Below are 542,246 nucleotides of genomic sequence, written 5' to 3'. Positions count from 1 at the left end.
ACATTGCATGTTTGACACATACGGCATCTCATTAATCTCAAGCAAGTGCCAAACCTGTAGTATAAGTTTTCACAATGGGAGAATCAATCCCTTCATTCGCGTAGGTCTTCTTATACGAATGGATTCAGTCTTTTAGAAAAAAACAAATCAGCCATTGTCGTTAGTCAATAGCCATAAAAGCCTATTCTTGGGAAATACGCCTGTAGTAGGCAAGCAGGGCCCAAATATCGATGCGGTGGGGGAAGGTCAACTTTATCAACACATGGAAAAAGGGGAAAATCTAAAAATAACGTAAAAGAATCGCGTGAATCCCGAAATTTGAGGAAAAGGTGCATAGGGTTCCTTGACAAAAAAAACTACAACTTCATAGCCTATATTTTTTTTGACAAATTTTACCTCAGTAATTTTTATGTTGAAACTCTTATATCTAGTTTTTATATCTTTGCATAATTTTTGAGCAATCTGACAAATCTAGAAATTTTTTGACTAAAAAAAACTGCATCTTCATAGCGTCAGCCGGGTATCAAAAGGTTGTATCTCCATTGTAAAGTTCAAGAAGAGCAAACAAAAAACCTGACAATTTTTTATTTCCCCTCTTGTAACTGTAAAACGAAACCAGATTGATATGCATTGATTTTAAATGTAAGTATGTTTTTGTTTTATGGTTTTCGGGAGGGGGAAAATAAAAAGTCATGAAGTTTTATATTTGCTCATCTGAAAATTAACAATTATGGAGATACGACCTTTTGATACTGGACTGACGATAATTTATACAAGATTATGTAACATAGGCATCTGTTGACAAGAGATGGCATAACACACGTATTAGAAAATTTGGTAGGATGTCATATTTTTGTGGCTTCGCTGTCTGACTCTAATTGGTTCATTCTTTATTAGATTCCAAGGAAGAAAAGCCAAAAGCTTATTCCTGTGTGTCATATGTAATTACGAGACTCACGTTCTAATATTATGTCCCGAGACCACACTGGCTATACATGACGTTCAGTCAAGAATTTAAAAACGCACATGAAAAAATTACCAACAAGAACCCAAATACGATAAAGGCTGGATTTTTTTTTAATAATGACAAGAAAGACCAAGAATAAGATAAAAGTTTTGCCAAATCAACCGCTAATGTCTGCGGTGACATCTGTCATAAAGCGTGAGTAAATAAAGAGGATTGCAGCAATCTTAAAGCCGCAGCTCTTGGTGCTAAAATGAATTTCATGCTTATTCGTTACAAAGAGTATGATAAATATATGAATTATGATATTTATTTTGAATCGCTTAAAGTATAAAGTAAAGTATGAAGGGTTGGGGAAGGAGTCATCTTCCTAGGAATAATACTTAATATGATATAAAAATAAATTAAAACACTAAAGCTCAAAAGATGGTAAAGGTGCAATTAAATCTATAAATGAACATAGGTAATCCAATGTATGATAAGGATTGCCGCACTCTCAGTCTGCCGCCTCCCCCACACTGCTTACGCTGAAGTATAAATGATGCTTTCTCGAAAGTATTTGAGTCATCGAAATATTGCCAGAAGTTAATTGCAATTGTTCCATTTACCGATTGTCTTTTCAAACAACTGAACTGAAAATATTATTATTTGAAGCAAAACCAATTAAAAAGGCTCTCTCAAAACCAAATACAAGTGTCGGAGCACTGTGATACAAAAGGTGAACTTTTTGTCACATTGCTTTTGAATCTAGATTCAGTTTCTTTCTTTGAGCACTGAGAAGCCAAGTCAAAATGTAAGAGTCGAAGCTTAAGGGCATAAAACAGACGACAAACTAGGTCTGATTTAAACAACTTCAGTTGTGTTTACGTCACACTTAAGTGTCACACTTAAATATAAATTATGAATAAAACAATTTATCAGTAATGGCAAGGATAGAGTAGACATCATCTGTGTATGTGATGTCAACAGAATCCCTCGTTTGTCTGAAAGTTTTAATACTGGCAGGTCACACCATTAACTGGGAGAAACGTCGCAGGAACATAAGCCATCCTTTGCAAAAGATGCAAAAATGTGTTATATGTCCGAAAATTTTGACTCTGGCAACTCTATTCATTTTATTCAATTAGATTTCATTATTAGAATACCTTGTATTTTTGTCCGTTTGAAATTTTAGTGGTGGTCGTTGCTATTTATATAAAAAAGTTTTTTTTTTTTCAATGCAAAGCATGAAGCTATTTTAATCAAAGTTCTTAGTAGAGTTAGCAATCCAGCTACAGAGGAGACACCCTTATATGGGCATTAAATATTGCCTATACTCCCATAAGGACAGCCCTTTTATGTGGGCGCCATAGCTTGCCTATAGTCCAAAGGTCGCACCTGAGGTATGACCAAGTTAAATATCAAATAGACAGAAATTATAAAACAAGAACTTTGGGAAGATTTTATTTGCATAGATTTTATCTCCTTGCATAGAGTCAATTACCCCTAATGGAATTTTCTAGAATTCCTAGAAGGCTTATTGAAGTTTGTCCTCCTTCTTTCATTGGGAGATATTCTGGTAAAAAAAAATCCCTTGTAATATTTTTGAAATATGAGATGAAGATGATTTAGATATGTTAGTTGTGATTTTTCTTATAAGAAAAAGTAATATTTGTAGTGATTTTTTATTTTTTGTACTTCAAATTTTTTGGGAATTAGAAATTTTTGAACTTTTTCCCCATGTGCTGAAATGACATTACAAGAAACGATGTAGTAGATATAGTATACAAGAGTGTCAAATAGGCGAATAAGATTTTTACCGAAGTCTGAAAGAGATGATTCGAATTCTTTTTAAAGCTAAAGACATGATGAAGTGGGCCCTTATTTCTTGGCCTTTCAGAAGGAAGTGCAATGGGAGATTGGGGGCCAACCATCCTGTGCTTTCGCACACCCTTCCTGTTTACCTTCCCTAGATTTCTCCAGGTACCCATTTAGAGCTGGGTCGACTCTGGCTGAGCTTACAAAGTCACACCACTGATTCCTGTCCCAAACGAAATAATTGGGTAAACTAGGATTCGAACCTTCGCCCTCTCAGACAAAAGATCCTGAAACCGGCGCACGAATCCACTCAGTCAGGACGCTCAGTCCACTCAATTCAAATAAATATTATACATAATCTAATTTACATAATAATCAGCATAATCGAATAATGGTAAAAAATTTTACTTGACGATACCTATATTTTACCGAATCCCGAGACGGAGCATTGGTCGAAATTTTTGCAGCTTTTTTTTGCAACACATAAACCAGCTCTACAAAATCACGCAATTTGTCGAAATTCTCCCAGATTGTTTTCGTAACAACATTTTACTATTATAATTAATCGGAGTAGTAGTTATCATTCCTGAATCAACTACAAATAGGAATTTGTTCACAGGCCGGCTTTTTTTAAACACGTTTTATAATTTTTAGTTACTATGGGCCGTGGTTCGTTCTTCACTAGGTTGCAGCTACCGCAGCAACGACAACTAACCTTTACTAATTTATTAAACAAAAAAACTAGTTTTTTTCAACCAAACAGTTCGTAATAACGAACTGTGGTAAGGAGCGACCCGGCTCAATAGTAAACGAAACTCTATAAAACAGGATTTTGATACTAAAAGATACATCAAGAGAATAGGATTTTCATGCTGATTTTAAATATATAAGTTTCATCAAATTTAGTCTTTGTCATCAAAAGTTATGAGCCTGAGAAAGTTTGCCTTATTTTGGAAAATAGGGGGAAACAGCCCCTAAAAGTCATAGAATCTTAACGGAAATCACACCATCGCATTCAGGGTATTAGAGAACCCTATTGCGAAAATTTTAAGCTCCTATCTACAAAAATGTGGAATTTCGTATTTTTTGCCAGAAGACAGATCACGGGTGCGTGTTTATTTGTTGTTTTTTTTTCCAGGGGTCTCCGTATCAACCAAGTGGTCCTAGGATTTCGCAAGAGGGATCATTCTAACGGAAATGAAAAAATCTAGTGCCCTTTTTAAGTGACCGAAAAATTGAAGGGCACCTACACCCCCTCCCACTCTCATTTTTTTCCCAAAGTCAACAGATCAAAATTTTGAGATAGCCCTTTTGTTCAGCATAGTCATAAACCATAACAACAATGTCTTTGGGGATGGCTTACTCCCCACAGTCCCCGGGGGAGGAGCTATAAGTTCCAAACTTTGACCAGTGTTTACGTACAGTAATAGTTATTGGAAAGTGTACAGACGTTTTCAGGGGGATTTTTTGGTTTGGGGGGATTTGAGGGGAGGCGTCTATGTGGGAGGATCTTTCCTTGGAGGAATATGTCATGGGGGAAGAGAAATTCAATGAAAAGGGCACAGGATTTTCTAGCATTACTATAAAAAAAAATGAAAAATTAAACATGAAAAAGTTTTCTCGATTGAAAGTAAGGAGTAGCATTAAAACTTCAAACGAACAGAGATTATTACGCATATGAGGGTTTCTTCTCCTAAATACCTCACTCTTTATGCTAAAGTTTTTTTTAGTAATTTCAACTATTTATTCTACGGCCTTTCTGATTCAGGGGTCATTCTTAAAGAATTGGGACAAAACTTAAGCTTTAGTAGCGAGGTATTAACAAGGGGACAAACCCCTTTACATAATAAAAATATAAGAATATAGAAGTTTGTTACGTAAGTTAATTCTTAAGTTACGTACATTTTTTTACTAATAAAAACGTTTTTTTAAGAATTAGAAGTTCTAGTTGCCTTTTGAAGTAACTGACCAATTGGAGGGCAACTAGGCCTCCTTCCCCACCCCTTATTTCTCAAATTCGTCTGATCAAAACTAAGAGAAAGCCATTTAGCCAAGAAAAGAATTAATATGCAAATTTCATTTTAATAATTTATGTGCGGAGAGCCGAAATCAAACATGCATTCATTCAAAAACGTTCAGAAATCAAATAAAAAAACTAGTTTTTTTAACTGAAAGTAAGGAGCGACATTAAAACTTAAAACGAACAGAAATCATTCCGTGTATGAAAGGGGCTGTTCCCTTCTCAAAGCCCCGGTCTTTACGCTAAAGTTTTTTACTGTTTAATAAAGTAGAAAAGAGGCAAACTTTAGCGTAAAGAGCGGGGCGTTAAGAAGGGAACAACCCCTTTCATACACGGAGTAATTTCTGTTCGTTTTAAGTTTTAATGTCGCTCCTTACTTAAGTTAAAAAAAAAAAAAAATTATTTGGTTGAAAGTAAGGAGCAACATTAAAATTGGAACAAACAGACATTATTAAGTATATGGGGGGGTTCACCCCCTCGTCAATACCTCAGTCTTTACGCTAAAGTTTGATGTTGTTCCAATTCTTTAAGAATGACCCCTGAATCACAAAGACTGTTTAATTAGAACAAATAGCTCTTTTGAAAGTACTAAAAAATTTTAGCGTCAAGAGCGAGGTAGTGACTAGGGGGCAAAACTCTTCATATACGTCAGAATTTCTGTTCGTTTTAAGGTTTAATGTTGCTCCTTAATTTCAGTTGAAAAAATCAGCTGTTTTTTTTAATTTCTAATCGTGTTCTAAAAAATGCAGTAAATCCGGCGCCCCCTTCACGGAAAATTCTCATGAAAAATTCATCCATGGAAAGATCCTCCCACGTAATCCTCTCCCCCTGACCCTCCCACTAGAAAAATTCACCGGAAAATTCCGGGATGAATTCCAGAAACTCCAAGTTTCCGGTAACTTGGGGACCCCAGAGTCCCCAAGTTACCGGAAAATTCTGTATACTTCCCAATAACCAATACAATATTTAAACAATAGGCAAATTTCATAAATTGCACACCTTCCCCGGGGACTCTGGGGGATTAAGTCGTTCTCTCGACTAGGCTGAACAAAATAGCTATCTCAAAATTTTTATCCGGTAACTTTGGGAAAAATGAGCGTTGGAGGGGACTTAGTTGCCTTCCAATTTTTTGGTCACTTAAAAAGGGCACTAGAACTTTTAACTTTCGTCCGAAAGAGCCCTCTTGCAACAATATAGGATCACTGGATCGATCCGATCACCCCAAAGGAAAACAAGAGCTAAGAGCTCATACGGCACTTGTGACGAGGCAAGAAGAGCTAAGAGCCAAGAGATCATATGGTATCAGCTTTAGCAAAATTCTATGAATAAATAGATTGATTTAAAAGGAAAATAAAAGGCTTAATGCGGGTCAGGATTTAATATAAGAGCTCTGGGTCACGATGTCTTTCTAAATATCAATATTCATTAAGATCCGATCACCCACTCGTATGTTATAAATACCTATTTTTTTCTAATTTTTCCTCTCCTTTTACCCCCCCCCCCCAGATGGTCGAATGTGGGAAAACGACTTTATCAAGTCAATTTGTGCAGCTCCCTGACACGCCTACTGATTTTCATTGTCCTAGCACGTCCAGAAGCACCAAACTCGCCAAATCACTGAACCCCTCCCCCCAAACTCCCCCAAAGAGAGCGAATCCAGTACGGTTCCGTCAATCACGTATCAAGGAAATTTGCTTATTCTATCCACCAAGCTACATCCCGATTCCTGAACTCCAAGTGTTTTCCAATACTTCCCCCTCCAGTTCCCCCCAATGTCAAAAGATCTGGTCGGGATTTGAAATAAGAGCTCTGAGACATGAATTCCTTCTAAATATCAAATTTCGTTAAGATCCGATCACCTCTTCGTAAAATAAAAATACCCCAATTTTCACGTTTTCCAAGAATTCCGGTTTCCCCCTCCAACTCCCCCCAATGTCACATGATCTGGTCGGAATTTAACATAAGAGCTTTAAAGCGGAAGAACCTTCTAAATATAAAATTTCATTAAGATTTGGTCACCCTTTCGTAAGTTACAAATACATCAATTTTCTAAATTACCCCCCCCCCCAACTCCACCAAAGACAGCAGATCCGGTCCTATTATGTCAGTCACGTGTCTTAGACAGGTTTTTATTCTTCCCATCCAATTTCATCCTGGTCTCACCGCTTTAAGTATTTTCTAAGATTTCCGGTTCCCCTCAACTGCTCCCCCCCCAATTATTCTGGATCCGGTTGAGATTTAAAATAAGAGATCTGAGTCACGAAGTTCTTCTAAATATGAAGTTTCATGAAGATCCGATTACTCCTTCGTAAGTTAAAAATACGTCGTTTTTTCTAATTTTCAGAATTAACTCCCTCCCCCCCAAATAGAGCGGATCCATTCCAATTATGTAAATCACGTATCTAAGACTTCTGCTTATTTTTCCCACCAAGTTTCATCCCGATCCCTCCAATCTAAGCGTTTTCCATGATTTTAGGTTCCCCCACCCCAAACTCCCCCCAATGTCACCAGATCCGGTAGGGACTTAAAATAAGAGTTTTGAGACACGATATCCTTCTAAGTATCAAATTTCATTGAGATCCGATGACCCATTCGTAAGGTTAATAAATACCTCATTTTTTCTAATTTTTCAGAATTAACCCCCCCCCCCCCCCCCAAACTACCCCAGAGAGAGCGGATCCGTTCCGGTTATGTCAATCATGTATCTAGGACTTGTGCTTATTTTTCCCACCAAGTTTCATCCCGATCCCTCCACTCTAAGTGTTTTCCAAGTTTTAGGTTTCCCCCTCCCAACTCCCCCCAATGTCTCCAGATCTGTTCGAGATTTAAAATAAGAGCTCTGAGACACGATATCCTTCTAAATATCAAATTTCATTGAGATCCGATCACCCTTTCGTAAGTTAAAAATACCTCATTTTTTCTAATTTTTCAGAATTAACGGACCCCCCACTCCCCCCAGATGGTCAAATCGGGAAAACGACTGTTTCTAATTTAATCTGGTCCGGCCTCTGATAGGCCTCCCAAATTTCATCGTCCTAGTTTACCTGGAAGTGCCTGAAGTAGCAAAACCGGGACCGACAGACCGACAGAATTTGCGATTGCTTTATGTCACTTGGTTAATACCAAGTGCCATAAAAAAGAACAAATAAACACGCATCCATGATCTTTCTTCTGGCAAAAAATACAGAATTCCTCATTTTTACAGACAGGAGCTTGAAACTTCTATAGTAGGGTTCTCTGATACACTTAATCAGACGGATGTGATTTTTATTAAGAATTTGTGACTTTTAGGGGGTGTTTACCCCTTTTCGAAACTGGGGCCAATTTTCTCAGGCTTGTAACTTTTGATGAGTAGGACTAAACATGATGAAACTTATACATTAAAATCAGCGTAAAAATTCAAATCTTTGATGTATCTATTTGTATCAAAATTCCGTTTTTTAGAGTTTCGTGTCGCTCCTTACTCTTGAATCGTGTCGCTCCTTACTTACAGTTCGTTACCACGAACTGTTTCATATTAACTAGCCGTAAGCTAACTAGCAACAAACATTATTCCATTGAAGACAACTAGGTAAATAAAATCATTACTTGACTGTCCCGTTAAAATGTCCAGTAATTTTGTAAGTTGCAAAACCCTGTTTACTATTTAGCAATGAGACTCTTGTCTTTTCTATTACTTGAGATTAGTGAATTCAATTCAAATTAGTGATATTCCAATCCGGTCTTACCGCCACTTTAGTTTTCAACACCTATATAATATTCCAACAAAACCCTAGCGAACGTTTTAAAGTGATCTTTGGCAATTCTCTTTAAAAAAAAAAATAATTGAGATCTTAGATTCAATTCCGTGAATGCCTTAAAACAATTGCTCCCATCATTTGTTTTACCAACCTTTACCTTAAAAATATATGTTCCTGTGGTTCCTTCCTTTCAATTTTTTTTTTAAATAACATAAACACAATTGTTAATCAACAAATTCAAACATTTGTTTATACAAACTTAATTTATCAAAAGAAAAGAAATAAAAAAGTTATGTTATTGTCCCTACATGAGATGACTAGGCTTGCTTGTTAGCGCAAAGTTTATCAAATTTTGGTGTCAATGACACGCCCCGCTCCTTTTTCTACAACCAAACGAACACGGTATTTCAACTTCACTTCAGCTAGTGCACAAAATCCTATTTCGCAAAAATAAGACGTTGTGAACGGCAGACATAATTTTAAAGATTTATTTGACAAATACCCTATCTTTCATGGCAACAAATTTTTCTCAGTGGAATCAGACCACATAGTCATTTGCGGTTTTATTTTATATCTCTTATTCGCTTCTTGTTTTGCGGTTAATAAAACTTCGAAAAAGCATAGAAAACTCCCTTAGAATATCACGTCCTAAATTCTGAAATAAACAAAGATATTTTCGAAAAATTCCTAGCCAATATTAAAGCAAGATCACTAGGGACTCTTTTGGATGTCATTTTAATACCCAGTTTAATACCAGTTTAATACCCAGAGTTCTGAAGGGAAGCAACATTAAAACTTACAACGAACTGAAATTATTACGTGTGTGAAGCGGTTGCCCCCTCCTCAACACCTCGCTCTTTATGCTAGAGTTTTTTAGTACTTTTAAAAGAGCGTTTTATTGTTCTAATTAAAAGGCCCTTGTGTTTCAGAAATCATTCTTAAAGAATTCGGGCGAAATTCAAATTTTAGCATGAACAGCGAGGTGTTGAGGAGGCGTCGACCTCCCTTCTGAATGGGTAACCCCATTATACACGTCAAAATATCTGTTCGTTTTAAGTTTTAATGTTGCTCCTTACTTTCAGTTGAAAAACTGTTTTTTTGTTTGTTTTCTGATCGTTTTTTAATAATTCCAGGAAATGTGGCCCCAACTCCACCAGGTCTCCCCTCCTCACAGGGATACCCTCTAAACAATTCAATCCCAGTGAAAATTTATCCTGGACAATTAAACTTAACACCTCCACGCGTAAAATTGAGACGAAAAATAAGAAAGCAAGACATAAAAAGAATTTTGTACAAGAATTCGGGCGAATTCCTCTACTGTATAATTTCCTCTGACAAGTTCACTCCCAGCAAACCTCCCTCCCCATGAAAACTCTCCCGTTGAAAACCCTCATCAGAAAATTTGCCCCCCCTCCTTCCCACTCGAAAATGCATACATCCAAATAAAAAACATTATGCGTAAATAATGGGCAAATCTTATAACTTAAAGACCTTTCTCCTGGAGCTACGGGGGATGGGACCATGTTTTACCCAAATGCATAGTTATTGTGCCTTTCAACTATGATGAACAAAATGGCTATTTTAAAACTTTTATCGGGCGATTTTGGGAAAAAGGGTTGGGGCAGAGGCCTAGCTGCCCTCCAATTTTTTCGGTCACTTAAAAAGGGCAATAGAACTTTTAATTTTTGTTCACATGAGCCCTCTCTTGATATGCTGGGACCGCTGGATCGGTACGATCACACTTCAAAACAACAAAAAACAACAAAAAACCAACAAACACGCATCCGTGATCTTTCTTCTGGCAAAAAATACTAAATTCCGCATTTTTACTAGATAGGAGCGTGAAACCTGTGTGTGGTCCTTAGGGAGGAGGGTTGTTCTCTGATACGCTGAATCTGATGGTGTGGTTTTCATTAAAATTACTTGAGTTTTAGGGGACTTTCCCCCCTTTTTTTGAAAATACGGCAAATATTATCAGGTTCGCAACCTTTGATGAGTAGGCCTAATACTAAACTTAATGAAATTTATATATTTGAAATCAGCATAAAAATCCGAAATCAGCATTTTTATTATAAAAATATAACAATTTTTTATGGGAGTATTCTTAATCCCGGTAAACAATTCAGTCCTAATTCAAACCCGGTGACAATTTATCGCGGACAATTACCGGACAACTCCGCATGTAAAATTGAGCTGGAAAAGAGAAAGCAAGACATATCAAAAGAATTTCGTATAAGAATTCTGGAAAATTCCCCCAGTGTATAGTTTCCCCTGACAAGTTCACTCCCTGGATACTTCCCTCCCCAAGGAAAACTCCCCCGTGGAAAGAACCAACAAAATAGCCCCCCCCCCTTACCCAAAAATATGCTACAAATACTGTGCATAAAGAACGGACAAATCTTATAAAATCTTATAACTTAAAGACCTTTCCCCTGGGGATGTGGGGGGTTTGTTATACCCAAAGGCATATTTATTGGTCCTTTCAATGATGATGACCAAAATCTCAAAATTTTGATCGGACGATTTTGGAAAAAAGGGCAGGGAGGGGGCCTAGTTGGCCTCCGATTTTTTCTGTCACTTAAAAAGGGCACTAGAACTTTAATTTTCGGTCGAACTAGTCCTCTTCCTATATTATATGACCACTGGGTCGATACGATCACCCCTGGAAAAAAAAACAACAAATAAACACGCATCCATGATCTTTCTTCTGGGAAAAAAATAGAAAATTCTACATTTTTGCAGATGGGAGCTTGAAACCTATATAGTAGGGTTCTCTGATACGCTGAATCTGATATGTGATTTTCATTTTGATCAATTGAGTTTTAGGGGGCGTTTCCCCCTTTTTCGAAAATCTGGCGAAGTTTCTCAGGCTCGTAACCTTTCATGGGTAAGACTAAACATAATGAAATTTATATATTTGAAATCAGCATATAAATTCGACTCTTTGGATATTTTTACTGGTATCAAAATTCTGTTTTTTAGAGTTTCGGTTGCTATTGATCTGGAAAGCTCCTTTCTTACAGTTCGTTACCACGAACTGTTTGACTGCACTTCGCCACTTTGAACTTTCTGTTAACAATTATTGTTTCAAAAAGCTTTGTTAAAATTTGTCAACAATACTTCTGTCACCAAAATTCGTCCTGAGTCGAGTGATGTTGCTAAAAAAAAGGGGATTTGGTGCTAGACCCAGCCCTGTCCACAGGTATTCATTTCAGTAGGTGGGAGGGCCAAATGCTAGTCAACACAAAGGTAGGCAAATCACATGATCAGCTTCAGAGGTTGTGAATCAAGTACAAATCGATTTTTGGGAGGAGGTGGGGAGGGGTCTGATGGTCATCCATGCATGTTTGTCTCATTTCACTGTAATGTAACTCAATTTGAAAGAACAAAATCTCGAAAAACAACATGTCAATGGCGTGTAAGAAGAAAAAGAAGAACAATCATTTGAGGAAATGGACATTCAGACCTCGAATTTTAACTAGAGGGAATGAGCAGAAAAGGGTTAAATATATTTTATCTTAAATATACCTTAAAGTTTTGGCACTTTATGCCCTCGTGGGTTTACGATGTCTCTAAGGGGCACCCCCCCTGACCGAAAGCAGCTTTACCTCATAGTTTGTCAGGAACTTATTATAATTGTCAGTGTTAATAGGTATTATCATTTTTAGCCATCTTATAAAATTATTGCCAAGTCTGAGAAATTAACTTTTGTCACTTAACCTCGGGAATATTTTAATTTTTAATAATTGCATAGAAATCTAGCTGTTCCTTCGCTAGGGAACCGATTATGATTCACGTATGATAGCACCTGTTATGAGTGGGCTAGTGTCAAACCTTAGATTAGTCAGTGTTTTATGTTAATTAGTAGAGAAATATTGGGTACAAAAATGAAAGATTTTATATTTTTTGTGATATTATTCTGCCTTTGATATTTTGCTGTTTACGGAGAATAGAATCAAGCACATCTTCCGTCCGTATCACCATTTAACAAATTAGAACCCGACCAAGAAATCAGGACCACAATCTTACCTTCGTCATCTTTACAAAGGCTTGACGAGTCTCACCAACTTGATGCTGACGACACTGACAATGTTGATGATCACCTAAACAAGATTCTTAATGATGGTGTTATAGAAATTCAAGATCCTAATTATAATCCTCATTGCGATTATGAGCACAACGCCGTCCAGCAAGATTATGGAGACTATGGAAAAATGAGGAGAAACCATTGATCCCTTCTATCATCCCGTGATGGACATTACGGTAAAATAAGGAGACGGTCATTGCATTGGGTATAATGTTCATGATGACAGGTAGAATGTGAAGTATGACGAATATGGAATTCCGTTAAAAAAAGAAGAAGCTGTTAAAATGGTGTCGCAAGTTTGTCCAGAGCCTTATTCAGACTGAATCAAAAAGCTAAAGGCTCAGACTAAACAAATATCCGTACCTGCTGTTCAGCCCATCAAATCGACTTGATGACTTCTAAAATAGAAATATCAGGATAGTTGGTTGGTCGCTGCCCCACCAGCTTCAGAAATATGAAACTCAACTGGTGCTACATGTCCTGTGACCCAGAACATTCAAGGGGAAATTCAAGGAGAATTGGTACCTCCAGCACAAGAAACAAAAAATAAAACTCTTTTCAAAAACATTGACTACTATGTTTCCGATGACTATATAGTGGGGATGTTCGATTCATGTAAAGATGTAATAAACCCAAGTACAAGCAGTTTACATGATGTACACCCCCTGGGCTAATCTCAGCAACTCTTACAGGCTTATGAATGCTCTTGGAATGTCGGTGGATAACCCAGTCACTCCGGGATTCACACCTTTCGTATCTGGTATCATTCTTTTAAAGAGTCTGCTGCTGTACCAGAGAATATGAGAGCATTTATTCATTAATTAATACCATTTAGCCAAGCTATTAGATAAAGCAGTTCAATTTTTTCCTTTGTCGACTGCGAACTGTCATGTCCCGTTCTTCCACCACGACCCTCCACTCTCATTTCTTGGGCTATTGCAGGCTATAACGATGTCTACTCTCTGGTTGTCATGATTTCAATTTGTTTCTGCACTACTTTTACTGTGGTTAGTTATTACCTTCTTTATACAAGAAACAAGGATGTAACCGGACATAGTGGAGTGCCACAGCGCGACAGTGTCGGCCGACTTCCTGTAATTGGAACTTGACATTCTGGCGTGATGGATGATGAATCGAAGTCCTGGAATGGTCAAGCTGGTGTGATAGAGCTCCTCGAAAGGGTTAACCCTGTACTTGCTGCTCAATTGAGTTTCACTGATGACGATAGAATGGACAGTGGAGATAAACTGGGATCTGTTTTTGAAAGGCGTTTTCAATCTGCTTTTGGCAACGAGGGATGAGTTTGTGCCCAACATGCTTTGCTTGTTCTGTTTACCGGTGCATTATTTTCACTGGGTTTATTTTATGGCGAATCTGAATGTTATTGTCGATCCAGATGAGTTTTGGGCATTACTACAAAGCAGTTCTCGTCAGGAAAAAGATTATTTTGGCGAGAATTTTTGGCAAAGAATCACCTTTCTTTAGAATTGAACAGCTTAACGTCACTACTAATGATTTAAAACCATTCAATCGGGCCACAGACGATGGAAAAGTCAAATGGTATGGACGCACTTTCAGAAAAGAATTTTTTCTTGAGGTTCTTCGTTTACAAAAGCAAATTTAACAATTTATTGGCAACAATGGAACAAGGATTGAGGATATTTGCTTTAAACAAATGCCACCGAATTTTGATATATGTCCTGTACAAAGTCCTCTGAAACGGTTTCAAAGAAATAAGGAATTCACAGATATTAAGAACAACCTCAGTACTGGCTATGTTTCTGATTATGTGGATCATATAGAATATTGCGCTTCAAATGCCACATCCCCCTCTGATGTTAACTATGAGGTTAGTTTTTTAAATTAAAGGACAAACACGTAAAGGAGCAATCCTGGTCGTTTTCGATAAAGTGTCCCTGGTAAATCAAATATGTTCTAGATTTTTCAAAATATGTCCATTTTTGCCCCAGTGCATCCTCTTGTCTGAAAGTTGGAAAGTGCATCGAAAGAATTCGCTTTTTATGGTGATCACGGTAGCATTAATTAAATTTAAAACTTAATTAATTAAATTTGAAGCTACCTATCAAAACTTAGGAGCCTGGGAAGATTTCCCAGAGTTTCGAAAAAAAGCGAAAAACAACCTGGAAGGTGATAAAAATTAGACTATAAAATTCAACACACAAGATATCTGTATTGCAGGGTATTCTAGTCTCTATTTACGAAGAAGTGAAATTTTACATTTGTCCTGAGGAGAACGATCACGAATGCATGTTTATTTGCTTGTTATTTAGTTGTTTTCCTAGGGATCAATCGAGCCAGAGGTCCTACAAAATCGGGAGAAGGTCCATTCGAACGAAAATTAAAAGCCATTTTGCCCTAGGGATGTAAGTTTGCCAGTTATCTTGGTTTTTATGGCACTTGGTATTAACCAAGTGACATATAGCAATCGCAAATTCTGAAAAATTCTGAAAAATTAGAAAAGATGAGGTATTTTTAACTTACGAACGGGTGATCAGATCTCAATGAAATTTGATGTTTAGAAGGATATCGTGTCTTAGAGCTCTTATTTTAAATTCTGACAGGATCTGGTGACATTGGGGGGGGGAGTTGGGAGGGGAAATCCTGAAACTTGGAAAACACTTAGAGTGGAGGGATCGGGATGAAACTTGGTGGGAAAAATAAACACAAGTCCTAGATAGATGATTGACATAAACGGAACGGATCCACTCTCTTTGCGGTAGTTTGGGGGGGGGGGGGGGTATTTCTGAAAAATTAGAAAAAAAAAGGTATTTTTAACTTACGAACGGGTGATCGGATCTCAATGAAATTTGATATTTAGAAGGATATCGTGGCTCAGAGCTCTTATTTTAAACCCAACCGGATCTGGTGACATTGGGGGGGAGTTGGGAGGGGGAAACCTAAAACTAGGAAAACGCTTAGAGTGGAGGGATCGGGATGAAACTTGGTGGGAAAAATAACCACGGGTCCTAGATACATGATTGACATAACAGGAATGGATCCGCTCTCTTTGGGGTAGTTGGGAGAGGGGTTAATTCTGAAAAATTAGAAAAAATGAGGTATTTTTAACTTACGAACGGGTGATCGGATCTCAATGAAATTTGATATCTCGAAGGATATCGTGTCTCAGAACTCTTATCTTAAATCCTGACCGGATCTGGTGACATTGGGGGAAGTCTGGGGGGGGAGCCTAAAATCATGAAAAACGCTTAGATTGGAGGGATCAGGATGAAACTTGGAGGTAAAAATAAGTAAAAGTCTTACATACGTGATTTACATAATTGGAACGGATCCACTCTATTGGGGGGGGGGGTTAATTCTGGAAAATAAGAAAAAATGACGTATTTTTAACTTACGAAGGAGTGATCGGATCTTTATGAAACTTCATATTTAGAATGACCTCGTAACTCAGATCTCTTATTTTAAATCTCAACCGGATCAAGCGTAATTAGAGGGAGGCAGTTGGGGGGACCGGAAACCTTAGAAAATACTTAAAGCGATGAGATCAGGATGAAACTGGATGGGAAGAACAGAAACCTGTCTAAGATACGTGACTGACATAACAGGACCGGATCTGCTCTCTTTGGTGGAATTAGGAGGGGGGGGGGTAATTCTGAAAATTGAGGTATTTGTAACTTACGAAAGAGTGACCAGTTCTTAATGAAATTTGATATTTAGAAGGATCTTGTGTTTTAAAGTTCTAATTTTAAATTCCGACCGGATCCTGTGGCATTGGGGGGAGTTGGAGGGGGAAACCTGAATTCTCGGAAAACTTAAAATTGGGGTATTTTTATCTTACGAATAGATGATCAGATCTTAATGAAATTTGATTTTTAGAAGGAATTCATGTTTCAGAGCTATTATTTCAAATCCCGACCAGATCTTTTGACATTGGGGGGAGTTGGAGGGGGAAATCTTGGAAAAACACTTGGAGTGGAGGAATTGGGATGAAGCTTGGTGGATAGAATAAATAAATGTCCTTGATACGTGATTGACAGAATCGTACTGGATTCGCTCTCTTTGGGGGAGTTGGGGGGAGGGGTTCAGTGATTTGGCGAGTTTGGTGCTTCTGGACGTGCTAGGACGATGAAAATTGGTAGGCGTGTCAGGGAGCTGCACAATTTGACTTGATAAAGTCGTTTTCCCAGATACGACCATCTTGGGCTAAAGGGAGAGGAAAAATTAGAAAAATTAGGTATTTATAACTTACGAGTGGGTGATCGGATCTTAATGAATTTTGATATTTAGAAGGACATCGTGACTCAGAGCTCTTATTTTAAATCCTGACCGGCATTAAGCCTCTTAATTTCCTTTTTAAATCAATCTATTGATTCATAGAATTTTGTTAGAGCTCATACCATATGATCTCTTGGCTCTTAGCTCTTCTCGCCTCGTCACAAGTGCCATATGAGCTCTTAGCTCTTGTTGTTCTTCCTTGTACTGATTTTGCATCAATAGCTGGTTCGTAATGGCGATTTGAAAATAAGACAACAAAATCAGAAAACTTAGTGTTTAAACAAGGCCTATATCGAGGTATTAGGGAGAGAGTGAGGTTGGAATTCAACTAAGCTGAAATTCACCGTAAAAATAGATTAAATTTGGTTCTCTGATAAGAATTAAGTGAGAATTTTATTCTCACTGTAGCTAGATAAGAAGGGTACTGTCCTTGCCCGGGATTACATTTCTTATCATATTGTTAACAATTCAATTATTTTCTGCTATCGCGAAGGTCCACCCTTCTGAATTTTTTTTTTAGACATATGCCCTAAATATGCTGGAATTCGCTGCAGGGGTCGGCATATTCGTCAAATAGCATACACCAGTTAAAGACATTACAAAAATGAACACCTGAATATTTAGGGAGAAACCAGGCGCATGGACTTACTTCCCCAAAACAATTCTTCTTGCACTAACTGCTTGCAACAATTAAGAAAAAAAATTCGATGAAAATAAAATATTTTAAAACGAGACAGTAAGATGAACCTGATAATAGCGAAAGAAATGATAATTATTACGCAAAATGCGCTGCCCTCAAAACGAAAGAGGGAACTAAAAAAAAAAAAAAAAAAAAAAAAAAAAAAAAAAAAAAAAAAAAAAAAAAAAAATTGTGCAATTACTTAACTTTGCCGTCAAGACTAATCACAAGTGAGTCAACTTCTGCCAATTGCTAAGCCAACTGAACCAAATGAATCGAAATTATTTATACTTGCAATCCCGTCTTTCGAATTGCTGCCTTATTGGTAGGTTTCTGATTTAATATTCTTTTCCTTTGGCTGTCAGACGATTTTAAAGAATTATAAATTTACCGTCTTTAAAGAACTTGTCCGAAACTGAATTCGCCTGGTGTCTTCAATGAACCCCAAATCGTTCGTCTCTAGGATTTTGAGTAATATCGCAATGTCGAAAAGAAGACACGTATCTTTGCCTTATTAATTAAAAAGAAATTTCTTAATCAAAGTTGAAACTTAAAACGAACAAAAATCATGATTTGCATAGTACACAAAATATGTCTACAAAACTAGCATAATTAAATTGACTCGCAGCCTTTTCCAATATCTGTAGAATTCCAAACACTAGTGCTTTATCGAAGATTGGATACCGGATTAAAAAAAAGGATCTTCTTTTAGGATCAGAAAATTCTGGGAGTAGCCTATGATCTACGAGTCCCCCAATAGTCTTTCACCAACCATGATATTAATAACTTTTACTGTACAATTATAATTCTCTAAGAAATTAAAGCAAGCTCAGTTTTTAGTAGAGCAGTAGTTTTTAAAATTCTGCAGATATTCGAAGATATCAAGAGTCGATTTATTTAAGTTAATTTAGCAGATATACAGGCATCTTATGAAATCTACGAAGCAATAATTTTTTGTCTGTTTGAAGTTTCAACATATTTCTTTATACCGTAACAAAGATTTTGTTGTATTTTCTAAAGAAGTTATTATTTGTTTTAAAATTAGATATTAAATATAGATTTTCCCCCTTAAAATTTCCCTCAAGGTACGTGCAACATTGCCACACAACTATGGATTCCATGGGGTTTGTTGTATTTTAACCAGTATCTTTGAGAATTTGCAGATAAAAACTTCAATTGTTTTCACGAAAAACAACAATAAATAAATGACTTCTTCTTTAGTTTTTTTTCCTTCAAAATTGTTTTTCAAACGCATTAAGACTCTCTGTGAAGAGGGGTTAGCTTTTAAATGAGTCATTAAACCACACGAAAAGTGTGGTTCAATCCTGCTTTCTAGGGCCATAATGATATAAAGGTTGAAATGATCAGGGAGCGTTCTGCCGATAAGGATGGCAGACTGCCAAAGATTTTTCTTTTTGGCCAACCGTCTAGATCTAAATGGAAAGCAGGTCGTCCTCAGTTAGGGTGGGAGGATGTCGTAAGGAAATATTTAAAGGAAATAGGAACTTCCTGGGAGGGTGTGAAGAGGGGGGCTTTAAAAATATTGGGATGAAGGAGGAGCGTGCGTTGGGGTGTTGACCTCAGGTGCTTAGTGGTGCGGTGAGTTTTTAGTAGTAGTAGTAGTAGTGGCATTAAACATTTTTTTTTTGCAGTCGGGCGATAGCCTACTAGTCTTGGCAGAAAAAAATAATTAGAAATAAGAAGGAGATGAATGCAAACCATGCAAAAGATGATATCTCAATGTTTAAATGGGGGCTCAAACTTTGACCCTCTTTGGGAAAAAATCGATGGTTAGTGGCACAAAATAGTAGAAAATAGCTTTTCCTGTGGCACATTCTCTTTTGTTACTTAATAAGGTCATCATCTACTGAAGCTTGATCAGCAACCTTGGTGGTCACTGCAGAATTTACGTCATTATCAGTTGACGATTTATCTTGGTTGCAGCGATTGGTACAAGCTAGTAGAGAGCAAATAACAACCCATAGTAACCGAAAGTCTAAGAATCCATTCCAAAAAATACTGTTTAGTAAGAAACTTACCATCTAAAGCCAACCTCAAATGGTAAATCTAAAGCTGATAAGGCCTTTGTATCTCCAGGCCTATGCTCCCTGCCTATGTATCCAATCCTTCCTACCTGAATAAGTAAAATCTTGATATTTTCTAGCCCTGGGTTAGATGAGTTTCTGAAACTCCTAACAAGTCCAGTTCAAAACGTCTGAATTCGTCGTTTAAAATTTCAATACGATAGCTGGTTTTAATGTTATAACGTTGCAAGTCCCAATTTTTGTGCTATTTACACCCAGATGTGAATCTAGAGCAGAATCTGAGGGGAAGAACTTGACGAAGGCGCCAATATTTGACCAATTTGACAATCTTATTTTAAAAGAGGGTAAGAAAAAGAAAAAAGGAATGAAGGCACCAGCAAAATCCTTGGGGGTCCACCTGGATTTACCCCTGCTTACTCCATCAAAAATGTTATAACCTCAAGGAAAGCAATGGGTCACATCAGTGCAGGTCAAGGACTAATAGGCTACTTCTTCTCAATTCCACACCAATTGCTTGAACCGTCTTAGAACCGGACGACAAGAAGTCCTTGGAAACTCCATTTAAATGGGGCTTTGTGCCATCCCAGGATTCCCCAAATGGTGATGCTCTTTCATCACCACAAGTCAGTCTCCTAATATCAGCCTCAGACCCATTACTTCTGACTCATTGTGTGTTCATGCCTACATATATGATACTGCAGTGGGGAGGCAACCTATAGTAGATTAAATTTTAAAATAGTAGTTTTTTTTTTCAACTGAAAGTAAGAAGTAACATTGAAACTTAAGACAAACAGAAATTATTTAGTATATGAGGGGGTTTGCCCCCTCCTCGATACCTCACTCTTAACGCTAAAGTTTTTCAGTACTTAAAAAAGGTAACTTGTTCTAATTAAACGGTCCTTGTGTTTCAGGAGTCGTTCTGAAAGAATTGCGACAAAGAGTCAAACTTTAGCGCAAAGAGCAAGGTTTTCAGGTGGGAACAAACCCCCTCACATACGAAATAATTTCTGTTTGTTTAAGTTTTAATATTGCTCCTTACTTCCAGTTGAAAAACTTGTTTTTATATATTTTCTGATCGGTTTTCCAATAATACAGGGAAACTCGGCTCTCCCACCGTGAATAATTCAGCCCCCCCCCCAAAAAAAAAAAAAAATATCCACGGAGATAGCCTCCCAAGCAATATACCCACAAAAAATTCCTTCAGAGAAATTCTATTCTCGCTGGAAATTCTCTCCATAAAAATTTCTTACGGATTATTCCGCCTGAAAAATTATCCTCGTCATGCCTTCATTTGAAAAAGATTTCGATTCCTGATCGTTTTTCAAAGCATGCTAGAAATCTCCCCTCTGCTGAAATAACCGCCAGTACATAACCCTCCCTGTGGAAAGCAACTCCCGCAACAAATCTCCCCCTGAAAAAAGTCTGTATACTACTTAAAAACAAGAACTAAGAGCTCATATGGCACTTATGACGAGGTCGGAAGAGCCAAGAGCTAATATGGTATGAGCTCTAGCAAAATTCTAAGAATCAATAGAATGATTTACAATGAAAATCAGAGGCTTAATGCCGGTCGGGATTTAAAATAAGAGCTCTGAGTCACAAGGTCCTTTTAAATATCAAAATTCATTTAGATTCGATCACCCAGTCGTAAGTTAAAAACACCTCAATTTTTCGAATTTTTCCTCTCTCTTCAGCCCCCCAGATGGTCGAATCGGTGAAAACGACTTTATTAAGTCAATTTGTGCAGCTCCCTGACACGCCTACCAATTTTCATCGTCCTAGCACGTCCGGAAGCACCAAACTCGCCAAATCACTGAACCCTTCCCCCAACTCCCCCAAAGAGAGCAAATCCAGTACGCGAATCCATTTTCATTCAGATTCCTTGAATTTTTAGGGGTGTTTCCACCCTTTTTTGAAAATCAGACAAATTTTATCAGGTTCGTAGCTTATAGTGAGCCGTTTTTTCGAGTTTAAACTACTATTGAGCCGAGTTACTTCTTACTCCGGTCATTGGTTCAATAAGAATACCCCTGTGGGAAAAAACAAACAAACAAATAAACACACATCAATGATATTGGTTCGAAAAAAAAAATACCAGTTTTGGAGATGGGAGCTTGAAACCTCTACAATGAAGTTCTCGGATACGCTGAATCTGATGGTGGGATTTTCATTAAGATTCCATGAATTTTTAGGGGTATTTTTACCCTTTTTCGAAAATTGGGCAAATTGTACAGGCTCGTAATTTATAGTGCGCCGTTTTTTAGAGTTTAGGCTACTATTGAGCCGAGTTACTCCTTATGTACAGCTCTTTACCACGAAATGTTTGACAAATTAGCTAGGAAGAGATAGCTCAGTCCAAAAAAGCCCCCCAATCCAAAAAAGCCCCCCAAAACAAAAACAAAAAAAAATAGAAGAATCATCTATTGATCAAAATCCAATGCAAGACTGTATAGTTTACTCGGTTATAATTTCCCTGAGGTTTCTATTCCTCAATGTCATCCCGCAGCGTGGTTTGTAGGCCCGGTTCTTGTTAGGCAAACTCGTAAAAACCGTGCTCCGTGCATTTCCGTGCTTTTAACGTTTTATTAATCTGAAGCTTACAAGAGATAGTTAAACTTTTAAAGTATTTTAATTAGATTAGTTGAAATTTTAATTACCCATTTTAATTAGTTGAGATTGGTGGGATAGAATCCGATGGGTAGCCTATCCGATGTTGACTAAGCAAAACCCAAGAGGTATTCTAGTTTTCGAAGCATGAGAATTTAGAGGCTGTCCGAACATAGAGACAATCAACCATTATTAAGGGCAAAAATATATAACGCGAAAAATATAAGCAATCCCATCTGCTTATATTTATCAACTCTTCGTATGTTAATGTTGACCTAGTGCGTAGTCCCTTTGCATATATGAGTATATTCTACAAGTTATAAAACTGGTTTATGAGCTCACTACTATAAAGGAAATGTTTGAAAATAATGTCTCCTACACATAATACGGCATACCGCAAAAATACCATAGCTTGTAATTTTTGGGTAGAAATTGCCGTAAGCTGTTTCCCATTCTTTTGGACAATAACTCAATGGTGGTTACCGAAAAAACGTTCACACCCTAATAGGTGTTTCTGTGCATAGATAAAACAGAAGATATGTTGTAAGAATAAGGGCAGTGAGCTCTGGCGAAATTACCAGAAATACTGTACAAAACATTTTAACAGATTTGGATCTTCATAAGACCTATTAAAAAATCGACGATTTTATCATTATTGATTTTATTTATAGTGTTTGCAGCAATAGCTGCAATGTAGTAACGAGCGAAAAGCGGCCCATAGTAACCAAAAATTAAAAAAAAATTAAAACGAAGAAAAAATTGCCACTTGTGGCTGATTCAGGAACGGCGAGTACTATTTCAATTAATCTTAATAGCAAATTGTATTAGGAACACACGTTTATAGGAATATTGCATGCGAGCCCTCCCCCCTCTAAAAATTACTTCGGACTGAAGTTAAAAGTGAATCATTGGAATTAGTTTGGTCACTACCTTTCAATGAGTTTTTGTTTGCGCAACTCTCTTAGCTTAATTGCGTCTCTCACTCAAGGCGGGCGGGCCCCCTCTTAGACTTAGTTCTCTTGTTTGCCTGCAGATTCAGGTGACTTGTGGTTCAACCAATATCTAATTAATTTTTTGTTAGCACTATTGTCTGGGCTTATAAATAGGGTTGCTCGCCTGACACTCTAGGCGGACGGGCCCTATTAGGTTTTGGACACTTGTTTGCCTGCATTTCCAGGCAACTTAACAGTCATGTGCCAATTCCAAAACTTGTTCAACCGGCCTGAGAGTCTAAGCGGGCTTACCTCTCCAAATGCTAACATACAAGTATTTCTCCAACAAGAGAGACATATTAACTCCCACCGTTTACCCGTACCATTTACCCAAACACTTGGAAAACTATAGGTCTCCCCGTTCGCCATGAGTCCAGGGGAATTTTCCGCCATGCATCAATACTGAAATACGGAAGTCCGCCTGAGAATCTATGCGAGCCACCCAATTAGGCTTAGGTGACCTGTTCGTCCGTGAATCTTGGCAAATTCAGTTCTTCGTTTTAAATATCAGTACTATATCTTCTATTCTTCTAATTGCAAATGAAATGTTGCTGATTCTATAATCGGCCTGCAATCGCCATATGGACGACGTTGGTGATTTTTCCAAAACCACACTGCCTTTTCTAGGACGAAACAAATAAGAGTTCCAAAAAGGGACAGGTCCTTTTATTAGACAGTGAAAAACAAATACAAATTCAGCAGCTATAAATTCAGCAACATTTCATTTTTAATTAGAAAAAAGAAGATTGTACCACCATTATTAAAAATTCAACATAAATTTGAACAATATTAAAGAACTCAAGACAAGTGAGGAACCCAAACCAATGGACCAGAAACTCACTGTGACCCCCAAGTTATTATTTTGTTCAGTATAAATACAGTTTGTTTTAATTTTGATACTTTAGTAACTCTGTTAGTTACTAAATTTAGAGTTTTTGTATATATTTGTTTCACTGTCCAATAAAGGACCTATTCCTATTGGGAACTGTTAATTGTTTCGCCATAGAAAAGGCAGTGTGGTCTTGGAAAAAACACCGATTTAAAAAGATGTTTGGATTTTCTCATTGTAATTGATGAATAGTTGTTTACACAGTATTGGGCTTTGTATCCACCCTTGGAGATACAACAAGCACAATTAAATGTCAAAAAGCTCAAAGTTCCAACTATAACTGCATAAAATGAAAAGATATATCACATTTTGGAAGATTTAGATACTTCTCATTGTTGTACGCAAGTACACTGTACGCGGATTAAACAAGTTGATCGAGGGGGTTTATTTTAATAGGTAGGGCATATAAATACCAAGTTGAAAAAAGACGAACAACGCCGTTTGAATTACAATAGCTAGATTAACAATAGCTGGTACATCGGGACCATGCAAATATGCAGTTGAGGGACTCTGACGCGACTCAACTCCCCCGAAATCCTAAATTTCCATGAGTTTCTTGGCAACTCTTTTAAAATTGTCAAATAGTTTTTTTGGTACTTGTGTATTAAACAGACTACGCTCAAGAAGTGAAGTTATGTTAATCACAATGATATACACTTAAATAAGATTAAAATATAAAATTTTAGTAACAAAGTTATGGAAACTACAACAGAGAATCATGGAAACCACGCCACCCAGAACACATTATATTAGATATCTTACAAACTCTTTGTATTAAATATTTAATTAAAATATACCTGCATAGTAGTTTATGTCACTCAGGCTAAGCTGATTATCTCCGAGCGGACACAAAGAAACTGGTTTCAAACAGATCAAGAACAACAGTGTGGTCGGTATAATGCACAAGTACCTTTTTTATCATTTTTGGGTCCCACTCCTAAAAAATTCCTGGGCATGTTCCTGACTGGGACATTTTTTTTTTCTTGTAAGAAAATTTATTATAATAAAAGTATTGTAAGATCTTTGGGTCAGCAATAACGACTTTATAGGAGTATTTGGAAGAAATGCCTCACTTTCAAGATGAAAACGACTGCCAAGCCCCAGTATCCAGTGCTTCCACTTTTCGATTTCAGTTTTCCCTATTTTTCATACCAACTTTCCCTATAAGTCCTCGTGTTTAGGTCTGATTTCTCCCTATTTTTCTCCCTAGAAAAAAGGATATTTTGCCCTAGATTTCTACAGAATTTATATGAGATCTTTTTACTTCAGATAATGATAACATATAACATCTTTTACACTAACGAGAATACATACAAAATTTCAAACTGAGATCTTTTACTTCAGATAATGATAACATCTTTTCACTAAAGAGAATACATAAAAAAGATCAAACAAGTGTCATCTCCTGCACTTTATCGCACGTAGCGTTTGCCTTCGTCTTGAAGCCAGCGACAGCGCTTTCGGTATACTGACAGTTGATAAAGTTTTATCTTCGTTTTTTAACCAGTAATTGACTCGGATCAGTGAGACTAGGGTGACATTTTCGAGACTATTTCTCATGTCTTTTTTGATCAATTTCAGGAGGCTGAATAAACGTTCAGCTGCAACGTTGCTAAAAGGTAACGAGAATATCAGCGAAATGCACTTCCGCAGTTCCGGGTACTTGATTTCCCCACTACGAGTCATCAGACCAAGTATTTTCTTCCAGTATTGTTCAACTGACAGGTCTTCAGCTTGGGCATCTCCCAAATGAAGCTCAGTGACATCAGTCATTGCCTGTGACCTCCATTCTACGTCCATTTTCCGGAGGGGACACTTTTCTGTTAGAACAAGAAATCTCACAAATAGTGGCCTTAGACATCTTGAGTTCAAATTTCTTGCATTCCTTGGTTCAACTAAAGCCAAAATGTCATAAATTTCGTCTTCAAACTTGAACTGGTCTTTAATCTGCTTGATCAGGACTATATAGTAGTTTCGAAACGACTGGTAAAAGAGATCAATGTTATCACTTGGCTCTTGAGCATCTTCGAGTTCTTGCATGGAATCGGTTGCAGCTATTCCCACATATGTCTAGTTTAAAGGCAGGCACTCACTTGAAAGGTAAGGATCCAGGTCAGTAAACGAACCAACACTGCGAATATAGTCCTTTTTCATGAAGTTAGACGCAACATCATTCACAAGTTTGCTGACACTAAGCTTCAGGGAGTGAAGAAGTGGGATTTCGGATTGAAAAACTGTATTTAATTCGTTGGAGAGGCCAAGAGAGTAGTCCATGAATTCAAGGTATGGCTTTGTCAACTTGCTTTGTAATTTCGACAAGATAAGGTCATTTGTTGCAGTTGGGTCTTCAAACGTGGTTTCTACGAAATACTGAATAAGAGCAACCCGTTGCTCAATAAGCCTCTTCACACAGGCCTGAAGGGATAACCAACGGGTCTGTCCCGGAGCAAGAATTCGGTGTGCTTCGCATCGGAAGAACTCCTGAAATTCGGCGAACATCTCTCGCCTGGAAGCGCTTCTGGAAGAGTGGGCATAGATATTTCGTGCCAAGTCTTCGAGTGTCTTGGGAAGTGACAACCATGCATATGACGAGCATAAGTGAATAAGATGGCATGAGTATTTCACATTCAAGATGTGTGGCACCATGGCTTTCATAAGGGTTGAAGCAGATCTGTTGGCTCCAAAACATGACGCTAGTTGTATCTGCACAAAATCCAACAATATTTTGCCAGGGAATCGAGTTTTCTTCAATGACTTGCTTGATGCGGTTAGTCAGGCCCTCAGCCAATCTATCACTACACATAACCATATCCAATACTTCGACATGAAGTTTTAGATCTTTCTCGCTAAAAAATACAACCATGATAGCTAGCTGTTTATCAATAGTACGATCAGTGGTTTCGTCAATTATCACAGAGAAAAAAGTGGTTTTGAGCAACTCGACTAACTGGTTCTGTAGCACCAACAAAAAATTCTGTCGCAAAATATTTGAAGCTTTCTGTTTACCCTATGTGACCCCTGCCAGGGCCTGGTCTTTGGGACGTAATTTTCTGAGGAGAGGAGTCAAGCTGTCTGCAAGACGTAAGGGCAGATTATGTTCTGCCAAAAATATGCAGATCCGCTGTTCAATTTCTTTGGAATGAATGCCTACAGTCAGAAGTTTTTCAATGCTGCCAGACTTCGTCTCGATTTCACTGCTTGCTTTTATATGCTGCTTGGTCAGGGCATGCTTTGTCAACTCTGATTTCTCACAATACACATACTTCAAACAGAACTTACAGTATGGTACATAAGTCTTTTTCTTTGACTTGTTTGACACTCTTTTCTCTATCAAATTTTTACACATTGTTAACTGAAGCCACTTGTCAACAAACTTTTGCTCGTATGTTTTCTTTTGGGAATTCTGCCCTGAACCCTGCTTTTTTTTGGAGGAGTCACCTGAAGGTGAACTTCAGGAACATCATCATCTTCGTCATCCAGTCGTTTTTCAGGACTAGATACAATTTGAAGATTATCTTCTTCTGAGTCAGTACCCTGGCTTTCAGACTAACATTGCATGTCAATGATCTCTAGAAAAACTGTTTTATTGGTGATTAAAACTAGTCTATTTCTATAATTACTTGTACAAGGGTACACAATAACTAGATCATGCTAAACTATGCTCTTGGGCATTAAGGTGCATATCCTCAATAAACTTAAATTACCTCATGTATAATTTAAGCCTGCAGTATGGAGTACGGATGGACCGAAAATTTGCAATGGTTGCATTGCAAGAGTTTGCAAAAATCAAAACGAAGTATGCCTAGCTTGATAAAAGATAATTAATTATTTATTATGTTGTTTGTTGGTTGGTTTAGAAAATGGTTAACCTTTACTACTGCACGCCAGCAAAAACGTAGGTTTTTCCATCAGTGCAGTAGATGTAAATAGTAAAGAGTTAAATTGTCTTTATTAATAAAGTAAGTATCAAAGTAAAGTATCTTCAGATTTGGAACACCACTTTAAATGGAAAAAGAAATTTGTGACCCACTTCTTCACCAAAAGAGCTTTGCTTTGATGTCTTCTAACCTAGGAGGGACCAACCCAAGCAAAAACAACACAAAAGAAGTTTCTCTGTAAACCTAGCTTAACAAAATACTTTAATTTGCTACTTTCACATTGCTGCAGTCCAAGGCAAAACAGTAGATTTTACATGATTCCAAATGGCAAGTGGCAGGCAAGTGGACATGAACAAAAGATTAGACTAAATATTATTGTGTGAATCACCAGATTAAAAATAAGGGTACTCACAGCTAGTTTTAACAGAATGCAGGGTCCTTTATAGACAGTATGGATTGCAACTTTTCTGCAAAAAAGCCACAGTTTGCACCAACACCAGCATCTGTCCCTAAATTTTGACACAGAAGCCACAGTCTGCACATATTGTATAGGAGGGTGACCTTAGGTCAGTGTCTTTCAGGACTGTACTTGGTAGAAATAAGTCTTTCAACTTCCGTAAATGTCTTGTATACTTTCTTCTATGATCAGATTGTAGCTGGAGCCTTGTTTTTTTAGCTAAGCAATGGAGAGTGCCATTTTGTGTCAGGATGAAACATCAACGCCTGCCAATTATCAAGTCAAAAACTGTTCTTTCATGGTTTAAATCATATTTTCTTACTTCATAATTAAATTTAAGCCCTTCTGACCTGTTTAAAATTGATGTAGTCACAAAATCAATTAAAATATTCATTTTTTAAGTAGCAGAATTGCTTTTTCTTTTTTACTCCTAAAGAGGTCAGATGTGCGTTAACTGGACGGTACAATCATAGAAGGGAAGGTATAAAACTGAAAGAAAATTTTAGAATTTAAAAATTATAGTTTCTGACCTTTCACCCATCGACCTATGGTCACCTCCATGGGCAGCTGGTGCTGCCCAGGCTCCCGGCTAAGGCAGCTGGTGCTTTATTTGGATAGTCCCCTGTGGATTTGCAGATAGATGACCACGGGAAAAAGAGGTCACCAGCAGATTGCCAGCAGATGCTAAGCGCATAGGTTGCATGCTCCTATTCTACAATTGCTGCCTAACCAATACTCTTTATGTTGGGCAGTTTACACCCAATCAAAAGCATTGCTTAAAAATAAACTAAATACTAGGCTACCTAAACTAAATTACTAAATACCTAATGAATGAAAATCCAAGGGATTAAAGTCGTCCCTTCCTAATGAATGTCATTCCACGCTTTAGCTTTTTTTTTAACTTCGCGCTGATCTTTGCAATATGAGCCAGTGTTGCGACATAAGTATTTTCAAGAAGACTGAGCATAATCTGCAATCTATAAGAATTTGTCAGCCTTCGTTTGAAAAATTCGAATTTTCCCTGAAGATCCCTAAAAACCCTTACTTTACCCCAGATTTCCCTGAATCCCTAGATTCAAAATAAGTGTCCCTAAAAGAAGTGATTTTCCCCTAAAATAGGGTAATCTCCCGAGAAGTGGAAGCCCTGCCAGTATCTTCTATTACTCGGAAACTCGGTTAACATAACAGCGGTAGTATTACGAGAAGAATTTCAAAAATTTAGCTCAGTGCCAACACACATATTCTCTAAACAGAAAAGAAATCTTTCCGACATTCTCTTATTGCAGAAGCATAAACAAAAGATTTTTTTTATTTGTCAGGCTTGTCGTCAACGACAACAATTAATTTAAAAAAAAACAAAGTTTTTCCGAGAAAAGTAAAGAGCGATGTTGAAACTTAAAACGGACAAAAACTATTACTTCACGGCCTATTTAATATATATATATCAATAGAAATAGGACACATCAATCAACATATTATATTTCCCTGTTTCCCTATGATTTCAAACTTTCATGCGCTCTTTGAAAATATTCAAGTGGTTTGTCTACTAGATGGGTGTATTGTTTGCAAGTGATTTTTAAGTTCTGACGTTTTCAGGGCAGCGTTAGATAAACTTAAATGATAAATAGCACAAAGAGGTCTTGGGTCCAGTTCACTACCAGGTTCTTGAATAAATCCAAATTTCAGATTATCTGAAACTTGTTTTCTTGATACTTTGCGTATTTTTCTTTTCACCTCCTTTTTGAATGTTCTTTGTACTGTTGTCTGACGAGGACTGTGGATGCTATGGTTAGCCAAATTCACTGGTCATCTCCCTATTGCTACTATTTTCACCGGCGGATCCGCGGGGTCGGGGGGCCCCAAGATTTTTCTGGCACCCTCTTTCTGTTTTTTTCTTTCTTCGTCTTTTTTAGAATAAACTTGTCAATTTGATCAATTATTGGCACTTTTAACACATTGACACCCCCCACCAGATTTTGCTCTTTGGCGCCCTTGTCACATTGCATCCTCCCCCAGAATTTCGCTCTGAATCCGCCTCAGACTATTTTCATAACTTATTTTATCTTCACTTTTTACAAAATCTACAAAATATTCAGAAGTGTAAATATTATGGGTCCTTGCTGTTTCTCACTCAATAGTTTCAGAAATTCCATTGATTAAATAAATTTCAAATTAATAGCTTTGCGCTTCCTATTTTACAACTTTGAGAACGCTTGCTCACACAAGTATTAGTTACATTGTTTCAGATCGCATAAGTATTAGAGCTTATGCTGAGCCGTAGAAGATCAAATAAACTAAATTAATACTGGAGACTGGATTGAAAATTGAAACAGAGCGAAACTTCTCGCAGAAATTTGTTCGCAGAAATAGAAAGCCAAACAGAATTGCATCCTGTCATTGTAATAATTATAGTCCAAAACCCTTAACTGGAGGTTTGCAAGAAAACCTCCTGCATGTTCCTCCTCAAGGCCCCCTTAATAAGCTACGCAATAAAGTCCTACAAACACCAATATATTAAACGATATTATTAGAGGCATGGTTCTGTTGGTACATCGCTGGACTTCAAATTAGATTATTATGCGTTCGATTTCAGCTTAGATTTTTTTTTTTTTTTCAACCATGGTTTGTCCCTTCTTATGTCTACTTTTCAGTTAATCCACTATTTTTGCAAATGTGACGTAACTGTTTTTTAATTGATAAATCTTTGATAAACCTAATATAAACCTGATAATCCTAATAATAACTGACAAACCTAATAATCCCTTGATAAACCTGAATTTGATTAAATACTTTTTGGCGACATGCGTCATTAGTGAAATCTAACAGAGACCGCACAAAGTAACTGAAACCTTGATTCAAACTTATTTGCAAAAAGGAACAATCTTAATGATTAAAAAGTTATTAAATCTCAACTATTAAAAACCAATTAAAGAAAAAATAACTTTCGTCCAAACCCAAACCAGAGCAAATGGCCCCAATTACAAATTCACCACTACGTCTGGGAGGGGGGCGTGCACCCCCCCCCCCCCCGGTTCAGGATCTTTCTCTAAAATGATGATTTGTTATAGATACATCAGTTGTGGTGCAACATGTCACTCAGAAGTTCTTTGTAAACGTATGCAATAATTGTTACCTTGTTGAAGAAATTGGACCAACTATTCAATTGTACATTGCTCCTCACCAAACCTTTCTCTTTTGGACTACAATGGTATGCTCATTCAGCATACATACATCTACCATTCGTAGATATAGGACTGAAAACAACACTTTTGGTGCCACTTCTTAAGTGGAAAATCTTGGAAGTATAAAATGGTAAATTTTGTCCAAGCTCATTAAAAGTCGACGTTCTTTGGAGGGGGAAGGAATGGAGGTAGATAATTCAACAGACATTCAAAGATGAAAAAAACTAAACAGAAGGTAATTTTAACCCCCATTCAACTTAACCCCGTTTAACTCAACCCCATGTAACTCAACCCCTATTCACCTCACCCCCTTCCAACTCATTCAGCGTTTAAATCAACCGTCTTTTCGTTCAACCCGCATTTAAATCAACCCCTATTCAACTTAACCCCGTATAATTCAACCCCACGTAATTCAACCCCTATTCAACTCAACCCCCCATCCAACTCATCCAGCGTTTAAATCAACCGTCTTTTCATTCAACCCCCATTCAACTTAACCACGTTTAACTTAACCCCACGCAACCCAATCCCCCTATCCAACTCATCCAGTGTTTAAATCAACCTTCTTTTCATTTAACCCACATTTAAATCAACCCCATTCAACTTAACCGTGGTTAACTCAACCCCGGTTAACTCAACCCCAAGCAATTCAACCCCTATTCAACTTAACCCCGCCATCCAACTCATCCAGCGTTTAAATCAACCGTCTGTTCAACAAACCGCATTTAAATCAGCCCCCATTCAACTTAACCCCGTTTAACTCAACCCCACGCAACTCAACCCGTATTAAACCCAACCCCCATGCAACTCAACCTCTATGCAACTCATCCCCAATCCAAATAAAATACCAATTAAATTTGACCCCTATAATATTAGGCCAGGTCAGGCTGAGGGAGGGGGGTGAATTTGTTGTGGTTGACCATACCTAAAGGAAATATGCTAATAACATACTATTATTACCATTATATTTCTTGTTTGATGCTCTTTCCCAACACAGTGGTCGCTTTTCTGACAATGTACAATCCCTTCCCTTATGGTTCCAGATACAGTTCTATGATATATAAAAATACTAAATAATGAAACTTATACTCTATAATTGCAGCATGTTTCTATTCATCAGGTTACCATGTTTTCTTCCATAGTTTTCCGTATTTTTCAACCATTTCAAATAATATTTTTGTCCAAGAGTTGCATTGAAATCTCCTGGCGGAACGCTTTTCATCGGGTCATGAATGCGATAAAACCGGTAAACAAAGAAGACATGACGTATAAAGAAATTAAATAAAAAAAACAAGTTTTTTTAAATGAAAGTAAGGAGCGACATTAAAACTTAAAACGAACAGAAATTACTCCGTATATGAAAGGGGCTTTTCCTCCTCGACACCCCGCTCCTTACGCTAAAGTTTTTTATTGTTTTAAAAAGTAGAGTTGCGAGAAAGAATCAAACTTTAGCGCAAGGAGCGGGGTGTCGAGGAGGAAAAGCCCCTTTCATATACGGAGTAATTTCTGTTCGTTTTAAGTTTTAATGTCGCTCCTTACTTTCATTTAAAAAAACTTGTTTTTTTTTTTATTTAATTTCTGAAATTTTTGAATTAATGCATGTCTGATTTTGGCTCTCCGTACATAAACTATTAAAATGAAATTTGCATATTAATTCTTTTTTTGGCTAAATGGCTTTCTCTTAGTTTTGATCAGACTATTTTGAGAAATAAGGGGTGGGGAAGGAGGTCTTGTTGCCCTCCAATTTTTCGGTTACTTAAAAAGGCAACTAGATCTTTTATTTTTAACGAACGTTTTTATTAGTAAAAAAAAATACGTAACTTAAGAATTAACTTACGTAACAAACTTTTATATTCTTATATTTTTGATTATATATATGAGGGGGTTGGTCCCCTCGTTAATACCTCGCTCTTCACACTAAATCTTGTTTTATCCCAATTCTTTAAGAATGACCCCTGAATCAGAAAGGCCGTAGAATAAATAGTTGAAATTATTAAAAAAAATTTAGCATAAAGAGTGAAGTGTTTATCTCCTCCTAAATACCTCGCTCTTTATGCTAAAGTATTTTTAGAACACCTCATATGCGTAATAATCTCTGTTCCTTTTTAAGTTTTAATGCTTCTCCTTACTTTCAATTGAAAAAACTTTTTCATGTTTATATTTTCATTGTTTTTTTTATAGTAATGCTAGAAAGTCCTGCCCCCTTTTCATTGAATTTCTCTTCCCCCATGAAATATTCCTCCAAGGAAAGATCCTCCCATATAGCCCCCTCCCCTGAACCCCACACCCAAACCAAAAAAATCCCCCTGATAACGTCGGTACACTTCCCAGTAACCATTACTGTATGTAAACATTGGTCAAAGTTTGTAACTTGCAGCCCCTCCCCCAGGGACTGTGGGGGGTAAGTCATCCCCAAAGACATAGTTATTATGGTTTTCGACTATGCGGAACAAAATGGCTATCTCAAAATTTTGATCCGTTGACTTTGGGAAAAAAATGAGCGTGGGAGGGGGCCTAGGTGCCCTCCAATTTTTTTGGTCACTTAAAAAGGGCACTTGAACTTTTCATTTCCGTTAGAATGAGCCCTCTTGCAACACTCTAGGACCACTTGGTCGATACGATGACCCCTGGGAAAAAAAACAAACAAAAAAACAAATGAACATGCACCCGTGATTTGTCTTCTGGCAAAAAATACGAAATTCCACATTTTGGTAGATTGGACCTTGAAATTTTTTCTATAGGGTTCTCTGATACGCTGAATGCGATGGTGTAATTTTCGTTAAGATCCTGTGACTTTTAGGGGGTGTTACCCCCTATTTTCCAAAATAAGGCAAATTTTCTCAGGCTCGTAACTTTTGATGACAAAGACTAAATTTGATGAAACTTATATATTTGAAATCAGCATAAAAATCCGATTCTTTTGATATATCTTTTAGCATCGAAATTCCGTTTTTTAGAGTTTCGTTTACTATTGAGCCGGGTCGCTCCTTACTACAGTTCGTTACCACGAACTGTTTGATACAAAAGAACTGAGAAATACATTAAATAATTTCTTCAGCCACATTGGTTTGCCATAATATAAAGAAAGAGAACGATCGAAAGTGGGTTTTTAAGGCCAAACGAGGATACTGAAAAACACAAAAAGCGAATATTTCGAAAGTACAACCGCCTCTCTTCTTCAGCGCGAAGAAAATAGCATATTCAATGGTAATACCGAAGAAAAAACAAACAGAACAAACGTGGAGAGTCGATGTGAAAAAAAAATAAATTAAAAGACAAATAAAATTCAATAAACGCCAAAAATTATAAGAATTAAAACCAAATACCTAACAACCATAAAGCGAGGCATTCGCCAATATCCACGATTTACACAAAATTCAAAAGTATTAGGGCCATCAAAGTATACTAGCGAACAACTTTTGATCCTAGCTAGCTTCTTCGCCATTTTTATTGAATATACTATTTTATTCGCGTTGAAGAGGAGAGGCGGTTGTCCTCTCGAAATATTCACTTTTTGTTTTGTTTTTTCAGTATTCTCGTTTGGCCTTAAAAAACCTTATTTTTGGTCATTTTCTTTCTTTCTAGGAATATATTATTAGGGCTATATCTTGGATCGTCAGGTGGGAGTGGGGTACATTGTCAGAAAAGCGAACGTGATATTTGGAAAGTGCACAAAATGAGAATTTAATTTTAATATTTTATTTTATCAGTCTATTTCCTTCAGATGTGGCCAACCTCAGCGAATTTATCGAATGGGGTTGTTTGAATAGGGGGTTGAGTTGAATGAAGGCTGAGTTATGTGAGGTTGAATCAAAAGGGTTTCAGCTGTGTTTAGCTAAACAGGGGTTGAGTTACGCGCGCACTATTTTAAGATGCCTTTTTCCTTGAACGAAAAAGTTTCATGTACGTATCTTTATTCTGAATGAATTCAATGTAAAATAAGTTTCTAAAGTTAATGGTAAACATTAGACTTTTCAGGAACCTTATTTTTCCTAGACTTTTTTGTGTTACTTTGTTACGGAATCAAAGTTGATGGGCCTAAATGTATCTCTGATCAAGCGGATATATCCCTTTCTATCTTTATATGGTAGCGTTACTCGTAAAAACAGGCAGAATTATTTACACAGTTGTATAAATTCATCCGGCGAAATAAAAGCACACATATATTAGCAAAAGGCTGAGCAAGGAGAATCCGTATGTTCTGTTCAAGGGAGAGGGGGGATATATATCTTAATAAATTAAATTATTTTCCAACTTCATACATTTGCGTATTTATTATTCATACCTGTTGTCTGACAGGCTTAGCTGCTAAAGAAATATTCATCTGTCTATGCCAACTATCTTTGGTGTGTCCCTATTTTTGTAGGTCTAAACCTGAAGAACTCTCCAAAAATCACATATTTTCATGGTGCATGAAAAAGTAATCAAATTAGAATCTTCATTTTGACAGCCTTGTCAAATAAACATTTTCATCGGCGTTAAATTTCAACTGGTACTAGAGATTCTTGAGTCTCCGTTTGACATTCAGTTATAAGTGCGCTTCTTGTGGAATTAAATAAAAAAAACAAGTTTTTTTAACTGGAAGTAAGGAGCGACATTAAAACTTAAAACGCACAGAAATTACTTCGTATATGAAAGAGGCTGCTACCTCATCAACGCCCCGTTCTTTACGCTAAAGTTTGACTCTTTCTCTCAATTCTTCTTTTTAAAAAAGTAAAAAGTTTTAGCGTTAAGAGCGGGGCGTTAATGAGGTAGCAGCCTCTTTCATATACGAAGTAATTTCTGTGCGTTTTAAGTTTTAATGTCGCTCCTTACTTCCAGTTAAAAAAAACTTGTTTTTTTTATTTAATTTCTGAACGTTTTTGAATCAATGCATGTTTTGATTTTGGCTCTCCGCAGAGGAATAATCAAAACGAAATTTGCATTTTTTTTTTTTTTTTTGCTAAATAGCTTTCTCGTTATTTTGATCGAATGATTTTGAGAAAAAAAGAGCGGGGGACGAAGCCTAGTTGCCCTCCGATTTTTTGGTTAATTAAAAAAGCAACTAGAACTTTTAATTTTTTACGAATATTTTTACTGGTAAAAGATTTACGTAACTTATAAATTAGCTTACGTAAAGAACTTTTGTATTCTCATGTTTTTATTACATATATGAGGGGATTCGCCCCATCGTCAGTACCTCGCTCTTTACACTAAAGCTTAAATTTTATCCCAATTCATTAAGAATGACCCCTGAATCACAAAAGCCGTAGAATAAATAGTTGAAATTACTAAAAATACTTTAGCGTAAAGAGCGAGGTATTAGAAGGAGGTGAGCCCCTCAAATGGGTAATAATTTCTGTTTGTTTTAAGTTTTATTGCTGTTCCTTACTTCGAGCTGAAAAGGCTATTTCACATTTATTTTTTAATTGTTTTTTTTTAAATAATGCTAGTAAATCCTGCTCTCCCTTCATGGAAATTTTCTTCTCCCATGACAAATTCTCGATGGAAAGTTCCCCCAGCATATCCCTCTCTTCTCAACCCCTCCCCCCAACCAAAAAATCCTCCTGAAAACGCCTGTATACTTCCCAATAACCATTATTATATGTAAGCACAGGTCAAAGTTTGTAACTTGTTGGCCCTCCCACGGGGACTGTGGGGGAGTAATTCGTCCCCAAAGACATAGTTATAAGGTTTTTTAACTACACTGAATAAAATGGCTATCTCAGAATTTTGATCCGTTGACTTTGGGAAAATAATTAGCGTTGGAGGGGGCCTAGGTGCCCTCCAATTTTTTTGGTCACTTAAAAAGGGCCCTAGAACTTTTCATTTCCGTTATAATGAGCCCTCTTGCAACACTCTAGGACAACTGGGTCGATACGATCACCCCTGGGAAAAAAAAAAAAATATACACGCATCCGTGATCTGCCTTGTGGCAAAAAATGCAAAATTCCACATTTTTGTAGATAGGAGCTCGAAACTTCTCCAGGAGGGTTCTCTGATACGCTGAATCTGATGGTGTGATTTTCGTTAAGATTCCATGACTTTTAGGGGGTGTTTCCCCTATTTTCTAAAATAACGCAAATTTCCTCAGGCTCGTAACTTTTGATGGGTAAGACTAAACTTAATGAAACTTATATATTTAAAACCAGCATTAAAATGCGATTCTTTTGATGTAGCTATTGGTATCAAAATTCCATTTTTTAGAGTTTTGGTTACTATTTAGCCGGGTCGCTCCTTACTACAGTTCGTTACCACGAACTGTTTGATACAAGCAAAAGTTCTGATATATATATATATATATATTTATACATGAAATATATATTATATATTTCATATATAAATATAAATATATATTTATATTTATATGTATATATATATATATATAAATATATATATGTGTGTATATATATATATATATATATATATATATATATATATATATATATATATATATATATATATATATATATATATATATATATATATATATATATATATAATGGCAATACAATTCAAAAGGTGTTATGTTTTCAAGCATTGAACAAGCCCTCTTGTTTTTTATGCGCTTCGATGCAAAGATAGTAGGCAGCCCCTCAAAAGATTTGGAACTAATTCTGGATTCTGAGAATAATTTTTTGGCTTAATAGCTCACAGAGGGATACCAAAAATCTATATAAAATTATTTTCGCATATTTGTTTTTGGCAGTAAATCTTACCAGCATGTTGTTTCTATATAATACAATTTACAAGCCCTTTTTATTGAATAATTTCACTATTTATAAGATTTTTCATATAAAAGTAAATATTAACCTTAAAACTTAAAACAAACAGAAAATATCCCATACATGAAAAATATACAGCAGCCCCCAACCCCTTCCACTAAAGTTTGACAAGTGCTATGCTTGTCCTCTGGGCAAGGGTTGTGATTTTAAGATGTTCTAGGAGTTTCATTCCCAATCACAGACCTCTTGGAACAGCCGAAATACCTGATATATAGCAATTTGTCCATTGTAAACCAGAGACACAATCAAAATTTTCGAGATAACAGAATGAAATAATATTCTATTCTATAATATTCGTTAACTTATTCCATTTACATATTTTTTTAAGTTGAAATTGCTATTTGAAAATTATTTGTACAATAAAATGTATCTACTGAAAACACATTAGAACACAAATAGCCAGCTTATAACAGTGCGTGTTTTGTTTACCAACTGTATTTCGGAACGGTAAAACTACGATTTTCACTGCGTTAAGCAAATGCACCCAAATGAACAAATTTGTATCGGTAGTATAGTAATTAAAAGGTTAAACTTTAGCGTAAAACTAATTTTAGTCACATTAATCTCAAATCAGCTAGTTTAGAGCGAAAATCTTCTAATAAAAAGCTATTTAAGGTTGAAGCATTTTTGAAATTCTTATTTCTGACTTGCACTTTCCTACCACAAATTTTGTCTAAGCTCATTAAAGTCGACGCTCTTTGGAGGGGGAAGGAATGGAAGTAAATAATTCAACAGGCCTTCAGACCTTCGAAGATGAAAAATATAACAAAAACTAAACAGAAGGTAATTTTCAGCCAGTAAAAAAAAAAAACAACAATAAATCTAAGCAAATACTTCGGCAAAGATCTGCCAGGCCAGCCTTGGCGCTCAACAAAAAAAAAATTGAAAGAAGAAGTAAGTTATATATAAACAAAAATTAATCTATTGAACTAAACTATACAAATGCAAAGAATATCTTTTTTCCTTACATTCATTTTTTCGTCGAACTTCATGTAAAGAGCAATATTAATGTTTAAAACGAATAAAAATTATTCAGTATAGGAGGGGAATGCACCCTCTGGACATTCTTCTCTTCACGCTAAAGTTTTTTAATCAGCCTACAAAAAAACCTTCTGATTCTAATTAAACGGCCCTGATGTTTCAAGAGTTCTTCATAAAGAATTGTTCTTAAAAAATGTTCGGCAAAAGGTCAAACTTTAGTGCAAAAAAAGGGGTATTAACGAGAGGGAATCCCCCTTATGCGGGGTAATTTCTTTTCGTTTTAATTTATCATGTTGTTCCTTACTTTCAGCAGAAAAAAATTTCTTTTTATTTAATTTTTTATCGTTTTTTAAATAATCCCAGGAAATTCACCTCTTTCTCCATGGAAATTTAGCCTCCCATGAAAGATTCCTCAAGGAAAAGTTAATGCCTCTTAAAATCCTCCTCCTCGCTTGGTAATTATCCCACGGACAATTCCATCCTCTTGCGGACAATTCCGCCACGAAATTCTCATGCATATACCTGTTTTTATTCAGACCTTCTTGTTTAAAAAGGTCTTGTTTTTACTTAATTTCTGTATCATTTTGGAATCTCCCTATTTGTAAAAAGTTTTCCCAGAAATCTACCCTTCCCCCAATAGAAAGCTTTTCAGTAGTATCCCCATAGAAACTTTGAGCGGGGCCCTATCCCTTCTCATCCCGATACGGACACTTTTTTTTGAAACTTCTTCAAGACCCAGGTGTTACTAATTTTCTAGGAGACATATGTGTCTATTACAGCCTAGGGTCTATTACAGCCTAGGGAAAACTTTTCTCAACGAAGCATACGTTAACTTCTTAAAAAACCTAAGGATATAGGGAAAAACCTTCAGGATCCGCTAGTCAAGATGCAAATGTTACCTAATAGCATTTTCCTTAAAAAAAAACCTACGAGACCCCTACCGAATAAAGATTTCTTTGGTTGTTATGTAATAGGTTTTGGGATGTTGCATGATAGAACTTTTCAGAGTCAATTAGTCAGGCAGGGTAGTCCCTGTTGTAACTGAGAAGGAGATACTCGGTATTACGTAGCAACGGTGCACAGTGGGAGGTGATGCAATCTTGCGTGACTTGATAAATTTATTGGGGTTGAGGTAACCTTAAGTGACTTGGTAGATTTATTGGGAATGAGGTAATGGCAATGACGATGTACACACGGAATTTTATATACTTTAATACTTTAAGAGATTTCATTTAATTTCACTATGTTTTTCTTTATTTTCAGGAAAAACTTATTAACAAAAGATTTTTGTCCGCCTTAGGAATCAAAAGGCACTCCCTCTCAATGGAATGCAGCGCTAGCATGCTGGACCAAGAAAGTGTTTCTATTATTTTGATTCGGCTAATACATTCTACATGATAACCTATTGCACGCAAGGAGAATCCCCTATTTGTGCATACTAGAACGATTGAACGATTCGCATGTTTCCAGCCCTTTCCACATGAGAGCACAAGAACTCCAAAGCTATCGATTTTTGGTCTAATTGAACAAATCAGCATGTTGCATTACATAATAGAGCTCTAACATGGCCTAGAAAGGCTAAGTTACATAGCAGATGTTATTATAGCATCAGCTTTAGATATTTTATTACGTAAATAATTAAGTATCGTAGTTTTATCTTGAAACATGAAAACTAAAAGACATAGACCTTTTATTGTATATAGAACTTACATTAATAAAAACAAATTTTGCAAATAAAACACGACAAACGAAAAGAGAAAACGTGAAAAAGGTTTATAGTTATAAGCAAAAGGAAACAAGAATTAAAGAAAGGTGGGAACCATAGCAAACAATTTCAGGGGTGGGGGTTTGATATTAGAAGTAAATTTAAGCCCTACAGGGAGCTACTTCTGAGATCTTTTAATGAAAAAGTATCGTTTCTATTGCTCTATTAGACGCATCTGCAAGAAAAAAGAGATACATTTTTTTACACTCAGTTATTTCTGAGAGCTTTTAATGAAAATCCTACGTTTCTTTGAGCAAAGACAATGCATATTTCACACCACCATGACAACATGTGGATAGACCACCCTAGAAAATAATTCTTGAGGGAGAGGGTAGTTTTTAACGGTAAATTTAAATTTATATTTTAATTCTCATTTTAAAAGCTCCTATCCGCAAAAACAAATCAATTGACAATCTCAGAATTTTCATACAATAGATTTTTACACTTCTTTTGGCTAGAATTGTAGTTTTGCGCCACAAAGTGTTTGTAAACACCGCTTTGCTGTGGGACAGTCTTTTTGGCTACAATAAATGTCTGTTATCCATTTATTTTGTAGGGCTGTCCGCACCTTTAGAAACGAATGCCCCACCGTAGGGCATTACTGCATCTGAAACTGAATGCTCAACATCCCTTTAGTTTTTGTAGTCAATTGACTATCTCAGAATTTTCAAACAAGGCCAATCTATGTCGAATTTTTCGACGTGAAATTTATTTTATGTTAATTTTTCTTCTACATTAAACTTTATTTTTATTGTATTTTTCCATTATCTTCATGAAAATTGTTTTATGTTGATTTTTTTTCTCGTGAAACTTGATGCATGCTGATTGATTTGCAAATTCCAGCATATGTTTTTTTCGTGTAATATGTTGGATATGAATTATTTCTTCAAGTATATTAAAGTATCTTCATTTATGTCTTCGAAAAACTTGTTATATTTTTATTTTTTCTTCATGAAATTTATTGCAGGTCGATTGTTTCTCTTTGTGAAACTGTTACATTGATTTTTCTCCTCTTGAAACCGGTTTTATTCGTGGAACTTTTTGTGTGCTGATTATTGTTCGTGAGACTTAATTTATCTCGATACCTTTCTTCGGGAAACTTGTTGTATGATGATTTATTCTTTCCTGAAACTTTATTTATGATGATATTTTTCTTCGTGAAACTTGTTTTACGTTATTTTTTAACATGAAAAAGGACACACGCTGATTTTTGTAAGTGAAACTACTTACAGTTGGATTATTTGTTCAAGAAATTTAATCATCCCGACTTATATCTTAAAGAAACTTGTTATATTTTTACTTCTTCTTTAGAAAATTTTTTGCAAGTTGGTTTTTCTCTTCGTGAAACTTGCACATTGATTTTTCTCCTCGTGAAACCGGGTTTTTTCTTTGAACTTGTTGCGCGCTGACTTTGCCTCTGGAACCTATTGTGTGCTGTTTTTTGTCCGTGATAGTTAATTTATCTTGATATTTTTCTTCGTAAACTTGTTGTATTATATGTTATTATTTCGCGATTTTAATTTATCATGATATTTTTTTCCGTGAAACTTGTTGCATGTTGGTTTCTGCTACATGAAACATGATGCATGCTGACTTTTCTTCGTAGATCTTGTTGCATCTGGATTTTTAAACAGTTCATGGTAACTAACTGTAACTAAGGAGCGACCCAGATCAAAAGTAACCAAAACTCTAAAAGACAGAATTTTGATATCATTAGATACATCAAAAGAATCGTATTTTATGCTAATTTTACATTTAATACTTTCATCCATGCTAGATTTATCCATCAGAAGTTACGTGCCTGATAAAACGGGGGAAATAACCCCGAAAACTCATCTTAATGAAAATCAGACCAACAGATTCAGCGTATTATAGAAACCTGTAGTAGATGTTTCAAGCTGTTCTTTGCAAAAATGGGAAATTTTGTATTTTTTGCCAGAAGAAAGATCAAAGATGTGTGTTTATTTGTGTTTTCATTTTTTTCCCCGGGGTGATCTTATCGACCTGGTGGTCCTAGAATATCGCGTGAGGCCTCTTTTCAAATGGAATTTAAAAGTTCTAGTACTTTTTTTAAGAGACCAGAAAAATTGGGGGGCAACCAGGCCCCTCCCACACTCGTTTTTCCCAAAATAACCGGATCAAAATTTTGAGATAGCCATTTTGTTCAACAGAGTCAAAAATTTATTAACTATGTCTTTGAGGAAGAAATGATCCCCCAGAGTCCCCAGGGGAAGAGCGGCAAATCACAAACTTTGCCAATTGTTTACATATACTATTGGTTATTAGGAAGTATACAGACGTTTTCAGAAGAAAAATTTCTGGTGGGGTTGGTGGAGAGGTTGTTGGATTGGCTTAAGTGGGAGGATCTTTCAATCGAGGAATTTTTCATGTGGGACGAGAATTTCCATGAATGTTGGATTTCCAGGCATTATTTAAAAAAAACGATCAGAAATTAAATAAAAACAAGATTTTTCACCTGAAAGTACGCAGCAACATAAAATTTCCTCTGCACGTCGCTCTATGAGGGCATACCCCCTCATATTTCATATCTGAGGGAATTCGAGCACTCGTCAATATCTTGCTCTTTGCACTAAAGATCAAATTTTGTTAAATAATGGTCGACATAATTAATAATTTGTTTGTGTTATTTGTCAGCCAATCTTAGCATTTAACTTTATTTTAGCAGCTCCATAAATTTGATATTTATGTGATTATAAACCAAATTTATTTTATATCTTTGGCTTTTGGTTGTTATTAAATAAAAAAAAAACAGGTTTTTCCAACTAAGTGACTAACATCATTAAAACTTATAACGAAACTTAATTATTACGTATGAGGGGGCTAAAGATCTTTCATTCATTCATTCATTCATTTCATTCATTTGGGAATTGCTCAACTTTCGACTTTCATTTTCAATAAAAAAGTTTCGACCTCTTTGGCCGTTCTGTTACTATGCCTTACAAATTTAGTTCCACAAATATCACTAACAATAATTTCTCGAAGAAATAAATCAAGACAAATTAAGTTTCTTGAAGAAATAGACCACATGCAACAAGTTTCAGGAACAAAAATCAGCATGCATCATGTTTCACGAAGAAAAGCCAACATGCAAAAAGTTTCACAAAGAAAAATATCATGAAAATAAAGTTGGACGAAAGAATAAATCAACATACAACATGTTTCACGGCGAAAAATGTCCAGATAAATCATGTTTCACGAACAAAAATCAATAAGGAACAAGTTCCACGAACAAAACCGGTTTTACGAGGAGAAAAAATCAATGTACAAGTTTCATGAAGGGACAAGTCATTATGCAACAAGTTTCATGAAGAACAAATAAAAATAAAACAAATTTTTCGAAGACATAAATCAGGATAAATCACATTTTTTGAAGGAACAGTCCACATAGAACAAGTTTGACATATAGAAATCAGCGAGCCTCATGTTTCAGATATAAAAACCTAACAAGCAACAGGTTTAATAAAGAAAAATATCATGATAAATTAAGTTTCACGAAAGAATCAATAGAAGGACAACACGTTTCAAGAAGAAAAAAAAATCAAGCTAAATTAATTTTGAGAAATAATAATCAGCACGCAACAAGTTCCAAGAACAAAACCGACTTCACGAGGTCAAAAATCTATGTACAAGCTTCACGAATAGAAAAAATCAACACAAAACAAGTATCATGAAGAAGAAATAAAAATATAACAAGTTTCTAACAGACATGAATCAAGATACATTAAGTTCCTTGAACAAATAACCCACATACATTAGGTTTCATGAACAAAATCAGCATGCATCATGTTTCACATTTGAAAAACTAACAAGCAAAAAGTTTCACGAAGAAAAATATTACGATAAATAAAGTTTCACGAAAGAATACATCATCATACAACAAGTTTCACGAATAAATAAATCGATATAAATTAAGTTTCACGAACAATAATCAGCACAAAGCAAGTTCCACGAACTAAAACGATTTCGCGAAGACAAAACCAATGTACAAGTTTCACGAAGAGAAAAAATCAACACGCAATTAGTTTAATGAAGAAGAAATAAAAATAAAACAAGTTTCTCGAAGACATAATTCAAGATAATTATTCACGGGGTTCATTTTCACAAACAAAAATCAACCTGCATCATGTTTCATACAGAAAAAATCAATATGCTAGAAATTTCAATTAAAGCAGCATGCAAAAAGTTTCACGTAGCAAAAATCAACACAAAACAACTTTCCTGAAGATGAAATAAAAATACAACAAGTTTCATAAAGAAAAAATTTGGAACGAATAAGTTTCACAAAGAAAAAAAAAATCAAAATACATTAGCCTTGTTTGGGAATTCTGAAATAGTCAATTGATTCGAAAACTCCAGGCATCTTGAACCTCCATTTTCAGAGGTAGTAATGCCGTACATTGGGGCAATCGTTACTAAACGAAAAGGTAGCCCTAAGGAATAAACGATAAACATTTACTTTAGCCAAAAACACTGTCGCATAGCAAAGCGGCGTTTTAAGCTGTTTTGTGGTGCAAAAAAAAAACAATTCTAACCAAATAAAATCCCCAAAAAGCTATTGTGACAATTGTGAGATAGTTAATTGATTAAGAATTATCTAAAACCTATATGCATATCGACGCTCAATTTTCGGCGACAATAGTGCTGCACGGTAGCGCATTCGCTTCTAAAGGTGCAGGTAGTCTTGCAAAATGACGGTTAACATAGACGTTTATTTTAGCCAAAAAGACTATACCACTGCTAAGCGGCATTTTCAGCCATTTTGTGCATGCATAGTCTTGGATCAAAGAAACGTAGTATTTTCATTAAAAGCTCTCAGAAATAACCGAATGTAAAAAAAATGTATCTCTTTTTTCTTGCAGGCGAGTCTAATAGATCAATAGAATCGATGCATTTTCATTAAAAGCTCTCAGAAACAGTTCTTAGTATGGCTTAAATCTACCTCAAATATCAAACCCCCACCCCTGAAATTGCTTGCTAAGGTTCCACCTTTCTTTAATTTATGGCTCTTTTTGCTTATATTTTATCCTTCTTAACCTTTCTTCACGTTTTGTCTCTTCTTCTTTTGTGTTTTATTAGCATTTTCTGTGTTTTAATAATTCTTGAAAATTTGTTTTTATTACTATAAGTTAATGCAAAATAAAATGTCTGTGTCCTTTAGATTTCTTGTTTCAGGATAAAATTACGACACTTAATCATTTACGTAATGAAAAATCTAAGGTTGATGCTATGTAACATCTGCTATGTAAATTAACTTGTATAGTTCATATTAGACCACTAATTAATTATAACATGCGGATGTGTTCAACAGACCAGAAATCAAAAGCTTTTAAATGCTTGTGCTCCCATGTGGAAAGGGTTGGAAACATGCGAACTATTTTATCGTTCTAGTATGCGCGAACAGGAGATTCTCCTTAAGTACAAAAGGTTATCATGTAGAATGTAAACTTTAGAAATATTAGGAATCAAGATATTAGAAAAAGTTTCTTGTTCCAGCATGCTAGCGCTCCATTCCTTTGAGAGTGAATCCCTTTCGAGTCCTAATGTGGACAAAAATCTTTAGGTAATAAAAGTTCCCTGAAAAAAAAAAGAAGAAAAACGCATTAAAAGAAAATAAAGTCTCTTAAGGTATTATGTAACATCCCACGTGTACATCGTCATTACGTAAAATCCACGTGCGCGCTACCACTACCTCATTTCCAATTAATAAACCAAGTCATGTAAGGTTACCTCACCTCAAATGAAATCTATCAATTCACGAAAAACTGCGTCACATCCAACGTGTACACCGTTACTACATATCACCCACATGTGTGTGCTTCTCAGTTACAATCGGGACTTCCCCGCCTGACTAACGGACCCTAACAAATCCTATTATGTAACAACCCAAACCTATAACATAAGGGCCAAAAAAACCTTCATTTGGCGAGGATTTTGTAGTTTTTTTCAAAGAAAAAACTATTAGGTAGCGCTTGCATCTTGACTAGCGGATCCTGAAGGTTCTTCCCTACAACTTTAGGTTTTTATAAGAAATTAGCACATTCTTCGCTTAGAAAATATTTCCCTATGGTGTAACAGACACCTGCATCTCCTATAAAATTAAAAACACATGGGTCTTGAAGAAGCTTCTAAAATTGAGAGCCCGCGTCAGAATTCGAAGGGATAGGGCCCCGATCAAAGTCCTTAATGGTATACTACTCGTAAACTCCCCCCATAGAGAATTTCTCTAGGTGAAAATTCCCCCATGGAGAATTTTTCAGAGGAAAATTTCCCTCCACATAAAAGTCTCCCAGAGAATTCAAATTTAGCTGAAAATTTCCCCAGGATAATTCCTCCAGAAAATCTTGATATGTTAAACATAGTTGCCAACAAAAAAAACGAATAAAATTAATTGTGTAGATTAATTCTGGCATATCATCCCGTGTAGAGTTTCCCCTGGAGAGTCGACCCCCGAAACTCCCTCCCAATGGAAAACTCCCCCATAGAAAAGCTATATCTAGAAAACCCACTACCACCCATGAAAAATGTCTTTATACTTCCCAGTAACAAATACTGTATGTAAACAAAGGGCAAGTGTCATAACTCGCAGCCCGTCCCCTTAGTACTATTGGGGTCATGATGTCTCAAAATACGATATTGTTGGATATTTCAACTATACTAAACAAAAAGATATCTCAAAACATTGATCGGTCAACCTTGAAAGAAAGGGACATGGAAGGGGCTGTTGCCCCCGATTTTTCCGGTCACTGAAGAGAGGCAATAGAACTCTTAATTTCCGTTCAAATGAACCCTCTTTCGATCTTCTAGGACCATTGGTTCGATACGATCCCCCTGGGAAGATCAAAAGAAAAAAAACAAATTCGCATCCGTGATCTTTCTTGGTGATCCGAAGTTGGATTAACAATGAGTGCAGCCAAAAAGGAACATTGGAGGTGAAGGTGTTTGTCTAATGAAGAATGAACTGCTAAATATTGTTTTACTTATATTAGAGGCAAAGCACTCTGTTCGTTGTTCCGCGATTCTACAGATGTCTTTAAGAGCATGGATTGAAAAGACACCACCAAACGAAACTTGAATATTTATAATTTTAACCTTGACGAAAAAGAAAAGAGGGAAACCCAGGAATTAGTAAACAGTTTGAAGAAGCAGCAAACTTCTTTCACAAGCCTTATATACAAGATTAAATAATAAAAAACAAGTTTTTTTAAATGAAAGTATGGAGCGACATTAAAACTTAAAACGAACAGAAATTACTCCGTATATGAAAGGGGCTTTTCTTCCTCAACGCCTCCCTCTGTACGCTAAAGTTTGACTCTTTCTCTTAGCTCTACTTTTTTAAAAAGGAAAAACTTTAGCGTAAAGAGCGGGGCGTTGAGGAAGAAAAGCCCCTTTCATATACGGAGTAATTTCTGTTCGTTTTAAATTTTAATGTCGCTCCTTACTTTCATTTAAAAAAACTTGTTTTTTTATTTAATTTCTGGACGTTTTTTAATTCATGCATGTTTTGATCTTGGCTCTCCGCACATAAATAATTAAAACCAAATTTGCATATTAATTTTCTTTTTGGCTAAATGGCTTTAATCGGAAGATTTTGAGAAAAAAGGAGAGAGGGAGGAAGCCTAGCTGCTCTCTAATTTTTTGATTACTTGAAATGGCAACTAGAACTTTTAATTGTTTTACGAACATTTTCATTAGTAAAAAATATACGTAATTTACGAATTAACTTACGTAACGAACTTCTATATTCGTATATTTTTATTGCGTATATGCGGGAGTTCACCCCTCGTCGATACCTCGCTCTTTACACTAAAGCTTAAATTCTGTCCCAATTCCTTAAGAATGACCCTTGAGTCACAAAGGCCGTAGAATAAATAGTTGAAATTACTAAAAATACTTTCGCGTAAAGAGCGAGGTATTACGAGGAGGTAACCCCTCAAATGCGCAAAAATTTCTCCTCGTTTTAAGTTTTAATGCTGCTTCTCACTTTCAGTAGAAAAAACTTTTCATATTTATTTTTTCCTTGTTTTTTTAAATAATGCAAAAAAATCCTGCGCCCCCTTCATTGAAAGTCTCTTCCCCGATGAAAACTTTTTCCATGGAAAGATCCTCCCGTGTAACCCCCCCCCACCTCAACTCTCCCTCCCAAACCAAAAAAAAACCTGAAAACGTCCGTACACTTCCCAGTAACCATTACTATATGTAAACACAGGTCAAAGTTTGTAACTTGCAACCCCTCCCAGGGAGACTGCGGGGTAGTAAGTCGTCCCCAAAGAAATAGTTATTAGGTTTTTTGACTATGGTGAATAAAATGGCTATCTCAGAATTTTGATCCAGTGACTTTTGGGGAAAAACGCCTAGGTGCCCTCCAATTTCTTTGGTCACTTAAAAAGGGCACTGAAACTTTTAATTTCCGTTAGAATGAGCCCTCCCGAGACATTCTAGGACGACTGGGTCGATACGATCACCCCTGGGAAAAAAAACAACAAAAAAACAAAAAAAACAAATAAACACGCATGATTTGTTTTCTGGCAAAAAATGCGAAATTCCACATTTTTGTAGATAAATTTCACTTCTACAATAAGGTTCTCTGATACGCTGAATCTGATTGTGTGATTTTCGTTAAGATTGTATGACTTTTAGGGGGTGTTTCCCCCTATTTTCTAAAATGAAGCAAATTTTCTCAGGCTCGTAACTTTTGATAGGTCAGACTAATCTTGAGGAAAGTTATATATTTGAAATCAGCATTAAAATGCGATATTTTTGATGTAGCTATTGGTATCAAAATCCCATTTTTTAGAGTTTTGGTTACTATTGAGCCGGGTCGCTCCTTACTACAGTTCGTTACCACGAGCTGTTTGATACTGCATCTGAAGCCAGTTTCATAGGCTTCAGATCTTAAGTCTTTTACCACTATTTGGATCCATATAAATTTGTAAGCAAGCGTTTTCATGTACGAAAGACAAGTCTAAAAACCTGTCACTGTTGACTGATTGCAATTTGAATGCACTCATGAGAAGGACAACAAATTAGCTAGCGACTGTGAACAGCTACAAACTTCTCATTAAGCATAATTACGCTTTGCGGTTAGACTGTAAGTCAAATCAATCCTCTTTTCTTAAAATTAATAATAAAAAAAATTCTAAGGGAAGTAAAGAGCGAAGGAAACTGCTCACTCAGACCCCAGTTTGAATCCAAGACCCGAGTTTGCCTCACCCTTTTGTTGAAATTTAGTTCCTTCAAAAATGTTGTCAAAACTAAGATAAGCTTCCATAATTTAGAGAAACGGGTCAATTTTCTTTAGTAATTTTTTGCATTTATTGTACTATAAGGCTTATTTTTCAATCCTCATTGACATTTTCACTTGATCTGGGGAAGTTTGGTCCACCTTTGCCCCCACCCCGGGATATTGACGAAATTACGCCCCTATTTTTAGTGCTATATCACACTCACGGATGGTAGAATTGAAAAAAATCACGTAGATATGAGCAATAGCATTCAAATCATCCATTAAACGTCACTATACAACGTTCTGGTAGCCGAGTCGCCCCAGCCTTTTCACTTGAAACATGCCACTAAAAGTGCTGTTTTTAGTGCCATTTGGATCCTGCTGAGTGTGGAATTTAAAGGAAGGACGTATATATGAGCAAGATCTTTTATATGAGCTACTAAAAATGTGTCTAAGATACAGTCGATACCAATAGGCCCAATAACAACACGCTCATACCGATATTCGTAATATCGACACATCCGATACCGATACAGCGTACAGCCCTTTCCCCGGGAAAGCGATGGAGGGTCATATCATCACCAAAACCATAGATATTAGACCTTTGAACTATGTTGAACAAAATTGCTATCTCGAAGTTTTGATTGGATGACTTTGGGGAAGGGGCCTGTAGGGAGGGGGGCTAGTTGACCTCTAATCTGTTTGGTTACGTAAAGAGGGCACTAGTAAATTTAATTTTAGTTCGAATGAGCTATTACCCATCTCTCTATGATGTTCCGGTCGGTCCCTAGCACTGCTAAAAAAAACAAAAAAAAAATGGGAGACAGATCAGTACTACACATGCAAAAAAGGGATTTTCCTTGTTATTCAAGGAGGGGGGCTGTGATTTCCCTCTACACTGTTTTCAACCAGTCTGATTCCTATGGTGCACTTTTCTTTTTGATCTGACACCATTTTCGAGGGGTTTCAGGCTTTTTCTCAAAATCGCCATAAATTTCTTTTCGCAATAAACTTCCAAACAGTTCGTGGTAACGAACTGTAGTAAGGAGCGACCCGGCTCAATAGTAATCAAAACTCTAAAAAATGGAGTTTTGATACCAATAGCTACATCAAAAGAATCGCATTTTAATGCTGATTTTAAATATATAAGTTTCATCAAGTTTGGTCTTAACCATCAAAAGTTATGAGCCTGAGAAAATTTGCGTTATTTTAGAAAATAGGGGGAAACACCCCTAAAAGTCATAGAATCTTAACGAAAATCACACCATCAGATTCAGCGTATCAGAGAACCTAATGTAGAAGTTTCAAGCTCCTATCTACAAAAATGTGGAATTTTGTATTTTTTGCCAGAAGGCAGATCACGGATGCGTGTTTATTTGTTTGTTGTTTTTTTTTTTTTTTTTTCCCAGGGGTGATCGTATCGACCCAGTTGTCCTAAAATGTTGCGAGAGGGCTCATTCTAACGGAAATGAAAAGTTCTAGTACCCTTTTTAAGTGACCAAAAAAATTGGAGGGCACCTAGGCCCCCTCCCACGCTAATTATTTTCCCAAAATCAACGGATCAAAATTCTGAGATAGCCATTTTATTCAGCGTAGTCGAAAAACCTTATAACTGTGTCTTTGGGGACGACTTACTCCCCCACAGTCCCCGTGGGAGGGGCTACAAGTTACAAACTTTGACCAGTGCTTACATATAGTATTGGTTATTGGGAAGTGTGCAGGCGTTTTCAGTAGGTTTTTTGGTTGGGGGGAGGAGTTGAGAATAGGGGGATAGGCTGGGGGAGCTTACCATCGAGGAATTTGTCATGGTAGAAGAAAATTTCCATGAAGGGAGCGCAGGATTTACTAGCATTATTAAAAAAAAAAAGCAATGAAAAAATAAATATGAAAAAAAAAATTTTCAGCTGGAAGTAAATAGTAGCATTAAAACTTAAAACGAACAGAAATTATTACCCATATGAGGGGCTCACCTCCTCCTAATACCCCACTCTTTACGCTAAAGTATTTTTAGTAATTTCAACGGCTTTGGTGATTCAGGGGTCATTCTTAATGAATTGGGACAAAAATTAAGCTTTAGTGTAAAGAGCGAGGTACTGACGAGGGGGGAACCCCCTCATATATGTAATAAAAACATGAGAATACAAAACTTCTTTACGTAAGCTAATTTATAAGTTACGTATATCTTTTTCTAAAAAAAAGATTCGTAAAAAATTAAAAGTTCTAGTTGCCTTTATCTTAATTAACCAAAAAATCGGAGGGCAATTAGGCTTCCTCTCCCGCTCTTTTTTCTCAAAATCATTCGATCAAAATTATGAGAAAGCCATTTAGCAAAAAAAAAATATACAAATTTCGTTTTAATTATTCCTCTGCGGAGAGCCAAAATCAAAACATGCATTGATTGAAAAACGTTCAGAAATTAAATTAAAAAAAACAAGTTTAGCAAAATTAAAACTTAAAACGAACAGAAATTACTTCGTATATGAAAGGGGCTGCTTCCTCACCAACACCCCGCTCTTGACGCTAAAGTTTGACTCTTTCTCTCAACTCTTCTTTTTAAAACAGTAAAAAACTTTAGCGTAAAGAGCGGGGTGTTGGTGAGGAAGCAGCCCCTTTCATATACGAAGTAATTTCTGTTCGTTTTAAGTTTTAATTTTGCTCCTTACTTTCAGTTAAAAAAACTTGTTTTTTTTTATTTAATTACTTTTAGAACGAACCAAAATAATACTTACCATCCTTCGATTAGAGTCAGATGGCAATATTTTCACTAAGTAGCTTTTTCCTAAACGCGTTTTTTAACTTTTGGTTACTATGGGTTGTGGTTCACTCTTTACTAGGTTGCACCTATCGCAGCAACCATGATCTAGTAGGATAGCATAGTTAACAATATATATCCATTGTAAAATGTTATTATAAGCTTAAAACTAATTCCTTATTTTATCATTAAACTTACTTTCTTAATACCGTATAAATATTAAACTTCTAGTGGTACTTCCGTGTTATCCTGACGACACGCAAGAAGTGAAGTTAGGTAAATCACAATGAAATATACCAATATCTCGTGAAAATACAATACTTTATTTTTAAAAAAAATACAAAGAATTATGGAAAGCAGGCCGATCAGAACGCATTATATTAAGTAGATAACCTAACCAACTTCATATATTATATATTAGTTAAAATATACTTGCAAAGTAGTTTATCTCACTTAAGCTTATTATCTCTGAATTCAGACAGAGAAACCGGTATTACTCAGATCAAGAACTTGGGCGTGGTCGGGATAACACTAAGTACCTTATTTAGGGTTATACCTGGGTTCATCACAAGGACTGGGTGTGTTTTATCACAAACGCAAATATGGATTTTTGAAAAGAGCACAAAATAAGGAACCTAATGGCACTTATTTGCCTTTATTACCGTTTTTCCTTGTGTGAGATCTCTAACATAGACTGTAACGCACCAGGCCCGGATCAAATAGGTGCGGGTCCTGACGGAATTTTTTCTGCGGGGCCCTCTCTGTACATTAAATATTTAAATACAATCCAGATTTAGCAGCTTATATATATATATATATATATATATATATATATATATATATATATATATATATATATATATATATATATATATATATATATATATATATATATATATATATATATATATATATATATATATATATATATATATATATCAAATTTCACAATATTCAAATGTCAAATAATAAACACATTATTATATATCGTCCAGCAATGCGGGCTTAAAATAAATGCATTTTTACTTATTTGAATAATTCATAATTTTTCCACTATCGTCACAAGCAATTTGCTTGTATCTCGAACAATTTTTTTGTTCATTTCGATGGAAGCGCGGGGCCCTTTTTAATATGGGGCCCATTGGGTCCAATCGCCTTTTATACAATCCTGTACCGAGCTGATTCTTTATCTAGGAACATATGCAAGTAGATGTTCACAGGGGTCTTAAAAGTGCAGGGGGGGGGGATATCTTAAAAATACATTTGTTAGTATTTCATTTAGAAAAAATATTCACCTAGATTTAAAAAATTATGTCTCTTTGTATCTTCATTCGGTAAAATTATGACAGTTCATGTAACTGACCTACCAATAAAGTGGACATATCAGTGGACATGCCTGTTTTTATGTTCTTTACGAATACAATATAATCGCTTCTACCAAAAATTTAAATTTAAGCAGTTTTTGAGCTCTTCAAAATGACAAATTTTCAATTAAAGTATGAGTTATCCCTCACTTTCGACAAAATAATACTACATTTTTACAGCGCTCATAAACACTGTCTTTGGCTAAGTAGGAAAAAAACCTAAAAATTAATGAAATATGCTTACTATTTCAGCAACACTAGAGGAAATAAATATTACAACTAGTTGAATATATATGTAACTGAATTTAGTTGCACGCTTTTTCCAATCTGTGAACAGATACAATCTCTCAGTTTTGCGCTCCGTCCAAAACTTTGGAACTGAAACCCACGCGCAAAAAGAACTCCAGCGTGTGGTTTTCGATGACGTCCTCAATTACTTCATTAATCGCTTCTTTTTTATGGTTGACTCGGGGAAGCGACCGTATATTTGCGCAGTTTACAATTTTAGAATCCAGTTGTATTGCGCAACTCCTTGTTTTATATCCAGTTTCGAGTAACACGGCCAGTGTTGCCAGAAAATCCAGCCGGTGGGTAACAATCAAAGACTTAAAGTTGGCTAGTCTTCCGGCATGGGGTTTGAAACGTGGGAATTTACTGTGGTACACTGAGAATCGGGGTTGTCATCTTTTCTGTATAAATAATGTGTTTGGACTCGGTAAAAATCGTTTTGGTAATTGTGTATTATAAGGTCAATAATCGAGAATTTGATCTACAGATCAGTCAATAACCAGTTTATACCTGTCAGTTTTAGGGAATTAGCTTAAGCTCAGTTGAAATCTAAGTTGTATTTATGTTTTTATTAGATATTTACTTTATAGACATGGTATTTTGGTTGGGCTAGGCTATGTTAGGTATTTAATATAATGCGTTCTGTACCCCCCTGCCATTATTCATTGTTGTAGTTTTGGTCATTGTGTTACTAAAATATAGCATTTTCGTCATATTTTGGTGTATATCATTAGCAGAAACTTAACTTCACTTCTTGAGTGTGTAATAATTAAAAAAACAAGTTTTTTAACTGCAAGTAAGGAGCGATATTAAAACTTAAAACGAACAGAAATTATTCCGTATATGAAAGGGGTAGTCCCTTCCTCAACGCCCCGCTCTTTACGCTGAAATTTGACTCTGTCACAATTCTACTTTTTAGAACTATTAAAAAAAAACTAGCATAAAGAGCGAGGCGTTGAGGAGGGGATAAAAAACTGGGGGAAAAACAAACGGTAAAATTCTAGTTAATTAACTTCTTGCTATCTCGAAAAGGGTTTAAGTTAGGAAAATGAAACTATCACAGATGGATCTACAGGCTAAAGTATGTCCTGGGAAGGTGTTATGAAGTATCTACCTCCACTCCTTCTCCATCTAGAGGGCCCTGAATTTTGCATACATGACAGGTCTATTCCTATTGAAATTTTGACAAAACAACATTTTACCTTCATTTTCAGTTACTAGTTGCTTTTTCTCAGCCTTTAGTTCTGAAAATGCAATTCCTGTCATTTGAGTAGAATTTTGAGCCATATCAATGTTGTTTTTTATTTTTTTATTTTTTTCAAAATTTAGGAAATGTGTTAGCATATCTTTGAAATCTTATAAAATGGGATTGAGCAAAGTCATTAAGCTGAAAACAATTTCGTTGTACTTCAATTAAGCAGAAGATCTGTTTTGCAAGGTGTCACTTTTGTAACACACATATTTTTAAAGTTCATACAAGGTCAGTGCCCTCTGGAGGGAGAAGGAGTAGAGGTAGGTACTTCAAAATACATTCCCGGGACATACTTTAGCCTGTAGAATCATCCCTGAAAGTTTCATTTTTCCTAACCTAAACCCTTTCCGAGATTTTACCTTAACAACAACATTTTACCTTAATTTTCAGTTACTAGTTGCTTTTTCTCTGCCTTTAATTCTGAAAATGCAATTCCTGTTATTTGAGTAGAATTTTGAGCTATATCAATATTTTTTTTCAAAATTTAGGAATGTATTTGCATATCTATAAAACCTTATAAAATGGAATTAAGCAAAGTTATGAAGCTGAAAACAATTTTGTTGTACTTCAAGTAAGCAGAAGATCTATTTTGCAAGGTTTCACTTTTATAACATATTTTTAAAGGTCATCAAAGGTCAGGGCCCCCAGAGGGAGAAGGAGTGGAGGTAGTTGCTTCAAAACACCTTCCCGGGACATACTTCAGTCTGTAGATTCATCCCTGAAAGTTTCATCTTCCTAACCTAAACCTTTTCCGAGATAGCAAGAAGTCAATTAACTAGAATTTTACCAAACAAACAAACAAACAAATAAACAGGCATCCGTGATCTGTCTTCTGGAAAAAAAAAATACAATATTCCAAATTTTCTGAAATGTGACAAAATTTCTCAAGCTCGCAACTTTTGATGGGTAAGATTAAACTTGATGAAATTTATATATTTAAAACTAGCATTAAAATGCAATTATTTGATGTAACTATTGATATCAAAATTCTGTTTTTTAGAGTTTCGGTTACTATTGAGCCGGGTTGCTCCTTCCTACAGTTCGTTACCACGCACTGTTTGACCATATAATACACAAGTACCATTTTTTTGAGAAGTTGAAAACCTTAAAGAATCAAATATGAGTAAAATTTGTTGAAGTTAATTAATAGGTGACATAAAAACCGTTTTCCGGCTTTAAAATTCAGACAGATAAGCAATCGAACGAGGGCTCGACCTCATCAAGCTATCCAATCACGCAAGACAAACAGCACAGATTCAAGCAAAAATATATTCCATCGTAAACTCAAATAGTAAAATTACCTCAATTCTAAAGGGTTATTGCCGTATGATTACCATCAATCAGGGCTTATTGGAGAAATACACACTAACCTTTATAAGTTTCGGCTCTTTAAATTTCTGAATCAGGCATAGTGACGCGCCTATCATAAGTTGTTGAATATGGTATCCTTGTGATAGGCGAACCTTGTGATATACATGCATATTAATAAAATCATCAAATAATTTGAAGCAATATCTAGGGAAGCGCACAAATTTAGAAATCAAGTACACCAGGTGGTACGTAACAAGCATGGCGGAAGTATGCCAAACGAGGGGGAAATTGTGTTAAGCGTGGAAGAGCCGTGGGGTACCCTTAGTGTTTTAATATATATTCCATGTGGGTGAAAGAGCGGCCCATCCAGTAATATAGCGGGTATCGACTTATACGTCTTTGCTAAGTCTCCAATGCAAAATAAAGAAATTTTACTTGTTAAATGTGCGTTTCATTACTTAAACTTGCAGGTATAATCAGAAAAGGGGCGAATCTAAGATCCTAGATAAGATGTACTCAGTGCCGACTAATCAAATAAGAACGTCGAATTTTTCCAAGAAAAACTTGTCAATAATTATTTACTCCATCTTCCAGATGTGAAAAAGAAAACATGTTCTAATGATAAGCCTTATATAAATGATAAAATAAAAAGTTTAATCTGACAAAAATTAAGACTGTTGTGCCAGGGAAAAACTGAAAAAGCTAACCTACTAATTATATTTTTTGTGAAATTTATCTATTAAATGGATTTTATCCCTATTTGTTTCTTCATTTATCACCGTAATAGAGTAAATGAATTCTTGAAAGCGCAACCAAAGCAGTGGTATAACACAGTCAAGAAAATCAGTGGTAAAACAGTTAAAAGTGTTGACTTTAATCTTGATGTTTCTCCTGAAACTACATGAAATAAGGACCTTGCTGCTATTGTACAAATCGTCCCTCCACTCTCATGAAATATTCCCTGCGCCCCAACACCAGACCAGGATATCCCTGTAGTACAATCTGTTGATGTTGAGGTGAAAATACGTAAACTACAGATAACTTCAATACGCCATTGATATTATAATTGATTTAGTAAAAGCATTTCTTGATAAGTTATAAAAACCTTTATAGAATATTTTTAATGTAATAACAAGAAGTGACTCATTCTCCAAGTGCTGGAAAAAAAAAATATATTACACTCATACAGAAGAAAAGTGTTTGTTTGGATTTTTATCTAGTTCGACCAATTACCTTAATGCCAGTTTTCTCTAAGCTGTATGAGTGCTTTGCAGCAGATGTATGAGTGCTTTGTCAGACTCCTCGATGCTGCATACAGACTGCTCAACCAGCCAGATACGTGCTCAATCTCCTTTTGATTGATCTCCAAGAGGCTTTTGATCTGGTTAGTCATAAGGTTTAGTTGAAAAATTTCTAGATGATTTTAATGTACCTCATTTTCTAATGAATATTATTGCATATTTTATGGTAAATAGGAGTCAAGTTGTTAAGTACAAAAATGTTTATTCTAATTCACTCCCTATTTCTTATGGAATTCCGCAGGGTACTGCTTTTAGGTCCTTACTATTTTTGGCAATGATTAACAATCTTGCTAATGAATCAACCGGTCGATGAAAGATTGTGGATGACATGTCATTGGTCGAAAAGTGCAGAAGAGACACACAGAGCAGCGCAATAGAAATTCTCGAAGACGATGCAAGTGAAACAGTCCAGTTAAAAATGAAAGTGAATTCCCATAAATCTAATATTGTGACCTTAAGTTTTCTTAAATCAAAACCATCATTTACCACCCCAATACCTAATGGAATAGTTACTAAAAAAACTAAACTCTTAGTTGTCACATTGACTAGCGATTTGAAATGGGAAGCCCACATTTGCACTATTGTTAAACAGGCTAGTGCATCTCTGTCTCCCTGTGATCTATTTGCTAAATTTTCATGCCCAAAAGGACATATCCTTCGCCTTTTTATATCTTTTATCCGTTCACAACTTGAGTATGCTTGTCTAGTGTGGTATTTGTGCTTTGCGGTGGATCAGTCTGACAGACTAGAAATCATCTAAAAGAGAGCCCTGAGAATTATTTACATTCAGGGCAACCTTACATTCTCCTCCATAACGAATTTCGCCTCCCTACCTTGGCAGACCGACGTGTTACTCTTTATACTAATTTTTAAAATAATCTCCGACATAATCCACGCTTTGAATGTATGCTCCCAACCCCTTATTGCCCTCCAAAGTAATTGGAAAAAGTGAGGTATTTGTAACTTACGAACGGGTGATCAGAAATTTGATATTTAGATAGATCTTGTGCTTTAGAACCCTCATTTTAAATCCTGAACAGACCCGGTGACATTGGGGGGAGTTGGAGGGGGAAACCGGAAATCTTGGAAATCGGAAATCTTGGAAAATGCTTAGAGTGGAGAGATCGGGATGAAACTTGAAGGGATTAATAAGCACAAGTTGTAGATACGTGATTGACATAATTGGAACGGATCCGTTCTCTTTGGGGGAGCTGGGGGTTGCTAATTTGAAAAATTAGAAAAATTGAGGTATTTTTAACTTAAGAACGGGTGACCGGATCTTAGTAAAATTTGATATTTAGAAGGAAATCATGTCTCAGAGCTCTTATTTCAAATCCCAACCAGATCTGTTGACATTGGGGGGAGTTGGAGGGGAAACCGAAAATCTTGAAAAACGCTTATAAATGTCATAGGTACGTGATTGACGTAACCGGACTGGATCATCTCTCGTTCGGGGAGTTAGGGGGTGGGGTTCATTGCTTTGGCGAGTTTGGTGCTTCTGGACGTGCTAGGATGATGAAAATGAAAATTGGTAGGCGTGTCGGGGAGCTGCACAAATTGACTTGATAAAGTCGTTTTCCCCGATTCGACCATTTGGGGGGCTGAAGGGAGAGGAAAAATTCGAATAATTGAGGCATTTTTAACTTACGAGTGGGTGATCGAATCTTAATGAATTTTGATATTTAGAAGGACCTCGTGACTCAGAGCTCTTATTTTAAATCCTAACCGGCATTAAACCTCTGATTTTCCTTTTAAAGCAATCTATTGATTATTAGAATTTTGCTAGAGCTCATACCATATGAGCTCTTGGCTCTTCGACCTCGTCACAAGTGCTCTATGAGCTCTTAGCTTTTGTTAAAACTCATGTTGCCAAATTGTGAGAATAGTCAAATCATTCTACTTTTATAGTAATGTTTGTAGGTAGTTTTGGCAATCAATTAGACAACTATCAGCTGTGTGAATGGCCAACACATGCAACAGACAAGAATTCTATTGAGCCAACATCCTTTCAGAAAATAAGCATTGGCTAATTAACTTATATGTAAATTAAAGTTTGCTAAGTTGAGGTGGGGGCGGGTATTTGCCCTTGGATTCTGAAAAATATCTTTTTTGAAGTATTTTCATTGAAAATTGTCTTTTTTTTGTCATTTTCATTGACAAATTTAAAAAAGATAGACTTGCTTTCCCCTAAAGTTTGAAAAATGCATTTATACCCCCTTCCCTAAACTTTGGTGATAAAATAGGTGAATTACTTGGAAATTATAAAACAAAATATGGAATAGAATTGGAAAGAAGATTTAAGATTCCAAAGGGAGGCAGAGGCCTAAAACCTCCCCTGCATAAGTGTTCGCAGGGAGAGGCCGATTTCTCTCTTGGAAATTTGTAAAAAAAAAAAAATACACCCTTATTTCGTGTTCCCACCCATAAGAACTCTGCAAGGGGCACCAATTCACAGAAACTTAGGGAGGAGAGAAAGTTTTTTTTTTTTACAATGAAGACATAGAAACAGAGTATTTTTGAAAATCAAAATCATCATTTTTTGTTATTTGTTTAAACATTCTTTCAATGAAAATATGAAATGAAATTATTTTTCAAAATCTAGGTGTTAGTAATAAAATCTAGGGAACGGAGTAGGAGGGGGGGTCACAACAATACACAGCTATGAACATAAGCAGTGCAAACAGTTTTTAATTAAAACTTACAGGTCGAGGACCAAGACCCCCCCCCCTTCGACCAAAATCTTGATACCTGATATCAAAATCCTAATACTCTGAAAATTTTACATAGTACTCATATAACCTCCTCTTTTTGATTGAATCCTTCCCTAAACATTTCATTCTTCCAAATGATTTCAAATTTATGGCACTGTTACATGCCGGTGAACATTAAGTGTCCCAAATATGTATACTAACTAATTTATAAATATATAAACATTTAAAACCCAACAATTACTGAAGTATCATCATATTATGTGTTAAGTAAAGTGACCGAAAAAAGAGCTGAATGTGATATTGATAATTACTTTCAAACAGTTCGTGGTAACGAACTGTAGTAAGGAGCGACCCGGCTCAATAGTAACCAAAACTCTAAAAAATTGAATTTTGATATCAATAGCTACATCGAAAGAATCGCATTTTAATGCTGATTTTAAATATATAAGTTTCATCAAGTTTAGTCTTACCCATCGAAAGTTACGAGCCTGAGAAAATTTGCCTTATTTAGGAAAATAGGGGGAAACACCCCCTAAAAGTCGTAGGATCTTAACGAAAATGACACCATCAGATTCAGCGTATCAGAGAACCATACTGTAGAAGTTTCAAGCTCCTATCTACAAAAATGTGGAATTTTGTATTTTTTGCCAGAAGACAAATCACGGGTGCGTGTTTATTTGTTTGTTTTTTTTTCTTTTCCCCAGGGGTCATCGTATCGACCAAGTGGTCCTAGAATGTCGCAAGATGGCTCATTCTAACGGAAATGAAAAGTTCTAGTGCCCTTTTTAAGTGACCAAAAAAATTGGAGGGCATCTAGGCCCACTCCCACGCTCATTTTTGTCCCAAAGTCAACGGATCAAAATTTTGAGATAGCCATTATGTTCAGCATAGTCGAAAACCATAATAACTATGTCTTTGGGGATGATTTACTCCCCCGCAATCCCTGGGGGAGGGGCTGCAAGTTACAAACTTTGACCATTGTTTACATATAGTAATGGTTATTGGGAAGTGTACAAACGTTTTCAGGGGGATTTTATTTTGTTTGGGGGTGGGGTTTAGGAGAGGGGGCTATGTTGGAGGATCTTTCCTTGGAGGAATCTGTCATGGGGGAAGAAAAATTCAATGACAAGGGCGCAGGATTCTCTAGCATTACTATAAGAAAACAATGAAAAATAAACATGAAAACGTTTTTTCAAATGAAAGGAAGAAGTAGCATTGAAACTTAAAACAAACAGAGATTATTACGCATATGAGGGGTTCTAAAAATACTTTATCATAAAGAGCGAGGTATTTAGGAGGAGATAAATACCTTGCTCTTTATGCTAATTTATTTTTTTGTAATTTCAACTATTTATTCTACGGCCTTTCTGATTCAGGAGTCATTCTTAAAGAATTAGGACAAAACTTACGATTTAGTGTAAAGAGCGAGGTATTAACGAGGGTACAAATCCCCTCGTATACATAATAAAAATATAAGGTTATGAAAGTTTGTTACGTAAGTTTATTCTTAAGTTACGTATATTTTTTACTAATAAAAACGTTCGTTAAAAATTAAAAGTTCTAGTTGCCTTTTTAAGTAACCGAAAAATTGGAGGGCAACTAAGCCTCCTTCTCCACCCCTTATTTTTCAAAATCGTCTGATCAAAACTAATAGAAAGCCATTTAGCCAAAAAAAGAATTAATATACAAATTTCATTTTAATAATTATGTGCGGAGAGCCAAAAGTTTTAATGTATTAATTCAAAAACATTCGGAAATTAAATAAAAAAAACTAATTTTTTTAGCTGAAAGTAAGGAGCGACATTAAAACTTAAAACGAACAGAAATTACTCCGTATATGAAATGAGTTGTCCCCTCCGCAATCCCTCGCTCTTTACGCTAAAGTTTGACTCTTTGCCACAATTCTACTTTTTAAAACAATTTAAAGCTTTAGCGTAAAGAGCGAGGGATTGCGGAGGGGACAACTCATTTCATATACGGAGTAATTTCTGTTCGTTTTAAGTTTTAATGTCGCTCCTTACTTTCAGCTAAAAAAATCAGTTTTTTTTATTTAATTTTATATAGGATTCTGAATGAGTGGAAATAAGTCATGTTGTAGCTTTGCACTAATATTTTATTTCTGGACTGCACTGCATTCCATTTAGTATACAACAAGGCTGTATCTAGCAGGTGGGGGGTAGGGGTTTGAACCCTCCCCCCAAAAAACGTTTGTCAGACTTGTAAAAATGTAACAAAAATTAATATAAACAAACTTTTGATGTGTTTTTTTAAAGTTTTTGGAAGCAATCCTCTGAAAAATCCTTCTTAAATCCCCCCCCAAAAAAATTCTGGATACGACCCCGGTATATAATATGGTTTTTTGATTTTTGTAAGATTTTAATAAGAGAAAATTATGTAGAGGGATTGTGCAAATTTTTACGGGGATACGTAGGAGATTTCACTGAATTCCTCCGACAATTCGAGATAGGTGAAAACAGTGGTGATGACGCATGTCGGAACCGAGGAATCAGAGACGAGTATCTAGCGTTGCCTTATCCAAACCCAATGTTCACCCTCCATATTTTTGGCTTGTGACAACTCCATGTGGAATGGGTAGCTGAAACTTGGAAAGGGGTTCATACAATTGGAAATTTTAAGCTGTAGTGTTCCTACTGAGGGTCAATAGTTATTGGAGATTGATCCCCATCTCGCACCCTTATTTAGTATCCAGATAGTTGTCTTTCTCAGAATAGTAAAAAGGTAAAAAAAATATGCATCTGGTGATAGTATGGGCTCACAGCTGCTGTGGAAAGGGCAGTAGATTATACAAATGACAAATTATTCGCATTTGATTATTTATTTTTGTGATATGCCACATTTGTTATTTTGAATTTGTTGTTTTAGGTTGATATGATTGAATTTTTTTTAATGTATTAATTAATCCTAAATTTATATTAATTTATTATGGAAACAACAATATAATAGCAATAATAATAAGATATTTTATTGAGGAAGATGGGGTACGTTATCCAGGGAGTTTCGATTGGTTCGAAACTTCCAGGGATCGTTCCCTAAGTCAACAGGAAAGCACATTTTGCTCGGAGACGGAGTATTTTTGAGGGACTGAAAATGGGCCAAAAAATATTTGTACCTTGTCAGCTCCCGAAGCTAAGAGCAAGCATGGACCCAAGAGAGGGGCAAAGGGGGCTATCGTACCCCCCAAAAAAATTTTAAGACACCTTCCTAAAATTATAACATCGAGTACTAAAAATTTATATTCGAGAAATAAGAACTGAAAAATAGCCATCGTTTTCAAATTTTATCACACATAGTAAAATGATTCATACACAATCAGTGTTATGAACGCAAGACTAAAAAGTTTCTGTGAAGTGAGAAAAAAAAGTGAAGGAGAAATCATGAGCAAGGAGGTTGGACGGTGACAATGTTGTGGCTGGTGTTACCACCCCTAGTGATTCAACACTATCTTTAGTGATTTTTTATGTTGCCTAAACAAAAAATCACCAAATCAGCACATTAATCACTAGATTATAGAAGCAAATCACTGAATCAACCAACAAATCACCAAAAGCTAGTGATTTTTTTTTAACCACCGGCGGCCAACCCTAGTTGCGGTTCGTTATGAGAATGCAAAGGTTGATATCACTTATCAGTGCTCCCCGGAGACGGGGAAAACTTCAAACTGTCGATCGTTAGCTAATTGTTTGTGCATCTTGTTACACTTCACATCTGGCTTGTCATGGTAAGCAAGAAAGCTTGTCATGGTAGGTTGCATTTTATTTACATAATTAAAGAATGAAGCGCAGTTCTTTATATGTTTACTACTTGATTCAGAAGAAGGAATAGAAGATGGGTTTCATATCTACTCTGTAAAGCAGGAAGTTACTATTTATCTACAGTTTATTTCTCTTACTTGATAGTTTGTGCTATAATCTCTCAAATGATTTTTGAATTAAACGAGTTTAAACTGGGTTACCAAATTGTGGGTGGGGTTGACATCTGCTGAGTGAGTTGTATTGCAACAACATGTCCGCTCTACCGGCTATTTCTCAAAACTTTCGTCATAAAGAGTGTTTCAGGAATAATACTGGCCAAACCTACTCTGACCTTACAAGGTTTCTAACGATTTGGGGTGATTCTTCTGGCCTATAAACTATTTGTTGTGAATTTGAGAGGGAAAAAACGGAAAAATATTCTTTTCAGCTTTGCCAACGGGAGGACATACTACTGCTACTACTACTACTACTAATAACTCACTGCAGCACCAAGCCGTCTGAGGCGAACACAGCTACGCACGCTCCTCCTCCAACCTAATCCCGCTTTCTAGGGCTATAATGAAAGAAAGGTTGAGCTGGCTAGGCCACGTTCTACGAATGAAGGGTGACAGATTACCGGGAGGACCTAGATGTAATAATATTGAATTCAGCCATTTGATTGCAGTAAATAAGGAGCCGGAATAATAGGGAGCGGTAAATAGGGTGTGGGAAAAAAATATTGTTTTAAGTAGGGAGCACATTTTAAAAGTAACGGTGGCTAACATAAGCTACCGACGCCCAGGTGGGCCAACTTGACGCATCTATGCATGCGCCTACCACTATCTCCGTCTCTTTCCCCTTTTTTGGCTCTAATTGTTTTAAACAGCAGTTGTTAGATTCATTTAGCTGATCCTTGAGTATTATTAGGGATCATTGAGTATTAAAAGAGTTGTGAAATATAGTTTCAAAAAGAAATTTTACGCTTTATTTAACTGATTCATGCTGACATTAACAAGTTTGATCCCCTTTGCTAATAAATAATGAAGTTGACATTTTTTTTCGGCTTTAACCCCATAGCTCAAAACATAAATTCTGGCACAAAAAAGATATTCTTACTTTCTTCAACCCAAGTTTTTTTCCACCCCAGACTTTAAAAATGCTCTTATCAAGAAAGTGTCCAAACATAATTTTTAGATAAATCTCGTATACATTTTGATGAATTTCAATGGAGGGTGTAACATAAAGAAAGAAAACAATCAAAAATCAAGAGCTCCATAAGTCGTTTGAAGAGGCTCCATAAGTCGTTTGAGAGGCTCCATAAGTCGTTTAAGAGGCTCCATAAGTCGTCCCCCGGATCGATATGTGCGATTCCTGGGAGTTCTTTTGGATGAAAATTTATCATTTAAGTGGCATGTTCAAATAATAAGAGTGGAAATTTCCCGTGGACTTGGGATCATCCGAAAATTAAAGCGTTAATTTCCTTTCCCTATCCTCCGTCTTTTATACTTTTCTCCAATTTACCCTTATATATGTTACTGTTCGTCTGTGTGGATGTCCACATTTCCCTCGGTACTTGCTCCTATTCACAATCTTTATGAGAAAGCGGCAAGAATTCTCCAGTCGGCTACACACACTCCTCTTGACCTCCTCAGAATTAAAGATATTTATGTTTTATCTCTATCTTCGTTGGCATATCAATGCTTCCAGGGAGATCTCCCATGTTGTTTTTTGGGACTGCTTAAACTAGTAGGTGAAGTAAATTTGTATATGGTTCGTAACCGGGAGGATGTGATGATTCCAGCTAGTCCCTCGGTTCGTTCAGACTTCGGCCTGGCTGTGACTGTGGGACGTGCTTGGAACTTGGTTCCCGCTGAGATCCGGCAGTCACGAACACTTGGCTCCTTTAAGAGACAGATGAAAAGTTTCTTATTAAAGGCTTCTTATTAAATGTTTCTTATGGTTTATTTTATTTTTTTTCTTTTTTTGGGTTGTTGTTTTGTTGGTGTTGTATCCTCAATGACGCGAGAATTTTAATTTGTATTTTATTGTCGGGTGATGTGAGGGTCGCTGTTTCGTGGGGACTGCCGGTGAGTTGATTTCTTTTCCTTACGTATTTATATTTAGATGTGGTTAGTATGTTTATGACAAGTTTTATGATTCTTTGTTTATTGTATGCCGTTTCCCAAATAACGGGCCATTGAGCCCTTTGGGATATTGTTTTTGTTATTTTATGAAAATAAATAGAACTTGAACTTGAACTGAAAAAATAGGGTTTTTAAATACAAAATGAAAATATTGAAGAAAACACAGAAAGCGAATATTTTGAGAGAACAACCGCTTCTCTTCTTCAGCGCGAACAAAATAATATGATCAAGGAAAAAGCAAAAACCAAAAACCAAACGCGGAAAGTACAACAAAACCAATGAAAAAAACGCCAAAAAATGCAATAAAAGACCAAAAATTAAAAGAATTAAAATCAAATACCTAACAACAGTAGAGTGAGCTATTCCCCAATATCCACGATTTGCACAAAATCCAAACAAATATGAACTGCCATCGACGGATGCTAACGAACAACTGAAAAATGAAAGAAAATATTCATTCACTCAAACAAAGGAAGCAGCAAGTGAATAAATTGAAGAACTAGGCCACATGATTTCGGATTTTAGCCATTGCATTTCTTTTGGATAACCTTAAAGACCCAGGGGGTTGATGACGTATTTGATTGTGTGATTGTGGAAGTGGTTCAATGTTTATTTTATGGATTGCTAAAGTACCGGCTTCTCGGCTGAACGTTTTCTTATAACTTATATACTTAAGTACCTAGGACATGAGAACTTAAATGGATAGGAAAATTGGTTCTCCCAAAAATGAGGGCCTAAAAAAGGCCAAAATACTTTGTTTTTTGACTTGCTAGAAACCTTTAAGAATCGTTGCCTAAGGAATAATGGGGCTAAATATTTTATTGAAAGATAGGGGGTATTGAGGGGTCTAGAAAACGGGCGAAACATTGTATTCGATATAAACAATTACAGCAAAAATAAAAATAAATGAAACTAATATAAATGAATAATTGAATCCTAAAACAAACAGAAATTAAAATAAATATTCAAAACAAATTTCTAACGATCACAAATTGCCACATACCCCTGCGTGCACCACCATTTTCGGTTTTCATTGAATGGCTTTATGATATTCCTCTCAATCTCCAGGTGTTAAATCTTAATTTTAATCTGCATTAATTTCTCGATACTATAAAAAACCTCAATAATGAACAAAAATGGTGGCAGTTTATTCAAATTAGAAGTTATTTATGTAAAATTGCTTCAAAATTTGCGGTCATACTACTATTGAAACTCTGATATCAGGTAATATTAGATCAGCGTCCCTTTGCGATTTCCACTTTCACTCTACCCCAAAACCATTTAAATTCCTTTTCAGATAATTTGATTTGCTTGGAGCCATTTGGCAAATCATTCAAAATGAAAGGAGCATGTGGGCTGTAAAACCAGCGCAGCGGAAGGTTCCCGAAAGCGAGACCTATAGCCAAAAAAAGATTCTGCTGACAAGACTTAGAAATTTGTGAGAAATGGACAAATATACGCCAGAATCGTGTTGTTTCGTGTTTAGCCTGGAAATAGGGGCTACAATAATCGGAGTTATTACTTTGGTAAGTGTATATGATGAATCTTAGCTAAAAGTGAGGTGACCAAGAAATTTCTGATTATGATATTTAGTCCCCTACAATATTTACGCTTGTATGTATATCAGAAACTCGATTCTGTAGAATGTATTATATTGGGATTTTTAGACTTTCTAAACTTTGTACGTTGATTATAAGTAACTAATAATCATGCATTCATATAAGTCGAATACTTAGTGTTAATGGGTTCCTGTAAGGCAAAAAGGGAGCAAAAAAAGATGCATTTTCACCGCAAAATAACCGTTATTGTAAAGAGATTTCTTCTCAGTATGTAGAACACTTTCAGACCCTCCCGCTATGTTCGCGGGTTTAATAATAATGATACACGAGTCGGATTTTTCTTGGGGATGGGATGGAGGAGTAGAATTTGATGCACTTTGACGGAACAATGTTTAGTGTAAGCATAAAATAGCATCTCCCCACTTTGTATAAACGCATATTGATAATGAGTCTAGGCCCTCCCCCTCCCGAAGACTCACCCTGGAAAATACCTCCTTGCGGAAAATCCCCCCGCTGAAAATTCCCAACGGAATTTTCACTCTGCGGGAAACCACTGGGATAATTCTCCCCCCCCCCATATTCTCCCTGTATAATTTTGGACATTCAGTAGAAGGAAAAGTGAAAGTTCTACTTACCTGTTTAAGTCAGAGGCAATGCTATAGCGTTGCCGAAGACCCATAAGGGCTGAATATATTATTATTTATATATTTTTTTCCCAGAGGCACTTCATAGGAAGGAGTGGTGGTATAAACTTCAGGGAAGGGGTATTCGATTGCAAATTAGAATTTCTAGTGTCCTTTTTAAGAGTCAAAAGTGACTACAGGGCAACAAGCCACAACCCACACCATTTTCCGCCAAACGTATCCGACCAAAATTTTGAGATAGCCACTTTGTTCTAAATAGTACACAGGTCAAATAACATTGCCTCAGGTTATAGCCATGCCTCTGGGCTTGACAGATCCCGTTACAGTCCCTCAGGCAGGGGCTATAAGCTATGCAAGTCACCCATTGTTTGGAGGTACCATTTGGAGGTGGCTCATTCAATTGGAAATCGAAAGTTCCAGTGTCCTTTTTAAGATTTAAAAGTGGCTGGAGGGTAACCAGGTAAATACAGAATTAGCTCTAAAGAGAGGGAGGGGGAGGAGATGGGGGTAGAAATTGGTATTTACTCACTTTTGATTTCTGGGAATATTTATGGTCTATGCTGTTATTATGAAAGCAAAGAGTAACATTGTACCCCAAAATTAGTTTTATTTATTCCGTATAGGGGGGGAGGGCAGCGCTATTCATAAGGCTATCAGAATAATAATCATCTGGGGAAAGCAAACCTTTTTAATAATTAACAGAAGAGGGGGGTCTGAAACATCAAAATTAAACGAAAGTTATCATTATTAATTTATGTAATTAAAGAAATTTCTCTGAATAAATATTTCTGTGCAGGTATATCCTCCATGAATACCAGAACAGTAGCCAGGGGGCAATACCCATCATAACAAAAACTAGATATTTTAATTGTGTCATTGGTAGCGCAATACTGCGTTCCTAGTAGAGCACAAAATGGCTTCAATGTAGTATTTATTTGTTTTCTTTTTTTTTATTACTTCGTATTGAAGAAGTGGCTGAGCCGTTCAAAGGGGGGAGGGGTATCCAGAATATATCCACTGGGTACCGTAGCTGGATGGTAATTCAATTTGATTAAATTTTTCACTTTGATTCGACTTTTTTTGCCTACACTAGAGTTGGCACCATAAACCCTAGGAACGGCTCTGAGGAGTGGTTTTAGAAACTTCGAAGGGGTCTCATTCAATTAAAACTTGAGAGTGCCAGTGCCTTTCCTCTAAAAATATCATTTTTGTATTTTCATTGAAAAAAATGCCCCCATAGATATTGAAAAATGTATTTTACCCCACCCCTAAGGATTTTCATGAATTTGCACCACTATCTCTCCCCTTCTTCAACCCCAAAACACGTAAAATAGAGTTTTGAGACGGTGATTTTGTCCAGAACAGCCAAAAGATCGAATGAATATGCCTGCGATGACCCCACACAACCCATGGATTGGATGTATAGCGGTAAATTATACAGGCTGTCTGTTGCTTATATGAAGGTTTTATCGTTATAAAGGGGGATTTGTTTCATCTAGGGTGTCTAGAAAGGCAAATGGTAGTAAGGTGAAACTTTCATGGAATGTTGAGTGGGGGTGTTGAATTAAATCAATAGACACTAAGTCCAATTTTGGTTGTCCAGAGCGCGTATATGTAAAATCTCAGAAACAGCTAAGGGTATCAAATAAATTGTCTCAGAATTGACTTTGTTTAAACTTTTGGGTAATTTTGAGGATGGCGCTGAACTCGATGAAAGACACTTTGTGAATCCAAGTTGTCAAACAGCCGAATCTGGAAAATATCAGGTATTAATCTAAGGTATTAATCTTAATTAATCTAAGGTATTAAGTTGGAACTTTTAGGGAAAGGTGAGGGAGATGTTGAGCGAAACCAAAAAGCACTATATGCATTCATTTTGTCAAAAAGGCGCATCCGCAATGTCTCAGGAACAATGATTTTAAATTGAAACTGTCAGGAGAGGGGAGTGAGGGCAACTCTGAACAAATTCAACTGTCCCTATGTGCATCCAGGTTATAAGAAGGCCAGGTGACTTTATTTCTGGTCGTCTTTGGTTCAGTGCATCTCTTTACTTTTTTAAACTTTATTTTGGACTTTTTTGATCATAATGAATTCATATAGTATACCATTAAGGTAATACAAATTAATACAACATAAATTAATTTAATAAATATAATTATCACCATTTAAATCTTGTTGTGAACCACTCAATCATTCATTGCGGTAAGCATATGAATGGAATCTTTTATGTTACAATTTATTTCTCCAAATTTATTTTTCCTCGCGGCATCAACATAAGTCCAAAAATGTCCTCAAGAATGAAGAAAACTAGAGGTTAAATCATAATACCTCCCCCATCTGAACCATCTCTTAGAGATTTCGGTAGACCCAAAGGCACTTAAGAAATTTAGGTAAAATAACCTACCTTGTAATATTTCAGGCGGTTGCATCCGCGAGCATAATCCCCAGAAAGAATACAAATTTTGCATTTTTGTAGATTGCATTTTGTGATAGGGGCTTGAAACTTTAGAAGCAGAATTTTCTTATATGCTGAATTTGAAGTTCTAATTTTCATTATTCCCCTGATCGAATGTCTTTTCATGCTTTTTCGAAAACCATGCTAATTTTCTTGGGCTCGTAACTTTTAGTGGGTAATTTTAAACTTAATGAATTTCATTGATTTAAAATCACCATAAAAAGGATATACGTTTGATGTATGTATTGTCATCAAAACTCTTTTTAGAGTTTCGGTTACTATTAAAGTTTTACAACTTTTGTAAAGTTTTACAAAATTGAACACATAACTATCGCTCTCTTAGATCACTTGTGCACTACCAAGGTACTATCACAAAGGGTTTTTCGTTTGTTCTTTCAAAGCACAAATTCAAACACAATTTCTTTTCAAATTTCCTTTCACAATTAACATAATTTCCTTTCAAACACAATTTTTAGTCGAAAAAATCCGCTCCGAAGTTTCTGCGACCACCACTTCCATGCAAAGCGTTTGGAGAAAATAATAGAACATGGGCCGCATGGGCGGTACACGGTCCTTAACTAAAACAGTGTTGAAATGTTTCCTGCAATATAGTTCTCCTCTTGTACAATTTCACAACTAATTTTAACTTTTTTTCTGGCTTTCTGTTGATAATTGTGAGAAATATGCAGTTTTGTAGATTCGGATTATCTTACAAGGATTTTTATAGCATTCATCAACAAAGGTAGACTTTCACCCAAATTGATCAGTAAAAAAAGGAAGAAAAACAACGTTTACTTGTGTAAAAAAATAATACTACTGGAATTTTGATAACCTGAATTTCCATTTTTTCGGCTTGGCAGATTCATAGAAAACCTGTTGTAAAATTTGCACACATATACATGCACACACACATACACACACGTACATACACAAACACAAATATGTACACACACAAACAAATACACATATACACACACACACATACGCACACAGACACAGCCACACGCACACACACATACACGTACACACACAGACAGACACACATACGCACACACACACATGTAGACATGCACATATACACATACACATACACACATATAAACATACATACACATTTACACATACACATACATACATCAATATGACCAGAAGATTACATGTCTTCTTCATTAAAAAGACTTAAAAATATATCCATCATCTCTCCTGGGTCTTTTTGGTGATGTGGAATAATCTGTATTATTCTAAAATAATAAACATAGTTTTTAATGCTCATTTATGTTCCCTTACTGTCTATGTAGATGGAAAAAATAGAATGCATTGAAAGAAAACAATATTTATCGATATTTAGAAAAATGTATGTGGGCCCCACTTAAACATCCTCAGCAACCCCCAACTCATATTTTCCAGTTCTCCTTTCATTATCCATTACTCCCTGAAATTTTCACCTCGGAAGTCCTAGCCGTTCCCCGCATCTTGAATATCGGTTCAATTCTTGAAGATTTTCGAAAAATCCATAGTTAAGGTATACAGGCTTCGAAATAAGAGTTCCAGGCTAAGTTTTAAAAAAAACTTGTTATTATTATTTAAAACTGAGAAATTATTTAAAACTCTTTAGCGACACGGCAGGCTAATAATCGCAGACAATTTGCTGTCTTTTCCTCAAAAGTCATTAATTCCACTACAATCCCGTTTAACTCAACCCCATTGAAATCACCCAGGTTTAACTCAACTCTCATCAAACTCCAATCCTCGTGCAGCCCAGTCGCCGTTTAACTCAATCGTACACAAACCTGTGCATTTGCAAATACGAATCTATTCTGTATAATCCTATGTGTTAGGACTGAAGGTCTTAGCTGCTTGAGATTAATCTACAATTTTTTCAGAAATTTTGTTTCGAAAACTCAATACAAAAAAAATTAAGCCACACTTAGACACCCCCATATCCCCCCTCAACTAATATTTCCCACTTCTCCACAATCCTCTGAAAATTTCACCTCTAAAGTCCTAGCCGCTCTCCGCATCTTGAATCTCGGTTAAATGCTTGAAAATTTTCTAAAAATCTTTAAATTCTTCATCTACACTCAGTAGGGTTCTCATCGCAGACAATTTGCTGTCTTTTCCTCAAAAGTTATTAATTTCCGCTCGAATCCCATTTAACTCAGTTTCATTGAAATCACCCCAATTTAACTCAATTCTCATTAAACTCAACCTCGTGCAACTCAATCCCCGCTTAATTCGATCCTACACAGCCCAGTATATTGGCATATATGCACCTTTTATGAATAAGCCTATGTGTTAAGACTGACGGTCTTAACTGCTTGAGATTAATTTTACTTTTTTTCAGAAATTTTGCTTCGGAAAAAGAAACTGGATGAAAAAAATATGTAGCCACACTTAGATCCCCCCCCACATCCTCCCTCAGCTCATATTTCCCCCTTCTCCATAACTTTCGGAAAATTTCATCTCGAAAGTCCTAGCCATTCTCCGCGTCTTGAATCTTGGTTGATTTCTTGAAAATTTTCTAAAAATCTTTAGTTAAGCTGTTCAGGCTTCGAAATGAGAATCCCAAGCTATGTTTCAAACAGGGCCTGTGTTACAGCCTCTTGAACCCTTGAAAATTATCTAAAACCCTTTGGCTAGACTTGACACGTGGCAGGCTTCTAATTACAGACAATTTGCTGTCTTTTGCTCAAAAGCCATCCATTTCCACTCCAATCCCGTTATTGTACTTCTGAATTAGATAAAATGGATTCTATAATCTGATAATTCAGTAACCAGAAACCCACTGCATTTGCTATGTTCCCTTGGGGGAGGTACCAAATGACTGTGGCATGCAGCACTTAAATCTGAAAATCGCTTCCTCATTTTGAAAGCTGTTTCAAAACTGATACAGTTGCCTTATAAACAACCAGTATCTATCTGAAAAAAAAAATACATCACTGAACCAATTCCCAAAATTCTTGTTTTTCAACTTCTGTCTATCTAACATTTAACTAGGACAAGCCTCTGGCTTAACCTCTGGACTATAGGCAAGCTTTAGTGCCCAAATATGGATGTATCCTCTGTAGTATAGGGGAGATATGGTGCTCAAAGAAGGGTGTATCCTCTGTAGCTATTATAGCAATACTACTCACATCTAGGAGGTAATTTTACACCCTTCCCATTCGCACGCCTTTACTGCATGGTAAAGAAGCAAAATAACTATTCGTTACAGTAATATTGCAATTCTGTGGTATCACAACAAGATTGATATTAAAATAATATTACAATTCTAAGGAGTTTTTGGTTGATTTAGGGATTTTCTTCAGTAATCTAGCGATTTATGGGCAGATTTAGTGATATTTTTCAAGAATCTATTGTTTTTTTCACCTGGTAGCCATGGTAGCTTTTTCACCTGGTTACCTGATAGCTTTTTCATCTGGCAGCCTTGAATAGCCGTCTAAGAGATGACTCTAAATGTTTAGCCCACTCCTCCCCCTTGGAAAATAGGATTTTCTAAATTTGAGAAAAAATTTTCAGACATTTCTATTAACATATGCAAAACTCAATGTAAAAAAGTCAAAACAAAAATAATGCTTGAAAAAGCGACCGGTCGGTTATCATTCATACCAACCCTTCGTACCAATTCAAATAAAAACAAGGTTGTTGCAAAAATAGTGACAGAGAAGAAAAAATAATGACAAAGAAAAAAAAATATTTGTATGATCTAAAATCTGAGATCTGGCACCAGAATCTATAAATCAAAACCAAACTTAACTAGCCGATAAATACAAAGTATTGCTCTAAACGCCAAAAGAAGATATTTCGGTTCAAGTAAAAGGTTTTGAGTTCCAAAATAAGTCATCTTGAACAAATGCTGTTAAAAGACAGCATAATAAGGCTTTACTTGTGACGTGGAAAGAAGTAAGAAAATGGGGAAACTTTTGGAGATTTTGGTATTGAAAATAGGGATTCTTAGGGATTTTCCACCAGCCTTTTAGGGATTAAATAAAAAAAAACTAGTTTTTCCGACTGAAAGTAGGAGCGACATTAAAACTTAAAACGAACAGAAATTACTCCGTGTATGAAAGTGTCTGTTCCCTTCTCAACGCCCGCTTTTTACGCTAAAGTTTGACTCTTCTCTCAATTTTGCTTTGTAAAACAGTAAAAAACTTTTATATTCTTATGTTTTTATTATGTATATGAGGGGGTTTGTCCCCTCGTTAATACTTCGCTCTTTACACTAAAATAAAGCATAAATTTTGTCCCAATTCTTGAAGAATGGCCCCTGAATCAGAAAGGCCGTAGAATAAATAGTTGAAGTTGCTAAAAATACTTTAGTGTAAAGAGCGAGGTATTTAGGAGGAGAAGAACCCCTCATATGCGTAATTTCATATTTATTTTTTCATTTTTTTTATAATATTGCTAGAAAATCCTGCGCCCCCTTCATTGAATTTCTCTTCCCCCATGACACATTCCTTCAGGTAAAGATCCTCCCACATAGCCCCTCCACCAACACCCCCCCCCCCAACGATAAAAATATCCCTGGAAACGTCTGTACACTTCCCAATAACCATTACTGTATGTAAACACTGGTCAAAGTTTGTTACTTGCAGCCCCTCCCCTGGGGACTGTGGGAAGTATGTCATCCCCAAAGACATAGTAATTATGGTTTTCGACTATGCTGAACAAAATGGCAATCTCAGAATTTTGATCCGCTGACTATGGGAAAAAATGAGCGTGGGAGGGGGCCTAGGTGCCCTCCAATTTTTTAGTATCTTAAAAAGGGCACTAGAAATTTTCATTTCCGTTAGAATGAGCCCTCTTGCGACGTTAACTTGGTCGATACGATGACCCCTGGGAAAAAAAAAATAAAATAAAATAACGCACCAGTGATCGGTCTTCTGGCAAAAAATACGAAGTTCCACATTTTGAAAATAGGAGCTTGAAACTTTTATGATAGAAGTCTCTGATACGCTGAATGGGATGGTGTGATTTTCGTTAAGATTCTATGACTTTTAGATGGTGTTTCCCCCTATTTTCCAAAATAAGGCAAATTTTCGGCATAAAATAAAATTGATCCGGCATAAAAAAAAATCGGCATAAAAATTTGATCCTTTTCATGTATCTTTTAGTATCAAAATTCTGTTTTTTAAAGTTTCGTTTACTATTGAGCCGGGTCGCTCCTTACTACAGTTCATTACCACGAACTGTTAGATTTAAAAAAAATTCAAGTGGAAGCACTTGCATGTGTGTGTGTGTATTATCTTCACTTCAGTAGCATAAAACTTAAATACATAGGCTAATTAAATACATATTTAATTAAATACATTATTAAATACATTTATTTTTATTTCAGGCTCTTGGTGTTCTATTTGGAATTCTTCGTCTCGGTCTTGTACAGTCACTCACACCAGTTGGTAAGTGACAATTCTTCTGTATTATTGGTTCTTTAGCTATTCTTTTGATGTGGCTAATCGTGGATTCTTTTCTTAGCTAATCGTGGATGTGGATTCTTTGGAAAGTTACTTTGAAAACATCTCTAAATTATTTGAGATCTCCTTTTCTTTTTTATTTACAATCAGGCACATCTACTGGAGGTTGTTCTGAGGGGGCAACATTTTGGGGAAGGAGGGTACAAATTCAAAGTAAATAGAAGATTAACAGAGAAAACCAGAGATTACATGAAACAGTGTAATCTTATTGGAATTTCTGTAGCTCTAAAAATATTCTTTCAGAAATTAAACGAGTGAATTCAAATTATACTTTATAGTTTTTATTCAGTAACTATTTGTCTGGTTAATCAAGTCAATAGATTTTCACATGAGAGGGGAGATGGGTTTCAGTCATTTTTTTCTAAGTTTATGGAATGTTAAAAAAAAAAATGATAACTTAGAACACCAACTTAGATTTGATCGAACAGTACTTCTCACGAATTTTTTTCTGTCTTTTCTATAGATATATATATATATATATATATATATATATATATATATATATATATATATATATATATCATGAAAAGAGAAATCACCAATGCCACAGCACAAACACAAAAAAAAAAAAAAAAAAAAAAAAAAAAAAAAAAAAAAAAAAAAAAAAAAAAAGGAGACAGAAGGAGAAAAGGAAGACTGTTTTCCTAAATTAGTGGTTAATATAGACCAGCACTTGAATGAGGCCTTAACCCTACTCATCCATACAATCACATAGGTCAAACAGCATAGCCACACACAATCAACCATAAAGAATAATCCATGGACAGGCAGTCATGTCGTCAATAAGTATAAGTCGTCATTTACCAAACCATAGAAAAAATAATATAGACAAATAATTCAGAGGCAACACCCAACATAAGGGCTCATCAGGAGAATACACTGGCCTATATAGGGTTTCGCCACTCTAAATTCTCTACCCAGCACAGTGTTGTGGCTACCACAGAATATCCATGGCATCCCCGCGTCAGGTATCACCCCCAAAATACATGTCTATGAAAAAAACAGCAAATGTAAAACAACCAAGTAAAACCAAAACAAGCTTATCCTGTTAATATATCCCTCCCTTTAGCAACAATAGGTAAACTAAATATTATAAATTTTACCAAATCACAAATATTAACACATTGCAAAAAACCTGAATGAACTAAACAATTATATAATTCATCTTTACCATATATATATATATATATATATATATATATATATATATATATATATATATATATATATATATATATATATATATATATATATATATATATATATATATATATATTATTTTCTACTCTCCTCTAATTCTCAGTAAAGTAAACTTGCAATCACTTGGAATAATGCCAAAGACTTACTGTCTGACTTCCTTTCATGTCAAGAGTCCATTGACTTCATGTGTTTTTTTTTTTTTTTTTTTTTGAAAATTCTTCATGCTTACATTGTTTTAACCGTCATTATTCTGCTTCCTTATTAGTAAATCTAATGATCCTAAATGTCGATTCGTGTATGCATAAATCGAGGGGGTGTCCACTTTTCATTGGAGTTCATCTTGGAGTGCCATTTGTACCCCCAGTACACTTCAACAATAACGCACATTTTCTTAAAAAAGGCACTAAAACTTCTGACTTCCAATTAAATGAACTCCATCCGATCCTAAGTTTATTAAATAAAAAAACAAGTTTTTTAACTGAAAGCAAGGAGCGACATTAAAACTTAAAACGAACAGAAATTACTTCGTATATGAAAGGGGCTGCTTCCTCATCAACGCCCCGCTCTTTACGCTAAAGTTTGACTCTTTTTCTCAACTCTACTTTTTAAACAGTAAAAAAATTTAGCGTAATGAGCGAGGCGTTGATGAGGAAGCAGCCTCTTTCCTAAACGAAGCAATTTCTGTTCGTTTTAAGTTTTAATGTCGCTCCTTCTTTCAGTTAAAAAACCTGTTTTTTTAATTTAATTTCTGAACATTTTCTAATCAATGCATGTTTTGATTTCAGATGAATAATTAAAACGAAATTTGAATATTTATTTTTTTGGCTAAATGGCTTTCTCATAGTTTTGATCGAATAATTTTGAGAAAAAAGGAGGGGGAGGAGGCCTAATTGCCCTCCAATTTTTTTTGTTACTTAAAAAGGCAACTGGAACTTTTAATTTTTTACGAATGTTTTTATTAGTAATATATATACGTAACTTGCAATTTAGCTTGCGTGACGAACTTTTGTAGTCTCATGTTTTTATTACGTATATAAGGAGGTACACCCCCTCGTCAGTACCTCGCTCTTTACAATAAAGCTTAAATGTTGTCCCAACTCCTTAAGAATGACCCCTGAATCACAAAGGCCGTAGAATAAATAGTTGAAATTACTAAAAATACTTTAGCGTAAAGAGCGAGGTATTAGGAGGAGGTTATCCCATCATATACGTAATAATTTCTGTTCGTTTTAAGTTTTAACGCTGCTCCTTAGTTTCAGTTGAAAAAACCTTTTCACATTTATTTTTCCTTTTTTTTAAATAATGCTTGAAGATCCTGCGCTCCGTTCATGGAAATTTTCTTCCCTAATGACAAATTCCTCTATAGAAAAATTCCCCCAACATATCCCCCTCTTCTCAACCCTTCCCCTAATCAAAAAATCCCCCTGAAAACGTCTGGTACACTTCCCAATAACCATTACTATATGAAGCCTAAGCACTGGTCAAAGTTTGCAACTTGTAGCCCCTCCCACGGGGACTGTGGGGGAGTAAGTCGTCCCCAAAGACATAGTTATAAGGGTTTTAGACTACGCTGAATAAAATGACTATCTCAGAATTTTGATCTGGTGACTTTAGGAAAACATTAGCGTGGGAGGGGGCCTTTGTGCCCTCCAGTTTTCTCGTCACTTAAAAAAGGCACTTGAACTTTTCATTTCCATTAGAATGAGCCCTCTCGCAACATTCTAGGACCACTGGGTCGATACGATCACCCCTGGGGAAAAAAAACCAGAAAGAAACAAACAAACAAACATGCATCCATGATCTGACTTCTGGCAAAAAATACAAAATTCCACTTTTTGTAGATAGGACCTTGAAACTTCTACAATAGGGTTCACTGATACGCTGAATCTGATGGTGTGATTTTCGTTTAAATTCTATGACTTTTAGGGAGTGTTCTCCCCTATTTTCTAAAATAAGGCACAGTTTCTCAGGCTCGTAACTTTTGATGGGTAAGACTAAACTTGATGAAACTTATATATTAAAATCAGCATTAAAATGCAATTCTTTTTATGTAACTATTGATATAAAAATTCCATTTTTTAGAGTTTCGGTTACTTTTGAGCCGGGTCGCTCCTTACTACAGTTCGTTACCACGAACTGTTTGATATACGACCAGGTGTTCCATGAAAATTTGTTATGCCCCGGGTCATAACTTGCAACCCTTGCCCCTGGGATCCCAGAAGTTGTGTCCACCCTATAGACATTTTCATCCTGTATTTGGACATTAAGTAACAAAATGGCCATCTCACAATTTCAATTGAATGTGTTTCAGGAAAAGTGTATGTCAGAGAGGGGAAGGCTAGTTACTCTCAATCACGTGTGACTCTTAAAAGAAAACTAGAATTATACATTTCCAATCAAATGAGCCTCTTTTAAAGTTAACACGACTACCCTTTCCATAAAAACCTTATACGTCCTCCTTGACTCTTAGGCTACCCCAATGACTCTTGGGGATTGTGTCAACTCCAAAGGCCTTGTTGTATGATCTTTGGACTATTTTTGAGCAAATGCTATATGAAAATTTCTATCGGATGCATTTGGGGAAAATAAGACGTGGAGGGAGTGGGTTGCATCTCTCCGATCACTTTGACTCTCAAAAAAGGACATGGGAACTTCTGATTTCCAATCAAATGAGCCCCCTCCATAATTTTTGCGACCACTCTTTCCTTGAAAAACATTATATGCCCTTAGGGCATAACTTACAACCCTTGTGCCGATGACTTTTGGAGGGGAGGGGGTGTCATTCTCAAATGCATGATTTCCAAACCTTTCAACTACGCTGAACAAAGTGGCTATCTAAAAATTCTGATGGGATGTGTTTGGAAAAATGATGGAAGTGGGGGAAGGCTTGTTTCCTTCCAATCACTTATGACTATTAAAAAGGGCCATAGTCCTTTCAACTTCCAGTTGAATGAGCCCTTTCTGATGTCTCTATGACTAAAAATGACTATCTCAAAATTTCTATTGGATGCATTCGGGGAAATTATGGCAGTGGGGATGGCTGCTCTCCAATCATTTTCACTCCTAAAAGGGGCACTAGGACTTCTGATTTCCAATTCAATGAGCTCTCTCTGATGTTTATGCAACCACCTTTTGCATAAAAACCTTATACACCCTCGGGACATAACTTTCAAATCTTAAACTGAGGGCTGTGGGGGGGGGAGTTCATCCTCAAAGGCAAAATTTCTAGACCTTTCATCTACCTGCAAAAAAAGACTATCTAAAAATTTTGATTTGACGTGCTTGGAGAAATGGTGGACGTTGGGGGGTGCTTGTTGGCGTCCAATTACTTGCTATTAAAAAGGGCACAAGCCCTTTCAATTTCCCATCGAAGGAGCTTTTTTGGAAGTTTCTACGACTACAAATGGCCATCTCAAAATTTCTATCAGATGCATTTTGGAAAAATACAACGTGTGATGAAGGAGGAAATTCGCCCTCCGATCACATTGATTCTTAAAAAGGGCACTAGAACTTCTGATTACCAAGCCAATAAGCCCCCCTAAAGTTTGTACGATCATTCTTTCTATAGAACCTTAAGGACTGTGACCCTGAACCTTAAGGACTACCCTGAGGACTGTGGTGGAGGGGATTGTAATACACAAAGAAAAAATCATATAATAAACACTCGGGAAATGAAGTTTGATTAATGAAATCAAATCAAATTTTCTTATGAAATCAAACAAAATAAGATGAAAATATAATAGTTAAACAATTTTGGGATATATATTGGCACATTGGGGGAGAGAGCATAGCTTATGTTAAATACGTTTCTAACTTAACATAACCAAAGCACCAACTAAATACTTAAATAAATACAGCTACAATTTATTTTCAAACCAAGCATAAGCTAATTGTGTGGTCTAAAGAAGTGGTTTGACCACTTTCTTGTGTCACGTTCACATCATTCGCGATGGAAATTCTATAGTGTTAATGATATAACCGATAAATACAGGCAAAATTTTCGGACCATTTAACTTCGTTGAACAAAATGGTTATCTCAAAACCTTGATTGCATGTGTTTGGGGAAATGATGGACAAGAGAGAGGGGTTGGTTACCCCTCAATCACTTTCGACTAGTAAAAAGGGCCCTAACCCTTTTAATTTTCAATTGAATGAGCCCTTTTTGAAGTTTCTACGACAACTCTCTCTGTGCGTAGTGCCCTGGTCTAAAAAAACAATTTCAAAGGCAGCGCTATTGCGCTGCTCTGGTATTCTTCCATCTGGTTAAAACAAATCATGACAATACTTAATACCTAAAAAAAAAACTTAAGGGTAGACCCGCTCGTTTCTTGCGAACATTCAATCTGCTTGGGGAAAGGTCAATGACATAATCTCTGCGGTGCATCGGTGCCCCCTTCAAAGAGAGTGCATGGTGCAATTTCAGACAATAGTAGTCGTTGACTTGCTAAAGCCACTTGTAAATTTTGAATTGCCAGTAACTGAGATTTTCTATATTTAAGGACAATATTATAAATACTAAGTAAGCTTCAGTTTTCGTGCATAAACGAAAAGTAATGAAGATTGATAGGGGCCGTCATTTGAAAAGTTTGAATGCATGCGCCTTCAAAGGGGTGTTTTTCCTTTTGTATGCATAATCTATCTGTTTTACCAATGAAACATATTATTATTAAGTTAGATTATATATTTCAATTTTAACTATGTTTGTCTGTTTTCAGAAGAAGCTCAAATTCTGCATTTATTGTTTCTGAAAGCTCTTCTGAAAATAAAAATCTATCTTATCTAATGTATCCAAAGGAATATACAACCTAGGATTATTTTAGTTATTCACAATTTTTCTGGTAAAATCTGCTTAATTTTTCTTGCATAATTCAAATGTAGGAAGATTTACAGGGATTGTTACTTAGAATATTGCCCTCTCTACCACAACCAGCACACCTTAAATCTAAAACCGTGTAAAATCCCAGTCAAAAGTAAGGAATATATATAAAAACGATTCTCCATCCGTCCCTTTTTTTCTTGTTCAACAAAGTCGTCTTCGGCTGTTTTTTTCTCACCTGTTTGGAAGTTTTCATTGCTGTTTCTTCTTTTGTTTTCGTTCTTATGTCTTCACAATGTTGCCTGAGAGCCATTGTAAGTGTCAATTCCCCTAATGATTGGTCCGAAGAACCCGGGAGAGTTTTCATAATATGCACGGAATCTGGATACGCGAGACTCGAAATCATCACCCCACCCTTTTAAAATTTGATGGATCCCTACAAGGTCTAAACTGTGTAGAAATCATTATGCATATCCATGCCATTTGATATTTAGAAACTGAACTTTATCTACAGTTATCTAAGGTACTAATTGCAGGAGTGTTGATCCAGGGGGGGGGGGTATTTATACTTTTAGGTTTAAAAATAATATCGTTTATTGTTTATAGAGAGATTTTCATTGAAAATACTATTTTTTGAATTTATATTGAAAAAAATGTAAAAAATTACCCCCTCCCCTACATTTTCGTGAATTGATGCCACTGATTAATTGGTAATTAATTAATAGTGCCACTGGTTAAAAACTATAAAAAATTACCCCCTCCCCTACATTTTCGCAAATAGATTTAAAAAAAATACTAGCAACCCCCTCACCTACATTTTTGTAAATTGATGCCACTGATTAATTGGTTATATGAAAATAGAATTTTACCTCCTTTTAATATTTGTTGTTGACAATATAATTCCTTCAAAACAAAAGAGACTTGTTTTCGCCAGAAGTTGAACGAGTCCTAGAAATTGGCAACACACTCTGGTGTCTTTGGCAACGAAAAAACTATAAACTTTCTCTTGCCGGTTATTTTTTTTTTTTTTTTGCCTTAATAGTGCAGGAATGTAGACATAATTTGGGGGGAATCTTTTGGGGGGAAGAGGGCACAAATTGTAAAAATCAAAACGCGAATTGCAAATACAGTAAAAGGGTATGGCAAAAGGCAAAAGGGTATGAAATATTCAAGGATCGAAAACCGTAATTATTTTGAGATTTTAAAAATATACAGGTCGGCGTAGCCTCCTCACCCGTCTCTGTAAATTTCTACTTTATTTAGGAGGCCATGATGGTTGTCACGCTAATTGTAAATGCATTGCATCTTATTTTCTTTTTGCTTTCAGAATTTTTCAGGGAGGGCGAGAGGAGAATTTCTTTTTACCAAGTTTATAAAAGCTTTTTTTATTTAGAGTCTTCCGGTAGGGGGAAGGAATCAAAAATTTACTATGTCCTTCGTAATAATTATAATTTGTAAAAAACAGCTGGCTTGATACACACTCGAACTACGTTTGAATCACGCTTAGAGTACTCTTTGAAGATTAAACATTTCGCTGTTAAAATTTTAGCCGTTAAAATTTCTCTATGCCAATTTATTTGTTGCTCTCTAAAAATTTAGCGAATCTGTTCTCACTTTCTTGGCAAACAATATATGGTGGTAATTAAATATTCGTAACTTCCTAACGAAGAAAGCAAGGGGTACTGACTTTCAGAAATCACGTACACCAGGTGGCGCATACCAAGCACGGCAAGTGTCCTAAGCGTGACAGAACTGTGCCAAGCATTGCAGGGGCTATGACAGGCGTGAAAAAAACTGTGCCAAGCATTGCAGGGGCTATGACAGGCGTGAAAAAAACTGTGCCAAGCATTGCAGGGGCTATGACAGGCGTGAAAAAACTGTGCCAAGCATTGCAGGGGCTATGACGGGCATGACAGAACTGTGCCAAGCATTGCAGGGGCTATGATAGGCGTGACAGAACTTTGCAACACACACAGCACTCCAAGATGTACACCAGGCGATGCAAAGTGGGTGATTCCTCTGAAGAAAAAGCTTAAGAAAGTTCTTAGTAGAAGTAGTAGTAATAGTAGTAGTCTTAGTAGAGGTCTAGTCGTAGAAGTAGATGCTATAATAGTAGCAGTCGAATGGCCATGATTAAACTCCTCTCAGCTTACCATTGTCATAAAATTTAACAGATAAAGAATAGCTAGACAATGGCAGTTCAAAACTTTTAACTTGAAAAGAAATTTATCTCTTTAGAATTCATCCTGTTGCCATAGCAACAAGTTGCAGTACTTTTCTGTTTGTTTTTCTTATACTATAGCAGACTTATTGATTATTTCTATGTTGTTATGAAACATGTGTAAACAAACATAGTTAATTTCTTAAACCACATTGGCCTGCCATAACATATAGAAAGATAAGATCAAAAATGGAGTTTATAAAGGCTAAACGAAAATACTGAAAAGAGATGGTTGTTCTATCGAAGTATTCGTTTTCTGTGTTTTCTTGAGTATTTTCGTTTGGCCTTTAAAAGTCCCATTTTTGATCGTTTTCTATCTTTATATAACATAGTTAACTCATGAAAATGTACGCCCAAGTAAGGTTGTAACCCGGGTAAATGGTAAACACGGTAGATTTCAACCGGGTAAGACATCATGCAAGGGAAATTACACACAGACAGGGTTACCACCCAGGGAAAAAAATCTCTAGATTTTAGTAAGTAATTTTTTGGTTGATTTAGTCATTTTCTTCAGTGATTTGTCTACTGATATAGTGATTTTGAAATCACTAGGGGTGGAAACCATGCACACAGAGAACTGATCTTGCAAACTGCAAATATTCAAAAGTAGGTCCATCTAAACGACATCTGCGAAAATTTATCCTTCATCTTTCATTTTTTAAACTTTTTTTTTTCAGATGGAACTGAGTACACAATCGAAGTGATTCTTGTCCTTTTTGCAGTTGCTGCTGGCCTGTCTCTCATATTTGCTGTTAAAACCGTAAGGACTTTTTTTTAGTTCTGCGGGGTTTCCCACTTAAAAAATTGTTTACACCAGGTGGTGCACGCCACACATGTTAGAAGTGTGCCATAAATGGTATTTTATTCCAAAAGTCATGGGAGCTGACCCCTGGCTCTATACACTAGCTCTATACGGTGAGCCTATACTGGCTCACCCCACAATAAAGAAAAATTATTAACAATATTCTATTCCGAAAATCATGGGAATTCAATTTAATATTATAAGCTCTTTCTAAAACTGTTCAAGACACTTATATTCTTCACTACAAACAAAGTATGGCTACTGCCCGTTTCTCTCACGGTAAAAGTCGAAGGCCTAACAAATATTCTCTTTTGTACTTATTACAACATTGAAAATAAAGTGAAAATTGCTGTGAATCTAGACCTGAATTTACCATTAGGCTCATCAGACCTTGCGGCTTTCACTATTCCCGAAGCTTTGGGGTTTTCCGTGAAAATCGTGCAAAAACAGAGTGGCAAAAATACTTGGACCTTGAAGCGTCAAGGCTCTAAATCCAGCCCTGGGTGAAACAAAATCTTAAGGTGGTGAGCTTTCAGCAATTAATATAATTATATATCAAATATTCAGTTTGATTTTTATTAGTTCTTCCCAAAAATTTTAATTTATTTTGAAATAAAAAGTATGTTGAAATAGGGAATTTTGAAAAAATTGAAACTTTGGCAATCAAAAACGAACAGAAATTAATTAAAAAATAACTTTCCGAAAAAGAAACTTTCTAAAGAAAAGTAAAGATCATATTAAATTTAATATCAGACGATATCTGCATATCGTCTGATCTTAAATTCTGATCTTAAGATCAGAAGAAATGAAGCTTAAAACTAAGCATTTGAATTCACAATATAAAAGCTTCACACAAGAGGGTTTTACCCCTCCTTCTGAGATTCGACCAAAAATCTCTACAAATAAAATTTTGGGTTTTGCCTCTTTCTGTCACTGTAAAAGTCTAAAATCCACTACATCTTTGATGCTTTACTGAAATTAAATAAAAAAAACAACATTTTTTTTAAAATGAAAGTAAGGAGAAACATAAGGGGCTGCTTCCTCATCAACGCCACGCTCTTTACGCTAAAGTTTGACTATTTCTCTCAACTCTTCTTTTTAGAACAGTAAAAAACTTTAGCGTAAAGAGCGGGCCGTTGAGGAGGAAAAGCCCCTTTCATATACGGAGTAATTTCTGTTCGTTTTAAGTTTAAATGTTGCTCCTTGCTTTCATTTAAAAAAAACTTGTTTTTTTATTTAATTTCTGGACGTTTTTGAATTAATGCATGTTTTGATCTTGGCTCTCCGCACGTAAATAATTGAAACAAAATTGGCATATTAATTAATTGCAATTAATCGGAAGATTTTGAGAAAAAGGAGCGAGGGAGGAGGCCTAGTTGCCCTCCAATTTTTGATTACTTAAAAAAGCAACTAGAACTTTTAATTTTTTACAAACGTTTTCATTGGTAAAAAATTTACGTAAATTACGATTTAGTTTACGTAACGAACTTCTATATTCGTATGTTTTTATTGCGTGTATGAGGGGGTTCAGCCCTCGTTGATACCTCACTCTTTACCCTAAAGCTTAAATTTGTCCCAATTCCTTAAGAATGACCCTTGAATCACAAAGGTCGTAGAATAAATAGTTAAAATTACTAAAAATACTTTAGCGTAAAGAGTGAGATATAACGAGGAGGTAAACCCCTCATATGTGTAATAATTTTTGTTCGTTTTAAGTTTTCATGCTGCTCAAAAACTTTTATATTTATTTTTTCATTGTTTTTTTTTTCCAATAATGGTAGAAAACCCTGCGTCCCTTCATAGAAATTCTCTTCCCCCATGACAAGTTTCTCCATGGAAATATCCTCCCACGTAACCTCCCCCCTCAAATCTCCCCCTAAACAAAAAAAAATCCCCCTGAAAACGTCTGTACACTTCCCAGTAACCATTACTATATGTAAACATATTGCCGCCCCAGTCGTCCCTAAAGACATAGTTATTAGGTTTTTCGACTATGGTGAATAAAATGGCTATCTCAGAATTTTGATCCGGTGACTTTTGGGAAAAAATAAGCGTGGGAGGGGGCCTAGGTGCCCTTTTTTCGGTCACTTAAAAAGGGCACTAGAACTTTTACTTTCCGTTAAAACGAGCCCTCTCGCGACGTTCTAGAACCACTCAGTCGATACGATCACCCCTGAGGAAAAAAACAAACAAAAAAACAAATAAACACGCATCCGTGATCTGTCTTCTGACAAAAAATGCGAAATTCCACATTTTTGTAGATAGGAGCTTGAAACTTCTACAATTAGGTTCTCTGATACGCTGAATCTGATGGTGTGAATTTCGTTAAGGTTGTATGACTTTTAGGGGGTGTTTCCCCCTATTTTCTGAAATGAGGCAAATTTTCTCAGGCTCGTAACTTTTGATTGGTATAACTGATCTTGATGAAACTTATATATTTAAAATTAGCATTAAAATGCGATTTTTTTTATGTAACTATTGGTGTCAAAATTCCATTTTTTAGAGTTTTGGTTACTATTGAGTCGGGTCGCTCCTTACTACAGTTCGTTACCACGAACTGTTTGAAACAAATTATATTACAAATATTTTTTTTCGATGATTACAACATTGAAAATCAACATAAAAATCACAGTAAAATTAAATTTTGAACTGATAAGCTTCCTGCAATTTATATATACCAAATATTCAGTTTAATTTATTAGTTCTTTCCAAGACTGTTCAAGACGAATGAAGCTTCACTACAAGCAAGAGTTTGGATACTGCCCCGGTCCCTAATGGCCTACTGCACCTGCTAAAAGTCTAAAGCCTACTACGTCATTGGTGCTTCACCGAAAACGAATTATGTTACAAATATTTTCTTTTTCAGTTATTGTAGCATTGTAAATGAAAATAAAATTACAGTGGAATAAAATCTTCAACTGGCATTCTTTCAACAGTTAATAGCGTTATATATAAAAAATTCAGTTTGATTTTATTTATGCTTTCCAAAACTGCTCAAGACACATATGGTTTTTAGTAAAGCGAAAGTGAAGCAATGGGCTTAAGACTTTTACAGCAAGAGAAGGAGGCGAAGCCCAGACTCTTGTAGAGATTTTCGTTTGTTTCAAGCTTGATTTGCGTATTCAATTTAGGTTTCACTCGTTTTGAGATTTATTTACTCATTTATATTAGCACCTATTGTATGTTTCTTGGCTAGGATTTGTTATTTAATTTCTGTTCGTTTTGAGTTTCATTTATACTTCAATAGCAAAATATTTTTGTTCGTTACTAACTTTATTTGCATATACAACTTAAGCATTACTTTATATTAGTACGTGTTGTATTTTTTGCTAAGATTGTTTATTTAATTTTTTTTTTGTTTTGGGTTTCATTTATTCTTTCATCAATCAATCAATCATAAATCATTTTATTAATACTAAAACACTATTACAAACGTAAAAAAGTTATTCGATCCAAGAAGCTTTGCTTGTTATGGGCCATACCACGCAATAATAAAGTAGTAAAAGAACCATAAATAATACCCTAAAACAAACAATACATGTGAAATAAAGGTGAAGGAGAATAAGAACTAGCATATATAAAAAACTGTTAGTAGACTAATTATGATAATAGAAATAAATAGAAACCAAGAAGTAGAGAAATAGGAAAGACCAAGTTGACATTAGAACATCAGAGAAAAAAAAAGAGAAAAAAAGACAAATAAACAAGGACTTTAAAAGTTAAGAACATTCCTGAAAATAATTTTAAAAAGAATTGGAGAGATATATCAGTTGGAGAAGAATTACAAAAAGGAGAAACAATAGGAAAACAGAAAACAGGGAAAATAAAAACAAAGGAGAGGGAGAGAGATATTGCTAAACTGGAAAGACCCCACAAAAAACTACCTTTGCAGAAAGAAATAGAGGGACATACTCAGGGATTGAGTTCCATAATAGAATTGATTGATAAACAGGAGACCTCTGGGCTGCTGTAGATGATCGTTTGGGTAAAATAAATTTGTGAGAAGAACGACGCAAAAAAGAAGAGTACCTACCTGAGCCTGTCCATGAAAAAAATTGCTGCAGAGGCGGTGGAAGTGTACCTAGAAAAGCAGAATGCGCTAAATAAAGATTGCTTTAACCCACAATACGATCCAGCGGAGCTATTCCAGTATCATCATAAAAATCAGAGGAAGGGTAAAGCGGAGGGAGAAGAAAAGTAGACTTCACCACCCTCTTTTGAGCTCTTTGAAGTGAGCAGAGAAGAAATTTATTAGTACTATCCCAGACACAGCAGCATTAAGAAAGGTAAGGAAAAATAAAAGCATAATAAAGAGAAAGCACAACATCTGGAGGAAGAAATGTGCTAACCCGGTGCAATATTGAAGACTGGCGGAGGATGAGGGAACGAGTGTTAGTTTTATGCGGTTTAAAAGAAAGAAAACCGTCATGATACACACCAAGAAAATTCACCATAGTAGCTTGTGGTATAATATCGTTCCCATAAGTCAGGGTGATTGGCTCCTGGCCGTCTCTCATACGGTAAGAGCACTTGAAAATTGAGAATGGCACTCTTCCGGCTGCCATGCGAGCCATGCCATTTGACCAGCATCAATCCTTTACTTTATCAAGAAAATCTTGAGCTATGGAAGTGGCAGATGGCAGGTCCACTGCAGCAATGAAAAAGTTACTGTCATCAGCCAAAAGAACAGGGTGAACATGGGGATGAAGACCATCAACAGGATCATTAATGTAAATTACAAACAAAAGTAGTCCAAGCACAGAGCCCTGTGGGACAACTTTCAATATAATCAAACTTGAGGAAGAAGTACCATTAATCGAAACAAGCTGAGATCTCCCTGACAGATGAGACCTTAACCATTCTAGTGGGACTCCACGCACTCCAAATAAAGATAGTTTTGACACAAAAACAGATTGATCAACCATATCAAAGGCCTTTGAAAATTCAAGAAATAGACACAAAACACACAAGCCCTTGTCCAGGTTAATACGCACAAACTCTGTTGCTTCTGAAAGTGCATATAAGGTAGAGAAAGAGGGACAAAACCATACTGATGGTTAGTCATGAGAGAATTTCCTGCAGTCGTATTAGCACTAAATATAAATGAAGAGTGTCTACGACACACTACTTTTTCAACGACCTTAGAGATGACGAGAGAAGATAAATAGGTCTATAGTTTGAAATTAGCGATGAACCACCTTTTTTATGCAAAGGTACAACAGCAGCAACTTTAAATAAATGAGGAAAAACACCAGAAGAAAAAGAGAGGTTAGTTATGTGTGAGATGCGGTTAGAAACAAACTGACAAATTTTTTTAAGGATATTATTGCTCAAACCAAAACTATCAACTGAACGACTGCTTGGAAGTTGAAAAATAATACTAAAAATCTCAGTAGCACTACATAGACAAAGGAAAAAAAAGACTTTTCTGCCAAGGGAAAACAGCTTACTCTACTCTGGGGTGGAATGAGAACTGAAGGAAGTGTGGTGAAACACAAATTGAAGGCACTCGCTAAGGATCTTTTGTGCACGATGGATCAATCGTTTTTCCTATAAAGACATGCAAAGACAAGGAAAGACACCAGTTTTCCCTTAATAGTAATTTCTGGTCATTTCGAGTGAGTTATTGTAGGTTTCTATTTCTTCTGATCCTAAGTTTAACATGGCCTTTATTTTCCTTTCTGAAAGTCATTTTTAATTGATAATACAAATATCGGGAAATACGTGATGCTTATGATTTCTGTGTATGGTACTCTGGCTAATCATACGTACCATCACAATAAAAATTTGTTTTAAGATTAACGCAGCTTAAAACTAAGAATTGAAATTAATAATATAAAAGCTTAACACAATAGGTTCTCCCCTTACTTCTGCGATTCGACCAAGAAACTCCTCCGAAAATTTCACCTTTAATACACTATGTCGTGCTTTGAGCTTTTTCGAGCAAAAATTCTCCGAAGCTCCCTCCATAATTTGAATTACACCCACCCAAAGATGGCTAATATCTAAGCCTTCTGATTAGTTCCTTAGTTAGTAACACAAAACCACATTAGTTAATTTTTGACCGGAGGCGGCACATCTATCAAGAGACTGCTAAGTGAATTGTGGTCGGCATATAAGAGTGACAGCACAAATCTCACATCATTCAAACAGGATGATCAGACTTCGACAGCCAAAACCCATTTTTTTTTTTCAAGTTGCGCTAAGCACCTGCGTTGGGTTGAAGGCTTCTACTAGTATGACAAAATCTATATTTTGTCAAGAAAACAAATAACGTTTTATTGTACAATGAAGTTGTATGTAAAGACAATGTTTGCATATTTAAGCTATAAAAAAAATAGAATAAAGATTTTCCAAATATTTAGGAAAATGCGAAAAGAGAACAACGTATTCTTGTGCCGATGCCTTGACGGCTGTAGTGAGTGTAAAATTTTTCTGGAGAGAGCATAGCCTTAGCTAGTCATGACATCAGCCGTGCATTTGATTCACGCATACACGCTGCAATGTTATTAAAAGCTTCACAACGAGGTCTGAATCCCTGCATAGTTCGATCCCTATGTGATATGTACTCGAGGCTGTCCATTCACCTAAAGCTTCCTCCCGACAAAAATTTGCCTCCCCGGCCTCATGAAAAATTGATCCCCGTTTTGAAGGGTGCCCGCCAGGGAGCTGTCTCCTCCCCTCATTTGTTCAATAATTATGTTCTTCAAGCACAAGATAAATGCCCAACCTCATGCATTCTTTCCTCTATAGACACCTCCTTAGTATGCTACGCCAACGACGTCTTGAACTTAAGTAGAACATTGCTAAAAGCTTCTGACATTTTTAAAACGCTTAAAACCGAATATCTAAAACTTGGCCTCAGTTTTAACACTGAGAAAACCGAGATAGTTCTCTTCAATTGGCAAAAAACACCACACATGCCTTCACTGCTTTTTGGTGAAAATCTCGTGAATATTGCAGACCACATAAATTACCTCGGAGTCCCTATTGGCTCGTCTCTAAGGCATACACGTCTTCTATTGATCAAACACCTCAATCGACGAATCTCCGGCTCGTATGCTTCCATAGTCTCTGCTAAATTCCGTTTTAGCCGCCCCCTCCTTGCCAGCCTATATAACGTTACTGTTTTACCTCATATTCTGTACCTGGCTCCATTTTGGAAACTATTCTCGAAGGCTGAATTGTCTAAAATCCGTGCGCTTTTCTTCTGTTTTGCTAAATACCTCCTACGTTTTCCTCCCTGGTATAGAAACTCAATCCTCATTAAAAAGTATCACATAACCGACCCTCATGTTGCAGTTGAAAATGTAATCAAAAGACACAATATTAAAATAGTAGATCACGATTGGTATAATCTCCTTTTACAATAGATCTGTTTTCGTTTTATTCATTTTAGTGCTATTTTGTTTACCCTTTTATTAGTTGAGTCTCTTTCTAGTTATGTCTCCTCTGATATGTTCTTATATATTTTCTTATATTTATATGTTCGTGCTCCGTCTTTTTCATTTCGTATGATTGACGGGTTTTCAAATAAATAAATAAATAAAAAAAAGCCTATGAAGGCTCAAATAAGATACAGATAAAATAGATTGAGCCATGAAACAGAACGCGCGGTAGATTAAGAAGCTTTCACTAACAATGTAACATGACGCCTTCCGGATTAGCGTGCACGTTGAATATAGTGTCCCAACAATGGGCATGATGTAAATACATGACGGGGAATTTATCAAATAAAGCCTGTAGCTTCCTTACCAATCAATGGGTGCCATGCTTTACACGAATAGAGGTAAGTATTGGCGATGCCATATCCACAGAGCCTAAATCTCATGCTTAGAATTTTAACGAAACGCATTGAATTGCTCCCAAAAATCAGTTTATCAGCCCAATGTATTTACCCCAAGTTTATTCAAGTATGTGCCGCACAGAAAGGGTTGTAATTAGTATTTTCTGTCAGAATTCATTCCTTTTATCCTGCAAGTTTCATGCAATTTCGTCATGTCGTCATGCAATTTCGCGAATTTCGTAATTAGTATTTTATGTCAGAATTCATCCTTTTATCCTGCAAGTTTCATGCAATTTCGTCATATCGCCATGCAATTTTGTCATGCAATTTCAACAGCTGCATTGAAGTATTTCAAAAGGACCATTGAATAGCGACTCCAGTTCAAGAAATTAAATGACTTTTTATTCAATTCCATGTTTCTAGTTTTTTGCTTACATTTTAATAATTAAGATTAGCCAACTTAATCTGAAAATCTGTGGTTCTGCTGCTCCAGCTGAGGTTGAGATCTTTTGCGACAGAGATGCAGCTAAATAAAACTGGAATTGGGCTTGATTGGCGTGTAATAAAGGTTGAATTTTAGGATTAAACTTTAACTATCCATTAAAGTAGATGGCGTGAAGCTAAAATTGCTTGTTAAAAAAAATTATTGCAAAGGCCAAACTACTTCGTTTCTTCTAGCTTCTTGTTCTTCAGCATTGGATCCTTCGTCAACTGGTCGACCTTATTATTTTACAGTTGGCTGAAAGTGCCATCTCTGAGTCTAGAACGGTATTTCCGGTGTATATTTAATTTATCAATTCAACTTTAGCAACTAATTTTTGTTGTAAAATAGCTTCAGCTGTTAGATTGAGCTCTCAAAAATACTTCAAAGTCGATTACAACAGCAAGAAAGTAGTTGAGAATTTCTGTAGATATTTAAATTATTTTTGTATGAATAGTAGTGAAAAGTTAAAGGTTATTGATCAATGTGAGAAACCTCGCGTAAGTACTCTCAGAGCCATCGACCAACTCCAGCCAGACAGAAATTTATTTTGAAGAAAGAACCACTTTCCAGAAAATGCGACAAATTAATAAAAATCCGAAATAAAAAGAAGAAAGAGCAGGTGAATTATGTAACGAATGTAGATATTTTTGGTGAAATCATGGCTTCTTTGAGAGGTGGGTGAAGTCCCAAAGGCTACTGTAGGTACATGAGCAAGCAATATCTTGCAATTCGCATCTTCAAAGGGAAGGCTCGAAAAGCCTGATGATGGATGACTGCAATCCTCTAATTCTCAACCAATAACAAAGACCCTTTACGAAAAAACTAAAAAAAGGGACAAAAACACAACTAACAAATAATACCAAAATCTAACAAAAAAAGAATTAACTATCCTCTCCCAATAAATGTTCCCTAAAGTTTACTTTAAATGACCCAATGTGTTCAGCCTCCCGAATGCCATAAATGGAATAGCATTCCAAATAGCCGCAGCTAAATACCTAATTCCAAAACCAAAAAGTGTGGTGTCTCGGTACTCAACAACAAACTATCTGCCTCCCTAAGAAACTGTTGGACATAGATCATTCCAACATCGATAAGCAAAAACAGCAGCTTGATAATCGTGAATCTGACCAATATTAAACACTCGTAATTTCTTAAAACACGACGGGGTATCATTCATCTTTTCTATATAATTACCAAGAAGACGTACTGTTTTATTTCGAAAAATCTGCACTCTTTTAAAATATGCATAAAGATTACTACACCAAAGAATACAACCATAAAAAATATAAAGTGCAATAATAGTATGGTAGAGTAGAACTGATAATGGTAAAACATGCTTTAATCAGCCCAAATTCCCAGACCTCTAGCAATTATAGCTGCAACAAGATCACTATGGGGCCTCCATGATAAATTACAATCAAGCTGGAACCCCAAATAACGCACTTCATGCAACTATGCCAAAGCCCTACCATTGAAAAGTATCTCTTCATCAACACTTCGCTGCTTACCAACTCTTTTAAATATCATAATTTTTTTTTTAAACATTCACTGACAAAAGGTTCAAACTTGTAAATACAAAAAAAACTTAAAAACCCGATTTACTTTCAACAACAAATCATCAATGAATCGACTAGATGCAGTTACTTACTGAGATCCTCTTACGCCTGGGGGCGCATAGGGCAGCGACGGTTGACATGCAGCTTGACCGATCTTGTGCCAAAGACCAAAGTTCATTCAAAGTCGCTCGGAGACTCGTTGCCTCTTTCTCTAGGGATCTACCAAGTGTGCTGCGTTGTCTTCCACTCTTTCGAATGCCTGGTGGAGCCCAACACCATAAATCGTGTGGGAAGCGTCCTTCGCTCATACGTGTCACATGCTCCCAATACTTCCATCTTCTCATTCTGATCTCTTCGGTCGCCAGTGGTTGTTCGGTATCAGCTCTGATATAGCCCTAAGATACAGATCAAGCAGTTTCACTCAGGTAAGTAGAAACACATCGAATCAACATAAAAAAGGTACAGAAGTGGTTCCAAGGCAGACCCTTGGAGTGCATCACACTTCACTTGAAATGGAGAGGAAAAAACATCATTTAATACAGCTTGAAGACATCTGTCACTCATAAAACTATCAAACCCCTTCAAATAGTTACCACGAACTCAAAGGAATTGTACACGTGTTAGTAAAATTTTAAAATCCAGTGTATCAAACGCTTTTCTAAAATCAATAAAAATAGTCAAAGGGAATTTCACCCGGCACTAAGAATCCAACAGTGAGTATTTGCCTGGCTCAGATCACTTGTTGATGAAAATTTACCCACTATTTACTAATTCTCATTATTCAAAATTATTTCTCCTCCGCAGCTTGTTTTCTTTGAATCCTCTGATTCTAAAATTTCTCATTCTAGCAAAAGAAATTATTATGCTGGCCTTACTTTATTCTTCAAGTACTGGTGATTTTACTCATGATTTACCAGTTAATAGTAGCAGCCACAGAATTACAAGGTAGACCAATTGTACAGACAGCTCTTGCCAAAATTTCTGAAAACATTGGAAACATCACTGACATATTGCCAGCTGTACCAGCAGACCAAGATACCCCTTCGTCAGACGTGACACCAAAAGATGTAACCACGAAAAAGCCAATCACAAAACCACCAGGCGATTCAACCCTTCCTCCGAATCCGGTTCTGGAAGGAATTGAGGTAACTAATTTGTTTAATTGCTTTAAGGAACGATGGCTTAAAAGCATTTATGTAATCTTAAGGATTGTAGCTTTTGATGGATTATTTTTTGTTGCAGTCTTCATTATATCTTTAATGATCATACTTAACAATATCTACTTTTTCCATATTTAACAGTTCCATGTAAACGAGATGTTTCCAAAATATCAACTAGTCCTTATCCAGTTGAATCTGCAGGATTAATGCATCTGTTAGGCCTCTAACTGAAGAAATCAAGGCTGTATTCAGGAGGGGTGGTTTACCGGGTTTTTTGAATCCCCCCTCAAAAACTTTTTTCAAACCTGTAAAAAAATTAACAAATGTATAAACGCTTTTTCGATGCGTTTTGTAAAGATTTTTTTCGTACCCCCCTTCCTAAAAAATCCTGGATACGCCCTTTGAAAGAAGGATTGCTTTAAAGGAATAAACCCCACGGAGATGATATCAGACTGATGTCAAAAAGTTTGGCACAGACTAGTAGTGCCAAAACTATGCTTGTGAATCAGTTAAAATTCCTGGACAAGTTGTCGTTTCACGGTCGCTAGTTCTCTTTAAGATCGCTACAACACTAAAACACTGTACGTAAAACTGTAAAAATTAGATGCTTGTCTTCGAATATAGGGTAAAAGGGATAGCCTAGAGTTGTCTACCAAAATATAGATTAGTTAGACATTTGTTTTATAAAAAAAAATTGTTAACAATGACTACCAAGCTTTATTTCCATTGTGAGAACTTATGTTTGAGTGTGCGAACTTTTAGAAAGAGGGCGTTCGGATCCTAAACTGTGGTAGTTGACTTGAGTCCAGTCAAGTGGACTTTAGTTTTGACAAGGTCTGAAATTCGAAAGTTTACTTCGTTGTCAGTACGGCAAAACGTTAGAAAATTAACATTGACCCTTTTTTCGGAATTCTGAATGTAGACTAATCAAACAGTTCGTGGTAACGAACTGTAGTAAGGAGCGATCCGATTCAATAGTAACCAAAACTCTAAAAAATTGAATTTTGATATCAATAGCTACATCAAAAGAATCGCATTTTAATGCTGATTTTAAATATATAAGTTTCATCAAGTTTAGTCTTACCCATCAAAAGTTACGAGCCTGGGAAAATTTTCCTTATTTAGGAAAATAGGGGGAAACACCCCCTAAAAGTCGTAGGATCTTAACGAAAATGACACCATCAGATTCAGCGTATCAGAGAACCCTACTGTAGAAGTTTCAAGCTCCTATCTACAAAAATGTGGAATTTTGCATTTTTTGCCAGAAGACAAATCACGGGTGCGTGTTTATTTGTTGTTTTTTTTTTTTGTTTTTTTTTGTTTTTGTTTTTTCCCAGGGGTCATCGTATCGAACAAGTGGTCCTAGAATGTCGCAAGAGGGCTCATTCTAACGGAAATGAAAAGTTCTAGTGCCCTTTTAAAGTGACCAAAAAAATTGGAGGGCATCTAGGCCCCCTCCCACGCCCATTTTTTTCCCAAAGTCAACAGATCAAAATTTTGAGATAGCCATTTTGTTCAGCATAGTCGAAAATCATAATAACTATGTATTTGGGGGTGACTTACTCCCCCACAGTTCCTGGGGGAGGGGCTGCAAGTTAAAAACTTCAACCAGTTTTTACATATAATAATGGTTATTGGGAAGTGTACAGACGTTTTCAGGGGGATTTTTTTGGTTTTGGGGGTAGGGTTGAGGGAGGGGGCTATGTGGGAGGATCTTTCCTTGGAGAAATATGCCATGAGGAAAAAATTCAATGAAAAGGGCGCAGGATGAATCTGGTCACGTTAGAAAAAACGTCAAATTCAGAGCTTAATATACAATGCTGGGTGTTCGGAGCCTCTCTATTATGGAGTATAATTTGAAAATAACACAAAGTTTGACTCTTTGCCACAATTCTACTTTTTAAAACAATTAAAAACTTTAGCGTAAAGAGCGAGGGACTGCGGAGGGGACAACCCATGTCATATACGGAGTAATTTCTGTTCGTTTTAAGTTTTAATGTCGCTCCTTACTTTCAGTTAAAAAAACTAGTTTTTTTTATTTAATTAGTTTACAAGTACAGCCTGCGTCTGGCTCTAGGAGCGCTTTGACAGTTTACAGTCACTGCTTACTTGACAGTTTACACTGTTTGACAGTTTAAAGTTTGACAGTTCACATTGCTCACTTATGCTTCAGAATAAACCAAAAAGTTATCTTCAAGAGATTTATCATTATTGTCGTAACTATTACGTTGTAATTTTATTAAAATTTACAAAATTGTCAGAAGAACTCAAATGGAGACTCTGATTTTTGAGATCTGGAGACATTTCCTATCAAATTACCCCTTCTAAAGTTAAAACGAGTACCCCTTTCATAAAAACATTTTATGCCCTGTGGCATAACTTACAATCTTTGCCCCTAGACTCTGGGGGATTCTGTCAACCCCAAAGGCCTTACTATATGATATTTTTGGACAAAGGGCTATCTCAAAATTTCTATCAGATACATTTGCGAAAAATACGACGTGGGGGGGTGGCTGCCCTCCAATCACTTTGACTCATAAAAATGGCAATAGAACATCTGATTAGGTTCCAATCAAATGAGCAAATTACGGAGTTTTATGACCACCTTTTCCGTAAAAAGACTTATATGTCCTCGGGGCATAGCTTACAACCTTTGTGCTGAGGGCTGTGGGGGGGGGGGTTCTTTCATCATCAAAGACATAATTTCCAGGCATTTCCGCTACACTGAATAAAATCGCTATCCAAATGGCAATGTCAAAATTTCTCATCAGATGCATTTCGGGAAAACACGAGGTATGGGAGGGTTGTCCACCCTCTGATCACTCGGAATCTTAAAAAAGGGCACTAGAACTTCTGATTACCAATCCAATGAGGCCTCTTCGAAGTTTGTACGATCACCCTTTTTATATAAACCTTATATGACCCCAGGCATAATCTACAACCCTTGCCTTGAGGGCTGTTGGGGGGGGCGGGCTTTCATCCTCAAAGACATAATTTCCGGATCTTTCAACTTTGTTGAACAAAATGGTTATCTCAAAGTTTTGATTGAACGTGTTTGGGGAAATGGTGGGCGTGGGAGGGGAGTATGTTGCCCTCCAGTCACTTTCGACTGTTAGAAAGGGTACTAGCCCTTTTAATTTCCAATCGAATGAGTCCTTTTCGAAGCTTCTACGACAACAAATGGCTACCTCAATTTCCCGTTCTATCAATTTCTATCAGATGCATTTCGGGAAAATACGAGTTGTGGGGAGGAAGGTTATCCGCCCTCCGATCACTTTGAATCTCAAAAAGGGCGATATAAATTCTGACCACCAATGCAATTAGCCACTTCACAAGTTTCTACTACCACCCTTTCTGTAAAAATATTTTTTGCCCCAGGGCAAAACTTACAACCCATGCCTTGAGGACTCTGGGGGAGCAGCCAGATTTTTTAACTACGTTGAACAAAATGGATATCCACAAATTTTGATTGGATGTATTTTGGGAAATAATGAGCGGGGGGCAATTAGCTGCCCTCCAATCACTTTGGACTATTAAAAGCAGTACTAGCCCTTTAAATTTCCAATCGAATGAGCCCCATTTTTTAAGTTTCCACGACATTTCCTTCGATACAAAGTAACCTGGTCTAAGAAAAAAAAATCCCATTTTACTCAAATTGCTCTTTATTTAGGCAGCGCTTTTGCGCTGCCTATGATAGTTTTAGACCTGGGGATCAATTACAGTTGTCATTTAGCTTATTTAACGAATTCTCTTCCCTCATTCCCTCTGTCTCTGTTTTTCCTTTCTCCGTGTTTGTAAGTAAATGTTTTACACCTTATGTGTTTAAATGTTTCATATCAACTTTGATATCAAGATTTGGTAGCATAATCCCTCTCCTTAAAGGCCATGAAGCCTTTATCGAGTTTTCAGTTTGCCCTATTGAATATCTTCTGTTATTTTTTTAGTTGAAATATATCTTATCTTACTCCCAATCCTCTAGGATCACTAGTTCGGTGTGATTACCCCTGGGAAAACCAAACAAACAAATAAAAAGCATTCATTATCTTTCTTCTGGTAAAAATACAAAATTCCATTTGTATATAGGAGCTTGAACCTCTACAGTACAGTTTCCTGATATTCTGAATCTGAGGGTGTAATTTTCAGTAAAATTGCTCCTTACTTACAGTTCGCTACTACGAACTGTTTAATAAATACGAACGAACGTTAATTTTTTAATGCTCTAAATGCAAAAAAAGTTGCTTATCTGATAGATATAATTTTACAAAGGGGGGGGAGAAAATAGCTTAAAAATTGCGTGTTGAGTTCTAGATCCGCAAAATTTAACTTGTGGGTCCTTGCAACCAATTCGATGGCAAAACATCCTACTTTCCCCACCCCTACGTTCTAGTTTTGGCTCACTGTATCTAAGAGTAAGCGAGGTCCTTAGAATGTAAACCCAACCGTCGAAGGGGAGAAAAAAAATAACTGAATTTTGTCTTATTTTCTTTTTAGGATGACATTTTGGTTGATTTTTTGAAAGCCGACCCACCTGCAGGTTTCAAATCTGAGGAATCTACCAATTCTACAATGCAAAATCCTCTAGATAAGACTCACCTCAGTGACACTCGTCTTATATTCGAAGTTGTTCGAGATGCAGTTCTGGCTGGTATAGTACCCATAACTTATTTTTAATCAGTTTAATGATGAGACTAATTATTAAAATTGCAATATTGAAGCCAATATTTATTACCAGATATTACATATTGTAATAAATATAAATATTTATTACCAGGATAGATACCAGACAATATTGAAAAAACATTGGAAGCAGGTAAACAGCCATCAGGCATCAACAGCAATAATGGGGGTCGACCAGGTAGCAGAAAAGAGACCTAAATAGTTGATTTTTCTTGCTGCAAATACCTTAAGAAATCTCTCTAGGCAAAATGGGAGAAAAACTGCATTGAGCATACCAAAGCATATACTGTGTATAATCTACTATAAGTCAATGCATGTGGTTTGAGTTTTGCTTCATCGTTTATTCTAATTTCTGTTCGTTTCAAGTTTAGTTTCTTCGTTCATAGTAATTTCTACTCTTTCTTTTTTTACCTCAAATATGGGCATAGACTTGTCACTGATTGTGACTTTGCTGCTGACATGCCGCTAGATGCCACAAGTCACAGATACTCATAGCTCTGAAAAAACTTCTGAAAGAAGGTGCCAAGACCAGATTAACCATTAACTGGAAGAAGACGAACATCATGGTAGTGAAGCCGAAGTCTGATGCTGTCAATTCTATTTACTTGGTTGCCGGGAACTAAATCGAAGTGGTTGACCATTTCACTTATCTTGGTTCTATCACATCATCGGACGGCTGTATCGACCATGAAGCTGTTTCCCGCGTGGCTAAGGCTTCTGCCGTTTTTGGTAGACTGAGCCATGTTTGGAAGAAGTTAATGATCAAACGAGCATGAAATAAAGAAACTTGGAGCGTAAGTCAGTTCGATCCTGCTTTCCAGAGCTGAAACTTGGTCTGCGACTGCCGCTGCCCAAAGCCGTCTCGACACTCTTCAATCTAAGTAGCTTCGGACAATTGAGGGAATTCGAAGGGTAGAATTTCTCAGAAATGGCCGCCTACGAAGTATGACTTCCCAGTCGCCCTTGTTACACGAGATTGCCCAGTGGACACTTTGCTGGTTTGGACATGTTTTGTGACTGCCTTCCGGCCTTCTAACTCGGATTCGTTGCAACTTCGAACCAATTAGAAGCGGCTGGAAGCTTCTATACACCAAAATAAAATACTTTTACCATTGCATGATTGGTACATAAAATCAAAACGGGCTATTTAATTTCTGTTTCATTTTCTACAAACCTGTGTAGTTATTCAATTTAGAGTCAAGTCGCATTTATTTTCTTCCTTTCAATAAAATTTCCTTTCCCTTTACTTTTCCTGCCAAAACTTCCAACAAGTTATTCCATGTGTGAATATTTGAAGGGGTGTAAGGAACGCAGAATTTTGATGGAATTTTTGAAGGACCTTAGCCGAGTTTAATCTTACCCAGGGGTGTAATTTCGTCAAAATCGTGGGGGGGGGGGCAAAGTTGGAGCCAATATTCCCAAATCAAGTGAAAATGACAGTAAAAACTAAAAAATAAGCCATTTGGTACCATAAAGGTGCAATTTATTACTTTAAAAGTAGTATAAAGGTACTTTACAGTATTATTTAAAGGTAACTTATAGTAATATTAAGGTGAATATACTAAAAAACTGATCTGTATTATGTAGGTATATCCTAGTTTTGACAAGACTTTGGAAGAAACTAAATTTCAGCTGGGGAGGCAAACTGGATTCTAGGGGGGAGGGTCAAACCCAGGTCTGAGAGGGGTAGCTGTCCCCCTGCCCCATAGCAGGTTACGCCCTTTACCCCTTCAGGAAGTTGTTTTACTGAGATATTTTATCTTTTTACTGAGATCTTGATCTTTTAGTTCGGCAGAAAAGTAGAACACTAACTCAATCAAAGAATTGGATCTTAATTTATTCTTATTTTAAAATATTATAATATAATATTAATAACTTAATTTAATCTTTTCTTTCAGCTACCTGCCTCTACTGCCTTTTGGTGGTCTACAGTTTTTACCGGAAGCTTGACTATGTAGCCCCTGAACAGAAGCCAGACGTGTAATTTCTCCCTCTTTTTTTGTACATATGATTTTATTCTTTTTATAAGTTCTGAATTATAAAATAAATATTTCAATATTAGTTTATCGTGTTCGTGCCTGTATCCTGGTAGTTTTAAATGAAACTAAACTGAATACAAAGGTTTCGAGTCTGTTGCGTTACGTATGGATTTGGTCATGAATAAATGCTTAGTCCAAGTGCCAGTTCAAAATATAATCGAATATAATTTTACCAGCCTATTTTCTATCTTATACTGTAGGGTTTGAGAGGGGACCAGAGCAATACTGGTGCTTTCACTCCCCTACCTACGTAAAACAACTTATGCAAATAACGACTTATAGGCTATTTTCGTAAAGCCTAAAGAAATTGTTCTTCGAGAAACCTCACACTTGGAGTTCCTTGGAGTCTTTATTACTGAATTACCACCTCAGGTTGTCATACTCCGTGTTAGGCTAGGGAAAGGGTACCCCAAATGTATATCCGAACGCTTTGTGACTCCCCATAATTCCAAATAACTAAAACGTCATCCATACATCCGCCCCAAAATTTAGATGTTAAAAAATATGTTTCAATAGCTTAAGTTCTGCATACTTTATATAAATATTTGCTAACAGCGGACTTAAGGGCCCTCGCATTGCTAATCCTCTAATTTGAAGGTAAAAATTATCTCTGAACTTGAAATAATTAGTACACCTGCTAGTTATTTTAACTAAATTTAATATAGTTTGTATCTTAATTCCCGCAGATAATACTTCTATCTCATTTTTATGTTCATCAAGTTTTTTGGCTAAAACATAGACAGATTTATCGAAAGATGTATACGTATACATTGATTTTATATCAAAACTATAAAGTTGGATTCATTTGATATTTCAATATTTACAAGTTACCGTTTCTGGATATTTGGATCCATAGAAATAATAATGAACTAGCTTTTTTCAATTTACCGTAAACCGACTAACAACAATCGTTACTTGTCTTTCGCATCAAATCATCCGATCCAAGTAAAAAGGGTGGTAGTTATTTCTTTTTGTTGATTGGGTTAAAATTAGCATCACCAGGATACATGAGTAGTGAATTAATTTTTATTAAGAAGATTCTAATAGGAAATGGATATCCGAAAAAATGATTTCTCAAATAATTTAAAAAAGGAAAAAAAATTAATGGAACCTGTAATATTAGAAGAAGATGAATTAAGGAGAGAATTAAAAAAAAACACAATATAAAAACAGCATTTAAATCAGGACAAACTATAAGCTCTTTGCTAAATAATGGAAAAGACATAGCTCCAAGAAACATACAAAATGGGGTATAAAAAATTACATGCCCTTGTGGTAAATTTACATAGGTAGAACACAGCAGAATTTAGAAAATAGGCTACGGCAACGCAAAAATGTCATAGATTGCTCGCTAAAACATAATAAAAAATCTGAAACATCTGAATCAGCTATAGCAGAACACATGTATAATTTTCCTCATCACAGTATTTTATTTGATCAGATAAAAATTGTAGATATGTCTTTAGGACTTTTGCAAAGTTTCAGAGAAATTATAGAAATGAAAAAATTATCTATGGGGGTATTAGTATTAATAGAGATGAAGGGGATTTTAAGATAAATACAATTTATAATATTTTAATTAAGGACGAGGTAAAAACTTCAATGAGTAGTGATTTACATAATTGTCATGAAACAAGTGATAACCTTGCGAACAAAAGTCAGAATGAGGTCAATGCTGCGAAGAGTCAAGGGACTGCAGCTAAACTAGCAAACAAAATAAATCCATTTAATATTTAATTCATAGAATTGTTGATTAACCTGTAAGATTTATTTAGGGGTGATGGACCTGGGGTTTGGTGACCTTCTTTTACTTGTGCATATAAATATAGTCTTCATTTTCAATAGATTCTCATTTATACACTGATTGTTCAAATAGTTTCTAATTGATCAGATAGATTCTCATTTATACACTGATTGTACAGAGGAGAGTGACCCATGGTTTCACAATGGACATTTGGCTAACTTCACTCGAAAAGGTAATTGAAGACGTGCCTTAAGACCCTACTAGCTAAACTCTTTTGTAGTAAGAGTTTTATGGGCATTAATTCAGAAATAGTATTTTTTTTATAAATAAAAGAAGTGAAGAAATATTTTGAAAAGAGCAAAAACAAAGTTGCATCATGACTTAAGCTTAAGATGTAAAAAATTACTATAAACGTAACAAATTAAACCCCGTAACAAATAAAATTAAAATAAATAATTGCGTGAAATCAAATGTGGAATTCAAATGTTGCAGCAAGAAGATAAATGGTGCTGTATATAAAGCTGAGCTTGATGCCACACTTGACAAAATTAAGATCCCTTTCCAGCAGCTGCAACAATCGTCAGAACTCACCGAGTCGGAGAAAAAAAAATCTAATCAACATTTACTGTAGTGAACTCACACATGCAATGCGTTTTTCCGCTCATGTCCGTAAAGTTTGTCCGGGCTTAGAAATACCTCGGTGGTTGATAAATCCGGCTTTACAGCAAAGTTGAAAAACTTCAGTTTTGGCACCAAATATGGAATGATTGCGACTGGGCAAAATCTGGTGCCGTTAATGACACAAGGTAATATACCAAACGTAATTTTGCTAAAGTGTCTTGCCAATCCGAAAGCAGAAATTATTGACTGCAGGAGCGCGCGTCTCACAACTAACCCAAATCTAATTTGGAGACTCATCAAGGGAAAAAGTCAAAAGGTGTCGCTTCAGAGCTTCCATGTAAGAGTGACTGGATTAATTATTTCACCAGCGAGTTTTCTCCACCTGATCCAGTGTTAGAAACCCACTATGAATTTCTAATTGTGGATATGCTAGTGCAAAGGTCACCAGCCTTTAGACGTTCACGGACCACTAAATTTATCGTTTTTTTATTTTGTGGACCACTAAAATGGATTTGGAAAAGAAAGGTGATGTAAATACATCCATACTAACCAGAAAATACATAACCAGAAAAAAACAACATTTTTAGTGTAATGGTTGCTCTTGTATATTTGACATCACGATGTGGAGACTCAATTTCAATTATGTTACTGCAAGAAGAAGAGCTTCATTGACCTCAAGCCGAGAGTGGTTCCAAGCTTTAATTACTGTCATAGATGAATTTTTTTTCACATGAATATGCAGTTGAAAGTTGAATCAAAATTTTCATAGCTTTCTCACTCAGTAATGCGTATTCATTTTTGAAAGAGACCCAAAAATGAGCTATTGAAAAAGAGGACAGCATTTTAACTTGAGACTAGGATCACAAGAAGGACCAATGAGGCTTTTCGTTTCCTTTACGCTTAATCTGTCCCCTTTGATGATAGATACAAGTGAATCTATTATCCACATGTTTCAACGTCTGGGACCTTCTTTCCTTTGGTAATTAAATAAAAAAAACAAGATTTTTTAACTGAAAGTAAGGGGCGACATTAAAGCTTAAAACGAACAAAAATTACTTCGTATATGAAAGGGGCTGCTTCGTCATTAAACGAAATTGCGAAATCAAATAGTCTCTCTGGTAAAGAAAGCCAAAACTCGGTATGGTCGTGAAACCATGCCCTCCCAATTACTTACTTCAGACCCCAAAAAGTGGCACAACGCTGTGAAAAAGGTGGCCGGCCAAGCTTTTGACAGCAGTGTAAAGATCAGCAATGATGGCGTTGGTTAAAGTCTCCTCCTATAATAAAAGCAGGGCTACTGTATATACTTCTCAGGTGATCAATAGTCGTTTGGAGGTGGAAAACCAAGTCACCCCGATTTCTGGCACTTTCCGGGTAATATACTGAAGCGACTATAATACGAGAAAAGCGCCGGGGAAGAGATTTAGGTTTGCAAATAGCCCAGATTACTTCATGAGCTGGATCAAATAATTCCGGTAATAATTTGCAAGGGATGTCTTTCCGTATGTACAAGGCAACACCTCCACCTAGTCTATGCTCACCTCGATCAGCACGTGTGCTCAGGAAAATTTCGTAGCCTGCCATATGACCTGACAACCTATCAAGATTCCAAGTTTCTGTAACTGCGATAACTGGGATGCTATTTTGACGGACGATAACTTCAAATTCTTCCATTTTGTTACACAATGACTGGCAGTTTATAACGAGAAAATTCGGCATTCTATTTTTCGAATTAAAAGTCACTGACCTTAAAAGAGGGGGAGGCAGATCACTACTAGTCGAACATACCGGAGCTTGATTGAAGGGAATAAGAGATGGCATATTGGCATTTAGTGGCTACAAGTGACTGTGCCAACCGCGTTTGCCACAGTGGTATTTTCTTTCGATAATCGTCTATCTTTCCTCGTAATATAAACACGCCCTTAAATTGTCATTGCAAAGATATGTTTAGCTCATTTAGCACATATCTGCCACGTATGCCAGCTTGGCTACCGTGGCATCACCGCTCATCACCTGATACCCACTCATCACCTGAAAAAAGTCCTTGATACAAATACAGAAGAGAGAATAATGAGACTTTTTCCCCAAGACAGTGAATGAACAAAACTTATTTGAATATTTCGGTCCTATATCTAAGGGCCGTCTTTGGCAAAGAAAATAATAAACAATAACACACTTACAATAAAAGTTCTTGGTTAAAAATCCATTTTTTTTAAATAGCCTAGGCATCATTGCTTCTGAACGAAAAGTTCAGCCAAGACTGTGTGATAAAAGGTAATATTTTACAAGCTAAAAAGGTTCATTCATTTCACTAACTGCATTTATTAAAAACTGGAATAATTTATTATTGCCATGTTTGCCTTCTCTGCAGCTAATCTTGTAGTTCTTTTGGGATTGGGCTTCTTTTTATTGGTTCCTATTTTTGTTTTATTTTGAATTACATTATTTTCTATAACTAATTTTGTGTACATTGGGTTGAGTGTGTATTCACCAAGTCTTTATTTAAGGATATATAATTATTTAAGTTTCGTTTGATTTCAATTGCCTCGCGGACAGTTTGTTTGATTCCTAGGTCATCGCTAATTAGAATTGTTTCATCAAATAGAACATAATGGTTTGGATTTTCAAAAATATGATTTCTTAAAGCTGAATCGAAAGATATGGAGCTATTTTTAGATTATAATGCTCTTTCAATATTTTCTTGTGTTGCTGTAATCTTGTTCCTAAATTTTGGTGGGTTCGACCAATGTAATAATTTGCATAACTACATAGTATTTGGTACACCCCTCTTAGACGAGTAACTGGGGTTTTATCCTTACCAGAATTGAGAAGATTCATTACACTTAAATTACCTGTGAAGACAACACGCAAATTATTTTTTAAACACTTTTTTTCAGTGTGAAGGCTTTTTTTAAGGGCTGAAGACGACCCTTAGATATAGGGCCGAAATATTCAAATAGGTTTTGTTCATTCACTGTCTAGGAAAAAAAGTCTTCATTATTTTCTCTTCTGTATTTGTATTGTGGAAAGACATTGTGGTCTTCGTCATTATTTAAAAGTCCTTCAAAATTCTGAATATTTTGCCATTGAAACAAATTTCTTCGCGCTAGACGAACGGTTGTCTCAATATTTTACCCCTTTATAGTTATGTTACCTCAGAGTGAAGAAGAAGGTGAGTGTACTTGGTACCCATTTCTACGCAGAGCATTTCAAACATCCAAGAATTCATACCGTTATATATAATTTCAGTCACAGGTTTTAGTGCACTGGATAATACTTTGTTTATTCCTGGGACATTTTTTTTACCACAAGCTGTTCACGATGTACAATGCAATGGATAGACAAAATGTCTGGGTGACTAACCCTTGCAACAACTCCTGAGCAATTTCCAGTGATGTTTGTTGCACGGTCTGTATAAATACCAATACCTTTTTCCCCATAAATTTTTATTCTTCAAGAAATAGCTGTCAAGGGCTTTAAAATCTCAAAGCTAGTTACTCTGCCCTGCAAGTCCAGCGGGAAAAAAGGTTCTTCTTATATGTCTCCTTGAAATTCAACCCTTCAAGACAAAAGACAGTTTTTTGTTAATGACGTCTATAGACCCATCAAGTAGAACTGCATAAAATGGTACATTTTTTCCATTGTTATGACTTGATTTTCCATACCTCCAGCAATTTCTTCAATTCTGCTCCTGAAAGTGTTAGCAAACAAAGGAATCAACTTCAGTCTTTGGATAGCCTGTTTTCCCAAAACAGCTCCACAGCCTTGTAATATGCCAGGTTTGATTAAGTCTTTTCTAATTGTATATGGCTTTTTATTCTTTTCAGTTCAGAGTGCTATCAAGTAGGAAGCCATTAATGGGTACTTACCTTCAGTAACCATATTATTTTTTAAAGCCCCTATTTGCTTTTCCTACCTTCGTACGCTCTTTGAAAATATTCAAGTGGTTTGTCAAATAAATCAGGGTGTTTTAATTTCAAGTGAATCTTAAGTTTCGACGGCTTCACAGCACCATTTGAGCCCGTGGGGCTCAAGGACTAATGCGCTTTGCTCTATAGGTAATGTTACCTGTAAGTAAGGCCACTTTACGCATTTTTATTATCGTTGGAGTGAGATTTTAGAAAGCTGAAAAATAGATGCGCTTCTCTAATAATGACAAAGAAACAATATCCGATCATCAGAATCTTGCTATATGCAGTAATACGTACTTTAGAGCACTTGGAACGAAACTAAATATTTGCCCAGCAATTATTTCAGAATTCAGGAATACAGTTCATGTGGTCCGAAGCTTAATTGTAAGATTGCATATTGTGGTTTTCATTTGTCTTTTTCTAGTCATTCCGTTCAAATTACCCTGGATATCTATCGTTGTGATAGATTGTCTTAATGCTCTGTTGCACAAGGAAAAACATTTAAATTGTGTAGGATAGGAAAATTCCAGTACCTAATATATCAAAAGTCCTAAACTAGCCGGGCAAGTGTTTTTCCACTAGAAAATCACCACCTATCTTTGAACTCCAATTATACAGCCCTGTTTGTTTTTTTTGCTCCCCTTAGCTTGTATCCAGTTCCTGATTACTGTTTAAATTTCATTTCGTCTGTTACTCATTTCTTGTCAATATTGCTGAGGGGTCATATAAGTCATTGTTGCTTACACATATTAACCTTGTTGCTACTTATTTTTCTCTGGGTATACAATGTTTAATTTGGTATAAGCCTTGAGAAGGACCTATAGAGAAGAAAACATGTTACAAAAATAAGTGATTCTTTACAATTTGCATAATAGTTATAGCTGACACAGTTTACATACAGCCCTGCAATATTTTACCCCTAACCCTCCTTATATAAAAACATATATTTGAAATTACATTCTGCCAATTTATTTTGCAACAGGTACACAGGTACCATGTACCTATTATTCTGCACCAGTTTAACAGGTACCCATGTAAATGTTAATTGAATCAACTGAGACAAAACAAGAACTGGAAAAACAAGTGACCACAGTGATCATAGTGACCACAATATCAAACAGTTCGTGGTAACGAACTATAGTAAGGAGCGACCCGGCTCAATAGTAACCAAAACTCTACAAAATTGAATTTTGATATCAATAGCTACATCAAAAGAATCGCATTTTTATGCTGATTTTAAATATATAAGTTTCATCAAGTTTAGTCTTACCCATCAAAAGTTACGAGCCTGAGAAAATTTGCCTTATTTAGGAAAATAGGGGGAAACACCCCCTAAAAGTCGTAGGATCTTAACGACACCATCAGATTCAAAGTATCAGAGAACCCTACTGTAGAAGTTTCAAGCTCCTATCTACAAAAATGTGGAATTTTGTATTTTTTGCCAGAAGACAAATCACGGGTGCGTGTTTATTTGTTTTTTTTTTGTTTGTTTTTTTTTTCCAGGGGTGATCGTATCGACCAAGTGGTCCTAGAATGTCGCTAGAGGGCTCATTCTAACGGAAATGAAAAGTTCTAGTGCCCTTTTTAAGTGACCAAAAAAATTGGAGGGCATCTAGGCCCCCTCCCACGCTCATGTTTTTCCCAAAGTCAACGGATCAAAATTTTGAGATAGCCATTTTGTTCAACATAGTCGAAAACCATAATAACTATGTCTTTGGGGATGACTTACTCCCCCCACAATCCCTGGGGGAGGGGCTGCAAGTTACAAACTTTGACCAGTGTTTACATATAGTAATGGTTATTGGGAAGTGTACAGACGTTTTCAGGGGGATTTTATTTTGTTTGGGGGTTGGGCTGAGGAGAGGGGGCTATGCTGGAGGATCTTTCCTTGGAGGACTCTGTCATGGGGGAACAAAAATTCAATGACAGGGGCGCAGGATTCTCTAGCATTACCATAAGAAAACAATGAAAAATAAACATGAAAACGTTTTTTTCAAATGAAAGGAAGAAGAAGCATTGAAACTTAAAACGAACAGAGATTATTACGCATATGAGGGGTTCTAGAAATACTTTAGAATAAAGAGCGAGGTATTTAGGAGGAGATAAATACCTTGCTCTTTATGCTAAAGTATTTCTAAAACCCCTCATATGCGTAATAATCTCTGTTCGTTTTAAGTTTCAATGCTTCTTCTTCCTAAAAAAGTATATCCTTCCTAAAGTATTTTTAGTAATTTAAACTATTTATTCTACGGCCTTTCTGATTCAGGGGTCGTTCTTTAAGAATTAGGACAAAACTTACGATTTAGTGTAAAGAGCGAGGTATTAACGAGGGTACAAACCCCCTCGTATACATAATAAAAATATAAGGTTATGAAAGTTTGTTACGTAAGTTAATTCTTAAGTTACGTATATTTTTTACTAATAAAAACGTTCGTTAAAAATTAAAAGTTCTAGTTGCCTTTTTAAGTATCCGAAAAATTGGTGGGCAACTAGGCCTGCTTCTCCACCCCTTTTTTCTCAAAATCGTCTGATCAAAACTAAGAGAAAGCCATTTAGCCAAAAAAAGAATTAATATACAAATTTCATTTTAATAATTTATGTGCGGAGAGCCAAAACCAAACATGCATTAATTCAAAAACGTTCAGAAATTAAATAAAAAAAAATAATTTTTTTAGCTGAAAGTAAGGAGCGACATTAAAACTTAAAACGAACAGAAATTACTCCGTATATGAAATGAGTTGTCCCCTCCGCAATCCCTCGCTCTTTACGCTAAAGTTTGACTCTTTGCCACAATTCTACTTTTTAAAACAATTAAAAGCTTTAGCGTAAAGAACAAGGGATTGCGGAGGGGACAACTCATTTCATATACGGAGTAATTTCTGTTCGTTTTAAGTTTTAATGTCGCTCCTTACTTTCAGCTAAAAAAATTAGTTTTTTTTTATTTAATTGATTCAGAGCTCGTTGCCTGAAGACCTTGTTTTTGGATATTAACCTTTTAATAAAATAAGGTATTTATGATCAGATTATTTATTTACTTGCTACCGACATTTTTGCTACTTATTATAAATTCCCTCAGGATTTAGTGATTTATTAACTGCGGAGACTTGGACTAAGAGATTTAATTAACTTAGAGAATTAAACTCAACTGAACTTTTGGCAACCCAGGCTGAATTTGAATTGAAATTTGTGTAACATGTTGAAATCAAAGAACTATTGTCCCGAGCACCGATTGCTGGTAACCACAAATTTTGTCCAATGCGAGTTAGGATGTTGCCATTGGTACAACGCAGGCGTTAATAAATGTCGAGAGGACCATTCCGGCAATTGGATATGCATGAACTGTCTTGCAAGAAAAATTCCCGTGACAAGCATCTCAACCCCCAAAAACGCCTAGTGCGAAGAGACCAGTATGAGGAAGCCGAATCGGCATCTCTCCACCACCAACTACTACAGGACCTAAAACCAACTCTGAACTACAGAAAGGGGATAAGCCATTTTTGGTAAGTGTAGACATTCCCAACTATGAATCCAAAACGACCCGTCTAAGTGAGAAAATTAAAACCCTGAAAGCAACTTTATCGGCATGTCAAGCAGAAAATCTAGAAATCTGGACAATACACTCAACGTTTCTGTCAGAAATGGAGGAAAAAAAACAATCAAATTAAAGTGTTGACAGGTCATTTGGAGGTTGAAGACTTTCTTATAGCCCAGCTGAAACAAGAACTCTCGGTGGCTATCGAAACCCACTCTTGTGACCCTTCGCAAACCTCCCTTGAGCAAGTTACCTTGTCAACGCAAACGGACAAAGATATCACTGTTGCTAACCGAAATATACCCCCTTATAATGAAGTGCAAAACATAATATCTAGCCCAAGCGTAGCCCACGACTGTGCGATCTTATCAGACGAAATGAATTCTGGTGATACGTCATCAGCTAGCGCAAATGCACTCCCTCTAACGCTCATAGAGAAAAGTGACGTAAGAACGTACGATGGTAAAACGGACAGTACCACTCGTAAATACAACACACTTTGACGGTTCTTTGGACGAGGGTTTTGCAGACGGAAGAAAAAGTGTCGGTTTTTGCACATATATTTAAATTTAAATCAAAATGTTGCAACAATAATGATTGCAGGTTTGACCACGTATATTTGTGTAGCGCTTTAACTTGTACCGACAGAGAATGCATTTTCGCTCATGTCACTCCTGACTTTCGGAAAACAAATTCGCGTGTGCCAACAAGCACGCCATTATCGCTCCCTGATAGACACGCTTACCGGTGTCAGCGACAACCTTACGAATATCAGGTAAAAAATAGTTTCAAATCTCTGCCAAGCTTTCAATTACCAGAATTCAATTCCCAAAGCCCCCCTCCCTGAATACCCCTACTTTAGTATCCCCTTTCAGTTTCCCTCCACCTCCTGTAAGCACTTTTCCCCCACCTTTTCCCACCATGCCCTGGCATAACAATTTTCGAAATTTTCAGATAACAAGCCGAACGATCCACGCGTATTAGCACCATGAAGAGTTTCCAAAACTTCAAATAGTGTGACAAACGCTAATATATTTTCTGCTCCTTTGTCACTGCTTCAATGTGTCCGATATCTGATAACTGCTTCTGTGTCCGATATTCTGATAACTGTGTCCGATCACTGCTTCTGATAAAATGTGTGAACTTGAGGGTTATGTTCAAGCCACCAGAGTTACTATTACAGTCACAGAAGTACGTAATCAAAGTCCGGGAATTCTTAAAATGCATGGTTCCAAACAATTTATTAAAATAAGACATCAGAATCATCCGTTAGGTAAGAAAAGTGGCGGCGTAGCGTGTTTCATACGTGAGCAGTTGGCGCCGTAACTTCTACAGATTCCCCTTATTGATGATGATGACGAAATGATTTGGATTATAACTCGACCAAAAAGGCTTCCAAGATCTGTAACTGGTATTGTTATCAGAGTGCTTTATTGATCACCCAGTATGGCATCTTTCCAAAAAAGATCGTTGCTGAAAAGTTAGATTTGTTGATTTTATCATTTCTAAGTACCCAAATGTTGGAATTTGCGTTACTGGTGATAAGAACAATCTAAGAATTGAAAGCTTCCTCAGAAGTCAAGGACTCAAGCAGATAGTAAAGTTTCTAAAGGTAATACTAAACTCGACGTAATTTGCACAAATTTGTCAAAATATTATAATGAACCTTATGACCTACCTCCCCTTGGTGGTAGCTACCACTACATGATAAAGTGGGCTCCGCTACCTTCTTATAAAGTAAAATATGTAGTTGATAAAGTTTCCTACCGACCTCTTTCGGACAGGGGTCTATTAGAATTTGGATTACATCCCAGTCCTGGGAAGAGATTGCAATTTTAGAGTCCTCCGATGAAAAAGCTAAATTTCTGCAAGATGAATTAAGAAATAAATATGAAGAATACTTCCATGAGAAAACATCCAAGAGGCGCAACACAGATTGTCCATACATAACCCAAGAAAATAAAGATTTGATTCAGTATAAAATTCAAATAAGAAAGAAGGGAGAATAGGAAATGCTAATATGCTCCGTAACAAAGTACATAAATAGACAAGAAAAGCTGTAGCTGAGTATAACCAAAAAAATTGATAATCTTTTTGAATCAAAGCCTAGCATGTGGTACAAGGAAATAAAACAAATTTGTGGAAAATTCCTTAGTGGTTTTGATTTTTGCTCAGATTCTAATGATGAAAGTTGCTAACCAGTTAAATGGTCATTTGGCCAGAATAATCCAGTCTTTGCCGCCTCTAGATGTAAATAAAACGAACCAAGAGTTAAAAAAATTATGCATGATGACGTACCTTTACTTACTATTTCGAGGATCAAGTTTTTAGTAAAATAAGGAAACTTAAACGAACTGATACAACTCCAATAGATATTCCGATAGAACTTATAAGAGCATTTACTGACAAATCGACTAAGCCACTAACACAAATTTTTAATTGCATTCCAACTTCTTCAGTTTACCCACAGGTATGGAAAACGGGGTATGCTATTCTAGTCCCTAAAAAAGATACTGAACTTAATGTCGATGGTGTAAGATCGATCACTTTGACCCCCTTGTTAAGCAAAATGTACGAAAGCTTTGTAGCAAATTGGCTAAAAACTGAAATTGAGCCCCTCCTTGATCCTCATCAGTACGGTAACAGAAAGAATACATCAACGTCCCATTATCTAGTCAGTCTTTTACATTTTATTTTTAAGCATGCTGATGAGCCTGGTAAATGGCTAAACTTAATAACAGTTGTTTTTAAAAAGGGTTTCGACCTGATTGATCATAACAAATTAATTTCTAAGCTTTTAATTGATTTTACCTAACCCTGCTGCTGTGAAAATCATTCGGAGTTTTTTAATAAATAGGCTAATAAAAAGTTTTTGAATATAAGAAGTCTTTCTCTGAGCCTGAGCCAGTTTTTGTGGTTTACCTCGTTTATTTATCCTGGGTCCTATTTTTTTTCTAGTTATAGTGAATGAATGGCTGTGAAAACTGTTGGAAATATGTTGATGACGTTACCCTTGGAGAAATTTGTGGAACAAATGAATATAGCAAAGCTCAAATTTTAATTGATGACGTGAAAACTAAAGCTTCCGTTACAAATGACAGTAAATCTTCTATTTTAACTATTTCATTTTTAAATTCTTCTGTACCAAATTTCCTACCAACTATCTCTGGATTCTCTTAAGTCAGTAAGATTAAACTTTTGGAGTTATTATTACCAGTGATTTAAAATGGGAAGCAAACAAAACTACTACTACTATTAATAACTCACTGCAGCACCAAGCCGCCTGAGTCCAACACAGCTACGCATGCTCCTCCTCCAACCTAATCTATTTAAAGCCTCCCTCTTTACACCCTCCCAGGAATTTCCCATTTCCTTTCAATCTTTATTTATGACATCTTCCCAACCCAGACAAGGACGACCTGCTTTCCGTGTAGCCCCTGACGGTTGGCCAAAAAGGACAATATTCGGTAATCTGTTCTCCTTCATCCGTAGAACATGGCCTAGCCATCTCAACCTTTCTTTCATTATAGCCCCAGAAAGCGGGATTGAACCACACTTTTCGTACAACCTACTGTTTGAAATACGGTTAGTCAGCCGGGTACCCAGAACAATCCGTAGGCAATTTCTCTGGAAAACATATAGTAAATTTGCATCTGCTCTTCAGAGTGCCCATGCTTCAGAGCCATATTTGACCACTGTCATCACTGTAGCTTCCAATATTCTAATCTTGGTTTGTAGACTTATCTTTCTATTCTTCCAAACTTTTTTTAACTGTGAAAAAAACAACCTGAGCCTTAGCTATTCTACTTTTAACATCTTCACTGCTCCCACCATCTTTACTAATAATACTACCAAGGTAACTGAAGCTCCCAACCTGATCAATCTTTTCGTTACCTAATGTCACCTGTTCATCTTCACTTATTCCTAGCCTTAGTGACTTAGTCTTCTTAACATTAATTTTCAAGCCTATTTTAGCAGCCTGAACTCGTAAAACCTCTAAAAATTAATTCATTTTGCTCACACTTTCATCTAATATGCTTAAATCATCAGCATAATCTAAGTCCAGGAGCGTTCTTCCTCCCCATTTGATTCCATGGTCTCCAATTGCCTTTCCTGTGCTCCTTAAGACGAAGTCCATCAAAATGATCCATATAAAGGGGGATAGAGGTCTATTAAAAAGGGGTAATGCTACATTGCAGATGCTCAAGCTTATTTTGAAATATAGCGCCCCTCTAGTTCACCCCCTCCGAATATTTACATCTTTTATTCGCCCAATTCTGGAATATGTAGCTCCTGTATGGCATTTTGGACTGACGGCTGAGCAAAGCACCATCTTGAAAGAGTTCAGAAAAGAGTTCTAATGATAGTTTCAAAGCAGGCAGGAATATGAAGAGCTGCTGACAAAGTTTAAAATACAAACTCTGGAAAAAAGAAGCGAGAAACTCTGCATGGATTTTAGAAGAAAATCTCTGATCAACCCAATCTACAAAACCCTTTTCCCGTCTCAATCTACAACAAAACGATCCCCTCGCAGGGTTGCAGTACCTGTTGAGAGACTTCAGCCGGTACGCCTTGTCCACCAGCGGTTAGCGAAGAGTTTTATGCCTAGTTTTGTAAAAATGTATAACAAAAGTCAGGAGGATTGATTAGTGTTTTGTTTTCTTTGTTTTTTTTCTTTTTTTGCGTCGCTTATTGGTGTGACTATACCAAAGAAATTTGGCAGTACCATGAGAACTTTGGTGAAAATAAAAGTTTATCTACTTATCATTTAATCATTGTTAGGTGCATTAGAAAGGGTAACCACTGGTAAAGGATCCAAAGAAATATTTTAAGGTAATAAAAAAATGTTTATTGCCTAAAAAGCTGGCAAAACCAGAGAAAGGGATTCTCAATAATTTATTACATTAAAATCTCTACTTTAAACACATTTTTTTAAATGGAAAGTCAGTATGGCATGAAAAATTATTTAAATACTAATAATGCTTGGAGACCTTTGGCTGATTGTCTAAGTTTTTAAGAATCATTGAAGATAAAATGTTGTGTGCAAATCAATAGGACACAAAATGTTTTTAAACCCGATTAGAGGTATTCAGAATGATCAGAAGAAAAGCTTTTTCACCCTTTTTAGGGACTCTACTTCAGAGGGGCATGCTCCCCCAAATTATGCTCTACACAATAGGCTCTTTTGTCCCAAAGGATTAATAATACAAGTATCTAACAGACCAGGGGGGAGCCATTCAGGCCATTTTCTCCCCTTTTCTTTATTTATCTTTTATGTAAAAACTTACTAATTTTGACAATATATAGCCGTTTCCCCAGATACTGTTAGGGTAACTCATCCCCAGATGCATATTTATTGCAATTTATAGAGTTTTAAACAAAAAGGTTATCTCCAATTTCTATCCAATGTGATGGGTGGCTTAGGGAGTAAGCTCACCAAAAAAGGGCACAAGAGTAGCTTATTACCCTTCAATCACATTCAGTCCTTCAAAATTGCTCTGAAGTTTTCAATTTCCATTTGAATGAGCGACCCACAGAATTTCTGGGCCTCTTCTCCTCCTATACGAAGTGGCAAGAGGAGAATAAACAAGAAGATTAATGATATGTGGGAAGTGAGCAGGATTTTACCGCCTTACAGAAAATACCCCACTCCCCTCCCCATATCCCGCGGCCGTATCCAAGACTTTTGTTTGGGTGGTTATCTTTTTCGGGGGAGGGTAAAAAAAAACTTTGAAAAATGCACCAAAAATATGAAATTAATATTTAATTTCTTTTTATTTCCGGGAGTATTTCTGGTCTATGCTGTTATTCTAAAAGTAAAAAGTGACCTCTAACCCCAAGTTTAGAAGAATTTGTTCCATATAGGAATGATATTACCCTTTCCTCATCCCCACTTCTGCTTCATGGTCTTAGAAATTTCTGAGGATTCTCATTCAATCAGAAATTGAGAGTCCAATGATATCCGATTTGGAATTTGGAATTGCAGTTCAAAGCTTGCCAATAGTTTTCATGCTGCAACTATTTTTGAAGCATGCAATTTTTTTTATCTTTCATCTCAACAATTTAATATTTCCCTAAGACTTGTAATCAGCAAGCTATCTCTCCAATTCTGGAAGTAATTTTGTGAATCTTTTGACAGTTCAAGTTGAATAAAATTTTAATCTGGTACCACATGTAGTGGTCAAGTGATGATAAGTTGCAATCCAAGCGTTTTTCTCTTGAAACGGAAAATAAATTTTGATCTATGATTAAGTGAGCTTTCCTAATTTTTTCGTATCTCAGTTTTTTATTTGATGAGGTCGAAGACAGAAATACTGAATATGGACATGATTAATCTTTGCACAGTTTTTGCTTCTTTAATAGCTGTAAGCAAGATTAACAAAATAAAAAGCAGAATGCCGTAGAACACGATCATCAGAGAAATTTTAGGAGATAATGAGCTTTTGAAAAGGAGAGACCTTGAAGCTTTCAAGAGTATTGGGTGATGGCAGCTTCTTCCCTTGTTAACTGTTTGTTAACAGTAGTAAATATTGCCAAGCAGAAAGTTTCAAAACCTTTCTGATTATCTTTATTCTCGTTTTTGTTTGGTATTTGACAAACAAAGTGGTAAGTAAAACTGTACAAAGAGTTCAAATAATTGACTCAAGCTAAAAATGAATGTCTAGACAAGGGATAAGTTATTGAGAGGGATTGTTCTATCAATAAAAATAGCTTTTTGATTGATGTAATTTTTCTTTTGGATTTGTTGACTAGGTTTTTGCACTGTGTCCACATAATAGCAAACAAAGACAGGACTAATGCCAGGTTCACACGCATAGGATTTTGTAAAAATCTTATAGCAAAATCCTTAAAGGTTCCAAAGAAAAGTGTTCACACGCAAAGAAGCGTCTATATGTGTAGGGTAAGCATGTAATTAGCGCCGAAAATATTTCTGACGGTGTTCAAACATTTGGAAAGTTCAAACATAACTTTGGGTTCAAATCTGGAAGATTTAGCGAATGGGTAGCCTAATTCAATTTGTGTGGCCAGAACTATAATTGTAAGATTGCAAATTGTGGTTTTCATTTGTCTTTTTATAGTCATTCCATTCAGGTTACCTGGATGTTTTTCATTGTGATAGATTGTCGTAATGCTCTGCTGAAAATGAAAAATATTTGCATTGCATAAGACAGGAAATTTTCACCTTTTTTGCCCCCTTTAGCCTATATCCAGTTCCTGGTTGCCATTTAAATTTCATTTTGTCTGTTACTCATTTCATATCCATATTACTGAGGGGTCATAGCTTAGCACTAGAGAAGTCATTGTTAAATATTGTGTGCTTAAGTATATATAGCTTGTTGCTACTTATTTTTCTCTGAGTATACAATGTTTGATGGGGTATAAGCCAAAAGAAGGACCTGTAAGCCTATTGAAGAAATTATTGTAAAACAGGGATTCTTTATAATTTCCATAATAATTATAGCTAATACATTCTACATGCAGCCCTGCTTTACTTTACACTCAACCTTCTTAATATAGAAATATATTGCTGAAACATATTTTCCATTGATTCTTCCAATCAATCCCTCAATCCTAGTTCCTGTTAATTGAAGCAACTGTGAAAAAACAAGAACTGGAAAAACAAGTAACAGGTGGCAGAGTACCCTGGAAATATATAATTTGGGCTATATATTTGCAAAACAAACAGGTTGGGAATAATTTTTTTGTTCTTCAGATTTTTGACATAAAAATAAAGTGAACATATCACTTGATACCTTTTTTTATGTTTTTTACAAATATAATAACTGCTTCAACTGTAAATTCAAATTTAAATACTTTTTGACCCAACTTAAATAATTTTGGCACTGAGAAAACAGTAAATTATTTTGTCAAAAACAACCAAATATGCATACTTTAATTGAAAATTCAGGAAAAAAAAAAAAAGAAAGAAGAAAACAGATTAATATTGTAAAATTTATTTATCAACTTAATTGGGGATAATCAGTGCTTTTGGATTATATGACATTAAAAATAAATGGATTTATGATGAAACAGTAAGTTTAAGACCAATGTGTTAAGTCTTTTTTGTACCCAAAAACTAAAATATTTGGTCATTTTCAAAAGCTCAAAAGTGCTTAAATTTGAATTTGCATTAGAAGCAATTATTATATCCATAAAGAACATAAAAACTCACTTTATTTGTAAGTCAAAAATATGAACAACAGAAAATTTACCAATTATCAGTATAGAGCTGCATTATTTTTCCCCTGGATATGTAGACTAAGTGGAAGGTCACTTGTACCTGATACTGTTTCTACTGTTTTTAGTTGGATAGAAAAAAACAAAGAAAGTTTCCATTGAAAAGAAAAGAGCCCAAAAGTGAGATTGAATTGTTAAAGCTTGGATGTTTGCCCCTTCAGTCTGTTTAAAGAAAACGGATTCATAATTGAAGCTTTGTTCATTACAATCTTAAAGGTGACCTATGTTTGTGCCACTTCATTAAATGTTTGAAAAGGAATACTTTTATTTACTCATTTGTCTTGTCTGTTTTCTACAAGATTGTTTTTTAATCTTTAAATTGATATTCATTTCTTACAAATTAATTAGTCATACCAGAGTTCCATTTATGGGTTTTTGATCTACTTTGTAATCCCTGGTCTCAAAATTGCATATAAATTTGTTGAAGCTAGGAAGCATAGAATTACTGTCTGTTGAAAGAAAATGGATGGACAAAAGTAGGTTTTATTACACTAAAGCCCTAGAGTCACGACAATTAAACAAAACAATGAAGATTAACTTTAAAATACTTGACATCACATAATTATAACAGTCCCAAAGAAAATCAAATTGCTAAATTTTACTTCTGTGCTCAGTTGCCTACCTGAACAATTGTCCTAAATTTTTAAATCTTGCAAAACATTCACCCCCATTACATTCACCAGCCATCTCTCATGACCCACACTCTTGTCTATACATCAACAATTCAGGGAAAAGGAAGAACTGAAAAGGAAGTGCAATTGGAATCTAGGGTCTAGGCATCCTATGCTTTTGCACACCCTTCCAGCTTACTGTCCCCCGATTGCTCTAGGTACTCATTAAAATTTGGGCCAATTCCTGCTGAGCTTACAGAGTCATGTCACTGACCCCTGTCCCAAACCAAATATACTGGCAATGCCAGTAATTAAACCTCTGCTCCTTGGACAGAAGATTCTCGACCCCAATTGCCAACCACTTATCAAGGAGCACAGATATGACCAGAAAACGACAGTTACTTGTAAAAAAATATTACAAAAAAAATTAAGTCATGGTTGCCAGGATGCTTTGCTGCCGATTCTCTACTGTCATATAAATAATATATATTTTATTTAGACAAATTAACTTTAAGAGAGGTATCAACAAAACTCCATCAGGGATTATATTTACTTAAGATAGAACCAGCAGTATGAATGCTTAGCTTTGTGATATTCAAGTCTTAAAATAATAAAAAAAGAAAAATTATATGTTCAATTTATTTTCCACCAGCTCATTTGAGTAAAATCATTTGTGACAGCAATATGCCCATGGTTGGCTTAAAATCTCTCTAAAATGCTTTAAAACAGAAGGAACTTTAAAAACAAATATACTGATCAGAAAGAAGAATATTAACATAACTCTCTAAACTTGGCACTGTTTAAGACAATTTCTTAGCAAAGCAAATGCAAAACTTTAATGCTATCCTATCTCATCTAAAAAAAAAATTAAATGTATCAGATGTATCTTGATATAAGATACTTCAAAGACTTTTAATCAAATCTATGAATTAAAGGGCCAGGCATTCCTTCCCAATTTATACAACATGTAAAAGAACAACAATTCATACTTTTTTTTTACAAAAGAAGAACCTTGATTAAAAAAATATATATATCTTTAACAGTAAGCAAGTGACATTAATGAAATTAATCAAAACAAAAATTCATTGAGATTAAGTAATATTAGCCATATATTTAACTTTTAGCAAGGTAGCATAAAAGATTGTTTCTCAAGTTAGAAAAATCCAGTGTTATGGCTTAAAGTTCTACTCAATTAACAGGAATTGCAATTTCAGAACTAACGCCAGAGAAAAAGAAACTGAAAATTAAGGTAATATGTTGTTACCTTAAACCCCCAAGCTCTACAAAGGACTGGTAAGACCATGTTTGGAGGTGAGGACCATCCTGGCCACCCCTCAATTTAAAAAGGACAAGGTAGTGCTTGAGCAAATCCAATGAAGGGCCACTAAGCTGATTGCTGGTATGGAAAACAAGCCCTACAGTGAACAGCTGAGGGAACTAAACCTCCCCTCTTTAGTCTACAGGCAGAAATGTGGGGATATGATCCACGCACACAAACTCCTCTCTACCAATCAAGAAAATGAGCTCCTGGAGATTGACCCCTCCCACATAACACAAGGACACCCAAAACAAATCTGCAAACTTCATGCAAGGACTGGAGCAAGATGCAGCTTCTTCTTGAACCAGATTGTGAACCTCTGGAAAAACCTCAAGGAGAACATTGTTTCTGCTGAATCAACAGATGTATTCAAATGCCACCTGGATGCTGAGTGGAGTGACAAACCATAGAGATTTGACTGGGATGCACCATAATGGATGCAAGGTTATGCTGGGATGCATAACCTTGTCATTACGAATACGCTGTTCGCAAGGAAGGATATCCACAAATATACATGGTACAGCAATGACGGCCGTACCAAAAAAATGATCGACTATATCATTGTCTCACAGAGATGGAGATCCTCGATTAGTAACTGCAGGACGTACAGGTCAGCCGAGATTGGTAACACTGACCATCGCCTTGTTGTAGCTAATATGCGACTGAGGCTCCAAGCCCAGCGCTCGCAACCTAGACCGACCAAGATTGATGTCTCTCGTCTCTCCGATCAAGAGATACGGTCCAAGTATGCCATTGATGTCTCGAACCGCTTCGACGCACTCCTGCCATTTGAAAGTTCTGAGGACGCATGGATCTCGTTTAAGAAGAATGTCCTGGAGTCAGCGACCGCAAATATTGGAAGGGCGAAGCGTGGGTTCAGTTCGATACGCTTGACGTCATTGAGCAGAGACGCAAGGCAAGGCTTCTTGGCGACATGCCGACCTACAGGCGCCTCAATGGTGTCCGCAACAAGCTGATACAGCAAGACAAGAAACTGTTTGTGGAAAGGAAGGCAAACGAGCTGGAGGGCGCAGCCATGAAAGGGGACGTCGGGAGCCTCCACAAGCACCTCCGTGACCTCACAAGCGACAAAGCCCCCTCAGTTGCATCTGTTGTCTCTGCGGACGGCCAGCCACTTAGTGACGAGGCCGCTCAGGTCAGTCGATGGAAAGACCACTTCTCAAGTCTCCTCAATGCCAATGCTGTAGCACAGACTGACCAGGAACTCGCACGCCTAGCTGCCAGCACTCAGGAAGTGCCGTCAAATGAACCAGAGACTTCCTTCACAACAGCAGAAATCCACTCTGCTTTGAAACGTCTAAAGAATAACAAAGCAGCAGGCGTATGCGGAGTATCCGCTGAGCTCCTGAAGTATGCTGGACCGGCGATGTTACTTTGGCTGCAAATGCTGTTTTCCGTGGTGTGGCGCACAGAATGGGTCCCGAAGGACTGGCGACTTGGCATAATCCTGCCCCTTTGGAAGAGAAAGGGGAGCAAGAACATCTGCTCTAATTACAGAGGTATTACCCTTCTCTCAGTCCCTGGAAAGCTCTTTGCCATGACCCTGCTAGACAGATGCACGAGTATCCTCCGAAGAAAAAGGAGAGTTCAGCAGGCCGGATTTATGCCAGGGAGGTCCACTGTCGAACAAATCTTCACTATGCGCCAGTTAATTGAGAAAACTAGAGAATTCAGGAGGAACGCATACGTGGCCTTCGTAGACTTCAAAGCTGCTTTTGACTCCGTCGATCGCAACTCTGTTTGGCTAATACTTAGATCGACGGGTCTACCTGATAAATACTGCAAGCTTTTTGAAAAGCTGTACGAAGAGACCGAGAGTTGCGTCCAAGTCAACGGAAAACGGAGCACGACATTCAATATCAAAACTGGCGTTCGCCAAGGGTGTGCCGCCGCCCCGGAATTGTTCAATTGTGTGATAGACTATGTGATGACAAGAACTACAAATCGCCTGCCCTTTGGTCTGCAGTTTGGAGATCGCATTCTGACGGATGCGGACTTCGCAGACGATCTTGCTCTCGTTGCCGACTCAATCAACCAGCTGACCGACGCTCTGGAAGTCCTGAAGGAAGAGGCAGCAAAAGTGGGGCTGATAATCAACTGGCTCAAAACTAAGATTATGGCAATTGAACCCCCAGGTCCAGTCTCGCACCCTGATACCATAACTGTCTGCGGAACACTTGTTGAAGTCGTTAAAAACTTCACTTACCTCGGCTCTGTGCTGTCCAATGATGGCTCCGTAGACGAAGAGGTATGCAGCCGAATATCGAAAGCCTCTTCCGTCGTCGGTAGACTCAACAGTCTATGGAGAATGCCGCACATCTCAAGGCGTACAAAAATGCAAATCTATAACGCATCCGTAAGCTCCGTCCTGCTCTACGCGGCGGAAACCTGGCCCCTCAAATCAACCATCCTTAAAATGATAGACGTCTGTCAGACGAAACAGCTTCGCCGGATCGAGGGATTCCGGTGGGATGATTTTGTAAGCAACGCAAGGTTGCTTACTCTCACCTCCCAGGTGCCATTCTCCGTCCAGATAGCGCAGAGGTCTCTCAGATGGTTCGGACACCTCCTACGAATGCCGACATCAACGCCAGCCCGAATAGTGTACGACTTCGACCCAAAAGCCCATGGCTGGTCTCGCCCGAGGGGCAGACCTCAGACAAGGTGGAAAGACAGCCTCAACAAATTCTTGGTGATGGCCAACATTGCTGTCGACGAGGCGCCTCATTTAGCAGCAGACCGGTCCGCCTGGAGAAGTCAAGTTGCAAAGCTCTCTACGCCGCACCCCATGCGGCAGGAGCCTTAAGTCAAGTCAAAGTAAGTCACCATAATCTAATCAACCATGTATGCAACTGTCATCACAAGGAGTGATTAAACAGGATCAAAAGTCACTCCAAGCTGTGATTTAAGGTAATTTAAGGTTGTTTTTGCAAAATTTCAAAAGATAGAGACCTGTCATAAAGGCAAATTTTAGGACCCTCTATAGGGAGATGGAGTGGAGATAGTGGTAAAATTCTAGTTAATTGACTTCTTGCTATCTCGGAAAGGGTTTGGGTTAGGAAAATGAAACTTTCAGGGATGGGTCTATAGGCTAAAGTATGTTCCGGGAAGGTATTTTGAAGTACCTACCTCCACTCCTTCTCCCTCTAGAGGGCCCTGACCTTTAAAAATATGTGTGTTATAAAAGTGAAACCTTGCAAAATAGATCTTCTGATTAACTGATGCACAACAAAATTGGTTTCAGCTCCATAACTTTCCTCAATCCCATTTTATAAGGTTTTAAAGATATGCAAATACATTTCCTAAATTTTGAAAAAAAAACATTGTTATGGCTCAAAATTCTACTCAAATAGCAGGAATTGCATTTTCAGAACTAAAGGCAGAGAAAAAGCAACTAGTAACTGAAAATTAAGGTAAAATGTTGTTTTGTCAAAATTTCAATAGGTATAGACCTGTCATGTAGGCAAATTTTGGGGACCTCTAGAGGGAGAAGAAGTGGAGGTGGGTACTTTAAAATACCTTCCCGGAACATACTTTAGCCTGTAGACACATCCCTGAATGTTTCAGTTTCCTAACCTAAACCCTTTCCAAGATAACAAGAAGTCAATTAACTAGAATTTTACCAAGATAATTACTTTGCAATAACTTTCTGGGACATGCTTTAGCCTGTAGACACCTCCCTGATAGTTTCATTTTCTTAATGTTCCTTTTACCTTTTCCGTTCCTTTTACCAAAAGTTCCCTTTACCTCATTCTATTTTTTCAACTAAAAATATAATGTGGTTTAGAAACTGGGCCTGTTTGATATGGTAATATAAATCTTGTTTAATTTTTCTTTTTTTAGTTTGATATGGTAGTAATAAATCTCATTAATGTAACCTTCAAGCCCTGGGAATAAGAAAAGGATATAAACAGTAGCCTAGCCTGAGGAAAAAAAATTCAAGATTACATTTTAGAAACAGGATTATTTCTAATAATTGGATTCACAAATCTCAACTAGGCTATGTTCAAAGGTACAAAGAAGTTCCTAAACTGGAAGTTTACACCATGGCTCTTAACGCAATATGTCCAAACTCTAAAACAATGCCCTAACAGAAAAAATGTGAAGCATCCAACTAAACTAACCTTTTGATAGTTACTGAAGATTTACAACCTACCTACCTAAAGGTGATTTAAAACTATTTCTTCTTAAAAGGGCGTGTGCATTAGAAAAACCTTTAAGGATTTGTCTTATTTCCTGTAAGGATATCCTTAGCTGCGTCTTAATGGGGTGTATATTCAAATAATATATGCACACTATTTGAATAATATCATATATGGATGTATTATTATGCATTAATACGTATGGTCCTAGTTGAATTTCCAGATTTCAGGTCTAGTTTTCCAGGAGTTGTCCAAGTGTAGATACGCTCTTAGGACTATATATTTAGGGAATACATTTTAAACATCTGAAAATTTTGAATTTTAAAACGAAGTGCTGTTGTCAAATTTCATCTAAACCGCCTTTTGAATTGTAAAACAGGCAACAAAATAGGCCTTCAGAGCTGTAAACCATCCAAGTGAGAAGACTAATAAACAGCCTAGGACTTTTCTAAGGCCCTAACTAAGCTAGTAGATCTTGTGTTATCCTGGTAAAGGTAAGGGCTAGATTCCTTTTGTTGTTCTGGATTGAATAAGACTAAGTGGAATCTATTGCTAAAGTTCATAGATTAAAGCTAATATAAAAACACTGAGTCTGTGCAAAGATTTCAATTAATTAGCTCAAGCAAAACATGAAGGTCTAAATGAGGGTAGGCTATTGAGAAGGAAACATAAAAAATTCTTAATGCACATGTGGCTAACATATTTAGACTGCAGGTCCACTGTAATTTACCCCAAATCCCCCATATGTGCAAATATAAATCCAAAATTATATATTTTCTATAGGCTATATAATTTGGGTTAGTCTATAGGTTATATTTGCACATTAGGGAGGAGTAGGGTTCAATTATTTGGAAATTGTGAAGTTAGAAAACAATTTTTACTTCATAATATGCAGTATAATTGTAAGCCTACCTAATATATTAGGCATGCAGACCCACTTTACTCCCCCCCCCCAATTAGGTTAGGAAAATGAAAATTTCAGGGATGAATCTACAGACTAAAGTATGTCCCGGAAAGTATTTTGAAGCAACTACCTCCACTCCTTCTCCCTCTAGAGGGCCCTGACCTTTGATGATCTTTAAAAAATAGGCTATGTGTGTTATAAAAGTGAAACCTTGCAAAATAGATCTGCTTAATTGAAGTACAACAAAATTGTTTTCAGCTTAATAACTTTGCTCAATGCCATTTTATAAGGTTTTAAAGATATGCAAATACATTTCCTAAATTTTGAAAAAAAACATTGATATGGCTCAAAATTCTTCTCAAACAACAGGAATTGCATTTCCAGAGCTAAAGGCATAGAAAAAGCAACTAGTAACTGGAAATTAAGGTAAAATGTTGTTTTGTCAAAATTTCAATAGGTAGACTTGTCATGTAGGCAAATTTCAGGGCCCTCTAGAGGGAGTGGAAGTTAATTGACTTCTTGCTATCTTGGAAAGGGTTTAGGTTAGGAAAATGAAACTTTCAAGGATGGGTCTACAGGCTAAAGTATGTCCCAGGAAGGTATTTTAAAGTACCCACCTCCACTCCTTCTCCCTCTAGAGGGCCCTGAAATTTGCCTACATGACAGGTCTATACCTATTGAAATTTTGACAAAACAACATTTTGCCTTAATTTTCAGTTACCAGTTGCCTTGTCTCTGCCTTTAGTTCTGAAAAGGTAATTCCTGTTATTTGAGTAGAATTCTGAGTCATATCAATGTTTTTTTTCTAAATTTAGGAAATGTATTTGCATATCTTTAAACCCTTATAAATTGGGATTGAGCAAAGCTTTGAAGCTGAAAATAATTTTGTTGTACTTTATTCAAGCAGAAGATCTATTTTGCTAGGTTTCATTTTTATGACACACATATTTTTTAAGGTCATCAAAGGTCAGGACCCTCTAGAGGGGGAGGGAGTAGAGGTAGGTACTTCAAAATACCTTCCCAGGACATACTTCAGCCTTTAGACTCATCCCTGAAAGTTTCATTTTCCTAGCCTAATCTCTTTCTGAGATAGCCAAAAGTCAATCAATTAGTTTGAGTTCTAGATTCTGTTCTTTTTTTTCTTTTTTTTTTTTTAATACCAAAAAATCCATTTATTAATGAAAATATATTAAAGCTCTAGTTGAGTGACTTCTTGTTATCTAGGAAGGTAGTTAAGTTAGGTAAACAAAATTTTCAGGAATGAATCCTAGGTGTAAAATAGACCTAGCCTATATGCTGAGTAGGCATTGTCAAACAACTATTTTTAGTAGCCTAGATTTGAAACCTGATAGTTGAATAGATAATCCTCACAATGGTTTCACCATTGAATTGGCTTAAATTTTTGGTAAGATTCTAGTTTAGTTACTTTTTGCTATCTTAGAAATAGGTTAGGTTAGAAAATGAAATTTTCAGTAATGAATTCAGGGCCAAAAACATACTCAGGGAAGCCATTGCCAAGCTTCAATGTTAAACTTTTTCTGATTTCTAAGTCTTAGAAAGTTGCCTACTTGACCTTCATTTCCAGATTTTGATTTATTTTTCTCTGGCCTTATTCTTGAAAATGCAATCTCAGTTATTTGAGTATAATTTTATGCCATAACAATGTTTTTTCTAACTTTAGGTGGTGTGTTTGTGGATATTTGAATCTTCATAAGTTGTGAGTAAGCAAAGTTATGAAGCTGAAATCACTTTTCTTGTACTTCATCTAAGCATAAGATCTATTTTTCAAGGTTTAATTTTATAATGCAAAGATTTTTAAAGGTCAGTACCTTCTAGAGGCAGAAAGAGTAGAGGTATATACTTCAACATACCTTCTCAGGACATGCTAAGTCTATAGATCAATCCCTGTAAGTTTCGTTTTCCTAACCTAGCCCCTTTCCAGGAAAGGAAAAAGTAGCTAAACTAGAATTTTACCATAATTTTAAATATTATTATAGATTATAATGGAGCCCAATCATGAACATAAACTTTAACTTTTAGTATAAACTTGGAAAATACTGCTCCATCTTAGACATATGATCCAAGACATGAACAACATTCAAACATGAAATATCTTCTTTCTAATTATATTTGACTTGAACCAATAAATGCTAGGCTCTGTTTTCAACAGGAATCTTTGAGCATCAGCTTGGTCTATAGGAATCTGTCTGTTCCTAATCAAATTCATTCTCACCTGGTCATGACTGATCTAATGTTTAAACAGATCACACAGAAGATCTCTCTATTGATGTATGGTTGTTAACAAACCCAAGGCTTGTTAAAACATTCAATCTAATCATATAGTTAGCCTAACATACTGACAAAATTAAGCAAATCCAATGGTGAAACAGTGTGCTTTCTTGGCAATATATAGAGCTTATAGTTATTTAACTAATGAAGTGAGGATTAGATATGCAACCACTAGTTTTCAACCCTAGGCTACTGAAAAATGAAGCTTGGCTACACCTTCTCAGTGTATAGGCTAGGTCTATTTTACATCTAGGACTCATCACTCACCATGGACTCAGTATCAGAGCTGAACATTTTATTCACTGGTATACATACCACTTTCCCAAGCTTTACAAAAGATGAACTTGCTGCTTTTCTTGAAAAATCTAGACAGTGGGGTGAGTAACCACCAGTAGTGCCTTATGAAGTTTCTCATCAACTTCTCAAATTAAAACCCATGAGCTTGTCATATCCTGGGAAAATTGCCATGAGAAACTCCTCTAGCAAGTATCATTAATCTGTGTGTGACTCTCAAAAAATTTCCAAACACTTAAAAAAAGTTGTATATTAAAGTGATGCCTAAAAAATCATCTCCTAAGTTGTGCAATGATTTGAGACCAATTTTGCTAACTACAAATATGACAAAAGTTACAGAGACATTCATTTCAAGGCTATTTGGAACAACATAGAGCCCCAGTTAGATGCTAATCAATATAGACGCCTTTTTGCTCCAAGCCTCAGTGTGTGTTGTCAGGCTGTACAACAGTATTTTATCATGGATAGGCAAGGGCAAATCCTTCATAGATCTTGCCATTACTGACTATAGAAAAGCATTTGACTTCATCAGACATCTTGTTGTTCTTTATGTGAAAAGGGTGCCAAAACTGACATATTGCTTTTAGTTGCTGATTTCCTGTCTGACTGTGAACAGTGTGTCTTCAGGGGTGACATCCCCTCATTTAAACAACCCCTTGATCACAGGATAGAATTCATGAAAATTCATTATACATTAATCCTTTATCATTTATACTTATCTACAGAGACAAATAAGAAGCTAAAATGAATACATCATGTTTAGATGCATAACTACAAACACATATATTTGTGTATACCTCTTCTTCAAAGTTGACCACCACTGGAGAATCTCATTTAAGTCAATGGCATCAATGGGGTCTTTCTCATTCACCAACACCATGAGGGAATTTTGTTAAGAAACAACAATGGCAGTTCTCAGCAAATTTTTAACAAACTTGAGCTGACTAAATGTTCTTTTGGCAGTAGCAACTGCAACAGGTACTGTTGCAGCCAACTTTCAAAGGCAATTAGCATGCTTAAGTTGATGTTGCCTGTAATTTCCTTCATCTAGGACCTGAGAAGAGAGAACCAAATTTATTTAAAAAATTTCTGTCACAGTATGGATGCCAAATTTGAATTTTACATCAAAATAGCACTAATCTATATATATATATATATATATATATATATATATATATATATATATATATATATATATATATATATATATATATATATATATATATATATATATATATATATATATATATATATATCAAAAGGTTGTGACCTTCATGTCCAACAATATCCATTGTACAAGATACATAAATGTACAAATACATAAAAAAAAAGCAAGAAACAGTCAATACTTAAAATAAAAAGTCAAAAATAAGAAATTAATAGATAAGAATCAAATTAATGACTAGTTCTCCTGGTTATTATACAGTTCAACAAAACTCTTGCAATATCTTTCATGTTTAACAGGGATGGTAGTTAGTTTGGGGACTTTTTGGGATATTATATGTGATGGTCTGTTGTAAGTGAGAAGGTAGGGTTCAGGGATGACGGAATGTAATTGGGGAACAGACAGGGTCTTGGTACAAAAACAAAGGCAGAGGAGGTCTCTTCTCTTGGCCAAAATGGTGAGCTTGAACTTACCTAGAAAATAATGCTATGGAACCTTCCTTTCACCATATATGATTCTAAGTGCTCATTTTGGGTTATTTTCAATCATATAGATATGCTCTGAAGAAAGACCAAAATGCAACACTGGGCAAGTATACTTGAGTATTGGCTAAATAAAAGAACAGTAAAGCTGGAGAAGATCCTAAGGGGGAGGGGGGGCAAGAAAATTTTATCACAAGTTTTAAAAGGGAAACCAAAAGGTAAGCTCTTTGAGGATGTTTTTAACATGGGCTTCCCACTTCAAGTTAGCAGTAATTGTCATCCTAAATAGTTTAATGCATATGACAGAGATTTTGGAAGGAATAGGGTTTTTGAAAGAGGGGGATGATTTTTGAAAATTAACTGTCATAACTGAGGATTTATTAGCCTTAACTTTCATCTTTGACAAAGAAGCCTTCTATATGACATTGTCAAGTAATTTCCCTTTTTAATGTTCTAGCTGATGTGGAAGGATCTGGTGATTTCCTTGTGCTTTGTGCACTTGACATAGCTAGAGTATTTGATTCATTGCCCAGATCTTGTCAGAAGCTATAAAAAGAGGGGTTGATTCTTCTGTTATTAAATGTCTCTGTCCTATGAATATTCATCTTAAAACTAAAATAAAAGGGGGTTTGGATCTTTTCAATATATTTAAGGGTGTCAGACAGGGTAGTTTAACTTCCCCTGCTCTTTTTAATAACTCAGTTTCTGCTGCTCAGTGCTCTGTTGAGTGCACATGTATTTATGGTGGAATCAATGTCTCTTTATTTACCTACGCTGATGATATTTTGAATCTAAGTTGCACCTTTTCGGGAAGTATAAGAACTTCTTCTAAACTCCAGTATCAATATCAGCAAATCAGTCTGAATTTTAATGTTGATAATATGAAAAAAACTTCGTTTTCTTAAAGAGTTAAAGAGGCTGCGTCCCAAAGTCGAACCTTAAAACGTACAGGAATTAGAAGAGGCAGTTGGGGGGCTGCCACCCCCCAAACCCCCAGCTTTTAAAGACTCTTTTGTACAGGTTTTTTTTTGTGGGGGGACTTCATTGTTACTAATTACTAGTTTCGGCGCAATGGTTCTCCTGTCCTCTTGTGTTTAACATTTTTCGAAGTTATTCCATTATTCATTCATTTCAATTTTTTGTTAATTAAAAGAGGGCCTTTCCGAAGCCAAGAGCGGGGGGTTAGCAAAAAAACAAAAACCTGTACAAAAGAGTCTTTAAAAGCTGGGGGTTTGGGGGGTGGCAGCCCCCCAACTGCCTCTTCTAATTCCTGTACGTTTTAAGGTTCGACTTTGGGACGCAGCCTCTTTAACTCTTTAAGAAAACGAAGTTTTTTTCATATTATTTCTGTACGTTTTTCTACAATCCATGGTGGATGTAATTTAATAATTCCCGTACTCCTCGTACAGGAATTAGGAGAGGAACTTGGGTGGCTGCCCCCCCCCGCTTTTAAATCATTGTATAAAATAGAAAAAAAATAGATAGAATGACCAAAATGTTTCTTTTGCTCATAAGAAGCTAATATTCTGTTATCTCTCAAATGATAAGCTGTCCAGGTGTTATCAAAATTTTTAGGACTATAAGAAGACTATTAGGAGAGGCAAACCCCCCGCTTTTAAAGACTCTTTTGTACAGGTTTAATTTTTTTTCATATTAATTCTGTACGTTTTTCTACAATCCATGGTGGATGTAATTTAATAATTTCTGTACTCCTCGTACAGGAATTAGGAGAGGAACCCCCCCCCCCGCTTTCAAATCATTGTATAAAATAGAAAAAAAATAGATAGAATGACCGTAATGTTTCTTTTGCTCATAAGAAGCTAATATTCTGTTATCTCTCAAATGATAAGCTGTCCAGGTGTTATCAAAATTTTTTTGATGTTGTGAAAAAAAAACAGCCCGTAAGGGACTTGAACCCTTGACCCGAGGATTAAGAGTCCCACGCTCTACCGACCGAGCTAAACACTTACATGTGTGTAAATATAACTTCTCGATAACTTTTAAAAATTTCAAATTAACATGGGCTCTTATGGAGAGAAATGCGTTAATTAATTAGCTAATGCGTGGTTTCTGGAAAACAGGGAAGGAGTTATCGGATCGAGCTGAAATTTCGCGGATAAGCTCCTGGGCCGTAGGGGACCTTAACTTGTGAATTTCAGCCCGATCGGACAACGTTAAAAGGGGGGGGGGGGTTGGAGGGTCGAAACTTTCGGGGGGTTAAGATTTTCCTACGAAACTTTCCAGGAAAATTACTCAGAGAATTCTGCATCGAATGAGTCTTCGTACACCCAGATCCGATGTCGGATGTGACCTGTAGGCGTCTAGGAAAAAAAAGAACATGAATTTTAATTGGCTATGCGTGGTTTCTGGAAAACAGGGAAGGAGCTATTGGATCGAGCTGAAATTTCGCGGATAAGCTCCTGGGCCCTAGGGGACCTTAACTTGTGAATTTCAGCCCGATCGGACAACGTTAAAGGGGGGCTAGGGTTGATGGGTCGAAACTTTCGGCCAGATTTTCCCCATGAAGGAAAAGTTGGAGGGGGATGAAATTTTGCAGGTTTCTTAGTTAGAGCTCGGGCTACGAAATGCATTCCTCCCCATTCCTCTGCGACCACTGGAACCGAAGATCGCTTAACATTGTCGTGTGTCGCCTCTTTATAGAGGCACGAGTGTGCCTCCTTGATAAAACTGTAGCAATTGCTTCCAATCTTAAGGGTAACTCTGACATGCAGCTTGAACTTTCTGAAACATCTGTTCTGCTTTCTGATAGCCTTGTTTATCTTTGTATGCCCATTTGAAGAAGTATTAAAGACACCATTAGGCTTGTATTTGAAAACCTCACTAAAAAGATTCAAATTGCATATGCTTTGCTTACATCTAATATCACAAATCTTAGTCGGTTTCACCTTTCAAAACTTTACAATCGTCTAACTGTAACCCATCTTCTTGCTATGCTCCCTATTTGGAAATTTTTTCGTGTGAAATAAAAAAAAACAAATCTATTTTAAATTTGCCAAGTATCTGCTGGCTCTGCCTCCTTGGACCAGTAATTCTTCTCTGGTACAAAAATTTTAATTGATTCTGCCTGCAAACATTATTGATAAAAGAGTGGAAGATTTAAAATCCTCTGCTAGAAAAATCAACCACCAGTGGTTTTCTGTCTTCATGTAGTATGTAGTTATGGTTTTGTTTGTTGATTGTAATCTCTCTTTTCGTTGATTGTTTATTTTCTTTCTTTCTTTCTTTCTTTTTTGTACTCTGTCACTAGGGCTACAAACCCTCTTTTGTTTTGTTGACAGGTCAGAAATAAATTGAATTGAAAAATTGAGCTTTTAATATTTTGTTGACAAACCTGAAATGCAGAGAAGTCATCCACATACTTGGTCATACTTGGTTAAATCTGGTCGGGATTTAAAATAAGAGCTCTGAGACATAACGATGTGTAACTTTTACAGGAGGATCTTGACTCTCTAATTTATTGGTGCAAATCTAATTCCATGTTCATAAACCCTTCTAAGTGTGTTGTTCTACACTATGCTCGTAAACTCCCACCTGTGCATACTTAACAGCTGTCTGGCATACGAATCCCTTCTAACGAAATAGTATGTGACCTTGGCGTTTACTTTGATACCCAATTGAAATTTGATAAGCATGTTTCGGAAATTATAAAGATTGCAAACTATCGTTTATCGTCTATAAGGAGAAGCTTTAGTAGGTTTAACCTTCGTAATTTCTTACTACTATAGAAATCAATGGTCCACCCTCTTCTTGAGTATAATACTTCTGTTTTGTTTCCATTAAGTCTAATGGACGAGTTTAGGATAGAAAAGGTTCAGAGAAGGGCCACTAGATTGGTCCCATACCTTCAGCACCTTTCCTATCTGCAGAGACTTTCTAGGCTTCAACTCCCGTCGTTGAAGTTTCGTAGACGTTGCAATGACCTTGTAAATGTGTTTTGTATAATTAAAGGAGTGGATGATGTTGATCCAAATTTATTTTTTAAATTTAGCCATTATTACTCTACTCGTCAGCATGATTATAAATTATATCCCCCAAAACCACTGAGAAAAATTGGTCAATTATCTTTCGTTAGTAGAGTTGCCAGACCATGGAAAGGTTTGCCTTTGGAGGTTGTCAAGGCAGAGAGTGTTCAAACTTTTAAGAGTGCATTAGTAAATACGCCTTTTTATTTAGACGCTTTTGTTGTGTAGTTTCGTGTTATTTAGAAGTTTTTGCTGTTTAGTTTGTCATTGCCAATTTACTTTAGATTAGTATTATGATTTTGTGTTTTTGTGACAAGCATTGATGCTTACCGCTATTTGTAATAATAAATAAATAAATAATATGCTTCCAAACATCAAATTTCATTAAGATCTGATCACTTTTTATAAATTAAAAGTACCTACTTTTGTCTAATTTTTCCGATTTACCATCCTCCCACTTCCCCCCCCCCCAGATGATCAAATTGGGGCAACGACAATTTCTAATTTAATCTGGTCTGGTTCCTGATACGCCTGCCAAATTTCATCATCCTAGCTTACCTGGAAGTGCCTAAACTAACAAATCAGGACAGGTAGACAGATCAACTGACAGAATTTGCGATTGCTATATGTCACTTGGTAGATACTAAGGGCCATAAAATGTCTAGCATAAGTTCCTCAGACCTTAATTGCCTAGGGTTCAAGACATACTTGACCACTGTCATTATTATGGTTTCTACCATCCTATTCTTGCCCCTGAAAGACATTTTCAAAATATTGTTAACAGCAAAACTCCATGTGCCTTAACTATTCTACTCTTTATATATTCTTTCTAAGGTAAATGAAGCTATGGACTCACGTAACTTTTTTTGTCACCTAACATAGCCTCATTATCTTCATTTATTTCTATGTTCACTATCGAATTCTTTTTACCCAAACCTATCCTTGTAACCTTAACTTTCAAAATCTTCAGAATTCATTCATTTTGCAAAAAAAAAAAAAAAATATCTAGGACACTGAAATCACCTGCATAATCTAAGCCAAGAAAAGTCTTATCCTTCTCTTTTGTACTGTGGTATCTTACAGTCTTGTCTCTGTTCCTTAGGGCAAAGTTGACCAATGTAATCTATACAATGATAAGACACAGCCATGATTTACACCTGATTCCATGCCAATCCAAATACTAACCTTGCTTCCTATCTTAACCACATCAGTATTATTCTTAAACATATCTTTAATTGTTTTAATATAATTATCTAGATCTATACAATGATATTCACTGAAATTTTCTCTTTGGCTGCATGCAATTTATAACATTCAGGACTAAAGGAGTCTAATAGTTCAAAAACTTCTTATCTGTTAATTCTAAACCTGTAAAGACAACCACCCTTCCTTTCTCAAAGTCTTATAAGCGTCATTTTGCAATTTGCTTCCCACCAAAATCAACTTAACTCTTATCTACTCTCGTAAAAGAGTTTAACTAAAACTTTCCCAAAATCCTCGTTTAAAATATCAAGTTCATAATTGTCAGTATAGTGTCTCTAAATTTGCAATCGCCCTAACTTAAAAAAAAACTCATTTACCATACTATCTTTGCCATAAGCCTTGTTATTTTCTAATCTTTTTTGTACTAACCTTGACTCCTCCTTACCAAAGAATCTTCCTTTAACAATAATTTATTATGATTAAATATATTTTCAAAATATTCTGCCAATGTCTGTTTAAGAACATGTTCATTACTAATTAAGGCCCTGTTCCAATCTTTAGCTGGAAAAACTTTAAACTATGTAATTTAACAGTAAAGAGAATTATTAACAAGCAGGCAATGAGAGATAGCTTAGCTATTCATATACTTGTGATTATTAGAAAGCAGCCAAACTGAAATAAGCAAGAAGATAGGTACTGGCTAGAATTAGTACGCAGATCCAGGCCACTAGTGAAAAATTTCCCTGACTATTGGTTTTTGTGTCAAACTCCAGTTCAGTGCCAAACTCATTGGTTTTAAATAACCTAAAAATGTGCATTAAAAAAAAAATTTAGTAACTTCAAGAAATGAGCAATTTTTAAAAAAAATCTGCAAATTCATAGTTGAGACCCAATTAGTAATGCTAGTCAAACAGTTTGTGGTAACAAACTGTAAGTAAGGAGCAACTTGGCTCAATAGTGACCAAAACTCTAAAAAAGATAATTTTGATCAATAGATACATAAAAAGAATCAGCTTATTAAAATAGAAGAATAAAATCTTATTTTAAAATTTCTATCACAGTATGGTTGCCAAATTCGAATTTTACATCAAAAAAGCACTAGTAGGCATATATATATATATATATATATATATATATATATATATATATATATATATATATATATATATATATATATATATATATATATATATATCAAAAGAACTTGACCTTCATGTCAGACATAATTCATTGTACAAAGTACATAAGAAAAGAGTCAACGCTTAGTTAAAAAGTCCAAAATAAAATATAAATAGCTAACAATAAAATTAATGACTAGTTTTCCTGGTTATTATACATCTCAACAAAAATCTTGCATTATCTTTTATATTTAGTGGGAATGGGAGTCAGTATGAGGACTTTTTGGTGTTTTATACAGGGTGGTCTATTGCAGGTGGGATGGTAGGGTTTGGGGATGATGGAAAATAATTGGGGAACAGACAGGGTCTTCGTACCAAAACCAAGGCACAGGAGGTTCCTTCTCTTGGGCAACATGGTGAGCTTGAACTTACCTAGTAGACAATGGTATGGAACCTTCCCTTCACCATTTATGGTTCTAAGTGCATGTTTTTGGACATTTTTGGACAAAGAGCCATATTCCACACTGGACAAGCAAACTTGAGTATTAGCCAAATAAAAGAACAATAAAGTTGGAGACAGTCCTTAGGGGGGCAAGAAAATTTATCGAAAGTTTAGAAGGGAAAGCTTGTTTGAGGATCTTTTGAACTTGGGCATCCCACTTCAATTCAGAAGTAATTGTCACCTAAAGTAGTTTAATGCATGTGATAGAGATTTTGGGAGGAATGGGGTTTATAAAGGGGGGGGGGTGATTTAAAAATATTAACTGTCATAACTTACAATTCATTAGGGTTTACTTTCATCTTTGACAAAGAAGCCTCCTGTGTGACATTGTCAAGTAATGTCATAATTGAGCTTCTAATATTTTGTTGACAAACCTCAACTGCATACAGGTTGTCCATATACTTTTATTGCTCTCTGTGGTCAGTCATGAGGCTATTAAACATTACAAATAATAAAATGGGATCCATCTTTGTTTCCTGGCGGACCTGACAAAAGAAAGGAAGGGAATCAGAATGAATATTTTTACATTTAAGCACTTGAACAATTTTTTAAAAAGGAGACAACAATTTTAACTAGAAAGGGATTCATTTGAAACTTTTTCAGTAGTTTATTTACAAGGATATTGTGGTCAATTAGGTTGAATGCTTTCAAGAGATCAATTAATAAAAAATTCAACCAACTATTAGGGTTTTCAAGGTTTTAAGAATGGTGTCAAGAAGACTAACAAGGTAGTGTGAAGTAGATGTCTTCTTCAGTTTTCCAAGTTGTTGTAAGTCTATAAGTTCAAGGATCTCTGCCTTTAACCAATTAGCTAAGAAACCTTCATACATTTTTTGATAAAACTGGAGTTAAGTTGATTGGTCATACTCCAGTAAAATTGTTCAGGCCTCCCTTCTCTTAGATTGGATGTTCGCCATGCCTTTGACTCCCTGATCTACCCTCTTATGCTTTCAATGGCTGTTTAAAGAGGAGTAAATGTGGCTATAATTAGATCTCAAAGGGATATGTATGCTAAGCTACGAGTCCGTCTTAAAATTCCTCTTAAGCAAAATGAAATGGCAAGGCAACTGGATAGAACTATACCAGTTAAGAGAGGAGCCAGACAAGGTGCACCTTGCTATTTCAGTAATTATTTCCCCGAAACTCAGGACCGGTGTGAGATGTCTTGCGTTCTCTCTGGCCTCAATATCTCCTTAGTCACTTATGATGATGATATTTTTAACATTAGCCGAACTTTGGACAAAATCTGGTCTTGAATTTAACGCTGCAAGGTCTGACGTCATGCTTTTTAACTGAAAAGGCCCACTCTCTTATGAAGTTGTACTTGGGAATTCAAAGATCTGCCCTTCTGACCAAATTGTTTATCTTGCAATGGATTCCCATTGGAAACACCATTTCCCATACTCGTCATTTCCCATACACCATTTCCCTAACACAAGTCATCAAACGTCGCATATCGGCTGCCTATGCTTCCATATTCTCTGCTAAGCTTCATTTTAATCGCCGTCATCTTGCATCGCTGTACAACACTGTTGCTATCCCCACATGCTCTACATTGCACCCTTCTGGAAGATTCTTACAAGTGTTGATAAATTGAAAATCCGCTCCAATTTAATTTTTTTTTTCTCTATTTGATTTCATATATGCATGAACTGAAATTGATCTAAACACTGTTGTCAAGTCAAATTAGTAAAATCATAAAATCATATAGCAAAACTATAGGATAAAATTATATGGGTCCATACTAGTTGCAAGTCTGTCATCCCTCGCTCCAATTAAGCCGCCCGGAGCTTTAAGTCCTCGCTTAGAAGGAGGGCAAGGGCCCTCAACCAAATTTTTAAAGAATTCTGTTAGTCTGGACCACCCAAAAATGGCAACCCTTAATGATCAGCTCAGAAAGTTTGCCTCTTCGCGGCATAATACGATGTTACTTTTGTTTTTCAAGATTATTTGCTTTTCTGAAATGCGTATCGAAGAAGTGAATATAGTGAAAAATAAATTTCGCGACAGAAAACAAATAAAAACGTATTGACCCCAAAATTCTTTAGTCGAAAAATTGACGAAAAACACACTATCTTCTTGATTTTTTTACCCCCCCCCCTCCCCCGTAATTTTGCCCTCCAAATTTGTCAGTGTTCTGTTGCTGAAAATTGGAAAACTGGCTTTTAAGGAAGAGTTTTAGGAACAAAGAAAATTTTCATATTGTGGAATAAATTGTACACTTATTTCAAATGTGACTTTTGAGGTAGGGGGGGGGGGCTGCAAACCCAAATATCCATATTTTTAGCCATTGATGATCAGTCGTACTATTTTTGAATCAGATTCATTTTCGAGGGATTTCAGTCTCTTTTTTCATAAATCCTGAAAGCTTATTTTTGTATTTCCTAAACACTGTTTCGTTGGATGTGGCTAACAGTTACCACTCTTGAATTGGAATCTATTCTTAATAATATTGAATTTTACTCAGGAACAGGAGTTTGTTTAAGCAAATTTTTACTCTCGGTTATTATAGGTCGGGATTTGTCCTTTGTTAGGTAACCAGGATGTGTGAGGCTGTACTGAAGCAGTACAACCTTGTTATTTTTATTAATTTCCTATATGCTTCTTCATTCTTTCTTCAAATGAATGGTAAGAAAAAATAATAAAATATTAGGATTTTACCCTCCTCACCCACAGCCCAACTGGAGGACTTTCCTGGAGGAAGCATATAAGAAAAGAGTAGTGACTTGGACCTCTGCAGTCTCTGTGCCTCTGTTCTGAATGCCTTTAAATAGTCACTTTTTGTCACTATTTCTGAATGGGAAAGGCACTAAAGTCACTTTTCTTGTGCATCTCGTTGTGGCCGACCACTGTTCATGTTTGTTTTAATGTTGCTCCTTACTTTCAGTTGAAAACACTTTTTTTTATTTTAAATGTAAAGACTCATTACTCAGTTCATAAATGAAATCATTTTTGGTAAATTGTATTATTTTTTAGTTAAAGCATGGACAGTAGTAGTTCTACATCTACTGGTACAGGCTCAGATTTTGTCCAAAATGACGATAGAACAAAGAAAGGGGCTATGAAGATTGGAACAGGTGAGTATATGCTCTTCTGTTTATTAATGTTCCTCCAGAGTGACTAGGAACAGTCCTTTTGCAGTGGGGGGGGGGTAATTCTGTGCTTTTTTTCTTTTTTTTTCTCATATAATACCAAAAAAGCTATTTTTCAATAAAGCGAAAAAAAACTTTATTCAAAATCTAATGACGGAATTCCCCTACCCAAAAGATGAGCCTTCCCTTGTTTGATCTATGCGTAGGCATACTTATCCCTCTAAAATTTGGTTGCGCGTTGGTGAAGCTCTTTGACTCTTTAAGAGACCCAGAGGAGAGGGACATCTAAATAATCTTGGGGGAATAAGATATTACATCCCCCTCCTGACCCCTATTTGTGCTTATATTACTCGTGAAATTTTTTTTTCTGAGTTTCATCAGATAAGGTTTACTCTGAACTTCTGTGGAAAACAACCATAACAGTAAAAAATAATCTTTGAGACCACAATAGCTAATCATGTAAAACAGAAAACCACAAAGAAGAGAGGAACGAGGACAAAAACAGCCAGTGAAAAATAAAGGAAAAAAATATGCAAATACTTTGGTTGAGACCTCCGCTCAGCCATCCTCAGTGCAGAATAATAATAATGAAAAGAAAATGTAGATAAAAGTCCAAAGGACAATATAAAAACCACCCCTCAAAATAAACACTGAGAATAAAATAAGGATCCTTTCTAGGCAACGATGAAAGGGTAAGTGAACAAAAAATACTATGCTTAATGGTATTTCACAATTTATTTTATGTGAAGCATTCTTAAAGGCTAATCGCTTGCCTAGTAGGGTATCAAACAGTTCGTGGTAACGAACTGTAGTAAGGAGCGACCCGGCTCAATAGTAAACGAAACTATAAAAACGGAGCTTCGATGCTAAAAGATATATCAAAAGAATCGGATTTTTATGCTGATTTTAAATATATAAGTTTCATCAAATTTAATCTTTGTCATCAAAAGTTACGAGCCTGAGAAAATTTTCCTTATTTTGGAAAATAGGGGGAAACACCCCCTAAAAGTCATAGGATCTTAACGAAAATCACACCATCGCATTCAGCGTATCAGAGAACCCTATAGAAAGAATTTCAAGGTCCAATCTACAAAAATGTGGAATTTCGTAATTTTTGCCAGAAGACAGATCGCGGGTGCGTGTTTATTTTTTTATTATTTATTTATTTTTTTCCCAGGGGTCATCGTATCGACCAAGTGGTCCTAGAGTGTTGCAAGAGGGCTCATTCTAACGGAAATGAAAAGTTCTAGTGCCCTTTTTAAGTGACCAAAAAATTGGAGGGCACCTAGGCCCCCTCCCACGCTCATTTTTTTCCCAACGTCAACGGATCAAAATTTTGAGATAGCTATTTTGTTCCGCATAGTCGAAAACTGTAATAACTATGTCTTTGGGGATGACTTACTCCCCCACAAACCTTGGAAAGATCCAAGGATCTTTCCTTGGAGGAATATTTCATGGGGGAAGAGAAATTCAGTGAAAAGGGCGAAGGATTTTCTAGCATTACTATTAAAAAAAAACAATGAAAATATAAACATGAAAAAGTTTATTTTCTGATTCAGGGGTCATTCTTAAAGAATTGGGACAAAATTTAAGATTTAGTGTGAAGAGCGAGGTATTAACGAGGGGACAAACCCCCTCATATTCATAATAAAAATATAAGAATATAAAAGTTTGTTACGTAAGTTAATTCTTAAGTTCCGTATATTTTTTACTAATAAAAACGTTCGTTAAAAATTAAAAGTTCTAGTTGCCTTTTTAAGTAACCGAAAAATTGGAGGGCAATTAGGCCTCCTTCCCCACCCCTTATTTCTCAAAATCGTCTGATCAAAACTAAGAGAAAGCCTTTTAGCCAAAAAAAAAGAATTAATATGCAAATTTCATTTTAATAATTTATGTACGGAGAGCCAAAATAAAACATGCATTAATTCAAAAACGTTCAGAAATTAAATACAAAAACTAGTTTTTTTTAACTGAAAGTAAGGAGCGACATTAAAACTTAAAACGAACAGAAATTACTCCGTATATGAAATGGGTTGTCCCCTCCACAATCCCTCGCTCTTTACGCTAAAGTTTGACTCTTTGCCACAATTCTGCTTTTTAAAACAATTAAAAACTTTAGAGTAAAGAGCGAGGGATTGCGGAGGGGAAAACCCATTTCATATACGGCGTAATTTCTGTTCGTTTTAAGTTTTAATGTCGCTCCTTACTTTCAGTTAAAAAAAAAACTAGTTTTTTTTTATTTAATTATCTGAGACTCTATTGGATTGCGAAATATAATTACGTGGACGGATATAAAAACCATCGGAATTACTAAGTTTATTATAAATGGGGCTTAGAAAAGCCCTTCCAGTTGAGCCATCTATTGAGAAAAGCCCTCTATTGAGGGCAACCTTTAGGTGAGTGCGCTTTTAACTGCCTCCCTAAAAACTTGCATGAGACCTTTAACAGGGATAATGAGGAGGTATTATCAAACAAAGTTAAATGATGTGGGTTGTCGTAAACATGTTGAGCCAAGACAGAATCAAAATTCTCCGACCTTTGGCGTAGCCCTATGGCTTTATGCCAACATACCAAACAAGGTTTTATTTTCCTTTGGAAAAAGGAAAACCTTTGGAAACCTTTGTTTTATCCTTTGGACTTTTATCTGCATTTTTTGTTATTATTATTATTCTGCACTGAGGACGACTGAGTGGTAGGTCTCAACCTAAATATGTGCATATTTTGTTCTTCTGATTTTCACTGACTCTTATTATCCTCGTTCCCCTCTTCTTTGTAATTTTCTCTTGATAACAGTAAAAAACACACATGATAATTTGCAAAAACACATGATAAATGCAAAACCTCATAAATTTGCAAATGGTAATTTTACACCATGATGTACACTCGTGAGAAACAACAATCAAAAAGAAATTACCATTCCTCAAAGCACTCTATAAACTGAAATAAAATCAAATGAAATTCAGAAACAAAATAGGTTACTGTATCAAATCAGACAAAATGTAAGATAACTAAAATGGTCTGTGAAAATTGAGTTAAAGCGGTGTGAAACCAAGTGAAAATTGGACTAAAAAGAATAAGAATAATAGAATAAGATTTTAGGAAACTATCAGTGATATGTTGACAATTCAAACAATAGACATTGTTAATCTCTGCTTATAAATTATGCCTACCCCTTTTGTAATAATTCGATTCGGTATCTTTTTGGCCAATCTCGCCTGAAAGACAACCCCTTTTTGGAGAGGAAGGAATAGTTACCGGGTCCATGGGTCAAAAATGAAGCCAAAAAACTCATTTTTGTGTTTAGGGGGATATAGTGAAAACATAAGCGTCAAGCATTTCAGCTTCAAAAATAAATCTTAAGGGCTCATTGCAGCACTAAACTTCTTGAAGTCAACAGACCTACATATGCTATTTCTCAACCTCGAGCAAGACAAACCTGCCTGTAAATACCATATTAAAGTATTTTATGCCTTACCTCTCGACCAATTTATTCCGCTAGGAAATATTGAAATCCATCTTTTAGGTTTCATCCCGACTTTGTTTATTGTTCAAAATCAAAATAACAGGCAAGTCGAAGCCAATCAGTAAAATTCATTCTTATTTAAGAGTCTTGATGTGCAAGTAACAAAATTGTTGCCTTCGATTGTTATCAGTGGAGAGGCAGCCCATAGTAAATAACATAGATAGGAAAAGGCTATTCAACCCTAAAAATACCACCAAAGCAAACAAAACCCAGCAAAACAATCAAAGTCCTGTGCAGTGATATGTTGTTTACTGTGCTATCACTTTATCAAGGGGTATTATCCTCAATTCACTCCTCAGTGGTGTTTGCAGTCATGGTTTTGATTAGGAAAGATCATGAAATTTTCCCTCTGATGCCACTAGAAGGCTGAATGGGTGGGTTTTCCCTTCTGGGGATAGAGGTGGAGGAATTACTTTTATTTGATTTCATCTTACACTTACTTCCCTCAGAAAGACCAAACTACGGAAAGGGATAACACGTTCCTTCACACAGAAGGTATCTAACTGTGGACAGTACGGTTTGGCTGGCATCTAAGTTTCGAATAGGGTTTTGAATCTGAGTTTTGAATAAGTTTTAAATATAAATAGTAAGACAGGTAAAATAGTAAGTCTTAAGTAAAATTGGGGATAAGTTAGCTTGTCTTTAAATATTACCAATATTGTCATTCCGTTTTATGTCAAAGAAAAGTTAAGAGCTCACGGTGTGAAGAAGGCAATAATGAGGATAGACAGATAAAAAATGAGAATTTATATGTAAGTTAAAGGTGAGATGGACTTACTCTCATTTTCTACATTTTGACAGAAGTAACCATAGAAACCTAACCAAGAATGTCAAATGCAGCTTCTCTATATTTTACCTAACCAGCTTACCTAACCAGGAATGTCAAATGCAGCTTCTCTGTATTTTACCTAAGCAGCATACCTAACCAGGAATGTCAAATGCAGCTTCTCTATATTTTACCTCAGCAGCTTACCTAACCAGGAATGTCAAATGCAGCTTCTCTATATTTTACCTAAGCAGCTTACCTAACCAGGAATGTCAAATGCAGCTTCTCTATATTTTACCTAAGCAGCTTACCTAACCAGGAGTGTCAAATGCTGCTTCTTTATATTTTACCTAAGCAGCTTACCTAACCAGGAATGTCAAATGCGCCTTCTCTGTATTTTATCTAAGCAGCTCACCTAACCAGGAATGTCAAATGCAGCTTCTCTATATTTTACCTAAGCAGCTTACCTAACTAGGAATGTCAAATGCAGCTTTTTTACATTTTACCTAAGCAGCTTACCTAACCAGGAATGTCAAATGCAGCTTCTCTATATTTTACCTCAGCAGCTTACCTAACCAAGAATGTCAATTGCAGCTTCTCTGTATTTTATCTAAGCAGCTCACCTAACCAGGAATGTCAAATGCAGCTTCTCTATATTTTACCTAAGCAGTTTACCTAACCAAATATGTCAAATGCAGCTTCTCTATATTTTGCCTAAGCAGCTTACCTAACCAGGAAAGTCAAATGCGCCTTCTCTGTATTTTATCTAAGCAGCTCACCTAACCAGGAATGTCAAATGCAGCTTCTCTATATTTTACCTAAGCAGCTTACCCAACTAGGAATGTCAAATGCAGCTTTTTTACATTTTACCTAAGCAGCTTACCTAACCAGGAATGTCAAATGCAGCTTCTCTATATTTTACCTCAGCAGCTTATCTAATCAGGAATGTCAATTGCAGCTTCTCTGTATTTTATCTAAGCAGCTTACCTAACCAGGAATGTCAAATGCAGCTTCTCTCTATTTTACCTAAGCAGCTTACCTAACCAAAAATGTCAAATCCAGCTTCTCTATATTTTTCTTTTAGCCGTCTAGAATGCACATGCATCCTCTGTGTGTTTCTAGTAAGGTAGACGATAAGGATTTAAAAGAAATTTGAATTTCATCAAAAGGGGTATAGAGTGAAGCTTTGAATAGATTGGAGGCGAAGGAGGAGTATTCGGAGCTGTGTTGCCCTCAGGCAACTTAGTACTGCAGTAAGTTGTTAGTTGTAGTACCATAATATTTAGATAAAATACAGGTTTGGTTGTTGTTCATAGTGGTGCCCAGGGGCGGATACATGATTTTTTTTTTAGCGGGGGAAGGGGCAAAATATTTTGCTTCGATAAACTTGCGAACAAAGAAACACTAGCAATTTAAAGGGAATCTCAACGATTATACGCCGTAGCTAGGTTGTGGAGATGGTCGTAAATTTAATCTTAAAACTGCTGAGGGTTAAAGTTTTAATAAACCTGATGAAATTAAAATATTGTAAAATATTAATACAAAAATAGTAAGTTATAGACCCCCTCTCCGCCATAAAAAATGAAAAGCTGTTCACCCTCTACAGAAAACATGATATTTAATATGGCAATATGATATTATCCCCAAATCCATCACTACGGTAGGGGGGGGGGTGTCCCCCACCTGGATCCACCACTGTTGGTGCCAACCCCTTTTGCATTATGCTCCCCAAATCATGCAAGTAAGTCAATATTGTTTTCTATTTTGCCTCTCAGAGCAGCCTTTCTTGGGTGCTTCCATTCAGAGATTTGATTTTAGACCTAGTTGAAAGTATTATGTATCAGTACTTTTTAACATTATGTTTTTGTCTTCTTATTTATTCTTTAGTATGTTTATTTTAATTTTATAAAATTCTGCTATAAAAAGACACTTGGACAGATTTTACATAACAACTCTACAGCCAAGATTGATGAAATAGCCTATAAATTACCTTACCCTGTTCAAACTGCAGAAAAACAGAGTTTACTTGTAAAAATGTCACGTCCTTTACTTTAGTAAGATAGGATTTCGCCAGATTCTCCTCTTCCCCAATATTTGTTTTAATGCCTCTTTTGGGGTATTTGCATTGAAAAATGTTTCTTTTTGTTGTCTCTATTTAAAAATTGAAAAAAAAGGTATCCTTCGCCCTAGATTTTTAAAATATATTTCACTGAATTTTTGTGAATTCATGCCACTACCTAACCAAAACTTTGGTATCTAACAAAGTGACTGGCTTTGCAATCTTACTAAAGCAACATTACTAAAAACAATCTTTTACTCTTCTAAAAGAGTTCACTTGTACCCAAAGAGTGCAAAATGTAAACAATATAGCTGACCTTTTTTCTGTTGAGTTGTAAAATTCATATCAGTTGCTTGAGGAAATTAAATAAAAAAGCTATGGCAACAAAGATGAATGGTATTTTCTGAAAGTATTCAATGATAGTAGTGACAAATACAAATGGCTCTGTAATACTCTTGTTGAGAATTCGAAATAGCCAAATCATTGTAGTGTGAATTAGTATAAACAATGTTAAATCACTGCTAAAAGACCATTAAAGTGATCTTTAAACAAACATAAATTACCACAAATTAGATTGCCGCTGCCCATTAATCGTCCCGAAAGACTATAGTGTCATTTTTGCTTTACTGAAAACTAAAGAGATTACTTAAAATTTGTTAGATTTCATAAGGATCAATACAGCTGAACTTAAAACAAACATAAATTACCACAGATTAGAGTGCCGCAGCCCTTCGTTCGTCCCAAAAGACTAGCGCGTCATTTGTGCTTTACTGAAAACTAAAGAGATTACTTAAACTGATTAGATTTCACAAGGATCAATAAAGCTGAACTTAAAACAAACATAAATTACCACAGATTAGAGTGCCGCAGCCCTTCGTTCGTCCCAAAAGACTAGCGCGTCATTTGTGCTTTACTGAAAACTAAAGAGATTACTTAAACTGATTAGATTTCACAAGGATCAATACAGCTGAACTTAAAACAAACATAAATTACCACAGATTAGAGTGCCGCAGCCCTTCGTTCGTCCCAAAAGACTAGCGCGTCATTTGTGCTTTACTGAAAACTAAAGAGATTACTTAAACTGATTAGATTTCACAAGGATCAATAAAGCTGAACTTAAAAAAACATAAGTTGCCACAAAGTAGAATACCGCTGCCCATTGATCGTCCCAAAGACTAGAGTCTCATTTTTTGCTTTACTGAAAGCTAAAGAGATTACTTAAATTTATTAGATTTCACAAGAATCAATACGGCTGAACTTAAAACAAACATAATTTACCACAAATTAGATTGCCGCTGCCCATTAATCGTCCCGAAAGACTATAGTGTCATTTATGCTTTACTGAAAACTAAAGAAATTACTTGAGTTGAAATTTTGGCAGCCTTGTTTTTTTTATACATTTTAAAGTAATGATTTAAGAAAAATCAAGAAGTGACAATAATAATGTGTTTTTCAACCAGTAACCAAAGAAAAAGAGCTTACTTAAAAAAATTTGCAACTCAAAAACATTTTGTTCTTTTAACTGGCTTGAAATTACATGCAAAAAAAAAAAAAATCACGTTTTGTGCTCCTTTTGCCAGTTCAAAATTTGTCATAGCCACAATGGTTAATAAAGCTTATTTGTTTTCCCTTTCTAGATATACTAAGGAAAAAATATGATTGTCTAGAAAATGTGGCGATTAACGGTATAAACAAAAGCCAATAGAAGTAAAGTACACTTTTAACACTGAATTGTAGGCATCAATCTATCTTTTTGTAAACAGTTTTGTATTAAAAATGGTTATTTTGGCTGCTAATTTGTTGCCTAGTCTGAATACAAGGTCGGGTAAATTGCTCATTGATTGTTTTATTACACTGCGTTATCGTCTATTAAGTGGCTGTGTAATTTATTAAAGGCCGTGTTCCCTTAACAAAGGAAACCCAAGGGAAAAACAGGGATATTGCTGTGATTTATTTTCATTTGTAGCCCCAAGAAAGGGGAGGACAGCTAGGCAACGGCCCTATGACTGCGAAAAACTGAGTGACTTAGAAATTCCGTCACAGTTTGTGTTAAAACAGACCAACAGATTTGAAACCCAGGATCTGCTGCAAGATGAAATTCCATCGACAGCTTGGACTGCTATCAGAAAAGCGGACAATGATAGTGCCTACGGAACACTTGGTATTTAAAAGTCGTCAAAGGATGAATGGATCTCCGTCGGATCGTGGGATCTGATCGAGAAGAGGGCTGACAAGAAGAAATCTCTTCTCAACACTCTTTTCCCTGATGCGAAACAACCTCTTGAACTAGAGTATGTTATGCTTCATAGGGCTGTAAAGAAGAGCTTCCGTGCTGATAAACGTCGTAGCCTTGAACAGAAAGCCCAGAAGGCTGAAGAAGCTGCTAGACGGGGAGACTTTCGGTCAGTGTACCGCATAACCAATGAGATAGTTGGAAAACGTTCAAAGACAGATGGACCCGCTAAGGATGAGTTTAGACGACTTCTTGCTGACCCTGTTGAAGTGAACGAAATATGTGCGACCTATTTCGAAAATTTGTTAAATAGGCCACAACCTGCGGATTCTCCAGATATACCAGACACGCCATTTCTAAATCTAGCCGTCGATATTAAAGTACCCTCTGGTGGGGGGATACTAAAGGTGGCAAAGAAGCTGAAGCCTGAAAAGCCCCCTGGGTAAGACCGAATTGCAGCTAAAATGATTAAATGCTCAGTAGCTGCAAGCATAACTATATGGGCCACGTTTTCTTCATAATTTTGAGAGCAGAAGACATTCCTAAGGATTGGACAAAAAAAATACTCTCGTCAAAATATTCAAAAAGGCGACGCTACAAAGTGCGAAAACTGGAGAGGTATCAGCCTTGTATCTATACCTAGCAAACTATTGGTGACTATAGTCCTTAACAAAATCCAACGAGCGTTGAACGAACATCTCCGAGAGGAGCAGAATGGATTCCGGCCAAACCGATCATGCGCTGATCTTGTTTTACTGTTAGAATGCTCCTAGCTAGAAGAAGCGAATGAATGGTGCAATAAGGTTCACTTGGTCTTTATGGACTTCGAGAAAACTTTTGACTCGGTAGATCGCCAAACGCTTTGGAAGGTTCTCCAATACGGTATTCCTGATAAGCTCATTATATTGATTATTGAATACTGATACTGATTATTCCGAAATAAATCTTGAAAAAGCAGCAAATGTTACTTAACTTTTTTAATGCTAATTTTGGACAGTTTGAGTTGTTCCTTGGGCAGGATTCTCTAACATGTGACTAAGAGACGATAATTTTAAGTCATTTATAGCTTAGGATTTATGTTCATTTCATTGCAGGAACTAAAAAAGGCCGCAAACTTTCGGTACAGTTTGCTACAAACAAACCTTTATCTCCAGCGCAGAATTTAGTTTTACAAGCCGAAATAAATGGTAAGTTTTTGTTCTTTTTTATAAGTAGCTGCAAACGATTTTTACTCTTTTTGATTTTATAACTGAATTTACTGGTTTAGATAAGGAGTGGATCCAAGGGCTAAGTGGTGGGATGGGTTGAGTACGTCCCGGCCAAGATTTTTCTGGTGCCCTCATTTTTTTCTCCCTATTTTAACCTTTTATTAAAGAAACAAATTTGTCAATTTGGTCAATTTTAGGCGCCCTTGTCACACTGCCACCCCCCCCCAGATTTTGCTCTAGATCCATCTTTGTATTTCATAGATGTATTTAGATTCTATTTTTATTATAGAAAACACAGATAAAAGAATAATTAATAAAAAAAAAACGTGAATTGGCATCTAAAATATTTCGTTTCTTCCGAAAATGCGTCATATTGGTGCTGCCTTCTATATTTATTTTCAATGAAGTCTCTGTGCACCCTTTAATCAAGCGATTCTGACTGTATAACTATACCCAAATACTTGGTTCTGCAATTATTTGTGACGATTATCCTACAGACGTCAGAATATACAAGTATGATAATGTAGTAGGCATACAGGCAGTAATCGGGATTAATTAAAATTAGACACTATTCCAGAATGAGTACACAAGTGTAGTTTCTTAATGTCTCTGTCTATAAATGACTAACAGAGTAGAGGTAATATGCAGAAGCGAAATGTTTCTCCAAACATCACACCCATTTCATAGCGTGCAATTTGGAAAGTTTCACAAACTGTCAGAGCTGCAGTTTCAGTTGCTACTTGGTTTCCCATCGGATACATTTGTCATTGCGCATGCGCGAAGGTGGGTCATGAGGTTAATGTGGTTTTAGATGTGTTTCAAAAATTTCCAACGAAGAGTATAGGACTTTTCGGTACTCTATATTACCTCTACTGTGATATCAGAGCAGTTTGTGAAGTCTTTTTGCGACGGTAAACGTGCTTTTCCCTGAGCAAGACACATTTTTATTTCATTAAAGGAAATGGGACCTTTTTGGGCGAAAATTGTATTTTTATCTGCTTTGACAGTACTAAAATGTTTCTTCTATAGCAGCTCTAATGGTACGATGCGGAACTTACTTGTGACTTTTAATGCTAGTTATGAAATTTACCGTAATTTTAGCTAACTTGTTTGATATTTCTAGGTTGATTGAAGCTATTTAATTAAGGGTAAAAACTCATGAATGTTTTAAGACGTCCATAAATGATTCCAGTCAATGCGTTTTTTTTTAGTTATTTAACCCTCGGGACTGGTGATTATGTCCGGACCATGATTAATTTTGATTTGTTAATTTTACTTTTACTCCTCAAATGACCTTGTTACCGGTTATGTGATGTCACCCAAGGGAGCACAGAGAGTTTGTGATTGACCTGTATTTGTTTTAAAGAACCTTGTTTTATAATCTAGTCATTTAGTACCTGTTTGACTTGACACTATTGACAGTCTCTATGTTCATGCAATCTGTATAGGATACCACTTCTGTTAGTGGTGCTGGAATAACCCCTTTTGTGACAGATTTATTTACATGAACACATTGTCAATAAGCTGAGGAGTCCCTTCATATGTTTTTTACCACCACTTTGCACATCAGTACTATCCCCAAGATGGTTTTAATCGGACCCATAGCCATTACTCTTTTCTTCATTTAATGACTTAAGATGCCGAAGATTGTTTAACGGCGACCCCCTCGGGGTAAGAAGTAGGTGCATCTGACGCAAAAGGGACTGTTTTCTAAACGAAGTAGGTGTTAATTACATAATGTGGAGGGATTACTTTGGTTGTTATGTAATAGGATTTGGTTGTTACATCATAAAGAGAGTTTAAAAACCTACGAGACCCGCCAAATCAGGATTTCTTTGGATGTCACATCATAGGGTTTTGATGTTTTAAAAACCTACGAGACCCCATACAATCAGGATGTCTTTGCATGTTACATAATAGTTTCTCTGATTGCTTTAAAAACCTGTGAGGGCCAGAGAAAAACTGAAAGGGGCCCGCTAGTGGAAAACCTTCGAGACGCCAGACTCTATAAACCAATTCCAACGAAGGGCCCTTAGTGAATAATTCCACTGGGGCCCTAGCAACCAACGTCACCGGGGCCCCTAGTATCCAATTCCACCGGGAGAGGTGGCCTAGCGAGCGATTTCACCCAGCAGGTGCTTGTTACGTAATGCGTTTTGTTTACTTAGGGTTGTTATGTAACAGGAATTGATAGAGTCCGCTTGTCAAGCGGGGATCCTTGGTTGTAACTGAGGGGGACACCCATATGGGATGTTACTTAATTGCAGCGCATATGTGGGGTGCTATGTAATGACAATGCAAACGTGTGTTGTTACATAATAATCAGATATTTTCTTCGGAATTTCATTTTCTTTCAAGGCGTTTAATTTCAACGAACCTTTATAATAAAAAGATTTTTCTGCATTAGGATTCGAATATAAGACCAGAGTTGACCAGACCAGAGCCTTAACCAGCTGGACTAGAAAACTATTCAGAATATTTTGATTTGGTTAATACTTTCTATGTTATAACATATTGCACTGAGAATCTCCTGTTCCCGCTTACTAGAATGATTAACAGGATTACGTGTTCCCATATGGATGAACCAATTGACGTTCAGGGGGGTGGGGAAATATATTACTAGAAACTGCTTACATTTTTTAGAGGGTGCACTTGCATGCTAAGCAATGCTTTAGAGGGTGTTATCACATAATACTGGGGCTTGTTCATAACGCATTTTTAGTAATAGAGTGTTTTACTTTATTGGAACTTGAAAGTGCTTTCAGAGATGAATTGAAAGCGAGAGTATCATGGCTAGAATATGGCCCAACCTCATATATGATAGAATGTCTTTCTTTTCCTCTTCACTACGCAGAATTTAGAACTTATATTAGAGGCAGTCTTGAACGAGCATGCCTATGTACATAGACTAAAAGGTACTTAAATTGCATTAGTGAAATACATCGAAGTTTTATCCTAGAAAAGGAAATCTAAAGAATTAAGGTTTTTGTTGTGCATACACATTTTGTTAATAAAAGAAAATTTACAATCATTATTAAAACAGAGAAAGCAATTAAAACACAATAAACGAAAAAACGTGAAAAGAGCTTATAAAGGATAAAGTATAAGCAAAAAGAACTATGAATTAAAGGAAGGTGGGCGCCCTAGAGACTAATTTCAGAAGGGTGAGGGCTTGTTGTTCGAGATAAATTTTAATCCCTATTAAGAGTTATTTCTGAGAGGTCTTAATAAAAATGTCACGTTTCTGCTGCTTTATTAGACACGCCTGTAATAAAAGACTCATTTTTGCGTTTGTTTATTTCTGAGAGATTTTATTGAAAGCGATCGGTTTTTTCCAAAGTCTTGGTTTTGAGCCAAGACTATGCATATTTCACACCGCCGTGATAATGTGTGCCTAGCCCACCCGAGCAATCAATTCAAGAGGGGGGAGGGGTTGTTATTGGAAGAAAAGTTTTATTTACGCTTTAGCACGTTTTACAAAGCTCCTATAAGCAAAATTGAAGAATTTTGCATTTTCGCTAGAAAAAGATCATGATTGCGTGTATGCAGTGGGACAGTTTGGCTAAAATAAATGTCTATGTTAGCCGTTTATATTGAAGGACCAACTGCATCTTTTAAAATTAATTTGCTACCATACGGTATTACTGCCTCTGAAACTCGAGGCTCAAAATGTATATAATTTTTCAGTAATTACAAATCAATAGACTATCACAGAATTTTGACACAGTAGCGTTTTGAACTACTTTTGGCTAGAATAATTGTTTTGCACCACAAAATGCTTGAAACGCCGCTTTGCTTTAGGACAGTCTGTTTCGCTAAATAAATGTCTATGTTACCCGTTTATTTTGTAGGACTACCTGCGCCTTTTAAAAGCGAATGTGCCAATGTATAGCTTTACTGCCTCTAAAACTAGAGGCTAGATATGCGTACAGTTTTTCTATAATTCAAAATCAATTGACTATCACAGAATTTTCACACGATAGCAATTTGGACTTCTTTTGGCTACAATTGCTGTTTTGCATCACAAAATGGCTGAAAATACTGCTTTGCTGTGGGACAGTCTTTTATGGCTAAATAAACGTTTATTTTGGCCGTTTTTTGTAGGACTATTTGCACCTATTAAAAATGAATGTGCTACCGTACGGTATTACTGCCTCTGAAACTCGCGGCCCAATATGCGTGTAGATTTTCGGTAACTCTAGATCAATTAATTATTCACACAATAACATTTTGCCCTTCTTTTGGCTAGAATTGGTGTTTTGCACCACAAAAGGGCAGAAGACGCTGCTTTGCTGTGGGACAGTCTTTTTAGCTAAAATAAATATCCATTTTAACCGTTATTTTGTAGGAAAACCTGTGCCTTTAGAAACAAATGAGCCACCGCATGATATTACTGCCTCTGAAACTTGAGGCTCAATATGCGTGACGATTTCCGATAATTCTAAATTAATTGACAATCTCAGAATTTTCACACACTAGCTTTTTGGGCTTCTTTTGGCTCGAATTGATGTTTTGCACCACAAATTGGCTGAAAAGGCCGCCTTGCTGTGTGACAATCTTTTCGGCTAAAATAAATGTCTATTGTTAACCCTTATTTTGTAAGACTACCTGCACCCTTAGAATCGAATGCGCCACCGTACGGCATTTCTGCCTCTGAAACTCGAGGCTCAATGTGCGTATAGATTTTCGCGTATAGAGTTCCAAATCAATTGACTATTTCAAAATTTTGACACAATAGCTTGTTTGGACGTGTTTTGGCTAGAATTTTGTTTTGCACCACAAAATGGCTATATATATATATATATATATATATATATATATATATATATATATATATATATATATATATATATATATATATATATATATATATATATATATATATATATATGTATATATATATATATATATATATATAATAAATAAATGTCTATTAGCCGTTTATTTTGTAGGACTACCAGCATCTTTAGGAACAAATGCGCCATGATACCGCATTTCTGCTTCTGAAACTTGAGGCTCAATATACATATGTGTAGATTTATAGATCAATATGTATAGATTATTGACAATGCTAAACCAGTTGACTATTTCAGAATTTTGACAAAATAGCTTGTTTGGACTTCTTTAGGCTAGAATTTTTCTTTTGCTCCACAAAATGGCTGAAAATTCCACTTTCTGTGGGACAGTCTTTTTGGCGAACATAAATGTCTGTTAGCAGTTTATTTTCTAGGACTACTTGTACTTTTAGAAACAAATGCCCCTTCGCACGGTACTACTGCCTCTGAAACAGGAGGTTCAACATACATATAGGTTTTTGAATCAAATTTCAAACAAGGCCAATCTAAGTCGAATTTTTCTTCGTGAATCTTATTGTATGTTAATTTTTTCTTCATGAAACTTTTCGCAAGTTGACTTTTCGATTCTTGAACTTATATGCCTTTTTCTTACATGCTAGTAGGTTAGGTTAAGATTCATGGTGTACCATATAACTGAACCTACTAGCATGTAAGAAAAAGACATACAAGTTTTATGAAGAGAAAACTCTACTTGCAACAAGTTTCATGAAGTAGAAATAAAAAATAACAAGTTTTTTGAATACATAAATCAAGATACATTAAGTTTCTTGAAAAAATAGTCTACATGCAACAATTTTCACGAAGAAAATTCAGCATGCATCATGTTTCACGAAGAAAAACCTACATGTAACAAGTTTCACCAACAAAATCAATGTACAAGTTTCATGAAGAAGAAATAAAATACAACAAGTATCTCGAAAACATAAGTCAAGATACATTAAGTTTTATGAAGAAGAAATAATCCACATGCAACATTTTCACGAACAAAAATCAACATGCATCATGTTTCACAATGAAAAAAACAATATGCAACAAGTTTCCAATAAATCAGCATGCTACAAGTTTCACGAGGACATAGTAAATCAATAGTAAATCAGCTTGCAACAAGTTTCATGGACAAAAAAATAGCATGCAACATGTTTAACGAATAAAAATTTCAAGATAAAATAAATTTCATGAAAGAAAAAATCAACATAAAAGTTTCACAAAGGAAAACTAAAAATACAAGAAGTATCATGATAAGAAAATTAACAAGCAACAAGTTTCGCGAAGAAATAGTCAGCATACAACCTGTTTCATGCGCCAAAAATGAACATACAAATAGTTTAAGGAAGAGAAAAAATAAAGTAGAATAAGTTTTACGAAAAAAAATTAATATGCAACATGTTTCACGAAGAGAAATCAACATAAAGCAAATTTCATAAAGAAAAAAAAATAAAATACAATAAGATTCACGAAGAAAAAATTAACATACATTGGCCTTGTTAGAAAATTCTGAGATAGTCAATTGGTTCGAAAAACTAAATGCATATTGAGCCTCCTGTTTCATGCAGTAATGCCGCACGGCGGGACATTCGTTTCTAAAGGTGCAGATAGTCCAACAAAATGAACGATTAACATGGACATTTGTTTTAGCCAAGAGAAAGTTCTTAAGCCGAACTTGCCAGACATGACAATAAACAATCAAGAGAGATAAAACTCTACAAAAAAAAACTTCAAACGAGACGACGGCCAGTAGAATTAAAAGACTAAAACAACGCGGATATTTCGCCTGTATAAAACAAGGCGTCTTCAGCACAAGATAGAAAATTAAAAGAAAACTAATCTGAAAACAAATAAAAATAAAAACCACCACCAAATATAATAAATACAGTTGTCGCTACTTATCCACGTAGGGAAAAGCAGCTATGCGAGTTACTTCAGTGAGAATCAAAGAGCAACTGAGGAAAAATTTATGAAAATTGAAACTTAGTTAATTATTCTGTTGCGAAATAATCCTCTTGTAAGCTAACATTGAAGCAACTCTTTTTGGTCTAGTGGGTAATCTTGTCCCCTGGTGATTGTGTAAAATTTTATTTCCCCCATCGACTATTGGCTCATTTTTTAAAAGAATATCATAAATTGGGTCAATATTCAAATTCCCTGTGTCTCTATTTACTGAAATATTAGCAAATATATGTTTTTTAATTTCTATAGCCTCCCTCGCCCACTGAGAAAAACCTCTATCATTAGAAATAGCTGTAGCCTCATCAAATTGTATAACATGTTCAGGATAAAAGAATGTTTGTTCAGCTACAGCCGAAACAAAAGTTTCGGGAGGCTTTCTTAATTGTAGAGTTTTTTCTATTGAGTTGCGATGCTCAATAAATCTTTCAGTAAATTTTTGGTGAGTTACTTTACCAATATAAAACTTTCCACAGGAACAAGGAATTTTATATACCCCACTAACTAAATCTCAAAAGGGGTTAAATCCTTCCCAGAATTAAGAAAACTACCTAATGGTCTCACTGATTGGAAACAAGCATCAATGTTATGTTTACCCACAATTCTTTTAACCATCTCCCCCAAAGTAGGTACATAAGGTAAAGAAAAATGCTATTGTGTGAAAATTCTAAGATAGTCAATTGATTTAGAATTATCAAAAAACTGTACGCATATTGAGGCTCGAGTTTCAGAGGCAGTAATCCCGTTCGGCAACGCATTGGTTTCTAGAGATGTAGGTAGTCCTACAAACTAACGTTAAACACGGACATTTGTCTTTGGCAAAAAAGGCTGTCCCACAGCAAAGCAGAGTTTTCAGCCATTTTTTGGTGTAAAACAACAATTCTAGCCAAAAGAAGTCCATAAAAGCTACTGTGTGAAAACTCTGAGCCAGTCATTTGGTTTAGAACTGTCGATAGTCTATACACATATTGAGCCTCAAGTTTTAGAGGTAGTAATCCCCTAAGTTGGCGCATTCGTATCCAAAGTTGAAGATAATCCTACAAAATAACAGTTGACATAGACATTTATTTTAGCCAAAAAGACTGTCCCACAGCAAAACGGCGTTTTCAGTCATTTTGTGGTGCTAAACAACAATTCTAGCGAAAAGAAGTCCAAGAAGTGACCATGGTTTTCTTTGAGGTATAGTTTGATAATAAGTTATAATAAATATAAAGAAGACTTTCTAAGAGTTTTTGATAAGTGAATATTAAAGTTTTTTCAATCAATTATAAATTATAATTACTTGTTTTTTGCTTTTTTTGTTATGTATTTGCCCCTCTTGTCAGTTCTAAAGTTGTCTGATTTTTTGGTTTTTTTTTCTCTTTTTTATGGTTGTCGTTTGATTGTGAGGTTCAACTGGTAAGTACTATTAGTACTATTATTTTTTACTATTATTATTATTTTTTAATATGATTTTGACGAACATTGTTGTTTTCATTTATACTCCCGTTCCATCGGAGCTATGCTCTCTGCCGGGAGTAGGTCATACTTGTGTTGTAATTATTTTTAAAAATAAAAGAACCTGAACCTGAAGAACCTGTTGTGTGGAAATTCTGTGTAATACTAGTCAATTTATTTATAATTATTGAGTAACTGTACTCATACTGAGCCTCGAGTCTCAGATGCAATAATGTCGTACGGTAGCGCATTCATTTTTAAAAGGTGTAGGTAGTCCTACAAAATAACGGTTAACATAGTCATTTATTTTAGCCAAAAAAGACTGTCCCACAGCAAAACGGTGCTTACAGCCATTTTATGGTGCAAATCAATAATTCTAGCCAAAAAGGCTATTGTATGAAAATTCTGAGATAGTCAATTGATTTAGAATTATTGCAAATTATTACGCGTACTGAGCCTTGATTCTCAGGCAGTACGTTTGCGATTTTTGAAGAGGTAGCAGCCCTGCAAAATAACAGCTAGTCCTGCCAAATAAAGGGCTAACATAGATATTTATTTTAGCCAAAAGGACTGTCCCACAGCATACATGCATATGTGTTTTCTTCTAGCAAATAGCGCAAAATTCTTTTTTTGCTTATAGGAGCTTTGTAAAACGTGAACTAAAGTGTAAATAAAACTTTACTTCTAATAACAACCCCCCCCCCTCTGGAATATTGGGCTAGGGTGGGCTTGAAGATAGTCTTGACTCGAAAAACGTAGCATTTTCATTAAAACCTCTTAGAAATAACCGAATGCAGAAATGTTTCTTTTTTCTTGCAGGGGCGTCTAATTGAGCAATAGAAACGTGGTATTTTTATGAAAGACCTGTCAGAAATAACTCTTAATATGGATTAAGTTTATCTCTAATAACAAGCCCCTCCCCCTCTGTAATTGGTTTCTAGGGTTCCCACCTTTATTTAATTCATGGTTCTTTTGCTTGTATTTTATCCTTTATCAGCTTTCTTCGCGTTTTCTTTTTTCGTTGGTTATGTTTTAATTGCCTTTTCTTGTTTCAATAATGCTTGTAAATTTTTTATTAATAAAATTTTTATGCACAATAAAAGCCTTCATTCTTTAGATTTCTTGTTCCAGGATAAAACTTCAATACATTTCACTAATACAATTTAAGAATCTTATAGCCTATGTACATAGGTATGCTCGTTTAATATTTCCTCTAATATAAGTGCTAAATTCTGTTTAGTAAAGAGTAAAAGAAATACATATGAAGATTTACCTTATTTTAGTCATAATGATACTCTCGTTTTTATTTTACCTCTGGTAGCACATCCAAGTTCCACTAGAGTAAAAGACAATTACTGAAAAAATTTGTTATGAACAAGCCTCAATGTTATCTGATAACACCCTCTAAAGTATCATTTAAACTGCATGTGCATATGAAATGTAAGCAATTTCTAGTAATCGATTCCCCCCTTCCATGTCAATTATTGCATCCATATGGGAACACGGTATTCTTTTAATCAGTCTAGTCAATGGGAACAGGGGATTCTGCTTGCGTGCAATATATTGTAATGTAGAAAGTATTACCCGAATCAAAATATTATGAATAGTTTGCTGGTCCAGATGGTTAAGGGTCTGGTCTAGTCATTGGAGAAATCTAAGGTCTTACATTCGAATGCTAATGCAGACAAAAATCTTTGGGTTATAAAGGTTCCCTGAAAAAAAAAACGCTCACTTACATAAGTCCCATCCATTGGTAGTTGTCTCGGGGCCTCTCTCCTCACGAGTGAATATGTATGTCGCCTATGCTGCTCTCTGTTTTGTGCCATTCTGAGAAGACCCGGGACGTTTTAGTCGGAAAATTTCCAGCACTTTGGAGGGCGACCGCGAGGGCAAGAATCGTCGATGCAACCTTTGCAGGCAATTTTCAGTAGTTTGTCGTTGGACTTGCGCTGGACGTGGTCAAGCCACCTGAGTTGTTTTGTTGGACCCGTACCCTGTGCGGAATGGTAGTGTCGTACTGATGTCTTTTGAGTAGGGTGGCATTTGTGACTCGATCTATGTATGTTATACCGGCGATTTGACGCAGCAGCTTTGTTTCAAAAGTGGCAAGTTGCCTTTAGGCATCTACTTTGACTGCCCACGTTTCGCAGCCGTACATAGCTATAGGAATGATGAAGGAGCAGAATAGTTTACGGAGATTCGATTTTGCTTCCATATTGGCATTACAGCTTGAAGCAGGTGCTACCAAGAGCGAGGCGTCTTTTGGTGTCCACTGAGTGATTATTGTCGCTCGTGACATTGCTCCCCAGATATGTGAAGGTATCTATCCATTCTATTTCCGCTCCATTAAGAAAAAACGCATTGAAAGAAATGAAATCCCGAAGAAAAAAAAATCTGAAAAGTATTATGTAACAACCCACGTGTTCATTGTCACTACGTAACACCCAACGTGTGCGCTGCCGTTCCGTAACATTCCACGAGGACGTCCCCCTCAGTTACAACGGGGATTCCCCACTTAACTAGCGGACTCTAACAGGTCCTACTACATAATAATCATAGGTAAATAAACCCATTTCGTAATAAGCACCTACTGGGGGGAATTGCTCGTTAGGGCTCCCCCACCGATGGAATTGGATGCTATGGGCCCGGTGGGATTGGTTGCTCGGCTCCAGTGGGACTACTCGTTAGGGGCCTTTTGTTGGAACTGATTGCTAGGATTCGGCGTCTTGAAGATTCCCCACTGACAGGCCCCTGATGGTTTTTCCCTGGCCCTCACAGGTTTTTTAAGTAATCAGAGAAACTATTAAGTAACTTGAAAAGCAATCCTGATTTTGTGATGCTTCGTGGGTTTTTACAACACCCAAACCCTATGGTGTAACATCAATAGAAATCCTGATTTTTGCGGGGTCTCGCTGCTTTTCTAAAGACTCTCTATATCTATGGTGTAACAACCAAACCCTATTAGACAACAACCGAAGTAAATCGTCCCTATTACGCAATCATTAGTAAGTTTAATTAATAACATGTAAACAGTACGGGAACTACTGACTAGAGTGGAGTCTCAAGTTGGTCTTAAAAAAAGAACGTAGAAAGATCGTAACTCTCCTGCCGAATATTCCTAGCTGGAAGTAGTAATGAGAAATAAACACATTGATTTCAACATTCTATTGAAATTGATAAGAATATAGCTGCTTCTTTTATTAAATAGTGTCAAACATAGAACAACTATTTGAAGGCAGTTGGAGACTCCAAATAAAAAATATTCTGACCATGTCCACAGGACTTGAAGTATATTCGTTTTACTAACCTTCGCGCAAAGTTTGTCTATAGATAAGATTTTAGCTCCCAAGTTTTTGCGTATAATAAATTCAGTCGCTGATGTCTTTTTTTTCAAATTAAAATTATTACTTTTTCCAAGATGGTTCTGCAAAAGTTTTCAAGTCTCTAGCTAGATTATTTTGCTTAGTTTTTAGTGGGGACCCTAACTCACGATTAATTATAATTATCTTGTAACTGTACAATTAATATAATTAATATTAAATACTGTATAATTATAGTATTCGAAAAGAAAATTTGATACTTTCCTTAAGTAAAAGATGACGAAGGTTTATCGAAATTTTAAGGCGATTTGGAACAACAAAACGAAAACTGTATATATGTAGAAAATTATATAAATGATCAAGGTAGTGGTCAATGATGATAATTATGTAATTAAAGGAAGATTTGGATAAAAAAAGTTACCCGTGTAAATTTAGTAGGCCTATTAAAAATTTCTTTACAATCCATATGATTCGATGAGAAACGCAAACCACTACCGACTAAAAATTTTATGCGTCTATAAACTTAAAATTTGAAAAGATAATTGTGTAATAAAACAAGAAACACCGGAACCTACCTTGGACCCCATGCGATAGCTCTGTGGACCCCAAAGTATCTGGGAGCTACAGTTTTAAAACCTCTATACTAAAGCGTATGGATATATGTATATATATATATATATATATATATATATATATATATATATATATATATATACCAATTGATCCTCCTTTGTTTTATCTACAGTGTATATAAAAAGTTCATAATATTTGAATCTTTGGTTCATTGCTTGAGGAGTGTATTATATGTATATACCATTAGAGTAAAGGAGCAAATATCCTTCAGAGCCATTGATGGTACATAGGGCGTTGCCGATTGTCGACGCGCTTCAATTGCCGGTTTGAGAGAGAGAGACAGAGAGCAAGAGAGAGAGAGAAAGAAAGAAATAATTATTGTGTATATGAGGGGGCTTTCCCGTTCTCTATCATTCTCTTTTTACGCTAGAATCTTACTTTTTGTCACAATTCTTTAGTAACGACTGCTGAAACACAAAGCTCGTTGATTTCTAATAAGAAGCTTTATTAAAGCACTAAAAAACTTTAGTGTAGTTAGCGGAGGTCCTAGCAGGGGCCAGCCCTCCTGATATACGGAGTTATTGCTATTCGTCCTAATTTTTAATGATGCTCCTTACTTTCAGTCGAAAAAAATGTATATTTTTATTTAATATCCAAGGTAAACTGACAATCTAAACGAGAAAAACCTGCCACATTTTAAATGTGGTGCTAGCAAACGCAGTTGTCTATATTTGTAGTGAGGCTTTTTCCATAAGAAAGCCCAGAAAAGAATGCAATTTATAAGCCAAATTGATTCAAATTTTCCTTGCTAGACTGAATACTCTCTCTACGGTCAGACAAGGCTTGTGCAGAACAGAACTTTTGAGTTTTTGACTCGTGTTTCTTTAGCATTAATATTTCCGCATTGATAACTCGTTTTATTTCAGATCTACCAGAAAAAGTCAATGACATTGAAATGGCCCTTTCTAGCGAGGAGTCTACAATCTTCATTCATGTGCCAGAAGTAAGTTTTCTACATACAGTTAAAGCTCTCTACTTCTTACTGTCTTTTATTTCCTCTCCCATTCCCTATTTTTCATGTCTCTGCGCCTCTTTCTCAATAGTCCCCATTTTCTGCAGTATAGTGGTATTACTGAAGAATAGATTAATTCTATTTCATCTGTAAGTCTTTTAAGACAAGATCCCAGCAAACACTGTTTTCCAGCATTTATTTTATATCTATGAAGATTCTACCTCGCAGCAGTAAAAGTATAATTTTGAAAACATTCTTTGAAGAAGATTTTTATGAGATGAAAAGAGATTTATGTTGAAATGGGTTTTTTAAGCTCTATGGTAGCTCAAATTGTGTTTACTACTAAAAAATCATTGCTTCGCCAAGCTATGGTCGTTTAAATTAACAAAGTATTATCAAATCGTATTTGTCTTCATCAAGGCTACCATAATCTTACTAAGTATTACATAACTCTTGTATGATATTTTCAAAATCTTGTCTTATATTATGAAACATCGTGCACTACATTATCAAAATCTCGACTGGTATAAGAGAATCCTTTATGATAATATCAAAATCACATATGGTATTATCAAAATCATGCAAGTTATTAACAAAACCTTGCACTGTATTATCATTTAATATCACAAGTTATTAACAAAATATTACAAAATTGTTATTAACAAAATATCTGCTATTACCAAAATTTGATATAGTACTGTGAAATAGTGTGTACTCTTAACAAGATTGTCAAAATCCTATCTTATATTAGTAAATATCTTGCGCTACATTATAAAAATATCGACTGGTATAATGAGAGTTTTCTATAGTAATATCTAGACCTTAAATGGTATTCTCAAAATCTTGCAAGTTATTAACAAAATCTTGCATTGTATTATCAAGATCGTACCTGACATTAACAGAATATTTTCAACTTCAATCAAAATGTGTGCTATTACAGAAATCCAATATGGTGCTATCAAAATCATTTCCACTACTAACAAAATTTAGCATAGTACTATCAACATCATGTCTGTTATTATCAAGATTATCAAAATCTTGTCAAATAATATGAAAATTCGATACTTTCAATGAGTTTTACATTTAAAAGTCTAGATAGCGACCCGATTCACTACCTCAAGTGCAGCCATCTTTTTAGCTTTGGTTATAGATGGCAGCATAACTGCATTTTAAGATAGGATACATTGAGGTTAAACGAACCTAACTTGAATCCAGTTAACTCAATGTAATCTAGCTTTTATCAAACTTTTATTTCTTTGGTCATGGTTAAAAAGACTTGTTTCGTAAATGCAAAAAGTAGTAGTTCACTGATCCCAACAGAAGATGTTACACAACTAGTGTGTGAGTTCCTTCATGTCTCAAACGACATCCTATGGTTAAAATTTATATCTTAGAATTTATTCAAAATTTATTTCTTAAAATTTATATCTTATAAGTAACTTAAATCAGGAAACTAGTTCTCTCACAGGTCAAAATAAACCAGTTAAGCACTTTTGAGTCAGTTAAAAACGTTTGGGGTTGTATCATTTATCTAGTGCCGTCATAACATTTCTTATAACGTATTTGACTTCATTAAAACATGTTATGTTTTGTTAGAACGCTCCAAGAAGCTTAGGTTTCAGTTTTGAGAAAATATGTACCTTCATGTCTCAAACGGTTTATTACAGTTAAAAAATATATGTCAAGCAACCTAAATCAGGAAATTAGTTTTGTCAAAACTCAAAATAAGCCAGCTAAGATCATTTGAGACTATTAAAAACATTTGGACTTGTAACATTTCTCTCATAGGACTATCGTCATATTTCTCAACATTAATTCGACTTCACTAATTTTGTTAGAACATTTTAAGAAGCTTGGGTTTCAGTTTAGAGAACCAAAAATGTACCTTCATGTCTCAAACGGTGTCCTATAGTTAAAAACATATCTTAAGTAACTCAGACCAGTTAAGAACGTTTGAGCATGTATAGTTTCTTTCATAGGCCTGTCGTATCATCGCTTAAAATGTATACCACTTTATTAATTTTGTTAGAGCATAAAAAATGTACCTTCGTGTCTCAAGCGGCGTCCTATAGTTAAAAATATATCTTAAGTAATTAGGAACCGTTGACAACGTTTGAGCTTGTATCATTTCTCTCATAGGGCTGACATATCGTTGCTTAAAATACATGCTACTTTGTTAATGTTTCCTTTTGAATCAGTTAGACACTTCTGAACTAGAAACCAAAGAATTTATACAATCTAGAAGGCATACAAGTGTGATGTATGTCAAAAAAGGTTTAATTGGGTAAATGTTTGTTGTTGTATGTATACTCAGTAACATTTAAGACTTGAAAAAAAAAACAGAAAAAATCTCTAAGTAAGAAATAAATCCTGCCCCCTCCCAAAAAACTGTAAAGAGGGGACATTGGGGGCTCTGGAGGGACCTGGGGACACTCATTGGGCACTGGCATGCACTCTTATAACTTTAGTAAAGGGGGACAGTCATAGGAGCTCTTATTGAATAAATAGTACAATATATAGTACATTCATTAATATTTTGCATTAGGTGTATCTTGAATTCCCATTTAAAATTAATGCTTTTTTGCTTCGGAAATTATCTCTAAACCTCAATATTAATGTTTTATTTAACCCAGTTCTGTTGTCAAGAATAATTGCCCAGACTAACATTCCTTGTTAGCTGTCAAATTAAAACTCAAAATTTTAACCCCTCTGATGGAGTTGTTTGATAAGAGTTAAGCACTCAGAAGTAATCTTAAACAAGACTTATTTTGAAATTATTTGTTGAATAGTGAACTAAGAACATTGATTTATATATTTTGTACAATGAAAAGTTGGATTTTTGAACTCCTTAAAGAAGAAACTAAAGGTAAGGCTTGTAAATCTTTTAGATGATGAATTTCAGTAACTAAAAACGATTTCATAAATACATTATGATAATAGAAAAACTATGATAGTCCATTCTCTCCAGTAAACTTGAAATAAAATTCTAAAGTACTTAAATCTGAAGGCATATCTTGTCTTTGTTTATTCATTATAATTCAAGCACTGGAAGAATACTAATTTTAATGTCCCATCTTCAATGCCCTTTATACAAAAAATTGTGTCAACAGAATGTGTATTTCAAGATTCCTTGCATCTGTCCTCTTAAGTAGTACGACTGTACAAATTTTTTTCCTGTCTTAATATAGACAAAGTTTCTATCTTTTGGAATAAAGGCAATGCATACCGTTGTTAATATGCAAATGAAATGGTCCATCTGTAGTGTGCTAATGGGGCTTTGGGTTTATGCAATGAGGTTTAGGGTATGATATCTAGAGCCTCAGGCGTTCCTGTTGAAGTATAGGCAAATTTTATTCCTGTTGGATCGCCTAACCCCATACTACTATCGTTCGGCCACTAAACTACGTCTTGATATTGAAAATCTTCATTTTTTTTCCTGTGCATCTTTCGCTTTTCTTCAGCTCCATGGTGATATTCCTAGGCCTCTTAGATTTATGCCTTCTTTTGTATCTGATCGGTCAAATTATCAGCTCCGTTATCTAAATATTCAAATTCTGCATATATTAACAATTAAATTGGATTTTAATCCCTTTGCATATCAATTGACATGAAACACCCTTCCCGATTCGGGTCGAGAATGCCACTCGTTTCGTACCTTCACGAGACTTGTGAAATAAATGTCCCATATGATTAATTTTTCCTTGACGTTTAGGCCTATAGTGCTATCCATTTTTTTAATTATCATTATAGTTATTGGTGTTGTGATTAATAGCAGTTCGATAAAGCTTATGTAATGAAATCTATTTCCGTATGTTGATATTTTTTCATTTTTATGAAGCAAATGCTTTACATGTTAAGTGCTTAATGCTATAAGATCTGTTTCATAATCCCCCTCCTACCGGCCATGGAATCTTTGTGGGGATTTATTATCGTGTTGTTTTCTATCTATCTAAAATTTTGCACAAATGTTTAAACGAATTAGAAATTTCTATAGTAATGAAAGAAAATCTTGCACTGCACCCCTTTGACGAAGGAAGCCCAAAAATTTGAGGTGCTATGGATATTTGATTTCTTTTAAATACATTTTAAGTCTCTCAAATTGCTTCCTCATTTTTTCATTACATAAATAATGCCGAATTTGCAACTCGTCCTTAACCCAGTTTCATAAATCAGTGATAGGTCCAAACTTTGCTTGGCAGGATCAATAGCTTATTTTCGATGGAACAACCCCCCCCCCCCCCGGTAGGTATTTTGTTGTGCATATGGTTCTTAATTTACTATGAGTCTTTATTGTAGGGCAACTCCATTGATGTAGACGCTTCTTTAGTTGTCGAGCCAAGAAAATCGAAGCGCCGATTTGCTAAAGCTCCCATTGAGGCTAGCCCACCTAAGCCGCAATCATCAAATAGAGTGAGTCTTTTTCTCCAAACTACCATGTTTTTATATAAAAGGCAAACAAACAGCATCGGTCTTATCATGAAACAAATAAATTTAAAAACGGATAAAATGTGTAATTAACGGGTAAATTTTCCAATTAACATCAGAAATTCACCCTAGATCCAAATCCAAAATTTCTTTGCATTGGAAATGAACTCTACCTTCTCCTCCCTAATGTGCAAGTGCATACCTTTAGTAGTATATGTGCACTGAATTCTCCTGTCAAAAAAAATAGAAAATTGATTGAATATATATAACTCAGGGTACATATTTGCACATTAGAGGGTGGGGATAAAGCTAGTCTTCGACGAAAATGAATGTTATGTTTAAATTAAGGATGAAATTCTTATTCAAATGGTATGTCTGTCTCATTATGGCTATTTCATTAGTAAGTTAATCGGAAAACTTACAAGTTAGGGTTACGTTCTTCGTGTAAGTTTTTGGTGTGCCATTTTGTGTAGTGCTGTGGATTAAATTGTTAGTGCAAGATTAATAATTGCGATCATTCGATAGCAGAGATTGAGTTTTACCCATAATCCGAATTACATTTAGAAATGTGTTTTACATCTTTTTTAAATTTCAAAAAGTCGTCGATTGTTGACTGAAACCTTGTTGCACTTGTTGCATGCCAGTTTTTTTCTTCGTGAAACATGATGTATGCTTATTTTTGTTCCTGAAACTTATTGCATGTATATTATTTCTTCAAGAAATTTAATCTATTATGACTTATGTCTTCGAGAAACTATTTATATTTTCATTTCTTCTTTCTGAACTTTGCATGTTGATTTTTCTCTTAGTGAAACTTGTACGCCTTTTTGTTACATGCTACTAGGTTAGGTTAACCTAGTCTAGTAGCATGTAAATAGCTAGTAGCTTGAAGTAATAATCCACATGCAGCAAGTTTCAAGAAAAAAAAATCAACATGCATCATGTTTCACGAAAGAATAAATCAATGTACAACAAGTTTCACGAAGAAAAATATCAAGATAAATTAAGTTTCACTAACTAAAATCAGCACGTGACAAGTTCCTCGAACAAAAGCGGTTTCACGAGGAGAAAAATCAATGTACAAGTTTCGAGAAGAGAAAAAGGAACATGTAACAGGTTTCATGAACAAAAAATAAAAATATTGCAAGTTTTTTGACGGTATAAATCAAGATACATTAAGTTTTTTGAAGAAATAATCCATATGCAACAAGTTTCACTAAGAAAAATGAACATGCATCATTTTTCACGAATAAAAAACCAATATGCAATAAGTTTTACAAAGAAAAAATATCATGATAAATTAAGTATTACGAAAGAGTAAAACAACATACACAAGTTTTACGAACGAAAATCAGCAAGCAACAAGTTCCATGAGCAAAACCGGTTTCACGAGTAGAAAAATCAATGTACAAGTTTCACGAATAGCAAAATCAAAATGCAAGAAGTTTCACGAAGAAGAGATAAAAACATAACAAGTTTCTTGAAGACAAAAATTCAGATACATTAAGTTTCTTGAAGAAATAATCCACATGCAACAAGTTTTACAAACGGAAATCAGCATGCATCATGTTTCACGAAGAAAAAGAACAAACAGGCATCATTTTTCATGAATAAAAAAAAATTCAAGATACATTAAGTTTCACGAAAGAATAAATCAACATACAACAAGTTTTCACGAAGAAATATATCAAGATAAATTAAGTTTCTGAACAAAAATCGGCACGTGACAAGTTCTACGAACAAAATCGGTTTCACGAGGAGAAAAATCAATGTACAAGTTTCATGATTGGAGTCAATTGCTAGGAGTCATCAGAAGAAACGCAGTTGGGAATTTTACTTTAAGTTTAAATGGTCGTTTCTAGTGTAAGCGGCTATTTTTGTTGGAAAACGTCTGAAAATGCTTTAGGTGTGATAATGCACGCAAGAAGGTGCCATATGCTAATCAGCGAGTGCCACAGACTGGGAATTACCATGGGACATTGCAATCTAACAATGAAATTGCGAGTTTCCACTATTCAAATAAAAACAATGGTCATTTTAATATATCAATTAATTTTTGTAAAAAAAATGGGTGAAAATGCTTTAGGTGTGATAATGTGCCCCACGGTGGCATACCGTGGCACAATGACATGAAGAGACATCATGTATCATGTTGAGGATGACCTGCAAAATCATGTTTTAAATATATTTTTAACTAGAAAATACCTTGAAAATGTTTTAGGAATGATGGAGGGCTGCCAGTGGGACAGCATCAGTGTGACATAGTAGTTCAAATTGACCTGGTGTATCACGGAGGGTTGGTTGCGAAAACATGAACAAATAGATTTGATGTATGATTTTTAACAAGAAAAAATCTGGAAAAATGCCTTAGGAATCCCGAGGGGATGCTGCAGGGTGCCAGAGTGGCAGTCACAGTGTGGTACGGTGTCGTGAATTGAGATCGTGTGTCATGTTTAGGATGGCTTGCAAAAATAGGAATCAAAGGATTTAAAGCAGAATTGTCTTGGGAATCATGAGGGGGTGCCAGAGGACCAGTAATAGTGTGCGACGGTGGTGTGAAGTGACATAGTGTATCACGGAGGGATGGCTTGCGAAAATATGAACCAATGGATTTAATGCAAGATTTTCGACCAGAAAATATCTGGAAAATTTATTAGGAATGATAATGATAAGGGGTGATAGAGGGGGCCAGTAATTGTGTGGCACGGTGGCGTGAATTAACATGGCGTATCACGGATTGTTGGGTTGCGAAACATGAACCTTTGCATGTAATGCATGATTTTTAACAAGAAAATATCTGGAAAATGTCTTGGGAATGATGATGGGGTGCTAGAAGGTGCCAGAGGGGTAGTTATAGTGTGGTATGGTGATGGGGATCTATATGATGTATCACAGAGGATTGGGTTTCGAAATCACGAAGTATTGGATTTGAATCATATTTTTATCTTGAAAATATCAGTACAATGTCTTAGGAATGACATTATGTATCACTGGGATATCATGGGTCATCCACCTATTGTCACAACGGCGTGAATTACTTGGACTAACATGTTCTACTGCTTAAAGCTAAGGTGGGAGGTGTTAAAGAATTTTTTGCTGGGCGGGGGAGTGAAATCTAACACCCAGTCAAAGAAATGAGGCATTTTCGTTGAGATCTCTCAGAAATAACTCTGAATATGTTTAAATTTATGTCTAATAACAACCCTTCCCCTTGGAATTGCTTTCTAGGGTGGGCCAGCCACATATTGTCACGGTGGTGTGAATATGCATAGTCTTGGTTCAAAGAAACATGGTATTTTCAGTAAGACCTCTCAGAAATGACTCTTAATATGGGTCAAATTTATCTATAATAACAAGCCTCCCCCTCTGGAATTGATTGCTATGGGTTGGGCCAGCCACATATTGCCACGGTGGCGCCAACTATGCATAGCCTTGGCTCAAAGAAACGTGGCATTTTCATTAAAACCTCTCAGAACTAACCGAATGCAATAAGGTGTTTTTGTCTTGCGGTTGCTTTTAAGTGAGCAATAGAAATCATTCATTTTCATCAAGATCTCTCAAAAACACCTTGTAATTGTGTTTAAATTTATATCTAATAACAACCCTCCTCCTCTGGAATTGCTTGCTAGGGTGGGTCAGCCATGTTGACAACGTGGCTAGAATATTGATTGAATTCATGCTAGTCCTTAAAAAACTTGAGTTCAAGTTCAACTTTCTTACTGGTTTCGAAAAGATTTAACCCCTATTTTTGGTAGATGGCCTCATGAAAATAATTTAGATTCATACTTATAATTCAATAACTTAAAATAATCCAGACTCATTCTCATATTCTTCATGAACTGGTCCTAAATGTTAATCATTGCGAATTAATGGTGTTGCTAATAAAATTGTAGCTTGTGCAGAAAACATCCACCTGGTACTGCTTCTAACATCTACCACTGCTACTCTTCTGCTACTACTTACTACGGCTTCTTAGACTCATGCAATTCAGTAATATTAAGTAGAACAACGTTCAGAACTTATGGCTATGAACCTAGTAAAGAGCGGTTCACTATTAGGAACTACCTGGTTTAATGGTTACCAGCTCTTCGTTGGAATTGTGGTTGATAATAACTTGTTAATAAACCGTGAACGATGTACAGTAGTCGAGGAACTCACCTTCAGGAACGTCGCGTTCTGTCTACGGTTGTGCAGAGTAATTAATAAGCGATGATCAAATATCATTTTCTTTTTAACCTTTCTACAGATAATATTCTTGTGTGACCATTCTTTGACCTTAGTTGGTCTTCGCTTGTGCCAGAGATCAAATGGCTGTATGTTAACGGTTGCCTGGCGATTGCCATTTTTCCTACGTTGAGGAGTTTTGTGTAAATTTCAAGATTTCTTTCGAACATATTCCAAAGATTAAAGTTTGTATGTAGTATGGTATAGGGTTGTGATTGTAAGTATGATATAGGGTTTTGAGTACTATAAAATAAATTTGGAGCCATTTTGGCGCTAAAACATCATCTGGTGTCATTTTAGTTCTCTATGGGCCAAAATTGTTGTGTAGCTTCCATGATTTGATTGTCCTTAAGATCATATTCTATTTTGGTGATGTTTTCCTTCTAAAATCAAGAAAATTTTTGTAAGCTCATAACTTCTGATGAGTAGCTTTAAACTTGTTGAATATTAAATGTTTGCAGTTTCGATAAAACCCTGTTATTTGACGTGTTAATTTTGTATAAAAAAATTAATCTTTAGTGTTACTTTTTGAACGAGTCGCTCTTTACTTACAGTTTGTTAAAGTGAACTCTTAGATCAGTACAATTTATCATGTGAATTTGAATCAACACTACAATGGTGAATTGAACATGGAAGAGCACAGGGAAATGTGTAAACAAATTTGCATATGGAGGGGAGGGGGCATGGGCCTGGATCCTTCCTCCCCTGAGTAAGGACCTGTCACCCCGGCTCAATTGCCGAGACATTACGACATTCATTAAGAACGTTTCTTCTGTGTTCATATGTATATAGGGGTTTGAGCCGTGTATACTCCTATGGTAGTGAATATTGTTACTACATGATATATTACTTCTCAATTGTATTCTTTTTTATGGTCCTATTTTGTGCTTATTTTTTAGTTTGCTTATATAGGTACTCTTCATTCATCGTAGCTTTGTGCACATTTGGTAGAGTTACGGACCGGTCAGAATTCTGTCCAGTTGCTGCTGGTTCATGTCGTTTTTATTATGTTTTTAGGCCGCTATTTTACCAGATAATTCTGATGACTCAATTATTGTACCTAAAAGAAGAGGAAGAAGAAAGGCTGTTGCACCAGAATTCCCACCAGAAGGAACTGAAGCTTTGCAAAAGCTTTTGGAAGGAAATCGGAGAAATAAAAAGAAGCAGAAAGAGGAAAAAGATGGGCGTTCAGAAAACCAAAATGAACCTAGAGTGCCTGCTGAACAAGTAAGTTATTTGGTTGTTTTTGAATTGTATTGGGTTAAACTTTATTAAACAAAAAAAACAATACACAATTTAATCATTTGACAAGTAGTCGTCCAAGGATAAATTAAGCTCTGAGGACAAACAACTACAACAATCAATATCAATAAATCAACTGAATAATTAAAAAAAATATTTACATATTTCACATATTTCCAGTACGACGTGGGGTCCGGCAAGGTGCTGTCCTCTCCCCCTCTATTTTCAAACTTTGTATATTATCTGTCCTTTCCTCTATCCCACCTACTTGCATCCTTAACTCTGTAAATATTTCTTATCTTGCCTATTCGGATGATATTCTTTTGATCAGTATAAGTGTGAATATCTTTCATTTAATAGTAATATCACTACTCCTCTAATTTGTGGATCTTTTTCTATCCCGTCGGTTTCTTCATTTCGGTGGCTGGGAATTAACTTTAGTAAAACACTAAAATCCTTACGTACTCTCGCTATTGCTGATTGCAAGAAGAAAATCCAATTAAGTTACTCTAAAATTGTTGCTAACCGAGGTAAATACAATAGAAAGTCTCTTGCTAAATTATACTCGGTTTTTACAGGTCATTCGGTTTTGTTTCTTTCTGGTATTTACCTTATTTTTCATAAAAAAGATATCAGTTCAATTCGTTCTTATTATTTCCGGTTTTCCCGTTTTCTATTGTATCTGCCTCCATGGTATAGGAATAGGAGCCTCATATCTATTTATAGTTTCCCGGATATTGGGTTGAAGCTCACGGAGCTTGCTGGCAAAATACCCCAGTCTACTTATAATTATTTGCCCGCCCACAGAGGCCTTACTCGTTTGCTTTAGTTTCTTGTTTTTTCTGTTTTGTGTAGTGTTTGTTTATTTTCTTTTATTGATACTCCGCTTTGATTTTTTCTGGCGGGTCAAAAATAAATTATTATTATATAATAGTAACAAGTAAAATAAATATCAAAAATCAGACTATGGTTCTTCATCCTCCCCTCCCAATAAATGCTTCTTTAATCTTTTCTTAACTTCCTGTAGAAGTTCTACCACCTGATACTCATCGGAAGTACATTCCAAACACTCGATTCCAAATAGTGAATCGTAAATCCTGCCCGAGTACTCTGCCTACGCTATGTGTTCAAACCAATAATGTGTAAATTTTAGTTCATCTTGGAACTTTTCAGATATCCTTCAGCTTGATTTGTTCTTTTTGGGAATGCGCGTAACAGGGAGACATGCATTTCTCAGCTTTTTGTGTGTTCAATTTTCAAAGGTACAATTTATTGGAGCCATATTTAAGCAAAGCTCTGCAAGCTAAATACTTAATAATGTATCTGAGCAGAGATACCTTGTACGCAGGGAATGACTTCATTTAAGCAGTTTGAATGACAAAATAGATAACTCATTTTCACGGATCTCTTTTTGCTTAACCTACCTTGGGCCCTCCTTTGCCATGACTGGCACCCAATGCATCCTTGAAGAGCCGCCAGTCATCCCGGTTGTGTAGTACTGCTCCGACATCTTCCCATTTGGGTCGGCTCGTCGTGTTAATGTTGGACGGGTCCCATTGATAAATGGGACGTAAGGTGTACTATGGTCGACCGCTTCTTCGGATACTTTGAGTTTGCCATTCTGGGATCTGTCTAGGGACAGATTATACACGGATTATGTGCCCATGGTGGCACCACCTTTGCTGCTGACTGATGTCTGTAACCATGAGTTTGTCTGAGGTAGAACGGACAATCTGGTTTGTAATGTCATCTTTCAGTTGATATTCAGGATCCTTGGAATGTGGTTATTTTCAAGGGAAGAATCTGTCTTTCTTATTGCTATTAATTTCCTGCACTCACTGCTGCTGAAAAGTGCAGAAAAGGCATAGCCTCTATTTCAGCATCACAGAATACCCTTTGAATCGCCTCACTGGCTTTAGTCAGTTAAAAGTTCCCCTGACTTTTGTTATGAGCTGCACTTCCCGCTCGCTTGACCATGAAATTTTTATTGAGTTGTCGAAGTACCTGATCTCTACATCCTGCTCGACAGGTGAAGTTTATTCTTTCTGAGAATGAGGATACAGCGGAGATGCACATTTTTGACCTTTTATGTCTTTCATACTAAATATTGTCACATATTTTTGTAATTACCAGTTTCTTTCTCTTTACGCAATTTAATGTCTTTTCAATCTTTTTAAAGATATTTGATTATTGTGTCAAGTCCAAGTTGAATCAAGATGATTGCTACTAAGCTTCAAACTTTTGGTTTGCTTTTTTAATGTTTTTAAATTGTTGTAATCTCTTGTCAAAATACATAAAAATATTTTTGCAATTACCAGTTTTTTGCTCTTTAAGCAATTTAATGTAAACTTCCATGTATGAAAATCATTGCAATGACAACATCATTGCAATACTGATGTATTTTAAAATGACGTCATCAACATTTTTTTTTCAAAATCAAGGCTCTTAATGAATAAATACTAGAAGTAAATGTTACAGTGCGAAAGAACATGGCTTGAAGGCTTTTTTGCATGGTAAAGAATATGGTCAACTCGTCAGGAGAGAAAATGACATTAGTTGCTCTATTATATCCAGTGGAGAAGTAAAGAGGAAGTCTATTCTAGTGCCACCAGGCCGTATCCAGGGGGTTACCAGGTTCGACCTCCCCCCCCCCAAAGAAAACGCTTCTCCAACTTGCAAATTTGTCGAAAAAATGTCCTAATCTTTCTCTAGGCTGTTAGAGAAAGTTCATAGATGGGTAGTTTTTAGCACCCCCCCCCCCTTTTAAACTATTTTTTTTGGTAAAACCCTTTCCGAAGGAGAATCCTGGATACGGCCCTGAGTACCACCAGCAACAACTCTGGCTCAACCATATTAGAACTTTATAGCAAACAAAAACACAAAGAAATTGGCTTTGTATCCATTATAATAATATAAATTATCTAAAAACTATGCCAGTATAGACTTTCATAGCGGCCTCATTGGGTGAACATGACGGGTGACACAACAAGCATTGTATATCCAATTGTCATTCCAAATATGCTTTTCTATCTTTTTCATATTTTTTTTCTTATGTCGCCTATCTGAACGCCGCTTTAAGCATTATTCACATTGATAAGAGGAATAAGAAAAATGAAGCTTGGTTCTATTTTCTCGTATGCATCACGAATCCGAATGCTTAATTGATGGCGTCAAAGTGTCAAGAAAGATATGGAAGTCAAAATGAACAAAATATTAGCTTTACGTGGCTGTTTTATTATATTCGGATGTAATGAGGTAACATTGCTTATCTCACCAGTGTGAACCATGCATTACATTTACTTAAAAAACTAAAGTTCAATCTTCGTTCACAGATTTTGGCGCCAGGCTCTGGAATCTGGACCAATGAAGATCGGTCATTTTTGGACAGATTGACAGATCCGTCAACAGATGACTGGTCGTCATTGGTCTGGCATCCGGAATCCGGCTCCAGAATCTGGAAGACCAAACTTAAACCATAAAAACTTCGTCTAAACATTTGCCATAGCACTATGGAAAATAGCACAGTTTAATATCCCACTACTTCGAAAAAAAAAACGTCTGAAAAAAAGTCCTTATTTTAATGAGGAGTCATGACATCTTTATTACTTTTAGTAGATAAGGTTGTCAAACTTAGCATCTTCTAAGCGGTTTCTTATTGCAGTCAATCCATCTCCTGCAACAGAAAATAGGCGATCAATAGGTGCAGATGATGATAGAGGGGCGTTAAATTGCTTAAACAGTTTTCCAACTTTCGTGTAGTCTTCCAGAGAATCGAGGGTCTCTCTCTTGTCTTGAAGAAGTTCGAAGAATTCAGCTTTGAGACTAGTGTCTATATTTACTTCTTTATCACTGACACTATCATCACTTCCGTAAACGAAAATAGATCTTGTAGTGTCCCCTCTTCCATGCTTTCTTCATTTCCTTCATCATCCATTAGGAGTCTTTTCCTTTCAGAAACCTATTTTTCTGCTTCCTCCTTCTATTTGACAAATGCCTGATGCGCGTGAGGGTAGACATGCTACAAAAAAAAACAATTTTTTAAATACAAAAATGGAAGTCATTGCAGATGCATTGAAATAGCTTAGGCTTATGTTGGAATTCAAAGAATATGAAGATCAGAGGATTTAAGATGGTAATGAAAAAAAATTGGACCAAGTATGATTAGCCCTACAGTTTGCTCAAACAGTTAAAAATATGATGGTAGTAACTCATCTAAAGCCTCTTGCACGTATTCATATTTTCATCAAGCTATTGAAAGATTTGGCATGAGTTTTAGTTTTCATGATTTAGGTGCCTGGTAACTAAAATTTCAATTTAGTGCCTCGGGCCTAAGAGCAAAGAAAATTTTCTTAAACCTAAGGCCTAAGACGAGCGGCGTGAATACAGAAGAAGCCTGGTAGTGGGGGGGAGGGGCAAATTTTCAAAACTTTTGCAACGTGTAGTCAAAGCTGTCGCTATCCCCTTTCCTTTGGGAGAGGGCTGCAAGAATATGAGACAACATCAAAATCAGGCCAACTATATTATATTAAAAAAATTGTTTAAAGTGGTGAAAGTTATCTGTTAAGGGACGAGTGAACGGTTTGAAAACACTCTGAAATTATTGTAATATAAAAATATATTATTAAAAAATGTAACATTCTCGTTTATTCCTTTTAAACAATTATTTCAGAGAAGGTAAAACTCAAAGATAAACATTATGCAGGAAGAGAGGGGGGCAACTGCTTCCTTGCCCCACAGCAATTTCGTGCCTGCCTGAGAGAAACAAGAGAATGTTCTACATGTTGATATGAATCATAGCTCACAGTTTGTTTGGCAACATAACAGGCAGCTAACTGCAGTAATTTATTTATTCTTTTGTTTAAGATGGTAATTAGCTGAAAAATGATGGAACTAATATAAGTAACTATCTGCTTTGTCCCTAGTGTGATTGAGCTCCAAAGCCTCGCCAAGGCTCACCTCTTTCTGTCTAACTGTCAGCAACTGTGCTTCTGAAGTTTAAACGCAGTTGTGCATAATTACTGGACAGTTAAGGCTGTTGAAAGATCCTGGTAATTAGATAATAATTACCAAACAAAAACCTATTTTCGGACGACTGATGTGTCTTATAATTCGACCTTGAGATGCTTGAGAAAGTTTGTAGCGACCTTAAGAGATCCTTTGATAGTCTTGTTTGGGCAATTCTTACATGTTGCCAAGATCAAACCTTACTAATGTTCCAAATTGATGATCTTAAAAAACTTCCCATCAAGAATCGAGGGGATGTGTTGACCTTTCAGATTATCCATATTCAATTTTGCCCTGTGACTGTTGAGCCTGCAAAGTAAAAAAAAAATATTATTTTAAAAATTTAATTTACTTACTTGTAAATCTAGTCGAATACATTTGCCACCACTGACTGACTTTGAGAGTCATTATATTTAATATTTTGTTTAAAGGTGGAGCAGGACCACCCAAACTGGGTTGAGCTCAGCCTTTAAAGGCCTATTGCCTTTGCACCCCTAGAACTACAAACTTCAGAAGGAGCTTCTCTGCACCCTTACCCGCTGCAGTAATGTCAGTATGGACAGTTGGGGTCTGGTTGGGCTCCTTTTTAAGTTGTGCATTATTTTAGAAGATTGAGTTAAATTGAGTAAAAATTCCATATATAAGTGGACTTTCTAGGCTGATAAATAAAACTTCAATACAGTTAGGTCTCTTACATTTCATGTCATTCGGATCACACACGGTGTGTTTTTAGGTCTAATGCCATGTCCTACATCGAGCTAAAAACGGTTTATAAGCACAAATTTAGCATAGAATTCGAATATAAAAAGTATGCTTAAAAATTTCGGGAAAAGGAACTAAGAGAACAAACCTGAAAACAAGGAGGAAGGAAAATGTCGAACCAAGCAGCTCAAAAATAGCCTTACAGTCGTAAAAGTATCCTTATTTTTCTAAGGTGGCACTCAGACGGACACTTCAGTGACATACCAGTAGTATCCCTGTAGGCACTTTAAGGATGCCCATAGCCCCTACTTCTTACTCCATAGTCGCTACTTCTTCCTGATTTAAGATGACGAAGATTTTTAACGGCGATCCCCCAGGGTAAGATGCAGGTGCATGTTACGTAATAGGGAATATTTCCTAAGAGATGCAGGTGCTTATTGCGTAATAGGGGATACTTTCTAAGAGATGCTGGTGCTAATTACTTAAAACCTAATGATGTTGGGTAAAAACCTTCAGGGGCCGCCAACTCAGGATTTCTTTGATTGTTACATAATAGGGAATGTTTATCTGTGTTAACGATGACGCAATCTTGTGTGACATGATAGATTTATTTGGGGTGACGTAATCTCAAGTGACTCGGTAGATTTCTTGGGAATGACATAATGACAGCACACTCATGGGATGTTACGTAATGACGGTGCATATGTGGGTGCTACGTAATGGCGGAGGCAGACATGGGATGTTACGTTATGAAAACGCACACGTGGGGTGTTTTGTAATGACGACGCATGATGTTATGTAATGGTGGCGCGCACGTAAGATGTTATGTATTGGTAGTGCACATGTGAGTGTTATGTAATGACGGCGCACACATGAGTGTTACATAATACTTTTAGAGATTTTTTCTTCGGGATTTCTTTTTTCTTTCAAGGCCTTTTCATCTTTCAAAGTGTTTTTTTAGATTTCATTTTTTTTCAAGACGTTTTTCTTAGGGTATTTTTATAATCTAAAGCTTTTGTCTACATTAGGATTCGACAAAGATTTTCATCTGTTTAGAGGGTGCTGTGTGTCTGGGAATTGCCATGGGACATCGTAATTTAACTATTAAATGGCAAGTTTCCGCTCTTCAAATAAAACAATGGTCATTTTTAGTTTCTAAAGTCATCCTTTATGAGGAAAAGGGCATAAACACCTTTAGGTGTTATAATGTGAGCCAGAGGGTGTCACCGGTTTTGTAGATTGTAGCACGATGACCTCAATTGCTAGTAGTCATAAGAAAAACATTATTGGAGATTTTCTTTTTAGTTTAAACAATTGATATTAGTGTATGTGGCTATTTTTTGCTTGAAAATGTCTGAAGATACTTAAGGTGTGATAATGCGTTCCAGAGGATGCCACGATCCAGCCATTGGGTGCCACTCTGGCGGTAAGTGCCTTGTAGTATTACGATGTAATAATGAAAAGCTATATTCCATCAGTTCAAATAAATATTATCTATCGGGATATTCAAACGTCAGAAAACGCTCAAGTGATGATGGTGGGTAATAGATGGTGCCACTAGGCAGGTATATTTTGCGACGCTAGCGTGAATTGCTACGAGTCACCAGGAGAAACATTATTGGGAATTTTTCATTCAGTTTAAACGATCGATTCTAGTGTAAACAGATGTTTTTGCAGGAAAATGCCCGAAAAATGCCATGTGTGTAATAATGCTTGTCAGAGGCTGCCGTGTGTCGGCCATTGAGTGTCACAGCCCAGGAAGTGCCATGGAACGTCGCAACCTAACAATGAAACGTTAAGTCTCTGCAGTTCAAATAAAAAGAATGGTTATTTTTAGTTTATGAAGTTATTTTTACGGGAACAACACTTTGGTGTGATAGTATTCACCAGAGGATGTCATCGGGCCGTTAAGCTGTACCACGTTGGTGAGAATTACCAGGAGTCATGAGAAAAATGTTATTGGGGATTTTTCATTAAGTTTAGACGATCGATTCTAGTGTAAACGAATATTTTTGCAAGAAAATGCTTTAAAATGCCATATGTGTAATAATGCTTGCCAGAGCGTATTGTGTGTCGGCCATTGAGTGTCACATGGTGGGTATTGCCTTGGACTGACACGTTCTACAGCTTAAAGTTTAGCTGGGAGGTATCAAAAGAATTTTTCAGTGGAGGGGTACTGAAATATAACATATAGTCAAAGAAACGGGGTATCTTCATTAAAAGCTGACAAAAATAACCGAATGCAAAATTGTGTCTCTTCTTTCTTCCAGGTACGTCTAACAGAGCAATAGAAACGATGCATTATCATTAAGACATCTCAGAAACATTTCTTAATATGGCTTAAATTTACCTCTAATAAAAACTTTTCCCGTCCACCTGGAATTGCTTGCTTGGGTGGGCCAGCCAAATATTGTGACGGTGGCGTGAATATGCATAGTCTTGGCTCAAAGAAATGTGGCATTTTCATTAAAGCCTCTCAGAAATATCTCTTAATATGACTTAAGTTTACTTTTAATAAGAACCATCCAACCCCTGAAATTGTTTGATAGGACCACCGCCTTTCTTTAATTCACGCTTTTTTAACTTATATTTTATCCTATATCAGCTTTTTTGAGGTTTTATTTTTTCTTTTTGTTAAGTTTTATTGATTTTTTCTTTGTTTTAATAATGCGTGTAATTTCGTTCTCATTAAGTAACTTTTATGTACAATAAAAAGCCTTCATTCTTTACATTTCCTGTTCTAGGATAAAACTTGAATATTTAACCATCTATGACATTTAAGCATCTTGTGGCCTATGTACATAGGTATGCTCGTTCTAGATTGCCTCCAATATAAGTGCTAAATTCTGTGTAGTGAAGAGGAAAAAAAGACTTTCGATCATATGTGATGGTGTACCATATTTTAGCCAAAATGATGCTTTCGCTTTTGTTTTATCTCTGATAGCACATTCAAGTTCCAATACAGTAAAAGACTATTACAAAAAACGTGTTCTGAAAAAGCCCCAAAGTTATCTGATAATACCCTCTAACGCATTACTTAGCAAGCAGGTGCACTTCAAATGTAACCAATTTCTAGTAATTTGTTTTCTCCCCTCCATTTCAATTCTTGCAATCATAAGAAAACACGCGATACATTAAATCATTCTAGTGAACGGGACTGGGAATTTCTTTCTGCGTGAATAGGTTATAACGTAGAAAGTATTACCCGAATAATAATGTTAGAAAGGCTGTCATATTCCAACTGTCTAAAATCTTAATACGGACATAAATCTTTCGATTAAAAAGGTTCCTTGAGAAAATGAAAATGAAATCTAAAAAATCGCCTTGTAAGAAAAGAAAAATCCCGAAGAAACAAAAATCTTAAAGTATTATTTAACACCCATGTGTGTACCGTCATAACGTAGGACCCACATATGCGCCATCATTATGTAACATCCCACGTCTGCGCTGTTATTACGTATTATCGCACGTGTGCCCCTGTCATTATGTAACACCCATGTGTGCACAGTCATCATAACCAGTGCTTATGTTGAGTTTATGCAACACTTACGTGGTTATATTGGAAGGTACCTCTGGCTAAGAGGTCGAAAAAATTCCTTTTTTGACAAAATTTTTTTCTACTTTTCAATAATATGTAGTATTCAACAGAAAGCAGAGTTCTAGTAAACGGGCCTGGGAACTATCTGTGCGTCGAATAGGTTATAAAGTAGAAAGTACTAGCCAAATAATAATATTAGAAATGCTTTCATAGTCCAGCTGTCTAGAGCTCTATTCCATTAGATGAAAATCTCTTTCGAATCCTAATGCGGGCAAATATATTTAGATTATAAAGGCTCCCTGAGAAAAACGTCTTGAAAGAAAATGTATTCTAAAAAAATCGCCTTGAAAGGAAAAGAAATCCCGAAGAAAAATTCTTTTTAAAGTATTAAGTAACACCCACGTATGTGCCGTCATTGTTTAACATCCCACGTCTGCACTGTCATTATGTATTATCTTAGTGTGCTCCTGTTATTACGTAACACCCACATGTGCAACGTCATCATAACCAGTGCTTATGTTGAGTTTATGCAACACTTATGTTGTTACATTGGAAGGTAAGAATTTTAACTTTTGACATAAGGGAGCTTACGCTGAACCAATAAAGAAGCAGATTTTTGCAAAATATCCAAAACTTAAACATAGCCTATTCAGTCGTGGGTGAAAAACTGGCTCTATCTGAGCTCTCATGACCTTAGCATAAGAGATAAAATTGCGAATCAAGACATTTGAAGGAGCATAGCTGATGGCGTGGTTGCTTCCTTTCCACAGCATCTAATTCTATATTTTCCATTTAGCCAATTTGTGACCCCAGTTTTTATAAAAGTTTTAAGCCAAAACACTATGTGAGCGGCATCGGCTTCACATAAGAAGTGGCACCTTATGCGTCTCTTTTATTGCTGTTCTCTGGCTAAGAGGTCGAAAAAATCTCTTTTTTGACAACAAAGTTTTTTACTTTTCAATATTATGCAATATTCAAGAGTCCAACCTGGCAAAATAGGAAGTGCTCTGGATGGTGAACATGGGGTTAAAATCGATAGCTGAAAATGTTTCATAAGCGAATATGGGTTTGGATGCTAAAATCTGCTTGTTAGCCAACATGGGTTAGAGGGGGTCTCAAGATGCATGTATAGCCTATTACATACAATTCATATGGATACCTTTATGCATTGTTTATACAAGTGTAATGAGCAATGCTGGAGGAATGTGGTCTTATTAACCTGATTTCGCTAAAACTGTAATATATAAAGTTTAGAGTAAAGGTCAGAGTAGCTTCACCTAATGAAAACAAGTTATTTTTTATTTTATACTAGCTGTTGGGGTGGCGCTTCGCGCCACCCCAACACCTAGTTGGTGGGGGCGCTTCGCGCCCCCCCCCCCCCCAAGCCCCCCCGCGCGCGTAAGTCGTTACGCGCCATTGTAGTTGTGTCCCTATGTCCCACCTGTGAATATAGATATATATATATATATATATATATATATATATATATATATATATATATATATATATATATATATATATATATATATATATATATATATATGTTTTTAACTACGTAAAACTTGCGAATATACAACATTCTTTGCTGTCTCTTTGAGGGTCCCGGGCGTCATTGATATTCCTTGTGTCCCGGTCGTCATTCGTGTCCCGGTGTCCCAGTCTGTATATACATTCGTTTTTGAATTGGTCTTTTTTTTAGGTTTTAGTTTTCTGCCTTTTTTTAGTTTTTTTTTAGTTATACCTCATGATTCTAATGATTGCTCTTGAGCTTTGTTGGTGGTGATTGCTAATCGAACATTCTCTGTGTCCCCATCGTCATTTATATATCCTCCTGTGCCCACCGGCGTCCCCGTTGTAGTTGTGTCCCTGTGTCCCGGTCGTCATTTATATTCCCTGTGTCCCGGTCGTCATTTGTATTCCGGTGTCCCAGTCTGTATATACATTCGTTTTTGAAATGGTAAATGATGAAATAAATTTTTGTATTTTTCCCCTTTTTTTCTTTTTAGTTTTTTTTGGTTTTTACATTTTTTTTAGTTTTTTTAGTTTTTTTTCTTTTTTCTTTTTATTTTTTTTTTATTTTTATTTTTTTAGTTTTGTTTCTCTCCTTTATTTTTCTTTTTGTTTCCTTTTTTTAGTTTTTTTTAGTTTTTAGTTTTTTAGCTTTTTTATTTTTTTATTAGTTTTTAGTTTGTTTTTTTCTTTTTAGTTTTTTTGTAGTTTTTACCTTTTTTTAGTTTTTTTTTTTACTTATGTCCTGGTCGTCATTTATACTTCCTGTGTCCCGGTCGTCATTTGTGATGGTTTGTTGACGGTGTTTTGTTGATGGTGATTGCTAATTGAACATTCCTTGTGTCCCGGTCGCTTTCTCTTTGAGTGTCCCGGTCGTCATTTATATTCCCTATGTGCCGGTGTCCTGGTCGTCATTTGTGTCCCAATGTAATTTCGTAATTTCGTCAGTCGAAAACATGACGTCAGCCGACACAGAAACATGACGTCACCTGATCCACAGACAGACAGACAGACAACTTATTTTTATATATATATAGATTATTTAGTCAATTGGGCTGTAAAGGTGCACAGAACCTCGCTCTATTCTCTGTTGAAATTTTGTTAGCATGCTTGTTAACTTTTTTTATGGCACTTGGTATTAACCAAGTGACATATAGCAATCGCAAATTCTGTCGGTCCCGGTTTTGCTACTTTAGGCACTTCCAGGTAAGCTAGGACGATGAAATTTGGCAGGCGTATCAGGGACCGGACCAAATTAAATTATAAATAGTCTTTTTCCCGATTTGACCAACTGGGGGGAGTGGGGGGCCCGTTAATTCGGAATAAATAGAAAAAATGAAGTATTTTTAACTTAAGACGGGTTATCAGATCTTAATGAAATTAAATAAAAAAAAAACAAGTTTTTTTTAATGAAAGTAAGGAGCGACATTAAAACTTAAAACGAACAGAAATTACTCCGTATATGAAAGGGGCTTTTCCTCCTCAACACCCCGCTCCTTACGCTAAAGTTTTTTATTGTTTTAAAAAGTAGAGTTGCGAGAAAGAATTAAACTTTAGCGCATGGAGCGGGGTGTCGAGGAGGAAAAGCCCCTTTCATATACGGAGTAATTTCTGTTCGTTTTAAGTTTTAATGTCGCTCCTTACTTTCATTAAAAAAAACTTGTTTTTTTTATTTAATTTCTGAAAGTTTTTGAATTAATGCATGTCTGATTTTGGCTCTCCGTACATAAATTACTAAAATGAAATTAGCATATTAATTCTTTTTTTGGCTAAATGGCTTTCTCTTAGTTTTGATCAGACGATTTTGAGAAATAAGGGGTGGGGAAGGAGGTCTAGTTGCCCTCCAATTTTTCCGTTACTCAAAAAGGCAACTAGATCTTTTAATTTTTAACGAACGTTTTTACTATTTAAAAAAAAACGTAACTTAAGAATTAACTTACGTAACAAACGTACATAACTTACGTAACTTACGTTACGTTTTATCCCAATTCTTTAAGAATGACCCCTGAATCAGAAAGGCCGTAGAATAAATAGTTGAAATTATTAAAAAAAAATTTAGCATAAAGAGCGAAGTATTTATCTCCTCCTAAATACCTCGCTCTTTATGCTAAAGTATTTTTAGAACCCTCCATATCCGTAATAATCTCTGTTCGTTTTAAGTTTTAATGCTTCTCCTTACTTTCAATTGAAAAAACTTTTTCATGTTTATATTTTCATTGTTTTTTTTATAGTAATGCTAGAAAGTCTTGCGCCCTTTTCATTGAATTTCTCTTCCTCCATGAAATACTCCTCCAAGGAAAGATCCTCCCATATAGCCCCCTCCCCTGAACCCCACACCGAAACCAAAAAAATCCCCCTGATAACGTCGGTACACTTCCCAGTAACCATTACTGTATGTAAATATTGGTCAAAGTTTGTAACTTGCAGCCCCTCCCCCAGGGACTGTGGGGGGTAAGTCATCCCGAAAGACATAGTTATTATGGTTTTCGACTATGAAGAACAAAATGGCTGTCTCAAAATTTTGATCCGTTGACTTTGGGAAAAAAATGAGCGTGGGAGGGGGCCTAGGTGCCCTCCGATTTTTTTGGTCACTTAAAAAGGGCACTAGAACTTTTCATTTCCGTTAGAATGAGCCCTCTTGCAACACTCTAGGACCACTTGGTCGATACGATGACCCCTGGAAAAAAAAAAAAAAACAAAAAACAAATAAACACGCACCCGTGATTTGTCTTCTGGCAAAAAATACGAAATTCCACATTTTTGTAGATTGGACCTTGGAATTTTTTCTATAGGGTTCTCTGATACGCTGAATGCGATGGTGTAATTTTCGGGGGTGTTACCCCCTATTTTCCAAAATAAGGCAAATTTTCTCAGGCTCGTAACTTTTGATGACAAAGACTAAATTTGATGAAACTTATATATTTAAAAACAGCATAAAAATCTGATTCTTTTGACGTATTTTGTACTATCAAAGTTCCGTTTTTTAGAGTTTCGTTTACTATTGAGCTGGGTCGCTCCTTACTACAGTTCGTTACCACGAACTGTTTGATTTGATGTTCGGAAGGATATCGTGTCTCAGAGCTGTTATTTTAAATCCCGACCTGATCTGGTGACACTGGGGGGGGGAGGTTGGGAGGGGGAACATAAAATCTTGGAAAACACTTAGAGTGGAGGGATCGGGATGAAACTTGGTGGGGAAATAAGCACAAGTCCTAGATACATAATTGACATAACTGGAACGGATTCGCTCTCTTTGGGGTAGTTGGCTGGGGCGGGGGTTAATTCTGAAAAATTAGAAAAAATGAGGTATTTTTAACTTACGAACGGGTGGTCGGATCCTAATGAAATTTGATATTTAGAAGGATATCATGTCTCAAAGCTCTTATTTTAAATCTCGACCGGATCTGGTGACATTGGGGGGAGTTTGGGGTGGGGGAACCTAAAATCATGGAAAACGCTTAGATTGGATGGATCGAGATGAAACGTGGTGGGAAAAATAAGCAGAAGTCTTAGGTACGTGATTTACATAATTAGAACGGATCTGCTCTATTGGGGGGGGGGGGGTTAATTCTGAAAAATAGAAAAAATGACGTATTTTTAACTTACGAAGGAGTGATCGGATTCGTTACGTAAGTTAATTCGGAAGTTACGTTTATTTTTACTAATAAAAACATTCGTAAAAAATTAAGACTTCTAGTTGCCTTTTTAAATAACCAAAAGATTGGAGGGTAACTAAGCCTACTCCCCCGCTCCTTTGGACCTCGTAGCTCGGATATCTTATTTTAAATCTCAACCGGATCCAGCATCATTGGGGGGCAGTTGGGTGGGGGACCGGAAATTTTAGAAAATACTTAAAGCGGTGAGATCAGGATGAAACTGGATTAGAAGAATAAAAGCCTGTCTAAGATACGTGACTGACATAACCGGGCCGGATCTGCTCTTTTTGGTGGAGTTGGGGGGGGGGTAATTTGGAAAAATGAGGTATTTGTAACTTACGAAAGGGTGACCAGATCTTAATGAAATCTGATATTTAGAAGGATCCTGTGCTTTAAAGCTCTAATTTTAAATTCAGACGAGATCCTGTGACATTGGGGGGAGTTGGAGGGGGAAACCGGAAATCTTGGAAAACGTGACAATTGGGGTATTTTTATCTTACGAATAGGTCGCCGGATCTTAATGAAGTTTGATATTTAGAAGGAATTCATTTCTCAGAGCTCTTATTTCAAACCCCGACCAGATCTTTTGATATTTGGGGGAGTTTGAGGGGGAAATCTTTCAGTGGAGGAATCGGGAGGAAGCTATTTGGATAAAATAAGCAAATGTCCTTGATACGTGATTGACGTAAACGTACCAGATTCGCTCTCTTTGGGGAAGTTGGGGGAGGGGTTTAGTGATTTGGCGTGTTTGGTGCTTCTAGACGTGCTAGGACGATGAAAATTGGTAGGCGTGTCAGGGAGCTGCACAAATTGACTTGATAAAGTCGTTTTCCCAGATTCGACCATCTGGGGGGCTAAAGGGATAGGAAAAATTAGGTATTTATAACTTACGATTGGGTGATCGGATCTTAATGAATTTTGATATTTAGAAGGAAATCGTGACTCAGAGCTCTTATTTTAAATCCTGACTGGCATTAAGCCTCTGATTTTCTTTTTAAATCAATCTATTGATTCTTAAAATTTTGTTAGAGGTAGGTAGGTAGGTAGGTAGGTATTTAGGTAGGTATGCGTTTATTTCATCAAATAAAAATTACTAAAATTGCACTTACAATCAATAATATACTGCTCAATTTAGGGACCTAAAATGTCCCTGTTCAGCAGCAAACTACAACAAATAAATGATAACTATTCATTCAAAACCAAAGAAAAAAAAAAAAAAAAAAAAAAAAAAAAAAAAAAAAAAAAAAAGAAGACGAAACACTATACAATCTCCAAACAGCCATCTCTCATCATAAAAAAAGAAAAAAAAGGGATAAAAATTTAAACAATATAATTTATAATTTATTCAAAAAATAATTTTTTATTCTTACTTTAAATAACATAAGATTTTCAGAACACCTAACACTCTCTGGAATTGAGTTCCAAATAACAACACCTACATGTTTAATCATAAACCCAGATCGCGTTGTATGCCTGATTTCACTAGTCAGCTGATCAGAGCTCCTAGTAGAATAATCGTGGTAATTTGAATTATATCGATAAAAACTTCTAAAATATTGAGGAGACAATCCATTTAAAACCTGGTATACAAAAATTGAAATCTGTTGAGATTTGATAAAATCAATATTCAAGATATCTAAATCTCTAAAACTATCTCTAGTACTACCACACTCAAGATACTCACCCAAACTTCTAATTGCCTTATTCTGCATAATCTGGACCCTTTTTACATGACTAGAAAAATTGCTTGCATACAATGAACAACCATACACTAAATAAGGATGGACAATTGAATAATAAATTGCTTTCAGGACATGTAGAGGAAAAAAATCATGAAATCTTCTTAAAATACCAACTCCGCGAGCCAATTTTGAAGATAAAACTTTGCAATGATGAATCCAACTGAAATTTACATCAAAATAAAATCCTAGATATCTACATTGAAAAACCTGACTGATGGAAACACCTTGTAAAAGAATACTATGACAGTTATTTACAACTTTACCAATACGACTAAATATCATATAATTAGTCTTCTCAGTATTCACTGCAAGAAAACTATGCTTTGTGAACTGAGATAAATTCTCCAAAGCTACATTAGTTATCTCTATAAGATCTTCGACAGATTCCCCAATCACTGTAAGCGCTGTGTCATCTGCGAATGATGTAACTACGGCACCAGGAATGTAAAAACGCATTGTATCCACGTATATAAGAAACAGTAAAGGTCCTAATACCGAACCTTGGGGCACTCCACAATTCACATTGAAGGGTTTCCCTACCACATCATCTATCATAACTTTGATGGACCTACCATGCAAGTAAGACCTAAACCAATTCAAACACTTCTCACGGACTCCCAAACAAGCTAGCCTACTTAATAAAAGATTAAAATCAACGGTATCAAATGCTTTTTTAAAATCTATGAACACAGTAAGAGGGATAAGATTCCTTTCTAGGGCACTATTAACGCACTCCATTAGATGGTATGCCGCATGAACAGTTGAATGTTTAGTTCTGAAACCGAACTGTGACTCACTTAATATTCCGAGCTTGTCTAAATATTCATACAGCTGTCGATGTACTATTTTCTCGTATATCTTTGAGAATAGTGGTAACAAGCTTATAGGTCGATAGTTCGTCATATCTTGCTTATTGCCTGATTTGAACAGTGGTAGGACCTTTGCTTGCTTAAGCGCTTCAGGGAATTGGCCGACTTCAAGTGACAGGTTAACGAGGTAGAGAAGACATGGTAGTAGATACACTGAAACTACTTTGAATGCTTTCAGATTCAAACCGTCAATACCAGCAGCATTTGACTTTAAATTCTTCACAATTTTTGTTAATTCTTCAATTGACGCTTTTTCAAATTGAAATTTATGATGCTCACCTCGATTATCTTCAAAGAGCGTGTCACTTTTCGCTGGGTCTCCGTGAGAAGTGTCTTCCCTGATTCTACTTCCAATACCAGAGAAGAATTTACCAAACTCGTCAGCAATCTGCTGCTTATCAGTCAATGTAACACCCTCGACAGTGATAGCATTTATGAGGCCATAATGTTTACCTGTGCCTTTAATCACGCCGTTAATGGTCTGCCAAGTGCCCCGCATATCACCTTTTTGTTCATTAAATTTTTCGATGTAATATTTTTTTTTTTTTGAACGTCTTAACTTATTCACTAAATTTCGTTGACGAATATATTCATTTTTACTTTCTTCAGATGAGTCATTTAAACTTTTAAAGAAGCAAGCGTTACGAGCATTTATAGCTTCAACAACTTCATCATCAATCCAGGGTTTTCGGGGGATATCTCGTTCTTTTTTCCTAGTAAGTTTCAAGGGACAAGCAGACTCAAATATCGGAGTAATTATCCCAAGAAAGTTGTTGAGGGCACGCGAGGGATCCGGTTCTTCATACACTTTCTCCCACGATATTACACTTATTTGTTCACGGAACTCATGTAAATTTGCCGGCCGAAGATCTCTTATAAGTTTACGCCTAGACTTTTCGCAAGTCGGGATCCGTTGCTTTATCGTACATGAAACAGGAAGATGATCAGATCCCGGATGGATCATGATATCACAATAAGAATCAGGAACTAAATTTGAAGGGAGAAACACATTATCAATAAGAGTAGCAGAATGTTCAGTTATTCTAGAAGGAAGGCGATTCATTGGAAAATAACCATGCGATAACATCAAGTTAAAAAACTCAAAATTATAGCTATTCAAACATAACAAATCAAAATTAAAATCACCCATGATTATGCATTCATTTTTTACAGACAGAAGTTTACATAAATAATCATCAAATAAATCAAGGAACTCAACCGAGGGAGTGCTAGGTGGCTTATAAACCAAACAAATTACTATCTTTTTATTCTCAACAAATACAATTTCCACAGAAAAAATTTCCACCTTCCCTTCAATCCAAAGGCATAAGTCATCCCTTTCTTCAAATTTTATTCCATTTTTCAACAAAAAAGACAAACCTCCTTGTCTCATCCGATTTCTAACCTTCGAAATCATTTGGTAACCTGGAAAAATGTAAGACGAGAGACAGCTGTCCATAGATAAAAACGTTTCACAAATACCTAATACATCAATACTACTATTCATAGCAGACAAAAAATTTTCAATATCCTCAGACGATGACGTAACATGACAATTCCATTCAGACACACGAAAACTCTTATTTTCTTTCCGTATTGGAAATTCAAATGATACATACTGACTTTTTCTTACTGGCTCAGGGCATTTTACAACACTATCTTGAGCAATTTTACACTCTAAAATTTCATTAACATCTAAAGCATTATTTTCTAATTCATCCAACCGATCCTTCTGGTGTAACGGCAAAACTAATTATCAAGAAATAAGAACAATATAAACTGTACTGATTCCTATTGGAAAAAAAAAAAAAAAAAAAAAAAAAAAAAAATCTAAGCGACATCTTGCAACGACCATAGGCGACGGGGGAAAGCATCACTCGCAAGGCGTATATAAATTCGGCCTTGATCAGACCACACTTGTTTATTACCGTATTTTTCACGTGCTAGGTTCAGAATATCACGTCTCTGCTTTGTTAAATTTTCTGATACAAATACACCAGTGCGCACTAGTTTCGACTTAAGCTTAAAAACTTTTTGGGCAATTTCTTTCGACCTGAATTTTACCAGAACCGGAGCTATGGCATCTTGACGAGTTGTAGAACTGTTTATTTTAAATCTTCTCACTTCCACAATATCACCATCAGACACTTCAGATATTTCCATTTTATTGCGAATCACACCCCCGATTACAGACTTTAAGTCACTACTTGGAGGCTGTTTGATACCATTGAAAAGAAGACTATCTAGCCTTAAGTCCTGATCATACATATCTAATTTCTGCTCTGCATTCTTAACTCTCTCCTCAAGAAATATTATTTGATTTCTTAGGAATTTCAGCTCGTTACTGAGGGCTAAGAATTTCGGTTCAAACTCAACAATCAAAGCTGAATAAACTTCATTAACGATAGTTGAACTCTGAGCTTTTATAGCATGCAAAGTGTCACTGGATAGAGACTGCCTACCAGCAGCAGTGGCCACTAGTTTTTCATCCAGCTTTTCGTCTATTTTTTTAGCAAGATTTTCGATCACACTTTGGATTTCCTGTTCTGTCGCGGAAATGTGAGTAATAATAGCCGACGATCCCGCTATGGTTTTTTGCCCAGGAATTGAAATTTGGGTTTTTAGCTTCTCTTTGCAAAGTTCTATATAAATGTTCGGTTGATGAATAAAATCATCAAATGCTCCCTTTACACCCTTGCTAGTAGATTTCATAGCTTCAGCCTTATTTGCTTCAAACTGCATAAGCTGTGACTCGAGAACAAACTGGGTGTCACGGGACCCGTAGCAAAAAACCAGATACTTAAAGACTTTTGACTTTGAGTTCGTAGTCTTTGAATTCAAAACCTCAATAATACGAACTGGCCAATCGGGGAATCCTCGAAACTTTGCTAGAGCCAGATCATGAATACTAAATTTAGCCATTATCTGTAGCTCAAATTTATCAAAAGTAGTTTACAGACCTGCTAATTGATTTCTTCACCGTACTCTTAAAAAATATCCAAATATCTAAGCATCCAAAATACTCGTGCCAAAAATCACACGTCACTAATTATCAGGCAATCGTTGCGCAATGAAATAACTATCCAAAAAGTTGAAAACTGAAGAGCTCATACCATATGAGCTCTTGGATCTTAGCTCTTCTTGCCTCGTCACAAGTGCCATATGAGCTCTTAGCTCTTGTTTTTATTTGGTATTTTATTAGAAAGTCAACAGAGAAAATTCTCTGTTAACAGAGTAACAACAGATTATTAGTTTTTGGTAGTCAAAATTAACTCTCCATTGACAATTTTGTCAACAGGTGAGAATTACAGATAGAAAACCGAACTATTCTTCGTCAGTAGCTGTCGACAAAGAATGCTAATCGAACGAGGCTCAGATTCTGTCTGGTAGAAGCAGGATATAAACAAATCATTTCTAACTGTATCTCCTGGTTCTGTTGGTAGTGCCTCTGCACACTTTTGCATCTTTCACTATAGGGGAAACTAATCTGCATCTTTACCATATTTAGCTCATTTTGATTACTGGATTCATTCTCTCCGCTTTAAGTATTTTCTAAAATTTTCGGTCCCCCCCAACGGCCCAACGGCCCCCCCAATGACGCTGGATCCGATTGAGATTTAAAATAAGAGATCTCACAAGAACAACGTGAAAACAGGCTTTCGGCTGAAAGAGATAATGCCAAAAGAAAGCGTGCCAAGGAATCAGGTACAGTCCAGTCGATGATTATAGCTTGAGTAGATGTGTTGCGCCTCAGGAAAAGATAACCTTCCTCAACTGGCTGCACCACCAGAGCCATTGAAGACTTTGCTTACTGGAACTACGTCAGAATCTAAGCGTTTTTTTATTAAACATCAGAAAATATAACTCATGTTTCCAAATGACGTCGTTTGGTGCCCAAATCGAAAATCAAGATCAATACACCGGGACACAGGGAATAACAATGACGACCGGGACACTCAAAGAAACATTACAGACCGGGACACAAATGGCGACCGGGACATCGGGACACAGGGAATATAAATGACGACCAGGACACGGGGACACAACTACAACGGGGACGCCGGGGGGGCACAGGGGGGATATATAAATGACGACGGGGACACAGGGAATATTCGATTAGCAATCACCATCAACAAAGCTCAAGGGCAATCATTAGAAAAATGCGGTATAGATCTGAATACGGATTGTTTTTCCCATGGACAGTTATGTGTTGCGTGTTCAAGAGTCGGTAAACCTGACAATCTATTTATATGCACAGACAATAGGACAGCGAAGAATTTTGTATATTCGCAAGTTTTACGTGGTTTAAAACATATATATATATATATATATATATATATATATATATATATATATATATATATATATATATATATATATATATATATATATATATATATATATATTCACAGGTGGGACACAGGGACACAATGGTGCGTAACTAATATGGCGCGTAACGACACGCGCGGGGGGGGGGCTTAGGGGGGCGCGAAGCGCCGCACCAACAGCTAGTTCTACATAAAAATCCTGTTCTTCATTTATAGTAAACCCAACATTTTGAAACTTGTTCTAGACGATTTTAGAGAATTTCAAGACAAAAATGTACTTGGTACTTAAGTACCGATAAGTACACGAAAAATGTATTAAGTATGTGCTTAAAGTAGTCTTCAAAAAATGTTTTTAAGTATGTATTTAAGTACTTGGAACTGTACTTAAGTACGTGCATTTAAGTACCGACCCAACACTGGTTTTGGAAAATACATAATTTATTCATTTCTGTTATAACTTGCTAGTACTTGTTCCTGGCGATTTTACGCCTCAATTAGCACCTGAAATTCAGATGTTAGGTGGCAATTTGTTTAACTGCAATATCCCACGCTGAGGACGGCTGAGCTTGAAGAGTCGCACCATTGACTCTCACTCCAAGTCAAAGGGCTAGCAACTCAAGGACTTGAATCCCCACCCCATTGGACACGGGAGTTCTATTTTAAATCTGTTTTATAAATTCTAAGACAAAAATTAATGTTGTAATATAATTATTGAAATCAATTTTTTGCTTAACTCACTTAGTATCAAGGTTGGAATGCCAATAACTCCACTAGACATCCATCGTATCGAACTTAATAAGCCTACATTAAGGTGCTCTTGTCAGAGGGAGGGGCTTATTGTATTTCCGATACGTATACCTCATCGTGCTCCCTGTTGGAGAATGTGAAACCTTTTCGCCAATCTTCCCTTGTATGAAGCAAACAGTCTTTATTTTTTCGATATTTGGGAAACGATATTCAGACCTATGTATCGAAATACTTACATTTAATTTGCAATCGAACTGAATAAAAGCTATGACATAACGCCTGGAATGAATTTTCAAATAAGGAATTATCCTCGGCTTTGAATATATCCATTTTTAAGTGCCTGAAAATGCACTTTCATGTAGTGGCGAGATTTATGAGTACAGTGTTGTCAGTAACAGTTTTGACTGAGAAAAGACCAAACAATAATATTATTATAACATAACGCAATTTTAACCATTAATATAAGAAGGAAATATTTACCATACTTTTTGTATATTTTTAGGAGGTTGTGTTGCCAGACAATTCTGATGGTTCAATTATTGTTCCCAAAAGAAAAGGAAGAAGGAAAGTTGTTGCACCAGAATTCCCACCAGAAGGAATCGAAGCTTTGAAAAAACTTTTGGAGGAAAATCGGCGAAAAAAAATGAATCAGGAAAATGAAAAAGACGGGTGTTCAACGGGTAGAAATGAACCTAATGTGCCTCTTGAAAGAGTAAGCAATTCGGTTGTTCATATAAAAATGTGATAATTTGAGGGGGTTTTTTCCCTATTTTATTCAACTTTTCTATTCCTTCTGAGAATTACGAGAATGTCTTCAGAGTATTTCATCTGAGATTCATGCATCGTTTAGCTTTTTTCCTTTTTTTAGCATTTAGTTTTTAAAGGGATAACTTATTGAGTCAAGATTCAGGCAATCTTCGCAAGTCTAAAATTTAACAAAACCATATATGTAGTAAACTGCTTCTGAACTTTAGTGGTAGACACTAAAACTCAAGTTTGTTAACATTCAAGTTAATGACAAGTTTGTTATTCGGCTGTTTTAAATCAAAATACATTTATCTTATTTCTTTTTTAAAATTTTAGGATCTCCTTTAACTTCGTTTTAGAGTTACAATGGAGATATGCATTTTGAAGTTTTATAAAATTAAATCATTTCCAGAAAGAGTTGGAATGCCTTATTAATGGGAAGATGGTCTTGGTCCTTGTGATTTAGCTATAGATTTAGAAAGTCAGGTACAATATATTTAGAGACTTTTTTTGTCTTATCAATAAATTCAGCTTCCTCTGGGACTGATTGGCAATTCTGAAAGAGTGAAACAGTATAACCTGGCTAAATCTAATTTTGAAGAGGAAGTTTATTCAAATTTAATTTACCGGGGATAATTTTGTCGAAGAACACAACTAATGGCATATTGCCTTCCAATCCAGGGCAGGAAAAGGTATTCTATAGAAAAATTGTGATTCATGAGGGGCAGTGTGCTTGTCCCCTCTGTAAGGAGAAGGAATTTGTTAATATAATAATGCGCATAACAAATAAAATACACTTGGTTACCACGGAGAGACAGAGCTCGTGATTGTGGTGACCCCATCAATATTTACAACATAAATAATGTTAGTTTAAGATCCAATACTCAAGTCCACGGCCCACCACACAAAGCAGAACGACAAAATAAATACCACAATAACAAAACAATCAAACAAACGTGCACGGAAAATGACATCATGAGCAATCAGAGACGATGAATTAAAAAAAAAAAAAAAAAAAAAAAAAAAAAAATCCATAGAAAAAAAAAAGATTAAGACCCTTAATTAAGGAAGAAGGTTTAGACCCTTTTTTCCAGGAGTGGACGGTGCTTAATACTAACAAATATTTACATGGGGTTAATTTGCTGCTTCCTGACATTGTAGAAAGTAGAAATCCTACAACAATTGCTCAAGTGGGTGTGTATGTAGATAAATGCTGGGAAAAAAAGAAAAGGTTTATTCGATAAATTTTTTTTTTCTAGAATAGGTATATTTAGCTTTGTATTGGTTTTTGTGTGTTATTTATTTTTTCTTGTTAGTGATTTTCTTTTTTCTTTTTTTGTGTGTGTGTATGGCCCATGGACTTCTGAAATTCACTGATCTGTCTATATCTCTATAGATATGTTTCTTCAACAATTTTTTTTTGTAACTAGTCATTTTGTAAACTTTAAATAGTTTCTCGAGAACTTTTTGAGAACCTTGTTTTTGTTGTTGTTGTTGTTTTGAGAACTTATCAAGAGAGATTGGGACTTGTTCTTTCCCAGCTGAAACCATTCGTTTTTCTGGCACTTGATATTAACCAAGTGACATATAGCAATCGCAAATTCTGTCGGTCTGTCTGTCTGTCGGTCCCGGTTTTGCTACTTTAGGCACTTCCAGGTAAGCTAGGACGATGAAATTTGGCAGGCGTATCAGGGACCGGACCAGATTAAATTAGAAATAGTTGTTTTCCCGATTTGACCATCTGGGGGGAGTGTGGGGCCCGTTAATTCGGAAAAAATAGAAAAATTGAAGTATTTTTATCTTACGAACGGTTGATCAGATCTTGATGAAATTTGAAGTTTGGGAGGATATCCTGTCTCAGAGCTGTTATTTTAAATCCCGGCCAGATCTGGTGACATTGAGGGGGGGGAGTTGGGAGGGGCAAACCTAAAATCTTGGAAAACACTTAGAGTGGAGGAATCGGGATGAAACTTGGTGGTAAAAATAAGCACAAGCCCTAGATACATGATTGACATAACCGGAACGGATCCGCTCTCTTTGGGGTAGTTGGGTTGGGGGTAATACTGAAAAATTAGAAAAAATGAGGTATTTTTAACTTACGAACGGGTGATCGGATCTCAATGAAATTAGATATTTAGAAGGATATCGTGTCTCAAAGCTCTTATTTTAAATTCCGACCGGATCTGGTGACTTTGGGGTGGGGGACCCTAAAATCATGGAAAACGCTTAGATTGGAGGGATCGGGATGAAACTTGGTGGGAAAAATAAGCAGAAGTCTAAGATACGTGATTGATATAATTGGAACGGATCCGCTCTATTGGGGGGGGGGGTAATTCTGAAAAATTAGAAAAAATTACGTATTTATAACTTACGGAGGAGTCATTGGATCTTCATGAAACTTCATATTTAGAAGGACCTCTTAATTCAGATCTATTATTTTAAATCGTCATTGGGGGGGGGCAGTTGGGGGGATCGGAAATCTTAGAAAATAATTAAAGCGGAGAGATCAGGATGAAACTGGATGGGAAGAATAAAAACTTGTTTAAGATACGTGACTGACATAACCGGACCTGATCTGCTCTCTTTGGTGGAGCTGGGGGGGGGGGGGTAATTTTGAAAATTGAGGTATTTGTAAATTACGAAAGGGTGAAATTTAATCTTATTAATCTTAATGAAATTTGATATTTAGAAGGATCTTGTGCTTTAAAGCTCTAATTTTAAATTCTGACTAGATCCTGTGACATTGAGGGGAGTTGGAGGGAGAAACAGGAATTCTTGGAAAACGTGAAAACTGGGGTATTTTTATCTTACGAATAGGTGATAGGATCTTAATGAAATTTGATATTTAGAAGGAATTCATGTCTCAGAGCTCTTATTTCAAATCCCGACCAGATCTTTTGACATTGGGGGGAGTTGGAGGGGAAAATCTTGGAAAACACTTGGAGTGGAGGAATCGGGATGAAGCTTGGTGGATAGAATAAGCAAATGTCCTTAATACGTGATTGTCGTAACCGTACTGGATTTGCTCTCTTTAGGGGAGTTGGGGGGAGGGGTTCAGTGATTTGACGAGTTTGGTACTTCTGGACGTGCTAGGACGATGAAAATTGGTAGGCGTGTCAGGGAGCTACACAAATTGACTTGGTAAAGTCGTTTTCCCAGATTCGACCATCTGGGGGGCTATAGGGAGAGGAAAAATTAGAAAAAATTATGTATTTATAACTTACGAGTGGGTAATTGGATCTCAATGAATTTTGATTTTTAGAAGGACATCGTGACTCAGAGCTCTTATGTTAAATCCTGACCGGCATTAAGCCTCTGATTTTCCTTTTAAATCAATCTATTGATTCTTAGAATTTTGTTAGACCTCATACCATATGAGCTCTTGGCTCTTAGCTCTTCGTGCTTCGTCACAAGTGCCATATAAGCTCTTAGCTTTTGCTTTCTTTTTTGTTCGAATTTGGTTTGTTTGTTGAAGAAAGAAAAAAGAAAGTCAGAGTAATCGGAAAAGTGTATGTGTGCTTCCATTCTTATTATCTCTAGCAATTTATTTTCCTTATTTTCGCTTATTTTTGCATGCCTGTTCTCTTTTCTGTTTGTGTTTGTTGTAGGTGAATTTTGACAGTGTTTGAGTTTTTTGTCGGGGGGGGGATTATTGCATAAAAATAGCCTTGAAAAAAATGGCTTTTAGTTAAGCAGTATTATATAGAAAGCTTCCACCTTGCGTGAACTTTTTTTCTGAATATAGACCATTTTCTTGTAAATAAAAATAGTTCTTTTTTCTAAAAAAAAGAAAAGCATTATATTCCAAAAATTAGTAAATTTCATAAGCCATTATGTAAGTATTGGAGTTTTTACACACATCTTAAAATATTGGAAGGGCAGGGGGGCCTAAGAGCTTTTCTTTGCGTTCGTGCATCGCTTAAGTAATTATAGAACCTTTTTGAAAATATATTTGAAAAGTGTGTCAAAGGGATAAGGTATAGAAAAAGTGGCGTTTTGCTTCTTTTTTTTCTTTTTTTTTTCTTTTTTTTTGTGCGAAAAAAATTATTTTCATTCAATAAAGCTAATTTAGTTCTATTTAAATTAATTTTACTGTCAGCATGAGCTGGATTTTTTTTTTTTTTTTTATGAAAGCTGCCTTGCATCATAAAATTCCTTCCTTTTTTTCCTTCCTTTTGTTTAGTCCCCGAAGCCGCGCCGAAAACCGGTGACACGCCACCGACAATATTTTAGCGCGCCTTCGCCGATACGGTCGGTGGTGGCGCGCCGCCTGAAATTTCAAGCACCGAAATATTTATGAGATTATTGAGAGGCAAATATAACGCAAAATCTGCTATCTAACAGTAGCCTACATGCAAAAATTTTTGATCCTTTCAATATACTTTTGAATATACTCATCAACGATGGGCTTTAGATTTTCATTCACTTATTTCTGTCCTCTTCGTTCCACTAATATCTTCTAATTAAAATGTGTAACGACTAGCCATGATATTCCTCGGATACTTTATTTATAAATGTTTTACCATATGCAAAAATGTAGCTATTCTGCAAAGGTCTGAAAGTAAGGTGGACAAACTTTATAAGTAACAACCTCTCCCCCTCCCCAACCCAAAATGTTTTTATACGTATGTACATAGAAGTATGTACAAAGTGGAAGAACTGAACTCATAAACTAATTCTTTGTCTTCCTAACAACCTTCTCGAAAAAATTCAAATTTAAAATATAAATGAATTCCTAAAAATATTTTATGATTTAAATGATGTTCTTGATTCTGATGCTCAGGTTGCTGATGATCTGCCTCCTGTGTTATCGAGATATGAACAACGCAGGTCCCTAGAACGGAGTTTGCCCACAGGATTGAATGCAACATTTATTAAGATGCAAAGTATAATTCAATGCAAAGGCCCTCTGGCAACTGTTTTGTGTGAAAATGGGAAACCTGACCTTGTTCTAGATGATGAGGAATATGAACCAACCCGTGACCTTTTCTCTCTATTACAAAATTTTTCTACTATATTCTGCACTATTGAGGGCGAATTCTTTCCCACCCTAAATGTTATCCTGCTCTGTCGGGGCCTTCTAAAAGGTGACCTTGAAGACCAGTCTAATGATAGTAGATGTATTTTGCTTCTGAAAGAAAGTATGAAAAACAAGTTTGACTTTCGTTTCCCAAGGGATGATCTCATGGTGGAAGCTGCACTTCTGGGACTTATCGTCATCAATGGTCCTGAACATCTCCCATTTTTTTTTTTTTTTTATTGCCTTTGAAACATAATTTATGTATGAAATATAATGTGACGAAAGTTGCTAAAAAGCTGAATCTGAATGCTGTCCATGCAGCACATTGTTGCTGTCCAGTGTTGTCCATGCAGCACATTGTTGCTGTCCATTGCTGTACATGCAGCACATTGTTGCTGTCCATTGCTGTCCAACAGCTATGGACAGCTACAATTACCATGCAAATTGTATTAATTGTGTCATAATTCATATTTCCATCGTATTTTCTTGCCTTTGAAACATTCAAGATAAATGAAATTGATGAGCATCTGAACCTTCTTGATGGTTCACTGACAAGAAAGAGATTCTTGTTCAAAATGGTTATCTCTCTAGAGTTGGTGGCTGACATAAGGTATTTTATCACATCTCCTTTGAACCAACTTTGTCCAATCAACACTTCAGGACCCTTAACTACAACTTGTGGTGGCCATTTTAGTGCTGTAGAAATTCTTTTGTACGAAGAGGAGAGGGCCCTAGAAAGGCCTGAAGAGGTTTTAATTTTTGGCGCTGTCCGTGGACTAGCTACCCTAATCAGTTGTGTGAATATGGCTAGTGGGTTTTCTCAGAAGAGCATTAACTCTAAATCTCTTCAAGGTCATACATGAAAAAGAAAGAGACTGCTCTATCAAATAATGTGTCATAATGGCAATGCAGAAGAGGATGAGAATGATGACGTGATTTGGTGTCGAGTGGATTTATATCGGGGCTTGGCAGCCCATACCTGGAGATCAAAAGATCCAGTCCTAGCTGATGCAATCAATTCCGACCATTGCCTTCTTGGAATGATATTCTACTCAAATGCCATGGATTGCAGCTTTGGCAAGAAAAGTCTTATCGCTGTCGGCAACAAGTGCCGCAGCAGAAAGGGTTTTCAGCAGTGCAGGACTGATTGTTACTGCTACGCTCTATGCTCTATACTGCTCAGTTCTATTTTGACCCCACCCCATGTGAACAAGCTTATTTTTATATATGATGGCTACAAGCTTGTCAAAGCTTAAAGGAAATTGATAGAGTTTATTTTTAGCTAAGCGTTTTGAATTTTTTATTCTGCCTTCTTAAACTGCCAGAAAATTGACAAAATAGGGAATTCAAAATTTAATTCAAATCAAAATCTGAGATTTAAAGCCAGAATTCAAAATCTAGTAACAAATAATGCTTTTCTTTACAAAATGTTGCTTCTTTTATTCTTTTATCACCTGGGAACCGAATTTCCATAAAAAACAACATGGTAAGTCTTCTGAAAATTGGTTAGGTAAAAAAAAAAAAATCAGTATTAAATCCTATACGGTAAAATAAACCTTGGATCATTTCATATGTTTACCCACCTTGTTCAAGTGCGTCCACCGCAGTACCTTAATTGTTGAGTTGGGAAGGATAATAAATAAACTCTTTCGTTATCAAGGGAGTTGGTTGAAACGTTTAATTTTACAGCTTTTGTTATATTACTCTTAAGAGAGATGATACAATCTTGATGCAATAAGAAATAATAAGTTCTGCAGTGTAGAAGGTGAGGGGTTGAGCGGTAGGGTAGTCAAAGAAGTGAAATGCAAATTAAAAGACCAGGAAATTCACACATGAAGTTAGATATAAACATCAGATTCTATGGAGGTTTCATAAAGTAGCCATGGATTTATGGTGCAAGTAAATTTGTTTAATTCAAGCTCTAGATCTTAATTTACATTAAAGTTTGAATTACCTATTCTGTCAGATTAATGAAAATGTCAGGTAGTTTTAGGTTTTGTTGTCGATTTTGTGGTGCCGCCGTCGCTGAATTGTATTTTGGCGTGGCTTCTGGGTCTATCAACCAACAGATATTTGTACAAGAAGGAGTTTCTTTGCGATCCAAGACAAGATTATAGAAATTTCGAAATCAGCAGCTCCGAATTCTAATTACATTTCTAAAAAAGACAACTTAAAAAGCTAAAAGAAACTTTTTAGTAAAAAAAAAACATGTAGTTGTAAATACCAGTTTGACAAACCTGTCACGTCATATTTTTTGAATTAATGCTGCTAATCATTGCCAAAATAGTTCCCTGGCTCTCTTCAAAGGACAGCCCAATCTGGGTGGAGAGAGGGGTCACTCCCCAAGTGCTATGCCGATGCATAGCCTACTGAAAGAGTTAGGGCTTGATGGGCTAGGACTCACTCACTTATTTTTCTCAAAGGTTGGGTATTAGCTTACAATCACTCGTCCTCAGAACTAAACAGTTTAAAATTCAGAAAACATGCTAAAATACTTATTTACATGGAGGTATTTACATATTACATTACATATTTAATAATTGATTCGAATTTAGTTTTCAAAACTTTTTAAAAGTAGCCTAAAAAATTCTAAAAATATAACAAACGCCAATCAATTGATGGTTTGCCGTCGATAATTTTTCGCTTCTGTGCGCCAAAAAAATTTCGGCGTTGCCGATGGTGCGCCGTCGCCGGTGTATTAGTGTCCGCCGCCTTTGAGGTTTATTTCGGCGCGGCTTTGGGTTCTACTTTTATTACCGCTTGCCTAGAAAACAAGAGCTTTTACAGGATACATTTCATAACTGAAATTCATCTTTTTTGATAGGGTTAACTATATTACGATTATTGCGTCACAAAGGGATAATTTTTTTTCTAAAATATTGTTTAAATACGTTTAATCTATGTCAAGTCTGAGTATTATTAGAAAAGAAATTTGTTAATAACAAAATAACAAATCTAACCAAAGTGGGGGAATATCTGACTATAGAAATAGATAAATTTTACAATCTGAGTGTCAGTTGTATTAACTTTTTCAGAGTTGCAAAAAATGATTAGTTTAATTCCTTTATAATATTCTATCATCCTAAGGCAGATAGGAATAGAGTAAGGCTAATTCAGATAGTCCATCAGTTCTTTGAATCCTTGAAGGTAATTGGAGGCCAAAATACAATTCAAAAACCCATGACCAAGAATGTCCACTGGGCTTGTATGTGAGTGGGGGACGAAGATTTGACGCCTACTGGGATTCGATCGTTAATAGAAATAACTTCCGAATTTACAAATTAATATAAGAAATTGTAAATTTTCAAAACAAATTGAAAAACCTTAATTATTCAATTAATAAATTCAGTTATAAAAAATATTCAATTATTCAATAAACAATTTAAAGTGCCAAATTTTTCAATTATCTAAAAAGAAAAGTGTCATAGTTTACAGTCAATTAAGATCGATGTTTTAAAATCTGACATTCATTTTCTCAACTTGACTGTGGATAAAAAATGTTTTTAAGGCTAAAAAGTAAGGAGTTTAGTGAGAATATCACCAAAACCCTCACTATTTTCCTTCCCAGTTTTGCTTGTAGGATTAGGCTTCGGCTAGAGGGGCCTCAACTAAAAGAAAAGCTTAATCCAGTTATTGAAAAACCAACCGTGTTTTTGTGTCATTAACCACGATTTATGGGGTAGAGTGATTTTCTTGGTTAGGGATTGGCCCCCAAATTTGGGTACTTGACACCCTGCAGCTAAGGCTATAGTGAAAAGAACAGAAAAGCTAGGCAATCTTTTTTACTGTAGCAGAAGCACCTGGGTGCCCCAAAAAATTTAATTCTAAAATATATTTTTTTTTTCTTTTTCAGGAAGCTTCTCCAAATCAGCCACACATGGAAGCAGAAGAGATAAGGAACAGTTCAGAGATGGAACAACCCCAGAACCTTCTTTTAATGTCGCTAGCTCAACCAGAAAACACTGATACTGCCGTTACTATTCCGTTTATACCAATTGCACCAGAATGTTAGTTTCTACTTTATCTTCTTTCCTTCTATTTCTTTTGTCTATTCTCCATTTCCTATTCTCCTCCCTTCCCTCTCTCTCTTGTAATTTTTCTTGCTTGGCGTTCTTGGTAAATCAGACATGACAAGAGTTATTTGATCATCAGATCTTATAATAATAATTCACCGCAGCACCAAGCCGCCTGAGGCCAAAACAGCTACGCACGCTCCTCCTCCAACCCAATCTATTCAAGGCCTTCCTCTTTACACCCTCCCAGGAAGTTACCAAAGTTACCTTTGTTATATGTGTTGAAATTCACTAATTTTGCCAAAGTTACCTTTGTGATACGTGCAGAAACTCGCAAATTATCTCCAAAATGTCTAGCAGTAACAAGAGCTACTGCCGGAGTCTAACAACATTTAGCACAAATTAGTGCAGAAATTCGCCACTAAGTTGGTGAATAAATCAAATTAGATAAGATAGCACAATTGAGTCAGGGATTGCTTTTATGTGAATATATTAATCGAAGTTCAACGGTTTTTTATAATTAATATTTTTAATAATAATTTTTGATAATAATAATAATAAATTTTTAATAATAATTATTACGTTTTTATATTATTTATAAGCTATATTAAGCATTTAGTTTGTCCCAAAATCTTTTGATTTGTGCTTCTCTGCATACTTGTCGCTTATAATATTGCAATTTTGCTAATACAATTTTGAAATTTTCTTGGTTGGTGACCAAATAAAGTTCTATAATATTGTGATTAAAATTTCTCAAATCCTGGCGCAGATTTGTTTCTACTGAGCCTATGTCTGCTTATTTGCATCTATTATTATAGATTATAGATTATAGATTATTATTATTATTATAGATACATATATTACATCCATAATTGTTTACTTATGGATGGTTACCTAAGAAATAATGATGTTGCTACCTTTTTTAAATTTAATTGCCTTTTTTAAATTTTCCTTCGTTTTCTTTTTTTTTTTCAAAGTACTTTTTTTTTTTTTTTTTTTTTTAACCAAGTTCTGTCAACATGTCAATTCTGTCTTGTATATCTCTCGACTGGAAAGAATAATTTCCAAACGTTTCTTAGTTTTAGAAAAAGAGACCCTTTGAAGTGCCAATCTATAAATGAGTGTTGATAGTGAACTTTTCATTCATTTTACTGTTTTCTTTTTTTTATTGTTTATTGCTATGTTCTTACACAAAATGGTAAATCTCATCAATCAAAATGACGGAATGATTTCATCCAGTGTCTTTTGAATGAATGTGAAAATCTCTGGAGAAGTCCTGAAAGTGTCTTTTTTTTGCTTTGAATGCCTATAAAAAAAAAGAAAAAAAAAACAATGCCAGCAGTATATTTTCTCCTAAAAGGAAGAATTTATATACTTTAAACATAATTTTCCCGGTTAGAAAATACATTTTTATCTGATCCGAAACCAACCGAATATTTGCCCTCCAGCAAAAGCTTGGTCGATCAGGTGACATGAAACCCAGTTGACGATGACAAGTAACCTTTTTACTCTTTTTTTTCTTTATACATATATGCAATTTTAGATTCTTCGATTCCTGTCGATCCTTTGCACGAAACTCATCCATCAAAAAAATCGTCGAAAATACCAGTGGCAACAAAAAGATCGTCAAAAATGACGGCAGGTCAGGGGAAAACGCCAGTGAAAACCAAACGCCCAAAGAAGTCCCTACCCTACACGAAGAAAAGGAAAAACTCTAAGTCGCCAAATAAGCCAGCACCTAAGAATAATGACGTGGAAATGGCAGCACAATTTGCAGATGGCACTTCAGCTGGTCCAGTTAGTGTTATCGAAGACGATGACGGCACAAGAGACGGTAAGACTTCTAACAGAACTTAATAATCTAAATGTACTTTTTAAAGGGTCCAGCACTAAATGAGCTATGGTAATTGATGCTCTGCTTACTAATAGTCTAGTGTTCGATTCCAGATACCGCAAGGTCGGGTGACAAATTTTTTACCTATCCCTATAAAAGGGATAGCAACTAAAACGTCGATTTGACATCCTACCCGGCTTCGGTAGCTTTTGATGACCTTTATTTATTTATTCTATCCAGTATTAAGAAGCATATTCCCCCTTTACCCTCCTCCTGAAAAAGTTATCGAAGTATGTTCTTCAGAATTCGAGTAAAAACAAACTATAGATTTTTGACTACCAAAAATTTTTGAAACTTTAGGCAAATTAAAAAGCAGTTTTTCCCAAAAAACGTTACCAAAACAAGAGAAATTTTAATTTAGCTTAAAAACCGTTAAAACATGTTTCAGGCCTTTTGGTTCGTCACTGGGTCTTTTTCACTATTATTTGGGTTTCTAGGTCTTCCCCTTTGTAACGTTTTTTTCTTGAGGAAAAGTTAGAAAGTAATTATCAATATTTGGAAGAAAAAAAAATCTGATGGATGTAAGAGAATAAGAAAGAAAAACCAAGTCAAATGATAAAATGTACAAAAAATATTTATTAAAAGAAAATGAAAAGAAGAAGGAAGTACTACATTTGTTAAAATACCCGTACAGACATACACTCAGATTATCCACAAAGCAGCCTAGGGTGGGCAAGGTTATGATGAATAAGTCAAAATTTGGGACAAAAGAAATATAGATAGATAGATAAGTGTATTTCAAAAGCCCAAGGGCCATATGCACACAAAAATGTAAATAAATAACAAACAAGCAATGAAATTAAACAACAGCAAAACACTCGAAATATTGTGGTTGGGTTACTATTTTGCAGAATACCAGGAAGCAAAAAATGAATCCCATGTAAACATTTTTCTCGTAAATCAAAGAGCACTGGGCATTTCCGGAGAAAATGATCCAAGTCTTCGTCCTAATCTTTACAAAGGGGACAAACATACCGCCTATCAGGACCAACTATAATTTTTTTTTGTCGAACGTTTTATGGCTGTTCTGGATTAGAAGGGAGGCCAATTTCTCCCCCTCCCCCCATTGACACCTATTTGTTGAATAGACATGGTGTGAGATAATTAATGGGTACAGGAGACGGGTTTGTCTGTTCACCATACGATATGGTAAGTGCAAACTTATCCCGCATTCAATATAGTTTTATATTGAAGTTTTATATCCAATATAGTTCGCCCTAAGCTGAATCCAACGACGTATAATCATAGCCGGTAAATTAAATTTAAAATAAACTTCCTCTCCAGAACTAGGTTTTGCCTGATTATAATGTTGTAGAGTTGTAGAATCTAAAACCAGCCCTTGCCAATGCTGAATTTCCTGACTCTCTAATATAAATCGTACCTGGCTTTCTAAATATGTAGGTATATCACTAGAACAAAGACCATTATTCCATAAATAAGGCATTCCTACTTTTTCTAGTAATGATTTAATTTGTGATGGCCAAGTGGTTTTTAAACCACTTTTCAACATCCGATCATATGCCGCTCTTACTAGTTTATCTTCATTAATCTTAGTTAACTTAAACCAGAATCTAAGCACTAAAATATACCTACGTAGCTTTAAAGAAAACAGACCCATATCACCTTTCAGAATCTGTGAATGAGTTGTCTGATATAGACCAAACACTCTTTATAATACTGGAGCTGAAGGGACTCCAGTTGCTGCTGCACCGTTCCTCCACTCCATATCTCTGCTCCATATTCTACCACGGGTAAAATATTTGTATTAAATATTCTTTTATGCATTTTAGGTTTTTAATCTCCGTTATCGTCGGGTCTCTAAAAATTGCAGACATGGCCACTCTACCTCTCTTAATTATTTCATCAACATGACTCTTTAGGCTTGCATTTTCAGACAAGATAAAGCCTAAATATTTTATTCTTTTACTTATAATTAGTTCCTTATTATTAAATTTAAATCTATACTTTCCTTCACCACCTACACTCCTTTTTTTAAAAATAGCAACTTCGCTCTTTTCAGTATTCAGCCTTAATTTTTTTATCTGCAAAATCTGGGATCAACGCATCTGGCATCTCAGCCTCCATGCCGGTATAAGCATTAAAATCCCCCATCAACACGCGCTCCAGATGTCTATAACTTTCTTGTATTAACGATAATTCTTCTAAATTTCCCAAGTATTGTCTCGATTATACGAACTGCTCTGTGGAGTTATATACACTACACCCAAAATTAATTACTTCCCACATTTAAAACAAATATACAGCCAAAGCCAAGTTTTCAGATCTACTATTAATCCTCTAACAACCCTCAATAGCAGATGCTTTAACCAAAACCCAAATGCCACCATAATGTCTATTATCTCATGATATATTGCGCACGATCTGTTCTACCAAATACCCGGGGATAGGTGGTATAGGGGAATAATCATTCCATGTTTCAATAAGCGAAATCACACCAAACGCAGATAAATCGTCATAATATAGCGTCCAAAGCAAAGAACACTTCATTTAAAAAAAAATGCAATATGTTATCAATCAATGCTTTTCAGATATATACTACCAGCCTATACGGATTTCAATGCTTTGAATCTCCTACCCAAGCTTGGAAGGAGTCCTATTACCGCTATTCAATAATTGAGAGGGATTGCTTAAAACCAAATGTAGCTGGGAAATAAGGAAGGTTCACACTTGTGAATCCATTTGTAATGAAAATTAGATATATTGACTTCCACAAAATATTTTGAACTCCAGCTTGCTGTTTCTCGAAATCGGGTGACTTGTACACAGTACACAGTACATTACATTACAGCATAATGTACACAGTACATTACATTTCACAGTACACAGTACATTTCACAGTACACTTTGTTGCTGGACCAAGCTAGCAAAATTTTAATAATCCGTCAGTTTAGGCTGCCGCCTGATTTGGGCTCTTTAGAATTTTTATAGTTTGTTACAAATTGTTTTTTGCCCTTGTCCATCAGAAGAAAACCATGTCTGTGGAGAAAACCACCTGCGAGTGAATATAAGCTAGGCTTAAATAATTGATGACTTAATTAAGAACAATATTCGAGTTGTAATCTAACATATAATTGGCTCTGAACCAACCGTGTTGTGACGCTAAGCAACGGCTACATGAAGCTATCCTATCAACAGTAACTAGATTCCTTACACTACTACAATACAACAGTAACCAGTAAATCCCGTCACACCGATTTTTATCTTTTTAACTTGCTATGGAATTTCCCAGTTTAATGATTCTCATGATCTTTCACTCTGATAATTTCGATTTTGGCATTTTTTTGCCCAGTCTTTGTGTTTTTGTGTCTTTTTATGATTTTTTATTTGCCAGGTTTTTATTTATTAATTCCAAAATCCGAAACTAGCTCTTCAGGCCTTTGGATAGCAATTTTTTTGTGCTGCAAATCTTATCTGAATATCTTTTCCCACGAAGTTAGTATGTCTGCTCATACTTGTCTCATGGTTTGCGGATCAAATTGGAAATTTCAGTGTCAGTTTCAATGTGTGTCGGAGGCAAGGGGCCTCAAGTTTTGCATTAAGGGGTGAAGCAAGTTACTCACAAAAAAGCATCCATTGTGTGTATTCGAATTTGCGTGGTGGCGGTGCTTCTCTGTCTCTTCTGTGTCGTCCAACAAGCTTGGCTGAAAAGTCATTGACTATTTGGAATTATGATTTATGCCTACGGAGCCAGTGGTAGCCAGTGGTAGCAGATATGAGAGATCCCCCTCCCCCCCCCCAAAGAAATAAGTTTTATCCGCAAAAAAGTCTTACGCAACTTTTGAATGTTCTTTTTTAGCTTCAAAATTTAAATGTATCTAGCCCTGGTAGTAATACTAATAAACAAGAAAAAATTCACCCCAATGGGTAATTCCAACACTCTTCCCGCACCCCCAAACAAAGAGAATGCTCTATTTTGCGCAAAACCATGTATTCAACTTCAAGGATTCTCAACATAGCTGAATTTCAAATAAAAAGACATATCCAGTTTGAGTCACACCAGAAGAAACTTTTGAATGTTCTTTTTTAGCTTCAAAATATATATATATATATATATATATATATATATATATATATATATATATATATATATATATATATATATATATATCCCTGGTAGTAATTAAATAATAAAAAAAAACTAGTTTTTTTTTAACTAGAAGTTAGGAGCGACATTAAAACTTAAAACGAACAGAAATTACCCCGTATATGAAAGGGGCTGTTCCCTCTTAAACGCCTTGCTCTTTGCGCTAAAGTTTGACTCTTTCTCTCAACTCTACTTTTTAAAACAGTAAAAACTTTAGCTTAAAGAGCAGGGCGTTGAAGAGGGAGCAGCCCCTTTCACATACGGGGTAATTTCTGTTCGTTTTAAGTTTTAATGTCACTCCTTAGTTGGTGCGCTGGATTCGGGATCCCGTGTCTGAGAGGACGCGGGTTCGAATCCCGGTGTATCCAATTCTTCAGTTTGGGACGGGGGTCAGTGGCGTGATCCTGTAAGCTTAGCCAGAGTCGACCCAGCTCTAAATGGGTACCTGGAGAAATCTGGGGAAGGTAAACAGGAAGGGTGTGCGAAAGCACAGGTTGGCTGGCCCCCAACCCCCCATTGCACTTCCTGGCTGAAGGGCCAAGAAACGGAGATCAGCACCGCCGGTACGGACTGTAAAGTCTAAATGCCGCATCCTTTACCTTTATCTTAGTTTCAGTTAAAAAAGAAACTTGTTTTTTTTTTATTTAATTTCTGGACGTTTTTTAGTTAACCCATGTTTTGATTTCGGCTCTCCGCAGATGAATAATTAAAGCGAAATTTGCATATTTATTTATTTGGATAAATGGCTTCCCATAGTTTTGATCGAATGATGTTGAGAAAAAAGGAGGGGGAGGAGGCCCAGTTGCCCTCCAATTTTTTGGGTACATAAAAAAGGCAACTAGAACTTCTAGTTTTTTACGAACGTTTCCATTAGTAAAAGATATACGTAACTTACGAATTAGGTTACGTAACAAACTTCTATATTCGTATGTTTTATTACGTATATGAGAGGGTTCGCTCACTCGCCAATACCTCGCTCTTTACACTAAAGCTTAAATTTTTTTCCCTGAATCACAAAGGCCGTAGAATAAATAAATGAAATTACTAAAAATACTTTAGCGTAAAGAGTAAGGCATTAGGAGGAGGTGAACCCCTTATATGCGTAATATTTTCTGTTCGTTTTAAGTTTTAATGCTACTCCTTACTTCCAGTTGAAAAAAACTTTTTCATAGTTATTTTTTCATTGTTTTTTTAAATAATGCTAGAAAATGCTACGCCCCCTTTATGGAAATCTTCTTCCCCCATGACAAATTCCTCCATGGAAAATTTCCCCCACATAACTCCCTCTTCTCAACCCCCTTCCAACCAAAAACCCCCCTGAAAACGTCTGTACACTTCCCAATAACCATTACTATATGCAAACACTGGTCAAAATTTTTAACTTGCAGCCCCTCCCACGGGGACTGTGTGGGAGTAAGTCGTCCCCAAAGACATAGTTATAAGGTTTTTCGACTATGCTGCATAAAATGGCTATCTCAGAATTTTGATCTGATGACTTTGGGGAAAAAATGAGCGTGGGAGAGGGCCTAGGTACCTTCCAATTTTTTCGGTCACTGAAAAAGGGCACTAGAACTTTTCATTTCCGTTCGAATGAGCCCTCTCGCAAAATTCTAGGACCACTAGGTCGATACTATAACCCCTGAGAAAAAGAAAAAGAAAAAAAAACAAACAAATAAACACGCATCCGTGATTTGTCTTCTGGCAAAAAACACAAAATTCCACGTTTTTGTAGATAGGAGCTTGGAACATGTACAATAGGGTTCTCTGATACGCTGAATCTGTTGGTGTGATTTTCGTTAAGATTCTATGAGTTTTAGGTGGTGTTTCCCCTATTTTCTAAAATAGGGCAAATTTCCCCAGGCTCGTAACTTTTGATGGGTAAGACTAAACTTGATGAAACTTATATATTTAAAATCAGCATTAAAATGCGATTCTTTTGATGTAACTATTGGTATGAAAGTTCCTTTTTTTAGAGTTTTGGTTACTATTGAGCCGGGTCGCTCCTTACTACAGTTCGTTACCACGAACTGTTTGATACTAATAAACAAGTAAAAATTCACCCCAAGGGGTAATTCCACCACTCCTCCCGCACCCCCAAACAAAGAAGACAATACTCTATTTAGCGCAAAACCATGTATTCAACTTTAAGGATTCTCAACACTGCTGAGTTTCAAACGACAAGACATCGCCGGTTTGAGTCACACCACAGGCAACTTTTGAATGTTCTTTTTTAACTTCAAAGTTTAAATATATCTAGGTAATGAAGCAATATTTTATAAGGTTGTGCCTCTCTTACAAAAGTTGGAGATCTGTTTTTGTACTTAGAAAACTATGCGCTGAGTTACAATCAAGATTGTCAACTGAAATGAAGCGGATCATTGAAAATTTTAATGTGAGCGAAATAGCGACTAAAAACTACTTTTTTGCTTTTGAAGACCAATTTGAATTTCGGCTTTTATCAGTTTCTCATAATTTGTAGTCTATCTGTCTATCTTTCTATATAATTTACTGTCTATGTTTTTTTATCTGTCCCCTTTCGCTACTTTGTAGAACAATTTGAATTTTTGTTCTTACCAGTTTTTCGCAATCTGTACTTTTCTGAGGATTGCAATTGCTCTGTCTCTATGGATCTGCATTCCTAGGGATTGTATCACTCAAGCAAATTTGATTAATTTTTTCAATTCAATTTATTAATATAATACGCATAACAAATAAAATACACTGGGTCACCACGGAGAGACAGAGCTCATGATTGTGGTGACCCCATCAATATTTACAACATAAATAATATTAGTTGAAGATCCAATACTCAAGTCCAAGGCCCACCACACAAAGCAGAAAGAGAAAATAAAAATCACAATAACAAAACAATCAAACGAAAGTGCACGGAGAATGACATCATGAGCAATCAGAGACGATGAATTAAAAAAAAGAAAAAAAAGAAATAGATATAGCAAGAGGTTAGACGTGTCAAAGATAGAATTGCTAGTGCCATCTAGCTTTTTCTAAAGACTGCACAATCATGAATTGCTGGATCATTTCTAAGAATTGCTTGGTTGTTATAGTTAAAGCGGTTTCTAAACGAGAGAAATGGTTCATAGTTAAATTTATGAGGAGATATTGTAGAAATGCTTGCCGAATGAAAATTAGTGGATAAGTTTAACCTTATTTATATGCAATCTCAAATGTATGTGAACTTTGATTTTTTTTTTTTTTTTTTTTTTTTTTTTTTTTTTTTTTTTTTAGTAGTAGTAGTAGTACCTTCTTTTATATTTCATATTTCCTAAGGCTGGTTAATTGTTTTTCTTATGGAACTTGGTATTTACCAAGTGACATATAGCGATAGCAAATTCTGTCGGTCTGTCGGTCCCGGTTTTGCTAGTTTAGGCACTTCCAGATAAGCTAGAACGATGAAATTTGGCAGGCATATCAGGGACCAGACCACATTAATTTAGAAATAGTCATTTCCCGATTCCATCATCTGAGGGAAATGAGGGGGACGGTTAATTCGGAAAAATTAGAAAAAATGAGGTATTTTTAACTTACGAAAGGGTGATCGCATCTTAATGAAATTTGATATTTAGAAGAATATCGTGTCTCAGAGCTCTTATTTTAAATCCCGACCGGATCCGGTGACATTGGGTGGAGTGGAGGGATCGGGATGAAACTTGGTGGAAAAAATAAGCACAAGTCCTAGATACGCGATTGACATAACCAGAACGGATCCTTTCTCTTTGGGGGAGTTGGGTTGTAATTCAGAAAAATTAAAAAAATGAGGTATTTTTAACTTACGAATGGGTTATCAGATCTTAATGGAATTGGATATTTCGATGGATCTTGTACTTCAGGGCTCTTATTTTAAATCCCGACCAGATCCGGTGACATTTTGACAGTTGGAGGGGGAAACCGGAAATCTTGGAAAACATGAAAATTGAGTTATCTTTATCTTACGAATGGGTGATCGGATCTAAATGAAATTTTATATATAGAAAGATCTTTATGTCTCAGATGCTCCATTTTCAATTCGAATTGGATCCAGGGACATAGGGGGTTGGAGGGGGGAAACATAAATTTTGGAAACCAGAAATCTTGAAAAACGCTTTGAGTGGAGAGATTGGGATGAAGCTTGGTGAGAAGAATAAGACAAGTTCTGGATATGTGATTGACATAATTAGAACGGATCCGCTTTCTTTGGGGGAGTTGGGGGGTGTCAATTCTGAAAAATTACAAAATTGAAGTACTTTTAACTTAAGAACGGGTGACCGGATCTTAATGAAATGTGGTATTTAGAAGGAACTCATGTCTCAGAGCTCTTATTTTAAATCTCAACCAGATATGGTAACATTGGGGGGAGTTGGAGGGGGAAACCGGAAATATTGGAAAACGCTTAGATTGGAGAGATCGAGATGAAACTTGGTGGGTAGAATAAGCAAATTTCGTAGATACGGGATTGACATAACCGGACTGGATCCGCTCTCTTTGGGGGAGTTAGGGGGGTCCAGTTCTTTTGCAAGTTTGGTGCTTCTGGACGTGCTAGGACAATGAAAATTGGTAGGCGTGCCAGGGACCTGCACAAATTTACTTGATACAGTCGTTTTCCCCAATTTGACCATCTAGGGGGCTGAAAGGAGAGGAAAAATTAGAAAAATGAGGTGTTTTTAACTTACGAGTGGGTGATCGGATCTTAATGAATTTTGATATTTAGAAGGACCTCGTGTCTCAGAGCTATTATTTTAAATCCCGACCGGCATTAAGCCTCTGATTTTCCTTTTAAATCAGTCTATTAATTCATAGAATTTTGCTTGAGCTCATGCCATATGAGCTCTTGGCTCTTCCGACCTCATCACAAGTGCCATATGAGCTCTTAGCTCTTCTTTTTTTATATATAGTGTATACCACGTATAAAAAATTTTATATATAACATATAAAATTTGCTTTGGTCATTTTTGTGCTGTTTTTGTTTTCATTTCGTTCTATTTTGATTTGTGCTCCACATTTTTTGGCTTTTACCTTTTATGGGTAAAAAAAAAATTAATAAAAAAAGACAACAAACAAACAAACTGCTGTTTTAGGCAGACTGTGTCCGAAGCTTGTAAAGGTTTTTGTACTTCAGCTAGGGGGCCAGCATCGCCTTATCAGTGTATTTTCTGGTAGAAGTTGTTTGTATTTATTAGTTGATGTTTCATTTTACATATAATTTAAAAATATAAAATTTAATTCGCGGGAATAACGTGGGCTATATTATTATTGATGGTTTCCTGTCGTAGGAAAATGCTACTCGATTACTTACGCTATCGAGGGGCAGCTTTACTTTAAAACAGATTCATTGTAATGATATATGTTGGTAGTTAACTGTTAGCTCAATGTTCTTCAACTATCCTGTCATCACGGGCACCGCCAGGAGGGGGAGTCGACCTCCCCTTAGAAATAAGATTTTACTTGAAAATAATGAAAAATACCCCCATTTACATCCTGGGAAAAACAAAGCTTCTGCTGGTATTTACCCGTTCTCCTGAAAGTATTGCGTAAAAGCTGGTGCTCCAGGCCATTGTAGTATTATCTTTAGGTAACTTGGCACTGGAAAATCCTCAAGATGTCGTATATCTGAATCCCCCATATGGCATATTACATCTGAATCCCCATATGGCATATTATTCGACACAAAATGACCTTTGTCTTTCAAGTTTTTAAATAGTTCGTTTTCTCTTTCAGACGCTCCAGCAGTCTCCCAGACAGATGATGACGGTTCATCAATCTCTCAAGAATATGTTTCTATAGTAGAAGACCAACATCAAAGTAAGCTATTATCGAAACCAGGAGTCACTAGCAACACATCAGGGCTTTCACACATTGGAAGAAATGGTATGAAACGTCCTTCTAATTAGTAGGCTAAGAGACCCAAAAAGTAAGTCTGGGATGTATTATATGCCGGTATGAATATGATAGAGAGACAGATCGATATATTTGAAAGCTATCGTAGCATAGCTAAATTCAGTTTTTTTACACATTCTTACATTTAAACAAAAATCACACACATATGGCTCAGCATTGAAAATCGATTTGAAGAAAGGCACTAATGAGTTGGCATAACGATTACTTCGTACTTTAGGGGGTAGAAGTTTATTTTGTAACGGAGCTCGACTATTGGGAGGGGCTTATTCGGATAGTAGTGATCGGTGGCTCGTGTTGGTTAGGACGGATTTTCCAAAATGCAGAATCAGGTGTTAAACCCGGACTTTAAGTGGAGATAAATTCAGTTTCGCGAGGGCTTGATCATAGGGTATGTCGTAGTTTCGGAGTATAATCCTTGTTGCTCTTTTCTATACCAAGTAATATAATTATATACCAATATACCTTTATATAGTGACATGTATTATATACCAAGGAATACCAGGACACAAGGGTATATTAGTTGGGAGGTTAAGAGTTTATAGAGAAACTTCATAGGACACTTGCGAGGAGAATAACTCTGTGTGTAAAAGAGAACTTTGTACAGATTAATTTTTCAGAAGAAGAAGTTTTTGTTCCACCACCTGAACAATTAAAACAAACAAAGGTTCGGCGATATGTCTTTCATAATGACAAAAGACAAGCCGAGGCAGAAGAAGAAGTTTTTGTTCCACCACCTGAACAATTAAAAGAAACATGTCCGGCGATATGTCTTTCGTAATGACAAAAGACAAGTCAAAGCAAAAGTTAAAGGTCCAATAAAAAAAACGGAATTATACAAACGCGCTAATTCTAATTTAAGGTCCATTTGAACGTTCATTACATCAAGAAAAGGCTCAAATTGTCGGCGTTCTGTTCCTGAAAAGGAACAGAACTTGTTACATAGAGAAAGGGATTGCCCCCTCCTCAGTACCTCATTCTTTACGCTAAAGGTTGACTTTTTGTTGCAATTATTTAAGAATTACTCTTGGTACACAACGAACATATAAATAAAATATAATTTTTTTTACAAATTCAAAAAAAAAGTTTAGCGTCAAGAGTGAGGTACTGAGGAGGGGTCAACTCCCTCATATACGCAATAATTTATTTTCCTTATCCTTATTTATATCCTTATAATATCCTTATTTTCAGTTGAAAATTTTTTTTTTTTTTTTTTTTAATTTAATTTCTGATAGGTTTTAATTAATGCTGGGAAATTCAATCCCTTGGAAAATCCCCTTCCCTCACGAAAACTGCTCCATGGAAAGATCCTCCCACGTAAGCACCCCGACCAGAAAATCCCCCCCCCTCGAAAATATCTTCATACATCCGAATAGCCAATACAATATGTAAGCAATGGGCAACTTGCAGCCCTTCCCCTGGAGGCTGTGTTGCTTAACTCAACCTCAAAGACATAGTTTTTGGATCTTTCGACCATGGTGAGGAAAAGTTTGATTGGACAATTTTGGGTAAGAGAAGCGGGTGTCGGTGGCTGCCCTCCAATATTTTTGGTCACTTAAAAAGGGAACTATAACTGCGATTTCTAATGAATTGAGGCATCTCCCGACCTTCTATGACCACTGGTTCGACACAATCACCTCTGGAAAAAAAAATAGAAATAAACATCCGTTATCTTGCTTCTGGCAAAAAAAAAAAATCAAAATTCCACATTTTTGTATAAAAAAGCTTGAAACCTCGACAGTAAAGTTCTCGGATATTCTGAATCTCATGATGTGATTTTTATCAAGATCACTTGATTTCTTAGGGGTGTCCCCCCCTTTTTTTAAAATTAGGCAAATTTTCTCAGGCTCATAACTTTTGAAGGGTAGCATTAAACTTCATGAATTTTATATTTTGAATAAGCATCAAAATTTGATTCCTTTTATGTGTCTATTATTATCAAGACTCTGTTTCTTATAGTTTCGATTATTATTGAGTCACATCGCTCCTTACTTACAGTTCGTTAACATGAACTGTTTGAAAACCACTCTTCAAATTTTAATGAAGCATGTGAGGAAAAAAAACTTTTTTTACTGCATTTCTATTAGATAAAAAATAGCATTTTTAGTACTTGTCTAGTAGCACTCCCCAAGGGAGTAGGGGGGGGGGGAGGCTAGGGCTTTTGGGCCCTGTTCTACCTGAAATCTTGCGACTCTTTTAATTCGTCATGTAATATCTTGCATATAAGTATTAATTTTTTATCTATTCCTTTCTTACGTTGGCCTCATCCCTTTCCTCCTGAAACAAATTCTAGGACCCTTGCCTGGGCTCACCGGGTCAGGCTTTAGTGGGAGGGGACTACGACATTTTTAAGGGGAGGGTAAAATAAGAAGGGTGTTTTTGACATTCATTTTGTAAATTTTCTGGTGGAGGGGTCCTTCAAAGCCATGTCTGTCTGTGTGTTTCTGTGTAGATATATTTACCTTCTGTGTCATACTACTAAAATACATTGTAAATAGTCTAGTGTAGACGTAAATGGGTTAGGTTAGTAAACTAAAACTTTCAGGGGTGGGTCTAAAGGCTAAAGTATGTCCCGAGATGCTATTTTGAAGTACCCACCTCCACTCCTTCTCCCTCTAGAGGGCCCTGACCTTTGATGACCTTTAAAAATAGTGTGTTATAAAAGTGAAACCTTACACAGCTTTAATATCTAAGATGTAAAATTGTCTCTAGATATGAAGAGTCAGGTTTGTGTTTCAAAATGATTGCGTCCTAAGAATTGTCAAATTCTTATTTTACGCTTCTGAGGATTCCTCTGTTTCTAGGCATGATAAACTAATACTGTGCTTTTGCTTTTACTGATTAATAATAAGATATACAAGAAATAAAAGACCCTTTGTCGGAAACAAAATGAGAAAAAGGCCTACAAAATAAGCAGAACTACCAAAATATATAATATAATGGTTTTATAAGAAATATTAAATGCTTGTAAGGCGACCCCGTTGTAACAATTTAAGAAATTGGAAACTACTTGTTAGGTTCTCCAACATTAGAAAAAAATTATCTGTGTTCAATTTTTTTCTTGAATATCGAATAGTCGGGTCTCCATTATAGCAACCTTCAAAAAGTGGGTCGTCTCCGAAAGGGGTGAGGAGATTTCGTAAGGAAAGGTTTAAGAGTAATGGAAACTTCTTGGTACAGTTTAAAGAGGGAGGCTTTGAATAGATTGGTATGGAGAAGGAGTGTCCGTAGCTCTATTAATCTCAGGTGGCTTGGTGTTGTAATGAGTTGTTAGTAGTAGTAATAGTAGTAGCAGTAGATATATAGACGTATATATATATATATATATATATATATATATATATATATATATATATATATATATATATATATATATATATATATATATATATATATATATATATATATATATATATATATATATATATATATATATATATATATGTATATTAAGTTTTCTTATCAGGAACCGACATCTTTCAGTTCTAACGAACGATGGCCTAGTAGACTTATTTGTTCAGTCTGGGATAAAAATATATCTGAGTAATTTGAATAATAATAAAGAAAGAAACAACAATTATCTATATCTTTTTTTATATATTTTTAACGCAATACTACCGATGTAAGTATTCAGAAGCAATCTATTATGATTAATCTAACAGTTGGGAATAATTCTGTTTGTTTATTATTTCTAGAACCTTTTCTATTTTATCTTTTTTGAGTGAGTATCCTCGGAGTCTGTGTGAAGAAACTATAAAGTTTATTAAGTATTTTTTCAAATACGCTGTTTTTTGTTTACAATCTGTTTCTGGAATTGAGTCCCTGTTTAGAAGCTCTTTTACTGTCTGATTTGCTGTGAGCATATTTAGATGCTGATTCATACTTTCTATTTGTGCTGAATTTTCGAATTTGGTTAACATTTTAACTATGTTGTTCAGACCATCTTTAATGGCTGCGTCATTGAAAGTCAAATTAAATTTCAGTGCTGTCGACTTTTTAATGAGAAATTCTTGAATGAACCATAATGTCCCTGAATCATTAGAAATGAGTACGATTTCATTTTTTCTATAGTCTATCGTTACGAAATTTCCCGTTAGTACTGAAATGAAATGCAGCGTTGCCACTTCTTCTACAGGGACTTTTTCGGGCACTTCTAATGAAACATCTTTGAGCCAACTATGAGCTTCACATTGGGTGAAAAGACCACGAATTTCTAGGACACAAAAGGGCCGGTTCGTCATTGGCTCCTGGGTTCGTATGTGGAAGGGTAGTATAAACAGGGTGATTTCCGTTTTTATAGCGACTTTGGGTGATATACAACTTGGTACTATTAGAACCTTTATACTTCCTGTAATTCCCTCTGGGTACGACTGGAAAAATTCAGCATGAAAAGTGTGTGTTTCTGGATCGATCACATATTTTGAATTTGCTTCGTCATATTCATCATCACTTTGGTAGATTTTGATTGGGCTAAAAGTAAAGACTAGTCAAAACCATGACACAGTGAGAAAACGAAGGAGAACAAATAAAGAGACAAGGCACAAATATATTGAACGCATTAAGTAATACTGAAGAAAGCGTCCCTTTCTATTATAGTTTAGTTTTTTAAGAGTGGTCTTTCTATATTGTCGAGCGGACTTTTATCCATATACTTTTTCATTTGATGTCCGCACTGAGGACGGTTGAGCGGTGGTATTGGTCAAAATATTGGATTTTTCTCTCGTTTTTCAACTTGCTGTGATTTTACCTCGATTATTCTTAGTTCTTGTACGTTTTTCACGTTTTTTATGCTTATCTATTTCAAAATCACACCCTATCTGTGTCTAGAAAGCTTGATTCAGAATGGAATAATAGCTCAACCGTTGAGAAAAGTGATCTAAATAAAAAAAATGCTATAAGAACAAACTCTTGATTTACATCCCATGTTGCCTGCATGTACGGTAAGTGAAAAATAGCCTTACGTAAGTAGCCTTACGGTAAGTGAAAAATAGCGAAGCTATTAAGCTTTTTGGGCCAACATTCTCTCTCCATAATCACACTATTTTTTAAGTAATTGCACTCACTGATGTAATATGATAATAACAAAGAAAAAAAAAATACGATTTTGAAGTTTTGAAACCAGTGGCATAATTTGTAAAAATTCTGGGGGGGGGGGGGGTTGGAGCACGTTTTCCCAAATAGAGCAAAATTGACAGGGAAAACTGGAAATCGAGCCATATAGTACCCTATAGGCAAAGATATACTAATGAGACTGACCTGTTTCTGTGGATGCTTGAGTTATATAAGCTTTCCTTAATTAGGTAATATTTTTGAAGACACTACATTTCAGCTGGAGGGGGGGGGGTAAACTGGGTTCTGGGGGATGGAGTCTAGGAGGGGCAGTTGTACCCTTCCCCATGGCTAACTACGCCACTGTATGAAACGTCACTGTTTAGGCGATAAAATACAGAGTTAAAAATTGCATAAACAATATAAATTTTTATCTAAAGCTATTAATTGGATTTTACTCCTAGTAATTCTTGTCTTTGGAAATACCGTCCGTACATCACACAGTATACGGTACCCTTTTACACGATACTGAGCTGCTAGTGACTCAACCGCAAACTTCCTAGTAGGAATATCTCAGGAATCATTGATCAAAATCTGCATTATTTTATCAAAATTTCTGCTATCTGCCTAAAAAAAAACTTTTGCTTCTTGTTGTTTCCCGCTATACGGAGATCCAATATGTGCTATTGTATCAGGTGATACAGTATATTGCCATTGTATCATTTAAATGATAAAACACTCATTAAATTGCATTGACTCTAGGCATTTAAAAAATAAAAACAAAAAAAACAGTAGGGTTAAATCAATATGAAAAAAAGCAAACCAAGAATGTGGTTGATATTCTGGAACGACAATTACACTTCGTCTTTAACCAAAGCGTTCTTGAGTTGGGTGTTTTGAAGCGGTTGTGTTTCCAATTATTGTTTTCTATTAACTGGTTTTCCTCAATTCACCGACTTGTTTGTAATTTTGTCAAATAGATTTGATAAATTTGTGAGTCACTTTTCAACCACTTCCAAATGTTCACTTACTTATCTCCCTTGTTGAAATAAAACAACTAGCCTTAGATAAGTCAAATTTGGTCTAAGAGAAGACTAACAAGTCGAAAATAGTAAATCTAATTTTTTTTTTCTAACTCGTCTTCAAAGTGGACTAAACGGAATTTTTTTTTTCTCAAGAATCTATGAATGTAGGCTAAGTAAAAACGAAGGGCGCAAAACGGATTGGGATTTACATAACTTGAGTTCTGTTTTTATCTATGCGTTTATAACTCAGGTCAACTTGATATCTATGTTTTGTAAAGCTCAATATGTTTTGCGCCTTTTGTATTCACTTATAGGCCTATTCATTGATTCCCAAATAAAAAATTACTTGTACTTTCTGATCCATTTTCAAAACAATTTTTTGTAGTTTGTTTTTTTATATTTATTATGTTTCTTCAGGACTTCGCTCATCGTTGTATATTATGAATTTTATATCTAATAATCTGAAAATGTTTATTTTTGTAGCATAAATGTTTTTAGTTATATTTTTTGGCTTGAAAAGAGGTTAAGGTTTAGGTCCAAAATATTTTTAATTTTATTCTCTATCGGCCTAATTCTATTAGTTTCTTTTTACTCTTTCTCTTCGTTCTGTTGGATCAATTTGGTCTCAAAAAATATATTTGTCAAGCTTTGGGTGCTGGTAGTTACTGTGGCTTCAGTAACCATATCAATAAACAAATGAATAATATTTTTTATATGTCTTTAACATCTAGCAAATGTAGATAAATATATTTTATGGTTGGCCTAACCTCTATTTGGTATAAAAGATAATAGCTAAGAGAAATAACCAAAGATTTCCACACTTGTGTGGTCTGTCTCCTCTTTAACCTATTTCCTACATTTTGTATGAAGGATTTAACCTTATTGGATCGAGTTAATATGAATAACAATCATGTTCATTTTACTATTAAAATTGACTGGGCATTGACAGATATTCATAGGAAGGAGGTGAGTGACCTTCAATTTGGCACCCATGGTAATAAAAAAATCCTATAGGTTTCGAGTAAGAAGGTTAGGAGTAAGGTGTTACTTACGACAAAATTTTTCTATTAATTTACACCATAGATTAATGTTGATGCCCAAAGACGCAGAGCGAGAATACATGGGAACAAATCTAGTCCAAAACGTATATTTGACTCTGGGCCACCGCAGAATTTTTTCTTTATTGGGAAATCTAGCCCGTTTTCAGGGAAGAGATGGGAGGCTACGTTTGAACAAAGCTCTTTTGCCAGAAAAGTATCGTATGTTTACTAAACCGACCAAGGCCAAGTCTATCCCTCTTAACGGCCTTTGTGATGTGGTTAAATTGACTCTAGAAACTTTTGGTAGATTTTCCTGTTAAATACAGCTAAAGATTTGCAAATTGTATAGGTGGTATGCTATTAATTCATACTGATAGGTCAATATGAGCTATATAGCCTAGAAATTATTTCCAGTGCGAAATATGTTACTCGGATGCATCCTGATGTTTCCTAATCATCATGGACAATCACATGTTTTATTAATCGCTTTATTATTGTTATGGTAAGCTAGACCACGTTTTATTGATGAAGGGTGACAAAGTGCTGAAGTTGTGGTTTTCCCTATCTGTATGAGGTCAGACGAAAAGCAGATCGTCCCCAAAAGGGGGTGGGAATAGATCATAAAAAAGAATCTAAAGGAAATCGGCACTAAGTGGTTAACACCGTTTCTGTTTTTCGCTTAATCAGAAACGGTAAAAAAAAAAACAGTAATTAATGAACGGAATAGAAACAGAAACGGTGAAAGAAAACCGGAATTCCGTTTCTTTTTCTTTCTTTTTTTTATCGAAAAACAGAAACGGACTTTTTTTACGGCTGTTTTAACAGATATTTCCTCGTTTTCCGTTATTCAGGTTTATGAAAGTAAAATGAACATTGACAAACGTTGATTAATAAAACAGATCAAATAAAAAGACCGAATATTCCCCCAAAAAATACCAAAGAGACTCCAGTTTGCACCCCCCACCCAGCTGATATTTACTTTCTTCCTAAATCTTGTCAAAAGTTTAGTTTGTATTTATCTTTATAATGCTATAAAGTTGCTTTTTTAGTAATTTTATAGCACTAAATAGAACCTTTATGGTACCAAATGGCTCATTTTTTGTCTTTACTGTCATTTTCACTTGATTTGTGAAAATTGGCTCCAACTTTGCCCCCCTCCCCCCTAACGTGCAAATATATAGCCGAAATTTGTTTCTAAAGTATTATATTTTCATAATGCTTAGGTATATTTCATTAGGTTTAACCTAATTTCACTTCTTGAGTAAGATGAGCATAAGAAATAAGTACCTATATAGCACAATATAGCATAATATGTATACATGTATATACACATTGTATAGGCACAAATTGTATACATTATTTTGTAAGCATTAATTTAATTCTACAGGAACGCCGGTTGAAACAAGTGTGACGCATGGCAAAATACTTTGAAACATATAATTAGAGGGTGGGGATGGGGTAAAGTATAGAATGTATGTATAGTAGGTATATATATATATATATATATATATATATATATATATATATATATATATATATATATATATATATATATATTAAGTCGCAAGAATGCGATATGATTCTATTCGCAACCAAAACACAGAAAATGAAGAAAAAACAGAAACGGCAAATACGATAAGAAAAAAAAACGGAACAAAAATAAAAACGGTAATGAAAAAACAGCTACCTGTTTTGTATTTTTTCTGTTTTCTAAAAATAAAAACAAAACAGAAAATAGTGGAAAAAACATAACGATGCCAATCCCTATTCGGAACTTCATGAGAGGGGGGTAAAGAGTGAAGCTTTGAATAGATTGAGGCGGAAGAGGGTGTGCTCTGCTATGTGGACCTCAAGCGGTTTGGTGCTGCAGTGAATTGTTTGTACTAGTAGTACTAGATTCGTTCCCATAGCTGGAATGTTAACTATCATTTTCTTTATCAAGCATAGAGGTTTTATGGCCAAACGTTTGGTTATATAATATTCTTGCATGTCAAAAGGTGCTGTTTTTAACTCATATAAAGAAGATTGTGATATTTTTTGAATGTTACAAAATTGTCCATTTTTTGTGATATATTATGTCTGCTAAAGGGGGGATATTTCCCTGTCCTTTCCTCTCTGAGTGCTTACGCTTATTTGATTCAATCTGTGCCAAATACACATTATGCCATTATGAATTAAACGCCAGTTATTTAATTATGCTACTAATTATAATTGATTATAATTGTTACTAATTATTAATTATTTAATTATGTTAATTAATTATTAATTTTATTTAATTATTAATTATTCAATTAAATTATATCCAGTTATTAGTTATTTAATTATGAATTAAACGCCAGTAAAATATGTAAAAATATCATACAAAAGTTTTAGCAAAAACCTTAGCCAAATTGACTTTAATAATGATATATTTGCTTTGTTTAGTGTAGATAGCTTTTCAATTTGGAATAGGCTACAGCAAAATTGAACCTTTAGGCTAGGAATACTAAAGACTACTGACCTTTCAGAAACCAGAACGATACTTTCTACCATTAGGGTACCGCTTATTACTGTCTTTAGTCTTAAATATCCTTTATCCAGAATCGTGTTGCAATGAAAATCGGAATTATTTTCATTCTCGCCACTGAGTGTATCATTTTGTCCTGGTATATTGTTGCCTTCATCAGACGATTCCAGGTTTTCTAGGCGCAATCGCAGCTCAAGCTCTTCAATCTCAGATTTCAAAACTCCTAGTTTATTCCGTGCAGATTTTGTCCGAACCGTTGTTTGCTCCGCCATTTCAGCTTTATCACGCTGGCATAATCCGAATATACGACCTGACAGGGTTGCCACAACAATTTCGGGCAGATCTGCGCGTGATAAGATCCCACCTTGGATTGATTCAATTCTTTCCCCGCAGCTGATGTTATATAGCAGAGTCGGTGTTTCTGTCGTTGTCTTTTCAAAAGAAAGAATCTCGATAGTTCCGTCTTCCCGTCCAACTATAATTTCTGAATTGATGCTGTTAGTCAAATTGTAGCAGCTAATTGCAGATATTCCTGATTGACAGTTGTCTGTGATCCTGGAAATAGAAAAGAGATAATCTTAATCAAAATCCCACCGTCAGATTCAGCGTATCAGAGAACCCTACTGTGAAGGTTTTAAGCTCCTATCTGCAGAAATGTGGAATTTTGTAGATTTTTTTTTGTCAGAAGAAAAATCACGGATGCGTGTTTATTTTTTTTTTTTTTCCAAGAGGGCTCATTCCAATTGAATCTAAAAGTTATAGTCCCTTTTTAAGTGACCAAAAAATTGGAAGGCAACTAGGCCCCCTCCCACGCTCAGTTTTTTCTAAAGTCACCGGATCAAAATTTTTAGATTGCCATTTTATTCAACATAGTCGAAAAATCTAATAACTGTCTTTGAGGACGACTTAATTCCCCACGGTCCCCAGGGGAAGGGCTGCACGTTATGAATTTTGGCTATTGTTTACATATAGTCTTGGTTATTGGGAAGTATACAGACGTTTTCAGGGGGATTTTTTTCTGATGGGAGGGGGATCGGGGAAAGGGCTGTGTGGGAGGATATTTCCATGGAGCAGTTTTTTATGGAGGAAGAGAATTGCCATGTTTGGGGCGCGGGATTTCACAACATTATTTAAAAAACAATCAGAAATTGAATAAAAAAAAGTTTTTTTTCACTGAAAGTAAGGAGCAACATTAAAACATAGAACCAACAGAAACTATTACGTATATGAGGGGTTCGCCCCCTCGTCAATACCTCGCTGTTTACGCTAATATATTCTTAGTAATTGCAAAAGAGAACAAAATTCAAACTTAAGCGTAAAGAGTGAGGAATTGACGAGAGAGCGAACCCCTCATATTACGCATATGAGTGAGTTATCCCCCTCGTCAATACCTCGCTCTTTTTGTTATAGTTCGAATTTTGTTAAATATATCGATAAAAACAATAATTTATTTGTGTTATTTTGGGGCAATCTTAGCATTTAATATTATTCTAAGCAGCTTCATAACTATGATTTTTCTGTGATAATAAATCAAAAATATTGTATGTCTTCGGCTTGTGGTTGGTATGAAATAAAAAACAACAAGTTTTTTCCTACTGAAAATAAGGAACAACATTAAAACTTAATACGAAGAGAAATTATTATTTATATGAGAGGGTTGCCCCCTTCTCAGTATCTCACTCTTTACGCTAATGTTTGACTTTGTTCCAATTATTTAAGAATGACTACTGACACGCAAGAACGTTTCATATATCCCATATATGTAATAGCAACCAAAAGAAAAATATGAGAAAAATGCGATGGGTCCGGGAGGAAAAAATGGCCGTTGGGTGGGGGAATTTTCCGTAGAGGTGGAACCAGATTTCCCAGCATTAAAAAACGTCAGTTTTTTTCTTTTTCTTTTTTTTTTGTACAAAAGAAAGTGAAGAAGAACATAAAAACTTAAAATTAACATAAATTATTACGTAAATGAAGGGAATTTTCCCTTCCTCAACATTACGCTCTTCGCACTAATGTTTGGATTTTATGCCAATTTATTAATAGCGACTCCCAAAACACAAGGGTCACATAATTGAACATTAAAAATATTTTTTTAAGTACTAAATAGCGATTCAGCGTGGAGAATGAGGTGTTTAGGAGATATCATGTACCAGAAAGGGCTACAAGTTGTGGAACTTGTCCATATAGTTTACACGTAGTATTTATTATTGAAATGAATACAGACTTAAGAAAAACATGGTTTTTAATTTAATTTAAATAAAAAGATAAGTTTTTTAACTGAAAGTAAAGAGCGGCATTAAAACTTAAAACGAAAGGAAATATTCCGTATATGAAAAGGGCTGTCCCCTCCTCAACGCCCCGCTCTTTATGCTAAAGTTTGACTTTTTCTCCCAACTCTACTTTTTAAAACAAGGAAAAACTTTAGCGTGAGCGGTTGAGGAGGGAACAGCTCGATCTTTACGCTAAAGTTGTTTTTAGTACTTTCACAAGAGCTATTTATTCTAATTAAACCCTTTGTGATTCAGGGGTTATTCTTAAAGAATTGGAAATAAATTCGAACTTTAGCGCAAAGAGCGAGGTATTGATGAGGGGGCGTCTTCTTATATACGTAATAAAAATACACGAATATAATTGTTTGTTGCGTAAGTTACGTATATTTATTACTAATGAAAATATTTATAAATAAAATTAAATATCTAGTGCCTTTTTTAAAGTAACCGAAAAAAATTGGAGGCAACTAGCCCCCCTCTCCCATCCCTTTTTTCTCAAAATCGTCCGATCAAAATTTTGAGAAAGCTATTTAGCCAAAAAAAAGTAAAATTAATATGCAAAATTGTTGTTTTAATTATTCATGCACGGTGAGCCAAAATCCAAACCTGTATTAATTTAATAACGTTAAGAAATTAAATAAAAAAAGTTTTTTTTTTAACTGAAAATAGGGTGTGACATTGAAACTTAAAACGAACAGAAATTATTCCGTATATGAAATGGACTTTCCCATCCTCAACACCCCGCTCTTTACGCTAAAGTTTAACTCTTTTTCGTGACTCTAATTTTTAAAACAACAAAAAAATTTAGCGTAAAGAGTAAGGCGTTGAGGAGAGGATAGCCCCTTTCATATAAATTTCTGTTCTTTTTAAGTTTTAATGTCGCTCCTTACTTTCAATTAAAAAACTTTGTATTTAATTTCTAGATTAAAACGAAAAATTAAGCACTCGGCATAATTTGTTTAGCTGATATCCCACGGCCCTTTCTGAAATATGTGTGGACTACAATAGAGGGGTGTTAGCCCACCCCTCTTCCGCGCAAAAAGTTGAATTGGCCCTTAACTTCAGAAAGGCTAAAATACTGGATAAAACGTTTATTATGTCAAAGTTCAGTAATACCTTCTGGTCATTTTACTGACGACATGCATTTAAGGAACCCCCTTTCCATCGTTTTTAGAGTTTAGTGCTTGATCTCCAACAGACACAACTAGGAACTTGGCACAATGCAATTGACCAGATTCCGGAACCGCTCTTCCCTTCTTTCTCCAGCCTGTAAGTTGGGTCACAGCTGGACATGCTTAAGTATCAAACAGGACGTGGTAACGACCTGTAAGTAAGGAGCGACCCGGCTCAATAGTAACCGAAACTCTAAAAAACGGAATTTTGATGCCAATAGATACATCAAAAGAATCAGGTTTTTTATGCTGATTTCAAATATATAAGTTTCATCAAGTTTAGTCTTACCCATCAAAGTTACGAGCCTTAAAACATTTGTCTTATTTTTTAAAAAGTGGGAAACATCCCCTAAAAGCCATAGAATATCAATAAAAATCACATCATCATATTCAGCGTATCATAGAATCCTACTGTAGAGGTTTGGAATTTTGTATTTTTTTTGCCAGAAGAAAGATCGCGAATGCGTGTTTTATTTTTCCAGGGTGACGTATCGACCAAGTGGTCCTATATTTCTTGAGAGGGCTCATTCGAGAGCAAATTAAAAGTTCTAATGCCCTTTTTAAGTTACCGAAAAATTGGAGGGCAACTACGCCCCCTCTCACGCTCATTTTTTCCCAAAGTCACCGGATCAAAATTATGATATAGCCATTTTGTTTACCATAGTCGGAATATCTAATAATTATGTCTTTGAGGACGACTTAATCCCCCATAGTCCCCGGGGAAGGGCTGCAAGTTATAAACACGCAAGTTTACATATAGTATTGGTTATTGGGAAGTACACATACGTTTTCAGGGGGATGTTTTCTGGTGGGGGTGGGTTACGTGGGAGGATCCATGGAGGATTTTTTGGGGGGAAGAGAATTGCCATGAAGGAGTGCTGGACTTCACAGCATAACTTAAAAAATTAATCAGAAATTAAATAAAAAACAAGTTTTTTCAAATGAAAGTAAGGAGTAACATTGAAAATTAAAACGAGAGGGGGTTCGTCCCTTCGTCAATGCCTCGCTCTTGACGCTAAAGTGTTTTAAATAATTTGAAAATGGCCATGTATTCTGGTGAAACGGCCTTTGTGATTCAGGGGTCATTCTTAAAGAATTGGAACAAAACTCGAACTTTAGCGTAAAGAGTGAGGTATTTATGAGGGGATGAACCTCGCTCATATTACGTATGTGAGGAAATTCGCCCTCTCATCAATACCTTGCTCTTTACGCTAAAGTTCGAATTTTGTTAAATAATGGCCGGTATAAGAAATAATTTGTTTCTTTTTTTTCTTAAATCTTAGCATTTAATTTTACCTTAAGGAGCTTCATAGCTATGATTTTTATGTGATAATGAACCAGAGATATTGTATGTCTTCGGCATGTTGTTGTTGTTAAGTAAAAAAAAATAAACAAAACACGACAAGTTTTTTCCAACTGAAAGTAAGGAATAACATCAAAACTTAAAACGAACACAAATTGTTACGTATATCTTTTAAAGATCTTTTATATCATTCATTTCCGTCATTTGAGAATTGCCCAACTTGTGACTTTCATTTTCATAACAATAGTTTCGACCGCTCTGGCCTTTTTGTTACTATGCCTTGCAAAATTAGTTCCGCAAATATCGCTAATTTTTAATTATGTGGGAGAATCTTTCCATGGAGGGGGAGCTGGATTTCCCGACATTATTTAAAAATCGAACAGCAATTAAATAAAAAACAAGTTTTTTCAGTTGAAAGTAAGAAGCAACATTAAAACTTAAAACGGACAGAAAATATTACGTATATGAGATGGCTTACCTCTCCTCAACAGCTCGCTCTTACGCTAAAGTTTATTTTTTATTTTTTAAAAGAGGTTATTATTCTAATTAAACAGCATTTGTGATCCAGGAGTCATTCTTAAACAACTGGAATAAAAATCAAATTTAGGTTATTATAAGGTTATTATTAGTTAAAAAAAAGTAAAATTAATATTCAAATTTGGTTTTAATTATTCTTGTTCGATGAGTGTATTAATTACGTTCAGAAATTAAATAAAAAACAAGTTAACTGAAAATAAGGAGCGACAAACTTAAAACTGCATTATTCCGTATACAAAAAGGGCTGTCCCCTTCTCAACGCCCCGCTCTTTACGCTCTTTTTACGCTTCATATTCGGAATAATTTCTGTTCGTTTTATGTTTCTGCTCGTTTAAACTTTTAGTTAAAAAACTTGTTTTTTTATTTAATACATCAAGGGCCAAACCCTATATATGCGCAAAATTTCAGAAAATTCGAAAGAAAGAAAATAAGGAACATTGCCAATCAAAGGTATAATGAAACTTCAAATTAAAAGCTAAAAAAAAAATCAAAATTTACCAGAAATATATTTGCAGTCAAATAAGCTTCGTACCTTCTTACAAATTAAACAAAAAACAAGTTTTTCCAACCGAAAGTAAGGAGCAACATTAGATAAATTGATCCACACACAAGTTTTTCCAACTGAAAGTAAGGAGCAACATTAAAAATAGACGAATAGAAACTATTCCGATTACGGTTGCTCCCCCTTTCCCCAACCCCCGGTCTTTATGCTAAAGTCTTAAAGTTTTTCAAGGTAATTCTCATCAAGCAATCCGTGGTACGAACTGTAAGTAAGGAGCGACCATGCTCAATAGTAACTGAAACATCTAAAAAACGGACTTTTGATACCAATAGATACATCAAAAGAATCAGATTTTTATGAATCAGATTTCATATCAGATTCAGATAAGAATCTGATTTCAAGTATATAAGTTTCATCAAGTTTAGTTTTACCCATCAAAAGTTACGAACCTGAGAAAAAATGTCTTATTTTCGAAAAAAGGGAGAAACATCCCCTTAAAGCTATAGAACCTTAATGAAAATCACACCATCGAATTCAGTGTATTAGAGAACCCTACTGTACAAGTTTCTCCTATCTGCAACAATGTGGAATTTTTATATTTTTTCCCTGAAGGAAGATCACAGATGCATGTTTATTTGTTGTTGTTTTTCAAAGGGGCTAGGGGCGATCATATCAGCCCATTGGTCCTAAAACATCGTGAGAGGACTCATTCGAATGGAAACTAAAACTTCTAGTGCCCTTTTTATGTGACAACACGTTGGGGGGGGGGGGCAGCTAGGCCCCCTCCCACGCTCATTCTTTGCCAAAGTCACCTGATCAAAATTTTGAGACAGCCATTTTGTTCAAAATAATATAAAAATCTAATAACTATGTCTTTGAGCATGACTTAATCCCTCACAGTCCCCAGGGGAAGGGCTGCAAGTTATTAACTTTGCCCATTGTTTAGTCTACATGTAGTATTGATTACTGGGAAGTATAGGGGCGTTTTCATGGAGATTTTTTTCTGGTAGGGCTCAGGAGCTGGGGGTTACGTGGGAGGATCTTTCTATGGAAGGATTTTTCGTGGGGGACAGAAATTTTCCACGAAGCCTCATTTAAAAAACGATCAGAAATTAGATTTATAAAAAAAAACAAATTTTTCAACTGCAAGTATGGAGCAACATTAAAATTTAAAAATACAGAAATTATTACTCGTATGAGGGGGTTTGCCTCTTCGTCAATACCTCGCTCTTTACGCTAAAGTTTTTTTTTCAGTACTTTCAAAAGAGCTATCTATCCTAATTAAACGGCCATTGTGATTCAGGGATCATTCTTAATTTATTGGAACAAAATTCGAACTTTAGCGTAAAGATCGAAGCATTGACGTGAGGGCAACCCCCCTCCTTATACGTAATAATTTCTGTTCGTTTTAAATTTTAATGCTGCTCCTTACTGTAGGTGAAGAGGCACGTTTTTTTATTTAATTCAATTTCAACGATCCTTGTGTTTGATCTGTCTTTCTTAAAGAATTCTGATAAAAATTCAAAATTTAGCGTAAAGAGCAAGAATTCAGGAAATTTCTGACTCTATCTCAAATCATGCCAGGAGATATTCTTCCTCCTTCCCTAGGAAAACTCCCCCGGAAAATTTCCTCTCCACATAAAAATTCCTCGTGTAAAATCCCTTCGACAGCCCCCCCCCTTGCCGAAAAAAGCTATATTTCCCAATAACAAATACTATATGTCAAGGCTGTTTCGGGGGGTGAGTGTGGGGTTTGATCTCCGTAAAAAAGAAAAAATCCTGGATGTGCTCTTTGTATTTGTGAACGAAGGGCAAATTGTGCAACTTGCAGCCCTTTCTCCGGAGATTATGGGAGGTCTTATCGTCCCCAAAGGCATAGCTCTTGGACCTTTCAACTGTGCTAATTCAAATGGCTATCTCAAAATTTTGATCAAATTTCTTACAGAAAAGCGGGTGTGGGAGGCGGGCTACATGCCTTCCAGTCTTTTTGGTCACTTAAAAATGGCTTTTGATTTTTTGATTTCCATTCGAACGATCCCTCTTCCAATCTTCTGGGATCGTTGGTTCAATAGGAATTGCCCCTGGAAGAAACTCCTCTCCCTTAAAAAACACGCATCCATGATCTTTCTTTTGACAAGAAATCCGAAATTTTACATTTTCGTATAGGAGTTTGAAACCTCTACGGTAGGGTTTTCTGATATGTTTGATCTAACGTTGGGATTGTCGTTAAGATTCTCTGTTTTGTTTTTGTTTTTTTGTATGTTCTCCCCCTTTTTCAAAATTCAGATAACATTAAACTTAATGAATTTTATGTATTTGGAATCACCATAAAAATTGAATGCTTTTGATGTAATGATGTCAAAATTTTGTTTATTAGAGTTTCGTTTTCTATTGGGCCGGATCGCTCCTTACTTACAGTTCGTTACCACGAACTGTAATGTTCTTATTCGGTTGGTGGAAATAGCTAAATCTCAGCTATCGGGTCATGTCAAAATTGCCTTCTGACGTTGAAGTAAGAGCACAGAAAACGGTGTACAAATCCTGCAAAGAGAGCAAGAACCTTAATGCTTGAAAAGGAGTAATAATGCAAAAAGATGTTCACCTTGGGTCTAGGCACCAGGTTAAAGTGCCTCTTATCCTGCTAAACTGGAATAATCCCAATGTTCCATCTTTCATTCCACAGAGAACCTCCTCCCCTGTTTCTCCTCCGTCGTTGTTGAGTAGATGAAGCACACACGGCGCTGCAGGACATTCCAACTTATCTCTTATTTTTGAATCCTTAATTGAACATAGTGTCCTGTCTTGGCAAGCCAGAATGGATAGTAATGAAGGTAGCTTTGAAAGAGGAAGGATTAAGGCATCAATGATGGTGTCGCCAAGGACGACGTAGTTCATGTCTCGACAGTCGTGATAATGATTGTAGATATTTCCGCTACAGACGACTAGTTCTGCACCTGGAAATAATTTCTGGGGTGATGTAAACTATTAGGTATTGACTGGAGTTAAGTTATGCTTTGGAAGCCGGACTTCCGGCCGTCTGATGAAAAAAGGCGAATATTTGGTTCGTTTCATTTTCGGATCAAAGTAGATAATTCGTAGATTTTCAGAAACTCATATCCCAGGGGTAGGAAGCATGAAATTAGGTGATATAGAATTTGTTTACTAAGGCAGGAAAGATAGGGTACGTAGATAAGGAGTAGGGTTCATGATGAATAAGGAAGCTGCTAAGTCTTGTTTAGGCTGGGAAGGTATTAATAATAGAATACTAATTGCTCTTTTTATGACTAAAAAGTTCAGGGTATCAGTTATAGTAGTATATGTCCCTTTGAACCGACTGACGGAGATACTAGTGACTCAGATGAATTATACTTACAGTTACAGGAGCAAATAGACAGGGTTCCAGGTAGAAATTTTTTGGTTAACTCTTTCTCTCAACTCTTCTTTTTAAAACAGTAAAAAAACTTTAGCGTAAAGAGCGGGGCGTTGATGAGGAAGCAGCCCCTTTCATATACGAAGTAATTTCTGTTCGTTTTAAGTTTTAATGTTGCTCCTTACTTTCAGTTGAAAGAACTTGTTTTTTTTTATTTAATTTCTGAACGTTTTTGAATCAATGCATGTTTTGATTTTGGCTCTCCGCAGAGGAATAATTAAAACGAAATTTGCATATTTATTTTTTGGCTAAATGGCTTTCTCATAATTTTGATCGAATGATTTTGAGAAAAAAAGAGCGGGGGAGGAAGCCTAGTTGCCCTCCAATTTTTGGTTAATTAAAAAGGCAACTAGAACTTTTAATTTTTTACGAATCTTTTTATTAGTAAAAGATATACGTAACTTATAAATTAGCTTACGTAAAGAACTTTTTATTCTCATGTTTTTATTACATATATGAGAGGGTTCGCCCCCTCGTCATACCTCTCTCTTTACACTAAATCTTAAATTTGGTCCCAATTCATTAAGAATTACCCCTGAATCACAAAAGCCGTTGAATAAATAGTTGACATTACTAAAAAATACTTTAGCGTAAAGAGCGAGGTATTAGGAGGAGGTGAGCCCCTTATATGGGTAATAATTTCTGTTCGTTTTGAGTTTTAATCCTGCTCCTTACTTTCAGCTGAAAAAACTTTTTCATATTTATTTCTTCATTGTTTTTTTTTAAATAATGCTAGTAAATCCTGCGCTTCCTTCATGGAAATTTTCTTCCCCCATGACAAATTCCTCGGTGGAAAGCTCCCCCAGCATATCCCCCTATTCTCAACCCCTCCCCTAACCAAGAAATCCTCCTGAAAACGCCTGTACACTTCCCATTAACCATTACTATATGTAAGCACTGGTCAAAGTTTGTAGCTTGTAGCCCCTCCCACGGGGACTGTGGGAGAGTAAGTCGTCCCCAAAGACATAGTTATAAGGTTTTTTGACAACGCTGAATAAAATGGCTATCTCAGAACTTTGATCCGTTGACTTTGGGAAAATAATTAGCGTGGGAGGGGGCCTAGGTGCCCTCCAATTTTTTGGTCACTTAAAAAGGGCACTAGAACTTTTCATTTCCGTTAGAATGAGCCTTTTCGCAACATTCTAGGGCAACTGGGTCGATACGATCACCCCTGAGAAAAAACAAACAAATAAACACGCATCCATGATCTGCCTTCTGGCAAAAATACAACATTCCACATTTTTGTAAATATGAGCTTGAAACTTCTACAATAGGGTTCTCTGATACGCTGAATCTGTTGATGTGATTTTCGTTAAGATTCTATGACTTTTAGGGGGTGTTTTCCCCTATTTTCTAAAATAACGCAAATTTTCTCAGGCTCGTAACTTTTGATGGGTAAGACTGAACTTGATTAAACTTATATATTTAAAATCAGCATTAAAATGCGATTCTTTTTATGTAGCTATTGGTATCAAATTCCATTTTTTAGAGTTTTGGTTACTATTGAGCCGGGTCGCTCCTTACTACAGTCCGTTACCACGAACTGTTTGATATAAAAGTAAACCGAAGACTAGCAGGATCAATACAAGATACTAGGGTAGGCTATATAGGAATGTGGTTGTTGATGTTAAAAGTAAAGATCACCATTTAGTAGTGTCTATGGTTAATTTAAAGCTGAAACTTCGGAAGGGTAACTACCTCCCGGGAAGTTATGTTGTTGGTAGACTCCAGGATGAAAACTTGAGAAAAACTTTCCAGGAACAGTTAATACTAAACTTGAGAGTTTAAAATTTGACAATGTGGAAGATAGTTGGAAAAATTTTTGAAGTTGCTGACGGTGTCTTAGGGAAGAAAGTTAAGACTGCAGCTTAGAATATTAGTGAAAAAGCTTTATGTTTAATATAGAGCAGAATGAGTTTGTATAAGAATTATCTGAGGGATAGATCACATAAAAACAAGACGAATGTAAAGAAAGTGGGGAAAACATTAAAATATGAACTAAGGAGGTGTGAAGTGGAGGCCATGGATAAAATTGCCGATGATCTGTAAGATGCAGCTAGACGGCATAATAGTAAAATATTGTGCTGCCATGTTAATAAATTGAGAGAGGGTAGTCAATCCGGACTTGTACCAGTTAAAGATAGGAACGGGGCCACAATTAATGATTAGGAAAGAGTTAAAGAGAGGTGGGCAGAACATTTTGAGAATATTCTAAACCGAGATATATTTGCAGGAAAATATATAGAGGAAAATGAAAAAGTTCGTAATACCTTGGATATGAAGGAAGTTTTGTTTTGTGCGGAAGAATTAGTGACAGTACTAAAAGGATTATAAAATAATAAGGCTTCAGGTGCTGATAGTGTGGTAAATGAGTTTCGTAAATATGGTGGCTCTGAGGTTAGAAATAAGTTACTGAAGGCTATGAATATGATTTTTGAAAAAAGGGAAGTACCTAATGATTTCAGGAAAACCTTAATTAAACCACTGTATAAGGAAGGTGATAAGAGTGAGTGTCGTTATTATCGAGGCATTAGTCTGGTCTCTGTAGGGGGTAAATTCCTTGTTAATATATTACTTTTTAGACTGAGAGGTGCTACAGATGAAGTTTTAATAGAAAAACAGTGTGGTTTTAGAGAAGGTAGAGGATGTGTCGAACAAATTTTCACTCTTGGGTTAATAATTGAGAACTGCGTTAGTTGTCAAACACCCTTGGTCCTTAGGTTTATAGATTATGAGCAAGCGTTTGGTTCTGTTGATAGAAGAGCTTTAGCTAAGGTCTTATCCTTGAATGGTATACCAAACAAATACATTGAAGTGATTAGTGCTACGAGAATAACACTGCTGCGGTTAAGGTAGGAAATGAGGTTAGCAGCTGGTTTTGTATTAAATCGGGAGTTAAGCATGGTTTTATTCTATCCCCTTTATATGGATCACTTTGATGGACTTTCTCTTAAGGAGCACAGGAAAGCCAATTGGAGACCACGGAATCAAACTGGAAGGAAAAACTCTCCTGGACTTTGATTATGCTGTTGATATGTGCATCCTAGATGAAAGTTTGAGCAAAATGAATGAACTTTTAGAGGTTTTGTTGGTTCAGGGTGCGAAAATAGGTTTGAAAATTAATTTTAAAAAGACTAAGTCACTAAGGCTAGGAATAATTAAAGACGAAAAGGTTTTGAGCGTTTTTTAACAGTTAAAAAAAGTTTGGAAGAATAGGAAGATGAGTCTGCAAACCAAGATTAGAATTTTGGAAGGTACAGTGATAACAGTGGTCAAATATGGCTCTGAAGCATGGGAGCTCCGAAAAGCGGATGAAGATTTACTAGATGTTTTCCAGAGAAATTGCCTACGGATTGTTCTGGGTACCCGGCTGACCGACATTATTTCAAACAGTAGGCTCTACGAAAAATGTGGTTCAGTCCTGCTTTCCAGGGCTATAATGAAAGAACGGTTGAGATGGCTAGGGCATGTTCTGCAGACGAAGGATGAAAGATTGCCGAAGATTGTCCTTTTCGGCCAACCGTCTAGGGCTAAACGGAAAGCAGGTCATCCTCGTCTGGGGTGAGAGGATGTCATAAAGAAAAATTTAAAGGAAATGGAAACCTCATGGGAGGGTATAAAAAGGAAGGCTATGAATAGATTGGAATGGAAGAGGAGCGTGCTTAGCTGTGTTGGCCTCAGGCGGCTTGGTGCTGCTGTGAGTTGTTAGTAGTAGTAGTAGTAGTCAGCTTGACTTTTATTAGATAGCCCAATGACGCTGCCTTAAAAGAAGTACATACACATAAAAAATGTTCGAACTTGATACAATTTCCTAAAGAATTAAAGGAGGATTAAATCATCGCTGATAGTACCGCTAAGAACGACATAGTTCATATAGAATGCACTGTTTTATGGCACTTGGTATTAACCAAGTGACATATAGCGATCGCAAATTCAGTCGGTATGTCGACAGATAAGTTAGGACGATGAAATTTGGTAGGCGTATCAGGGAACAGACCAGATTAAATTATAAAAATTCGTTTCCCCGATTCGACCATTGGGGGGGGAGTGGGGGACGGTTAATTCGAAAAAATTAGAAAAAATAAGGTATTTTTAACTTGCGAATGGGTGATCAGATGTTAATGAAATTTGATATTTAGAAGGATATTATGCTTCAGAGCTCTTATTCCAATTCCTAACCAGATCCGATGACATTGGGGGATCTGGAGGGGGAAACCGGAAATCTTGGAAAACGTGAAAATTGAGGTATCTTTATCTTACGAATGGGTGATCAGATCTTAATGAAACTTGATATATAGAAACCTTTTATGTCTCAGATGCTGCATTTTCTATTCGAATCAGATCCGGGGACATGGGGGTTGGAGGGGGGAAACAGAAATCTCGGAAACCGGAAATCTTGGAAAATGCTTAGAGTGGAGAGATCGGGATGAAACTTGATGGGAAGAATAAGCACAAGAGATACGTGATTGACATAATTGAAAAGGATCCGCTCCCTTTGGGGAGTTGAGGGGGTGGGTCTTAATTCGAAAAAATTAGAAAAATTGAGGTATTTTTAACTTAAGAGTGGGTGATCAGATCTTAATGAATTTTGATATTTAGAAGGACTTCGTGTCTCAGAGCTCTTATTTTAAATCCCAACCGGCATTAAGCCTCTGATTTTCCTTTTAAATCCATCTATTGATTCTTAGAATTCTGGTAGAACTCATGCCATATGAGCTCTTGGCTCTTGGCTCTTCCGGCCTCGTCACAAGTGCCATATGAGCTCTTAGCTCTTGTTTTAGAAAATATTTTTTGAAATTTTTAAGAGTTTTGCATTCAATCAGGCCAAATATGCCGTGTTCTTCCAGAAGGTTATTGCTCCTATTCAGGAAACATTCCTTATAACAGAATACTTGGACTGAATTATAACAGAAGTCTTTCTGAGTTTGAATGTTGATGCTTCGTCTTTTTGAATAAAGATTCTGGAACGAGTTACGGTTCTTTAAGAAAAAGGTTGAGAAAATGGTCAGCCGGATTTTGTGTGCTGAAAAGAGTGGTCAACAGTAATATTTTTTCCAGTCTAAGCAATTGTTTTCCAGGCTAGGAGGCGTTTCCAGTGTGTCTCATGTTGTCATGACGGCCGAGGAATAGTCGGGCCTATATGTTTTCCTAAAAAAGAACTCGTATTTTTATAAGTTCTTTTTTTATAAGACTGCTAATTGCTTAAAGATTATTGTCTAATCAGAAGCCAAATTTTGCAGCTAAATCTTTAATTTAGCGAAAATTTGGAATATAAAGGAATCCCGCCAGTTGGCAATCCTGTTTGCATACAGAGTATAAAAATGTATTTTTGATATATTTATCTGCTTTTTTCAGTTCTTTTCTTTTACTACATAGGATGAATTTATGGCAAAAGGCCTAGAAACTATATATATATATATATGATTCTCTAATAATTTATTTACATAATCTAAACAATTCTAGAGAGATTCAATTCCTACTTCCTGTTAATGCCTTAAAGAATCATCCATTTTGTAGGATTTGTTCTGTTCTTGGACTCTTGTGGTTCTCAATGTTGCTTCTCTTATAACTGTAGGTTTCATTTGCTATTTCATTTCATATCATTTGCTATTTCATTTGAAATATCTCATATTTCATTTCATTTCATTTTATTATTTCATTTCATAGATTTCATATAATCATTCCTGTGGCTTTTTTCCTAATCGCAGATTTTGTTGTCCAGTATTTTCATTTGATTTTCATAGTGATGCGTGTTATCGTATGTCTTCTAGCCACACATCTTGTTTGTGTTTCATTAATCGCAGATTTCGTCTTTATTTTTGGGCATCGTTACCTCCGACTTTGGAAGGTTCCAATGCCTACTTCCTCTTACTTTGGAAGGTTCCAATGCCTACTTCCTCTTAAATATCTAAAATACACATTGGCATGATCATGTTTTTCTTCATTAATTTTAAGTCATAGGGTGGCAACGATTTCAGTTTAATTGTGAAATTTGGTCATGAATTCAATCCCTCCTTCCTGCTTATCCTTTGCAGCCGCTAAAATAGGATGTTTCTTATTCAATTATAATTTTCTGAAACATCTAAATTCCGCAATAGCATAATTATCGTGTTTACTTCTGTAGTTTTAATTCACATTTCCGTTTGAAACTACCCTTTAATTTCGTTGTGCAATATTCTAATTCGTGTGATTTGTTACTGTTTCTCTTTCCATGCCTTTTTCTTTAGCTGTTCAGAGTCATTTGTCATCTTGTGTAATTTTGCACGGGCCATAGGTACTAAGTATTAATTCCTCCTTTCTGTTTATCAATTGCAGACTCCCACATGCTAAAACAACGTGTCCGTTCAATCCCTTGTAATTTTGCTTTGTCTTCTAACCGCTCACGCACACTTCGTTGTGTAAAATTTTTTTTTGTAATTCAGAGTGACTTTTGCTGTTTCTTTTTCCATGCCTTTTTCTTTAGCTGTTCAGAGCAGTTTTTCGTCTTGTGTAATTTTCTATGCATAATAGATACTAAAAACGATACGCCCACTGCTGGGAGGAAAATGACATAATTCATTATGCTATTTAAATGTTTTTCTTAAATTTTTTCTTTCAAAAAATAAAGCTCTAAACGAATTTTCTCTAACTTGTGACCTATCTTGATTTTTTTTTTCGGACCTGTAACTCCCAGGGTGCCAATTTTGAAATAATGTATGCGGCCGTTTTCAAGAAAAAATGTATATATAAATAAATAAATACATGCACAATTGCTCGTTTAAAGATATGATATGATATATGTGTGTGTTTGTGGGTGAGTGTGTGTATGTATGTATGTGTATGTTTGTTTGTGTGCATCTGTCGCAGTAGAGTTTTGTGTTTCATAGTTCAGAAAATTTCACTGTCATGGGGAGTGGGTCATCTTCCAAAAAAGTTTCTTTTTAAGGTAAATGTATAATTTTTTGTAGTGAGTCCATTGTTTCAATTTTTGGTATATATGACCAAATTTTCACATTTTTGTTTTAAAAAAAATGCTGCATAGTTATTTTTTATTTTTTTTGATTATCCACCAGCACTTTTAGGTTCAAAACTGAAAGAAAAAGTTGTAGATCAAAGTAATAAATTGGAATAAATTTGTAAGAAGTAATAGAATAAATTTGTAAATTTTATCAATTATTGATCACATTTGTCACATTCCCCCCCCCCCAAGATTTTTATAATTGACGCCCTTGTCACAATGCCCCCTCCCCCAAGATTTTGCTCTAGATCCACCCCTGGTAGTAGCGGACGCCAAATTTACACAAAAATATAATTGGGTGAAAATCAGTATAAATAAGCTGCGGCACCTGTGGAACCAAATAGCTGAAATAAGTGTAGCTTGTTCTGAAGGCATAGTTGTCTTGATTTGGCTGATTGACATTGTCATATTTAACTGATAAGTTTTACTTATTTATTTTTACGGTTCAACACGACAACACTGACCGAGAATTTGATACTGTTCTAAACTTCATAATTTTGAAACAACCAAAAGAGACATTTTGAAAATCCCGGTCTGAATGTACTTAAGATGGCCCAGGGGTATTTTTTTATGTCCTTGGTGGTATATCCAAAAAGCACTGAGCCACTGTTATTCCAGTTTTCGGTTAAATAATATTAGAGTTAACGTGATAATACCTTCTACTCTGACGATTGAAGCGGCTTCTCCTAAATTGGTTACAAATGCTAGAAATTTCTTCCCTTTCTTTGTGTACCCTTTAACTTCACATTTTGTTGCTACGAATATTTTATTCTTCACTCCTTCTGAAGCGCCTCCCAGCGCTAGAGATGCAGAACAAGAACCAACGGACACCGTTGTCGCTATTGTAATATCCCCTTTCTTTAGTCCGAAAATGTGCAGATCGCCTCTACTCGTCAGGACCACTCCCTGAAAAAGTACATTTCGCTTAAAAATCACTTTTTTTTATACACTATCGATAAACGAGGTTTAAATCCTATCTTGACAACGTTAAATATTTTTATACAGAATTATTTTGCAAGGTTTTTTGGCAAGAATTCATGGATCCATGAAAGGGATATTACAGATTTGAGGTGAAAGTAGCTCCTACGCCCCCCTTTTGAAGTGTAGGTCAAAAACGTTTGCATTAGATTAAAAACATTGGTATACGTTGCAATAGTTGGAATTAAAATCTAATACTAAATATTTGCGGGTGGAAAATATATTACATTGAAGAGATTATTTTTGTGGGTTTTCATGGACTTTCGTCGGACAATTAAAAACAGAGTCTTGGCAGGATCCCAACATCCCTGCGTGGGATGACATGGGAATATTTCTAAGTTTTTGATTGACAGCCCCTATAAATTTTTTATATTGAGATTTTACTTGGAAAATGAGTAACACATTGTCTATTTTGTTAAGTTTCCCTATAAAAAGGACAACGTTTTTTTGTTTTTGTTTTTCAAATGGTAATACATTTTGACTTCAGCTTTTATCAGGATTTGCTAAATTTTCCTTTTAGGATTCATTTATATGACATCTTATTGGGGACTGTGATTTAAAGATTCGATTTTGCTCCTATGAAGAGAGCCCAGAGATTTGCCTTGCTTTTATGATCGCCAAAAAACAAATATGTTTAGTTTTTTTATTATTAATTGAACAATAAAACAGTTTTTTAATTAAAAGTAAGGAGCGACATTAAAACTTAAAACAGACAGAAAATATTGCGTATACGAAAGGGACTGTCCCCTCCTCCACGGCTCGCTCTTTACACAAAAGTCTTTATTGTCTTAGAAAGTAGAGCTGTGACAAAGAGTCAAACTTTAGTGTAAAGAGCGAGGCGTTGAGGAAGGGACAGTCCATTCCATATACAGAATAATTTCTGTTCGTTTTAAGTTTTAATGTCGCTCCTTACTTTCAGTTAAAAAAACATGTTCTTGTTTTATTTAATTTCTGGACGTTTTTCAACTAATGCAAATTCGAATTTCGCTCACAGCACATGAAAAATAAAAAGAAGTTTTAACGCTAATTTTGGCAGATTTATTCTGTATAGGAAGGATTACCCCTCCTCAATACCTTGCTCTTTACGCTGAAGCTGTTAGCACTTTTAAAAAAAGCTTCCTATTCTAATGAAACAGCCCCTGTGTTTCAGTACCCGCTCTTAAAAAACTGGGACAAATAATCAAACTTTAGCGTTAAGAGTAAGGTACTGAGGAGGGGGCAACCCTTCAAATATAGAATAATTTCTGATCGTTTTTCCAATAAAGCCGGTAAATCTGGCTCACCCTCTATGACATATACCCCTCCCCCTCACGGAACATTCCTCCATGGAAATTTCATCCAATGTAAAGTGCACCCTCACCCGTCAAATTCCCTCCAGACAGTTCTATTCTCGCTGAGAATTCCCCTCCCTGTAAAGTTGCTTGCGGACGATTCAAGCTGAAAAATTCTCCTTAACATTCTTTTATTTGAATAAGACTTAAATCTCTAATTGGTTTCTCGATCGCAGTAGAAATGCCCCCTTCCGTGAGAATTATTTCCCAGAAATCAAAACACTAGGGAAATAGCCCCCAGATAATTCCCCAAGAACATCTCCACATGAAAAATTTGGCAAAGAGAATGTAAGACAATTAAAAAGAATGTCGTATAGTAATTCTGTCAAATTCCCCCATTGCAATATTTCCTGGAAAATTTACCAGCCCAAGAAATTCCCTTCCCCAAGGAAGATTCTTCCTGTAGAAACCCACCCCAAGCTTAACACCCTTCACCCCCCCCCCGTCTGCAAGCTTCCCAATAACAAATATTATATAGGCAAATTTCATAACTTAAAGGCATCTCCCCACGGACTATGGGGGGGGGGTAATTTTAAATCTAAAGACACCTAAAGACTAAAGACAGTATTCAACTATACTGAAAAGAATGGCTCTCTCAAAATTTTGATCAGGTAGCTTTGGTGAAAATGGGCGTTGGAGGGGGCCCTGTTGCCCTCCAATCTTCTTAGTCACTTAATAAGGGCACTAGAACTTTTAATTTTAGTTCGAATGTACCCACTCCCAATCTTCTAGGACCCATTATTTCAATACGATCACCTCTGAAAAAAGACAAACACGTTGCAAATAGGAGCTTTAAATTTCTACATTTGGGTTCTCTGGTACACTGAACATGATGGCGTGTGAAAATTTTCATTAAAATTCCTTGGATTTTAGGGCGTGCTTCCCTCCTACTTCAAAAATAAGGCAATTTTTCTCAGGCTCGTAACTTTTGATGGGTAACTCTAAACTCGATGAATATTATACATTTGGAATCAAACAGTTCGTGGTAACGAACTGTAGTAAGGAGCGACCCGGCTCAATAGTAACCGAAACTCTAAAAAATGGAATTTTGATATCAATTGTTACATCAAAAGAATCGTATTTTAATGTTGATTTTAAATATATAAGTTTCATCAAGCTTAGTTTCATCCGTCAAAAGTTACGAGCCTGAAAAAATTTGCCTTATTTTAGAAAACAGGGGGAAACCCCCTTAAAAGTGATAGAATCTTAATGAAAATCGCATCATCAGATTCAGCGTATCAGAGAACCTTATAGCAGCAGTTTCAAGCTCCTATCTACAAAAATGTGGAATTTTGCATTTTTTTTTTGCCGCAGTTTCAAGCTCCTATCTACAAAAATGTGGAATTTTGCATTTTTTTTTTGCCACTGGACAGATCACGGATGCGTGTTTTTTTGTTTTTTTGTCGTTTTTTTTCCCCAGGGGTTATCATATCGACCCAGTGGTCCTAGAATGTCGCGAGAGGGCTCATTCTAACGGAAATTAAAAGTTCTAGTGCCCTTTTTAAGCGACCAAAAATTGGAGGTTATTTAGGCCCCCTCCCACGCTCATTTGTTTTCCAAAGTCACTGGATCAAAATTTTGAGATAGCTATTTTGTTCAACATAGTCGGGTTGAACAACATAGTCGCAAACATAGTTATGTTTGTTCAACATAACTCAAATAACTGTCTTTGAGGACGAATTGATCCCCCTCGGTCCCTGGGGAAATTCTGAGATAGCCATTTTATTAAGCATAGTCGAAAAACCTAATAACTGTGTCTTTGGGAATGACTTACTCCCCCACAGTCCCCGTGGGAGGGGCTGTAAGTTGCAAACTTTGACCAGTGTTTACATATAATAATGGTTATTGGGAAGTGTACAGACGTTTTCAGGGGGATTTTTTTGGTTCGGGGGAGGGTTTGAGGGGAGGGGTTATGTGGGGGAACTTTCTATAGAGGAATTTGTCATGGGGGAAGAGAATTTCCATGAAGGGGGTGCAGGATTTTCTAGCGTTAGGAAAAATGAAAAAATACATATGAAAAGGTTTTTTCAACTGAAAGTAAGGAGCAGCATTAAAACTTAAAACGAACAGAAATTATTAGGTACATGAGGGTCTCACCTCCTCCTAATATCTCGCTCTTTACGCTAAAGTATTTTCAGTAATTTTAATTATTTATTCTACGGTCTTCGTGATTCAGGGGTCGTTCTTAAGGAATTGGGACAAAATTTAAGCTTTACTGTATATAGCGAGGTATTGGCGAGGGGGTGAACCCCCTCATATACGAAGTAAAAACATACGAATATAGAAGTTCGTTACGCAAGTTAATTCGTAAGTTACGTATATTTTTACAAATAAAAACATTTGTAAAAAAATAGAAGTTCTAGTTACCTTTCAAAGTAACCAAAATTCGCGGGTAACTAGGCCTCCTCCCCCGCTCCTTTTTTCTCAAAATCGTCCGATCGAAACTATGAGAAAGCTATTTAGCAAAAAAAATAAATTAATATGCAAATTTCGTTTCCATTATTAATGTGCGGAGAGCCAAAATCAAAACATGCATTAATTCAAAAACGTTCAGAAATTAAATATAAAAACAAGTTTTTTAAACTGAAAGTAAGGGGTGATATTGAGACTTATAATGAACAGAAATTACTCCGTATATGAAAGGGGCTGTTCCCTCCTCAACGTCCCGCTCTTTACGCTGAAGTTTTTTACTGTTTTAAAAGTAGAGTTAAGAGAAAGAGTCAAACTTTAGCGTAAAGAGCAGGGTGCTGAGGAGGGAACAGCCCCTTTCATATGCGGAGTAATTTCTGTTCGTTTTAAGTTTTAACATCGCTCCTTGCTTTCAGTTTGAAATTTTTTTTTTGGTTTTTTATTTAATCAGCATAATAAGCTGATTCTTTTGATGTAACTATTGGTATTAAAATTTCGTTTTTTAAGTTTCGGTTTCGAATAGTTAATTATATATTCTAAATAGTTAAGAGTTCATCAAGGGCTTTGATATTAACGCCAAAATGAACGAAGTGAGCACTATTTAATAAAATAAAAGACTACCTTTTGTGTGGCCTTGTCTTCCTGTGATTGAGGTAATAAATAAAATCCTTTTGACACTAGGCGGTCCACATTTAAATATTCAGTTTGGAAGAATTCAAGTCTTTTTGCACGCTTCATTTCTCTTTTCTCTTTTTTACCAATTCACTTTCATTTTAATTATTTCTTATGATGTTATTACTAATAGTACCTAAATTTGTTTACCATTTTCCTTCAATTGGTGCTAAAGTGAAATGTTTCGATGACGGCTGTGAATTGTTGTTTTTCTGTTGTCTTGGAAACTCGTCGATACAAGAAATTCAGGCTGCAATTCATTACTCTTTAGAAACTTAAATTTACTCTAGATAAAAGACGAACTTATTGAAACAACATCGATTCGGAAAAGTTGTACAGTTTCGATTTTCTAACGATCGATTTCATTTCCCTCTTAAAAAAATAATTTAGGTACTTACGTATTATAGCAACCACACCCAAGAAGTGAAGTTATGTAAATCTTAATGAAACATACCAAAATATGATAGAAATATCATACTTTAGTAACAATATGATGGAAACTACAATAGAGAATTATGGAAAACAGACCGCCCAGAATGCATTCTATTAAATACCTAACCTAACTACTACTACTAACAACTCACTGCAGTACCAAACCGCCTGGGGGCATCACAGCTACGCACGCTCCTCCTCCGTCCCAATCTATTCAATGCCTTCTTCTTTACATCCTTCCATGAAGTTCCCATCTCCTTTAAATCTTTCTTTATGACATCCTCCCACCCAACCGCGGACGACCTGCTTTCCTTTTAGCCCTAGACGGTTGGCCGAAAAGGGCAATCTTTGGCAATTTCTCATCCACAAAACGTGCCCTAGCAATCTCAACCTTTATCTCATTTAGCCCTAGAAACCGGGATTGATCTACACTTTTCGTACAGCCTACTGTTTGAAATACGGTCAGTCAGCCGGGTACCTAGAATAATCCGTAGGCAATTTCTCTGGAAAACGTCCAGCAAATTTTCATCCGCTTTTCGGATCAGCCATGCTTCAAAGCCATATCTGACCACTGTCATCACTGTAGCTTCCAATTTCAGTGTTACCTAACCAACTCTATATATTAAATATTCAATTAAAATACACCTGCACAGTAGTTTGTCTCACTGAGACAAAGCTAATTATCTCTGGATGTAGACAGAAAACCAGTTTTACTCAGATCAACAACGGTGTGGATCAACCAACTCTATATATTAAATATTCAATTAAAATACACCTGCACAGTAGTTTGTCTCACTGAGACAAAGCTAATTATCTCTGGATGTAGACAGAAAACCAGTTTTACTCAGATCCACAACGGTGTGGCTACTACAACACGTAATTACCAAAATTTATTTCATATCTTTTAAAATATTTAAAAATGGGACTTTTTAGAATATGGATCCTTAAAATCGTATATCTTATCTGAAGTCTGCTTCTCTCTCATTTATCCTTCATTCAGACTGCCACTACTGAGGCTTCAAGGAATTGTTTCTTTCTGTAAAATAGTAAGAATAGTGCGTATGTTAATCTTCGTATATTGGAGGGGTGGCAATGAGGCACCTAATGAGGAGGGGAAAATGCTAAAAGAAAAAGGCTTGAATATTTCTTTAATTTTGAGGCTTCCTTCCTTCCTGACTTCCTTCCCTTTTAATAAGATTTAAAATGGCATTCGATTTTTTTTCAATGATATTAGTATATTTTAATTTCTTTTATTTTAGTTGAGCATCCCAATGAAGAAGGAGAAGGAACTTTACCAATGGATGCAGATGTTGGAATAGAAAATGATTCAGGTACGCCTCTTCACTCTTAAAAACTTGACTTTTACACATTAGTGTTCGTTTTCTATTTCCAGTTGAATAAACTTAATAAAAAAAATTGTTCATGAACTACCCGCGTTGAGCTGCCCGCGTTCCTTTATTCTACTTAGTCCAATAACTTACAGAATAATCGTAATTAGTGTGTTCTGATGAATTCGATTAGACCATCAAAATTATTATTTTTTTTTTACAAAAAAAATCAAAAATCTTGGAACCCCATAGAACCTTTGAAACTAACCCGAATATTGTTATCTTATCCTGATAATTTCCATCAGAAAACCGAAAAATTTCCATCTGTTAAAGGACAAATTGTAGCTTATTGATCTCTGAAGCAGTAATCAGCACGTTATTAAATGTAAGATATTACAATTCTTGTATATAACAATCTAACAATTTAGGTATTACAGTTTTTTATATTTAACAGATTTGCTGATATGTATCAGCAGGTTATTTGTTAAGATAGATAGGTTTATTGAAAAATAAAATTCAACAATAAGTCTTAACAATAAAAACAAACAGATTTCCATTGCCCCTCCTCCCTGGGAAAGTAATTTGGCCAAGAATATTGGGGAAAAGAAAAAACAGACTTAAAAAGAAAATGACGAATAATTATCGTCACAACCAAATACCAACCACACAACAACCAAATACCTGCTGAAAACCAAGCCAGGACAAAGTGCCATACGTAGTAAACAATACGATCAAGCGTTTCCAACATGAGCCAGAGACATTCACCGCATAAAACATACAATTCAAATGAAAGATTGTCCAGAAATGAACAAATAATACAATTATTTGGAAGGTACTGAGCAAAAAATACAAAATTTCACATTTTTGCAGATAGGAGCTTGAAACCTCTACAACAGGGATCTCTGATACGCTGAATCTGATGGTGTGACTTTCATTAAGTGTCTATGACTTTTAGGAGCTCTTTTTCTCTTTTTTCGAAAGTAAGGCAAATTTTCTCAGGCTCATAACTTTCGATGGTAAGACTAAACTTAATGAAACTTGTTTATTTAATATCAGCATAAAAATTCGATTCTTTTGATGTATTTATTGGTATCAAAATTCCGTATTTTAAAGTTTCGGTTACTATTGAGCTGGGTCGCTCCTTACTACTATTCTTTACCACGAACTGTTTGATAGTTAAAAATTCTCCCTTCACCATCCAAAAAAAAATTAAAATAATTCAACTTTGGATTGTGCCACATTTTGCGCTAACAGGACAAAAAAAACCTTTTCCACATGCTGACTAACGATCTCCTGGTTCTCTGCCTTCGATCGGGAGTATAATGCGTGGTTGGGGGCAAATCATTCGACGCTTCCGGTTTTCTAGCCCCAGATTTCTGCAGGTGCTCATTTAAAAGTGGTTCGACTCTGGCTGAGCTTACAGAGTCACAACACTGACTCCCGTTTCGAACCAAATAAAATGTGTCGCCAGGACTCGAACCCCTGTGACAAAGGATCTCACTGACAAAGGATTACAAGCTAGCGTGCTAATCAATCGGCTAGGACGGTTCAAAAAGGCTACATTGTTGTAAAACAGAAAAAGGCTACCTATATATTAGCCTATTGTACCGCTCCCTACCTGGAGAGACTGTCCAAGGTATGATTTTATAGATTAGGACTTTACGAGACGAACGAATTCAATTTATTCTTACCAGAATCAACATTTTGCGCCAAATTTTTCAGTCTTGTCCCCAACCACCAAAAGATAATATTTCAATGGCTTTTCTCAACAAACATAGCGATTGGTATGTCTGGTTCCTGGGTATTCTTCTTGATGATAATATTTCCATCAAATATTATATTAATGTAATTAAAATGAAGATATCAAAGAATCTTGGAATTCTTATGAAGCTGAAACATATTATTACTCAGTCGATGCTAAAATCTTGCTTCATTCTATAATTCATGCTTACACATCTTATTGCCCTGCTATATCTGCTATAATGCTATGTTGTCATCATGTATCTCATTCTATAATCCATACTCATACTTCTTGTTGCCCTGCTATATCTGCTATGATGTCATTATGCATCTCATTCTATAATTCATTCTTACACTTCTTATTGCCCTGCTATATCTGCTATGATATTATGTTGTCATCATGTATCTCATTCTATAATCCATACTCATACTTCTTGTTGCCCTGCTATATCTGCTATGATGTCATTATGCATCTCATTCTATAATTCATTCTTACACTTCTTATTGCCCTGCTGTATCTGCTATGATGCTATGTGTCATCATGCATCATACTATGATGTCAGCTCTATCTCCTTCTTTTCTGATAGCGTGCTCTTTACGCTAAAGTTTTTTATTGTTTCAAAAGTAGAACTATGACAAAGAATCAAGTTTTTTTATTGTTTAAAAAAAGAAGATCTGTAACAAAGAGTTAAACTTTAGCGTAAAGAGCGGGGCGTTGAGGAGGGACAGTCCCATTTATATATGGAATAATTACTGTTCGTTTTAACTTTTAATGTCGCTCCTTACTTTTAATTTTAAAAAAAAACTTTTTTTATTCAATTTGTACAAAGAGATAAGGCTTTTAAATAGTTGTACCGTATTTAATTTATCTAACCTCGGTTCTTTTTTCTTTTGCACTACTCACTCTGTTCGTTTTTTTTTTTTTTTTTTTTTTTTTTTAATGCAAAAAGTATGATTCAGTTTATTTAATCAGTGTTTTTGGCCATGTTTTGGCTTCTCTTTTACGAAATACTTCATGTTCGAAGTTGCTGAAGAACTTTTATTATCAAAACATCCAAAAAAACGATTCACGCACCAGACCTGGATTATTTGGATTGTTTTGTGGTTGGGGGAGGGAGGTACTTTTGATTGTTCTTCCAAAGGGATTAAGCTTGTAAATGGTTGTAATAAATTTACTTAACTATCCTTGGCTCTTTTCCTTCTTGCCCACTACTCACTTTGCTTTATTTTTCTGTTTTTAAATCAAAAAATATAATTTGATTTATATAGGATGTTTTTGCTAATGTTTTGATTTCTATGAAAAATGAAAAATTTCTATTATTGAAGCCAAAAAGACGATAAAAAAGATTTTATACATCTTGTTTTTGAGTTGTTCTTTGTTTTTTGTTTTTTTTTTTTCAATTTTGCCTTTTGTGTTAAAAATTTAATGACTTATTTTGAACAAATTTGACATCTAATGCTTTTTTTTCAGTTTTTACCGATATTGAAGACAGTAATGATGGAGAAAATGAACCTGATTTGGATAGGATAAATGAAGAAGAAGTGGAAGAGGTAAAATGATTTCCTTTTCCTCATAAATTGGGCTCATGCGCAGGAAAATATTTGGGGAAAGGGACATAAAAAATCTGACAAATTATATGAAACATGCTCTAAATTAGTACCTGGAGAAATCTGCGGGAGGTAAACAGGAAGGGTGTACGAAAACACATGATGGCTGGCGCCCCAGCCCCCCGTTGTACTTCCTGGCTGAAGGGCCAAGAAACGGAGATCAGCACCGCCGGTAGGGACGGTATAGTCCAATGCCGTGTTCTTTACCTTAGCCTCTCGATCTGCCTACAGACGCGTTACAAATATCCTGATTAGATCCATGGGGCAGTTTTGTAAGTGCAACACCTGCAGACAGGGGAGGATGTAGTGATGGGAGAATCACTCAAGAAATTTAGGACAATTGGAGCCTAAAGGATTTGAGCATTAAAGCCAGCCTTCTTCAAGGAAAATTTGTCGGATCCTCTTGATGAATGTCGGACCTTTCCCTCTATTACCGTAGCTATGAATACGAAAAAATCTTGATATCTATGAAGATTTACTCTGAAGGAAAGGGTTGAGTACTTAAACAAAGTCCCGATTTTCAGGAATCACGTAAACTAAGGCATAAATTGAAAGATTCTTCCTTCATCCCCTCTGCGTTCCGCTTTGGTTGTAACCATATTCCAAGCTTTTTTTTCTTGGGAGGGGGGGCTAATGGTTTTGATTTTTTCAAGATTTCGGAAACATTAAAAATTTTCACAACTTTGAATTTCTTGAAAAGCGTACGTTCTTTGTTTTTGCTTTTCATGAAACATTTCAGAAACGTTGGAGATTGACATTTCTTTTAAGATGCGCAATTATGACTTTCGTTTATTCTAATTTCATATAAAATGACCAAGTATGTTCATTTTGTTCATCATAATTCCAAGAAATGTAGCTAGTCATTGAAGATAAAACGATTGTATCGTTCGTCGTCTATTCATTAAAAGAAGCTACAAATATTTTTATGCGTAATTAAGTTTCTTTAGCCGGTCAAAATTTATGCGGCATTTATGTCAACAACAACAAAAAAACAATCTAATTTCCACCTAATTTATTGGCTCGGAAATGGGCTGCAGCCAGAAAAGTCTTCTGGGAGGGGGGGATTAACCGTTTTAGGGTGGGCAGAGACAACCTAAATGGTTCTATTGCAGATGTACCTATGTCTTGTGATCAACTGATGTATTATGCAAACCGTAAGCTATATTGAGGAAACTACAATTTTGAAAATATTTTATATCTGCAACAAATTGAGAAAAGGTAGTTTTTCGGCACAAGGGGGTCTAGGTTGACAAAAAAAATATTTTTGGCAGAAAGTACTTTTGTTTCTTTTTACACAAAATAAAATGTTGAGTTTTCGTGACTTATTAGAAATTTCACCGATTACTTCATCCTCAGTCAAGCTTGGTATTCAGCGGGGGGGGGGGTACTGGGTTTGACCCCCTCCCCGAAATATTTGTCCAACTTGTAAAAAAGTGGCAAATATGCATACAAACAATTTTTTAACCCCCACCACCATCCTCCCTCGCAGAAATCTATAATACATCCTTGTCCTCAGTGACCTTGATTTGTTCGTGTATTTTTACCTTTGTGAGACCATTAGCCGTTCTTCCGAGGTTTGGATCCTCAAGCAGGTCTTTGGCAACTTCAATGAAGAAGATGGCCTTTCAGACGTATAAGTAATGACTAGAGCTGTTGCTAATATATAAAGTAGCGAATTTACAACGGGAAAGAGCCCAGCATCGCAATACTACAAAATCTCTATGGTATTCTTGTTTTTTTATGGGTTTTCTATTCAAAATTTGTCGCTACGGAATTATCTCACCCTACACCCCTTATAGTTTAAAGGTTGTAAAATCCCGCCAGCTTGTAATTCTTGAAGCGTTTTGATTCTTCCATTCTTCAAGGCTGGCTCGTAATGGACGGTGGAATAGTTATAGTATGTTCTGGAGTGATTCAAATTTTTTTTGGAAAAGGTGGGATAGAGTTTTTAAGGAAAAGAAAAAATACTTACCTCCTGAGGTATTCATTAACTGAGACGGATTAAACGTTGTTTTTCTCCCTTCTATTTTTGATTCAAACAGTGGAGCGTCTGGAATGCAAGAGCTCAAAACATATCGCCTGTGTCAAGAACTTGGGATTTCTGTGAGATTCTTGTGAATTTCAAGGTTTTTTTAGGTTCTTCAGTCACTCTTTAAGTGTAAACTAAATATTAAAAATACAACTATAATTCAATGCAGATATGTACGAAGGGTTGTTAAACAGCTATAAAAGATAGAGTGAAAAGATAGAAAAGATAAAAGATAGATCTGGAAAGCAATCTGGAAATATAGATCCAGTAGATCTGGAAAGACAGAAAAGATGAAAGATAGATCTGGAAAGCAAATTGGAATAAATCTTAAATATGTCAACATATAAAAATCTAAGCCTAAATTTCACGCAAACGACTAGCAGGTGCTTTTCTGTATAACAAGGGCTGTCTATATAAGTGTGCTTGATTTTTTTTGGGGGGGGGAATCTTGGAATTTCTCCGTGTTTTCCTAAATATTTTTCGAAAGTTAGGTTTAGAATTCTTCTGAACATCTCCGCGTGCAACCATGCACACCCACCGTAGTAGTATACGACCCCGTAACCCACGGTTTGTACCGTCCAGATTACGCACCTATTTTTAAATGGAAGGGTGATCTACAGTATTATTGGTATGGCCGACTTAGCAATTAGAGGTAGTAGATCGGTCATGGTTGCCACCCCTAGTGATTTATCGTTATTTCTAGTGATTATATTGCCTAAACAGAAAATCACTAGAATTTTGTGATTTTTTCACAAAGTGGCAACCCTGGATCAGTCTTTTCAGAGAAATTGAGTTGCCTAGATCCGCGCATCTTCTACAAGTTTGCAGGAGCCGCAAAGCCAAGTTCTATAGTCTCTTCCGTACTGAAAAATATTAGACTGTTTTTGCAAAAAAATATCGGAATATATTTCTGGTCCTAAGGCTTTTAAAAATGTTCAAATATGTTTTCAATTATAAGACGTATATTAAACTCTTTCCTTTCCTTGGTGAGTTAATTTGAGTCCTGTGTGGAATAGTCAAGAGTTATTCAGATTAGAATAAGGACTTTGCAGGACGATAAGAATACACATTCAAACAAATAATATTCCTTCGATTTAATCAGTTCTAATTGTACATATTTAAAAGTACATATTTTAACTTTTACGTATTTTTAATATGTAATTTTAAAATGTAAAAATATGTAATCTTAATATCCAAATTTTACAAGCTTTTGGAACTTTCTTTTTGACTCTCCTATTTTCTTCCTTGGTCTCCTTTTCTCTCTTTTGTGCTATGTAAATTCCCTCACAAGTTTGAAGCTATTCATTCTTTTACTCTAATTCTTTTCTTTTGCATTCTGTTTTTATATAGTTTTTTACTAGACAGGCACTTTTATTGTTTGATATCTGTAAGTTACGTGTATTGTAATATGTGGAACAGGGTCGTTAAGCTTCAGAGTGCGTAAAACTTGATTAAGTATCAGTTTAATCGAATTCGAATCAAATTCTGGCGCAAATAAGAACTTCACTGACTTAGGCTATCGGGGATAAAAAAAAAAGCGTATTATTTTGGAGACATGTGTACTAGAATGTATTATCGATACTTGACGTAATAGTGATTACATTATTTTTTTTATAGCTTTGTTTAAATTTCACATCTAGATTTATATAAAGTTTCATGTCGCTGTGAGGAATGCGATTTTTTTGACAAGCCTACTCGTATGACTGGTACCGAAAGGACAAGACACTTATATTATTGTTTTCATTAGTTTCAGATGTATCTCTTCACTGAGCCAGAATTATGCTAGTATTGAGACTATTTCTTAGAGAATAATATAGACTCGAAATGGGAATTTTTTTTTCCATTTTCGCATGTTTTGATGATCTTTTCAATATACTTTTCAACCTAAAAATATATAAAGCAACTTTCGCAATATAATTTGGTTTATGGATTACGCTTATTCTCAGCTAATAACCAATTTATGGTGAAGCACAAAACCCTTTGGACAGCAGAAAAAAAACATAGCGAAAGCATTCACAGCGAACGTAAACCTTTACTTCTTGAATTGTTGTATTAGCAACAAGCATTAAGGTGTCACACCTTACACCTTCAACTCCTACTACTCTAAAGACGAACCCAATTCTCTTTATCTGGAAATTTTTTAAGTTGGTCTAAATTCATTTCTTATAAAAGATTATACACTTTTCAATCGTTACTGGTCCTGTTAATGGATCACATCTTATGGATTCGGGTTGTTCATGGCCTGTGATCCGTATTTACGATGGCCCCATCTTCAGCCCATTGTTCAGTATCTAATGACCGCAAATTTTCTCCTTTTTGTTTTCTTGAAAATTGATCTGATGATCCTATGTTTGCACTGTATTTGGATCTAATGGAAAGGATTGTTTCCAACGTTTATAATACGAATCTCTCCCTCCATTCTCCCGCTGTCTATGTGGTCTCTTTTTATTATCTATATGGTCTGTTGCTTATAACCTTACTTGCATATAACTTTTCGGGGACAGATGATTAGCAATTCATTTGTGCCCTCATATGGAACCCTCCTAGAGACTTCAGGTCTCTTTTTTTAAATAACAAAAAACACATAGAAGCCACATCGTTCTGCCCCCAAAGGGGGGTACTTTGATTTTGGCGCGATTTCCTGTTCCCTCTTTGATGTTTCTTTTCTTAAGGGGATTGGGAGGAACTTAATTCAGGGGGTAGCGATATGGTTGACCACCCAGAGGTTTCAAGACTTGTCCAAACCATCTAAGCCTTCTGCATTTCATGGTGGTCGAAAACTGAAACTTGTGGATTCAAATTTCTGTTAAGGTAAAGGTTAAGAATACGGCATTAGACTTTACAGTCCCTACCGGTGGTGCTGATCTCTGTTTCTTGGCCCTTCAGCCAGGAAGTGCAATGGGGGGTTGGGGGCCAATCATCTTGTGCTTTCGCATACCCTTCATGTTTACTTTCCCCAGATTTCTCTTGGTACCCATTTAGAGCTGGGTCGACTCTGACTGAGCTTACAGAGTCACACCACTGACCCCCGTCCCAAACTAAATATATGGGTACATCAGGATTCGAGCCCTTGCCCTCTCAGACAAAGGATCCTGAAACCAGCGCACCAATCCACTCACCCAGGACGGCTTTCTGTTAGGTCGCCTTCTGATAACAAATTACTACCTTTAAATTTTATTTTCAGGATCGAACAGAAAATATAGCTGCCACTGTGTCCAATAAGTCGCTTTTTGGTGCTGCTCAACGAGTCCGCTCTGCTGTAACTACGAACCAGGTCATAGATACGCCTGGTCCAAGTCGACTCTCCCGAAACGTTGCAATTGGTAAGCCAAACGTCAGCATTCAAAACGTCTTCAACAGATTAACTCCAAAGAAGAGACAACAACGAGGCAGACGTTTGAGAAAAACTGGATCAAAAAATGCTAATGATTTTGTGTATAATCGAGCTTTTATCACCAAACTTGCTAAATTCTTTACACAAACTGCTATCAGCAAGGAATCTGTTGATGTTCTTCATGCAGCCTCAAATCGAATATTCAATAATCTGATGGAGGATGTGCAGTCTTTTATGGATGAAAAAGGGGAAGGTGCATTTCAAGATTGGACTCATGTCTATGAGTTTTTGAGGCGACAAGATATTGTTGCCGATTATCAGCAATATTGTGGTCTCATACATCGCCATCTAGATTATCAAAAAAGTAGGCTACTAATTCCTTCCGTCGTAGATGGCGTTACTGTTCCAAAGTATGATCCGAAAATTATTGAAAATATTGATGTAACATTGAATGAAACTCGGGGGAGAAGAGTGCAAACTTCACTTGATGAAAGTGAAGATGATTGACTTGGGCTGTCCGATTTTGTGCTTTTCTTACTTTTCTTAAGTCAATTGATTGTTAAACATGTAAATAAAGAAAATACCACTGCAGAAAACTCATTTTAACACCAAACTGCCATTGTAGCATATAGACAAAAACAATATATATATATAACAGGCATGCACTCAGAGAGGAGGGCTTGGGGCACTTGCCTATTCCCCCATAACCCATATAGTCTTAGGATTATCCCATAGTTCCTTGCACTTCCTATATTAATTGGATGGGTTTTTTTCAATGTTAGGCTAACTAAAAAGGAAAATAAACTAATTTAAAACATCAGCAATGCTGTAAATTACAAATTATTTTACCGTTATAATGTTACCATTATAATTACCATATTTTACCACTATAAAAAAAGTTTTACCATTATTATTTTACCATAACAAATTATTTACCATTATAATGGTAATTCCAAGTCAATCAACGCACTGGTATTGACTAGAGCGAAGTGTCTCTCATTTTGTTTGTTAGACTACATTATATTGAAAGGGTAGTCGTAGAAACATGCCAGGGAACTTAAATGATCTGGAATCGAAAGTTCTGTGCCTGTTTAAGACCTTAAAATGATTGGAGGGCACCTTGACCCTCCTTCAGCTTCAAATGTGTCCCTTTGTGCCTTCCTTTACTACATTTTTGTCGGATTAAAATAGTCATCCCAGTTATATGCAATATCACGGAAACACTATGATGACCGAGTTTAAAAATTCAGGGGGTGTCTGGGGGAGGACAAGGAAACTTAAAATGTTGTTTTTCTAAATAAAAAAAATATTCGCAAAATGATTTTTTTCGGTTTTAGAGCCATAAAATGGTGTCTTTTCTATTTTTATTTTTTACGGTTGATTTTATTTGAAAGAAACAATTGCATCTCCTCTGTCTCATTTTATCTTTTGTTTACTTAAATTATTGGCAGAAAAAATTATTCAAAGAATTTTATTATTATTTTTATTATTAAAAATAATTAATTTTATTATCAATTTTGTCATTAAATTAAAGCAGAATCTTTAATTATTAACGTTTTGTTTCCTCATTAGCTTCACTTGAAATATTTTCCCCAGAACATCTGTAGCTTCTCAGCACTAACTGCGAAGGGAAAATTATTTTTGATTTTTGATTTACTTCCTCTCATTTTGATTTTTTTTTTTCTCATTTGATCATTTTTGATTTACTTCCTCTCATTTTGTTTTTGATTTACTTCCTTTGAAACGTTCGTCATAAACACCATCTTAATTGGGTTGGCGCTACTTTTGCAACGGAAAAAAAAACCGTGGCACAGCATCAGTTCAATTGCTTTCAGGGATGTCACGGATAGGAACCCTCCCAATATTTTCACCCAGTAAAATAGTGGCGCGGAGTGCTGTTGTTTTATTGTATCAGTTTTTTCTCTCTTCTGTAAATGGACTGATGGAAATAAATGACATAAAATTAATAAAAGAATGTCAGTCTTGGTCGGTAGGAAACAAAGAAGTATTTTTAATAGCAACATCATTCAAGTCACTCACTAAAATGACAAACAAGGCGGTAAATCTCTTCCCCCACTAGCACCATATCAGTATGTCTTAGCGGATGCAGTAGCTTGTCTTAATTGGTGAATGGTATGATTAAAAATCCTTAATTTTCGAGCAGCATTGGTATTAAGGTGATTAGGGCTAATTACGCTTAACCACAACACCAGCGGAGTTTTTGTTCGGTTTAGTACGTGCTTATAGATTCGGAATGCCTATTGCCAGGGCCGGATTTAAAGCTTTGACGCCTCTAGACCCAGGCATTTCTGCAAGGTTTTCGGGAAAACCCCAAAAATTTAGGGATAGTGGAAGTACTGAACAGATCGTAACTGATGGGCCAAAGTAATGAAAGAGAGATTTAATACCAAACTCTCAGCTGTCATTCTTGAGAGACACCTGATGGTTTATAAGTGGCCACAGAATTACTGTGTCGTTTTCAAATTACTTTTCTCTGAATAAGCTGCATGGCGGTGGAGTGCACCTGACACTTTGACGATAAATCACATCAGTCCAGTTTTTGTTTAGAAAAATATCACTCAGTGATAATTTGTTGCGCCCCCTGGCATTGTGTGCCCCTAGGCCCGGGCTTAGTGGGCCTTTTGGTAAGCCTAGTCTGCCTACTGGTGAGATGCCTCTTCTTTACGATGAAATCTGCTCTCTGCAATTTGTGTATGAAATTCATAAGGGGTAGAATCCTGAATGTCCCTTATTACTTTAAAGCTTTTAAACCTACTTAGGGATATAGAAGACGAAAATGGAAACTGATGCTTCAGCTTTGCCCCCCCCCCCTCCTGTCCCAATATTTAAACATTTAGTCCAAATTATATAGTCTCCATGAAGCTTTGCGTACGTCTCTCTTTTCTTCAAATAGATATAATGGCAAAGAAGCTACGTTAACTAAATAAAAAAAAAAACAGAAAAACGCATAGAAAATATTTATATGGACTATATTTTCACATTAGCCCGTGGAGTGGGGGGCTAGGTAGTGTGAAGTGCTTCTAAGAATGACGTAAATGAGTATTTTAATATTTTCTGAATTTTATAGTGTTTCGTTCTGGGGATGAGTGATTGTAAACTAATACCCAATCATTAAGAAAAATAAGTGAGTGATTCCCAGCTCATCAAGCCCTAATTTTTTTAGTAGGCTGTGCATCACTTTAGCATTTGGAGGATAACCCCTCTCTCCATCCAGTTTGGGCCGTCTTTTGAATAGAACCAGGGAATTATTTTGGCAATGATTAGCAGCATTAATTAAAAAGATGTGACGTAACAGTTTTGTCAAACCGGTATTTATAACAACATGTTTTTTTTTACTGAAAAGTTTCTTTTATCTTTTTAACTGTCATTTTTGGAAATGCAATTAGAATTCGGAGCTGCTGATTTCAAAATTTCTATTATCTTATCTTGGATTGCAAAGAAATCTCTTCTTGTACAAACATCTGTTCGTTGATAGACCCTGAAGCCGCACCAAAATGAAATTCAGCGGCGGCGGACATAATTATTCCGGCGATGGCACGCCGCCGGTGGCGCAAAAGTTGTTGGTGGCTCACCGCCGAAAAATTATCGCCGTCGGGCCGTCTTTTTTTTACACAGCCAATTTTCAGAAAACTTAGCATGTCGTTCTTTAAGAACAGTGTGTTTACCAAGAAAAGCTTTTATATAAAAGAGGCAACATCTTATAACGAAAAGCATATACATTATTAAATTTTTTTAAATCTGGCTTTTTTTAATTTCAAATTTTGATTGAAATTAAGTTTTAGGTTCCCTATTTTGTCAATTTTCAGGCAGTTTAAGGAGCCAGAATAAAAATTCAAAACACTTAGCTAGAAATAAACTGTCACTTTCTTTTAAAGCTTTGACAAGCTTGTAGTTATCTATGTAGTTTACTATGATAACTACTATGATACTATGTACTTACTTTACTATGCTTTACTTTACTATTACTTTACTATGATAACTATGTAGTTACTATGTAGTTAAAAATAAGTTTGTTTACTCTATGTGGGGCCAACATAGAACTTAGCAGCAAAGAGCATGGAGCTTAGGAGCACCCCTCAATACTGCACCCCTAAAAATCTTTTCTGCTACAGCACTTGTTGCCGCCAACGATACAACTTTTCTTGCCAAAGCTGGAGTCCATGGCAGCTGTTTAAAAAAAAAAATTCCAGAAGGCAAATGGTTGAATTGATTGTACCAACTAAGGCAGGATCTTTTGATCGCCTGGTATGGGCTGACAAGCCCCAATATAAATCTACTTGACATCGAATCACATCATCGTTTTCATCCTGTTCTTCACATCATGATTTTCATCCTATTCTGCATTGTCATTCTGACACATCATTTGATCGAGCAGCCTCGTTTTTTTTTCCATGTATAATCAAGAAGAGATTTTCAGTTGCTGCTCAATATTGTGGCTGATTATCAGCAGTATTGTGGTCTCATACATTGTCATCTAGATTATCATAAATGTAGATTACTAATTCTTTTAGTTATAGATGGCGCCATTGTTCCAAAATAAGATCCGACAATCATTGATCTTTTGATTGCCTGGTATGGGCTGCCAAGCCCCAATATAAATCTATTTGGCATCGAGTCACATCATCGTTTTCATCCTATTCTTCACATCATCATTTTCATCATTCATTCTGTTCATATCATTCTGCATTGTCATTCTGACACATTATTTGATCGAGCAGCCTCGTTTTTTCCATGTATAGTCATGAAGAGATTTTCAGTTGCTTCTCTTCTGAGAAAACCCACTACCCATATTCACCCAACTGATTTGGGTAGCTGATCTACTGACAACAACAGAGATTGCAACCTCCTCTTCAGGCTTTTCGAGGGTCCTCTGTTCTTCATACAAAAGAATTTCTACTGTACTAAAATGCTCACTACAAGTTGAAGTGGAGGGACCTGGACCACCAGCATTAGAGGCTTATGAACAAGAATTCGCTTCTTGTCAGTTACCCATCAAGAAAGTTTTGACACTCATCAGTTTCATTTATTTTTAACGTATTTTTCATTATGTTTTAACATTTATTTCATTGTTTTTATTTTTTATTTATTTTCAATTTCATTTATTTGATTTATTATAATTTCATTTATTAATTTTAACGTTTCGAAGTCCAAAAGTACGGCTGCCACCATGAGATCATCCCTTGGAAAGCGAAAGTCAAACTTGTTTTTCACATTTTCTTTCAAAAGCAAAATACAGCTACTATCATTAAGCTGCTCCTCAAGGTGACCTTTTAGGAGGACCCGCCAGAGCAGAACAACATTTAGGGTGGGAAAGAATTCTCCCTCCGTAGTTTCGACAGTAGTAGACAAAAATTAGTAGTAGTGAGCAAAGTTCTGACATCACTTCATATTCCTCATCATCTAGAACAAGGTCAGGTTTCCCATTTTTACACAAAATATTTGCCAGAGGGCCTTTGTATTGAATAATACTTTGCACCATACTATATTTTGCGTTCCATCTTGTGGTCCGATCCCATTCTAAGAACCTGCATTGTTCAGATCTTGGTAACATAGGAGGCAGATCATCAGAAATCTGCACAATTGAGCATCAGCATCAAGAACCTCATCTAAATCACAAAATCTTTTAAGGGCCTTTTTATAGAATAGTACTTTGCATCATACTATATGTTGCATTCCATCCTGTGGGCAAATCCCATTCTAGGGGCCTGCGTTGTTCATTTCTTGATAACATAGGAGGCAGATCATCAACAATCTGCACAATTGAGCATCGGCATCAAGAACCTCATCTAAATCACAAAATCTTTTAAGGGCCTTTTTATAAAATAATCCTGTGCATCATACTATATTTTACGTTCCATCTTGTGGTCCCATCCCATTCTAAGAACCTGCATTGTTCATATCTTGGTAACATAGGAGGCAGATGATCAGCAATCTGCACAATTGAGCATCGGCATCAAGAACCTCATATAAATCACAAAATCTTTTAAGGGCCTTTTTATAAAATAATACTGTGCATCATACTATATTTTACGTTCCATCTTGTAGTCCGATTCCATTCTAAGAACCTGCATTGTTCATATCTTGGTAACATAGGAGGCAGATCATCAGCAGTCTGCACAATTGAGCATCAGCATCAAGAACCTCATCTAAATCATAAAATCTTTTAAGGGCCTTTTTATAGAATAATACTTGGCATCATACTATATATTGCATTCCATCCTGTGGGCAAATCCCATTCTAAGAACCTGCATTGTTCATATCTTGGTGACATAGGAGGCAGATCATCAGCAATCTGCACAATTGAGCATCAGCATCAAGTACCTCATCCTAATCACAAAATCTTTTAAGGACCTTTTTATAGAATAATACTTTGCATCATACTATATGTTGCATTCCATCCTCTGGGTAAATCCTATTCTAAGAACCTGCATTGTTCATATCTTGGTAACATAGGAGCCAGATCATCAGCAATCTGCACAATTGAGCATCAGCGTCAAGAACCTCATCTAAATCATAAAATTGTTTAAGGGCCTTTTTATAGAATAATACTTTGCATCATACTATATATTGCATTCCATCTTGTGGTCCGATCCCATTCTAAGAACCGGCATTGTTCATATCTTGGTAACATAGGAGCCAGATCATCAGCAATCTGCACAATTGAGCATCAGCATCAAGAACCTCATCCTAATCACAAAATCTTTTACGGGCCTTTTTATAGAATAATACTTTGCATCATACTATATGTTGCATTCCATCCTCTGGGTAAATCCTATTCTCAGAACCTGCATTGTTCATATCTTGGTAACATAGGAGGCAGATCATCAGCAATCTGCACAATTGAGCATCAGCATCAAGAACCTCATCCTAATCACAAAATCTTTTAAGGGCCTTTTTATAGAATAATACTTTGCATCATACTATATGTTGCATTCCATCCTCTGGGTAAATCCTATTCTAAGAACCTGCATTGTTCATATCTTGGTAACATAGGAGCCAGATCATCAGCAATCTGCACAATTGAGCATCAACGTCAAGAACCTCATCTAAATCATAAAATCTTTTAAGGGCCTTTTTATAGAATAATACTTTGCATCATACTATATGTTGCATTCCATCCTCTGGGTAAATCCTATTCTAAGAACCTGCATTGTTCATATCTTGGTAACATAGGAGGCAGATCATCAGCAATCTGCATAATTGAGCATCAGCATCAAGAACCTCATCTAAATCACAGAATCTTTTAAGGAACTCGTTTATATTTTAAATTTGAATTTTTTCGAGAAGGCTGTTAGGAAGACAAAGAATTTGTATATGAGTTTAGTTCTTCCACTTTGTACATGCATCCATTTACATGTTTATATAAAAAAATGGGCGTGGGGTTTACTTAAAATATATTCCCACATTGCCTTCAGACCTTTGAAGAATATCTGCATTTTTTGCATAGGGTAAAATATTTATAAATAAGGTATTCGAGGAATATCATGGCTAGTCGAAGCTCATTTAATTAGAAAATATTACATGGTAGCAAAGAGGACAGAAACAAGTGAATGATAATTTAAAGTCGATATTTGACAAGTAGATTAAAAAAATTTTGAGAAGATTCAAAATTTTCGCATGTACCATTAGACAGTCGATTTTGCGTTATATTTGCCTCTCAATAATCTCAGAAAATAATTCGTTGCTTAAAATTTTCTGGTCGGCGCGCTGAAGCCTTTTCGGTGGTTGGGCGCTATGAGATTTTCGGCGGTATGCCACCGATTTTCGGTGTGGCTTCGGGGACTATTCGCTGATAACAACCAAAAAACCGGAATAGCTGTTTTTATGGCACTTGGTATTTACCAAGTGACATATAGCGATCGCAATTTCTGTCTGCCGGCTCCAAAAAACCTCAATAAAATTAACGGTCGTAAATATTCGAACGTTATCTTTAACATTTAAAAAAATCGTTTACATTTTAGTAATCCAATTGCTAATTTTTCGGGGAGATTTTGGAAACCCCAATATTCCTTCAGCGGAATCCTAGAAAATTTTGGGATTGTTTAAGCGCTGAGAAGACTATCTACGACTGTGATTAAACCCCAAATGTTTTTATTAAGCCTTTAACTCTTAAGTTTTAATTACAAAGGTTGTTTTTAAGTTATCCAAGGCCGTATCTATGGGGGGGGGGTAGGGCGTTTGAACCCCTACGAAAACTTGTCCTGCTCGTAAAAATGTTACAAAAATAAATATAAAGAAATTTTTTATGAAGTTTCTTTGTAAACTCCCCTCCCCTCGAGAAAATCCTTTGGTACCCCCTCCCGAAAAATATTCTGGATACGGTTTGAAATTACTCTAACTAGTGAGACTGTCTATGGGAAGTTTAACTTCCCTATTGACTCTAGAAAACGGGGCAACTGTGTTTGCTTCCTGAAACCTTGGTACGCTTCTACTGTAGCAATTTAAAGGTGGCAGTCCTCAGCACCATCTCTCCAATGTTGGACCATCTATTAGTTATCAAGATGCTAAGAAGGTCCTGTTCGCTTTTTACTACTTTATTTAGTTTTTTTTAATGTGTTTTATTCCATTTTCTTACTCACACAAATAGTTAGAAAGCTGATTTTTTATTATATCGAAATGGTTTTGGCGGCATCTTGAATGTCTCTAATAATATCACTTGTAAAAATATCTAGTTGTAAGGGTTTATGCTCCCTATTAAGCAAGCACAAAAGTATGCGATTTTGCGGCAAGCCTACAGCTGTAACTTGTACTAATAGGACACGATGCTTATGAAATTAAATAAAAAACAAGTTTTTTTAACTGAAAGTAATTAATGAGATTAAAACTTAAAACGAACAGAAATTATTCCGTATATAAAAGGGGTTGTCCTTTCCTCAACCTCCCGCTCTGTATGCTAAAGTTTTTTATGGTTTTAAAAAGTAGAGTTGTGACCAAGAGTCAAACTTTAGCGTAAAGAGCAGGGCGTTGAGGAGGGGACAGCCCGTTTCATATATGGAATAGTTTCTGTTCGTCACTTAAAAAGGGCACTAGAACTTTTAATCTCTGTTAGAATAAGTCCTCTCGCGAAATTCTAGGACCACTGGGTCGATACTATCACCCCTGGAAAAAAACATAAACACGCATTCGTGATCTTCTTCTGGCAAAAAAATAAAAAATTCCACATTTTTGCAGAAAGGAGCTTGAAACCTCTACAGTTGGGTTCTCTGATACGCTGAATCTAAGGGTGTGATTTTCATCTGAATCTGAATCTAAGGGTGTTAAGATTCTATGACTTTTATAGGGTGTTTCCCATTTTTTTTGAAAATAAGGTAAAATTTCCCATGATCGTAAGCTTAGATAAGTAAGACTAAGAGCATAAACATTTGATTCTTTTGACGTATCTATTGGTATCAAAATTCCATTTTTTAGAGTTTCAATTACTATTGAGCCGGATCGCTCCTTGCTACAGTTCGTTGCCAAAAACTGTTTGACAAAGGGTACACAACTCGTATGTCTTTGGATTTACTAGCAATAGTAAATTTACTAATTTACTTAATAGTTACTAATTTACGAATAGTAAATTTACTATTCATTGATAAAGCAAGAATTATGATGTTACTTCTGCCTTTTTCTTAAGGAATCATCTTAACTTGCTCAAAATAGCCAAATTTTCTAATTTTCGTATATTTCTGGCGTATCTCCAACCTATTTCTCAATCTAAAAAAATAGAAGCAATTTTAAAAAAGATAATTCAAGTTGAATCATAGTTATTTTCTCGATAGCAAAATTGTATTCTTACGTCGTAACAAGCCCGTATCCAAAGAGGGGGGTTTTTGGTTCGACCCCCCCCCCCCAATGTTTTCCCAACCTGTAAAAACGTAACAAAAATAAATATAAAATAATTTTGATGTGTTTTTAAAGGTCTTTTTTTAACCCACTCCCCCCTCCCGAAAAAATCATGGATGCGTTCTTGCATTGCAACATTAAAACTGCAGGGATGGAGAAAAGTAACATATTAAAAACTTGCATTACTACTACTACTACTAATAACTCACCACAGCACCAAGTCGCCTGAGGCCAACACAACTACGCACGCTCTTCCTCCAACCTAATCTATTCAAGGCCTCCCTCTTTACACCCTCTCAGGAAGCTCCCATTTCCTTTAAATCTTAATTTATGACATCCTCCCACCCCAGACGAGGAGGACCTACTTTCCGTGTAGCCCCAGTTGGTTGGCCAAAAAGGACAATCTTCGGCAATCTGTCATCCTTCATCCGCTGAACGTGGCCTAGCCATCTCAACCTTTCCTTCATTATAGCCCTAGAAAGCGGGATCGAATCCCGCTTTCTAGGCTAATACTTTGAAATACGGTCAGTATACTTTTACTGACAATACTTTTGAAATACGGTCAGTCAGCCGGGTACCCAGAACGATCCGTAGGCAATTTCGGAAGAATTAAAATAAACTTCTTGCGTATTTTGCAATTTTAACTTTAAATTTTTACTAATGTCAACTATTTATTCTACGGCTTTTGTGATTCAGGGGTCATTCTTAATGAATTGGGACAAAATTTAAGATTTAGTGTAAAGAGAGAGGTACTGACGAGGGGGCGAATCCTCTCATATGTGTAATACAAACATGAGAATAAAAAATTCTTCACGTAAGTTAATTTTAAAAAACTTAAAAAACTTGTTGAGTACACTCCTAAGGAAGTTTTAGGCATAACCCCCCCCTCAGGGCCCTCTGAATTCTTTCCGCGTTTACTGAAATTCAAGACTCCTGAATACAAATAATTGATAGTTTTTTTTTCCAGTCATGCTATTCACATTTTTTGATATTTAATTAATGGGTTAGATAATCAGGAATTTTATCATTTTACACATTTCCGAAATTATAAAATTTCATTTCCTTTAATCTGATATTAAACAGTTTTGCTACTTAAGTATTGTCGGGGGGGGGGGGATTTCCCAAATTAAAATGAATTCGATTTGAATATCTTTTCACACTCTTTGTATATTTAATTAAAATAAATCAATTAGGTTAGTTAATGTATATGAATTTAGGATTAAAAACAACCTTATTCATTATGGATAAAATTAATGTGGAACGTTTGACGTTTGCAACTAAAAAAAAAAAAAAAAAACATCGAAAAAAAACACGAACTCTTGTTTATCAATTCAGTGCATTATTTTGTTTTTAGATTTATGGACTTGATTCTCCAATGAAGGGGGGTAATTTCTATGGGTGACTTTTTTGCAGAAGGGGAAAGATCTTCAAGGGGGATTGTCCGCGGGGAGAATTTTCAAATATTTATTAACTTATAATGGGGAATATTCCACAAGGGAATTTTCCTTTTGAATTTCCTTTCTTTTAAGATTGCAGCAATGCGCGATGAGTAAACTATTGATTTATAAAATAAATATTCAAAATAATATTTCTAAAATATATATATAACGTGAATCCTATTTTTAAATCTATAAAACGTATAGATATATTTTTTTCAAAATGTCACATATTGGCTTTTGAACAAGCCAGTCAAAATATTATCAACCTATAGATTGAATGTGAATTTGTACCATAGATGCACCCAGGATGGACCAGTGGTGAAGGGAGCAGGGGAAGGGGGGCTCTTCAGCATATTTTGGTGGTAGTTGTTAAAAGGTGTGATTTTACACAACATAAGTCTTAAAGCATTGTTCCGGTTTTCGATTGAGATTAAACCAAGCGACTGAGCTATTTCATTTAATTGGGTGAGTTATCATTTTAACAGAAAAACCATAATCCTTCTGATTTACCGCTGCCCAACCTTAGGTGAACAATGGGTAGACGAACCAAAAGTAAGGTGACATGGCTATAAAAGCAGTACATATAAGCGCGTACTAAAAATAGGGTACTTGTGTATTATACGCCACTCACTCAAGTTTACCTTGTGTAAAACTCGAGAACGAACCAGTTTCTTCGTTACTTTAGAGACAAATTCGGGCTGTATATTTGTTTGATATAAGTTACATAAGTTTGCACACAAAATAATATGTATGTAGTATCTACCAATAATTTCAAAACCATAAATTTCCCAAATTCTGGTAAAGGTAAAACTCCAGTTACTCGCCAAAGAGGTGTCTACCAAATACCATGCGACTGTGGCAAATACTGTGTAGGTAGAACTCACCAGAATTTAGAGAAATGCCTACAACAGCATAAAGGTGATATCATCAAAGCTCTAAATTCCAATATTGCTAATTTTTCTTTTGATTCTGTTTTAAGCAGCCATACATTTGAAAACCCGAGCCACAAAATGTTTTTTTAAGAATCCGCCCTTATTACCAATTAAATAAAAAAAAAGTTTTTTTAACTGAAAGTAAGGAGCAACATTAAGACTTAAAACGAACAGAAATTATTTCATATATGAAAGGGACTGTCCCGTCCTCAACGCCCCGCAGCGAAAGTTTTACTCTTTCTCACAACTTTACTTTCTATACAATAAAAAACTTTATCGTAAATAGCGGAGTGTTGAGGAGGAGACAGCTCCTTCATATACGGTATAAATTCTGTTCTCCTTACTTTCAGTTAAAAAAACTTGTTTTTTCATTTAATTTCTTAACGTTTTTGAATAAATGCAGGTTTTTGAATTTGGCTTTCCGTGTATGAATAATTAATATGCATATTAATTTAACTTTTTTTTCTAATAATAACCTTATAATAACCTAAGATGGATTTATGTTCCAGTTGTTTAAGAATGACTCCTGAATAACAAAGGTTGTTTAATTAGAATAATAGCCTCTTTTAAAAAATAAACTTTTCCGTAAGAGCGAGCTATTATTTTCTGTTTGCTTAAGTTTTAATGTTGCTTCTTACTTTAAGTTGAAAAAACTTGTTTTTTATTTAATTGCTGATCGTTTTTTAAACAATGTCAGGAAATCCAACTCCCCCTCCATGAAAAATTCCTTTCCCCCACCAGGATTTTCTCCATGGAAAGATTACCCCACGTAACTTAAATTAGAGATAGTTGCGGAACTAATTTTGTAAGGCACAGTAACAGGAGGCCAAAAGAAATCGAAACTATTTTTATGAAAATGAAAGTCATAAGTTGAACAATTCTCAAATGACTGAAATGAATGAAAGGAAAGATCTTTAAAAGATATATGTGCTAATTTGTGTTTGTTTTAAGTTTCAATATTATTCCTTGCTCTCAATTGGAAAAAACTATTTTTTTCAGTTGGAAAAAAAACTTTTTTTTTATTAATTACAACCACAAGCCGAAGACATACAATATTTCCAAATTAAATGCTAAGATTGGCCGGAAAATAACACACACAAATTATTGCCTATATCGGTCATTATTTAACAAAATTCGAACTTTATCGTAAAGAGCGAGGCATTGAACAGGGGATGAACTTCCTCATATACGCAATATGAGGGGATTCGTCCCTTCGTACCCTCACCCCCTCAATACCTCTCTTTTTATGCTAAAGTTCGAATTTTGTTCCAATTCCTCAAGAATGACCCCTGAATCACAAAGGCCGTTTAATTAGAATAAATATCGCTTTTGAAATTACTAAAAATACTTTAGTGTAGCCTAAAGAGCGAGGTATTGAAGAGGGAACAAACCCCCTCATATACGTTCTGTTCGTTTTAAGTTTTAATGTTGCTCCTTACTTTCAGTTGAAAAAACTTTTTTATTTAATTTCTCATTTTTTTAAATAATTCTAGACAATCCAGCGCCCCCTTTATGGAAGTTCACTGCTCCCATGATAAATTTCTCCTTGGAAAGCTCTTCCACGTAACTCCCTCCCCTTGACCCTCCACCAGAAAAAATCCCCCCTGAAAACATCTGTATACTTCTCAATAACCAATACTATATGTGAATGATGGGCAAAGTTCATAACTTGCAGCCCTTCCCCCAGGGACTGTGGGGGATTGATCTGTCCTCAAAGACTTAGATATTAGATATTTCGACTATTCTGAACAAAATGGCTATCTCAAAATTTTGATCCGGTGACTTTGGGAAAAAATGAATGTAGAGAGGGCCTAGTTGACCTCCGATTTTTTGGTCACTTTAAAAGGCTACTAGAACTTTCAATTTTCGTTTAATGAGCCTTCTCGCAAAATTCTAGGATCACTGGGTCCTAGGGGAAAAACAAATAAACACACATCCGTGATCTTTCTTCTGGCAAAAAGTACAAAATTCCACATTTGTGCAGATAGGAGCTTGAAACCTCTACAGTGGGAGTTTCTGATACTCTGAATCTGATGACGTGATTTTCATTAAGATTCTGTGACTTTTAGGAGTTGTTTCCCCTTTTTCAAACAGTTCGTGGTAACGAACTGTAGTAAGGAGCGATCCGGCTCAATAGTAACCAAAACTCTAAAAAATTGAATTTTCATATCAAAGCTACATCAAAAGAATTGCATTTTAATGCTGATTTTAAATATATAAGTTTCATCAAGTTTAGTCTTACCTATCAAAAGTTACGAGCCTCAGAAAATTTGCCTTATTTAGGAAAATAGGGGGAAACACCCCCTATAAGTCGTAGGATCTTAACGAAAATGACTCCATCAGATTCAGCGTATCAGAGAACCCTACTGTAGAAATTTCAAGCTCCTATCTACAAAAATGTGGAATTTTGTATTTTTGGCCAGAAGACAAATCACGGGTGCGTGTTTATTTTTTTTTTTTTTTTTTTTTCAGGGGTCATCGTATCGACCAAGTGGTCCTAGAATGTCGTAAGAGGGCTCATTCTAACAGAAATAGAAAGTTCTAGTGTCCTTTTTAAGTGACCAAAAATGGAGGGCATCTAGGCCCCCTCCCAAGCTCATTTTTTCCCAAAGTCAACGGATCAAAATTTTTAGATAGCCATTTTGTTCAGCATAGTCGAAAACCATAATAACTATGTCTTTGGGGATGACTTACTCCCCCACAGTCCCTGGGGGAGGGGCTTTAAGTAACAAACTTCGACCAGTGTTTACATATAATAATGGTTATTGGGAAGTGTACAGACGTTTTCAGGGGGATTTGTTTGGTTTTGGGGGTAGGGTTGAGGGGATGGGGTTATGTGGGAGGATCTTTCCCTGGAGAAATATGTCATGGGGGAAGAAAAATTCAATGAAAAGGGCGCAGGGCGCAGGACGAATCTGGTCACGTTAGAAAAAAAATGTCAAATCAGAGCTTAATATACAATGCTGAGTGTTCGGAGCCTCTCTATTATGGAGTATAATTTGAAAATAACACAACTATACGAGCGAAAAAACATATATACCACAACCATAACTCAACTAACGAAAGAACTGCTAAGAGATAACACAACTATAAAGCGAAAACATGTGAAAACTAACGGGAAAATAAACGAACTAAGAGGTGGAAGGGGCCCAGAGAAAAAATATAATCCTTTTCCAATTTTGAGCCTAACTTCCGCAAAGGAGTAATAATGTCAGAAGCCCCGAAATATCGAATTATTTTCTTTTTCCTATAAGACCGGGGTAAATGAAACAGAAACTTACAATAGCGGAAATATAATATACACAATTCAGCCAGATCTTGTCTTTTTTTCAAGATAGGTGAAATACCAGATAGGAAAAGTATTGAATGGTCGCAAAAACTAGTGTATAGCAATGCAAGCGCTTTTCGATAATAATGACCACGATTAGCTACTATTTTACCCTAACCCGCTTTAAGTTTTCTTTAATATGCCGTACAATATTGATCCTAAAAGCTAGTAGATTCCAATAAATATGAATGCTTGACCGCCGCAAATCAGAGACACAATGGATGGAGAAGTTAGAACGCGGATTTCAAATGGGCATAGACTTTGCATTAAAGACTAGGTACTCACACTTATCAATATTCAATGACAGACCAACAGTTTTGAAATGTTTTGAAATAGATGATACGGAATTCGAGAGGCTAGATCTAGAACGGCTAGATCTAGAAGTATATCATCCGCATATGCAAGACAAGAGACATTTACTAAATTACAAAAAAGAAAGGGCATAATTTTGTATAACACACTGCGGATACAAATACTGAAAAGATACGGTGAAAGACCACCACCTTGACGCACTTCCAAGCGGGTTGGAATATTCCCATAACAATTAGAGTGAAACTTGACCGAATATGGGAATCAAACAGTTCGTGGTAACGAACTCAATATTATATATTATCAATATATATTATCAATAGAACTCAATCAATATAATATTTCGTTTACTCAATAGTAAACGAAACTCTAAAAAACGGAATTTCGATACTAAAAGATATATCAAAAGAATCGGATTTTTATGCTGATTTTAAATATATACGTTTCATCAAATTTAGTCTTTGTCATCAAAAGTTACGAGCCTGAGAAAATTTGCCTTATTTTGGAAAATAGGGGGTAACACCCCCTAAAAGTCATAGGATTTTAACGAAAATTGCACCATCGCATTCAGAAAAAAATTCAAGGTCAAATCTACAAAAATGTGGAATTTCGTATTTTTTGCCAGAAGACAAATCACGGGTGCGTGTTTATTTGTTTTTTTTTTCCAGGGGTCATCGTATCGACCAAGTGGTCCTAGAGTGTTGCAAGAGGGCTCATTCTAACGGAAATAAAAAGTTCTAGTGCCCTTTTTAAGTGACCAAAAAAATTGGAGGGCACCTAGGCCCCCTCCCACGCTCATTTTTTCCCAAAGTCAACGGATCAAAATTTTGAGATAGCCATTTTGGTCCGCATAGTCGAAAACCATAAGAACTATGTCTTTGGGGATGACTTACCCCCCACAGTCCCCGGGGGAGGGGCTGCAAGTTACAAACTTTGACCAATGTTCACATACAGTAATAGTTACTGGGAAGTGCACCGACGTTATCAAGGGGATTTTTTGTGTTTGGGTGTGGGGTTCAGGGGAGGGGACTATATGGGAGGATCGTTCCTTGGAGGAATATTTCATGGGGGAAGAGAAATTCAATGAAAAGGGCGGAGGACTTTCTAGCATTACTATAAAAAAAAACAATGAAAATATAAACATGAAAAAGTTTTTTTCAATTGAAAGTAAGGAGAAGCATTAAAACTTAAAACAAACAGAGATTATTACGCATATGAGGGGTTTTAAAATACTTTAGCATAAAGAGCGAGGTATTTAGGAGGAGATAAATACTTCGCTCTTTATGCTAAAAAAATTTTAAGTAATTTCAACTATTTATTCTACGGCCTTTCTGATTCAGGGGGCATTCTTAAGGAATTGGGACAAAACAAGATTTAGTTTGAAGAGCAAGGTATTAACGAGGGGACCAGCCCTCTCATATATATAATCAAAAATACAAGAATATAAAAGTTTGTTACGTAAGTTAATTCTTAAGTTACGTATTTTGTTTACTAATAAAAACGTTCGTTAAAAATTAAAAGATCTAGTTGCCTTTTTAAGTAACCGAAAAATTGGAGGGCAACTAGGCCTCCTTCCCCACCCCTTATTTCTCAAAATCGTCTGATCAAAACTAAGAGAAAGCCATTTAGCCAAAAAAAGAATTAATATGCAAATTTCATTTTAATAATTTATGTACGGAGAGCCAAAATCAGACATGGATTAATTCAAAAACTTTCAGAAATTAAATAAAAAAAAACAAGTTTTTTGAAATGAAAGTAAGGAGCGACATTAAAACTTAAAACGAACAGAAATTACTTCGTATATGAAAGGGGCTTTTCCTCCTCGACACCCCGCTCCTTGCGCTAAAGTTTGATTCTTTCTCGCAACTCTACTTTTTAAAACAATAAAAAACTTTAGCGTAAGGAGCGGGGTGTCGAGGACGTACGATCAGTCAGACAAAGGTTAAATTCGTGTTTAGACAATTTAAACGAATTACATGTGTTAAATATACGGTTTGTTGGTTTTTCACCAGCAACCGTACATTTCACCAACAACCGTACAAACAACCGGGTATCTCTTGTTTTAATTTGATGCCCACTATTACTAAAAACCGTAAAGCTGCATATAGAGTTCTTTTCATTAGACATTGAATTTGACTATAATTAAAAATAGGAAAAATGAAACCTATCATTGAATGAATAAAAAATTACAAAGACCAAAATATCCCCTGATCTTTTGCACTACTTAATTTATTTTTAATCGTCATTAATGCTTTTTTTTAATTAAGATTTTTTTTTTTCTCCTAGTCTGTGACTAGTGGAAGAAAAGACGGTCTTCGGAATCTTAAAACCAAGTCGATCTTCAAAGAGCGCACTTTTAAAAAGTTTCTTCTTAGTCAATATTCAGATTGCAATAAAAATAATCAAAAGGAAGTAGTTCTTCCGTTCTACTTGATACATTTCAACACAATGTCACTGAACTTGAATTAAAAAGATCATATCAAACATTTAAAAGTTGACACGCCTAAGACATCAGTGAAGGTCAGTTGACGCTATTCCTCAACACAAGGCACTAATTTCGAGCATACAACCTTCTTATAAACATGGAACAAATCTTTACCTGCTACAATTTGAACTAAAAAGACAGTCGATATCCCTTACAAATTCAAATTTCTAGTCCCAGAACTGTACACATGAAGAGGTATTTCACCCTTACGGGCTCGCAAAATCTCTAGATTCTTCCCCTTCCGATGTGTTAACGCCCCAGTCCGTGCCAAATTCCTGCATAGTTGTCTACACCCGTCCATCAGTTAAGAGCAGTACTTAATATTCAAAATATTGTTCTAATCCTTAATCCTACTGGATGTTAATTAGTAATATTAATTATTAAAGATCGTTCCCTATATATATATATATATATATATATATATATATATATATATATATATATATATATATATATACTTTTGGTATTTTCTCTTACTTCCTATTCAGATTTCACTAAGTTTCCAAGTTGCATTTTTTGCGTAAAATACAACAGGAAAGGTTATTTTTTAGTCTAAATAGTTTCCGTATTCGTTCTAGATTCGTATTAAATAAAAAAAAAAGTTTTTTCAGCTGAAAGTAAGGAGCAACATTAAAGCTTAAAACGAACAGAAATTATTACGTGTATGAGAGGGTTTTCCCCCTCGTCAAAACCTCGCTCTTTACGCTGAAGTCCAATTTTTCTTCCAATTCTTTAAGAATGACCGCTGAATCACAAAGGCTATTTAATTAGAATAAATAGCTCTGTTGAAAGTACTAAAAAAAAACTTTAGCGTAAAGAGCGAGATATTGACGAGGGGGCGAACCCCCTCGTGTACGTCATTATTGTTCCTCCTTATTTTCAGTTGAAAAAACTTGTTTTTTTATTTAATTTCTGATCGTTTTTAAAATAATAGTGGGAAACCCAGCACTCCCTTCATAAAAAATTCCCTTATCCCATGAAAAATTCCTCCATGGAAAGATCCTCCCACGTAACCCTCCCCCCAACCCCTACACCCCACCAGAAAAAATCCCCCCTGAAAACGTCTGTATACTTCCCAATAACCAATACTGTATGTAAACAATGGGCAAAGTTCGTAACTTGCAGCCCTTCCCCCGGGGACTGTGGAGGATTAAGTCGTCCTCAAAGACATAGTTGTTAGATTTTTGACTATGCTGAGTTGAAATGACACTAGAACTTTTAATTTCCGTTCGGATGAATCCTCTCGCAAACTCTAGAACCACTGGGTCCATAATATCAATCCTAGGCAAAAGGGAAAACAAATAAACACGCATCCCTGATCTTTCATCTGGCAAAAAATACAAAATTCCACATTTTTGCAGATAGGATCTTGAAACCTCTACAGCAGGGTTCTATAATACGTTGAATCTGATGATGTGATTTTCATGAAGATTCTGTGACTTTTAGGGGCTGTTTCCCCCTTTTTTCGAAAATAAGGCACGTTTCCTCAGGCTCGTAACTTTTGATGAGTAGGACTAAACCTTGATGAAACTTATATATTTAAAATCAGCATAAAAATCTAATTCTTTTGATGTATCTAATGGTATCAAAATTTCGTTTTTTTAGAGTTTCGGCTACTATTGAGCCGGGTCACTCCTTCTCCTTACTTACAGCCTGTTACCACGAACTGTTTGATTCACCTTATCTTTTAGGCGTTGTTTTTTATACTTAATTAACAACGCTGATGAAAAAATCACAAGGTTAGACGTTTTCGCTGAAGTCGGGCGTTCGGTACCGGTTGGTATGATCGGGCGTTTCGTGCTCTTGAATTAAAGCTTGTGGTAAAACAGCTAGTTAATTTTGCTTTGACAACCAATAAAAAAGATAAATCAAGTGGTATTATCTCCCTGTAGGCAAGTTTTTATTTTGTTGATAAGGGGGCTGAGGAAATATATCGATGTGAGCGTTCTAATGCCACCGCGATTTTCCGCCACCCAGGAAATCTTGCATCATCAAGAGGATTATTTGGGTCAGAATAGACAGGTTAAGTTAGCCTAGTCTATGTCTATGCTTTTGTCTATATCTGTGTCTATGTCTACATCTATGTCTGTTCTGACCTACCTGAATTAAAAGGTGGCGGAAAACCACGGTGGCGTTAAAACATTGCTACGAATATGTGAACAGGGGTTTATCCCCTATATTTTCATACATATTCTATTAACTTCTGTTTTCTGTAACTGTTTAAGCAAGTGATGATCCCATAAATACCGTCTACACATGGAGGCGCTATCTTGTCATCTGTATTAATTATTATTTTCTGAGTGCCGGAATTAGAAATTACAGCCCCGACTTCAGATACCTTTAAGACGATTCGACACCTTAAAATCATTTCGCGAGCCTCAGCGTCGTCTGACCGTCTCAAAGACAAAGTGTTCATTAGTGAATTCTCGCAGGGGACTAGCTGTCGTGAATTTGGCTAAAAAGACGGTGAAATTTTACTCCCACTTTGTCAGCGAGTTTGCCAGTCAAAGCCGATTTTTGGTCATTTATTTGGGTCTCTTATCCCAGCTTTACGAGATATGCTAGGACCGGCGACACAAACTAAAACGGTAAATAATGGACGAGATCGTAAATGTACCGCATCGTCTTAAATTTTTTGGGTAACAAAGGCAGCAAAATGTTCCCCCAGCTTCAGATTCAAAGAGTACCGACCGGGTACCGAAGAATGACTTTTGTTTTACCGCAAGGCCTGAAGTTAAGAAACTATTGGTAATTAAAAAATATCAATACGTGTTTAACAAATATGTTTTTTTACAAAAATTAAATTTATCGAAGACAAAGGTTTTTTGACAAAAATCTTCTGTTTTCTTTTATAAATTCTATAAAATGTTAAATATATATCTCACGTCAAACTTAATTTTCTACGTACATTAAATCCCTTAAAGTGTCTACTTAAAGCATACACTTTTGGGAAAACTATCCAATAATCTATAGCCTTTAGTCCTCAAAGATGGCATGTAAAACAAGTGCTAGTCTGGATAAATAATCTCTTCAAGTCACAAGAAATCCCATTACTCAGGTCTACTCTGCATGATAACTCTGCTACTCTGCATCGAAAAAATTAAATGGCTGAGATATCACTTCTCAACGGAAATTCGATTCAATTTTTCAAATGGTCTTTTTTTCCCGACAAAATAGATCAAAAAGCTATTTAGATGATTGTCTACATATACTTATGCAGAAAATTGATTTGAGAACATGTGGATCGCCAAAAAATCGCTTCTTTTTTGCACACACTGGACCGCATTTTTTTTCATTGGTCTTATTTGTCGAACAAAATAAATAATAGACGTTAGTAATTGGTCATCAACAGGCACAGAATATTGTTTTGAAAAAAAAGGATGGTCAAAAAATTGTTTTTCTCAGAAATGCACTACCAATAACAACAGGTGCGTTCTGATCGGTCGGGATTAGCTCTTGAATGTGATTAAATTTGAACCCCCCTAAATCCAAAAGTTAAGTGATTGGTCGCTAAAAGGCATACTGGCACCAATCCATTGAAATTGTGCGGGAGGGAATCTGTGGAAAAAGTATGTGGTCAAGAAATCTTTTTTCTTTGCCGAAATTGCACCATTCTTTTTTCAACTATCCTTATTCTTATAAAATAGTCTAAACACATCAGGTATGCTCTCGAGATTTGGTTAGGGAGTGGGAAACCTATACATTAAAGACAAAGATAAGCAATAAATAAGGATTAAATATAAAAACTATGAAAACAAAATCAAGATTTCAGGAGAACACGGATCCTTAGGCTTTTGCCCTAGTTGCGCACATACCTGATCAACAAGGTTCATCTCCTGAATCAGTTAGTCTCAATTTTTTTAACGTTCAATAGGGAAAATAGCTACGATTTTAAGTTAGGCCGCTGGTCATCTATACGAGGGGGCCCCACCCCTCACACCTATGATCATTTTTCGTTTGTGTCCCGAGTCCCATCTTCTGTTGCAAATCACCTTTAGCTCAAAGAAATTTAAATAATATTTGATTGAACAGAAACGCATATCTTCTGAATGGTAGCACCAAGGGGGGTCTTCTAGGGGGGAGGGTGTCAGCTGTGCTCTTTTCTCAGGACGTCTTTCCAGCCACGCTTGGTTATATTTTGAAGCTCATAGTCATTCATGGTAGATTATAAGCAATTGCCATTATTTGTAATGGTTCTGATGACCAATTTCAAAAACATGATATTGAAATATTTGAGAGGTGGCAGAAACAGTTTAAAAACACTGAACAGAATGCTTGAATCAAACTGAAGACTTTGAATCAATTCATGGTAGATTATAAGCAATTACCATTATTTGTGCATATAAGCAATTACCATTATTTTAATGGTTCTGATGACCGATTTCAAAAACATGATGTTGAAATATTTGAGAGGTGGCAGAAACAGTTTAAAAACACTGAACAGAATGCTTGAATCAAACTGAAAACTGAAGAACAAAGATAATATTTGTAATGCTTTTAATAACCAGTTGCAAAAACATAATATTGAATTATTTGAGGATAGAGAGGAGCGGAAAGAGCTTAACAAAACTGAATAAAAAACTTGAATTGAGTTGAAGAGAGACTGAAGAGAAATATTATTTACAATGTTTCTGATAGTCCACTGGTAAAACATGACGTTGAAATATTTGACGATTGAGAGGGGGCAGATAGACTTTGACAAGACAGAACAGAAGAATTCGTGTCCAATTTCGTTCTTTGGCCCAGTCTTTTATTAATTAGGTACTGAGTTATATCAGACTGGCATTCTAAAGCCGTATTCAACGGAAGCTGTCTTAAATGTACTGCGACAATTTTTCCAAATGCATCAAATTCATCAAAGACCCAGGAAGGTGGATCAGGTATCTGCAGCAATTCTTGCAGGGGCTTCACTAGTATACTACCACCACTCATACTGTCTAATTTATTTCTCTTGTAAGCAGGTTCATCGCTGCTTATAAACGATTCCCTTTTTTCATGTAGTTGATCATGGATTTCAAAGCTTGACTGTGTGCAAGGTTGTGGAGGAGTACTATTGACTGATGTTCTTCCCAATTCTGCAAGATCTAGATCGGCAAGAAAGTCACCTTCTCCACGATGTATTGGTTCGTTCCCTTGCACCTTTGGTGAATCCTGTAAAGACAGAAAAATCAGCTAACTTTTCATAATAAAGACACTTCGACAATTGTCCTGGTATTAAGGGCATAATAAAGCTAAGATATATATATATATATATATATATATATATATATATATATATATATATATATATATATATATATATATATATATATATATATATATATATATATATATATATATATATATATATATATATATATATTAACAGCTATTACAAGCAATAAATTCTGTATTTGGGTAGTTAAAATAATGAAAAAAAAGAAAGATGACTGGCCTAAATCAAAGTCATAACATGAATCAACTCCTCAGAGAAAGAAATAAAAAGGAGAAACTGGTGAAAATCTTCAAAAAGGGTGACACAATGTTGTGTGATAATCGAAGAGGTATCAACCTTCTTCCTGTAACATGCAAATTCTTCTATTATATCGTACCGGATTCGAGATGCACTAGATACACATCTGCAAGAAGAGCAGCATCGTTTTAGAAGCGGCAGATAGTGATCTGGTGTTCGACATTTCGACATCAATACAGACCTGCCAAGCTCTGCCGAAGTCTAATATGCAGCGAAAAGGCTAAAAAACGAAAGAGCCCCTGGCATAGACGGAATCTCAGCAGAAATGCTGATGTAGTGAATAAGAACATGTCTCTCAGTGTGGCTTGCTCTTTTCACCAATATATGGAGAACAGGGAAGGTTCCTCGTGAATGGACCAAGTAGATATTGGTGAAAATCTTCAAAAAGAGTGACACAATGTTGTGTGATAATCGAAGAGGTATCAACCTTCTTCCTGTAGCATGCAAATTCTTCTATTATACTGTACCGCATTCGAGATGCACTAGATAAACATCTGCAACAAGAAGAGTATCGTTTTAGAAGTGGCAGATAGTGCTCTGGCTTAATTTTGTACCGAGAACGCTTGTCGAGGAATCAAAAGAGGGGAACAATAAGCTATATATACTATTTATTGACTTCGAAAAGGTGTTTGACTTGGCTGACCGAGAATGTTTGTAGAGAGTCCTCAAGTATTAGGGTGTGTCAGAAAAACTAGTGAACATAATTATGTCCCTATACGAAAACTCTAAACGCTGCATTAAGACCGATAAGGGCGCAGCCAGATTCTTCAAAATCATGACGGGTGTGCGTCAGGGATGTGTATTTTCCCCATGTCTTTTTGTAGCTATGATGGACTACGTATTAAGACGAAATTCTGTCTTTGGCATAAAAGTGAGCAGTGACCAACTCTCTGATTTGGATTTTGGATGACACAGTCTTGGTAGAAGATTCTAAACATGGGTTAGAGCAGCTACTTGACGCAGTTATAGAAAATTCAGAAAAAGTCGGGCTAATCATTAACGTTGACAAAACAAAGAGCATGTCCATCACAAGCTCTCTGCAATACAAGAGCACAAATCTGGAACAGGTAAAGGACTTCAAATACCTGGGTACCTAGATCGATAGCAATAGAGAAACAATGATCAAGATTGAACGCAGAATCAGTCAGTCAACCGGATCTTTCAATAAGCTAAAGCCCATTTGAAGCAGCAGCAAGTATTTTTGGCGACTGCAGTTACGTCTCTTCAATAGCAATGTGCTCTTCATACTCTTCCACGCTAGTGATTGCTGAAAGATGAATTAACAGCTCGAAAAGAGAATTCGAATTTATGTGCCTAAGGAAAATTTTTAATATAAGCTGGCAACAGAGAGTTAGCAACTCTGAAATTCGTAATAGGACCGGCTACCATCTCATTACTGCTGTTCTAAGGAAGAAGAGGTGGCCATATTTAGGACATGTACTCTGGGTTGTCATCCATTTACTCCAATTAGGTCCTCACCCTTGATCCAGTCACGAAGAGGTCTCTGACTCTAAGAAGGCAGAAATAGCCCATTGAATGTTATTTCTTACTAACTATGGCTGAGATGCAATAAACTGCTCTAGCTGTTGTTGTAATAAAGACGGTTAGAGACCAATCTTTTCTTTTTCCCTTAGAGTTAACCTGAGGCCGTCCTGGCCGAGTGGGTTGATGCGCGGGATTCGGGATCTCATGTCTGAGAGGACGCGGGTTCGAGTCCCAGTGTACCCAATTCTTCGGTTTGGGACTGGGGTCAGTGGCGTGACTCTGTAAGCTTAGCCAGAGTCGACCAAGCTCTAAATCGATACCTGGAGAAATCTGGGGAAGGTAAACAGGAAGGGTGTGCGAAAGCACAGGATGGCTGGCCCCCAACCCCCCATTGTACTTCCTGGCTGAAGGGCCAAGAAACGGAGATCAGCACCGCCGGTACGGACTGTAAAGTCTAATGCCGTATCCTTTACCTTTACATTTTTACCTAGAGTTGACCTGAATGCAATTTTGATTATGACCTAAGAAAGTCTTTTGAAGTAACTACCTTCATCCCTTCTCCATCTAGAGGGGAAAAATATGAAAAAGAAAAATCGAGGATAATTCCCACCAGTGAAGAAAAAGAGGAATAGAGTGGAGATATTTGGGTTGAGACCTAGGTTCAACCGTCCTCGGTGCACAAAAGTAAATAAAGAGTAAAAAATACGGATAAAGGTCCCAAGGACAAAAAAACAACTTAAAAGCATCATACATTGAACGGCTATTCAAACATGAGAAATCATGTTTTGTACAGCTTTTTTGAACGCTAATCACTTACCATGTATGGTATTACCAGATATTGGTTGTGAAATAGCTGTTTAAGAATAAAAATTCTATAAATGGGGCTAACATAAGTTTCTCCGGTATCTCTGCTAAGGGTGACTTTTTTGTGTAAATGTTTCTTGATATGTTTCTTAGTGCACAAAAGCAAATAAAGTTAAATTTTTAAAACGGATTAAAAATAATAAAGCTTTCGTCATGTATATGTTTCTTGACATTTATCAAATACATTTTTTTGAGGGGGGACGGCAGTTGAAATCAAGAAACATATGCACAAAAAACCCGGCCTTGATAAAGATATCGGAAAATTTATCTAAGCCCCATTTACATTGAAGCTCCATTTTATATACTACGCCCAAAGGGGTACTGATTGCTCAGTTGTTTTTAGATGTAGAGGCAATGCCTTATGGCCAGAGATTTCGACTTAGTTTTTTGTGTCCACCTAAAATAATAAGAAGGGTATTTGTCTAGAATTGGGGCTGTTGAGAAGGAAAGATGTTAAGGGAACAGCTATTACTTCATAATAAGTAAAAAAAATGTAGTTAACATATTTTGAAGTTGCTTCCACTATAACTTACCCTTAACCCCCTAATGTAAAAATATATTACACAAATTACCGGTCTATGTTTCACAAGCATTTTGCCATGCTTCACTTTTGTTTCAACCCGTGTATCCGTAAATTGAATCACCGCTGGCGAAATAAAAAAAAAAGAGGAAGACACGTGGGAAATATATAATTTGGGCTACATATTCGCACATTAGGAGGGGTTGTGGGTGAAGTGCAGTAGAAGCACCTTTAAAATGTGTTAGCTACAATTTTTCTGCATATAATGACGTAAGAATGTCATCCTTCTTCATTCTCAGTAGCCCCAAATCTAGGCTTACACCATAATAAGAACAAGGAGATTTGGAGTAGAGAATTCCCAATACTTTTGGGCATTGTTTGGTAATTTAGAAGAATTTTAATATTTTTTATTTTTTCCCTTTATTTTACCTATTTTATTTTACGGCCTTATCCCTAGATTTTGAAAACCAATTATTTTTATTTGCAGATATTGCTAGTATTATTTTGCTATTTTCATAGCTATTTTTACTATTTTGTTTTTATATATCTTCATTAAAAAAAAATCAATAATTGGTTGCACCCAAAATAATGGTTACCGGGAATTAACTGCGAATTATTCGGGAAAGGCATAGGTGGATGGCAGGCATTCACACATGATTATTTTTTCGGCATAGGTGGGGGGGCAATGATAGAAAAACTCTTTTTTTGATAATGTGAGTAAGGAATACCCAGAAGTTCAGAAAAAATAGTATTTACGGGGGGGGGTGGCAAAGGCTCTCCTTGATATAATTCTTGCGGAAGGGATTGGATGAAAAACATCATGGGGAGCAATCCTGCCTCCACATCTGTAGTGTCGTCAAGTTTATATACACATCGGTATGAAACATGAAGAATTCTTCCTGAGTATTAAGTTACCTAGTTATATTTTAAGCTTGTTATATGTTATATTTTATAGTTAAATTACCTTGTTACTTGCGTATTTGTTATCAATGTGCTGTAATAACAAAATTCTTGGTTTACTTCCTCCAGAAAATGCCTATTGAATGGATTTTGAACGTTGGTTCCAGTTTATCTGCATACCACCCCCCTCCCCCCTCCCAACACCTTTCTGCAGATTGAAGCTGTATGTACAAAATATGCTGATTTCGATGGTTGGCATTCTTTTTATTTTTGATTAACTATTTGTTCGGTCCCCGACTAGAGACGGAGGGATGTAACGAAAATGAACACGAATATAAAATCACTTATATAGACTTTTTCTGCAATAACGAAATGAGAATTTTGTTGTTAATGTAAGTAGTTTAGAATAAGTATAATCAGGGGGATTTTTTTAAAACTCGAAATGCAAAAACATATTTCATATATTGAGGAGCAGCAATTACCATCCCCCTAACTGAAATTGGAATCCCTGTTGTTGCCGCCAATTTGTTACTAGTGAGACTACCCCGAGTATCTAGTAACATTAAATAGTTAACATCATTTTAATTATTAACAGCTATTGTTGCTTTCAATTTGTGGTAAAATTCTAGTTGATTGACTTCTTGCTATCTCAGAAAGGGGTTAGGTTAGGAAAATGAAACTTTCAGGGATGGGTGTACAGGCTAAAGTATGTCCCGAGAAGGTATTTTGAAATACCTACCTCCACTCCTTCTCCCTGTAGAGGGCCCTGACCTCTGATGACCTTCAAAAATATGCGGTTATAAAAGTGAAATCTTGCCAAATAGATCTTCTGCTTGAATGAAGTACAACAAAATTGTTTTCATATTCATAACTTTGCACAATCCCAATTTATGAGGTTTTAAAGATATGCAAATACATTTCCTAAAAAAACAAAAAAAAAACATTGATATGGCTCAGAATTTTACTCAAATAACAGTAATTAAATTTTCAGAACTAAAGGCAGAGAAAAAGCATCGTAACTGAAAATCAAGGTAAAATGTTATTTTGTCAAAATTTCAATATGTATAGACATGTCATGTAGGCGAATTTCAGGGCTCTCTAGAGGGAGAGGGAGTGGAGGTGGGTACTTTAAAATACCTTCCCAGCATATATTTTAGCCTGTAGACCCATACCTGAAAGTTTCATTTCCCTAACCTAACCCTTTTCTGAGAGAGCAAGAAGTGAATCACCTAGAATTTTACCCAATTTGTTGCTAATAAGACTACCCCAAATACCTACTAGCATTAAAAAACAGTATATTACTTACGTGGACTTGAGCAACCCTTAGTTTTAGGGGCTTTATCTGTGAATCAACTAGCTTAACCTCACTTGAGGCTGCTTTTCCAATGACAGCTCTGACCCGACGCTCAGTAATGGCATGAATACCATAAAAGGCTAAACGACAAACAGGAATGGTGACATTATCAATGGTGACACTATAAGAAATAGTTCTCGATTTTCTTGACGGTTTATCTCTAACCCTAACCCGTTTTGGGTCAACACTTTTCACATGATGGGCTATGTATTCATTCTGTTCACTAAAACTTCCTAATGCCCAAAACAATTCAAAAATAATTTCTACGTTGTCAAGCCCCAATTTTTCATAACAGCCATCTTTGCATGGGGGGCCAATTTTTCGCCTATTGTTCACTTTTTCGTAAAAATTAAGGGTTTCAACTCCACAATGCCTTGATTCCGATTCCGAGTCATTCTGACTAATTTCACACTTAACTTTTGACAAAGTAAAATCACATATATCCCTTGTTTCTAAATTATTTTCCATATTTAAAAATTAAAACTAACTCGACTGCAGACATTCACCACCGTAGATAATGATGGCCGGAGATTCTTTCGCCGCCAATCCGTCTTTTATCGAAACAAGTCAACGGATTCGTCACACTCCCGTTATTCGGCCAACAGGCAATTTTCGCTTCCTGTAGATACAACTTATGATACGAGAATTCAGTTCGGAAAAACCATGACGAATTTTTTTTGTCACAATAATTGTGAAGCACATTCTGTTGAGAAACGCTTTGAATCAAGTATGCTCAATATATTTTGAGGGTCAAATATGTGAGCATTGATGAATAGGGGCAATAATTGGGGGCTGTTGTAATTGCCCCCTCCTAGATTTAGAAAAATGTCTATTTAATGTTGTTTTCTTTAAAAATTGAAAGGAAATGAAAATACCACCTAGATTTTGAAAGAACACTTTTTTGTTTTTTCTTTTAAGAACTGGAAAAAAACCCGACTGGAAAAACTAAAAAAAAATGAATCGTAACCACTGTTAATGGAATCATGTTTTCGACATATTTGAAGGGTCTATATTGAAGTATATATTCGGAGGGTCGAGGTATATAGGTACAGTTATATATTTGGTATAAAAGTAGGTATACAGGTAGAGATATAGAGGTATAGATTAGGAGAATCAAATATGTGAGGATTGATAAATATGGCTACAGTTAGGGGTTTATTTTATTGCCCCCTCCAAGATTTTAAAAATGTCCTTTTATTGTTACTTTTATCATAAGAAATTAAGAAGAAACGAAAATACTTCCCCCCCCCCTCTAGATGTTTTTTTTCATTTACAAGACTTGAAAAAAATCTTAACCAATCCCTCCCCCTTTTCTGTGAAATGGTGCCACTATTGATGCAATAAGTTTTTGTTAAATTATTTTTGCGACCACAATGTGGCTAATCACGACAGAATGAAAAAAAAACGCAAGGAAGTGGGAAGCGAGGAAAATAACAGCCAGTAAAAAACAACGAAGAATTCTCATCTTTGTTCTTTTTTTACTGGGTGTTATTATCCTCGTTTCTCTCTTCTTCAAGCTTTTTTTGGTTTTGTAAAATTTTGTTTTTGTCGCTCAAGAATTTTGACAAGAGAAATAACAATTTTGTATTGTCCTACTATTTTTGTAATCTTATTTGTCGCTTTCGAATATTCGTCTAATTTGGTAATAACACTGTTCGACTGACCGAAGAACATCTTCTGATTCAAATTTAACGATTGTCACATCATAGCAGTTGTCTCAATTGGGGGGGGGGATTTTCCCTTCTAGATTTATAAAAATACTTGTTGATATTTTTAATTTTTTTATAAAAAAAAAAAAAAAACAGAAAAAAGAATCCCACCCACCATAATTTTGAAAAATACTTATTGCCCCAGCGCCTACATTTCCTTGAATTGGCACCAGTAGATTATAGGTCAAATGATTTTTGCACGTCTCAGACTTGAGTGATAATCATGGTTTCCGCGTGCAAAAATTAGTTATCATGTTTTTTTTGTTACTTTTCTAGGGCTCGGAGATTTCTTTGGGGGGGTGGGGGCTCAAAACCAGATAAATCGCCCTTATAGATACGGCCATGCTGACAGTAATAATATTATCCTTTTATGTAAATTCATTTAGTTAGTTCTCTTATCAACTTCGACAAAATAATGTGATTAAATACCTTTTTTTATAGACCATTTGCTTAAAACTTCGTATTTATTAGCTGCTACGTGATTCAAGTTACGTATCAGTTTTAATCAAATGCTTATTAGCTTGTAACAAACAAGTTTTTAAGTAAAAAGAACTTATCAATGTGCACCTTTTAACAATAAAAGAGGGAGTTAGGAATAGCAAATAAAAATCGAGGCTCTTTAATACCTTCAGGGCTCCTGGGCGCGGGGGTAGGCTGATAAAGAATTAATATTTGTAGGGGCAGGGGTAGTGATGCATAGCCATCCATTGGTATTTTTCACTCAACTTTTGACACTGTGAAGGAGGGGGATGTGCCCCCAATACCACTCCAAGGATCCACCCCTGTCCGTAATTCAGCAATAGATAAATATGTAAACACCAGAAGCAAGAAGAACAATAGGGAATTTTACAAGACAGTGGGAAACAAATTAGAATGCATATTTCGCCCCTATGTCCAAGGGCCATCCTCAGGAAGACATAAATATATAAGAAGAAAAAACCTACAACAGGATAAAATCAATAAAACTAAATTGAAAATTTTTCAAAACAGTCCCAGCTTCCTTACCTAGAGAAGTTAACCAAGACTTGGGTCTACAGCGGAACTAGGGTTTCGGTCAAACCGAGATGACTGCCGTCTGATTTCCAAAAGATGCTTGTTGACGCTGTGATATTGATTGGCACTTTCGTGACGACATCCAATTCTGAAGTTAAAAAGAAGGTTTAGAATGCTCTAAAACGTTAAAGCAGACATACTTAGGATATTCTAAAACTCTAAAGTAGACACTATAATACTGGAGTCATGACTGGAAAGAAGGATCACGAATCCTAATTTTTGCCTAAAACCGGTATAAATAAAAAGATTTTGCAAAATCACAAGCGCCAATGAAGAAAAAAAAAACATGGAATCCAAAGAAAGATGAACATTTTATATACAAGCTTTAAGAGCTGACGGAAGCAATTAATTTTTTAAAAGGATCTTTCAACGAAATTGACAACGACAGTCGATTGATTTTTGGGATCCCAAAACGTAAGTGGAGGGATACCTATGAAATCGCAAAAGTTGTCTGTCTGTCAGCACAAGTCTTAAAGACTTACCACTTTTGGTGTTAGTAAATAACTCTCGAAGGGAGTGAGATATTTTGATGACATTTGTTGTAAGGATTCTTAGGGTCAAGAAAACAGTCAAGTTTATAGATTGGTTCCGTAGCCCTAGTGTTGGGGCTACATGTTAAATATTACTTATAAAATATTACAGACAACATATTACATATACATATTACTTATTACATATAACATTATGGAAAAAGTCGAGGTCATAGATCGGATCCGTAGCCCTAGGGTTGGGGCTACATATAAAATATTCATATAACATATAACATATTACATATACATGTTGAATTTAAATAGGACGTATGCTGGTATAGAAGAGAATTTTGATATTTTAAGTTACGAGTATAAACAGATTGGTCTTAGATTTAACCAAGAAAAGAGTGAAGTTGTTGTAGTAGGAAAGTCGACTAGTCGTTCATCTGCTGAAAATATTCGCCTTGGATCGCATCTTTCAAAGCCTTCGTCTAGTATTACTTACCTTGGTTTGCCAATTGGCTCTAGTTTAAAGTATACTAGGACCCTGCTGCTTGAGTTTTTAAGTGAAAGACTGCGAAGGACGTATGGACATCTTTTTTCATATAAATCCAAGTATAAGCGGGCAATTCTAGGAAGGATATACAACGCGTTTGCTGTGCCCCATCTACTAGCATTAGCACCCTTTTGGGAACTTTTTAGTCAAATTGAAAAAACAGCTATTCGCCGACTGTATTTCCCTTATGCGAAGTTCCTTTTAGGTTTCCCTCTATGGAAGAGCAACCGACGACTTGTGTTTAGTTTTGGTATAGCGGAAGCATTTGTAGTCATTGAAGAACGCCGGTCTCGCTTTATGAATACGCAAAATCGTGAAAATAGTTTAATGAGTGCTTTTTTGTTGTGAGATTTAAGTGAATGTATCTTTTCTTTTTCCTTCTTTTTGTCATTACTCGATGTTAGCACTATGTATGTCTTTTGGGAAATAAAATAGTTATAATAATAATAATAACATTAAGGAAAAAGTAGAGTTCATATATTGGCTCCGTAGCCCTATACTTAAGAGTGGGGGGGTTTAAGTTAAGGGACAAACAAAATATGTTAAACTGCCAACAAGATAGTCACCTAAAAACCTTGGAATCCACTTATTTCTTTTTTTCATCTGCTATATATTAGTGATCTCTCGTTCAGGATTTATTAAATTACTGAAATATTTGTTAGAGGATACGCACTTACGTAATAACGTCTACAGGCTTATTTGGTATAACTAAGGGAGGAGAAGCCAATAGAGTCCTCTGCTTTATAGGAAACCAAGGAAAAAGGACATTACATATAACTTAGTTAAGGTCGTTAAAGATCCCGCGTGATATTTCAGATGGTTTCGCCAACGAACTACTTCACATACTCGTAAGTCGATATCCACAATTGAGATAAAAGAAAAGGCACTTACCTTTATCAATAAATTTCCGTGATTCCTCGCGGAAGATTTTTGCGACAGGAGTGGTCACTTCTTCGTGAATCCGTTTCTGAATAGTAGCCCTTTCTTCGAGAATCTGGTTATGGGCGCAGTCGGGCCCGTGCCCTTTATGGGGCTTTGTAACGATGAACTCTCCGTTTCCGCGTAAAACGTCCCTGGCCTTGCAAACTTCTTTGAAACAAACATAGTAAATATCGCCATTCTTCCTACTATTGAGCCGAAACGAGAAACCGTCAACAATGTAAATGTCATTTTCTTTCACACTCTTTGTGTTAACTATTTCCATAATTATTTCTCTTGTCACTTGATTCGGGTTCTGCAGTTGGATTTGCTCTTATAAATACATTTTGACCAGTTGGTGATAATCTTTTAATCGCTGTGATATGATTTGAGGTCTGACAAGATTTGACCCTAACCTCTGGAGGAACTAATTCTCTTGGGGACGTAAGATTTCCTGGGTGGCGGTAAACACCCTTTTCACATTTAAAGATATAAATCTGAAAACTACCTGCACAGGCTACTTGCGCAAACTGACTTAAAAGGTGGCGGAAGACATACGGTGGCAGAAAACCATGGTGGCGTTAAAACAACGCTAGAAATTCAACTTCGAATCGAAAAGAACTCCGTATACAGTTATGACCTTTTTGGTGGTGGTGGATGTCAAATTAAAACCAAAATTTCGGAGAAAAATCGGCAGAAAATAATTCGGGAACCAAAATATTCTCAGGGCCATATCAAAGATCCTTTTCCGAGGGGGGATTAAAAAATGATTTTTTAGGGGGTACATAAAAAACTTTTAAACGCATCAAAAAACGTGTTCATTTTCATTTTTGTCATGTTTTTATGAGTCGAATAACCATTTCAGGGGGGGGTTCGAATGTCCTTATCATCCCCGTGGATACGGCCTTGCTTATGGGGCTATGTTCCCTGTAAGGTATGCAATTTTACGACAAGAGTGAAGCTGTAAGTTGCACCGAGAGGACATGACAGAATCGATAAACGTGTTTTGGTTCCGTTGGTCTGTCAATTAACCTTGTTAAATGTGAGGAATCTATGGGTAGTATATGTGAAAGTTTTGCCCAATAAAGGTAGATTTAATCGGAGGAGTCTATACAGTTTGTACCACAGTTATAGTACTTTGGTTATTCTCTCCTTTCCGGAACTACCCCTTTATTCCGTAAGATGCATCGTTGTACCCTACCAGTGGCATATTTCCGCTACTGTAAATTTTCGCTTTATTTACCGCGACGGTACTGTAATAGCAAACCAAACGGTTTGTGGTAACGAACCGGCTCAATAGTAACCGAAACTCTAAAAAAAAGGATTTTGATACCAATATGACCATCAAAAGAATCGAATTTCTATGCTGATATTTAATACGTAAGTTTCATCAAGTTTAGTCTAACCCATCAAAAGTTACGAGCATGAAAAAATTTGCCTTATTTTAAAGGGGAAAACACCCACTAAATATCATAGAATCTTTATAAAAATTACACCATCACATTCAGCGTATCAAAGAACTCTATCGTATAGGTTTCAAGCTTCTATCTGCAAAAATCTGGTATTTTTCACCAGAAGAAAGGTCTTGGATACGTGTTTATTTGTTTTTTTCCCAGGGCTGATTGTATCGACCCAGTGGTTCTAAAATGCCGCGAGAGGGCTTATTCTAAATGAAATTAAAAGTTCTCGAAGATTTTCAAGAAGGGGGCGCTGGATTTTTTCCAACATTATTTAAAACAACAATGAGAAATGAAAAAAAATTCCAACTGAAATTTAGGAGCAACATTAAAACTTAAAACGAAAATAAATCATTACTCATGAGGGGGTTCATCCCTCCCTTAATAACTTGCTCTCTATGCTAAAGTACTTTTGGTAGTTTTAAAAGAACTATTTATTCTAATTAAGCGGCCTTCGTGGTTCAAGGGTTATTCTTGAAGAATTGGAGCAAAATTCGAACTTTATTGTAAAGAGCGAGGAATTGACAAGGGGACGAACCCCCTCATATAAGTAATAAAAATATACGAATATAGAAGTTCGTTACATAAGCTAATTTATAAGTTAATTGTATTTATTGCTAATAAAAATCGTACATAAAATTCAAAGTTAGAGGCATTTTTAAGTAAACAATAACCGGGAGGGCAACTAGGCTCCCTCCCCCTTCCTTTTTTCTCAAAGTCGTCCGATAAAAACTTTGAGAAACTCCATTAAACCAAAAAAAGTTACATTAATCAAACAGTTCGTGGTAACGAACTGTAGTAAGGAGCGACCCGGCTCAATAGTAACCGAAAACTCAAAAAAAGGAATTTTGATATCAATAGTTACATCAAAAGAATCGCATTTTAATGCTGATTCTAAATACATAAGTTTCATGAAGATCAGTTACTGAGAGCCTGAGAAAATTTGCCTCATTTTAGAAAATAGGGGGAAACACCCCCTAAAAGTCATACAATCACTTAATGAAAATCACACCATCAGATTCAGCGTATCAGAGAACCTTATTGTAGAAGTTTCAGGCTCCTATCTACAAAAATGTGGAATTTCGCATTTTTTGCCAGAAGACAAATCACGGATGCGTGTTTATTTGTTTTGTTTTTTTTTTTTTTTTTTTTTCCAGGGGTGATCGTTTCGACTCAGTCGTCCTAGAATGTCGTGAGAGGGCTCATTCTAACGGAAACTAAAAGTTCTAGTGCCCTTTTTAAGTGACCAAAAAAATTGGAGGGCCCCTAGGCCCCCTCCCACGCTCATTTTTCCCCAAAGTCACCGGATCAAAATTCTGATATAGCCATTTTATTCACTGTAGTCGAAAAACCTAATAACTATGTCTTTAGGGACGACTTACTCCGCCGCAGTCCCTATGGGAGGGGCTGCAAGTTACAAACTTTAACCTGTGTTTACATATAGTAATGGTTACGGGGAAGTGTACAGACGTTTTCAGTTTTTTTTTGTTTAGGGGGGAGAGTTGAGGGGGAGGGGGTTACGTGGGAGGATATTTACATGGAGAAATTTCTCATGGGGGAAGAGAATTTCAATGAAGGGGGCGCAGGATTTTCTAGCATTATTTGAAAAACCAGTGAAAAAATAAATATGAAAAGTTTTTTCAACCGAAAGTAAGGAGCAGCATTAAAACTTAAAACGAACAAAAATTATTACGCATATGAGGGGATTACCTCCTCGTTATACCTCACTCTTTACGCTAAAGTATTTTTAGTAATTTCAACTATTTATTGTATGGCCTTTGTGATTCAGAGGTCATTCTTAAGGAATTGGAAAAAAATTTAAGCTTTAGTATAAAGAGCGAGGTATCGACGAGGGTTGAACCCCATCACATACGAATTAAAACATAGGAATATAGAAGTTCGTTACGTAACATATTTCGTAAGTTACGTATATTTTTCCCAACGAAAACGTTTGTAATAAATTAAAAGTTCTAGTTGCTTTTTTAAGTAATCAAAAAATTGGAGGGCAACTAGGCCTCCTCCGTCGCTCATTTTTTCTTAAAATCCTCCAATTAATTGCAATTAATTGATATGCAAATTGCGTTTTAGTTATTTATGTGCGGAGAGCCAAGATCAAAACATGCATTAATTCGAAAACGTCCAGAAATTGAATAAATAACAAGTTTTTAAATGAAAGTAAGGAGCAACATTAAAACTTAAAACGAACAGAAACTACTCCGTATATGAAAGGTGCTTTTCCTCCTCAACGCCCCGCTCTTTACGCTAAAGTTTCTTACAGTTTTAAAAATACAACAAACTCAGCTATTTGTTAATTTTCGAATACTTCTAGTGAGGACTGAGTATCAAACAATTAATAAAAAGCAATTTTGACTACCATAAACTCGAATAGTTGATAAATTTCGTGTGTTTTACTTGTGACTTGTGACGTGTTTGACGGAGCATAAGAAAATTAATATAAAAACACTATTGACTTGAACAAACTCAGATGGTGGGTAAACTCAGAGTGTCTTAGTTCTGCCTGAGCATCAAATATTTAATAGAAGCACTTTTGACTACAATAAACTATGGTAGTTGGTAAATTCTGAATGTTTGATTTGCTGGATGAGTACCAAAAATGAATAAAAGTACTTTTGACTACAGCAAAATGAACTACTTGGTAAATTCCAAGTCTTTTAATTGGTGACAGAGTATCATAAAATAATAAAAAGCACTTTTACATGGAACAAAATCAGCTACTAGGTAAATTCCAAGTGTCTTAGTTGCTGACTCAGCATAAAGAATTTAATAAAGAGCCCTTTTCGTTACAATAAATAGACGTAGTTGACAAATTCTGAGTTTTTAATTGGTAACTGAGCATCATAAAACTTATAAAAAGCACTTTTATAAACAACAGACTTAACTAGTAGGCAAATTCTGAGTGTATTAGTTGCTGACTGAACATCAAAACTTAACAAAAAGCATTTTTGACTCCTATAAACTCAGGTAGTTGATAAATTCCGTGTGTTTTACTTGCTTGCTGAATCCCCAAAAAAATAATAAAAGAACTTTTGACTACAACAAACTCTGCTTCTTGGTACATTCCGAGTCTTTGAATTATTAATAAAAAGCACTTTCGCTTACAAAAAAGCTTAGCTAATAGGTAAAGTTGGAGTGTCTTAGTTGCTGACTGAGCATCAAAATTTAATAAGAAAAACACAGCGTTAGGTTATGTTACATTCACTTAACTACTTTTAAGATAGGTTTGTTTAGGTTACATAATATTAAATACTTTTAAGCTAGGTTCTTTTGGGTCAGGTTCGCGCGGTCAGCCATTCTAACCTAACCTAGACGAACCTAACTTAAAAGTGGTTAACTTAATAAAAAGTAACCTTTGTTTGTTTGTTCATGTGACTCCGTGCATTTGCAGTAGTTTTTTTTTTGTTAAATTTTTAATGCTGAGTCAGCAATTAAAACATTCAAAGAATACCTACTAGATGAGTTTGTTGCATGCGAAAGTACTTTTTAATAATTTTATAAACTGATTCACCACTAAAGAGACTCGAAATTTGCCAAGTAGCTGAGTTTGTTGTAGTCAAAAGTGCTTTTTTGTTAATTTTTTTATGCTTAGTCACCAAATAAAATACTCGGGATTTACGAAATAGATAAGTTTGTTGCAGTCAAAAGTGCTTTTACTATTTTTTGGTACTCAGCTATCAAGTAAAATAATGGGAAAGACTCAGAATTCACCAATTAGATGTGTTTGTTGTAATCAAAAGTGCTTTTATTAATTTTTTGATTAGCAAACAGCAATTAAAACACTAGGAATTTATCAAGTCCCTCAGTTTATTGTAGTAAAACGTACTTTCATTAGATTATTGGTACTCAGCCAGCAACTAAGGCACTTGGAATTTACTTACTATCTGAGTTTGTTCTATGCAAAAGTTTTCTTATTAAATTTCATCCACCTTAGTTTATTGTAGTCAAAATTTCTTTTATTAAATTTTTGATGCTCAGTCAGCAACTATGTCACTCGGAAGCTACCTTTCAGCTGAGTTTGTTGTATGCAAGGTGTTATTATTAAATATTTTTGATATTCAGCCACCAAATAAGAGACTCGGAGTTAACCAAGTACCTGCATTTGTTATAGTCAAAAATACTTTGTTAGTTTTTGGTATCCAGCTAGCTAGTAAAACACTCGGAATTTATAAACTCCCTCAGTTTATTGTTGTCAAAAGTGATTTTTCCAAAATTTTGGTACACAGCCAGCAACTAAGACGCTCAGAATTTACCTACTAGCTGTGTTTGTTCTATGCAAAATTGTTTTTATTAATATTTGATGCTCAGCCAGCAATTAAAAGACTTGGAATTTAGCAAGCAGCTGAGTTTGTTTTAATCGAAAGTGCTTTTTACATTTATGGTACTCGGCCAGCAACGGAAACCCTCGGAGTTTATCTTTTCTTTTCTTTTTACCCTCATACTCCGATGTAATTCCAGTGAATTTTCGGGTAATAAAATTACTTACTTGCTTAAAAAAACAAAACAGAAAAGGCTGCTATTCCTGTTAGGAAAATTCGTAAACATACTGAAATCCCTGGGTTCTCAAAGAATCGAGAGCTAGTGAAAGCGTGTCAAGATGCTAAGTTTTGGTTCTCGGTATGGAGGGAAGGCGGTCTCCCAAAATCCGATGTGTTGAATTGTCTCCCTGTACACACAAAACGTAAATTTGAGAAAGACCTCAAGCAGCATCGTACAAATGTGAAACATGAATATACAGAGAGAATAATCAACGATCCAAGTCGTCTATGGAAAGATCGCGTGAAAGACCGCCAATAAACGCATAAGTCCATGCCTTGTGACACAAACGACTGGTGAGCCTATTTTACGAGTGAATTTAGTGTCCCAGATCCCAGTTTAGCAAGGCCATATATCGAGCAACTTGAGTCTGTGTTATCGAATTCGAGTCTTCCGGACTTTACCGTAACTGTTTCAGATGTAACAACAAATGTCTTTAAGTTGAAAAAGAAAAAATCGCGCGGAGTTGACGGTTTGTGTCCACTTCATCTTGTGACTGGTACTCGTCTTTTGTACGAAATGTTAACATTATTGTACCAGATCATATTCGTAGTCGGTATTGTGCCTGATGTTTTCTGTAAATGACAACTTACACCCATCCTGAAAAAAGGGAAGCCAGCTAATATATGCTCCTCCTAACCCCCAATTACTCTGTCGCCAGTTTTATGTAAGCTTTTTGAAATGCTTATATTGCCGAATGTTAGAAATTGTTGTCAAATGCCAAACTACCAGTTTGGCTTTACAGTAGGTCTTGGTTGCGCTGATGCTCTGTTCGCCCTTACTGCTATTCTGTCTGATTCTGAGGCAACGGGTGACCCGTTAGTTATTGGTTCTTTTGATGTAAGCCGGGCGTTTAACTCGTCAATGCATGTGCAGATCCTTTTAGAAGCGTATAAACAAGGACTAAATCTTTATACTGTCAGAGTTGTGTGTTATATGTACAATAACCTTAGAGCGGCTGAATCCGTTGTCGTACTAGTGCGTAAAGGGGTCAGGCAAGGCTCAGTTGTGTCTCCGACTTTGTATAACAATAGCGTTCTGCCGGCACAAGCCCAGGTAGCTACGCCTTGTGTTTCAAAAGGGATCGATGTTTGATGACGTATGCTGACGACCTACTTAATTTGAACAGGTCTGCCGATCGACTATCGAAGAATTTTGATGTTTTGAGTAGGAATGTAATAAAATAGGTTTATCATTTAATTTGTTTAAATCGGCTCTACTGTTCTTCAACGCGGGGTATTCCTTTAGGTGATTCAGCTGTTAAGCCAAGTGAGAGCATTACCTGCCTTGGTTTACCAATCGGTCGAAGCCTCTACTCGACAGGAACGTTGCTTGTATGACACGTAGAGGCGAAAATCCAGATTGCTTACGGATCAATCATTGGTGACAGACATCGATTCTGCCGTAGATTTCTAGCGTCGCTGTATAATGCTATTGCTCTCCCACATGTACTGTATATAGCACCTTTTTGGAATTGTTTGTCGTCCGGCCAGTGTACAAAAGTAAGAGTTCTGTTTTTCCGATTCGTGAAGTTCCTTCTGAGACTTTCTCCGTGGACGAGGAACTCGTATATTATGCTTAACTACGGAGTGTCCGATCCAACAGTTTGTATAAACCGGGTGGTAGTAAATTTCCTTGAAAAGGCTAAGGGAAGGACGAACCCGTGGCTAGCTATCATGTGTCAGTAGTTTTGTTAGTGTACATAGTGTGTGTTTACTTATGGGTATGTTCGTAGTGTGATTTTCTTTTCTTTTTCCACTCGTACTCCGCTGTAATTCCAGTGAATTTTCGGGTAATAAAAGTACTTACTTACTTACTTACTACCTGAGCTGATTATAGTCAAAAGTGCTTTTATTAAGTTTTTGATACTCAGTCAGTACCTCTGGCATTTGTAATTTAACAACTAGCTGAGTTGTTGTATGTAAAAGTGCTTTTTTGATACTCAGTCACCAATTAAAAGACTCCAATTAAAAGAAAAGGAAATTACCAAGTAGTTGTATTTGTTGTTGTCAAAAGCGCTTTTTTTTATTCAGCTAGCAAGTAAACACTTTAAACACGCCGAATTTATCAGCTACTTGAGTTTATTGTAATCAATAGTAGTTTTAATTAGATTCTGATGCTCAGTCAGCAACTAAGATAGTTGGAATTGGCCTACTAGCTGAGTTTCTTGTATGCTAAAGTGCTTTTTATTAATTGTTTGGTACTCAGACACAATGGTCATTCCTCTAGATTACACCGATTCTTCTATTCCATTTGAATTCATATAAACGGGTTTACTAAAGTGTTCATTCCTCTGATTAAGCTGATTCTAATGGAACATCTGAATTAAGATAAACCGCTTTACTTAACTGGTCATTCCCCTTATTCAATGAAGGTTGAATATATATTAACCATGTCCTGACAGCAATATAAAATGTTCTCATGGAAGTATGCAAACTATGTACCTCTTATACTATGCTAATGGGGAAGATTTAGGACCGGATCTAGTTGCTGACCAGATCAAGTTATGCAAATTTTGTGCTAATACGGCTATGCCAATGATGTTCGCGTAGGCTCCACAATGTCATCACTACTCATATTATGTAGTAAGAATTATTTTCCAACTTCGCTCTGTCCAAATACTTTCCCCCACTTTTCCTAATGTGCAAATATGTAGCCTAAATTAGATATTTTTCATATATTTTTGATATAAAAAAATCGGTTTGGCAATGAATCAATGAATGAACAACTTGAGCTGTTGTGGGTTTATCATACAAGTACCTATTACACTAGTTATTATTTAAATCTGTTTGGTGTAAATTCGACCCACCAATGAAGTTTCATAATTAGCATATACTCGGTCAATTTGTTACCTAATAACTTTCATAAACACATTCAAAAAAATATAAAGGACTACAAACTTTCTTCTTTAGATTGGCACGACTTTGCATTCCACCCTTGCCCTCTGCTACTCCAAGCGTGAATATAGTTTTACACCATTGCTTCTGGCACTGCCTCCACTCTTCAAGTGTCCACGGAGTGACCTAGCAGGAAGCCTCTGGATAAATTAATAAAATAGTGAAGACATTATCAAACTATATTATTAAATAAACAAATGGAATTAATTAAACGATATTAAAGGTGGTTAAATTAAAAATATTGCAACTTTATTTGTTGATTTTACTGTCTCTGACCTCTGGCAGAAAGGGAATTAATTACCACTTTAATATAATTTCTCTTGTTAGAAGTTTTTTTTTATTGCTAAAAAACCCATAAATATGTTCCTTGTTTATTTTATATGATATCTGGTAGCTTAAAAGCTAATGTACGAGTGTCCTTGAAAACACAAAATATTGAGAAATAATATTTTAACGACACTTTTTAAATCTTATCTTTTCTTTTTTATATTAAACCACATGTGTTTATATCTCCTTGTTTAGTTGCTTCGCAATATTTATTTGAATTGAATATTTCATCCAAAAAATTGTAATTAAAAGTGTGACTATGCGTTTCAAAACCGTTCTAAAATCGAAAGGTACTATGCGCAAAGATTAATTGATAATGGCAAGTTGAATATATTATGCAAAGAAAATTGTATTGAGACGTTTATGTCTTGTCATTGAGTTGAACATGGAAAACTATTCCGCCCAAAATAATTAGTTGCTTAATAAGGTTATATGTAAGACATAATAAGCAGGAACATCGTTTTTTTGGGGGGGTAGGGGGCAGGGGGTCAGCCATCCCCAATGTTTAGTTGTAATTTGAATTTCAAAAAAAAATGAATTTTCAGTCAAAAACTCGATCAGAAGTAGTTTAATGCAAAATTTTTTTTTAATATTTTGAGCGGAAAAGGAGGGTTTTATAATTCATATGAATAAAAAATCTGTGTAGTTTACGATCTTCTATACTTTTTTAAGATCTCTGGCACCATCCTGTAGATATCCTCAAATATACCTTGCGAATCTCAGCCTGGGGAATGATCTTTAGGAGTTCCTAGCTGTTGAGACAACCAAGACCAACCATAGCCGTCTCTTGCACTGAAGCCTATCTGTGAACAATTGGTAATTTATATAATTTAGGGCCATTATCCCTGGGGTTCTAAGAGTGAAAATGACCTTGGAGGCATAATTTCCAAACCTTTCGACTTTTCTGAGCAAAATCGATATCTCAAAATCTTCATCTTGCTCCAAGGGGGCTTATGGGGGATTGAATTGCAGAGACAACCACGGGAGGGGGCTGGCTGCCCTCCAATTACTTTCATCTCTTCGAGAACGGATACTAGAACTTTTAATTGTCAATTGAAAGAGCCCCCTCCCAAGTATCTACAGCCATCCCTTTCGTGCAAACTGGCCAGGAAAAGGTTTTTTCGCTTTTCTTCGAGCTCCATTGTTGGGATCCTTTGTCCTCAAGTAATTTATTTGGACAATAAGTTCCTCTTGCCCAAAGGACTTAACGGCTGTAAGTTTAAAATTGATCAGGGCAAAATCATTTTAAATCATTTCTGACCCCCTAAGAACCTTCCCCTACTGACATCCAACGTAATGTGTGATCATGTTAGAGATGAATAATCCCTAAAAGTTCTGAGCTAATCACACGATAAAGATCAAAGAAGACCCCTTTCAGTATGAAAGAACCAGTCAATATGACTGGCAATTTGCCCATCGGTTTGGGCCCATGCCTTATGGGTTCAGGATGCCTTATGGGGTCATGCAATCCCTGAAGGCATATTTGCTGGACCTTTTGACTATTCTGAAAATGATACTATCACAAAAATGCAATCAAATATATTAGGGGATTGGGGAATAGGGTAGTATAAAGACACAGGAGAGACCAGTCACCTTCCAATCAGTTTTGAGTCTTTAAATGGGGACAAGGAGTTTCATTATCCTATCAAACGAGAGCCCTCCCCACTTTTTACAACCACCCCTTCCATGCAAACTAGTAGGGGAAAAAAAAGAAAGGAATGAATAATGTCGGAATCGAACTTAGGACACATGTTTTATAAGCTTTTAACCTCAAGTGTGGACCGTGAACTAGCCCATTCGTGAACGCAATCTCCTGAAGGGGCTGATTGCACATCAAATCTGAAAGAAAACTAAAAACAGGTGTCTTTTACTATTCACAAGGAGTACTAGAAATATATTAAATTATGGGGAAGAGGGTAAAAATCTGAAGATTTTGGGGAGAGAACAGAAGCAAGATCCTCTAGCCATCTTCTTCGTGTATGTTGGATTAAATATGACATCCCTCCCCTGGTTACCTCTTAAATTTGTCCTTGACAAATGGTTCATCTTCAACACAAAAAGACATCCTTTTTTAATCACAAAAAGATTCTCCTTTCTTTTGATCGACTTTTCCAAGTCCCATGAGTTGACTTCAGTAGTTTCCTAGACTTTGAACTCAATTAGGTAATATGTGTCTCTTAAGCGTGACTTCCTTAAAAGTCTGTCCTACTTATTTAAGACTTTTTAAAGCTTATTTTTACTACGATCATGTGTTTTGAAAGCTCACGGAGAGCTGTCATTTTTAGCAGAAAAGAATTTTCGCAGTCGTAATTGGGGGCTCGAAAAAGTCGATTTTTGAATACAGCTTGAAAAAGTTTGCAAAACAGTTTTTTGTAACAAACTCTAATTAAGATACTCGGTCCAAAAAAACCGAATGTCTAGAATACAGGCTTTTAATAATAAAGGAGAAATTTTTTTAAATACTTTTCGAATACATGGAATTCATTAAGTTTAATGTTACCGATCAAAAGCTACAAGCTGGAAAAATTGCCTGATTTTCAAAAAGGGGAAAAACACTTTCTGAACGACCATTAATTTTAATCAATACCACACGAGATTCAGCATATCAGAGAACTCTACTATAAATGTTTCAAGCTCCTAAAAATGTAAAATTTAGAATTTTTACCAGAAAAAAGATCTCGGATGCGTGTTTATTTATTTATTTTTTTTTGCTTTTCGCAGGGGTAATCCTATTGAATCAGTGGTCCTCAAAGATTGGGAGACGGGTCATTTAAACGGATATCAAAAGTTTTAGTCAAAAACGGATATCAAAAGCCAAAAGATTGGAGGGCAAATACCCTTCTCTCCCAAGCCCAGTTTTCCCCAAAGAGACCCGATCAAAATTTTGATATAGCCTAGCCATTTGATTTAAGACAGAAGAAGATCCAATAAATATTCTTTTGGAGATGGCTTGACTCCCCATAGCCCATTGGGAAAGGGATTTAAGTCTTGCGATTTGCCCATCGTTTGAATGATTAATTAAGAAAAAACTTCTTCCAAAAAATGAGTTTTTCAGAGAAAAGTAAAGAGCTCCGTTAAACCAAATATGGGCAAAATAGAATCAAATCATCTACCAAGCGTAACTATACCCCACATCAGCGTCAATAAATAAAACCCAAAACGATGAAAAATTACAATAAATAACCGAGTCAAACTCTAAACGAGCAGAAATTAACATGAGCAAGGCTCACTGCCCCTATGCCTTCTCAGGACCAGAACATAATTTATACTTAAATGAGTTTTTTTTAATGTTTTCACTTTTATTACTTTAATAAGTCATAAAACACTAGGATTTGTAGCGCACAAATATTGTCTTTTTAGTTAGTTAATCATCTCCCTGATCATTTCCTGAAAGTTCCAAACTAATATACTCAGTCAATCCTAAGTTATGCCCTTTTGATAATCCATGCACACATAACAAGTTTTGATTTATTTCAACACTCCCCTTAACATCCTTGAAAGACTCACCTTAATGCTCTTCGTGTTTTGGAAAAATAGAAGTCAAACATTCATACCCTCCCTCAATAATATATACAATATGCAAACAATGAACAAATTACGTAACCTACAGCCCTTGCTCTGAGGCCTAAGGGGGGGGGGAACATCCCTAAAAGCATAATTACCGAAACTTTCAGCAATGCTGAAAAATATAGATTTCTAAAAACTTTGTTTAGTTGTTTGTTTTGAGGAATTATGGGCATGGGGAAGGGGCTGGTTGCTCTCAAACCCCTTTTGACTCCTAAAAACAGCACTAGAACTTCCGTTTCAAACCAAATGAGCCCAACCTGAAGTTCTAACGACCACCCATTCCAAAAAAAAACTTATATACCACCAGGGCATAACTTACAGCCCGTTTACCACGGCTCAGGGTTTGGCAAACTGGAGGCACTTTTTATATCTCTTTTAGACTTTTTGAATAAATGACTATCTTGCAATTTCCATTAGATGCGTTTGATGGTAAGGGGTAGTTAGGGGTGCTAGTTGCTCTCCATCACTTTTGCTCTAAAAAGGGAACCAGGAATTCCAATTTTCAACCACGTGAGCCACCTCTGAAGCCTATACAACCATCTTTTCCATTAAAACCTGAAATACCCGGGCATAATTTATAACCCTTGCCCTCAGGCTCTGGTGGTTTGTTCGAACACCAAAAGTCTTGTTATATAATCTTTGGACTATTTTGAATAAAATGGCTATCTTAAAATATCAACTGGATGCATTCTGGGAAAATACGAAGTTAGGGGGGTGAGTAAACCCTTTTGATTACTTTGATCGTTAAAAAGGGCACTGGAAATTCTTATTGCCAATCTAATGAGCCCCGTCCGTAATATATACGACCACCCTTTCAATAAAGTCCATATATGCCCCAAGGGCGAAGCTTGAGGGCTTTGGGGGTTGTCATCCTCAAAGACATAATTTCCGGACCTTTCAACTACGCTGAACAAAATGGCTATCTAAAAATTTTGATTGAAAGTGTTTGGGGAAATGATGGGCGTTGGGGGGCTATTCACCCTGCAATCTCTTTCGACTATTAAAAATGGCACTAGTGCTCATAATTTCAATCAAATAAGCCCTTTTAAAAGTTTCTACGACAACTCATCAAACAGTTCGTGGTAACGAACTGTAGTAAGGAGCGACCCGGCTCAATAGCAACCAAAACTCTAAAAATCGGAATTTTGTTAGCAAGAGCTACATCAAAAGATTCGCATTTTAATGCTGATTTGAAATATATAAGTTTTATCAAGTTTAGTCTTAGCCATCAAAAGTTACGAGCCTGAGAAAATTTGCTTTATTTTAGAAAATAGGGGGAAACATCCCCTAAAAGTCATAGAATATCACAATTAACGAAAATCATACCATCAGATTCAGCTTATCAGAGAACCCTACTGTAGAAGTTTCAAGCTCCTATCTACAAAAATGTGGAATTGTGTATTTTTTGCTAGAAGGCAGATCAGGGATGCGTGTTTATTTCTTTTTTTTTCCCAGGGGTGATCGTATCGACCCAGTGGTCCTAGAATGCTGCGAGAGGGCTCATTCTAATGGAAATGAAAAGTTCTAGTGCCCTTTTAAGTGACCAAAAATTGGAGGGCACCTAGGCCCCCTCCCACGCTCATCTTTTGACCAAACTCACTGGATCAAAATTTTGAGATTGCCATTTTGTTCAGCATAGTCTAAAAGCCTAATAACTATGTTTTTTGGGGACGGCTTAATCCCCACAGTCCCTGGGGGAGGGGCTGCAAGTTACAAACTTTGACCATTGTTTACATACAGTAATAGTTATTGAGAAGTTTACAGACGTTTTCAGGGGAACTTTTTCATGTTGGGGACAGGGTGGGCTAGGGGAGGGGGTTACATGGGAGGACCTTTCAATGGAGGAATTAGTATGAGGGAAGAGAATTTCCATGAAAGGAGCGCAGGATTTTCTAGCATTATTAAAAAAAAAATGAAAAAATAAATAGCCAAAAATTTTTTCAACTCGAAGTTAGAAGCAGCATTAAAACCTTAAAACGAACAAAAAATATTATGTATACAAGGGGGTTTGTCCTCTCCGCAATACCTTGCTCTTTATGTTAAAGTATTTTTAGTAATTACAACTATTTATTCTACATCCTTTTTGATAGAGGGGTCATTATTAAATAATTGGGAGAAAATTCAAGCTTTAATGTAAAGAGCAAGGTATTGACGAGGGGGCGAACCCCCTCACATACGTAATAAAAATGTACAAATAAAGAAGTTCATTGCGTAAGTTAATGTTTAAGTTAGGTATATGTGTTTCTAATAAAAACGTTCGTAAAAAGAAATGAATGTTCTAGTTGCATTTTTAAGTTACCAAAAACTGGAGGGCAGCTAAGCCTCCTCCCCTAGTTCTTTTTTTTATCAAAGCTATCGGATCAAAACTATGAAAAAACCATTTAGTAAAAAAAATATTATTATGCAAATTTCGTTTTAAATATTCATTTGCGATGAGTCAAAATCAAAACATGCATTATTTCAAAAACGTTCAGAAATTAAATAATTTTTAACTACAAGTAATGACCAACATTAAAACTTAAAACGAACAGAAATTATTTCGTATATGAAATGGATTGTCCACTCGTAAAAACCTCGCTCTTTACGCTAAAGTTTTTTTTTGTTCCAATTATTTAAGAATGACTTCTGGCACGCAAGGACCTTTTAATCAAACAATTCGTGGTAAAGAACTGTATGTAGTAGGGAGCGACCCGGCTCAATAGTAAACGAAACTATAAAAAACGGAACTTCGATGCTAAAAGATATACCAAAAGAATCGTATTTTTATGCTGATTTTAAATATATAAGTTTCATCAAATTTAGTCTTTGTCATTAACAGTTACGAGCCTTAGAAAATTTGCCTTATTTTGGAAAATAGGGGGAAACACCCCCTAAAAGTCATGTGATATTAACGAAAATCACACCATCGCATTCAGCCTATCAGAAAACCCTATAGAAAAAATTACAAGGTCCGATCTACAAAAATGTGGGATTTCGTATTTTTTGCCAGAAGACAAATCACGGCTGCGTGTTTATTTGTTTGTTAGTCTGTTTTTTTTATGGCACTTGGCATTAACCAAGTGACATATAGCAATCGCAAATTCTGTCGGTCTGTCGGTCTGTCTGTCTGTCGGTCCCGGTTTTGCTACTTTAGGCACTTCCAGGTAAGCTAGGACGATGAAATTTGGCAAGCGTATCAGGGACCAGACCAGATTAAATTAGAAATAGTCATTTTCCCGATTTGACCATCTGGGGGGGGGGGAGTGGGGGCCGGTTAATTTGGATAAAATAGAAGAAATGAAGTATTTTTAACTTATGAGCGGGTGATGGGATCTTAATGAAATTTGATGTTTGGAATGATATTGTGTCTCAGAGCTCTTATTTTAAATCCCGACCAGATCTGATGACATTGGGGGGAGTTGGAGGGGGAAAACCTAAAATCTTGAAAAACACTTAGAGTGGAGGGATCGGGATAAAACTTGATGGGAAAAATAAACACAAGTCCCAGATACATGATTGACATAATCGGAACGGATCCGCTCTCTTTGGGGTAGTTGGGGGGGGGGTAATTCTGAAAAATTAGAAAAAATGAGGTATTTTTAACTTGCGAACGGGTGATCGGATCTCAATGAAATTTGATATTTAGAAGGATATCGTGTCTCAGAGCTCTTATTTTAAACCCGACCGGATCTGGTGACATTGGGGGGGGGGAAACCTAAAACTTGGAAAACACTTAGAGTGGAGGGATCGGGATGAAACTTGGTGGGAAAAATAAGCACAAGTCATAGATACATGATTGACATAACCAGAACGGATCCGCTCTCTTTGGGATAGTTGGGGTAGGGGTTAATTCTGAATAATTAGAAAAAATGAGGTATTTTTAACTTACGAACGGGTGATCGGATCTCAATGAAATTTGATATTTAAAAGGATATCGTGTCTCAGAGCTCTTATTTTAAATCCTGACCGGATCTGATGACATTGGGGGAAGTTTGGGGTGGGGGCAGTGTTACGATGGGTGGTACAATTGTACCAGATTCAGTACTTTTTTCTCTGACCTGTACATCTGTACAACTTTTTTTTAAAGTCAGAAAATCAGTACATTTACGTTGAACTGGTACAAATTCAGTACATTTTCTCCAAAACTAAAAAAAAGAACGATTTTTACTTGTAAACGGAACCTTTACCATTCATTGCTATGGCAAATACTCTCGCGACTTGTCTGTCTGCTTTTATTTAGAGGTTAACTCTATGGTAAATTTGGAGTCGTTACGGAAAACGGAAAGTTGCCGCGGATTTTCAAAAACTAAAAATGCTATCATCTTAACTCCAGTTGTGAGGTAAGCCTGCTGAAGTCTTCTTCAGATTTGCCATGTCAGCAACGCTAAGTATGTAGTGTAGTGGCTTATTCAGATGATTGTTATGTACGGTATTTGTGCAACAAGTCCTTCTTGCAACCCACATTGCTACAGGCTCGATCACTAACTTAGTGATCTAACAAAATGCACATTCAAACCTACAAGTTCAGACTGTTCAAAATATCTATCAGTTATAGTATGAATGACAATAGGTTTTATGTGAGCCATACCTGTATGCAATTAGCCCCCATGTTTCTTAAACTGATCACTTGTGGAAAAGCAGATAGAAGAGGCTTAGAGTAGGAGTGACTAGGAGTGTAGTGGAGAGCATATCGGCTAGACATATGCCATGGTGAAATCTACCTTCATGAACCTTTCATGTGCAGCATACTTGGGTAGAGGTATACTTATTTGAATGTTTGTTGACTTTGAACTTTGCCATTTTCATGCACTTGCTGTGACTAAAGTTAACTATCAATTAGCCAAAGTAGGCAATTAGGGGCCTCTGAAAATAGTCTACCTGAATAGGTATTTTGGATCTTCATTCTACCATTTAGCCCAAAACTGCACTGTTTATATTTAAGTATGGTAACTGTTTAAATAAGCATACCTCTACTGTACCATTGCTAGTTTTGGAATAAAAAAAGCAGGAACCTTTATTGTATTTTTTTTTAACCTGTAGGCTACTCTACCAAAATCAGGATAATTACTGACATGGGTAGTACCTGACAAAGTCAGTGACAAGTATCCCACAGCCTGAAATTCTGTGGAGGATAAGCGTTCCTTTATATCTATCATGGCCATGGGTAATTTTGTAGTAGCTTACCAGATGGTTACTCTTCTTAAAGAGATGACAGGCGCACACATCTTTGTGATCAGAGTTTTCACTGTCTTTGTCACCGTGTTTATTGGAATATCAGTACATATTTCGATCACCCATGCATTATTTACTGCTATCACATAACACAGCTTTCAGGGAAATCTCTTTAGGAAATCCGTACTTCTGTGTTGTGTGATTGTAGAAGGGAATCTCTGGTTTTTTGTCAGCATCTGTTTACCTGATCAAGGGTAAAGCTAACAAAAAAATTCCAAAGTAAAATTACTATCTAGCCTAGTATAGCCTTGCACTATGCGCGTCTAACGCCTCCAAAGAGATCCCACTAGAATTTGATGAGTTTGTCCGTGATGTATATAACTATATACAGCATTCACCAAAGCATATTGCAGCATATGCAGAGTTTCAGGGGATAACAGATACGAAAAACCATAGACTGCTGAAAGTCTGTGACGTCCGTTGGCTGTCTCTCGAGTCCGTAGTTATGCGAATTTTAGAACAGTGGAGAGCTCTGAAAGTGTACTTTTACGAGGAATTCAAGGCCATCAAGTCGGCCTCTGCTGAAAAGGTCCTGAAAATGATGGAAAATGTGTACACGAAACTGTACTTGCAGTTCCTGGGCTTCATTTTGCCGCAAGTCAACAAGCTGAACATATTGTTTCAAGCTGAGGGGGTTAGGCTGCACTGCCTTTGCAACGAGGTCTCTACGGTATTTGGGACTATCCTAAGGAACTTCCTACGTCCGGAAGTAGTTGAAAACAAGCCGTTAGGGACCTATGATCCGTCCAACCGAGAGTATTTCTTGCCTCTCGAACGAATCTATGTGGGAGCAAACGTGGAAGCTGACGTTATCGAGAAAAATATTCCTGCCCCAACAGTGCATGCGTTCAAACTAGTGTGTCTGAAGTTTTATGTGAAGTTGGCAAAGGAGTTTTATGTCCGCTTTTACTGCAACTCAACCTTTAAGGTTCTGCAGAAAATGAAAGTGATCGACCCGGTTGTGGCTGCCTCTGGCCGAGAGGATTTAGTACCAGTACTAGTCATGTTTCCTAACTTAGTCAACCGACAATCTCTAGAAGAATTGAGCTCTCAGTGGCGATCAATCCCTGCTGAATCAAAGCATTTGCCACCCCAATACTTGAAAAGTCCAGAAGTGTTCTGGGGGAAACTGAACGAGCTTAAAAATGGTCTTGGCTGTTCAAAGTATGCAGAGCTTTGTACATTCATGTTTTCTGTCATGTCCCTTCCACACTCATCGGCCTGTGTCGAACGTATTTTCAGTGCAGTGTCGGTGGTTAAAACGAAGTCTCGAAACCGCCTTGCAGTTGACACCATTTACTCCTTGATTCGGACAAGGGAGCATATTCGCGACCATGGTACTTGTGTCTCCTGGAACCCTCAGGAAAAAAAGAAAGGGTCTGAAGAACAGGCAATTGTTGAAGTAGAAGATGATCAACAGGAGGAAATTGAGTCTCTGCTAAGAGATATTGAAGACGTGATGATCTCGTGATAATTCCTAAGAAGTTTTAGTTTTTAAAAGAAGTGAATATCTTGTTTTTCTGTTCATTCCTACTTTTGTATCCGATGATCTAACATAAAGAAAGATAAATAACGCCGTAAAATGGGCCGTAATTTTAATTTGAGCTCATTCCGAGCTCCACAACTCAACAACCCCTTTCTCGATTAGAGCCAGGCCCACAGACATAACATATGTCCTCCATGGACAAAGCATATTTGGAGTTTTTGTTTTGGTTATCTGCGGTTTCTTCCGCTTCACTCTGCTTAAAATTGCTATCCTTTTGGTTATCACTTAGGTTAGGCTACTGCCGCTTTCCGTAAGCGTTGTTCAAATTGGTTAAATAAGACGAATAAGGGATTTTTGGAAGAGACATCTCTGGTTCCGTGGTTCGTGGATCCAGTGGAATTTCTTCGCGACTCAACCGCTTTTCCTTTATGGCAGATTTTGCGTGACTTTCCAGCTCTGAGTTACCTTCATTTGGCAGAACTAATTTACCTCAATAGGCACATTTTGGCTCTTTGGCTACTGAGCACGCTCTAGAGCCAAGCTCTATTCCAGAAAACACGAAGGTGCGGAAAAATAAGGTTAGAAAAGAAAATGGGAGCCATCGGGAAGAGAGAGAAAAATAAGCGAAAAGAACGATATTGTATAGATTCGTACAGTAGCGCGAAAGAAGATCGCGTGTTGCGCGAAGCGCAACATGCGAAAAAAATTTTTTTGCGTCTGGTACATTTTTTCCCGGGAAGTACATTTTTAGACCTATGTCTAGTACAATTCAAAAAATCAATATCGCAACACTGGGTGGGGGAGCCTAAAATCATGGAAAACGCTTTGATTGGAGAGATCGGGATGAAACTTGGTGGAAAAAATAAGCAGAAGTCTTACATACATGATTTACATAATTGGAACGGATCCGCTCTATTGGGGGGGGGGTTAATTCTGAAAAATAAAAAAAATGACGTATTTTTAACTTACGAAGCAGTGATCGGATCTTCATGAAACTTCATATTTAGAAGGACCTCGTAACTCAGATCTTTTATTTTAAATCTCAACCGGATCAAGCGTAATAGGGGGTGGGGATTTGGGGGGACCGGAAATCTTAGAAAATACTTGAAAATTTTGAAAATTGAGGTATTTGTAACTTACGAATGGGTGACAAGATCTTGAATGAAATTTGATATTTAGAAGGATCTTGTGCTTTAAAGTTCTAATTTTAAATTCCGACCAGATCCTGTGACATTGGGGGGAGTTGGAGGGGGAAACCGGAATTCTTGGAAAACGTGAAAATTGGGGTATTTTTATCTTACGTATAGATGGCCGGATCTTAATGAAATTTGATTTTTAGAAGGAATTCATATCTCAGAGGTCTTATTTCAAATCCCGACCAGATCTTTTGACACTGGGGGGAGTTGGAGGGGGAAATCTTGAAAAATACTTTGAGCGGAGGAATCGGGATGAAGCTTAGTGGATAGAATAAACAAATGTCCTTGATACGTGATTGACAGAATCGTACTGGATTCGCTCTCTTTGGGGGAGTTCATTTTTTTTTCAAGTTCATTTATTTATTAATCGCACATACATGTATATATATATATATATATATGACATAGGCCCATGGGGAGACAAGCTCGAAAAACTAGGCCTAGACAAAGAATAAAATAATAACACACTACAATACAAAGATAAACATGACGGCAAAGATACAATAACACAACAATAGTATGAAAGTAGCAGCTAGCTCAGGATCATTCAATACTGTTGAAGAAATTAAGAAAGTAATATTATTAAATATAAATTAATACTGGAAGATAGCTGAGAGGCCCATAATCACCCAGAGCAACGAACCATACAAAAACTTTGCCTTACTAAAAAGATACTTAATTAATTAAAAATAATCCTGAACTAAATGAAATTTAAGTTTCCTTTTTATTAAATGGATAGAGGAAAATTTATCAATAAGAGCCTTGTGAGCATCCCAGCACCGAGCTATTGACAAAAACGGAGCGAATTTAGATCTCTCAGTATTATATTTGTCAATGTAGATATCCTTTTTTTGTCGAGTGTTATAATTATGTAAATCTTGTGATTGGGAGAACAAACTTTGATGGAGGTAATATGGCGGTAATTTCTTAATGTCATAATTGATTTTGAAAAGAACTGCTCCAAAAGCAAATTGTTGAGTGACTGGAAGTATATCTAGATAAGTATATAAAGATGCAGTAGAAGACTTATTTGGAAGTTCAATAGGTGATGGAATAAAAAGTTTAAGGATTCTTAGGGCTTTATTTTGTAAAATCTGTATTGGTTTAATATGGCTTTTAAATGTAGATAAATATACTAGAGAACAATAATTAATATTAGTCTGAATCAGAGCAAAATAAATACTTCGTAAAGCAGAGTAGGGCAAACAAAGCTTTAACCTTCGCATTAAACCAACATACCTTGAAATCTTTAATCGTAGATTTTGAATGTGTGTTTTAAAAGATAAGCTTTCGTCAATCACAAGTCCAAGGTACTTTGTCATTTTCACCCGAGATATTGATAATAGATACTTTGAAGAAGTAACTCGGGTAATACAAGGGCAGATATTTGACTTTCTGCCGTAAATTATGAAATTTGTTTTTGATACATTCAAAGCAATAAAATTTGAAGAACACCAATCAAGAACATTATTGATTCATAGAATATTGTTAGAACTCATACCATATGATCTCTTGGCTCTTAGCTCTGCTCGCCTCGTCACAAGTGCCATATGAGCTCTTAGCTCTTGTTTTTTTTTTGCTTTTTTCTTCCCCAGGGGTCATCGTATCGACCAAGTGGTCCTAGAGTGTTGCAAGAGGGCTCATTCTAACGGAAATGAAAAGTCCTAGTGCCCTTTTTAAGTGACCAAAAAATGGAGGGCATCTAGGCCCCCTCCAACGCTCATTTTTTTCCCAAAGTCAACGGATCAAAATTTTAAGATAGCTATTTTGTTCAGCATAGTCGAAAACCATAATAACTATGTCTTTGGGGATGACTTAACCCCCCCCCCTAGAGTCCCTGGGGGAGGGGCTGCAAGTTACAAACTTTGATCAATGTTTACATACAGTAATGGTTATTGGGAAGTGTACCGACGTTTTCAGGGGGATTTCTTTGGTTTGGGCGTGGGGTTGAAGGGAGGGGGTTATGTGGGAGGATCTTTCCTTGGAGGAATATTTCATGGGGGAAGAGAAATTCAATGAAAAGGGCGCAGGATTTTCTAGCATTACTATTAAAAAAAAACAATGAAAATATAAACATGAAAAAGCTTTTTCAATTGAAAGCAAGGAGAAGCATTAAAACTTAAAACGAACAGAGATTATTACGCATATGAGGGGTTCTAAAAATACTTTAGCGTAAAGAACGAGGTATTTAGGAGGAGATAAATACTTCGCTCTTTACGCTAAAGTATTTTTAGTAATTTCAACTATTAATTCTATGGCCTTTCTGATTCAGGGGTCATTTTTAAAGAATTGGTACAAAACTTAAAATTCAGTGTGAAGAGCGAGGTATTAACGAGGGGACAAACCCTCATATATATAATCAAAAATATAAGAATATAAAAGTTTATTACGTAAGTTAAAATTTCAGAAAAACAATTTGTGAAGTTGCTGATGGTGTCCTAGGGAAGAGTGCTAAGACAGCAACTAGGAATATTAGTGAAAACTTTAGGTTTAATAGAGAGTAGAAGGGGTTTGTATAAGAATTATCTGAGCGATAGGTCGTATGAAAACAAAAGGAATGTAAAGAAAGTGGAGAAAGCATTAAAATATGAACTAAGGAGATGTGAAATGGAGGCGATGGATAAAATTGCTGAGGATCTGGAAGATGCGGCTAGACGGCATAATAGTAAAATATTATACTGGCATGTTAATAAATTGAAAGGGAGTAGCCGATCCGGACTAGTCCCAGTTAAAGATAGAAATGGGGTCACAATTAGTGATAAGGAAAAAGTTAAAGAAAGATGGGTGGAACATTTTGAGAATGTGCTAAACCGAGATACAGTTGCAGGAAAAGATATAGATGAAAATGAAAAAGTTTGTGATACCTTGGATGTGAAGGAAGATTTGTTTAGTGAGGAAGAATTAGCGACAGTACTAGAAGGATTAAAAAATAATAAGGCCCCAGGTGCTGATAGTATGATTAATGAGTTCCTTAAATATGGTGGCTCTGAGGTTAGGAATAAGCTACTGAAGATTATGAACATGATTTTTGAAAAAGGGGAAGTACCCAATGATTTTAGGAAAACCTTAATTAAACCACTGTATAAGAAAGGTGACAAGAGTGAATGTCGGAATTATCGAGGCATTAGTCTGGTCTCTGTAGGTAGCAAATTACTGAGTAATATGATACTTTTTAGACTGAGACATGCTGTAGACAAAGTTTTAAGGGAAGAACAATGCGGTTTTAGAAAAGGTAGAGGATGTGTCGACCATGTTTTCACTCTTAGGTTAATAATTGAGAAGTCCCTTCGTTGTCAAACACCTTTGGTCCTTAGTTTTATCGATTATGAGCAAGCTTTCGATTCTGTTGATAGAACAGCGTTAACAAAGGTCTTATCGTTATATGGTATACCAGAAAAATACATTAAAGTGATTTGCGCTATGTACGAGAATAATACTGCTGCGGTTAAGGTAGGAAATGAGGTTAGCAACTGGTTTTGTATTAAATCAGGAGTTAAGCAGGGTTGTGTTCTATCCCCCTTTATATGGATCATTTTGATGGACTTCGTCTTAAGGAGCACAGGAAAGGCAATTGGAGACCATGGAATCAAATGGGGAGGAAGAACGCTCCTGGACTTAGATTATGCTGATGATTTAAGCATATTAGATGAAAGTGTGAGCAAAATGAATGAATTTTTAGAGGTTTTACGAGTTCAGGGTGCTAAAATAGGCTTGAAAATTAATGTTAAGATGACTAAGTCACTAAGGTTAGGAATAAGTGAAGATGAACAGATGACCTTAGGTAACGAAAAGATTGATCAGGTTGGGAGCTTCAGTTACCTTGGTAGTATTATTAGTAAAGATGGTGGGAGCAGTGAAGATGTTAAAAGTAGAATAGCTAAAGCTCAGGGTGTTTTTTCACAGTTAAAAAAAGTTTGGAAGAATAGAAAGATAAGCCTACAAACCAAGATTAGAATATTGGAAGCTACAGTGATGACAGTGGTCAAATATGGCTCTGAAGCATGGACACTCCGAAAAGCAGATGCAAATTTACTAGATGTTTTCCAGAGAAATTGCCTACGGATTGTTCTGGGTACCCGGCTGACTGACCGTATTTCAAACAGTAGGTTGTACGAAAAGTGTGGTTCAATCCCGCTTTCTGGGGCTATAATGAAAGAAAGGTTGAGATGGCTAGGCCACGTTCTACGGATGAAGGATGACAGATTACCGAAGATTGTCCTTTTTGGCCAACCGTCTGGGGCTACACGGAAAGCAGGTCGTCCTTGTCTGGGTTGGGAGGATGTCATAAATAAGGATTTAAAGGAAATGGGAACTTCCTGGGAGGGTGTAAAGAGGGAGGCTTTAAATAGATTAGGTTGGAGGAGGAGCGTGCGTAGCTGTGTTGGCCTCAGGCGGCTTGGTGCTGCAGTGAGTTATTAGTAGTAGTAGTAGTAGTATGTATATTTTTTACTAATAAAAACCTTCGTTAAAAATTAAACGTTCTAGTTGCGTTTATAAGTAACCAAAAAATTCGAGGGCAACAAGGCCTCCTTCCCCACCCCTTATTTCTCAAAATCGTCTGATCAAAACTAAGAGAAAGCCATTTAGCCAAAAAAAGAATTAATATGCAAATTTCATTTGAATAATTTATGTACGGAGAGCCAAAATCAAACATGCATTAATTCAAAACGTTCAGAAATTAAATAAAAAAACTAGTTTTTTTTAACTGAAAGTCAGGAGCGACATTAAAACTTAAAACGAACAGAAATTAATCCGTATATAAAATGGGTTGTCCCCTCCGTAATCCCTCGCTCTTTACGCTAAAGTTTGACTCTTTGCCACAATTCTACTTCTTAAAACAATTAAAAACAATTAACTACAAGTAACGAGCAACTTTAAAACTTAAAACAAACATAAATTATGTTTGACTGTTTGCCACAATTTTACTTTTTAAAACAGTTAAAAAATTTAGCGTAAAGAGCGAGGGATTGCGGAGGGGACAACCCATTTCATATATGGATTAATTTCTGTTCGTTTTAAGTTTTAATGTCGCTCCTTACTTTCAGTTAAAAAAACTAGTTTTTTATTTAATTCTACACGAAATGCCCTGGCTTAAGATAAACTCTTTAAAAAAACAATAATAATACATTTCGCCAAGATCGTTCTTTACCTCGGTAGCGCTATTGTGCTGCCTATGATGCTTGTTATTAGGAAATATACTGAAATTTTTTGTAAGGAAATTTTCTGCGGGGAGATTTTCCACAAGGGAAAACTTTTCTCTGGAGGGAAAAGTTTCCAGAAGAAAATTTTCAAGGGGAAAGTTTACACGGCAGGGGCGGGGGAGGAATAAACCTTCAAGGGATTTTCTGGCATGGTCTGAAAAAGGATCAGAAAATAAATTATAAAAATAGTTTTTTTCAACTGGAAGTAATGTCCAACATTATAAATTAAAACGTGCATGAGAGGGGTTGCCCCTTCCTCAACCCTCATTCTCTACGCTGTTTGACTTTTTGTCACAATTTCTTACGAGAGAGTGTTAAAACACAAGAGCCATTGAAATTGATCGGGAATTATCATTAAATAACTTTGAAGCGTGTGCGTAAAGAGTGTAGTCTGAGGAAGGACCACCTTCCCTCTCACACGTTTTAATTTAAAATGTTGCTCTTTACTTTCAGTTGAAAAACTTGTTTCCTTAAATTTCCTTAAGCTATTACAAAGGATGTTCTAAAAGTCGTTCGAGAGATGAAACTCAGCCGGCTTCAGGTAGGAGCTAAAGTGGTTCAACAAAGAGGAACATGTAGCCCCTCCAAAGTACACAACCCTATTCCTTACCATTTCTGCAAGAGAAGAGTTTCTCAGGAAATGCAGTCCACATGTCTGTGCATAGTGGAATATTAGCTGCTATAAATGACTCTTCTGATAGGTTTACATCACTGTTTTGCTCCTAAAAAAATAAAATAAAAAATGAAACAGGTACTTACAAATTAATTAACTTCGACGGATTCATATTTCTTGCTCGGAGAAAACTTAGTCAAATAGAGCGAAATAATTTCTTTGTTTCAACCCTTAAATTGTCAGACTGTGAGATTTTCGAAAGATTTTCAAAAGCAAGTTCAATTTTATTAATTCTGGAATAAATAAGAAAAAATCTCGATGCAATAAATAAGAAAAAAATAAATAAAAAAAACTGCTTACGCCAAAACGGTTAAATAAAGAAAAGAATCTAGAAACTTGATCCCCTTCCCCAAATTCAAAAAGGGGCAAACGTGTCAGATTGAAATTATAATCACAAAAGCTATTACCTGAAAGTAAAAGAGGTTCTAATTTATAAAATAGAAAACGGAATTCTCAATCAAAGTATCTCGTCCAAAATTCAAAATAATTGTAATTACATAATAACAACAGTAGAAATATTTATTGTTGAATTTTCATGTTCTAAATCTGTATCTCTTCACAAATAGTAGCCAAGATTGCGCTATAAAGCCCGCTTCCTCCTACTTTAAGTAAATCTTTGATTTCAACCAAGGACTCCAAATGAGTGTAATGCATCCTGAATGTCCTTACTCGTGGTAACAATAGGGATAATACCCCGGTTACACACATATCCTATCATTCCTGTTACACACATAGGGTATACTAGAGCCAGTTGGAGTTACCAATGCTATGTATCTGGTCTGTCGAGAGATAAAAACATTTCCTGGAAACACTGTATTCTGATTAGAATATTAGCATGATCTATCAACATGTTTAATAAAAGGAATTTCGATGAGGACTGTAGGTTCCCTTTTATGTATTTTGTCAAATACTTAGTGGACAGGGACTATTTTTCATGCTGTTTTGGTTTATCAAAGGACATTCAAAATCCCTTTAGTCACCGAATTGCATGTACATCGTTTTAGTTTAACACAACAACCCTCCCTATTATCCATTTTTGAATTTTTGAATTCAATCCTTAGGTTATTTTGAGCCTGAACCTTAAGAAGTTGGGAAAGAACAATATCAGAACTAGAAAAGGGCATTTACTAAATTATATGTGTTTGTATATCATATAAAATCATTAGTTTCAAAAAACACCCCTTTCCTACTAGCCATTCTTGAACTTCGAATGCAATCCATGGATTATTTTGAACCAGGAACTTCAGGAGATGGTCAGGAATAATAATGAGAAAAAGAGTGTTTACCGAATTGTATGTGTTTGTATATCATATATAATCATTAGTTTTAAAAACACCCTTAAAGAACATCCTTAAGGTTTTAAAAACGAAAGTTTGATAAGAATAGATACACCAAAAGAACTAGTTACTTATACTGATTCTAAACATATTAGAAGAATTAAGTTTAATTCTACCCATCAAGAGATATGAGCCTCAGAAAATTTGCCTTATCTTTGAAAAAGGGAAAAACATCCACCGAAAGTCATTAAGTCTTATTGAAATCGTATGGCTTTAAAAAGTTAAAAAGTTTTAAATATTGAATCGTGTCGCTTATTAAAACTAAAAATAAACGGAACACTTTCTTAAAGTAGCAAGGACAGTGAAAGTCTAATCTGATTGAATTGGATAGGAGGAGTTTTAAAAAATAAAGAAGCAAACCAAAATTTATCCGAAATTATTATTATTCCTCTTCATTTATATGGTATTGAACCAAGGGCCATTTTTGTTGTGTATTCTCTAGGGGTGTATCCGTGTATAAACTTTTATAAAGAGTCAAAGATATTAGACTTTTAACTCTTTTAATTAATTATAGTTTGTACAAACTATTTTGATTCCGATCAGGTTTCTCCAACTTAGTGCAATTTCACTTTAATCCACTAATAATTTGTAAGTTTTATATTAGGGGGGTAAATTTAACATTTTCCATTAAATGGTGTTCAATGCCACCGAACTTCTCTATCTAACCTATCGATTCTAACAAATGTTATGCTTTTTACATTTTTTAAAACTTTTTAAAACTGAGAAACCAAGCCCAGGGCCAGATTTAAAGCATTGACAGTTTGAGGCTCAAGTGTTTTTGCCGCTCCGTTTTTGCATGGTTTTTGGGGAAATCCCCGCAAATTTGGGGAGAGTGGAAGCACTGAACAAAGTGTGACTATTTTCTTGATAAAAACATTCAATTGATACAAGTGTAGTCCTCTAGCGTTATCTCAATTTCTGGCAATAACAAAATTCCTGGCTAAGTATATTTTCTCTTGCAGTACAATGGGTCCCAATGCAAAAATAAACTTACCTCAATATCCGGTTGATAGGGAAATTTCTGGAAATATGCATCAAATTTCAAAATATTTGATATAAAGGAATGAGGATTGGGCATAGTTATTATCAAATGATAAACTGAGTCTGAACAAGCAGCATGTCTAAACGGAATCTTAACAGGAAGCCTATCATACAAGAGGTTGTGATGTATATACTTTCTATTATATGCTTAGCGGATGGGGACTGTTTGACATTTTGATTGACATTTGCAGTACCTTTTACTTACTAAACTGTAGTTATATCGTCTAAAGTTTTAAAATAAATCCCCCTGCTTGCGGTTCTCGAGCTATTGAATTCAATCCGTGGAATATTTCAGTCTGGATCTTCAGGAGACGGAAAGACCAATGTCAGTTCTAAAAATAGAGCATTTACTGAATATTATGTGGTTGTACATCATGTGTAAACAATAGTTTTAAAACACCCCTCCCTACTAATCATTCTTAAACTTTCGAATTCCGTCCATGGATTATTTTTGAACCCAAGCCTTAGCATAATTATTAGTAAATATGTATTATGTGTACGACGGGACCCATCTCAACTTAAAATATTTCGAACGAGAAATTGTAGAATACAGTATCGTGATGAACAAGACATGGCTCCATACCCCTCGGAGGGAGGGTCAGATTTTAGAGGGATATCTTTTTTTACTTGTATTTTCTTTAGTCTTAAAATCAAGTTAAATACACTTATAACAAAAATATCACTTGTGATATTTGAAAAAATACTAAATGAAGATGATATAAATATGTTAATCGTGTTATTTTCAATTAGAAAAATAATGTTTGCAGCAACATTTTCTTACGTAATTTTTTATTTAGCCATGAAAATGAAACTTTTTCAACTTTTTTTTCATGTGTTAAAACCTCATTAGGTATACTTATAGCAAAAACTAGTCACCTGTGATATTTTAAAAGTAAAAAATGAAGACGACATAAATACGTCAATCGTGATTTTTCTATTAGAAAAACAATGTTTGCAGTGAAATATTTCTTGGGAGTTATTTTTAGACTTAGAGCTTTTGGGGACTTGTAATTATTTGGGACTTGGAAGTTTTTGAGCTTATATTTTTTGCAGCTTAGAATCATTTTGGATACTCAAGAGTTATTTTTGGACTTAAGAATTTTTGTAAACTTCGAATTTTTTCAACATGGACATTTGAACTTACAATTTTTTCTTCTTTTATGGCTAAGAAGAAAAGACTGTATATAATTAACAAACAATTTGGTTATATCATTTTTTTTTTTTATTCTAGGTCAGTATAATCATACCCTATCCTACATATATACAATATCACACCCAAACCCTCTGAAAAGATGCTGCTCTTAGAAATCCAATGAAAAACAATAGATAATTTCAATACGTACTCGAAAAAAATCCGTTTTTAGACTCTTCTACGTTTTTTCCCCAATTCCATCACTTAATTATTTCAAGTACAGAAAAGCGACGGTTTTAATAGTTTCCCCTTTCTTAAAAAGTGTTTTTTGACGGTTAAATATGTGATTTATTAACGTGTAAGGGCATATACCCATATGATTAATACAATTCCACTTTGAAGCTTCGTAAGGATAAATTATCATCTATAGAATCGTTTCATGATTCACTTACAGAATGTTCATGCACCACTGCCAACTGTAAGTTTGCTAAGGGAACTTGGCTTATGTGAGGGCGTAAAAAGGGGAGTATTATTGTAAAATTTACCTGGCAAGTGATTTATTGACGTTTCTAGATATTGTATGTAAAAGAAAAACGGATAAAATCTATAAGGAATTTGGTTTGGATGTGGGTTATTATTTTTCAACTCCTCATCTGGTGATGGATTTAATCCTTAAAATCAGCAAAGAAAAATAAGTTTGATCAACGACGTGGATCTACATCTATTTGTGGAAAGATCAATAAGAGGAGGGTGGTTTTTCCAAGGGGATCATATCCAGACAAATGAACCGGCTGAACGAGCCAATGGTATAAAGTTGGAAGCAATTTTTCTGTATATGAACTCCCTTTATCCATCGAAAATGTCTGATTACTCTTTGCTGTGTGATAATTACAAATGGTATAACAATCCTTGTGTTCCAAATTTTGTGTTACAAGTTACCACTGTTAAGGAAAATGGACTGCAAGGATGGTTTTTTTAATTGAGGGTGAGATACCAGAGTGACATTATGACTCGGTGAAGGATTTTGTTGTCCCCTGCATAAACAGACCAGTGATTAAGGACTCTTTGAGTCCATACAATATTTCGTTTGTAGAGGAGAGGGTGTGCACTAGACACTTTCAAAACAAAAATTTATTGCCGACCTTTTTCCGAGACAGAATATTGTAATACATCAATTTCTTTTGAGATAGATGCTAGACAACTGTTTGAAAGTCAAAGAAATCCATAGAGCCCTCCATTTCGATCACAAGCCATATTTAAAAACTTTTATTGACACTTTTTTTAGTAAGCGTCCAGAACTGAAAACGAAGGTTGAAAAAGAGATTTTTAAACTCATTTTAAATTCGGCCTTTAGCAAATAGTGCGAGAGCGTGTGCAATAGAAGTCATTGTAACGTAGCGACCGACCCAAAACAGGTGTTCAAATCGGTGCAAATCCAAGCTTCACATCATTCACCACCTTAGACTCCAATATTGATGTAATCAAAATATTGCTCCTGGTGGTGCAATCACAGAAATCTCAAAAACTCATGTTTTTATTCTTTTACAATATGTGTTGGTGCCAATGGCCGAAGGAGGGACAATTTTAAGTATATTACGAAGATAACGATTAACTTTTGCTTTAAGTTAAAGCCGAAAATTTCCTTAGAAAATTTGGAAGAAGGTATGTACATCGAATGCTCTTGAATGGAATTTAGCATTTGGGACGAGTCCATTTACCCGGAGCTAGTGAAGCTCCAGGCCCCAAATAAATTATTTTATTAAAATCTGAGATGGGGAGTGATTTGATTTCCAATGGTATTTTTGAAGTACTTAAAAACACACAATGACGAAATCAAAAGTCTGCAAGGGGGTGCGTAGACATTGTGTTAAAGGGAATTTTGACACGAGCGCTTATAGAAAATGTGCAGAAAGTTATCTAGTTCTAAGAACGAAAGTCATGGCGATTCGATATTTAAATTTTAAAAATTATACAGTTCGAGTGGAAAAATGCCATTTCAGCCGTGTTGGATAAGGCCAATCTGTGTGTGTACGGTGTAAGGCTGCTACCCCATGGAAAACGTCCCTCTGGACAAGGATTTCTTTCGTATACTGAAATGATGTAGCTACCCCACAAGAAATCCCATCCCACAGTAACATCATCTCTAAATCTTTTCAATGCGGAAAGTTTAGGTGTCAGTGGAAAATATGGTTATTATGAACAATTCTACCCACAACAACCACTCTCTGAAAATATACATTTTGAAATTTATTCCATTGAAGATTACTTCATAGATTCATCATCCATATTTATTGATTCAAAAGTTCTGGCGAGGAAAATATCTAAAAATCAAACTCCCGCCGCTACAATTGAGTTTGATTCGACAAATTGTTTCGACAAATGTGTGTCTCGATAAATGAGACCTTGGTGAGCACTGGCAACGATCTATCAAACTATGAAAGCAACATACAATTTATGCGGATGAATCCAAACTCCAATTAGAAATTGAGAGGTATGAAAACGGGCTAGGATTATAGATCGAATATTGATGCTGACGATTAACTCACTTGGGTGGTGAATAAGGAGTATCATTTAGCTGTTAAGTTAAATCATGAAACGTTTAATATATCTCAATGAATGTCTCCCAATGTTAAAATTACCAAAAGGCTACAACTCATCTCGTCCAATTTTGATTTTGAGAAAAAGACATGATCTTTTCAATCTCACCCTGGCAATAATTCATATACGAAAACAACAGGTTATGAGTCTTTTACTTTGGGAATTGAAAATTAAGAGCCAGTGAGAATAATATCAAACTGATCGTTCCTTGCACAACCACCAGCCAATGATATATTGCCGCTGGTTTTACCTACACCGACCCTTTATCTGTCATTGGTGAAATTCATTCAAAACTTGCCATGGCGTTCGTCAAAAGTGCCAGTGCTTTCGGATCCTGGGGAAGTTCTCCACACGAATTTAAAATGTTTGGACTTTAATCACTTTTTTGTAAAGTAAATGGAATTCCTCTCTACAATTTATCCTTTGATAAATACTACAGGACCCTATATGAATTGAAAATGCAATCTCTGGATCGAGATTGGTAACAATTTGAAAATGGTATAACCGATACAATGTTCACAAGTAGTTATGGTATCATTGTATTGGACTTGTCTGGTAGTCAAAAAATGAGTTTTGTCCAAACGGGCACTCTACGTTTAGAGTATACCTTTGCCGGAAGATTGATGGAGAGTATAGCATTTTTCTCACTAAATCAATTTGATACCTATTTGGAAATTACCCCCGACGGTAGTGTTCTATTGGACTTGGCACCATGACCACAAATCAAATAATCAACATATTTAACTTGGGTCCATACATGTACAAATACCAATCCCATTGCATACCCTAGGATTTCCTTGAATATATTCATATTGCTAGCAATACCATTATTATTGTCAATAGTAGTCCATCGACTGTACTGATGGATATCTTTCAAATAGTGAAGAATATAACACTTTTTGATTGTCTTGGTCTACCACTTGCATTCTAGACGCCTCACATCAAAACTTCTTTGAAAGAAGTGGGACATCTTTTGTTCAAAATCAGAAGCGAGTACAAAATTTATCAACCAAAAGCTGGGTTTTTATGAATTATTATATTTTATTTTTCGATGTCGTGACTATACTTACAATGAATTTCTCAACATTTATCTTGAAAATCCTCGATTGAACGACTTCATAGTGGAAAATATCCTGTCCTACCTGTATAGTATCGATTTCAGTGCCCTAAGAATATATTCTTTTTATAATGTATGTAAATTTGTTATTGTTAAAAATGAAATATCCAGTCTACTGTCTTCCATCCCACTTTCATCCCACCGAAATGTTAGTCAACAATCCTTTCCAATTTCAACTGCTACAGTGGGGGCTCTTGTCTTCATGTTTTTAGGTAGTTTTCAAAAGCAAATCCACAATATCATTCTGTTTTGTTTCAATTAGTATGCCAATAAATTTAGTAAGTGCATTTGAATCACAACGTAAAAGCTTGATACAATAGCCCAATGTTAGAGAATCATTTTCCATGATAGCATCTTATATTCTTTTAGAGAATATTTTCTTTTGCACTGCTAATTTCTAAAATTGATCAGTTAGATTCCACATGATTTTTTGTTTCTCAAATCCCTCCATTTTTTTCTTGACACTCGAACAGCCGATTATAGACTAAACTAACAAAGCCATGATTCTTATTTCTGCATACTCTCAACGCCTATTAGTTCCCTAGAGAGAGGAGTAAACGATCAATTAAAATATCAAACCAAAAAAAATTATTAAATATTTTTATTGTAAAGAAATGTAATAATAGAATAATATATATTTTCACTCTTTTTTCATAAGGTGAGTCAATACATTGTCTTCAATTTTCTTCATGATTACATTCAATCTATGTTGTAGTCTGGATATATTCATTACATTCACTTATGCTGCAAATCATAGTGGTTCTTCTGTCTTAAATTTACTCAGTGAAATAACATATCTATAAAACCTCTCATCCCACTCAAATGCTAGTCGACAATCCTTTCCAATCTCAACTGCTAAATTGGGGGCTCTTGTCTACATATCGTCATTGTCAGCTCCTTCAAGTTGTAATAGTGTAAAACCACTCATTTTTAAAACATTAGAACGTTTTTCGAACTTGAATCAATGTAAACTAATCAAGTCTCTATGTTGAACTGTAATACTAAGTAGGTCACCATCAAACTTTTATACCAATGATCATGTGATACTCGCCGGACGGGTACCGTGCGCCTGGCAGCTTGTATCCAAAGGCTCATTTCACCGAGAAATAACAACTGGCACGTATTTTCAGGGAATATCGCCGGAAGGTGAGAAATCGCCGTATGTTTCGTAGGAATGGTGGAATATGGGTTTGCTTAAACGAATTGAAGGGATACGAGGGATTTGCGACCCCAATAGCACACTGGAATAGGGCCCCGCTTGTATTTGTGCTGGCAGTACGAGGGGTTAGCAAGTCCAGTAGTTTACCGGAATAGGACTGCAGCCAAATCTGTTTAGGGGATACGAAGGGTTAGCGAAGGGTTAGCGAGTCCAATAGTACACCGGGATAGGGCTTATTTAAGTCCAAAGGACCTATACTACTGTTGTATTTACTTTTAACATCAATAACAGCACTTCTCTATACCCTTGCATATTCTGTCGATCGTCCCAGTCTTTAGTTTACAATAACACAATCAATAAGGTACCATTATTATATGAGCACCGTATTAATTTAAGAACCATTTTATTACCAAATGCTGTATTGGCTAGATCTGCATTGTTATCTCTACAATATTGCGGCAGTCTGTAACCCTTAGTGCTTTCTTTTTCCACACCAAATATTTTCTTAGCTAGGAAACCTCTATCGCTATATCTACCGACCTGGGTGCTAAAATTCCCTAATAAAACCCTAATATTTCAATCTTTAACTCTGTCAATTTGTTCCTATGGCTATAAGTAAAATTTATCTCACTAACTGTTCCCATCAGTCGGTACTTTTGGGGTATCTATTCGGGTCACTTTGACTGATTGCAATAAAGTTCAGATTTTGATTACGGATAATTTAGGGTACCGACATGTAACGGCAGACAGTGCATTTATCCTTCATTAGAAGACCTATTATATTTAAAAGGTTTAAAATATCGTAAGATGTAGAATACAACATTGCCACTTCTTCAGCAAAAGAAGCTTTGTTTCAAACCTTTTTCCTACCTCTACAAAAATGTTTTCGAAGTCGAGCTACAGCGTCCAGTTTTAAAGAAAAATTGTCGTCACTATAAAAAAAAGCCAAAAAAAACTACTTACACTAACTTCTAGCACTAACCCCCTTTCTTACAAAAATTTGTGTGTCCAGCTTCATGGTGACCTCTCTTAGCTCCTAATCGTTCTTCCCTCTTTTGCCTCTGATCAATATTATTATCACCTCCGTAATACAAAAAATCATAGTCAAACTTCTTTTACTCCTTATGTGAGGTCAGATTTCAATTTTGTAATAACGAATAATATTCTGTGAAATATGATGCTTGAATCAGCTGAAAGCGAGTGTAAAGCTACAATAAGTTTATAGTAAGTAGTAAGTAAGTAAGACGGCACTAGACCCTAGTGTCTAAATGGTACTATGCAAGTGAGTAAGAACGGCACTAGGGGCTGGGGGCCATCCATCCTGTGCTTTCACACACCCTTCCTGCTTACCTTTCCCAGATTTCTCCAGGTACCCATTTAGAGCTGGGTTGACTCTGGCTGAGCTTACAGAGTCACGCCACTGACCCCAGTCCAAAACCAAATAACTGGTCACGACTGGGATTGAACCCGTGCCCCTTGGACAAGGAATTCTCCCACCAGCGCGCCAACCACTAAGCCAAGACAGTAAGTTTATAGAAGACGATATATTCCCCCCCAACCTTTCTTTCAGCCAGCTGCCTCCTACTTAGAAAAAATCTTTAACTACACTGATGGGTTCGTAAGTTCAGTATAAAATAAGACACTTCTTTATTGATATTTAAGAAATTTTAATATTTTTTTTATCATAGGACAAGTAAAACGTGCAAAATTTACTTACTCTCCTCAGACTACAAACGCTTTAGTAAATCAACTTTGTTTTGAATCAACCTCTTAATATATGTACTACATTCAGGTAGGCATTTATGTTTTTTTTTTCGTAGAGGTATGGGGAGGGGGGGATAATTAGCTTTTCCTGGAGTAAAAATAAAAGGAAAACTACATTAAATTGATTTGAATAATGATTGCCAATAAATTAAAAACAAATAGGATAAAGGGGTGCACCTACTTGTGTACGTCCGTAACTCAGTTGTCAACAGAAAAATCACTTCAAAAAGAAATCTAACCATATAATAGCATGTAAAACAAAATATAAAACAGGATGTGCTTATTTTCTTTGCTTTAATTTCCAATGTTTTTCGTGCAACTTGACTAACACAGATATTGTCATCATCTGTTAATGAGAGCTACAAGATCTATTTCTCAGTTTTTGGTGTTCCTAGGGGGAGGGGTACTCCTTCTGATCGCTTTATTTTGAGGGCACACCCACGGGCACAGCCCCATAGTAGTGCTCGATATTTGGTTTGGGACGGAGGTCAATGGTGTGCCTCTATAAGCTCAGCCAGCGTCACCCAGCTTCTAAGGGGTACCTGGAAAAATCTGGGGAAGGTAAACAGAAAAGATGTATGAAAGACAGGATGGCTGGCCCCCAGTCCGTCATTGCGCTTTCTGGTGAAATCAGCACCGCCGGTGGGAACCCTAAAGTCAAATGCCGCATTCTCTACGTATGTTGTTTATAAGAATTGTGTTATTTTCAGTTTATATTATGAAAACAAAAACTACAATATTGGGAGCAACAATAATGACAGTGATCCAGTAACACCTTGAAAGGTGGGCACTTCAAAAGATTGAGGAAAATTCCAGAGAAGGTACTCTTTCACATGAAATGAGAAGATGAGGTATTAAAAACAATTTAAAGGAAATTAAAACTTGATGAGGTTGAACAAAAAGTGAGGCTTTGAACAAATTGGGGGAGCGAGTTCATCAGCGTTGGCTACTACTTACCATTGCAATGAGTTATTGCGATAGTATTAGTTGTAGCAGTGAACTATGTTCATAAATTGAATAAACTAAATAATTTTATGTTTTGAGGCTAAATACAACATCACTATACAATGAACATAGTTGTAGCTAAACACATTGAATCATTTCTGCTAGGTAATATTTTATGCGTTATGAATGAATGTAGGAGCATTGTATTGTTAGCGGGAAACGGAATAATTTGAACAGATTTTGAAGGACGTATTTTTAAAAACGGCTTATGTAGTCCAAAGGAAACTATGTGACCTTCGTATAATGAGGCATATGAAATTTAAAGCACTTTTGAAGCTATCCAGAACAGCACTTTTTAATCCGCGAAATGACGAAAAAGGAAGATTTTTTCGGAAATCGAGCATGAGTTTGGAAAAAGTTGGAGTGCAAACATAATTCTATTTTGGAATGTATCCAACTCGTTCAAGGGGATGAGGACAGCTAACCATTAAAGGGGAATTTTTGTCGGGCGAAAATATGGATCACCTCACACAAGTGTAAATCGCGTGGCACCAACTATGCCATGTTGAGTGCAAAAAAAAAAAAAAAATACTACGTAATGGGTGTATGATACGGGGTGGAACATAAGGCCCTCCAAGGTCTGCACTTGGTAAAGAGTGGGTAACCCATGTGAAATTTTGGGTAGTAGTATACATGTGTTCAAGAAAATATTTGTATGGAATTTTTCATATTTCAGGTGGATAATATAATATTTAAGACAATATTTATTTTCAAATACTTCTACAAACTCTAATAGAACTGAATTCACTTTTATGTCATGTAACAGAAAAAAAAAATAGAAAAAAAAACAATAGAAAATGTTAAAAATGATTAAAAGGAACGTGTCGTCAGGGCCGTATCAAGGATTTTATCCAGGGTGAAAGGCTTACAAAAGGATGTTTTATGGGGAGGATGGGTTGTAAAAAGCTTTAAAGAAACGCATAAGAAATTTTTTCATATTCATTTTGTTACGTTTTTACGAGCCGGACAAACATTTCGAAGGGGTTCAAATCCCCCTAAACCTCACTGTGTACGGCCTTGCATGTCATATACAAAAGTGGTGAGTAAATAAATTAGTAAAACGAAACGTAGCATAAAACAGGCAAAAATTTTGTGTCAAAAAAATTATAAAGTAAACTTTGCCCACATAATAAAAAACGAAAAAGAGAGGGGGGGGAAATTATTCAATATTTTAAATGCAGAGATGGGGAAAAGATATCAGATAAGATGCGTTACAGAGGAGTGAAAATTCGAAGGAAAATTACAGTATACCAACAACTAAAAAAGAGACGAAGGGGATCTACTTAAATCAGGAATTCCTGGTTATTAAGGTGCTAAAGGGGACGAAACTCATTCGAAAACTCTTGGTAACAGTCCGGATCGGGAAGCAAGCTTAGACTCCTTGGGAGGCTATTTAGGGGAGACAAGAGTTTTACGAGTTTGGGAAAATCAGGGAAAATATCTCCATGGCGGACTATTGGAAATGGCGGACTTCGCAAACGGAAACAAATTTTGTTCTTTTTTTAAGATGGTAAGGCACGCTGCTTAAGGTTAATGAAGCGCGGGATTCTACATTTATTATAAAAGCTCCTAAGCAAACTCTTTTAGACTGACTCAATTTTGTTGCTTACCTTTCTATAAAGATGCGGACGCCTTACCGGATATTCGTATTCCAATAACAACCCTAAAACATTCATAAACATTGAGGAAATGCAATTTTGACAAATAAATGTATTCAGAACTTTTAAACTTTTTTCTTTGGGGGGGGGGGTCCAAAAATGACCCTCTCCCAATCTCCGTGTAACATTACTTGTATAGAAGGCTTTATCTATGAAATTGAGTCTAAGGACAACATCTTTCAGAGCAAGGCTTGAACGGAAGTTCCGCAAAGTGACTTCTGCAGGACAATATTTAAACTGACTTCTTCTATTATTGTTGGCTAGGAACAGCTAGGAATACATCACCATATTGAGTTTAATGACCCTAGACAAGATCCCCGCCTCTTGCGGACTTGTCTTGTTCCATTACAATCATCAACAGCTAGAAAATATTTAGAATAAATTATATACTTTATGGCTAATAATACCAACAACATGCAATTTTCAATGAATTATATATTTTTGACGCGTAGATTTCTTTTTATGTTAGTGATTATCAAAATTGTGTAACCATTGCGAGGGACTCCGGACTTGGAAAAATCCTATGTGTTGCTCATAGGTACAGAGTATGTCATGTGTGGCAGGAAATGGCGTAAAATGAAGGATGTGTACTACAAGTAGCAGAACAAGTGGCTCTCCGGGATGTACACCAAGTGCTGGAGCGGGGCAATCACTTGAACTAGTGATGGTTGAGGAGGGTGTAAACTTTTGAATGCAAGTTTTGGAACAGGAAACATGACACCTAAATTAAATGCAATGTGGGCCAATTCCATCTTGCAATTAATATTCGATTCTAGAACCCCAAGTGGGACGCAGACTTATAAAATTTATGATGCTTTGTCTTCTGGCAATGAAACTCAGAAAAACCGGGTTTATAATTACAGAAAGTGGAATACGGACAATTTTAATATAGTAGATTCTAAGAATCTTTGAAATCACTTATATACGGATTTCTAAAATGTTTAAAGTAGTTCTTCTAGTGTAGTACTTCTGTAAAGTTCTTCTCTTGTGTTTGTATTCAAACCATATATATATATAGACTTTGTCAAATAAATGAATAGTTTATAGTAAAGAGACTCCTCCTACTCCTCTTGTAACTCCTCCTACGTGAACCCTTTTTGGGTTCACGCTACATTCTGCTACACGCTTACCAGTACGCGCATACCAATAACAGATCAAGTAAACCCAAACATCACCAGAAAAGAGCAGTAAAGGTTTAAAAGAAGATAAATCATACCCCATCGTGGCGCTGACCAGTCATTAATGGATTTTTTCTACCCACATTCTGAGGTTTAGTACTCCAAATAAAAAGAAAACAGAGTATAGGGTACAATAATTCGCTAGAGCGGGACACTTTTATTGTTTATCCCTCATTTTTCAGGCAAATATAACAATTACTACTAATTGTAATTGTAATATCAAAAATTCTCGTAGCTAAGTCAGTGGTCTCACAATAAGTAGTTTTGACAGAACTACTATTTTCATAGTAGCAGAGGGCACTCTAGTGTTCCCATGTGCATAACACTAGTATTAGCGCTAAGTAAAACCGACTTAAAGAGTTTAAGACTTCGTGAGATTGCAATCAACGACCCTCTAGGGCCATACAACAGGGTCATATTTCCTTGTAGAGCTAACAGATATTTGAAGGGAGCCTATGAATAAAACGATTTTTTTAATGGTATAAAATGATATTTGTCTCTAGTCTCGAACCCACTTCGGAAATTGATGGGTGTTGCCCAAGTTCTTCCATGTCGAAAATTGAAATGACTCCCTCAGTTTCGAATGTAGTTCCATTCACAATATTTTAAACATCAGCCATCATCATCAATATCCAACTCGTCATGAATATCATTGTTTGGTATAAATAATTCACTAAGTTCAAACCAAGACCAAAATTTTACCATCAAAGCTGATTAAGAATTAAATAATAAAAAAAACAAGTTGTTTCAACTGAAAGTGCGGAATAACATTAAAACTTAAAATGAACACAAATTATACGTGCACATGAAGGAGATTGCCCCCTCCTCAACACCTCGCATAACGACTTTGAAGCATAACGACTGATTTATTATACTCCGTTTTGAGGAGTGACTTTTATGTGATTTTGCGGTGGTTGGAGCCACAGACTTAGCTGTTGGGCTTTAGGCTACCCTTTTAGCAAAATCTGGTTACACCTAAACTACCGAAAAAAAACCATTTGCAAAAATTTTGAGTAAGGTTTTTGACTTAGTAACAAGAACCTCAATGAACTGTAATCATTGTCATGTTTATCTCATTTACGGAATAAATTACGTCCCAAATTCAGTTTATATAAACAAGATAATCATCGTCAAACTTAACTACTGATTTTTTATTTCCCATTTTGAGGAGTGACTTTTACGTGATTTCCAGGAGGTTAGAGTCTCAGAGTTAGGGTTTGGACTTTTAGCCCCCCTGGAAAAAAATGTGGTTACACCCAAGCTACCTCAATAACTAATAAATAACTAAAAACTTGGCATTTTCACTGAAACATAGTATATACTAGCACGGTCATTTGCAAAAATTTTAAATGAGGTTTTTGACTTGTTAACAAGAACCTCATTGAACTTAACAAAAGTCAATGGCATATGCATCCCATATACGAAAGAAATTGCATTTCACTTTTAGTTTATTTGAACCAGATAACCGTAGCCGAGCATAAAAAGTGATTTTTTAAATTTTAATTTGGCACCGGTTTTAGCGTCCGGGCGATGTACTTTTTCAAGGCCAAAATCATTCTCTTCTCTATGTGGTTCAGAGAATTTGTGCTAGTAAGCGTGTAAGAGAACAAGATACTAGGTCGACCACTCATCTGGGGACAAAAAGGAACTGACTGACATTTCTTCCCGAACTTGCAAAGCGCTCAGAAAGCCCTGTGATTTTTTGATTGGTGTGATTATGATTGGCGGTAAATAAATTTGGGGAATGGTGCCTACCAATATAGACTGTCAATCTCGTGAAATGGAAAGTGATAGTCCAAACACATTAGTGATTGATGAAAACAATGAGGGTGAAAAATCTATAAGTGATGATTCTCAAACGGAACCATCCTCCCGTGTTGGTGTTATCGTTGCTAATGAAAAAGTAAAAAAAGAACCCAAAGACGATTTCGCATACGAAGGTCTTGGGGCGAGAATTCAATCAAATGAAATAAAACGTGAAGATACCAAGTGTCCCCCTGTTGGTAGAGGGGGTGTTATTATAACTGTATCAAGTATAACAGCTTCTATGGGAAAGGAAGGGTTTAAAGTTCCCTATTCTCCGATACAAGTTGTATCTTCTAGTAAGGATAAAAGTAGAACGATGAAGAAAAATAAAAGAGAGAGAGAAGAAGATGAGCCAACTAGTTCAATGCCTGAACTAGGTAAGTCCCTAAGTCTTTCAATACGCGCTGTGTGCAAGATCAGGTCGTCAAGCTAAAGGACTTACAGGAGCATCTGGAAATGCTACCACAGTAGAGGTTTTTTCCATATGATTGTATTTCTAGTAATTTTATTCTGCTAAAAACTTCACAGGAGGTATATTCCAAAGATGACTGAGGTAACATATTGTTTTTCCTGCTGGATGAATTTTGCGATATTTGTAGTTTCTTCGAAAGTATATAATCAGTCAGGTATCAAAAGGTCCAGGGGTGTCTCTGGGGAGAGGGGTAATGTAGAGAAAAAATTGTTACATATCCCATGCCCCTTAACTATCCGGATATGGACCCCTCTTGCCCCCCGCCCCAATAAAATGCCGGAGATTCACCCCTGAAAAGGTTGTATCTCCATAATTGTAAATTTTCAAAAGAGTAAACAAAAATCCTCACAACTTTTTCCCCTCGTATGACTGCAAAATCAAAGAAAGATTGATATGCTCTGATTTTATATATCAATCCATTTTTGTTTTATGGTTATCAGAGGAGAAATAAAAAAGTTTTTGTTTGCTCTTCTGAAATTTTGCAATAATGGATATACAATCTTTTGACATATACACTTTCTGCTTCCCTACTGAAAATATGAGCAAAATTTTATCTTCTCTTGGAGTATTAAATAAAAAAAAGTTTTTTTCAACTGAAAGTAGTAAGGAGCAACACTAAAACTTAAAACGAACAAAAATTATTTCGTATATTAGGGGATTTTCCCCCTCGTCGATACCTCTCTTTAAGCTAAAATTCAAATTTTGTTCCAACTCTTTAAGAATTAAATAAAACTGAAATTCAACCAAAATCAAAACGCATTGATTCAAAAACGTTCAGAAATTAAATAAAAAAAAACAAGTTTTCTCAACTGAAAGTAAGGAGCGACATTAAAACTTAAAACGAACAGAAATTACTTCGTATATGAAAGGGGCTGCTTCCTCATCAACGCCCCGCTATTTACGCTAAAGGTTTTTACTCTTTTAAAAAGAAGAGTTGAGAGAAAGAGTCAGACTTTAGCGTAAATAGCGGGGCGTTGATGAGGAAGCAGCCCCTTTCATATACGAAGTAATTTCTGTTCGTTTTAAGTTTTAATGTCGCTCCTTACTTTCAGTTGAAAAAACTTGTTTTTTTTATTTAATTTCTGAACGTTTTTGCATCAATGCATGTTTTGATTTTGGCTCTCCGCAGAGGAATAACTAAAATGAAATTTGCATATTTTCTCATAATTTTGATTGAATGATTTTGAGAAAAAAAGCGGGGGAGGAAGCCTAGTTGCCCTCCAATTTTTTGGTTAATTAAAAAGGCAACTAGAACTTTTAATTTTTTACGAATCTTTTTATTAGTAAAAGATATACGTAACTTATAAATTACCTTACGTAAAGAATTTTTATTCTCATGTTTTTATTATACATATGAGAGGGTTCGCCCCCTCGTCAGTACCTCTCTCTTTACACTAAATCTTAAATTTTGTCCCAATTCATAAGAATGACCCCTGGATAACAAAAGCCGTAGAATAAATAGTTGACATTACTAAAAATACTTTAGCGTAAAGAGCGAGGCATTAGGAGGCGGTGAGCCCCTCATATGGGTAATAATTTCTGTTCGTTTTAAGTTTTAATGCTGCTCCTTATTTCCAGCTGAAAAAAACTTTTTCATATTTATTTTTTCAAATGCTAGTAAATCCTGCGCTCCCTTCATGGAAATTTTCTTCCCCCATGACAAAATCCTCGATGGAGAGCTCCCCCAGTAATTCCCCTCTTCTCAACCCCTCCCCCAACCAAAAAATCCTCCTGAAAACGCCTGTACACTTCCCAATAACCATTACTATATGTAAGCACTGATCAAAGTTTGTAACTTGTAGCCCCTCCCACGGGGACTGTGGGGGAGTAAGTCGTCCCCAAAGACATAGTTATAAGGTTTTTTGACTACGCTGAATAAAATGGCTATCTCAGAATTTTGATCCATTGACTTTGGGAAAATAATTAGCGAGGGAGGGGGCCTAGGTGCCCTCCAATTTTTTTGGTCACTAGAACTTTTCATTTCCGTTAGAATGAGCCCTCTCGCAACATTCTAGGACAACTGGGTCGATACGATCACCCCTGGAAAAAAAACAAACAAATAAACACGCATCCGTGATCTGCCTTCTGGCAAAAAATCTGATGGTGTAATTTTCGTTAAGATTCTATGACTTTTAGGGGGTGTTTCCCCCTATTTTCTAAAATAACACAAATTTTCTCAGGTTCGTAACTTTTGATGCGTAAGACTAAACTTGATGAAACTTATATATTTAAAATCAGCATTAAAATGCAATTCTTTTGATGTGGCTATTGGCATCAAAATTCCATTTTTACAGTTTTGGTTTCTATTGAGCCGGGTCGCTCCTTACCACAGTTCGTTACCACGAACTGTTTGATAGCCTCTGAATCACAAAGGCCGTTTAATTAGAATAAATAGCTCTTTTGAAATTACAAAAAAATACTTTAGCGTGAACAGCCCGGTAATGAATAGGGGGTGAACCCCCTTAAATACGTAGTAATTTTTGTTCGTTTTAAGGTTCAAATGTTGCTCCTTACTTTCAGTCTATAAAACTTGTATTTTTATTTAATTTTCAGTTGTTTTTAAATAATGCATGGAAATCCAGCACCCCCATTATGAAAATTTTCTTCCCCCGTGAAAAATTCCTCCTTGGAAAGATCTTCCCATGCAACTCGTTCCCCTCGACCCCCCACCAGAAATATTCTCCCTGAAAACGTGTGTTTAATTCCGGTTTGAAACTTCTACAGTAGGGCTCTCTGATACGCTAAATCCGATGGTGTGATTTTCATTAAGATCCTATTACTTTTAGGGGGGCGTTTCCCCCTATTTTCGAAAATCAGGCAAATTTTCTCAGGCTCGTAACTTTTGATGGGTAATTTAAAATCAGCATAAAAATCAGATCCTTTTGATGTATCTACTGGTATCAACATTTCGTTTTTTTTAGAGTTTCGGTTACTATTGAGCCGGGTCACTCCTTACTTACAGTAAGGAGCTTTACCACAAACTGGTTGAAAACAATTCAAACAGTCATAGAAAATTAGAAGAAGCCGATCAGTCTTTCTGATCAATTAAATGTTTCTTCGTTATTCTCAAAAGTTTTTTTTTTTTTGGCTTATGCTCGTTATTCTCCTAGTCAAGATAGGTTCGATATTTTGATAGTGAAAAAAAAGAAGAAAAATTGAGAACAAGAGAATAATAGTTCAATATAGGCAAGGTTGCCCATAGAAATATTTCTACGGATAGAGGAAAATTTTGAAATACCAGGGGGATATTGCTTCAAAAAGGTTATCAAACAGTTCTTGGTAACGAACTGTAGTAAGGAGCGACCCGGCTCAATAGTAATCGAAACTCTAAAAAACAGCATTTTAAACAAATAGATATATCAAAAGAATTGAATTTTTATGCTGATTTTAAATATATAGGTTTCATCAAATTTAGTCTTACCCATCAAACGTTGAGTGCCTGAGAAAATTTGCCTTAGTTTCGAAAATAGGGAGATACCCCCCCTGAAAGTAATAAAATCATAATGAAGTCAGATCGTCAGATTTAGCGTATCAGAGAACCCTACTGTACAGGTTTCAAGCTCCTATCTGCAAAAATGTGGAATTTTTTATTTTTTGCCTGAAGACAAATCACGGATGTGTGTTAATTTGTTGTTGTTTTTTTTTTCAAAGGTGATGGTATCAAACCAGTGGCCCTAGAATGTCGTGAGAGGGCTCATTCTAGCGGAAATTAAAAGTTCTAGCGCTCTTTTCAAGTGACTAGAAAAATTGGAGGGCAACTAGGCCCCCTCCCACGCTCATTTTTCCCCAAAGTCCCCGGATAAAAATTTTGAGATAGCCATTTTGTTTAGCATAGTGGAATAATTTAATAACTATGTCTTTCAGGACGACTTAATTTTCCACAGTCCCTGGAGGAAGGGCTGCAAGTTATGAACTTTGCCAATTGTTTACATATATAGCGAAGTACACAGACGTTCTCAGGGGGGATTTTTTCTGGTTGGAGGGTGGGGGGCTCGGCGGAGAGGTAACGTGGGAGGATTTTCGTATGGAGGAATTGATCATGTGGGAAGAGAATTTCCATAAAGGGGGGCGCTTGATAAAAACAATGAGAAAACAAATAAAAAACAAGTTTTTTAACTGGAAGTAAGGAGCAGCATTAAAACTGAAAACGAACCGAAATTATTACGTATATTAGAGGGGTTCGCCTCCTCCTCAATATCTTACTCTTTACGCTAAGGTATTTTAGTAATTTCAAAAGAGCTATTTATTCTAATTAAACGGCCTATGTGATTCAGGGGTCATTCTCAAAGAATCGGAACAAAATTCGAGCAAGGTATTGACGAGGGAACAAACCCCCTCATATACACAAAGAAAAATATCCGAATATAGAGTTTACTTACGTGAGTTAATTCGTAAGTTACGTGTATTTGTTACTAATAAAAACGTTCGTAAATAAAATTTAAAGTTGTCTTTTTAATTTATAGTTGTCTTTTTAAGTAATCAAAAAAATGGGGCAACTAGCCCCCTCCCCCGCCATTGTTTCTCAAAATCGTCCGATCAAAACTTTGAGAAAGAAATTTAGCCAAAAAGAAAAAATTAATATGCAAATTTCATTTTAGTTATTCACGTTTGGTGAGCCAAAATCAAAACTTGCATCAATTCATAAACGTTCAGAAATTAAATAAAAAAACTTTTTATGCTACACTTTTTGTTGTTTTAAAAAGTAGAGCTGTGAGAAAGATTCAAAGTTTAGCGTAAAGAGCGGGGTGTTGAAGAGGGGACAGCCCCTTTCTTATACGAAATAATTTCTGTTCGTTTTAAGTTTTAATGTTGCTCCTTACTTTTGATGAAAAAAACTTGTTTTTTTCATTTAATCTTTAGGAAAGGGCCAAATTTTCACGAACGAGACAAGTTGTTGAGCACATTTTATATTCCTGGTCTTTAAAAAGAATATGAAGTGGCCTTGTCCTCTTTCGGTTTCCTTGAATCTAGGATCTAAAATAAAGTCAATTTTCATATTATTTTTGCATACGCTTTTCTTAGAATTTTAAAATCCATTTTTTAGCGAGAAGAAAGAAGCTATTTGACTAATTTTGAAAAAAAGCTCTTCTAAAAAGAAAATTCGATCTTCTAAAAATTCAACAAACATTGTATAAATTTCCCCTAAAAAAAAAAACAGAAATAAGCCTACAATTTTCTTACCGAGTCCCAAAATGTACATAAAGCTCCTGCGAGTTGGGAGCGAAAACTGTAAATTTGGAGCGCATAAGGCACCAACCCGCTCACTCTTAGATTAAGTGAAAAAGAAAATGCTAGGCAATTTTTGTATTAGATTACGATTATCCTCGCAAGAAATTAATCGGGGGCATAGCCAAGGCTGTATCCATGAGGGGTAGGGGGTTTGAACCGCCCCCCCCCCCCCAAAAAAAAAAAATGGATGTCCGACCCGAGAAAATAAAAAATTTTTAATTTTTAAAATAAAATTTTCGGGGCATTTAATGAGGGGCTTCCACACTGGAAGACCTTCAGGATTCTAGGAGATATTGAAAAAATGCAGAAAGAATCGAACTAGAAGGAAAATGTAAAAATCACAATTAGAAAAATAGAAATTACTGAAGCATAAATATTTCTCCTCCTCTTATGCACATACCTGTTCTTCAACCATTTAAATTTTGTGAACGGGCACCAATGGGTAAATACACACATTCGTCACCGACACAAATGGGAAGTCTGATCTTAAGGGGATAAAAAGTTTGTTGTAGTTGTTAGAGACTTTAAAAGACATGTCCTGCCTCCAATACTCAAAGAAGTTCTTGCAGAATCGCGTGGATTGATCATGAACAGAATCCATCATACTCCATCGCTCCTTTATTTAAGTATGCTGCTTATATTTAATTTTCTCTTTATCTTTTTTTATGCTTTAAATCCTCACTTAAATTAGGCTTAAGATAGTCGTCGGATTTTGGTCACGAGCACTTTCTAGTCTTCTAAATAAACATAGCTTCCAAGAAGGAGCAAGAATTGAGGCCCTTCATGCCCTTCTGGATTGTAGCCGAAAACATTTAGTTGTATAAAATTTATAGAATTGAGGTGTAATTCCGGACGCGGAAATTTTGCTATTTTTTCAATGGTTCTCTTTTTTTGCCACAGCCTGTATTTTTCAGTTTAGAAAATGCAATCGACATATTTTGGGATAGAAACTTTTTTACACTGTATCTGTACATTTTAAGCGCGATGAGTTTGCTATATCAGCTTTTGTTTAAGGCTTAGAAATTTTATTTGTCTTGTTTTTGAATAATAGACTATTTGACTATTTCACTTCTCCAAATTCATTTCACTGTATCCAAACTATTTCACCTCTTATTTCGACCTTTACTTAAGGCAAACAACTAAGTTGAAAACCTTTCCCATAGATTTTATTGTTATATTAGTAAAATTTTCATTTACAATTTTTGCAAGCTTTAGTTGCTGTCAAGTTCCACCTAAAAAAAATGACTAACGAGATGCATTAATAGGTTATCGATCTCAATCAAACAGGTACGAAGCAGGAAAAAATCAAGTCGTTCACCTCCATGTTACGTCTTATTTTCACTTTTAGTAGCAAAAAACAACTTGAAATTCTGCTGAGCAATAACTGCAGGCAAGTTTCTTGAACTAAACGCCTTTTCTCAAAATTCAATAAGGCTTGAAGCTAGTTGCTGCTGTAACCTTTTTGTGCGGTCATTGGCGACTCAACAAAAGCGTGATAAAAGAGTGACTAATGTTTTTGAATGGACAAACATGTGACTCCATTTTTATGCAGTTTTTACTAAATCCGTATATTAATTCCGGATCTAGGTCTCATTTCCGAACTGAGCAAAAATATCTGTGCGGATTATGTCTATTAAAGGCAGTGGTAAAATTCCCCCCCAAACTAGAAAATATGCGTCAAAAGTTGCCTTGTTTTGGAGATTTATTTTTATTTTGAGGTGGATGGGGGGGGGTTGAGCTTCACCACTACCGCCTTCCCCAAACATAAGTGTTGTGTCAAAATTGAACTACCTCCCTAGATTGTACTTTTTTTTCACAGAATCATAAAATCAGCCTGGTTCTATACTACCTTCTCCTACTTGGAATTAAACTATCAATTGATTAGTATTTTGATAAAATATTATAAGCCATTTTGACTAATATTGTTGATAAGGCGGTAAGGGATATTATAAAGGGGAAAGAAATTTTGTTATAGCATACTGTTTTAATTCTTAATTCTATGGTGAAATATCACGCGAGGTCTATTTTATCTTCCTTAACTAGTAGCAATTTTTCGTTGGAAAACACTAGTGAAAATAGACTTTGGTGGAAGCACCAAATAAGATTAGACTGACTGTTTTTTTAAATGGTCAATACCATACCCACTCCCGTAACAAGACAAGGGACAGATTTCCCATGTCATTTCTGGTAAGACCAACACTGATTAGGTAACTTGTGGTAGCCAATATTGCTCCGGAGAAAGCTTTGAATAAAGCCTTAGTACCCCCCCCCATTAAACAAATACACATAAGGGTGTTCGTGCTTTATATCGGCTTTCTTGTTATTTCTTGAAAACCAAGGAATTTTCACAGTGGCCTATAGATATTTTTGCGAGGAGGAGGGGAGGGGTATGGTTTGAAAACCAGTTTTTTTCTGAGGGAGGGGGAATCAAAGACACTGTATTATTCGTTATTGTTACAGCATTTTCACTATTTTTATGCCTTTAGTATTCTATGAAAAAGGGGTACCCATTCTGCCCCTTCTCATGCGACCTCTCGCCGTTACTAAACATTAAGCTTCATATAACAGAGCCAGGTGCCTTTCGCTGTTATTTGAAATGGATGTTATATGAAGAGATGCAAATATAAGAATTTTGGAAGATCACTCTGCCTTTCCATGACGATGAATAACAGATACAAAGATCTAAAATATACGAAATTCAAGAGATACAAAATTCAAGTCATACAAAATTCAAGAGGTACAAAATTCTTGGTTTTTCCTGGTTTCATCATTCTGTAACTCGCTCAGTTGAAACAATTTTCGCTTTATCTGAAAAAAAAGAGATAAAACTAACATTCTGTCAACAGAAGAAAAAGTTAAATAACAAACTCATAATAATAGTCAAAAAATACGCTTGTTTTGAAGTTTCCAGTTACGTCGTTCAAAATTCAAAAATTCCTCACAGGCAGGTGAGCCAATTGTGCGAGGGGGGGGGGCAAATAATTGTCCTTGTTTTTGGACATAATTTTTAATAAATTGCACCCTTAGACATTGAATTCTAAGTAATAAAGTAACCTGGAAAGGGTCGTTAATTTAGGTATTTTGGAATTCAATGATTCTGGAATCATGTGATTCCTTGATACTTGCCTTATTCCTGATTCCTTATTTTCTTATTCCTGATTCCTTGATACTGAAGGTTTGGTACTTCCGCGCTCAGTACTAAGGGAAAAAATAGGTATCAAACTAAAAGCTGACAAAATGAAATAGCCTCACTTGAATCACTGTTATTCTGTACAAAATTCCAAAAATGTGATCATCTGAAAATTTAGCATGTTATGAATTGAATCTTGTGTGACAAAAATAGACTTGGTTCAGTTTGATACCGAGCCATTGATTAAAACAGACAGGAAGTGTTTTTGCTCACTTTGGGTGTCATGGATAATAAGGACCCAAGTTCTTAGGTGCAAGAGAGAAAACTGCTGACAAAATGGTGAGCTTCATTTAACATTTGCTGACAAATAGTGGACCAAACTTTGAACTTCAACCAGAGATTGAACACATAGCAAATGTTGATAATCCCTTGAACTCTTCTTTGAAAGTAATGACCTTTTTACTCAAAAAATGCAAGACATTGACATGGTCTCTTTGGCATTAATGACCTCCAGTATAATCTAATTTAATAAAAAAAAAATCTGATGGAAGTATAGAGAGTTGAAACTTAAAACGAACCTAGATGACTTAACAGCCTATGTGTCATTAACACCATTGCAAATACACCGACTGCTGAAATTTCCCTACGTTCATTGGAGTACGCAACTTTCACACTACGTATATAATTTCTATGCTAAGTGTGGTTACGTTACGGTAAGTGTAGCCTATCGGAATTAAACAAACGTTTTCATATTAGGCTAATTTAAAACTCCGTAATATTATCATAATCATCGTATAAAATCATCTTAAGCAAACTATTCAAGAATTAAGAATTTGGAATGAAATGGAAACGAACTCTGATCAGCAAAAATTTTCTGCAATTTTTCTTTTTAATTTAATGTCAAAATTTGATAACTGTTCTTCCGAAAATTCCAGTTTGTTGCTTCTATATTGAGTTTTCCATAACATGTAATAAACAATAACGGGATAAAATTCTGAGTTGAGTTTGAGTCTACTGGGTACTTTAAATGTTTTCACTTTTTTAATTTTAATAAATCAAAGTTATGAAGAATTTAAGGAGTAAACGACAGTATATGTACATTAAATTGTCAATCCACATCCATTTGTTGTTATTGTTTATTTCAGTAAAGTGCAAGTTATATTGAGTATACCTGCCATAAACGTAATAAACTATAACATGACAAAATTCTAAGTAGAGCTTGAGTCTACTTGGTACTACCTACGTTACGGACAAAACTTCCTCCGTAAGATTACATAACATAACGTTGAGTCTTAAGTTATACTTGTGTCAAAAGTTCTAAGAAGTACTGTGAACGGACCGCTATGCAAAATTAGAGCTTCATTGAATGAAACGCATGAAAGACAAAATGCTTTATTTTCATATCGTAAAAAAAAAATATCAAAGCGCGTTATGTTTCTATTGTACAAAAATTCTAGATTATTCTGTGTTCTCAGTAAAGCCCCAGTTTTGTGTAATCCTACAAACACAGAGACATATCCGCAGTTGGTTTATTTGCACTGGTCTTATCGATGTATGTCGGATGGGCTGCGAATTTTTGTTCATTTGAAGTTTCGACTTCGCACTTTATTTTAACCAGAGAAAAACAATGTTTTTGATGAAAGTAAAAATGCTTCCTTTGCCATCAGTAGTGTAATTTTGACCAAATATGGGGGGGCGAATTTGTTACCAATTTTCCCAGATCAAGGGAAAATGACAATGAAAAATGAGTCATATAGTACCATAAAGGCAAGGATATATTATACAAAACTGAATCGCTTCTCTGGATGCTTGATTTAAATATGCTAATCTTAGTTTTGACAAGATTTTTGAAGAGACAAAATTTCAGACGGATGTGGGGGGGGGGAACTGTGTTTTAGAAGAGGCTATTACCAGCCTTGAAAATGACACCGAAAAGAGCTATTTTTGTGTCATATGGCACTTTACTCTGGCGCTATCCTGACAATTAACCATCTCTTAACCATTTCATTACTCATCTTACAGTAACCCGCTGACATCGGTGAAAAAAAGGGAGACACTTCACCGATACCCATGCAAAAAGCGAATTTCCTTTTTTCAGCAGGGGGGGGGGGGCTGTAAACTTCGAACACGGAACATTCAACGACAGTAAGTTCGATGGTGTAATTATTACTTAAATTTGATGTCATGTTTGAGAGGTTGCAGGCTCTTTTACGGAATTCTCAGAGTATGTTTTCACAATTAAAAATTAATATTCTATCAAATTTGAATAGCAGTTATTATTTCTGAATCAGCTTTTATTGAGACATGTCTCTCATTGTACAGCTTATGAAGACGCCTCTCTTTTATCTCCTTAATTTAAATTTCGGTTACTATAAACTGCTGGAAACTCTTTACGAGAGTGCAGCTATTGCTACAACCATGAAAAAATCATGATTATTTTTGCTGGGAATTCATACTGACGAAAGGTCAAAAATAGGTCAGTTGTATAGGAATTATAAAACGTGTGAATAAAATACAGAAATCTTGCTTTTTCTGGGGGAGGGGAGAAAGAAGCTTCTCTGCTTCATTCTCCTGCTTCCTGCTTCGTGCGCATATGACCATATCATGACTTTGAAACGTTGAATGTTGATTGGATTAATTTCATCAGTATTGTGATGCTAAACAATTAGACGCGGAATGAACTGATATTTTTGATTTAACTTTGTTTTCATAGGAAACACATTAATTTAAACTGTGGAACAGTTCAAAAATTCTATATTTGCGGGGGGGGGGGGAATTTTGGAAAAATATGGAGAATTAAGCGAGCTATACGGTATATGTATAATTGTATAGTATACGGTATATGTATATTATGGAAAATATAGGAAACTGTTAGAAAACTGTTAAATTTTGTAATGTTGGAGGAGGAGGGACTGGCCTTGAAATAGTAACGAGAAGCTAAATTAAGTAAGTCGACTCTTTACAATTAAAGCACTGAAGATTTTAGTGTTAAAGCACGTCACTAACTTTGAAAATAATTTAACATATTCGCCATCCTCAAATTCATCTATAAACACTAAAATTCTTGAATCTCTTCTGCGCCATAATGAGTACACAGAATAAAACAATAATAATAATAGTGGTATATTCACCATCTACCGAAAACATGAACAAACTTCTGAAAACGCCTAATAAAGTTAATCCAACACACAAATATGGTATACAAATGTGTATTCGTTTTTTTTCTGTGTGGACTTAATTCAATTGGAGTTCCTTACATGATAATTATTTCCAAATGTATAAAAAAAATATGTTTTATATATATATAAGGACATAGGGAATATGAATGGGGATGGGTTATAGCTTTCAATCTTGGGCAAAGTGTTTTGCTTACACGATTTTTTATTTTCGAGATTAAAGGTATTTTACTGATGCTAAAAAAAACATAACAGCACAGAAGCAAAAAGCTCCTCATCCACTATTTTCTACCCAGAGCTTTTTACTCCTCCACATAAAGTTCCCACCTATTTTAAGTATTTCTTTATGACATCTTCCCATCCCATTCCAGAACATCTTGCTTTTCACTTGGCCTTAGCTGGATTGGTAAAAAGCAGGATTTACGGTAACCTAACATCCTTCATCCCTGCAACTATGGGTGTATATTATATTTGCAGCAAAGAATACTCTTAAAGCTTTAATTTCAATCCTATATATATATATATATATATATATATATATATATATATATATATATATATATATATATATATATATATATATATATATATATATATATATATATATATATGGATATATATATATATATATAACCCTCCTCCAGAAAATATCACTTCTTCTATACGCGTATCTTTCATATTTTTCATATCTTTCATACATATATATATATATCCATAATTTGTGTGTAGTTTATGAAACTGAAATGAGGTTTGTTATGGATAAAAGAAAACGCCCTGATGGTGGGACTTACAAAAATGGATTTAGCTTTCTCGGAGTGGGGCGTTTTCTCCTTCTTCAAATCAAGAATCATATTTTTCCCTTCTTTTCGCCAAGTACTCTATTAACTGATGTGTGACAGAGGAACCCAACGAGGTCTTTTTTTCTGTCTCGTGAGCTATGCTCCCTGTTGGAATAATTTAACGTTCTGTGGCTAATTCTTGGGTACTTGTTAATTATACGGAACAAAATAAAGAATTTCGCTCTTTAAGATCTAACAAAATACCGGTTTTCCTCTCTGCAACCGGTTAAGATTTGCTTATTTTTAGTGAGAAAAACTACGATATAGGTATTTTTTAATTAAATATTTAACACATAAAGGTGGTTAGGGCTTAGGTCTTCAACATAATGCGTTCTGGGCGGCCTGGTTTCCATAACTCTTTGCCGTAGTTTTCATAATTTTGTTTGTAAGGTATTATTTTCATCATATTTTGTTATATTTCATAGGATTATCCTAACTTCCCTTCTTGAGTGTGTTCCGTATAATTACCAAATACCAATTATTGTTTATCAATAAATTCATTCATTCTTTAAACTTAATTTTAAAGTGATGGCCTCAATGTAAACATATTTAAAACAAGACATTGACATGATAACTATTCACCTCAGAACGTTCAAATCAGTGATAACGTTCATTGGAGTTTTCTCATATAAGTCAGTGCACTAGGTAGAGGCGTTATTATGGGAAAAAACTCGTCGGCCTTCAGTAGGGCATTGGACTCAGAGTGATTTTAATAACGTCAACTTCTTTTGCGGGTATTGACTTAGTTTTTTACGTCACAAATAGTTGCAGTTTTACGGCGAGGTAACTAAAAACAGCGATCACTGACCGATCTTCCATTGCTTTGGGGCAGTTTTTTTTCTTCTTTTTTGGTCATTATATTTGAAGAAAAATAGTACTTTGAGGTAGAGTTTCACTATCGAATATGCTTAAAACCACTGACTTATTTTTAAATTACTTCGCAAGATTATTGTTTCAATTAGAAAAAGTAGAAAATTCAAACGGAAACCAATCAATAGAATAGGTGCCTAAAGACAAATTTTTATGGTGTGGGTTTTCAACAGGGCGTAAACGTCCCTCAGAATGTGAGTAAGTATCTGGAGGGTGCGTGGAGTGACATGGGAAAAGCTTTAGAAATTAGTTCTATGCAGTTGGCAAATATAGTAAATATTCAAAGTTTATTTTTAGCAAAAACCTGATAGCCCTTTCAAAAGGGGATACAAAATTCTATAAAACAATATTTTAAAGGGCTCAACCCTGGGAAAACCAGATCTGCTGCTTTATAGAGAAGACTATACAGAAATAATCTTATTTTCTTGGTGGAGAACGAGGTTCAGAAAAAAGTGAATACTATGTAAAAACATTTTGATTAAAAAAAAACAAATAAGGAAAATGGAAGAGAAGCATCTCAGGATTAAAAAAAAGATTTAAAAGGATTAAAAGATAAAAAGGGTTAAAGATTAAATCAGGATTAAAATGAATTAAAAGCATAACGTTCATTTGTTAAAACAGTTCTGCAGTAATTCTAAGGCTAATATATGAGAGAAAATATTGCTGGAGGGCTTAGCACCATACAATGTCCCAAACAAGTATATAAGTTTGGCCCATACTTTTGTGGTTTGAACCCTGATTTTATATTGAGTTCGATTTTTAGTAAAATACTCGTAATAAATATTAACGACCGGCGAAAACAATTAAAATGAAAGCACACTTTTTACCACGGATTTATAGGAATGTGTTCTCTCTTTTTCGCTTTACCCTAACCTAAGTTAAGTGCTTCAATTTCCACACGCAGCTGGAAAGCTTTGAACTACTACCAAATAGAAAAAGGGAGATTACTTTCCTATAGCTTCGTGGTAAAAAGTGAGCTTTAAATCAATTGGTTTATGTCTATGGCGTAGTTACCTAAGCTAATCGCATTATTGCTTAATTCTAGTAGAGACCAATAACCTCGCTTTTTAAAACTCGCTCCCCGCCCACGCAAAATAGAATTCAAAATACACTCATATTATCAATCCCTAGAAAATTATGCAGGACGATGCGATGCAAGACGATTCCCTTTTTTACAACTCATATGGGTTTTACTTCGTCATTATAATATGGAACTGTTCATTGTGTTACGGTAATTCTTTCTATGCCTTTCTAAGGGAGAATCTATGCTTTTATATCTAACATATAAGCCTGAAGTTATTTCGTAGTAGGGAAAGGACCCAAGTTAAAACAAAACAAAATAGGTGAATTATTTGGATAATGTTAGAAGTTATAGGAATAATCTTAAAAAATGTGTAGGAGGACAGACTCGAAGCGGCCAAATCCCCCCACTTCCTAGTCCCTACGCACATGCCTACTTTTAATTTTGGAGTCTGGCTGATTGCTGAATAATCGTTTCTAAGACAAAAATAGGAAGGTGACTATCTAGCACAGAGGTTCTTTAGAAGGAAATTTCAAAAGTTTCTGAAAACAACTTTAAAACAATCGTAAATTCTTACTTATTTCGTTCCCAAAATTACACTTCTTCGCCCCCTCCCCCTAATGAAGCAATATATAGTCCACTGAGTTCATACAGTTTTTTTTTTAGAAATTTATATATAATAGCCGCAAAGTTGTTTTTTTTTCTTTCTTATTATTTTACTGCAGGATTGTAATAACTAATCACTTTTGGTTGTTTTAAAGTAGCTTTAAGAATTCTTTCTTAATAAAAATTAATTTTCTTAATAAAAAAAATTATTTTTAATTAATAAAAATTAATTATTTTGAAGGTTTCCTTCAAAATAAACCCAGTGATAGAATTTTCCCAGTAACAAAACATAGGCTATAAGACAAGATCAGATATATCAATAAAAAAAAAATCCGAACCTCAAATATCCCCCCCGTAAGGCTCTATACTGCTTCTACTTCTTCCTCTGGACCAAGCCGCGTGAGTCCAACACAGCTACGCACTCTGCTGTGCCATTCCAATTTATTTCACCCTCCTTCTTTACACCCTCCCAAGAATTTCCCACTTCGCTTAAATCTTTCCTTACAGCATCCTCCCACCCCATTTGGGGAGGACCTCATTTTCGCTTGGCCCTGGGCGGTTGGCCAACAAGGACGATCTTTGGCAATAAGTCATCCCTTCATCCGCATAGCATGTCCTAGTTATCTCGACCTCTTTCTCGTTATAGACCTACAAAGCCGGATTGAACCATATTTTTCGTATAGCTTAATTTTTGAGATACCGTCAGTCAGGTACCCAAAATAATTCGTAGGCAATTTCACTGGAAAACTTCTAGCAAATCCTAATAATCCTAAAATCCTAATACTTCAAAACCACGCTTCAAAACCATAGAAGCGAGGCTCTATAGTCGGGAGGAAAAGGCCCGCGAGGCTCTACAACAAGTAAATAATTTTTACTCAGCAAAAGGGATCAAAGAAAATTTCTTATTTAGAAATAATTCATATATTCATCGAAATCTCGTGCATATACTGGTGGTCAGGTTACATTTTCTTCTTATATAATATAAATCCCCTTCAAAAATGAGTTGTCACATTGCAAAAATAGAGGGTAAATACAAAAAAGTAAATAAAAATGAGTGAACTTTATAGGCATAAAGGAGTTTTTATTTTAAATCAGAAGCTTTAAGCCTGTGTTTGAAATTCTAGCAAATTCTCCTCCGTTTTTCGTCCATGCTTTACAACCATACTTCAGAACCATAGAAGCGAGCCTCTATAGCAGGGGGGAAAAAGCCCGCGAGGATCTATAACAAATAAATAAATTGTTTCCACTCAGCAAAAGGGATCAAAGAACATTTCTTATTTAGAAATAATTCATATATTCATCGAAATCTCGTGCATATACTGGTGGTCAGGTTACATTTTCTTCTTATATAATATAAATCCCCTTTAAAAATGAGTTGTCACATTGCAAATATAGATGGTAAATAAAGACAGTAAATAAAAATGAGTGAACTTTATAGGCATAAAGAAGTTTTTATTTTAAATCAGAAGCTTTAAGCCTGTGTTTGAAATTCTAGCAAATTCTCCTCCGTTTTTCGTCCATGCTTTACAATCATACTTCAAAACCACGCTTCAGAACCATAGAAGCGAGCCTCTATAGCAGGGGGGGAAAAAGCCCACGAGGCTCTATAACAAATAAATAGTTTCCACTCAGCAAAAGGGATCAAAGAACATTTCTTATTTAGAAATAATTCATATATTCATCGAAATCTCGTGCATATACTGGTGGTCAGATTACATTTTCTTCTTAGATAATATAAATCCCCTTCACAACTGAGTGTCACACTGCAAATATAGAGGGTAAATATAAAAAGTAAATGAAAATGAGTGAAATTTATAGGCATAAAGAAGCTTATATTTTAAATCAGAAGCTTTAAGCCTGTGTCTGAAAGTCACCAAACGTTATCTAACTTACGGCTAGTTTATGTGGGGATTAGATAATTTCAGCCCTCTCCCCCCCCCCTACTAAAGTCAGTCCTGCACGAACCTGATTGAACCAACATTAATCCTAAATCAAAAGAGGAAACAATACAAAAATACGCAAACTAAACGACTGCCCACTCGCAGAAATCCCCCGTTCCCCTGGCACATAGCTCTCCAAGAAATAAATTATGAATAATTTTCAATTTACCCAGAATTGAAACTTTTTATTCTTTTGGTAGCTGATAACGATCTTCCAGGTAAGACTATGCTAAAGAAAATACAGTAAACGCACATTTTACAAATTGTGTTCGGTTTCCGCTTCCAAAAATATTGATATTTGATGGTTTTTGAAGTAACTTATCATAGTTACAGCAATAACTTCAACCTAGTAAAGAGCTAACCTCGATGCATAATAGCCAATACTTAAAACACATTTTGAAAAAAAAAGCTGTCTAGTGAGAAAAAATTTCACTGAATGCTGATTCGGGTATGGTAGCTATTATCTCGATTAATATTTATTCTAAAAGCTTATGGCGAAGATGAAACTATAGGAATTCTAAGAAAATAACCTAAAACCCCTCTTAAACGGCGTCGGATCGAAATGGAAAGGGCACCGTTGCAATCTGTTTGGGTAAACCCATAATCCTGGAGGATTGCAGCCCCTCACCTTGAAAAGCAAGGAAAATCACTTTTTTTTTGCATGGGAAGCCCTGATGTGTCTCCTTTCTTCTATGGATGATCAAACCAGTGGTCTTGAAATGTCGGGAGAGGGCTCATTTGAAAAGAAATTGCCATATTTTGGTTCCTTTCTCATTTTTGCGCCAAACGAATTTTACTGCATGACGGAGCGGAATTCGTATATATATATATATATATATATATATATATATATATATATATATATATATATATATATATATATATATATATATATATATATATATATATATATATATATATATATATATATATATATATATATATATATATATATATATATATATATATATATATATATATATATATATATATATATATATATATATATATATATATATATATATATATATATATATATATATATATATATATATATATATATTGGTTTGATCTTTGTATTTTTATTCTTCTTATTTATATTTTATCCCTTTTATTTTTTCTTTCTTATTATTTATATTCTATTCCATTGTATTTTCATTCTTTTTTAAATCCAATGGCTACCTCAGCCCGCTGAAATATTCATTTATTAGTGGCTCAACTGTATTTTGAAAAATCCCTATTGTTCTGCTCGTTGTTTTTTTTTTATGATTTTGCCATATTTGTACAATTCTAAATACTTTAGCGTTTTACTGAAAACTGAGCTTACTTGAGTTTTTCTTAGAGAGTTATAACTGCATGAGTTTACTAAAAGTTATATCATTCGACTTCTTTTTAAAATTGATAATAAATTATTGACTTCAAGCTTCATTATCGCGTACAGGAGTAAAGGGTTAGTTTCCGTGAGAGTTAGCGTCATGTATTTGTTGGTTAACATCTGCTTTGTCTGCTAAGTTCTATGAGAAATGTAATTATTAAAAAGGAATGATTTTTCAAAAAGAAAAAGCGTATTTATTTTCAATAAAATTTAGAGACAATGGTTAAATTGGTTGAATTTTTAGTGAGGGTTCCATGTGGGGAATAGGACATATGTCTTTTTGACTATAATAGTGCTCATAAGTTCATATAAGTTTATTATTGCAAATTCACAAACAAATAAATCAATTAAGCAACACTTTCGCGCTGGAGAAAACCGATGAGGGTTCGTGGTCGCGCGAAAGTCTACGTAACTACTTACCTATTAACTCTTCTATTTACTTAAACCTCGACTATTTAATTAAAACTAATAGATAAATAGATAAATAACTGAATTAAAAAATAATGTAAAAATAAATTTTTCAGGAAAATAATAATAACAAATCCAGTCTCCATCAATCTTCAATACTCAACTTCCCCTCCCCTCCCCCACCTCACGCTGCCCTCCCAACCCCACCTTAGCCCCTACCCACCCTTAAGCAATTATTGTTTGAGGTTCCCTCCTCCCTACATCGGGGCTATGCAGTCATTTTGAAGTCATGTTTTTGGCTATATGCAGATTATGAAAATCGAGTTTAAAAAGAGCTACTAGAAGCTCAATGCGAAATACATGTGAAGAATACATGTCCTTTCCTATATCATAGCAAGAATAAAAACACAAACAAAATAATTACGGTTTACAACTCATATATAACAATATATGAAGGGCTTAACTCACAATATGGTTGGACCAAACTACAAAATCAGCATCATAATTAAAATTAGTATCTAATACGTAACTATCATATTAATGACCTCAATATAGTCATCAGCAACATTAGAAATTGAATATTTTTGCTTCCAAATATTATTTAGAGTTTCGACTGGCTGGAGCTGTGAGAGGGGGAGTAGCCTAGCACAGATACAGATGGGGATTTCATTGACAGGAGTCGTGTGGAGGGTATTTTATAAGAAACTATGTTGCGTAGCTAAAAGTTCAATAACTTTGAAACCCTCATGAGCTGATGCCTCAAGTCTGTTCTTAGATATGAACTTCGCTGCATCATCCCTAAAAGGTTTTTGCTCTTTCCTTTGTGAGTAGTGGGATCAAGCAAGTGCCAATAGAGGTGAGTCTCAAGTCTGGCCCATATGAAATTTCATGATTTCTAAATTATGCTATTATTTGTTACGGCTTTTATGTAATATAAAAGCCCAAAAGCGACGTTCCAGAGACAATCCGAAGGAAGGAGAAGAAGAGGCAGGCTGCGCAATACACTCAGGTGTACCTTTCAGACGGACCTGCGCAACATAAATGCTTCCCTTCAACAGATGTGGGAACTGGGAGATTCTACGGCGCATATGAGGGATGACCGGCGGCTGCTTGTAGATGCCATGGGCACCTCTGGAGGTACAGGAGGATCTAAGGTCTAAGGTTTTATGTAAGACATATTTTTTTTGCTGTTTCGGCGAATTTGCCTTCCCATATAAATTCTTCTAGTCTGGATTGATCAAAGAATTAAGTACACTGTCAGTGGCGAATGGACACGGGTGCAAGTTTTTATTTTGTGTGGGGTTGGGCAAATTCGAAAAGACATAAAAGGAGGCAAATAGACTGAAAACTATGCGAGAATGTAAGGAAAGTCGTGAAATTCATGATACTATATGGTAGTAGGGATGCCAAAATATCTCCTCGTCCTCTTAACATACCTCAGACTGTGATCAAGAATATTTGCTTCGGTCTTGCCTCTATCCCTGCTTCTGTTGCCTCCAGCCTTATATCAAGTTTTACGTTCATGCTTTCTATTCTAACAGGGATTAGGAAGTAATATAGTGCATGAAGAATTAAGTTTTATTGCATATCTCCAATAACTCCTCCCAGATGCACAAACTGACAAACAAATCATTCCTCTATCAAACAATTCGGGGTAATGAACTGTAAATATGGAGCGATGCGACTCAATAGTAACCGAAACATTAAGAAAGAGAGTCATGATAATAATAGATACATCAAAAGAATCGAATTTTGATGCTTATTCAAAATATATAAAATTCATGAAGTTTAATCTTACCCATGAATTAAAGACCCTGAGAAAATTTGCCAAATTTTTTAAAAGGGGGGAGGGAACAGCCCTAATAAAATCAAGTAATCTTAATGAAAATCACACGATGAGATTCAGAATATCAGAGAACCCAACTGTAGAAGTTTCAAGCTCCTATATAGAAAAATGTGGAATTCTTATTTTTTTTTGCCACAGGTAAGATCAGGGATGCGTGTTTTTTTTTTCAGGGATGATCGTATAGAAACGGTGATCCTAGAAGATCGGGAGAGGGTTCATTTGATCACAAATCATAAGTTCTAGTGCCCTTTTTAAGTCACGAGAAATATTGGAGGGCAGCTGGCCCCCCTCCCACCCCCTTTTTTACCCAAAATTGTCCAAACAAAATTTTGCGATAGCCATTTTCTTCAGTATGGTCGAAAGATCTAACTACTATGTCTTTGAGGATGACTTGACCCCCCCACAGCCCAGGGGGAGGACTTGAAGTTATGAACTTTGTCCATTGCTCACATACGGTATTGCCTATTGGGAAGCATAAAGATATTTCCGGGGGATATTTTCTGGTGGGGATGCATATGTTGGAGGATCTTTCCATGGAGGAGTTTTCGTAGGGGAAGGGAATTTTCCATGGGAGGGGGAGCTGTATTTCCCAGGATTAATTAAAGAACTATCAGATACTAAATATAAAAAAAACACGTTCCTTCAACTGAAAGTAAGGAGTAACATTAAAATTCAAAACAAACAGAAATTATTACTATATGAGGCAGTTCCCCCTCCTCAGTACCTCGCTTTTTACGCTAAAGTATTCTTTGAATTGTAAAAAGCTTATTATTCTAACTAAAAGGTCCTTTTGTATCAGGAGTCATTCTTAAGTAATTAGAAAAAAAAGTCAGTTTTTCGCATAAAGAGCGAGGTACTGAGGAGGGGACAACTCTCGTTTTTGAGTTTTAATATTACTCCTTACCTTCAGCTGAAAAAACTAGTTTTTTTTGTTCTGTCCCTTTCTAAGGACAGTAAAAGCAACAATGGATTAGTTTTAGTGCATGCCTCGAATCGTTTCTCTGATATACACAAACCTGACAGAGTGTATAGCTCCTCAGGTCGATGTTCCATTGACATTCATTAAGAACTTCATACAAAGTTAATTAACTAGACTCTTAGAACTTGAAAGACCCTTGTTTAGTTTCTGTAAATACTTGCAACGAAGCTTCAATTAAAACACTCAAATTCATGGGGTCAATAACTCCATTGCCAAGGTCAATAGCCTGTTAGAGCTGTTGGCTCCTATACGTGATTAGGAAAAAACTGGTTTTTTGCTGTCATTGCATTCTTCAACATCTAATTTGCAGTCGTATTTTATTTCATAATTTGCACGATTTATATTTGCAACATACATTGAACAGTATTAGCTTCAAATCCGTACCGTTACACATAAAGGTCAGTCCTCCAGAATGGAGATATAAGGAAAACGTTTTTTCGACATTACCAAGATATTTCTAATGCAGTTTTTATTAAATTAAAAATCATTCTTTATGTTTAATTAGATTTGTTTGATTTTTAAGTAACTGAATACACCAAGTATTTTAAAGTTAACAGGCTGTTCGGCGAAAAAGAAAAGAAAAACGTAAACTTCGGATCCACATTAATTTGAGCATCATAGAAATATACGATTTGGAGGTTGCACTAGTTCGCAGGATTGAATACAATAGGTGGAGTTTCAAACTCAGATCAGACCCACCTCCCCCTAAAATTTCTAGATTCTTTGACTTTTGCAATAATCTCTTACATTTCCTGTACAAATCGCCTTTTTTAGGAGCTTTCCACTCTCCGATTTTAACGCCAACTCATGTAGGGAGAAGGCTGAGGATTTTTATTTCTTTTAGTGAAGATACAAAAGAAATATGTTTCAAATCAAGGAGGGAATTTCTGATTTTCCAATCTTTTTAAAATAAAAATACCAAAAAAGGGCTTTTTTAAGATCTAGCAGGGGCAATCGCCCCCAACTACCTCTATCCTAAACTGGTAATCCTCCCCCCAAATTAAAATCCTGAGCACGCCATTGCTAACAGGGTAACATAGCTTCCAGTTTTCACCTCCCCCTCTCAATGTCAATTCTATGCTTTTGCCCAGTCATATATGCAAGAACTTAATCGGGAGAGGGAGAGAATGTTTTTTTTTTTTCATTTTCATGAAAATATGAAAAATATTGAGAAAAATACTGGGAAAATGCAAAATTAAAAATTTGGGGGAAAGGAGATCCATAGGCCCCTCTTTATGCATTCCTGCTTTTGCCCCTTCCCTCTAAAGTTTTCTCTAGTCGAAACGTTCGCACAGATTTTCTTTGGTCTGGATTTTTGCCTAATTATTCGAGAAAGGGAGGCGGGTATATGACAAAAATATGCTACTGAAATTTTAAATTTACTTTGCTGGATTTATTTCTTTATCTTTGAATTTTGAAGCAACCATTTTATAGGACTGAATAGGAGAATTTCCTCCTGAAATCGGTCGAAATACTCACCTCATAAAAAGTTTTCGAAACTGATATTATTTGTAAATTTCTGAATGTTTTAATCTAAAAAGTATTTTGGAGTAGCAACCCCTCCACCCCAAGAGCCTAAAGATATGTGAAATTGTAGAAGATTTTTCGTCTAAAAAAGAACCGTCTTTTCCTCCAAAATTAAACCTGATTTCTATTTATATACTTAGATTTAATGATGACTATTTTTGCCCTTTCCTCTCAAAGGAGGGGGGGGGGTGGTTTTAAAGAGTCTGCTTTAAGATAATCTAGTCTTGTATGTTATATTTCTATGCAACTGTTAGAACATTGTTTGAAGAGTTTACCACGGCAATTCCATCCACCTGTTTTGTCTAGTCGTGAGCCATAAATGCCCACCAATTCTCTTTAATATCTGTTTAATTGCATTGGAGCCTTATAACTGACAGATGTTTCTGTGCAGGTCAAGGACTTGCTCTTTTTTCCATCTAAAAACGAATGTATTGCCATTTTTCTGCTTCTATAACGTTTTTTCATATTTTTACTTTTTAAACGAGCCACATAAGATAACTTCTCTGAGGGGTTGTCTGCTTTAAAAATCTCTACACCAGGTAGCAGAATAGACTATCCTTTTGAACATCCTTCGCATTAAATGAAAATAAAAAAGTTGGGAATTTAAAAAAAAAAAACTGATATAAGTAGGACTACCAAGAAAAGCAGTCACAAATTTTTATTTACATTGGGACTGGGCCCAGCAATGCCCCAGAAATAACTATGTGCTAATTACAAAAGCAGATGCATGCTGTGCTTGCTAAGAGGTCCATTCAAAGTTTCACACTACGGCCCAAATCAGAACCTGCGACCCTAGAAACAGGCCTTATGACAAAGGATGTCGACCAGGCAATCCGTAAGAAGGATCCTACTTTGGGGTTGCAGTATTAAAGTCTCATACGCACCTACGGTGAACCCTTAATTCTGGAAAATGTTCATTTTCAACGGCCTATTAAGGACTCAGAAAGTTGAATGGCCTGTTTGCGGAAAAAAATGGTAAATTCGAGAAAGTAGCTGAGAAAAATACTATAAGGAGGATTCTATTCATAAAAATTTACACTAAATGCCCGGGATTTCCGTATTTAGACCTAAAATTCTGTTGTTTTTTTTGTTCTTTTGAAGCAAAAAGCCACTCTGAAAACAAAATATTATGATCCTACTTATGAACTCTAATATTATGATTCTTATAATATTATTATATAATATATTATTATTACTATTATTATATTATTATAATATCATAATATTATGATTCAGAGTCCTAATATTATGAACTCTGTCTGTCTACACCTATCATTCAGATACTAATGAAGCTTCCCGGCCCAGCTCTATTGAAATATTTCTTTCATTGTTTTTCTGCGATTACCTGCATTTTGATTATTATTTTGATTATTATACTGTATTATTTGAAGAAATTCGACAAATTTAGGACCCCTGCCCAAATAAATTCTGCGGATGTGAAATGCAGTTTTCTAAAAATTTATTCCCCAACGTTAGATTCATTAAAATAATCTTAATTTAACTGAAATTCCCCTTCAACCTAGACTGCGTATATTGATTTACGACGGTTTCAAAACAGAAGTTTGTGATGAGGGGATTAAAAGTTTTGTTCTTGTCTGGAAGGGAAAAACTAGAAGGGATGGAAGAGGGGGGAAAGTGGTCTCTCAACTTTTCAAAGGAGTTTACCATCCAAAAGGCTAGTATTAGAATTTCTAGGGGCTAGACCGTCTGGAAAGTTTATTTCCCTGCGTATGTTTGAAGTTTTAATTTGTGTTGAATTCAAATGTTGTTATTTGAAACAAAATTTCATTCCTGTAATAAAACTGAGAGTCATTAACTTTGGTGCCTTTGCCCCTAAAATAAAGCATAACATAAAACGTTGAAAAATTACATAAAAAGTTTTTGATGTTTTCAGGCCTAACCGATTATGGACCATGTGTTACCTAGGCATTTCTAAAACCCTGATGCCCCCCCCTCTTTGTTATGTATAAATTTTTTTATTCAAAATTTTGTGTCCATTCACCTGAAGAAAGCTTAAAAAGCCATTAACTTGGTATCTTTTTCCGGGTCGTCCTCTAGGCTCCTCATCGTCCTCATATTTTATACTAATGAGAAATATTGTCTGAATTCAGCACCTCTTATGCATTGCATAACGTCATTGCAATACAATACTATCATGTATCTTTTTTACTCTTTAAGTGCAATTGAATGTGACATCACTTACATGATTTTTTTTTCAAAATTAAGGCTCTAAAGTATGTTCAGCCAAAGGGTGCAAGTCGTGCCCATGACCCTCCAAAATATTGCCACGCCCCACTTGCGGGATCTGTGGCCCACGTTGGAAATCACGGCTCCAAGACTACACTGGACATACACAATGAATGAAAAAAAAATCACAAGAAAACAAAGAAACAGAAGTGACCATTCTCGGCAGAAGATTTTCTTGTTTTGTCCTTCTGTTTCCTTTTTTCTTATTCCCTTTTCGTTTAATTTTTGAAAATCAGAAAATGCCACTTTTTGCTGCTATTTCTGCAGTTGAGCGGAGAAGCACGAAAAGAGAAACTCAACCAACCTCAGTTTCAGTAAAGCGCAAGTTTTTCAGAATTCTACAAATATAAAGGAAATTCCACAAGTCAGGTTATTTGAAACAGTTTTTCAGATAATTGTTGCTTGAACTACCAAGCAATATATTTTATTCATTTTAACTTTCAACGTCGCTGTTTACTTTCATCAGAAAAACTTTTTTTCTACTAATTTTTATCAGGATGGATGAAAATTAAATTAACTACTCCTCTGTAAGCAACACAAAACCAGAGGCAGTAGCCGGTGTCCAGAAATATGCAAAAGTTCCATTTTAAGCAATAGGCTTGAAAACTATAAATTCTAGCAGAAATGAGGGCATGTTCCGCCTTGTTGGAATCAAGACTGTGCACGGCTCCAGTGCTGAGATTTCCTTCCCAAGGCTCACAAATATTGGCACATTACAATATTGCCATTTTTTCATAAATATTGGCAGTGTTCACAAGAAACTTACCATTATTTTTCTAGTTTTGCTTAAACTTTCAGGCCATTTTCACAGAGACAATTGGATCTTCATGAAGTAACAAAGGCTAAGTAACAATTGTGGTATAGGATTGTGACATGAAACGGGCCAAATTTCGTTTTGTCTTCGAATACCTTGTAACTTAGCGTGTACACAACGAGCCCAGTGACGTTTATTCACGACATTAGATAGGTGGGACAAAACGTACATTTCCAAAATCTAGGAGGGGGTGATTTAGTTTTTTCAATCAAAAAATTAAAATTTTAACAAAAAAAGGCATTTTTAATAGAAATACCATAAAAGAGCAATTTTCAAAATCCAGGGGGCAGAAAATCTTGGGGACACATAACCCTCTTCCCAACTGACGCCACTGAACAAGACTAAGAAAAAAGTATTTTGAAAAAAAAGTTCTAGCCGTTCTTGAGTATTTGACCAATTATTGTTTTCTTCAATGAGCTTGAAAAATTCAGGACAACTTGATTGGACACGGGGTCCTTTTACGAGGGCAACGCATTTCGGAAGTAAAATGTGGTTATTCCGATTCTTACCGAAAAAAATTCAAACTATCTTTATACTGATCTGCTTTAAATGAAGACACCTCGATTAAACTTCCAGGGCAAAAGAAACCTAAATTAAGGCAAAAAATAGAGGAACACACCCGGTTGTATTGATTCATGACTGCCATTTCTTTTTCAAGAAAACAAAATATTTTTTCGCAGTTGGCCTTGACTTGGGTTTATTTAAACAACAAACAGTTGCAACAAATAGAAAGAAAAGATGATTTAATGAAACGGTGTATGAATATGTGTCTATAATCACGGGTTTTTACTGAATGGGGGTTAGGATAGCTCAAACCGTACAGAAAATGGAAAATCGCTTAGATTTTTGTTTTGAAACTTAATATGAAGCAAATACGTTTCTTTGATTCAAATGCGTGGTTCAAATGATCTTTTTTACCTTTCGATCATGGAGGCCTAGACTTGGCTAAAAAATGGGCCTATTCATATGATTAACAGGTTCCCTCGCCATCCAGTCCAAATTGTATTGTAAAAAATATTTATTTATATTTTTTATTATATTTTTAAATACATTTTTTTTGCACAAAACTACTACGCTCATCGAGATTTTGACTAAACTATAATTTAATCTTTTAATCCTTAAGAATAAAACCTAAAAAACCTACGAATATCTTAAACAAACTGATAATAGAACTATGTCAAATAAAAAACAAACAAAGTTTTTTTTATAATCAAAAAGTTTTTCCAAGAAAAGAAGAACTTTTGCTGAGGTCTAAGACCACCATAAAAGGATTCGGGCTTAAAAAGAATAGACAATTGAATAATTGAAAACCAAAACCAAATAGAAATTAAAATTAATAGCCTAATCACATCAGACATAAAGAGTGTTGTAGGCACCGTTATTTTGCGAATCTCGATTTGCTTTAGGTTTTTATTTTGTTGTTGGGGTGTTGCTGACCTTATGAATAATACGAGACACACAACTCAACTACTCAAATCGTTCTCAGTAAACTGCAAAGCATGCTCCCGCCCTTAGAAGGCTTAGGGGGCGAGCAGTAGCCTTACCCTCACTTGTGGTAATTTCTGTTCATTTCAAGTTTGAAAAGATATACGCATTTATTTCTGATCGCCTTAGGATCTAACGTAGCTGTTTTTTCTAAGAAAAACGTCTTTTTCCAAAAATGTTTTTATTTGATTATTTCTACTTAGGAAGAACGACAATTCATTATCCATTGCCAAGGGTCCTTATATGTCAAGTAATTTTCAAACCACTACTAAGTACAGGGAATGTTTAATTTCTTTGTATTTTTTTTAATTCTAGACTTTTACAAAGGGCGTAGATTGAAAGGGTCAATAGGAAATTTACCCCGCATATGCCTCCCCCTCTCAGATTTTGAAAAAATTGACAATACTTTTTTTGCATTTACATTGAAAAGCGACAAAAAAACAAGAAAATCGCTGCCCTCCCCATTTATTTTGAAAAGTACGTTGTGTCCCTCCCCCCGCCTTAAATTTTGTGAATTGACGCCACTAACTTTCATCCATTTTTCCCGAATAAAACTGGTCAAATCATGAATATATTTTATCGAGCACGGCATCTTTTTATCGATTAAACATGTGTAATTGCCTTTTGTGGTTTATTCCTTATGGATTACTTTACTTTCACCCTTCTTTAATTCGGAGAAATTTCTTAAACTGTCAACTCATTTTGTGTTTTTTTAATTGAGTGATTTAATTCTGATTTCATGGACACCAACCAGCTTTTATTTGCCATCCTCAAGGCCTCTATCTCACTTTCATTTTTTATTGTGTTAAGTGCACATGCGAAACAGTTAGTCACACACATATAAGTAAACACGGTAAAATGGTGCGATCCAAAATTTGAGGAACCAATGGTGGTTATCTGACACTTTAATACACCTCTAAAATACACAAAACATACCATTAGTTCCGGGTACCGGATTGTGATTTTGTGGAGGGAGACTACGTTCAAGACCAAATCTTTGTAAGTGATGTAATAACAGCTAAATATCTGCGCACAAAAATTGGGGAGTAAGAAAAATGACCTCCCCCTGTTAACCGTCCAAAAGAGAAATCTAAAAAAAAATATAAATCGAGGCCTTATTTTATTTCTATATATATATATATATATATATATATATATATATATATATATATATATATATATATATATATATATATATATATATATATATATATATATATATATATATATATATATATATATTCCGCGTTTGTTTTGTTGGTTTTTTCTTCGGCATTCTCCTTGAATATACTGTTTTGTTCGCGCTGAAGAAGAGAGGCGGTTGTCCTCTCGAAATATTCGCTTGTGTGTTTTTTCAGTATTCTTGTTCTGCCTTAAAAACCCATTTTTGATCATTTCTTTGGCTATATTTTGAAAAGAAAGCGTGTATATATATATATATATATATATATATATATATATATATATATATATATATATATATATATATATATATATATATATATACATATATATATATATATATATATATATATATATATATATATATATATATATACCCAGTATGGTCGCATCAAGACAATGCTCGAGTAATATGGGGAGGAAGCTCATTTTAACCAAAGTTTATATTATTTTTTTTATATGATGGGGGTTATGTGTATAGGGATAAACTGGTTATATAGAGATGGGACACTACTTAGATATAAATTTTCTACACAAATAAACAGCACAATGTGGATTGCATAATCTGACTAAAATCTACCTTCCTGGGCCTGGGACGAAAACTTATTTTTGGTATGAACCGCAAAAGTAGCTGTTACATCATTCTATGCATCGGAACTAAGGATCTTATTTTTCTGGAGGGTCAGGAGCTTGAATTTAAGAAGATTTTACACACGTTTATAGATTGGTTGGAGGAGCCACCCCCCTTGAAAAACAATCCAAAAACCATGGGATAAAAATCCTGACAGTGCAACCTTCAACCGTAATGCCGAAGAGTTTCAACTAAAATTTGTTTATAATAATTTAATTAAGCAGGAAGCTGAACGAAATTCACAGTCACTTACTTCTTAGAACTTAAAAAATCATTAATTAGATATAGTAACAAAAAAAATATTTAAATTCTGTGTAAAGAAAACGTACCTCAGTGGTTACGAAGAAAATATAAAGTGAATTTTAATGGTTCGATTGGTGTATATCAAACTTTGTTCTGTTTGAGGAAGGGGATGGGTGTCTCCAACCCTTGTGTCTCCAAATTTTCAACCTATGCCTCAAGTGACTAACAAATTTTTACTTTTCGAAGGCGAAAGTCTCAATCCTGAGCTACGCCAATGATTTTTATTTACCGATTCTACTGTTACTAATACAGGCGTTAAAACCATACAAAACTTTTAACTAACAATTTTTCGTAGTTTTATCGCCATTACGACCCTGAAATTAGTCTACTTTCGCCAATTTTATGTTTTACGTTGAGAATTTGCAAGGTTGAAAAAATAATTTGGCATTCTGCATAAGTAGAGCATCTTGAAAACGAAATTTCTGAACACTATTTCACATTATTTTTTACATTTACGTTAACAAGCTTATAATCAAATTTCATTAGATATTTTAGGCTGTTATAGAACAAATAGACAATTTCTTTATTTTTCTCGTCTGAATCAGAAAAAAAGTGTTTTGCTCTTGCAGTTTTGCAAGTTTTGAGAAATGGTTTGTAATGAAATCGAATGGTGCATATTTGAATCATAGAAACATATTTTCTATAATTTCGTTACCAAACATATTGAAACTTTTTATGGAAATGGCTCTTTTGAGCCGAGACTTCTTGGAGCCTCTGGGGACCTCTTAAAAAACAAAATTATTCATGCTTTCCCAATATATGGCCCAGGCGTGTGATCATTCCCCCTACCCCCGACATTTCAATATTCTTACGATACATACCCATATTTTCACGTAATGCTCGTTTAACGTCTCTGTTTTTTTCAGCCCTCAGTACTTCCCAGGAAATTGCACCCCCTCCAAATAAATGAATTCATACGTTTAAAAAAAGGTGATAGGGAGAAAAACTAATTAAGTACACCTTTATAGTTTTTAAGCAAAATGTCTAAGCAATGGACCATGTTAACTTGGCACCATAGAGAAAGCAGAAGAAATACTGATGAAATTTTCGGGACTAACTTTTTTTTACTTCTTGTGGCTAACTTAACTTCTCGCAGCTGAACCGTACAGGTGGAATTTAACCACTTGAGGTTTTAGTAACAAGTAGATTTTTAATAAAAGTGGAGTCATTTAACTCTCCAGAAATAAGGAACAATGTGGTGGGCTATGAAAACACGTAAACGACATAGACCAATGAAATTAGAGTGCAGTTTTTACTGCAAAATTGTCGGAAAGCTATACCTATTTTATGATGTTTTTTTCACATATTCCCCAAATTCAGCCCCCTCCTGCATGAGGCATGATAGCTGATGAACAATAATTTGGTGTTCTCATGGGCATCTGCAAAGGAGTGTAGACATACTCTGTTCTCTCTTAAAAGAAAATAACTACAAAAAAGTACGAAATTGTAATGCCCTTTCTAGTAATGCCCAAAATACATTTGCTTCATTAACAATCTGAAAAATGAGACTTTTTGACGTTTTGGAAGCTTAATTCTTCCTTTTATTGTCAAAAAATTCATCTTTAATGCTAGTAATTTTGAATTTCTTTCACGCCCAACTGAATGTCTGATACCAACCCCATTGCAGCAGCATTTTCGGTTTGGACTTGACGAGACACTTACTCAGCATAATGGACTCTCTAGCCCACACCCCGAAGCTGTACCCCTTCCCTCCCGGCATAAATCACTTACTTAGAGTCTGATCAAACAGTTTCTGGTAACGAACTGTGAGTAAGGAGCAACCTGGCTTAATAGTAACCAAAACTCTAAAAAACGGAATTTTGATACTAATAGATGCATCAAAAGAATCTAATTTTTATGCTGATTGCAAATATAAGTTTCATCAAGATCAGTTATATCCATCAAAAGTTACGAGCCTGAGAATATTTGCCTTATTTTCCCCAAAAAAGGGGGAACACCCCCTAAAAATCATAAAGTCTTAATGAAAATCACACCATCAGATTCAGTGCATCAGCGAACCCTACCGTAGGGGTTTCATGCTCCTATCTGCAAAAATGGGGAATTTTGTATTTTTGCCAGAAGAAAGATCACGGATGCGTGTTTTTTGTTGTTTTTTTCCGTTTTTTTTCCCAGGGGTGATCATATCGGCCCAGTGGTCCTAGAATATCGCGAGAGGGCTCATTTGAACGGAAACTAAAACTTATAGTGCCCTTTTCAAGTGACCAAAAAATTGGAGGGGAACTAGGCCCCCTCCCACGCTCATTTTTTCCTAACGTCGCCCGATCAAAATTTTGAGACAGCCATTTTGTTCAGCATAGTCGAAAAATCTAATAACTGTGTCTTTGAGGATGACTTAATCCCCCACAGTCCCAAGGGGATGGGCTGCAAGTCATGAACTTTGCCCATTGTTTACATACAGTGTTGGCTATTGGGAAATGCGAAGAAGTTTGCAGAAGGGATTTTTCTTGATGGGAGGGGGTTGGGGGAGAAGATTACGTGGGAGAATCTTTCCATGGAGGAATTTTTCATGGGGGAAGATAATCTTCATGCAGGGAGTGCCGGATTTCCCAGCATTATTTAAAAAAAAGATCATAAATTAAGTAAGAAAACAAGTTTTATCAACTGAAAGTAAGGAGCAAAATTAAAACTCAAAACGAACAGAAATTATTACGTATATGAGGGGGGTTCGACCCTCGTAAATACCTCGCTCTTTACGCCAAAGTTTTTTTTATTACTTTCAAATGAGCTATTTATTCTAATTAAACCCTTTGTGATTCAGGGGCCATTCTTAAAGAGCTGGAACAAAATTCAAACTTTAGCGTAAAGAGGGATATATTGACGAGGGGGCGAACCCCCTCATATACGTAATAATTCCTTGCTGTTTTAAGTTTTAATGTTGCCCAATACTTTCAGTTGAAAAACTTGTTTTTTTTTCATTTTATTAGATAATGAATTGGATGGTCTTTAGTGAGTTTGTTTGATCTTGATCTGTCTTTGCGGAAAATAAATGTATTTCATTCCGTAGCTTGTGTCATTTCCATCTATTCACTTACTTTTGTTCCCCTTGTATTCAGCATCCAAATATCGCTGTTTTAACTTTTTTGTTTTGTTTTATTTGACTACAGTTTTATTTTTACCAATCTTTTCTTAATAATTGTTTTTGTTTTATATGACTGTAGGGCTAGCCGTCCTGGCTAAGTGGTTGGTGCGCCGGGTTGGGAATCATTTGTTGGAGCGGGACAAGTTCCATTCCTAGTGTGGCTGGCTATTTGGTTTGGAACGGGGGTTAGTATCGTGACTCTGTAAGCTCAGCCAGAGTCGACCCAGCTCTAAATGGGTACGTGGAGAAATCAGCGGAAGGTAAGCAGGAAGGGTGTGCGAAAGCACAGGATGGCTGGCCCCACATCCCCATTGCGCTTCCTTGGCTGAAAGACCATGAAAAGGAGATCAGCGCCGCCGGTTGGGACCTTAAGGAACTAGTGCCGTTATACTTACTTACGTACTGTAGGCTATGAGTCACTCTTTTGTCTTTTTTTATTATAAAAAAAAAAAATATAAAATTATAATATATTATATATATATATATATATATATATATATATATATATATATATATATATATATATATATATATATATATATATATATATATATATATATATATATATATATATATATATATATATATATATATATATATATATATATATATAAATATATATATAAAATTATAAAAAAAAATTATACTACCTTTCCGTTTAGTTATTCTGGCTAGGTGTTAGCCAATTTTTCCCCTTCGTACCACTAGCCTGTGAGGTAGTGGGGGGGGGGGTAAAAGAGTCTTAGATGGCTCGTGTAACTTTTATAGAGGAGGGACAAGTGGTCTCCAAGAAAGAGAGGATTTTCCAAAAAATTATAATTACATGGCTGAAAAAAGCCGAGGGTATACGACATTCACTTTCGCCCACCTGAAAGCTTTTTTACGCTACTACCGTCGTCTTCAGCAGCTCATTGCTGACTATTTTAACAAATGCCGAGCACCCGCACTTATATTTATGATTGTTTAATGTGTGTTTATTGTTTATAAGGTATTGCATAATGTTTTTAAATTCATCAAGTAGCGTGTTTGTTAAATAGTTACTTTTCTTCATTACCACTTGAATAGCACCTACTTCAATAGCACCCCCTCTTGCCCCCCCCCCCAATAAAATACTGTAGCTGTCAACTATGTTTGTTTCACCGCTAAAGTCAGTGTTTCAAGTTGTAGCATTGGGGAGAGATTAATTGCTACTATCACAGGGAAGAGATATAGGGCAGAGAAGGCAGGGATCGATGCTGCTTCACTTCATTTCTAGATTTTGGGCAAATGTAGTATATTTGTTTTTAATGGTTACACAAGTTTGGATGCTTCTATCCTCCAAATATGCATATTGTAGATTGGTTCCAATTAACTTTGTCCCTATTTTTTCCATGGGTTGGGCAAAGCCTAGAATTTCTTTTACTGGAAGAACTTTGTCCCTAATTCCTGTTTATACTAGGATAACTCTGGAAATTATGTTGCTTAAAGATGATAATCTTTACTGTGACGACTTTTATTGTTTCTGGGGGGGGGGGTTCCGTTCTTATTTCAAATCTCACTGTCGGTATTGGAAAAAAAAATCGGACGATAAAAGTAAGTTTATTCTTTGCCATGAAGGCCAATTGAAGTCGCCTGTCTTGCATCTCAATGTCTGCGTTCTCAGTTCATAACTTATCGATTCCTGCATAGTTTCCTGCAACAGTTTCCTTCCATTCCTGCGACAGTTTCCTGCATAGTCGTCATCATCGTCATAACCATAAACACCTCGCGTAAAGGATTGGTATATTCTTTTGCTCAATATCCATATTTACTCCTAAAGGGAAAAGAGGCCCTCAGATTCATACAAGAGGGAAGATGTCTTCTACGCTGGTAAGATACTCCTAATAGTCAATTATACCCACTCTAGTTGTCTCGTTTCAAGTCTATCGGTATTGAAGATACTTGGCACAGAAAACTGAATTCAATCTTGGCCCTGACCTATTGAAATTGTCTTTTTTACTTCTTGTCGTTCACACTTTCACTTAAAACCTTACTGATAGATGCAGTGGTTTGTTAGCAAGAGAAAAGGAAAGTGGTTGGACATCTAGTTGATGTTGGATGATCTTTGTGTTCTGAAGTGGTGATACTACCGGTGCACCTTCCTCTATCACCATTCTCAAAAATTTAGAGGATTTAAAGTGGATTAAGGATATAGAGTTGATTAAAGGATAAATTGTGTACTGAGTGTATTTTCCAATAGGATATGTTGCAGGATAAATCTAAGGATAATTACATTTTTGATAAATGTTTTGAAGGTATACTCTTCTGCACAGCTTTGTTTGTGACAGTGGCATGCTTTAGCTTGTTTAACTTGTGATCTATTCTTTGGATAAACAACAACTACCTTCAACAATTTTATTCAAATATTATATGGAGTATATTGGAGGAATATATTTGCTGATATTAACAACCACAGTAACAAGCCAACTGCTTTGTGCAAAAAGGTTCTTGTGGCAGTAGTTGATTGGCCTAGTTTGAGAGCCTAGTTTGCTTCGCCTTCTTTTTTTTTTCTCTCTCTCTCTGGATTCATTTGTAAAATTCTAATTTAACTACTTTTTGCTATCTTGGTCAGGTTAGTAAGATGAGACTTTCAGGGATGGGTCTACAGACTAAAGTATATTCCGCAATGGTATTTTGAAGTACCTACCTCCACTCCTCCCTCTAGAGGGCACTGACCTTTGATGACCTTTAAAATATTTGTGTTATGAAAGTGAAACCTTGTAAAACAGATCTTCTGCTTAAATAAAGTACAAGAAATCTATTTTCAGCTTCACAACTTTACTCAATCCCATTTTATGAGGTTTCAAAGATCTGCAAATACATATCCTTAAATTTAGAAAAGACCCATTCAAGCTTCGCAACTTTACTCTATCCCATTTTATGAGGCTTAAAATATCTGCAAATACATATCCTACATTTAGAAAAGACTCATTCAAGCTTCGCAACTTTACTTATCCCATTTTATGAGGCTTCAAATATCTGCAAATACATATCCTAAATTTAGAAAAGACCCATTGATATGACTTAATCTACTCAAATAACAGGAATTCCATTTTCATAACTAAAACAAGAGAAAAAGAAACTGATAACTGAAAATTAAGGTAAAACGATGTTTTGTCAAAACTTCAATGGGTATAGAAACCTTATAGTAGGCAAATTTCTAAGATTTAGAAATCAAAACATGGTTAATATGGAACCTTGGCAATAGTTTTCCAGGGTATGTTTTTGGCCTTGAATTCACTGCTGAAAGTTTCATCTTCCTAACCTTACCTCTTTCCAAGATCGCAAAAAGTAGTTAAACTAGAATTTTACCAATTCATTTCTTGACTGTATTTCTTTCATTTTTGTCAATTCACTGACGTTCCATATTCCAAGTAATGTCCCCCCCCTCTTGTTTCGATAAAACCAGAACCTAGTGTCATAGCATAGCTGCCATGAAAATTGATGGACAAAACTAAAATTATAAACAGAGGCCGAAGAACGGCTTCATTCCCATCTAAATGTGAAATTTTGCTTAATTTAGAAGTTTGGCTTTGTTTTATGTCAAAAAAAGTTTCATATAATTTCAAATGTATGCTAAACGCAGTATTTCGAAGAGCGAGGGTATTTATAAATAAAAAAGAATTGCTCGTAGGTGTTTGAAGTTTTAACAAAGTTGAATGCAAAATAGACGTAATTTATTATTAAGTTTTCAAAGCTAATGGAGATGGGCTACTATGAGCACCGCCCCAAAAATCCGAATAACATAAACAATTTTAGTTAAAGCAAAGAATTGTCCAGTAATTATCAAATATCAACACCATTTTTGTTCCTTACCCCATTGCAGATGGACAAGAGAGGTTATGGTCCGCCCTAGCATCTGAAAATAGTGTCACCTTCAAGGCCTTGTGGATACAAGAAGGAAAATATTCTGGGGGCAAAATTCGTGTAAAATGCTTTAAATTTTAATTTCATAGCTTCTGACTGAACAAAATACACGAACGATGATGGGTTTAGTCTCAATATTTTGCTTGACTTAATAGTACCACAAAAAATAATAGGTGTTCAAGGACTGGGGTGAAAATCATTAAGTCTTTGGACTAGATAAAAACAGCTTCCAAATATCTCTTCCAGAAAAGAATCTGTTTATTTCTTGCGCGATATAAATATATTACTTTTAAAGAGGGTGGCCATTTAAAGAGGATTGAAACTTCGAATTTTCCTCCTAATATCTATTAAAGGGGTATATACCTTCTTCAAATTCATACGGAGATCTTTTCCATATGTCTATAGGTGGGGATCGTGGAGGGGATACTTACCCATAGGAGTATCGGGATACTGGTTGGGAGGACCCATTCCAGGAACAATAATAAAAAAAAAGTGTCCTAAAATGTTTTTTTTATTCGACCCCGTCTCCTAATGGTCGAATCAGTATGCCCCTATGATGGATGGGGTTCCAGTGATTTTGATGAAATCACAGAACTGAAGAAGAGGGAGTTCCGATTTCGACGACAGAGCATATAAGAGACGATTACAAAAGTATGTTGATCTATGACAAACATTAAAACATATTGATATATGCCCAGTTACGAATACAAACAGCACTACCCGAGAGGAGGAGGCGAGAGGAGGTTGAGAGAAGATACATTCCCAACTTTGTAAAAGATTCCAGCTAGGCACACTTACATGTTGGGTTTTTCGGGGGGGGATGTAGGGAGGAGGGTAAAACTTGAAAACATGCAAAGCTTGATGATTTATTTGAAAAACTGGAAGAATCTTGGAATTTACTCTTAGAGACCTGAAACTCCACCCCAATCCCCGTGTGCATGTCTGAGCCTGGGGTGATTTTGGCTTTTACGTTTTTTTCTGTAAAATATGATATAAGACCAACAATCCCTCCAAACTCTTTATTTATGTTTGACTTAATATTATCCCTTTGACAGTTACATACCTGTGGGTATGTTATAATTATTTTTACGTGAAGGACAAACATCTTTCACTGGTTATTCAAACATAAAAGGAAAAGAGTTAAATAAACACAAACAGGTCCACTTTCTTAAAAGACCTTGTGGTTTGGCCGTCCGGAACGCATAACAGTCTGTTAAGCGATTTTCGCTTTTTCACAAATGCTTTATGGATAGTGAAAACCTGTTATTAAAAAAAGGAGCAAAAAGTGCTCTCTTTACCAAATGCCCTTGGCATATATATGGTAGATTTCACTTTCTGTTGGCGGTACCCAACGCGTGCGAGAATCACCTGCCGGCATTTTTTTGTTTGTTTTATGTATACGGTTGGAGCATATCAAAGACATTTGACGCCTGGTCATTTTATTCCGCTCCATAAGAACCGTATACCAAACAATAAGCTGTACGAAACATGCAGTTCTCTCCCACTTTCTAGAGCTGTAATAAAAGAAATGTCACACTTTGCGCATGATGATAGATGACCAAAAATTTTGCTTTTTGGATATCCACCGGGAACCAACGAAAACTGGGACATCCCTGAATGGGGTGGAAAGAGCTGATAAAGAATGATTAAAAAGATACTGGACTTCCATAGAAGAGGGGAAAAAACGAGGCTTTGAGTAGATTGGGTTGGATTAGTTTTCACAGTCATATCGGCCTCAGACGGCTTTTTGTTGTAGTGAGTTGTTAGTGGTAGTTGTAACCTCCTGTGCCTGTATCGAAAATAAAATCTACAGCGATTTCTTCAGACCAAATTATTACTAGGCCTACTGAGGCATAGCAACAATTTTTGGGGAGGTTTACAGATCCGGCCTCAATACGCTACTTCTGTGGCCCCAGCCTCCTCTTCTTGAATCGTTTCAAAAGTGCCCACGGGCTCTACACTTTTTAATATTTTTTTTCACTTGTATCGAAAAAGGTCACTATCTTCAGGATTGTTTGTTAGACAAATTAAAACAACTTTAATATTAAATATACTGAAAACATTGTATAGAGGACAATCATGTTGGTTAATTGTATCTTAGCTTAAAAATCAGAATAATATGTAGTTAATACAGTTTGATTATGCACAGCTGGTAGCCACCATCTCAGATGCGTAGGTAGAAAGTTGGCTCAGGGTGGGCGCAACCGAAAATGCTTCACAAATAGCCAAGTTAAATAAAAAAAGATAGAAAACAACTTAGGAAAGACCTTTAAAAGACTTAATATTTTGGAACAGGGGGGCAACGACCTGAAGTTCCCTGTCCAAATTATTAGATCCCCCCTGTGATTGTATATGTTCGAGTTACTTGTATCTGACACTTTTTTGTCCCAAACCATGGCCTAAGTCGTAAAGTCATTTTAACGTAAGACAGCTATTTTTGTGTACAACTCGTTATTGCAGTGACTATATTTCAATTTCCGACCACTAGAAAATTTCTAATAATTAAATAAAATACATAATTATAAATGTTACTCACATTTATACTCATAGACTATATAAGACTGGAGGTTGGTAGCTGACGATTTGGTGGTGAGTTCTGAAAACAAAATGAGGCCGTCACGGATCGCCACGTTATTTTTTTATCCTAAAAAAAAATATTGTGAACATGTACCGATTTCGTATTAGCAAATATTTGTAATTTATATTTGTAATTTCGAGCTACATCAGCAAAATCCTTAGAAATAAAATACCAGACGAACAGTCCCTTAAGGAGCCTTACTTAAGGAACGAAATCGTTAAAAAAAGAGATAATGAAAATAAAAGCTGAATTCCAAAATCGCCATTTTCGGAAAATAAAAGTCGCCGGGGGTGTCCACTATCCGTTACCTGGTGTACAACCGAGAACACCACGTGCGCCGCACAGTTCCGCTACGCTTGGCACGCACTACCTGCTGTGCATGATTTCTGACAGTAGGCGCCCCTCCGATGCACGCCACAGTTCTAATATTCAGCCAGAATGTTCTTCGAAATCTATAAATTATTTTGAGATTCTCCTAAGACGTCAGTCTAAACAAAGGAGGTGCTAAACGTCATCACCATATCTTTGTAGAAATTCGGAGGAGATACGGAGACTCTTCCCCTAAAATTTACTTGAAGAACAGCTTACTAGGAAAATTATGGTCAGAAAAGTATTTTTCTTGATCACAACCATAGAAATGTCTTGTAATTCTCCCCCAAAGTTTGGATGGGTATCAATTGATAGCTGTAGACAAGCTTTTGGATCCGATTAATACTCAGCAATTAATAAGTATCAAATTCTTTTTTTGCTCTAAAATACAATTTCGCAAATTGATATAGTAAATAAGTTGTTAATATACACATTAAATGACTGGTACTGTAACGAATATTCTATGAGCTTAAATATAAGTTAATGTTAGACAAGCATGATGGTGACGTCAATTACAAATTAGCTTCATAATTTTGAATTGCACCGTATTATTGACTTTTAAATGATTGACTAAATATGCTAAATTATAAAACTCTAGATAAAATATGGAGCTAAAGAGAGAGAGAGAGAGAGAGAGAGAGAGAGAGAGAGAGAGGGAGAGAGAGAGAGAGAGAGAGAGAGAGAGAGAGAGAGAGAGAGAGAGAGAGAGTGGAGAGGAGAGAGAGAGAGAGAGAGAGAGAGAGAGAGAGAGAGAGAGAGGGAGAGAGAGAGAGAGAGAGAGAGAGAGAGAGAGAGAGAGAGAGAGAGAGAGAGAGTGAGAGTGAGAGTGAGAGTGAGAGAGATAAAGAGACACACCGATAAGTAAGCTACGCTTATTCATACCTAAATTAATGTTTATAATAACCCGAACTTTCGGGAATAATTACCCCCTTCCCCAAGGGCGTATCTAGGATTTCTTTGGGGAGAAAGGGATTATAGTTTTTTGAAACGTATCAAAAATTTATAGCTATATTCCTACGAGTTAGACAAAAACCTCGGAGGTTCAAACCCGTTAGCCTCCACCTTCCTAGATACGATCTTACGCCTCCCTTAGAATCATTGAGAGATCTGACCTATAGTGGCTTTGGCTGACAGACTTGGTAGGCCTGAGTATATCAAGGAAAACCCGGGCTTACTCTTCCTTTATATTTGGAAAATGTCCGTCAAACGACCACTGATTAATGTTTATTAGCATATTATTTCAATGTAGGTTTTAACCCGTCAAACCGACGAATTTTATTAAAGTTATAAAAAATTAGGGAAAACAATAATAAAAATCATTATATGGCCCGAGTCGTAACCAGTGATTTAATTTTTTTCAAGCGGTCTGCACAGCAGAGAAATTTTTAGAGCCACCTCTGATACCCAAGGAAAATTTTGTGATTGTGACTAAAAATCGACTGTTCGGGTTAGAAATAGCACATAAATAGAATTTGGATGGAGGGGGGGTGTCTAAAAACTCCGGAAGACAGTCGAACTCTACAATAAATGTGGAAAAAGGCGTAAAAATATTGACAATTGATGAACAATTAGGCATGAAGCCTTCCTCCAACATACACGTCCTGTCTCTCTTAAAAATAATTGCTGTTTTAAAAAACACCAATGGCCTTTGATTAAATTTATTTGAGCAAAATCTCTTGCACAAAGTGCGCATACTACAAGTCATTTTATCCTTTTTAGGATAAAATAGGCCTGGGAGCACCTAGTTTCCATCAAACACTCCCTATATGAAAAAACGGTAAAGAGTAGCACGAAACTTAAAGTATGGATATTTCTAGGATGAATGAAGTACGAAGCCGCCCCGCTTTTCACACCACAAACCCCCTTTTGGAGATTTCACTACGGTTTTCAGTAAACCAATGGCTTTTAACAAAATTTGTTTCAATAAACTCTTGAACAAAAACTATCAAAATATATATGCCTCTTTTCAGTTTTATTGAAATATTCAAAAAAATATTTTGTTATGATAGAAAACCATGAGTATTTTCCAAGATCCCGGCCTTGACATACTCTAGTTTTATATCAAACACTCCCGATGAGAGAAAAAAAAAGTTAATTTCGTGTCCAAATCATACGGTCAATGAACCTCTCTTCTTTGCCAATAAATGTGGGGATAGAAAAGACTCGAGAAAGAAACGCAGTAGTCACAACTTTAATTTTTACGTTTAAACCCGCCAAAGGCCTAAAAACGGCTAAAAGCAGATAATTGTGACAAAAATTCATGCAAGAGGTCGTAGGAGATATTATTCGGCCGTTAAAAATTAAAACATGCCATGGAGGCATGTCTGCAGCCAATTAAATGCTGAAAACAATAGGTCAGTTATATAGAATATATAACAAATTGTAGGAAAATTATGAACTTTTCAGAATTTCAGGGGATCCCGAGCTCAAAGACCGTACCAACTATGTAGATGCCTGCCTTTAAGACAGGAGTTTATGTAAGGATTTTTTTAGGGGTGTTGCGCAAATAGAAGTATATAAAAAAGTTGAACAATACCAAGAATAAAAGAAATTTTAGAAATAATTAAAAAATTTCCTGTATTCATGCCTGTGTTGAAATTAAACCAGATATCGGAGTAATTGCGGCCCAAATCTACATTCAAGCAAGTTGACTAGGCTGTATAGGGACTATATTGGGCTTAGGACTAATAATACTAAAAATTAGACCCCTCCAAAGATTATTTGCGTCATCAATAGATAGAGCAACCCAGACACGTACGCATTATCTTTTTTTTTGGGTGGGGGAGATAATAATAGAAGATTATCTAATAATTTGAATACGAAGTATCAAGAAAGTTACGAAAATTCAGGACTTCGGAAGAAAGGCCTAGACCCTCCTCCTAAATACGTGCATTTTCTAACTGTATCCAATGGAATATATAGCAATTATATGTTTTAGAATGTCATTCCTTCAATTATAATGTTTAAATGATTTTTCAACATTTATGTTGAAACAACTCTTTAAAATGTGTTCTATCGTGAACTTATTTTTAGATTTAAATGTCTTTTCTATTTAAATGTTCCGAAAGCGAAGATATTTCTGTTCTTAATTAGGTTACTTTTCATTAATCCATATTTTGTCAAACGATATCGCATTTCGTATGCCTGGCCATGGGGTCTCATGAGGTCTTTATTTAATTGTGTCTTTATTATAATTGTGTATATTATATATTATATATATATATATATATATATATATATATATATATATATATATATAATTATAATTATATCATTATATGTATAATTATATATATATATATATATATATATATATATATATTTATATATATATATATATATATATATATATATATATATATATATATATATATATATATATATATATATATATATATATATATATATATATATATATATATATATATATATATATATATATATATATATATATATATATATATATATATATATATATATAGGAGACTCTTTGAGAAAAACCACAATCGTAGTTTTTTGTTCCCAAAAGATGGAATTACGTCATCTGCAATGACGAAATTAAATTCACGCAATAGGCTGTACCGTTATTAGCATGAAACCTTATTACGTATAATGAAATAGTTTGCTTGGTTTTGGATTATTGTACTTGTTTTTTTTCCTTTTTTTTGCGTATCCAAAAGACGAAAATCTTCAGTCATTGACCGAAGAAAATAAGAGTGAAAACCACTAAACTTATGAAAGGCTATTGACCAAAGAAAGGAGTTTTAGTAATGTTGATTTTGCCCGAAAAATCGAGTGCCATGTTTCGTTCTTATATCTAAGGTGGGGCAGGTTTCACGCAGAACATCATTTCAGGGGGAGGGGAAAAAATGTGCTTTTGAAGCCACCCACTTATTTGCATACCCGGCAGAAGGTGACAAGCGGAAAAACTTCATGCAAAATGTTTGTTTGAATCTCGTCCTCGATTTTCCCCTTGTCCCTCCTATATCAGACACGCAGACAAGACAGGATAGATGGGTATCATTTTACCATATCAATACATATTGTTTTATTTTTCTGTTAAGTAAAACACGTTAAAAAATGAAAAAACCTTTGTGTTTGAGCTTAAGCCAACTTTTAAAGTATTGGATCCTCTATCCGCAGGGGTATCTTATGATCACCTTGAAAGGTGTGGACCGGTACAACCTATGATCGGCTTGGCTGTATCCCTTGACCCTTTTATTAACGGATATTGAGGATCTTGTAAAATCGTGAGGAAGAAAAAAAATTGAAGTAAAATCAGTGAAATTGCTACAAAAACCCTGTGAAATCGTGGCATCATTTTTAGGCCGTTTTTATCGACGGCCCATTCATTGAGGCAAATTCATTGCGGTTGGTGCCCTTCTTCATTAACTTACGTAAAGTGACTGACGCCTCTGCATTTAATTTTTATAGTATGAAAAAGGGACATGAGAGAAATCCGGAATAGGTCACATTCGCTGGTTTTCTCATTAAATATATCTCGTGTAGTTCTCGTTTAATATAAATTTTATTTTACCTTTATTCAAAAGAATGTCATAAAAGGTGAAAGGAAGGTTCAATTTGTTCTTTGCTTGTAAATCTTTTAAAGATTAGAACCTCCATATGAAAATTCTCGAAAATTGTTAGAGTTGTTTCAAGGAGTTTGCTTCTTGCGGATTAGTCATAAAGAAATTTCACCACTCTAAAGAATTTCTAATTCTTATATTCCACCCCAAAAAAAGAAAGAGTGTTGATGAAAGTGTTGGACTGCCTGGATTAATCCACAACCCCCTTAGGCATGGGGAATGGGGAAGGGCCGGAAATATCTTAAGAATTCAATTTTGTGGATTTTTTTTCTTTAGTCAAATAGGGGCCACAGATTTATGACTACCCACTCCCACAAGATATTTGAAATTGTGATGGAATAGAGCACAGCTTGTAGACTATTTCCGGTTCCAAGAAATAGTGGAAAATGTTGAAACCACTATATCTTAGACCGCTATCTTCCTTGAATAAATTTGCAATATAGTCTATAGAGTGCATTAACCTCAACGTGAGTTTTTTAGCACATATTTTCTACGCTACTGACACTATTCGGGTATACTTTTTACACGCTACTGGTTTTTTTTCTGGAATTTGGATTAATAAATGCGTAGGTTACGGTGATTGAACCCGTTAGATTTTTGAGGTTTTTGTGTATTCTATCACATGAGTCATACCCATTAGTGAATTCATCCTGTCAAAGAAGGAAGAAATATAAGTTTTGATGAGATTGGCTTAACGAAGTCTGAACACATTCTGTTGCTTACTTATGTAAACTGTAGCAGGCATCTACGCAGTATTTTATTTTAGGGGGACTGATGATACAAAAAAAAAAAATTGAATAAGAAGTTCCCAGAAACTCGGGAGTACCCACAAACTATAGGATTTCGGGAGGGAACAGGCCCCCAAGACCCTCCCCGTTGGCAATGCTCTTGAGTTGTAGGTACGATTGCACAAACTTATGGTGAGGGTTTGGGGCAGTACATTTAGGGAGAGGCATAAATTCGAAAAGTGTAAAAAAAGCGAATCATATGCAATTGTAATTATTAAGAGACATCCCAAAAAGCCATGTGATTTCTGGTGAAGAAGCCTGGGTCTGAACTCCTCTGCTTACATGCCCAAAGAACTGCTCACTAACTATGTCAATTTTGTCAACTTTCAAAGTCAGCTGAAATTTTAGACCCAGAAACCCTGTGTGCAATGAAAGCAGAGGCAGATACAGAATTAATGTTTCGGGGGATGTACCAGAAAAAAGTTTTCTATTGTTACTATTTTGTCTAGTCCACGCCTGTAATAAGTGCAACTTTGGGTCTTCTGGGATGGCCCATGCCTTTGGAACCACCCATGAACCACACCTCCATAACGTAGCTTTAAAACTGTTTTTAGGGGAGCCAGAACCCGACTAACCAGAACCTGATTAAAATAAATTTTGCTTTTGATTTTTTTTTTTGTCTTTGAACTATTTTCTTTGGGAAAAACCAGAAACATGATAAAAACATCTTAGTAAGTTAAGATAAAGGCATATCTAAGGGGAGCGGAGTATGGGATTTGTCCTCGCCTCTGAAATTTTTGTCTGATTCGTAAAAACGTAACGAAATGGATATAAACATATTTTGATGCATTAAAGTTTTTTTGTAAAACTCCGTCCCGAAAATGAATACCCCCCCCCCGAACAATAATCCCGAATACAGCCTTGACTAAGATCTATGTTTGTGTTTTTTTATTAAATAGAATGACACCATCATGTCGAAGCAAATTATTGGTTCCTGTTGTCTCTATCTGTTGAGAAGCAGAAACAGAAGAAAACAGATAACCTGTCACAGCTTTCTGCTTCGGTTTTTAAGAAAACAGAAGTAAGATAAGCAAAATAAAAGCAAAAAAGAAACGTTGCCATGCTTGATTTACGCCAAACAATGCATGATAAGCAACGGACTCGGTCCGTTGGGTACAATCCGAAGGGTAGAATCAAGAGAATTGTTCTAGAGGGTCCAAGCCTTAGAACAAACAGTAACTTTTTAGCCACAAACTTTCCACCTTCTAATTATCTTTTTTTCTTTTCTTTTTGTAGGAAAACAAGTAATGTTAGCAAAACAAAGACAAGAGAGTAAAGGTACCGCAAGGGGGTGCCCGCTTTCTGCCATCTTGTATATATTTCATGTCATGCGTGCCGCATAGTTCCACCCCGCTAGTTGTAGTTTTAACCAAGACGGTTAAAGCAGTTTCTGCCACGCTTGACTGGCACCACCTCTTGTAAGTGATTTCTGAAAGCGGGTGCCCCTTCGAACAGTGCACTGTTGAACATTAGCTTTCGGGGAGATTTCGGGGAACCAAGTTTCTTTTGGGGAAATTTGAAGAAACCCTGAAAAATCCTCAAATTTTGATATTAATGCCATAGGTGTGAACAAAAGAATTTGAGGTTAAAATCAGGCATTTTTCTAGATGGTTAAAGCCTTGAGACAGGTACTCCAGCAGGGGCGTAATTTTGATAAAATTCTGGGGCTGCAAAGTTTGAGGCGATTTTCTTAAGTTAAGTTATTATGACCAAATGAAAAATAAGCTACATAGTCCTTTAAAGGGTAAGGTATACTAAAGAAAACTAATCTGTTTCTGTGGATGCTTGAAATATATAGGCCTATCTTAGTTTTGACAAGATTTTAAAGACGCTAAATATCAGATGGGGTGCAAACTAGGGTCGGGGAGCAGTTGCTCCCCTGACCATAGCAAATTACGCCCCGACACTTTGGGTAAAAACACTCATGTTTTAACACATTCAGAGTTATAACCTAACTGTGAATAAACAGCATGGAAATGAGCAGTGAATAAATAGGGTGTTAGTCTTAACAATTAAATCATAGATATGATAATTTGTATTGCTTTCAGTAAAAACGCAAGTTAGACCCCCTTGGGGTAAAGAACGGGAAGATCTCAGGTTTGTTTTTTGTTTTTTTTTATTTCAATTAAACGCAATTCTTTTATATATATTTTTTCCCCCACAAAAATAGAAACAAGTTGTTTGTTTTTATGCCGGGTTTCTCGTGTTTCTGTTAATCTAAAAATAAGAAATAAAATATAAGCAATTGTTTATTTTTCTAGAAAAAGAATTTTAAGGCCCAATTTTTCAACGCAGAATTATCTCGACCTAAGGACACATACAGAAATTAGTTTTGAGCAGAGCTCTGCATTTGGGGTAGCAGGTTCGAAACAAACGCCAGAAATCGGTTAGTTTACAGAAGACACAGAAAAAACATGGTAGAAATGGTAAAAAGTCCGAAATGTGATGTGTGGTTCACTCCGTTCTACCCACCTTATCTGTTTCAAGATATTTATAATTTTCTACTTTTTCGAAACTTTTTTTTCGCTGTAATGGGAAATTTTACTACTACTACTACTAATAACGACACATTTCTGCACCAAGCCGCTTGAGGCGGACACAGCTGCGTATGCTCATTCTCCATCCTAAAGCTTCATTCCTTCAAAGCTTCACAAAGCTTTCAAAGCTTCACTCTTTACCACCTCCGATGAAAATCCAATTTTACTTAAATATTTCCTTATGACCTCTTATTGAGGCGACTGAGCGTTTTATTTAGCCCCAGGTGGATGGCCAAACTGTGCAATCTTTGGTAATCTCTCATTTTTTATTCACAAAACATGGCCTGTCCATCTCTAGTGTTTCTTTTTTCACTTAGAAACAGAGGTTCTATTGTGGTGCTTTTGTCTTATACCCATCACACTCAAGATCTTGTATCGCGAACATGAGACAATACCCGGTTTTCATGGCCTTATACCAGACAATATTAGCTTCTGCTCGGTGGGAAACTACATTGTAGCTATATTTTAATTAAATATTTAGTTGGCATTTTGTTTAGGTTGGGTTACGTATTTAACACAATGCGGTCTGGACGGCCCCCCTTCCATATTTTTTCATTATTATTTTCACAATTATGTTGATAAATTATTACATTTCTCCATCATATTTTGTTTTATTTCATTAGCATTAACCAAAGTTCACTTCTCGACAGAACCTAGTGTGGTGGTTATAAGACACAAGTACCAATATTTTTACCTGCAACTAGGTCTCCATCAAAAAACACATTTTTTTTTTTTTTTTGCTTTAAAGCATGTGCAGTAAAAAGAGACGTACACAGAGGAGAGCTAAGGGACTTGGGACCTCGCCTCTAAAAAAAGCTAAATTATCTGATTTTTGGGCAATTTTTGTTAAATTATCAAATCGAATTTGTTTTTTGTTATTGCCCTCTTCCCCCGGAAAATTTTTATTGTTGGGTCCCGCCCCAAAAAAAGAAATAATGCATACGAATCTACAACATATCAAACAGTTCGTGGTAACGAACTGTAGTAAGGAGCGACCCGGCTCAATAGAAACCAAAACTCTAAAAAATGGAATTTTGAAACCAATAGCTACATCAAAAGAATCGCATTTTAATGCTGATTTTAAATATATAAGTTTCATCAAGTTTAGTCTTACGCACCAAAAGTTACGAGCCTGAGAAAATTTTGTGTTATTTTAGAAAATAGGGGGAAACACCACCTAAAAGTAATAGAATCTTAACGAAAATTACACCATCAGATTCAGCGTATCAGAGAACCCTACTGTAGAAGTTTCAAGCTCCTATCTACAAAAATGTGGAATTTTGTATTTTTTGCCAGAAGGCAGATCACGGATGCGTGTTTATTTGTTTTTTTTTTTTTTTCTTTCTTTTTTCTTTTTCCCAGTGGTGATCGTATCGACCCAGTAGTCCTAGAACGTTGCAAGAGGGTTCATTCTAACGGGAATGAAAAGTTCTAGTGCCCTTTTTAAGTGACCGAAAAAATTGGAGGGCACCTAGGCCCCCTCCCACGCTAATTGTTTTCCCAAAGTCAACGGATCAAAATTCTGAGATAGCCATTTTATTCAACGTATTTGAAAAACCTTATAACTATGTCTTTGGAAACGACTTACTCCTCCACAGTTCCCGTGGGAGGGGCTACAATTTACAAACTTTGACCAGTGCTTACATATAGTAATGGTTATTGGGAAGTGTACAGGTGTTTTCAGGATTTTTTGGTTGGGGGAGGGGTTGAGAAGAGGGGGATATACTGGGGGATCTTTCCATCGAGGAATTTGTCATGGGGGAAGAAAATTTCCATGAAGGGAGCGCAGGATTTACTAGCATTATTTAAAAAAAAAACAATGAAAAAATAAATATGAAAAAGTTTATTTCAGCTGTTAGTAAGGAGCAGCATTAAAACTTAAAACGAACAGAAATTATTACCCATATGAGGAGCTCACCTCCTCCTAATACCTCGCTCTTTACGCTAAAGTGTTTTTAGCAATGTCAACTATTTATTCTACGGCTTTTGTGATTCAGGGGTCATTCTTAATGAATTGGGACAAAATTTAAGATTTAGTGTAAAGAGAGAGGTACTGACGAGGGGGCGAACCCTCTCATATGTGTAATAAAAACATGAGAATAAAACATTCTTTTCGTAAGCTAGTTTATGAGTTACGTATATCTTTTACTAATAAAAAGATTCGTAAAAAATTAAAAGTTCTAGTTGCCTTTTTAATTAACCAAAAATTGGAGGGCAACTAGGCTTCCTCCCTCGCTCTTTTTTTCTCAAAATCATTCGATCAAAATTATGAGAAAGCCATTTAGCCAAAAAAAAAAAAAATGAAAATTTCGTTTTAATTATTTCTCTGCAGAGAGCCAAAATCAAAACATGCATTGATTCAAAAACGTTCAGAAATTAAATAAAAAAAAACAAGTTTTTTCAACTGAAAGTAAGGAGCGACATTAAAACTAAAAACGAACAGAAATTACTTCGTATATGAAAGGGGCTGCTTCCTCATCAACGCCCCGCTCTTTACGCTAAAGTTTTTTACTGTTTTAAAAAGAAGAGTTGAGAGAAAGAGTCAAACTTTAGCGTAAAGAGCGGGGCGTTGATGAGGAAGCAGCCCCTTTCATATACGAAGTAATTTCTGTTCGTTTTAAGTTTTAATGTCGCTCCTTACTTTCAGTTGAAAAAACTTGTTTTTTTTTTATTTAATCACAAATAAAACCGCCTGTCAAGTTGCCGGCTCGAGGGGATGAATTTCCTACCCCCCCCCCTCTCTTTTTTGTCGGGTAATTCAGCTAAGACTATATTTAGAAGAAGCTAAACTAATTACCATTCTCGAAAAATTAATCCGATTTTGACATCACCACTTATTTTGTTCACTATAGAATGTTTCCTGCTAAATTGTGGCGAAGAACCGCTAGAATGAAATCCACAACCCTTCTTGATTGTTTACAATATTTGCAGTTTATGAATTTGGGACAAGGTTATCTCTTGACGGATGTTGTTGTTTTTGAGCTAGGTGGTCCGCTATCCTGTCAGCTTTAAATCGAGTGTCTTCCAAGGTGTCCTCTAAAATGGCTATAGGTGTAGAACACATTACAAATTAACTACAATAATACAATTACATAAAATTAAAATGTTCCTTTTTTGTTGTTTTTACAGGAAGAAGTATTATTGTCGGGCAATACCTTATCCAAAGGGTGGGGCTAGGGGTTAGACTCCCCCCTCCCCCGACATCTTTGTCCGGCTCGTAAAAACGAAAACTATTTTCAATGATTTTCAATATGAACAATTTTTTATGCTTTTTTTGAAGTTTTTTTTTGTAAACCCCCGAAAAAATCCTTTTGTAAACCTTCCCCCCTCCCGAAAAAAACTGGATGCAGCCCTGTTGTCAGCATGAGCGTGTGAATCATATTTATGTATTATGAAGTAATAAATGCCATTGATTTATTTTTCAGATATATTTTCCTATAAGCCAGTCAATTATTTTAAAACTATTTTCAGAAATTACTATAACACATGTTATATGCACAGTATTTACATGTCAATTTCTGGTCCACTAACACAAACGCAAATTTTGATTTTTTTTTTTTTTTTTTTTTTTTTTTTTTTTTTTTTTTTTTTTTTTGAAATTGTAAGCTAAACACAAAACGGACAACAACGGACACAAAACCTGATTCGTTTTCTTTTACAAAAATTTAAGTTGGTTGAAAAGAAGCAAACATTTTTTAGCTAAAATTCTACTTTTCAGTGCTTTTACTACCATAGAGTCGATATAATCGGTTACTATTTACTTCAGCCGGCCAAAAATACGGCGAATCCAACTTCGAGTATCGAAAATTCGGAGATTTTGGGTCGGTTTCCTCCGTTCGGGCTTTCGGTAGTTATGTCTTACAGCGACCCCCCTGAAGAAGTGAAGTTAGGTTACTCTTAATGAAATATAGCTGATGAATATGATGAAAATATAAAATTTAGTAACAAAATTATGGACTGCAAAAAAGAATTGCGGAAAGCAGGCCGCCCAGAACGCGTTGTATTAAATACCTCACCTAACCAAAATACCAACTCAAAATATTAAATATGTAATTAAAATATACCTATATAGTGATTTATCTCACTATGCCTAAGCTAATTGTCTCCAAATGGAGACAGGCAAACCGGTTTTACGCTGACAGATCAGATTAAACTTCTTGAGTGGTGTCACTATAATACATAAGTACCGGGCTTTCAATCCTCAAACTACGTTATTTTAATTCGAGTTTTGAGGATTTTCTTTTCCGGTGATAATTTTTGAAATTTCTTTCGCGTTTATGTAACCTCTTGCTTACGAGCATAATTGGATTGGATCGTGAAGGCGGATAAACGCTGTGTGCGGTAGCCAAAAATTGGGGGAAACCAACACAAAAATGTTTTTTGTGTTGAAAATCAACAAAGAAATTTAATAGGTTTAATTATATTAAAGTGCTGCATTATTAAAATTAGTATAACGTTCATTACTATAATGCAGCCCAGACTTTTGTGTTTATATATGTGTATTCTTGATTTACAAATCATATTATCGGGAAATGCTTGTCCAATTAGGCCGCATAGCACATAGTATTTTATCGTGGAAATGTTATAGCTCGGTTTCTTCGAGGACTGCGGATACGCCACCCATGCAGGGCCGCATCCAGGATTTTTTTTCGTTTTTTTACGACGATAAATTAAAAAACGCATCAATAATTTTTTTTTATTCATTTCTGTTACGTTTTACGGGCCGGACAAACATTTCGGGGGGGGGATTAAACCCCCTAATCCCTAAGGATACGGCCTTGCACCCATGGATAATCAAGAGTTTTCAGGTTATAGAACAGCAATGATAGATGTCAATTCAGACTGGAAGGCAAAAAGCACAGGCCTAGTTAGAAAAGAAGAAGAAGAAAGAAGAAGATGGGTGTCGGAAATCAAAACTGCAATAAAGCAGTCTTGATCAATTTACGTTTGAATTTGCGATTTGAATGAGGAATAATGGAAAATACTTTATTCCTGACACATAAATGAGAAGAGACAATCAAACTCACATACATCACTATTCGATATGCTATGACTAGGGCCGTATCCATGATTTTTTCGGGGGAGGGGGTTAAAAAAATTTTTTCTGGTGGAGGGGAAAGTAAAACAGTTCAAAATAGGGATGATACCTTTTTATTGACAGTGAAATATAAAATTATTTAACTGGATATTTCGAACACATATACATTTTCGCCCTCTGTATACCCTACGGCATTGGCTATGACTCTTAACCATTTGTGTTGTATCTAACTCAAGAACTACTCTTGCGATGAACCGTATTAATTTGAACAGGCCCTATCTCTACGAATGATCGTTGTATTCACCGACACTAAATACTAGATTTAATACAATAGTATATGCATATATATATATATATATATATATATATATATATATATATATATATATATATATATATATATATATATATATATATACATGCCAAAGGGATACCTCGGGGATTTATTACGGAAGACGCAGTCCCTAAGATGCCAGTTTTTTTTATAATCAATCCGTTCTTTTGAAGAATAAACTTAGTTTTTAGAGGGAGAATAAATCAACAATTTCAAAGATTTCAGGGTACTAATTTCTTGAAGAAATAGAAGTTGCACTAGAGCCTTGACCCCTATCCCCCTCATCTTGATTGTTTCTCCATAATATAAGATATGATTTTAAGAATAAACAATATAAATTTAGTTGATGAAAAAGGAGAATACCCCGAATACTACCATTCAGGAACGCCATTTCAATGTCTCTATGGGATAACGGCACCTATTATCCCCCGCCTTTCTATTGACGTCTCTACCATCCTTATGCACGTCAGCAATTGTAGCGTTTGTTTATAGTGTTGGAAGTATAAGAGAGGATATAGGGTTTTCTGGGGATAAGGTTTTCCTAAAACAAAAATTTCAAGCCTAAATTGGTAATTTTCATGCATTTTCAAAAAAAAAATCCTAGGAAGTGGGTTATTGATGAATTGCTTATCTACGAATTGTACTAATTTTGTGCGAAATGTGCCAATTTTCTTGCTAGTCTAACGCAGCATATATCTAATAAATAAAATAGGCGGGAATCTAGACGAATTGTTCCACTCCCTGCTGTGCCCATGGGTACCAAGTTTTAAAGTTAATTTATAAGGGAGACTCTTGGAATATAGAGGTAATCAGCTATTTCTGTCAAATCGACATCTCCCAAATAGGGGCAAGTGCGCAGGAACTTTCCTCGGGTGGGGCCAATAGCAACAAAAGTTTTATTTGACAATTTTAATAAGAAATGAACTAAATTCAGGAAATTTAGGATTTGAGGCTCATACTCCTTCCCACTCTTATTGCACTCCCCAAATATATGATAGATTTTGTTAATTCCGTATTTGAAATCATACAATTAGTAAATGAGAAGTAATTTTAACGTTATTTTCGCATCTTGAAGTAAATTATATATATATATATATATATATATATATATATATATATATATATATATATATATATATATATATATATATATATACCTTGCTTTTCGTTTTATTTTAACATATTATGTAAATGGCCAAATAGCTTTCACTTGCAATTATTATTATGCAAAAGGTAGGTGTTTATAGATTTCCCAGCCCTTACCATTTTAAGGGTGTCTTTGAAGCTAGGGTGACTCATATCCCTAAAAGTGACATACACAGAGAGAGCCACAGGCCAAGGCCCTCCCAAAATCTTAAAGACTTCCCATTAATTAATTTATTTTCACACGATTTACTTCTAATAATTCCCAAAACTACCCCCTATCCCAAAATAAATTCTTCTGAGTTTGGCTTTTTAATTCCCCTCTTCAATAATATTTCATAACCAGTTCTCTTAACCCCCTGAACTCCATTGACTATAAGGAGGCTTATTACATCATATAATCTAAAGTACCAATGTTATCTTTTAGACTAGGGCTTATCAACTAAGAATTCCAAGGACTGTTATTATGCCCTACGGTCATAGAGAAGGTACCGTTTGACCCAGTTTGGTACTAAACAACATCGGTTTATCCATGTTTACTGATAGGCCTTTCGCCGAACTAACAATTAGTCTACAGAGCATTGAACCTTATTTCCACAGTCAGTCTATTGGCTGACATTGCCTGCCATTTACAATCTGGTGTCTTATCAAGATTGTACGCTGAGAACTAAAAGTGTATAGAGTTTTAAGGTGTATTTCATTGTGTGAACATACTGAATGGTGAATTTTTATATATATTAAAATGAGGAATTTAATGCTGCATTTACCCTCCTGTTCGGAGGAAAGGGAGGTTTTGTTTTTACATGGATTAAGGCCTGTTGAAATTCAACCGAACGAAAATGTGGAGCCTAAAGTTGAACTGGATATTATCCCACAGAATGAACTGCCAATAGGTATAAAGTATAGATTACTTTGTTTTAGCATTATTTATTCTTTTTTTTTTACTTATTTATGTTTTGACCCTACCTTTGACAGCTTTTTCACCTTAGAAGTAGGCTATATTATTACTTCGCTTCATTCGTCCAATAGGCCAGTTCAGGAAAGATGAATTTTAGGCTATATTTTTTAGCTGATGCTTTACCCCCAGAGCCGAAAGTTTGCGAAATTTGGACAAAAGTGAGGCTATTTGAAACTCGGACAAAAAAAGAATTCAGTTGTGTATTTGTTTTGCTTGTTCCTCCACCCCCTAGTAGAATTGTGGCCTTACAAAATTGGTGCCATTTCTGATCTAATAGGCCTATGTTTCTAAACTAAGGCTTAGGTCCACAAAAAAAGAATAAAGCATGTAGCCTACTATAGGCTACATGGACTGCAAACAAGCAACATTGTTTGGTTTGTGGAAATTTAACTGGGTCTAGTACGTTTAAAAACAAGCTAGGCTAATATTATTCAGATGAAAGGGCTCAGGCACTTTCATAAGGGGTTGGAATTGGGATCGTGCTCGTCCTAATTTTATAGATTTCTCCTAGGCATAGCCTACTAAAATAAAAGCATTAGGCCTAGCAATAGTTCATTACATTCATTTATTTCTGCTCTTTCCAGATATCATGGTTCTGGGAATCCCAGTTGTATATGCAATTCGATTAGCCAACAGATTCTGAGGACTGTTACTTGTGCATTATACCGACCAGACTGTTGTTCTTGATCTGTTTGAAACTTGTTTCTCTGTGCACTTGGAGATAATCAGCTTGGCCTGAGTGAGATAAACTACTATGCAGGCATATTTTAATTAAATATTTAATAGGCTATATAGAGCTGGTCAGGTATTCAGTATCTAGAGGCCTGCTTTCCATAATTCTCTGTTGTAGTTTCCATAATTTTGTAAGAAAAATATTATATTTTAACATACTTTGGTATATTTCATTATGTGAGTGCACAGAGAAACCGGTTTTACGACAGATAAAGAAAAAAAAAATTGATCAGTATAATACACAAGTACCAAAATATTAAAGATGTTTTTATTCTAAAATCTAGGGGGAATGTCAGGCCCACTGCCTTCTTTCTCGCAATTTACGTCTACGCTTGTAGAAATGGCGAATGAATAAATTATATAACAGATAAAAAGCTATGTATTTAAATAGTAATTAATTAATCTGTAAAGTTATCGCTTAACGTTCACCAACGCGTTTGGGATTCTGCTCTATAATAATAGCCTACTTATAATCAGTTACTAGTCTTTTTCATCTGTAAGTTGGGGTTTTGAGTTTTAGAGTTGTCACGAGTGATATCTGAAAGGAAGATCAAATTTATTACTAAGAAAGGCTTTATTATGTCTAAATTACATTCATTATGTTTGGATTCTTCAAAAAATTCCAGATTAGAGTAGATAAAATAATTTTTTAGACCACACTGTTTTTTCATTTAGGAAAAATTAAGTGAGAAAAAATAGGTTTGATATAAATAAAACAAAAAGAATGAAAACCGAAAAGTAAATAAAAACAAACAAAAAAGCAAAAAATAAAAAACAAAACACATTAATTAATAAAAAATCAAAATTTTTCAACTCCGCTTTCGGGAGCCTTTATAAAAGGAAAAAAGGGGGAAAGCAAAGAAAAATAGTTAATCATCTAAAGAAAAAGACAAAAAAACAATACGATATTACACAAAATAACAATACAAAAAGAATAAAAACAAAAACAAAAAAGCAAAAGATAAAAAAAACAAACAAATAAAACACATTAATTAATAAAAAAAAGTCAAAATTCGTCATCGCCGCATTCGGGAGCCTTTATAAACAGAAAAAAGGGTGGAAAGTAAAGAAAAACAGTTAATTATCTAAAGAAAAAGACAAAAAACAATACAATATTTTTGGTGTCGTCTCTGTGTTATAGTATTGCATTATTATAGAAGTTTAAGATATTTCACTTATTTGTTCTGTTTTTTTGTCTTTTTCTTTAGATAATTTAACAATTTTTTCCCCTTTTTTTCCGCTGATAAATGCTTCCGGATGTAGAGTTGAAATATTTGGATTTTTTTTATTAAATAAATATGTTGTTTGTTTTTTATTATGTGTCTGCTTCATTCTTATTTAACCTGTTTTTTGTCGCTTAATTTTTCGTAGATTAGGGTAAGTTACCCTCCCCCCAAACTTGGTGGGGAATATAATTCTGATATAAATTTTAATCTTCCAGAATTTGATGGCACAACTGTATTATGCAGAGTTTGTGGAGATAAAGCATCAGGTTTTCATTATGGCGTCCATTCATGTGAAGGCTGTAAGGTAAGATCATTTCTACTCCACTGGAACTAGATAGCCCTAGGCTACTTTGGGGTGGGCGATAGGGTCTGGACCCCTTGAATATTTGTGAATTGTATGTAGGGGTGTCGGTAAATATATGACTATTATTGACTTGCCAATAAAGTAAACTCACCAATCGATGCCTTTTTTAATGCTCTTTACGAATATAATAATCACTTCTATCGCAAATTCAAATTTAAGCACTTTTTAACCTAATCTAACCTAACCTTATTATAAGTAATTTTGGCACTAAACAAATGTATTATTTGTCGAAAACGGCGCTGAGAAAACAGTATTATTTTGTCGGAAAACAACTGATAACTCATACTTTAATTGAAAATTCATCATTTTTAAGAGCTAAAAAAGTGCTTAAATATGAATTTTCGATAGAAGCGATTATTTTATTCGTAAAGAGCATTAAAAAAGGTATTGAGTGGTATGTTCACTTTATTGGTAAGTCAATAATATGAACAGCCATATATTTACCGATTATTTTATTCGTAAAGGGCATAAAAAAAGGTATTGAGTGGGTATGTTCACTTTATTGGTAAGTCAATAATATGATCAGCCATATATTTACCGGGGCGTCAATTGAATATCGAGGGGGGGGAACAATTTTTTTTTTTAATTTAGAGGAAAGGGACGATTTCGTTGATTTTTTTTTTCAATGAGAATGCCAAAAAATCTAGCTACAAAATTCAGATTTATATTTTGGGTTTTCAATGCTTACGAGGAAATTCGTATTCTATTTAAATTTACATCAGCATGTACGACAAAAGTTACCATTCTTTTCCCTTTTCAAAACTTCAAAGCTCGTACGATTCATCCTAAAACTTGCTGCAATTTAATATAATTATTCAAAATTTCAAGACTCGTACGATTCGTCCCATAACTTCCTATATTTTTTTATAATTCGCCTAGATTTTAGCGTTTTATTTATAATTTTCACTTCCGGAATAAATTTGCATATGCGCATGTCCCAAACTTCATAAAACCCCGGTTTTTAATAATCTAGTTATTTTCTTGTATTTTTTCAACTGATACACATCTTTTACAGTTTTGAAAAACATACGCACCCCCCAGCAATAAAAATGAAAAGAAATCGCTCCTTGGCCAACCCCTTTAATGCTTTATCTGATATTATGTATACAATTGAATAACGCTAGACATTCACTTTCATCCCAGGTTGATATCCAGTGTGTGAAGATAATTAAGACGGAACTAAATTTGCTTTGAATGAAAAACGCTGTAAATAAGTATTGTTCCAGGAAAAATGTTTTATTCAAATTTTGGCTGGAGATAAGATAATGTCACTACTTTACTTTACCCAAAAATTAATCATTTATGCTGGTATTAGAATATCTACCGATATAGAATATGTTACAATATCTGGTTACATTTGGTTCTTATGCTTTAAATTATAAATTATTCAAAAAGCTTAATATGAATTATTTAAGATATAAATAACATTTGCTTGATGTTAACCCAGTTGGTTGAATGACTGACATTCAGTTCGTATATGCTCTAGAGCAACGTCTGTTAACAAAGAAGTCAATCGGGGAGGGGGGATCGACATCGTACTACGATTTAATGATAATAGGCATTAATATGTCGGGAGCAATAAACACATTTTTACGTTCTCTATTTTTTTACAATTAAAATAAACGGTCTTTATTAATTTCCAAATCGATTTCGAGATTTATTATCCACAAAACAAGTATGTTTTAAAAAAAGGAAAATAAACACTTTCTCACTAACCTAAAACACTATTTGTTGTTATCAATGGATTTTTTAAGTCAATATTTGACGAAAAACTTTTTTACTAATCTATAGCAAATATGACCGCAATGTAAGGTTCACTGACCGATAGAACCAGGAAAAATATTTTTAATTTTTCTTAACTGCTGTCAAATATTAAGTCCCTTTTGGACATTAAGGAGATTATAATTACAATAAATTGTCTTTTTATTTATTGTCTTTTTTATTTATTGTCTTCTTTTTTTTAGAAATAGTTTTTATTTCTTTACAATTGTAAGTCACTTCATCAATATTTGAAATTATCGCCTCGCTGTCGCGCCTAAAGGATATAACTGACATTTTCATACTTCTGATATAATTGTCAAAAACTCTGTTAAACTGCTCTTAGTGTGCGTCAGTAGAGTGGTGTAGGTTCAATCACGATTTGATACTCCTCAACTACATGCTCTTGCTTTGATCTTCCCTTTGAGGACAGCTTAGCAACCTTTTTTTGCAATTCTCTCAGAAGAGCAGAAATGTCAGACTCAAACTTTATTACCTTAAATTTACCTTAAATCGCATTATCCAGCGAAATAAGGATTAAATCCTGTAGAATCGCTGGTTAATGATGATGATGGTTGAACGTCTCAACGGCATCCCACTAAGTTCGCCCCGGCTTTGATGACCATTCTCGATCAACGGCTCTTTTAAAGGCAGTAGTACTGGGGGTAATTGACTGCTTTTTCGGTGAGAGAATTCCACAAACTCACTATTCTGTAAGTGAAGAAGCTATTGCGTAGTCTAGTGGCAGCTCTCTTCTGATATAGTTTCCGACTGTGCCTCCTAGTTCTGGCAGACTGGTCAAATTGAAATAGCTTATTTAATGGAGAGTTATAATTCAGGAGCTTATGCGTCATAATAATATCACCCCTTATATGTCTGTAGACAAGAGTGGGGAGTTTCAGCCCCTTCAGACGGAATGGGTAGTTTAAGTATTTCCATCCCTCGATTGCTTTCGTAGCCCGTCTCTGAACTATTTCTAACTTGTGCTGGTCACCTTTGTTGAGGGGGCTAGCAACACACATGCCAAACTCCAAATTAGGCCTGACCAATGCCTTATATAATTTAGTCATCACCATAGGCGACCTACTAGTGATTGTTCTTTTTATAATGCCCAGGGTTTGGAGCGATTTTGCTACAGCTGTCTGTGTGTGTATAATGAATTTCAATTCTTTATCGACTATGACCCCCAAGTCTCTCTTACTCTTTTATTTACTCTTACTTTTACTCTCTTACTTCTTTTTCTCTCGTTTCTGAAAAAAATATATTTTTGTAAGGTATTTTCATTCAAAATGCCTTTTGCTATATTCATCTAAAACAACCAACTGTGACTCCTTAGTGACATCTGTTTGGATTTTTACAACTGTTATCGCGCCTTTCCTAAAATCCTCATCCCATCAATTTCATATGTATAGGTGCCTCTTTGCAAAGGCGGATCCGGGAGGTGGTATTAGGGGCACTTATCCTCCTAGCAAGTCAAAAATATCACTAATTTCAGAGTTAGAGAGGTAAAAATGCCAAGGGCGAAGCCAGTTTTTTATTGGTGTCCCCTCCCCCTCTCACATAAAAATATTAATCAGGCATCTGGCTGTGCCTCTATCGTATATTGTTTTAACATCTCTGAATATAACCTCTCGGATGTTGAATAATTATGGCAATTTTTTGTTGATCACTCAGAAGGTTTAATGACCGCGACATAACTTCAGGCAATATGCAAAGAAGCAGTTTTTAGGTTACTAAACTCTGCGGTTACATTAGTTTGCAGGTAAAATTTTTGGCGGAAAATTCCTGATAATGCTGAGAGTTTAATATATTTTGGGTAATTTGTGAAATAAAAACCTTCACAAAACACATAAATAGTTGTTCTACCATTAGTTCAAATGTTTGTTGGTACTTTTTTATGGGCTCGACAAAAAAAGGGAGGGGGAGGGTTTCCATCAAGGTAACACCTCCATGGATACGGTCTTGGGTGGGCGCAAATGTATTTTTTCAGCTTATAGGGAGGGATAGATTTGTTGTTTTTCTATAAAAATACTAAAGCAAGCATTTTTCAAATAAAATACCCTCCCTCAAAAATCTATTTCGAAACTTTTTAAAACTGCCCCCCCCCCCGCCACAATTGACGTAACAACGACCTTGATGGTTGAAACGAGTTTATAAATGTGAATTTGTTGACTTGCAAATTTGATTGGTTTTCTTTCAATGAATTATCCTTGCCAGGCCCCTATTCCCCTGTCCCTTCGTTTTGTGCAAGTACATGCCTAGATATGCTTGAACGCTGAATTTTTTTGGTGGGGGGGGGGAATGATAAAGTTTTTCATCAATAATTTTACTAAGAAATGCCCAGAAATTTAAAAAAGCTTTAGGGTTTCGGAAGGAAGGTATTAAATGTGCTGCAAAAGTGTACATAATAAGGAGAAATTTTTACCTTTTTTGGGGGTAGTGTTTGTTAAAGATCATCTTTTTTCTCTTTGGGTCAGCCGTGTTCACAGTTGTCAAGCTATCCTGGATTGTAATTGCCAAAATGGTGGAAACCATTTGCCGAATTGCCAGGGAATTGTACCTGTTCGTTTTAAAATAAGACATTTTTTTACCGCCAACGTTGTCTCATTCAAAGTACCAAAGGCATAAGAAAAATTTTGCCCCAGGACCCATCTGAATCATGATTCTCTTTGGTTGTTTCAATTTATGAAGTTTTAGAGCAGTGCCACATTATCGTCAGTGTTGCCAGATTTGACGGTAACAATAAATAAGCAAAACTAATTAGTTAAATTTGACTACGTTATTCGGTTCTAAAAATTTAAACATTAACAATCTGTTGATTCCCACAGGCAATTGTACTTTCCAAGAGAACTACTATTACTAACAACTCGCTGCAGCACCAAGCCGCCTGTGGCCAATGCAATTACACGCGCTCCTCCTCAATCCCAGTTTATTTAAAGCCTCCCTCTTTACATCCCCCAAAAGTCCAGCTTCCCCTCAAAACCTTTCTTACGACCTTAACCAGCTAATTCGAGGACAACTTGATTTTCATTTGGTCCTAGAAGGCTGGTCGAAAAGGACGATATTTGGCAATTTGTTATTCTTCATCCGTAGAACGTGTCCTAGACTCCTCAACCTTTCTTTCATTATAGCCCTAGAAAGTGGGATTGGGGTACCCTTTTCGATCCCGTTTCTTGGTAATATATTAATTTGAAAGTTTTTTTCACAAGACAAGTTTATCAAAGAAAAGTAAAGAACTCCATTAAGCCAAGAATGAGCAAAAATAAAGTCTAATAATCTTCCAAGATTAAAACTACCATAAATAACTATCAATTAATAAATGAAACTCAAAACGAGCAAAAATTAACATGAGCAAAACTGATAACCCCTATGCCTTCTCAAGAACTGAACACAATTTGCGCTTTACTAAAAAAAAAAGTTTTTTTTTTATTATTTATGAAAGTAAGAAGGGTGAAAATATTCCAAACGTATTTGGTTTTCAGTAAATTTCTATCAGATGCATTTCGGGAAAATGCGAGGTTTGGGGGATATACAACCTCCGATGACTCTCAATCCGGAATAGGACACTAGAACTTCTGATTACGTATCCAACGAGCCCCCTCCAAAGTTTATACGATCATCCTTTTTATGCAAACTTTATATGCTGCCAGGGCATAACTTACAACCCTTGCTTTGAGGGTTGTAGGGGGGGGGGGGGGTTATATCTTCAAAGACATAATTTCCGAACCTTTCAATTACGTTGAGCAAAATGGCTATCTCAAAATTTTGATTGGATGTGTTCGGGGCAGTGGAGGGTGGGTGAGGAAGGGCTAGTTGCGCTCCAATAACCTTTGACTATTAAAGAGGGCACTAGCCCTATCAATTTTTAATCGAATGAGCTCTTTTGGAAGTTTCTACGACGACATATGGCCATTTCAAAATTCCTATCAGATGCATTCCGGGAAAAGAAGAGGTGTGGGGGGTGGGGGGCTATCCACCCTCCGATTACTCTGAATCCTAAAAAAAGGCACAAGAACTTCTGATATATCTGACTTCTTCTGATATATAACTTCTTCTGATATATAACTTCTGATATATAAAGGCACAAGAACTTCTATATATATATATATATATATATATATATATATATATATATATATATATATATATATATATATATATATATATATATATATACTTTATATGGCCACAGGGCATAACTTACAACCCTTGCCCCGAGGGCTTTGGAGGAGGGGGTTGTCATCCTCAGACATAATTTCTGGACCTTTCGTTTACGTTGAACAAAATGGCTATCTGGGAAAATCGCTGGGAAAATGGCTATTTGGGGAAATAGTTTCCAGTCGAATGAGCCTTTTTTGAAGTTTCTACGACAACTCCTTTGATACAAAGTGCCCTGGTCTAAGACAAAAAAAAACAACAAAATAATACCTTGTGCCCACATCGCTCTTTACTTAAGCAGCGCTATTCTGCTGCCTATGATAGGCTATATATAAATATAGATATAGGCCTATATATGCGAGTTTCATTGCACCTATTCAAACGATTGAATTTTAATTTCACTGTCACTGGTACTGAAAAAAATTTCAAATCCAGTTTTGTGAACCCAATTGGCGGATACGATCCCATTCTGGCAATACTCACCCTGTTGGCTATTCCTTTAACACAACAATGAACACCATGCTCGAGTACATAATATCTTACGCAACTAGTTTTTTTCTTGAACAAAGCAGAAGTTTAATGACCGCAACATACCCCGGGGACATTTAAAAGAAGTAGTTTGTGGGTCACTAAACCCTGCAATACATCAACAAAAGAATTAGCTGTAAAGGTTTTAGTATTAGGGTCTTTAAATAATATTGAACTTCTTTATTTTCATGATCAATATCTAAATGCGTTTTTAGGTGTCAACATAAGTGGCAGTTTTCACAGTGTTAATAACCTCATCGAGAATTCATATTTGAAGGAAGCTTCGTCTTTTAAATCATAATCTCTTTACAAAATACTATCATTGCATAATGTATTAAAAGATATACTATCTTTTATGTCAACCTAGTATGGGTTTATGAATAAGGTTAATAAGCTAGGATAAAGGTGCATGGTTACATCTAGGTTATGTCACATTATATTCTATAAGAGGGATGATTTTATTCTAGTTTTGTAGTCAAGTGGCTGCACACTCTTGTCATAAGCATATAACTTACCCTTCTTACCTCCTACCATCAGTTTTGTTTATATTCCTCTTTTATGTATGGAGGAGGCAAAATTGAGGGAAGAGCTTTTTATTAAAACTTGATTATCTCTACCAATCAAGCAAAAGGACAATCAATGTTGAACCCTTGATTGCCTTTATTTGCCTAACGTCACCCCCGTGCAACAACAGACGTTATATATTTGCACCCTCCTCCCCCAGAAGTACCATCCTCCAATGCCAGTAATATTATTTTATGTAATTGAGTTAGATCATTATGGAGTCTAGTTTTCATAAGTAAGGCAAACGTTCCTAACATACACTAGTTCTTTCGGTTGTAAAAAATCACTCATGATTTTTACTTTTACTTTTAGAGTGCATTGACTTCAAAGTTTGGTGCGAGATGGGTGACCCGAAAACAAAGTGAATGACCGGAATTTGGGTTGCGTATAGCAGAACATACACAGATATTTCGAGAATAGTACGCTTGTTAAACATGACTTTTTTACATTTTAGTAACTGAGTTTGCAGAAAAGCAATCGAGGGACTGCCCGTTCCAATACATGCTGTACACCATTCTCCTTAGTGACTACCCTTAAAAAAAATTGCTCTGCTTATTCAGTCGTCCAAAATCATAACACCTTCCCTGCAATGTAAATGCACCACAGGACGCAGCTTAGATGGGAGTTTTGCTTTGTGCAAATGTCTGTTTTCTGGGGTGGGGGATTAGATTAGAAAGAAGATTATTTCTTCACACTTGAGAAATACATTGGGTGTTTTTATTTGCACTAAGAATAGTTTCGTTAAAATGTAAAGCTTATTAATTTTTACTCAGTGGGGGTGGTGCTCTTGAGGCCGTTTTTTTACATATGTCTTAACATTTTTGACACCTTAGAGAGTAATTTGTGAGTAAACCTTGCTCCTCGCCAGCTTTTCATACATTGCCAGTTCTTAACGAGTTTCTACCGAAACCAAATGGGGTTGCTATAAACTAAATAATTAATTAATGACACGAATTGAATGGAATTACTAATCTAATTAGATTACTTGAAATAATACTATTCAGTCTTATTTTTGCACATAACAGTTAATTAAAATATAATTTTCAGGGATTCTTCCGAAGAAGCATTCAACAGAAAATTCAATATCGTCCTTGTACCAAAAATCAGCAATGCTCTATTTTAAGAATAAATAGGAACAGATGTCAGTATTGTCGACTCAAGAAATGCATAGCTGTTGGAATGAGTAGAGATGGTAGGTTTTTTTTCTTTTTTTAAGAAAACTGCCAGCAACATTTAATTTTGTCGCTACGCGCTGATGCGTCCCGCCAGCTCTGCCACCTGATGCGCATCCCAGAGTGCCAATGTTCTGCTAAAGCGTGCCACACGTCTGCCAAACTACGCCTCTCCACCAAATGTTGCTCACGTCGTTTGTTGTAAATTTAAAGTGGATAGCCCTTGAGTTGTCAAAAAAAAGAGATTATTTTCAGGATAAACATTACAGAGCACTAGCAAGCGCACAGACTATCACCATTGCATCTTTATTAATGCCAGTGATTCATTAAAAATTGTCAGCTAAATGACAAGTTCACATGCAGGAAATAGATTCAGTATACTATCATAGTATACCGAATTGTATACTGATACTATATATAGTATACTGAAAACTGCATGAGAACTTCAATATGTAGAAATAAACAACTATATTTTTAATAAAAATCAAAAAATAAAATTAGTTTTTTAATTATTGCACATCCTCCGGGCCCATCGATCCCAATCTATTTTGTCTGTTGTGGAGGTGGGCGTTTAGTGGTTCTTTCTTCCGTGGCAGAAAATAATAATAAAAAAAATAGAATATGTTTGATTTTTAGTACAAATTTATATTTATTTAAGGGCATTTTGGGGGCGTGAATTTTCCAGTTTGAACATCAACAATTGTATCAACTTTAAAAAGTTCTAGTTTAGCTAGTTCCTATATTTCGTAAGGTTTTTCTTACCAACTAAGTATAATTAAAAAAACTTTCTTATAATATGATAATCAGTAAATCGTTTGCTTTATGGTGACCGTCGTGGTCTATGCATCTCCAGCTTTATTAAAGAGGTAGAATTAAAATTTTCAACTTTAATCTATCTCAACTTTGATATAAGTTAGTGTTAGTGGCAGATAACCACACTAGTTTCATATTTCTAAAGGTTTTTCTTACCACCCGAGCATTAAGGCTCCTTGCTAATCAAGTTTTCGGTCGGAAGTTTTCTGTCCTAGTTTTGTTTCAAAGTTTATTCACCTAAGCAAGCGAGTTAAACCCTTTGTCTAAGCATCCTTATTGCATATATGGAGTTAGTTCCTCCCCGCGCCGGCTCGTATTCACCGAACCAAAGAAGTACCGGTTATTTTTGGTGGTTCAACGACCCAACGGATGACGTTTTTTAGCATTAACTTAAAAGTGACCCAAATTTTTGTCCAGCAACGGAGCCCATAGGTTAATTGTTAAAACATTCGCTTTTTGGTGACCGTTGTGTTAAGATGCCTCATTGTGTTGAATATCCTAGATTGGACTTAACTCATTTAATGGATAAAAAGGGCCAATTTACTTGGTCTAGGAAAGCTAAACTTTATATGGATGAAAAGAAATCTAAATCTGCAGGTATATTATGTCTCAATTCTCACTTTTGGATTTTTTTCATTGAGGGTTTTTAATAACGATTTTATATATATATATATATATATATATATATATATATATATATATATATATATATATATATATATATATATATATATATATATATATATATATATATATATATAATTTACATATAAACAAATTTCCGATGCGTTTAAAAATTTTTATTGGAACCCGAAGTTTTTTTTATTGGAAATTTCCGATGGGTTTTTAAAGTTTTTTATTGGAACCCCCTCCAGGATTATGTGCAAAACTAGAAATGTTATCTCGTAGCAGTCGTAGATTGTGACGTAAGTCGTAGATGTAGATGGTGAATTTCAGTAAAACTGGCTTATTGCAAGAAATGCGATTGATTTTATAGAGCCACGCTGTTAGCACGTTAGGCGCATCCAAAGAAGAGCTCAGCCCCACAAATCATTCGAAAAAGTAGCATAAATAAAGGAAAATAACAATCCACTTCCAAAAGATTCTGATCTATCTAGATCGTTTTTGCACACCCAAAAATGTTAGCATGCTAATTCTCAGAAAAAATTGATATCGTTTTGAGGAAATATATATGCAATTATTGCTCGTGTAAAGATATATTCTTAGGTCGAAGAGAGCTTCGACCTCCAATCGATTTCGTCCTTTCAATTTTCTAAGGATGAAAATGTTCTGTGTCATTTTAGTTTCGGAAACTGAAATACAACTGATGACGTTAAACAATTCCGGAAAGGCCAGCGCTCCGAAAGTCACTGCTCTCTTGGAGGGCGTTGCCCTAGGGCAGTATTCTCCTGGAACTGCCGCAGGCAATAAGTAAAAAATGTGTGATGAAAATTGTGGATCTATTTTGGAACGGATATTATCGGGTGGATTATACGAGCCTCCCTTCTTAGAAAAAAGAGTTGGTAATAATTATTGTATGTTTTGGATAACCTATTTAACTTCCAAGGGTCCATCCACATTTACATTAAGCTGGAGTCTTGGGTGTCGTCGTAGTGACCCCCTCCTCCCAAAAAAAAGAACTAGAAAATGCAATAAATATTTACAAAAGACGAGAAATCTAGGCCCTTTTCGTCTTGGCTGTTGAAAAAACATAATCTTAGTTCACCTACCCCCTTGTAAAGATTCTCACTACTCCCATTCTATGAATATAATTGTACATCTGAAAGGAAATTGTGGATGTTTTTGACCCCCCCCCCAAATAAAAAGAATTGGTCGCAGTTTTTTTTAAATACGTCTTTAAGGTTAGTCTGATTTCAATAAGTTGAAATAGTGGAAGTGGGACAATTTTATCTTAGAGACCAGTTGGTAGTATGTACTATCATAGGTGCCAGCACAAGTTCCCTAGTGTGAGTGCCGAGTCTGCCAAAATTTACGCAGGAGAGCGGGTCACAGATTTAATACCATTTTTTCTGAATCTTACAGATTTTGTGTCCAAACACTGTTTCCACTTCTAATTTATTTTGAACTGTCGTGAGTCCAATTATAATTGTCGAGAAGTGTATCGTACTGAGCAAGAAAATATAGCTTTTGAACAAATATGGACACATGCAAAAATACATTAATTAAAATCAACATTTTCAATCTTTATAATTGATACTTAACATTCAGAAAACATAATTTTGTTATTACTAGAATATTTCGCTATATCTGATTGTTTTTTTAGCTGTTCGATTCGGGCGTGTTCCAAAAAGAGAAAAAGCAAAAATTTTGGCGGCGATGCAATCTGTCAGTGCACGGTCTACAGAACGCGCACTCACTGCTGAACTCGATGACGAAGAAAGGTTCGTCAACAGTGTTGTCAGAGCTCATCTTGAAACTTCCGAGTTCACCCGCGATACCATTGAGACAATGACTACAAGTGCCCGTCAAAGAGAGGACTATGCCAGTGAAGCCACTATATTTGTAAGTTAATTAGTTCGATAGTCAGCTTATTGATGACTAAATGTAGTCAAATTTTCTCTATAATTCATGGAATACATAGCTGTTTTTTTTGGACTGGGTGAGGGTGAATATACAATTTTTTAGAGAGCCATTGTTGGTGCGTAAAGTGTCGAAATTTCCGTTTCAGTTGCTGGGTCCTTTTTTACGGGGGCATGTGTCGTTGCTTATTTTATTTGATACTTAATTTCAGCTTAAGGCTGAATTGATTCAGTTCAGGCGTAAATTTCCAGGGGGAAGAGTCTTTGCACATGTTTTACCTTTGGACAGTGATGGAAGAAGGATGCCTCTCTTCCATCACTACGCAGGTAAACATGTAAATATAACTCGTTATTTGAAATTCAAAATCTACTCTTAAATGTCCGATTTGTAAAGAGCTTATCATAGTCGTAAAAGCAGGTATGTATATGGAAAAGAGGGGAGGGATCCCTCGGCAAAAATATTATTGAATCAGACTGCGCCAAATTTATTGAAACAGAAAATCATCGATGTTGATAATGTGAAGCCTGATCTTCTTTTGACGTTTTGTAAATAAACCAGGAAGCAAATGAATAAAACTGCGAAATATGTTTTTTCTTTAACAGATCATCAGAAAGTGTGGAATCTATTGAAGTTTTGTCTAGAAAGCGCAGCTTGATGAAATCAAGTCATTTTTTAAGGATATGCAATATAATCCAATTTTTCAATCATGTCTTCGTCTTATCACTGTATAATTTGCACCCACTCTTCATTTCAATTTTAAATCGATCTCCCTTTCGCATATTTTTTTTCTCATAATTAATTTTGGCTTCAGAAGACCGGCGCAAATAGTTTACATTTAAATCCAAGGCCAATGGCCGCCAAGGACATTTCCATGACGTCAATAGAAGATTAATGGTACTACGGAGAAAATGCCTTTCTTAATAGAAAAAAGACCGTTCCGTAAATGTAGGCCACGAGATTAGACGAAGTTTATAGTTCATTTGTTGGGCAATAACTTTGCGGCCTGGACAAACACCAATTTTTTTCTAAGAACTAATTAGTGATTAAGTTGGAAGAAATTATATTCAGAAAAACAAATGTTTTTGATCGAAGGGGAAAAGCAAAAGGGATGTAATCATAGATTAAATATAATTTATATCTAAGCGTTTACAGTACCGTATTAACGTTAAAATGAAACATTGGTGAAATCTGTTTAATTTTTTTCACACGTAAAATAAGTTGTAGTATCAAAAATCAAAGCATTTTAATGTTTTATTTTATAATCGTATAGTATTTAATCTGTTCTATAAAAAAAAGTGTAAATTTACAAGGGCTGTGAGGGGGCGGGGTAGACAGGGTAATGGTTCAAAAATATTAGGTCTAAATATCGCCTCTCCACTTTAGATTATTTCCCAAGACCCCGTCTTAACAGCTTGTTTTTTTTACTCGTTATGCAATTTACAATACTAAAACAGTTACATTTGAAGACTCATAACTTTTCTTGAATATAAGCTTTCCATATCTTTCTTATAAATCCGTCAAATTTTCTTCATTTTCTCTGACTTTCCAGCTCAAAGAACTTCCTGACTTTTGCCCTACTTTCTAGTTCTGCTAAGATTGCCGTATTCCTAGTCCCTTATCTAGAAAAAACTGGAACAATTGGGAACGTGATATGAAAAGGAATCACATGGAGGTGGATCAATATTAAAATAGAGGGACAGTTCACGCTTTGCGTGTACGTTCCACGTTTTACTAAAACGTGAAATAGGCATTGTTAGAAAAGAGATCCTTCGCATTGTTTTGTTAGGCAAAGATTGATTTAGCCGAAACCATATTATTAAAAAGAAAGTTCTTTAAATGGAATAAATATGCTTCTTATGTCACAGGTAAAATCAATCAGTCTAGAGGGAGAAAATTTACATGAAATTGGGAACATTTTCTAGTGAGGTGTGTTTTTTTTTTTGGGGGGGGGGGTTCAGTTAAAAAATATTTTAAGAACTCTAAAGGTCCAGAAAAAGTTCCGTGTAAAGCCTTAGTGGTGACACCTGACCTATTCAAACCTCTATTCACAAGAATATGTACCTGAGGGTGGAAGGGTGGAAGGAATGTTTACCTTAGCCCACGTCTCTCGATATGCTAAGGTTTTCGCGATTTCTCCCATGATTTCTTGTATGTCTCAATTGATCTGTTTTTTTTTTTTTTTTTTTTTTTAAGGGTTATAGCACGAGGCCCAGGCAAAGTGGCATTTTCCCTACTCTTAATGGGCTTTTGAAAAATCTGCTTAGACCTAATAAAACAGAAAAAAAATCTTCCCAGCTTGTTAGTGAAATGATGGTGCTTACTAAAATCGGTTCTCTTTTAGGGATGCCCACTAAACCCAGAGCCCCGAAACCCAGCACAACCCTGCTCAGAACGATTCTCAGCAGCCATACGAGCCGTTGTAGAGTTTGCAAAGAGGATACCAGGTCTTTCTTATTTAAGTACTGACGACCAGATGACCTTACTTAAAGCTGGAGTTTTCGAAGTGCTCCTTGTTCGAATGGCAGCCATGTTCAGTTCAGAGGTAAGTTCGACTAATTAGTTCACAGGGATGGATCTAGAGCAAAATCTTGGGGGAGGGGACTGTGAAAGGGTTGCCAATGAGCAAAATCCTGGTGGGGCCCAATGTGACAAAGGTGCCAACAATTGACCAAATTTATTTTAAAAAAGAGTGAAATAAAGAAAAAGCAGGGAAAGAGGGCACCAGAAAAAATCTTGGGGGACCCCCTGGATCCACCGGTGCTTACGACTACTTGGTGTTAATATTAAATATATTCAAACTGGTATATACACAAGGTCGGCGAAATAAGCTTTCGGGCCAAAATCTCTTTCCAAATAAGAGGGGGGATTTGAACATCACAAGCGTTTCAAATATTTTAGCCTAATATTAGAAGTTTCTAATTTTTATATATTTGCAGTTTCTGGGGGGGGGGCATGACTAAATGCCTAGTCGTCTCTTTCCCTTTCCCTCAGATGGCTATGCATCATAGGAGAAAACCCACCATATGGAGAAGTTGTTCTAGATTATGTTTACAAAAACGTATAGGATTTCAATAAGCCATTATTAAATCACATCCTTAAGTTGTTATTAAAATAAAGTCTGAATTTAATGCACTTATCCCGCTGTGTCATAACTGCCCAATAAGAAAGAAATCTTGTACTGGCTTGAGTATACATTTAATTACAGATAGAAATGTAACGGTTGCCACTCATTTGCATTCAGTTTAATATGTATTTAATGTTCATTAAAGCATTTTACGATTTAAATTACGAGGATCTTATTAAATACCAAGTTATTTTCTAGTCCTTTTTATAATATCCTGTTTTTAAGCTCGGCATAATAGGTAATAATAATTATCTCGATAATATTTGTGGCCGTTATGTTTTATGAGGCCCTTGAACTTGTACATAATACTTAACAGAGTTGTCAATTTAATTCTTGTCAGTTATAGCATTGATTGCATATATTTTACTTTGTGTACTGTGGGCTCAAGTTTAAAATATATTTCATTTCAAGGTAAATATTTTTTTCATCTTTTAGTTGATCTGGGTACAAAAGATTGGTGTCAATGTGCATTTTCTTATTGCCAGAGTGAAATTTAATATGGGGTATTTAATGAAGTGTATATATAATAGTATATTGCATACATTGCTATTTACAATACAGTAAAAAGTAGTTTTTGCTAAAAAATTTAACGTAGCAGATTTTTAGTAAAGTTTAATACAATATTAAACATTTAATCAAGTCCTGATATAGTGTAAGCTCATGTTATTTTGGTATCTATGGAATCTTGGATCACAAAATAATTAGGACGCTTCCCATTTTTTTTCTTTTAATGTTTTGTACCTCCTTTTCAAAAATACAGAATCATATGGATTTGAAAATTTGTAAAGAAGAAGAAATTACCATATGGGCTTTCGACATAAGAAATTTTAGTATTAGTCACAAAACTATTAATGTTATCTTTCGTTTAGTCTTTCTAAATTATATTAGATAAAAAATATCACATTTTTTGAGGACTCATACCACCCTCCTTACCCAGTAAAAACACAGCGTTATTGGTGGTTTCTAGGAATAGTTGAAATATATTATATATTATTCTTCGGGTCTCTGCATGTTATATAAAATTTGGGTTGCTTTTTTATGCTGGATATCTCACCTCCTCACGTCATCAAAATATATTGGCGATATCTAAGAACGGCCAACAAAAGATAAGATTCATGGGTATAGGTAGGGGGGTACTGTCCCTCTTAGAAAACTCGTCGCTTCATGTACCTCAAATGTAAGCAAATTACTAATAGGAAACGGCAATTCCCGTCCAAACTTTCTCCTAAGGGAAAAGAAAGGTACTTATCGGTTGTATAATAGACATTATACAATTTCGATCGCGAATGATGCGAGCATGACACAAGAAACTGGTCAAGCAACTTCTTTATACCACACAATTAGCTTTGTTTTGGTTGCAAAATAAATTGTAGCTATATTTTATTTAAGTATTTAGTTCATATTTTGGTTTGGTTTATGCAAACAAATTTATGCTATATATTTGCACATTGGGGGGGGGCAAAGCATAGCATATATTAGATACAGCAATGGTTAGTTTACGTATTTAATACATGGTATGCTTTATCTCCCCCTAATGTGCAAATATATAGCTCGAATTTGTTTCTATACTATAATATATTCATCATATTTTGTTTCATTTCATTAGCATTAATCGAACTTCACTTCCCGAGTGTTTATTATATGACCGATAAGTACCAAAAAATCCTTACCTATGCTCATTGTTTATTATTGACAAAAAACAACCAATAACTAATTGACAGTTTGACAATTTATACCGTTTGATTAAAATCCCCCGAAGCTCATGTTATTTATCTCAGCTACAGGGGGCTAATAGCGGATGCACTACTTAGAAAGACTCATTAAGCACCAGTTGACATTTAAACCAAGAGAGTAATATAGGCTCTTTGCATGTCTACATAGGCTCCTTTTTTTCAGACCAACACTTTATTATGCTTAAATGGACAATTATTCCGTCGCGAGTCAGTTGGCCACAGTCCCAATGCCCGATTTTTGATGGATTCCATGTTTGACTTTGCTGAGAGACTGAGCTGTATACGACTAACTGAACCTGAAATTGCAGTTTTCTGCGCCATTGTTGTCGTTGCTACTGGTTAGTAAAATCTTTTTTTTCTTTTATTGTAGGGGGGAGGGGGTACAAAAATCAATCAATGGCTGAGAATAAATATTTTAAATAATATATATATATATATATATATATATATATATATATATATATATATATATATATATATATATATATATATATATATATATATATATATATATATATATATATATATATATATATATATATATATATATATATATATATATATATATATATATATATATATATATATATATATATATATATATATATATATATATATATATATATATATATATATATATATATATATATATATATATATATATATATATATATATATATATATATATATATATATATATATATATATATATATATATATATATATATATATATATAATGAAAAAAGAAGTCACCAATGCAACAGCACAAACACATAAAAAAAAGATAGAAAGAAGACAGAAGGAGAAAAGGGAGACTGTTTTCCTAAACTAGTAATTAATATAGATCAGTACTTGAATGAGGCCTTAACGCTACTCATCCATACAATTACATAGGACAAACAGTATAGCCATACACTATCAACCATAAAGAATAATCCATGGACAGGCAGTCGTATCGTAAGTAAGTATAAGTCCTCATTTACCAAATATTACAAACAGTAAAAAAAAGGTAGAAATAATTCAGAGGCAACAACCCGACACACGGGTATATATATATATATATATATATATATATATATATATATATATATATATATATATATATATATATATATATATATATATATATATATATATATATATATATATATATATATATATATATATATATATATATATATATATATATATATATATGACTCTCTAGTAACTTTTTTCTTTTCTCCTTACTGCGTTTGTAGTAACTTTTTTCTCCCTACTAGTGGGTTCAAATAGACATGCGCAAGCAATAGTTTTAGAGCTGCCATATTTCCATGTTACTTATGTCATTTGGTATTAACAACATGTAAGTCACTAAACTGTATGGGAAAGATATATTTTTTTTCAGAAGTATTGTTTTAGTTTTGACTGAAGAAACCTGTAGAGAAGGTTTTAACGTATATTATATTTGGAGTAATTAAGTATTAAGTGGAGTAATTCGACAGATTTGATTTCCCTCCAAAAAACTTCCATCTTGGTGAATATATCAAAGAAAGCAGGACCCATATAGCCGGCTGTTTTGGTTTGGATGGAAAAGATAGCCTTAAGAAATAAAATAGCCGTGACATATAATTGTTTGTTTTTTTTTAATTTTAGCAGGAGTAATTGAATTCCTTTCTTCTAGAATATTTTGACTTGATTAATACAAAATAAAAATTAGCAAATTGCCAAATTTACCTTAAATACGCAGTATTTACTGAAGAAAAGTGCAAATTCGAAGGGAAACGACTCAAAATTAATTAAAAGCTGGGTTGCTGGGTTGCAAAATTAAAGTTAAAAAAGCTGGGTCGCTAATTTTTAGCTTTGAATGTATGCAATAATTATGTCCCAGACGCTTAATTTGCTAAAATTATTACAATCAATCATGGGATTTGGCAGCGCTGTAAGATAGAGCTGTGAGTGTGAATTCGTAAATTGTGCTGACAAAAGAGCAAACGGGAAGGGAAAGACCTGTGTCTGGCCTGTATAAAATATAATAAACATAATTAATAAAAATATAATAAACTATAATTAAAGTTCAGAAAACTCGGCTTCACATTTAAATGCACAAAATGACTAGTGTTCTAGAAATTTTATTTGCTAAAATTACTGTAATTAACATCGGGATTTGACAGTATTGCCAGATACGGCCTGTGAGTGTGGGCGTCACCTTTTCGCAGAAATAAAACCTCAAGCGGGTCTTGTTAAGCAGTGAGCCAAATCGGGTTCTTTGACCGCGAGCTGGCAATCATTAAACCGTTGTAGATTGAATTATTAAGTTTTTTGTGAGTCAATGTACTATTGGGTTTTTGGCCTCTTAGATTGCATTTGTGCTGGAGCAAATTATCTAATTCGTGCAGTGCTGACATTAAGAAGGTTAAAACCTTACACAATTGTTCAGTTTTTGTAAGCATTAAATATAATAAATTCCGTAATATGTGTGTAAACAATAATCCTTGACTTTGGAAGGGTAGCAAGTGCCTTTCCAAAAGCTAATTCACAAGTATTTATCCAATAAGAGAGTCATACTGACTCCTGCCGTTTACCCATGCCATTTAACCAAACACTTGAAAAACTATAGGTTTCACCGTTCGTCTGCGAGTCCAGGGGACTTATTGGTCATGTATCAATCAAATGACACGGTATTCCACCTACCTTTAGACTACCAGCGGCCAAGCCTCTTAGGCTTGGGTTTTACTTGTTTGCTAGTGAGTCCAAGCAAATTCAATCCCATATTTTACATACAAGTCCAGTGGACATTGTCCGTCACGTATCAAACCGAAATCAAGCCAATTTTTCGTCTCTTAATTCTATGACTATCTACATTAGTTTTGCCCTAGGAATGAAGCATGGACGGATGATAGATAAACTTATCTATCAACAAATGAAATGACATAATTTTTATACAATCCTAAAAAGAGTTTATGCCAGATTGGTCCCTCAGTCACTCGGACTATCTGTCTTGGCTTTTTCTACAATTATCCATTGATTGATGCCTGCAACTACTTGATTTTAATTCAAAATGTTCTTAAAGGTAGCCCCCTTCCCCGAAAAAGTTCCTGATGTTTCTTTCCTTGTCACTTTACCCCTTTAAAAAGTATTGGAACAAAAGAAAAGCAATTCTTCCATTAATATTACAAATATTTCTCATTCCTGTTAGGTCTGCGCTAGTTGAAGCTCGACTTGGTGAGTAATTCTAGAAGTTGAATCAGTCTAAAAAAAAGTTAATACAGAGCTAATTACTGAATTAGTGACTTTGACTAGTGACTGTTGAGGTAAATATGGCCACGAAACTTAGATGGTTTTGTGATATGTTGGCATAATGTTTGTGCTGAAACAGTTGTTAGTAGCAGATGTGCTTTTGAAAGTTCTTGAGTGATATCTAATGATTGCTTTCTATTACAGATCGGCCCGGCCTACGCAATGTTTCCCTGGTTGAGAAAATGCAAAGCAAGCTCCACACTGCTTTCGAATCAATGCTGGCACAAACACATGGCGACAACGCTCGTACTGCTTTCAGTGAGACCTTATGCCTAATTCCAGACCTTCGTACTCTCAATACACTCCACACAGAAAAACTTTTCTCTTATAGAAACCCTGGACAAAGTTCTTGGGTTGAAAGTACTTGGGTCGAAGACCCATCGCACAGTCCAGTAGGAAGTGTTACGAGCAGTGAATCAATGTATTCAGACTTGCCGCTTTTAGCTGGTATCGCTTGTGCGCAGCGAAGAATTCGGCCAGAATCCGAATCCAGCTACGCCTCCGATGAGGAGGTATATCAACTTCAAAAGTCGCCTGGTGACAGTGGTTTTGAAGATAAGGTTTCCCTATCTTCTCGTTCGACTACAGATTCATTATGCTCATCCCCAAGATATGAAGAGTGTATTTACAAAGAAGATATGCCGGTGCTAAAAAGGGTATTACAAGCCCCTCCTTTGTTTGACACAAATCTATTAATGGATGAGGCATATAAACCTCATAAGAAATTCAGAGCATCTAGACCTGAAGAACACAGGCAGAGTAACCTTGCCGCAAGTCACAGCATCCTCGCTAGAACCCTCACTGAGGGCCCTATGAAAATGACCGAAGCTCAACGTCGTGCCGACGTTATTGTATCTAACTTAATGAGGAAACCTTATGATAATGAATACCGATATGGACGACAAGGCTACTATGAGCCAACTAGTGAGTTTTCAAGTCAAGATGAAAGTCAGCCTCTGAATTTGTCTATGAAAACTGCAAGCCCAATTATGGAGCCAAAGTATATACATGTCTAAGATTAAAGGGGTTTAATATAAAGGACTGCACTGTCTCCCTAAGCCTAAGAAGCATATCTCATAAACTTTTAGCCATTATTTTCTAGTGTGGCTTTTACCAGCCCGCTATGATGTCCTTTCTAAGTTTGACGCATGTTCCCAAAAAAAAATATCCGTTTTGTAATGTCTGTACACAGAAAAATGAAGATCCCCCTAGATTGATTGTAAGAATTACCACATAAAAATTAATTTGGCATATAAATAGCCCCCTTCCTTTAAAAAAAGAAAGAAAATGATAATGAGATATGTCCTTTGGACTCAGGCGGACTGTGTTTTTACTTTTGCTTTTCTTTAAGTTTCTCTATTCCTTTATACTAATCACTGCATAATCAGTGCTATAGATTGGATAATGCTATTTTTCAAGTACTACTAGTTTCTTTGCAATTGAATTAATTAGCAAAAACTAGTATGAACTAATTCCAGGAACTTGAAAATTCCTTGTCCAGTCTCAATTTATGTTTGTACCTGTTTTTATATTCGTGTGTATTTTTTAAGAGTATTCCCACCTACTTTGGGCTATTATGTAATCATAGTTGGGGGAAGGTGGAGAGTGGTGTTGGTGTTCCATCTAAATCGAACATAGGCGTACCCAGGACGGGGGAGGGGGTATATACGAGGGAGAGTGTGAGTCAAGTTCCAAATTTTTGTTTTTACATTCGATCTGTTCATATAGTAGTCTTAAATGTGTGGAAATGGCCAAAAGGGTGTGAATAAATTAAACGAAGTATTGTTTAGGTATAATGAGGTAGGGGTACCCAAGGCTTCCCTAGTTACGTCTATGAAATCGTGTTTATATTTTTATTTACTTGTGGCTATATATACACTGAATAAAATATATTTTGCTATTTGTGATATTTTTGTTGTACAAAAAAGTAAAAGTTGTCCTGTTTTTTTCAAGAGTTTATTTTTGATTGATTTTCTTTTTTTTGTGTTTTTTTTTTAATTCGATTTCGCTCGGAAAAAAAATTGGAAAGCCCAGTGTTGGTAAGGCAATAGGCTTTGTTCAAACCATTTATTGGCCCAAAAATTCAGTTTTATATAAAGAATTTAAATAAATTGAGCAGTTATATAACTATCGTGTCTAGTTTTAGTGCAAGTTGAGTTTTAGGAACTCATAGGCTACGCAGCAAAATATTTGTATTTAAAAAAATAAATAAAAAGGAGCTTGAAGAACATTGAACTTTCGTCAAACAAAAAAAAAAATTAAAAACTATGAAGTATTCAAAGGCAGAAGAATATATCACAGAAAACGGCCAAATGCCTCTCACTTTTAATGGAATGATAATACGTGTTTATCATTCTTAGCTGTATTAATGACGAGTCCTCGTAATAGATAAAGAGTTCAGCAACATTTCTTCATCTAGCCTACAGTCAATGACCTTGGACTATCCATTAAAAAGGCCGGACATTTCTCTATAATTCCATATTAGGAAAAGTCGATGAACCAGTGGCGGTTCTGGCCTCTTGCGCCCGGGGCAAAATCTTAATTAGTACCCTTCACCTCCTGCCTCCCAAAAATTATCACGCTAAATTTTAACATAAATCTAATTTTTACAAAATTTGAATACAAAATACCAGAAAAAAACCTCAAAATCGACTAAATTGGGTCTACTTTTGTTTCAAAGAATGGTAATGAAAATGTTGGAAAAATGAACATTTCAGATTCAATTTGCTTATACTTACTCCCAACTGCACCCTACTCTATTTTAAATAATACTAAAGTTTCAAAGATTATAAAATGATTATAACCGTTAAATTATTTATTTGAAGATTTGAACCCCTAAAATTTCTACACCCGGGGAAAGTGCCACCTCTTATCCCCCCTAAAATCTCCTCTGATTTGTGCTCAGCGAAGGTAGTAGTATCCCTAAAAAAGAGCCAGGTAATTCTTCTAGGCATCATTACTTTACGTAGGAAACAGTGGATGACGTGATACTGTCCTTAGCAAATGCACATGCATCACTCAAAAAGAGTATGAGACCCGATGCTTTGGAGAATCTACCGTACTTAAGCTTTGTAGGTTGGGTCTACTTTCTCTACCACAGACCGAAATCAGTCACTGTAGTATAATATTTGAATTCATAAAATTTAATGCAGTCGTGTTCAAGTGAAAGGATGAATCTGTCGAGAAATATTGCTTTATATAAAATAAGGCTAATCAAAAACTGACGGGGTGGTAGCTACAAAGTTTCTTTTGTTGTGGAAATTGTATTAGTCAGTTGATTTTGGGAAGCTCACAAGCCATGGGCTGTGCCTAAAGTGAAGCCACTAGATCGAACAGTTCGTGGTAACAAACTGTAAGAAGCAACCCAGCTCAATAGCAACAGAGACTTAAAAACGGAATTTGCTAAAAATAGGTATATTAATGATTATACAGATTCCAGAAATTTAAGTTTCGTTAAGCATAGTTCTACCCATCAAAGGCTACGTAGCCTGAGAAAATTTTCAAAAATAAGGAAAGCACCCCTTGAGTTTCATAGACTCTTAATGAAAATCACACCATCAGATTCAGCGTATGAGAGAACTCTACTCTGGAGGTTTACTGCTTTTATCTGCCAAAATGTAGACTTTTGTAATTTTTTGCCAGAAGATAGATCAAGGATAACGTTCATTTCTCCTTTTTTTAGGTGTGATCGTATCGAGCTAGAGGTTCTAGAATATCGAAAGAGGGCTCATTTAAATGAAAAGCATAAGTTCTTGTGCCCCTATTAAGTGACCAAAAAGACTGGACGGTAACTAGGCCCCCTCAAGCGCTTATTTTTCTCAAAATCGCCCGATCAAAATTTTGAGATAGCCATTTTGTTTAGCATAGTTGAAAGGCCGGAAAACTAACCCTTTGGAGATAACATGATTCCCTGCAGTCCCTGGGGAAAGGTCTAAGTTATAACATATGCCCATTGTCTACATGCCTATATATAGTATTTGTTATTGGGAAGTATGCATACATTTTCAGGTGGGGGACGAATTTTCTGCTGGAGGGATTTTCCATGGGGAGGGAAGTTTCTAGGGGGTCAGTTTTTCAGGGGAAATTTTACGTTGGGGGAGCTTTGCGAATATTCCTATTCTAAATTCTTCTTATGTCTTGCTTTCTCTTTGCCGACTCCATTTACCCGTGGAGATGTTAAGAGTAATTGTCCGGGGTAAATTTTCACCAGGATTAAGTTGTCTAGAACAGAAGGTTCTCAAACTGTGGTACGCGTATCACATGGGGACACGCAAAAAATTTTAGGGGGGACACGACCGGCCAATAAAAAAATGAAACAATCCTTTGACACTAGGACAGGCAATTTTATTTATATTTTAGCTATAGTTTGCTTAGTACCGGTAACTGAGAAGGGGTACCTAAAATGTTGTGTGGGTAAAAAGGGGTATAGTGTAAATAAGTTTAAGAACCACTGGTCTAGAGAACAAATTAATGGGGAGGAGGGATTTTCCCGTGGAGACGGAGCCAGATTTCCTGGCATTATTTAAAAACAACCAGAAATTAAATAATTTTTTTTCAATTGAAAGTTAGGAGCAACATTAAAACTTAAAACGAAAAGAAATTATTACGCAAATGAGGGGGGCTGACCCCTTCTCAACGCCTTACTCTTTATACTAAGGTTTGAATTTTGTCCCAATTCTTTAAGAACAACTCCTTAAACACAAGGTTCGTTTAATTAGAACAATAAGAAGCTTTTTTAAAAGCACAAAAAAACTTTAGCGTTAAAAGTCACGTGTTGAGGAGAGGGTAACCCCCCTCAGATACGTAACAATTTCTGTTTGTTTTAATTCTTCATGTTGCTCCTTACTTTCACTTGAAAAAACTTGTTTTTTATATTTAATCAAACAGTTCGTGGTAAAGAACTGTAGTAAGGAGCAACCCGGCTCATTAGTAACCAAAACTCTAAAAAACGGAATTTTGATACCAATAGCTACATCGTAAGAACCGCATTTTAATGCTTATTTTAAATATATAAGTTTCATCAAGTTTAGTCTTACTCATCAGAAGTTACTAGCCTGAAAAAATTTAATTTATTTTAGAAAATAAGGGGAAATACCCCTAAAAGTCATAGAACCTTAACGAAAATCACACCATCAGATTCAGCGCATCAGAGAACCCTACTGTAGAAGTTTCAAGCTCCTATCTACAAAAAGGTGTAATTTTGTATTTTTGCCAGAAGGCAGATCACGGATGCGAGTTATTTGTTTTTTTCCAGGGGTGATCGTATCGAACCAGTGATCCTAGAATGTTGCGAGAGGGTTTATTCTAACGGAAATGAAAGGTTCTAGTTCCCTTTTTAAGCGACCAAAAGAATTAGAGGGCACCTAGGCCCCCTCCCACTCTAATTATTTTCCCAAAGTCACCGGATCAGAATTCTGAGATAGCCATTTTATTCAGCATAGTCGAAAAACCTTATAACTATGTCTTTGGGGACGACTTATTCCCCCACGTTCCCCGTGGGAGGGGCAACAAGTTACAAACTTTGACCAGTGCTTACTTATAGTATTTGGTTATTGGGAAGTGTACAGACGTTTTCAGGGGAATTTTTTGGTTTTGGAGGAGGGGTTGAGAAGAGGGAGATATGTTGGGGGAATTTTCCATCGAGGAATTTGTCATGGGGGAGGAAAATTTCCATGAACGGAGCGCAGGATTTTCTAGCATTATTAAAAAAAACAATGAAAAAATAAATATGAAAAAGTTTTTTTCAACTGAAAGTAAGGAGCAGCATTAACACCTAAAACGAACAGAAATTATTACGCATATGAGGGATTCACCTCCTCCTAATACCTTGCTCATTGCGCTATTGTATTTTTAGTTATTTAAACTATTTATTCTGCGGCCTTTGTGATTCAGGGGTAGTTCATAAGGAATTGGGAGAAAATTTAAGCTTTAGTGCAAAGAGCGAGGTACTGACGAGGGGGTGAACCCCCTCATATATGTAATAAAAACATGCGAATACAGAAGTTCGTTAAGTAAGCTAATTTGTAAGTTACGTATATCTTTTACTAATAAAAACGTTCGTAAAAAATTAAAAGTTCTAGTTGCCTATTTAAGTAACCAAAAAATCGGAGGGCAACTAGGCCTCCTCCCCCGCTCCTTATTTTCTCAATGTTATTCGATCAAAACTATGAGAAAGCCATTTAGCCAAAAAAAAAATTGCAAATTTCGTTTTAGTTATTCATCTGCGGAGAGCCAATATCAAAACATGCATTAATTCAAAAACGTTCAGAAATTAAATAAAAAAACTCCCTCATCAATGCCCCGCTCTTTACGTTAAAGTTTTTTACTGTTTTAAAAAGTAGAGTTGAGAGAAAGAGTCGAACTTTAGAGTAAAGAGCAGGGCGTTGATGAGAGAACAGCCCCTTTCATACACGAAGCAACTTCTGTTCGTTTTAAGTTTTAATGTCGCTCCTTACTTTCAGTTTTTTTTGTTTTTTTTTATTTAATTAAAGTTAGAGTCAAGTTTGTGACAATTCATCAGAACAAGCCACTCCCCTCTATATAGCCCTAGGCTATAAACAAGCCTAACGTAAAATAAAAATGCCAACTTTAGCTTCCTTATTTAGTGCTGTTTTTCAAAATTATACTTGTTACCCTGACAATGTTCTCCGCTCCCTCATGACGGGAATATTTGTCTGTCGCAAATACAGAACCGATTATACTGTGTGTGTGCGTGTGTGCAGACTTGAAATATTGGCTGGTGGAGACTTGAAGTTCAGCCGGTGTGATTGTACTGAATATTGGGTAAAAAATACTATTTTAAAGGAGTTGAAAAAGTAAAGAATAATAGTAATTTACATGTTAATATGATTAACATAAATATGCTGTATATTATAAGTAAGAATTTCAGTTTTTTTGCATCATTGTTTGTCTAGACACGTTAATGTGTTTATATGACCACTGCTGATGGCATCACAAAGTGTTCTTGTATCACTTATTTTTTTCTAATTTCCTTTATCCCTACTATTTTAGAGCTTGCTTTTGGCTTTTCATTTTGTTCTTTCTTCACTTCTGTTTTATAAAACAGTAATGTATATCCACTTCTGATTTTTTTTTTATTATTCTTGAAATGAAAAAGTATATATTCTGCATAATCTTCAAGGTCGTTTTAATTTCCGAGTATGTTAACTCAGCTAAAGTACGATAGTCTTGTATTTTTGAGCTTCTAATGAAAACTCATCAATTGTTTCTAAATGAGATTGTTAAAATGTAAAACAGAACTGGAACCTCATCAGTACTTCTGCATTGTATGAAATTTACATTTTGCGTTTAAGGATTATTTTGTTTAAGTTATTTATTGTTTCTTTGTTAAGGTTAGATGTTTTTTTCTAGTTTGATTGTCCATGTGTCCTATGGCTATATGGGGAACGATCAGGAAGGGATGGGGATGAATCATTGCAAACGCGACTTAAACCATAAAAAAAATTAGATTAGTTATCTATAAATGTCTCTTTGTTCTAGCATATCTTCTTGTGCACAATTGCTAAGTTACCTTAGTAACTACTTACCGTTTTACTACTATTTACTACTTTTTCTATTTTTTAATTCATGACTGATATTATATCAATGGTCATAGGATGTTATGGGGGTGCGAAAGCACAGGACGGCGGGCCCCCATCCCTCCATTGTACTTCCTGGATGAAGAGCTTTTAGATGGAGATCAGCATCATATTTGCTGTATCCTTTACCTTACCTTTTTTTAGGTAAGAATAACTGAGACAAAATCGACTTTTAAATTAAAGAAAATCTTCAGTAACTGGTCCTTTAAGTATAGTTAATTCAAGTCAATCAATTCCCATTATTTTAGCCTCCATTTCTTTTTTACTCATTTCTTATTTATTCTGGTTTTACAAAATGAAATAACGCCATCTATATTAAATTGTGACCTAGAAATGCAATTTTTGATATGACATATCTTTACAGAAAACAAAATATCTCTGTTCCCTCTCAAGGATCAGAAAATGACAAATGATACGAAAAATAACAGACTATCGATAATTATTAATCATAAATGGCTCCTAATCAGCTTGTTCAGCTTTCTTCTAAAAAATATAATGTATTCAAATTTAAATTAATGCCCATTCCACATTATAGTCACACTTATCGATAAAATCAAAATAACAGCGCCAATTATGTTTCTCGATCGTAATTTTTGAAGTTGAACACAGTTCAACTCTGAAACTTATTTTTTTATGGCTGACCAATCCAAGTCAAGATTCAAGGCAGATCATTTGAAACACCAAAAAATGGAAGTGTGGAATGGCATATCTCTTACCTTTTGGGAAAGTCTTATCGCAACTGTGCAAGACTTTCTCTACCTGTACACAAAATATGATAAGCGATACAAAGATACTTTATTAGTAGAAAACACATGGGACACATTAGTTCCACCCTGAAGGACCTAGGCTTTAAACCTCATGCTGGGGTGGAACTGAATGGTACTTGTGTAAAAAATAAGTGGTTTTCATTCTAGAATAAGTACATCAGAGAAAAATCAGATTTGAAAAAAACAAGTGGAAGTGGTAGTGACAAAAGGGAAAAGTGGATTCTTTTCCACCATCTAACTTTTTAGATAAATTGACTCAAACAAGGCAAAAGAAATTCCCAAGAATCAGCAACTTAGAGCTTGAAGACCACAAAATTGACAGATTTGATGTAAGTTAATTTGTTATTTACATTGCTTTTCATAACCTACCTCTGCTAAGGGCAATCTTGTATATAGCCTAGTCTCATTTAGACCAAATAGCATAATAAACAAATATTAACCTTTATTTAACAGTATTTATAAATATAATGGTTGATACTAGGCTATAACAAATAAATACGAAATTAAGGAAAAATTGAATTAAGGAAAAATTGAAAAGGGAACATTTTAAGAAAATAATTCTTACTTTGTAATATGCAGAAAATTATGTTTGACATATTTGAGGACACTTCCACTATACTTTATCCCCCCTCCCTAATCTACAAATATATAACCCAAATTATATACTTCTCATGAACCATTATTTTTTTAAATTACTACTTATATTAGAATCAATACTGACACAATGAAGAACTAATCCCAATGTGCGTCCCAGCATTAAGGCTGAGATTTGAAGTCTACTTAGCCCTTGTCTTATTCATATACATGGTATTTCTAAATTTAGAACTATTAATATCTTATTATACAGTTTTTGTCTTTCAGACATCCCAAGAGTATTTCTCCATTCAGGACATTTCTTGTGATGCTTATTTCACCAATGATGCTCCAACATGTATTGATGCAAAAGCTGACACAAATGATGATGCAAAGCTGTAACAAGTTTGCCCTTTTTTACTGGAAAAGGGCCAAAATCTGATAAGGTATGTATTAAAGCAATTTGTCCTAAATTTTTCTATAGTTCTTAATAATACACACTTGACTTAATAATACACACTTGAATAATACGCACGGATTTTTATGAAATCCATGCTTCCAAAATAGCCCTTATAGATTTTCAGTAGAGTCTTACATAACTTAGAAAGCTAGAAATAGAAAGCTAAACTTGATAGTCTTCAAATGAGCCATTTATTTTTAGGTTTTCCATTGAAAAAGAATTTTAAAACTAATATACTCAAAATCTAAGAAGTATTATCTTGAAACTTGTGAAAAGTTTTATTTTCATTAATAAAAATAATAAATATTTTAAGGAATGAAATTACTTTACAGGTTGTTTTACTGCTAAACCTGATTTCCAAGAAAAACTGTTAAAAAAATTAAAAATTCAATAAATTAACTTCTTCCCCATATATCAGACACAATTTCCCACAGCTTCCAAAGCAGAAGATTTCTCTTTAATAACTAAACATATCATCATGGCTTAATCACTTAATAAATGATATCCTCAATATATTATTAAATAAAAAGATATGAAATAACTTGCAATACATATAATTACTATCTATAATTTACTTAATGATTTTGTAAAGAAGGAATTGTTTTATCACTCTTGTTCTTAAAAAAATAAAAGATAACATAGGCTCTTGCCTTCTCCCTTCAAGAATATTTGCAGATAGCCTTGATACTGAGGGATTTGAATAACAAAGGTGTTCTTATTTCAGGTTGTCAGAAACATTATCATTGGGACAAGCCCCTCTATATTTGGGGACCAATCTGGTTCAAGGATGTTTGTGAGGAACTGTCAACCTCAGTCCAGACTAGTAGAATCAGAACAAGGAACTACAAACATGATTTTTAGGCCACAAACAATCCCTCCATTTATGGAAAATGCTTATATGTCTGATGACCAAGTAGGTCTTCAGCAGAATCCTGGACCATATCCCTCTAAACACTCTACACTATTAATTAAAATTCCAATGCAGAGTGCCAGGAAGCTTGGTTGTGGCTTGACAAAAAAAAATACAACATTTTCTCAGTGCCAAAATTATTTATAAAAAGGTTAGGTCAAAAAGTGCTCAAATTTGATTAGCAATAAAAGCAATTATTATATTCATAAAAAGTGTAAAAAAAACCATCAAATGCTATATTCACTTTATTGGTAAGTCAATAATATGAACTGTCATAAATTTACCAGTCAGGACCCTCTACATGTAGCCTAGAAGGAGAAGAGGTAGGTACTTTAAATTACCTTCATAGAACCATTGTTGAAAGTTTTATTTTCCTAACCTAACCCCTTTCCAAGATAGCCAATAGTAGCTAAAGTAGAGTTTTACTGCCTCACAAAATAAAAATATCACTCAAATCTGCCTCAACATTTCCAAATGTAGTAAGCTGTGTTTTAATTAGAGAACCCCTTTCCTCCTTGTTGTTCCAGATAACTTCCTATGCAAGGCTATACACAAAACTACACAGAAAATGTATTTTCTGTATACTTGGCCTAGCTTATACAGAAAATGTTACAATAGGCCTAATGAAACTCTTATTGTACAATATGCAGCATGCTTCTGTTAAGCAATTTTTCATGTTTCTATTCTTTGTTTTTAATTTTTGAAATCATATTTAAATAGGCTAATATGTTAACACTGGTTGGCCTCCTCAGAAGAAAACATTAAAGTTATGAAAAAATGTGCTAAACTTTTACAAGTAATGATGTAGAAGAGAATGAAGGAAGATTATTTTATGAGGAAGAATTAGAGATAATACTAAATGGATTAAAAATTAATTAGGCCTCAGGTACTAATAATTTGGCAGATTAGCTGTTTTCTTCTTTTTTTAATATGGTGGCTATACCATATAACTACTGAAGATTGTGAATATGGTTTCTTAAAAAGGGGAAGTACCTTGCAATTGTAGCCAATGATGACATTTTTTAGACTTAGAGATGCTGAAGATAAAGTTTTAAGAAAAGAAGAGTGTGGTTTTAGGAAGGTGTGTGGATTAAATTTTCATTCTTAGATTAATAATCAAGAAGTGTCTGAGTAATCAGACCCCTTAAGCCTTAGTTTTATAAATTATGAGCTCATATACAAACAACTGATATGAGAACTTTGAAAAAATTAACAAGGTTTGTATACAACTCAAGTCATCATTCTGGAGCTCTACAAGGAGGGATCCTTGGGTTGCTTAGAGCTGCAATTTAAGGTAATAACTTTACTTTACTTCACAAGATCCCCCCCCCCCCTATTCATTTGTCAATTTCCCAAATTTCAGCACAGTAATAGCAGATTAAAGGGAAGAGAGGGCCTTTAGGAATTACCTTATAGTTTTTCAAAGTACATTTTAGAACTTAATTCAGTTTTCTTGGATATTGTCAAGAAAAGGATGAAGCTCAAATAGGCTACTTTTAAAGAAAACAAAAATTCTTCATCCTATATTCTACCACATATATCTTATTCCTCAAGTTAAACACGCATTAAGATTTACGAATCATATGAAGGAAATATACTAGTCAGATAGGCTAGTTAACTATTGAGAATAAAAATGACTAAGTTAGGCCTAGATACAGGCTAGTATCAGGACTTACATAAATTTACAGGTAACAGGAGCTATATGTGTTGGCTGAGGTGACTGATCAGAATTCAAATACATATAGCCAGCAACAGCAGAGAACATGACAATTGAAGCAAAAACTGCATGGACATCCATGATCTAAAATTTTAAATCTTTTGCTTCTTGAGGAAAATGGTGAAGTGTCACGGTAAAATCCAGAGTAGCTCGTAAATATTTGCATTTTTATCGACAGATGTGACTATAATGTGGAATGGGCATAAGTTTAAATTTATAATGCGGTGTTGCAAGCTCCTATCTTATCCATTGAAATGGCTTGAATGGCTTTAGTGAGCAAATATCCGCTACCATATAAATACACTTTTAATTTAACAGGGCTTTTGATGACTCTCCCTTCAAGCTTGATGAATCAAACTCTTTGGAGGATTTATTTATTATATAATAAAGTAATTTTGGGAACGTTTGAATCACGCATTACACACAATAATTTCATTTTTTTTTATAATTTTTAATATTAGCACTTTTTTCATTTGAGAAAAATTCCTTTCTTTTATTGAGTTAAGTTTTATTGAGTTTTATTGAAAATAACAGTTTCTGGAACGTTGAATCTGAAGGTTTGATTTATATTAAGATTCATTGGCTTCTTGGAGAACTGATCCATGATCCTATGGCGCTATCACTTTATACAAAGCCAAAAGCAAGGTTTGAAGGAATTTCACCATTGATAAATGACGAATCGGTATAGCTACTTGTATCCGTGGCCATATGTCGTTGATTCATAATTATATGTGGAGCGAGTAATTTAACATTATTTCCACTAGCTTTTAACTTCTCAATTTCGAAAGCAACAGAATTCATAACTTGTTGTTTTCTTAAATTGAGTTTTGCCTAGATGAGAGATACTGTTGCATCAGGTGCAGGTCCAAGTACTTTTCGCAAAATAAAATTGGACGGAGCAAATAGTAGCTTTATATCAACCTTAACATTGAGAGGCAACCATTAAGGTAATATTAAATATCTCGTGAATTATTGTCCCAACCAAATGTATATCTTTAGCTGTCACGTCTCTTAGTATATTACAAATGTTATTGTCCTTTTTTTATTGATATCCAATAGCCGAAACCCTCAATAGCTTATAGGACATTGGAGTCATTAACATGAATTGTTTAGAAGTTGCATAATTTGAAAGGTTATTGCTTGTGCTCACAAACCTTCCATTTATGTAGACACTGATTTGTCTAAAAAGATTGCGCAGTACACAATTTTCAAAGGATAACCCCTTGGCTGCACTTGGTTTGTCATTGTTAGATTTTTGACAATCACTTGCAAATCTATAAATGTGGAAGTCAAATCTATGAAATAGTCTTCACTGGAATAAAGTTGAAAATGTAGGTTTTCAGAAAGCAGTTGTTGCGGATATAATTATTCATAATAACCATGTTTTATGCTCACATATTCATTTTTCGCATTGAAAAGATTTAGAGATGAAGTGGCTGAAGGATGAAATTATTTATGTGGTAAATATGCCATTTGTAGAAAAAAAATCCTTTTTTGATCTAACGATTTTTACTTTTTTTTCTTCTTTGACAAGAGTGATGTTTAACGCTTCTGACCTAAGTTGAGACTGATAAGTGATAAATTGTTTCACACCCTTTTTAAGCTTTTTGCATTTTTATCGTGATTTCAATCGGTCACCGAGGGATCGCGAGCCAAACTTGAGGATTTGTTCAACACTTCCTACAAAATCCTTCCCAGAACCCCAATCATGTAGTGTAGAGGACGCAAAAGCTGCGGCAACCGGTGCAATATGTTTTTTTTTTAAAAAGGGGTAGTGCAGAGCGAAACAACTCAGCAAACCAATTGCCGAGACCGTAACTGGACATTAACGAACGACCCCTAAAATGGTCCATTCCATGACCCCATTGTCTTGGTCTAAGAGTAGCAACATATCAATAAGCGGGTCTAAGAGTAGCAACATATCAAGTATAGTTGAAAATTTTCAAGTAAACTACTGTCAACCAGCGTGTATTCCCTGGGGAGACCCTCCAACAAGGTTGACTCTAGTTCGGCATTGTGTAGTGACATGCATCATGAGAGGTGTAGTATAAGTGGGAGACAGTAACAACGGCAATCAAAGGGATAAAATTAACCTTGACTTGATGCCCACTTAATTGCACTATCTCTTTTGGCTTTTTCTACAATTGGCCATGACTTGACTTTTCCCACAACTATTCCATGCTCAATTCAAAAATCAACGGAATATCAGTACAAACAAAAATATTTTCTATTAGCCATCTCACTGAATGGATCGAAAATGAAATGTAATCACAGCCAAACTTTTTGTTATTGCTAAAGGATTACCCAGTTCACTTCTTAGTGCTAACTGATAGAGTTCCAAATACAAAGTGTTGACTGGAATATATTGAAGGTGTTTTATGTGTAGTAGTGAATGCGTCCGTAAGTGGTTTTTCGTTCAAGAACACGCAGGACCCTCGATGTTACCGACCCTCGATGTCTCAGTAAAGGACGCATAAGGAAATATACAATTGTCAGATAAGAAACTGTGTGGATAGTTTGCGAAAATAACACGATCCATCCCGCTGATGGTACTAGCGCTTCTACCATTGATTATATTCTGTTTGAAACAGAGGCGATCTCTCATATTATCTTTGAGAATAAACTTCTCATTGTCATTGGGGGAACTAATGTAGATCTTGCCCTGTTCTATTGAATGGTTAAATCAAAAGACACAATTTTTACGAGTAGCGATTCTTCTATTAATAACACGACACAAATCTGTCTTACTACCATATTCCTTGTATAGTAATGTGATGAATAGATATTTAGCGAAGTTAATTAATTCTGTCCTTTCCTCGGTAACAACTGACCAATCATGTGGTCTAACTGTTACGTTATATATACAATCCTTTCTCAGGATATCATATGTATTTTTAATAATACAGTCAACAAGACCAACTTCATACCTTCTCTCGAATTTGATAATGGGAATGAAGGTTCTTCCAAAATAGCTTGTTTTATTCAAATCATCTTAGAGTGGGTCAGAGACATTAGACAAGAAAGTTACATAAAAATTGCTAGGCACTGTGAACGTCTTCAGCAGCAATCCAAGAATCAAAATCAGTTTGTTATCATTTCTTTCAAACACGGTGGAAAACTATAGGTTCTATCACTATCTTAGCTTGGTTCTACTACCCTAGGAATGCCGCATGGACGGATAATAGATAGACATATCTATTAACAAATGAACTAACATCATTTTTATACAATTCAAACAAGGGGGAATTGATCCCAGGTTTGCTTCTCACTGAATTGGACTACATGTTTTGGCTTTTTCTACAATTAGCCGTTACTTGATGCCCACAACTCTTCCATTTTAATTCATAAATCAACGGCCTCATAGTGGAAGGATCTTTAATTTTAGATGGCAATATAACAGCGCCAAAATTAAATTAACTGCAAGCATGGATGTTTTAGTTGGAACTTATGAAGAATTTGTTCTTGGATTGAAGCTGCAAAAACAAGATGAGGTAGTTTACTTTTTAGCTTTCTAAAACATTTTAAATTGTATAAAAGACAAATAGAGTGACAAAAATAAGCTGGTTGAATCACTAACTATGAAATTTTGGTCAATGCACCATCTCTTACTCTCCAAACCCCACTGTTCCTCTCTTGAAACTTTGTTAGTCTCAATATCTTAGTTAAAATAGAGGAAAATATTTTGGTAAAATTATAGTTACTGACTTTTTGGCTATCTTGGAAAGGGGTTAGGTTAGGAAAATGAAACTTTCAGGGATGGGTTGGAAGGCTAATTTATATCCCAGGAAGGTATTTTAAAGTACCCACCTCCACTCCTTCTCCCTCTAGAGGGCCCCGAAATTTGCCTACATGACAGATCTAGGCTATACCTATTGAAATTTGACAGAATAATATTTCACCTTAAAATTCCAGTTACCAGTTGCCTTTTCTCTGCCTTTAGTTCTGAAAATGCAATTCCTGTTATTTGAGTAGAATTTTGAGCCATATCAATGTTTTTTTCAAAATTTAGGAAATGTATTTGCATGTCTTTAAAACCTTATAAATTGGGATTGAGCAAAGTTGTGAAGCTGAAAATGACTTTGTTGTAGCCTACTTCATTCAGAATATATTTTGCAAGGTTTCACTTTTATAACACACATATTTTTAAAGGTCATCAAAGGTCAGGACCCTCTAGAGAGAGAGGGAGTAGAAGTAGGTAGCCTACTTCAAAATACATTCCCAGGATATAGCCTACTTTAGCCTTCAAACCCATCCCTGAAAGTTTCATTTTCCTAACCTATCCCCTTTCTGAGATAGCCAAAAGTCACTAAACTAGAATTTTACCCTCATTCTAAATATTCTCACCTTTGAGGATTCCTTTTTAGCCCCTAAAGTGATTCATTGGGTACTTGTCTGTTATAGCACCTATGTATGTAGAATCTAATTAGAACTGTGTTTTTTAGTTCCTTTCAGCTTAGCATGAGACAAACAAGGACAAGTGACATAATAGATGGAAAATATATAATGTGGGCTGTTTCTTTATGCATTAGGGGGGAGAGAGTAGAGGTAGAGTATTTGAATACATTTGGGGGTAGGGTGTGAAGTTAGAAAACAATTCTTACTTCAGAATATGCAGAATAATTGTACCTAACATACTTTTTATACAGACCCAATATAATTTACCCCCCCCCCCCCTATTGTGAAAATATATAGCCCAAATTGCTTTCTAAATTACCAGTTTGTCATCATATTTTCTGATATTTTACTAGGATGAGTCAGAGATTAATTCATTCAATACAGATCTCAAACTCAATGAAAACCAGTTCTACTATATACATAGGTGCTATAACAGACAAGTACCATACATTGTTCCATAGTTTTTATGTCATAACTATGGTACAATTTGCTATTGGATTTGAAATTAAATACATTTTTTTCTCATAAGTTAGCTAGGAAGAAAGTGAATACATTATGCCTTATGCTTTTTTTATGCTCTTTTCCAAAATAATAATAACTTGTGGGGGAAATTTCATTTTGAGCCCTTAAAGAGGCTCAAAAGTTAACTTTTTTTTGTCACCACACAAAAAATTGACCATCACTAGAAATGTGTTTAAAAAGTAGTTAAAAACATATCATTTACTCCATAAATCAATTATTCAAAAGTAATACATTCTAAAGGTATGGATTTATAAGAATTTAATTCCATGAAAATTTGTTTTTTTTTCAAATATTATTTTCAAATGTCAAACATTTTCCCTACCTGATAAATTTTGCGATTGTAATCGAACAATAGTAAACAGAAAAAGAAAGCCAAAAATTACATATTGCTTTCCTTCTACAAAAATGACTGAAAACCAAAAAAAGGAGGCATAGGAAAAAATAAAAATCCTTTTTAGTTTATAATTTTCTCAGTTGAAGTAATTAACTATTCAGTTGAAGTAATTAATTAATGAAATTGTAATTTAACTCCTTTTCCATCATTCTGTAGAAGAAAGGCAATTGGTTATTTTTCACTCAATTTTTCTGTTTGCTGTTTCTGTTATTACTTTTGCTATTTTTCATTTTACATTAGCAAAGTTTATTGCACAAAAAAATTCAAATACAGATATCAGGAAAACATTTTGATTTGAGGAAAAATCCAAATTCTGGAACTTTACATCATAGTTGAAAACAATGGCGTAATTTTATCAAAATACTGGAAGACAAAGTGGGAACTTATTTCCCCAAATCACATGAAAATGGCAGTGAAAACTGAAAAATGAGGCATATAGTAACAAAAAAAAGGTAAAGATATACTAAAGAAAACTGACCTATTTCTGTGGATGCTTGAATCATGCATGCTTATCTTAGTTTTGAAAAGATTTTTTGAGAAACTGAATTGTAGCTTGGGGGGACAAACTGAGGTCTGAGAGGGGAAGTTGCCCTTCCCTCTGCCCCATAGCAAATTACATTCCTGGTTGTAAAGCTATGCACAAGGTAATAAGTTGTGTTTTAGGACTCTTATTATATTTGGTAAGAGAATTATATATTTGGTAAGTGTTTTTGTTGGTTTACTGTCAAATAAAAGGATTCTACTGAACTGTTATTTCTACACCATGCAAAGGCAGTATGGTCTTTGAGAATAACTTGGCCACAATATGTATGAGTCCACAATGCAAAGAGAAATGCTTGAAAAAAAATAATTTCATTTGAAAAGCTACAAATCAGGGCCTGTGTAGAATTAATACCATTTATTCTGGCTTTGGTTGTGACTGTTGTTTTTAATAATAAATGATCCATATTCTAAAGCACGTAAATTAGCACTGTGTTTTTCTTAATTGTAAGCAAAACTCACAAGGACTGAAACTGCAAGGATAAGCAAGGACTGAAACTGCAAGGATTCAAGGCAAGACATGTTTGCATCATAAAGAATAAAGCATTTAATTAAAGACATGTGTAATTCTAGCTTCATTATATAATGCATCATCTTAATTAGCTCCTGTATTCCCTTTCTTTTGCTAAGGATAATTTTTCAGGCTGAATCTTCTGCAAGAAATTGAACAATGCGGGGAATTTTCAGGGAGGATGGAATTGTCCAGAAGGAATTTTATGGAGAGGGATATATCTTACGTGGGAGGAACTTTCCATGAAGGGATTTGCCACGAGGGGGGATTTTTCATGGAGGCTTAGTCTGATTTACCAACATTATTCGAAAAAACGATCACAAATTAAATTTAAAAAAAAGAGTTTTTCCAACTGAAAGTAAGGAGCAACATTAATTATTATTCATTAATGAATAATAATTAATATTATTCATTAAATATTATTCATTAATTATTAATTATACAACATAATTATTCCGTATATAAAGTGGACGCCCCCCTTATCAGGCCGTTTAATTAGAATAGGAAGCTTTTTAAAAGTGCCAGAAACTTCAGTGTAAAGAGCAAAGTATTGAGGAGGGGGCAACCCCTTCATATACGTAACAATTTTTGTTCGTTTTGAGTTTTAATGTTATTCCTTACTTTCAGTTGAAAAAGCTAGTTTTTTTTTTATTGAATAATTACACAAAATTGTATCTCCCATGGCTGTTTCAAAAATTGCAAAAAACATTAATGACTGCTAAACATCATCCCAATAGTATTATCAAATATAGGCTATTCACAGTTTGCTTAAAAATTCCTAGATGCCTGGTTAAAATCGATATTTTTTTTTCTTTTTTTAATGAATTAAGAAAAATTTTCAAAAAATACAAACTTACTTTAGGGCCACGCACAAAAACGGCTACAACATGCAACATCAATGAATTGTATGTATGAACAATTTTTGCTACCTTTATGTTCACACAGGATTGTCTCTCCCATGGCTATGATACACTCATACCCATCAGCAGATGCACTGTTTATGTGCTCATGACGACTATTGTATATGTGACAGAAATATATGGAAATTATTGTTGTTTTTTTACTGTCAAATGAAATATTTGTCTCTATCAAACTGTTATTTTTATGTTATGAAATCAAATATAATTTTATTTAATTTTTGTTATTCATGTTCTTTTAATGCTGTTTCTTTATTTGGTCCAAACAAAACTATGGAATTGCATTTGGAAGTTTTCCAGCAATTGGCCTTAGACCGGTTCAGTGCTCCTCGCGGAGCTTTTTATCTTTAGTCGCCCTAACTTCACCATCATCATTTTTGTTGACAAATAATTGGACTATATTTGTCAATATATACTGTGACCAAGTACTCAGTCTATTTCTTGTCAGTAAACTTGAGAGAGAAAGACTATTACAATTTTGAATCTGTTGAAAGCTTGCCGTTATGAAGCAGGTTTGTACTTGGCCTTTTTTTATGATATCTTCAATGATAAATATTGATGATGCTGAGGAACGAGGGGACTTTCGGGAACTAATCCGCTTGGCGTCTCTGAACCCAAATAATGAGAATTTCAACAAAAACTCAAACTTCACACCTCTGTTTCCAGTCCCATTGGAAGAAAAAAGTACACATTGGGTGGAGAGGGGGGATGCGCCATCAAATTCTGCTTAACATTTTTTTTGTATTGTCAATTTATTTCCTTTCTAGAAATACAAATTGTCCCAGACATTTAGTGACCATGGTCAGTGTGGAAGTGTTAGATGTATAGCAGTTTCTGGAAAATTTGTAGCCTGTGGAAGCTCTGATGAGACAATTAAAGTATATGATTTGCAGAAAAGAATAGACTTTGGAAATTTAATCAAACATAACGGTAATATTTCTTTTGATTTCTCTTTTATGCAATGCCATAATAATTCCAGTGATTCAAACAAGCTGAAAGTTGTAAGAACGTTATTAGGTTGAAACATACCTATTTTTGAAAGACACATGTTTCAAATTCAGACGTTTTGACCCAGACTTGCTAGGACTTTCAGGAACTCATCTCCCAGGGTTCTGGAAACATAAAACTAGATGATAGAGAATGTATTTTTTCAGAAATGGAAAAATGGGGAAATTATGGTATGAAAGTGGTTTCTGGTAAGTTTGCAGTGTGGTAAGTTCTAATGAGACAGTTAGGCTAGTGCATATGATTTGATGACAAGAATTGATTTTTGGAATTTAATCAAATACAATGGTTTGATTATACCTTTAATTTCTCTTTAATCTGAGACCATAATAATCTCAGTGATTTGTATAATGTGAAAATTGTGACATAAAACGTTACGACGGTAAAAGACATCTGTCTTGTTGGAATTTCGATCGAAGGGTTCCGACGTTTTGTTACTAGTTTTAGAAACTCGTTTTCTAGGCCTTTGGAAAAAACAAAATTAGGTCTCATTGATTGTTTTTTATTCAGGTAGGAAGGATAGGGTCGATAGGTAGGAAGTAGTGCTTGTGATGAATAAAGAACCTTTCAAGTCTTGCTGAGGTCAGGGAATTAATACTAGAATTCTAGCTACTCATTTTATGACTAAAAGTATCAGCTATAGTGTTATTTGCCCCACTAGGACCACCTGACAGGGTCAGTAGATACCCTTATGAATATTACAGGTAGAAATATATTATTTCCATTAGGGAGCCGTAATTCTCTGGGTGGTACAAATAGAGATAAATGTTATCATTGGTGCAAGTAAATTTGGTCTAGGGAAAAAATTTCAATTTTGTACAACTATGCAGTTTTGTAGGTATAGTAATCTATATTGTATATATAGTATATTGTACATTGTGTATATAGTAGTATATTGTAGTCTAGTTACAGCTAATATAGTGTTTGGGTATACAATGGTCCAATAAGTTAGCATGCTACTCAGATGATGGTAGACCAAACTTATTGATTCTGTAATTCTAAATCAAAGTTGGCAGGGTTGATTTAAGATACTAGAGTAGATAGGAGTATTGATACTAATGTTCAAGTTTAATTAAAAGCTGGATTTAACAGTTGTTAAGTATTGATGTTTAAGCCTACTAAAAGAGAGGAGGAGTTTTTGGCCCCTATCCCCCTATCTGTCGCCACGATATTGAAATATTGGAAGTCACGACAATAAAATGGTCAAGTATGGCTCTAAAATATGAGAGTTTTGAAAGGCTGAGGAAGATCTCTTTCCTAATATTTTCCAAAGGAATTGTCTTAAAGTTAGTTTTAAATATTAGTTTGACTGACTCTGGATCAAACATTAAACTCTTTGAGAAATATCTTTCAATCCCACTTTCTTGGATTAGGATGAAAGCAAAGTTAAGCTAGCTTGGCCAGGTTTTATGGATGATGGATAAAAGAGTTGAAAAGACTGTTTTATTGACCGTCCATCTAGGGCCAGGTGTTAAGCAGGTTGTCCCCGAACAGGACAGAGATAGGTCATTAGGAAGGTTTAAAAGGAAACTAGAACCTTATTCTAGGGGTAAGGAGGGAAGCTTTGAGTAGATTGGTCTGGAGGAGGAGCCTGTGTAACTTTGGTAGGCTCAGACGGGTTGGTGCTTTTGTGAGTTGTTAATAGTATTGGTGCTGGTATTATCCGTGTCATCTACGTCTGTACCCCCCCTCCTACCCTCACTAAAAGTCAAAGTACCTCATTGAGTTTACACATAAAATGTCTAATTTTGTGTCTCATCAGCACATGCACAAACGACTTATGCCAATCATAGAGGAGGGGGGAGAGCTGGGGTTTCTGGTAAGTGAGTATCAATAAGTGAATTGTAAAAAAAAGAAACTGCAGAAAATTGTAATGAAAACTACAGTGCATTCAGGTTTCGTTGGATCAGATCCTGCCCCCTTCCCTTCACTTGGATACATGCCTAATTATGCTAACCTGATGCAAGGGCATCTCCCTTCTAAATCGTTTCAACTCTTCCTGAACTTGTAAAAGGTTTTGCCGAAGGTGAGTTGGTGTTGGGGTATTGTTGAAACCGTTTTTCTCCCTTTTTGGGTTCATGTTTTATGCATTTTGAGACCCCGGGGGATCACGCTATGTCCCCTTCCGCTAAATAGTGTCTTCGTCCTTATATACATTTTAATTGCCGAAACCTTAATTTCTTAAATTTAATTTGGAATTGCTCCAAAAATTGGCAAGTAGAGTTATTTTTTGACCTTTTTTTAGATTTTTTTTGGCTGTCGCCTAAACTTTTGTGTTTGAGCTGTAAACAACATTCTTTTTAACATGATAAAACACTACCAGGGCCGTATCAAGACCACGGTTGTCACTATGGCAAGGACAAATCACTTAAGTCTAAACCAAATCACTCAACTTCAGATAATCAGTAAAACGTCTTTACCAACCTTTTTAGGTTTCTAAGTTTTAATGGTTTAAGAACACTTGCCTAGAACTCTACTAAAATTAGGTCAAGATTGAATACTGACCAGCTAAGAAAGAAGAAAGCTCCTATTATTTTTATTGTATTTATCAAACACCATACAATTTAACTCTGGGTTCACACAGTAGTGATATTCGCTTGTCATGGTAATTTACAGTTACAGCAACAAGCACTTAGAGTTAATATGTAAAGTAATTTACTCATTTAAAAAAATTTAATTTTAACCAGACAACTAGGAAATTTTTCAATGATTTTTTCTATTCAATGACTTTTTCAAAAGAACAATCATAGCCGTGGGAGAGACAATCATGTGTGAACATAAAGGTAGCAAAAATTGTTCATACATACGATTCATTGATGTTGTATGTAGCCGTTTTTGTGCGTGACCCTAAAATAAGTTTGTATTTTTTGAAAATTTTTCTTAATTCATTAAAAAAATAAGAAAAAAATATCGATTTTAACCAGGCATCTAGGAATTTTTAAGCAAACCGTGAATAGCCTATATTTGATAATATTATTGGGTCGATGTTAAGCAGTCATTAATGTTTTTTACAATTTTTGAAACAGCCATGGAAGAAACAATCCTATGTGATCATTAAATAAAAAAAAACTAGCTTTTTCAACTGAAAGTAAGGAGTATCATTAAAACTCAAAACGAACGGAAATTGTTACGTATATGAAGGGGTTGCCCCCTCCTCAATACTTTGCTCTTTACACTAAAGTTTCTGGCACTTTTAAAAAGCTTCCTATTCTAATTAAACGGCCTGATAAGGGGGGCGTCCCCTTTATATACGGAATAATTTCTTCTCGTTTTGAGTTTTAATGTTGCTCCTTACTTTAAGTTGGAAAAACTCCTTTTTTTAAATTCAATTTATGATCGCTTTTCGAATAATGTTGGTAAATCAGGCTAACTCTCCGTGAAAAATCCCCCCTCGCGGCAAATCCCTTCATGGAAAGTTCCTCACACGTAAAATGTATCCCCCTCCATAAAATTCCTTCCGGACAATTCCATCCTCCCTGAAAATTCCCCGCATTGTTCAATTTCTTGCAGAAGATTCAGCCTGAAAAATTATCCTTAGCGAAAGAAAGGACGAGGAGGGGGGGGGGGCTAGTTTTCATCCAATTCTTCCGGTTGCTTACAAAGGGCACTAGAACTTGTCATTACCGTTCAAATGAGTCCTCTTTAAATGTTCTAGGATCACTGGCTCGATGCGATCACCCCTCGAAAAAAAGAAACAAACAAATAAACACGCATCCATGATCTTTTTGCAGACAAAAAGTACAAAATTCCACATTTTTGCAGATAGGAGCTTGGAACCTCAACGGTACGGTTCTCCTATGCGCTTAATCTGATAGTGTTATTTTCATTAAGATTCTATGACTTTTTTTTTGGGGGGGGGGCTTTTCGGAAATCAGGCAATTTTTCTCAATCTCGTTGTCTATTATAGGTAACACTAAGCTTAATTCAGAGTTCAGAGTTTTATTCACCAATAAAAACGAAATGTAAATACAATAATCTTATTCCCCCTCTAAAGGCTCCATGGCCAGGTATACAAAGGGGGATAATGAATCTTATATATTTGGGATCAGCATAATAAGCCGATTCTTTTTATATGTTTATTTATGTCAAAATTCCGTTTTTTAGAGTTTCGGTTATTTTTGAGCCGTGTTGCTTACAGTTACCACGAACTGTTTGATAAAGGCAGTAAAAATTGTTTATTCATGAAATTCGCAAATATTACGTATTGTAGGTATTTTTTATGTGACTCTAAATAGAATCAGCCCTTGAACAGAAGAGCTCTGAAAGAAACTTAAATGTTATATGTACATCAATATCTAGTATTGCGTTCTTTGAAACGAAATGACGCAAGATTTATCATCTTGTTTAGTTATGTACAGCACAAGGTCATTGATCAAATATAACAGAAGAATGAAAGTTTTCAGGAATTTATATTAAAAACATGGTAAGATATTGAGAGAATTTGAAACATTTTTCGTAGACCCCCCCTATTTTGAAAAACTTCTTACCTTAGATTTTAAACTAAAGCAGAGTTTGCATTTTTGCAATATGCAATTGGAAAATCTAATAATTTCTAATAACCAATTGTTTAATAAGGAAAATAGACAAAAGATACACAAAATCTAAAAATAGATAATGGCAAAAGTAGATGACATGATTAGGCCCCTGCCAATGTTATTTTGTCGCCCAAGTGCCATGAGAGGGGTTTAAAACAGGGAAACTGTGTCTTTTTATATCACATATTGTCAACGTTTATGGTAAGAAATCTCACGGAAGGGGACCCCCCCCCCCCATTGTCCTCCTATGTGCAGGTATAAAAATAAGAATGTTTTTTGACCTATGTAAATCCTTTAGAGCAAAATTTAAAAGCATTTTACAAATGAGAAATCAGCAACTGATTTCCCAAAACCGAGAAATGTGATTACCATTATCAAAATTCCCCTACACTGCCACCTATAACGGCTAATTGGGTAGTGGAACCTTGAACGTTATACAGGGGTACTACCCAAAGGAGATGTATTATGGGGAAATTCTGTGTTCCAAAATTCTTTGGCTGAGATAGTAGATAGCACTTGTTTTTAGTTATGCACATCTTTCTACTACCGCTCTCGCTTCCTCGCTAGGTACTTCCATGTGTATAGATGGACTAAAATCAGTTAATTCGTTAGAAAACAGTCAATTCAGCACAAATTGTCTTCTTCTGTTTTTGTTTGCTAAGATAAAGCAAGCGTGGCTTTAAGTTCTTTTCCTTCAGGTACTGTTACATGCGTAGATGGATTCAAATCAGAGAATTTGTTAAGTGGTAGTGAAGATGGCACCATATGCATTTGGCGCACTAGAGGCTGGGAGTGTGACAGAACTCTAGTTAATGCTCATAAAGGGGGAGTAACCTCCCTTTCTATACATCCATCAGGAAAATTGGCACTATCAGTTGGAAAAGATAAAAGTCTTAGAACTTGGAATTTGATAAAAGCTCGAACAGCATACGTGAAAAATCTTCATGCAGGTAATAATTTTATTTTGACAATAAAAATGAGGGAAAACCAAGTATGCTTATCATGATGAAGTTTAAAAGGTTTTAAGTGAAATTGCTCTATAGAACGTAAATAATTCTTATTAGTACAGATCTGTGGAAAAAAGCATGAAATTTAACAAGAATCAAGTTAGACTAAAAATTAAAACTAATTCAAATGATCCGAAAAGAAAACAAATAATAAACATTTTACTTGGTGTAGTTGGAATTTAAGTGTGATATGTAAGCGGTGAAATTGATTATTGTACCTGAAATACCCATAGAAAAGAAAAAAAGGATAAATAAATAATAATTAATAAATAATTAAAGGATAAAAATTGAAACAAAAGAAAAAGCAAATACAGAAGAAAGAATAATGAGAACTCTTTTCCCAAGACAGTGAATGAACAAAATCTTTTTGAATATTTCGGTCCTATGTCTAAGGGCCGTCTTCAGCAAAGAAAATAATAAACAGTAACACACTTACAATAAAAGTTTTCGGTTAAAAGTCCATCTTTTTAAATAGCCTAGGCATCATTACTTCTTAATGAAAAGTTCTGCCAAGACTGTGTGATAACAGCTAACATTTTACAAGCTAAAAAGGTTCATTCATTTCTCTAACTGTATTTATTAAAAATTGGAATAATTTGTTATTGCGGTGTTTGCCTTCTCATTAGCTAATCCTGTAGTTCTTTTGGGATTGGGCTTGTTTTTATTGGTTCCTGTTTTTGTTTTATTTTGAAATAGATTATTTTCTATAATTAATTTTGTGTACATAGGGTTGAGCGTGTATTAACCCAAGTCTCTATTTAGGGATGTGTTATTATTTAGGTTTCGTTTTATTTCGATTGCATCGCGGACAGTTTGTTTGATTCCTAGGTCATTGCTAATTAGAATTGTTTCGTCAAATAAAACATAACGGGTTTGGATTTTCAAAAATATGATTGCTTAAAGCTGAATCGAAAGATATGGAGCTATTTTGAGATTTTAATGCTTTTTCAATACTTTCTTTGCATTGCTGTAATCTTGTTCCTAAGTTTCGGTGGGTTCGACCAATGTAATAATTTCCATAACTAAATGGTATTTGATACACCCCTCTTAGACGAGTAACTGGGGTTAAATCCTTACCAGAATTGAGAATATTCATTATACTTAAGTTATTTGTGAAGACAACACGTAAATTATTTTTTAAACAAACTTTTTCAGTTTTGATGTAATTTTCGGAATTTAAGGTAGTTAAATTCGAAATATTTAAATAGGTTTTGTTCATTCACTGTCTTGGGGAAAAAAAAAGTCCATTATTCTCCCTTCTGTATTTGTATTATGGAAAGCAGTGTGGTCTTCGCTATTATTTAAAAGAAAAAGCAAATGAATCAGGGCTCATCGGGGAGATACCACAAGCCTCTATTGACTTTGGTTCTTTGAGTCTTACGTTGTAAACCTAATCACAACTAGTCCTTGAACCTGCGGTTGAACAACAACCTTAAAGGTTCTCCGGGTATGGTAGTTGCTTTGTTTCAAAATAAAATACTTCCTTACATGAAGTGTCAATTGTGTGCACTTGAATACGCAAAGAATGTCTTCAACAAAACAAAACGAGATAAGCAAAAGAAAGAATAAGGAAGCATGTTTATAAAGGAATCTTTTCTTATAAAAAATAAGTTAACAAATAAGTAAAACTGTTTTCTTTACTATCATGTATCATATCAATACAATTTTTGGTTTTGTAATTTATTAGTTGAAATACCCCACTGCCCTTCGTCTCAATCTTATTTTTTGCATACAAGCAAAGATTAGCGGTAATGGGCCTTTGTTGCCTGGGTATCGATTTAGTTTGGTATATCCGATATGTCATGATATTGTTTGGTATCTCATGATATGTTTGGTATGTTATGTTTGGTAAACCGGCAAAGATGAAAACTGTGGCGACTAACTTGTTCTCCTTCCCGGAGAACATATTGACTTATTTACATATTGACTTAGAAACAGTTCACAAAGCCGTCATCTTATTCAGTTTTTTTTTTCTGTTTTTCCCAATGTTTTTTTTTATGCTTTGCCACACAAATATTTTGTCTGCGTTTTGGTTTCATTGACCAAAAGTTCCATTGCTTTTTACCTGTCGCAATTCAAAGCTTTGCTCTCACTGCTAAAAATTTTCTTGTTTTATCTGTCAATGCCACAATTTCAATAATTTTATACCGTAAATCATCTTTATTTTGGTCGGGCTGGGTTTTGCCACCTCTCCTTATAATACTTACATTTTGTCACCTATTATTGTAACGAATAGAAAATTTTTTACAGTTCAAGGAAAACTACAATAAAATAAAATTATGCCAACAAAGAATTGAGTTTGTGGAATACAGCTACACCTGTACACTTTTTTGGGGGGTATATTTACTCTTGTGCTTATTACTCATAATGTTTTTCTCTACTTAAACAGACTGTTTCTACTCAGACAGTGCTTTATTATTTTTTTTTTTTTTTTACCCAGACATATAGAAAAGTGTTACACTTAAAGTCGCTCCAAGGAAGGGCCACCGATTCAAGAAAATACAGGGGGGCAAGGAGGTTTCCTTCAGTTTATTTGAAAAAGATACAAAAACAGTATTTTTGAAAATATAGGAGGAGCGTGTTTTTTTCCAATTTTTTAGTGAACATACCTACAAATTTTTTTTTCAAACCTAAGATGGGCAATTATCCCCCTAATTGGCGCCCCTGTTCCAAGACAAAACATAAGATTTTGATAGTATGCTCTTTGAAAAGCTAATACCCATTAGGGGGTTTTGATGAAAAGCTAAATCGGTACATAGCTTTAGTAGTATGAAGTTTTTGCTGATTTTTACTTGAGTCTAGGGTCTTGTGAGCAATTTTTGCTTTGATTTTTCTGGGGTTAGTGGCAACCCTTACAGTATATGCCTTACCACGTTAGCTTGGATACCTTTGACATACATATTTGTGCTACTCGGGAATCCTTAAAGTAAATAAAGTTAATAGACATTTATCGGGTGCAGTGGTAGCTAGCAACTTAGTAAGAGAAAATCACGCCCCATAGTAAAAATGAAATAGGTCATAACTCTCAAAACTAGAATCAGATCAAAACACAAGTACGCTATTAGAACTGCCTTGTCCGAAGCCCCTATATTGGAAACTTATAGTCCCTTCGCTTGAACAACAAGGGAAATATACTGGCCTGAAAGTCAAGAAAAGTTGCTTGAACTGCGATATTCCGCATCGACATCAGGTTTTTTTTTATATATCAAGGGCAGTTAAAATAAAGAATGTAGGCTTAAATAATCTTCTTCATTTTGTTGTTTTTGAGGTATTTTTTAGGTTTAACTGGGATCAGATACTGTGCCCTCTGGTGGGTTACTGCTGCTGAGAATGAATTCCGGGGCCCGTATTACCAAATAGAGATCAATCCTATTGCGCCACCACAGGACGTGTAACGAATGTTTAATAAGTGAAAATAACCCGTCCTCGCTAGCGAGGGGGGTCAATGGTGTGACTGCCAGCTCAGCCGCCCGGGATGTGGGTGGCAATGGGCTTTTGAGGCCTGATCTTTAATCCAGTTGGATCCATCTCATCACAAATTACAATAAGTGAAAATGCTAATTTGTATAAGCCTTAAAGAATTTTAATAACTTTTTCTTTGGACTGGTATGGTGACACTTTCGCACAGTCTCATAACCGGAATTAGATTCTGAGCCCTGTCATTTTTTGCTACTGCTTCTGTAATGCTAAGCTGAATTCAGTTCCCTTGCGCTACTACAGGACATATTGATAATACCGAATAATTACCGAAGATAATTACCGCACATGCCGAAGTTCTTGAACAAACATCTATCTCGATAATTTGCCTTTTATGGGTATATTCTTACGACAGATATTCTGTGACACTAAATTTCTATTATGACGCTTCAGCTTTCCGTTATGATACTATTCCAGGCCCCAGCCCCCTCTAAAGAAAATAATTCATAAATTAGTGACAAGCCTGAATGTGCAGCAGAGCATTATAAGAGCCAGTGTATTTTTTTTTGAAAATGTTTTCCAGATTAGTACGTTTTCCAGAAATATTAGTGTTTTCAAGATATGATGATGAAAACTTTGTTTATGACGCCACAACCTTCCGTCACGACACTATTCCACGACCCCCCCCCCCCCCACCACAAACACACAAAATATGGTAATTAATGAAAATAGGGAAAAACTGAATCCACTGCATTGTAAGAGCAAGTGCACATTTTTTTAGTAAGTGTTTTCCAGATTAGGGTGGTAGAAAACTCATAGAAGTTATTTGCAATTCAAAAACTCATTTCATGTTGAGTGTGGTATTGAATTGTTGATTGACAATAAATTCCAACCGTAATATTTAACAGTGCTAAGGGAATTAAAATTAAAACTAATTAAAAATTAAAAATTAAAAAACTCTCATTGTCGCTTGTCTTCTAATCACAAACAATGTGAGTCTCTTCTTGCGCCACCGAAGGTTCAATACAATTACCCTGGGAAAAATGCAAATTCTTCCTAAAATTTGTGACCTATTTAGATCGTTTTTGTGGCCAAAAATGTCAGTATGCCAGTTTTAAGATAAGCATGTAGCCTACCTGGAGGCCAGGCCCGGAACTCGGCTACTTTTTTGCTACCTTTTCCTCGGAAAAATGGAGGGCTCTATAGGGAATCAATATAACGTTGAAGGATCCTAATGCCTTGTCACTTTCATTATTGATACGTTCTGATTTTCGCTGTCTCTTGTACTTGTAATTTTCGCTGCCGTATATCTTCTAACCATGTATTTCTTTTTCCTCTCTGTGCCATATTTTCTATTCGCATATTTCTTTGTTCTCCACTTTCGTTTTTATTCGTTTTCGCTCCTTGTTGTTGCATATCTTGTAAACACATATTTCTTTGTTCTTCATTTTTATTTTTGACTCGTTTTAGTTCTTTCTGCTATCTTCTAACCGGGTATTTCTTTTTTCTTCACTTTTGTTTTTACTCGTTTTAGTTCTTTCCGCTGTCTTCTAACCGGGTATTTCTTTTTTCTTCACTTTTGTTTTGACTCGTTTTAGTTCTTTCTGCTATCTTCTAACCGGGTATTTCTTTTTTCTTCACTTTTGTTTTTACTCGTTTTAATTCACTCTGCTATCTTCTAACCAGGTATTTCTTTTTTCTTCACTTTTGTTTTGACTCGTTTTAGTTCTTTCTGCTATCTTCTAACCGGGTATTTCTTTTTTCTTCACTTTTGTTTTTACTCGTTTTAATTCTTTCTGCTATCTTCTAACCGGGTATTTCTTTTTTCTTCACTTTTGTTTTTACTCGTTTTAATTCTTTCTGCTATCTTCTAACCAGGTATTTCATTTTTCTTCACTTTTGTTTTTACTCGTTTTAGTTCTTTGTACTGTCTTCTAACCGGGTATTTCTTTTTTCTTCACTTTTGTTTTGACTCGTTTTAGTTCTTTCTGCTATCTTCTAACCGGGTATTTCTTTTTTCTTCACTTTTGTTTTTACTCGTTTTAATTCTTTCTGCTATCTTCTAAGCAGGTATTTCTTTTTTCTTCACTTTTGTTTTGACTCGTTTTAGTTCTTTCTGCTATCTTCTAACCGGGTATCTCTTTTTTCTTCACTTTTGTTTTTACTCGTTTTAATTCTTTCTGCTATCTTCTAACCAGGTATTTCTTTTTTCTTCACTTTTGTTTTTACTCGTTTTAGTTCTTTCTGCTATCTTCTAACCGGGTATTTCTTTTTTCTTCACTTTTGTTTTTACTCGTTTTAGTTCTTTCTGCTGTCTTCTAACCGGGTATTTCTTTTTTCTTCACTTTTGTTACTAATAAAATAACCCCTCCTGCAAGCAGTATTAAACACTAACCTGGATTATTATTTTTTTTTTTTTTGCAAATATGGATTATTGAAGACCTCGACGAATATCTGCAGATTTCTTCACTTTTGTTTTTGACTCGTTGTAATTGTCGTTGACGCAAGTATTCTAACTTTATATTTCTTTGTTCTTCATTTTCGTTTATCATTACTTCAGACATTTTTTTCAATATCCTTTACCCATTGTTTTATTTGCCCATTGATTTTGCCCATTGCATTAATGAAGACTTGGACTAATATCTCCAGATTTCCATACTAATCCTTCTATGTTTGGGATGTAATTACATAGTGACAGAACCAGTGGCATACCAAAGATTTTTTTTGGGAGACGAGGGGGATGCACTACTGATTTTTTTTTAAAAGTTTGAATAGGAAATGCCCGGAAATTCTTTTTTTTTTGGGGGGGAGCCAAGCATATTTCCCTGTACACAACCACCATAATTTGCAATACTTCCATCTTCTATATGAGGAATTGTTTGGGTTTTCTGCGAACTCCAGCTTTTCAACCTCAAGAGAAAATAAAATTTAATCTTTTTGTAGTTGGTGATTTAGTTCGTTGGTCAGATGAAGGAACTCGATACTTAGTGGTAATTGACTCAACTTTGACCGTTTATTCAACAGAATCGGCAGACGTAGTTTATGTTGTAAAAACAAAGGGAAGGATACACAGTGCAGTTTTCGTACAGGTAAGATCGTAACGGGTAATAGTTGATTTTTTTATATACACACACAAAAAAATTGAAAACCACCTGAAAAAAATTGAATACACACACAAAAAATTGAAAACCACCTGAATCCTAAAAAAAACACTTGCTATCTCATACCTAAAGGCGTTTTGCTTCAATTTACCCCCCCCCCGTAATGGAGCAATATGTAGCCGAGTTTATATATTAGTGTTATATTTTACGATAGCGTTCTTCGCTACTACTCTTCGCTACTTCGATACTACTCTTTTCTTCGCCCTATAGTAAAGGCCATATGGTTCCAATGTTTTATTATTTATTATTATTTTTTTCCCAGTGGCACTTCATATGGAAGGGGTCGTTGCATAACTTTGGAGGGGGCTCATTCGATTAGAAACTGGAAGTTCCAATGCCCTTTTTATTAGTCAAAAATGATCCGAGGGCATCTAGCCCTCCCCCACATCCCTTTTTCGCCAAATGAATCTGATAGCTAGTTTGAGATAGCCATTTTGTTAAAATAGTTCAACGGTCAGATAACAAAAACTCTATTGCCGATACAACCCCCAGGGCCTGGGGAGGCGTTGTAAGTTATGCCCTGGAGGCATATATGGTTCTTATGAAAGGGATGCTCGTATAAACTTCAGAGAGAGCTCATTTGACTGGAAATTGAAAGTTCTAGTTCCCTTTTTAAGAGTCAAAAGAGATCCAATGGCAACTAGCCCCCCCCCCCTACGGCTTCTCTGCAAACCCATCCGGTCAAAATTTTGAGATTGCTATTTTGTTAAAAATAGTTCGAACGGTTAGATAAGAAAAACATCTGGTGTCGATACAACCCCTCAGGGCCTGTGGGCAGGCGTTGTAAGTTAAGCCCTGTGGGCCTGTATTGTTCTTATGGAAGGGACGCTCGTATAAACTTCAGAGAAAGCTCATTTGAATGGCAATTGGAAGTTCTAGTTCTCTTTTTAAGAGTCAAAAGAGATCGGAGAGCAACTAGTCCTCCCACGCCCTTTCCCCCCGAATCCATCTTATACAAATTTTGAGCTGGCCATTCAAAGGTCAGATAACAAAAACTCTGGTGTCGGCACAACCCCCCAGGGCCCGGGAGCAGGCGTTGTAAGGTATGTCCATGAGGCATGTATGGTTCTTATGAAAGAGATTCTCGTATAAACTTCAGAGAGGGCTCATTTGATTCGAAACTGAAAGTCCTAGTTTACTTTTTAAGAGTCAAAAGAAATCCGGGGGTAACTAGCCCCTCTAAGCCTTTTTTTCCTAACTGATCCAATAAAAATTCTGAGATTTTCATTTTGTTAAAAATAATTCACAGGTTAGATAAGAAAAACCGTATATGCGGGCGCATGTAAGGTTTCTATGAAAAATGTGGTCGTATAAACTTTGGAAGGGTCTCGAATGATTAGAAATTGAGGGTTCTAATTCACCTTTTAATAGTTTGATGGCATCTAGCCCCCTCCCAACCTTCTTTTCCCAAAAAAAAGAAAAGGAGCCTTAAAAAAAAGGAAAAAAAGGAGCGGGGGAGGAAGCCTAGTTGCCCTCCGATTTTTTGGTTACTTGAAAAGGCAACTAGAACTACTAATTTTTCATGAATGTTTTTATTAGTAAAAGATACACGTAACTTATAAATTAGCTTACGTAACGAACTTTTGCATTCTCATGTTTTTATTACATATATTAGGGGGTTCACCCCCTCGTCAGTACCTCGCTCTTTACACTAAAGCTTAAAGTTTTTCCCAGTTTATTAAGAATGACCCCTGAATCACAAAAGCCATAGAATAAATAGTTGAAATTACTAGGAGGAGGTGAGCCCCTCATATGCGCAATAATTTCTGTTCGTTTTAAGTATTAATGCTGCTCCTTACTTCCAGTTGAAAAAGCTTTTTCATAGTTATTTTTTCATTGTTTTTTTTAATAATGCTAAAAAATCCTGTATGAATATACCTTCCCCTTTCGTATCCATCGATACTAATTTCCCCTTAGATAGTTAATTTTCATTTTTATTATTTCTTGAAAACTTTGTAAAAGTCGGAGAGTCGTATCAATTATTCTTGTTGATCAAATAGTATACTATGGTATGGAAACTCAGACAAAAGCTGTGCAATTGGTGATTCTAAAGTTTATGGTTTTTTATTATATCCTAGAGACCGCTGCATTTTTGGTTTGTTCTTAGACATCGAGGAAAATGCCGCATTTGTGCGTTTTAATATTTCATTAATATAAATTCTTGTTTTAAGTTACAAGAGATAGTGACACCCAATAATCTCATAGTACTAACTAATATTTCAGGGGGATTGGGCAAGTCAAAGAATGGAAAAGTCTTGTTAAAACCGTAGAGGATTTTAGAGGATTGCTAGTGTTATTGTCCGTTTTTTATTGATATCCAATAGCCGAAACCCTCAATAGCTTATAAGACATTGGAGTCATTAACATGTATTGTTTATAACTTGCATAATTTGAAAGGTTATTGCTTGTGCTCACAAACCTTCCATTTATGTAGACACTGATTTGTCTAAAAAGATTGCGCAGTACACAATTTTCAAAGGATAACCCCTTGGCTGCACTTGGTTTGTCATTGTTAGATTTTTGACAATCACTTGCAAATCTATAAATGTGGAAGTCAAATCTATGAAATAGTCTTCACTGGAATAACACAATAAGATTCTATGACTTTTAGGGGGTGTTCTCCCCTATTTTCTAAAATAAGGCAAATTTTCTCAGGCTCGTAACTTTTGATGGGTAAGACTAAACTTGATGAAACTTATATATTTAAAATCAGCATTATAATGCAATTCTTTTGATGTAGCTATTGGTGTCAAAATTCCATTTTTTATAGTTTTGGTTACTATTGAGCCGGGGCACTCCTTACTACAGTTTGTTACCACGAATTGTTTGATAACACATTCTCTTACTTATAATTATCATTCTCTTATTTAGGTGGCTACAAAGTTCTGCAAATTTAGTTTTCTTTTTTTTATTATTACAATTCAAACACAAGTTTTGGACTAAGGACTGGTTGTTAGATCACGGCTGTTTTCAGGGAGTAAAGGCTTTGTACTTCTAGTGAATGGTGTCTTCACTACAAACAGGATTATGGTTACTGCCCGTTTTTCTAACGGTAAATGTATAAGGCCTACTGCCTGTTTGGCGCTTAACTAAAAGGAATCATATCACAAATATTTTCTTTTGTTTTTAATACAACTTTGAAATAAAATGAAAATTGCAGTGAAACCAGAAAAGGATTTACCAATAGGCCCCCTAGGCCCTGCGGCTTTCATTATTCCCGAAGTTTTGGAAATTTCCCCGAAAATCTTGCAAAAACGGAGTGGCAAAAACGCTTGGGCCTAGAGGCGTCAAAGCGTTAAATCCGGCCCAGGTGAAACAGAATCTTGAGCTGTTGAGCTTTCAGCAATATCATTCCATATCCAATATTCACTTTAATTTATTAGCTTTTACCAAAACTGTTAATTTATTTTGGAATAAAAAAATATTTTTAAATAGGGAAGTTCGAAAAACTTGAAACTTTGGCTGTCAAAAACGAACAGAAATTAATTCAAAGAAGAAACTTTCCGAAATAGAAGTTTTCTAAAGAATTTAACGGCCATATTAAACTTCAGATCAGAAGAAATAGAAGCCTACAATAACTCAAACTCAAAACAGCCGAAAATTACTATTAAAGAATAAATGAAACACAAAACGAATAGAAATTAAATTTTTGGTTGTTTTGAGTTAGAGTTATTATAGGTTTCTGTTTCTTCTGATGATAAGTTTAATATGGCCTTTACTGTTCTTTAGAAAACTTTTTTTCGGGATTTTTTTTTTCAAATTAACTGTATAATAGAAAGAGAATGTTTATGGTGACCTTAGATGGCTTGCTGATGCCATCTACGTTGGAGTTGATAAAACCTACTTGGGGATATTGTTTAAATAGAGATTATGAATTTGAAAAGTCTTCAAGGTGAACCCTTTAAATTGGGATTTATTTCTTGAATTCTAATTAATTTTGAGTGAGGATCTTGAATTAAAATGGAATAGTTGGGGGCATCAAGTCATGGCTAATTGTAGAAAAAGCCAAGACAGATAGTCCGATTGAATGAGAAGCAAACCTGGGATTAATCCCCCTTTATTAGGATTGCATGAAAATTATGTTAATTCATTTGTTAATAGATATGTCTTTCTGTTATCTGCCCAAGCGTCATTCCTTGAGCAGTAGAACCAAGGTAGGTAGTCATAGAGCTAAGATAGTGATAGAACCTATAGTTTTCCTAGTGTTTAGTTAAATGGCAATGGCAAAGAGAACCTTATTTGTGTTTCAGTTGCTGGAATAATAAGAGAGTCTGGTTTTTATGACATCGCTGTGAAGGTACCGGCTACTACGATCATGATAGTTTATCATGATAGTTAATGATAGGTTAAATGGCAGGGGTAAACGGTGGGAGTAAGTGATATTGTTTATATAGAAAAATATGAATTTGCAAAATCTTCAAGCTGAACCCTTTTAAAAGGGATATATTTCTTGAATTTTAGTTAATTGTAAGTGAGACTTCCTTAATTTATTAATTGTATCAGGAGGGAGAACCTTATTTGTGTTTCAGTTGCTGGAATAATAAGAGAGTCTGGTTTTTACGACATCGCTGTGAAGGTACCGGCTACTACGATCATGATAGTTTATCATGATAGTTCATGATAGGTTAAATGGCAGGGGTAAACGGCGGGAGTAAGTGATATTGTTTATATAGAAAATATGAATTTGCAAAATCTTCAAGCTGAACCCTTTTAAAAGGGATATATTTCTTGAATTTTAGTTAATTGTAAGTGAGACTTCCTTAATTTAAATGAGACTTCCTTGATTTTTGTGAAAGTTGTTGTTACATTAATTGGGATATGTACAATTTCGTCTGTTATTTCGAATAATTTCTATTTTAATCATATTTCCATGTTCTAAGGTCTCTGTCAAAATAGTAAAAATGACCCCCCCCCACCAAAAAAGGATCGATGGTTATGCCTTATAAAAGCATACAAGCGTTCAAATCTTGATAAGTTGGAGCTCAACCGATTTTTCCTAACTGCTTGCTACAAATAGGTAGAGTGTCGAAATCTGTTTACTAACATCTAAAAAAAAACCTGTAAGTGATAGACCCTTAGGTCTTAGTTCTGATGAGGCATTGAATCTCAGAATTTATGTCAATGGGAAGGGGTTGGTAAAAAAAAGGTGAATTTTAAAGCCACAGACTTTTAAGCTTTCTGGGGGGTGGGGGTAGACCAATCTTTTTGACTGATTCCTATCCCTCTGTCCGCTTCTTTACATATCAATTGAAGATCGCATCATTATTCAATTATCGAAATAATATATTGGGTTTCCTTATTTATGCAAGGTGAATTATGTGTTTATGCGTCAATATTTTTAACAATGGCCCTTGAAGTTTCCTGATAGATTTTACTTGGTATAAGTAAAATTTGTAATGTTCGAACTGTGTTCATGTAGCTAACTAGTGCACTTATTAATTTTTTTGTCACAATTTTGGCTTCTTTCGAAGGGACATACATACGACTACAATAAAATAAAGACGTTAAAAAACGGGATAATCTTCAAATGCACTAAATTTTGAATTCATTTGGGCAACAGGCAAAAGGAATCCGTGGTATTCTCAGAAGATGATTTCGCAAACATTTTAACCAATTATCTCTTAGAACTATTCATCATCGGTTTAGCTATAAAAGTAAGTGGTTGGGTGGTTGGTGCGCTGAGTTGGGAATCGTTTACCGAAGGACTCGGGTTCGATTCATGGCGTGGCCGGTTATTTCCTTTATTTGGTTTGGGACGTGGGTCAGTGGCGTGACTCTGTAAGCTCTGCCAGAGTCGACCCAGCTCTAAATGGGTAAGCTTTGCCAGAGTCGACCCAGCTCTAAATGGGTACCTGCAGAAATCTGGGGAAGGTAAGTAGGAAAAGTGTGCGAAAGCATAAGCAGTATCCCCTCATTACCTTTAAAGGGAGCCCTATTCCTTCGAATCCCGGTCCCGCAACTTTTTTTAAACTTCTGTAAGACACAGGTATTATCAATTCTCTTGGAGACGGAGCTTCTTGTTACGTAATAGGGAAAGTTTACCTGTGTTACGGATGCTGCAATCTTGCGTGACTTGTTGGATTATACGATTGGCTTCAGTATTATTTCTGCATCGGAAGGATAAACATCTACATCTGATTTTTCAAAATGTTCAGAAGAAATATTTCAAGAAGACGTGTGTTCATGATAAAGTTATTGTAGTATTGAATGCTGACATGAAAAATTATTTGAATTGTGAAACAAGTGCTAATAGTAATCTTTATTGGTAATGTATGTGTGCATTGCGTGAAAGAGTTAAATTTCTTTGGAGTACCGAGAAAATTCTAGTGTTATAGAGGTGGATATGCGAGAGTACTATTTCCAGCGAAGTTAGTCTTGAAAAAAACGCACGCATAAAACTTATAGTTGATGACAAAGGTCAAGTTCTTGATACCGCTGCTAGTAACATCTTACCCCTTGATGACGAAGGTCAACTTCTTGATACCGTTGCTGGTAACATGTTACCTATTGATAGACCCTATCACCATTTTTCTGTCTTTACCATTCAGCGGAAGTTAAAAAGAAGTTAAGCACACTCCTCTATTATCATGCAGCATATCATGTCTATAGTCAAAGCCCATATTGAAAGAAAAGTATTCTAACTTCTACAATCCTTTAAATCTGCATTAGATTTTCTAAAATTCTTCTTCCCCCACTCGTCTCTTCCACCAACAAATTCCTTTTTAAATTTTGAGACATTCAAATCTAAACTTTCAATAAATAACTTCTGACCCACTCCGGTTTTGACTATGATTTGCCACCCTATTGAGGTGAGAAAATGCTTCCCGCCCAATCTAAAAAACGCCCTGAAAATCGTGTAAGTCTGGGTGAAGCGTCAACATCTTTGTTTGAAGGTAATCCGAGTAAACCTAACCCATCTTTCCATTTAAGTTTTGTGTGTGTGTGATAGTTGTTTTAATACTGTCCCAGAATCCCCTCCCGAATTTGTCATTCAAGAAGTACCCGAGTCTTGCTTACATAGGAGTGTGCTATGTCTATTGGATGTGTATGGACACTACCTACCACTTGTAAGGATGTTAAGGGGTCTCCAAACTCAGCTCTAAAGACATAAATATTGCGCAAAGTGGAGTTTGTTAAATGAAACTCTGGTAAAACAGGGGGTGAGTCGCTTCCATTTTGTCCTACTCCCCCGTATTGCTATCACTTTGCGGGGTGGGCACTTTCTCGACCTTGCTTTTTAGTAGCTGGTCCACCCATTCATAGTCCCTATCGAGGCCGAGGTCCAGCACAAACGCATCTAAATCAAATATAGGAGGAGCTGCAATAACCGGGTTCACCCTGCGCACTTAGAACCCCCTCGCGTTCACATTCCACTGGGGATGTACATGAATTGACGTGGAATTGGACTGACCGGGAAAATACGTTCTTGATGTACGCACCGGGTGTAGGAGGTAAAATTAGTAAGAGCTTACTAGCTCATTGAAACACTTTTGATCTCATCCTGAGAAAGAATTTATATTAGGTTGAAAGAGAACACAATAGGAACACAACAATTTGACCCTTCGGATGTATTGAAAACACACTACCACCTAAAGGTTTAATGATCAGAAAGTATTCCATACATGGACCCCTCAAAATCGTCCTTCGCAGCCATAGACCCCACACTGCCACTTTAAAACGCAAGACCATAAATTACCACATGAATGTGGGTAAGTTCTCCCTCGTTTACGAGTCCTAAAACGAGTTTAAAGAGTCCTAAACAGTGGACTGTTGGCAGCGAATGGCCTGACGGTCTTGTAGGGGCCGTGCTAACATCGAATCGCGTCGGTGGATCAACCCCCGTCCTCGCCTTCTTTTGGGGAGAAGTTTCTTGCTCTGAATTTTCCTTGAAAAGAAATAAAATCTTAATTTTCCATGAAGTGAAAAAATACATCTTATTTGATCATTTATGGAAATTAATTTGCATAAAAAGGACGCAAATGGTTAAAATATATCTTATTTTGTTCTTAAACTTTAGAAATAACCCCATTGCCCGCCTACCTACCTTTACGGGGCTCACATGTTGGGAAAATGCAGTAATGATAGGGAACTATGGGGGCAAACATTAGGAATGATGCATAGCCCTGGGGATAGCGAGTGGAATTTAAAATTCAATAGTTTTTAAAGGGGTCTGGGGGTTGGGTAAGCCAAAAATAGGGTATTTAAAGGAAAAATTTGAATTAGCTAATATTACAGACCTTAAATATTTTCCTTTGCGTTTTTATGCTTTGTGTAATACAGTAAATAAAAAAAAAACATTCTTCACACGTGTTTTGTTCTTGAGTTTCTAGTAGCTCACGTATAGCTGCCTATGTTCTCAAGCATGTCATTAAAATTTTGGTAATAAAAAGAAATGTTTTTGGTTTTTCCAAATACCTGGAGCCTAATTTCAACATATCCCCACTTAAATTTAACTCGTCCCTATTGCACCTACCCCTTCTATATCAATGTTAGAAAGCATGGGTTTCACGCCTCGTAACGATAAAAGAATCTTCGAAAGAACAGTAAAGAATTCAATTAACCAAAAATAGAATCGAATAATCCAGCCAAGTGAAGGTGAGTTATGTAATGAATACGGGAAAAATGGAATATTTTGACAGAAACTTTGAATTAATGAATATCGTTGATTGTAATTATTTTTATTTCGCGATTAAATTTTGTTTTTCCCTCTGTAATAAGCAATAGTAAAAGGAAATAAGTGTCCCTTTTTTCATGATTAAGTAGCAATAATAGCTTATAATGACTTCTTAAAATGGAAGTAGTTAGAATTTAGGTCGCCCTCCTGAAAATTCATAGACTGTATTTAACCATAACTAGCCAATTTGATCAGAAGAATATTTCTAAATTGTGATCTGCTTGTAAAACCAGAAAGTTCAAATTTACCTGCTGATAAGAATGTACGCTTTCACGCCATTGTCGCAAGACCTGCTGTTCGCTTTAAGCTTAACCTTTACGTGATGGAAGTTATCGTTAAATGTTAACGCAACTCAAAATTTTGTTTATATTTTTTTCACCCAGCTGCTAGAATATGCTTGAAAGCGCTTTAATATGAGACGTGAATTTCGTGATAAAAATGAGATAAATTAATCGGTTATAAAACGTTTTTATGTGTGTGTGTGTGGGGGGGGGTAGTTGCTATTACAATTTAGAGAATTAAAGTAGGTTATATTTGGGTATGCGCACCTTTTTTTTTGGTGGGGCAAGGGGGTATATAGAAAGAAACTCACCAGCATACAAGCAGAGGCCCACTCTCTTTTCAAATTTCTGTTAGCATTCATTTCGTAAAATCCTTGTTGTATGTTCAAAATCTTATGTAAGACTGATGGGGAAGTTCGTTCACTACCTGTTTTTATTCCCCCCTAAAAATAGAAAATTCCTCGGTTCCCATTAAAAGAATAGTGGATGACATGACGCTTCTGTTTTCCGGAAATGCAAGGGTACCTTTTGTTTACCAACATAACATTGTTCCACGAAAATTAATAGGTGCCTAGTCTCTATAATGGTTCTGGTAATAGAAAATTGCGGAAAAAATCCCTTGTTTGCTGACATGAAACGGCTCTGTGTGTGTAAAGCATGAAAATGTTGAGTGATGAACAATTAGGGACCATGTTCTTTCTTGAGGGGAACCCTGATGGTTTTTCCTGGTCCTCGTAGGTTTTTTAAGAAAACACACTATCATGTAAAACTCAAACTCGCAAAACCAAAAACTCAAATCGAAGAAATTCTGATTTGGTGGGCCCCTGCGACTTGATACCAGCGTTTTGAAGAAGTTTAAAAAAAAGTGGCGGGACTTGGATTCGAAGGGATTGGGCTCCGTTTAAAGAAGACATTAAGGAGATACTACTAGCATAAGATGGCTGGCCTCCTACCATCCGTCGAATTTCCTGGCTGAATGGCCACTAAATAGAGATTAGCACTGCTGGTTTGGACCTTAAAGCTTTAGTACAAATGAACTTACTTGCTTTGGTTAATTTTAAAAGATGGTGGCTTATAGTTATTTTTAGTTTTGATTAAGAGTGGATCAAATTATTTCAACAGATTACAACCAATGCATTTTTGTGACAGCTGAAAGTTATTTTGATTTGACAACTTCTAAATATAAACCGATCTAGTTAAACTAATATAGACTGCTTAAATGTGTGCCGAGTTTAAGAAAGTGGGCTATAAATCCTGGTTTGAAAAAAACGTGGAGAAAAAACTGCAATAGCGCATAAAGTAAGAAAATAAGGCTGCATGCACTTCTGCGGATAAAGGGTGACAGATTGCCAACAATTGCCCTTTTCGGCCAGCCGTCTATGGCTAAGCGGAAAGCAGGAAGTCTGCGATGGGGTGGAAGGATGTCGTAAAGAAAGGTTTAAGGGAAGTTGGAACTTCCTGGAGGGTATAAAGAGGGAGGCTTTGTATAGATTAGGACGAAGGAAGAGCGTGCGAAGCTTTTTTGGCCTCAGGCGGCTTGGTGCTGCGTTGAGTTGTTTAGTAGTAGTTAATAGTAATATGGGCTGCTCAATGGTGGGCCAGGTTTAAAAAAGTAGGCTAAAAATCTGGGCTTGGAAAAAGATAAAGAAAAAAAGGTTGCATAGCGACTTTTGAATTGTTACAGTGAATATATTACTAGGTTGCAACTGACGATTGTGTCTTGTAAATGTAGATCAGTATGGTTACTCTGATATAGGCCCTATATGGCACTATAGGCTCTATACATACCTGTCAAATCCTATTTTATGGTTTAGGAGGACATTCTGGCAATTGGCTCTGAGTCACCCAACGTGGAACTGCACAACTTGAGAACTGGTTCTCTACTTGTATCCTTTGAAGCCCACGAAAAGAGGGTGAAAGCTTTAGCATATGCAGCAGCTGAAGGCGAGACTTTCCTCTGTACTGCTTCCAGTGATGGCTTTGTTAAAGTCTGGAAATTGCAGGTAATTTTTATCGTTGCAAATTCTTCTATTGCAGGCGAAATTATAACATCTACGCTATTACAGGCAAAATTATTAAATTGTCGTTAAAATAGTAGAAGCATAGAAATTGGAGTTTTTAGTGTTTCCCGATTCTTTTTTCTCTTTCGTTTTCTGCTCTCTTTCTTTTTTTGGTCAAATCTTGAGAAAATTGTCATTTCTCTAAATAAATAAGTCCATTTTTGTTCTTATTTTTAGAAAGAAGCAGTTTGAGGATGCAATATATGATGTTTCTATCTATTATCCGTCCATGAGTCATTCCTAGGGTAGTAGAACCAAGGTAGATAGTCATAGAGCTAAGATAGTGATAGAACCTGGTTGACCAAATATTATATATATATATATATATATATATATATATATATATATATATATATATATATATATATATATATATATATATATATATATATATATATATATATATATATATATATATATATATATATATATATATATATATATATATATATATATATATATATATATATAATGAAAAGGGAAATCATCAATGCAACAGCATAAACACATTAAAAAAAAGAAAAAAAAGAAAAAAAAAGAAAGGAGATAGAAGGAGAAAGGGAAAACTGTTTTCCTAAATTAGTGATTAACATAGACCAGCACTTGAATGAGGCCTTAACCCCACTCATCCATACAACCATATAGGTCAAACAGCATAGCCATACACAATCAACCATAGAGAATAATCCATGGACAGGCAGTCATGTCGTCAATAAGTATAAGTCGCCATTTACCAAACAATAGAAACAATAAAGACAAATACTTCAGAGGCAACAACCCAACACAAGGGCTCATCAGGAGAATACACTTGCCTTTAGGGTTTGGGCACTTTAAATTCTCTACCCAGTCAAGTGTTGTGCCTACCACAGAATATCCATGGCATCCCCGTGTCAGGTATCACCCCAAAATACATGCCTATGAAAAAAAACAGCAAATGTAGAACAACCTAGTAACACCAAAACAAACTTATCCTGTTAAGATATTCCTCTTTTTAGCAACAATAGGTAAACTAAATGTGATAAATTTTACCAAATCACAAATATTAACACTTTGCAAAAAACCTGAATGAACTAAACAATTATAGAATTCATCTTTACCGTGTGGCTATTTAAAAAAAAAAATCCGCTCTATTAGAAACACAATTCAAAATAAATGGCGCTGCATCATCTTTTCGCGAACCTCCAAAATTAGCCGAAAATTTCCTTAAGTATTTCCAGATAATTCTTTTGGTATTTATTTAAAAGTTCGTTATAATGAAAACTAAATTTTTTAAATTGCCAAGTCAATTTATTTGCAGAAAAACCTCTCAATATCAATTTTTGGCTTAAGATTTTACATCTATTTTTAAAATCAATATAATTACTACAAATCCTTGCATAACGAAGTAACTGTGAGAAAAACGCCGAATATGTGATATTAGAGTGTATATTACTTTCAGGATATATATACATATGAAATAATACATATAAAATAATATATGCATATTATATATATTGTAAAATGTTACAATATTGTACATAGTAATAACGTCTGTTCTGGTATTTGTTTGAAGTGACCTTGGGTGGATTAAAAGATATGGATGGAGTAATTTTATAAAATTTTCGATTATTGATATATATATATATATATATATATATATATATATATATATATATATATATATATATATATATATATATATATATATATATATATATATACATATATATATATATATATATATATATATATATATATATATATATATATATATATATATATATATATATATATATATATATATATATATATATATATATATATCATGAAAAGAGAAATCACCAATGCAACAGCACAAACACATAAAAAAAAGAAACAGAAGGAGAAAAGGAAGACTGTTTTCCTAAATTAGTGATTAATATAGACCAGCACTTGAATGAGGCCTTAACCCTACTCATCCATACAATCACGTAGGTCAAACAGCATAGCCAAACACAATCAACCATAAAGAATAATCCATGGACAGGCAGTCATGTCGTCAACAAGTATAAGTCGTCATTTACCAAACAATAGAAAAAATAATAAAGACAAATAATTCAGAGGCAACAACCCAACACAAGGGCTCATCAGGAGAATACACTGGCCTATAGGGTTTCGCCACTTTAAATTCTCTACCCAGCCAAGTGTTGTGGCTACCACAGAATATCCATGGCATCCCCGCGTCAGGTATCACCCCCAAAATACATGCCTATGAAAAAAAAACAGCAAATGTAAAACAACCAAGTAACACCAAAACAAGCTTATCCTGTTAATATATCCCTCTTTTTAGCAACAATAGGTAAACTAAATATGATAAAATTTACCAAATCACAAGTATTAACACATTGCAAAAAAAAAAAATTAATGAACTAAACAATTATTGAATTCATCTTTACCATGTGGATATTTTTTTTTAAAAAATCCGCTCTATTAGAAACACAATTCAAAATAAATGGCGCTGCATCATCATTTGTCGAACCTCCAAAATTAGTTGAAAATTTCTTTAAGTATTTCCAGATAGTTCTTTTGATATTTATTTAAAAGTTCGTTATAATGAAAACTAAATTTTTTAAATTGCCAAGTTAATTTATTTGCAGAAAAATCTCTTGATATCAATTTTTGGCTTAAGATTTTACATCTATTTTTAAAATCAATATAACTACTACAAATCCTTGCATAACGAAGTAACTGTGAGAAAAATGCAGAATATGAGATATTTGAGTGTATATTACTTTCAGGGAATGGGAAACTAATCACTTCAAAATCAAAATCATCCGTTTTATTATACATTTTAAAACTTAATTTATTATTATCACAAATATTAACATTTAAATCTAAGAAATGATCTTCATGACCAGCGCTATGACTAGGTTCAAGAGTAAGCTCTGATGGATATATATTTTTAGAAATATCAATGAAATCCTTACAATTTAAGACCAAAATATCATCTAAATATCTTTTATTATTTGACAAAACATGTTTTAAATTATTTGGATTATTCTTATCCATCATATATTTATATTCTAGTTGACTTAAAAACAGTCAGCTATAAATGGGCTGGCATTCCCCCCATGGGAATTCCCACGATTTGCTTGTACAAATCACCACCAAATCTTATATAAGTATTGTATAAAACAAATTCTAATAACTCAAAAATCATATCCAAGCTGTAACATCTCAAGTTAACTGTGGTATTAAAGCAATTTGTCTATATAGCTTTTTTATTATAAGTGTCTATTTTTAAGAATCTTTTACTAGATAAGAGGAAAGATTTCTTGATAACAGTTTTTAAATTATCTAACACTACATTAAGTGATAAATTAGTATACATTGTCGCAAAATCGAAAGACTCAATTCTTTTAGCTGAAACCATTGTTAAAGACTATCACCTGCAGTGAATTATTAACACTCCAATATGGATTAAAATTCGAAAACTTTTTAATACCAGAACAATAGGTTTTAAGTTTATTTACAATTTCCTTTAAAATTAAAGAGAGGTCAGTAGCAGCAATGCGGGTTGGACATTTAGCTGCTCCAGCAATAAACCGTGGTTTAGGGGGATTCTTATGAAATTTTACAGTCCAATATAGGAAAGGGAACTTTTTATCATTGTCATTTATTTTAATATTAAAATTTTTAAAAAGTATTTCTTCAGTCTTGTCAATTAAATTCTCATCCTCTAAATTTACCTTTTCGTAAACATTAGTTGTGCATAACTCCCTTTTTAAGATATCACAATACAGCTTCTGACAAATTATGGCAAAATTATTATTAGCTTTATCCACTGGCACAATGACAAATTCATTCTGTAGATTAGCAATTGCTTGTTTAATCTTCGCATTATAAAATAATGATTTGGTGTTACTATTTTTTAAATTAGAATATATTTTATTTCTTATTCTACTAATAATTAAATTCTTCCAACTTTGAAAACTCTCTTTACTTTTATTCTCTTTCTTACACCACTTATCAATAAATAAATCAAAATCATTTTCCAAGCCATCAAGAACACTCGATGGTTTCAGATGATGAGAAAGACGGAAATTAGCCCCTTTATTCATTATAATTTGAAGATAATCTTGCTTTATTATTGACAAGTCCCCTGTTATAACATGTTTGTAAGTAGGATTTACAAATGGGCCAAGTTGCTTACAATTACAAACCGGTTTCCAATTTATATCACTATCTAATCTTTTAATTATTAAATTATAATTAAAAATGATTTGCCCAATAGTTTTTGAAAATTTATAAGTTAAAACTGGACTATCAATATAATTCAAATTACTAGGAAGGGCCTGTTTCTCATTCCGCTGATTTAAAATTTCTGGTAAATTAATATCTTCAATCTGCTTACAAGTAAAATTAATAGGTAAATATAATCTGTTATCCTTATTACCAATCTTATCAAACTTTCTCTTTTTTGAAATAAATTTCGTTTTAGTTAGAATGCAAATTGTATCACATATTACTTTAAAATTATATTCAAGAGCTGTATTATTCTTAACAATCCAGAAAAGTTTGATTAAATTCCTCTTGGATAAATTATTTAGACATTTTATTACAGAAATCATACCCCTAGATTCAAGTAGCTGGCGTAGATCTATAGAAAGCATATGTAAATCTAATCCATTTTTTTCTATTATTTTTCCTATGTCCTCTCGATCGTTTTTACGTTTAGTAGGACAAGTAAAAGAAGGATGGTCCATAAAACCATCAATACATTTAATAACAACCTGAGACATGTCACCATATTTTGCTACACGATCATTTAGCCCAAAAGGATAAGCTGTACCAAGAGTATGGATCCAGAAATCCTCCTGTTTACGTAGTCTATTATTCTTCTCTTCTTTATTTAAATTTTCTAACTCTAAATTTTCTAAAATTGTGACAGTTATATCTGATATGGAACATTTACCATTATTACAATGTTGAACTAGATAGTTATTAGTTTTTTCATTATTAACTGTTGTCTTGTGTCCAGAAAATCTTTTATATATATTATTAGTTGTTTCCCCCACATATTGTAGGCAGCATTCATTACATTCTAATAGGTAAATTACATTGGTTATATATATATATATATATATATATATATATATATATATATATATATATATATATATATATATATATATATATATATATATATATATATACATATTATATATATATATATATATATATATATATATATATATATATATATATATATATATATATATATATATATATGTATTATTATATACATTGTAAAATATTACAAATTATATATAGTAATAAAGCTGGTTCGGGTATTTGTTTGAAGTGATCTTGGGTGGATTAAATGATTTGGATGGAGTCATTTTATAAATATTTGATTTATTTTTCTTCTTACTTTATCCTTTATTTTTATGGCACTTGGTATCTACCAAGTGACATGATAGCGATCGCAAATTCTGTTCGTCGGTCTGTCTGTTTGTCTGTCTGTCCCGTTTTTGCTACTTTAGGCACTTCCAGGTAATCTAGGACGATGAAATTTGGCAGGCGTATCAGGAACCAGACCAGATTAAATTAGAAATTGTCGTTTTCCCGATTCGACCCTCTGCGGGGGGGGGGAGTGGGGGGACGGTTAAATAGGAAAAAGTACAAAAAATGAGGCATTTAACTTACGAACGGGTGATCGGATCTTAATGAAATTTGATGTTTAGAAGCATATCGTGTCTTAGAGCTATCATTTTAAATCACGAACGGATCCGGTGACATTGGGGGGAGTTAGAGGGGGAACCCGAAATCTTGGAAAACGCTTAGAGTGGAGGGATCGGGATGAAACTTGGTGGGAAAAAATCACAAGTCCTAGGTACATGATTGACATAATTGGAACGGATCCGCTCTCTTTGGGGGAGTTTGGGGGGGGGGGGTTAATTCTGAAAAATTAGAAAAAATGAGGTATTTTTAACTAACGAAGAAGTGATCGGATCTTAATGAAATTTCATATTTAGAAGGACCTCGTACCTCAGATATCCTAGTTTAAATCCCGACTGGATCCACTGTCATTGGAGGGAGGGGGAACTGGAAATCTTGGAAAACGCTTAAAGCAGAGAGATCAGGATGAAACTTGGTGGGAAGAATGAGCCCAAGTCAAAGATACATGACTGACATAACCGAAACGGATCCGCTCTCTTTGGTGGAGTGGGGGGGGGTAATTCGGAAGAGTTAGAAAAAATGAGGTATTTGTAACTTACGAACGGGTGATCAGATCTTAATGAAATTTGATATTTAGAAGGATCTTGCTTTAGAGCTCTTATTTTAAATCCCGGTCCGGTGACATTAGGGGGGGGGAGGTGGAAACTGGAAATCTTGGAAAACGTGAAAATTGAGGTATCTTTATCTTACGAATGGGTGATCGGATCTTAATGACACTTGATATATAGAAAGATCCTATGTCTCAAATGCTTGGTTTCAATTTGAATCGGATCTGCGGACATAGGGGGTTGGAGGGGCGAAAAACAAAATCTTGGAAACCGGAAATCTTGGAAAACGCTTAGAGTGGAGAGATCGGGATGAAACTTGGTGGGAAGAATAAGCACAAGTCCTATATATGTGATTGACATAGCTGGACTGAATCCGCTCTCTTTGAGGGAGCTGGGGGTTGTTAATTTGGAAAAATGAGGAAAATTGAGGTATTTTTAACTTAAGAACGGGTGACCGGATCTTAATGAAATTTGGTATTTAGAAGGAATTCATGTCTCAGAGCTTTTATATCCAATCCCGACCAGATCTGTTTACATGGGGGGGAGTTGGAGGTGGAAACCGGAAATCTTGGAAAACGCTTAGAGTAGGGAGAGCAGGATGAAACTTGGTGGGTAGAATAAGCGAATATCCTAAATACGTGATTGACGTAATCGGAAAGAATCCGCTCTCTTTGGGGGAGTTAGGGGATGGAGTTCAGTGCTTTGGCGAGTTTGGTGCTTCTGGACGTGCTAGGACGATGAACATTGATAGGCATGTCAGGGAGCTGCACACATTAACTTGATAAAGTCGTTTTCCTCGATTCGACCATCTAGGGGGCTGAAGGGAGAGGAAAAATTAAAAAATTGAGGTATTTTTAACTTAAGAGTGGGTAATCGGATCTAAATGAATTTTGATATTTAGAAGGAAATCGTGACTCGAGCTCTTATTTTAAATCCCGACCGGCATTAATCTCTGATTTTCCTTTAAAATCAATCTATTGGTTCTTAGAATTTTGCCAGAGCTCATACCATATGAGCTCTTGGCTCTTGGCTTTTCCGACCTCAGTGCCATATCAGATCTTACCTCTTGTTTTTATATATTATTTATTGAAAATAAAAATTTGCCTAAAAAAACAAATTGTTCGTGTTCACCCAAAAACAAATGGATGAACATATTAATGGTTGGCAAAGTAGTGGAATATAATTAGCAATATAAGTAAGAAATAATACCAATAATACAGATATAAACTACACTGGCAATAAACTACTTACCGTTTCCGTAAAATGGGGTTAAATCCATCCAATAAATTAAATGTTGTTAACATTTTAATTCCGAACAGCCCATTCCCCAATTTTTTTTTTTACTTCGGACTTCAGTTTAGACTTGGACTTTTAACAACACAACCTTCAGTTTGAACTTAATCTGAGCTTAAGTTTCCATATGCATATGTAAAATTCAACTCAAAATTTTTAGTCGAATTGATTGAAAGTTTTAGGTCGAACTGGCATCATAAAATATTTGCAGGCAGGACCGTTCCTGACCTCCAACTTAAATTGAACATTGAACCTCATCTCAAACCTGTACCTTAAACTGAACCTCAAATATTCTGTCATGTATTCCTTAGTCAACTTTTGTCCACCTTCGCAAAGTTGTTTGCCTAATTAATTGTTGAAATGGTTTCAGTTGTGAATTGATCGCATTTTGAGGGACCAGCAACTCTAACGCGATTAACCGTACCTTATTATCTAATCAAATGAGCTGGAAGTTCTTCTGGCTAAAAGTATCTTACATTTCTTTGTTGAGATGTTTTAGTAAAGTAGTAGGAAAATTAAAGCAGTTTCCTAGGAAAATTAAGCTGATGTCTCTATAATTACCACACTCATTCGTATCAGCGTTCTTGTAAAGAGAAAATTAAATAAAAAAAAACAAGTTTTTTTAGCTGAAAGTAAGGAGCGACATTAAAACTTAAAACGCACAGAAAATACTTCGTATATGAAGGGGACTGCTTCCTCATCAACGCCCCGCTCTTTACGCTAAAGTTTGACTCTTTCTCTAAATTCTTCTTTTTAAAACAGTAAAAAACTTTAGCGTAAAGAGCGGGGCGTTGATGAGGAAGCAGCCTCTTTCATATACGAAGTAATTTCTGTGCGTTTTAAGTTTTAATGTCGCTCCTTACTTTCAGTTAAAAAAACTTGTTTTTTTTATTTAATTTCTGAACGTTTTTGAATCAATGCATGTTTTGATTTTGGCTCTCCGCAGAGGAATAATCAAAACGAAATTTGCATATTTTTTTTTTTTGGCTCAATGGCTTTCTCATAATTTTGATCGAATGATTTTGAGAAAAAAAGAGCGGGGGACGAAGCTTAGTTGCCCCCCCGATTTTTTGGTTAATTAAAAAGGCAACTAGAACTTTTGATTTTTTACGAATCTTTTTATTGGTAAAAGATTTACGTAACTTATAAATTAGCTTACGTAAAGAACTTTTGTATTCTCATGTTTTTATTAATTATATGAGGGGATTCGCCCCATCGTCAGTACCTCGCTCTTTACACTAAAGCTTAAATTTTATCCCAATTCATTAAGAATGACCCCCTGAATCACAAAAGCCGTAGAATAAGTAGTTGAAATTACTGAAAATACTTTAGCATAAAGAGCGAGGTATTAGAAGGAGGTGAGCCCCTCATATGGGTAATAATTTCTGTGTTTTAAGTTTTATTGCTGTTCCTTACTTCCAGCTGAAAAAGCTTTTTCACTTTTATTTTTTAATTGTTTTTTTTTTAATAATGCTAGTAAATCCTGCTCTCCCTTCATGGAAATTTTCTTCTCCCATTACAAATTCTCGAAGGAACGTTCCTCCAGCATATCCCCCTCTTCTCAAACCCTCCCCCAAACCAAAAAAATCCTCCTGAAAACGCCTGTATACTTCCCAATAACCATTACTATATGTAAGCACAGGTCAAAGTTTGTAACTTGTTGCCCCTCCCACGGGGACTGTGGGGGAGTAAGTCGTCCCCAAAGACATAGTCATAAGGTTTTTCGACTACGCTGAATAAAATGACTATCTCAGAATTTTGATCCGTTGACTTTGGGAAAATAATTAGTGTGGGAGGGGGCCTAGGTGCCCTCCAATTTTTTTGGTCACTTAAAAAGGGCACTAGAACTTTTCATTTCCGTTAGAATGAGCCCTCTTGCAACACTCTAGGACAACTGGGTCGATACGATCGCTGGAAGTACGATCACCCCTGGGGAAAAAAAAAAAAAAAAAAAAAAAAAAAAAAACAAATAAACACGCATCCGTGATCTGCCTTCTGGCAAAAAATGCAAAATTCCACATTTTTGTAGATAGGAGCTCGAAACTTCTACAGTAGGGTTCTCTGATACGCTGAGTCTGATGGTGCGATTTTTGTTAAGATTCTATCACTTTTAGGGGGCGTTTCCCCCTATTTTCTAAAATAACGCAAATTTTCTCAGGCTCGTAACTTTTGATGGTTAAGACTAAACTTGATGAAAATTATATATTTAAAACCAGCATTAAAATGCGATTCTTTTGATGTAGCTATTGGTATCAAAATTCCATTTTTTAGAGTTTTGGTTACTATTGAGCCGGGTCGCTCCTTACTACAGTTCGTTACCACGAACTGTTTGATTTACAGTTAGGACAAAGGACGTATCCAGGATTTTTACTCGTAGGGGGGAGGGTACAAAAGAAACTTTAAACACGGATCAAAAATTGTTTATATGCATTTTGCTAGGTTCTTACGAGTCGGACAAAAATTATGGGGAGTCAAACCCTGAGCCCCTCCCTGAATACGGCCATGGTTAAGACTAGGGTTACTATTCGAAAAACCTTATAAAAGCCATAGGAACATTTGTACTTTACTGAAAACAATTTCTATTTCAAGCTGTTTTTTTTCATAATGACACAGCAAACGCTTGATATCATAGGGGTTATCAACTTAGACTTTATTAAACAAGAAATGATATACATAAATCGTATACAAAAGAGACAGGGAGGTAGCTCGTTTTGTCTCCTTTAACAACACTTGCAAATAAAAATGATGCTACTCCCCCTGTCACCCAACACAATCAAAACACAAGGAAAAATTCTTAATAATCAAGATGTCTGAAAAGAACTAATGAAAGTTGACTGATGGTTTAGTTTGTAATGATATTATTTTCTCGTAATTTCAGTAATTTTGATTTTTCAAAATTATAATTATAAAAGAAAATATGCTTGAAATACCTTCTGTTTTCAGTAAAGCGCAAATGACACTATGACCTTTGAAATTTTAGAAGGGCGGTAACCCTCCTCCTTTTTGTGGTAATTTCTGTTTCTTGAAGATTCCTTTATTCATCTATAAGTTTTAATGTGGCTCTTCCCTTTTCTTTTAATAACTTTTTTTTTTAATTTATCAGTAGAATAATGTAGTTGGTTTTGTTTGCTAATACTTCGAATCAACTTGGAATCACAAAAAAAATTCTAAACGTGAGTCTAAAATAACCAAAGAATAATTTCCTTCATCATCTACCAATCATGACTTAATTTGTCGATTTTGTATTCTATGAAAACATTTTAAGACCTTATCAATTTTGGTTTAAAAACCCTTGGCAATAATTATATAAATAATTAATGTTAAACTTGCATTAAATAAAATAATATTAAAATAATAGTAATATATTAAACTACATTAAATGACAATATAACGAAAAATTTATGTGTAAGGACATTGTCAACAGGAAATACATGTATTTCTGTTTAGTTCAAAGAAATGCTTGTGCATATTGCGTAAAACATCCCTCGCGAATCTCAATTTTTCTGTTGGTTTTCAAATAGCGTACTTATGATACGAATTGTATTTTTTTTTCCGTGCATCATTTATGTTCATGGTCAGTAAAATAGTCATAAAGTTTGGTTTTTCATTTCCTGAAAAGTTGACATTTTTCTCTATGCAAAGTATGGTGTTTATATATTAAGTTATATGCAACGTTATAGTCATCGTTATATTATTCACATTAATATTATATTATAGTTAACGTTATACGTTACAGTTGTATTGACCAGTTTATAAGACAAATGTATAAGATTAAGATTAATATATAAGATTATATGTAACGTTACAGTTATATTATTAACATTAACGTTATATTATAGTTGACGTTATACGTTATAGGCCTATTTGAATTGGATAGTTTATAAGATTATATAAAATTAGGATTAATATATAAGGTTATATGTAACAATATAGTTATATTATTAACATCAACGTTATGATATAGCTAACGTACACTTATAGTTGTTTTGGCCAGTCCTTCCAATAATGACAAAAGTTAACTATAGAACTTAAACCATAGATAGAGGATTGAATGGACAGAATATCGGATTTGTGTACTAATTGTTCCATTAAAAAGTTCGTTACCATGACTAAGTCATGACCGGCTTGGGCTAACAGAGCAAGAGCTCTAAAAAAAGAAAGTTTTAATATAAATTAATAATATAATAATAATATTAATAATATAATAATAATAATTAATATATCAAACGAATTAGCTGTTATTGCTGATTTCAAATATATAGAATCTTATTAGTCTAAAGTGACTCGTCAAAATCTACGAGCCTTAGAAAATTTGCTTGACTTTCAAAAAAGGCGAACACACCCGTAAAATCGCGAGTAATCTTGATGAAAATCATACTATCAAATTGAGCATATTAGTGAAACCATTTTTGAAGTTTCAAGCTCCGTTCTACAAATATGTGGTATTTTAAATTTTTCTCAGAAGAAAGGTGTGTTTATTTGTTTGTTTTCCAGGGGTGATCGTTTCAAACCAGTAGTCCTAGAAAATCGAGAGAGGGCTCATTTGAACTGAGATTAAAATTTTTAGCATCCTTATTAAGTACCTAAAAAGGTTTTGCCACAGGAAAGTGGTCTTTTCTGCCATTTGTGATACCAAACTATGATTTTACCCGAAAAGAGGGTCAAATTGCTATCGATAAGATACTATCTATTGAGCTTCCAAGTTTCAGAGTTGAGTATTTCTTTCTAAAAAGTAATTAAATAAAAAAACTAATTTTTTTAGCTGAAAGTAAGGAGCAACATTAAAACTTAAAACGAACATAAATTATTCCGTATATGAAATGGGTTGTCCCCTCCGCAATCCCTCGCTCTTTACGCTAAAGCTTTTAATTGTTTTAAAAAGTAGAATTGTGATAAAGAGTCAAACTTTAGCGTAAAGAGCGAGGGATTGCGGAGGGGACAACCCATTTCATATACGGAATAATTTATGTTCGTTTTAAGTTTTAATGTCGCTCCTTACTTTCAGCTAAAAAAATTAGTTTTTTTAATTTAATTTCTGAACGTTTTTGAATTTGTATATTAATTCTTTTTTTGGCTAAATGGCTTTCTCTTAGTTTTGATCAGACGATTTTGAGAAATAAGGGGTGGAGAAGGAGGCCTAGTTGCCCTCCAATTTTTCGGTTACTTAAAAAGGCAACTAGAACTTTTAATTTTTAACGAACGTTTTTATTAGTAAAAAATATACGTAACTTAAGAATTAACTTACGTAACAAACTTTCATAATCTTATATTTTTATTATGTATACGAGGGGGTTTGTACCCTCGTTAATACCTCGCTCTTTACACTAAATCGTAAGTTTTGTCCCAATTCTTTAAGAATGACCCTTGAATCAGAAAGGCCGTAGAATAAATAGTTGAAATTACAAAAAAATACTTTAGCATAAAGAGCGAGGTATTTATCTCCTCCTAAATACCTCGCTCTTTATGCTAAAGTATTTTTAGAACCCCTCATATGCGTAATAATCTCTGTTCGTTTTAAGTTTCAATGCTACTCCTTCCTTTCATTTGAAAAAACGTTTTCATGTTTATTTTTCATGGTTTTTTATAGTAATGCTAGAAAATCCTGCGCCCTTTCCATTGAATTTTTCTTCCCCCATGACAGATTCCTCCAAGGAAAGATCCTACAACATAGCTCCCTCCCCTCAGCCCCACCCCCAAGCAAAATAAAATCCCCCTGAAAACGTCTGTACACTTCCCAATAACCATTACTATATGTAAACACTGGTCAAAGTTTGTAACTTGCAGCCCCTCCCCCAGGGATTGTGGGGGAGTATGCCATCCCCAAAGACATAGTTATTATGATTTTCGACTATGCTGAACAAAATGGCTATCTCAAAATTTTGATCCGTTGACTTTGGGAAAAAATGTGCGTGGGAGGGGGCCTAGATGCCCTCCAATTTTTTTGGTCACTTAAAAAGGGCACTAGAACTTTTCATTTCCGTTAGAATGAGCCCTCTTACGACATTCTAGGACCACTCGGTCGATACGATGACCCCTGGGAAAAAGAAAAAAAAAAAAAAAAACGAACATGCACCCGTGATTTGTATTCTGGCAAAAAATACAAAATTCCAAATTTTTGCAGATAGGAGCTTGAAACTTCTACCGTAGGGTTCTCTGATACGCTGAATCTGGTGGTGTCATTTTCGTTAAGATTCTACGACTTTTAGGGGGTGTTTCCCCCTATTTTCTTAAATAAGGCAAATTTTCTTAGGCTCGTAACTTTTGATGGGTAAGACTAAACTTGATGAAACTTATATATTCAAAGTCAGCATTAAAATGCGATTCTTTTGATGTAGCTATTGATATCAAAATTCAACTTTTTAGAGTTTTGATTACTATTGAGCCGGGTCGCTCCTTACTACAGTTCGTTACCACGAACTGTTTGATATAGTCCGTTCAATATATGGACATTCATTTTAAGATTCATTTAGCTAAGTTTATCCACTTGATGGTTCATAAAATTATTTCCAGTGATGTTTAACTACGAATCTACTATTATGAAGGAGGGGAGATGTGTCATGGTGTAGGGAGGGGGTAGCACATGCCTCAAAGAGTGAGCTTTAAGCTAAAATTTCCTTAATGTCCACGAGCATTTCAGATAAAAGTAGAACTGGGTCTTCGAGGAGGGGGGGTTTGAAGGTAGGAATTAAAGTCATTTTTACCTTTATTTGAACTAATCCTGGATAAGAGCTCCTTTCTTATTGCAGAAAAGGTTTTATGTTTATTCTTTTATGTTAAACAGTAGGGGGTAGCGAACTGTAAGAAAGGAGCGGTTCGTGCTAATAGTGGCTAAAATAAAAAAAAGGATTGAAAATAATATATGCACTTAGGATTGTGCTTTTATGGTGATTCCAATGATATAAAGTTCATTAAGTCGGACAAACAGCTCGTAGCAGCAAGCCATACGCTAAGGTTTGACTTATGTCCCAATTCTTTAAAAATGACTGCTTAAACACAAGGGTTGTTGAATAAATAATAATAAAAAAAAAAATCATTTTTAAAGCACTGTAAAACTTTAGTGTAGAGGGTGGAGAATTTAGGAAGAGGACAGCACCTCTGATAACCTGAAAAATTCTGATCGTGTTAAGTTCGGTCTCTCTTTACATTCATTTGAGAATTTTTTTTTAAAATTAATATCAACTAGGAATCACAACAAAAATTCCAAAAGATAGGTCGAAAACACAAAAAATTGACTTTGTCTTAGATAAATATTGTTAAAGCAGCATACAGACACAGCAATTGCCCAACCCCCTAGATTTTGATAACGCCTTTTTAAGGAATGTATGTTAAAAAAAAAGAAAAAACAGCAAAATCGTCCCCTAGATTTGAAAAAATTCGTTTTACTCCCCCCTCCCCTTGCATTTTGCGAATGGACGCCCCTGGCTGTATCATAAAATGGTTGTTCTAACGTTGCAGTTGTATTGGTCAGTTTTGCGAATTGTCAGGAGGCCCCTTAGGCCATCCATACATGACCTGTGGGCGGGAGGATAAGATTTGCTCTTTCGGGCCTATTCTTATTGTTTTTGTTTCTTAGGCTGAGCACCTATCAGAGAAGCCAGGAATGGTTTGTCAGTATAATATTGGCTGTCGAGTAACATGCATGGCGATTTGGAAAGGGTCCAATAAACCATCAGTTGAAGAAGACAAAAAGAAAATTGATATAGAGGAAGAAAAGGAGGAAAATGAAGAGTTTGAGGAAGAGGAAGGCAACAAATTTGAACAGGAAGAAATTATTATTGCTCCACCAAAACGGAAGCTCAAAGAAGAAGATGTGCGTCAAGGTAAAAGGCTTAAAAAGAAGAAGAAGGTTGGTGATTGGACAATTTTGCAAGAGGAAAGTAAAATGAAGGAGCCGAAGAAGAAGAAAGTTCGCAGTAAATCTAGCAAAATTAGTTTTGAAAATTTAGGAAAATAAATGTTTTTCAATTCACTGGATTTGTGACCCGCAATTGGTGGAAACATGCATGCTGATCTCGGATCTTGCTGATCTTGGAGGGGGGTACAGACTGGGCCGTATCCATGATTTTTTTCGGGGGGGTACAAAGGATTTAGTTGGGGGGATTTAAAAAACTAAAAAACGCATCAAAAATTTGTTTGTATTCGTTTTGTTTTTATGGCACGTTTTTACGTGCCGGGCAAAAATTTTGAGGGGGGGAGGGTCAATCCTCCCACCTGGATACGACCTTGGATACGGAATTAAATATTTTTAATTTTTACTTTTATAACCTCTAGGTTGGTTAAGTTAGGTTAAATCTAAAGTTGATGTACTATACTTTTCAGGCTCGTATGCGGTTAGAAGGTTTCCAGGTCAAGCCTCTTTGAAATTTCAGGATTCTGTCATTTGTCAGTAATTTCTTAAACTGCTAATGCGAATTAAAAACTTTTAACCGTGTAATGATTGAAGAAGAATAAGGCTACTGACTACTTTTAACTGTTAGTAGTTGAGTCAATAACCGTTAACAGAAAATTTAGTTCGAAAACCGTTGATTAAAAGTATAGTTAACCGTTAACTAATACTTGTTGCGGTGAATATAATTTTAACTGTCATTTGTTAAAAAATAACCGCTATCCAAAATTTTGTTCTTAAAGTGTTAGCTAAAGTATAAATAACAGCTAACGAAAAGTTTGAACTGTTTAATACTTGTAGAGTCTACTTAACGTACTTAATATATATATACACTTAATATACTTAACTACATACTTAACGTCTAAACTATGTCAGAACACGCTGCAAATGATATAATATTATTTGCAATAAAATTAGACAAGGATGACCTAGGCCATTTTTCAACGGGTAGTAGCAAATCTCTAAAAGGTTTTTTCTTACTAGAGAGGTATCATAATTTTCCCAAAAAGATTAAGCGTTGGATTTCTGCATATTATTATCTTTTGGGAGGATGAGGGCGGGGTTTCGGGCCAAAGCCCTCTTTTATCTTTCTATTTGAGTACCCTTCCAATTAGGCCAACAAAATTAAGCAATAATAAAAAAAACCTGTGAATCGGCAGGCCACTTTCGCAGGGATGATTGGGTTTGCGTCAAACTGAGGGGATATTATTTACGACCAAGTCTTGTTAGTTGTATATGATAAAATTCCTCCCTGAGGCTGGACCAATAACAAGACGTTGGTAACTTTTATCGTGATATTGACAAGACGGTAGTAATAGTAAAATGCACTGCAAAAGACTCTTATTTTTGGAAATGGGACATACGATACGGGCTAGCTCGCTTTTAAATTCATGCACAAATTACGAACAAAACACACTATGTTCAGCACTAATTTTAGGAGCAGCACTAATTTTAGGAGCAGCACTAATTTTAATGTTCTGTGGGTTTTTAAGATCTACTCCATATCTCAAAAAAGCTCAATAATCAAGCGTTTGCAGGTTAATTGCAAAAAAAAGTCTAACCGAAAGAATCTAGTATAAAATCCGCCGTAATGATATAATATGGCTGTTTTTTTTTTCTCGAAACTGCTATCGATGCCGAGTTTTTTTTTATCCTATTTTTGTAATTCACAATACTTCAAATAAGTTACAATCATAATACAAGTCTTGCACAATAGGCTACATAATGTAATCAGAATCAATTTATTTTCAAATTAGTAAACATGAAATCATCCGTTTGGTTGTACATCTGTTTTAACCAAACTGACGCAGTATATAAGAGTAATTTGTCCCTTTTAACTTCACAAAGTAAACGATACGAAACTAAACTCTATCAAGCAAGCACGTGCGAATGAATTTTTTGAGGAGGCAGTGGACTTCCCCCCCCCCCAAAAAAAAAATATTTAGAGTCTGGATTAAAGATATTTTGGAGATTGCACAAAAGCTTGCTTTAAAAACCCCAGCAAGACTGATTCAAAGTAATATCAACAATATAAACCAACATAAAATATTCTGAGGTTGTTTTATTGACTTAGATGTATTAGAACAAAATCAAATTTAAGACCATATTAAGTAAGTGATTAATATATATGTATATATATATATATATATATATATATATATATATATATATATATATATATATATATATATATATATATATATATATATATACCTAACAATCAATACCTAAAAAAATCAACTAACGTCATTTTAATACAATCCTAATAAGGGGGGGGGGGATTAATGCCAGAATTGCCTCTGACTCAATTGGATTATCTGTCTTGGCTTTTTCTACAATTAGCTATGACTTGATGCCCACAAATATTGCATTTTAATTCAAAAATTCAGATAAGCTCAAGATTTTCAGATAGCAGGATTTTGCTTTTTCGCATGGGGGGGGGGGGGTTAAACACCAGGAAAAATATGTTACCTAATAACATGCGCTTTTTTTCTATAAGCATGAAACGTATAATATTCTTAAGATATTTATGAAAAACAGGTCATTTATTGCATTGAACGAAGGTGAGTGACAATACATATACAAAGACTACCCGGGACAAAAGTGTGGGACAAATTTGTGGCTTTAGAACATTTAAAAAAATATTTTTCATTTCCGATTAAAATTGAAACATAGTAAGGCATTAAGAGTGGGTAAATCGAAATATGAAAAGAAGGTGAAGTTTATAAAAGAACTTATGTTTTAAAATTGAAACATAGTAAGGCATTAAGAGTGGGTAAATGGAAATATGCCAAAAAGGGGAAGCAAGACAAACACGTTGCCAGACTCTAACGACTAAACAGGTTGTAATTCTGTGAGGAGAGGCTCTCCAGATGGATCAGTTTCTTCAAGGACGATTCCCTTTTCAGCTTTATTTAGGTATTCGATGCCGTTGAAAAATTCAGATACCTGTAAAGGAGAAGACTTAAAATTTTCTCTTACAATCATTGGCTGTTAGGTTCTCTCTTTGTTCAGAACCGGAGCTTTGTCTAGTGATTGTATTCAACAATCCCTTGCTGATGCATAGAAAATTATTCTGAGGAATTTATACACCGGTTTTTAAACCCAGCAGGATTTGTTGAGTTCAGTGAACCAACTGTTGAATTTCTTTCGGGTGTTTCTGCTAAATCTAGCTCCTTAACTACTTGATTTGTGAATATGTCTAGAATTATTTGGTTGTGCTAATAGGCTACTGATTAAAGTACCAAGGATGGTGGCAGGATATATATATATATATATATATATATATATATATATATATATATATATATATATATATATATATATATATATATATATATAAAAATAAGTTGTCTGTCTGTTATGTCATTTACACTTTGTCTGTTACGCCAGATTATATCTTCTATATATATAAAAGAAAACAAACTAGAATGTAAAAACTGGAAATTGCATAAATATTTCGAAATATTTTGACAATAGATTAAGTAATTCGAAAAAAGAAAAATGGTAAAAAACAAAAAAAAACTAAAAAAAAAAAAAAAAAAAAAAAAGAAAAAATAAAAAAAAAGAAAAAAAGAAAAAAACTAAAAAGAAAAAACGTAAAAAAATAAAAAAGATAAAAAACTAAAAAGAAAAAAAACTAAAAAAAGCTAAAAAACTAAAAAAAAAGAAAAAACTAAAAAAACTGGGAATTGCACAAATATTTCAATATATTTTGACAATAGATTAAAGTAATTCGAAAACCTTAAAACAGATACCCCAAAATTTGAGGTTTAATATAAATTGTTGGAGCTTTAGCATGCTTGGCACGTAAAGATTTTTCCAAGTGTCAATGTTAGAATGAACATTGACAAATTGAAGAAAACAAATCAATAAAAAGAAGAAACTAAAAAAAAAAAACAAAAAAAAAACTAAAGAAGAAACTGTATCTATATATATAAAAATAAGTTGTATATATGCATGTTTGTTTGTTTGTGGGTTTGCATTTGACGTCATTATAAGTATATAAGGCTTTGTATATGACGTCATTATAAGATGACACTACAGACCGGGACACAGGGAATATAAATGACGACCGGGACACTCAAAGAGAAATTACAGACCGGGACATTGGGACAGAAATGACGACCGGGACAGAGGGAATATAAATGACGACCGGGACACTCAAAGAAAGATTACAGACTGGGATACCGGGACACAAATGACGACCGGGACACAGGGAATATAAATGACGACCAGGACACAGGGACACAACTACAACGGGGACGCCGGGGGCACAGGGGGATATATAAATGACGATGGGGACACAGGGAATGTTCGATTAGCAATTACCATCAACAAAGCTCAAGGGCAATCGTTAGAAAAATGCGGTATAGATCTGAATACGGATTGTTTTCCCATGGACAATTATTATGAAACCTGACAATCTATTTATATGGACAGACAATGGGACAGCAAAGAATGTTGTATATTTGCATGTTTTACGTAGTTAAATATATATACATATATATATATATATATATATACATATATATATATATATATATATATATAATATATATATATATATATTCACAGGTGGGACACAGGGACATAACTACAATGGCGCGTAACGACTTACGCGCGCGGGGGGGGCTTGGGGGGGGGCGCGAAGCGCCACCCCAACAGCTAGTATATATATATATATATATATATATATATATATATATATATATATATATATATATATATATATATATATATATATATATATAAATATAAATAAAATATATAGTATCTTTATAAATGAACAATAATTTATGTATGTATGTATTTATTTTTTCTGGAAAATGGTTCAATATTTTTTCGCGAAAATTTGTATTCTGGCCTAAAAAATGATCTAGATGGGTCAAAAGTTTGAAAAAATCGTTAAAAGCCTTAACTTTGGACAACAATATATTTATGTGAGTGACGTCATTTTAAAATATACATTTCTGGACACATAAACGATTTAATTTGGTCACAACTTTGAGAAAGAATTCGTATTTTTCCCAGGGTGGCTGTATCGAGCCTGTGACTACGTCATGACATCAAGAAAAGACTGAAATTGTTCGCGGTTAGAAGACAAGCAACAATGAGAATCCATATATAGACACCTGCCTCGTGCCAGGGCCCGGCGACTTAGCCGCTGGGCTCTCGGTATTATATTATATATATATATATATATATATATATATATATATATATATATATATATATATACTAGCTGTTGGGGTGGCGCTTCGCGCCACCCCAACACCTAGTTGGTGGGGGCGCTTCGCGCCCACCCCAAACCCCCCCGCGCGCGTAAGTCGTTACGCGCCATATTAGTTACGCGCCATTGTAGTTGTGTCCCTATGTCCCACCTGTGAATATAGATATATATATATATATATATATATATATATATATATATATATATATATATATATATATATATATATATATATATATATATATATATATGTTTTTAACTACGTAAAACTTGCGAATATACAACATTCTTTGCTGTCCCATTGTCTGTGCATATAAATAGATTGTCAGGTTTACCGACTCTTGAACATGCAACATATAATGGTCCATGGGAAAACAATCCGTATTCAGATCTATACCTCATGATTCTAATGATTGCCCTTGAGCTTTGTTGATGGTGATTGCTAATCGACAATTCCCTGAGTCGCCATCGTCATTTATATATCCCCCTGTGCACCCCGGCGTCCCCTTTGTAGTTATGTCCCTGTGTCCCGGTCGTCATTTATATTCCCTGTGTCCCGGTCGTCATTTGTGTCCCGGTGTTCCAGTCTGTGATTTCTCTTTGAGTGTCCCGGGCGTCATTTATATTCCTTGTGTCCCGGTCGTCATTTATATCCCCCTGTGCCCCCCGGCGTCCCCATTGTAGTTGTGTCCCTGTGTCCCGTGTACTTGTAATACTTCAAGCATTTGTTCTACAATGAAAGGGGATATAATATTTATTTTATACGAACTGTTATTTACAAACACATTACTTACCTTATTTTTTACGACCTAACCTACCAATTGCTATATTTTTCGCATAATCCGTCTCTTGTTCACCCCCCCCCCAGAAAAAAAAGAAGTTCTGCGCACTTGTATGATACGATGATTATATAAGCCGAATTTTTTGATTTTATATTTTTTAGAAGCCGAAAGGAGACTGTTTCAGACTTTAAGTGCTTTGTTTGGAAAAAGAAGAATTTATATTGAGACAGTTTCTCTGGATGCATAATTTTTAGATACCTGCTCTTACCTGGGGTTCACACAGAAGTGATTTACCGCGAGGAACAGCGAAATTTGTTAAGTTTGTTAAATAATTTTGTACAGGCGTTTTCAGGAGGATTTTTTGGGTTGGGAAGGGGGTTACGTGGGAGGATCTTTTCATGGAGGAATTTGTCATGAGATTAGATAATTTCCAAGAAGGGAGCGCAGGATATTCTAGTACTATTTAAAACAAAACAATTAAAAAATAAATATGGAAAAGTTTTTCAACTGAAAGTAAGGAGTAGCATTAAAACTTAAAATGAACAGAAATTATTGCGCACATGTGGGGTTCATGTCCTCCTAAATACCTCGCTCTTTACGCTAAAGTATTTTTAGTAATTTAAACTATTTATTCTACGGCCTTTGTGATTCAGGGGTCATTCTTAAAGAATTGGAACAAAATTTATGCTTTAGTGTAAAGAGCGAGGTATTAAGGAGGAGGGGGCAAACCCCCCTCATATACGTAATAAAAATATACAAACATAGAAGTTCGTTACGTAAGTTAATTCGCAAGTTACGTATATTTTCTACAAATAAAAACGTTCGTATAAAATTAAAAGTTCTAGTTGCCTTTTCAAGTAACCAAAAGATTGGAAGGCAACTAGGCCTCCTCCCCCACCCCTTTTTTCTCAAAATCTTCCGATCAAAACTAAGAGAAAGCCGTTTAGCAAAAAAAAATATTAATATGCAAGTTTTGTTTTAATTATTCATGTGTGGACAGCCAAAATAAAAAAAACATGTTAGTTCAAAAACGTTCAGAAATTAAATGAAAAAAAACAAACAAGATTTTTAACTAAAAGTTAGGAGCGACATTAAAAACTAAAACGAACAGAAATTACTCGGTATATTAAAGGGGCTTTTCCCTCCTCAACACCCCGCTCTTTACGCTAAAGTTTTTTACTGTTTTAAAAAGTAAAGTTGAGAGAAAGAGTCAAACTTTAGCGCAAAGAGCGGCGTGTTGAGGAGGGAAAAGCCCCTTTAATATACGGAGTAATTTCTGTTTGTTTTAAGTTTTAATCTCGCTCCTTACTTCCAGTTAAGAAACTTGTTTTTTTCATTTAATTAAATACAAACTTTCACAGCTAATCTTACTATTTTGGCAGCAAGCCTTACAAGTTTTTTTGTAACAGGCTCACTACTATTGTCCATTGGTTTAGTATAATATTTTGTTAGATCATTTTTAATCAAATTTGTGAATAAAGAATTTAATGAATATTCCCCTAGGTCCTTATTTGCCTCTCTGCCTCTGAGAAGTCCCCAATCCCTCTGGGGAAAAAATAATAATACATTGAAGCCTTGTGGTCCTTTACAATAGGTAGTGCTATTGTGTTGCCTCTGGTCAAAAGGTATTACGCCCATTCATGTTCTCAAAAAGGCGTATTTACCCTATATAAGGAATGGCTAATGGTATATAGTTGGAACTTTCAGGGAGTGTTAAGGGAGATGGTTAACAGAAATCTTGCATATGATTGTCCAAAAGGAGAGCATTCCAGTTAAAACCAAACTTCAATCTAGGTCCTTCTCTTTGAGTTCCAATGAAATCTACTAATCAGCTTTTCTAACAGAATGATAGCGCCACGATTAGATAAAGTAAAACTTCAGAAATTCGGGAGGATAAGTTGAACCAAATCAAAAGGCACTATATTCATGCACTTCGATAAAGGGGGAGCAGGGGGCATGGCTCTCATAGACTTTGAAAGTGCTAGATTTTGATTCGAGCATTGGTGAAAAATCATTTAAATATTCTAAGAATATTTATTTCTACAATTTTGACTCGGATATGCTGACGATTTGAGTAAACCATGGGGCTGGCAGTTTACATTAAGGTTCCTAAGTTTAGAACCTTAGGAACATTACAACCAGAACACAGACGACAACGCAGTTTGTGCTTTACTGAAAAAAAAATAGTTAAATTGACATATACTGACATTTCTTCATTAAGATCTTAATCATTTTTCATTTATAAAAGTAAGAAAGTTGAAAACATTTCAAACGTATTTTGTTTTCAGTAAATCATAAATTGTGTTCTGGTCTTGAGAGGAAAGCCGTCTTGGCTGAGTGGTTGGCGCGCTGATGTGGGAATTCTTTGTCCAAGGGGCACGGGTTCAATCCCAGTTATGACTGGTTATTTAGTTTGGGACGGGGGTCAGTGGCGTGACTCTGTAAGCTCAGCCAGAGTCGATCCAGCTCTAAATGGGTACCTGAAGAAATCTGGGGAAGGTAAGCAGGAAGGGTGTGTGAAAGCACAGGATGGTTGACCCCCCCCCCCATTGCACTGCTAAAGGCGATGCCAAGGATAACAGAAACAGTTAGTTGGGTACCACGGTTCAGGGCATAAAATGGTTTAGAAAGATATTTCCAAGCTCACGTTTTCATATATATCTGCCTGCAAGGCGCTACAATTTTCTTGAAATAGTGGTCTATAACTCTCAATGTTCAAGCCAAAAAAAAAACTTAAAGTTTGGCTTGGAATCCAGCTCAAGTAATGTGAATCAGCTTACCTGGAGCTACTTCCAGAGTTGCAGAGTCTAAGCTGCATTTAATGGTTTTTTTTTGGAAGACTTGCAATTTTTTTAGGGTTGAGTGTCTAGATAGAATCCTCCAAGCGTTACAATTAGGGAAGGCGGGAGATAGGAATTTGGAAAAAAAATCTTCCCAAGGACCCTTATCCTAATCATCAAGTTGTTATTCATGTGCAATAATAAAGCCAACAATGCTCAAGGGGCTGTTGTTTCAGCCAGCATATTTTTTCATACTTTCTTGAATTCATTCACTAGTCGGGGGTACCAACCCTGGACCGACAGGTACGCCTAGCGATTCTTTTATAGCTTTTTATTGCAGATTCTTATCCCACTCTAGGAAATTTTTCAAGTAATTATCGTTATTTTATTAAATTAAAGACAATTGGTTATTTTTAGATATTTTTGTATATTCTTTGGGCTCAGTTATGCTTGCCGAATATGCAGTGTTCGTAGCTAGTTTATATTTTTTTTTTTATATATTTATTTTGTGTTACATAAAAAATGTCCTGCATTTAAACATTATTTGAAATTATTTTGTTTGTTCGGTAGAGAGGTAGTTTTCTACATTGGCTATGGAATAAGGGGATTGGATAACATTCACTGTCCAAAATTGAAACACGAAATATCAAAAACGTAAAAACTCAAGATTCTAAGTGAAATCTGTCAGTCACTCCGAATCAATTAGTGATATCTGAAAAACAAAAGTTCCAAACGATTCGTTCAGATTCAAAACACGTTACATATGCTCATTTTTAATCTAGTTCAAGTAATTTCAAATCGGAGTTTGACCCTAGACAAGATGATCAGGACCAACCGCAGATTAGCCGCCCTACCCTTCACATCATTTAAATATTAGAAATTTTTAGAAACAATTTTCCCTGCTGTTCTTCTGAATTCTCAATCCAATAACTTAAAGTCGAAATCCTAGGACAGTATTCCAGAATCAGATATTAGAAAGCATAGATGATATCTTCTCCTCCTTCGTAAATTTTTTCGAACACAAATTTGAAAAAAGTCGATACAAGGAAATATGAATTTTGAAGTTCTGTCTCCGTAAATCCAACTATGAGTAATGTAACTAGTTTTGGGTTTTGAAAGTACGGAAATTTAATGATAGTTGATTCACGTTTTACTGATCTGGAATATAGTTCAAAGGTAAAATAGAAACTGATTTTGGATGATCGATGTGCCCTAGCTTGTGATAATATGTTACCTCAAAGTGCTTCTCTAACTTTTTTGTTTTACAAACAATTCGAGTTTTAGGATGAGACATGAAATATACTAGATTTCTTTTTGTCTCGATGAAATCACTTGTAACGTTCTGAGAGATTCTAAGAGAAAAAGCGAAATTGCTATCCTGTACTTCTATGCTAAAGTATGCTTGGATTCTATTGGCATATCTTTAAGGCAATCGCAATGATTGCGGCAGAAAGGGAAGCCAATAACGCTGTTTTAAACATTTGAGCTATGCCATGTTTCGAATCAGTAAAAAGAAAGTAAAATTTGTTTGTTTCTATTTTGAAAATTTTTAGATTTTACAGAAAATTACAATGTTCTAAGCCAGTAAAAAAAAAAAAAAAAAAAAAAAAAAAAAAAAAAAAAAAAAAAAAAAAAAAAACCCGCTAGGTTTGAGTTACAAGGTTTTCTTCTTTTACAAGTAACCTCTCACAGTTGTTGTCACTCTGCGACTGATACTGACTCAGATCAAATAGATTTTATATGAAATAAGAATATTTTAAGCCAGTAAAAAAAAAACAAAAAAAAAAACGCTAGGTTTGAGTTACAAGGTTTTCTTCTTTTACAAGTAACCTCTCACAGTTGTTTTCACTCTGCGACTGATTGTGACTCAGATCAAATAGATTTTATATAAAACAAGAATATTTTAAGCCAGTAAAAAAAAAAAAAAAAAAAAAAAAAAAAAAAAAAAAAAAAAAAAACAAAAAAAAACGCTAGGTTTGAGTTACAAGGCTTTCTTCTTTTACAAGTAACCTCTCACAGTTGTTCTCACTCTGCGACTGATTGTGACTCATATCAAATAGATTTTATATAAAATAAGAATATTTTAAGCCAGTAAAAAAAAAACAAAAAAAAAACGCTAGGTTTGAGTTACAAGGTTTTCTTCTTTTACAAGTAACCTCTCACAGTTGTTCTCACTCTGCGACTGATTGTGACTCAGATCAAATAGATTTTATATAAAACAAGAATATTTTAAGCCAGTAAAAAAAAAAAAAAAAAAAAAAAAAAAAAAAAAAAAAAAAAAAAAAAAAAAAAAACGCTAGGTTTGAGTTACAAGGCTTTCTTCTTTTACAAGTAACCTCTCACAGTTGTTCTCACTCTGCGACTGATTGTGACTCATATCAAATAGATTTTATATAAAATAAGAATATTTTAAGCCAGTAAAAAAAAAAAAAAAAAAAAAAAAAAAAAAAAAAAAAAAAAAAAAAAAAAAAAAAAAAAAAAAAAAAAAAAAAAAACGCTAGGTTTGAGTTACAAGGTTTTCTTCTTTTACAAGTAACCTCTCACAGTTGTTCTCACTCTGCGACTGATTGTGACTCAGATCAAATAGATTTTATATAAAATAAGAATATTTTACGCCAGTAAAAAAAAAAAAAAAAAAAAAAAAACGCTAGGTTTGAGTTACAAGGTTTTCTTCTTTTACAAGTAACCTCTCACAGTTTTTCTCACTCTGCGACTGATTGTGACTCAGATCAAATAGATTTTATATAAAATAAGAATATTTTAAGCCAGTAAAAAAAACAACAATAAAACGCTAAGTTTAAATTACAATTTTTTTTTTAAAGTACCCTCTCACAGCCGCAGTTGCTCCCGCTCCGCGACTGATTGTGATTCAAATCAAGAATTCCGAGGTATCGAATGAAACTACCAAATAGCTGAAACGGTCAGAGGTATAAAGCCTAGGAGACCAGCCATACATAAGGAAACATGTTATGAAAAAATTCTTAGGTCGTAATATACAAAATAATGCTAGTTAACACATTTCGCAGGGGGAGAACCTTTATCTTCACTTCTTTCACTGCTGTACAGTTTTTTTAAACAAATTTCTGAAAAATAAATATGGATTCGACCGCATTTTTCCGTTTTCAAATATTCACTATGTCTAATTAACACCACTGGTACCATCTAATTATTTCTCATAAGAGCATCTAAATATTCAAACTGATAAATTAAGTTACGTTAGATAGCGTTTGGGTCTTTGCTTATAACCACTTTTCAAGACTTAGAGAATAGACAAACATATTTAGAAATGTGATAGAAAAACTAAAAATACAAAGAAAGAAGGGAAGATGAAGGTTATCCCCCTCAAAATATATTAACTAGCATTATTCTGCATATTATTAAGTAAGAATTGTTTCCTTACATGTTTCCTTATCTATGGCTGGTCACCTAGGCTTACACCCGTTCAGACATTTTTATGGACTAAAGTCGTCTAGTGTGAACAACTATTTTTTTTAAGGTTCCTTTTCACTTCCTGAAAACTAGAAGAGAACCATGGCCCCCTGAAAAAGTATCTTTTTTCAACAGAGATGGTGCTTAGACTCCACATGGACGTAATGGACTTAAACAAGAGCAAGGTAAAATAGTATTATAGAGAAGATGAGAAGATCAAAGACGAGCCATGAGCAGTTTATACAGTAGGCAGGATAAAGATGGCGATATATATTCTTCTCATTCACCCTCGCATTAATACGCTATCTAAATTTCTACCTTTTAATCTTCTACTAGTAAAATATAGATAGCAGTAATATATCCTGTGTACTCATTCTCACGCCATCAAGCAAATCTAAAAGTTATTACAGCATAAAAAGTTAACCTAGAGGCATAAATGACGACACAATTCAAAACTCAGATTTGATGGACTCAGCCGTAAGCAAACTCAACTCAAGATAAAATTGAAGCCAACAGAAATTCCAATCCACACAAATTTTTAGTTCATGCAAAAGAAAAAAACAACTTAGTTTGAAATTTTATACGGGTTTGACTGTGATTCTTAAAATAAAGCAACCAATTGGTGGGGTGAAGTCGGAAGGGAGAGGGCGGGGTTAAATTTTGCTTAAAATTTATCTTACTTAGATATAATAATACTTCATTAGAATCTCGTCTTGGTCCAGTTGTATGTATATATACATACATATATATCACCTCTTCAACTTCATTAACTCCTAGTCTAAGCGACTTGGCCTTGTCAATATTAACTTCCAAATCTATTCTTGCGCCCGTAAATCTTAAAATCTCCCAAAATTACACTTTACTTTATTACCTATGTAATATATAGATACACAAAGCATATTGTTTCTAAGTCTGTTTGATTGTTTGTTTGCTATGTGTTTTTAAACGAATGGACCAACCGAAATAGAATACCGCCAACTGTTACGAAAACAAACTTGGTCGGTATAATGTATTCGTGCCAAAGCTTAACCCCAGAAAATTGGCTCAGGGTGGGCCTCTTTTATTTAGGGAAAAAGTCGGAACATGAATTAATGCACCAACTTTCCTGCTAGCTCAATTTAGCCCTCAAATTCTAGCGAGAAACCACAGGTAATATTTTCCTTCAACTATTCATAAACATGCATCATAGTCTAGTTTTTGTTTTGTGAAAGTATACGTCTATTAATTCACTTTTAATATTAACTACTTGGTCTGAAGAGCTTCAGCTCCCTCAGATAATGCTTTGAACTTAAAGGATGTGCTTGGTCTGAGCTGATTACCAAATAGGCGGTATTTATTGGGTGTTGGATTTCACTAGGAGCCGCAAAAATGAAGGAAAAAGCAAAAGCGGTGAATTTGCCGGAGAGACATTTGTCAAAATTATTTGATAGTGCCGAGAGCTTGTCAGTTACATAAATTTGTTGAAAAACAGATAAGACAACGGTCTTATGACGGAGCAGGGTCTAGGCATTCCCTCCCCCCGGATAATTTTGGATATTCGTTAGAAAAAAAATTAAAGTTCTACTCACCTGTATAAGTCAGACGCAATACTACATTGTAGCCTATAGTACATAAGGTACATATAGTACAATAATAAAACGCTTTATTATTTATTTTCCAGATACACTTCATATGGATGGGGTGTCGTATATTTTACAGGGGGTTCATTCGATTACAGATTAGAAGTACTAGTTCCCTTTTTAAGAGCCAAAAGCGATTGGAGGGCAACAAGCCGCCACCCACACCGCCAAGCCACCACTCCAAACGCATCTGGTCAAACCATTGAGATAGCCATTTTGTTAGCAATGGTTCAGAGGTCGAATACCCATGCCTCTAGGTCTGACAACCTCCCTTCCAGCCCCCAAGGGAAAGGATACAAGTTAAGCAACTTTCTCATTGTTAAAATATAAGGCATATGGGGAGGGTGGTCATGTAAACTTTGGAGGGAGCTTATTCAATTGGAAATTAGAAGTTCCAGTGCCTTTTTTAAGGTTCAAAAGATATCTGAGGGCAACTATCTCCCTCTCACTACCCATTTTCCTATCTGCTAGGGAGTTGGAAGATGCCTCAAAATGTGCATTTTAATGCCAAAAATCCTTACTCTCACTGAGCCTTCAGGTTAATACAGAATTAGCTCTAAGGAATGGGCGGGGGGGGGATAGGTACAAATTGATGTTTAATCCCTCTTGATTTCTGGGAACATTTTTAGTCTGTTATTATGAAAGTAGAGCAATATTAAACCCCAAATTAAGAAGAATTTATTCCGTATAGGAGAGGGACTGACTCTTCCTCGTCTCCACCTCCGCCTCATGGTCGCAGAAACATCGGAGGATGCTCATTCGACCAGAAATTCAGAGTTCTAGTCCAATTTTTATAAGTCAGCAAGTCGTCCACTGTGGGGTGGGAGGATGTCGCGAAGAAAGATTTAAGGGAAATGAGGACTTCCTGGTAGGGTGTAAAGAGGGAGGCTTTGAATAGATTGGGATAGAGGAGGAGCATGAGTAGCTGTGTTGGCCTCAGGCGGCTTGGTGCTACAGTGAATTGTTAGTAGTAGTAGAAAGTGATTGGGGCTCAACCAGCCCCCGTCCTATAACTGTTTCTAATATCTAGTCCTTTTGTTACCCCTTAGGAAATTTGATTGACATTTTGAGCCACCTATTTTGTACTAATTTGGCTGCTTAATTTTTAACTCTTGGCTGTTTAATTTTGCAAGTGGGGAAATTTTTCGCTAGGGGGGTGGGGTTAAACGCCAAGACCAGTATATATATATATATATATATATATATATATATATATATATATATATATATATATATATATATATATATATATATATATATATATATATATATATATATATATATGGAGAATCTTACTTCCACATGTATAGGCTATCTATTTACGGTTGAACAAAAGAAGATAAAACCAAGATTTTGAATAATTCAATTTAAATTTCAGCTAACAAAGAAAACAACAACCAGACCAACAAACAAAAATAAAACCAACCAAGACACCTTATTATTCAACTAGGCTAATCAGTTAAAATTTAACAGGAATAAAAATACATCACATTGGCATAAGGGTTAAGGAATGTCATGTTCGAAAACTCCCTCTTAACTAGCCCCCTTGGACACCAGAATTGTAAAATAGTCAGCAGGCTAAAATATAAAATTTTTACCATGGATATATATATATATATATATATATATATATATATATATGTATATATATAACTATATATAGGGGGGAGGGTTGACCCCCCCCCCCTCCAAAATGTTTTTCCGATTCATACAAACGTAACCAAAATAAACATAGACAAAATTTTTATTCGTTTTTTGAGGCTTTTTTTTTTGTGTAGAACCCCTTCCAAAAAAAATCATTATGTAAAACCCCCTCCGAAAAAAAAAAATCCTGGACACGGCCTTGGGGGTGACGATTCAATTTTTTTTTACATTTTTGAAAAAAATAAAATATTTCAACAAAAATATTTAACTATTAGACGATATATTAGAAGAAAATAATAAAAAATTAGCTATTTTACTTTTAAATATTTATTATTAGACGATTCTTAGAGGACATGATACAAGAAGTCTGATAAAGAAAGAACTTATTCCTTTTGGGAATGTTTTTGTTAACAAAACAGATTGCGAACGTAAACACTTTGGAGCCTCCTTCCCTCCCCCCGAACTAGGTTTGCCAAGTCTGACACATACGAGGTGTGAACACTATGATTACGGCGTTTTACTATTGACTATAGAATTACTTATTAATACGAGCCAGTTATTGTTGATTAGTATCATGCTTTTAGCTTAGGAGGAAACAAAAAAAGCTCTCTTCACTCATATAATAACAACCTAAATAGAATAGAAACGAACTGAATAGAAATAATGAAATTAAGGAATTGAAATAAAAAATAATGAAACTGAATAGAAATAAAAACAACAGTAAAACTGACTAAACACAAAGGGAAGGAAAAATACTATGCAAACAACAGGTTTTAGAACCACTGGGTTTGGAAAGTAGCAAAAAAGTCACAATGACTTAAAATTTCTGTTCTTGACAACAACGCAAATGGTCAATCGAAAAATTTGACAAGTAATTTGACAAGTTGGCAAGTAAAAGCCCTTAGTGTCGACAAGTCCCTAATTTGTAGCTAATACAAAACCAACAAAGCTCTTGCCGCTCGTACAACAATAGAATTAAAACAACCAGTAAGATGAACTAAACTAAAGGGAAAGGTAAAACAATATAAAAAACAGGGAGCCATAATTTAACAAAATTCTAAAACTGCGAAATAAATGCGGTTATGAAACGAACAAATCTTCAATAAAGTTATAGACGAACTACTAACATATAAATAATAAATCAATTAATAATAGATAAAATAAATGGTCGAACCTGCATTTTTATTTAACTATAAAAAAAATATTGTTCATTCTTTTAAGCATAAATTTCTCTAAAATGACTATAAAAGTTTTATCCAATAGAAAATAAAGCAAAAATTCTTAGAATACTGTTTTCTATGTTTCCATGTATTGGGAAACCATGGAAAATAAATAACCATGGAAAAAAGAAGAAAAATCATTTAATAGCCATTCTGACTGTAACAGGGCGATTTTAGGAGCATAATGACTATATCTAAGTTTGAAAATTAGAAACAAATGAGTGTGGTCAGAGATAAAAAATAAGCTATTTTCGTGACCGTGGAAGATATGCAGCTCCATACAAAAAAAAAAAAAAAAAAATCATTAGAAATCCCGAGTATACCAAGAGATTTTCAGTAGAAAAGCGATTATATACAATTTTACAGATGAAAAATAAACCATCTTAAAAGGTACAGAATTACTATTAAAAAAAAACCGGCATGGTCTTGGCTATAGAATTTTGTTAAATTGACAACCATAAAAAACACACAATGGCAGAAACAGATTCATTAGAGATTCTAAATGTGACAAGGATTGAAAGACTAAAGAGTTTTGAACGACTAAATAGTCAATAGTCAAGCTTTGAACGACTAAATAGTTTAAAACATTTACAGACTAGTGCAGACATAATTAGTCAAATCGTTTGTACAATAAATTTCACAACTAATATACAGTATGGTCTTAGCTGTAAAAAAAACAATTTTCTTGCGGAAACTCTTGGTTCCGAAACAATCCGAATGTCAAAAGTTAAAAATTATTATTCATGAAAAAAATCATAAAATATTATCGTTAAATATTTTTCTCAAAGCGACAGCGCTTATTTTTTTCTGGCGACAGACAAATTTCGAAACAGATAGTTTAAATTTTCTGCTTAATTTCCGACATTTTTATTTAATCTTTGACTTTTTTTCAGAGAGAAGAGGGGAGGGTTGTTTTTGTCCCCATTGGGGCAATTATTAAAATATTAGTTTATTCAAAGACATTCCGTTAAAGCGAATATTAAGAAAGATTATAAAATATGATCCTACTTGGTGTATTCACAAAAATTAACCAAATTTGAAATTACTACATTCAGTGTATGGTTCTCACAAGCAATTTATAATACAAAATTCAAAAAGTATAGTAAGCTGATAAGACATTGTTGGCACTCGTGTTGAGAGCAAACATTGTAACATTAGCCAGCAAAAGTAAAAAAGTGTAAAACAAGCTTAATTTTAATTTCATAAAATTTGGAGTTTAATCCAAGACGAATAGAAAATAGGTTTTAGAAAAAAGAAATTCTCAGAGATGACTGGTTTTACTCTCTTATCAGGTCACTATGTTCTTTCAAATCAAATACTAGCAGTGGATTTGGTTGGTTAAGGCTGCATCGTGCTAAGGTTAGTAATCACCGGGCGTGCAAATGTACCGTTTTGATAATATCCGGGTGTTCGGATGAAAACCGTTCAAAGTCCACTGGTTTCCTTTTACTTAGAATAGATTCAGCGCAAAGAAGCAAGAACTGCCGCGTGTAGACTCTTCGATTGCGTTTTGGGACAATCCTCACTGGTGAAAGCAAAGCGACTTCTGATTCTACAAAATAATAAATAATGAATCAGTTATTCATTGAAAAAAGGTAAAATAGTTAAAAAAAAGGTAAAATAAGGTAAAAAGGTTAGAAGAAAACACAATAAACTACGAAAAAAGTAAAAGAATAACCAGATTTAATAAGACTGAATCGACGATGCAAGATAAATACGCACTAACAACTTGGTTAAACAGAAAACACAACAACTACAAAAAACTAAAAAGTTGATTTATTAAAAATTTAATAGGCGACACAAAATACAAACACAATGACAAGGTGGTTAAAAGAAGGCTTGTTTCTTGAAATCTTAAAAGCTTAGACTGGATTAAGCTTTCAAGTATATAAGGAGTTGTTCCAAGGAGGCTGTGAAAGGCTTTGCTTGAAAATGATCGGTTTCAAAGAGGCAAAGTATTTCTTCTCACCCTCAGAAACTTTACCCCGCAGTTCAAGTTTTTTTTAACGAGGCTATATCTGAAATGGTTCTACCAATATCTTTAGCTTCGTCTTGAGGCACTGTAGATAAGAATTTATTATCAAAGTCCTCTGTAGTATACTACTATAGCCTGTCTCACGCGAGATCGGGGTTCGATTCCCCGACAGGGAGAATTTTTTGAATTTGAGTTGAAATGTAGAAATTCGTATGATGCAGTTGTTGGAATAAAGACTTGGAAACCGTAGTGAGGAATGCTCTTTGGACATTTTAAATTCTAAAATTAAATATAAAAAACAAGTTTTTTCGACTGAAAGTAAGGAGTGACATTAAAACTTAAAACGAACAGAAATTGTTCCGTATATGAAAGGGGCTGTCCCCTTCTCTATGCCTCACTCTTTACGCTAAAGTTTGACTTTGTCACAACTCTACTTTTTAAAATAGTAAAAACTTTAACGTTAAGAGGGATATTTTGAGGAGTGGAAATCCTCTTCCATCTATGGAATAATTTCTGTTCGTTTTAAGTTTTAATGTCGCTCCTTACTTTGAGTCGGAAAAACTTTGCTTTTTCAATTCCATTTCTGAAAGTTTTTCATTACTTTTCCAAAATGTGCTAAAAAAGATAAAACACCAAAAATAAAAATTCGACAAGAATACAACAATGAAATAATAAAAAAAGAATACAATAGAATTCATAAAGAATAAAAGAAACGCGATATGTAACTAATTTATCTTTTTTACAGGTAGAATACCGAACAAACAGAGACTATAGGAACATTGTATTTGCATGTTTATCTTTGTAATAATTGCCAATAAACAAAGAACAGCAAAATCGATAACTCTAGTACCGAGTCTAATTTTAGGTTCCGACCACGTAACAAGTGCCATATGAGCTCTTAGCTCTTCCGACCTCGTCACAAGTGCCATATGAGCTCGTGGCTCTAGTTTTTTTCTTATTTGTTACTTCCGCAAATATCCGCAATTTCGTTTGTGCGCTCAGAAACTGCTGTTCAGAAGAGGTAAAGAGAATATAACAATTCTTTTGATGGCCTAATTTTCGGAATCCACAGTGAATTATTGAGGTTGGTTCTGCGGAATAACCTCCCCCGCGGAAGATTTCCCCCTGCGCGTTAATAAAGGTCGTATTTTCAAACTTGGAAACATTTGAAAAATTCCCTCCAGCGGATAAATTTCTCCCTGTAAAAGTTCCCCACGCGTAAAATAACGATCGTTCTAAATTTATAAGCATAAAAATGTACTCCCTCCTTCATAGCAGGGAGTAAAAAGTAAAGATTTGAACTGATTGAAATGGGGAAGAAGCGTGAGCAGCTGTGTTGCACTCGGGTGGTTTTCTACTGCGATGTGTTGTCAGTAGTAGCAGTAGTATTGCTATAGCAGCCTTAGATTTGTAATAAAACATGCTAGGCTAGGATACCATCTATTCCTATTTCTACTCCCAAATCTCCTAGTAAACATACCATATTCCTACCTGGGACCATATCTATCTGTTCCTCTAATTGTAAGTAAAACTCATCCGAGTCACTAGTATCTCCGTCAGTCGGTTCAACAGGGGCATGACTGATACCCTGCTATGACTACTGACCTGATACCTGATACACTACTATGACTGATACCCTGTACTTTTTAGTCATAAAACGAACAATTAGCATTCTATTATTAATACCTTCCCAGTCTAAACAGGATTTAGCAGCTTCCTTATTCATCATGAGCCCTACTCCCTGTCTATGTACCCAATCCTTCCTGCCTCAGTAAATAAATTCTATATCACCTAAGTTCATGTTTTTACCCCTGGGGTACGAGTTTCTGAGGCTACTAATAAGTCCAGTTCGAATCGTCCCAATTCGTCAGTCAAAATGTCGATACTATAGTTATTTTTTAGCGCCTGTGTTAATATTTCATGATTAATTAAAAACTGAAATCATTAAACGACTTCTTAGAACAGCAAAAAAAACTAAAAAATAACAGACTTTAACAAGTAAATATTTCAAAGCTGGACCGATGGTTAAAATGTATTTTGGTCGGGATTTGTGTGGCCACCGTTGTGTTTGAATGTCTAAAGAATCACTAAGAAAACTACTACCCGCTTGGAAAAAGTTTAAATTTGTGTTTTCAATTTTTCTTGGGTCCAAACGTTTATGTTTGAACCCAAACATAACCCAAACGTTATGTTTGGTTTATGTGCGTCTAACGTCAACCACTTCGCTTTGACAGAGCATTTATAAATGAACGACAAAACACCATTTTTCTTTAGTCAATATACAAATAGATCTAAACACTAGAGGGGTGTTGATGCCATCCCAGCTGCTGCAAATAATCGTTAGCAATAATTTTTTTTTGCGGGATACTGATATGCAAAGATCTGTTGCCAACAATTCATGAAAGCACATGATCTGACATGAACTTGAAAAATGAACACTGAAATATAAACGAAGGTTAAAAGCAGCTTCCGAACTTATAAAAAAGGAACAAATCTGAAATGATAAACCACAACATCAGTCCACAATTTATTCTTAAATGAAGAAACTTACACATTTTATTTTAAAATTTTAATCTGTCAAAATTTCACAGTCAAAATTCTTGTCAGCTGACAGGTTTTTGCCTAAAATTGCTACCCATAACTTTTTGGGACGGTGGAAGAACATCTTAGATAGCTGATCTTAGCTCATGGTAGCTTAGGTTTAAAATACCAGATGAAATAAAGGGTGTCTCAAGAAGAAAGCCGGTAAAGTCAAATTTACCATACATTTACGGATTCAAACCCCCAAATATTAGCATCGAAAACAAATTCAACTTAGGAAGTCAATATCACCCATAAAGATGTTACCACAGTTTATTATTCTCTCCACAATAACAGAAACGCTAACGTCTTATATATATAAAAAGTTTCTTAAATTTGAACATAGTGGCATCCAAAATACATACGTGAATTTTTGACATAGTGACGTGTGACGTGAACGTAGTGACGTAAACATTTTTAATTTGAGACTACATTTCAGGTGGCTTGGCAAGGAGAAAAAAAAAGCTGTCCAGAAGAATCTCAACTAGCCCCATCCCCTTACTAATATCTTATTATAATAGTAGCAAATCATAACATCAATGATAACAAAAAACACAAAAACAATGTTGTCAACAACCATAACAAACAGAATAACGGGCGTTTTAAATCAGTCGTCCTTTTTGAAATATCCTTTAGTATTACTTACTATTATAATTCACTGGTTGCGGATACTTAACCAGTTCTTGAACTTGGGTCACTGGTTGAGCCTTGGGTTGAACCACTGGTGGATTGCTAACAGTATTAGCATTGGATGCTGGACGAGAGTGAGAAGTCATACCGAGTTCATCATCTGTGTGTTCGTCATCAGGGCTATAATACAGATAGTGATCAAGATTTACCATTATCTAAATACGAGCCGAACTTGATATCATCTATAATTCACATCTGTAATCAGTCAGCTTAGAAACCATATAAATAAAAATTATAATGGAAAATGGGAGGGGTTAGAGGGCCAAAGGCCTCACTTCAGGGCCTTAATTTTGCTGGATAGAAAAATTCCTGCACGACTTCATCAAGGTATAACATATCCACACTTTTATAAAGTCCTGTTTTATACATTGGATATTTTGGGTTTTTGCTAAAGAGGCCGCATTTATAATCCCATTCACCGAGGCAGATCATTTTTTGCTCCTTAGCTGTTCTGATCAAAATGCCCACTTATTGGTGGATACTTATTCAAAGTTCGAGAGCACAAATGTTCCAAGTTTTGCGGAATGTAAAAAGCACATAAACTGCTAAATTAACACATGTAGACATTAAAACAACGTAACATCAAGTTCTATTTCAAAAAATTCCATCGAGCGTTTGGGAAAAGCTCAAGTATTAAGCCAGTACAGCAAAGTTGGCGGTATTTTCTTAGGAAAACACAATAGGCGTGAGCATAAAAAACAATAAAACACAAAAATAGACCCAATAGAAATAATCCCATTGTAAAATTTGTACTCTGAATTTGATCATTTTTAACATATTTTAGTAACCCATTCACATTAACGCTTAGATGTACCAGAGAAAGGAAGTCAATAAACACACTTTTTTAAAGCCTGATTGGTGAAATTGGTTAAGCCTTACTAAAACCAGATGAAGCCTGAATTGACATGTGAAATTTTAAACCAGCGAAAAAACGAAAAGTTAAATTCCAACTTACTCATGCGGGAAATTTTTAAGTCAATTTAAGCCTAGAAAATGGCCAGCAATTTTTTTTTATGTGATCAATTTGAAACTTTTCAGCCTAATGGCCAAAAGGCACTTAATATACGAAAAAAAAATTCAGGACACAACCCCCTCCCCTCCCCTAATGATCTTCTTTACAGTAGCCTTAAAATGGTATTTACGAATTATGATGTAATTAAGCAAGTAAATAGAACGATAGTTTTTGAGTCTCAGAATTTTTACAACTAAACTCTGTTTTTTTGTTATGACTTTACTCCTTCCATATTATCGCTCTCATGTCTAAGGTCGTATGTGGTATTTTTCACACTTTTGAGATGCCCAAACCGCTGGCGAAGTTATTTCTTAAAGGAACGATCGACAGGGCTTGGCACATGGTTTTTGGCTACCATCTCAGAAGTCTCAGCTGCAAGTCAGATTGGCATGTAAATAACGATATTTAGCAACCTTGTTACTATGGGTGGCTTAGAAGAGTGGAAACAAGCACTAGCCTCAAAAAAACTTTCAAAACCATTTGGAGTTTCTTGGAATTTTTTTTTAAAGCTAAGCAATCGTTTTCCTCTCAGAAATTGAAATCAGACACTCACTACTACAATAATTTTTCCTTGTTATTGCACTAAAAAATTCAAAGGAACGCCAAACGCTAAGTGAGGTTAACAATTTTTTTTAGTTGGCACCGGCACCAGTTTCCACTATTGTAAGCTACCCATACTCTTTGATCGTTGCCAAAAAGGGTAGTGAAGTAAGTAAGTGTTGCACTGGTAGCTTACGCAAGAAGCTTACGCTGGATGTTATCTGTATTCCCAACCATTACCTACTGGATAAGATGTTTACAATCTTCTCTTTCTATAAGCAAGAACTTTCTCTTTCTATTTCTACAAATTGTACACTATTGGGATTGGCTATTGGGAGGGGTACACTATTGAGTAAAAACCCTACTGAATTGGGTTTTAGGTAAAAAAAAAGGTAAAGGATACGGCATTAGACTTTACAGTCCGTACCGGCGGTGCTGATCTCCGTTTCTTGGCCCTTCAGCCAGGAAGTGCAATGGGGGGTTGGGGGCCAGTCATCCTGTGCTTTCACACACCCTTCCTGTTTACCTTCCCCAGATTTCTCCAGGTACCCATTTAGAGCTGGGTCGACTCTGGCTAAGCTTACAGAGTCACCTTACAGAGTCAAACCTTACGGTTTTAGGTAATACAGAAAAACCCAACCTGTAACTATTATATTTAGTTTTCTGTATTCAAATTACTACGATATCGTTACAAAAGCCAACAAGTGAATATGACATTCCCAAAGTTAAATTATTTGGGTTCCGAATGTCTCTTACTTAATTTTTATCTCTTGGGTATCTCCAAGTAATTTTTATAATAAAACTAATGATTATATTATTACTTAATAATACTTAACATAATAGTATTACGAATATTTATGCCAAGTTCTTCCAATTCTAGTTCCAGCACTAGATCTTGTATTAATTATTTATCTGAAATAGCAAGATTTAGCGTAATTTTTACTAACAATTATTTTCCCGCTGTTCTTCCTTATTACTCGCATACACACAACTTCATTTAAGTCGGCAGCTTCAGAAAGACGACATGTCCAGAAACCTCAATTTACGGCAGGAATATGAACGACTTTTCTATTAAGAATTCCATATCAACGTCGGCAAAATCTACCAGCAATTGTCAGCTCTGAGACCTGACATATGCGCAGAGGAGGGAGGCTTTGGGCCCGTACTCTGACTCGAGAAATCAGATTTTTGTGACTTGTTTTGTATTTTCCACGTAATTAAGAAAAGGTGATAAGAGTGAGTGTAGTACTCATCAAAGCATTAGCCTGATCTCCGTAGGTAGCAAATCACCCAGCAATATGATACTTTTTAGAGTAAGATGCTCCTAATCGAGAATTCAGATTTTTGGAACTCGTCTTGTATTCTTGCCTTTTTTTAAAGTCCTAAATCCTAAAAGGTTTTTTCCTAAAGTCCTGAAAAGAAAAATTAGCTTAGAAACGAGTGCCTGATTGCAATTTCTGAAAGAAAAACAATTGCATAGCTTCAAAAAAAAAGATCCTAAGAGGCGCCAAACACTGATGGCTTTTTTTTTATCTTTTTCGTTTTTTACTGAAGCCCTAAAGTTTTTTTTTAGTTGAGGTGTAATTATTTCATAAAAGACACAAAATACTGTATCTTTTCAAAAAGATACTATTCAAAAGGCTATTCAAAAACATACTGAAAATGCTGACATCAGTAATTACTGAAATAACGTATCAGCTAAATACTTGAAGGTTGCTGAGTATAATTTCATATATTAAATAAAAAAATAAAAAAAATTAAATAAAAAAATAAAAAAATAAAGCATAATATCAAACAATCTGCAGTAACTTTTACAAATACTTACCCCCATGATCAACAATTACTTACCCCCAAACCCGACACATGAAACATTGGTTCCAACAATAGGCTTCAAAGACTAAGTTTACAAATTTAAAGTTTTAACCTGAATTAAGAGCAGTCCTTGCCCTTAACTCATAACATAATTGAGCAATGGCCCCAGTAAAATAGTCGACCCTAAGATTAACAGTAGGCGTGGAAAGCCCAGAGGCATTCTCGACCCTCTTTGTCCCAGTATCTTTTTACCTCAGTCTTTTTGGGCTGCTTGTAGGACCGACCTCAAAAGATATACTCTTTGTATATCTACTTCTTTTCGTGTTTCTCATCCTTATTAAGCTTATTTTTTTTTTACAATTGTAACTAAAATCCTGATACAACAGAGGTAAAAAAAATAAAAATAAAAATAAAGGCCGGTCTTGATGTATTAAAAACAAGGTGTAAGAGTGAGTCGATTAACTTACCTGGGGCTACGACTTTCATCAACTCCTGCATAAACCATCCTGTAATATTCATCTAGCACCAACTTGGATTGCTGCAATAAAGACTCAATTTAGCCAAGCAGTTCCAGCCTTTTACCTTAATAAGTCCCATTTAACAATTGCTTAGAAGAGGTAATTTAAAAGAAAGAGCCCAAAATAGACAAATTATAAAAAAAGTATAGTAAGCTATGGAGGAAGTCATACGAATCTTCATAATTCAGTGGAAGTTGGACCCCCCCCCCCATGAATACATTCTTTATTGGAAATAATAATTTTCATTCGTTATAAAAGGTAATATATATTATGTAAAGTTATATTATGTGAAAAAAACATGTAATTACATATATATATATATATATATATATATATATATATATATATATCAAGGCCAAACCCAGGGGGAGGAGGGTACTGAATTTGACTCCCCCTCCAAAAAAAACAAGAGCTCATGTGGCACTCGTGACGAGGTCAGAAGAGCCAAGACCCAAGAGCTCGTATGGCACCTATGACGAGGTCGGAACCTATAATTAGACTCGGTACTAGAGTTATCGATTTTGGTGTTCTTTGTTTATTGCAAATTGCAAATACAGTGTTCCTGCAGTCTCTTCTTGTTCACCATTGTAGCGTTTGTCTCACCAAGTTTCATCCGTTTTCCAAGATTTCCACTTTAAGCGTTTTCCAAGATTTCCAGTTTCCCCCTCCAACTCCCCCCAATGTGACCGGGTCCAGTCGGGATTCAAAATAAGAGCTCTGAGACACGAGGTCCTTCTAAATATCAAATGTCATTAAGATCCGATAACCTATTCGTAAGTTAAGAATACCTCATTTTTCTAATTTTTCTGAATTCTTTCTTCCACTGTTAAATACTTCCATTGGTAAATACCAAGTGTCATAAATATCCTTGACCGAAAAATGTTACAAAAATGCATATAAACAAGTTTTTTGAAATGTCTTTGTGCCCCTACTCCTCTCCCCGAAAAAAATCCCCCCAACAAAAATCTATCCTGGATATGCCCTTTATATATATATATATATATATATATATATATATATATATATATATATATATATATATATATATATATATATATATATATATATATATATATATATATATATATATATATATATATATATATATATATATATATATATATATATATATATATATATATATATATATATTCGAGTCTCCGCATAAAAAATAGAAAAAATGGCAGAACTTTTTGTGCGATTGGGGAAAGAATGTTTCACCTACAGAAATAGTTTTAATGGGATTTGAGTTTTTTTCTTAAACAAAAAAACTACAGAGTCCACGCCTTTAAATATTATATGTTCATAAAACGATACTAAAGTGTTCTGTTATAATGAAATGAAATTGGTTAAAATCAAAACATTTTTACGAGCGAAGCTAATTAGCGTTTAATTAAAATTCATTTTGTGGAGAAAAAGAGGGAGGATTTTGGAAATTGTGTTTGCTGAAATAGCAAGGCAGCACATTAGAATAAGTTCAATAAAATATCAGCAGAGTGAAAAGATAGGCTATTACAGGCTTCTTTGATTTCTTAGTTTTTTTCAAGCGGAAATATGCGTTCATAAATAATAACAAATACAAAAATAAATCAGTGAATACAAAAACTAAAAGAAACATAAGACATGGAAACAAAAACCAATTTTCGAGAACTTCAGAATAGGGGATCTAGGGAGTTGGCAAATACTTTAAATACAAAGAGCAGCGTTTTTTTTTTAATATTTAGGTAGAATCCTACATAACCGTATATACCTTTATAATTTAGGAAAAAATTGGGAGACCAATTTTCAATGGAAAAGACCTTCAGATATAGTTACGCAGTTTTTCGTGGCAGTAGAATCCACATAAGAACAAAAATAATAATAAAAAATAATAAATTTTTTTATAATAATTAAAAAAAAATTATAATAAAATAATAATAATGATAATAAAAAAAAAAGAGCGGAAAATCCGTAACAAATAAGCTAAAAAATATGACACAAAACAGTTTAAGAAGGTGCAGACTTCCTTTGAAGGTTTTTAGAAACCTTCAATTAATTGCAAAATAATTTAAAAAAAAAAAATTAAAAAAGATTTTAGTTGTCTTTAGAAACCAACAGGTTGTTAATGTTTAAATTTTTGCGAGCGAAAACGGTTGTCAAACTTAACTAATTAATCTACTTATTTGTTTTCACGCTTCAACGGAGGAAAATGTGATATTGCCTCTGAAAATTTTATTATTTAGAAACTCCAACAGATAGATCTTATAAAATCGTAGTTCTCTGGTATAAAAAGACCTAAGATAAATGGGGAAGGCCAAAAAAATATTATTTTGATGTCCTTAATACTTTAAAAAATACTAAAGTAACCTACAAGGTTCAACAAAATAAATACAAAGATGGAAAAAGCAGAAGAAGTAAAGTCAAACCAAAAATTAAATATAAACAACTTCTGATTGTCATCCCCCCCCCCCCGGAAAAAAAAAGATTACCTCGAGTAAACCACAAAACTGAGGCAGAAAAACAAATGTTAAACAAATGTTGACCCAACAAAATATCAGAATGTTTAACCATATCTAAAACAGAAAAAATTCGTTTCAATATTTCAAAAAAAAAAAAAAAAAAAAAAAAAAAAAAATCAAATACCATAAAGAACATCCACTGAACCCCACAACAAACATTCAACTATTGATAAAAGAAATATATAATGCATATATATTTGTATTGTTATATATATATATAGACTAGCAGGATCAATACAAGATACTAGGGTGTATAGGAGTGCCGTTATTGATGTTAAAAGTAAAGATCACCATTAGTAGTGTCTAAGGTTAATTTAAAGCTGAAATTTCGGAAGGGTAACTCCCTCCCGGAAATTTATGATGTTGGTAGACTTCAGGATAAAAATTTGAGAAAAAAAATTCCAGAAACAGTTGAGCACTAAACTTGAGGGTTTAAAATTTGACAATGTGGAAGATGGATGGAATAATTTCAGAAAAACAATTTGTGAAGTTGCTGATGGTGTCCTAGGGAAGAGTGCTAAGACAGCAACTAGGAATATTAGTGAAAAAGCTTTAGGTTTAATAGAGAGTAGAAGGGGTTTGTATAAGAATTATCTGAGTGATAGGTCGTATGAAAACAAAAGGAATGTAAAGAAAGTGGAGAAAGCATTAAAATATGAACTAAGGAGATGTGAAGTGGAGGCGATGGATAAAATTGCTGAGGATCTGGAAGATGCGGCTAGACGGCATAATAGTAAAATATTATACTGGCATGTTAATAAATTGAAAGGGAGTAGCCAATCCGGACTAGTCCCAGTTAAAGATAGAAATGGGGCCACAATTAGTGATAAGGAAAAAGTTAAAGAAAGATGGGTGGAACATTTTGAGAATGTGCTAAACCGAGATACAGTTGCAGGAAAAGATATAGATGAAAATGAAAAAGTTTGTGATACCTTGGATGTGAGGGAAGATTTGTTTAGTGAGGAAGAATTAGCGACAGTACTAAAAGGATTAAAAAATAATAAGGCCCCAGGTGCTGATAGTATGATTAATGAGTTTCTTAAATATGGTGGCTCTGAGGTTAGGAATAAGCTACTGAAGATTATGAACATGATTTTTGAAAAAGGGGAAGTACCCAATGATTTTAGGAAAACCTTAATTAAACCACTGTATAAGAAAGGTGACAAGAGTGAGTGCCGTAATTATCGAGGCATTAGTCTGGTCTCTGTAGGTAGCAAATTACTGAGTAATATGATACTTTTTAGACTGAGACATGCTGTAGACAAAGTTTTAAGGGAAGAAAAATGCGGTTTTAGAAAAGGTAGAGGATGTGTCGACCATGTTTTCACTCTTAGGTTAATAATTGAGAAGTCCCTTCGTTGTCAAACACCTTTGGTCCTCAGTTTTATCGATTATGAGCAAGCTTTCAATTCTGTTGATAGAACAGCGTTAACAAAGGTCTTGTCGTTATATGGTATACCTGAAAAATACATTAAAGTGATTTGCGCTAGGTACGAGAATAATGCTGCTGCCGTTAAGGTAGGAAATGAGGTTAGCAACTGGTTTTGTATTAAATCAGGAGTTAAGCAGGGTTGTATTCTATCCCCCTTTATATGGATCATTTTGATGGACTTCGTCTTAAGGAGCACAGGAAAGGCAATTGGAGACCATGGAATCAAATGGGGAGGAAGAACGCTCCTGGACTTAGATTATGCTGATGATTTAAGCATATTAGATGAAAGTGTGAGCAAAATGAATGAATTTTTAGAGGTTTTACGAGTTCAGGGTGCTAAAATAGGCTTGAAAATTAATATTAAGAAGACTAAGTCACTAAGGCTAGGAATAAGTGAAGATGAACAGGTGACATTAGGTAACGAAAAGATTGATCCGGTTGGGAGCTTCACTTACCTTGGTAGTATTATTAGTAAAGATGGTGGGAGCAGTGAAAATGTTAAAAGTAGAATAGCCAAAGCTCAGGGTGTTTTTTCACAGTTAAAAGGAGTTTGGGAGAATAGGAAGATGAGTCAGCGAATGAAAATTAGAAAATTGGAAGCTACAGTGATGACAGTAGTCAAATATGGTTCTGAAGCATGGGCACTCCGAAAAGCAGATGAAAATTTACTAGATGTTTTCCAGAGAAATTGCCTACGGATTGTTCTGGGAACCCGGCTGACTGACCGTATTTCAAACAGTAGGTTGTACGAAAAGTGTGGTTCAATCCCGCTTTCTGGGGCTATAATGAAAGAAAGGTTGAGATGGCTAGGCCACGTTCTACGGATGAAGGATGACAGATTACCGAAGATTGTCCTTTTTGGCCAACCGTCTGGGGCTACACGGAAAGCAGGTCGTCCCTGTCTGGGTCGGGAGGATGTCATAAATAAAGATTTAAAGGAAATGGGAACTTCCTGGGAGGGTGTAAAGAGGGAGGCTTTAAATAGATTAGGTTGGAGGAGGAGCGTGCGTAGCTGTGTTGGCCTCAGGGGGCTTGGTGCTACAGTGAGTTATTAGTAGTATATATATATATATATATATATATATATATATATATATATATATATATATATATATATATATATATGTATATATATATATATATAATAAATATATAGATATAAAACTAAAAAAAGGAATAAAATTGCCATAAATACCTGAACCATTTCGAAATCTTTCCCCACGATTTTTACTGACTTCCCTCCAAATGTGACAGTGTACCTGTACTCCATGCCAGAGTGATCATAAGAAGCACGTTTACCTACAATTATATTATAGTTGATTAATTATATTAAATTAATGAATTAATTAATGATAATGTGTACATCACTTCTTACATATATTATATCATAAAGTAAGGGGAAAAATAAGAAAGAGAATGAAGAAAATGGGAAAAAATCTTACTCTAACCCGACTCTTGGTCGCAACAACCGTCCCTACCAGCAATTCTTTCCATTTTTAAAAACCCAGCTTCCATTAAACAACAAAAGTAAAATAAAAATAAAATTTTTATGTTGTGGTCCAAATATCGGAATAGGATATAAATTAAATTTCAAAAGCTTTTTGTAGAGATAATTGAACTAATGTGTTTCTTAAAATCCTTGCATAATAAATAAACGCTTGAAAAACAAGTAGAATAAGTCCCAAGTAAAGAAATACACACACACAAAAAAAGATAAAAAACATATATCTTTGTTCTATGGTCAGAGCAAAGGATTTAAATACTTTCTGAAACTAAACTTGCTATACATGATTTATGATAAAAAATGAAGAATGGTTATAAAATAATTAACAAAAGGACAAAGTCCTATTAATAATAATTCCATAAAAGAGATTCACTTCACATTCTTTCTTATTTAAGAATTAAATAAAAAAACAAGTTTTTCCAACTGAAAGTAAGGAACAATATTACAAGTTAAAACGAACACTAATTATTACGTATTCAAGAGGAGTTGCCCCCTCCTCAACACCTCGCTCTTCACGCTAAAGCGTTCCGGCTTCAGAAAAATACTTATTGTTCTAATTAAACGACCATTGTGTCTCAAGAGTCGTTTTTGGAGAATTGGGAAAAAGTTTAAATTTTGGCGCAAAAAACGAAATGTTAAGGAGCGAACACACTCCTCCCCCCCACCCGTATACGTAATAATTTCTGTTCACTTTAAGTTTTAATACTACTTTTACTTTCAGTTGGAAAAACTTGTTTTTTAAATTTAATTCCTGGTCGTTTTTTAAAAACGCCAGGAAATCTGGCTCCACCTCCACGGAAAAATCCCTCTCCGGAAATATCCTTTGAAAAATTCAATCGTGGTGAAAATTTATCCCGGACAATTACCCTTAACACCACCACACGTAAATCTGAGTCAGTAAAGAGAAAGCATGACATATAAAGAAATTTCGTAAAGGAATTCTGGCAAATTTCCAAGTTTACAATTTCCCCTCGAAAGTTCACCCCCTGGAAAATTCTCCCCATGCAAAGTTCCCCAGCAAAAAATTGGCCCTCCCCTCCCCATCCAAAAATTACATACTTGCCAATAACAAATACTATTCGTAAGCAATGGGCAAATTTTATAACTTAAATACCTTTCCCCAGGGGTTGCGGGGGGTCATTTGATCTTCAAAGACATAGTTATTAGACCTTTTAACTATACTGAACAAAAATAACAATCTCAGAATTTTGATCGGCAATTGGGAAAAAAGTGGCCAGGGAGGCCTAGTTGCCCTCCAATCTTTTAGTAAATTAAAATGGGCACTAAAACTTTTAATTTCCGTTAGAGTGAGCCCTCTTCCAATGCTCTGGGCCCACGGGGTCGAAACGATCCCCCTTGAAAAGAAAACAACAAAGAAACAAATAAACACACAAATAAACAAGGATCCTTGATCTTTCTTCTAAAAGAAAAGTACCAAATTTCACACTTTAAAAGATAGAAGCTTGAAACCCCTACAATAGAGTTCTTTGATATGCTGAATCTGATAATGGGATTTTCATTAAGATTCTATGAAAAATACTTTCAGACAAACATTCTTTACTATTTAAAGAATAATAATTCAGCTTTAAGACAATTAGTTGAATTCTAATGTTGAACATTGTAATCTTTTGAAATTTTTTTATTTATTATGACTTTACCCAAATTAATATATCAGGTAAGATGGAGAAAACATCAAAGAAAATATGTTTAAAAAATAATAATGGCAAAAGAATATTAATTAAAGAATACCTGAACTCCTCTGATAACAAAATCACTTTGATACTGGGAATTTTATTGATTAGATTTTTTTCTGTCGGCTCCACGTTGTTATGGCGCAACAGTTTCCTTATCCCTTGTTTGGAATATTTGTTGTTAAGTTTCAGCATGCTTTAAACATGTATTCTTTAATTAATGTTTTCTGGTTATTATTATTTTTTTAAACATTTTCTTAAACATGAAAATTCATGACAATAATGCACTTGTAAACAGTAATTTTTCGTTAGATAAACTCACTCCAAAAACCAAAATAACTCTAAGGTTGAGTTCCAAATAGAGTAGGGAATCACTAACTACACCTTTTCACCTTGAAGCGACCCAACCAACCCGATCAAAAGGCGAAGCAATGGGAATCCGACCAACAGAGAAACTCTTTCGGCTGTTCTTGTTTTTGTTTTGCTAAGACCAAGAATGACTCGATTTGCTAGAGAAATTATCCAACAATTTTACCGAATAATATTCTGTTAACTCACGGAAACATAATCGTTAACAAACAACTTTTATTAAACGCGCAGAAATAAGACTACCATCATCACTTATTATCTTCATCTATGCTACTAAATTATGTATTGCTACCATTATGTATACAACCAATTTTTCTTACTGAAGAAATTCTTTTCTTAAGCGCTGCTATTTTTGAGAAGGAGAGTCTTAAACTGTTATTTCATGATTTGCACCCCCCGAACTACTAAAAACTACACTACTAAAAAACTAGAAACAAAAAAAAATAATAAAAAACGCCGATAGAGAAAACTCCGTTTCTATGAACTGACGATCTCTGCCCTAAGGGCTGTAGGGGATTATCAGCGGCATAGTCATTGCTCCCTTCAACTATGCTGAACAAAATGGCTACCGTGTTTTAAAGTTGTTATCGGTTGTCTTTGAGGGAATAAGAGGCATGGAGGTTTGGGTGGAAGGAGTACTTTGCCTCCAGTCATTTTTGACAAAAAGGGCACTAGAACTTTTCAGTTCCGATCGAATGAGCCCCCTCCGAAGTTTCCACAAAAGCATGGTACTATAATACATGGTACACAATAACAAGGTACTAGGGCCTTAAATGTGTTATTTCATCATTTGCACCCCCGAAACTACTAAAAACTACACTACTAAAAAACTAGAAACAACAAAAAAATAATAAAAAACGCCGAAAGAGAAAACTCCGTTTATATGAACTGACAATCTCTGCCCTAATGGCTTTAGGGGTGGGGGTGTCATTGTCAGAGGCATAGTCATTGGATCTTTCAACCATGCTGAATGAGACAATAAAAGACGTGGAGGTGGGATGGAATGAGTCCTTGCCCTCCAGTCATTTTTGACAAAAAGGGCACTAGAACATTTCAGTTTCGATCGATTGAGCCCCCTCCGAAGTTTCCACAATCCCCAATAAACTTGCTAATATAAGACACTAGAGCTTTAAATCCGTTATTTCATCATTTGCACCCCCGAAACTACTAAAAAACTAGAAACAACAAAAAAAAAAATAAAACCGACAATCTCTGCCCTAAGGGCTGTAGAATGGGGAGGGAGGTTGTCATTGTCAGAGACAGAGTCATTGGGTCTTTCAACTATGCTGAACAAAATGGCTGTCGTGTTTCAAAGTTTTTATCAGTTGTGTTTGAGGGAATAAAGGACGTAGGGGTGGAAGTGGAAGGAGTCTTTGCCCCCCAGTCATTTTTTACAAAAAGGGCAATATAACTTTCCAATTCCGATCGAATGAGCCCCCCTACGAAGTTTCCACTATACGAAGTGCCTTGAAAAAACAAATTAATAATAATACATAGAACCCACTTCACTTTTCAACAAAGTAATATCCATTATAGAAAACTGTCAATTCAAAATTCATTTTTAGATACTTCAGATTCGGCAAGAATGGAAATGGCCCAGTCTTAATGTTGTTGGTGAAAGATCTCGAAACAAGCAAAAAACAAGGAGAACTATAAAAATAGATTTAAAAAAAAGAAGAGAAAACCGTGTCTTACTTCTATGGCCAGATACCAGACTGTCATCAAGTCCAGAGCTACTGACGCTCGAGGAAGAGTCTGCTCGCATCTGGTGCCCAATACCTTCAGTTCGTACAGGCGAAGCGTTCCGACGAATAACATCAGCAATCAATTCTTTCGCGTTTCTGGCATGGATTAAATAAAATTGAATAAATTGAAATTTCACAAAATTAAATAAAAAATAAACAAAATCGTCATCCCCGCAGTACATCTTTACTAATTATACTACTGTTTCCTAAGTACATCTAAATAAGTAAGGCTTTTTTATTACTCTTTTACTAAAAAAAAGATAAATTTCTTTTTTTTAAATGTTGATTTTGACATGAAAATATTATTATTATACGCTATAATATTATACGCTAAAGTTTGACTCTTTGCCACAATTCTGCTTTTTAAAACAATTAAAAACTTTAGCGTAAAGAGCGAGGGAATGCGGAGGGGACAACCCATTTCATATACGGAGTAATTTCTGTTCGTTTTAAGTTTTAATGTTGCTCCTTACTTTCAGTTAAATAAACTAGTTTTTTTTAATGTAATCTAAAACTAAGATAATATTTATTCTCAAAAGGCAATCAGATGCTCTAATAGAGCCGAATCAATCAATCAATAAATTCACAGCAATTGAACAACACTTCACTAAATTCAACGACACTTGATCAGAGTCTCCCCCGTAAAGCTCTATGGCCAGATAAAAAAAACAAACAAACAAAAAAAAAACAGGAGAGAAACAAAAATGAAACAAGTACATGAAAATAAAACAGTTGAAAGGACTCCCAACATTAAGAGACTTAAAAAAATCTAATTAAAAAAAAAAATAAACAAAAAACTAGGCAGAGGACTACCGCATGAATTAAAGCTATTTTAAATAAGTTATTTTAAAGTTAAATCCACTTCATATGTCCAGTAAGAGAAATCAAAACAATGAAAAAACCAATACAGCAAAGCAAAAGTTAAGGAAATACTAATCAAGCATATAAATGGTCAATAAAAATCTAAGAGAAATTAATGAACACTAAAAATAAAAATCCATGTCAAAGATATAAAATGAACTTTATGCGATTAATGGAAAAAAACAACACAGGGGAGGAAGGGACAAAATGATAATATTTTATTACAAACAACTATCACAGGCAGAAAAAAAAGCCAAGAAAAAACAAAAAAACGAAACTGTTTTACGAAAAAACAGCTGGTTATGTAAAAAGAATATTTCAGATATACTAGATTTTTTCACTAAACACACTACTCATTTTACGAAGTAATTAATACTAAACTTAATACAAAATTAATACAAAAATTATTTTGATATACACACTACTCATTTTCCAAAGTAATTAATAGTGTATTTTAATAGATAGTTATTTTGATATTGAGGTATATATTTTCAAGGTATTACATTATTTGAGGTATATATTTTATTGAGGTATATACCTGCTAGTACAGAAATTTTAGACTAAATAATACAGACCATTTTCCTTATTTGTGGATACCTATCAGAATGGGCTAAAAGCTGTAGTCTATATAATTCATACTGGGCGTTTTACTGGGTAAATAAAAATATTAATTTTTGTTTTTCAAGTTCTTTGTTTCGAAATGTTTTTGGTTTCCCAGTGGTTGCTGAGGCAAAGGGGCGCTTTTATTTGAGGTATATATACCTATTTGAGGTATATATTTTATTGAGGTATATACCTGCTAGTGCAGAAATTTTAAATGGCATTTTACTGGGGTACTGAAAATATTAATTTTTGTTCTTCAAGTTCTTTGTTTCGAAATATTTTTGGTTTCTCAGTGGTTGCTAAGGCAAAGGGGCGCTTTTATTTGAGGTGTATATACCTATTTGAGGTATATACTTTATTGAGGTATATAGCTGCTAGCGTAAGAATTTAAAACTAAATAATCCTTATTTGTGGATACCTATCGGAATGGGGTAAAAGCTGTAGCCTATAAGATTCATATCCCAAGTTTAGATAACAATATTTCAAATGTTTTTTGGGAGATTAAAAATATTAATCTCCGCTCATCAAGTTCTTTGTTTCGAAATATTTTTGGTTTCTCAGTGGTTGCTAAGGCAAAGGGGCGCTTTTATTTGAGGTGTATATACCTATTTGAGGTATATACTTTATTGAGGTATATAGCTGCTAGCGTAAGAATTTAAAACTAAATAATCCTTATTTGTGGATACCTATCGGAATAGGGTAAAAGCTGTAGCCTATAAGATTCATATCCCAAGTTTAGATAACGATATTTCAAATGTTTTTTTGTGTGATTAAAAATATTAATCTCCATTCATCAAGTTCTTTGTTTCAAAATATTTTTAGTTTCCCAGTGGTTGCTGGGGTAAAGGGGTGCTTTTTTAAGTTACATTTAGTAAAGAGCCTGACTTAGTCTTTCACTGGAGGTTTTTCACATATATATATATATATATATATATATATATATATATATATATATATATATATATATATATATATATATATATATATATATATATATATATATATATATATATATATATAAAGATAGTTTCATTAACATTAATAGTTTTTTAATTTACAATGTAGCCTACAAGATTCATGAACAACAAGCAAATCTGCCCAAAAATAATATCTTACATCTTCAAATTTTCACAGGAGAGCATAAAACTAGCGTCGAAGCTCTTTGCCATTTGGCAACTTCAGTCTTCGAACTTGTATTCAAACAAAAAGGTACACTAAAATGTGGCTCGATCTCATTTTCTAGCGCTATGACGAGAGAAAGATTTTAGCCAATCCATCCATTTAGCCAGCCAAGCCCCTGTATTTTAGCCAAGTAAGCCCCTGTAATGGTCTAAGCCGGTTTGGTGCTACAATGAGTTCTTAGTATGAGAGAAAGATCAAGACGAGAGAAAAAATACGAGAGAAAGATTAAGATAAACAGGTAATCTTTTATGGATGATCGTGATTTTAGCCAATAAATCTTGGGGCAAACAAAAGACAGATCTTCCACAATAGGGCAAAGAAAAGTCCATGAGAAAGGATTTAAATGAAATTTACAGTTAACTGGAGGGAGTAGAGAGTAAATCATTGAACAAATCAGGGTGGACAAGGAGCTTGAGCCCCTGTATTTGTCTAAGATGGCTTGTTACTACAATGAGTTGTTAATAACAGATATAGTCTTTGAGCTGGAAATATTCACCTCCCCCTTCAAAACTTCCCACATCCCTATTTGCCAGTATCCCCTACCACCTAGGAAGTAAATAAGTCACTGAAACTTCTTAGGAAACTCCCTTTAAAGAAAAATAAATTTTTTTGGCCACAAAACAATGAATAATTTATTTATTTTAGGAGTCAGTCAGACCGATTCCTTTGTCCTCATATTTTCAAAGCCATCTATTAAAATTTTATGTCCTATTTTAAAAGCATATGGAAGACGGGTGTGTGTGTGGGTGTGGATATAGTCTCCTTCAAGTTGGCTTCATGACTTCATATATATATATATATATATATATATATATATATATATATATATATATATATATATATATATATATATATATAGACATTAATTTAGCCAACAACAATAGAGAATAAAATGACCAGATTTAGAAACACTATAAAAAAAGAAATTAGCAATATTAGTGATAAGAAAAAGAAAAACTTACTCAATATTCTCCTCCCCTGGACCAGTAATTTGTACTAATCGTTCCTTGGCTCCAGCTGGAACTAGAAATACATCAAAAGACAATAAATTAAAGTGAATTAGAATTTCTTATTCTATCTCTTACATTATACCAGATGAACAATTTGTAAGGAAAAGAACAACTTTCAGTAAGTTTATCTGTTTAAATATTAAGTACTTTTATTACTCTTGTGTAAATTAGTATACCAGCACTGATTCTGTAAACACAGAAATAAAGAAAAATGACCATTCCAGAGGGGGAAAAATAGGAGGATAAGGAGGTTTTTCTATGATATTTCAGACATCAAAAGTGCATGTGTAGAAGTGTTTCTATTCCATGGCAAGAATTCTCTAACTGAGCACAGCCCAACGAGCAGAAAAAAACAAAACAACAAAACAAATTCCATTAATAATAAGTAAATTAATAGATTACTGCTGGATAAATTAATTTAATCTATATAGATAAATAAATAAATTAATCAATTAATCTAAATTATATAAATCATATAGGTTTTATAATTAACTATAAATGAATAGATCAATAAATTAAAAGATGAATTAATAGAATATAATTAGACAAATTAATTAATCTACTAAAAATTAATAGAAAATAAGGAAAATAAAACAAAAAACCTTACATAAAAAAAACATATATACAGCTATAGTCCTAAGTCAGTAGCAGTTTACATAAATACAAAATTTTCTTTTTGTTTACAAATATCTTTTCTATAGTTTTTTTTCTTTTTTTTATATCTAAGTAGAATATTTACTGACGCAAAGAGGCATCACAAAGTTGCGTGCTCAATACTTGCCAAAGATCGAAACGTACTTAATGCAAAACTTATAAGCACTTAAATTACTTCCTACAATTATAAGATCTCTAAAGTGAAAGTCCTGAAAATTTCAAATAGTCGCAACCTCTAAAGCTTTAAAATATGCTTAAGCGGGGCATGTGCACAGGATCGGGGAAGAGAAAGGGTACTGTTTGGGACCCAGCCCATTTGCGTAAAATATAATGTTTAGAGGAGTTTTATTACTAATATGCTTGCATATTACTGACCCAAAGCAAAAAAAAATCACTTTTAGAATAATCTCGCGGAATAGGTAGCCTTTGCACGGAAGTCTAAGCTTGTTAATTCGGAGTAAAAGTTTACCTTTTAAGCGACGTGTGTTCTAGCCTTAAGCTCAATTGACCCGTCACATACTTCTCAAGAAACAATAAAATTTTTGCAACAATAATTTTGGTTAATCCGTCTGTCACACACATTTAAGATACACATATTTTGATCAAATCTAAATAAAATATGGTTTATCTACTTAAGTAGTGTTATGCAAAACCTTTCGTATATTCTTCTGAGAAGCCAAAATACTGACAAATTAATACGTATTTAGAATTCTCTAAGAGAGAAATTAAAGATTAAAGATTTTTATTTAAACTTCTGTACAACACACACAATATAAAAAAAAAGGGTCAAGCCGGAGACACAAGGTCGATTGTTTACTAAGTAAATTACTTAGTAGTAATTTAAATCGCTTAGTAAATTACTAAGGACATTAAAATAAAAAACAGCTTTTCGCCCTAGATCCACCTTTAGCTTATTCATACCCAAAACCACAGTTTTCTTATTATATTTGTACATACATTTGACAATGCAACGATTGATTCAATCAGATATGCTGAGGAAAAAGTAGGAAAAAGAAGAGAAAAAAAAGTAAGTAAGTAAGACGGCACTAGACCCTTAAGGTCCAAATCGGCGGTGCTGATCTCCGTTTCATGGCTCTTCAGCCAGGAAGTGCACCCTTCCTGCTTACCTTTCCCAAATTTCTCCAAGTACTCATTTCGAGCTGGGTCGACTCTGGCTGAGATTACAGAGTCACGCCACTGACCCCCGTCCCAAACTAAATAACTGGTCACAACTGGGACTGAACCCGTGCCCCTTGGACAAAGAATTCCCACGCCAGCGCGCCAACCACTCAGCCAGGATGCCTTTAGCTCTCTCTTGCCTCCAAGAAAGAGCTAAATTAGAGCGTTTCACCAATTTTCTATCGAATGCAAGAAAAAGCATAATTTGTATGTGAAATTAAGCTGGGAAAGACTTAAAAAATTTCAAATGATACTGGACTTCCATTAAAGCAGTCATATTTTCAATTAGAGATAACATAACTTGGTTTTTAAACTTAACTGCACAACAAATTATGCTTCTTCTTAAAAATTAGCGTAAATTGTAAAGGCATTCGAGAATTTACGGAAAGGTCTACGAATTTGAAATTGAAAAACTAACTTGAGATTTAGAAAGTCACAAAGAAGTCAAGTTAAAGCTGACAAAGAACGACTCATAAACAACAAAATTATGCCAAGCCCTCTATTGTTATTCCGTTTCTTAACCAAATCCAAAAGCAGGGAAATCACATTAAATCGCCTAGCACCACTCGATCAAACCTTCGGCCCTCGAGAATATAGCTTCGCGTCCCCTAACTACACTCTCGGGGGTCGGCCTGTTTTTCTTATCAGAAAAATTGCTCAGCTGAAACAACTCTGTATCTAAGACGACTTTTGCTTAATGATATCGACTTAAGAATTAAATTAAAATTTGCAATGACATATTAACTCAAGAAGATGGGCAACGATTCGAAAATCTAACTTCTTTTGATCGAGCGTAAATAAGCAGAGAGTTAAATCTCAAGGTCCACACATCAGTGACAGAATCCACGAGCAACCTCTCATAGCAATCCCGGTCGATGGCAGAGAATGAGGATATCGGAACACGCGCTACGCGGATCATTGGTCAAAAATTCAAAAAAGTGAGTAAAGTTTTCAAACTTGGACACAGGAATGAAATTATATGACGTCCTTCTAAAAATTGAAAAAAGGAAAATAATATAAAATTTTCCGATCCCCTCCATGTCTCAGAACAAATTTCATGTTGAAGAGAGGAACAAACAAGAATGAAAAGGCATTGTCTAACAGAGCTGAAAACTTTTTTTTAAGTCAAAAAGACCTTTCTCCTCCCCCTATCTGAAAACTTTTTAGGTCTTAGCCCCCCTCTCTCCCAACGTATTTTCTTGTTTTATACAACTTTATTTAATTTTAATTTTATATGTATTTTAAGAATAAAAGCTAAATTCCGTAAGTACATGAAGCCGCATTATAAGCAACGTAAAATATAACAGGTAAAGCATAAGCAAGAAAAATAAGTTGCACAGCAAAAAAAAAAAACAAATAAGGAAAATAAACTATAGTTAGAGATCTGAATTTGCACAGTATTATATCTTTAAACACATTAGTTGTTTCATAACAAGAAAAAGTAGGGCAGGCTAACAAAGCGTAAGATAATATGCAAAGCACTTGTAAGACAGTCGTCCAATGAAAATTGGTTAAAAACAAATAAAAGGATGAAACAAATAGCCTACAGAAGTAGGCGAAAAGTAGTATAAATGATGTTATTCACAGCATGTTAAATGAACAGGATGCAACACACAATTTTAGGAATTACCTCTTTGGAAGGAAATGATCGTTTCGCTGATTTCCTCAATCAAATGAACGCGTCGTCCTTTTATTCCCATTACTGTGTCAAAAAAGAAAAAGTTTAAATTTGTTAAGTTTTCTAGGAAAAGCCGATGTTCAAAAATTTCCATTTGTTCTTTGCAATGAATCATGCTAAAAAGTGTTCTTCCTAAATGATTGTCCCAATTCAAAGTAATTGTTTTTTACTTTAGAAACGATTTTAACCTGACTGCTAATATTACGCGTCATCAGTAACGTTATTAAGCATAACTGCCAATAAACGCATACATAATTTTTTTTTTTTTTTATTTTTTTTTTATCGAATACATTCAGGTACAGCCTAACTGATTGACTAAGTTGATCTTTTAACCAGTTTTTTTTTGCACTCCCCTTTCGGTTAATACTGGTGGTACCGACTTCTAGCCACTTGAAGTACATCTCAGAACCCCATCTGTGCCACACAGTAATACCCATTTTACAGGTATAATAGTTTTATATAGCCTATGTTCAAAGATTTCCATTTGTTCTTTGCAGTGAATCATGCTAAAAAGCGTTCTTCCTAAATGGTTGTCCCGATCGAAAGAGCCACATGGTAAAGATGAATTTTATAATTGTTTAGTTCATTCAGGTGTTTTGCTAAGTGTTAATATTTGTGATTTGGTAATATTCATCATATTTAGTTTACCTATTGTTGCTAAAAAGAGGAATATATTAACAGGATGAGCTTGTTTTGGTGTTACTTGGTTGTTCTACATTTGCTGTTATTTTTTTCATAGGCATGTATTTTGGGGGTGAGATTTTTGGTTCAAAGAGATATAGTTTTTTTTAGCTAAGATTGTTTTAGATTACCTCTACGCAATCTAATTGTTATTGGAGATAAAAACTGAAAATAAAGCTAAGCAAGAAGACTAGCTTTTACTTCATAAACCTGACTGCTAATATTACGCGTTACCAGTAACGTTATTAAGCATAACTGCCAATAAACGCATTTATAGAGTATTTTTTTCTTGTCGAATATCATCAGGAAACAGCCTAACTGATTGACTAAGTTGATCTTTTAATCAATTTTTTTAGCACTTCCTTTTCGGTTACTACTGATGGGTACCGACTTCCAGCTACTTGGAGTACAGCTCAGAACGCCATGTGTGCCGCATAATAATACTCGTTTCACAGGTAGCCTTTTTGATGGAATAATCCCGTTTTAGCTAATATACGAGCATAACAATCGTAGACTTTGCAGTGTTTAGCATTCCATTGTTTAATCAATAATCTGGTAAATATGAAATAATAATAGTTTTATAAATGGTTCTGTTTTTAGACTATAATACTAGCTCATCAGAAAGAAGAAGAAAGAAAGGATACGGCATTAGCCTTTACAGTCCGTACCGGCAGTGCTGATCTCTGTTTCTTGGCCCTTCAGCCAGGAAGTGTAATGGGGGGTTGGAGGCCAGCCATCCTGTGCTTTCGCACACCCTTCCTGTTTACCTTCCCCAGATTTCTCCAGGTACCCATTTAGAGCTGGGTCGACTCTGGCTAAGCTTACAGAGTCACGCCACTGACCCCCGTCCCTAACTGAAGAATTGGGTACACTGGGATTCGAACCCGCGTCCTCTCAGACAAGGGATCCCGAATCCAGCGCACCAACCCACTCGGCCAAGGACTAGCTCATCAGATTCTACTAAATATTAACTAACTCATTAAGGGTATAATATGAATTAGTAACTTGATATGATGATTAACCGCACAACTTTGTGCCAGACTTGGCACACATCGTCATGCTTGGCATAGTTCCGCCTTGTTTAACACACACCACCTGATGTACATAATATTTGAGAGTCGGTAACCCCTCGGTTAATACCTTTCTGAGAATTATCATTATTAGTCAAAATTTATTACTGTTAATAATAATTTTTATTATTAATATAATAATAATAAATAATAATTAATCAACATTATTAGTTAAAAATTGGACGACAAAAGAGAAAAAAAAAGAGTAAAATATCACTACTATCATGACCTAACTAGAACTGAAGATTAACGGCTAATAATAATTTTATTATTAATATAATAATAATAAATAATAATTAATCAACATTATTAGTTAAAAATTGGACGACAAAAGAGAAAAAAAAAAGTAAAATATCACTACTATCATGACGTAACTAGAACTGAAGATTAACGGCTAATAATAATTTTATTATTAATATAATAATAATAAATAACCGGAGTAAACCGGAGATTAAACCATTTTAGAGCCGAAAAGAGAGCCAGCCATTGTTCTGGGATCAATTTACCGAAGGCAAGCCGAATTGAGCGAATTTAAACTATATACAAAAATCCTAAAGTACTTTATTTATACCATAAAACACCTAATGTTTCTAATCTTATTTTTTTTCCATAAAGCACTAGTTTGGCATAATCCTAAACACAGGGAAATATCATCAGTCTGTTTATTTGCACGAGTTTTGTAGAAATATGCAGCAGAGGGTGCGAAGACATAATTATTGCTTAAGTTTCAGATTCATTCTTTACTTTCATCAGAGATGAAATTTTTAAGATTAACACAATTAAAAGTATCTTTAAAAATCAACCTAAAATTAAAAAACTGACATTTTTCTTAATTAACATAATTTAAAAAGCGACTGACACAAGATAAATTTATAGAAAGAAAAGTAAAATCATGAATTATACCTTTACCAGAATTAGCATTTCTAATAACAACCTCATCTTTCAAATCATATTTCCTGGGAATTTTAGATGGCGCAGTAAACAAGAAAAAGTAAAATCAATGTATTATACCTTTACCAGAATCAGCATTTCTAATAACAACCTCATCTTTCAAATAATTTTTCCGGGGAATTTTAGATGGCGCAGTAAACAAGAAAAGTCAAATCATGAATTATACCTTTATCAGAATCAGCATTGTATTGTATCGGATTAACGACAGAATCAGCATTTCTAATAACAACCTCATCTTTCAAATAATGTTTCCAGGGAATTTTAGATGGCGCAGTAAACAAGAAAAGTAAAATCATGTATTATACCTTTACCAGAATCAGCATTCCTAATAACAACTTCATCTTTCAAATAATTTTTCTCGGGAATTTTAGATGGCACAGTAAACAAGAAGAGTAAAATCATGTATTATACCTTTCCCAGAATCAGCATTTCTAATAACAACCTCATCTTTCAAATAATTTTTCCCGGGAATTTTAGATGGCGCAGTAAACTTTCCAGAGTTCTTCAAAATTTCACCAGGCATAAGCGTCGGTGCGTGGGAAGCCAAAGGACCCTGTGTCTGGGAATTCTGAAGGGTGATTAGATTACTAGGAACGGAGGTCATCAGCTCAGGGTCGTCCATCTACAAAGTATATAGATAATCTAATTTATATTTTATTTCGTATATTTCAGTAAGACGCTATGAGTGAAGAATAATAAAATAAGAAGCTTTTGAAGGAATAGAAGGAGGACTAAGGAATAAGATATTATATGTGTTACTAGACGCTAAGAGAAGGTTCTTTTGAGTAAGTTCTGCTTGGAGGTCATTCTACTTGGAAGGAGTATATAACACAAAACTCTTTTTACGGCACTATTAGCAGCACGTTCCTACCTGTAGCTATTCCTAACGAGCAGTGCTATAGCGAGTGTAGCGGTTGAGGATGAGAGGTCACCAACAGTCAGTAATTCTCCCCCATAATACTCACTGATCTTGGCTGGCTAGAGTAAAATTTAGCTTTAAGTGTATATCTGAGCAAACTTAGGTTGAACCCATTTATTGGCTTTTGAATAAACAGATAACTAGAGTTGCAATTTTTTTATTTGCAATTATTTATTGCTCAACTTCAACCTTGACCGGTGGTTTAAAGCCCCCCCCCCCATCTTAAAAAGTTTAAAATCGTATTTTAGCATGGCTATTATTGATGTATCGCTGTATCGCTATCTTTTTTTGCTGGCCATAGCTGATTGCTGAATAGCTGTAGAGAGATGGTTAACGGCTTATTCGAAACCTAATATTTGCATCTAATGGTTATTGACAAATTAAGCCGTATAAAAGTGCCATATGATACCAAAACGGCACTTTATGATCTCATCTCTAGAATCGGTGGGAGTAAGAAGGTGGTTGGACTCTTTTTAGAAAGGTCTTGTCAACGGAACGCTTGTGCCTTGAAATATACGATTACCCAAAGTATGTGGAAAAGAGTGGGGATACCCTTCTCCCACAGCCACTTGCTCTTTACATGTAACATTTAACTTGTGCTTTGATGTTACAATGCCCATTATCAAACATTAATTGTTTTTCACAGCGTTTCATGAGTGATTGTATTCAATAGGACTTTTTGTTTTATATCCTAAAATCAGTTTCAATTAATGTCTTTCATTTTTTTAAAGCATCGATTCTGAACTTAATGATTGATCCTAAACTTGTGGCTAAACAAGTATCAGGACGGCTACCAAAAAAGGTAACAGTTTTGATCAGAGATTGTATAAATGAATAACCTTTTATACAAGTCCAGAGAAAGTTCTATGTGGTAACGACGATGAGCTTCTTTTGAGTTTGGTTTTTATTCTAATTTTTACTGAGGAGTTTTTCTATTTCTTCTATTTTGCTGGTCTTTTGCATAACTAGTTTAAGGATTTTTTGTGTAATTGGATTTGTTAACACTTTCAGCGGAAAGAAAAGGAGAGAAAGAGGATAATAGTAGAGAATTAGAGAGGCAGAGAGAGAGAGAGGAACAGAGAGGGGTAGACTATATGTTTACCCATATTTCAGTAACGAATTCAATTGCTTTAGTTTCTCTTATAATGAAAAAAGAAATCACCAATGCAACAGTACAAACACACACCACACAACCGAACATAAAAATAAAAACAAAAAGAAAGAGAAAAGGAGAAAGAAAGACTGTTTTCCGACTTTAGTAATTAATTTAGATCAGTACTTGAATGAGGCCTTAACCCTGCTCATCCATTCAATTACATAGGTCAAACAGCATAACCGTACACATTCAACCGCAAAGAATAGTCCATGGACAGGCAGTCGTGTCGTCAGTAAGTATAAGTCGTCATAAACCGAATGCTTAAGACTATGAATCAAACAAATAGTTCAAAAGCGACAACCCAACACAAGGTCTCATCAGGAATATACACACTTGCCTATAGGCATTTTTTTGTTTGTTAATTTGTGATTTTACCTTTAATTTGGCTAATCTCTCACGATAATAAGCAGCTATATTCTCATTCTGATGCCATTTGTTTCCTCGTAATTCTATCACTTCAAGCAAATGTAATCGTGCAACTTGGTCGATTGAACTGTCACGACAGGCATCCCGAATTTCCACAAAGCACTTGTCGAGTTGGCCTTGAAATAGAATCAAAATCAGCATCATCTTCAGAGGTCAAATTTGCTCAGCGGACCCGGTTAAAAAACAAAAACATATAGGCAAAAAGTTGTATAAAAACATATAGGCGAAAGATCGTTATTGTGTTTGCATATTACAAGTGAACCTGTAATCATTAAGGCTTTTAGAGATTCACAAACAATAATATAAATAAAAAATATGACAACAAAATTAAAAAAAAATCAGAAAAATGAAATCAAATTAGTACAAACAGGTGAATAATAGAATTTGGCCACAAAGAAAATGGAACATTATGCTAAAATTCACCATGGAAGAAGACACTTATGCAATACTGTCTTTTCAGGGGGAGGGGATTAAGACGGTAAAATAGAAACAACGGGTGAATTATAGTAAATTCTGAGATTTTGGGGTTGGGAGCAAGACCTAAGGGCCACCCTTCTGAACACGCGCCAGAAAGGACTGTTTCCATAGAGCCAATCACATGAAGTATCCCAGTTCAAGCGGTAATAATGACAGGGACTAGTGTTTATGTGATGACAGGAAATTAAGTCATAGGCCTGATCTGCTCAATTTAGAAAATATACACTCGAATTGTTAACAATACTAGTTAAAGGTGCAATTTTAACAACCGAATTCTCTAAAAACTAATGTAAAGCAATAAACTTCAGCCTAACAGCAAACATCTACTGAAGATACAGGAAAAGAGACCCTGGCTGTATTTTAACAGCCGAATTCTCAAAAAACTAATGAAAATCAATAAGCTCTAGCCTAACAGCAGACATCTACTGAAGACACAGGAAAGGAGACCCTGGCTTGCTTTTAGGCTGAAGCAATAAGCTTCAGCCTAACAGCAAACATCTACTGAAGATACAGGAAAAGAGACCCTGGCTGTATTTTAACAGCCGAATTCTCAAAAAACTAATGAAAATCAATAAGCTCCAGCCTAACAGCAGACATCTACTGAAGACACAGGAAATGAGACCCTGGCTTGCTTTTAGGCTGAAGCAATAAGCTTCAGCCTAACAGCAAACATCTACTGAAGATACAGGAAAAGAGACCCTGGCTGTATTTTAACAGCCAAATTCTCAAAAAACTAATGAAAATCAATAAGCTCTAACCTAACAGCAGACATCTACTGAAAACACAGGAAAGGAGACCCTGGCTTGCTTTTAGGCTGAAGCAATAAGCTTCAGCCTAACAGCAAACATCTACTGAATATAGAGGAAATGAAAACCTATAGAGGAAATAATTATATAGAATAATATATAATAATGATTATATATTTAAAATTTATACAAGCATTTTGTTACTTTATAATTATTTAGTTATTATTAGATTTATTTAAATCTAAGTAAAGATCAGTACTAATAGAAAATAGCAAATTTTACCAAGCAAATTATAGCTGTTACTACTACTACCAAAAACTCACCGCAGCACCATACCGCCTGAGACCAGCACAGCTATGCAGGCTCCTCCTCCATTCTAATCTATTCAAAGCCTCCATCCTTACACCCTCCCAGGAAAGTTCTATTTCCCTTAAATCTTTCTTCACAACATCCTCCCACCCCAGCCGCAGACGATCTGCTTTCCGTTTAGCCTTACACAGGTGACTGAAAAGACAAATATTTGGCAATCTGTCATCATGGATCTACAGAACGTGCCCTTTCAATAGCATTCCTCGATAAAGAGACTCCTCGAGTCCCTATATAAAAAATTTCGCAAATAGAATATACTATTGTCATTGTGCATTCAATTTGAACTCACCTGTTCATTTGGACAAGTTGAACTACTTATGGTCTTATGATTTCAATTGTAAAAAAAAACTTTTTTATAACAAAATTCATGGCACCAGGTCACTAGAAACAAATGGCCAGGTTTGCCACTAGTCAATTAATCCTTCTTCCTTTGTCTCTCTACCTTATAAGAAAATCAACAAACGGGTTTTCAGGGCAAGTTTCCCTAGGGAGGGTTATTTCCATGTCACTACAGATTCTTACATAGCTATTCTTCAAGTACTTGGTGCGGGTCTCTTCTTGTTGGTAAATAAGAAAAATGAGTTTTTTTTCAACTGAAAGAAAGGAGCAACATCAAAATTTAAAACAAGGATTGTTGGTTCGATGCGATCATTTCTGAAAAAAAAAACAACAATAAATAATCACGCATCCGTGATTTACTTCAGGCAAAAACAAAAAGTTCCATATTTTTGCAGACATGAGCATGAAACCTCTACACTAGGGTTCTTAAATACGCTGAAACTGATGGCGTGATTTTCCTTAAAATTCCTTTACTTTTACTGGGTATTTACCCCATTTTTCGAAAATCTGCCAAATTTCTCAGACTTGTAGCTTTTGATGGGTATCACTAAACTAAATGAGTCCAATATATTTGGAATCAGCATAATAAGTCGATTGTTTTGATACATTTTTTGATATCAGAATTCCATTCTTTAAAGTTTCGATTACTTTTGAACCGTGTCGCTCATTGCTTACAGTTCGTTATCACGAACTGTTCGATCCTGGCTGCACCGTATTTCTGCATCTTTGCTGTACTGGCTTGGCAAAGGGTAGTACCAGCATAACATGTCTGCTATACACGACGAGTTGTGCCACTAAGAGCATCAGTCAATGTAGCACACATAGTACTTTGTTATACTGATCACACGTGAAAGTGTGATGAATTACCCTTTTTAGTAGTACTTTGTTATAGTATGGCAAATACTTGGCTTATTTGACAATAGAAGCCTATTTTAATATTAGAACTTAAGTAGAATTTTTTATGGTAACTTTTAAATAGACCACCTAGTCGATGATATATGACAAGATATATGATATATATCGATATATGATGATACATGACAATAGAAGCATACTTTAATATTAGGACTTAAGCAGTCATTTTTTATGGTAACTTTTAAATAGACCACCTAGTCGATAATATATGACGCGATATATGATATATATCGATATATGACGATACATGACAATAGAAGCATACTTTAATATTAGGACTTAAGCAGTCATTTTTTATGGTAACTTTTAAATAGACCACCTAGTCGATGATATATGACACGATATATGATATATATCGATATATGATGATACATGACAATAGAAGCATACTTTAATATTAGGACTTAAGCAGTCATTTTTTATGGTAACTTTTGAATAGACCACCTAGTCGATAATATATGACGCGATATATGATATATATCGATATATGATGATACATGACAATAGAAGCATACTTTAATATTAGGACTTAAGCAGTCATTTTTTATGGTAACTTTTGAATAGACCACCTAGTCGATAATATATGACACGATATATGATATATATCGATATATGATGATACATGACAATAGAAGCATACTTTAATATTAGGACTTAAGCAGTCATATTTTATGGTAACTTTTAAATAGACCACCTAGTCGATGATATATGACACGATATATGATATATATCGATATATGATGATACATGACAATAGAAGCATACTTTAATATTAGGACTTAAGCAGTCATTTTTTATGGTAACTTTTGAATAGACCACCTAGTCGATAATATATGACACGATATATGATATATATCGATATATGATGATACATGACAATAGAAGCATACTTTAATATTAGGACTTAAGCAGTCATATTTTATGGTAACTTTTAAATAGACAACCTAGTCGACGATATATGACACGATATATGATATATATCGATATATGATGATACATGACAATAGAAGCATACTTTAATATTAGGACATAAGCAGTCATTTTTTACGGTAACTTTTAAATAGACCAACTAGTCGACGATATACATACTATATAGCTCGGCGGGGGGAAAGGGTTGATTGTACTTGTAAGAAACAGTCCTGGACACACGAAATTCCTAACTTAAACGTTGTGAAAGTACGCGATCGGTATTAGCTCTTGCCCCTGAGACCCTAAAATGGAAGCTCTGGAGTGGTGTCAGTCGAGTCTTGAGTTCATCAAAAACGGGCATCTATATTTGTTGACAGCCCAAATGTATGACTTGTATAGAGGGATAACTGAGCTGGATGATAATAGGTTCTTAGAAGAAAGAATCACACACAGGTTTCTTGCACAGGGAGATTGGACCCGATCGAAATTTACGTCCCAAGAGAGCTTTGAGGAGAACTTATCGAGAAATGTTGAGGAAGTTACTTGTCCACCTAACCATCAGTACTATGTTTTTTTAACAGGAATTTATTTTTAGCACAGCTTTGCCAACTATGACAACTGATTTTTCGACTCTGATCAGAATTCAGATGATGGTGTTTTTTTCTGTTAGACGACTTACTAAAATCCAGCTACCGAAGCAGAATTTGGCTCCTGTTAGAGCCTAGCTTAATTCTTGACTGTTCCAGAAGCCTAAAATCAACTAAAAATCAAGGACAAAAGCCATTGCAAAGACAAATGTTCTACAATCTATTGAACACTGACCAACTCCTATTTTTGAGAGTCGATCAGACTAACTGGCTTATTGACCTACAATATTTTCAGCAATAGAGAAATATTACAAGATGAATTTAATGATACTGTAAGAGAAAAATAAATCTGAACATAAAGTTAATAGTAAAATCGGACGATCTTATGAATTTTAAAGTTGTAATCTCACCAATCCTGTCGTGCACAGACAGAAGAATATTTCAATTGGATAGCCAAATAAAGCTTTTTATAAAGAGATTTAGACACCACTTCTAACAATTTGTAGCTTGCCTTATATAAGGTAACTTAGATTCGACGATTTTTCCTTTCATCTAGAAAAATTATGGAATCTGGTTACCTAGGGTGGTAAGGACCCCCCCAGCATATATACCTGGTTACAAGTAAAAATGATAAAGTCATATTTTTCTTTACATATTTCCTTATGACCTCTTACCACCCCATTCGAGGGTATCCTAGATTTGCTTGGCCACAGATGGATTATCAAAATATATATCGTATAATTATAGCAATAAATTGTTTTGCGAATTGGAATTTCCAAAAATCAGCAACTTTAATCCCAATAGGGTAGAATATCTTTTTTTTTGTTACAGCGTGCAAGTCATGGCTGATTTTACGACCATTAAAACAGAGACGGATTCTGAGACATCCCTCCCTTAAAATATCACCTTTAATGTGATTTGAAGAAACTTACGACACTATGTAGTTGATACAACTTGAACTATAACTAAGCATGCACGAGAACACCACAAAATAGGAATTAATGACATTAGAATTGGTACTGACTTTTAAAATTAGCTTCTGATTGTGGACCGTTGGCTTTAATGAGACTGCAGGCATAAATAACCGAGGCAGTAGAACATCTCTGGCCACTCCTACTGTCATCGCCAAGTTTGGTTATCAACTTCTCAAAATGACTGAACTCCTCCTCCACTACAAATAAGACACTAGAATCAACAAAAATCGAACAAAGAAGGAAAAAAGAAATGAAGCGATGCTATTTTAAGCCCCATAAATAGTGCTTACTTGTAGCAGAACTTAAGTTCTATCAGCTTTCCCTGGCAATTCGAAGCTGGCAAACTTTTTCTTAATACTAACACTTACAGCTGGATTACATTAACCCTTGGTCTACCTTCAGTCATGGGAGTGACAATCTATACCAGGATGACTATTAGCTTCTTCCACGTCAGTGAGACCTGTCTAGAGGCTTCATGTCAGTGTTGCCAGTAAAGTTTATCATCGGCACCCCAGGATGCTTATTCCAAGAGGGCAGTGTCACGCAGGTTAGTGATTTTATAAAAAAGAAGATATTCTTAAGGTCTTTCAGAGACATGCCAAAAGCAGGCGAGTTTGTACAATGTCTGCTATATTTTACTCTCGAAAGTATCACTTTCTGATCTATGTTCAAGACCCATTCAGTAAGTCGAAGACCTCACAAGTGGTTAAATAGTTTTGATAACCTAATCCCAACCTAGTCTTAATCTGACCTGGGGACTGAACTGGGAGTGACTTCACCTCTTAAGATTTCAAGCTTATCACATTATTTCTATATAACAGGCTTATTAAATTCTGCTTTCATTAATGCCTATATCTCCAAAAATTGTGAGTCTGTCCTTTATCTGATTTGTATCCAATACAAATTACTACTTTGACAACAAGAATTTCAATTAAGCTAATTGACTTATTTCCTTGTAGCTTTCAAAGTTAGATAATTAGCCAAATTAGTAGTTTAGGTCACTAAAGCAATCCATAACATTTAAATATACAGTTATGCAAATAAAAAACGATAGACAAAAAAGGTTAGTCAATTTATAGCAAACCATATAACTGGCTTTTGTATAAAGTGAATATACAACTCGATGCCTTTTTTGTGCTTTTTACGAATATAATAATCGCTTCTACCTTAAATTCACATTTAAGCACTTTTTGAGCTCTCAAAAATAACGAATTTTCAAAAAATTCTGACAGTTTATATAACTGACTTACCAATAAAGCGAACATACCACTTGATACCTTTTTTTAAGTTCTTTACGAATATAATAATTGCTTTTATAGCAAATTCAAATTTAAGCACTTTTTAAGCTCTTAAAAATGACGAATTTTCAATCAAAGTACGAGTTATCCGTCGTTTCCGACAAAATAATACTACGTATTCTTCGCGCCATTTTTGACAAAATAATACTACATTTTCTCAGTGCGAAGAAGAAAACGCCATAACATTGGTAAAATTAATTATCCAAATTAATATTGGAAAATCAGTGCTTGCGGATTATATAACGTTAAAAATATGGATTTATAATGAAATAGTAAGTTTGAGATCAATGTTTTAAAGTTTGAGACCAATGTTTTTAGCCTTTTTTATACCCCATATTTAGGTCATTTTTTAGAGCTCAAAGGTGTTTAAATCTGAATTTGAGGTAGAAGCAATTATTATATTCGTAAATAGCTAAAAGGCATCGAGTGGTATATTCACTTTATACAAAAGCCAGTTATATGATTTGCTATAATTTTACCAAAAAGTTTACAATGGCGAAGGGTATCGGAGGAGAAGACAAGAAGAATGATCAATTCAGCTCTGACGTCAATTCATAACAATTTCATTGGAGGGGATGAATTTTTCAAAATCTACAGGGGGGGGGGGAATTGTCTTTCTTTCAATTTATGAAATGAAAATTCAAAAGAGTTTTCAATGAAAGCATTTTACAAAATCTAGGGAGGGGTCAAATGCTCCCACCCGGCCAATGGACGCCACTGACCGTGCATTATTTATAATAATATATACTAATAAAAACTGTGTGGAGGAAATATGTTCCTTCTATTTCCCACTGTGTGGGAAAATATATTAGAACTACACTTCAGCCCTCAGTTATGAAAACCAGTCATTAGTATTTTTCTTTATAGCCATAAGATGATCTAAATTAAAGGCACTGTTTTTCAATTTAAAACTTCTTGAATATAAAGACAAATATTCAGCGTAGCTTTTGCAATTAGTTCTCACTAATGCTTCTAAAACGAGTTTAAAACTGAGACAAAATTCCAAATTGGGATTTCCTATAGTACCCTTTCTAAGGCCAGGAGGGTAGTTCAGAGACCAATTTGACCTTTGTGTTTCAAAGTAAACTTAAATATGTATTTACTATGAAGTTTATTGTTCGAAATAGTACAACATCTTAGATTATACACTTACAGCATCTATCATCATAGACTATTCGCTACAGACCATAGAAAACTTTTCATTGGTCACCTAAAGAGCCTGGAAATTCTCCCCCAATCAAGAACATAGAACGATGGTTCCGGTGGTCAAAATACCACTGTTGCTAAATTAAAACATATTCATCCATATTTTAGGCACAACCTATTCAGCCATAAAACTAAGGCTCACTACATGTTGCCAAATTAAAACGTATTCATTCATATTTTAGGCACAACCTACTCAGCAACAAAACAGGTGTTCACTAACTGTTGCTAAACTAAAACGTATTCATTCATAATTTAGGCACAATCTATTCAGCAATAAAACAAGGGTTGACGTTGTTTTGGGGTGTTTTATCATTGTCATGTGGGGTGCCTATAATTTTTTCATTCTTCAAACACTATATTGAACATTTAACTTCACTTTTAATTAATCCCCATTTTAGCTCCATTTATTCTTTTATTTTTAGCTCGCTGTTTTGACTCAAACATTTTTTGGCTTAATCGATTTATTATGGGCTTGTAATACATTTTCTTACCTATGTAATATACACACGCACATACATATATATATATATATATATATATATATATATATATATATATATATATATATATATATATATATATATACATATAGGCCTATGTATATATATATTTATTACATTTTTTGCATTGACTTTAATTTTTCGTGCTAAACTTATTGATTTTAATTCTTACTGAGCTTTTTATTTTTTTCTATCGAAAAGTTGTATGTTTTTTGTGATTTTTTTTCTTATATTTATTTTTTTCGATAAATACAAGTTTGGCAATGTTTGCGTATGAAATGTACTTCAATAACAGAACTTTATTTTGTCATATTATCTAAATTAACATATCCTACTCAGGCACTGACACAGGAGGGGTGGATGGGATTCAAGTTTGTATCCCCTGCGAGATTTCTTTCTATATTCTTTACATTTTCACTAATTCGCAAATTTTGGCGCTTCTTTGAAGAAAAAACTTCATTTGAAACAATGCCCTCATCTCCTTGAAACGACTTCTTTTGAAAAAGCCTGAATTTGTGACTTAACAACAAGAAAATTGCTCATTAGAATCAGGCCAACTATGCATTATATCTTTTTACTTTTCTAGACTGTTCTAGAACATTTCTAGAATATTCCGTTCTTTAGACAAATACCTTCAATCAAGTATAGCATGCACTATGTACTTGAAACATGGTAGGTAATGACCCTAGACATGAAACAGTTGAAACCAGGTCGTAAACAACCATTGATTTAAGACCCCTTGCGTATATTTTTTAAACGTGACCTCTATATGTGTTTATTATAATCTCTATAATCAGGTGGTATCTCTATGACAACGTCACCAATTCAGGCGATTAGTGGCAATAAAGCGTTTAACACCTAGATACCTCTTGTTACAAACAAGTTACTTACATGAATTGTATTGAGACGAGCAGGAGCTCCCAGCATGGCACTGTACACCATCCACCAGAGCTGTGGCAATTTTAAGAGCCACCTTATCAGCTTTCTTTGTCTTGGCTCTCACTGTTCCTGCTGCTGTATTGTGGACCAGAACTGATGTCATTCTGCAAATTTGATCATTTTTAATTAAACACAAATATATATGAAATCACCTGCATAATCTAAGCCTAGAAAAGTCTGATCCTTCTCTTTTGTACTGTGGTCTTATCTTTGTTCCTTAGGACAAAGTTGACCAAGGTAATCTATACGATGATAAGACACAACCATGATTTACACCTGATTCCATGCCAAACCAAATAATAACCTTGCTTCCTATCTTAACCACATCAATATTATTCTTGAAATATCTTTAATTATTTTAATATAATTATCTAGATCTTTACAATGATATTCACTGAAATTTTCTCTTTGACTGCTTGCAATTTGTAAAATTCAGGACTAAAGAAGTCTAATAGTTCAAAAACTTCTTATCTGTTAATTCTAAACCTGTAAAAACAACCACCATTCCTTTCTCAAAGTCTAGTAAGCATCATTTTGCAATTTGCTTCCTACCAAAATCAACTTAACTCTTATCTATTCTTGTAAAAGAGTTTAACTAAAACTTTCCCAAAATCCTCATTTAAAATATCAAATTGATAATTGTCAGTATATTATCTCTAAATTTGCAATTGCCCTAACTTAAAAAAAAAACTCATTTACCATACTATCTTTGCCTTAAGCCTTGTTATTTTCTAATCTTTTTTGTACTAACCTTGACTCCTCCTTACTAAAGAATCTTCCTTTAACAATAATTTATTAAGATTAAATATATTTTCAAAATATTCTACCAATATCTGTTTAAGACCATGTTCATTACTAATTAAGGCCCTGCTCCAATCTTTAGATGGAAAAACTTTAAACTATGTAATTTAACAGTAAAGAGAATCATTAACAAGCAGGCAATAAGAGATAGCTTAGCTATTCATATGATATTTGTGATTATTGGAAAGCAGCCAAACTGAAATAAGCAAGAAGATAGGCACTGGATAGAATTAGTATGCAGATCCAGGCCACTAGTGAAAGATTTCCCTGTCTAGTAGTTTTTGTGTCAAACTCAAGTTCAGTGCCAAACTCATTGGTTTGAAACAGCCTAAAAATGTGCTTAAAAAAAAAAAAAATCAATAACTTCAAGAAATCAGTAATTTTTTTGAACATGGACATCCTACTTCAAGTCAACAGTAATTGTCACCTAAAGTAGTTTAATGCATGTGACAGAAATTTTGGGAGGAATGGGGTTTATAAAAGTGGGGGATGATTTAAAAAAAATTAACTGTCATAACTGACAATTCATTAGGGTTCACTTTCATCTTTGACAAAGAAGCCTCTTGTGTGACATTGTCAAGTAATGTCATAATTGAGCTTCTAGGGGTAAGTGGTATATGCAGGGACAGGGTATAAGGTGGGACATGGTACTTATCTGTCATCTAGCATTCTTTAAAAAATCTAATAAAGCCGCCTAGTATAGTTCATTCAATGGCAGACATGACAGTTCTATAATTTTGGTAAGTTGCTATTATCGTTTTTGAGAAAATCGACTTCAAAGTTTTGGCTATACCCTACAAAAAATATTTGGGCAGTAGTATTTTGTGTTTTATCTTGTAATGGTTTGCAGAAATTGTGCATGTAAGATGGCAAACGAAAGCTAAAACATCAGGCCCTACTGTGTGGCCATCTTGTGGAAAAATATGCAACAGTAAAAAAAAATCAGACCCAATTTGCAAGTAGAGGTCACATGGTACATACTGGGACAAGACAAGTGGTATGTAGTGGGACATGTCCCAGTATATACCATGCGTCCTCTACTTGCCTGACACTCATTGCAGAATGGCCCAATTTTGACTTTAGACGCTTGTTTACCTGTCATTCCATCCAAATTAACAGTCCTGTGTCAGTTCTAAATTCTTGGTTACATTTTAGTTACATTTGTATGAGACAGCTCACAATAAACTGTAAGTAAGGAGTCGATACAATAGTGGCCAAAACTCCTAAACAAAATTTTGATAGCAATTAATCAATCAAAAAAATTGGCTTTTTATATGGATTCCAAATATATAAAATTGATTTAATTTAATGTTACCCATTAAAAGCTTGGTTAAGTCTGGGCGGATGTGACTTGCTAAAAGATAGCAAACAAATATTGGTCAAATAAGAGAAGCACACTTAACCCTGCCATTTTAACCAAACACTTAGAAAACTATAGGTTCTATCACTATCTTAGCTTTATGACTATCTACCTTGGTTCTATTGCCATTTTAACCAAACACCTGGAAAACTATAGGTTCTGTCACTATCTTAGCTGTGACTATCTACCTTGGTTCTACTGCCCTAGGAATGAAGCATGGATGGATAATAGATAGACATATCTATTAACAAATTAACATCATTAACATCTATTAACGAATTAACATCATTTTTATACTTTATTCTAATAAGGATGGAAGTAATACCGTAATTTCCTATCACTCAATTAGACTATCTTTCTTGGCCTTTTCTACAACTAGCCATGACTTGATGCCCACAACTGTTCCATTTAGATTCAAAAATCAACGTAAATTCTTACAGTTCAGTCCATACATTGCGTCTTTTCTTATCTGTTTTTACTTGCATCCTAATGATAAAAAATGAACTGGTAGTCCAGTCTTGTGCCTAAGATATTTTTACTTTTAAATTCGAATTTTGTTGTACTTTTTATACAAAGAATAGTTGAAGTTTTCTACCAATACATGAATCTTTTTACTATGTCCCAGAGTAAACCACCTCATGTCCCAAGATATACCACTCCCAGTACTTAGTGGGACAAATGGTATAAGCAGGGATAGCCCCCCTTTTTCCCTTCTAGCTATACAAGAAAAATCAGGAAAAATCATAGCTTATGCAGCAGTTCTGGGGCATTCATTTGAGCCATAAACCATTTTTCTACTCCAATGTTAACCATACATTTTGGAGGTTTTCCAAAATCCATCCCTGCATATACTACTCTCCCCTAATATTTTGTTGACAAACCTCAGCTGCAGACAGGTAGTCCATATACTTTTATTGCTCTGTGTGGTCAGTCATGAGATTATTAATCATTATAAGGAATAAAATTAGACCCATCAGAGTTCCCTGGGGCACCCCACAAAAGATAAGAAGGGGATTAGAATAAACAGTTTTTTTTTTATTTAAGCACTTGAAAAGAATTTGTTAAAAAGGAGGCAACAATTTTAACTAGAAAGGGACTCACTTGAAACTCTGTCAGCAGTTTATTTACAAGGATCATTTACATTTACAGTTACATATTTACATTTACACAGATATTTACATTTACATAGTTTAAGATCCAGCAGTCACAAACACTTGTCTCCTTTAAGAGACAGATGAAAAGTTTCTTATTAAAGGCTTTGTATTAAATGTTTCTGGTTTATTATTATATTAAATGGTTTATTTATTATTTTTTTTCTTTTTTGGGTTGTTGTTTTGTTGGCGTTGTATCCTTGATGATGCAGAGTATTTTAATTTGTATTTTATTGTAGGGTTATGTCAGGGTTGCTGTTTCATGGGGACTGCTGGTGAGTTGATTTCTTTTCCTTATATATTTATATTTAGATGTTGGTTAGTATGTTTAAGACAAGTTTTATAACTCTTTATTTATTGTGTGCCATTTCTCAAATAACAGACCATTGAGCCCTTTGGGATATTGTTTTTGTTATTTTATGAAAATAAATAGAACTTGAACTTTGATATTGTGGTCAATTGGGTCAAACACTTTCTGGACATCAATTAATAAAAGATTCAACCAAGTATCAGTGTTTTTGAGGTTTTTAAGAATGGTGTCAAGAAGACTAACAAGGTAGTGTGAAGTAGATGCCTTCTTCAGGTTTCCAAATTGTTGTAAGTCAATAAGTTCAAGAATGTGTGCCTTTAACCAATTAGCTAAAAAACTTTTGTACATTTTTGAAAAAAAAACTGGGGTTAAGTTGGTTGGCTGTACTCCAGTAACATTGTTCACACCTCCCTTCTTTTGGATTGGGGTAATATAGCCCAGCTTTATTTGAAATCAGCTATTCTGCTCATATAAGACTCACCAAGTTACCCATCAAAAGTTATGAGTCTGAGAAAATTTGCACAATTCTTGAAATAGGAGAGGGGCCTAAAATTCATGCAATTGTGATGAAAATCACACCATCAGATTCAGCATACCCAAGAACCCAATTGAAGAAGTTTCAAGCTCCTATATTCAAAAATGTGGTATTTTGCTATTTTTGACAGGAGATAGATCACAGATGCATGTTTTTTTCCCAGGGGTGATTGTATTGAAATAATAGTACAAGAAGATCAGAAGAGGGCAGATTTGAACGCAAATTAAAAGTTCTAGTGCCCTTGTCAAGTGACAAAAAAGATTGGAGGGCAACTGGCCCCCCTCCCATGCCCATTTAATTCCCAAAGTTATCTGATCAAAAGTTTTGAGATAGCAATTTTCTTCAGTATAGTTGAAAGATCAAATAACAATGTCTTTAGGGGTAAAATGACCCTCCATAGTCTGTGCAGAGAGGCCTGTAAGTATGAAATTTGCCCATTGTTTACATATTGACTTACTTGACTTAAGTCTCCTGCCAGGCACTGCTCAGCATAGAGATTGACATCTGCCTCCTCTATCCACTTTGGTCCATGGTGAGTATTTGCTCTTTGCAAATACTTGTCTATAATTTGCAAATGTCTATACAGACAGTTTTTTTTTTTTTGGGGGGGGGGGGCAATTTTGTGCTTGGGGTGGATTCCCACTGGAAGAATCTTCCCTGGGAAGGGGGAAAAATTCCTGGGAAAATTTTTAGCTGGGGGGAATTTGATAGAATTCCTGTATGAAATCCTTTTTAATTGTCTTACATTATCTTTGCCAACTTAATTTTGCATATGGAGATGTTTTGGGGGAATTTTCTAGGAGCTATTTTCTGCATGTTTTGATTACTGGAAAAAATTAATATGGAAGGGTGCATTTCCAGAGTGATCAAGAAACAAATCAGAGATTAAAGTCTTTTTCAAATGAAAGTATACTAGGTTAGTTTTTCAGGCTGAATCATTCACAAGAGATTTTACAGGAAGGGGGGATTTTCAGTGTGAATGGAACTGTCTGGAGAGAACTTGACAGGGGGTGAACTGAAAGTAAGGAGCTCCATTGAAACTTGAAACAAAGAGAAATTATCCTGTATATGAAGGATCACCCTCTCCTGGACCTTCACCAAAATTCATGTTAAAAATAGAAACATTGTAAAAAAGATCTCCTGTTAAAATAATGCCCAAGGAAAGTTTTTAGAGCCTCAATTTCTAGCTTAAGAATTCTGGCTTAAAATTCTACTGAAATAACAGGAATTATATTTCCAAAAATCAAAACCAATGAAAAAGAGATTCAAAGCTCAAATTTAAATATTTCTTCTGTAGGAACTCAGGCAGGTGAGTTCCATATTTCAATATTTTTTCTGTTGGAACTTAGGTGGGTGACTTGTTATTTATGCAATCTTCTAAAAACTAGAAGTAGGAAAATGGTGTAAATAATAACTTGATAGGCTAACAGCCTACTTCCCTGGGATACATTTTGGCCATAGATTCATTCCTGGAAGTTTTGTTCACCTAATGTGTAAAATTCACCCTATGCGAAAAAATCCTAGATAAGCTACTTTTCGCTATATTGGAAAGTGGTTAGGTTATTTCTATGCTCAGCCTAGCTTCTTATTCAGCAAAGATGCTTGCAGGGGCAGTTCTAGGCCTGGGCAGGGGGGGGGGGCAGCTGCCCCACAGTTTTCTGATATTGAATCCACCATCCCTTTTACTTTATATTTTACACTCTTGTGATGGACCTTACCCCCACCCCAGATTTTGATGCCTAAAACCCCTAGGCCTACTGAATGCTGAGACTACTTTGGCTTCCTAGGCCACTAAAATCAAATTTCTTTAAAAAAAAGATAAACCAGTTGCTAACCAAGAAAAGAGACGAAAAATAATCAATGAGCTTATTGGACTAATTCAAATAAAACAGAGAGGCTTAATTAATAACGCAAATTCAAGCATTAGCCTACTTAAAGTATATCCAAATTAATTTTCTACACTCCCATTCATATCACTTAACGCCATCTGTTATTTTGAAGTACTTGCGATAGATGGCCAAGCTCGAATCCTGAGCTCGGTAGTTGGCTTGACTACTGTCAAGTTAAACCGCGGTTCTAGCCAAGTCCTAACGTCGGAAATTTGGTTTTTCTGAACTCCCATATCACAAATTTGTTTGCGACAAACCTAATATCCTTATGTGACTAAATCCTGACCCTACTTAGTAACAAGAACTAAGGAAAAGTCAACAAGAGTACGAGGGTAAAACGATCAGAGTAAGTGCGACAACAGAGATTAAACGCTTGAATTTGATATAGTTTAACTGCAGTCACCTCAATTCCAAGGCCTGAACGCACTCAGGATAACACTATACGCTTTTACTTTAGATAGTGATCCGAGGAAATATATGTATATATATATATATATATATAATGAAAAGAGAAATCACCAGTGCAACAGCACAAACACATAATAAAAAAAAAACAAAAAAAAACAGAATGATTAAATATAATGTAATATAGTTTGTATCGGAAGACCTGAGGGCTATGTATAAAAGTCGTAAGTATATCTAACTAACTATAAAAGTGTTAGACAAAAACGCTCTGTGGTTCTAACTGGAATGTATGCACATTGTCTTAATCGATTTCAACATAGATTTCCCACTAAAAATCCAATAAAACATATTACAAAAATATTTTAGACTATCTAGCACAAATTAAAGATTTCATCTTCCGTTTTTAAGTTTTACACTGGTTCTGTTAAACAAAAAAAAATTTAAAAGAATTTTGCTGCTCTATGCGTTTTACAGAAAAGATGATCGCTAAATTTGGACGCGGTGTTAATTTAGTACATTAAAGCTAATTTGATACTAGTAAAGTACAGTAAAACAGGTTGAACAAAAATTTTTAAACGCAAAATAATTTTCAAAATTAAAACCATAGATTTTCTTTCTTGTATACGTTATTTCTTTCAGTCGCAATAGACGGCTCAGTTAGTTGTTCTCATTTATTTATTATAATATAAGAATTTTCAGTTTTTCTTTAAGCACGATCAGATGAAAATACAGCCTATTCGAATCACCTGATTTTTTACAAGAAGGTAACAATGTTTTGAAGGCAAATTATAATATTTAAAAGAATATAAACAATAAATTATTGCATCATATCTATTTTATAAGATAACTCTAATTCTTATTAAATTTAATTCTTCTGAAGTCATACAAAAATGTCGATTTTCAAAAATCAACAATCGCTGAACAATGAATCGTTGGTAAATGTATACTCGAAGTATATTTTACTAAAATAATTTACACGTGTTTTTCGAAGTACATTTCATTAATGAGCAGAATCCGAAATTTTACAATCAGTTTACAATTAAGCCAAATGTTAGAAAGTAACAGTTTAAGACTCAACAAAAAAGATCCAGTTCATTCGTCATTTTTATTTAGCAGATCATTAAAATTTAGAGTCATTATAAAAGAAGTTGGATGATGGCTACGTAGTTGCAGATAGTTAGAAAATTATATAGCATTATATAGACATCAATGTGTACATTGATGTATTTATCATCCCTTCAAATTTGTTCTATTCAAATAAAACAAAACAATTCAATAAATACTTTTCAAGAAGACAGACTAAGGTAACTTTTGAATTCAAATATTTTCATTGGAGATTCTTAGTGATGCTTTTTGTCACATGTTTTCTGGCCGAAGATCTCGCTTGCACTTCCCTTTTGTGCATCATTACATCAGAAAATTTTTCCATGGCTTTTACTTTAGCTGTTCGGATTCATTCAAAACCGATTCCACGAAAAAGTTATACATACATTCAGACAAAAATAGATACCCGGTATTTCTTTGTTCTTCACGTTTATTTTTGCTTTGTTTTAATTTTTTCTGCCGCTAATCTTTTAACCGAATATTTTTTTACTCAAGTATTTTAACGGTATATTTCTTAGTTCTTCATTTTACTTTAATTATAACTTCAGAAATTCTTTCAATATCCTTTAACTTAGCTGATCCGATTGTTCTTGTTACATTCGATAATCTAAGCTGTTCATTTGCCTCCTAGGTATTATGAAACTACCTAAAACGCCTTTTGTAAGTATACTCATTATACTTGGTGTTTTATATTAATAATTGTAAATTTGTGTTTTTTGGACCGTCTTATAGGCATGGTTTTACTTATTATATAAGATTAGCGATACAAAATAGGGAATCTTTGCTGTGAAATAGGTAGTATTTCATAATTTGCTAAATTTAATCCAGTCTAGTTTTTCTAAAATTAACGCGCTACACGAACAAAATCTTCGAATGTTTACAGCATAAATCGGCAACCTTTTGTTGTAAGAGAGCCCAAAATTTTTTTGCTACGATATTATACAGGCCGCACTTAAGTCACATGCAATTATTATGTAATGCAGTATTGTCTAATATAATGTATATATATACTTTAGTATATATACTTTAATGATTAAAGTATATCTGCAATAATTATATCCAAATAATTTAGGTTTAAAAATAAAACTCTTAATGTATATTTTTACGAAATTTATTGTGGTTAATACAATTAGTGAGATTTTTGTTTTTGCATTTGACTTGCAAGTTTTTTTTTACATTTGCTTACATTTTTGTTTTAGAGGCGCGTAGTATTGCGTCTAAATATAATTCCGATATCAGAGGATAGTACATTTTTTTCAGTAATTCAAATTGAAAAAGCCTGCTCACAAATTATGTTATGTCAAACATAGTAAATATTTGCTGAGCAAACCTTTTTAACTTCTTTTAGTTTTCTGAAGGCAAACTTCCATAGAAATCCACGAAGCTTTTTTTCCTTAGAAGCTATTTTAAGAGTGGGATCAATTCGGAAATCCAGCGTATTGATCTGCAAATCACTTATTGATTTGCAGATCAATACACTATTGTCAATCTGTCAATCTTCATCCGCAGAGTACGCCCAGCCATTTCAACCTTGCTTTCATTATAGCCCTAGAAACCGGGATTGATTCGTATAGCCTACTGTTTGAAAAACGGTCAGTCAGCCGGTTACCCAGAACAATCCGCAGGCAATTTCTCTGGACAACATCTAGTAAATCTTCATTAACTTTTCGGAGCGCCCATGCTTCAGAGCCATGTTTAACTACTCACTGTACCTTCCAATATTCTAATCTTGGTTTGCCTAAATAGCGACGAAGACTACACTACCTTTCCGTCATAAAAACCAAATACGAGAAGAACAACAGGGAATTTCTGAAGACAGTGGGAAACAAATTATAATGAATAATTCGGTCCTATGTCCAAGGGCCGTCGTCAGCAATGCAGAAAAACTTACATTAGAATAAAATCAATAAAATAAAATGAAACATTTTTCAAAACAGTCCCAGGATCCTTACCTCAGAGAAGCTCAACCAGGACTCTAACTTCCTTGTTGAACTTCGCTGAGGTAAGGATCCTGGGACTGTTTTGAAAAATTTTTCATTTTAGTTTATTGATTTTATCCTGTTCCAAATTTTTCTTCTTATATATTTTTGCATTGCTGAGGATGACCCTCGGACATAGGGCCAAAATATTCATTCTAATTTGATTCCCACTGTCTTCAGAAATTCCCCACTGTACTTACTGTTTTTGGTGTTTGTGGTTCGAATACTTATCTTCCTTTTTTCCAAAAACAATTTTAATTGTGAAAAACAAGCTAAGCCTTGGCTATTCTGCTATTAATATCTTCACTGCTCCCACTGTCTTTACTAATAATACTACCAAGGAAAGTGGGGCTACCCACCTTTTTCAATGTTTTCGTCACCCAACGTCACCTTTTCACCTTCACTTATTCCTAGCCTTAGTGACTTAGTCTCCTTAGCATAAATTTTCAAACCTATTGTAGCTTCCTGAACTCACAAAGCCTCTAAGAGTTCATTCATTTTGCTCACACTTTCATCTAGGATTCTTAAATCATTAGCATAATCTAAGTCCAGGAGATTTTTTCCTCCCTATTGGATTCCGTGGTCTCCCATTGCCTTTCCTGGGCTCCTTTTGACAAAGTCCTCAAAATGATTCATATAAAGGGAATAGAACATAATCCTGCTTAACTCCTAACTTAATACAAAACCAGCTGCTAACCTCATCGCACTCACCTTAACGGCAGCACTATCATTCTCGTGCATAGAAGTTATCACTTTAATGTATTTGTCTAACCATATAACCTAACCATATAAGGACAAGATCTTTGCTAAAGGTCTTCTACCAACAGAATCGAACGCTTGCTCATAATCTATAAGGCTGAAGATCGAAGTTGTTTGACAACTAAAGCACATTTCAATTATTAGCGAAAGAGTGAAAATTTGGTTGACACAACCTCCACCTTTTCTAAGACCGTACTGTTCTTCTCTTAAAACTTTGTCTACAGCATACAGCAAAAGGGGAGCTTTCCCCTTAAATGTCATAGAATCTTAATGAAAATTACACCATCAGATTCAGCATATGAGAACCCTACTTTAGAGGGTTCAAGTTCCTATCTAAAAAAATGCAGAATCTTGTATTTTTTGCCAGAAGAAAGACCACGGATGCATATTTATTTGTTTTTTGTTTTTTTTTCAGGGATGATCGTATCAACTCAGTGGTCCTAAAATATCGTGAGAGGGCTCATTCGAACGGAAATTAAAACTTCTAGTGCCCTTTTTAAGTGACCAAAATACTGGAGGGCAACTAGGCCTCCTCCCACGCGTTTGTTTGTCTCAAAACAGTCCAATCAAAATTTTTCAGATAGCCATTCTGTTCAACATAGTTGAAAGGCCGAATTGCTATGCCTTTGCAGATATCATGACTCCCCACAGCCCATGGGGAAAGGCCTTTAAGTTACAAAATTCGCCCATTGTCTATGCATAGTATTTGTTATTGGGAAGTATGCATACCTTTTTTGGGATGGGGTGGATTTTTGCTGGCGATATTTTCCACAGGGAAAATTTTCCATTGAGAGAGAAGTTTCCAGGGGGTGAATTTTTCAGGGGAATTTTAAACTGGGGGAATTTGCCAGAATTCCTATACGAAATTTCTTGTTATGGCTTGCTTTCTCTTTGCAACCTCAAATTTACGCGTGGAGATGTTAAGAGTAATTGTCTGGGGTAAATTTTCACCCGGATCGAATTGTCTAGAGAATAAATCCGTGGGGAGGAGGGATTTATCCATCGAGTTGTTGCCAGATTTCCTGGCATTACTTAAAAAGCGATCAGTAATTAAACAAAAGACACATTTTTTCAACTGAAAGTAAGGAGAAGCATTAAAACTTAAAACGAACAGAAATTATAAGGCATATGAGGGGGTTGCTTCTCCTCAACACCTCGCTCTTTACGCTAAAGTTTGAATTCTTTAAGATCAACTCCTGAAACACTATTCGTTTAATTAGAACATTAAGGAGCTTTTTTTAAAAGTACTAAAAAAGTTTTAGCGTAAAGAGCGAGGTGTTAAGGAGGAACGGACCCTTCATATACGCAATAATATCTGTCATTTTAAGTTTTAATGGTGCTCCTTACTTTCATTTTAAAGAATTTTTTTTTTCTATATTTAATTACTCTTAATGCCCGCTCCCAATGACAT

The 542,246-nt window shown here is 35.3% G+C and overlaps 8 protein-coding genes and 2 long non-coding RNA genes across 22 annotated transcripts; 5 read left to right on the top strand and 5 right to left on the bottom strand.

The window, feature by feature from the left end:
- Positions 1-10,868: 10,868 nt before the first annotated feature.
- LOC136034146 (uncharacterized) lies at positions 10,869-54,943 on the bottom strand. The gene is made up of 3 exons (XR_010619125.1): positions 54,706-54,943; positions 17,933-18,051; positions 10,869-11,183 (listed from the first exon to the last, which is right to left on the bottom strand). It is a non-coding gene; the product is annotated as an uncharacterized LOC136034146 (long non-coding RNA).
- A 13,600-nt stretch (positions 54,944-68,543) lies between these two features.
- Positions 68,544-104,115, top strand: LOC136034144 (uncharacterized). The gene is made up of 6 exons (XM_065715326.1): positions 68,544-68,746; positions 77,217-77,277; positions 86,267-86,349; positions 97,066-97,362; positions 101,869-102,022; positions 103,953-104,115. Exons 1-6 carry the CDS (start codon positions 68,666-68,668, stop codon positions 104,036-104,038), a joined length of 762 nt encoding a protein of 253 aa, XP_065571398.1. The 5' UTR covers positions 68,544-68,665; the 3' UTR covers positions 104,039-104,115.
- On the bottom strand, positions 70,451-97,072 carry LOC136034145 (uncharacterized). Of its 2 annotated transcripts, XM_065715327.1 has the most exons (3): positions 96,310-97,072; positions 90,425-90,472; positions 70,451-71,175 (listed from the first exon to the last, which is right to left on the bottom strand). In XM_065715327.1, the coding sequence occupies exons 1-3, from the start codon at positions 96,559-96,561 to the stop codon at positions 71,095-71,097; spliced, it is 381 nt and encodes a 126-aa protein (XP_065571399.1). In that variant the 5' UTR covers positions 96,562-97,072; the 3' UTR covers positions 70,451-71,094. The 2 variants fall into 2 exon arrangements, 1 of the variants encoding a protein (XP_065571399.1); XR_010619124.1 differs by lacking the exon at positions 90,425-90,472.
- Positions 104,116-128,552: 24,437 nt separating the features above from the next.
- Positions 128,553-294,690, top strand: LOC136034140 (titin homolog). 3 transcript variants are annotated; one of them, XM_065715318.1, is made up of 13 exons: positions 128,553-128,725; positions 143,148-143,248; positions 152,939-153,031; positions 166,109-166,185; positions 170,491-170,604; positions 175,861-176,070; positions 198,683-198,892; positions 207,801-207,954; positions 209,504-209,794; positions 219,672-219,821; positions 252,761-252,832; positions 256,041-256,120; positions 294,508-294,690. In XM_065715318.1, the coding sequence occupies exons 2-13, from the start codon at positions 143,155-143,157 to the stop codon at positions 294,556-294,558; spliced, it is 1,596 nt and encodes a 531-aa protein (XP_065571390.1). In that variant the 5' UTR covers positions 128,553-128,725; positions 143,148-143,154; the 3' UTR covers positions 294,559-294,690. The 3 variants fall into 3 exon arrangements, with proteins under 3 accessions (XP_065571390.1, XP_065571388.1, XP_065571389.1); XM_065715316.1 differs by lacking the exon at positions 294,508-294,690 and adding an exon at positions 261,391-262,136; XM_065715317.1 differs by lacking the exon at positions 294,508-294,690 and adding an exon at positions 261,391-262,136 and having other exon boundaries at positions 128,590-128,647.
- Positions 223,260-251,259, bottom strand: LOC136034214 (Bardet-Biedl syndrome 7 protein homolog). Of its 2 annotated transcripts, none has more exons than XM_065715380.1 (5): positions 251,220-251,259; positions 246,336-246,585; positions 237,855-238,206; positions 229,463-230,023; positions 223,260-224,318 (listed from the first exon to the last, which is right to left on the bottom strand). In XM_065715380.1, exons 1-5 carry the CDS (start codon positions 251,220-251,222, stop codon positions 223,499-223,501), a joined length of 1,986 nt encoding a protein of 661 aa, XP_065571452.1. In that variant the 5' UTR covers positions 251,223-251,259; the 3' UTR covers positions 223,260-223,498. The 2 variants fall into 2 exon arrangements, with proteins under 2 accessions (XP_065571452.1, XP_065571451.1); XM_065715379.1 differs by having other exon boundaries at positions 251,019-251,244.
- Positions 284,363-427,114, bottom strand: LOC136034142 (uncharacterized). Of its 4 annotated transcripts, XM_065715324.1 has the most exons (10): positions 426,955-427,114; positions 388,302-388,549; positions 377,183-377,290; positions 346,008-346,090; positions 334,550-334,958; positions 321,724-321,835; positions 304,125-304,251; positions 293,229-293,364; positions 290,467-291,133; positions 284,363-285,030 (listed from the first exon to the last, which is right to left on the bottom strand). In XM_065715324.1, the coding sequence occupies exons 9-10, from the start codon at positions 290,980-290,982 to the stop codon at positions 284,500-284,502; spliced, it is 1,047 nt and encodes a 348-aa protein (XP_065571396.1). In that variant the 5' UTR covers positions 290,983-291,133; positions 293,229-293,364; positions 304,125-304,251; positions 321,724-321,835; positions 334,550-334,958; positions 346,008-346,090; positions 377,183-377,290; positions 388,302-388,549; positions 426,955-427,114; the 3' UTR covers positions 284,363-284,499. The 4 variants fall into 4 exon arrangements, 2 of the variants coding, with proteins under 2 accessions (XP_065571396.1, XP_065571397.1); XR_010619122.1 differs by lacking the exons at positions 284,363-285,030; positions 290,467-291,133; positions 293,229-293,364 and having other exon boundaries at positions 303,950-304,251; positions 426,955-427,105; XM_065715325.1 differs by lacking the exons at positions 304,125-304,251; positions 321,724-321,835; positions 334,550-334,958; ... (2 more) ...; positions 388,302-388,549; positions 426,955-427,114 and adding an exon at positions 295,194-298,153.
- Positions 337,355-417,097, top strand: LOC136034141 (ecdysone-induced protein 75B, isoforms C/D-like). Of its 4 annotated transcripts, none has more exons than XM_065715319.1 (7): positions 337,355-337,958; positions 395,151-395,239; positions 403,355-403,499; positions 406,577-406,815; positions 409,175-409,375; positions 411,854-412,028; positions 415,115-417,097. In XM_065715319.1, exons 1-7 carry the CDS (start codon positions 337,520-337,522, stop codon positions 415,984-415,986), a joined length of 2,160 nt encoding a protein of 719 aa, XP_065571391.1. In that variant the 5' UTR covers positions 337,355-337,519; the 3' UTR covers positions 415,987-417,097. The 4 variants fall into 4 exon arrangements, with proteins under 4 accessions (XP_065571391.1, XP_065571393.1, XP_065571394.1 ...); XM_065715321.1 differs by lacking the exon at positions 337,355-337,958 and adding an exon at positions 372,968-373,034; XM_065715322.1 differs by lacking the exon at positions 337,355-337,958 and adding an exon at positions 379,780-379,947.
- Positions 423,511-425,600, top strand: LOC136034143 (uncharacterized). Its single transcript, XR_010619123.1, has 3 exons — positions 423,511-423,664; positions 424,197-424,354; positions 425,093-425,600. It is a non-coding gene; the product is annotated as an uncharacterized LOC136034143 (long non-coding RNA).
- A 3,266-nt stretch (positions 427,115-430,380) lies between the features above and the next one.
- On the top strand, positions 430,381-473,924 carry LOC136034139 (p21-activated protein kinase-interacting protein 1-like). The gene is made up of 6 exons (XM_065715315.1): positions 430,381-430,486; positions 435,042-435,204; positions 440,513-440,764; positions 447,182-447,327; positions 458,169-458,357; positions 473,529-473,924. The coding sequence occupies exons 1-6, from the start codon at positions 430,421-430,423 to the stop codon at positions 473,907-473,909; spliced, it is 1,197 nt and encodes a 398-aa protein (XP_065571387.1). The 5' UTR covers positions 430,381-430,420; the 3' UTR covers positions 473,910-473,924.
- Positions 473,925-475,568: 1,644 nt separating this feature from the next.
- Positions 475,569-536,734, bottom strand: LOC136034138 (eukaryotic translation initiation factor 4E-binding protein Mextli-like). Of its 3 annotated transcripts, none has more exons than XM_065715311.1 (13): positions 536,632-536,734; positions 530,495-530,646; positions 526,650-526,796; positions 521,233-521,399; positions 519,194-519,404; positions 516,033-516,104; positions 512,522-512,582; positions 508,864-509,009; positions 504,800-504,903; positions 499,624-499,694; positions 495,749-495,912; positions 491,936-492,099; positions 475,569-476,789 (listed from the first exon to the last, which is right to left on the bottom strand). In XM_065715311.1, the coding sequence occupies exons 2-13, from the start codon at positions 530,643-530,645 to the stop codon at positions 476,676-476,678; spliced, it is 1,572 nt and encodes a 523-aa protein (XP_065571383.1). In that variant the 5' UTR covers position 530,646; positions 536,632-536,734; the 3' UTR covers positions 475,569-476,675. The 3 variants fall into 3 exon arrangements, with proteins under 3 accessions (XP_065571383.1, XP_065571384.1, XP_065571386.1); XM_065715312.1 differs by lacking the exon at positions 536,632-536,734 and adding an exon at positions 536,535-536,618; XM_065715314.1 differs by lacking the exon at positions 516,033-516,104.
- Positions 536,735-542,246: the final 5,512 nt, after the last annotated feature.

This window comes from Artemia franciscana, chromosome 12 (genome assembly GCF_032884065.1).
Source record: "Artemia franciscana chromosome 12, ASM3288406v1, whole genome shotgun sequence".
NCBI classification, from domain to species: Eukaryota; Metazoa; Arthropoda; class Branchiopoda; order Anostraca; family Artemiidae; genus Artemia; species Artemia franciscana.
Note: the sequence above shows the minus strand (reverse complement) of the source record. Positions and strands in the feature narration are given on the sequence as shown.

Excerpts from the sequence above, each read along its gene's own strand:
- LOC136034139 (XM_065715315.1), top strand. The coding sequence starts at position 430,421 with ATGGATGTTTTAGTTGGAACTTATGAAGAATTTGTTCTTGGATTGAAG. Across the intron at positions 430,487-435,041 it reads AGCTGCAAAAACAAGATGAG|AAATACAAATTGTCCCAGAC; the intron begins GTAGTTTACTTT and ends TTTCCTTTCTAG. Across the intron at positions 435,205-440,512 it reads AAATTTAATCAAACATAACG|GTACTGTTACATGCGTAGAT; the intron begins GTAATATTTCTT and ends CTTTTCCTTCAG.
- LOC136034144 (XM_065715326.1), top strand. The coding sequence starts at position 68,666 with ATGGACAAATATACGCCAGAATCGTGTTGTTTCGTGTTTAGCCTGGAA. Across the intron at positions 68,747-77,216 it reads TAATCGGAGTTATTACTTTG|GCTCTTGGTGTTCTATTTGG; the intron begins GTAAGTGTATAT and ends TTTTTATTTCAG. Across the intron at positions 97,363-101,868 it reads CGGTTCTGGAAGGAATTGAG|GATGACATTTTGGTTGATTT; the intron begins GTAACTAATTTG and ends TTTTCTTTTTAG.
- LOC136034141 (XM_065715319.1), top strand. The coding sequence starts at position 337,520 with ATGGTGCCTACCAATATAGACTGTCAATCTCGTGAAATGGAAAGTGAT. Across the intron at positions 406,816-409,174 it reads CCAGTGAAGCCACTATATTT|GGATGCCCACTAAACCCAGA; the intron begins GTAAGTTAATTA and ends GTTCTCTTTTAG. Across the intron at positions 412,029-415,114 it reads CATTGTTGTCGTTGCTACTG|ATCGGCCCGGCCTACGCAAT; the intron begins GTTAGTAAAATC and ends TTTCTATTACAG.
- LOC136034138 (XM_065715311.1), bottom strand. The coding sequence starts at position 530,645 with ATGACATCAGTTCTGGTCCACAATACAGCAGCAGGAACAGTGAGAGCC. Across the intron at positions 519,405-521,232 it reads AGAGATTAGCCAAATTAAAG|ATGGACGACCCTGAGCTGAT; the intron begins GTAAAATCACAA and ends TATACTTTGTAG. Across the intron at positions 476,790-491,935 it reads ACCCGGATATTATCAAAACG|GTATCTGAATTTTTCAACGG; the intron begins GTACATTTGCAC and ends TCTCCTTTACAG.
- LOC136034145 (XM_065715327.1), bottom strand. The coding sequence starts at position 96,561 with ATGAGAAGATGGAAGTATTGGGAGCATGTGACACGTATGAGCGAAGGA. Across the intron at positions 90,473-96,309 it reads CCAGGCGTAAGAGGATCTCA|GTACACTTCCACCGCCTCTG; the intron begins GTAAGTAACTGC and ends CTGCTTTTCTAG. Across the intron at positions 71,176-90,424 it reads TTTTTCATGGACAGGCTCAG|ATTCGGCTGTTTGACAACTT; the intron begins GTAGGTACTCTT and ends GATATTTTCCAG.
- LOC136034214 (XM_065715379.1), bottom strand. The coding sequence starts at position 251,135 with ATGAAGCGTGCAAAAAGACTTGAATTCTTCCAAACTGAATATTTAAAT. Across the intron at positions 230,024-237,854 it reads ACCTGGTGCCTAGACCCAAG|GATCACAGACAACTGTCAAT; the intron begins GTGAACATCTTT and ends TTCTATTTCCAG. Across the intron at positions 224,319-229,462 it reads ATCGTTCTGGTTTCTGAAAG|CCCAATCAAAATCTACCAAA; the intron begins GTCAGTAGTCTT and ends CTTTACTTTTAG.
- LOC136034140 (XM_065715316.1), top strand. The coding sequence starts at position 143,155 with ATGGACAGTAGTAGTTCTACATCTACTGGTACAGGCTCAGATTTTGTC. Across the intron at positions 153,032-166,108 it reads TTTACAAGCCGAAATAAATG|ATCTACCAGAAAAAGTCAAT; the intron begins GTAAGTTTTTGT and ends GTTTTATTTCAG. Across the intron at positions 219,822-252,760 it reads TTCACACATTGGAAGAAATG|TTGAGCATCCCAATGAAGAA; the intron begins GTATGAAACGTC and ends CTTTTATTTTAG.
- LOC136034142 (XM_065715324.1), bottom strand. The coding sequence starts at position 290,982 with ATGGAAAATAATTTAGAAACAAGGGATATATGTGATTTTACTTTGTCA. Across the intron at positions 285,031-290,466 it reads TAAGGGTTGCTCAAGTCCAC|GATTCACCAAAGGTGCAAGG; the intron begins GTAAGTAATATA and ends CTGTCTTTACAG.